At 39.6% G+C, this 551,423-nt stretch overlaps 2 protein-coding genes, 1 non-coding gene and 1 pseudogene across 6 annotated transcripts; 2 read left to right on the top strand and 2 right to left on the bottom strand.

Annotated features, from left to right (window-relative positions):
* Positions 1-121,332: 121,332 nt before the first annotated feature.
* On the bottom strand, positions 121,333-175,173 carry SLAIN1 (SLAIN motif family member 1). Of its 2 annotated transcripts, XM_061133216.1 has the most exons (8): positions 174,383-175,173; positions 160,147-160,286; positions 135,753-135,902; positions 134,357-134,506; positions 131,708-132,052; positions 126,974-127,129; positions 123,633-123,915; positions 121,333-122,325 (listed from the first exon to the last, which is right to left on the bottom strand). In XM_061133216.1, exons 1-8 carry the CDS (start codon positions 174,994-174,996, stop codon positions 122,250-122,252), a joined length of 1,914 nt encoding a protein of 637 aa, XP_060989199.1. In that variant the 5' UTR covers positions 174,997-175,173; the 3' UTR covers positions 121,333-122,249. The 2 variants fall into 2 exon arrangements, with proteins under 2 accessions (XP_060989199.1, XP_060989200.1); XM_061133217.1 differs by lacking the exon at positions 135,753-135,902 and having other exon boundaries at positions 174,383-175,171.
* A 26,724-nt stretch (positions 175,174-201,897) lies between these two features.
* Positions 201,898-537,438, bottom strand: SCEL (sciellin). 3 transcript variants are annotated; one of them, XM_061133261.1, is made up of 35 exons: positions 537,394-537,438; positions 391,196-391,295; positions 309,265-309,326; positions 308,445-308,562; positions 302,715-302,774; positions 297,548-297,616; positions 291,224-291,292; positions 290,593-290,631; positions 289,276-289,356; positions 286,202-286,267; positions 272,746-272,826; positions 270,254-270,319; positions 268,015-268,074; positions 264,116-264,160; positions 262,889-262,948; positions 262,528-262,587; positions 260,478-260,537; positions 259,778-259,837; positions 259,342-259,401; positions 257,587-257,646; positions 251,814-251,873; positions 251,079-251,138; positions 249,383-249,442; positions 245,530-245,580; positions 244,553-244,615; positions 240,040-240,099; positions 239,845-239,904; positions 239,642-239,698; positions 230,503-230,565; positions 221,780-221,872; positions 220,506-220,577; positions 218,427-218,501; positions 207,790-207,898; positions 205,570-205,672; positions 201,898-204,180 (listed from the first exon to the last, which is right to left on the bottom strand). In XM_061133261.1, the coding sequence occupies exons 3-35, from the start codon at positions 309,305-309,307 to the stop codon at positions 204,164-204,166; spliced, it is 2,160 nt and encodes a 719-aa protein (XP_060989244.1). In that variant the 5' UTR covers positions 309,308-309,326; positions 391,196-391,295; positions 537,394-537,438; the 3' UTR covers positions 201,898-204,163. The 3 variants fall into 3 exon arrangements, with proteins under 3 accessions (XP_060989244.1, XP_060989245.1, XP_060989246.1); XM_061133262.1 differs by lacking the exons at positions 391,196-391,295; positions 537,394-537,438 and adding an exon at positions 355,655-355,720; XM_061133263.1 differs by lacking the exons at positions 391,196-391,295; positions 537,394-537,438 and adding an exon at positions 329,688-329,734.
* Positions 260,028-260,100, top strand: TRNAR-CCU (transfer RNA arginine (anticodon CCU)). The gene has a single exon. It is a non-coding gene; the product is annotated as a tRNA-Arg (tRNA).
* A 223-nt stretch (positions 537,439-537,661) lies between the features above and the next one.
* Positions 537,662-538,444, top strand: LOC133049423 (SIN3-HDAC complex-associated factor-like; annotated as a pseudogene).
* Positions 538,445-551,423: the final 12,979 nt, after the last annotated feature.

Below are 551,423 nucleotides of genomic sequence, written 5' to 3'. Positions count from 1 at the left end.
AAATGAATTCTGGGAATGAAATGAAGTCTGTTTGGGATGGAATGAGTTTAAGGTACCATGGAACATCCCCGGAGAAATTTAGGAGCTATGTCAAGGTTCAAGACAAAGATGTGTTTATCACGGTTTGTGTTAATCACTTCAGTCATGACTGATTTCTCATGGCCCCATGGACTGTAGCCCACCAGGTTCCTCTGTCCATGGGGATTTTTCAGGCAAGAATACTGGAGTGTATCGCCATGCCCTCCTCCAGGGGGTCTTCCCAACCCAGGGATCAAACCCAAGTCTCCTGTAGTGCAGGCAGATTCTTTACCATCTGAGCCACCACAGTTTAGAGATGTCCTTTAAAGGGGAAAAGGTTCAAGGAGAATCAGAAAAAGCAGAAAAAAGAATAAAAATAACAGGGGTCACAAAGGCAAGAGAGGTGGACAGAGAAGGAAAATTCAGAAGAGACTGCATGGAACAATGAAGGCCGATGTCACTAAAGTCATGGGAAGGTGGTGCAGAAACAAAGGAATAAGCTGTCAATCAGAGTAAAATGAGAATGTTCAAAGTGATCTTCGAAACTGGAAATTTGAAAAACATCAGAGACTTCATCAGGAGCAGTTTGTGTGTGTGTCTGTGTGTGTGAGAGAGAGAGAGAGAGATGATGATGATGATGACGACAATGATGACAATATATCTCCATTTTCTCATCTCCCATTCACTCATTAATACATATGTCATATATCATGCCACCTTAGCAATAGAGGAGGATTAGGCTCTTGGTTAACATTAGTGTATTAAAAATATATGCCTTTTTCCTCATACTCCTTCCAAAACTCCACTAAAATGACAGAAAAAGAATTTTTTAAGGTATAAACCCACAAAGACAGAGATGAAAGAGAAGATAGAATCTGATTAGAAATATTAACAGAAGTGAGTAAGATGAAAACCAGAAAGATGAGAAACAACTCCGTCAAATTCGGGCTTTCTCTATGCAGTGACTGCCAGAGAGGCAGGTCGACATGTTTCACAGCCCAGAAGAGACTCGGGTGTTGGAGGGGCAGGTGTCTTCTTTCCCTCTGAAGACAAGGGACTGAAGTGAAGCAAGAAACAAAAGGATTGATGATAAGTCTGAAAGATCAGACTGGAGCATCCCTCTCTAGCCTGTACAAACCCATGAGTGCCCCTAGTCTGCGGAAGACATGTGGCTTAACTTTCGGAGAGGTTGCACCAGGTTATCTGTGGAGGTCATGGTCCGTGGAGGTCAGCTCTATGGTCACATGGAGGACAGAAGGTGGGAGGGGAAAGAGATCCCTTACTAGAATCAAAAGGACGAAGCAAAGACTGCCCTATTAGACAGTGAGAGCTTCAGCCCTCATCCCCTACCAGACACACCAGAAGAGTGACTAGCAGTCTTGTATGTCCCGGCAGGAGACTGAATTTCTGTTCTGAGGAAATAACCAGCTCAACTCAGGAAAAATAATATCTACAGGTATCTCTATTGAGGGTGGGGAAAGTTCTCATTGCAGTGGGTTTTCTTCCCCACCACATACCTAGAATTACCTTAGTGCCACGTTTTGAAATATGAATAATCAGGCAAAGATCTGTAGACATTTTAGAAAAACATTTGAAGTGAAAGAACCCAAAACAAACAGGAAAAAAAAAAAAGTGAAGGGACTGGGGAAACAAATGTGAAAAAATGCAGCAAAATCATAACTGATTTTCCCACAGCAATAAATAATGAACAGCAAAAACTGGATGTTGTATAAACAAAAGGAATGTTCAAAGATGGAAAACATGCTCGTGAAAAATGAAAATTTGTAGGAGAAATAAAATAAAACACAGTGAAAGGATTTCAGAGATGAACTTGAGGGAAAGTAGAATGTGATGCTCTTCTACCAAAGTGTGCTTAAGCTAAACTGAGGAAGGAAATTAAGGAATCCAGGAAACAGGTGAATCCCACACAGGAAAGGCTCAGAAACTATTCCCAAGATAACTGAGGGGGAGGAAATATTGTTTAACCTGTCTACTGTGCAATCAGTGTAGTTTAGAGCTGAAGAGCAAGGGGAGGAGCTCACCAAGAAAAAACCAGAAGAGGGAGATTGTCTGTCATACTTGACCATATTTATAGGAGTGTGTAAGTCTATTAAAGCACCTGAGGATAAATGGATAACAGTTGCATAGAATGTAAGCAAACACAAAGTAATTAGGTAATCATTCATCTCCAGAATTTTTTCTGGTAGAGAAAAAATAATCATACCTACATGACTTGGATATGTTGTTGTCAATGTGAACACTGAAGGTTGTTTTAAATAATCTTGTGACACAAATGAAATTGTGATATAAATAAATTGGAAGAAAAAAAAGGGAAAGAAACATGTGTGTAATGGTTATGGTGCCACAGAGATAAGTCTTAATTTTGTATAATACAAACCTAACACCTACTTGGGAAAAACAACTGCTATTGTTGTTGTTCAGCCGCTAAGTCATGTCTGACTCTTTGCGACCCCATGGACTACAGCCTGCCAGGGAAAACAATTGCTGACTACCTAAAAAAGCTGAAGATATGCTCATCCTATGACCAAAATTTCTACTTGTAGAGATACTGCTTATGTAATCAGGATACAGATACCCGAATGTTCAGAGAAGTATTGTTTGTTTCAGCCAAAAATAGAAAAACTCTAACTCTATCCATGATACTTTCTATGGCTAGATTTTGTGGTCCATAGCCATAGAGTGAAATATTGTACTATGGTTTTCTCAACTTCAGCACTATTTACATTTTTGGCCCAATAATTCTTTATTAAAGATTCTTTCTTATGCATTTTAAGATGTTTAGCAGCATCCCTAGCCTCAGCCTAGTAGAAGCCTGTAGCATCCCCCCACTCAGTTGTTACAAACAAAATGTCTCCAGACATTGTCCAATGCCTCGTGGGGGCCAAACTGCCTCCTATTGAGAACCACTGAGTTCCATCAGTCTGATTTCATTAACATGAATTTCAAAACCTTGCAAAACCAAGCTATATTTTATGGTATTGCATACGTCAGTTTAAGTCGCTCAGTCGTATCCGACTCTTTGTGATCCCATGAATCGCAGCATGCCAGGCCTCCCTGCCCACCACCAACTCCCAGAGTTTACTCAAACTCATGTCCATTGAGTCGGTGATGCCATCCAACCATCTCATCCTCTGTCATCCCCTTCTCCTCCTGCCCCCAATCCCTCCCAGCATCAGGGTCTTTTCCAATGAGTCAACTCTTCACATGAGGTGGCCAAAGTGTTGAAGTTTCAGCGTCAGCATCAGTCCTTCCAATGAACACTCAGGACTAATCTCCTTTAGGATGGACTGGTTGGATCTCCTTGCAGTCAAAGGGACTCTCAAGAGTCTTCTCCAACACCACAGTTGAAATGCATCAATTCCTTGGCGCTCAGCTTTCTTCACAGTCCAACTCTCACATCCACACATGACCACTGGAAAAACCATAGCCTTGAGTAGATGGACCTTTGTTGGCAAAGGTCTATGCATACATAGATGACAATAAATAAATAAAGGTAAGCAAGAAAATAATTACACAGGAAGGATGATGGTTATTCATGGGAGATAGGAGATCATTGTGATTTGGAAGAGATACATGAGGCTCTTCTAGCTTTGGAGAGATGCTTATGATTTGTTATATTAATTTATAGTATCCTGTACGATAGCATGCATATTAATACATAATATATGATATATATAATATGGCTATATATGGTAATAGCTTCCCTGGTAGCTTGCAGTAAAGAACCTGCCTGCCAATTCAGGAGAAGTGTGTTCGATCCCTGGGTTGGGAAGATCCCCTGGAGAAGGAAATGGCAACTCACCCCAGTATTCGTGCCTGGGAAATCCAAATGGGTGGAGGAGCCTAGCAGGCTGCAGTCCATGAGGGTGCAAAGAGTTAGACAGGATTGAGCAACTAAATAACAACAGTAACAACTATATTATATATAAATATATACTTTGTGCCTGTACTAAGTCACTTCAGTCATGTCTGACTCTGTGACCCTATAGACTGTAGCCCGCCAAGTTCCTCTGTCCACGGGAATTGTCAGGCAAGAACACTAGAGTGGGTTGCATTTCCTCTCCCAGGGAATCTTCCTGACCTAGGGATTGAACTCGAGTCTCTTGCATTGCAACCAGATTCTTTACCATCTGAGCCACCAGGGAAGCCCAACATGTACTTTGAAAGAAAGAAAGTGAAGTCGCTCAGTCGTGTCCAACTCTTTGAGACCCCATGGACTATAGCCTACTAGGATCCTCAGTCCATGGGATTTTCCAGGCAAGAATACTGGAGTGGCTTGCCGTTTATACATGGGGCTTCCCAGGTGGCATTAGTGATAAAGAACCAGACTGCAAACACAGGAGAGGTAAGAGATTTGGATTCCATCCCTGGCTAGGGAAGATTCCCTGCAGGAGGGCATGGCAACCCACTCCAGGATTCTTGCCTGGAGAATCCCATGGACAGAGGAGCCTGACAGGCTACAGTCCATAGGCTTGGAAAGAGTTGGACACAACTGAAACAACTTAGCAGGCACACACGTATATTATACATACATGTATTATATATTATATATTTAATATAAGTTTACATATATTATGTATGCATATGTTGATACTATAACATATTACATAAAATATGATGTGCTTTATATACTACTAAATTTGTATAATTATTTCTTTAAGTATACATGTCTTATGCCCACTTCTGTAGTTGTGTTGTAGTTCACAATTTAAGAAGTGGGAAAAAAAAAACAGGAAAAATGTAGATAACACCTAATTGAAAAATGGAGAAATAGCAGTAAATTATGTTTTCAGAAATGTGAAAGGAAAAATCCTAAAGGCTAGGAAAAAAGAAAGATATTACTTAAGGATGCAGAATTCACAGGAACAAAGGATGGGGGAGGGGCAGGAAGCAGCTAGTATTCATTATAAACCTTCTTACAATAAACCAGGGCACATATGTTAGTTTGTTAAATGTAAAAGTTAATCTTTAAAAATGGAATAGTGGTAGAGGCATATAAATGCATTTCCTGGGTCGTAAGCTCTGTAAGCATTCTGGCTAGATTTTTTAATGCCACATATTAATCAGAGTGTTTATTATTTGCAGAGTGTCTGAATGCTTTGGGGTTGGTAGAAGTATAACAAGGCTATTTTACTAAATAGGCAATATAGAAGCATTTTGTAATGTTTACTAAAGATTAAGCAAATAAATTCCAAAGGGGATTTTAAAACTATAATACATTTAACATAATAAACAGGCAAATTTGAATGACTTACTAAATTAATTCTTGAAAGTTTAAACTTTTTAGCAAACCAAAGGAAACAGGGGAAAAGGAAAACAATGGCTGAACATGAAGTCCACTTTATTACACTGTAGGTGGTGCTAGAAAAATTGTTTTTTTCCAAGAGGTTGAAACATAACTTAATCAATTATCCTAATTAACAATTAGTATTGTCAATTAGCATTATCCTAGTGTACTTTAAAAAACTAGGAAAGTTTTTATTATTTCAAGTACTTAAATTGGCACCATAGTCAACTTTGGCCTCACTGTTCAGTACATATTAAACAGATTGTGGAGAAAGCCAAGTTGTAAATCTGAGGTAAGCAACATCGTTCATTTATTCCTCTCAAAAGTCAACAACACATGTGGAACTCAGTAAGAACTCTTACAGGGAAAACAAAGCGCAGAGGAGCCTGGATTCTGTGGCATTTAGGGAAGGCTTCCTAGGGCAGGTGACTTTTAGGCTGAAGTCTAAGAGTGAGTGGGAGTTAGCCATTCCAAGGTCCAAAACAAGGAGATTTCTCCTGAGGACAGCACACACAGCCTAGAGATGAGAGAGGACATGATCTCTGATGATGTGTGTGTGTGTGTGCATATGTATGTACATGGGTGTGTGTCTGTGTGTGCATATGTATGTTTGTGTATCTGAACTCTGTGTGTGTGTGGCATCAGAGCAAGAGAATAGCGATAGACAAGTAAACAAAATCCAGTTCAGAAAGGCCCTTCAAAGGTAAGAGTTTCAAATCTGACCTGGACAGTGATGGGCAGACACTAAGTACTTTCAATCCAGGATGTGCACTTAGAGAGATGATCTTGGACCTACTACAGACAGTGAATGAGGGCAAAACTGGAATTCTAGAAATGGGTTAAAAGGTCATAGGTGATGAGGTAACAGATATTGCACCCTGCTGCTGCTACGTCACTTCAGTCGTGTCTGACTCTGTGCGACCCCATAGACGTCAGCCCACCAGGCTCCCCTGTCCCTGGGATTCTCCAAGCAAGAGCACTGGAGTGGGTTGCCATTTCCTCCTCCAATGTGTGAAAGTGAAAAGTGAAAGTGAAGTCGCTCAGTCGTGTCCAACTCTTAGCAACCCGATGGACTGCAGCCTACCAGGCTCCCCCGTCCATGGGATTTTCCAGGCAAGAGCACTGGAGTGGGGTGCCATTGCCTGCTCCGATATTGCACCCTAGACTAGGGTAATAGTTCTGGAATGATGTAGCTGGACAAAAGAGATATTTAGAAAATAAATCAACAGGACCCCACCTAGTGATGAATGAAAAGTGGGAGTCAGGTAGGTAAAGAGTCAATGACACATCCCAGGTGTCTGACTTGGGCGATGCTCTTCACTGAGAGGGGAGCCACAAGAGAAAGGCAGCCTCTAATGAAGGGTGTGTGTGCGTGTGTGTGCGTGTGTACACACACATGCTCTCACCTGACACACCGAGAGTAAAGGAAGGACATATAAATATTTGACTTGGCGTCGCTTGCACTTGAAGAACTTCTACAACATTTGTCTTTTTAAAAAAAAATACACAAGAATCCTGACAGAGTTTATATAATGATGGGGTTAAATTGCTGGAGTGGGAGAGGTTTGAAGATACAGAAAGAAGAGAATTTGGGAAATGGTGTAAAGAAGAGAGTCCTGAGAAAGCATGAGGAGATGGGATTGGATTTCAAGAAGGAGTGACTGGGTATAAACTGGAGAAGAGAGGGAGAAAAAAACTTTTTAAAAAATAGTGATGTAATTGTCAGTTCAATTCAGTTGCTCAGTCATGTCTGACTCTTTGTGACCCCATGGACTATAGCACACCAGGCTTCCCTATCCAACACCAACTACCAAAGCTTTCTCAAACTCATATCCATTGAGTTGGTGATGCCATCCAACCACCTCATCCTCTGTCATCCCCTTCTCCCGCCTTCAATCTTCCCCAGCATCAGAGTCGTTTTTTTCCAACAGGTGGCCAAAGTACCAGAGTTTCCACTTCAGCAGCAGTCCTTCCAAAGAATATTCAGGACTGATTCCCTTTAGGATGGACTGGTTGGATCTCCTTGCGGTCCAAGGGACTCTCAAGAGTCTTCTCCAACACCACAGTTCAAAAGCATAAATTCAGCTTTCTTTATAGTCCAACTCTAACATCCACACATAGCTACTGGAAAAACCATAGATTTCACTAGATGAACCTTTGTTGGCAAATAAATGTCTTTACTTTTTAATATACTGTCTATGTTGGTCATAGCTTTCCTTCCTAGGAGCAAGTGTCTTTTAATTTCATTGGTGCAGTCACCATCTGCAGTGATTTTGGAGCCCAAGAAAATGAAATGTGTCACTATTTCCACTGTTTCCCCATCTGTATGCCATGAAGTGATGGGACCAGATGCTGTGATCTTAGTTTTCTGAATGTTGAGCTTTAAGCAAACTTTTTCACTCTCCTCTTTCACTTTCATCAAGAGGCTCTTTAGTTCTTCTTTGCTTTCTGCCATAAGGGTGGTATCATCTGCGTATCTGAGGTTATTGATATTTCTCCCAGCAATCTTGATTCCAGCTTGTGTTTCATCCAGCCCAGGGTTTCTCATGATGTACTCTGCATATGAGTTAAATAAATAGGGTGACAATATACAGCCTTGATGTACTCCTTTCCTGATTTGGAACCAGTCTGTTGTTCCATGTCCAGTTCTAACTGTTGCTTCTAGACCTGCATACAGATTTCTCAGGAGGCAGGTTAGGTGGCTGGTATTCCCATCTCTTTTATATTAGAAACAACTCTTTTGATTAACCTTGGTTCAAGTCACTATTTTCTCCTTGACTTCTAAAAAGCTGTTATTTAGACACACATTATTGTATATCTACAAAATACATTTTGGAATGCTGAAACAGATGCTATTCAAAACATAAATTCTACAGAAAATCTTCCTTATACATAATAAACCATGGTGGGGACAGCAGGACTTTGTTGAGATTATTACATGAGAAAGTTACTTAATTGCTTTCCATAAATATTGGGCAGCAGCTTGAGTTGAAATTATAGATTTCTTGGAAGTTTGTGAATACTTCTCCTTCTTCTGCCTCTTTGTAAGTCCCACTTACCCAGCCAGACATCTTAACAAATATGTACTCTTTCCAAAAAAAACATTTTAAGTTTGCCTTTACCAAGAAAATATATACCAAAAAGTCACCTTGTTTCCAGACCTATTGCTTGAAAAGTTATTTTTGAAATTCAGCTTTAAGTTTTCAATCTGTTGTGAATCAGTGTCAATAGATCAAGGCATAACAAATAGAATAATAAATATATATACCCTAATACATCCTAAAACACTGTATGCTATTCAATCACAGCAGTAATTGAGAACAAGTCAGTGAGGCTAGTGTCAATCCAAAAAACCCACCACTGTGTGTCATGATGTGTGTGCATGCTGTTTCTTTAGTCATGTTCAACTCTTTGCAACCTTACAGACCATAGCCCACCAGGCTCCTCTGTGCATGGGATTCTCCAGGCAAGAATACTGGAATGACGGAAAGACCCAGAGGAATCGGGTGGAGAGGGAGGTGGGAGGGGGGGATCAGGAGGGGGAATACATGTAAATCTATGGCTGATTCATATCAATGTATGACAAAACCCACTGAAAAAAATAAATAAATAAATAAAGGGGAAAAAAAAAAGAATACTGGAATGGGTTGCCATGCCCTCCTCCATATGTCATGGTGAGTTCCATGTGAATCAATCCACCATTTATGGACAATAAGAGGAATAGCCTGATTTTCTTGTCTTGAATGTTCATCCCAAATGGTAAAATCTCTTAAAAAGCACTTATGTACAATTACCTAGCATCTACCTTCAGCTCTGTTACTTGGAAGAAGAGTCATAAATCAGTCAAAAGGATTTCTTTTTCCAAGTAGTATGGTTCCTAAGAAATCAACTGTGCCAAAAGTAGGGATAAGAAGTAAGACCACACATTGCATGAAACCAAAAGGGGAAATGCAATGCTGCCTGTTGTTCTTCCTGTTCAGAGATTGGTAATAAATATGTGCTATACAAAGGGAGCTGATAGATAGTAGATGTGAAGAGGCAAGCCCCTTCTATCCCATGTGTATGTGATAGAGGCCTCATGCAGCTATTAACTACCGCTCACAGCCAGGATCCGCACATAGTCATGCCTTTTTAACTGTGGTACTTGCAAGTGGAGCCAGGGGGCAATTTTCCTAACCTCTTACCCCACCCTGTTTTTACCCCACCACATACGCAGGTGCGTGTGCACACGTGCACACACACACACACACACACACACACATGTGCGAGCATTCACAAAGAGACTCCCCACCTCCAACTCCACAAAGCATTTTTAAAACCCAGCTCTGGATGAGAAAACAAAGTCCTTTCCTTTCCCTCAGTAGCAACCTCCTTTATCTGGAGCTGGGAAGTCCCAGATCAAAGCCAGCAGATTTGGTCAGAGCGCTCTTCCTGGTTCACAGATGGCTGCCTTCTCTCTGTCCTCACATGACAGAAGGGGCAAGGGAGATCCCTGGGGCCTCTATTTGAAGGGCATTAACCCCACTCATGAACACTCCATTCTCATGACCTAATCACCTCCCAAATTTCCCACTTCCACATACCATCACATTGATGACTAAGTTTCATCATATGAATTTTGAGGGGACCCAAGCATTCAATCTCAGCTTCTTCTTTCTCTGCTTTATCTTTCCCCACAACAGTGCTTATCAGATCTGCCACCCTATAAGTTTATTTGTTTTGTTGTCTCCCTTTCTCAATTAGAATCACAGCTCCCTAAGGGCAGGGTTTCTTTGGTTCACTGCTCTAACCCTAGGGCATACAGCAGTGCCTGGAACATTGTAGACATGCAGCAAATATTGGCTGAGTCAATCCATTTGTTCACCAAGTATTTGTTGACTGCTGTTGCCCAGAATTACATAGCTGGTTGGACATAGAGCCAGGATGAGTACTCAGGTCCCCTGACTCCCTGTCCTGTGTCTTTCCGGTAGATCATACCATCTTCTACTTATGAACTGTTGTTTCCAATAATTGCTTAGATGAATGGACAGATTTTCTTAAACTTGTGTATGTAGAAAGATGTGAGGTGATGCCCACATAGTATGTCATATTCTTCTAGATTCTTTAGTTTAAAAATCAAGAAAGTAATAACTATATAGTAAAAAAAAAAAAAAAGACATTTTAAAGTTCATCAAAGAAAGGCAAAATTATGAAAGTGAACCTTCCTATTTCTTTTGCATTTTAAACATTAGATTATGGATAATTGACCTGGTCCCTGAGAAGGGGACGACAGAGGATGAGATGGTTGGATGGCATCACCGACTCAATGGACATGAGTTTGAGTAGGCTCTGGGAGTTGGTGATGCACAGGGAAGCCTGGTGTACTGCAGTCCATGGGGTCACAAAGAGTCAGACATGACTGAGTGACTGAACTGAACTGATATGCTTTGAATTTTATGTAAAATAGTCTGAACACATTGTTTTGAGCTTATGAATTTTATGTAAAATGTTATAAATAAGTTGTTTTGAGCTTCTTTAATGCCACTTGCTTATTCACAGAGGTAAAATCTATACAACTGAGGATCTGTGGGCTCCACTGGTGGCTAAGTGGGAAAGAATCCCCCTACCAATGCAGGAGATGGGGGTTTGATCTCTGATCCAGGAAGACACCCTGGAGAAGGAAATGGTACCCCACTCCAGTATTTTTGCCTGCAGAATCCTATGGAGCCGGGCATGTTGCAGTACATGGGGTTGCAAAGAGCTGGACTTGACTTAGCAACTGAACGACAACAGAATCTATACAATGCATCCGAAGAAACTTTTCCTAGAATTGAAAAGCTATATACTGATAGATTCCTAGTTACTGAGTGGGAATTTCACAGATGATATAGTCAGTGATTTCCTTACTGCACATTCCTAGAGATCTGTTAATATTGCTACCCAAAGAGAGAGAAAGATAAGGAACCACCAAAGAAAGCAAAAAATTAGGAGCTTAGCGTCTCATCCCATTCCAAATTGGAGCGAACCCTCTTATTTCTGGTTAATACCTTAGGCTTCTAGATAAAAAAGAACTTCATATTTTTATTAAAAAGTTTTTAAATCCTCTGATTATTTTACCATTTCCATTCTATGGATAATTTAACTATGTCCCAGAACCCTGCTCCAGGCCCAGTAACCAGTGATTCCCTGATAGCTCTGTTGGTAAAGAATCCGCCTGCAATGTGGGAGACCTGGGTTCGATCTGTGGGTTGGGAAGATCCCCTGGAGAAGGGGACGGCTACCCAGTCCAGTATTCTGGCCTGGAGCATTCCAAGGATTGTATAGTCCATGGGGTCACAAAGAGTTGGACATGACTGAGCGACTTCCACTTTCACTTTCACTTTGAGGAATAATGATGATCTGTCTTCTGAGTCCTCATTCAAACTTCATTTCATTATACCAACTTCCTCCCCCATAAACAAATCTATTTTGAAACACAGATAATCTGGGCTAGGTCTGCCGTCTCTCACTCCAAATTATTTCAGCTATGTGCTTGCAATTAACCAAGGACAACAGGACAACAGCAATTAATTCTGAGGTATTTATCACCATAGAATCATTTACCACAGATGAAGCTTGAAATAAGCACTCACTTTTCATCTATCATACCTTTTCATGACTTCCTGGTTAGGGAATCAATACAGAAATATCCCTCATGCATTCTGGGACTATCAAGGAAAGAATACAGGTACAAACTCATTTCCTGGATCCCTGAGTCCTAATAAAAGGGAACTGAATGACTTCCCTTAAGATTGGGAAGTGAGCTCCAAGACAGAGGTAATATCTTCACTTCATAGAATAGAAGAGGCTTTTGGAGTAAAGATGCATTTCAAACACATTATCAAACCAATTGTAGGATTGTTAGTGTAACCAATGCCATGTTGGGCCCATTCAACTCCTCCCATCCTTTCACTGACCCTACTACCTAGGACTGTCCTGTGTAGTAAATCTCTTCCCTGTCATCAAGGGCTTTGTAGTTAATATTGTCTAATAATTGTTAGGTCCAGGTGGCCTCTATGCTCTGTTAGTCTCCAAATAATGATGAAGACCTTTGCTGGTGTTTTCTTGGTAATCATGAGACTAGTCACTATTCATATATCTTGACTCAGGAATGTACATCCTACATCCAAAGACAAACCCCCCTTCCTTGAGTTAATGATAAAATTGTCCCAAATGGCTCCTTCAAGGTCTGAGTACAGCTGCAAATTCTTTCAGCTCATTATTTGCCAGACCCCACCCTGTGGGTAAATTACCCTATCACAAACTGACCCATTGCTCATACGGATCTTCCTGCCTCGTTTTTCCGTCTCAAGATACTTTCTCAGTTCAGTTGGCACTTTTTGCTCCCTTCAACCTCCAACACCAAGACCAAGAAGTAAATGTTCACACACATCCACTAGAACGGCTATAATCAAAAGGGCAAACAATAACAAGTGTTGGTGGAGATGTGGAGAAACTGGAACCCTCAAACATTGCTGATGGGAACATAAAATAATGCAGCCACTTTGGAAAACTGTTGGGCAGTTTCTCAAAAAGCTGTACATAAATGTATCCTATGATAAAGTAATTCTACTCCCAGGTATCTGCCCAAGAGAAATGAACATGGGTCCACATAGAGACTTGTATGCAACATTGCGAGCGGCCTTGTTCACTACGTCCCCACACTGGGAACAACCTCAAAGTCCATCAGCTGGTGAATGAATAAACAAAATGTGGTACAGCCATACAATGGAATTCTATTCCACAATTAAAGGGAACATAAATGCTAGGTTACATCGTGGATGAACCTCAAAAACATGCTAAGTCAAAACTCAGATCTAAAGACAAATTACCATATAATTTCATTGCTATGAAAAGTCCAGAAAAGGCAAATCTACACAGGCAAAAAGCAGATGAGAGCTTTTTGTACAGGGCTGGAGTTGAGCTTCCCTGGGTGGCATTAGTGGTAAAGTATCCATCCGCCAATGCAGGAGACAACCAAGACTCAGGTGCAATCCCTGGGTTGGGAAGATCCCCTGGAGCTGGGCATGGCAACCCACTTCAGTATTCTTGCTTGGAGAATTCCCATGGACAGAGGAACCTGGTGGGCTACAGTCTGTAGTGTCACAAAGAGTTGGACACAACTGAAGTGACTTAGCACACATGCATGCACAGGGCTGGGGTTGGGAAAGGAGATGGATGGCAGGTAGACACAGGGTTCTTTCTTGTGTAATGAGAATGCTCTAAAAATGGATCATGGCAATGGTTACAAAATTCTGTAAATTGACTAAAAAATCATTAGATTGTATATTTAAATCAGATAAATTTTATGTATCTAAATTACATCTCCATAAAGGCTTTTTTTTTTTTTTGGTAAAAAATAAGAAGCAGACATTCACATGGAACTAGTAAAGTCAATAAAGGAATTTAAACTGCAGAAGCTCACCCAGAATTTCCAAGCCAGAAGTAATTACGATACCTTTTTTTCTCCTTATTAGACACCTTGCACAACAATTGCATACACCTGGGAATTTGATCCTCAGAAATCATCCTCCTCTTCTGGAGGATGTTTCTTCAATAGCAGCACATCTTCTCACTCATCTGCTCTACACCATAAGTCCTGTGAAATCCAAGCACAAAGGTGGGTATGGATGGAATACAGCTGGTTTTTTAAACACTATCTTGACCTGGCTATTGAGGTTCTGGCTAGTTAGAGGCCCATCAGTTCTCTTTTTTTGAACGACTGATCAAGTCTCCAACCACATCCCTTCTAGGCTCTCACACTTGGGGCTACTTTTCTAAGAAGACAGCCAGGGCCAGGTACCCAACAACTGGGAACAGCCCCTCTGTCCTGGACCTGAAACTATTCAAATTAGCCAGTTCATGGGGATCCCAGAATCCAAGATAACCTCATCCCCTTGCGCTAATAATCTCTCCCCACAGCTCCAGCTAACTGTTATCCAGTTGCAACCCCTGAGATTGCCCTGCTGAGCAGCCTTCTCTCCTTCGGTGCTGCAGGTAACAGAGAATTCTGCCTTTCATCTATTCATTTCAATGTATTATCTGTTTCCATCAAAAGAATCTATAAATCTTATGAAACAACAGAGCAGATAGTTGATGGTTTACCAGGGAAGGAGAGGGCAACAAAGAGCCATCTATCAACCAGACTTTCAAGTGCACTTTCCCAAAAACTTCTCATTTGCTAAGCACTTCATGAAGTCAGTCTAACTGGTCTGGAAGAATCTGCCCTTGATTTTCCCTGGAACTCTCCAAAGTTAATGTATCTAACATGCATGCGTGCTCAGTCGTGTCCGACTCTTTGTGAACTCATGGACTGTGACCCGCCAGGCTGCTCTGTCCATGGGATTTCCCAGGCAAGAATACTGGAGTTGGTTGCCATTTTCTCCTCCAGGGGATCTTCCTGACCCTGGGATAGAACCTGCATCTCCTACATCTCCTGCACTGGCAAACGGGTTCTTTACCACTGAGCCACATAGAAAGCCTTAAATGTATCTAATAGTTCTCACTAAAGTATTTCTTGATTATTTGTTTATTCTCAAACAAAAGAACAAATAATCACAGAAATGATTTTGACAAAGAGCCTAACAATGTGTGGGTTTTGTTTTTTTTTTTACTATAGTCACTACTTTCCCAGGATTTTCATTATATCTTAGGGGTCTTTGAAAGAATGAGAAATGCCTGAGAAAATTCAGCTTATCTCCTTTCTTATACAACTAAAGAAAAGAGCATTTTCACGCTTATCAAACTTAACTGAGTTACTGACTTAAAAACTGACCAACACTGTTGACCTCTGGACTGAATAGTGCATCTGCTACTTAGAGGGACGTTGGCTGATTTAAATTATTCCTCATCTTGCTTCTTATGTCTTCCAAAGAGCTAAATGTTATGATTACATGGTTCTGGTTGAGCAAGTAGAGTTTAGTGGTTCCAGATTTTCTCTGGTAAACTCTTACGTGCAAAAAATCTGCTGTGTGACGTACTTTAATGAAGAGGAATTTGTTGTTTATTCACTTTTCAAGTTTGCCTGGGAGATAACATCACTGTCCTCTTCCAAGGCTGGCTCTTCAGCATGTTCACTGTTGCAGGAGATTAAACAGGTGCAGCAAATAGGCGGTCATATATCTATGAGAAGGCAGCCTCTTTCTCCACCCATCATTACTTCCAATCTCCACCAATTGACTTAGAGATGGTGGTTTAGTCGCTAAGTCATTGTCTGTCTCTTGCGACCCTATGAACTATAGCCTATCGGGCTCCTCTGTCCATGGGATTTCCCAGGCAAGAATACTGGAGTGGGTGGCCATTTCCTTCTCCAGAGGATCTTCCTGACCTAGGGATCAAATCCGCATCTCCTGCATTGCCAGCAGTTTCCGTCATTGCAGGCAGATTCTTTACCACTGATCCACCAGGACTTGGAGCTTGTCTTAACCACTCTCAGACCAGCTTTTCCAGCATTCACATTGACTCCAGGAGCTATGAGTTGAGATTTAATATAATATCTCTCAGGGACTTCCTTGGTGGCCCAGTGGTTAAGACTTTGTCTTTCAATGCAGAGGGTGGAGGTTCGATCCCCGAGCTAGAAGCTAAGATCCCACGTGCTTCACGGCCAAAAAAATTAAAGCATAAAACAGATGCAAGATTGCAATAAATTCAATAAAGACTTTTTTTTGTTGTAAAGACCTCTCAAATAGCAGAGGGCCCAGTAGAAGTTAAAGATATTAAAAATCATATCTCCTCTACCAGATAAAATTCATCTGTGTTGCCATAAGTAGGAATCATTTGCATTGCTATGAACCTCTGGAGACCCATTTAATTACATCACCAAATAAAAAAGTATCAGACAGAAAACAGCCTATGGAGATAACTGGAGAAGTTAAAACCCTTGAATCTTAAAGTAATCTCTTCACTAGTCTGCCAAGATATACTTGGGGTGTATGTTAGACTGTGAGTATAGATGTTGTCTCTAGAATTTCCTTGTAATAAGGCACCATTGTTAGAATATAATACTTAGCATAGGTGAGTTTATTGAATTTCATTGTGACAGAGAAAAGGTATAGTAAGAATGTGACTTGGCCCAGCCTGGTTATCCTAAAAACTTCTTTGAGGACAGCAAACATTAAAAGGCCTTATTCCTGTATATACTTATTTATTTGCACAAACACTATAGCTTTACTATGACTTGATTAGCTAGAGTTAAAAATTTGGGATAACCCAGCCACACTTTGACATGGACTCCAAAAGTCATGGATACTCCACTTAGAGCAACTTTATTTCCATATGAGATTTGAGTTAGTCCAAAACATAGAAGGCAGGTTAAAGAAGCTTATCATTTAGAATTAAGAATATATCAAATATATGAAAAAGACAAACAAAAAATAAATCCAGATTTATTCATATATCTTTGCTATGAATGGGTGCAACTGATCATGAACAGGCTCACATGTCAAAATACGATTTTCCAAGATCAGTAAACAAAAAGATTTTAATCAAGAAAAAAGTTTCCATGGGGCCTAAATTATAGGAAATTTTTCATGTGGAATATATTTAAGAGACTTTGACTAATGTGGGGGACAAATCCTAAACAAACCATCTAGGAGCAAGCGTAGCATGTGGGCTCATAGGATATTCCAGGCACAGATTCTTAAAGATTATTACTCTCAAAAATCTGTAAAATAACAATTCCCACAAAGATCTACCAACCTTCTGAATGAAAAGAGACAGATAATGCTAACTATCCACATACACCCTTTCAACCCCCAAAAAGATGTGCAATTTTTAAAATTGTATTTTGAGAAGGTAAAACATTTTAAAGAATTTTGTCTAACTTCAAGTTCTTTATAAGCCCGTTTTACAGCATCATGGCTTTAAGGCCACTCTTCCTTCAATCATTAATGGAAAAAAGCCAATTGTCAGATGCAGTGATAAGCATTAGCATCACTGGTTTAAGAATTCAAGTCTATTACTCAGCATGATTAATCTGTCATAGCAGCCTGATTCAAAGAAATTGAGTTGTAATCTGTTTGAATAGTCTGCATCATATATAAAATATAAAAAGAAGAATGATATCAGAGGAACTGGCCTCAAGCTCTCATGACAGTTAGTCAGTGAGAAAAGTTACTGAAAATGAGGTAAAACAGAAGTTTCCTTGCAATATCCCCTTTCCTGTGAAAACATTTTTATCCTTTTTTCTAGCAAGTTTCAGTGTATTCTGATTTTGGATGAAATTATGTTTCCTTTTAGGAGACCCACACTTTAAGCTTTGGGCTATAGTTCATATTTCGGCTAGCTGCCTTAAGTATACTTGAACCAAAATTGTTTACCTGCTTCATTTCAGACATTCATTGCAATCCCCTGTTATAACAGGATATTATTCAGATTCTTTTGAGTCAAAACAGCAGAGCTTAATAAAAATCAGAATTTGCCTCGGTGATATTTTGTGGACTTTAATTTTTTTCCATTCAGTTTTAGAAAAATTCTAAAACTTTAATCCATTTTATGTAACTAAACTTAAAACAAGGTTTTAACCTCTTTATTACTAGGTTCTCTTGCCAATGTAAGTAAGAAAATGCAACTTGAATTCTTATATACGCATTTTCAATGAATATACATATATATGTATTTTCTATGTGTTTATATATTATAATAGATAGTCTCATAATCCATATTCTGATGCCATAGGCAACTAAAAATGTAACTGCTTGAATAGCAGCACTCAAAAGAGGCATATGAGTCCTTTGAACCAGCTCCTGCTACATCAGTGTTTTTAAAAGACTATATCATGCATGATTTCAAGTGCTTAAGAAGTACAAACTTCTGATATACTGGATCCACCTGCAAGCTTCACTTCAAACCAAACCCAACATGAATGAGATCCTCCTATAGGTTACAACTAAAGGATTAAATTTGACATCCACTCAATGAAGCAACTGAGCACGCATGCTCAATGTGCCCTCCTTCAGTCTACACGGGATACCTACTCTATCAAATTAAGAAGTATGAATACAATTCAATTCCATCAAGTATCTGAAAAAATTAGAGTCCACAAAATGTCATGGAGGCAGATTCTGATTTTTATTAAGTCTTTCCATTTGGACTCAAAAGAATCTGAATAATATCTGAGAGTTGAGAGAGAAACTCAGAGATGGCTAATTGTGGCTTCCCTTAGTCCTTCTAGGGAAGGGCTTAGGAGCCCTCTTGCCTTGGACACCAACACTGCTTGCCTACTTCCTATTATTTATTCTCTTTCACTGGGTTCCAGGGTCCCCTCTGAATTCCCAACCATTCAGTCCCACTGGGATGCACCACAGATGATGTTAGTTCTTCTCAATGATGATTAAGAAAAAATACCACTTCTCACAAATCCCAATCTAATTTTAACTTTTTCCTGGTTCTCTCACACACACACGCACGCATCTTTCAAGAGACTCATGCTGAGGTAACAGAGAGGTTTGGAGAATCCTGGAAGTCCCAGTACTCAGGATTAACCCCATATGCTGCTTCATGAAGCAAGTCTGGGCAGCAGGTAACAGATGCTGCCCTGGCAGTCAGCACCAGGACAGGTGGTTTATTCCTTCTCCCAGCTGTTCTTAGAGAGAACTTCAGCACCTGTCTCCCTACAGCATCCAAGGTTTTGTGTGTGTGTGTGTGTGTGTGTGTGCCTATTTGTCCATTTGCCTCTTGAGTTGATTCCTCAAGCACCACACCAACCCCACATTCGCTGGGAACTCACAGTGTAGTATAAAGCCCAGTGGGAATTGCAGTGATGTTTAACTCCTCTAGAGAAAGGAACTATTTAAGACGCAATTGATCATAGAGTTCTGCTACACCATCACACTTTCCAAAATTTCCAGAAAATTTCCATTGATGGCAGAAGAGAGCGGATATGTGACCTCTGAGGTCTTGAGACTTACGTGAAGTTGCACAGATTTATGACATTTTGCAAGCACAGATTACTCATATTTTAGCCTAAATATCCTTGGGATTTTTGAAATTTATTTCAAAGTATGTTGCTATTTGTTTTAATAAAAAATGTTTCTCTCTCCAATCCGACTCCTCAGTCTTATAGTAAAATTGACACTCCCGAAATAGATGTCTATCTTATTGTCTTGCCTACCTGGGAAACCTTTGTATTTCACTCAGGGGATGATGATGATAGTGAAAACATCAATGATGACCACAAAAATAGTTAATTTTTATCAAATGATTGCTTTGTGTTGGGAACTATATAATGACCTTCTTGGCAAGCATTATCTTATTTAATTCTTACACCTACATTACCAGTGTCATATAATTATCTTCACTTTGTTGATGAGTGAAGTGAGGTGCAAAAAGAGTTAAATAACTCACCTTTACAAACTTTTAGCTAGAAAGAAGAGGACTCAGAATATGACTCCCCACAGTGGTGGAAATTATTGATTTCTTTTTCCTATTCTTTATTAACAGTTTCCTACCATGAAGTCCAGTGGGGTTAGGTGCCCCTAACCCCAGAATTCAAGGAGGACTCAAACTGATGAACAGAGAGGAACCAACTGTAACTAGGCAACAAAGAGGGTTGTTTAGGGACAGAACTTGAGGACCTTAATGATGTCAACATAAATGTGTGAGAGTCTGCCTCAACTCAGATATTTTGAACCTTTATCAAGTGCTGATTGGGAGCTCTTTCATGACTGAATTCTTCTGCTACTTATAGAGCAGGTACTCTATATTAGCTACAAGATCCACATGCTCTGGTGTACATGTGCTGCAGAGAGTTAGTGTCACACTTCTGGATGGCAACTCAGCTCCCTTTATTTAGGTCTTAAGGCAGAACTCAGGTCCTTACCCCTCAAGTCTCCAAGTAGCCTTTTCTCTTCAAGTTGCTACCTCAACTTTTATCAGGATGTCCCCCAGGCAAGTCACTTAAGATAACTAAGGAACTAGGCCAGAGCTGAGATAGATCTTCATATTACCTTTTCATGGAAGGCTGAGACACCTGTGCAAATCAGGCTTCAGGAATATTTGTGGCCACTCAATGATTCCTTGAGCCAGAGATGCAAACTAATTCTAATGGGGTAACTGAGTTATATCTATTAATAAATTAGGTTAATAATAAGTGACTTTCCTCTCTCAGGTCTCCTTGCTTCTTTACCTGGCCAAAATTTCCTTCACAGGCCCATTTTATCTGAAAGCTGAGTGCCAAAGAATTGATGCTTCTGAACTGTAGTGTTGGAGAAGACTCTTGAGAGTCACTTGGAATGCAAGGAGATCCAACCAGTCAATCCTAAAGGAAATCAGCCCTAAATATTCATTGGAAGGACTGATACTGAAGCTGAAACTCCAATACTTTGACCACCTGATGTGAAGAACTGGCTCATTGGTAAAGACCCTGATGCTTTGATAGATTGAAGGCAGGAGGAGAAGGGGATGACAGGATGAGATGGTTGGATGGCATCACCAACTCGATGGGCATGAGTTTGAGTAAACTCCAGGAGTTGGTGTTGTTCAGGGAAGCCTGGCTTGCTGCAGTCCATGGGGTCGCAGAGAGTCGGACGCAACTGAGAGAAAGAATGGAACTGAACTGATCCTCTGCATCTCTAACAGGTCTTTATAAGAAGTATTCATTTGAGCATCATGGCATATAACATGTGTCTATTGAAATACTTAGATTAAAGCCATAAATCGCTGCTCAGGACTTTACACAAGGGTCAGTCCAGGAAAATTCAACCTTAAATTTTACTCCAGAAATATGTTGCTTCTAAATATTGTAAAGTAATAGTAGCCTCCAATTAAAATTAAATTGTAGCCTCCAATTAAAATTAAAAGAAAAAATAATAATAATTAAAAAGACAACAAAGAAGAGTTTGGTATACTTCATCCAGAAAATGGAAGCCATGTAACATGTTTTCCCCTTGAATTTGCTGCCAGGAACCACTCCATTTGGGCTTCCCAGGGGGTACCAGTGGTAGAGAACCGGCCTGCCAATACAGGAGACATGAGAGACACAGGTTTGACTCCTGGGTTGGGAAGATTCCCTGGAGGAGGAAATGGCAACCACTCAAATATTCTTACCCGGATGGCAACTCAGCACCCTTTTATTAGATCTTAAGGCAGAACTTAGTGGACAGATGTCCATGGCATCGCAAAGTCAGACATGACTGAAGTGAATTAGACTGCATACACACACACCACTCCATTTCATGTGTGAATGAGGTAAAATATTTATCTCAGGGGCTTGGTAGCATCTATTAGAGTACTGCAGTTTGTTTCAGTGGTTCTCAAGCCTAGATGCTCATTAGAATCTTCTGTTTGAACAATACTGGATGTCTGGGGCCAACTCAGCCAGATCTAAGGGTTGGGGCCAGGTCCTAGAGTATTTTAAATGTTCTCTGAAATGACTCAAGAGGCTTCTCCAGTGGCTCAGCAGTAAAGAATCTGCATGCGATGCAGGAGCCATAAGAGACGCAGGTTCAATCCCTGGGTTGGGAAGATCCCCTGGAGGAGGAAATGACAACCCACTCCAGTATTCTTGCCTGGAGAACCCCATGGACAGAGAAGGTTGGTGAGCTACAGCTCATGGGGTCGCAAAGAGTAGGACATAAATGAAGCGACTTAGCACACACTGGATGATTCAAACATAAAGGAGGAGTTGAGAGTCATTTATAGGGATGCTGTAAATTTGTTGAGGTTTTTTGATTTGTTTTGTTTTAATTCCAATGGTCTGGTTTGTAAACTAACTTATTTACCCTAACTCAAGTTCTTTCTCAATAAAAGAATCAACATACGTAAATACGATGAGCCATCGTATTTACTGTGTGAGCCATCAGTCTCACACACTTGAACAGGTCTACAACTAACCAGTCTTTCTCAATCTTGGCTGTCCATCAGCGTCACTCACGGAGTTGCTAAAATTCCTGGTGCCCAGAACATACCCCAAATCAATTAAAGCATAATCTCTGAGGAGGATACTGAGGCAGTGATCATTTTTAAAGCTCCTCAGGGGATTTCATTGTGAACCATGGCTAAAAATAACAGACCCATACTCTGTCTTCCCCCTTATTGGTGTCTTAAAAACATGCATTGTTCATGGGTGAAATTATTACTCAAGGAAGTGAGCCATTTCCCCACACCAAGGGCAGCTAAGTTAGAAGGATTGCCAGCATTGACAATATTGGGTTCAGAAGTAGCCTTCGCAAGAAACAAAGGGCCTGGTTTGAGTTCAGATGGTCAGTCCAGACATATGTCTTACCCCTCAATCCCCTCTCCCCTCCAGGTGAAATCAGACTACAATTAATACCAAAGTTACTTTGTAGCCCTATGAGGTCATTGCTATGTTTAGTCACTGAGTCGTGTCCTACTCTTTGTGACTCCATGGATTGTAGCCCACCAGTCTCCTCTATCCATGGGAATTCCCAGGCAAGAATACTGGAGTGAGTTACCATTTCCTTCTCCAGGAATTCTTCCAGACCCAGGAGTGAAACCCATGTCTCCTGTATTGCAGGCGGAGTCTACTACTGCATCACCTAGGAAGCCCCCATGATGTCATAGATGTTAACTAAATTTATTGTGGTAAGCATTTCACAATATAGACATATATCAAATCATTATGTTGTACAGTTTGAACTTATATGCTATGTCAGTCTTTATATATCAATAAAATTTTATGTATCAATAAAACTGGAAAAAAATTAAAAAATAAAAACAGACTCTTGGATTAAAGTATTTTTATTTATTCACTTAAAATTGCTTTTAAACATTACAAACCAACCATACTCCAATAAAAGTTAATTAAAAATAAAATTATTTTTAAGAGATTTGATCTCATATTTATAAAATTGTTTTCTATACTTCCCTCTTTGTTACAGACTCAACTGTTTCTATATCTTCTTTATTGTCAAATTATCCCCACTATATCTTGTCACATGTGGAAAACAAAACTCTTATAAAACTGAAATAAAGTATCAGCTTGTTTTAGCAGAATCAGGTGTTTCATTTAAACTCCCTGTAAGTAAGTTTAGTTTGTGGAACAGGAAAAGGATTTTAACTCAAGGTTTGCATACAAATACACAAGATCTGTTGATATGCAGAATGAAATAGGACAATCAAAATGGAAACTGAGATTTTAAAAAGTATTAATTTCTAATGAAATCTACTTCCTGATTCGGAGTAGCTATGTCATGATATCTGTTAGGACTTGCACACAAAGTCCAAAAATTCCTTGACTGACTAAATTCAGGTTGCACATTATTCACCAACTCTATATCTATCTTTCACTTGTTTCTCCTAATTTAAAATAAAAATGGAAAATTAAGTGATTATCTCTTATAGTGTTGTGGGACAAGAAAACATGCATATCTGGCCTAATTTATTTAGAGACTGGTAAATTAAATGTTTTAATATATTCACTTATGAACCATACAGCAACCACATGTATGCATATAGCTTAATCAGAAAGAAAAAGAGCAAACTATAAGTCTTCAAAAAATTACTAAGGATAAATTCATATGGATTATTTTAAGAGAATTGTCACTTATGGTTGGGGAAGCATTGGTGGCTCAGTGGTAAGGAATCCACCTGCCAGTGTAGGAGATCAAGAGACAAGGTTCAATCCCTGGGTCAGGAAGATCCCCTGGAGAAGGGAATGGCTACCCACGGCAGTATTCTTGCCTGGAAATCTCCTGGACAGAGGAGCCTGGTGGCCTACAAAGAGTCGGACATGACTGAGCGACTGAGCATGCATGCATTTCATGTGATTAGTTCCAACACAACATGTTCCCCAAAAAATTCAAAATGAGTCTTGAAAAGGAAAACAATGTCCCATAACAGGAGCGGGGGAATAAAAGAAGGAAAAACTCATCCATTTGTTTTGGTAACAGTATAGACCTTACAAATTGACCATGCATTAGACAAGCTCAGCTATTTTTTTTTATTAATTTATTTTTTTTTATTGAAGGATAATTGCTTTACAGAATTTCGCTGTTTTCTGTCAAACCTCAACATGAAGCAGCCATAGGTATACATATATCCTCTCCCTTTTGAAACTCCCTTCCTTCAGCTATGTTTAAGCCATCTGCTAGGTGAACCAATTTCTTTCCACCATGAGCTCCCTTCCTGATCCACATTTTAGGATCCTGAGCTTTGGATTAATCTGAAGTTTCACGACCAAGCATCATTATTACAAGATTTGGTGCACCTAAAAGCTACATGTGGTTCCTCTTCAGAGCCACTTACTCTGTTTTTATTCCACCTGATTGATTTGAAGACAAATAATCCCATTCTGAGGAATGGTAAAGAATCTGCCTGCCAATGCAGGGGACATAAGCTTCCATCTGTGGGTTGGGAAGATCCCCTGGAGGAGGGCATGGCAACCCACTCCAGTATTCTTGCCTGGAGAACCTCATGGACAGAGGAGTCTGAAAGGATACAGTCTATAGGGTCGCAGAGAGTCAGACACTCCTGAAGTCAACTTAGCATGCACGCACAACACGAGAAAGGTTGACACACAGAGATATGAACACTGAGCCTATTCTTTACAATGTACATGGTCTTCTGAGAATGTAATATGAACTTTTGTTTAGGACTTATTCCTAAGACATTCCTAAACTTATTCCTGTGTATTGTGATTCAGCTCCTAAACAATTCCTCAACTTCTTCCTCTGTATTATAACTCAGCTCAAGTCCCCAGAAAGCCCATGAGATATATATATATGTATATATATATATATATATATATATATATATATATACCCAAGAAGCAATATACTTCATCCCTAGGGTTATTTTTACATAGTTATATTTCTTAGCATCTTAAAGGTAGGAATTGGAAACCATAAATGAAAATGATGAATATTACAATATTAAACAGGCAACATAGCATGTGGTATATATTTTTTTTATTAAATTTGTTCACCTTTAAAAATGCTCACTTTCCCCTGTTAAAAAAGAAAGTGAAGATCTGGGTTCTTATGCTACCTACTTAATAAAACGAGAGGAAAGAATTAAGAATTCTGAATGTGAATTTTTAAAAGGGAAAGAAGAAGCAGAAACCACAAGCCAGACACACCTGCTGCGGAATTCCTAGTGTGATGTTCAAAGTCATGGGTAAAGGCACTCCAGTGGCACAACTTCCTCCAAGGATCACAAATCCTGTTTCATCTCTCTGAGATATTTAGAGTTGCTTTGATTTCTACTCACACCAAAGCTATCTACATGACACTGAAACAGTCAGTTAATAAATTCAGTCCAATTCCTTGATGGGTTTGACAGAACTAGATGAAACATATTCAAAACCAAATGACTTGCCAAAATACCAATTGTAAATTTACAGAAGCATTACTGATGTCACTTGTTGACACTAACTCTCAACCAGGAAACATAAATTTTAAAATATATAGATAAACTTACTGTCCATAAAGATGTTTGCTGTGAGGAAGGTATAATAAAAATGACCAAAAAAGATATAAAATATCTATTTTGGAAACATTACAAATCAAAGACAAAGACAGACTACATATTACTTCCAAGGAAAATAACTAGCAAAACAATTCTATCTAAAAACTGTCTGCATTTCACTTTTTCAGGATTATTCTGCCATTTAATAAGTCCAAATTTTCTATTGTCTCCATTTCTTTTAGCTCTAAAATACTAAACTACAGTTTCTAAATTGCCCTTTCCAATACATTTTATTTATATCCTGAGATGATAAACAAATGACAGAAAAATTAAATGTCACTGAAAATTACATTACAAAAACTTAACTGTAGAATTTAAATTATCTGTCACCACACAGCATACTGTTTACATCAAAATGGCTTTATAATTCAAATGCCTGCTCTAACAAGACTTTGCTATTCCAGTAATCTCTTGCCCAGGAAGATGAAGTTGCAAATAACTTACTTAATCACTTTATGGAGAAACTTTCAAAAGTCCATTTGTTCCATTAATAGACTATTCAACTAGTCCTTTTCAGAGTAAAAGCCCCTACTCAGGACACTGGATGGCTCCACGAGGTTCCCCAATTGACTGTCTACCCTTCAAGATTCACTTTAAAATGCTTGCCTCACTTCATCTATCAACCCTAAGCCGTTTTGTTACAAATTCTCCTGAGTCCAGTCAGCCCCCTACACCATACTTACAGATGTGCCTTTAACCAGAACCTTCAAAATCTTATAAATGTTCCATCTACCCCTTGTCTTCTAAAAAGCCACAAAGATTCCCAAGGTAGAAGTCTCCTTTACTGAAGTAATAGATAAGTTGGATTTCCTTTATCAACAGGCTACTTGGTAGTCTCTCTGGGGATTCATGGAATCAGTAATTCGCACTGCACATTTCAAATAACCATACTTTTATATTACAAAATCAGTGATACTAGCTATGTCTATTATTCTCATATATGTGCTGCATGTAAAATTGGAACAATTCCCTGGTAAATGTTTTATTGGACTAAGTAGACAAGTCTAACATAGAAGCTTAAAAAATACTACATGAGAAAAATCATATAATTATTTCTATAGGATATAAAGTATGACATATAACCACTGGAGACTCTTCATGGTATCAGCCTTGGGTTGTTTTATCTAATATTCTTCAAATGTCTGCAACTATATTAAGAAAATCTGCAACTTGCCTAACCCTAACTTACCACAGTGAGCAAAAAAGTCCCTGTGATTACAGAAGGTGTACAGGGCAACAACAACAACAAATGCAGGGCATTGGACACACCCCATAATATAAATTACAGTCCAGAAAAAGAAAAAGCCTTTTAGACATTTTCCAGTGCAATATAAATGGAACAAAGCTTTGTCTTCTACAAATGAATAGCTAAGGCTTAACTAGATATTAAAATAGATATTTCTGTTCCACAAGGTAGCTCTGTTGTATAAATTTATTCTGAATTCACTTCAATTTCTATTCAGGCATTCTTGGAACATATCTTATTAATTGGTATTAAAGTAAGCCAAAAGCAAATTATATCTTTATATACGGAAGTCTGAGAGAGCAGCTCCTTTTCTTGGGTCTAGATATTGAGAGACTAATAATAGAACTCTCCTTTTCCTCATCCATGTTCTAAACCACTTGAGAGAAAGATAGATGTAAGCAAAGGAACTCAGCATATCAAGTTTTATTATTGACAAAGCTCTTTGGAAATGGAGCTCTAGGATTGTTAGTTCAGTGGATTCATTGACAATGCAGATAAATGGTAATCCTCTCGTTTTTAGCGCTTACCCTCATAAAGTCTCTAAGATGAAAGAAGCTAATCCTGAAGAGCACCAGGAAAAAGGAATTATGTTACTTCTAAAATTTGTCTAAATTTTTCTGCCAGTCTCCTCATCAGAAATTTAGGTCACTTCCTTTAGTGAGGCCTGAATAAAGGATTGGAAAAGTCAGAAGAATTTATTCCCAATGGAAAAATCTTCCTGTGCAAACATAAAGCCAAAGGAAAAGAGTTTGAACACTTATTACCTAGATGGTATGACTGGAGAAGTGACACAGGGTAACTACTATTTACTGTTCTACAAACTATTTCCCCTGCTGTTTGTGGGTGATACCTAAGATCTCCATCATCATGGTGGTGGTGGTGATAGGTTAGTTGCTCAGTCATGTCCAACTCTTGTGACCCCATGGACTGTAGCCTACCAGGCTCCTCTGTCCATGGGATTTTCCAGGCAAGAATATTGGAGTGGCTTGTCATTTCCTTCTCTAGGGGATTTTCTCAACTCGTGGATTGAACCCACTCTTCCTGCATTGGCAGGCGGTCACCTGCAGTGCAAGTGGTTTCTTAACTGATAAGCTACCAGGGAAGTCGTTTCATCATCAAACATAGATTTAAAATCAGTTAGGGCTTCCCTGGTGGCTCAGATGGTAAAGAGTCTCCCTGCAATTCGGGAGACCCGGGTTCAATCCCTGGGTCAGGAAGATCCCCTGGAGGAGGAAATGGCAACCCACTCCAGTGTCCTTGTCTAGGAAATTCCTTGAATGGAGGAGCCTGGTGGGCTACAGTCCATGGGGTTGTAAAGAGTCGGACACGACTAAGTGGCTAACAATTGTAACACACACAGGGACTTCCCTGTTAATCCAGTGATTAAGACTTCACCTTCCAGTGCAGGGGTCCCTGGCTGGGGAGACTGCAAAAAATTCAACAAAGACTTTAAAAATGATCCACATTAAAAAAAACTTTAAAAAGTAAGTTAATATAGCTCTAGAAATTTCCAGTTCACCAGAACATATGTTACAAGATTATTTTTTAAAAGGTAAAGTCATGCCCAGCTTAACAGTTTAAGGTCAAGAATCTTTTTTTAATGAATTTATTTTTTATTGAAGGATAATTGCTTTACAGAATTTTGCTGTTTTCTGTCAAACCTCAACATGAATCAGCCATAGGTATACATATATCCCCTCCCTTTTGAAATTCCCTCCCATCTCCCTCCCCATTCCACCCCTCTAGGTTGATACTGAGCCCCTGTTTGAGTTTCCTGATTCATATAGCAAATTCCTGTTGGCTATCTATTTTACAAATGGTAATGTAAGTTTCCATGTTACGCTTTCCATACATCTCACCTTCTTCCCTCTCCCCATGCCTGTAAATCTATTCTCTATGCCTATTTCTCCATTGTTGCCCTGTAAATAAATTCTTCAGTAGCATTTTTCTAGATTCTGTATATGTGTGTCAGAATATGGTATTTATCTTTCTCTTTCTGATTTACTTCACTCTGTATAACAAGTTCTAAGTTGATCCACCTAATTAGAACTGACTCAAATGTGTTCTTTTTATGGCCGAGTAATATTCCACTGGGTATATATACCACAACTTTTTTATCCATTCATCTGTAGATGGACATCTAGGTTGCTTCCATGTTCTAGCCATTGTAAATAGAGAGGCAATGAACAATGGGATACATGTGTCTCTTTCAATTTTGGTTTCCTCAGGGTATATGCCTAGGAGTGGGATTGCTGGGTCCTATGGTGGTTTTATTCCTAGTTTTTTAAGGAATCTCCATACCGTCTTCCATAGTGGCTGTATCAATTTACATTCAAACCAACACTGGAAGAGTGTTCCCTTTTCTCCACAGCCTCTCCAGAATTTATTGTTTGTAGACTTTTTGATGACGGCCATTCTGACTGGAGTGAGATGATATCTCATTGCAGTTTTGATTTGCATTTCTCTAATAATGAGCCATGTTGAGCATATTTTCATGTGTTTGTTAGCCATCTGTTTGTCTTCTCTGGAGAAATGTCCATCTAGGTCTTTTTCCCACTTTTTGACTGGGTTGTTTGTTTTTCTGGTATTGAGTTGTATGAGCTGCTTGTATATTTTGGAAATTAATCCTTTGTCAGTTGTTTCATTTGCTATTATTTTCTCCCATTCTGAGGGTTGTCTTTTCACCTCGCTTATAGTTTCCTTTGCTGTACAAAAGCTTTTAAGTTTAATCAGGTCTCACTTGTTTACTTTTGTTTTTATTTCCATTACTCTAGGAGTTGGGTTACAGAGGATCTTGCTTTGATTATGTCATCGAGTGTTCTGCCTATGGTCAAGAATCTTCTGAATCATGGGCCAGAAGTGCGCCATGTACATGCAAGAGCTGAAATGCCTTAACATCATACTACACTTTCTACTATAAATGTATTGCTATGAATGGTCTCTTAATTAAACCTAGCAAGACAGCCAAGACGTCCATTCACTCAGTGAGCAGATGTAGTTTGCTCATTTATAGCATGTTTCTTTTGGAGAAAGTACTGGTGGACACATTTGGATCAGATTTATACAGTTATGAAAGTAAAGATTCTATTCTGGCCAAAAATAAAAAGCAAAATCATGACTCTCATGCAAACATAAAATTAAAATATATCAAGAATTTAACTTGTTAATAAATGAAGGAATCAGTGTGATGTTACAACCATAGGGAATGCAGACATGAATGTGCAAATAGATTCAAAACTGGTTAATACCCATAGGAAAACAGGCTTCCTTGGTGGCTCAGCTGGTAAAGAATCTGCCTGCAATGCAGGAGACCTGGGTTCAATCCCTGGGTTGGGAAGATCCCCTAGAGAAGGAAAAGGCTACCTACTCCAGTATTCTGGCCTGAAGAATTCCAAGGACTGTATAGTCCATGGGTTCGCAAAGAGTCAGACATGACTGAGCGACTTTCACTTTCATAGGAAAAGAACAAATTACATTTCCACTAATAAAATTTATTTGCATTCCTATGTGTCTGTTAGTTGTTCAGTTGTGCCCAAGTCTTTGCAACCCCATGGACTATAGCCCACCTGGCTCCTCCGTCCATGGAATTCTTCAGGCAAGAATATCAGAGTGAATAGCCATTCCTTCTCCAGGGGATCTTCCCCACCCAGGGATCGAGCTCAGGTCTCCTGCATTACAGGCAGATTCTTTACCATCTAAGCCACCAGAGAAGCCCATTTCTATGTGCAAAAGTTGTTTACATTAGCATACAATTTAGAAGGTAAATTTGCTTAAAGCCAAAAAAAAGTACAACAGATAATCCAGAAGAGTGCGCCAGGCAAGATGCCCAGCAATTTTTTGTACATTTCAAAGTCTTTCACAATATTCCTTGTTATAGTCTATTAATAAAAGAAAAACTAGTGAACTGCTCTCTCATAATTTACATGGTCACATTAACCTATACCATTTTATAGTCAAAAAACATGAGATGTGGAAAAACACATAAGAACTTTCATCACATGGTTTTGTCAACCCTATGAACTCAATGTTTCTTCTAGAATCAAGTTGTTAGTATCTATTCCTACTGATGGTAGTTTCAAGCCTAAGGGAAGGGGAACAGGATGGAAGGTGGGCTTCCTTCCTTCCTCTTATCTCCCCAAAAGCAATTCTAGAAGAGATTATCTGGCTCCTCACCTGCTTTCTTCCCTAGATAGTCCTGAATCCATTAACTTTACTTCCTGATTCCTCCAGAGCTTTTACTCTTAATACTCAAGACCAGACTCTTACTATTCAAAACATTGTGCCTGTCAAAAAGCCCAGTTATTGTAAATCAAAAGCCTTGGCATTCAAAGTTGTTTTCTTTGCTTTTCTTTAAATCACTGTTGCAAAATTGAAGTGATGAGTCTCAAATATTACTTTTTCTTGTCATCTCTGCTACAATACTTAAAAGGCACCTCGGGGCAACAAATATCTCTTTCAGAAAAGGAAGTTATTTATGTACAAGAAAGCTTAAGACCTTGTCCTGAGTTAAAGACTGGGTCTAAGTGATATACTGTTCATTATGCTCAGTTGCTCAGTCGTATCTGACTCTTTGGGGCCCCAGGGACTGTAGTCCACCAGGCTCCTGTGTCCATGGGATTTTCCAGGCAAGAATTCTGGAGTGGATTGCCATCACCTCCTTAAGGGGATCTTCCCCAACCAGGGATTGAACCCTCATTTCCTGACTCTCCTGCATTGGCAGGCAAATTCTTTATCACTGAGCCATCTGGGAAGCTCCCTCAGTGATATATCCCAATTCAAAATCTGCAACAACAACAAAAAAATATCTAAGCCAAAAATATTTAGAACATGACCTGTAAATGTAAAAGATATTGAAATAATTACAGAAGGAATAATAAACACTAGGCTAATAATTTTTTAAACCTGAAATAAAGTCCAGTGATTTTAACAAAATTAATTCTTTCAATCCCTGAAAATGGTATATCTTTCCATTTGTTTGTATCTTCAGTTTCTTTCATCAGTGTCTTATAGTTTCCCAAGTACAAGTCTTTGATCTCCTTGATTAAATGTATTGCCAGATATTTTATTCTTTTAGATGCAAATGTAAATGGGGTTTCTTTCCCTTTTTTGTGTAGCTTTTGGTTAGTGATTCACCCATTCCAGTCCATTTTATTTCACCGATTCCTAAAATGTTGATGTTCACTCTTGCCGTCTCCTGTTTGACCACTTCCAATTTACCTTGATTCAAGAACCTAACATTCCAGATTCCTATGAAATATTATTCTTTATAGCATTGGACTTTACTTCCATCACCAGTCACATCCATCATCAGTCACATCCACGTAGGCATTGTTTTCACCTTGGCTCCATCTCTTTGTTCTTTCTGAAGTTATTTTTCCACTCTTCTCCAGTAGTATATTGAGCAACTACCGACCTGGGGAGTTCATCTTTCAGTGTGATATCTTTTTGCCTTTTCATTCTGTTCATGGGGTTTTCAAGGCAAGAATACTGAAGTGGTTTGCCATTCCCTTCTCCAGTGGACCACGTTTTGAACTAAAGAGCCTCCTGATGAAAGTGAAAGAGGAGAGTGAAAAAACTGGATTAAAACTCAACACTCAAAAAACTAAGATCATGGTATCTGGTCCCATCAGTCAGTTCAGTTCAGTTCAGTCACTCAGTTGTGTCCGACTCTTTGCAACCCCATGAATCACAGCACACCAGGCCATCACCAGCTCCCGGAGTTTACTCAAACTCATGCCCATCGAGTCGGTGATGCCATCCAGCCATCTCATCCTCTGTTATCCCCTTCTCCTCCTGCCGCCAATCCCTCCCAGCATTAGGGTCTTTTCCAATGAGTCAACTCTTCGCATGAGGTGGCCAAAGTATTGGAGTTTCAGCTTCAGCATCAGTCCATCCAATGAACACCCAGGACTGATCTCCTTTAGGATGGACTGGTTGGATCTCCTTGCAGTCCAAGGGACTCTCAAGAGTCTTCTCCAACACCACAGTTCAAAAGCATCAATTTTTCGGCACTCAGCTTTCTTCACAGTCCAACTCTCACATCCATACATGACCAGTGGAAAAACCATAGCCTTGACTAAAGGGACCTTTGTTGGCAAAGTAATGTCTCTGCTTTTTAATATATTATCTAGGTTGGTCATAGCTTTTCTTCCAAGGAGTAGCGTCTTTTAATTTCATGGCTTCAGTCACCATCTGCAGTGATTTTGGAGCCCCCAAAAATAAAGGCTGACACTGTTTCCACTGTCTCCCCATCTATTTCCCATGAGGTGATGGGACCAGATGCCATGATCTTAGTTTTCTGAATGTTAAGCTTTAAGCCAACTTTTTCACTCTCCTCTTTCACTTTCATCAAGAGACTGGTCCCATCAGTTCATGGCAAATAGATGGGGAAACAATAGAAACAGACTTTATTTTCTTAGGGTCCAAAATCACTGTAGATGGTGTCTGCAGCCATAAAATTAAAAGACACTTGCTCCTAGGAAGGAAAGCTATAACCAACATAGACAGTATAATAAAAAGTAGAGACATTTATTTGCCAACAAAGGTTCATCTAGTGAAATCTATGGTTTTTCCAATAGTCATGTATGGATGTGAGAGTTGGACCATAAAGAAAGCTGAGAGCCAAAGAATTGATGCTTCTGAACTGTGGTGTTGGAGAAGACTCTTCAGAGTCCCTTGGACTGCAGGGAGATCAAACCAGTCCATCCTAAAGGAAATCAGTCCTGAATATTCATTGGAAGGACTGATGCTGAAGCTGAAGCTCCAATACTTTGACCACCTGATGCAAAGAACTGGCTCATTGGAAAAGACCTTAATGCTGGTAAAGATTGAAGGCAGGAGGAGAAGGGGACAACAGAGGATGAGCTGGTTGGATGGCATCACCGATGTGATGGACATGAGTTTGAGTAGGCTCCAGGAGTTGGTGATGGACAGGGAAGCCTGGCGTGCCTCAGTCCATGGGTCATCATGAGTGGGACAAAACTGAGCGACTGAACTGACTGACTGGTTTGTGATTACCAGAAAGTTCATGGGCAGTAATTATTTTAAGTTGATGATCTCTTCAGTTCCAACACATTCTAACAATTCATTTTTACTCCCTTTCACCACATTTAATGTTTGTGACATCATATTTGATGTTTTTTTGTTTGTTTTATGCATCCTTTAATACATATTGTGGATATAGATGATTTTACTACTTTTGTCTTTTAATATTCCTACCAACTTTATAAGTAACCACTTATATCTACTACCCTTACCATATGTTTGCCTTTACCAATAAGATGTTTCCTTCTGTAATTTTTATATTTCTAGTTGTGACCTTTTCTTTTCTGCTTAGAAAAGTCCCTTTAACTCTTCTTGTTAAGCTGGTTTAGTGGTGTGAAACTCTTTTGGTTTCACTTGTCTGTAAAACTTTGATCTGTTCCTTTGAATCATCTAATCTGCTGTTTATTCCTTCCAGTGTATTTTTTAATTCAGTTACTGTGTTCTTCAGCTGTGTTGGTTCTTCTTCATATTTTCTATAATAACTCTTTATTAAATGCCTCACTGTGTTCACCCACTCTTCTCTCAAGTTCCACGTGGGTTTGCTTCACTTTGCTTAGTTCTTCTGAGATTTTGTCTTGCTCTTTCATTTGGAATATATCCCTCTGTCAACTCATCTTGTCTAATTCTCTGTGTTTATTTTTATATGTTTGGTAAGTCAGTTATATTTCTCAATCTTGGAGAGGGAGCCTTATGTAGGAGATGTACTATGGGGTCCAGCAGTGCACTCCTCTCTGGTCACCAGGGCTATATGCTCTAAGAGTTCTCTCTATGTGGGCTCTGTGGGCCATTCAGTTGTTATGGAGCCAACTTCCTGGCATGTTGCAGTTCATGGAGTCACAAAGATTGAAATGACTGATTGTGACCATGATGGCAAGCAGGACTGGCCCCAGCCTGCTTGGCTGTCAGGCCCTGCCTTTTGTGGTGGACCAATCACTGATGAGTAGGACTGGAGCTCAGCAAGGTTGACTAGATGGCCCAGTGGGTCCCAGCAGTGTTGGCCTACTGGTGGGTGGGCCCAGGACCTAGGGCAGATGAAACTGTGGGGAGTGGGAGGACCCAGGATTGGTGCCAGCCCACTGATAGGCCGGTAAACCTCTGGCATTAATAGGTTAGATGAAGGGCTCCAAAATAGCACTTGTGAGCACCAGTGTCTTCTTGGTAGAATGAGCTCTCAGCCATGTTACTGCAATCTTCTATGTCCACAGGGAGTTTCAGTTGCCTCCTACCTTTCCAGGAGGTTCTCCAAGGTCAGCAAGTGGGTCTGGGCCAGACTTCTTTCAAATTACTGCCTCTGCCCTAGGACTATAAAGAGTGTGAGATTTTGTACACGCCCTTTGTGGGGGCAGGCTCTATTTCCTATAACCCTTCAGCTCTCCCGAATATATGCCCTATGTGTATATGTTAGTCGCTCAGTCATTTCCTACTCTTTGGGACCCCATGGACTGTAACTCTCCAGGTTCCTCTGTCCATGGAATTCTCCAGGCAAAAATACAGGAGTAGGTAGCTTTTCCCATCTCCAGGTAATCTTCCCAACCCAGGGATCAAACCCAAGTCTCCTGCATTGTAAGCAGATTCTTCACCGTCTGAGCCACCAGGGAAACCCAAATATAAGCCCTACTGATTTTCAAAGTCCAGCATTCTGGAAGCTCATTTTCCTGGCAAAGAACCCCCAAGCTGAGGAGCCCACTGTGGGGCTTTGATCTCTTGTTCCTTGGGGAGAACCTCTGCAATTGTGATTATCCTCCCATCTGTGGGGAGCCTACTCAATGGTGTGGGCCTTGACTATACTGTGCTTTAATTCCTCCTCCTCATCTCCTTGTGCTTCCTTCTTCACACCTTTACTTGTGGAATACCTTTTCTGCTAGTCTTTGGGTGGTGCTTATAGAGAGTTACTTTGTAAATACTTATAATTTTGATGTGCCTGTGGGAGGAGGTAAGCTCAGAGTCTTTCCACTCCGCCATCTTGGCTTCACTGCAAATTCTTTAGATTTTGAATTGCTATTATATCTGCAGCAGTTTGGACAAAACAATTAAGGTAAAACAGGAAGATGGAGTTTACAATTTGAAGGAAAGAACAGCTGTTGCATATCTGAGGGAAGGAATTGAGGACAAAACACACACTTCTGTTGATCATGCATGCAAGCATAGGAGAGAGCAATTGACTCAATGAAATGACTCACTTCATTTTCAAGTAAACATTTTAGCTGTGGCTCCTCTGCTACTTTGATAATATTTAAATTTACCTTTAATTATAGCCAAAGACTGAACATCAAATCTTAATTTTTTTCAGCCTGCAGCAGGAAAGATATTAAATGCTTACTTCCAAAAATAAGTTTGTTAATTGCTTTAGTAAGACATAGATTTGGCAGCAGCTCCCTTGGAAATAAATACTGAATAAATCAAATCATCTAATTATTTTAGACAAGCTATAAATGTGTTTTAATGGGCCAAAATTGTAAAATAGTTGAAGGCACTGCATAGTTTTGAGGGGAGGGTTAAATAACTTTTTTTTGCTGTTAATAATAGTAGCATATGTACTCAGATAAGACTTGGAATTATACACAATATATGGTCATGGTACTCACAATTTTTAATCAGAAAGAAAAATAAAGTTGCCCTGATTAAACACCTTCAAAACATTTTTTTCTATTTTTGTCTTAGCTTTTTTCATTTTTCATCCATCCTTGAAAGTCTCCAAACCATAGAAAGACAAATGTGAGAATAGTAATAAAGTGCAAGGTGGCAGATGGAAAGGAAGACAGAAAGAAGAAGAAAAAAGAATGGAAACCATACAGAAAGGAAGTAGATGAGCAGCAGATCAGTTAGGGTCATTTGTTGTAAGCAACAATATCTGACTCTAGCTAAGGAAACACAAAGGGAATTTAGTGGAAACATAGGAGTGAAATGGTAAGTAAAACTTAGTATCTAAGACTTAGAAAGGACAGGAATGAGGGCAGAAATTAATGGCTACATTCTTGCAAGGATACATCAGTCCTAATGATTCATTTTTCTTCCATTACTGTGTCCTGGGTAGAAATATCAGAGCTAAAGACTGACTGGCCTAGTTTGGGTTAATGCCTATTTCTTGGCTAAACGGGATCCATGTGGATTATCACCCATCAAGACTGCACATATTGTGATGATGGAGAGAGAGTGTAAAACAACATCAAAAGAAGTGAAAGTGAGAAATTAGTAAATAACAATAACCCTGAACAAAAACAACCAGTGTATTTTTAAAATTTGTATACATCCATTGAATGAAAGCATATATTTTGAGGCTTTAATTTGTTTTTGGTGGTAGGAGGATTGGGAGGGAGTTAATGAGGATGATGAGAGGATAGGGAGATTTTGATATCTTTTAGGAAACAGAACAGTAAACAATTTTGTCAGAATTTCTGAATAGTTATATGAATAAGAGATATCTCTTCTTGAAAATTTTGTCTGAAAATTATTACAGAATAACTTATAAAAAGTCAATTTAAATTATAAATTATGTTTTAAAGAAAAGCATTTCTGTTCAGAAAAACTAAATGCCAATAAATATGGAAGTCTGCTAGGAATAATTTTATTAATAGACTGCTTAATAATATCCAGGAGCTCTTATTTGCAGCATTAGATTCCAGAACACTGTTTTCTACTGTTCTTAATTCCAAGAATAATAACTGTTAGGTCAGAGGGAATGTTGCTGGATAATTAGACTAAGAGGATAGAGGGAGAGGATCTGCTTAGTCCTTAGGGTCAGTAGTCAGTAGAGTCTTGTATGTTCCTAAGTACTAAGCATTAATCACTACTCATGGGTAATATGGGGGAAGAGAGGAGAAGAGAAGAAAAATATAGGGGAAAAGGAGAAGGAAAAGAAAAAAAGAGAGAGGAAAAGGAAAGAGATGAAAAGAAAAAGGGTTGAAGATACCAGAGCATTTCTGGGAACTCATTGACTCCAGAGTTTACTGCTCCCCCACTTACCCCCACCTCTCCCCTGCATTTTATAATCAAAGCAGGAAGTAATAAATGTTGCCTTCTCTCTGCAAGTTCCTGCAGATGGTGTGAGAATAAACAAGGTCTTAGATATGTCCACCAAAAAAATACGTGCAACCTAAAAGTTGAGAGTTAGGTTTTATTCTGTGGGAATGTTAGGACTCAGACCGGGAGACAGCATCTCAGGTGATCCCAAGAGAGCTGACTTTGAGGAGGCAGGGGAGGGGCCAGGCTATATACAAGTTTACAGCAAGAGGCAGATAATCTGAATATTAAAAGATTATTGTTAATTAAGAGAAAACTAAATTTCTTATATGAAGAGATTAAATGATCTTCTGTATATGGGAAGATGCAAGCATCTGGGCTTCCTGAAATTATTTCTTTCATGTGCATCTAGCTATCTGGGGCCAATCCTGCTTTCATTACTGTTCACATACTAATCCCTTATTTACCATAAGAGATAGTGAATGTGACTGATGGCAGCCTTTCACATCCCCCCAGCTCCTCAGCTCTTCCTAGGGATGAAGTAGCTGATGGATTCCAAATAGCTGGCTTTGTTTCACCTGGACTCAGAAATTTTTATTTGGAAAAGGCTTGTTTACTGGTAGAGTATAAAGCAAGAAACATATCATTTCACAGATATATGTGTTTGTGCTTAGTCGCTCAGTCCTGTCCAACTCTTTGTGACCCCATGAACTGTAAGCCTACCAGGCTCCTCTCTCCTTGGGGTTCTCCAGGCAGAATACTAGAGTGGGGTGCCATTTCCTTCTCCAGAGGATCTTCCTGACCCAGGGATCAAACCCAGGTCTCCTGCATTACAGGCAGTTTCTTTACCATCTGAGCCACCATGGAAGTGGTTCATATTTGTGTGTGTGTAGACTCAATTCCTGGTCTAAGTTAAGTCTAAAGCCTTTTCCTCTCATCCTTCTTTTCCAATTTATATAAAAGATGGATAAAAATATTGATCATCTTTGGTTCTCAGGATTAAGTTCCAATTGCTATGGCAAGTTGTATCTCTGAGTCTATGAAAAACATGCTCACCAGTCCAAACTCAAAGAATGGACTTGGAGACATGAGGTACAGAGGGAAGTGAGGCTTTAATGATGGTCTTGCAAGATCGGGTTTCTGGTGGGCAGGCACACCCAGAGTTGTTACAGGGAGCATCTTATCCATCCGTAGCATGCAAGTCCCTCTCCCGGTTCCTCATTGGCTGAGTACTATGGGGAGAACGATCTTCCCAGATGTCACCTCGGTTTGATCCCTCCCTCTTTATGGACTGGCCCGTCTCTGACATCTTATTTCCTCCTTTCCTGGGCACCTATTCCCATTCTTATGTTTTGAATTCACCAATAGGATTTCACTGCATGAAAATTATAGGCACCTGCCCTCCCTTTGTTTGCCCAGACTTTCTAGTTTTGTAACCCTTACAGCTACCGGCTATTGCATCAGCAAGTTTTCACTCTAAGCTAGTTATTCTTGAAAATGGACCACTTTAAGTTTTTTATTTCTTGCGAGCTCAGCAAGCATCATGGATAGTGTGGTTAATGTGATTTTTTTTGGAGCAATGCTTGGCAGTCATTAAGCAAATGCATTGCTAAGTCAGAACAATAGGTACATTAATCCCCTGAATAAATGAGTATTAGAATCATTATCCCAGATGGAAACAAACTAACATGGTATTTACTGCATTTGGCTTAGAAAGAAGCAGCTGAAAATGAATCTTCAACTGGCAAGAAAAAGGGAGATTCCATCCGGTTTTCTTCCTCAATGTTCCAGTGATTTTTGGGAGAGTGTAAAAAAAGGCATGCTTGTAAAAATCTGACTTTATCAGCCTTCCGAAAGAAGTTTAAGGTTAATCAGAAAGAATATTATTTAGGATGAAACATTAATAATATATTCTGCAAGAAAACAGATGCAAGGGAAGCCAGTGAGCCCAGTCAAAACTACGTATTTAATAGGCAAAACATCAAAACCTCGTCACAAGATGGACTCCACACATGCGTTTGCATTGGTGCTTGAGCCACCGGAGCCCAGAAGGATCATCGCATTACTCCGTTGGCAGATGCACCCAAAGAACTGGCCGTGTCGTGTCTTGTCATCACAATGCTTCTTTCTGCTAAATGGTTTAAAATGTTTGACAAGCACATCACAAAGCCATCCAAGGAAATGCTCCCCTTCCAGGGATTAGAGTCTTGAAGCAGACCATTAACACTGGCCTTTGTCAGTGACTCAGCCCACATTAGCAACAGAAAGCTTCTTACAGACAGAATGGGCTCTTAAGGAGGCTGTGAAGAGAACACTGAGGACTTTGTTATTGCTTCTTCATGCGCTATTAATGGAGGTTTCGCAGAGGGAAAGGCCGGTTGTTCCTTGTCCTCAGAAAGTTGTCTTTTTAGAAAAACATTTCCTATCTTTATCACATTAAGACAATGGTCTAATCAGATTGCAATGAGACTAAAAATTTGATCCTTAATTAAATGGAAGGAAGTCATCTAACAAAATGGTCTTTTTCTCAAATGTATACACCTACCAAAAAGTCTTTGGCCAAATTACTGCCAGAAAAAGAATAATCAAAGGCACAAGAAAAAGACTTTGGCTCCAGATGAATATTTCTCTGCATAATAGAGCAGTGACACAAGAATGGATTCTCAGACGGACGCTCCTTTTCATTGAGAGTTTATTACCATGGAGTAGCTTAACTCTTTCACTTGATTTAAAATTTGTTTTCTTGGAGTCTTGTTTCAAATTAAAAATTAACCCTATCTCTCACCATTTGTTGGCTTTCCTGGTGGCTCAGACAGTAAAGAATCTGCCTGCAAGGCAGGAAACCTGGGTTCAATCCCTGGCTTGGGAAGATGCCCAAGAGAAGGGAATGGCTACCCACTCCGGTAATGTTGCCTGGAGAATTCCACAGATAGAGAAGCCTGGGAGGCATGGGGTCGTAAAGAGTCGGACATGGCTGAGTGACTAGCACTTTCACTGATCATCTGTTATGCTTTCAGGTCTCTTTATCTTCTATTTTATTCTCTACCTTGATCCAAAACCACTGAAATTGGTTAAGAAACTTCAGTAGTTCATCTTGATCCTCAAAAACTCTACCCCCTTGGGAGAGATACGAATACATCTAAGTTGGAACTAGCTATTTATCCTCCATATTCTTCCTCACCTTCAAATTAGAGAAGCAAAGTAAAACAGCATAGTTTTACTTTCTCTAAATCACATGCTCTATTATTGTGCTACATTCCAATCTGAAGGCATATCTCATAGCCAAGAAAACAATGAAATAGTGGCCCCAACATCCAAACCATGGGAATGTTGGAAAGTTTAGTACAAGACTTCTTATATGACTCAGTGACACAATTACGATCTATAGACCATTTATTAAAAAAGTCATTTAATATAAGAAATGTATGTGTACACACAAACACATCATATATAGCTTACTATTGTTATACACTCATTTTCTAGTCTTCTGATCTGTGTATGTGTGTGTGTGTGTGTGTGTGGTCAGTCATGTCCAACTCTTTGTGACCCCATAGACTGCAGCCCACCAGGCTCCTCTGTCCGTGGAATTTTCCAGGCAAGAATACTGGACTGGGTTGCCATTTCCTATTCTGGGGGATCTTCCCGACCCAGGGATCTAACCTGAGTCTCCTGCATTGGCAGGCAGATTCTTTACCACTGTGCCATCTGGGAAGGCCTAGAACCAATATATTTGGAATTCTTAAATTTGGGTTTTCTAATTGGACCCATTCTCTGCACAATTCCCATAAAGACTTACCTATGTATTTCAGGGTTATTTTTGAAATTCTTCTAAGTTAAACTAGAAGTTACCAGTACTTGCAAAGAGCAAACAGTGCAGAATCACAAGTTTTATTTTGTTCCCAATATTTTACAACTATCTCACCAAACTTTAATTCAGTATAATTTTTTAAATTCCTCTTTTTTTTTTGCAGTGTCTTTTCAATATTTTAGAGCTATTTTCCATGGGAAAATCTCTTTCTTTTCCCATTTCATTCATTCAAATATTTAATAAGTTATCTAACTACTGTAACAAGTACATCTGGAATCCACAGTTTAAGAAATTTGCACAACTGATTCTTGCTAGCTGACAATTCAGCTAGTGGGAACAGAAGTGTTGGGTATACCAGAGAGTAACCTGTTCCCCTTGAATGCTTAACATGCCATGAACAATGGTCAGCCTGTTTACAGAGGTAATAGAGTGGCAGCTAAACCACAAAATCATGTAAGTGGAAGTCAGCTAAGTGATCAGGACATTTTGAATATATTATACAGGACATCAGGGCACTAACCAAAAGTGACTATTTTAGTTAAGACTGCTAATATAAAGTCATTGTTTTTCGAGAATACTTAAAATGCCTTTCTGCTCCCATAGCAGGCAGAAGAATCTTCACTGAAATGAGTAAGACAAAGCCACAGGACAGCCATTCAGGTATGTAGGTTTGTATGGGAGACAGGAAGTCACAGCAGTCAGTAATCACTCCTGGTGCTGATAAACCTTCCAACAAGATTGATTTAGAATATACTGGAGAGGATAGCACAAATTGAGAACATAGTGTGTATATATATATATATATATACACGTATACACACACACACACACACACACACATATATATACACTGCTGCTGCTAAGTCACTTCAGTCGTGTCCGACTTTGTGTGACCCCATAAACTGCAGGCCACTAGGCTCCTCTGTCCCTGGGATTCTCCAGGCAAGAACACTGGAGTGGGTTGCCATTTCCTTCTCCAATGCATGAAAGTGAAAAGTGAAAGGGAAGTCATTCAGTAGTGTCCGACTCTTAGCCACCCCGTGGACTGTAGCCTACCAGGCTCCTCCGTCCATGGGGTTCTCCAGGCAAGAATGCTGGTGTGGGTTGCCATTTCCTTCTCCGATACATATATACACTACCACATATAAAATAGGTAACTAGCGAGAAGCTGCTCTGTAACACAGGAAGCACAGCCTGGCACTCTGTGAGGACCTAGAGGGTTGGGATGAGACAGGGGATGGAAGCTCACGAAGGAGATATCTATTCTTCTTCATGTTGTTGTCCAGAAGAAACCAACACAACACTGGTAAAGCAATTATCCTCCAATTTAAAAAAGACTTTAAAAATTTTTTTTAATTAAAAAGACTAAAAAAATAAAAAGGAATATATTGGAGACAAGAAATCAATCATTCATGAGAATCAACTATCAAATACTTCTACCTACTTTAAGGGGGGTTTTGCACAACTGTGATACCAAAGAAAGGAAATAAGCTGCAATATATAAAAAGAGTTGGATGACATGACCCAGTGGGATTTATCTCAGATATGCAAGGTTGGCTTAAAATCTGAAGGTCATTTTGTGTAATATATCATATTAATATAGTAAAGGACAAAACCATATGCTCTTCTCAATAGACAACAGTAGCATTTGAAAAAGTCCAATTCCTATGCATAATAAAAAATTTTTTAAAAACTCTTAACAAATGAAAATAGAAACAATGTTCCTCAACCTGAAAAAGAGCATCTGCAAAAAACCGAGAGCTATCACCAAACTTACTGGTAGAAGATAAATGCTTTGTCTAATATTGGAAATGAGACAAAAATGTGTAATATAACTCGGGTCTATTCAATACTGTACTGGATTTAAACCACTATAAACAAATGAGGAAAAATAAAGGTATATATATCTGTATCAGCAATAAAGTATCTGCCTGCAATGCAGGAGCCGCTGAAGATGTAAGTTTGATCCCTGAGTTGGGAACATCTCTGGAGGAGGAAATGGCAACCCATTCCAATATTCTTGCCTGGAAAATTCCACGGACAGAGGAGCTTGGCAGGATAGAGTCCATGGGGTCACAAAGAGTCAGACATGACTGAGTGACTAAGCATGCACATGGATTGAAAAGAAATAAGTAAAACTGTCTTTATTTGAGGATGACACCATCCTGTATGTGATATATTATACATATATATATGTGTGTGTATATATATATATATATATATACACAATATATGTAAAAACTATATATCCTAAATTGATACAACTTACAAATGTAAGAAAGTCACAAGATCAACTTACACAAATCAAATGTATTTTTATTCACTCAGTTCAGTTCAGTCACTCAGTCATATCTGACTCTTTTCGACCCCCTGGACTGCAGCACGCCAGGCCTCCCTGTCCATTGCCAACTCCCAGAGTTTGCTCAAACTCATGTCCATCCAGTCGGTGATGCCATCCAACCATCTCATCCTCTGTTGTCCCCTTCTCCTCCTGCCTTCAATCTTTCCCAGTATTAGGGTCTTTTCCCATGAGTCGGTTCTTCGCACCAGGCGGCCAAAGTGTTAGAGCTTCAGCTTCAGCATCAGTCCTTCCAATGAATATTCAGGACTGATCTTATACACAAGCAACAAATAATCAAAAGAAAAACTAGGAAGAAAACTTCATCTGCATGAGAATCAAAAAGAATAAAATATTTAGGAATAAATCTAATTTAAAACTAAGTATTGTACACTAAATTACAAAATATTACTGAGAGAAAATTTTAAGAGGTTTAAATAAAAAGATATTTTATGGTCATAAACTGAATGATTTAATATTGTTAAAATTTATAATTCTCTGCCAAATTTATCTGTAGATCAATGTAATTTTGATCAAAATCTTAGCAGGAATTTTTTATAAATCGATAAGCTGGTACTAAAATATATATGGCAATTAAAAGAACTCAGAGGCGTCAAAACAATTTTGAAAAAAATAGTTGGAGAAAATTGGAATTTGCCAATTTCAGAGGAACCTGGCGTGTTACAGTTCATGGGGTCACAAAGAGTTGGACAGAACTTAACTACTGAACAACAATGAAAAATTTCAAATCTTGCTACAAAGCTAAGGTTTTACAGGCTGTTTATCGACCTAAGGATGGACATGCCAATCAGTGGAACAGAATTGAAACTTCAGAAATAAATTCTTCTAGTTACGGTCAATTTGCTTTCAATAAAGATGCCAACACAGTTCAATGAAGAAAAGGATAGTGTCTTCAACAAGTCCTGCTGAGACAACAAGACACACATATGTAAAAACAAGAAAGAGAAAAAAGCATTTAGATCCTTACTACACACCATACACAAAAATTAACTCAAAGGAGAACATATATGTAAGAACTAAAACTGTGTGACTCCTAGAAAAATAGAAACTTTCTAGATGAGGAAAATCTCATTTTGGTGACTATTTTGCAATATACACAAATATTGAATCATTATGTTTTATCCATGAAACTAATATGTTATGTGCAAACTATATCTGCCTAAAAGAATAAATAAAAACCTCTGTGATTTTGGGTTAGACAAAAATGTATTAGATGTGACACAAAAAACAAGATCCATTAAAAATTGATAAATTCAACTGTAAGTGAAAATTTTTTGCTCTTCAAAAGACACTATTAAGAAATGAAAAGAGAAACTACAGACTGGGAGGAAATATTAATAATCATATGTTATATTAAGGAATTATGTTCAGAATACAAAAAGAAGACACAATTCAACAATTAAAAGATAAGCAGTTCAACTAAAGAGTGTGGACAATTTTTGAATGCATATTTCACCAAAAGATATATATATATACCGAAAGCTAATGAGTATGCATACTAAGTGACTTCAGTTGTGTCCAACTCTTAACCACCCTGTGGAATGTAGCCCACCAGGCTCCTCTCTTCCTGGGATTCTCCAGGCAAGAATACTGGAATGGGTTGCCATGGGGATTTTCCTGACCCAGGGATGCATTGGGCAGGTGGGTTCCTTACCACTAGTGCTACATTTAAGAGAAACTTTCAACCTCATTAGCCTTTAGGGAAATGTAAGTTAAAACCAGAGTTAGACACAATTTTACACAAAATGGCTATAATAAAAAAGATAAAGCAAATGGTAGTAAGGATGTGAAGAAATTTTAACCCTCATACACTCCTGGTGGGAACATAAAATGGTGCAGGCACCTGGGAAATTTATTTGACAGTTTCTTTAGAAATTAAACACAGATTTACTATTCAAACTAGAAGTTCTCAAGAGAAATGAACACATATGTCCTTGTAAAACTTGTATGTTCATAGAAATTTTATTCACAATATTCCCAAACTGTAAACAACCATTAAGTGATGAATAGATAAAAAAGGCAGGGAATGATATAGGGAATAAAAACAAACAACCTACTGCTACATGCTACAATATAGTAGAACTTCAAAACTATTAAGCTGGAGAAAACAAGCTGAACACAAACAACTACATATTGCATGATTCAATTTATGTAGCTTTTTCAGGAAAATGCTTATCTAGAGAGACGGAAAGCTGAGCGACATTTATCTAAACTGGGAATGTGAATAGAAATTAACTGCAAATGGACAAAAGAGAAATGTCTTATTTCTACATCATACTGGTTGCTGCACAACCCTTTAAATTTATGAAAAACTACTGAATCCACTTACCATGGATTAATTTTATGGTGTAAATTATACCTCAATGAAGCTGGTTAAAAATAACTGACATTTACAGAGCACTGACTAAGTGCCAAGCACTTTGTTGACTGCTTTGATTTTCCTATTTGATCTTCCCCCAAACACTGTGAATGTATAATGTTTTTGCAGTTAACTAATATGTACATTTATAAATTATACAAATATAAATTATGAAATTAATATATTTATAAATATAATTTAGAAACTACAAGACATGCAAATTAAACATTTAAATGCACAAATATTATACATTCATAATATTTAGAGGATGATTAAATAAGTAATTTTTAATTAAATTTATTTATTTTTAAGTGAAACAAAGGTGAATATTTTTAATGATAAAGGATACAATTCACAAAGAAGATAGACATAAACCATTAGACACATAACAACAAAGAAACAAAAATACATAAAGGAAAAATCAGAAGAAATATAAGGAAAAGAAAAATACATATATAATCATTGTGAAACATATTAACATTTCACTGAGAATATTTTATCAAGTTCAGAAAAAATAAAGAATAGGAGCATCTTGAATGATATCATGAATAATTTAAATATAGTAGATTTCTATTTATATTAATCTTATATCCTACACAAATACATTTAAAATTTTATATCTCATACATTGTTATTAGTTGTCCATATGACATTTAGAAAAACAGGCAAAAAGATAAACATTACTAAATTTTAAAAAGTAGAATTTTTTGTGATTAGTTATACATATACATATATATTATTTCTGAAATTATTTTCCATTATAGGTTATTACAAGATATTGCTATAGTTCCCTGTGACATATAGTAAACCTTTGTTGCTTGTTGCCTATCTATTTTTTTAAATTAGAAATCTAGCATTCCATTCATAGTAAGTCAAACAAGTGAAATCAAAATGTCATAATAGCCCCATTTTATGGATAAAGAAATGGAGTAAGACTGGGGTTAAATTATTTGCCCAGTAGCATATGGCAGGTAACTAGTGGAGCCAGGGCCCAGGCAGACTAACTTCAAAGTCCCATTTCTAGAACATTGCATATGTACTGTGTCCCAATTAAATAGCCAGCCTGGTGACCTTATTTGCATTGTTTAGATTAATGAATTCAGAGAATTCTCTAAATTTTCCTATATTCTTAATAATACAAGGTTACCAACACCTTATATATTTAACTGTAATAAATTGCTGATGGTGGACTATTCATGACCTCAGAAACAGCAGTTTCATAAGATTCAGTCTGGAGATAAAATAAATGAATAAATCAATAAACTAATAAATAAATAAATTTGTCCCAAAAAAGTATTTATGTTATTTTTATGGGATCTTCAGAAACTTAAAAAAAAAACATAAGTTATATTAGATTTAACTAGCTTTTCATACAATGACTGCAAATGGTTCAATCTATTCAAATCTATTACCCCCATTGTTGCTGCTGATATAGCCTGCTATTTTTCATGTCTTGGCTATTTTCTCTTTTCAGATTTCTTCATTAATATTTCTGAAGACTTCTGCTTTGCCCCTTTTCATCCTTTTCTATAGAAGCAGATGGGAGATTGCTAGCCAGAGGCAATAAAGACTATAACATTAACAATCTTCATTTTCAGTGACATACTATGATCACCATTGTTTCTTGAAAACACTGGACTTGACTTTATAAGGATAAAGTTAAACATTTATTCCCTTAGATCTGGATATTTTGTGAAATTCTAGATGTACAATAAGTAAGCAAACCTCTGTTGTTTTGCTCTTCCACAGACACACAGAGAAATAGTTGCCAGGGTTCTATTATTGATAAACTGTTTACAATCTCTTCCAAAACAAATGAAAAGAAGGTAAGTTTTTCTCTCAAGCACCCTCATATTTTCAAGACAAGCTTTTCAGGCTTCTTGTTTCTCATTCCCATGACACTTCCAAAAATACCTAGGTATATGCAAAGCAAAAAACCCACTTTAAGAATATGTCAACATTTTCTCTATTTGCATATTATCTATCATTTGTTCACACCAGAAGTACACAACAGATAAGAAGATGCAATATTGCTGTCCAATCAGAATGAGCACCCTACATGCACCACTACTGACTCCCAGCTCAAGATGTAGAATCTTTTTTTAAAAATTCTATGTTTAGGTTTCCCTTCTTTGTGAAATCTAAGTTCACCCCCTTTGTGTCCTGTGGAACAGTCAACAGCAACTTTATCATACATAGAATATTTATTGAAAATATACTGTGTGATTATATCTTGTTATAGATAACTGAGTGAAAAAATGATTATTCAATAAATTGTCCTCTGACCACTAACAAGTTGTTTGGGAGAAAGTGAATTCCAGATTGATGACTTAGTGGAAAATGTTTAAATATTTATTTTAAGAGAGAAAAAAATATAGGTGAATATTTATCTGATCTCTAGCATAGGAAAATCTTTTAAGGTTGACAGTGATGAACAAAAGGTAAAGGAAAAGAGAAGTGCATTTGATAGCATCAGAATGTAAAACTTTGTATATAAAAAAGTGACCAAATACTAAAGCAAACAATAAACTGTAAGGAAAAATCAGTGTGAATGTTACAAAAGGTAAATGAGTTTACTTTGAAGAAGGAATCAATATGCATCCATAGGAAATGAGTTGAGAACTAAATAAAAAAGTGGAAAAGGATAAACATGTGGGAAAATTTTGAGACTGCCAACACAAAGTATCAAAATATTCAGTTAATACTCAGTGTTAGCAATAGTGCAATGAAATAGCATTTTTGTACAGTGCCAATGAGACTCTTTTTGAAAACAATTTAGCAACATGTATAAGAACTTTCTATCCTTTAATTTTAGGTTTATTATATAAGGAAATTATCTAAACTTCCCTCATATGGTTAAAATTAAAATTTGATATAGCTGTTGATAGAATATTACACAGCCATTAAATTAACGTATGAAGAGTGTTTTAAAATGTAGCCATGTTTATAATGTCATAATAATATCAAGAATAGGAGAGCAGATTCTACCTAGCCTTGAATAACAATCAGCATTCATATCAATGAGACTTCCCAGGTGGCTCAGTGGTAAAGAATCCTCCTGTCAATGCAAAAGATGCAAGAAATGCAGGTTCAATCCCTGGGTCAAGAAGATCTCCTGGAGTCAGAATGGCAGCCCACTCCAGTATCCTTGTCTGGAGAATCCCACGGACAGAGGAGTCTAGTGGGCTACAGTCCACAGGATTGCAAAGAATTGGACACGACTGAACCTGTGCGTGTGCACACACACACACACACACACACACACTCATACCAACATGTTTCTGCATTAGTGGTCTCTAGTTACAAATGATAGAAGCCCAGGTTGAAATCAAACATGCTACCAGGAGAGTTTCATGACACAGCTGGGTCAACACAGTGGCTGAAACCAGAGACCAACGTGTCAGAATACTCTGCCCCACTGTCTCCATGGTTTTGAGGTCACCTTCATCTACTCGGATCGACTGTTTCTACACAGCAGGGAATGCAGTGTTCTTGGGGTTGCTGGTCTCACAGCTTTGCCTGCAGGGAAGCACTGGCTCAGTTAAAGATTCTGTTTTACCCCCTGGACTAATAATCCCTGTGGCCAACAGACTGGTGATTAGCAAACACAGCTTGAAAAACATAATCGACAAAGCAGGGTCCACAAAAAAAATTAAGACTGGGCTCTGGGCAAATAAAATGTGTTTTTTGCAAGTGGAAACCTCTTTAAACAGGAAAATTTTAGAAATCAGCATTTTTTACAGTCTTCAATAAAATAAAAACAGCAACATATGCAAAAAAATGAAACATACCAATATGCTTTCTTAAGCTCTGTATTAAAATTCAAGTCCGGGAGTGAAAAATGACAAATCCTTAAAGCAGACACTATTTCATTCAGTCATCACAAAAAAACGGGTGATAGCATTATTGTTTCTAGTTTATTGTGTTGGTGAGCAAATTGAGTTTCAGTTTATTAAACTAGTGGGCATTCTGAAGGAGATGAGTAGTCAGGAAGTTTAATTCCAGAGCCTGTAGTTCAAACACTTTAATAAAAATACAACAAAAATTGAAGGATGAAGGGGAAGAAATTGAAAATAACTGAACTTCGTAAGAGAGAGCTTGCCAAGACTTCTATCTTGGCAGCCAAGCTTATTTGCATACTATAGTTCTTCTAGATGTAAACTAGTGTCCAGATGCCAGTACAACTGATTGGTTCACTTTTGTCCTTTGACTATCTTTTTTAATGATATTTTATTGGATATCCTCTTTCTTGCTGCTGCTGCTGAGTCGCTTCTGTCATTTCCAACTCTGTGAGACCCTATGGACTTCAGCCTGCCAGGCTCCTCTGTCCATGGGATTCTCTAGGCAACCATATTAAAGTGGGTTGCCATGCCCTCCTCCAGGGGATCTTCCCCACTTGGGATCAAATCCTCATCTCCTGCATTGCAGGCAGATTCTTTACCACTGAGCCACCAGGGAAACCCATCCTGTTTCTTAGCTGCCCTCAACTGGCATGGTTATACAAGTTTGCACTTAATGGAAAGAAAGAAACCAATCCTACAGACAAATCTGAATGGCTTCAGGTATCAAATCTCAATGCAAACTGTTAATCTAGTATGTACAAACTGAAATGGGAGAGTAACTTCCTAGGATGGTGCCTACAGGGTCTTCCTACTATTGTCATGATTTGGTTTTTCCCTGACTAAGAATCAGCTTTGAGACTTTTGCTCTATTTAAGCCAACATCCCTCCAACTAACTGATAGGCCTTAGGAGCAGAAAAGCAAGGCAGACAGTGTCTGATTTTCCTCTTTCTTGTATCTTCACATAGGATGTATTCACTAAATATTTATTATACAAATAAATCCTGTACTGACAGTGTAAAGATGAAATAAAACCATAGTACCATGCATTGTTTTAAATTACTATCAGGCACAAATACTGATTGTAATGCTAACCTGGTAGAAGCAGGAACAGAGTGTCTTGGAAGCATAGTTTGGCCCTATGGGCCTGGATATAAAAAGATCAGAAAAGACTCCTGGAGTAACTGAAGCATTAGCTGAGTCTTAAAGAAACGGCCAGATTTAGAAAAGCGACAAGGGACACACAGGCAGCCACACAGAGTATGTCCACAACAGGGATTAACTTTTTTCAACATTCCAGGGACGAAGATTTCATATACACTCACTTAGGGAGATGGTGCCCATTTCACCTGCTCGCGGCTGGTGCCCATCCCGTTCACCCCTCCGATCTCCCACCCACTCCTACCCCACCACGACAGTCACTGCAGGTTGTAAGTAACAGTAAAGAAACTGCTGAAGTTGATGAGATTTAGCATGAAAATTAAACTCACACAAAGCAAGCAAGGCCACTGGCCTAGAAGGGGCCTTTCTTCTGTGTGAACTCTTCCTCCACGTCGCCTACAGAAGACAGGTTTTCTTTGGATCACAGAATCCTGGAGCAACCGAGAAAAAGAGACTCTTTTGTTTTTGTTCAGAATAGTTCAGGTAAACCAGCCCCAGGCTGCAAACCTCCAAGTCGTAAATAATTGCTGCAGTGTGCAATGAAATGCTATTGCCTGGGGCGGTCGCTAATGTCAGAACAAGAGGGAGACCAGCTTCTGCAAAAGTGTGATGATAAACTTGACTAAGGTGCCAGAAAGTTTGTTGTGGGTACCTCACTGAGAGAAGAGGATTATCCTAGGAAAAAGGACAAGGGCTTTAGGTCAGACACAAGTGGATTGAATCCTGCCTCTTCTGCAAATAATTATGTGGCCTTGATCACCCCACCGCCTTCAACTTCCAGTCCACATCTACAAAAAGGGAATAAGAAAACCTTCTTTGAAAGGTTGTTCTGAAATTTAATGAAAGTATATTTAATCCTCCAACACAGAGAAGGTATTTAATTGGTAACTGTTCTCATCACAGTGGGCTTCCCTGGCAGTTCAGCAGTAGAGAATCTGCCTGCAATGCAGGAGATACAGGAGACACAGGTCTGATCCCTGTGTCAGGAAGATCCCCTGGGGGAGGGCATGGCAACCCACTCCAGCATTTGCGCCTGAAAAAGTCCTATGGACAGAGGAGCCTGGTGGGTTACAGTCCTTGGGGTCACAAAGAGTCAGACACAACTGAACAACCAGCACATTGCTTAATAGTGTGCTCAAGCGATGAATTCACATCTAAATCCAAGGTCAGTAATATGCTCAAGCTTCCCTGATGGCACAGATGCCTGAAATGCAGCAGACCCTGGTTCATTCCCTGGGTTGGGAAGATCCCCTGGAGAAGTAAATGGCAACCCACTCCAGCATTCTTGCCTGGAGAATCCCATGGACAGAGGAACCTAGCGGGCTACAGTCCATAGGGTTGCTAAGAGTCTAACACCACTGAAGTGACTTCGCATGCACCCACGTTGACATCACTGTATCACCATCCCAACTCTAGCTGTTCAATACAGTAGCTTTAAAGAGGAAGGTTACAGCCCCAGAACCTTCCCGGAGCACTCCCCTAAAACTTCCCTGAGCATGCTCAGATTCACTGTCCTAGTCCAGACCTATGTCCCTTTGCTAACTATAAATTAATAAAACACCCAGCTAGATCTTATAGAATATTCGGTCATATTCATGCATAATCCATCCTCTGCCCTTAAATGCTGATACTAAGAACATTTACCTCATTTGTTTGATTAGACGTGACATTCTCTTTTTGGGAAAAACTCTTCTGGCCTGGTCAAATGGATCATGTTACTACTCAAAGCTTTAGCCATGACACCTACTTACAGGGCTGACAGAAATTCAGTTTATTGGGAGAAAAAATCTAAAATAATAATGAAAATTAAACAAAATAGAGGCAATTGCCCTCAAAAGTTGATCTTTAAATATTTTGTTTGGTTCTTTGTTTGCTTTTTTGTTTCACTGAATACAGAATTATGAGTCAAAGCACCTTCAAGGAAAAAGTGCATTAACAAGAAGCCTGGGCACACTTTGGATTATACACTAAAACAGAATTCAGGTCCTTTTATGGAAAAGTAGCTTCAATATTTACTTCAGTCTATCTTTTGCTCATGAAATATTTCCATTTTTCTAACATACCATGTGCTAAAGAATATATATTTATCTTTGGGTGATATTTTCTGTAACCTGATACATCTCATGGAATTTCTTCCTACATCACTGAGTATTTCTATAAACAGATCTTAAAACTGTAAAATAAATGAGGTTTTTTTTCCTGCTCTATTATATATCCAGAAAAATTAAAACTTTTTATTTCAATCAATTAGAAATAATTTGGGGAAGGAGAAAAAACATATTTGTATTATATTTATATTATAAATATTTATGTAATATAAACAAGGGGAGAGTTTATCCATTTTAGATTGTAGTATAGCAAGTTAGATAATTCAGATTAAAAATCCATGTTTTAGGTCTATAGGAGTCAGCCTGTCTACACCAATGCAATCAGGCAGTTAATTGTCATATCTGGCCATCTCTTTGTATATTGAAAGCAATCTAAACATTGTGCTTCATAATTTAAACTTTCACTGTTAGTGTAAGATACATGACTTGTTCTTAGCATAAAATAGTGTTTCTTGGCAAAGCAAAGGATTTCTAATGATTACATTAACATTTCTCTTGTCCTTGGTAGCATTCCATCTTGCTATGAACGGTGGCTGAGGGCTAGCTGTTTTTCTAGGTTTCATACTTTCCTTCCTTACTGAAGAGTTGTTGCTGGCAAGTGACGATAGTCCCTAGTCCTCTCCCGATTTCACCTACATGTAGACATGTGACTGACTTGCCCTGTGGAATGTGAGCAGCTGTGATGATGTCACCTCCCTGCTGTGATGGGAAGTCATAGGTTGAAGATGGCAGAGCCCCCATCCACTTGGACCGTGTTTAAGTGAATGGGACAAAGCACTTCAACTCCCCACCAGGAACATCTGTACTGGAGTGTTGTATAAACAAAAAAAAATGTAGTTGTCCTATTATGTGACTAGCAACTGGGGGGTTTTGGCTTAAAGTGGTTAGCATCACCATAATGAATACATGGTAGATATGTTAATAATCATTCAAAATATCTATGAAACAAATTTGTTACACAATATGCCTACTATAGAAGTCAATGCAGATGGGGAATTTGGATTACTACCAAAGTTAGAGAACAATGTCAAAGAAGCCATCTGGCTAGAGCTTCATTTGTTTTATGTCTTCATAGGTCCATCATGATACAGATTCTAGCCCACTATATAGTGGGTTTAGAGTTAAATTTGCTCAGGTGACCTAACATTAGCCAAGTCGATAAGAAACAAATTTATAAAGCCTGATGCCAATGCATTCATTTATTATAATACCTGTACTGGTCTGAGTACCCAGGGTAATTCTGAGAAACATATTTACCAATCCTACCTTTTGAGTTATTTTTTTTTTGCCCTAGATTCTATGAAGACCACAATCCTGTTAACATAATTATTTTAAATAGCCAACCTACAGTACAAATGAGTAGATCAGTGTTACATCATAATCTCACTGCAAATATATCTGACTCACTTAGTAGATAGAGACTGGAAGGGATTTATTTCAAAACCATTTTTCAGGTGGTGCAAAGTCACCTCAGTCATGTCCAGCTCTTTGCAACCCTTTGTAGTCCTCCAGGCTCCTCTGTCCATGGGAATTCTCCAGGCAAGAATACTGGAGCGGGTTTTCATGCCCTTCTCCAGGGGATCTTCTCGACCCAGGGATGAAACCTGCAACTCTTACTTCTCCTGCATTGACTGGCAGATTCTGTGCCACTAGCACCACCCAGGAAGCCCTTTTTAATCTGGAAAATTGCTCTTCCAGATGAGGTAAAGAATCCACCTGCCAATGCAGGAGATGAATAAGACTTGGGTTCGATCCTTGGGTCAGAAGACCCCCTGGAGAGGAGGAAATGGCAACCCACTCCAGTATCCTTGCCTGGAAAATTCCATGGACCGAGGAACCTGGCAGGCTCCTGGCAGGCTCCATGTGGTCAGAATCAGACACAACAGAGCATGCAGACATGCTCTACAAATGACTGTAGAAATCTGCTTTATGTGGGTATTTATTAGTTTTACTCTAAATGATTGAAATTTCCTTCATTTGAGGGACCATATTATGCTGAAAAAACATAATATGGGTCCTAAGATCATAAAAGACAAGAAGTAGGAGTGAAAAAAGAGGATTGAACAATTAGATAATGAGAAACCCAAAGAGCCCTGAAGAGAGATGTAGACATCAAAGTGAAAAGATGTTTCCCATGACATCAGTACCCAGATTGGTGGCCCAAAGAAAACCGAAGTGATTGGATTATTTATAGAATCACTGTGCTTATGTCCATACTCTGTAAATACATTACTACATCATCCCACATGCCTGAAGTAAATGAAACTGGTCAATGTATTCAAAGAACACCTGGCCCATATGTTCTTCCTTCCTGAGTCAAAATTCAAACCAAAAATGCCCCATCAAATAGTAACACTTACTGAGTCGGGTGATTAGAAGGCCAAATGTAAGAGGTCATATTTTGCAGGATAAGAAAAAGAGAAACCTTAATATGAAAAAAAATTTTTTTAATATTTAATGTGGATCATGTCAACAGAATAGAGCATATCATTGAGGAGTTCTAAATGTGCGTGAGCCCACTACAACATCAGAAATATTATTACAAATCAAAGGTCATAGACTGTGAAATGTGCTTTAAAATCTGTGTTTTCAGGAAAATTTTGTACAAGGACTCTCTTCTAGTAAACCCTGCCATGAAACACCTTTTCTATCAATGCCCTTCATTGTGTTAGTCTGGCATACCAGAGAAGATGTATGCTTCACAAGCAAGAACTGAATTTTTTTCCTTCTTTTGTCTTTTTATCCAAGAGAACTTCATGGACTTCAGTCCATGGGGTTGCAAAGAGTTGGACACAATGGAGGAACTTTCACTTTCACCCAGAATGGAGACAAGGAAGACAATCTACTGGAATGCAGAAATTAAAATGTTAGAACTCTTATTAACTTAATCTCATTCTACTTTGTAAATGTTTAAAATATAACATAATATTTTATTTATAAAATACCTATTTGGGAATACATACACAAAACTTTTTAATTAATAGTGATGTAGGAGTAAACATTTATAGATCACTACCTTACAGAAACTAGCATAAAAAATTATTAAAATAATGTGCTGACTGGGCTGTTGCCATGCCGGTGGTATAGCTGTGGAGAAAATGAAATGGATGCCCTTGAGATTGAATTCATTCTTTCATTCAGCAATTATGTATTGGGTATCTATGTATGCCAGAGGCTGTGTGTGGCAACAGTCACCAGAGGAATGATTGTGTTGTTAAAAATAGGATGAAGTGACAGTAAATCCATGACCATTTTCCCAACTGGAATTGTCCTTCCCTCTTCTAAAAAGGGCTCTGATCCCTTCTCTCCAGGTAAGGACCTCCCTAGAGGAACCACCATTAGTGTATGGCTGAGAAATTATGATTTACACTGTGATCACTTAGTGAATATTTATTGACATACCGTGGGATTGTCAACACAGAATATAAAAAGATAATTCAATGATTCCAATATTGCTCAGGGTTGTGAAGTGCATATACTTTTCAATTATAGGGTCTAGCGACCCAAGAGAATAAATGGAATCCATACACATTTGCCATGAGTGGCAAAGAATAATCTCTCACTACATCCTAGCAACTGCCCTAACAGGTACCTGGAGAGGCTTGCGTGCTGCCCTCACATGTAAACATATAATTAAATACATATAAGCAAATATATAGAACAGATTGTGATACAAAACCAAAATTAGAATGATCCCTGAGTTTAATGTACATGAGGGGATATGTTGTAATTGACAAATTATACACATAAGGCAGCCACATGATGTGGCATAATGTGCTCCACAGAAAGGAAATGTCTGACGCACATTTGTTTTTTCTATTTTTTTTTTTTTTCCTTCTTAAAGAACATTTACTTTAAAGAACATGGCTTGCTTAGTCATGTGATTTTTCTGTCTTGCAGACATCTGGCTGAGTATGTCATGATGCTGTAATGCGTGTTGCATCTCTCAAAGCAACATTTCTCCAAAGTTCAACTCCTGTTTAAACAAAAGTAACTTTCTCTTTCCATATTAAAATTAAGATTAAAAAAATAGCTTCAATGGCCCTAGCATTTCCTAGGTCTATAAGAAAGGAGCTTTAGGAAGATATGATTCATCTTCAAAAGAACCACAATCCTCAAGAGAAATCTATTTATGTAGAGATCACAATGATAAAACATGTGGTTGGCTTGATTACCTTAGTAGATGAAAAAGTAGGAATCAGTCAACCAGCTGACTTTTACTCCCCTCACTCAGACATCTAATGGATGAGGACTCGAAGCAAAAGATTATTGCCTTTTTTGGCCACAGAATCTGCCAGAAACAGTTTCTGCTCTGAAGCACTAGGAAGAGAGAGAATTTTGAATGTCATTGGCTTTCCTCCATAATTCTTGATTCAGTATGTCTGCCAGCAATTTTCAATAAATTCTTCATTGTCCAAAATTATTCTGATTCCTGGAAATAGGACTCAATCTGATTTAGATTCTTGTGTTAATAATCAAAGATATCATAATAATATAGTGTGAAGAATTAAGAATTATCAAATGTAAAAGAATGTATTAGTAAAGATATAAACATGCTTCTCAAAATTATAAACATACCTTTTAACACACCCCAATGTATGTGTGTATGTAAAAGAGAAAACATATGTGATGAAAATATGATATAGACTATACTTAAAGTTATTTAGTCTTAAGCTCTCAGACTCACAAATAAAAAAGACTCTAGTAGTCTAGCAACATAGTTTTGAAGAAAGGAAAAGTGGAAGCAAGCCAACCTAGGAACTGATTAAGTATTCAGCAGAGAATTTTTTGTGGTTCTGTCAAAAGGCTCTGTCAGTGCATTTAACTATGTGGACAAAAGGTTGTTGAAGACCCACAAAGGATTTTTTTTTTCCAATTCAAATGCTATAGATGAAATGATATTCACATAGAAGCACACTAGATCTTCAAAGCTTAATAAAAGCCACATCTATTCATTTTATGACTTGAACTTGCAAGCGAAGTAAGAAACTAATATAAAGCAAACATAAAAAAAATATCTTTAGGAATGGAATTCTTATTTTTTAACATATTTACTTCGAGGCATACATTCAAGAACAGGGCAAGTGCTGGGCAGACACAAAGCAGAGATGTGAGCAAGTTATTTCACCCTGATGTAAGAATAGCATCATTTGTATTCGGCCTCAAAAGTCTCATTATGTGAAAAGTGGGCACACTTTTGTCTTGGAATATTTGTAAAGAGAAATCACCAGTTTAGCAGAACAGTCTGAAGACTTACATTCAAAGCAGCCACATATTCAAATGTAGATTAAGCCCGAGAAGTAAGCAAAATGCCTCCATATATTTTAATGGCTCTTTGATTAAACACTTCTTTACTTCCATGAGTCAATAGGTAAAATACTTTCAGTCAGTACTAACTCAACAATAGAGAAAAAAGCAACAGGTCAGATTGCATTTATGAGGATGTGAGAATTCTGTGCTCTTCTTCCTGCTAAGATTCTGTATTCACGTGTGTGTGTGCTAAGTAGCTTCGGTTGTGTCCAACTCTGTGTGATTCCATGGACTGTAGTCCACCAAGCCCCTCTGCCCTTTGGAGTCTCCCAGCAAGAATACTGGAGTGGTTGCCATGCCCTCCTCCAGGAGATCTCCCCAACCCAGTGATCAAACCCATGTCTCTTATGTCTCCTGCATTTGCAGGTAAGTTCTTTACCACTAGTGCCACCTGGGAAATGCTCTGTACCCTGTAGTCAAATCATAAAAGGTTCTGATTAGAAAGATCTTGGAAACATTTCAGAGAGAATTGCTCAAACCATGCTGTACAGACTCCTCAGTCCCATGGGGGCTGACAGGAGAGGAATGAAGTGATAGGGGGGAAGGAGGACCAGAGATGCTCTGCTTTTCTATTTAAAACTATTTTACTGGGCTTCACCGGTGACTCAGACAGTAAAGAATCTGCCTGCAATGCAGGACTCCCGTGTTCGATCCCTGGGTTAGGAAGATCCCCTGGAGAAGAATTCTTGCCTGGAGAATCCCATCAACAGAGGAGCCTGGCGGGCTATAGTCCATGGGGTAGAAAATAGTTGGACACGATTGAGCAAATAACACACATGTAATAAGACATTAACAAAAAAAAAAGGAGTGTTCTAATTTTTTTAAATAAAACCTTTCCTCATTTTAGAGAGACTGGAACAGAAACTTAGAGGACATATTTTCTTAAATTCACAAAATTAGGTAGAGACATAACCAAAGTTTGGATGTGTTTCCTTTGTCCACACTCACCTAGTGAATAAGGTATGTAATATAGAGGCCACTTCTTTTTAACATCTTTAAGACTGAGAAAAATCAGTCAATAGACTTAGGAGAAGCCATCCTACCCAATCTCCCAGCCAGCACAGACATCTTTTCCACAGTACCTATGACAGATGGTTATTGAGCCCCTGTGTGGGTATCTCCAGAGAGATCTCCAGGGATCTCCAGTAATCTCCAGGGAGATCACTATCTCATGTGACAGTACATTGTAGAGTGGGGGCACCTCTAAACTAAAAGTGTTTTCAGGAGCTGGAAAAAAACTCTACTACTTGGAACTTTGGACTTATACCTAATTTATGAGCCAAGCAAAGGGATAAGCAATTCAAAATCATTGCAAATGTGAATTTTAGTGTCTGTATTTAACACATTTAGGCAGGATGTATTTCTTCTGCACTCTCATAAAGTTCAATATATCAGTAAGGAAAACTCTGAACAGCAAATCACAGAAAATTTGACAAACAGTGGCATAAACCATAAACATAATTTTTCCTTTTCTTATTAAGTGATTTGGAGATAAGCAGTACTAAGATAGACACAGTGATTCAACAATATTATTAAGGACTCAGGCCCCTTTGCTCTTTTCGGGTTCTCAGCATTTGTCTTTTCTGTCTTATTAGTAATGCTGTGTTTCATTTGAAGGACAACTGGCTTAACGAAAAGGGGAAGCACAAAGAAAAAACATTTTTTAGAGTGTCTCAAAATATTGTACAGGTTAAAGGGTTCTCTGGCTTATGAAATTACATATTGGATTCCTTTAGTAGGAAATTTCATTTCTTTCAGAGGAAATAAAATAATCCAGCTAAGTTGCTCAATTACACTAGCCTAGTATTGAATCATTCTGCTTACCTTTTACTCTGATTATAAATACTTCTGTTATAATAAAGCTTTCCATGAAGATTTTCCTGTAGGGGAAGAAGACCGTTAGTGGGCCAGAAGACTATGTCCCAATGTGGTTAAAATAAATGAATAAATGGCAGAAACTTTGAAGCTGTATGAACCTCAATTCGTATCTGGACTCGGCCATATATGAGTTGTATGAACATGGATGGTTTATTCAATATTTTTGAACTTCAATTTCTTCATCAATAAAATAGGAGCCTCCATAAATAAGAGGAACTATGTAAAAGTTCAAACAAATAGAAGAAATGTACTGATTGGTTTCAGGAAGAAGGAAAAAAGGAAGGATGTTCAGAAAGAGGCAGAAAGGGAAGAAGGAAGGAAGGAAGTTATTTTTCCATTATTTAGTTGATGTCCTGACTTATATATAAGTGCCATATGAAATTAGTTAGAATAAGTCATTCAAAAGTAACCCCTGAAATCAAGAAAATTTTTGTTTGGGATCTAAAGCCTAGTTTTAAGTTCTGGAACTCCAATCAGTAAACTACTCCAAGATTCCTTGCTCAAGCAGGCATAGTCATCTCAAATGATAGCTCCAGACTGAACACTGTGGATATCATACCCAATAGCTTTCTATTGGATGTAATGTCTAGACTTGTTCCTGATTCTGTACAAAGAATGACACCAACCAGGTCCCCGCCTTCTAGCAGTTATCCTCTGAGATAGTCAACACAGATATACCCAGACTGAGGCATGGAGACAACACCAAGATGCTAGTGGCTATAATATGATATCAATTCAAACAGAATATTCTTCCTCCCCCACTGGAATTTTATTTTGTCTTCCAGTGGCAGAATGCAGATTAAAAGTCTAGTTGTCTTCCTGCATCTTGTTACTGACTTTAGGCACAGAAAAACCAGCTCTCCTGAAAATCGCTGAATGTGATCAACAAGGACTCAAGCATATGGGAGTTAGTATTATGTGTGACAGAATATAGAATATTTTTCCTTAAGCTAAAGAACTTTACCAAACATCATTTCCAGATTAAAACAACATACATTTTGATGAAAGCTGCAAAGAACATATTTGGTTTGCAATCTGGCTGGCAGAAGGCGGGTACAGACTGCGCATCACTGGGAAGAAAATGAGGGGAAAGTTTTCATTAAGACTGAACCTGCAAACAGCTGTCAACCAGGAGGTGAAGCAGGACAGTCATAAATTATTAGGAAGATGGAATTACTGGGCCCCAGATAATCCATAAAGAAGATAGACTATTTTTAAAAGGAAACAGTAATTAATAGGAATCAAAATTATTACACAAAAGAAAACTTAATTACAAAAGAAAATAGCTTTTTATCACGAATCCAATATTCTAATAGTTAAAACAAATATTAAACTAGCATTTGTCTACAAATGCCTCTACCTCAACATTCCCGTATCATCCCCCACATAAGTCTGTCACCAAGCTTACACACACATCAGCAGGCAAAAACCTATCACTCTTTGTGTCTTCCTCATTTCTCACGATGGACAAATGGAGTGTGCTGAGTTTGAAATGCTGATGGTTTATCCAATGGAAGTGTTTAGAGGTGGAGAAAGACGTGGATTTGTTGTTCTGACTCTCTGTAGGTCCCTGAAATGGATCGACAGGTATCTTCATCCAGATCCTTGGTTGGCCAGTGTTCCCAGATTCTGGGCCATCAGTGGCCTAGACTTAACTTTTCTGTTTCTATGGATTCTGGTTGACATCCTCACGGACCTTGTCCACAGCCTGTGGCTGTTTTCTCCCAGCATATACAAGCCATAGCCATTTAGAATGCCCTCATGAATTCTCTAGTGAAAACTGTGAGGATTTATAAATTTCTCAGGAACCTACAGAGAAGTTTCTAGGATTTTGGAAAAGATGTTTTGGGAGTGGGCTATACTTTGCCGCACACTGTAGTAGTTCATTATCACTTAAGGAAATTATTCTTCATGAATTATGAACAGAACTAAGATGTCATCATTTTACCACTGACCCATCAACTAAAGCTATTATCTTGTCCATGGAACTATACCCAGGCCTGTGGTTATACAGAAATAGCTTATCCATTTCTTCTTAGAGTCAACATTCAGCAAATATTGATAGCAGCTGTTGCCGCTGATGTTTAGTTGCTCAGTCCTGCCAGACTCTTTTGTGACACCCATGGACTGTGGCCCACAAGGCTCCTCTGTCCAAGGGATTTCCCAGGCAAGAATACTGGAGTGGGTTGCCACTCTCTTCTCCAGGGGATGGTTCCAACCCAGAGACTGAACCAATGAATCCTGCATTGGCAGGTGGATTCTTTACCGCTGAGCCATTAGGAAAGCCCATGGGCCAGGCTCTTTGGGTTTAACTTTCCTAATCTCCCTTACAGAAAAGATCGATGCAGATCCCTTCCCAGAATTCAAATTACTTACAATTAAAAAGATACTAAACAAACTGTTAAACAAAAATAGGAGGTTTTCAGATAATTGTACAAAGAGTTTTTCTTTGACTTGTATAGGACAAACATCAGTAACTATTATTCTGTATTTCTAAAAACAGCATTTCTTGTCTTTCAGACAGTTTAGATCACAGTACTGAGTGGTTTGACTATAGCTAGAGTAAAAGGCTTTTCTGATTTAGAAAACTGCTGCTCGTATTTGAATATTCACTTGTCCATCCTCACCTGATTCATTTATTTATTTGATCTATCCCCACTGGCTTCCCTACAGCAATGCAGGTGGCTAGGTGATTCTTTTAATTTAAATAAAAAACAGAATGAGCTAGGCACACATCTTCTCTTGTTTTCATTTACAAGATGTGCTTGCTTAATAAAGTAGAAATGCTGGGAGAGATGACAAGTTCAAACTGGGTGGCAATTTGGCCAAACCTGAACTGCAGGGGGAAGGTGTAAAATGGTGGATGAATGAATAAAGTGGACGGGCAATTTGGGGTGAGTGCTTTGGGGACACCAGCTGCTAAACACTGAAACCTTTAGAAACATTGCTCATGTGGAGAATGAAGGGTAACTGTGGGCAAGAATTAAGAATTGTAGATGAGTCCACCGGATGGAGACCGTTAACAGGGGGAATACACTGAAGTTACCAAAGTAAGGACAACTGTCTTGTTAGCACTTAATTAGGATGATAGGTGTATCCCTGGTACCCTATCAGGCCTCTTTCTTACTTTTAAATTGTAAGAGTTGGGTTATTAGGCATGGTCTCTTTAATTACCTTTATATTCACTTGTCCAATAAAACTGATAACAGTCATAGTGTCCTTCAGACTCAAAACATTAACTCTACCAGCAGTGCAGATGAATAAGAGAGAGAGGACCCTGTTCACCTCTAATGGGGCTTTTCAACCAGCCCTCTCATCAAGCTGATTGCTGCGGGCCCTGAAGATTCATACAATTACATGAATAGTGGGAGGAAGACTTTACTCTCTGCCTCTAGTGTCCATTTGAAAGCTCAGTCTCACCCAACACAACACATGCAAACTACTCAAGAGACTTCTAGGCAAAGAACACCTGGGTGGACCTGGATTCAGTATCCAACACCCAGTCTATGCAATAATATGTACCTGACATCAAAGTCATTGGTTCTTTTAGGAAATCAGCATTTGGGGGCTTTACTGTGAAAGTGAAATTCTTAGTTGCTCAGTCATGTCCAACTCTTTGCAACCCCATGGATTATAGCCCATGAGGCTCCTCTGTCTATGGGATTCTCCAGGCAAGAATCCTGGAGTGGGTTGCCATTCCCTCCTCCAGGGGATCTTCCTGACCCAGGGATTGAACCCACGTCTCCCACATTGCAGGGGGATTCTTTACCATTTGAGCCCTAGGGAAGCCCAGATGCTCTTGAGTGCTTCATTATATTAATGTACAGAATTCAGAATATTATTCCACAATGGTTAAAAAATTTAATCGTCTTACTTGATCTAATAAAATGTTTCTTCTGTAGAATTACAGACAGGAGCCTAACTGAATGAATTTCCACATTGACACTTATTTGGGCTTTACTGAAATAGGACATCTGTGAATGACTACAGGGAGGAAGAAGTGAACACATCTCCCCTGGGCTGGCCAGAACTAGGAAATGTTTGACTTGCCTTTTTAATACAAAAGAAGCCTGAATTCTAACTCAGGCAAGACAGTTCTTTGAGTTCAAAATCTTCTCAGTCTGCTGGCTTTCCAAATAAAATCGCTATTCCTTGTCCCAATAACTCATCTCTTGACTTATTGGCTTGTTGCTTGTCATGCAGTGAACAGTAAAAGCTTGGACTCAGAACAATTATTCTAATAAAGTGAAAGTCTCTCAGTTGTGTCCAATTCTTTGTGACCCCATGGACTATACAGCCCATGGAATTCTCCAAGCCAGAATACTGGAGTAGATAGCTGTTCCCTTCTCCGAGGGATCTTCTCAACCCAAGGATCGAACCCAGGTCCCCTGTATTACTTTAGAGCTGAGCCACGAACGAAGCCCAAGAATACTGGAGTGGGTAGCCTTTCCCTTCTCCAGTGGATCTTCCCAGCCCAGAAATCACATTACGGTCTCCTGCATTGCAGGTGGATTCTTTACCAACTGAGCTATCAGGGAAGCCTATTCGAATAAAAGGATTTTAATAAAGGGAATGACTACTGGGGTGAGTACTGGGTTAAAGGAACCAACAAGAGATATCAAGGCACAGAGATATTAACAACAGAAGGAAGTCAAGGCTATCACTTTGGTTAAAGAAGCAAGGAGAGGAAATAGTGTCATCAGAGCACAATGAAGTCTGGAGCCACAGAGGAGGATCTGCCAGGGAAGAGCTGTAGTATTCAGCTACTCCCAAAGACAATCAAAGAAGAAAGAGAGAGGACGTGAAATACACTGATTATCCTTCTTCCAGTCCTTTCATCTCCTGTCAGAGTTTCCCTTTGGCTGAGACCAATCAGAATTCAGAAAGGGAGCAATCTTCAGGAACACAAAGCAGAGAGGATAATAGATTGCAGAGAGGGCAACAGGAGAACCATTACCTCCAAGACTCAGGAAAACAAAAGAGAAGGGAAAAAAAAAACCCATAAAACTGTATAGAGTCTTCTGATCATCTCCTCAAATTCCTAGAATCTTCTGAGGAAGTTCCTCAAAAACTATTAACACCTACAGTTTTTACCAGGAAATTCATGTTCCTATGCCAAATGGCTCCGGTCTGTACATGCTGGGAGAAAACAGCCACAGCTGGGGGCAGAGCACTCGAGGATGTTGTCCAGAACCCAGAGAAACGGGTGGAGAGGGAGGTGGGAGGGGGGATCGGGATGGGGAATACGTGTAACTCTATGGCTGATTCATAAAAAAATAAATAAATAAATAAAAAGAGTTAAAAAAAAAAAAAAAAGAAAAAGTCAATGCGTTTGGTGGCTCAGAATCCACCCCTGAGTCCTCTCCCAGTCACTACCAGCCTCCTCAAGGACAACCACTCTCATGAATTCTGTAAACAAACATTAGATTTAACTGATTCAAACTGTACACAAGTGGAAAGAGACATTTTGTGTGTCTGCTTTCTTTCATTCAATACTATGTTTCTAAAATTCTTGTATGTTGTTGTATATAGAAGTAGCATATTCATTCTCACTGAAAGAAGTAGGGACTTCCCTGGTGGTCCAGTGGTTAAGAATCCACTTAAGAACCCACCTTCCAATGCAGGGAAACATGCCCACAGGGAAACTAAGCCCATGTGCCACAACTACTGAGCCGACTTGCAGCAATGAAGGTTCTGAATGCCCACAACTAAGACCTGATGCAGCCAAATAAACAAAATAAATATTTCTTTAAAGAAAGAAGTATATGAATATACTTCAATGTATTATTGATTCTACTCTTGAGGAGCAGGCTTCCCTGGTAGTTCAGATGGTTAAGAATTTGCCTACAATGCAGGAGACCTGGGTCTAACCCCTGTGTCAGGAAGATCCCCTGGAGAAGGGAATGGCTACCCACTCCAGTATTCTTCCCTGGAGAATCCCATGGTCAGAGGAGCCTGGTGGGCTACAGTCTACTGGGTGACAAAGAGTCAAACACAACTGAGCAACTAACATTTTCCCTTTACTTACTTTCTTTTCATGAACAATTTTGTACATGTGAATTTTGAATATGTATTTGCATTTCTTTGGGGAATGTAAGCAGGAGTAGAATGACAGGGACATGGATATACATATTAATATGTCAAAAATTTTCCCCAGATAGTCCAGTCATCGTTCCTATTTATAGTCCAACTAACAGTGCACAAGCATTCTGGTTACTTTACTTCCTTACCAGTATTTTGCTTTTTTTTTTTCTTTTTTCATTTTAGCCATTCTAGTAGGTATATATTCAGTCACATTGTGGATTTAATTTGCGTGTTTCTGATGACTAATAAAAGTAAACCATGTTTCATATACATATTGATCACTTGGATATTCTCTTCTTAAGCATTCCAAAAGTAATTAACAGAATTAATTAAAGATAACTAATACTGGCAAAATTACCAGTGAAGTGTCTATTCCAGTATTTTGTCCATTTTTTCTAATGATTTTTATATTTATTTCTTTTTAACTGATAGAAGTTCTTAGTATGTGATTGCAAATATTTTCACCCACTCTGTGAGTTGTATTTTTTACTACCTTGGTGATATCTTCTGATGAACAGAATTTCTCAATTTTAATATCCAATTTACCATTTTCTGTTTCATGTTTTAAAGGGTTTTTTGTCCCTAAGACATTTTCACCTGCTCTGCGATCATGAAGATGTAGCTCTTCTAAAAATTTTGTTATTATTTCTTTTATATTTACACCTTGATGTGGATGTTGGTTTTTGTGATGTAGAGTCAAGTTAACTTATTTTTCGTATCAATATCACATTGACCCTGAAATATTTATTCAAAAGATCATTCTTTATTTATTATACAGCAGTGTCAACTTTGTCATATCAGATAACCATTTACAGGTAGATATATTTGTAAACTCTATCTTGTTTCATTGGCCCTTTTCTTTTCATACTTAAGCCAGTATTGCATGCATGCATGCTAAGTCACCTCAGTCATGTCCTGCTCTTTGCAACCCCGTGAACTGTAGCCCACCAGGGTCCTCAGTCCATGGGATTCTCCAGGCAAGAATACTAGAGTGGGTTGCCATGCCCTCCTCCAGGGGCTCTTCCAGACCCAGGGATCAAACCCAAGTGTCTTATGTCTCTTGCATTGGCAGATAGGTTCTTTACCACTAGTGCCATTCCCTTTAATTAATGCTGTAGTTATTAATTATTAATTCTGTTAATTACTTTTGGAAAGCCTGAATATTTTAGTCTGGAATGGGGACCACTCAACCGACTACTGGTGCCCTAAAACTATTTGTTGAATTATCAGGTAGATATTCTATTTTTTTAATTTCAAAAGATAAATTTTAGTATTTTTCAAAGTTTGAGAAAAGTTGAGAAATTTCATTGGCCTGTTTCTTACACAGAATGTAAGAGTATAAGAACTTTCTACATGAAGATGACCCCCACTAACACTAGATAACACATTCCTATTTTTTGCTTTTCCACAAGGATTTTTTATGGAACAAAGATGGGGGAAATGAACTTTAAAAGTTTCAGAAAAATTAATTTGGTAAAGTTCAATACTTATTAGTGATAAAAAATTTTCAACAAACTAAAAATAAAAGGAAAATTCTTCAACCTGATAAAGGTTCACTTATGAAAACCTTACAGCTAATGTTATATTTAAAAAATACAATGTTTTCCCTCTAGGATCAGGAGCAAGGCAAGGATTCTGCTCTCTTTACTTCTATTCAACAGTGTTCTAGCCAGAGAAATGAGACAAAAGAAAAGGAAAAAATAAAACTGTATTTTTCCACAAAGAACACTGCTATAGGCATGTAGAAAAAACTACAGACATAATCTATAATAAAAAATATACAAGAACTAATAAATGAAGTTACAAAATCTGCAGGATAAAGATCAACATATAAAAACCTATTGTATTTCTATATATGTAGAATATGATACTGTATAGTCACTTCAGAAAATAATAAACACTTAGAAAATTTTAAAAATTTAAATACCACTTTTAAAATCTTTCTGAAACATAAACTGCTTAGGGACAAGTTTTTAAAATATGTGTAAAGTCTTTTCAATGAAAAGCATTGTTGAAAGAAACTGTGCTTAGTCACTCAGTGGTGTCCAATTCTGCAATGCCATGGACTGTAGCCCACCAGGTTCCTCTGTCCATGGGGATTCTCCAGGCAAGAATACTGGGGTAGGTTGCCATGCCCTCCTCCAGGGGATCTTCCCAACCCAGGGATTGAACCCAGGTATCCTGTATTACAGGTGGATTCTTTACCAACTGAGCTATGAGGGAAGCCCTGAGAGAAACTGAGTTGGACCTAAATAAATGCAGAGTACACCATATATGTGGATTGGAACATTCGCTATTATGTCAATCGATATAAAGAACATTTGATTAATGTCAATCCTTCTGAAAATTAGCTATAGATTTGATGGAAACACAATCAAAATCCCAGCGGATTCTTTTCTAAGAATTGACAACGTGATTCTAAAATGTATATAGAAATACAAATAGCCAAAACAACTGTGATAGAAAGGACAGCCAACTTGGAAGAGCTACTGTTCTGACTTCAAGATGTACTATAAAGTTATCAGACATGACAGTGTGGTATCAGCAGAAGGAAAGAAATTTAGATCCATGGGGGACACAAAGAAAGTTCACAAATCCATATATATATTTATATGAGGTCAATAATTTTTTAAAGAGATAGTAAAGTAACTCAATGGAGAAGGACAGAATTTTCTGACAAATGATTTTGGAATGATTGGATACTCATGAAAAACAATTAAACTTGACTCTTAGCTCACAACATATGCAAAATTAAACTCAAACAGAATATGTACCTCTATGTAAAAGCAAAAATTATAAAACTTCTAGAAGAAAACATGGTAGAAACATTGTTAACTTTGGGATAGGGAAAGATTTGTAAGAAATGACCCAAAAATGAACCATTAAAAATGATAATTAGGCGCCATCAAAATAAAAAACTTCTCTTTGAGATCAAGAGCAAACAATAAGATGAACCACCAACAGGGGGGAAATATTGTGCGTTATATGTGTAAATGAATTTTAACAAGGTTCTGCACCTGAAATCAGAAACTTATATGACTATTTTCTTATTCTTCCAAGGTATTCTCCCAAGAATCGCACATAATTTATGCCATAATAAAGCAATGGACAGTAGATAATACATATAGCAGATGCCTTTGGGCATAAACGGCTAATTCTTTCATAGAAATTCCATTGAGAAAGAATGTCAACTCAATAATAAGACAATTAACCTAACTGTAAAATAGTTAATGTCAAACACACTTCATGAAAGAATATATGTAAATTATCAATATTACTATGAGATAATTTTCAACATCATTAACCATTAGAGAAAAGTACATGCAGTGAGATATCACTGCACAGCCATTAAGTGGGTAAAAGAGAAGACTCTGACCATACCAAGTATTTGCAAGGAGGCTGAGTGATTCAAATTCTCATATATTGTTTTTATTTTATTTATTTATTTGGCTGTGCCAGGTCTTGGTTGTGGCCCACAGGATCTTTGATCTTCACTGCAGCATACAGGATCTTCAGTTGCAGCATGCAGGATTTTTAGCTGAGGCATGCAAATTCTTATTTTTAGCATGTGGGATCTAGTTTCCTGCCCAGGAGTCAAACCTGGGCCCCTTGCATTGGGAGCACAGAGTCTTAGCCACTGGACCACCACAGAAATCCCTCTTTCACATTGTTGATGGGAACATGCATCAGTTTGGAAAGCAGTTTCTTTTCAAGTTAAACATACTCCTACCATATTACCATGTTTTTCAAGTTAAACACACTCCTACCACATTACCAAGCATATCTATTCCTAGGTGTTTACCCAAGAGAAATGAAGACATACATCTACATAAAGATTTGTACATAAATGTTCCCAACAGCTTGATTCATAAACAGCCGAAACACCAGAAACAAGCCAAATCCAAATACATGTTGACAGGAACACGTAATCCTGGACACAATCGATCCAAAACCTAACCTGGAAACAACCCTTCTAAAACTTCTGAATTAAAGTATTAATTTTAAGAGTACCTTTTCCTATCCTATTAGAATATGAAGAGGAGAGTCCATAGAAAACAAACACTTAAATGAATGAGTTTGCTCCTGGAGTTGCTCTCACACTTCCCTCTGTGAGGCAGGCTCAGCAGGGAAAGGAGACCATTCTTTGTGTCAGTGGTTCTCAATGTGGCCTGCACATTGGCTCCATCAGAAGAATATTTAAAAAAAAATACCAGTATCTGGGTTGGGTCTACCCCTACAGATTCTGATTCCATTATGCTAAATATTGTCGAGGCAAAAGGACTTTTTTAAGGTTCCTCTCAAACGCAGGCAATTCTAATGTGTAACCAAAGTAAAGTACTATTGCTGTGTTTTTGAAGCTAGTCATTCTGATAGGCATGAGGTGATAGCTCATTGTGGTTTTGATTTTCATCACCCTGATGATTAATGATGTTCAGCATCTTTTCATGTGCCTGTTGGCCCTTGCATGTTTTCTTTGGAATACTGTAAGTCAACCATAATTCATGTTTTTTAAATAAAGAACTATTGCTGTTAACAGCATCTCTAGCTCTTCTGCAGTGAGTTTGATGAATTAGAAGAATGCATGGAATTATTGTGACAACTAATTATGATCACACATATAATGGACTTGCACAGTGTCTGGTACATGGGAGATGTTAAAAAATTTTTTTCCCACATTCCTACTTCCATTCCAGTTTCCCCTCTGAAAGAGTATTTCTCAGGGAGGCCATATTCCTTTCAGGTGACAACTTCACTATCAAAATGGGCTTCCCTGCTGGCTCAGCAGTAAAGAATCTTCTTGCCAATCAATACAGGAAACAGGGGTTTGATCCCTGAGTTGGGAAGATTCCCTGGAGTAGGAAATGACAACCCACTCCAGTATTCTTGCCTGGGAAATCCCATGGACAGAGGAGCCTGGCAAGCTATCGTCCAGGGGATCACGAGAGTGGGACATGACTTAGCAACTAAACAACAGCAAGAATCAACCACTAGGATCATAAATCCTTTAGGAGTTAGAAAAAAAGCAACAGTAGGAATGAGAAGAGGGCTGTTCATAGGCATGATGGATAGATACCCAAATGTGGTATTACCTAATTAAGACTCTTACTGTCTATCCCTTTAAGGAAGCCAAAACTGTGATAAACAGAGATCCTTCCTTGGTAGTCAATTTGTTTCTCAAAGATTCTAAAAAAGAAAGTAAAAGTAAAGTAAAATGATGGTGTGAAGTTATGATCTCTTTTTAAAATATAATTTAGGCAAATCACTTTGGCTTGTTCCACCGTCCTTTGGCATTCTATCCAGTGGGGATAATATGATGTCTCCTTACCATACAGGTGCAGTGGGAAGACTAGAAAACATTCCACAGACCACTCAAGATGAAAGTCTTTCTGACAAACTGAGGAATGAACTTTTACAAACTTCAGAACAAGGTTATATTCTTTGCAAATCAAAGAGTGAGCTTGGTCAACGGATATGTTTGTCCTTTTCGGGATAAGTTTAAAAGTTGAGTAAAAGTCAACATCTATTATAAGGTATATCCGGCATTTTTTAAAGATAAATAGCAGGTCATCCAGGGGGCAGTGTGGCTGTGTTATCCATACAGACCATTGAAGCAACCTGAAGCGATTTGCTTCTTACTGACTTGGACTATAGTTTAATAATGCCATATTTGCCTTTTAGAACATGTGTCAAGGAGGCAACTTCATTTTCCTTTACATAGGAAATGAACTAATGCTCCAACAAAATGACTTGCGGCAAAAGACATTAATGGCTCTTCCAGTCCATTTTATCAGAAGAAAGTAAAAGACCGCATGAATACCACATGAGATCAGTCATTTCCTGACACACTGGCTTAGATTAATAAATAATAAAATGAGAAGTAACTATGTTTTCATTTAAGGGCTATAATAAGCTTATTTGTATAAAACAATGTTTTATTTTATGGTAGGTATTTACCATCCACCAGGAGCTTATTTCCTATCGAAAGGTGGGAAGGTTCTAATTATCCTGCTTTCTACTTGTTGAAAACTGAGTGTTTCAACAACTAGATATTGCTATATATTCATTCCATATTTCTGAGGCACACATTCTGTTTTCCCAAACAAACTTGGAAATTTTATATTGGCTCCTAAAATCTTATACTGATGTACCTTCCAGAAGTTATTAACTCTGATGCTTTAAATGGCTGTATAGAGTCAATATGTCTGTATCATAACTTTTATGGAAGTCCTTACTGATTTCATAGAGAACTGTAGTGTAATAACAAATCAGTCTTGTGCTTATAAAGTGTTCTACTTTATCTGCACAATAGCCACATGCATTAGGTAATTATTCTTGTTTCACAGATAAGGAAACTGAGGCACAAAGCAGTTAAGTAATGTGCTCAAAGTCCAAAAGTGAGAATTGTTGGAACTGATATCTGAAACTAGGCAGTCTGCCTCCCGAGTTTATGCCTTTAACTCCTATGCTATAGTGCCCCCATATTCATTCTTTTATAACATCTTACTAACAAATCTTTCATAACATCTTACTAACAAATCTTTTTGTTGCCAATTCAGGATCTCAACCATAGCTCCAAATCAACTTGCTTTTGCATCCAAACCCACCTATTTTTACCCCTTCTTGCACACACTTTAATTTTACAGCTCTTGTTTTCTCTGCATTTTAGTTGATTTTGGTGATTAAAGAGAACTGTTCATCTGAAACAAAAGCAAAGACATTTCTGCCGATAGCAAAAAATGACAGCTGAAACAGCATTTAAAGTACATCTTGAATAAATGTTCAAAAGCATGCCCTTAGGGCAATTTCCTGTTTTACTGGAAAATCTACTTTGCCAGTGTCTGATAAAATTGTATGAACAGTGGAAGCTTAATTCTCCAAGGCATGTTCTATGAAGCATTTGACAGCTTATCTGATGAAATCCACTCGCCTACCAGTTCAGAGACCATGAGCCCTCATGGAGGAAGCCCAGTATGAATGGCTCTTGTAGCCTCGGGGCTGATGTTATTAGTTCCTAAATGAACTGATTAGTGTTTCGTTGACTTAGTTCCCAGCATCTCATATGCCTGACATGCCAAAGATTTCCCATCTTGTATAATCAAACCACTGTTGGAAATTACTTGCTTGTGTATGGAAATCTTATTACATCTATTTAATATTTTGAGCCATCCAGGTGATTCAATAAATTTAGACAAAATTAAACAACAACTTACAAGAGATTAGATGAGGTGTCAGTCCAGACCCACAATTAAATGTTCCACTTCCTTAAACTCTGGCAAGAATAAGTAAGAACAAGCATTCAGAGTGTCAAGTGGATGCCCCAGTGCCTCAGATCTGACACTAGGTAGTAGAAAAGAGTATGACACAGAAATTTGCCCTATTAATAAAATACTTCCCATTGCACAAGTCAAAAATACATCAACAACTCTTAAAATTCAAGTACACTTCCTTAAAATTTTCAACCACAGATCCAATGATCTATACCAAGCTGACTAGCCTATTCTGATCTTCAGTAATTCTGAGCTTATAATTATACACCTAACCAGTATCAGAGTCTTTGTACTCTAAGTAGTTGCCGAAATTCATGTATGTGTGTGTGGGCGTGCGTCTCCCACCCTCCTTGGATCAAGTGCTAATTAGTACTGATCAGCCTGGATAGAGAACAGTATTTATGACCTGATGTAAACCAAAGTGATCTAATGTATCTTTCAGGAAGCCATCCCAGCAACAAGCTGGACAACCAATAGCATCATTTTGGGATCTCCATAGAATTATTTTCGGGGTCCTCATGGAACTGTTTTTCACTTTGGTGTGCTGTCATAGGACTGGGCTGTGTTTAATCACTCAGTCGTGTTGCGATCTCATGGACTGAAGCCTGCCAGGCAACTCTGTCCATGGGGATTCTCCAGGCAAGAATACTGGAGTTGATTACCACACCCTCCTCCAAGGGAACTCCCAACCAGGGATCAAATCCAAGTCTCCCATATTGCAGGCAGATTGTTTACCGACTGAGCCACCAGGGAGACAAACATGAGAATTTTGGGTTTATTTCCCATATAGATGCTGGAGAAGGGAATGGCAATCCACTCCAGTGTTCCTGCCTGGAGAATTACATGCACAGAGGAGCCTGGCAGGCTACAGTCCACTGAGTCACAAAGAGTCAGACAAGACTGAGAGACTAACGTAAGCACACCATATAGATGCAACAGAAAAAGTTATTTCTCATGCTGTATAGCACCTTTTAAGAGAAAAGCCAAGGATACTTTTCTGGGGTTTCAAAATTGCTCTACTTTAGAATAACTGGTTAATTTTTGCCTTATGAACACTGTAAAGAATGTGGTGTTTTTTTTTTTCTCTTATAGACAATGTAAAACCAAAGTTGCAGCTCATTCAAGAATATGCACCAGTTTCTGATGAGCATTGCACGTATTTATCTGAGATTCATCCTACATTTTTTTATTGACCTACACTGTATTTGACCTGCGTTTTGTACTTCAAGGCCAAATTTGCCTGTTACTCCAGGTATCTCTTGACTTCCTACTTTCGCATTCCAGTCCCCTTTAATGAAAAGGATACCTTTCTTGGTTGTTATTTCTAGAAGGTCTTGTAGGTCTTCACAGAACTGTTCAACTTCAGCTTCTTCAGCATTACTGGTCAGGGCATAGACTTGGATTACTATGATATTGAATGATTTGCCTTGGAAATGAACAGAGATCATACTATTGTTTTTGAGATTGCATCAAAGTACTGCATTTTGGACTCTTTTGTTGACTATTATACTACTCCATTTCTTCTAAGGGATTCTTGCCCACAGTAGTAGATATAATGGTCATCTGAGTTAAATCCACCCATTCCAGTCCATTTTAGTTCACTTACTAAAATGTCAATGTTCACTCTTGCCGTCTCCTGTTGGACCACTTCTGATTTTCCTTGATTCAAGCAAACACCCTCTTCCAACAACACAAGAGAAGACTCTACACATGGACAACACCAGATGGTCAACACCAAAATCAGATTGATTATATTCTTTGCAGCCAAAGATGGAGAAGCTCTATACAGTCAGCAAAAACAAGACCAAGAGCTAACTGTGGCTCAGATCATGAACTCCATATTACCAAATTCAGACTTAAATTGAAGAAAGTAGGGAAAACCACTAGACCATTCAGATATGACCTAAATCAAATCCCTTACAATTACACAGTGGAAGTGACAAATAGATTCAAGGATTAGATCTGATAGACAGAGTGCCTGAAGAACGATGGACAGAGGTTCATGACATTGTATAGGAGACAGGGATCAAGACATCCCCAAGAAAAAGAAATGCAAAAAGGCAAAATGGCTGTCTGACGAGGCCTAACAAATAGCTGAGAAAAGAAGAGAAGCTAAAGGCAAAAGATAAAAGGAAAGATATACCCATCTGAATGCAGAGTTCCAAAGAACGGCAAGGAGAGATAAGAAAGCGTTCCTCAGTGATCAATGCAAAGAAATAGAGGAAAACAATAGAATGGAAAAGACTAGAGATCTCTTCAAGAAAATTAGAGCTACCAAGAGAACATTTCATGCAAAGATGGGCACAATAAAGGGCAGAAATGGTATGGACCTAACAGAAGCAGAAGATATTAAGAAGAGGTGGCAAGAATACACAGAAGAACTAGACAAAAAAGATGTTCATGACCCAGATAACCATGATGGTGTGATCACTCACCAGAGCCAGATATCCTGGAATGTGAAGTCAAGTGGGCCTTAGGAAACAACACTTTGAACAAAGCTAGTGGAGGTGATGGAATTCCAGTTGAGCTATTTCAAATCCTAAAAGATGATGCTGTGATAGTGCTGCACTCAATATGCTAGCAAATCTGGAAAACTCAGCAGGGGCCACAGGATTGGAAAAGGTAACTTTTCATTCCAATCCCAGAGAAAGACAATGCCAAAGAATGTTCAAACTACCACACAATTGCACTCATCTCACAAGCTAGCAAAGTGATGTTCAAAATTCTCCAAGCCAGACTTCAACAGTACATGAGCTGTGAACTTCCAGATGTTCAAGCTGGATTTAGAAAAGACAGAGGAACCAGAGATTAAATTGCCAACATCCCCTGGATCATCAAAAAAGCAAGAGAGTTCCAGAAACACATCTATTTCTGCTTTATTGACTACGCCAAAGCCTTTGACTGTGTGGATCACAACAAACTGTGAAAATTTCCTAAAGAGATGGGAATACCATACCACCTGACCTGCCTCCTGAGAAATGGGTATGCAGGTCAAGAAGCAACAGCTAGAACTGGACATGGAACAACAGACTGGTTCCAAATCAGGAAAGGAGTACATCAAGGCTGTATATTGTCACCCTGCTTATTTAATTTGTATGCAGAGTACATCATACAAAATGCCAGGCTGGATGAAGCACAAGCTGGAATCAAGACTGCCAGGAGAAATATCAATAACCTCAGATATGCAGATGACACCACCCTTATGGCAGGAAGTGAAGAAGAACTAAAGAGCCTCTTGATGAAAGTGAAAGAGGAGAGTAAAAAAGTTGGCTTAAAGCTCAACATTCAGAAAACTAAGATCATGGCATCTGGTCCCATCACTTCATGGCAAGTAGATGGAGAAACAGTGGAAACAGTGAAACGCTTTATTTTCTTGGGTTCCAAAATCACTGCAGATGATGACTGTAGCCACGAAATTAAAAGATACTTGCTCCTTTGAAGGAAAGCTAAGACCAACTTAGACAGCATATTAAAAAGTAGAGACATTACTTTGCCAACAAAGATCCATCTCGTCAAAGCTATGGTTTTTCCAGTAGTCATGTATGGATGTGAGAGTTGGACTATAAAGAAAGCTGAGCACTAAAGAATCAATGCTTTTGAAATGTGGTATTGGAGAAGACTCTTGAGAGTCTCTTGGACTGCAAGGAGATCCAACCAATCCATCCTAAAAGAAATCAGTCCTGAATATCCATTGGAAGGACTGATGTTGAAACTGAAACTCCAATACTTTGGCCATCTGATGTGAAGAACTGACTCACTGGAAAAGACCCTGATGCTGGGAAAGACTGAAGGCGGGAGGAGAAGGGGATGACAGAGGATTAGATGGTTGGATGGCATCACCAACACGATGGACATGAGTTTGAGTAAACTCCAGAAGTTGGTGATAGACAGGGAAGCCTGGAGTGCTGCAGTCCATGGGGTCACAAAGAGTTGGACACGACTAAATGACTGAACTGATCTGAACTGACAGTGGATTTACAGTGTTATGCTAGTTTCTGGTGTACAGCATAACATTTTTATGGATCATTCAGTCCATTAAAGGTTATTAAAGAATAATCGCTATATTTCCCTGTGCTGTACAATATATCCTTATTGCTAATCTATTTTATACATAGTAATTCACATTTCTTAATCTCATACCCCTATCTTGCAACTCCCCCTTCTGTCTCCCCACTAGTAACCTCTAGCTTGTTTTCTACATCAGTCAGTCTGTTTCTTCTTTGCTATATTAATTTATTTGTTGTAATTTTTAGATCCCATGAATAAGTGATGTCATATAGTATTTGTCATCGTCCGGCTTATTTCACCAAGCATAATATTCTCTAGGTCTAACGATGTTGGCACAAATGGAAAAATTGCATTCATTTTATGGCTGAGTAATATTCCATTGTATATGTACATAAGACACATTCTTTAGCTGTTCATCTGATGCTAGACATCTGGGTTGCTTCCATATCTTTGCTATTGTAAATAGTGCTGCTAAACGGTACTGGGAAAACTGGACAAATACATGAAGAATGAGATTATAACATTCCCTCACACCCTATACAAAAATAAAGAGGATTGAATACTTAAATATAAGAGCTGAAACTATAGAACTCCTAGAGGAAAACATAGGCAGAACACTCTTTGACATAAATCATAGCAATATTTTTCTGGATCTGTCTCTTAAGGCAAGACCAAAAATAAGCAAATAAGACTCATTCAAATTAAAAGTTCTTGCACAGCAAAGGAAACCATTAACAAAACAAAAATACAACCTACTGAATGGGAAAATATTCACAAATGATATGAGCAGCAAGAGGTTAGTATTCTAAAATATATAAACAGCTTATACAACTCAATATCATGAAAACAACCCAATCATAAAGTAATTAGCCTCCAACTAATAAAAATAAATGAAAAAAAAAGAAAAGAAAAGGAAGAAAAACACTATCATTTACTAAAACATTGAAATGTCAGAATTAAATTAAATCATAATTTACAGTTCAAAAAAAAATGGGCAAAAGACTTGAACAGGCATTTTTTCAAAGACATACCGATGGTTAACAGGCACTTACAAAGATGTTTAATATTGCTAATTGTTAGAAAAATGCAAATCAAAGCAACAATGAGATATTACTTCATGCCTGTCAGAATGGCTAGCATGAAAAAGCTTGCAGATAACAAATGTGGTGAGAATGAGGATAAAAGGGAGCCCTTGTACACTGTTAATGGTAACGTAAATTGGTGCAGCCACTGTTAGAAACAAAACAGAAGTTCCTCAAACAACTAAAAATAAAATATATGATCCAGGAATTCCACTCCTGGGTATAATGCCAGAAAAAAATTAAAACACTATTTCAAAAAGATAACATGCACCCCAGTGTACATCTTACATTTTAAATCTCATCTACTCTTGGGATGTTTATCTTCTTGCACTGATTTGATCACAAACATCATCTAGATTCAGAGTGTGTATTCTAGTCACTTGAAATTTCACTAGTTTATCAAGGTATAAATAAATGAGTCAATGTCCTAAGGTTAAGCACATTCGTTACTCACATTTCAAGGTGATTCTTGTGATTGTGTGACAAGGCTAAAAATGGGAACAAAGATAGAGCTATTGATAATCATGAAAATCTGACAAATTCAGTAACAAAACATTCCATTTGCTGGCTCTGCAATATCAAGCTAATTACTTAATTTCCCCAACTCTCAATTCTTATTAATGAGAAAGGTAATATTTCATACAGTTGTTACAAACTATTATTCATTATCGAATCATGAGATCATTTATTCAACCAGTAGAGTAGGTTGTGTACATACTACAAAGCGCTCTGCATACTAGGAACAGAGCAGAAAACCAGACATGCAGGCTCCTTCTCCTCAGCAGTGTATATTCTTATGAGGGGAGATGGAAAATAAGAATATAAGCCAATAAACAAGATCATTCCAATAGAGTAACTGCGGTGAATGCTGTGACAGAGAAGTTGGTCATAGGAGTCTCCTTAAGAAAGCGACACTGAGCTGAGACCCAAGTGATGAGCAGCATCAGTTATACAAGGCAGAGGGAGGAGCATTTCAAAGCAGTTCAGGCAAAAGCATCAGCAGATTTAAAGGCCATGAGATAGAAACTCACTTGTTTACATCAAAGAAAAGGAAGACGGTCACCATTCTGATTATGGTGGGCGAGAACAGAAGGATTGAGAATAAAAAACACATACAACATCTTATCTGTACTTGGCATACAGTCAGTCTTCTTGTGTGCTAGATGTCAATTATGTGTTTCAATATGTTTAAGCATAGACTGGAAAGCAAAGATTGCTTGAAGTTATTTTTGCCACTCTCAGGAGTAAAACAAACAACAAAAAATACTTCATCTAGTTCTGCCATGAGCCAAGACATAAAGCAGAAAGTAAGAAAGATGATAGGTAGAGTGCGACAATGTTAGTTCCCTGAAGAGGCACCCAGGATTTGTCCTCTGAGCATGGGCAGAAAGCAAGAGCTGTGTAAAGGTGTCTAATATGTCATCATCACACCTCCAGGGTCCTCACAAAGTCCTGGCTCTTGATGAGGGTACAAAACAAGGACTCAGAGCTGACGTGGGTTTGTCCTCAGCCCCTCTCCTCCAGTAGCAGATACCCCAGAATGGAGCCTCCATTTCCCCTCTAGAAAAGGTAAATAGAAAACCCATAATAGAGCCTCTGCTTTTCAGGTGCTTGATAACTACTAAGACAAGATTATTTTGTTGTTGTTCAGTTGTTAAGTCGTGTCTAACTCTTGGCGACCCCATGGATTGCAACAAGCCAGGCTTCCCTGTCCTTCACTATCTCCTGGAGTTTGCTGAGATTTATGTCCATTGAGTCGGTGATGCTATCTAACCATCTCATCCTCTGTCACCCCCTTCTCCTCCTGCCTTCAATCTTTCCCAGCACTAGGGTCCTTTCCAATGAGTTAGCTCTTCTTATCAGGTGGCCAAAGTACTACGCACACAATCTGTGCACACAAGACCGTGCACACACATAAAAAGAGAAATGACTATGGTGCAATAGGAGCAATTACTACTCTCTGCAAAAACTGACTGATAATATGCAGCATATGCCATGTTTTACCAACACTCCATCTTGGAGGGTTTATGAAAAATACCCTGGAAATTTTCCTATAAAGTCATCCTTTAGAGAACCAATAGCTCTTTATTACATGAGTTAACACAATTGTATAGGAATTTTGGGAAAACATGAAGCCTTTTGACCATTTTAAACGTGTGACACTATAGCCAGCATCCTGAACAGCCTGAAACTCTCATATGGTTTGTACTGCTAAAGAGAGAAGTCCAGTAGCCAAACTCATAGAGCTGAATTATCTTCAGGATCTAGAATCAGGTAGAATTCTTTCTTTCTACCATTTTTCTTTTCTTTTTTTTTTTGCTCACCCAGTCGCTAAATTGTGTCCAACTCTTTGCAACCCAATGGACTATAGCCCCCCAGGCTCCTCCATTCATAGGATTTCCCAGGCAAGAATACTGGAGTGGATTGCCATTTCCTTCTCCAGGAGAACTTCCCAGACCAGGGATCAAACCCGTGTCTCATGCTTGGCAGGCAGATTCTTTACCACTGAGCCAACAGGGAAGTCCCACCATTGACAGGATGGGCTTTCACAATGGTGAACATGTTCCATGTAAGAAAACTTCTGATCTCAACCCAGAGAAACAAAGCAACTACTGAAGTGTCACTGCTCAAATGCAGTTCTGCAGGAGCTTTTATCTCCCCAAGGGCCCCAGGAACTTCACAGTAGAGAACATTCCAAACTCTGTGCCCTCCATAGTGTCTTGGGGACCAAAGAAGCTGGTGTTTAGTTGAATCTGATGCCCTGCAACTGAGCACTTTTCATCAACCATCACACTTCACAATCTCATGAGAAAAGGTAGTAGGATCCCCCTTAATTCCTAAAGTAGATAACAAACGTAGAAGGAAGGATCTTATTTAATTCCCACTCTGGGGAAAATTTATAGATAAGATAACAAGTGGTAGAAACACGACAAAAAAACAAAAAAACAGAAGGTCTGATGTGACTTCCTGATATCTATGTGAGTTTTTATGAGATAAGAACCATCTGGCAGTTGTCTGCAGTTGGGGTTGGAATTTTGGTCTTGTTCCTCTGTTGCTGTTATTGTAGTTCATTTTATGTAGAAAAACAGCAGCAAGAGTGGCCTTTGAGATTTTACTTTTAACCTCTCTTCTAAGATTTTAGAACTTTCACATGGTGGACATAAAGCTGATTTATGGGGTTCTGAAAACCACCATAGGCTTGGGGCTTTCAAGTCATTCCCAGATGGTAAAGAATCTGCCTGCAATGCAGGAGACCCAGGTTCAATCCCCAAGTTTGGAAGATCCCCTGGAGAAGGGCATGGCAACCCACTCCAGTATTCTTGCCTGGAGAATTCCATGGACAGAGGAGTCTGGAGGACTACAGTTCATGGACTCGCAAAAGAGTCAGACACAACTGAGTGACTTTTACTCTCTGAAAACAGTCAAGTCTTTGTAGATTAGAATTCTGTAGCAAGTTGGGTGAATTTGCTTGTTATTTAAAACTATGGATACTTCCTTAAAAAGAAAACCAAAACTAGCCTTAAAACATTTCCTGTAATCCAGTGATTCACCTAGAACAGCAAATACACTCATCTGGCTCTTTTATAAGATGTTGGGATGCTAACACTGCAAGTTCAAGTTCATAAAAGGCTGCAACTTTCCTAAAATGCAAAATATTTCCTTCAGTTATTGGTTGTGGGAATTTTCTCAAGGTTATTTTTTCCAAACATACAATTCATTTTGTAAAGATGAATCTTTCTAACAGGACTTGATTGAAATCATGAGACCCACATTTGATACTCTGCTTCTCAACCCATCTTGAGCTTCAAGATTCAGTACTGTTGATGGGCTTCTGTGGTTTATGTAACAGATGCTTCTTTGTGAAGCATAAGTGAAAACTGAAATGTGGGTAGCAAGGCTTTTCAGAGTTCACACGGATCTCCCATCCCCATCTGTTCTTAGCCAAGAACCTCCACACTGGCTCTGAGTACATGTTTCTAGAAGTTCATATTTACTCCATTTAAAAACAACTCAGAGCAGTTACACCTCAACTTACATCATCTGGTTTTCAAGCAGCCTTCTCAGTGTCAGCTCAAAATGTCCCCCACAGTCTAAACCAAAAGTTCACTGTACAAACTTGGGCAAGATTCCTAATATAAATCACAGGTGCTTGTCAAGTTCATGTAAGCACTTGAAGGCTCCCCAAGGACATATGCACAGAAAATCTGACTACCTACAAGAGACAGAGAAAGCCCAGCTCGGGTCAGTGTAGGGGTCCCCTTTCCTCCTGCACCTCTCAATGAGTCCAGAGCAAAGCCTGCCTCACCTTCTTCTTTGTGAGCAGCAATGGAGGTGACAGACACAATTTAGGCAAAAACCAGGGCTGTAACCTTGTTGCAGGGACATCTTGGAGCACATCTTGTCTCTGTAGGCCCATTCACCTCCACGAAATAAACAAAAGAGGCAGCGGAACTCACAACTCTTGGGAGAGTAATCCCTTCCAGGACTCAGCTTTCTGAAATGTCATCATTTGTCACTCGGCACGAAAGTCTTCTACATCCCGAGCAATGACTATGCAGGAACAGTCCTACACAGGAGGACCAGGACAGGCTGCCAGAAAGCATCATAGAGCCAGGGAGGGAGGACTATCGGAGTTAAGGGACAGCCTGGTGAATCATCCAAAGAGGGCAGGAATTCTGCAGCTCCATGAGCTGTTGAGGACTCAGATTCCCCAACTAAGAAGATATTTCATGGAAAGAGGAAAAGTCTGGGGAAAAGGGAGGAGTCTGAAAGGGATCACAGGTAAGATCCATAGAAGTTTCCACGGAGGTCTTCTATCATGTTATGTGAAACACAAGAACAGGAATGAGTCCTCTCTGTCCTCAGCCGCAGAAGAGCCTGAGGAGAGTCAGGGAATCACCTGGTGGGAATTCCTAGAGAAAACACCTGATGCAGCCATCACTGGTGTCAGCCACGTCTTTACAAATTAAGATGTCCCCTTCCCCCCACACACACATTTGTTGTTCAGTCACTAAGTCCTGTCTGACTCTTTGTGACCCCAAGGACTGCAGCACACCAGGCTCCCCTGTCCTTCACTAACTCCTGGCATTTGCTCAAACTCATGTCCACTGAGTCGATGATGCCATCTAACCATTTCATCCTTTGTCTCCCCATTCTCCTCCTGCCCTCAATCTTTCCCAGCCTCTTCACATCATATGTAAAATCAGAAAACCAAGGGAAGTAGACAGAAGAAAGTAGAAATGTACAGGAAAATTAAGAGAATGTTGAGAGAGATGAGAGATGGAGCAAGGTGAGAGGGAGAGAGAGAAGCATTGAGGTTGGGGGCAGGGCACAGAGATGGCTTCTCTTTTTTATTGGAGTCTAGTTGATTTACGATGTTGTGTTTCTTCTGCACGACAAAGTGGTTCAGTTATACATATATGTTCTTTTCCATTATGGTTTATCACAGGATTTGGAATCTATTTCTCTGTGCTACACAGTAGGATCTCGTTGTTTATCCAGACATTGCTTCTCTTTAAAAAGAAAGCAAAAGGATAGCTTCTTCCAGGGAAAGTGTTCTAAGCATGGGGACTACTAACTTTACCCACACTTGGATGAAGCTGACATTTTTAATTGAACTATTTTTATTTCTCCAGAATAAGAGAAATCCAAGGAGATAGAAGCCCCTCTTTTGGCATGAGCTTCAGCACACAGTGACACAGGTGGTGTTTGAGTGACTCTTCTAAAACTTCTTATAGAGGGAAGGTAAGGGACTGTGCTCCTGGTCCCTTTACATATGTTATTCCAGTAAATTCTAGTAGCAATTTCTTGACATTGCCAATATTATTCCTACTATGTGCAAAGAAATAAAAACTCAAGAGGTTGACTGAGTGAAGTTTGGACAGAAGGAAATCAAGGATTTGAACTCGGACTATTCGACCCTGGAAATTATGTGCAATCACTTTATCCCACACTGCCTGTGAGCCTGAGCACCTATAAGTGAAGAACCCAACTCCTGTACTCATTTATTTTATGAACTCGAAGTTTCATGCAACTTCACAAAGACCTTGAACTCTGGCAACCTCAGCTATTTTAATCTAACATTAATGCATTACTAAACAAAAATAATATTGTTTTATTTTTTAATTCAATGTATTTCTTAAAGCGAAAGTCACTCTGTCGTGTCCAACTCTTTGAAACAGTCCATGGAATTCTCCAGGCCAGAATGCTGGAGTGGGTGGCCTTTTCCTTCTCCAGGGGATCTTCCCAACCTAGGGATCGAACCCAGGTCTCCTGCATTGCAGGCAGATTCTTAACCAGCTGAACCACAAGAGAAGGCCAAGAAAACTGGAGTGGGTAGCCTATCCCTTCTCCAGCGGATCTTCATGACCCAGGCATTGAACTGAGGTCTCCTGCATTGCAGGTGGATTCTTTACCAACTGAGCTAGCAGGGAAGCCCAAGCCAGCTACTAAATTGCTAAATAATATCAATTTGCTAAATTCCACCCCACTGCTGCACATCAGTGACTCTTGTCAAGGTGACCAGTGGTTCTCTCCTGCCAAATCCAGTTGTCCAGACAGTCCTCACCTCACATGACCTGATTGATAGGACTTGACACTGTTATTTCCTCCATTTGAAAGTCTTTAGTAACTTTGTTTCCAGAAAATTGCACAGTCTGGTTTTCCTTCTGCCTCAACTAATCCCCTCCACAACCTCTTGTGCAGGCAGTTTCTCCTCTTCTTCCCCCTTTTTTAGCCACATCAGCTCTCTAATTTATTTTACCTGCTGTCTCAGTTGCAAATACCATCTGGATATCCCAGACACAAACTCCATCATAAGCTTCAGATTTACATTTTGAATTGCCTAGACATCTTCCAATAAATGTCTAACAGGCAGCTCAGATTCCATGTATCCAAAAAAGAAACAAAAAACAAAACCCTTGCTTTCCCTCCAGTCACGATCCTCTCTCAATCTTTCCACTTTTAGTAAATGGAGCCTTAACTAATCCATTTGCTTCAGCTAAAACTGCAGGAGTCATCCTTAAATTCATTGACCTCTTACACAGTATATCAAATCCAATAGTAATACTTTTGATGTAATCTTTAAAAAAAACTCTGAAACAGCTAAGAGAAGGGAATTTAAATGTTCTCACCTGAAACAAAACAAAATCCAGTAAAAATGTGAATTGATGAATGCATCAATACTAATTAACTCTTTGAGGGGAATATTTTCACAGTGTATACAAATATAAAGTCAGCACATTGCACATTTTTAAATCTTGCAATTTCATTAATCATATCTCAGTGAAAAAAATTATAAAACAAAATAATAAATTTCAGGGTAAAAATTCTAGAATCCAGACACTTCTTCACAATCTACTGCTATTTTCCTAATCCCAGATTCCATCATCTCTCACCTATACATTCCCAGGTGGCACTAGCGGTAACGAACCCACCTGCCAATAGAGGAGACATAAGAGATGCAGGTTTGATCCCTGGATCAGAAAGATCCCCTGGAGAAGGGCATGACAACCCACTCCAGTATTCTTGCCGAGAGAATCCCATGGACAGAGGAGCCTGGCAGGCTACACTCCATAGAGTCACAAAGAGTCAGACACGACTGGAGTGACTTAGCCTACAGGCACACTCACATATACAATTGCAGTAACCACCACCCCCCCAGCCCCCAAGCCTAGCTTCTTCTCTTACACTTTGAAAATACATTCCCAACACACTCAGAATAAAATCCAGCTTTTCATCTACAAGTTTTTACATGACCTGGTCCTGCCAGTCTCTACAATCACATAGTCCATTCTTCCCTCACTCAATCTTTTCCACCCCCTTCTCTTGGTCCATCAAACACACAAACTTATTTCTACCTCAAGCCTTTGCATTCACTGTTTCCTCTGCCTAGAATGCTCTTTCTCCAAACCTCCTCATTCATCCATCTTCTCATTCCATTCACTTCTTTTAAAATGCTATCATGTTAAAGAGGCCTCCCTTACTACCCAATCAGAGCTCTTCCTCCATCTTTGCTCTGAAGTGTACACTGTATTTGGTTCCACTGGATGTCTTAACGCATAACATATTATTGTGTTTATTATTTGTCACCCAAGTTACTAATTCCATATGAGAAAAGACTTGCTGCATTTGTTCTAAGTGGTAATTATAGTGTATAGAACAGTGCACATACATGTTCAGTCACGACTGACTCTTTGCAACACCATGGGTTATATAGCCCACCAAGCCCATGGGATTGTTCTGGCAAGAATACTTGAGTGGGTTGCCAGTTCCTCCTCCAGGGGATCTTTCTGACCTAAGGATCGGACCCATGTCTGCTGCATCTCCTGCACTGCAGGCAGATTCTATACCCCTGAGCCACCAGGAAGCCCCATATATAACGGTACCTAATACATATTAGGTTCTCAAAGTGACCTAATGTCAAGTGAATAAATGAGTCAATGAGTTAGTATTGGGCAATATAGTAAGTGGAAGGAAATGGAGGGAAAAAAAATGTGCAGAAGAGGCCTGGGTCAAGTGACATTGGGCCTCAAAGGCCACGGGAAGGAGTTTGGGTTCTGTTCTAAATACAATAGAAAATCTACATTGGACCTTAAGGAGAGATGAGACATTATTTAAATAATGTTTTAAAAGATGACTGTCTGCTTTGTGGAGAATGACATGCATGATTTCATGCAATTTTTGAAAATTTATGTACAAACAACCAGATTTTGGTAAACTGAATAATAGTCTCAAGGCATCATAGTAATCCTTAGTCTCATAAGATAAAGAATCCATGGCCGTGGAACTACTGTTTATTTTATGGAAACAGATTTTCCTATTAAGGTGGAATAAGAGCAGAAACAACTATGGATATGTAGTACATAGATGCAAAATATCTTAATTTAAAAGAAAAATAATCAAGATATTTCAAAATATCTTAATTTTATCCCCTACAACCTTATGGACCTATCTAGATCTTTTTTTATAGTCTGAACAAGGAGAAAATTTAATCTCACTGTTAGACTTTTAAAGTGAAAGTTACTTTCACTTTAATCAGGCAAAAATAACATATGGATATAGAAGAAAAGGCATAATGTGAAGAAAATGAAGACAGGGAATTATAAGGCATAGAAAAATTTATCTTCACAAGTTGGACACTTTTAAGCTTATTTTATCTCATCAGAACAATATAGCTTCCCCCAAAATAAGAAAGGAGGCTTGCAACTGATTAATAAATTCAAAACAAACTTTGAACTACACAGAGGAAATATAAAATATTATACATCTTTGTTTTATGCTGGGGCAATGGGAAGCCATATTTTGTGATATTCCAGTCTCAAAAGTGGTTTAAACAGAAAGTATGTTTCATGCCTGCTCATGCAAACTTTTTCTTACCTGCAACATTCATGAAATAAATAGCCATTACTCTAAAGGGATTTCCCAGGATGGAAACTGAGGCAAAAATGTGCCTGAACAGCATGGGAAATGCAGCTAAAAAGAGGCCTCAAACTCAGGGTCCGAGTCTACCCTTGCACAATTCACATTTCCTTTTAAAATGTTTACATGTAGAAGATGGATTCAATTAAGGTAATGGAAGAAAGCAATTCTAAGCTCATGAGTCGTGCACACAGAAATGTGAAACAGATGAGAAGTTCGTTTACAATCGGTTTTATTTCCGAAGGGAAGGGTGACACCCCTCCCACAAAAAGGATGGCTGAGCTTGAGGCAGACTTCCTCAGTAAGAACTAACAAACCCCAACCAAAGACGACACATCCTTCTGTGAAAAAACAAGGCAGTTGGGCAAATGTGGGTCACATGTGAGTTATCCATAGGAAACTGGCAGGCTGGCACACGATGGTGACAATGCCTCTGCACAGACACAAAGTGAGGCAGACAATGAGAATGAAATTTTTTTAAATTTATTTATTTTTAATTGGAGGGTAATTGCTTCACAATATTGTGTTGCTTCAGCCATACATTAACATGAATCATCCATAGGCATAGGTATGTCCCCTCCCTCCTGAATCTCCCTCCCACTTCTACCCCATCCAACCCCTCTAGATTGTCACAGAGCACCAGGTTAAAGAAAAAAGAACATGGAAAATGAAAATCTGGTTCTTTTTGGAATTTTAGCCCCTCTTCTCAACTGAGGGCTTTCCAGGTGACTCAGTGGTAAAGAATCCACCTGTCAATGCAAGAGACATCGGTTTGATCCCTGGGTCAGGAAGATCCCCTGGAGGAGGAAATGGCATACCATTCCATTCTTCTTGCCTGGAAAAGCCCATGGACAGAGGAGCCTGGCCAGGTACAGTCCATGGAGTCACAAAAGTGTCAGACACGACTGAGCGATTGATCATGCACATGGTCTTCTTAACTGAATACCAGTCCCCAAAGTTCAATGTTCTTGTATTGATGGCAAGCTCCTTGAAGACAAGAGATATGTCTTACTACTCTTTTTAATCTCTAATATCAACAACTCAATGAATGTTGTGATGTGCTTGTGCTTAGCTGCTCAGGTGGGTTCAACTCTTTGCAACCCCACGGACTGTAGCCCACCAGGCTCCTCTGTCCACAGGATTTCTCAGGCAAGAATATTAGAGTGGATAGCCTATCCCTTTTTCAGGGGATCCTCCCAACCAGGGATAGAACTGGGGTCTCTTGCATGACAGGCAGATTCTTTACCAGTTGAGCTACCAGAGAATGTTAAATAATAATAATTGGAGAGAAGCAGAGGAGACAGAAGCAAAAGAAAGTGGAGAAAAATAATGTGATATTTTCAGAAGGCTCTGAGCTTGCAACAAGAAGTATTAATAAAGAAGCAAAAACCAGGGCTTGCAGAATAGGGGACTATCTTCCTTTAAGTATTTAACTTTAATTGCTGTGTCAAAGGTGATGCTAGAGGTAAAGATTGCTCCTGGCAATGCAGGAGACACAAGAGATGCAGGTTCGATTCCTGGATCGGGAAGACCCCTGCCCCCCCCCCAACCCCCCCGGAGAAGGAAACAGCAATCCACTCCCGTATTCTTGCCTGGAGAATCCCATGGACAAGGGAGCGTGGGGTGCTATAGTCCATAGGGTCACAAGAGGTCATATACCCCTGAAGGGACTTAGCACACACGCATGCACGCTGTGTCAAAACCACTCTTTTAGTGTTAGTAGAGAGCGCTGTCTAAATCCAAGTACACATTCCAAATGCAGCTTTACAAATTGGCTCAGGATCATAATTCCTTCTGGATCTCAACAAAACTGAGATTGTGGTGGGGGATGGGAAAAGGACCTCCCCCCACCCCTCATTCCACAGGCAAAACTTCCCAGGATCTCTTCCAATGCCCTGGCTTCTCCTTTTGCTGGCTTCCCTCTCCACCAGTTCTACAAGGTGGACAGAGGGGAGCTATCATCATCACCTCTGGAAGCTTGTCACTCACTCCAAAGATGCTTCACATACTAAAAATAAAATGACCAGAAGGAACCTTTGATCCCTATAAGAAAAAGCCAACCCCTTTTACTGAACCTATTAATGTACACAGCTGACTCTCAGAGCTGCTGTTTGCAAGCAGGATTTGACACCGTAAGCTTCCAGAAGGTAGCATTCTCCTGGTTTCTGCTTTTAAAGTACACATCAGTGTCTCTTCCACAATGTGTCTTGATACTTCTGATGGTAATGATCACTCTGAGTGCTTTGGTTAAGCTAGATAATAATTCTATCCAAGGAAGCATTACTCGTGTCTGGAGAGACCGTACTGATCAAAAGATTCTAAAAGTAGGAATCTGGTTCAGCAGGTGAGCCTGGCAGATACTGCAAGTCCAGGCTGACATGGTTCAAAATATACAACCAGTTAATATATGAGGAAGAAGGGTAAATCCACACAAGACACCAGAAACGAGTCCTATGAAAATAAAGGAAGGCAATGATCTGAGCTGACAGGCTCAAGCAGGGATTTTCAGCTAAAGGAATCGGATTAAACAAATGTGCTTATCTCTAGCTCCCTCTCAGCCCTAAAATCTGGAATGAAGGATAAAAATGATACTAATTAATAAAAACAAAAAGCATTATAGATGGGATAATAGGAAACAATATATATCAATATCATTTTGGAAGATGGAAATTCCAAGGACTAATTATAATTGATTTAACGGGGCCAAAAACTGAAGTCAGTTCTCAAAAGGATGTGAGAGGGGGCTGATTCAACAGAATTCATTCAGATCTTTGTAAGAAACAGACTTCCAAGTCCACTCCCTGGCTTTCACAGCTGGGTGACCAACACAGACATGAGGCAGGAGATTAGTTCTCTCTGAAACTGGACCAGAAAGGCTCTGCCAGAAGAGGGGCTGAGGGAGGTCAAGAGTGAAGCACCTCACTTAAAACAGCGGATTGTATTACATTTTGCATATTGGATAATGTCTTGCTGTGTGAGTGAACAAACATTCCCAGGTCTGGAACTGCAACCAGAAGGCTAGGGCTGGGGAGAATAATTTATATGAGGACCAGTAGGTATAAATTATGGTATGGGCAGAGGGCTCTGTCTCCCTGGGGGTCTTATGATGAGGGCACCTCATTTTTCTTAGTCAATAATAAAATGAGAAAAAACAAAATGCAATAACCAAAACTTTTTGGCAAGCAACTGTTTTTATAAACACTTTACTATGGAAAATTTCAAACATATACATAAGTAGAGGAAATGGTGTAATGAACCCATTACCCACATTCAACAACTATGAACCTCAGCAATTATTAATTTATTTTCTATTGTATTTCTTATTTACTCCCTTCCTTCCCTGGCACTTCCTTCTTTCTCTTATCATTTTGAAGTAAATCACACACATCATGTCATTTCATCCACAAAGAGTTCAGTATTTATATCTGAAAATATAAATATTATAAAACTTCATAGATTTAGAACTAGAATATAGGTATGCACATTGATCAAGGATCATTTTGATTGGTCGAGTTTTCTATATTCAGTTCTTTTAAATTAAAAAATAAGAAGACTAGACTTCCCTGCTAGTCTGTTGGTTAAGAATCCGCCTGCCGGTGTAAGGGACATGGGTTCAATCCCTAGTCCGGGAGGATCCCAGGGTAACTAAGCCACTGCACCACAACTGCTGAGCCTGTACTCTGGGGTCTGGGAGCTGCAACAAGAGAAACTATAGCAATGAGAAGCCCACACACCTCAAGGAAAAGTAGCCTCTGCTCACCGCAACTAGAGAAGGCCCGCAGGCAGCAAAGAAGACCCCATGCAAACAACAATGAATAAATCTTCAAAAATAAATAAATAAATAAGAAGAAGGTAGATTATGCCAGGACATAATAGCATAAAAGCCAGTTAGAGCTATCATCAAAATGCCCTTAATTAGCCAGTGCAATATTTAAGTGATTTCTGAAAAGTGAGGCACTGCTTGGAGGTAAAGTGTAAATGAGTTACCCAGAATGATCTGGAATCAATCAGCTTCAAAGAAGTAGACATTTATGATTGTGTGGATGGTAGTGTTTTATAAAATCTGCTACTTACTACGGTGACTTGGGGTTGTGTGAGAGCAGCTGAGCCAGAAACATTTTCCCCTGAATGAGTTGAGCTGGAATTGGCTGAAAGAGAAACGCATTCAAGACTTAGAAGGTGAGAGGGGAGCGGCAGCCATGTTTACGCCGGGAAGACTGGTTGCGCGTCAAGCGCCATTGTGGCTCACATCACGCACATTGTCACAGATGCGCTGGCTCCCCTCGGCGGTGTGGGGCCACGTCCGGCCTCAGTTCTTTCAGCTCCTCTCAGATCTTATCCTTCAGCTCCCACACGGCAAAGAGCATCGGTTCTTTTGCAGTTATCCACGCCATCAAAGTAGAAAGCATGGAAGCAGTCGAAGAAGACCACCCTGAGTTCCAGCGAGAGACCGACACAAGTTCCCGCCAACCTTCACTAGGTTTCACTTTGTCCTTCACCTTCCACACTTCATGCCCTTCTTCCCTCCGGCTTCTCCCAGCTGACCCAGGCCCAGTACCCGCCATGAAGGCAGCGTATTTACATAACGACTTAACAAGCTCCCACAATTACACAAAGTCAAATCCCTATTATACATCTTTTTTTATCATCCAGTATGGTTCTGCTTCTCTGATCAAATTCTTGCTGATACACCTGCATGAGATCGATTAAAAATGTATGGTTTAAACACATTTGAGGAATTGCTTTGGCTTCCATTTTGTATCTGGGCTCTTTTAAGATAGCACATTTCTCAAAATCAATAAGACATGATGTCTCTGAAATGCACATGTAATCTTAATTGGCACAATATGTTAAACTTTCCACAGCCTGCTCAACTTCCATTATTTAATTTGATAAATTTATGAGAATATGTGAGCATTTAGCAGAGGGGGTTTGGGGGCCTTCTTGTTAAGAATTGTGGGCAGGCTTTAATGGGGTGAAAGTCAAAGGAGCTACTGTTAGCACTTTAGAAATAGAGATGTGCAGCTGAGGGAAGCTGATGTTCCTATTTGTCTACAGGGATGAGGTCAATCTTGACTTCAAAGTCAGTTTAAAGGTTTCTAGAAGGTATTTGTGAAATATGGGGCCTGGCTGAGAGGATGCACATGAGAATTTCATGAAAATGAAACACTGGAAGAAGGTAAGTGATGCAAAAAGCAGAGAAAACTACCCCATTGCTTCATTTGTCGCTTTAATCCTTTGCCCAAAAATATTTACTAAGAACAGACTGCTGTTCTCTGAATATAAGGTAGGCAACCGGACAAATGATGTTCTGCCTACATGGAATTTATTCTTGTTGAATGTGGACATAAATGAATAAATGGATGAATGATTAAAAAAAAAAAAAGAAAGCAAAGAAAATGACATAAACAATACATAAATCCATACAGTGATAAGTGCCATGAAGACAGTAAAATAGGGTAACTGGGGAAGAAAGTAAGAGGGCGGAAGAGTATCTATCTTGTTAGGGTGGTCAAGGAAGACTTCTCTGAGGAGCTGACATTCGTGCTAAGACAAGGTAATAATATTGAGGCGATCACACAAAGATCTTGGGGAACAGCATTCCCGGCAGGGAAACCAGCAACCACAAAGGCTCAAAGGTTGAAATGAGCGGAGAAGTTGGACGTGGCTAAAGCATGAGGTGGGTGAAGATTTGCAGGGACTTGTGAGTCTTACTTATTTCTCTGGGAAACCATGAGAAATTTGAATCAGGGGAGAAATCTCATCTGATTTATATGCTGAAGAATCTGTCTGGCTAGAGGGATGAAAATAAGAAGAGGAAGACCAGGAACAAAACCAGCCATCTTCTTGAATGCACTCTCTATGATGTGGTGACTCTTTAGAAAGGAATTATAAAGGACTAGATCCCAAAGGATCATTAGTTTCATCTTAAGGTTACCCAAACAAAAGCAAGGTAACAATCTGTGAGCATCCGTACCAACGAAGTAGTGAATGGCTGGTGTGCTGCAGTCCATGGAGTCACTAAGAGTCAAACACAACTTGGTGATGGAACAACAGTGAGTGGCAGCTTGGTCAACCCACCGCCATGTAATATCATGTAGCAATTCGGTACCAATACTAAGTTTTGCTTAACTGACTCAGTAGGGTTAAGTGGACATTCCCCAATTCGGGGACTGGGGACCCTGATGAGGGCTCTGAAGCCTGGAGTGGTATTGCAATCACAATCTCCACTGAGCATAGGAGTCATGGCTAGAGGGAATTACTCATCTCTGATCACTGTCTAGTTAGAGGGTTCAGACCTCACGCCAACTCTTCTGACCTGAAAGGGGTGAAAAGGCTGTTAGGAATTCAACATGAAGAACTAGGCTTATAGGCAAGATGCTTTATCACTTGAGAAGCATCTCAGTTGTGACTTATTTATCTCCTAAGTGACTTTGTTCTGTTGCCCTGTTTATTTCAAATATTTGAAGCTCGAATTTTACTGCTCAGGAAGACTGCAGACATAATCCTTATGTTCTTACTTGCAAAGCATGCTCGGGCCTCCAAATGGGCTGTCAGAGGAAGGCAACAAGCATGGATCTGCATGGAATGTGCCAGAGAGGCTAATCTAGTTCTGAGGCTAAGAACAGCCAGCAGCCCAAAGCATGGTGTCTGAGTTCAAGCAGAGATGGGGTTGTGATCCAGGCTCTTTAACTGAGAAGAGGTCTGAGTCTGTGAATTATTAATAAATAAGGCATAGGTTCGGGGCTTCCCAGGTGGTACTAGTGGTAAAGAACCCTCCTGCCAATGCAGGAGATGTAAGAGATACGGGTTCAATCTCTGGATCGGGAAGATCCCCTGGAGGAGGGCATGGCAACCCACTCCAGTATTCTTGCCTGGAAAATCCCATGGACAGAGGAGCCTGGCAGGCTTCAGTCCATGGGATCACAAAGAGTTGGACATGACTGAAGCAACTTGGCATGTGCACGCACAAGGCATTGATTCAGATCCCCTTGTGGAGACATCAGGATCCTGGAAAATTTTGAGTGAGGAAGGAAGAAAACCATTTTTGTAGGTATCAGGGCAGGTAGGGGTTAAAACATAGTTGCAACCTTAACTCAGTAGCTTCTGGCTGGGTTGCAACCCTATCTCAGTAGCTCATCCCAATGAGACCATAAACAGGAAAACTGAGCCCCAGGCAGAACAAATCCTAGAATTACTCCAGAAATTTCTCGTGGAGCTGAGGCCAAGCTGGTCTGTATGCTGACCAAGTACCAAGCAAGACTGAGCTTCCAGCTCTAATTCTGTAGCTTCTGCAGCCGAGGAAGATAAGCGGAGGTGTGCTGGGGAGCCGCGTTGCAGGCAGGTAGACTAATCCTGGCTTTCATAGAAAGTATCCTTTTTTGTTCCTTATTGTACATTTCCCTTTACTTTTTCTGTGCTAACACTTTTGCCTGCTCACCATAACCTGCTTTGCACAGAATAGGTTTATAAGATGCTAGGATTTTAGGGAATGAGATATCAAGTACTAATTAAAACGCTGACTTCTGATTGTTGAGATGAGACATTAGGTTTTAGCCACTTCTGTTAGGTTCTACTGTGCTTCCAGTTGGCATTAGTGGTAAAGAACCCACCTGCCAATGCAGGAGATGTAAGAGACAAGGGTTGGATCCCTGGATTGGGAAAATTCCCTGGAGGAGGACATGGCAACCCACTCCAGTATCCTTGCTGGGAGAATTCCAAGGACAGAAGAGCCTGGTGGGCTACAGTGCATGGGGTCACAAAGAGTCAGGCAGGACTGAGTTCGGACACACACACCCATTAGGCTCCACTAAACTTCTGGGAAGAACAGTGATGGAAAAACAGTTTATGTTTTTGGGCAAAGCTTTTGCTTCAAACCTTATACTGTCTACTTCTACTGCACAAATCTGGGGGTGGCAAACGTTTTCTGTAAAAGGCCACCTGGGAAACATTTTAGGCTTTGCAGCCCGTGTGGTCTGTTTCGCAACTACTTGACGCAGCTACAGACAATATGTAAACAAATGAACATGACTGTGATCCATTAAAACTTTATTTACAAAATCAGGTAGTGGGTTGGATTTGGTCCACGAGCTGTAATTTCCAACCCCTGGTCTATATCATCACTCGTCAAACATTTCTGATCACACATCATGTGCATTTATATAAACAGACACAGGCATACATACATACACACATACATATATATGTAAAAATAATGTACATAATATAGTATTTAGATTATAACAAGCACAGAAAGTAGTCACTTTAAAAACCTGAGATGAAAGTGTAAATGAAAGGTCTAATATTTTCTTCCCATCCGTTCAAGCTGATCAGCCTGTGTTACTGGGGGACACACACCAAGCTGTCACCTCTGTAAACACAATGTAAGCATATGAGTGAGTGAACGTGTGTGTTGTGTTTGTGTAAAGCATATGAGTGAGTGAATGTGTGTGTTGTGTTTGTGCACACAGATGCCTTCATTTGCATTATGATCCACTCCATGGTCCAAATAGTGAGTAGCAAATAGAATAAACATGGCTTTGAAGTCAAGTACAAACCTAGACTTAAATTCCACCTCTCCCAGTTACTACATGACCTTGGAGAAGTAAATTTCTCTAAGCTTAGCTTTCTCTTCTGAAAAGATTAACCTAAAAATATATAATTACATGTTTGACAAGTGGATTAAAATTTATTTTCAGGTGTTCAGTGAAGTGCCCAGAACACAGTAAGAACTCAAATCTGTGTCTTTCTCTTCCTTTTCCACCAAAATCAGAAGTCGAGTCTAGCTGACATGTCACGTCGGAAGCCATGAGCAATACTAGAGTTTTCCCGTCTTCCTCCTCCAAATCACATCTCTTCTTCCTTCCCATCATGACCCGACCTGCTACTTGACCCCACCCCTTCGAGTGGACACCGTGCAGTGGTGCTCCCACTGGAAGAACTCTGAGGGCTTCCCTGGTGGTCTAGAGGTAAAGAATCCATCTGCCAATGCAGGAGACAGGGGTTCGATCCCTGGTCCAGGAAGATCCCACATGTCTCAGAGTAACTAAGTCCTCACATCACAACTACTGAGCCTGTGCTCCAAAGACTGTGCTCTGCAAAAGGAGAAGCTCCCCCCTGCCCCCCGCTTGCTGCAACTAGAGAAAAGCCTCCTCAGCAACAAAGACACAGCACAGCCAAAAATTTAAAAATGAATTAAAAAATAAAATTATTAAATAAAGAAATTACTGACCAAATGTCCTTGTGAATAAAGATATAAAAATACATTTTTTTAAAAAGAGCTCTGGGATTCCACACTTCCCTTCTGCCTCCTAAGCCCCCACAGAGATCATTCCCTACATCATAGTTTGCTACCTACCACCCCCCAAGAGATTGGCTGATATCTTTATTTTCTCTGCATTCTTTAAAATCATTTTTCCTGGTGAGGCAGCTGGGCCTAGAGTGGAACCCACACCCACTTGACTGCCACTCACCAGCCTAAAGGAGCTATCAGACTTTCATTCTAACGTCCAGGGTTTTTTCTTAATCCTTTGGAAACAATCAAACCATCTGCTGTGAATCAAAAGAACATTATCAGAAATTAGGATGTTAATGGCAGAAAGATATCTGCAGTGTAACACATGCTCAGTGTTCTGGTCCTCTCTGGCTATCTGCTTTCATAGCTAACCTGTGACATAAAAATCAGATCCAATGGACTGTGCTAAGCAAGTCACCTTGCCTTCTCTTGCCTAGAGAGTAACGAACTTGGGCCCAATAAGCACAGACATGTCATTTTCCTGAATCACCTTGATGTAATTCTTACTCGAAGGACAAGCGGGTGACAGAGGATGAGATGGTTGGATGGCATCACTGACTAAATGGACATGAGTTTGAGCAAACTCAGGGAGATAGTTAAAGACAGGGAAGCCTGGCGTGCTGCAGTCCATTGGGTCTCAGTCAGACACAACTTAACAACTGAACAACGACTCTTACTACATCTTTCGTGCAGAGAATTTTCAAAATGCTGGTTTATAGACAGAAACCATGAAAACCCTCAGAAATTGTCAGGCAGGCAGTGAGAAAAGACGTCACAGTCAGAAGAATTGGATGCAAGATCCTTTCAATAAAATCCAACAGAGAAACACACGGTCATTGTTCTGGACGTTTATCAGTCCTGTAACGAGATGAGCCAAACGCAATCCAGACCAACCTATCTCAGCAGGATGTCCCAGGTCATCTCTCTTAGAACAAAGCCCTCCTGATTCCATATTGAACAGGACAAGCCCGTTGTGATTAGACAGAGACGCTGGTAATGTGATCTGAATCAGGTTCCCAGGACCCCAGTGAGGCGACAGGAGGGAATCCATGTGAACCTGCCCTGAGCTGCTCAGAAGGACAACCAGAAGCTTTGTTATTGATATTTTTAGCTGCCTTTGTGTTCCTAGCACTTGGCTGGATATGCTGGATGAATATAGGAAGATCAAAGACTGTCCTTCCATTCAGAGTCCCCATTTGGGAGAAAATAAAAACCTCCTGGCTGCTGAAGACTTGCTTCGGTTTGCATTTCCACAACCTCTGGAAGCCTCTCCTTTCCCCAATTGATTTCACAGAGGCACAGAATCAGCTAGGCACAATTGAATGAAATGGGGTTTCTATCTGAAGAGGCTGAGGACAGATAAACCGAGTCTTTTAACAATAATTCTGAGAGTTCCCCGGTGATCCAGTGGCTAAGAATCTACCTGCCAATGCAGAGTACATGAGTTTGATCCCTGGTTGGGAAAGATCCCACATGCTGAGGAGCTGCTAAAGTCGTGCCCTGCAACTACTGAGCTTGTGCTCTAGAGCCTGGAAGTAACAGCAAGAGGAGCCACCGCAATGAGAAGCCCATGCACCGTAACTGGAGAGTAGCCCTTGCTCGCCGCAACTAGAGAGAGCCCATGCTCAGCAATCAAGACCCAGCACAACCAAAATAAAGAAATAAAAAATAATAATCCTTATCTGAGGCTTACTTTGTAGATGCATCTCAATTTTATGACTGTAGTTCCAAACCACCAAAAAGAACAAAACATAATACAATAGACATCTGTGTATCTATCCCCCCAATTTGATACACTTTAACATTTTACCATTTGGGCTTCAGAAATTTATTTTAAAAAGTACAACATGTACAGTTTTAACTACAATCGCAATCCCCCAGCTCCTTCCCCTCCTAGCCCCAGGACAATCAGTATCCTGAATGTGGGATTTATCCTTCCTTGTAAGTATTTGCAAGTTTTTGTTATAAACATGATGCAATGTATCACTTTGTTTCAAATTAAAATTTTATCATTTTGCATAAATCCTTTGCCACTTACTTCCTTCATTCAAAACTATGTTTCCATTCTATGCTGATTGGATTTCAGTATAGTTGAAAAGATACATTTCCAAAGTTTTTCCATGTTATTTCATAGACTGCAGTCCATTCACTTTAGCTACCATAGTTCTCCACTGTGTCCCAGGGGTTTTTTTAATCCACATTCCTACTGATCCCCATCTAGATTATTTCTTTTTTTATTATTATAAAAATTACCTCAATGAGTGTTTTTATCCTTGAATCTTTTTACTGTATCATGCATGTGTGTTGCTAAGTTGCTTAGTCATATCCGACTCTTTGCGACCCTATGGACTGCCAGACTCCTCTGTCCGTGGGATTCTTCAGGCAAGGACACTGGAGTCCATGCCATGCCCTCCTCCAGGGAATCTCCTGACTCAGGGGTCAAACCCACGTCTCTCATATGAGTCTCTTGTATTGGTAGGCAGGTTCTTTACCACTAGCGATAACCTGGGAAGCCCCATAGCATACATCTGTCTTACTTTTTAGTTATTTTAACCATCTCCTCCTTTTGGCTACAGTTATGGGGGGAAGAAAAAAAGAAACTTAAAGGACAAATGTTCAATTCACCCCCTTGCCTAAAGTTTACTTGTGCATCTGTAACAACCTTATGTGCCTTCCCAGACATTTATTCTGAATTAAGAAAAACTAAGCTTGTTGACAGCAACTAAAAATATCTCTAATAGCAGCAAAGCAATCAAGCATTCATTTATTAACCTTCTGAGGGTTCTTTTTTCCTAAGGGTGTGCCCTTCCATGACCAAAGGGAGGAGATTTTCATTCAGAGAAGTTCTCCAATTTCTAGAATATGGCTCTTTCTGGGCCTTAATAAGAGAGTTTTTTTCCAAGGTATCTTCCAACTGTGGTTTAAAATCGTTGATTCTGGAACTCGCTAACTATGGAAACACATCATTCTCTGTTCCTCACACGCACGTCCTGAGCTGCTCTCCTTCAAACAATTGCCTATTTCGGTCTTAGCAGGGGGTTGACTCAGACACCCTGGGCCACACCAACCCTAGAGGCTGCCTTCCAGGAAAGAGGAGAAAACGAACTCAGCGTAGCTGGGCTGTTCTGGAAACCGGTGTCTGAGCCTCTGAGGACATGAGGGTTGGTGATGCCTTTTTAGGTTCTAGGACTTGGGAGATGGGGAAGAGAGGTGTATGATGCTAGAGAATTACAGTAAGAGGTGTTTGCTTTTTTTTTTTTAAGACTTTTCCCCCCTTATTTTTCTTCGGTATTTAATTTATTTATTCACTATGTTGCTGCCTGCAGGCTGCTTCTAGCTGTGGTGAGTGGGGCCCCTCTCTGGTTGCAGCGCACGGGCTCCTCCGTGGTGGCTTCCCTTGTTGCGGAGCACGGGCGCTACGGCACGAGAGTTTCAGTAGCTGCAGCTCCCAGACTCTAGAACACAGGCTCAATAATTGTGGCTCACGGGCCCAGCTGCCGGGGAGTATGTGGGATCATCCCAGATCGGGGATCGAACCCGTGTCTCCTGCATAGGCAGGCGCATTCTTTACCACTGAGCCACCAGGGAAGCCCCCTTTTATTTTGGGGAGGGGGAACTTGGAGTTTTATAATGAGATATTTAGAAGAATAAAAAAGGAGCCTGCATTTTGGAGTAAAACCAAACCCAGGAATGCCTAGCACCAGCAGTTTTGTAGTTTGGAGGATCTTTCACCAGGCAGTGTGTTACTCCCCCTCTGCTCCTACTGTAGGCTCCCACTGTCCAAACGCCACTCAGGGTCCAGGTCAAGTGCCCAGAGTACAGAGGGCGACCCTCTTCCAAGGCTGCCCTTCTGAGAGGCACCTCCTCCCAACCCCAGGCAGCCGGTAGGCCTCCTGCGTTGCCTACTGGTCCCAGCAACCAAAGAAAAAGCCCACCAAGCTGAAGGCCTGTCACCTGTCCCTCCCAGAACCAAAGCATTCAGCTGCATGTGTGACCCCCACCCCCAGCCCCTCGTCAGACTCTTCATGTGTCCACCCTCATCAGCTTAGCTTTCCCATCCCCACGGTTTCTTGATCTCATCCCACCCCACGCTGGACCCTTCTCCATCCAAATACATCTAAGCCCCTGGACACCTACCTGTCTATCTACAAGTTTGACTATGCACCAACCTGTCTGTCAAGTACCTTGTCTATCAACTCAAGGTCAACCAGAGCGTCAGCAGTTATTTTTTGCTTCATTCATACAACAGGGTTTGTGCGCCGGCTAGGTGCCTGGCACCACAACAGGTCTAGTAAGAGGGCATGACCTTCGTCTTGGGGGGCGGGGGGGCTACTGTCTCTTGTGAGAGACCAAGAAGTCAACAGGCACCTATGATGCCAGCTGATGAGGGGCTATGAGACCCACCAGCCACAGGCCAGCCCTCTCAAAAGTGGTTTCAGGTAACTCCTGAAGCAGGACGCGGAGACAAGAAAGGGTTGAAGAATGTGAGTTTGAGCAGAGCCGCAACAGAGGCACAGGCTCGACGGCAAGAGGAAGCAGAGCAAGTGCAAAAACTTTGCACGTGACGCACTGGTAAGAAGAGAGATGAACTCCACGGGGGTAGCTGCCCTTGATGCCCTTCAGGCCCTTTAGAAATGTGGAAGCAGGATCCAGTTCACCCAGCCCCTCCCCAGACAGAATCATCTGAAACAAGTGCTCACTAAGGGTCAGGGTTAGCACCTGTGACAATACAGGCCTAAGTGAAACAAGAGGCAGGGAGTTCATTCCACACCCACTAGAATGTTCAGGCCCTCCTGCCTCCTTCCTAGTGACTGAGCCGCAGGGTGAGGTCAAATCCAACCACAATGTTAAATGGTCATAGTGGGTCCCCGCAAGATCGTAGTGCGTCCGGGGTACAGGCAAGAAGGGGTTCAAAATACCACGGTCCTTTCCCTATTCATCATTACCTTTAAGCCTTACAAGGCCTAGCAGTCTAAGAATGTTTTTCTCATGTGCTGACTCACTCCAGGCTGGACTCCGCTTCACACTAATTAAGAGAGTGACATCGGTCCACCCAAGTGGTACCACAGGAGCCTCTGATTATTAGCACATGTAGCAAGCCGGGTGGTAGAGGTCCAAGTTCAGCGTGGAAACTCAGAAAGTCACCCCAAAGAATCTGAGTCGGCATCTGGGCTTGATGACTCCATTCCTCAGGGCACATGGCAATTTGGCTTCCCATGGATCACCTGCTCAAGAACATAGGCCAGAGATGGACAGAAAGGACAAAAAAGAAAAGGAAAATGAAATAAGAGAAATGCCAAGAGGAAAGAGAATTCAACTGATTATTTTGCATCCAACCCCAAAATAAATGGCAGTTCTTTTGGTATCGACAGGACTGATTCTCAACAACCAAGCATAAACCACTTTTTGTTTACACCAGTACACTATAAATAATTCACTTGACAGAATTCCTGTTCTCTGCAAAAGGGAGCACGTTTACAGCGAATCCTAAAATATAACTAAAACAGATGCTGCCCTCCTGTGGACTGAAGTGGTATTGCTAATTATCTTCTAAGGATTTTAAGTGAACTCCTGAGGATTACACTTTTGTTGACCCATCTGTACCTATAATTTAGTCTGTATTAATTCCTCAGAAATAATTTTTTTCATAAATATATTTGTTAAAATGTTTCCAGATGACCCATTTAAATAAAATGTGTCCCTTCACAATGTTTTTCAAACCATGGATCATGAAATCAATTTTTGAAATTCATTTTGTGAGTCATGATAAACTTTTTTAAAGAGCTATAAAATGGAACAGAAAAGAATAAGTAGAAAATATTAGAAATGATTGAAAAGATCCTCAGTAAGACCAATGCACATTAAGAAATGGGCATTGTGAAGTGTAAGTGGTGCAAGACTCAAGTGATGGAACAATGTAACACATGCGTATCTTAGCTGTTGTTGTTTAGTCTCTAAGTCATGTCCCATTCTTTGCCGCCTTATGGACTACAGACCACCAGGCTCCTCTGTCCAGGCAAGAATACTGGAGTAGGTTGCCATTTCTTCCTCCGTGGGATCTTCCCCACCCAGCGATGAACCCACCTCTCCTGCATAGCAGGCGGATTCTTAACCACTGAGCCACCGGGGAAGCCCATATCTTAGCCTCATATTTAGCTGTATTTAGAAATTTATCATGTAGCAAAGGAAGAGCTAGAAGCTAGCAAAATGAAATTCTTCCTACATGTATAGACATGTGACTTTCATGCTAAATAAGTTAGCATGTGAAAAGCTGTATCTCTTTTTTCCTTGATTTTTAAACCTTTTGAACTTCTTCACTCATTTCTCTCACCCCACATCCTCCCATTCCCATTTCTGGTAAGCACCAATCTCTTAAGAGCTTGGTTATTATTTTTTTATCCCATGTATAAAAGAACATACATTATTTCTCTCTTTCTCTGACTTATTTCACTTTACACAATAGCTTCCAGGTCTACCCATAATATATAATATTCTACTGTGTGTGGGTATTTCATTCATGATATACATATGTCACATTTTTTTATCCATTCATACTTCCATGGACACTTAGGTTTTTTCCATATCTTGGCTATTGTAAATAATGCTGCAGTGAACATGGGAGTGCATATAACTTTTTGATTAGTATTTTCATTTTCTTAGGATAAATATCCAGAAGTTGAATTGTTGGATCATATGGTAGTTCTATTTGTAATATTTTGAGGAACTGCCAGAAAAGTGAAATGTGTTAGTCATTCAGTCATGTCCAGTTCTTTGAGATTCCATGGACTATAGCCCACCAGGCTCCTCTGTCCGTGGAATTCTCCAGGCAAGGATACTGGAATGGGTAGCCATCCCCTCCTCCAGGGGATATTCCCTACCCGGGGATTGGACCTGGGTGTACAGCATTGCAGGCAGGTTCTTTACAGTCTGAGCCCCCAGAGGAACCAGCGTGCTGTTTCCCATATTGGCTGATATCCCCAGCAATAGTGCACAAGGGCTCCCTTTCAACACATCCTCACCAACGCTTATTTCTTGTCTTTTTGCTAGTAGCCATCCCAGCAGGTGTGAGATACCTTACTGTGGCTATGATTTGCATTTCCCTGACAATTAGTGATGTTGAGCCAGCTTTCATGTAGCTGTTGGCCATCTGTATGTCTTCTATGGAAAAATGTCTATTCAGATATTCTACCCATTATTAAATCAGACTGTTCGGGGTTTTGCTATTGAGTTGTATGAGCTCTATATATTTTGAATATTAAGCCATTTATCAGATGAAAGTGAAAGTGTTAGTCAATCAGTCATGTCTGACTCTTTCTGATCCCACGGATTGTAGCCTGCCAGGGTTCTCTGTCTGTAGAATTTTCCAGGCAAGGATACTGGGAGCAGGTTGCCATTTCCTTCTCCAGGGGATCTTCCCAACCCAGGGATTGAACCTGGTCTCCTGCCTTGCAGACAGATTCTTTACTATCTGAGCCACCAAGGAAGCCCGTTTATCAGACAATTCGAAAACATTTCCCCCCAGCCAGTAGGTTGCCTTTCTATTGATGGTTTCCTTTGATGTGCAGAAGTCTTTTAGTTTGATCTAATCCCACTGATTTATTTTTGTTTTTGTTACTTTTCTTGGGTTTAAAAAATTCTTTGCCAAGATTGATGTCAAGGAGCTTGCTTCCTCTAGGAGTTTTATGATTTCAGATGTTATGTTCAAGTCTTTAATCCATCTTGAGTTAAAGTTAATTTTTGTGCTTGGGTAAGATAGTGATCCTCTCTCATTGTTTTGCATGTAGCTCTCCAGTTTTCCCAAAACCACTTATTGAAGAAACTGTCCTTTCCCCTTTGTATGTTCTTAGCTTCTCCGTGGTAATGTATGTGGGTTTATTTCTGGGCTCTCTATTCTGTACCATTGACCTATGTATTGTTTCTATGTCATTGCCACACTGTTTTAATTGCTGTAGTTCTGTAATAGAGTTTAAAATCAAGGAGTGTGCTGTTTCCAGCTTTGCTCTTCTTACTCAAGATTGCTTTGGCTATTCAGGGTTTTTCATGGTTCCATACAAATTTTGGAAGAGGAACTTAAGAACCTCTTGATGAAGGTGAAAGAGGAGAGTGAAAAAGCTGCCTTAAAACTCAACATTCAAAATACTTAGATCATGGCATCCAGTCCCATCACTTCATGGCAAATAGATGGGGAAACAATAGATGCTATGACAGACTTTATTTTCTTGGGCTCCAAAATCACTGTAGATGGTGACTGCAGCCCTGAAATTAAAGATGCTTGCTCCTTAGAAGAAAAACTATGACCAACCTACACAGCATATAAGAAAGCAAAGACATTACTTGCCAACAAAGATCTGTATAGTCAAAGCTATGATTTTTCAAGTAGTGATGTATGGATGTGAGTTGGACCATAAAGAAAGCTGAGTACCAAAGAGCTGATGCTTTTGAACTATGGTACTGAAGAAGACTCTTGAGAGTTCCTTGGACTGCAAGGAGATCAAACCAGTCAATCCTAAAGGAAATCAATCCTGAATATTCATTAGAAGGAGTGATGTTGAAATTGAAGCTCCAATACTCTGGCCACCTGATGTGAAGAGTCTACTCCTTGGAAAAGACCCTGATGCTGGGAAAGATTGAAGGCAGGAGGAGAAGCGGACGACAGAGGGTGAGATGGTTGGATGTCATCACTGACTCAATGGACATGAGCAAGCTCCTGGAGATGGTGAAGGACAGGGAAGCCTGGAGTGCTGCAGTCCATGGGGTTGCAAAGAGTTGGACATGACTGAGCGACTGAACAACAACAATACAAATTTTGGGATTGTTTGTGCCATTTCTATAACAAATGCCACTGGAATTTTGATAGAGATTGCATTGAATCTATAGATTGTTTTGGATAGTATGGACATTTTAACAATATTAATTCTTCTAACCCATGAGCACAGAATATGTTTCCATTCATTTGTGTCCTTTTCCGTTTTTGTTCTTTAATGTCTTGTAGTTTCAGTGTACAGGTATTTTACCTCCTTGGTTAATTTTATTCCTGGGTATTTTATTCTTTCTGATGCAATTGTAAATGGAATTTAAAAACATTTCTCTGACAGTTCATTATTAATGTATAGAAATGCAGCAGATTATTAAATATTGATTTTGCATCCTACAACAAATTTACTTATTCCAACAATTTTGGATGGCAACTTAAGGGTTTTCTATGTGTAATATCATGTCATCTGCAAATAATGACAGTTTTATTTCTTCCTCTCCAATTTGAATGCATTTTCTTTTTCTTGCCTAACTGCCATGGCTAGGGCTTCCAATACTTTGTTGAATAAAAGTGTTGAAAGTGGGCATCTTTGTCTTGTTCTTGATCTTAGAGGAAAAGCTTTCAGCTTTTCATCATTGAGTATGATGTTAGCTGCGGTCTTGTCATATATGGCTGTTATTATGTTGAGTATGTTTCCTTCATACCTGCTTTGTTGAAAAGTTTTTGTCATAAATGGATGTTGAATTTTGTCAAATATTTTCTCTGCATCTGTTCAAGTGATTATATGATTTTTACCCTTCATTTTGTTAGTGTAATGTTTCACATTGATTTGCAGATGTTGAACCAGCCCTGCATCATTGGAATAAATCCTACTTGACCTGGATATATGATGCTTTTAATGCATTGTTGAATTCAACTTGCTAATTTTTTCCCAACCTTATGAGAAATAATTGAATCACTGAATAAGTTTAAGGCACAGAGCATGATGGTTTGATTTACATATATTGTGAATGATTACCTCAATAGATTCAGCTAACATCCATCTTCTCGTATAGATATAAAGAAAAAAAGGGGGAAAAAAACTTCTCCTGTGATCAGAACTCTTAAGATTTACTCTCTTAACGTATGTATCTGTGTCAATGTCAGTTGTAGTCATCGTGTTATACATTACATCCCTAGTATTTATTTACTTTAAAACTTACTTTTGTAACTTTGGACCAGCCTCCTCCAATTTCCCCTCCCCCACCCACACCCTTCACCTCTGGTAACTGCAAGCCTGACCTATTTTCCTATGAGTTTGGTGTTTTGAGATCTTTTTTTTTTTTTTTTTTATTCCACACAGTAAAACCATACAGTATTTACCTTTCTCTAACTGACTTGTTCAATTTGCATAATGCCTTCAATGAGATTCACCAATGTTGTCACAAGTGGTGATATTTTCTCAATTTTATGGTTGAATTACATATATGTGCACACACACACACATATATATATCACAACTTCTTTTTCCATTCACCCATCTATGGACACTCAGGTCGTTTCCATGTATTGGCTACTATAAATAATGTTGCTATGAACATGGGGATACAGATATCTTCTCAAATTACTGTTTTGTTTCCTTTGGATATATTTCCAGAAGTGGAATTGCTGGATCATATGGGAGTTCTATTTATAATTTTTTAAGGCTCTTCCATAGTGTTTCCATAGTAGTTGTACCAATTTACAATCCCACCAACAGTGCACAAGCATTACTTTCCCCCATATTCATGCTAGCATTTGTTGTCTTTTGTCTTATGATGGTCATTCTAACAAGTATGAGGTGATATTTCATTATGGTTTAATTTGCATTTCCCTAATGACTAAAGATGTTGAGATTCTCTTCATATACCTGTTTGCCTTTCATCTATCATATTTGGAGAAATGTCTGTTTGACTCGTTACTCATTTTTAAATTGGTTTATTTGATTTTTCTTGTTGTTATTGAGTTGTGTGAGTTCTTTATATATTTTTGATATTAACTCCCTGTCAGATATGTGGTTTGCAAATACATCTTCTCATTCTTCTGTAGGATGTCCCTGCCAAAAATATTTAGAGCGTGTCTGCACTGCAGACACAAGCAAGAATCAAGAAGATTGAGTTTGCAGAACCCCAGACCATAGAGGGGAGGGTGGGGAGGAAATAGAATCTGAAAACAGGAAAAGATTATTTAAAAGATGACAGACAAAGCAGTTAATTCCTTAGGTCCTTACCTTCACTATATGAAATCAAGGGACTAAGCATAGCCTACACTTTTAAGATATAGGGTGTTTCCTTTTGGATAAAATGAATAATGATTCACCTCCAGGGTCACGAGACACAGAGGAAAGGGATGCTAAGAAGCTATCCTGAGGTCAGGGGACTCAAGAAGATTCAGCATCCTCCTCACACAATGGAGGACCTACCGTCAAGCTTACTTCCCCAAAGCAAGAGGTCAGAGGGTCCCTCTTTGGAGACACTAAACCACCCTAGAGCTCTGACACTTGGGAGTTGTCCCAAGATCACAAAAAGCCACTGATGAAACATTCAGCATTCAAAGAATCCATCGATCCACAAGCCCCATAGACACATGCCTGTCTTTCCATCAGCTTAAGTGCCTCACTGCTAAATATTGTCAGTCTCCACATGCCAGAGAAAGGCCGAAAGAAACAAAAAGAAGCTTTGAGGAACTAAGAAAATAAAAGAAATGGAAGAAAATTTCAAACAACTCTATTACATTTCTCAGAAAGGGAAAAGAACATACTGCTTCCATGAAAAAATAAAACAGAATACTATGAAAAAGGAATAACAGAACACTAAAAGGTAGTCATAGGAATTCAAAATAGCCTAAATAAAATAAATCAAAACTGTTTGAAACATATTAGAGCAGATCTCAGGAGAGAAATGCAAAAGGATGGATAATGGAAGAAGAAAGATAGGAAAAGTAGTAGTGTTAATAGCAGTTCTAAGAAAGGAGGACAGAAAAAGTACGGAGAAGTGGGGGAATTACAACACAGAAAATGGGCAGGAATTTTGTAAAATAAAATTCACATTTTATGGCAAGGCCAAAAAAATACAAACATAAAAAATTTTCTCCGTCCTTTGGCTTCTTCTCTCCTCTCTACCGCACACTGTGTACCTTGCAGTTATGCATCAGCCATGGACAGAAATACCTGCTCCGCCATAAAGCACAGCATTCTCCTAGCACCCATAAGACAGCTCCTTAAAAGAGAACATTCCTTCTTGATCCTGCGAAGAGTCACTATGGCCCACCACTTTGTACCTGCAAATCTGGATTTTGTAACTGTCAGTAAAACTTCATTTAAAGTACAGTCCTGCCACACACACACACACACACACACACACATATAAAGAAGCTCCAGTTCTTGGAACTTGCCAAGATGGTGTTCTTGTATCATAATCCTCAATTTGGCTCCAGTAAAATTTTCCATTTCTTTCTTAAATCAACTGAGTAATATTTCGTTGACAGTTTTCAGATTTCCAGGCCCCTTTGGGCACCAAATACAATGAAACTGGAACACCAAAGGGTCAGAAAATAAAAGGGGAAATGTAAAGGATGAGAAGAAGAACAGCATAGGATTTCTGAGTAATGACACTGGGCTCCAGAAGACAATAAAATGATGACAGCAAAATTCTAAATGTAAATTATTTTCAAGTTGGAATTCTATGTGACCAGTCAAGTAGTAGCACCATAACAAAAGCATTCTTAAACCTGATATGTCTTCAAAGCAATGTATCTTCTGTATGCCCTTTTTCAAGGACGCTATTGTTATTTTTCAGTTGCTAAGTCCTGTCCGACTCTGCGACCCCATGGACTGCAGCACGCCAGGCTTTCCTATCCTTCACTGTCCCCTGAAGCTTGCTCAAACTCATGTCTATTGAGTCAGTGATACCATCCAACCATCTCATTCTCTGTCACCCCCTTCTCCTGCCCTCAATCTTGTGTTGACCCAAAAGTTCATTCAGGTCTTTCTGTAACATCTCTGAAAAGTCCAAACAAACTTTTGGGCCAACCAAATACTAATAAGTGTGCTCCATGAAAATGCAGGAATAAACTGAGAGTGATCTGGTGTTAGGAAACACGAGATCCAGCCCAGGAGAGAAGCCAAGCAAACTCAGCTGTGTAGCAACAGGCTCAGGTAACAACAGAACTGACGAGGCTCCAGAGGAATGTCCTCAAGGAAAATAAAGAAAAATTGGCATTGATGGATCACTGATATCTTTGACTATCGGAGCTGTGTGGAATATAGAGCAGTTTTTTAAATGAAATGGTGATTGCATAACACAGGGAACTCTGCTCTATGTTAATGTGACACCCTGGCTGGGAGGGGAGTTTGGGGGAGAATGGATACAGGAATACACCTGGCTGAGACCCTTTGCTGTCCACTTGAACCTACTAGTATCACAACATTGTTAATCAGCCATTCAGTTCAGTCCAGTTCAGTTCAGTCGCTCAGTCGTGTCCGACTCCTTGCGACCCCATGAATTGCAGCATGCCAGGCCTCCGTGTCCATCACCAACTCCCAGAGTTTACTCAAACTCATGTCCATCGAGTCGGTGATTCCATCCAGCCATCTCATCCTCTGTCGTCCCCTTCTCCTCCTGCCCCCAATCCCTCCCAGCATCAGGGTCTTTTCCAATGAGTAACTCTTCACATGAGGTGGCCAAAGTATTGGAGTTTCAGCTTCAGCATCAGTCCTTCCAATGAACACCCAGGACTGATCTCCTTTAGGATGGACTGGTTGGATCTCCTTGCAGTCCAAGGGACTCTCAAGAGTCTCCTCCAACACCACAGTTCAGCTATACTCTAATACAAAACAAAAGGTTTAAAATAAAGAAATGAAATAGTCGTTATCTCCTGGAAAATATAGCATGTGAAGTCAATATTGCTGAGAGTAAAATCTTATTTAATTATATTGGGGAAATGGAGGAAAGATGTGAAAGGACGCAGGCAGCCTTGAGCAGAGCTCACCAATGTTCCCAAATCTCTTCTTCTGCTTCCTGGACACAGAAGATCACGTTTCCTACTGCCTGTGCAGCCAGAGAGGCCGCATGGGCAGCTCTGGTTACATGCAGCTGAGACGGCCCATGTCCCTCTCGGTCTGGAGTACTCGGGGCTTGGCCTCTGACTCTGAATCCTCTCTCCCTGCTCTGATGAGCCCTGCCGCTCCCTGTTGAGAAAGTCCTGTTATTGGAAGGGGCAGCATGACCACCATATAGCAAAGCCTCCTCTGATTCCATTGGACCCCAGGCAGTGGTCCCCAACCTTTCTAGCACCCGGGACCAGTTTCGTGAAAGACAATTTCTCCACAGAACTGGGCAAAGGGGATGGTCTGGGGATGATTCAAGCACATCATATTTATTGTGCACTTTATTTCTCTCATTATTATTATTATTATTATATCAGCTCCATTTCAGATCATCAGGCATTAAATCCTGAAGGTTGGGGGCACCTGCCCTAGAGCACACAAGAGAAATGGCTGTTTTTAGCCTGAAAGGTGGAGATTCTTTGTTACTGCAAGATAATCCACATCAGGGGTTACGAAAACTTTTCTGTAAAGGGTTACAAAGGGAACACTTTAGGCGTTGCAGGCCATGCATGGTCTCTGTCACATATGCTCTACACAATTCTATAGAAGTGTTAAAGTCACCATTAGCTTGTATGAAGATTGCGGGAAGATGTGCTGTGGGCTGGGATCAGTAGTTTTCAGACCCTGATCCAGCAGTGTGCACTGACCGCCAGCCACTTGTGTCTTTTTTTCTTTTTGTAAATTAATTTACTTTAATTAGAAGCTAATTACTTTACAATATTGTAGTGGGTTTTGCCATACATTGACATGAATCAGCCACGGGTGTACATGTGTCCCCATCCTGAACCCCCCTCCCACCTCCCTCCCCATCCCATCCCTCAGGGTCATCCCAGTGCACCAGCCCTGAGCACCCTGTCTCATGCATCAAACCCGGACTAGCCATCTAGTTCACATATGATACTATACATGTTTCAATGCTATTCTCTCAAAGCATCCCACCCTCGCCTTCTCCCAGAGTCCAAAAGTCTGTTCTTTACATCTGTGTCTCTTTTGCTGTCTCGCATATAGGGTCATCGTTACCATCTTTCTAAATTCCATATATATGTGTTAATATACTGTATTGGTGTTTTTCTTTCTGACTTACTTCACTCTGTATAATAGGCTCCAGTTTCTTTGAAGCTGGGGAAGGCAAAGCATTGTCACGCAACATAGCAGATGGGAAGATCTGGGGACTTAACACCCTTTGACTACTGCGAGCTGCTGAACAAACATCTCAGCTCTGAGCGGGAGACCCTCTGGGGCATGTTCACTCTTTCCCAGAGTATAGTTACGGGCATCAGTTTTGGCAGGTGGCCAAATAAACCCCCTCGAGTGCCCCCTTTCCTGGCTCTCCCCTGATTCCCACTCACCTGCGGCACGCCCCACACCTCCCAGTTAAACTGCTGACCATTGTCTCAGAATCTGACTCTGTCAGTATTTTTCATTCACTCAGTCATGTCTGACTCTTTGCGACCCCATGAACTGGAGCATACCAGGCTTCTCTGTCCTTCCCCCTTCCCCGGAGTTCGCTCAAACTAATGTCCACCGAGTTGGTGATGCCATCTAACCATGGCATCCTCTGTCATTCCCTTCTCCTCCTGCCTTCAAACTTTCCCAGCATCAGGGGCTTTTCCAGTGAGTCAGCTCTTTGCATCAGGTGGCCAGAGTATTGGAGCTTCAGCTTCAGCATCCGTCTTTCCAGTGAATGTTCAGAGTCTATTGCCTCTGGGGAAAGTCAGATGAATAGATCTGTCCTTAGTAGCCCAGCTACTAGTGCAGGAATGCAGCCCTTCTGTGTCACTGACTTAACTGTCAAGCAGTGAAAGATGAGGAAAATGACATCAGAGTGAGAACAGTGGTCACCTGGGTCATGCCCTTGTCATAGCAACACACCTGTGCTAGCTTCTCATCCGGGAGGCTGCAGAGAACGGACCACAGCCCCCACTCACCTCTCATCATTGGACACGACGTTCACCGAAATGGCTCTGCCAAGCCCGTGTATTAAATTGGCTTAGCTCTGGTTAAAGTCTTTTCTGCTAAGGGACCAAGCCCTGCCTGTCTTACCTTCTCCATGTCTCCCGTGTCTTTCTCTTCCCTATCCACTGTCCACCGGGCAAGTACAGTCATGTCTGTGGCGGACGTGGATGCGGTGGTCTGATGGGGGTGGCTCCCTCCACTGCAGAGGATAGCTGAAATCCTCATCCCTCAGACTTTCTTGCTGCAAGGATTCCAGATGCAGCCGAGGGTCCACTGGTCAGATGCTCTTGCAAGCGTGTAATTACCCTAGGCGTGTGCATGCTCTGTCGTGTCTGACTCTTTATTGTTGTTCAGTCACTAAGTCGTGTCTGACTCTTTTCGACCCCATGGACTATATACCTCCAGGCTCCTCTGTCCGTGGAATTTTCCAAGCAAGAAATACCAGAGTGGGTTGCCATTTCCTACTCTAGGAGGGATCTTCCCAACCCAGCGATCTAACACACGTCTCTTGTGTCTCCTGGGTTGGCAGATGGACTCTTTACCAAACATCTGACGTTCTGTGGGCAAACATGGAGGCACTGGCTTTATTCTGCGGCAGCATCAGCAGGAGTCCCTTATCTGATCAGCACTTTCATGGGTGGGATACATGGGCGCATGGTCCATCTGCTTTTGTTGCTGTAGATCTGGAGGGCACAGTGATGAAGCCTGGATGCAGCATGTCCTGGTCCCTGGACCAGAGCATGGGTGATGCATTAGTGGAGCCAAGGATTCCGGGGCAGCTTCCGATTCCATCTGCCCCATCTCTGGTACCGTTAGCCCGTCTCCTGGTCTGTGATGTGGGGTGAGGAGCAGTTCTCAGGGGCCCACCTGTCTTTCCAGTGATCTTATAAGCATTCATTTCCTCCATCAAATTCCTTCTGCTTCAAAACAGCTAGTCTGTGGCCCCTGCACTGAGCCCAGGCTGACGCTGTCTTAGACAGCACTCTTGCCTTCCTGGCGTCTCTCGGCAAGGGTTGGCTCCCTTTTGTGCTCTGCATGGGTTCCAATTCCCCCTAAATTAGCCCCTGCCCACACCTTCAGCTGAGTCTCTTCCAGTGCTCCGCTGCACATAGCCGGCTGCTAAATGGAATAGCTCACCAGATTCACCAAGCATTTTAGCATCTGTTCTTGGCACATGCCATTTCCCTGCTCATGTACTGCCCCCTCCACAAGGAATGACCACCCCACTTGTGCTCACTTCCACAGCTGGCTCTCTGCAGTCCTTTCTCCATGTAAAATGAATTTTAACTTCGTATTTGTGCAAGTTACTTTTTGGTTAAAAGCCAGGATTCACATCTGAGCTCTGACACCCAATAGCCCTGTGACAATTGTTTAACTTCTCTAATAGGTAATAGAAAGACACACAACATATGAGCTCATGAATATGGGGACTCTAAACAGGAACAACAAAAACGAGCTCCTAAATACAGAGAACTGCTGGTTCCCAGAGGCAGGGGGTGGAGAGTAGGTAAAAATGGGTGAAGAGGGTCACAAGGTATCCATTTCCAGGTATAAAATAAATCCCAGGGATGCAGAAAAACAAAATAAAGTGGGGATGCTAATAGTATTTAGAGGCTTCCCGGTGGCAGTGCAGAAGATGTGAGAGACTATGGTTCAATCCCTGGGTCAGGAAGATCCCCTGGAAGAGGAAATGGCAATCCACTCCAGTATTCTTGCCTGGGAAATCCCATGGACAGAAGAGCCTGGAGGGCTACTGTCCATGAGGTTGAAAGAGTTATATACAACTGAGTATATGACTAAACATGCACACACACTCAATAGTATTTACGTCAGTGGGTGTTTTAACTGTGATTTCTTAGATTTGTTATGTCTATTTGGCATCCATTCATCACAGGGTCAAACTATCAACCAAGTGTTGACCTCTCTCCTGAGTGGACAGACTGGCTGCTCCAAGGCTGGGTCCCCAACCCCTTCTTATCCAGTTCTCACATAGCAAACCATTACTCCCCTGTCTTCATCAAACCAGGACCAAGTACTAGGCAACTGGTAACACCCTATAGCAACCTCCCCTCGCCGCCCCCCCACCCCCCGCCCCTGGAATTATTCAGATCAGCCAGTGCTAGACTGTTTACTCTGCCTTGCTGTTCTTTCTTGCAGAGACCCCAGCTAGAGACTCCAGCCTGGATCCACCTCCTGACCACAGCCTGGCTCTGCGTGCTGTGACCTGCCCCTTCCTCTCCGGAAATGTGAGTCATAAAAGTCTTCTTTCAGTGGATCAACCTCCTGATGTCATCACTCAGTCACTTCCACAGATTAAAATCACACAGGTGTAATTTTAGAACAATCAAACTGTCTGAAGATTAAATTAGGAGAAAACTTCTAAAGGGCTTCATGGAGTGCCTGGCAAATAGGAAGAGAAGTATGAGTGTTAGTGTTACTATTAATAAATAGCTTCCCATTGAACTTGGAGTAAAATTCAAAGCCCTTCCTTACTTGAGGTTCCACCAGCTCATGCTCCAGCTCATGCTCTCTCCAGCCAGGGCTGGCTTTGCGGGCCTGGGATCTGTGCAGTGGCACGTAGCCTGGTGCTCAGAAGGGCCCCGTGGCTGGTTTAATGCTGGACTGCGGCCATCCTGTAATTGTTTTCTGGGCCCGCAAAGCACAGAGCCAGTTGGCCCACTAAGGTCCAGCCCCACCAACGTTTTTTTGGCCCTGTATACACTCCAAATTTTTCATCTTTACCAGAAATAACCTTCCCGTTTGCCTTCATTTGATGAATTCCTATGCATCCCCGGCTTAAATCTCTTCTCAGAAAGGCCTTTCTAGAGCATCCTCCCCACTCCTCCCATCCCCTGTTATTCTGTATCTTAGCTCCTTGCTTGTTCCTTTGTAGGAAAGACGTGGTCTTTGTTAGATTTGAATTTGTCTCTTACTAGAATCAAGAGTGTCACTTCCATGAAGGTAGAGACCACAACTGACTTGTTGGCTGGGATACCCTGGGAGCCTCTTAGAACAAAACCTGACAGCCTCAGGGATTTGGTGACTGAGTGAACGCAGAACCTGCTTTGAGATTCAAATTGCTGGCCTTACAGAAACTGATCATTCCCTTGGTCTGGTCACCACTCTTTCTCTAAACATATATTTTATCATACAGTGTTGCATTGCTTACATGACTAAGTCTGATTTCTCTGAATTTTAGGGAGTCCCCAAAATCTAAATATTGTCTCTTCTCCCTAGTCACTGGCTGAATCATGAATTTCACATACAATTTAAGGATTAGATGTAAGGTGATTTGGGGGGTCCTTTTGTTACCTAGGAGGATGATAAAGGTAAATTACTATTTGATAGGTTTAGAGTGCAAATTGTCATTTTGGTGGTTAACCACTAAAAGAAGAGCAAAGGAGGATAAGGGTATAATTTTCAAACTAATAAGAGACAAAGGTAGAATGAAAAAAACGATCTAAAGGAAGACAAAAATGGGGGAGAAGGAATAGATGTAACAAACGAAACTCATGAGAAGGTGATAGATTTCTAAGTATGTCAGTAATATTTTATATACAATGGCTTAAATGATCAAGTTCAAGGACAAAGACTTTCATTATAGGTTTTAAAAAATACTGAACTGCAAGCTGTTTAACCTAATAAAAGTTTGAAAGCAAAGGTTTAAAAATATATATCATACAAACACTAAAAGAAATATGTAGCTATTTAAGATCTGAAAAATAGATTTTTAAGACATTAAAAAAAAAAAGTAAAGAAGACTAGTTCAAAGATAACAGGTTCACTTTGCCAGGAAGATGAAAGATACTAAATATGTACTCACCAAATCATGTGGCATAAGAAGACATACAGCAGAATCTTACAGAACTATAAAGAGTATATAGATAATCCACCGATAAAGTAAGAGGTTTAATCACGCTTTTGGAAATAGAAAAAACACAACATCAGATTTTAAAAACATGACTTGACTGGACTCCAGGCCCCAGTGACTTTACCACTAAGATTTATCACATACGTAAGGGAGAAATAACTCCAATATTAAATAAATCCTCCCAGCTACAAAAACACAAAGTACTCCCCAATTCATTTCATGAGACTAACACCATCTTCATTCCAAAACCTAATAGGGACAGTTTGAGAAAGAAAAAGTATAGAACAATTTTATTCCAAAAATTGGACAAAACATTTCTAAATATTAGTAAATCAAATTAATCTATTTAAAAAAAGAATAATGCATTATGACCAAGTTGGATTTATCTCAATAATTCAAGGTTGATTCAACATTAGAAAAATCCATCATAAAGTCATCATATTAATAGATTAAATGAGATAATCAAAAAGCCAATGCTTTGTGACAACCTAGAGAGGTGGGATGGGGAGGGGTGGGAGGGAGGTTTAAAAGGAAGAGGATGTGTGTATCCCTGTGGCAGATTCATGGTGTTATATAGCAAAAATCATTACAATATTGTAAACTAATTATCCTCCAATTAAAAATAAATTTTTAAAAAATGAGAATCACATTTTAATAGATGCAGGAAGTTTGTTAAAATTCACATTCTTTTATGGTAAACAGCTCTTAGCAAATTTGAAACCTAGTGATAAAACCACAAAGCTTTTCAATTAGCAGAAAGATTGATATCTGTTATCATTTGCATGCAATACTTCACTGAAGATCATAGGCAAGATATAGGATAGGAAAGAAAGAAATCTAATATTCATACATTTGACTGTGTATATGAAGAGTCTAAATATAAACTAACATAACTTACATACATTTAAGGTGGTTGAATAAAACATTTGAAACCAACCATTAGGAATGAAGTTTTTAAAATATCGTTAAGTGTAACATCACATACCTAGAAATTAATCTTGCAAAAGGCATTTCAGTCCTCTGGGGAGAAACTGCACATTTTTATCGAGAGAGATTAAAGAATACCTCAGTCCATAAAAGAAGAGGTAGACCATATTGAGGATTTTAAAATTCAATATGTAAACAGTCAATTTCCAACATATTGAATTATAATTTCAATGCAATCCCATCAAAATTCCAACAGCGTGTTTTTCTGGCTAGTTTATTTAAAAATACATATGGAAATGCAAAGGAACAAGAATATCCATGACACTCTTGAAGGAAAAGATAGCAAAACTACTCTAGTTAGCAAAACATAAAAGTATAAGGCTGTTTTGTGCTGAGTCGCTCAGTCGTGTCTGACTCTTTGCGGCCCCACTGACTGTAGCCCACCAGGCTCCTCTGTCCATGGGATTCTCCAGACAAGAACACTGGAGTGTGTTCCATTTCCTTCTCCAGGGGATGTTCCCAACCCAGCGATGGAACCTGTGTCTCTTGCACTGGCAGGCAGATTCTTTAGCACAGAGCCACGACGGAAGCCTGTTATGTGGCAACAGCTAACTAGTACAGATGTCAGCTGGGCTAGATTGGCTGAGTTCCACTCAGCACCACAGTTCCCTTCTGTGCTGGAGAACTGAGCTTCTCGGGACCCCTTTTCCTGTGTGAGTTCTGGTTTATTACCCAGTGTGAGGACTGCACGTGAGATACAGCGTGTCCGTGAGCTCAGCCAGAGAACCATGGCTTTCAAACCTTCCCCACCACAGCTTCCTCATCTCTGTTGGAACTCCATCCTTCTAGTGGCCAGCCCAAACACCTGGAGTTTTCCTTTTGGTTTCTAACAGTACATCCAATCCACAAAAAAAATCCTGATAGCTACAGTTTTAAAAGGTAGCCTGAATCTGACCATTTTATCTCCTCCACTGCTATCCTGCTGGCCTAGCTCCTCATCATCTCTCTTGCCTAGACTGAACAGTTCATCTTTATGCATCTCCATTTCTTAGTCTGCTCCCACCAAATATGAGTGATACTTTAAAAAAGTCAAATAATGAACTCTGCCACTCAAAACCATGAACAGCTCCCATTCCAGAGAGAGTCAAAGCCTCGTTGTGGCCCACATGGCCTCCACAGGCCTTTCCCTGTCTCCTCTCTGACCTCATGTCTCCCATGTCCCTCGTGTTCCTTCTGCCTGCAGCCACACTGGCCTCTCTGCTCTTCTTCAGACATCCCAGAGAGATGTACACTGTCCTAAGGCTTCGCCTAGGTGGCTTCCTCCTTTCCAGCAGCTCTTCCCAAAGGTGGCTCTTCAAACGACCTAGAGGGCCGAGTCAATAGGTCTGGGATGAGCTTAAAGATCTGCATTTCTAGTAAGTTTCCAAGAAATGCTGATTCTAATGCTGCTAATGTGAGGACCACGTTTTGAGAAGCTGTACCCTAGGACCTCTATTGAGGTAATACATTAAATTCACCTCTATGCATCTAGAATAAATGTTCTATACCACCCTAGGGAGAATTGTGAAAATGACCACCAACATCATTTTGTGTTCAGTACAATTCCAGGTGAAAGAGGCTGTGAAATAGCTTTAGGGCTGACCCTCCATCTCTAAGTCTTTGTTCAGGTGTCAACTTCTTAGTGAGATCCACCCAGATGACCCCACTTAATAGTGTGATCTCTCCCCATCTCCATTCTCTCAACTCCCCTTATGTTCAGCTCCTTTTCCTTTTTTGCCATAGCACTGAAGACCTAGTATTGCAATTTACTGACTTGTACGTGGTTTAGTATCTCTCTCCTAACTGGAATGTAAATTCCAAGGTGCGGGGATCTTTGGTTTTTACTGCAAGGGCTGAACAGACTTTTTTGAATATAAATGAAATATTTGATTTGCAAATGAGTTGAATTCTTTCATCTTCTCAGTAGAATATAAACTCATTTTTTATTAAATGTACTGACTTGACTATGTATGTTCATAGGAAGAGCACAGTAGTGGTAAAAACAGACTTCTGAGATCAGCTACACCTGGATTCAAAAGTCAGCTTCAATGTTTTTCTCCATGGAACTATGTAGGAAGGCACACTTTTTAAAAATAAAAATCTCAAATAACTTCAGAAAAACTCTATTTTAAAACTTTGCATTAAAACCTTTACCTAACCTTTCCATAGCACCTTCTGGCAAAAAGTTTTCCAATATATAGCGAATAAAGTGTAGACTAATAACAGCTTGCTGTTTTACTGACACTGAGAAAGTACTTCAAGTTCAACCCCCATAAAATAATGGCATCTCCACTGACAATATTCATCCAGGAATGGTTTTCTGGTTCTTTGGGTTCTAGTGACCTTCCTACGTGGGACCGAAACCCCACTACAAAACTAAAATCTCACATCTCTTATCCCAAGCATTTGAAAGAGCTGTTTACAAATGTGAATACTCTGCCTACCCACTTTAGGTCTGACCAACCTGTACAAGAGCATCGCAACACTTTCACAATTGCGGTGAAACGTAGGTGTGGGGTTGGTATCATTTATGCTGCACATTCATGCATGACCTGATATTGCCGAAATAGTCTTTATTTCTGAACATTCCAAAACAGCGGTGTTCACAATAACAAATATTAAGTCATATCCCATAAGAAAGCATACATTAGTGCAAATGGATTTTGTAAAAGGTCTATCAAAAAGATTTATTTGCTTTAAAATGCATTCATTTCCAGAAGCATTGTTAATAAAACGTTACAGTTTCATCCTCTGTAAAAGTATTGAAAATCAATTGTGGTACAGTAGCAAACATTGCAGGTATTAAGTGCAATGAGCTCATGATGCCATTATAAATATGAAAGCCAGGAATGACAATAAATTAACAATGAAAACAACAAGACCCATTTCACGCTGCTGTCTGGCTGTCTCCTTGCAATGCTTCAGCTTACATTGTGCTCATTCAACAGAAAATTATGTCTCAATTGTGTGATGGATTTTTGCTGATATATCCCTAGAGCTAAAAAAATAGTACCTTACCACAAAAATATTTTTATGGCACAAAATTTAAGTTGTTCCATAGTGGTTCACATAGGTGTAAAAAGAAATAGGCACAAAAAATAAAATTCCTGTAAACTATAAAAAAGTAAATTTCAAAGCATATGTTATATAACCTAGTTGTAATTATGCAATGTATTAAAATACAGAATATGTAATGGGAAGATGTTTAGAACACGTAAGTAAATTGAACAGGTTAAAAAAAAAACAACAACAAAAACCTCAGATGGCAAAGAAAGCATTATGGATACATCTCAATTCTCTCAAAAAGGATTCAGGTACATTATCAGTTCTACAAAAACTTCCTAGCTCTAAGTCTCACAATACTGCAACCGTGGATCTGTGAACGTTGCAGTATCTCAGGCAAATATTTAAGTGCAATAATTAGTCTCTGGTGATTGGTCCATTGAAAAACAATGCAGTAGATGTGTGAAAATGCAGAAGGGAAAGAATATCCTGACACCCACTGTTACCCAGCCAGCTGGGTAACCCGACCCTCATTTCCAGCTCTTTCCCACTCCTCAAGGGTACAGAAAACTGCATCAGTAGCAACCATCTCTCCAGTTTCCATCCCTCAGCGTGCTGAGTGAAGACAGAGGTTTTGGAGGCTGAAGGAAACTGTGAAGGGATTAAAAAAGGAAACGGCTTGTAAGTAACCCCACAAGTCCCCTCACTCTCTCTGATCTCCCCGCCCCCGCCCCAGCAGTGACAGCCTGCTGGCACTTTCCCATATGTGCCCTGTGGTTCCGGCCGTCAACATGCCCATCTGCAGGAAAACCCAGTTCTCAGCACGTTGCCACGAGTGTTGTGTGTGCACAGGCAGATGTGCAACGTAAGTGGAAAATTACCAATATCCTAAAGTGTAGTAAGAGCATTTTAAAATCAGAGAAAGATAAACATGATAGAAAAATGGCCTGAAAATATCAGTGGTTGCTTCACTGAAAATGTCTTCATGTAATTCTATTTGTATTCAATCTTACAAATAATCAAGAGATTTGCCTATTATGTTGGCAGCGAATTTTTAAAAAGCATTAAAACCAATGTTTGTCTAAGTTTGGGGAACCAGACCCTCTATCTGGCAATGACAGCCTTTCCAGATTAGTTTGAAGACAGACATCCAAGGACAAATGTACTGTCCACAGTTAACATATATGCATCAAACAATGTGATTCTATTCAGTCATGAATGAAACACAGCCCTGCACTGAACTAACCACACACAAAAGTGATCTCTATCTGGATGGTAAGATTATTTACTTTTGTTTTGCAAAAGTTTCTGAATCTGCTATTGATCTGAGCACCTATTATGCATCAGAAAATACAAACTATACATACCTAATGCATAAATAAAGAAATATTTCTTGTTTCCACATCCTTTGCAAACTGTCATCATGGTTCCCCCCTCCCTCTCCTCCTTCAAGTACTAATTTCTAGTAAGAGTTGTATATATTTACTGCCTCCATTGCCGCATCATCTAATTTGTCAACTCACTTTTATGGAATTGTTTTTAACCATAAAACACTCCAGCAGACCCACTTCATAAAGGGCATAACATAACCGTGAGCTCATTGAACATGTGCCCGGCAAACAATGTGGAATTCAAAAAATTCTACCTGGAACATACCAAAGTTCCCAATATAAGCTAATAAAGCCCCAACTAAATATCACTAGGATGCTTTTTAAAGCATGACTGTGGGAGGAGGGTGTGTTGTGTACATGCCTGATATCATTTGTGCCCATTCTGATTAAAACACAAAAAAAAGACTGAAAAATATTGAATCCAGAGGCAGAAGGTCACGAGTCAGGCCAGAAGGGGCAGAGGACCCGACCAGGGTTAGACAGAGGGAACGTCAGGGTGGTACCTGGAGCGGTTTCTAACTGCAGACGACGAACGGGGCTACAAGGAAGAACGGACAAGGCTCTCACCTTCTGACAGGCTGTGCAATTTTGCTTCGAGGCAGGTTACTCCCATTTATTGCCAGTGAAGGTCTTGGAAGAGCGCTGCGGCCCATGATGCCGGAAGCTGCAGCTTTGGTGGGGGTGGGGATCCCCGTGTTGGAGTATAGCTGTAAGCTGCTGGCTAAGGGCGCGTTACTGCTGCCCTGGACGGTTGGGCTCACGTAGGCCGTGGCTTTAAGAGGCTGCCGCGCTGACGCTGGGAAATGTCCCACGCTGTGGATCCTGTGCTGGAGCTGTCCTGGGGACGGAACTAGGAGGACAAAGAACATGTGCACGTTCACCACTGTCTGCACGTGTCGTGTTCAAAGACGCTGATGCTGTCTGAAAGGGTTTTAAACGTACATATAAAGGTATCTACGTACTGGCCCAGTTTCTTCTGAAACACAATATACATAAAGTGTTATCGTTTAGCAGCTAAGTTGTGCTAATCCAAGTCTTTGCAACCCCAATGGACTGTAGCACACCAGGCTAAAGGCACCTAAACATTAAGCCTAGAATGAAATGAAACTGTGACACGAACACACTCAGGTAACCATATCCACATCAAGACAGCAAACACTGCCAGCGCTTCAGCAGCTTCTCACATGTCCTCTCCCAGTCAACACGCCCCCCAAGTGACTGTTACTTTCATCACCACAGATTTGTTATTCCTATTTTGAACTTCATGAGTATGTTCTCTTCCTTGACTGGCTTCTTTGACTGAACATTATGTTTTTGAGATTTATCCATATATTTGCTTTGCTGTGTGGTATTCCACAGAATGTATATTAAAATCCATTCTCCTGATGATGCAAAGCTTGGTTACTTCTAAGTCTGGGGTTTTATGAACATTCTTGAATATACGTTGGCGTTCAGATGTATTATATTACAAGTACGTTCCAAATTTATAACTATTAGGATAAATGAAGTTATTAGCAAAGCTGATGAACAGAACATCAAAATAGAAAAAAATCAGTTGCATTTCTAAATTATCAGTGAACTAAAATTTGAAAAAAATACTACTTATAAAAGCATTTTTAAGATAAAATAGTTAGGAATAAACTGAACTATAGCTGTATTAAACCTCTACACAGGAAGCTACAAAACTTTGACAGATAAGATCTAAGTAAATGAGGGAATATTCCATGTTAATGAATTAGAAAACTAATATTGTTAAGATACCAATTCTAAAATTTATCTACAGATTAAATGAAAGTTCAAAAAGTGTATCATTTAAAATGAAACTCCAGAAGAGTTGATTTCAGGAGGGCAGTCCTATTAGTCCCCTTAACTCTCCTACACACAAGATAGATAACTACATTGAGTTTAAAAAGAAATAATAGAAACTAGTCAAGATTAATAGACACAATCCTAATTTTACAAATGAGAAAACAAGGATCAGAAAGGATAGTTTCCCACGAATTTATGACTAAGGAAAGACCCAGACTCAAGCTGTTGACTGCAAATCTAATGTCTTCCCTCTGTATCATGCTGTCTCTCCACTTTCTCTACTCACTTCGTTCACTCCAGAAGGCACACCAGTCCAGAACTAGCTCTTCATGATACACACACATGATGTTTATATACACTCATGATGTATAAAGAATATTCGCTTAGGGATGAAATTCAATGAGAACAGAGTCCTGAGATCTGAAAATAGTTCATGACTGACCTCCTTTTACACAGTAACACTCAAGTTCTTTTGTTTTTCTCTCATTATTATGCTTGAGTTATACACAATGATTTTTCTATTTTCTCCATTTCTCTATGTTTATTAATTGCAATTCTTCTATAAAGAAGAATTTCCCCTCTACTCCATTTATTTACTCAATTAAGTATGAACCTGTGATTATTTATTTTAATCTATGGGTTATAATCTTTTAATATAATCATTTATTCTGTGGCTCAATCTGTCGCAAGTTTGGTCTCTGGTAGTTTCATCAAGTTGTTTCCTATATCCCTTTGACATGCTCTCATCATTTTTTCAGGACTTCCATCAAGACTTTGCATTGTTTGTAGGGTATGTTCTACTTTGGGTTACGTACATTTTTCTGGCACTCAAACTGTGCTACTGATCTGCAATGAAGAGTTCACAGAAACTCCTAATCGTTACCCTGTTTGCTACTGTCACTACTGTATTTTCCCCTTCTACGTTGATACTGTTGACTTTTATACTCAAGCACAGAACTTTTCTCTCAGTTAAATTTCATCATGATGTGTTTGGCCATCTGTCCTAACCTCCCGACAGAAAACTAGAAAGCAGTCGTCCGTTTCCCACCATTAGCTCCTAGGCTATCTTCTGTGTCTTTACACAAGCCTTTAATTCAAATGTTAACAGATGAAGCCCTAAGATCCAGCCCTACAGCATTCATTAATACATTCGCTCAAACAGCTCCCAAGAGCTCAATGTGCCCCGCAGCAAGTCAGGTGCTGGGGACAGAAAGTCAGAGGAACCACAGTCCATGCCCAGGGCGAGCCAGTAAGCTAGGATGGAAGAGAAACGCGGCAGGAAGTGTGACAGTGAACGGCACAGGCGGCAACCACAATCCTGAGCCACCCTCAGCACGTGCTGGAGGCAGCCGGGGTCTCTCAGGGGCTCCAAGGGGTCTGCTGGGTGCAACCTGAAGACGTCTGGTTGCCGGCGCCCGACCACACACTTGGCCTGCAGGTCTGGGCGTATCAATACTGGGCCTGTGGCCTTGAACCTGCCTCCCAGCGGGCAGTCTTGGACTTAGCCCCAACTACCCACACAGGCAGCATGAGTGGGGGGCGGGGAACCTGGAGCCACGACATCCCCACACAAAGTGAGGACACAAAAATGCTAAATTGTACTCTCACCACGCTGCTCGTCACTGGGTAAAACATACAGACCATGAAAGACTGCGGGCAAACTGCAATGAAGCAGGTGAACCCTACTCTTCAGCCGCACAGAAACAGAACTTCATTTGCCCCAGGAAAGCTACGGACTGACGCAAAACAAGACCACAGTAGGAGCTGGACAGAACAGCTGTGCTCTCCTCTGAGTGAACATATCAAGCGAACAGCTGGAAAGAGGCAGGACCGCACAGGGACCATTTCTGTGTGATGAGCAGAGAGATCACCATTCAGGGCTTTTACTTCTATCCTTAGGTATAAAGGCTAACATGTAATTTGCTGATTATTAACAGGCACTGGTGAAAATACTACTTAATGGTGAAATACAAAATAAAAGTCACAAGGAGAAAAGTTTCCTGTAGTGTTCAGAGAAAGAAAGAAAAATGAAATAGTAAGGTATGTTCCTAATGGTGTTACAACTAATTAAAACTTACCAAAAAAACTGTCATACTTACTACAAGACTGTATTCTTGAAATTCCATTTGCAGCTCCATGCAAGCTTGAGTCAAAACTCTGACTATTCCGCACGGTGACTGGAGAACTCCCGTTGCTACCAACAGTGGTTGTACTTGGCATCCGAGCTAGGTTAGGCATACTTCTTCGGAGCTTGTCTAGAAAAGTATTTTACTGTGTTAAAAAAAAAAGTCGCTACTTTTATGCTCATTAAGACACTAGATTTTAAAAGTAAATACAAAGAGAAACCATATTTTGTTCAATGACAAATTATCATATGTGTTATGAACTCTAAGAAGCGAACTGATTACCCCTCGTATAGGGAGACACTTAATATCTTCAAAAAGGCTCCACCAAACAGTTAATGGAAAGCATCTGTTCTATAAAAAAGGGAGGGATTAGCTAGTCAATTAGCTGTCTGTTCCTAGATAAAAATTATATCGAAATGAGGTTAGACAATAATCTTACAGCCATTAACATAAAAAAAAAAAAAAACTAGAAATTGTTGCATGTTAAAAAAAAAAAAAAAAAAAACCACCTAGAGGTGTCAAACCAACGATTACTGAAACTTTTCCTAGAGCATCAAAAAGGAAGAAATTCTTAAAATTCTAACTTGAGATATTTTGAGATAGCCACTCATCACATCAACATGATCACATTAACTTCTGGAGTTTTAAGGGTCATGAGTACGCCATCAAACCTTTAGAGACTTCAAACACTTCCCCTTCTTCTTCTTGCTGAATACACCTTCTACCGCTAAGAGGCAGCAGAGAGTAAGCCATGCACAGACCTCGGTGAATTTTAATTCAGCCACGAAGCAACTTGGCATGGATGCACACACTAGGCTGTAGCTCTACAATGCAGATAGTTTTCTCTTAATTAACACCATGCCCACCAAACTAACGTATATGTATTGGGTCATTCAAGCTCAGAAAACAGATATATTTGAATACTAAGCAAAAACCCATTCAAGGACAAACCTGATTCCCTTTTCTCCCTTCACACACACAGCTCCATCCACATCACTTAGATCCCTAAAGTCACCTAATCTAAAAAGGGGGGTAATCTTCCAAGTTTCCCCTCCCTTCCTCCTCCTCAGCTCCAAGTCCTGTCAATTCTGCCTCCTAAGTAGTTACCACATCTCCCTCTACCACCCGAGCAGAGACCTCAGTATGTGTCACCCACACTTTCACAAAATCCTCTTAACGGGTTTCTGTGCGCCGTCTGTTCCTCTCCCCACCTTCCATACAGCTGGTGACTTCCAGCCACTTCCTAAAACCCTCCGATCACTCCCCTTCCTCTGAAAGCCCAAGCTCCTGGGCTGAGCAAAGACCCTTCCAAGGTGTGGTCCCTGCAGACTTCTCCACCCTCACCTCCTGCTGCCCCTGCCTCACAGCCTGCTCGCCAACCAGAGTGAACCACGGAGTTTCCAAATACTTCACACGTTCCTGCATCCGTGAGCATGCTGGTCCTCCTCTTGGACACCATTCCTCACTTTGTGGAATGAATGAATGAACGCATATTTATGCTATACAGTGGGCTTCCCTTATGGTTCTGCTGGTAAAGAATGTGCCTGCAATGTGGGAGACCCGGGTTCGATCCCTGGGTTGTGAAGATCCCCTGGAGAAGGCAACAGCTACCCACTCCCCATTCTGAGCTGGAAAATTCCATGGACTGTATAGTGCGTGGGGTCACAAAGGGTCAGACACGACTGAGCAACTGTCACTCACTCATGGTATACAGTGTGTTAGGCAGGCGAGTTTCCAACTCTCAGTGGGGTTATAGTCTAGACCATTGTTCCTCAATCTTTTCTTCTATTATCCATCTTTAGGGATCCATTAAGGAATAAAGGCAGCAGCCAGTTACCCACCAAACATCTAAATCTAGCCTTCCCATCAATACAAGTCCTCAGGCTAACACCACCATGTCGCTGATCACCCTCCTCCCCCGCCAAATCCTAAAACTTACAGTCAGCAAATGTCCTGTAAGATTTTATCGTTTATCGTACCTAGCAAACTATTTCAAATACAGCAGTCTCTCCCTTCCTTATCAGCAGGTGATACGTTTCAAGACCCTCGGGAACGCCCGAATCCATCAACAGTATTAATACATAGTACTGAACTTTATGAAGCTTCCCTGCTGGCTCAGATGGTAAAGTATATGCCTGCAGTGCAGGAGACCCAGATTCGATCCCTGGGTTGGGAAGATCCCCTGGAGAAGGGAATGGCAACCCACTCCAGTATTCTTGCCTGGAGGAGCCCGTGGATGGAGGAGCCTGGCGGGCTACAGTCATGGAGTCGCAAAGAGTCAGACAGGACTGAGTGACTAACACATACAGTGAGCATTATATATAGGACATTCTTCCCACACAGGGATGACAGGCAGGCAGCATACAGAGCCTGGATACGCCTGACAAAGGCTGACTCGTGTCCCAGCTGGGACACAGCAGCAAGGCACAAGACTGCCTCACAGTACTCAGGACAACACCCACTTTAAAACTTACAACTGCGTATGTCTGGAATTTTCCATTTAACATTTTCAGACTGCAGATGACCTTGGGCAGCCAAAGTCACAGGTAAGGAGGGACTACTGTGTGCTCCTTTTAATCCCAGGAGCCCCAGAAATATTCCGAGGACTTTGAAGAGCCCTCCCTTTTGAACCCAGGCAGTGTAGGAGCTATGGAAATAGTTAAGTATTAACACACATTTCTGTTTTATTTTTAATTAAATTAGATCAGTAATATAACAGTTATTTTCTTCCATCTATATTATTTTAATAATTTAGAAAAATGATTGATTAGTTTTCAAGTTACAACTCTCATTCTACAATTTTGTTTAAATAATACTGTGGTAACAAATGAAGGTTCAGATATCTGAGCCATATTAGTAAAAGTTAAAAAAAAAAAAGTGGAGATGAGGATACAACCTTTACTTTTTGGCACTTTAAACTTTTTCAGCAATTTTTGTTTCAGGCGAAACAGTCATCATTTCACTGATTCCTTATAACAAACTTAGGTTAAAGGATTCCATGTTAAATGAAGGAGAATGTATACCAGATGACTTGATGTCCAATTATATCTGAGTTTTCTAAGAAAGGGATGTTACTTGTCTGCATTTTGAATGAAAACTCAGAGACATGGGAAGACGGGGAAAGGTGTAAGTGGTAAGCCAGGCTGGCAACTCAGCGTCTACCAGCCTTCAGGGCTGTGTGCTCAGCCATCAAGGTGATTAGCCAGAAGGTCAATCCAGAGAACTGCTGCTATCTTCCATTTCCTTTGCATGTGGACACCAGCCCTTTGAGAGAAACAAAACTACCAGAGTCAGGCACGAGGCTGAGTTATGTTTCCATTTTCCTAATAGGAACCATCGTAACACAGGTTTAGGTAAACCTAATCCTTTTCATAATGGTGTTGAATGTAAGTTAACACCACTTTTCTAAGGGGGAACAATGATCCCACTGGCAACACTAATCAAGATGCAGAGGGCGCATCTGCTGGACAGGCAGGATGTGACCCAAAAAAAAAAAAAAAAAATCCTTCATGGGAACAACTCTGGGTGCTCACTCCCACAGTTTTAATGATTCAGTAGTTACTGTCTTTGACATTATGAGCTTTAATAAATTGGTCATCAGTGGCAGTCACTTCACCTGCCACTGTTTTCTTTTAGATTTGAAATCTGCAAGTATTAGGCAGAGATAAGTGTTAACTATTAAATATGTTCAAATGATCTCTCAATTAGCATGAATAATTACAAGTACAGAGGAAGAGAAAGTAAAAACTTAGTACATGCTAGCAGGTGGTGACTAGCATAATTTGTATCTGCCCTTGCAATATTTTTAAATAACTTCCTTAAATGATCATTTTTGGGCCCAGGTGTGAGAAATGGTGCTACATAATAATTCAAAAATATTAGTTTATAAATATGGTTTGTCTCTCCATACGCTACAGGATTTGTGTGTGAGGGTCAGACTGATCATTATTGTAAAAACATACCAGGCTAAAATATCACACGATTATTCCCCATATAGTTCTTGGAAGTCATGATCTATAACTCCTGGGAGTGGGGAAGGAAGATAAATGGTGAAGAGGGAGGTAGGAAAAAAAATACAAAAGAGGATAACATATATTCCCACCCTCTGTGTTGACATCAGGACACATCGCCTCGCTGTTACCACACACAACCTCAGCCTCCACATCCGCACTGCTGTGCAGACCTTAACTCGAGATGTCGAGGAGTCAGGGGAAAGACACACCCCAGCACCCACTAGGTCTCCACATGTACGAGCAGCATCCTGGCCAAGCCCCGTCGTCCAGGCTCACCACCCATCGCTCTGAGCCAGAGGCAGGAGGGGAGAGATGCGGGGTATTGAGAAAGACAAAGGGGGGTGGAGGCCTGTGCCTCCAGCTCTCTGAAGCTCTCCGAGACCCTCAACTCACGCAACTCTGCCGCGCTACACTTGTACCAGGCGCAACATAAAGGTACTTCCCATTTCTGACTCCATCTGTTACATCACACAGGTTTTCTTGAAGCTGTAAATCTCTAAGTCTCGGACAAATAATCAGAAGCTGATCAATTAGAGACTTAGTGTACACCAACTGAACTGGTAAGGTCTTGAGGCTGTACTTAAGTTCATCTCGGAAACATTTACCCATTATTTATACTGACCTTAAAACCCATTTCTTCGCCACCCAACGAAAGATCTAAGCATACCAGATACCAAAGCGGCATACAACCTACCTCCTCCATTGGTCCTATTTGGCTGCTGATCTGGAGTCTGGACTTGAGGTGAATAATACTGTTGCTGCTGGTAATTATTCGAAGGAAAATACTGGGAACTGGGGCTCCTCCTACACTCCCGAATGCTGGAGAAAGTCTGTGAATGGGGTATTCCTCTTTGGAAAGGGGAACATCTTGGAAGACGGGGCTGAGGTGGTGGCAGATGATCAAATTCCTCCTCGTCCTCCAGGCTGAATCGATCATATTCTTGATCACTACATGTCCCTTTTTTTCCTGAACTCAGTGACACAGTGGAACTGTGTCTCGATACGGATGCTGAAGTAGAAGCGTAATCTTGCCTGAGACCTGTGAGAACAACAGGAAATACTATTACCTTAGGAGGCATTTCAGTTTGGCTTAATTATTGAGTTCTAGTTCATCAAATATTGCAGGAAAATTCATACCAAGCACGGTTCAAATGGAGACCCACTGTCTTGTTCTTAGTTTATTAAATCCCAAGAAGACAGACACATTTACTTACCAAACAGACAGCTAATACTAAACTATCCTGTTTTAGGGGGGAAAAAAAAAACTGCCCTAATTCCAGGGGTGATTAAATACATGGCTCCAGGTCATCAATCAGGGTCTGTCAATATCCCGAAGCAATTCCTGATGAAATCTGGAGAGATGCTTAGGAAGGCTGCTTAAGAAAACCTATTCATCATCATTAGGAGTATTAACTGTGAGTTAGACAATTCAAAGAATCAACTCTCTGCCCAGGTAGGAGGTCCTCCTGCTCCCCACCCCAGCTTTCAAAGTCAAAGGAAAGTTCAAAACCTAAGGCACAATATTTTCTTAACAAGGTCACTTCTCTTGTTCTTTATGTTACTAATATTACCTTTTTCAAAGCATGCTGACACTTCAAAATTTCAGTAGTTTGGGGTCATCTTCAATGACAGTCATCTAAAAATAGTCAACCTCCAAGTCTCTGCTTATTTATCTCATTGCCAACTCACAACTTTTTTTAAAGTGGTCTGTGCCTGACTACTTAATTTCTGAGGCTGACATCGCATCTCTCAGCTACCTGTTTTTTAGAAAGAGTTACTGTCAGTTTACTGTTACAAAATATAAAAAATCACTTCTCCTCTCAAAATGTTATCTTATTTAATCCTGCACAAGCAATACAGTGTTTCTCATAGTAGCCTTGCCCAATTCTAAAAGCAGGAAACTGTTTTGCTCAAATGATACTTGGCTATTTCTATTTATCTTGGCCAGAGAAGCTAACTCCAAAATAAGCTTAGCCCAGTTCTGTGATCTACATCTTCTTTCGCTTTTTGATACCATTAGTACCACGGAAGTCATCCACTCTCAGATTATTTGTTCTAACTTTATTGTACAACCATTTCCAATGATCCCCTAAACTGTCCCATTTCTAATTATCTCCTCTTCCATAATTATTTTGAGAAGTCTATGTTTTTTATTAAAATATAGTTAACTTTCAATGTTTTGTTAATTTCTGCTGCATGACAAAGTGATTCAGTTACACATGCATATATACACTCTTTTCCATATTCTTTTTTATTATGGTTCGTCTCAGGATACTGAGATAGTTCCCTCTACTATACAGCAGGACCTTGTTGTTTATCCACTCTCTCTATATATAAAAGTTTGCATCTGAGAAGGCATTTTTAGTTGAATTTTTATTAAGATAACTGCACACTCACATGTGGTTCTTGGGAAGAACAGAGATTTTTTTTTGTGCACTTTGCCCACTTTCCCTTGATGGTATCATTGTGCAAAATCATAGAATAAAAGGACAACTAAAATACTGGTAGTTATACAAACCATCTGACTTAGATTTTCCCAGTATTATTTATATATATATGTACAAGTGTCAGTATTACATCCTAAACAATTTGATCACCTGTAGACTGGTATACCTACCACCACAGTCAAAATGCTGCAGCTCCCCAAACCCCTCATGCTGCCCTCTTATAACCATGCCCACCTCCCTGCTGAGAGCCCACACCAAGCCCCTGAGCCCAACAGCCACTACTATGGCATCCATTTCTAAAATGTTATCTAAAGGGAATTATACTGTATGCAACCTGCAGCATCTTTTTCACTCAGCATAATTCCCTGGAGATACACCCAAGGCGGTATGTCCATCAAAATTTCTTCTTTTTCCTTGCTGAGTAGTACTCCACAGTATGGAGGTACCGCAGCTTGACTGACAATTTATTACTGAAGGACATCAGAGATCATTCTGGTTTTTAGCTATTATTACAAATAAAAGCTGCTGTGAACATTCATGCACATGCTTTTGTGTTTTTGAACACAAGTCTCCATCACTCTAGGATAAATGCCCAAGAACATGATGTGCTGGGCCTTATAGGAACGGAAGTTTCTCTAAGAAACTGGCAAACTGCTTCCACGGTGGCTACACTGGCAGTGTTTTCACACCCACATGTTTGGCTGGAGTATATCTAATACTTTACAGTGGTCATGAGACTGAGAAGCACTTAATTAATTGCTCCACCTCCAGAGTAGGATGGTATAAGAGAAAGAACAGAACTGTTTGCCCATTACCTGGGGGAGAAATGCCTGAAATCTCAGATTTCAAGTAGAAGCCTCTAGTTTAACACATTTTCTAGTTTAAAAAGAACATACTTTCTTCTTGCAGACGAGCCATGATCTGAACATCTGTGAGGTCCTGTAACTTGTATCCCATGGAGATAGAATCGTCTTCCAGCTCGGAAGTACTCAGCTCGCTGTCTATGGACGACTGGGGACTGAGCGGGGAGCCCCTGGGTGTGTGACCTGAAAACGAGGGAACGTGTTCGTTATTAACTCTGAAGAATTGATGTCTGAATGTGCTTCACAGTTCACACGTCAACACTCAGCAAATCAAGGCATTCTCCACTCAAAGGACACAGAGTGGCTGACGGATATAAAAAAAACAAAAACAGAAAAGACTCCTCTGTATTTTTCCTGTTTTCATAAGTCACCAAAAAATGACCAGCACACCACTATGACAAGTCAATGGCCAGACAATATGCATGTTTTCACATGTTTGTAATTCATATACACAAAACCACTCATTTTCTGTTTTTTTTTTTTCAAATTGAGTTTTCATAGTTCAAAAAACCACTCTCTGCTGTATACCACAAAAAAACTGTCAAGAAGGTAGATTTCAGTGGATTTCATGTTATGTGTTTTTTTTACCACCATAAGACAAGAAAAATCAATAATGCTAAACCTGCATCCCATTAGCTTAAGTATATACCTACAGGCATTAAGATGCACATGCTGTACACTTCCAGTTGATAATCAGACATGCTTCTCACTGGTAATAATGGATTATATAGTTTACAATAAATTTTAATCTGGTACATTTTTTAAACAGGTGCAAACAGCAGTGCCATACATGGATAAGAATACCACACATAAAAGGCACACGTCCACACAAAAGCACATACAAAACCTTCATAAATCTTTATCACTCCGTCTATGATGACAGAGTCATCACAGGAGACCAGGAGTCACTCGTGAAAGTAAGTAGTGACTTGAGATACAACAACCAAGGAAGAAAGGACCCAACAAAGAAAATTATAAGAATGGAATCATACCAGTGATCAAACAATGAAGGAAATGTTGAGACGGCCATCACATAAAAAGCTACTATGACTATTCTTTCTATATAACCCTGACTTAAAAAGCTATCAAAAAGTTTTTAAACAAGATATAAAAGTCTTATAATCTTCAACCATAATGAAAGTACCTCTATTTTGTTTGACATTTAATTTTAAAAGCACATTTGGAAATACATATATGTAATATATACATTTGATAAGGAGGGAAAGCTGCCTGCTATGCACAATGAAGAGCAGATTAATGGTATTTAAGTATAAATTAGCCTTTTTCATACCCCAAGTAGGTGCGCAGCAAACTCCCCATCGTGATAAGATTACCCTCAAGCTTTTCAATGAAAGGTGGATAATTTTTTAAGCCGTGTTTGGTGACCAATTCACAAAGTAAGCAGCTAATCAAGAAGTTGAAATATTACCTGTTCTTTCAGGTGTTAGTATTGCTTTATTTGAGGTTTTAGAGAAGCTGGGAGTATTAATGCCATTGCTATAAGGGCTGAGTCTCGCCACAGGACTATAAGGAAAAGCCAGTGAAACATTTGAAGGGAAGAGACTTCGCCATCGGCTGACTGTCACGGAAGCAGAAAACAAACAGCAGCAGTTAGCTATGCAGAGGCAAATGCGACTGGTCAGAGGGAGGCAGGGGAGGGGCTAAAAAAGGAAGAGACAAAGCAACTTTCCACTCTTAGCTGCCTCTCATCCATCTTAGGGAAAGACATGTAAAAGTGGGCTATTTGTGAAGAAGGGTCCTATTTCTACCACCATTAAGAACAAATCAATCAGTAGCACCTTGATTACAGTCAGTATGTCTAAATAACAATGAAAATTTGTCTTTAATTTCCTCATTATGAATGTTTTCTGTTTTTCTATTTCTGCACAAAAACTTAAATGTTTTAATAATATAAAATGTTAAGGTCAAAAGAAAAACTCAAAGCAATTTATCTTTATAATTACCCCGAAAGTTCTTTTAATATTAACTGTTAAAATGGTCCTATTTTTTTTCCTAAGGTTTATTTTCAATCCATTTAATATTAACAAATGTCGATCAAAATATTTTTATGAAAACTTGTTCATGGATTATGGAAGAAACTTAAAATGACTACCACATTTCTGAATGGGCTTGAGGCCAAAACAAATTTTATGGAAAAATGATCTATAAAAATAACACAAAGGTATATATACACCAAAACTTACTGATAGTTATTTTAGATAGCAGGCATAGAGATAATTGATAATCTGTTGGATTTTTTCTTTATAAAAAAATATTTTCCAAATTTTCTGCACTGAATGTGTTATTTACGTAACTTTTAAAGGCAGGATTACACATATTATTAATTTAATACTATAAAATAAGGAAGAAAGGAAATGGCAACCCACTCCAGTATTCTTGCCTGGGAAACCTCATGGACAAAGAAGCCGGGCGGGCTACAGTCCACGGGGTCGTGAAGAGTCAGACACAACTTAGCGACTGAAGAAACAAACAAGGAACAAAAAGGAATGTACCTGCATGGGCAGGTGATCTAACTGTACATTATCTCACATGTCCTAATTAATGTATTTCCCTCCTCCAAAATTCCCAGGACCTCAGGATCATAAAAACACTCTAAATTGTAAAAAACAAACAAACAAACAAAAAAAAACCAAAAAACCTAAGTCACATCTAAAATCACTCCCTCTCTCTTCATGGAGTACTGTGCTAGTCAAGAAACACTTTTCTAAAAAGCAATCCCTTAGATGTATACTAAGTGGATATTTAGTATATATAAAAGCAGGATAGGAGGGAAGAAATAAAAAACATAAATTAGATTAAAAATATAAATTAGATTTCACTTTGAGCAGTAACTTGGTTATATTTGCTGGAAATTTGACAAAACTTGCAGACACACGTATAAAAAGGACTGCTCTGAAATGCACTCCCCAGGACACTATTAATGAGCGATGCTAATGAGCAAATAGCTGAAAAGTGTTCAAAAATGGGGGGCAGCAGGGTGGAAAAGAAGCAGCTGTGGGCAGGCAAGAAAGTTAATGAGCTTCAATCCCGGGGCTGGTGAGGTCCTTGCAAAATATCACCAAGGTTATTTACAAGAGCAAAATGCTTCCTGTTACTTCAGCAAGAATTCTTGAGAAACAGTACATCCCATATGAACAATTACAGAAGTACCTGTTCCCTATGTAGAAGAAAGAACTAGCTGAGGAATTTGCATTCAGCGATTCCGTTTTCAGAATCCACACTTTTCAAGAACTGGACTCTGCCAGGAAGCCACGTTCCTGGTTGACACCAGTCATGACCCTTATCCAACATGCAATTCTCTGGGGGTTAAGGAGTCCTTCCCAACCTGCCCAGAGCAGAGATGTGCAGAGCTGGTATTCCCTGCCCTAAACCACCAGATATGTAAACTGAGGCCCAGATACACTGAGAAACAGCAGTTAAGATGCAACACCCACTATGTAGTTTGTTTCATACCTTCAAAGTTTCTCATTAACAATTCTATATTAAAGAAACAAGAAACACCCAACTGCTCTTTGTGACTGCTCACTTGCTTAACAGATGATGTTACGTCACACCAGTCTGATCACTCACCAGATTACAGTGACTGCGTGTTCTCACCCACAGATGCAGGCGACCACGCATCACAACTAAATAGCATTCATTACTCTGCACAATGACTTCTGTGACCCAGCCACCCAGCACAATGGCACAGTGATCACAGCTATGAAGCAAGATCCCAACTGAGAACACAATTAGCATCTATTGCGAGAAAGAAAGCTCTGCATTGTCCTCTTGGCATGGAGGATTTTAAGAAAAGGGAGGAGAATTGTTGCGGAGGCAAGCAAACAAAACAGTGATGTTGTATTAGTGCCCAAGGTTGTGGTGGAGGAGGAGAGGGGAGTAGAGTGGAAGCCACTGCATCCTAGTTATTCCTCACTCTGTAGCTCAAGAACTAGAACAACTTTAACGGGAAGCATTTTCACAGAGATTAGAAACAAACAAAAGAACTTTTCATAAGGCAGTTTTGCCTCTTCCAATTAATTTAATTGATTTTCTGCATATAAGGATGTCAAATTATTTGAGAGGCTTGATATGATGATCAGAATGACTCTAAGAATCTATGCACGGATGTGGGAGTTGGACCGTAAAGAAACCTGAGTGTCCAAGAATTGACGCTTTTGAACTGTGATGTTGGAGAAGACTCTTGAGGGTCCCTTGGACCACAAGGAGATCAAACCAGTCAATCCCAAAGGAAATCAGTCCTAAAAGCTCCCACACTTTGGCCACCTGAGTCGAAGAACTGACTCATTGGAAAAGACCCTGATGCTGGGAAAGACTGGGGGCAGGAGGAGAAGGGGAAGACAGACGATGAGATGACTGAATGGCATCACCAACTCAATGGACATGAGTTTGAGCAAGCTCTGGGAGTTGGTGAAGGACAGGGAAGCCTGGTGTGCTGCAGTTCATGGGTTCGCAAAGAGTCAGACATGACTGAGTGACTGAACTGAAGAAAGCAGCAAGACAATTTTTTTGATGAAGGCCAAAATGAGTGATAAACTTCTCAACAGCTAATTTTCCTATCGTCCTACTCCAGAGTTTTAAGTAAAGGGCTTCTTCAACTTGTGTTAAACAAACTTGTTTGGCAAGTCTTGACTCGGCAAGTCATTCATCCCTAAATACCTAAGTCCAACTTTCTGCCAGAACACTTCTGTCTGCACCCGTGTGGTCCTACAGTCACTTCCTTGACCAATACCCTGGCCATCTCTTGCTAAAGCATCACATCTATTCCTTTACCCACTTCCAGCCACTCACGCCACCCTCAGCCAGCTTGCTCTGAGCATCACTAGCAAGCTTGTGTCGGTCACTGACCACTTTAACTGTGTTGCTCTCTTCCTTTCTCAAGTAGTGCAGTGGCTTTTCACCAAATACAACATCTGAAAGGTACTACAGATGATCACACTCATACCCTTATCCACTGTCCTGTACTCCACTCCCCACATCTAAAGACTTTCTAAAGCTTTCTTGTTAAGAATACAATTGGGATTGGTTAAGCTTTCAACCAATAGCTCGTCTTTTCATTATAGGGGACTGGAATGCAAAAGTAGGAACTCAAGAAACACCTGGAGTAACCGGCAAATTTGGCCTTCCGAGTATGGAATGAAGCAGGGCAAAGGCTAATAGAGTTTTGCCAAGAAAACGCACTGGTCATAGCAAACACCCTCTTCCAACAACACAAGAGAAGACTCTAAACATGGACATCACCAGATGATCAACACCGAAATCAGACTGATTATATTCTTTGCAGACAAAGATGGAGAAGCTCTATACAGGGAGCAAAAACAAGACCGGGAGCTGACTGTGACTCAGATCATGAACTCCTCATTGCCAAATTCAGACTTAAATTGAAGAAAGTAGGGAAAACCACTAGACCATTCACGTATGACCTAAATCAAATCCCTTATGACTATACAATGGAAATGAGAAATAGATTTAAGGGACTAGATCTGATAGACAGAGTGCCTGATGAACTATGGACAGAGGTTTGTGACATTGTACAGGAGACAGGGATCAAGACCATCCCCATGGAAAAAAAATGCAAAAAGGCAAAATGGTTGTCCAAGGAGGCCTTAAAAATAGCTGTGAAAGAAGAGAAGCGAAAAGCAAAGGAGAAAAGGAAAGATATTCCCATTTGAATGCAGTTCCAAAGAACAGCAAGGAGAGTTAAGAAAGCCTTCCTCAGCGATCAATGCAAAGAAATAGAGGAAGACAACAGAATGGGAAAGACTAGAGATCTCTTCAAGAAAATAAGAGATACCAAGGGAACATTCCATGCAAAGATGAGTTTGATAAAGGATAGAAATGGTATGGACCTAACAGAAGCAGAAGACATTAAGAAGAGCTGGCAAGAATACACAGAAGGATTGTACAAAAGAGATCTTCATGATCCAGATAATCACAATGGTGTGATCACTGACCTAGAGCCAGACATCCTGGAATGTGAAGTCAAGTGGGCCTTAGAAAGCATCACTACGAACAAAGCTAGTGGAGGTGATGGAATTCCACTTGAGCTATTTCAAATCCTGAAAGATGATGCTGTGAAGGTGCTATACTCAATATGCCAGCAAATTTGGAAAACTCAGCAGTGGCCACAGGACTGGAAAAGGTCAGTTTTCATTCCAATCCCAAAGACAGGCAATCCCAAAGAATGCTCAAACTACCTCACAATTGCACTCATCTCACACACTAGTAAAGTAATGCTCAAAATTCTCCAAGTCGGGCTTCAGCAATACATGAACCGTGAACTTCCAGATGTTCAAGCTGGTTTTAGAAAAGGCAGAGGAACCAGAGATCAAATTGCTGGATCATAGAAAAAGCAAGAGAGTTCCAGAAAAATATCTATTTCTGCTTTATTGACTATGACAAAGCCTTTGACTGTGTGGATCACAATAAACTGTGGAAAATTCTGAGAGAGATGCGCATACCAGACCACCTGACCTGCCTCTTGAGAAACCTGTATGCAGGTCAGGAAGCAACAGTTAGAACTGGACATGGGACAACAGACTGTTTCCAAATAGAAAAAGGAGTACGTCATGGCTGTATATTGTCACCCTGCTTATTTAACTTATATGCAGAGTACATCTTCAGAAATGCTGGGCTGGAAGAAGCACAAGCTGGAATCAAGATTGCCGGGAGAAATATCAATAACCTCAAATGCGCAGATGACACCCCTCTATGGCAGAAAGTCAAGAGGAACTAAAAAGCCTCTTGATGAAAGTGAAAGAGGAGAGTGAAAAAGTTGGCTTAAAGCTCAACATTCAGAAAACTAAGATCATGGCATCTGGTCCCATCACCTCATGGCAAATAGATGGGGAAACACTGGAAACAGTGTCAGACTTTATTTTTTTGGGCTCCAAAATCATTGCAGATAGTCATTGCAGCCATGAAATTAAAAGATGCTTACTCCTTGGAAGGAAAGTTATGACCAACCTAGACAGCATATTAAAAAGCAGAGACATTACTCTGCCAATGAAGGTCCATCTAGTCAAGGCTATGGTTTTTCCAGTGGTCATGTATGGATGTGAGAGTTGGACTGTGAAGAAAGCTGAGCACTGGAAAACTGATGTTTTTTAACTGTGGTGTTGGAGAAGACTCTTGAGAGTCCCTTGGACTGCAAGGAGATCCAACCAGTCCATCCTAAAGGAGATCAGTCCTGGGTGTTCATTGGAAGGACTGATGCTGAAGCTGAAACTCCAATACTTTGGCCACCTCATGTGAAGAGTTGACTCATTGGAAAAGACCCTGATGCTGGGAGGGACTGGGGGCAGGAGGAGAAGGGGACGACAGAGGATGGGATGGCTGGATGGCATCACCAACTCAATGGACATGAGTTTGTGTAAACTTCCGGAGTTGGTGATGGACAGGGAGGCCTGGCGTGCTGCAATTCATGGGGTCACAAAGAGCTGGACAGGACTGAGTGACTGAACTGAAGCTTTTCAACTTTGCCACCTTCTAATAAGCATTTTCTATTGAAATAAACGTGACAAAGTATCAATACTAAATTGTGGTGGATCCCTCATCTTCCTAGAGAGAAGCTAGTTTGAGTGTATAATGGCCTATCAAGTTATTTTATGTACACCTTCAAAGTTGTCTAACTTAAAAAAAAAAATTACACTATATCTGTGAAGCTATTTTTTATACATCATTAAGCAAAATATGACTCCCTCTGCAAAAATCAATTTGATAAATGCTCCAGTGGTGATAATGTCAAGAAAAACCATAAAGGATAGGTAATGGGAGAGATTTAAAAAAGAATATAAGTATTTTAAATTTTCCACACTAAATATTCCTAACAAAAATTTTTCCAAAAACAAAGACACTCCATATCCTGATCTTTGCTTAGACTCATAGTAAATATTCGAGTTTTTGTTGAATATATATATATATGTATATATACACACATACACACGTGCATATAATCAAAATCTAATAATTCAGCATGGCTTAATTCACATAAAAAGAATAAGTGATCTAATGTGAAAATCCTAGTGATACTTCTCAAAAGGACAGTATGCCTCAACCTATAAAAGTTCAAAATAAAGCAACGCTCTACTGTTCAAAGCATCATTTTCACACTTTCCCCTCATTACAGACAGAGCCAGTCGAGTACCTAATACAATGCTCAACACATTAAGCATTAAAATCAAGGTTAAAATCTTGGCAGCTTCACTAATATTCCCCTATTTCAAACCATTCTACCATTCCTACTTTCACATCTAAATGATGTTGCCAACTTTCTTATACCTATTATAACTACAACTTAGTGTATCTTTGAAGACAAAGGTGAGTCTAGACATGTCAGTCCAGCTTGAGACCAGCTGAAGAACTGTACCTATAAGAGCACTTCCCACTAACTGCTCGACTGTATCACACATGCAAAGCCAGGAAGACATGAACAAGAGATGCATATTCAGGGAATGGCCAATGTTAGGACAGAAGCAAAGGGAATGTGGAGAAGAATCAGGGCTAGAGAGGTTGGGAGGATCCGTTTACATCCTGTCACATGCAGCAGGGGTCCCAAACCTCCAGGATCTAATGCCTGGTGATCTGAGGCAGAACTGATGTAATAATAACAGAAACAAAGTGCACAATAAAGGTAAGGCACTTGAATCAAACCGAAACCATCCCCCCACTTCCAGTCTGTGGAAAAATTGTCTCCCAGGAAACTGGTCCCTGGTCCCAAAAAGGTTGGGGACTGCTAGTATGCAGTATTGGCTTTAATGTTCAATTGGTGTTTTGACTTTGTAAAGGAGAAAGTCATGACCAGCTATGCTATTTGATGATGGCATAAACAGCCATAGAGATAATGCACCAATTGGGTAGAGACTGATGACTGGGGGACTGGTCAGGAGGCTTCATGGCAGAGCTGGTGAGACCTCACAAGGCACCAAATTAAGTATCAGCAGAACACAGGGTGAGAACATGTTAAGTGGCATCCAAGCTCAAGTGGAGATACCTGGTGACTCAATGAATACAGGGAGCAGAGGGAAGAAGGAAGGCAAAGTCAAACACTATGGATTCTAAGACACATGTCATCCACTAAAATGGGAGATACGAGATGAGCACGCTTGAGAAAAAATGAACTGAATTCAAGGACATGCCTACATGCTGGTGCCCAGCAGAGTCAGAATTCAGGAGAGAGGGCTAGAGACAAAGAGGCCACAGGACATCAACAAGTACCTGTCAGGTGAAGCCACAGGCACGAATGGGAGCACCCGGGGAGACAGTGAGGAAGGGAAAGAGAAGAGGCTGAAGGAAGGCACGTTAAGTGTGGGAAAGGGAGAAGCAGCAGAGAAGGCAGGAGGTGAAGGTGGGTTTTGTGGCCTCTCATCTGTAAATTAGAAGGCAACAAACATGCTGAGAAGGTAGAGGCTGGAATAAAGAATCTGTGAAATAGTAATGGCCTGGGACAAGTATAAGCTATTATGTAGGTGAGTCTGGACAGCATCTCTCTGGAAGGAAACTAATCTCAACAGGCAGTCCTAAACAGAACACACGACATTAGCAAGTGTCCACTTCATGATTCTCTACAGGGCATTTATGTCCTATTGGGTTAAGACAGCTGAACTGTGGTGGTTGTATTATTCATAGAAATGTCAAAGGGACCACTTGTTATAAGTAGTAAGGGAAAAAATAAAAACTCTAGTGACTGAAGGTTATTTGCCACCAGGGAATTTGAGAGATCCAGGGTACGATCTTAGTAAAAGGAGTCAGATACGGGTCTGCAAGGGCTAGATGGCTGTGTTCAATGCCAACAAAAGTCAGAGATCACAGCAACAGGCCAACACAAGAACTGGCAAACATTTTCTGTAAAGGGCCAGGCAGTAAACATTTCAGGCTTTGCCACCATTAGGTCTGTGCTGCAACCACTCAACTCTGCCCACGCTACCATCATGGCGTTAAGCATAGACAAAGTACATATGAGTGACTATGGCACCAACAAAACTATATATATACCAAGAGCTGGATTTAATAGAAAATATGGGTCATGAAATACTATTCTTTTAATTTTTTTCAACCATTTAAAAATGTGAAAGGGGCCATACAAAAACAGGTAGGAGGCCAGATATGGCCATCATTTGCCAACCCTTGGACTAATAATACACATACCAGTTTTTTAATATTCCCTCTGATACATAGGATTAATATTCTATTGCAAGGGTATGTCACAGGTTGAGATATAACAATGATGGCTGATAGCATGTCTCTTCACTGTCATTTTTTTCTAACATGTTGTAGTAAAGACCAACGAAAGATTGAAAGACACTGGACGCCAGAGTTCTAGTCTCCATTTTGCCAGATGCTAGTTCTCAGATCTGGAGCAAATCTATGTAGCATCCTTGTGTTCCCGCATTCTCAGTGGAAGAGAAGGTGTGCTCTTCGTAACAGGCAGGGCTGTGGCAAGTGTGAGACAGAAGTTTGCAGCCTGTATTCACAATCCAGAGAACATTTTTTAAGGAAAACTACAGAAAATTGACAGCAAGTTGGGGCAAAGATATTTTATAACTTCTAAGGGAAAATGTTCTGGAAGCTAGGTGGGAGAAAGGAAAAATGCCGAAATGATCCACTTTTCCTAATACTTGGGCAGTTTAGCCTCTCTTCTCAAAATGACGCGTATGCTTTTTACATTATAGCTCATTTAAATGAGTCCACAGGCTTAATCTTTCCTCAGCTGTTACCAACTCAAACAAAGTACTGAATCTTGAACCTTCAACAGTTTGACCAGGATAGGTCAACAGTTCTCACTTATTTACCCAAAGACTATCTCAGAGGAAACAAACGTCCCACATGACACATTTTCTAAGAAATACTGTTTCTTCAAAACCACAGGCTCCTAAGTCATATCTCTGACTCTTAAATAATGATGTTCTTTCCCACAGAGTCCCAGAAGGCAGAGAAAAAGGAAGCAAGGAGAGATTAACAAACACTCAATCCTTCTAATTTTATTCTATCTTTTATGCAACAGGCAGGTAGCCCTCAGGGCTTCTCAGATGGAGATAGTGGTAAAGAACACCTCTGCCAGCGCAGGAGATGCAACAGTCGCGGGTTCGATCCCTGTTTGGGATGATCCCCTGGAGGAGGGAATGGCAACCCACTCCAGTATTCTTGCCTTGAGAATTCCCACAGTCAGAGGAGCCTGGTGGGCTCCAGTCCAAAGGGCTGCAAAGAGTCAGGCATGACTGAAACGACTGAGCACACAGGCAGCGCTCAGCTTTAAGCCAAGCAGAGGAATTCAACTACACGGCCCTTTACTAACACCAGTTACAGGGGGCTCCAGGATCACTGAAGGACGGGCGACATTAACTCTTCTCGTACTGGCAAGAAGCTGTATCCAGACCACAGCATTTTGATCCAAGCCCACAAGTCACTGGGGCAGGAAGAGGTCTGTTTTCACAAACCATCCTCTCCAGAATAAACTTCCTAGGTGATCATATTACAGCTTTTTTTTCTACAGTCGGTAGAAATGCTTGGCACACAGATGCATTCAAATGTTTGGACTAAGCTTAAACATGGGAATTAAAAACCCTGTGCAAAGACAGCATTTTACAGGTTCACTATTACAAACTGACTGCACAGACAGAGGTAAAGACTTTCTGGACTTAAGTTAACAGGACGCAAGCATTGCCGACTTGGCTCCCACCTGTGCCAGGGCCCCGGAGTAGTAACATATGGCTTGTGGCTTATCTGATCCACTGTTATTACTTGGTGGACTTCAGTAGCATTAATTTCTCCATGGCCTGATAAACAAGCATATGGGATCTAGGAGGTCCTATTGCTACTATGAAATAGGCGATCATTAGTGCTCTTTCCCAAATACAAAGTAAAGAGGATTCAGCTCATATGCATGTGCCAGTGGATTCACAGAAAGATTAAAGAACTAGATGATGAGGTCCTCAATTGGTGTACTCTTACAGACTACCTAATCAAAGTAAGTTACTTCTCAAACCCAAGTCTCTCCATCTTCCAGTTACAGCCAGAAAATCCTACTAGGTTAACTTGAATCTTTTCCGAGTTCAATTCATTCAACCTATGATGACAAATGTAATGATTTAAAATTATGATATATGTTTTACACATAAATATAATACATATATATATACCTATGATCCCAGAGCATGCTAATACTCTTAACTTCTAATTTAAACTTCTAATTATATTCAAGTGTAATAGTTTACAAATAATTTAGAGAACCATGACTACCACCATTAAGACACATCTAATGAAAGAGTTCATTTAAGCATAAATAATACCTAGAGATAGTCAAGAAAGTAATTTCAACATTAGAATTAAGATTTAAAATATATTAGATTTGAAAGGAACTAAAAGATGGTGTATACCCCCAAAGATTAGCAGATAAATGTTTAATACTTGTTGAATATGAGTTACAGAATTTCACCATGAAGGAGCATTACTTAACATTTGTTCCTAAGGATCAATTTCATAATCACTCTTAATCTGAACTTCACAGATAAACACGTTGCTGGTTAAAGGATTCATCATCATGATTCAGGCATTAGGCCTTTGCTGCTTCTCAGACCCTCACCCGTCCCAAGACCACATGCTGAACACTCTTCTCTCGCAGCTACTCCTGGGTCCTTCTCAGGTCTTCTCTAACCAGGACAATGGTCTACAAGTCAAGCTGGGAAATGAGGGATGGGAAGAGAAATTCTGTGGATTGTCAACTTGTTCCCACTTAATCACTGGGCAGAACTGAAGATAAGCTGCCAGCTTTAAGTGCACATGGACCAAATCCAGTGTCATCCAGGGCTGGAGTGACCTCTACAGTTTCACAAGTCATCAGCATCATCATCAGACTTTCCATCTGCAATTAACAGGGAAGGTTAAAAATAAATCTAAACTTAGTAGTAATTAGACTTCAAAGGCATGTTTAAAAATTCCCTTACGGAGAAGTCATTTTTCCCCAGGTCTGATTGCTATGACTTACATCAAATTTAAGGGCAGTGAAGATGGCCACAGAATGTGAGAAGAGCGCCTACGTGAAAGTGATAATGGAACCCGCAAAGAACAAGGGAAGAGAGTGACCTAAGGCTCTGTCCGTGACGCGATCTTGTCATATGGACTGCAGACAGCTGTTCTCAATTTAGACTGGAGCCAAGTCATGACAGCTGGTCAGAACAACTCGCAAGTTCTATACGGCAGTAACGAGACAGGGAAGATGTTACAGATTCTGAGGCTATGAAGAAACAGGCTAGATGACCTCACATCAGAATATAGTGGGTTCCCCCCAGCCAACACTAAAGACAGACTGAAAAGAAAGTGTTAGTCGCTCAGTCGTCTCCGACTCTTTGCAATCCTATGGACTGTCAGCCCACCAGGCTCCTCTTTCCATGGAATTCTCCAGGTAAGAATACTGGAGTGGGTAGCCTTTCCCTTCTCCATAGGATCTTCCCCACCCAGGGATCAAACCCAGTTTTCCTGAACTGCAGGTGGATTCTTTACCACTGAGCCACCTGGGAAGCCCAAATAACGAGTCTTTCTGCCCATGAAAACATCCAGTGTGCTAAGAATCCAAGCCCATGAGCCCAACAGACAGCACGGAGAAGTTCCTAAAGAGAAGAGTGCTAGAAATGGATTCTGGACCATCCTGCCTGTCTAGTATCTCATGAGCTGGGGTACTCTTCTGTCAGGAAGGGACATAATCTATGTGGCCAACATTCCAGTGGCAGAAAAGGCCTCTGACTTACTAATCCTGAGTGGTGGTAGAAAGTAAACCTAAACAGCCAAGTTTTAACAAAGCAGAAACATTTTTCGGCCCTAAAACTAAGCACCTCCATGATTTTATTAAAATGCCTGCATGGAGAAGAACATTAAAATATACATAAAGGTCAAAAACAGCCAGATCCCTTTTCCAGAAGTGTTGTTTTGGAATTCGCAACAACTATGTAATTTACATATAAGTGCAACTTTAAGTAGACAAACCACCAGCTTGCTTGTACCTGACTCCCTGCAGTGAGAAGTTTCGACATTTAGGGTATGCTCACCCTCTCCAACCTTCTACCTGCAGACTTGATGGTTCTATCTCTCTTTTCTCAAGGCTTCCTGCGAATTCATTCTGTGCTAAAGCTGGGCTTTAAGGTGACCACTGACGGTTAAGCCACATAAATGTGGCATTTCAGTGTTTTGGTGTAGTAAGTACCATTAACTGGAGAACTGAGCATTGTGAAAGGACCAAAAAAAAAAAAAAAAAGCAAAAAGAGAAGTAATTGTTTGGCACTAGACCCAAACATCGCCAGCTTGCAGAGTCAACTCATTTTCTTATATTTCTTGCCTTCTAGGTCATCTCAGTGGCCAATGTTTTTGAGAGCTGATGCATCTTTTTCCTGGTACTTTTTCCATCATGAAAATTAGGTGCATAAAGTAAAATTTTCTAAGTCTTCACAGATCCAAAAACTTCCTCCACTTGTCTCCATAACTTATTATTTGCCTGGGTACAAAATTACAGTTTGAAATGAACTTTCCCTCAAAACTTTTAAGATAGTATTAAATACTTAAGCAATGTCTAAGGTCTACTAATGTTGACGACAACTTATTTCTTCCTTAGCATATTTTTAGGATTTTGCTCTTTAAACCTGGAAAATCTGAATTAATCCAGGATGTCAAGGTCTTTTTTCATCTATCCTAGTGTACACTGAGGGCTTGTCTTTTTTCAGCTCAAAGAGAATTTCTGCCATTATTTACTGATCCTTTTGTTCCTGTTTCTAAAACTGTTAAAGATGAGAGATTCTGGGTCTGTCCTCCAAGTGCCCTAACTTCTCTCAATTTCTCTTTTGGGGAGATTCCTTTGCCTAATTCAGGTAAGTGGCTTGGTTCTTAGCCCTCTCCATTTTTACTTCAGTACTTTTGAGAAGTTAAAAATGGCTAAAAATAGTAATACTTTGACCACCGCTCTTCTGAGCAATCTGTTCTTGTTTGAAAACTATATCACCCTCTTGAACTAGATCACACTGAGCCCTCTATTCCCACAGTTACTTCCTCCTACAAAGTCGCTGATCTATTTTGTTCATGCTCTTAAGTTTCTCAAAACACAAGTTGAGACCTGGTTGCTGGTTCATTATTTATGAATAAAGACTAAGTTAATCTGAATAGGTAACTAGCATGAGTTTATTCTGCACTAGTATAGGTATTACCCCAACCCACCTCTAAGAAAACGGACAACAGCCTCTACGTAAACAGGTGGACTGTTCCATAAGCAAGTTCCCCACAGGTGCCTGGACACAGAGCAGCAGAGTGGCTGAGATTCCCAACCACACAGCGGAAGGAGGTCTCTCTCTGAGGGGAGGAAGGTGGGAGGCTTTCAGAGTTCCTCTAATACTGCTCCTACTCGCTTCCTCAGTCTAACATGGACACCTGGCGTCGCCTCGAGCTCTGCTTCTCAATCAGATCTCTCTGCTTCCTGTAAGAATACATATCTGGTTTTACCCTAAAGATGAGATACCCCCACCACTTGTGGTTATCAGCTTCAGCACACACTAGCAACTCCTACTCCAAGAGTATCCTTTTCCTGATTCCACTTTCATCATCCAAAAAATGCAATGCAAATGGAAGACCACACATGGTCACACTGCATGTGCATACTTACACATGTATATGAATACACAGGCACACACAAAACTACTAAAACCTGAATGTCAACCGATTTACACTTTTAACACTCACCCCAGTTCACTGAACTACAATCTTACAGCTGAAACAAGTGGAAAAATACTAAGCTCACAAGTATTCAACACACAATGACAGGAGCTCCAAAAAATCAAACATGTGACACTTGCCATTATATACTAGTCTAAAGCGCCATGTATTATAAATACATGAGACTGTCAAAGCCTTATATTTTCAAAGTAAATTAAGCACAATGAAGTGTTTGGCCACATTTTAAACTCCTGCTTCTCACAGGAGGTCACACAAGAAATTCAGGATGTTAATAAGAGAAGCAGGAGGAAACATTTTTAAGTTTAAGCTAAAGGGACAGGAAGGCCTGGTATGCTGTAGTCCATGGGGTCACAAAGAATCAGACACAACTCAGCAACTGAACAAGTTAAAGAATTATCTGAAAAAATGCTAAAGCCTAACTTTAACATGCCAAAGAATTTCTAAAATCGCTGTTTCAACTTTCCAAATCTTGCCAGATTTCATAAAACGCTCAGTCGTGTAAGCCAATTCAGACAATACCTTGAAGCTTTCCTGTCCAAAGTCACGCCACTCCTTTGCCTAAACTATTCAAAGGCTTCCCGACCATCTCAAGAGACTCCAGAGTCCTCGACCCTAGTTTCCTGAGTCACTCAGCTTACATTCTCTCTCTTCACTTCCCTGCGCTCTGCTCCCACCACGATGGTCTGCCGGCACCTCTTCCATCACGAGCCTCGTCCCGTCTCAGGGCCTTCCTACAGCAGCTTTGGGGGTCTGGGCTGCTCCCTGCCCTCCTCCCCTACCGTCACCAGCCGAACTTTTGCTGAGGCTTTGACATGTCACATCCCCCGGAAAGCAGTTCCCGGCCACACCCCCTCAGGCCCCTGAACATCACAGTGCTTGTTTTAAGGCAGGGGCCCCCTACCTCTGGGATCTAACGCCTGATGATCTGAGGTGGAGCTGGTAACAGAAACAAAGTGCACAATACATGCCATGTGCTTGCATCACCCCAAAACCCCCCACCCCGGGCTGTGGAAAAACTCTCTTCCATAAAACCAGTTCCTGGTGCCAAAAGGGTTGGGGATCAGTGGTCAAGGGAAAGGGAAAAAGAACGAGAGCTGCTATCGCCGTCACCCGTCCCTTGTACAGGATCACATCTCCAAAGGCCGGGTGGAAAGCTCATCCCACTACTGCACCCTTAGCCCTCAGCACTGCGCCCACACTGGGCAAGTGTTTCATACATTTAATTCATGATTTAGCATTTGAATCATCTCTGATCAAGGCCTAGTGTCTCAGGAAAGGTGTCTACAAATTCTTGCAGAAATGGACTGTCTCCGAGCGGTCCCAGGGCTTCCCTGATGGCTCGGTGGGTAAAGAATCTGTGATGCAAGAGATGCAGGTTCGATCCAAGGCAGAGAAGATCCCCTGGAGGAGGAAAAGGCAACCCACTCCAGTATTCCTGCCTGGGAGACCCCATGGACAGAAGAGCCTGGCAGGCTACAGTCCATGGGGTCACAGAGTTAGACACAAAGGAGTGACTAACACACAGAGGCCCCAAGAAACAGGTATGAGCACCTACCAAAAGGAAATTCTACTGCCATAGAGACAAGTGCAGTCAGTCATCAGAGCTGCGAGAAAAGCAGTCAACAACTGCTTTGGGAGGATCTGTTTTTTCTCATTAGGGTAGATAACAAAATAGCATATCAATTATGTCTTCATTTTAACAAATGTTATGTACTGTCATGTAAGTTATTGCTTATTTTAATAAATAAGCTTATTTCTAATCATGGTAGAAATGCAAAACAAAACTAAACCAAACAGAAACACATGCATAATTGGCAAAATAAAAGCAAGGGCGATTGTTTAGGAATATCTGGCAAATAACATATTCATGTTGCTGGATATAAAGGGATGGAAACTGAATTTCAGGGGAACATAGTCCCTATTAGTGAGTTACTGCCTGTACTCAATATCCTCCCCAATAACAAGGCACACACGCTGGAGCTATCCTGAGTCCCGAAGCAAAGCGAGGCTGTGATGGAAGCACACGGCCATGACGATGAAGCTTTGATTTCCAGCACGGAGAGATAACAGCAAATGTCAAGAGACCCTGTCTCCATACAAACATTTTAGTGAGATTCCAGATTACTTCTCCAACGAGAAAGGGAACCCTGTACGAAGCTTACCTAAAATGAACCGCAGGGCCTCAGTTTTAATTTTGTGTTCTGAATTTGACAAGAGCACCTCAAGACTGGAAACACGAACTGATGGAGATAGCATCTCGGGCATGCAAGGAGAAACTGGACAGGCTCCGGGAGACAGACACTTGATAAGCTTCTTAACGTCTCAGTTCAATCTGTGTGGCTTTCGCTAATGAAAAAGGCCACCTTCAGAGCACTGGGTTGGCTGACAACTTCCTTCTTCACTGGCTAAATGTAGAGAGACACACTCCATCATAACAATGAGACAAGAATGGGAACTGATGTCATATGAAGATAAGAGGAAAAACTCCATAAAGAAGCAATATCTCTTCACTCTTCACATTTGCTTAGGACATCATCCCAGGGGAAATAGAGACAGTCACAGGGAAACATGACCCAAGATGGCTAGGTGTGCAGGGTGACACTGTTGGTGAAAACTATACCCGTGCTCCTCAAGTGTGACCTGTCCTGATTGAATAGCTATGGACATTCAAGAATCTTAAGGCAAGATAAGCTTTTATTACCTGGCCCCAAATTAACTGAGCCACATTATTGGGTGTTTCATATTACTTAAATAACCAGATAACGATCAAAAAGTTTATCTAACATACCAGTCTCATGACATGGACTTAACAAAAGACTCTAGATTAGCCTTATTCCAATTTAGGATATAATGCGAGTTAAAGCTACCTGTGAAAGTTCTATGGGTATTTGTTATTTATATTCTAAGGGGTGGGGGAAGTGGGCAAGAATGAAGACAAGTATGCCAGAAATGGAATACAGATCTAACAAGAAATGAAAGGATATACTGAAGAGGTCCTCTTGAATTTTCTACTATTACTGAATAAACTATACTCGTAAAACTTCCATTTGAGACCCCTAGCTGTACCAAGTATCTTTATTTATAGGTAGAGAAAACAGACTCACCCCCCAGAGGAGGAAAAAAAAAAAAAAAACACTATTCATTGTCTATAAATAGACAAACTAAGAGGATTCCCTGTATTTTTTGGTTCAGTCTCTAAAGAAAGAACTACGTATTAGGAATGTGTCCATATAATTACATAGCACTTCCCATTTTTCAAACTAGGTTCACATTCAACATGTCCTGAAATCTTTCTAATAGCCCTGTGAAATCTGTTAGATGGCCCCACTTATAAGCAAGACACTAGGAACACGTGACTTGCCTGACTACAGAGCTCTGTAGGGCTGAGGCACTAGGAAGCACTGCATCTACAGATCAAAACCTCCCCACCACATTCCTTCATTCCACGTTAACAGTGTCTATTATATGTCAGGCTGCCTTCTACAGTTGGTAAGACCAACAGAACAGAGTCTGTCCTTGGGCAATTTAGACACAACCCTGGTCTCAAAGAAGATGGTCAGTGATGTTTGTTAGGTGAATATGCTGATTCAAGAGAGAAATGAAGTCTAAACAAAAAGCAAACACTTTATGACTGAATTACTTGAAACTTCTAAAATACATGGCACACATTACTCCATTTGACCATGCATGCTATTTTATAAATAAAGTTTAAGTTAAAACTGTAATTTCTGATGCCAGTTAATTAGTTGTAACAATTCGCTGTAATTACTCTAATAAAAATTCTTCAGTATGGAGGATTAATTGTGATTTCTTCTCTATTCTCTTACAAAACCACTCTAGAACTGCAGCTAACCCAAGTCTAAATCCACATGGAATATCGAATAAGACAGGAGATATTATCAGACTAAGAAGAATCATTTTATTTAGAAATTAAAAAACCAGATAAACATTAGGTGATGGACCCAGCTGGGTTTCAACATTCTGATGGTCCACAGTGGAGGATAAGCGAACAAGGACCTGGAAAAGCTCTGAAACTGAAGGTACAGGTACCACAGAGGGTAGGTGTTCTACCCCACCCTACCCACAGGGAGTCTGTGGAAGCAGACACAAGATGACTGATGCAAACTGTATGGGAAAAGCACCAAAACCCTTGGGATCCCTTTCTGGCTCATGCAGCTGCTCCTCTCCTGCTTTATCAAAGACAGGTTTCATCACTTAAACTGAAACACAAAGCTGCTAGATTAATGATACTTGACACAAATAAGCGTGCCTTACGAAAAGACAGGAGGATCAAGAGACTATCTGCAAACTAGCTTGTAAACTCCATGAGGACAGACTTCAAATATGTTATGGGCACTTTTGGATCCCCATGACCTACAATGGTGCCCAACACATAGCAGGTCCATAATAAATACGTGGCAAGAGTTTAGCAGATGAGCTTTTTAAATCTTCAAGAAAGTAGAATACTCCCCCCAAAAAATCAAGAATTAAAAAAAAAAGAGAGAAAAATATAAAATCTGAACACCAGTCTAGGAAATTCAGCATCTAACTGAAGGAGTAGCTAGAAAGAAAGAACAGAGAAAACTGGAGGGGCAGGGTGATTGCAAAGAAGCAATGCATGAAATTTTGCAGAGCTAAAGTTTCCAGATTAGAAGTGCCCACTGTCTAGCACCAAAAAAAAAAGCAATTTCAAAATACCAGGAAGAAGACATTCTGAAATATCCAATGTATTTTAAGCAGAGAGATAAAAAATGAGAACAGTATAGGACTTCGACAGCAATCCTCAAGCTAAAACATAATGTGACACTACCTTCTCAACTGCTGCAAATGGTTTCTAACCAAGAAATCTAAATGCAGCCCAAAGAACAATCAAGTGTGAAAGACAGGTACAACAGAGTCACTTTCAGACATATGACATTCTCAGCGTTTACCTCCCACATAGCCTCTTTCCTCTCCTGCTCCCCACAAAAGGAACAGCGAATACACTTCACTAAACTAGGGAAGTTAAGGAAAAAGAAGCCTCCGCTCTTAGCAATAGGATGCAGAAGACACGAGGCGGAATTCCCAGGATGAGGGCAAAAGAAGTCCCACCAAGACATACGCGCACAGGCCTACAGAGAACAGGTACGGCTGTGGGGAGAACAGAGGGCTCTACCAGGAGGAAGAATTAAACCAAGTGAAAACCCTTGGTGGGTGTCCATATCTAACCATACTGCGAAGGTTTCATTTGGAGAGTCCAAGGATAAATTAATTACAAAGGTCACAAACTCTAGGACAAACAAAGTTAAATGAAACAAAAAAGAAACAACGATAAAATATTGCATGGCTTAGATATGACTCTTGCTATCATAATCAATACTGATGTATCCCAAGATTGGTAAAAGCTACATGGGAGACTATGACGAGCAAAAGAATAGCTGGAGAGGGTGAGAGGTGGGAGTTAAAAATTAAACCGTCACCAGTCAAAGTAAAAAGCCAACCGATAATGACTAGACTGAATAACTCAGGCAACAGTCATAAAAGCACGGAATTTAAAAAGAGGGTAGACAACAAGACCACAAGAGCTTTTAAGAAACTGCATCTGGGTAATAAAATGGGCATGGGACAATGGGGTGGGAACTTGCTATTTTCCTTATTACATCTAGAGGACTAATACTTACTAAACTACAGACCTATTGTGCGATATAACATATTAAGCTTCAAAATTGTTTTTCATCCATTGGACCACCTATTTTAATCCGTTTCTTATCTCATAATGGGATTATGGATCATGGATCTTTGGAACAACAGCATTTAATGTCACAGCAAAAGAGGATTTAGATTTATGTACAAATTTAGTAAAAGACTAATTTTGGATTTGAAAAGCTAGTTCTCTGCTCAAATACTTTCATGTGAAAGTTAAATTACACTATGAATAAAACTGTAATTCATGTCCTCCTGACCTCACAATTCTGCTTGAGCCCCTTGCCAATGAAACGAAAACTAGATAATAAGGCACTAGACAAAATCTAGATAATATCTAGATAAAATATCTAGAGTAAAAAACTAGATGAAAAACTAGATAATAAATTCTAAAATCTCAAAAACAACCACCAATTAGGATTATTTTTCAGCTGCAGTGTTACATTGTGTTAAATCCCCTTGTGTGCAAGTGAACTAAAGCAGGGGTTGGCAAACCTATGACCTGGGTGGCCCAAATCCATCCTGCCTTTTTTTTTTTAAATAATACCACCAACTATGAATATTTTTAACCATTAAAAAAGGTAAAAAGCAAAATTTTTAAAAACAGTGTATTTCTCGACACATGAAAAAAAAGTACCATGGAAACTCAATTCTCTGTCCACAGCCTTGTCCACTAATGTCTGTATACACAGCTGTTTTCTAGGATGGCAGAATTGGATGGCCCACAAAGCCCAAAATATTTCCTGTCTGATCCCTTTCATATCGTTGACCCAATGAACTTAAAGGATTCTAATTCTGAATTTTATTTTTATTTTATTTCAAATGAAACTGAGCCAAATGCATAGATGAAAACATACACATAAGAAGTCCTGGAATCAGAGGTGTCTGAATAAGGAAACTTAGGGATACAACCCTTGAAAGAGAAAAGCCCAGGGAGTTTGCTTAAGGCCAATCAGGAAATGGGACTAGAATCAAGAGCAGAGTCTTGGCCATCCTCTTACACATGCATCCGACACCAAAGTTTTAACCCTAAGAAAAAGAAATGCAAAAAGCCAAATGGCTTGTCTGAAGAGGCCTTACAAACAGCTGAGAAAAGAAAAGAAGCGAAAGAAAGGGGAAAAGGAAAGATATATTCATTTGAATGCAGAGTTCCAAAGCAGAGCAAGGAAAGATAAGAAAACGTTCCTCAGTGATCAGTGCAAAGAAAGAGAGGAAAACAACAGAATGGGAAAGACTAGCGATCTCTTCAAGAATATTAGAGATACCAAAGGAACATTTCATGCAAAGATGGGCTCAATAAAGGACAGAAATGGTATGGACCTAACAGAAGCAGAAGATATTAAGAAGAGGTGGCAAGAATACACAGAAGAACTATACAAAAAAGATCTTCATGACCCAGATAATCATGAAGGTATGATCACTCACCTAGAACCAGACATCCTGGAATGCAAAGTCAAGAGGGCCGGGAAGCATCACTACAAACAAAACTAGTGGAGGTGATAGAATTCCAGTTAAGCTACTTCAAATCCTAAAAGATGATGCTGTGAAGGTGCTGCACTCAATATGCCAGCAAATTTGGAAAACTCAGCAGTGGCCACAAGATTGGAAAAGGTCAGTTTTCATTCCAATCCCAAAGAAAGGCAATGCCAAAGAAAGTTCAAATTACCTCACAATTGCACTCATCTCACACAGTAGCAAAGTAATGCTCAAAATTCTCTAAGCCAGGTTTCAACAGTACGTGAACCATGAACTTTCAGATGTTTAAGCTGGTTTTAGAAAAGGCAGAGGAACCAGAGATCAAATTGCCAACATCTGTTGGATCATTGAAAAAGCAAGAGAGTTCCAGAAAAACATCTATTTCTGCTTTATTGACTATGACAAAGCTTTTGACTGTGTGAATCACAACAAACTGTGGAAAATTCTTAAAGAGATGGGAATACCAGACCACCTGACCTGCCTCCTGAGAAATCTGTATGCAGGTCAAGAAGCAACAGTTAGAACTGGACATGGAACAACAGACTGGTTCCAAATCAGGAAAGGAGTACATCAAGGCTACATATTGTCACTCTGCTTATTTAACTTATATGTAGAGAATATCATGCAAAATGCTGGGCTGGAAGAAGCACAAGCTGGAATCAAGACTTCTGGGAGAAATATCAATAACCTCAGATATGTAGATGACACCACCCTTATGGCAGAAAGCAAAAAAGAACTAAAGAGCCACTTGATGAAAGTGAAACAGAAGAGTGAAAAAGTTGGCTTAAAGCTCAACATCCAGAAAACTAAGATCATGGCATCCGGTCCCATCACTTCATGGCAAACAGATGGGGAAACAATGGAAACAGTGACAGACTTTATTTTCTTGGGCTCCAAAATCACTGCAGATGGTGACTGAAGCCAAGAAATTAAGACACTTGCTCCTTGGAAGAAAAGCTATGATCAAACTAGAACACCATATTAAAAAGCAGAGACATTTGCCAACAAAGGTCCATCTAGTCAAGCTATGGTTTTTCCAGTAGTCATGTATGGATGTGAGAGTTGGACTATAAAGAAAGCTGAGTGCCAAAGAATTGGTGCTTTTGAACTGTGGTGTTGGAGAAGACTCTTGAGAGTCCCTTGGACTGCAAGGAGATCCAACCAGTCCACCCTAAAGGAGATCAGTCCTGGGTGTTCACTGGAAGGACTGATGCTGAAGCTGAAACTCCAATACTTTGGCCAGCTGATGCAAAGAACTGACTCATTTGAAAAGACCCTGATGCTGGGAAACACTGAAGGTGGGAGGAGAGGGGACAACAGAGGATGAGATGGTTGGATGGCATCACCGACTCGATGGACATGAGTCTGAGCAAGCTCTGGGGACTTGGTGATGGACAGGGAAACCTGGAGTGCTGCAGTCCATGGGATCACAAAGAGTCAGACATGGTTGAGCGACTGAACTGAAATCCTTTGTTCCTACTCCACTCTTCAAACTTTCTATTATTATATCACTTATTTCATTTTAGTTAGAATGCTATTAAAACTTGCTGATTTCTAATTTGGCCTTCCCCATAAGTGACTCAGTGGTAAAGAATCCACCTGCCAATGCAGGAGGCTCGGGTTCAATCCCTTGTTTGAAAAGATTCCCTGGAGGAGGAAATGGCAACCTACTCCAGTATTCTTGCCTGGAGAACCCCATGGACAGGGGAGCCCTAGCAGGCTATATTTCATGGGGTCACAAAGAGCTGGACATGACTGAGCATGATATATTTAAACCAGATGTCTGTCCCCATTTTCTGTTAACTATGCCAGTAAAGCAGTATGGAATACTACTTAAGACCAGTCTTCAGTGTCAGGGAGACCCAGGCCCTGGCTCTGCTTCCAAGGACCACTGTGTCCTCATTAATACTGTAAACTTCTCTAACCATCCCTTTTCTCACCCCTAAAAGTGAGTGGAGTCACTGTCTCAGATAAGCACAGTTAGAACACAATGAAAGACGTCAAGAACTTAATGTTCTGACTGTCCGAATTAAAAGCTCAAGAAATGCTGTCTTATCATGTCCACATTTTATAAGCATTCGTTACCCTTCAAGAGCTTCATTGGCCATGTTCTCAAACCTCAACGTGCTTAAGAATTGCACTTGTGACCATGTCAATGTAGATTCTCTTGGCCCTACTCCCAACAACTCTGACTCTTTCATCTGGAGGGTTAAGATTAACGCTTCACCCTGTTTTTAAGCTCCAGTGTGATCTGGACATGAGTGATTCATGGAATAAAGTGTTCCTCGATAATGAAACTGATACCAAGAGCACAGGAAACAAGCAAAGTCTCAGTAATCACAGCCTTAAGTACTAGCCTCCTTTATCAAAATAGCCAAGAGCTGAGTACGGCTCAGGCCTTTCGCTTTTTCTTTCCCTGCTACAACTATCCTGATTTTTTTTTTTTAATATATGTTGGGCCCTATAATTAATGTTACATAGAATATGAAGACTATCTCATAGTTTATACAGGTTAGGACTTCCAGTTACACATCCAAGTAAACGTTTAGGGAACTCAAAAGGTCTGTACCCAGATCCCAGTGGAACCCCAGTTTGCCATCTTGGAATTCAGCCACACAATCTTATAACCATCTGAAGAGAATGTAAGACTGACCCATTTTATGTAGTGGTATGTTTGTAAACAAAGAAAAAAATAGAAAAATCATATGTATTCCCACAACACTAACTAAAAGGAGCTGAAAACAGGACTGAAAACAAGCACAGAACTAAATATATTCTACACTGAGAAACCCTCTTGCGTAAACATGTGAAGTGAATTACATGCAACGCCCGCCCCTCAGGGTAAGGTGTTTCAGTTAAGTGTCTGCTCCAAAACCAGCAACAAGACCAGTGGGCGTGGCAGGGGTTTGAGGAGGTGGGTAGACGGTCGCGGTTACCTTGCTCCAGTCTAAAGCACAGGGAACGCCTTGCCGCTTCCATCTCCGGAGTCGGGTTATCTAGGACATGTCTACACCACTGCAAAGGGCTCAGGGATTTCTCTGATGACAGGAATGTCTTTGAAGAGCCAACGTACAACCTTAAAAAAAGAAATCTATATTATAGGGATTATATAGCTATATGGAGATTACCTCTCTTCTACTTGAGAAAACAACATGTATTTAACAGTTTCTATAAGTTAACATTCAATTATTGCAAAATACCAAAGTTATTTTTAACCGACAAGCATCCCGGAGTAGAAGATGACACCTTCTGTAGCTTGGTGGCAAGGAGGACTTCAAAAAACTATGGAACATTGTCTCAGCGGGTCAGAGATCTGAGGCTTCTGTTACTGAACTGACCGCGAAGGGGCCACCATGATGATTTGACCAGCTCACTTGTATTTCTGGAAATGGACATTTTCATCTCATCTCTTTGATGACAGCATTTTCTGTGACCCTGAGCTAATGCATATAAACATAATGTGGCAAACAAGGCAAATCTGATTTGCATTTTTAAAAATAAGTCTAAAAACAAATGAAAGTCAGCTATATGTTGATTCTCTCAACCCTTAAATATATCAGGTATGTCCCCTGTCTCAGATCTATACTAAATTTGGTAGGTCCTTACTTCCCAATTAAAACTTGACCACTTTCAAAAATCTGTTTTGTGAAGAGCTCACTCCAGCACCCACACTATTATACAGAAGTGGGCAGGATAACCACCCCATAGGCACTACAAGTCATAACAGGGATTTTTCCCTCCTGGATGTACTGTTCAAAGGTACAGTTTAGAATATTTTCCAGTGACAGGGCAATACAAAAAGCTTTATCTTCAGGCTTAACCAGCAGGTGACTAAAAAAAGGAAGAAAGAAAATTACAATCACAGGCTCCAGTAATTGACCTTGCTATATAAAGCTGTATTCTAATTACAAATCTCATTAAAGTAAAACTCCTTCAAGCAAAGTTACCATAATTCTAATGCGGAGGTATTCCTGAAATAACATACTTCGTTATTCATTCTTTTACCTTACAGTCTGGTCCACCACCTATTAGAGTAATTTATCCCAGATGGTTGGGGAATGTACTATTTAGCAAATTACCCTTACGGTTCATGGTTGGCAAGCTTTTTTCTATAAAGGACCAGCTAGTAAATATACAGGCTTTGGGGCCACAGTCTCTGTCATAACTATCTAATTCTGTCTCTGCAGCCCAAAATTATCAGATGATAAATAGTAAGTATGGCTGTGTTCCTATAAACTTTATTTATAGATACAGAATGCTGAATTCCCCATAATTTTCACATGTCACAAAACAGTATTCTTTTGATTTTTTCCAATCATTTAAAAATGTAAAAATCTAAGCTGTTCAGCTAGATTTTAAACCAGGCAGTAGGTCCAATATGCCCATGGTTTGCTGACTCCTGTTAGAGAGGAAGGTTCTAAAATATCTCTTTCAATCAATTTAATAGTACTCCTAAAATATCATTATTCCCTTAGAATGTGGCCCACAGTCCTGCCTTCATTGACAGTATATTGGTTAGTTCAAAATTCTTATTCCCGAGTCGTACCTTGGCCTGCTATGGCAAGATGATTACCAAGCTATGTGGATCCTTGCCTTTCACCTCTCCTTGCTGTCAGACCCCTGAACTATTACCGCAAGGCTCTCTCTAAACCCCTAAGTAAATGTTAGCCTAGGCCAGTTGTTTTCAATCTTTGACGTATCAAAATCTGAGGATTCGTTAAAACATAAATTGCTAACACCTGATTATTGCAGGCAGCGCCAACCTACCATATTCAGTAGGTCTGGAGTGAGATCAAAGAATCTCAACGTCTAACAAGTTCCCAAGTAATGCTGATACTGCTGTCTGGACTTTATCTTGAGAGGGATGTGCTGGGCTGAGTCAACTGTGCCAATTCCATTAATCCCATCTGCCCAATGATCAGTTTAGGCACACACCCTGAACACAGTGCACAATAAAAACTAAGGGGAAATACTTTGATGGGCATGTGAGCAAGTTTCTCCTCATGTTTAAAGGGGTCACAAAAGACCCAGTTATGCTGTCTACATGTGCACTTTAAAAATAAACACACATGTTAAAAAAATAACACAAAGAGAAACAAAACCTACTCACAAAGAAAAGCCAAGGCCCAGAAAGTTCCATTATCTAATTCTACCAGTATTTGAAGAACACCACTTCTTCACAAATTCTTTCCAAATAATAGAAGAGAGAGTCACATCCTAACAGTCTATGAGACTAGCATAGCTATGAAACCTGATACCCAGACCAGATACAGACATTACAAGGTAAGAAACTAAAGACCAACACCCCTTATGAACACAGAAGCAATAGGTCTCAATGTTTTAGCGAATTCAGTACAACCATATGTAAAAGGAATACATCATTACCAAGTGAGATTTATCCCAGGAATGAAAGGTTGGCTTAACATTCAAATATCAGTGTAACTTACTACATATACTAAAATAGAAAAACCATATGATAATCTCAAAATACAAAGAAAAACATATGACATCCATTCCTGATAAAAACTCAGCAAATTGAAAACAGGAGGAAACATCATCAGTCTTATCAAAGACATCTACAAAAAAAGCTCGGAGAAGGAAATGGCAACCCACTCCAGTATTCTTGCCTCGAAAATCCCATGGACAAAGGAGCCCGGCGGGTACAGTCCATTGGGTCGCAAGAGACGGACACTATCACCACAAAAAAAGGCTCCTTAATGGTGGAAGACTGAACACTTTCCCCTTAATATCAAGAACAATACAAAGTCTGCAGGTTCTGACCACTGCAATCACACAACAATTTGGCTTGGATAGAAACAAGTGTATCTGTTTTATGACATGATCATCTATGTAAAACACTGAGGAATATACAAAGTGAAGTGAAAGGTGCTTAGTCATGTCCAACTCTTTGCAACTCCATGGACCATACAGTGCATGGAATTCTCTATGCCAGACTACTGAAGTGGGTAGTCTTTCCCTTCTCCAGGGGATCTGGGGATCTTACCAACCCAGAGATTGAACAGGTCTCCTGCATTGCAGGCAGATTCTTTACCAGCTGAGCCACCAGGGAAGCCCAAGAATACTGGAATGGGTAGCCTATCCGTTCTCCAAGGGATCCTCCTGCCCCAGGAGTTGAACCGGGGTCTCCTGCATTGCAAGTGGATTCTTTACCAACTTAGCTATCAGGGAAGCCCGGAATATACAAAAAAAAAAAATACTAGAATAAGTGAGTTTAGCAGCAAAATTGTAGGATACCAGATCAAAGTACAAAAGAAAAGAGCAACTTAAAAAAAAAATTAGTAACAATTAGTATTTTTGAGATTTCACTTCCCATTCACAATAGCATAGGAAAAACCATAAGATGCCTAAGGATAAATCTGATGAAAGATGCCAAGACCTTTTCCTTGAAAACTACAATCATCCTGAGAGAAATTTTTTAAAAGATATATATAGACAGGCCATGTCCATTGGTCAGAAAACTAAATATTGTGAAGATGTCACCTATCCCTAAAGTGATCCATTTAACAAAAATCCAATCAAAATCTCAGCAGGCTTTTTGCAAAAGCTGATTCTAAAATTCATATAGAAGAGCAAAGATCCTAGAATAGCCAAAACAATGAATTTGGAGAGCTGCTGCTAACTAAGACTTATTACAAGACTACAGTAATGAAGACAATTTATCAATAGGATGGCATGAAGATAAATAGATCGATGGAAAAAATAGATGGTCCATAAATAGAAATACAAATACATGGAAAACTGATTTTTTACAAACTACAAAGACAATTCAATGAACAAGAGGCAGTGTTTTGAACAAATTGTGCTGGAACAAATATATGCAAAAAGTGAGCCTTGATCCATACTTGACCAATATCCAAAGTTAACTCAAAACAGATCACAAAAATGTGAAACCTAAACTGCAAAACTTTTAGAAGAAGCCATAGACGAAAGTCCTGCTGTCTTTGGGTTGTCAAGTATTACTTAGATATATTTTTTAGACTGAAAGCATGATCTAGGAAAAAAAAAAACAAACTGGACTTCACCAAAACTAACAAGTCTCTCTGCTCTTTGCAAGAGACTGATGAGAATGAATCACAAACCATGGATTGGGAAAAAATACTTACAAATCACTTATCTGATAAAAAAGAACTTGTAAGGGGAATATATACGAAATTCTGCAAACTCAAGAAGCAACCCAGTTAAAAAAAAATTGACAAAAGATTTAAAGACATTTCACCAAAGATCTATGGATGGCAAACAGATGTTGAAAAGATGCTCACCATTACTCATTAGGGAAAAATGAGAGCCCCAGTGAGACAGCTATTAGAATGCCTAAGGAGAAGACTAGCCATAGCAAGCCCTGGTGACAATCTGGTGCAAACAAAACTGCTACACTGTCAGTGGAACTATAAAATGGCACAGCCACTTTGGAAAAGATTCTGGCAGCTTCTTTAAAAATTAACATACACCTACTCTCTGATTCAGCCACTCAAAAGTCATAAAGTATTTACCAGAAAGACACAAATGCTGTGTGTCCACACAAAGACTTCTTAACAGTCCCAAACTGAAAACCTTAATGTTCATGAAAAGATGAACGGACAAGACAAACCATTATTGTGTCCCTATTATCTAAAACCCTCACAATAAAAAGAAATGAACTAGTGATTCACGCAACAACACATGAATTTCAAAATGATTCAAGTCTCCTACATCCGAACCTTCAATTCACAAACTTTCAAAGATGCAAACATGCTTTCATATCTAACTAATCACGTTAAGTTGTAATAGTTCACGTGACTGACATATATTGTCAGTGAAAACGTGCATGCATCCTAATCGGCTGTTCTTTTGTGTACTCTACTGTGTAGGGCTGTACAGAGGACAGTATCTTTAAACCCAGGATATATGGAAGCAAGTGTAAAAGCCGCAGTGATGTAGTGTGTACTAAGAAGTGACAAGCAGTAACAATGGAAACAAAAGTGACAATAACTGAGAGTGAAGCAAGGCAAAACAATGGTGGAGCTGTTGTACTGTACTACTGTACTCTTTAAGGTACTATCCTGAAAGTTTAAGAGTGTTTTCTTTTTTATGTATTAACATTATGTGTGTTAAAAGTAGTATAAACCCATTACAGCACAGTACTATATAGCTGATTGTGTTGGTGGAGCACCCAGGCTAACTGCTGGACTTACAAATGCACTCTCAGAACTCATTTATATGTAGGGGACTTGTCATACCTTGATTTAAAGAAGCCAGACCAAACAAAAAAGGGACATGCTCTGTGATTTCACTGCAACAAAAGTGCGGAAAATGCAAACTAACCTAGACTAACAGAAAACAGGCCAGCGGCTGAGTTGGAGGTGGTCAGGATCAGGAGAGAAGGAAATACAAGGGGCCACAAGGAAGTCTGGAGGGTTGGAATATATTCAGTATCTTGACTGCGGTGGTAGTTTTATGGATTATACATATGTCAATATATACAAAATAGTACATTTTAAATATATGCACCTTACAGTTCACTTACCCAGTAATGCATCTTTATTAAAATGTCACAAGACAATAAGCAGCCGACTGCCTCCTGTCCTTGGGTGAGCCTGGAGCTGCCGTCTATCAGGCAGGCACACAGCCCCCCAGACATGAACCACAACACTAGTCACCGTGCAACTTCCTCATATTTCAGTTTCTTTTAATGAAATTTCCTCACTGCTTAATACACACACAAGTTCATGCGCTGTCTGAGCCTTGGCTTGTTGACAAACCTCTCAGGGCCCATGCGAAGTGCTGCTCTGCACATCACCTCCAGCATCTCCCGGGACAACTGCTCCTTCCTCCTGCCGCTAGAGACCTCCACCAACCAGCCTGCCTCGGGATTTCACACACTCCCACCAGTCTGGGGGTTTTTTTTTTGGTAGCGCGTTTTGCTTTTCGCTTGCAGGGGATCCCCTTAGAAAGACGTCCTTAATCTCTTCAGGCCTACGTAATCTGGTTCTCTCATTTGACCACATGGCCTTCCAGCATGCTGAAAGGCAGCACTCACGTCCCAGAGGCATCTGTGACTGCTCTGGGACCCACTCTGCCATGGTCACATACAGGGAGTTCTCTCTTTCATCTTCCGTTGTCCATGCGTGCTTTCTGCTACTATGTCTCACCCCTATCCTGCCGTTCACAGAATATGGAGGTGAGCCTGTAACTGAAAGCAAAGAATTCACTTCAAAGTCTGCCTAAGGAACTGGGACCTCAGATCACCTCCTTGACTCCATACTCACAGTCCCACCACTCCTCCTCCACAACCTCAGACCAGAGGCTTACTGTGTGGGTAAGGCTGACCCAGAGAAACCCTGACTTCAGGCACACCAAACTTAGCTCAAAGAGAGAGGAAGCACCTCACTGAACCAGAGGGACTAACTGGAAATCTTCTTACTAACTTGCCCCCTTTTCCCCTTTACATTCCGAAAACTGCCTGCCTTCCATCTCCCAGGAGTACAGAAAGTTTATGTTTGGAGGCACAGGTGAACCCAAGAGAAGACCCAGAGGTAATGAAACCTAAACTGTCCACACCCACCCCCCATCTCTAGTAGAGTCAGCCAAAGAGACCCACCACACAGAGCCTGACAGATCAATCTCAATACCACCTTTGGGTATGAACAGACAACAAAAGACATCAGAAACAGGGAATATTCCTCTTAAGTAAAATCATGAGACTAAAACTAGAAGGGGAAAAAAGAACTGAAGAGAAAAACAATGCAGGTAACAGATGAAAAGTCCAAGACAATTGTAACTGACATCATCTGAGGAAAAAATGTTGTATTCACAAGATAAAACCAGGATATTTACAAAGAAGTCATTCCTTCTTTCTTGGCAAATGAAACTATTAAACTGTTAATAGAAGAAACAAAATATTCAATAAGTGAGCTTGAAAGATCAAGTTGAAGAAGTCTTCCAGGAGCAAAACACAAAGATTAACAGGAGGAGAGGGATAAAAAAATTAAATGATTGTACCAGGCAGGGCCCATCTGACTATTTTAAGTTCTCAACAACATGAAAGTGAAGAAAGTTTTTTTAAAGGCCGAAAATTTTCCAAAGTTGAAGGCAGGCCATCAAGTTCTAGACTGAAGGCACCCACAAACGCCCAGTGCAACAAATGGACAGACAGACCCATCCAAGGTACACAATGACACCTAAGAGCCCCAGGGATAAAGAAAAAAACTAAAGAAGAAGTCACAAAGAATTTACCATCCAAATCACAGCGCACTTCAACAGCTGTAAAACAATAAAAACTGAAGCCATGGAACAGGGCCCTTAAACATGAGGGAAAATAACTGGCTTAGACTTTCACAGCCAGCCCAACTATGACTCTTGTATGAGAATAGAATACGGACATTTTCAAATACACAGGGTTTCAAAGTCCTTCTTATGCATGCCCTATTTCCCAGAAAGCTACTGAGGCTGCACCCCACCCACAAGAATAAATGAAATTCTGAGACAAAGGTTTATGAAAGAGGAGATCAATACTAGCTAGAAACAGGGAATTACCAATGACAACAACACTGTGCTTCTAGTCTAAGGAGCCAACAGTGAAGGATGGAGCAATGGAATTAAGGGTTCTAGAATGGATGGCACCACTAAGTAAATTTTTAAAAACAGATATAAGGATTCATGTCAATGTATGACAAAAACCACTACAATACTGTAAAGTAATTAGCCTCCAACTAATAAAAACAAATGGAAAAAAAAACAGATATAAGGTATTATCAAATATTTTTCACCTTCTTGAGAAACTTCATGACTCCAGGAACATTTTTAGAGAAACAATTAGTAACAAGGGATTAAAGAAAGTGAAAAGAAAAGAAAGGGTGTTACTAACTCTTGGGAAGAACAAAGAGATTAGAGAAAATGAATGTAACATACAATTAACAGGGCTCAGCTAATAACAGTAATAACTAATGATTTAAGGAAAAAAACTATGAAAACCATTATGAGAAAGGAAAGAATATATGGTGGATGAAGGGAAGAAAACTTAGTCTTTATTTTCTACAAGTCTATAGCTTTTTAAGATCATGTAGTATAAAGACATAGAAATAAAGAACAAAGAAACTGCTAAAGGAGCATACAGCAGTATCTATATTGAATATTCAGGGGTAGGAGACAGCTGAGGACTGTTGCTTTCTGTACTTGAGTTTTTTGTATTGTTTACATCGTATTTATTGTATTACTTTGAAAGAACTTTAGAAGCACTATGAAAATATATGGCATGAAGACAAAGGATCATTTTTAAGTCAGCCTCTGAATAATGCTCCCAGGATAGTTTTGAGCCTACTATTTCTCTGGCTAGGCCTAGAACTGGATTTAAAAGGAGGTAAAGGGCAATTAGTTATGAAGACCATGTAGTTACAAACTCCTTGAGTATGTCTTCAAAATTACATAAGGTAAAACCTGTATTTCTTGTAAATGGCTCTTATCTTCTAAAAAGTCATAAAGTTCACCTCATCATTATAATGCCAGCAATATTTACAATATCCTAATTTGCCACTGTTAATACAACATATCTCCTACCAACTGCTCTTTCACCTTCTACTGTTTCATTGATGGTATGTTAGAATTTGGCAGTAATCTCTAAAAAGCCTTAGTCTAAACCTTGAGGATCCTACAAATATTAGAAAAGCTATCATTTAAAATGTCATACTTTAATTTTCCTTCCCCTCTCTTCAAACCTTCCAAAAGTAATAATTCAAAGTCCACCATAATAACCCTCCATGCTTCAAATGAAGTATTTCAAAATGTCTAGAAAAATTGTCTTGGCTAATCTCAATGTTTGGTTCTAAAAACAACCTTCTTACAGATAATCAAAAATAAATGTTACAGCAAAACAATTACAGGCATATCACAGACCAATCACAGAAAAGGAAAATGGGTCAATTTTCAGACAAGCCATTTTAAGAGGCTTCAATCACTAGAAGTTTTATATTAAGGAAAGGTAAAACATGGTAGCTGATTAGCACAATCAATCAATCTTTAGTCAGCTTAGATTCACTAGCACCTGCTAGGGTTAAGCTGGTCAGAGACCTACCCCCACTAAACTATTTAAAAGGATACATCAAGTCTAAATTTTAGTTATTGAAGGGTGCTAAAGCAGACACTCCCTCTCCCTCCACATTTAGATCTAAACTCTATTTCAACGTCTCCCTGCAGGATTCAAAGTTATTCATTTAAAAAGACACGTCAGCACAGACTTCAGTCAACTCCCCTTGCACTGAGAAAACACTGCATATTTTCAATTAGCATTGTCAGAAAGTGAAGTACCCTCTGGTCTTTTCACTGAAAATCAATTATGAAAAAAAAAAACCAGTTTAGGCGGTCTAATTTAGCTGTGCCATATGCATAGCACAAGGTGTTCAACAGCTTTGATGCAAAACTGGCAATGATTTTAGCCAGCTGTCCAGGGTCTTGAGGTTACACAAGGAGGATGAATATCTCATTCACTAAGTTTTCCGTAATTTGTATATACCACCATTTTACCCTTGTATCATTACGGACTTTTCTCCTGTCCTTCCCAACTGAGCAAGTTAAAATCCCTGCCACATCCCTTTTACATAAACCCCAATACTCTGCTAACTGCCACTCCACTAAAATAAATGCTTCCTTATATGGTTACAATTTATATCAGCTGGCACGTTTTAATCTTGGCTTTGTCTGAATATACTCCTCTTCTCGTTGAGGTGTGCAGGTCCTGAGATGCCCCAGCGCTGCACTATCCTCAGGGAACTGTGCTCTTCTACTTGTTTTTCCAAATCCATTTTGCTTTAAAACAGAACAAATCGGAGTTAGAAAATTTTAACTTTAGCCATAATGCACAAGTGCACTTACTATTTCAACGCAGGACATATACACATAAAACTGAAATAAGTTTAATCAAGCCATGTTTGCATTATAAGATACAAGGCACTCTGATCCTGATTTTATAGTCTATTGCACTTCATTAAAAAATAACACAGGTCAGTCCATGAAATGGACTTCACAGCATACTAATGGGTCACGACCATGCCTGGAGGAAAAAAATAATCAATGGTGTAAACACTTTTGAATCCTCATAAATAATCTGATTTTTAGTCAATTCTTTCAGTAAATAACTGAAGAAGTTCACGTAAGTTATTTCTCCTTGGAGCTTCAGTCCCTTAACACTGAAATAGGTCAGAGGAAGGTCTAGCATGCACTTAATGACTTATTGTGCCCATCGCCACTTCATACCCATCTGATTCCCTCTCCTGGTCCTAAGAAGGACCCTGGTTCTTTTTAGCCTGGTAACACTGGGACAGAGCCCTTTAAAACATTCTTCTGTACAGACCAGCAAATCATCCATGCGTCAACTGGGACTTTAGTCCTTTTGAGCTTTTAATTTGCTACTGATGATCAGTTTCTCCGCTGTACTTTCTAGTCTGTGGTCTCCTGGAGAGCTAAGGCTGCCAAGTTTGTAATATGATGCAGTCAACAGTAGTGCAGGATGTAAAGTTTACTATAGGATTATAATAACTGGACTTAAGAATTAAGATTCTGATACCAGCATCAACTTAATTTTCACACATTTAATTCTAGCAGAACTGTGCTAAAATAACCAGACTATTCTGAGGCAATGTTAAACACTCTAAAATTCAACTTAGATAAGAATTTGAAGAAATAAGACAATTGTTTTGTTTCAAAGCTTTCTGTTTCTTCAAAACAGAAAGCAGAACACATCATTCTTACATCCAGTTTTTTTTTTTAATCAGAAGATGCTTTTAGGTTAAATAACTTGTTTGGAAAAAAAGGCCTATGAGATCTGACTGATTAATAAACTATCACCAAGCAAATATTATTCCGTTATTCACTGTTTTCTACTCATAACTCTTGAGCCAAATGTTGCCTAGGTTGTAATAGAAGATGAACAGTTATATTCTAAGATTTTATTTGAAGAACAGACTTACATAAAAGAACTTCTAAAATGTTCAATGATTAACCTACATTTGTGAATCTTCTTTCCTGAACTTTCTTCTCTATGACATTTAAGCAGGAAGTACTATTCTAAATAATCAATTAGTTTAACCCATTAGGATGAAGTCATGATAAATATGCGTGAAAAATTGTAGGTAATAAAAATTAACAGTAACTTATTCCTTAACAGTGTTACTTTAATAACGAATCTAAAAAGAAAAGATACAAATGAACTTACCTACAAAATAGGAAGAGACTTATAGACTTAGAAAACCAACTTATGATTGCCGGGGCAAAGGGATAGTTAGGGAGTTTGGGAAGGTCATGTGCACACTGCTATATTCAAAATGGATAACCAACAAGGACCCGTTGTATAAGACATAGAACTCTACTCAATGTTATGTGTCAGCCTGGACAGGAAGTGGGTTTGGGGGAGAAAGGATCCATGTATATGTATGGCTGAACCCCTTCACTGTATACCTAAAACTACCACAAAGTGTTAATCCAATACAAAATAAAAAATACAAAATACAATACAAAATAAAAGTGTATAATCCAATACAAAATAAAAAGTTTAAAGTTTGGGGGAAAAAAATGATCCAACTGGTTGCACAGGGGGACAAATTGGCAAGATACATCCAATGAAAGCTAAGTGTAAAAGTACTGATGTGCACATCTGCATGTTAATTTCTATCATTATCTTGAAGGTTACAGAGCTAACTCAGTCACAGTAGTAAATCAAGGACAAAAGAGAAAACCTTTGTGACTTTATATTCACTTCTGTGTTTTGTCTTTTACCATGAAAATGTAAAATTTTTAAATATTTTTAAAATAATCAAGTACATATTTTGTCAACTTCAATTGCTTCTTATAAATAGGGGTGGGAAGTGAAGCTGTTCTCCTGCAAACATATCAGGGAAGCCAAATGACATCACCAAGGTGGGACAGGAGGTTTACAGGGATGAAGGAACATCAGAGAACTCTTCAAGCATCAACAAGTGGGCTTAGTTTTGAAAAGTAAATCTCACTGACTGTTTGTTCAGCAATAAAGCAAGTACTGCAATACAAAAATCTCAATGTATAAAAGTGCTACAATAGGAAGTTTTCTATAAATCAGATGACTTAAAAAAAAAAAAAAATTTAAGTCCATCCTACTAAGATTAACAACCCCTCCCTGTTTTTCCACTTGGGATTCTAACCCTGGTTTGTTCTGAGGAAGATCCTCTAAACGGTGCGCCATTTGTCTGTAGAAACACCTGTAAAGTGTCAAGGCACTGATTTATTCATTCACCTATCTACTTGATGAGTGAAATCAGTAAATCGTGCTACAACTCAAACCTGGTTAGATTTGCCTCAAATCATCTGAAGTGCTAACTGGCTAATCTCACTAAGTAGGTGATTTTTTAAGTCACTTTAATGCTGTTTTGACAAAAATTTAACTACAAATGGAAAGCCTAGGTATCAAAATACTAGCAACAGTTGGAGAATAACCAAATATAGTTGAAATCCACTTAATAAAAGAAAATATTACAATTATATTCACAATGTATGTGCTAGTAAATCTAATACACTTGTAAAATAGTAAGTGTATCATAATAAGTTTTAAAATGCTAATAGTTTTAAAAGCACAGGATCGATCCCCATCCAAAATACAGTAAGTTTCCTTCTATTATTTAAGTACACATCTCCAGAAAAGGCCAAGTGGGGACTAAGTCAATCTAAAATAATTTGAAAGTGGCGAAAGGGCTTACAGTTACTAGGAACTACCTTAAGAACCACCATGAGGGCATATTCAGGCTGAATTTGAGGTTACAATACAGCCTGGACTTTACAAAAATGAAGGTGTATCTTCTAAAGAACAGCTTAAAGTTCCAGAAAGCAGTGAGTGGCTTCAACATTTACAACCTGCGCCTCCTGCCCAGCTGCCTGAAAGTACTCGAAAGGAGGATGACTATGCCTATTTATAAAAAGAGCTCCAAGTATTTTGACTCTCAGATCAATCAGTGAACTTAACAGTCACAGTTCTCACCGTAAGAGTGCGAAAAAAAGGAACCAAAAAGGTTCTCCATCTCTCATTCCCTACTGAGCAATCATGGAATAGAAACACAAAGATAGGAAAACCCAGCGTGAAGACAGGAAGAGGACCTGAGATTAAAGAGAAAAGGACTACAACAATTCTTCATGCCACTGTTACGTAGAGGTGAAAGCTGTTCATTCAGCACGCCTGAACCTAACTCCCACCTGATCTGAAGGGTCTACTCATCTAACCGCATCACACTGCCTCTAGTGCCGGAGGACAACATGAACCAACCAAAAGGCATGAAGTGACTACTCCATGAGCAAGCACCATGAAAAATAAAGAAATCAGAACTACAACCACTACCGCCCCCAGGTACTCACTGATCTGTGAAAATAGAGCTGACAGATTTCAACCAAATAAGGGCTGCCAGCCTCAAGTTTTCCGATAACTTGAAGTTCCTTAAAAAAATAAATAAAATAGAAGCAGCTTCTCTAACCTCACTTTTCTTCAATCACCAATTTATTTTTTTAAGCGAGTTCCTCGGGTCCTAGATAAGTCCTTCAAGCTACTCACACCATTCCCTGAAAAGCTTTTTTTTTTTTTTAAGACACCATTACTGATAGGAAAGCCAGTGAGTTCCCCACACTGCGAAAACCAAGTCAGTCTCTGAAGTGAGAAGCTATCAAAGATGCAGCGAATGAAGACAGAGAGCCATCACTAGGTGGCTTAGGGTACCAAGGAGGTATGCTCAGCACGCCAATGCTGCCCAGTCTTGGTTAGGAAGGGCAGAACACTAACAGCGCTGATAGAGGCCAACCCCTACCCATCCCCCAAAAGACTGAAAAGAGAAAAAAAAAAAAAAAAAACAGCAGGATTGAGTGACAAAAAGACATTGTGGATTTTGCAGTTAACGCTAACGAGGAGCTTGGTACCCAATCATCAGCAAAGACAAAACAAGGAGATGAAAAGGACCAGATCATCCCCAGACAACGGGTCAGCCTGTTGATGGATCAGCCTGAGCGATGAGAAAATAGGTTTCCACACTGGTCAACAGCCTCTGCTCATCGCCCAGCTCAGCACCAGCCAGGTCACCACGTCTAGGGCCGATAGCTATGGTCCGCCCCCCCCGCCTCGTCTCCCGCCCAGCCCTCGCCCTCCCCGGGGGTCGCAGCGGAGCTCGGCAATACCAGGTGTAGTCGTCCTCGTCCCGCCAGGCGGCCAAGCTCTCCAGGTCCAGCGGCTCCACCTCGTCCAGCAGCGTGGGGGGCGGCGAGGGGGGCGCGGCGGCGGCGGCCCCCGGCGGTGTCCCCGCGCCCCCGGGCTCCGGGCCGCCGCCGCCGCCGCCCGCGCCGAAGAAGCCCGCCGCAGGCTTGAAGTAGACGAAGGGCGCCTCGGGGGGCTGCGCCAGGCTGCAGAGCACGGAGGGCGCCGGGCTGGGCAGGCAGTAGGTCCCCGGGAAAGCGGGGCTGGAGCCGCCGCTGCCGCCGCCGCCCCCCGCGGCCAAGGCCAGCCCCAGCCCCAGGCCCCCCGAGGCGGCGGCGGCCGGAGGGCTCCGCGGGGCCAAGGGGCTACAGGCCCCGGCCGGCGGCGGCGCGGCGGGCGGCGGCGGCGGCGACAGGAGCAGCAGGTGCGGGGCGGCGGACGCGGTGGCCGTCTGGCTCCGCAGCTGCTCGTTCTGCTTCTCCAACATTCGCACCAGCTCCTTCAGCTTCTTCACCTCCAGCTCGGTGTTCACCACCTGCCCGGAGCCCACTCCGGAACCGCCCCCCGCCGAAGCGCATTTCACCTGCTCCGCCATCATCGTGGGCCCAGAGGGCGCCTCGGCCGCCCGGCGAGGGGGAGGGGGCGTGCCGAAGCGCCGGCTCCCGGCGCCACAGGGAGCTGCTACGGCCCCTTCCCTACCGCCCCGGCCCGGACGGCAGACCACGCTAGGCGGAGGCCGAGCGGGCGACTCGCATCAGCACCCGGGCCCAGCCTCCGGCCGAGGCAGCCGCCGCCGAGCCGCTCTGCACATGCTCAGAGCGTCCCTCCAGTCCCCTGGGCGCCGCGGAGGCTCCGGGTTTTAGCCGCGGCCCCCGGGCGGGGCGGGGCGCGGGCTGCGGGTGGGCGGGGCCGGGTGTAGCTCCAGCCTTTGAGGTGGGGGCCCGAGGCGCTCGCGAGGGACGGGGCGCGGGCCCGGGTCCTTGGGCCCCCGCCCCCGCCCACGCTACCCAATCCCAGGTGCCTGATTGGACCCGGCCTGCACTTTCCCGCCACCGGCAGTTCCTCCAGCCGCGGCCGGGGAGCTAACTGCGCCGACTTGGGAGCCAGGGGCGGGGTTCCAAAAAAGCAGGCGCTGCAGGTGCCTGCCTTGGAGGGGTCCAGCGAATGCAGGCAGGTTTGTTCTTTTGCAAGAGCGCTTGTGCTGAACGACAGCATCTACTAGCCACTAGATGGTTAAACCAATAGAAATCCAAAAGGCCAGGGAACGTTGAGTACCAGAAACTAAAAACGTGGAGCGGAAAGGCTTTGAGATGATGCTGTTAACCCCTAATTGGTAATGCAAAAACAGTGGTGAGAGAGCGAAGAGTCCAGGAGAAAGAAAATCGCCCTCTCACTAAGAGGGGGAGAGTGACCAGACGGTAAGGAGCCAAGTGTTCAGCTTATTCTAAAGTCGCCGATTTGACCTGTTCTACTACCACCAATGTTTAACACGAAAAAGAGTATTTTTATACCATGTATATTTTCATACATTCATTAAACAAAAGATCTTTGAGCTCCTAACTCTGCGCCAGATACCGTTCTAAGAGTTGGCCAAGCATTCAAGTGAACAAAACAGACAAAAAGTCATTGTGGGAGAAACATGAGTAAAATTGAATGATGTTCCATCTGTTAAATAATTTACAAGCTCTTAGGTCAGACTTGCTGGGGTGGGGGTGGGGAAGGAAAGCAGAAAACCTAGGAACTCTGACCCCGGTACCCCTGTCTCTCCTGCGAACTGCCTTTTCTTCTGTCTTCCGGAAATTATTGACAGATCTGCTTTTAAACGGGGTTGGGGGAGGGTTCTTAAGCAGAAGAATTGAGTTAAGTTTCATTCCATTGATATTGACGTAGCATTTGGGGGTGTTTAACACGGAGAAAAATCTGAGGGCTTTATTATAAGACACTTCCGTACAACTGGCTCTCATCTTCAGATGGTACACTATCTAGTGAAGCTCTGGGACTCTTCCATACCAGTCTGTGTGTCCATGTACCACATCCCTCTGGAACTGCTCCCATATTGTATCTGTTGGTTTATATGACACATACAGCTCTGTGCCTTCCTGCTCAGAAACACTTGTGTCTTGTCTGTTGCCCATTTATATCTCCAACTTCTGTGTGTAGGGAGGGTGGTCTCCCTTTCACTTGCTTGGTGAGATCTTCTGTAAATCAGATAAATATGTGTAATAGGTTCCCTGAGTCTTCCTACCAAGCGTCCCAGCTTGCTAGACCACCGGAACCACCTGTATCACCCATTACCTTTCCAAGTTTCAGTCTAGCTTCTAGATATTTTGGTTATTACTAAAACCTGGAGAAGTGGAGTGATTCTACTGAAAGTCCTAAAGTAAAGAATCTATGGAAGGATTTTCCGCATGCTCAGTGGCAGATGCAGAGAGCAGTATCCTTGCAACACAAAGAAAGGAAGACAACAGATACAATGAGAACAAAGAGCTGCTGGGTTCCACGGTAGCAAAAGAAATTGGGAATAGTCGCAAAAGAGCGAAGACAGTGAGAATTAAGACATAAAGAAAAGGAGTCATTTTTCTGCAAAATTTATATACTCTGGAGAAGGAGAGAAAAAAAATCCCGCTCCTCCCCCATATACTCAGTAAGGTGTATAGAATACATCCAAGCCATCAGTAGTCAAGCCCGAGAACTGTCTTCTAAGTAGCAATTAGTATTTTTAAAAAATCTTTGTTGTTTCCAAAGAGAGCATTCCTTGAAATTCAGACATCGCAAAGAGATGAAATGTTCCCATCCTAAATTTCTATTCTGTATTCTTCTTCCAAAAAGGAAAATTTGCCCTCTTCCTGTTTTTAAAGTGTGAAGAAATTCAGGTCTAGAGAAATTTTAAATCATCTCTTTCTTTTCTATGAAAGCACCTCTTTTTTTTTCCCTTTTGGGATTACATATGTACACACACCAGAAACACTCAAAATGCACCCTGATTTTAAGTTGCTTATCTCCAGGATGCCTGTCTCTTTAACACATAATTAAAGAGGTTGATGGTGTCAAGGTTTCAATTAAGCAGTCTTGATTTTTTTATTTTGATGCAAATTTGTAAGCTCTGTGTGTTGAAAGAAATTGCATGCCTAGCTTCTCAATTTTAAAATATTTTTGTTTTAAATGAAATACATGGGGTGATTGCAGAGATTTACAAACAAGATATGGAAAATAAAGGCGCATATCTCATTAAAAACTTTATACTTTAAGGATACATTTGAAAGACCATAAATTGATGAGAATTATCCATCTATAGCACATTCAAAATCAGATAAAGAAGCAGGTATTTCACCAGTGCTCCCCATTCCTTACACTCCAGAACTGTGGTCACTGGGTCACTCTCGTGAGATTCAAAAGAGAAAATGACTTATTTTGATTTGTATTTTTCACATATACCTGTAATAGTATCTATGAACATCAAATTGATTCAGCCACAAAATTGCAAAGACAGCATAGTTTCTTCCTGAGCCCGTAAATCTGATTCTCCAAGTAAATCTAGGAACAGTCCATTATCCTAGTTTCACAGATAAGCTAACAAAGTTAGATTACTTGCCCAATTCAGTCTTGAAAACGACAACAATTCTTGGCACGGTTTCTAGTGGCCCAGCCACTGTTCTCTTTATGCCTTTGTCTTAGAGTGAAATTCCACTAAGAGTAAGCCCTTTATGTTTTAAATGCAGATTTTCCATCAGTGCAATGGATATATCCTAACATGACCACTACATTCATTCAACTTGATAAATCCAAATACCACAAGGTGAGAAAATCACCTGATACGTTACCAAAGGTTGTGTGCTCAATCATGTCCAATTCTTTGTGACCTCGTGGACTGTAGCCTGCCAGGTTTCTCTGTCCATGGAATTTTCCAGGCAAGAATACTGGAGTGGGTTCCCATGCCCTCCTCCAGGGGATCTTCCCAACCCAGGAATCGAACCTGTGTCTCTTGCATCTCCTGCATTAACAGGCGAATTCTTTTACTACTGTGCCACCTGAAAAAATCAGCTGAAGATTAAAGATCCCCAGCTCCATTTTCAAGTTCATTTAGAGGGACCACAGTCTTTGATTTTTTTTTTTCCCTCTTAATTGAGATTCCTGTTTATCCATGCAAAATAGTCTTGAATAATGTGGATCCCCACTACCCTTGTCCAGTGCCTAGCAAGTCTAGCACTTAGCAAAAACACACTGAAGTGTCTTTTTAAAGACTCAATGAATAAATAAATAAATCCCCAAGTTCTAGCTGAAATTTAGACAAGACCCTAATCGGTTACTTCTATAAGCCTCATTTGTCATATGGTAACAGCATGGGAGGATTAGAAGGCTTTTTGCAGACTCCATGATAATTATTTCACATCTGACCCAATTAAAAGCTAGAAATATGCTTGCTGCATTAATGTTTGGATTTTAGAGTAAGGGAATAACACAGAGAGAAAACAAAAATATATGAAGCCAGAATTTATGTAAATGATTCTCTGTGTGGGTTGTTCCATTCAGACCCCACCCAACTCTACCACTAGAATTCACGCCAACAACCCCTGTAATTATACCCTGTAAAGTCCCATATAGTAGTAGTTACTATAACAATAATAGTAATGATAATAATTCTGTTGACTTGGCAAGGTATCCTTGTCAGACTCCTTTTTAATAAACACTTATCACGTATCTACTATATTCCAGTCACGATGCTAGATAACCTTTTAAAAGTAAGACAGTGTCTCCACCACCAAGACCTTATCGAGTTGGTGAAAGAAGCATATAAACAATTGATTAAGATTTAGTGTGTTATGTGTCATGATAAAAATACAAGTCGAAAGCCTAGGGAGTGCCCGAGAAGGAACAATTAATTTGGGCTAAAGTTTTGGGAAGATTTCATGTAGAAAGTATATGTTATTTCATTTGATTCTCCTTATCAAGCTGCGAGGCATTGGGCAAGTATTGTGATATTCATTTATCAGACAGAATCTAGGACATATCAAAGCAACAACAGAAGTAGGATACAGCACAGAGCTCTCTAACTCCTGGTCAATATCATTTCCTCTGTGGTCACTTTGTTTTGTTTTTATGAATCACTCACACATCTACCATGCCCACTAAAAGGAAACTTTAAATATTTACCTTAACAGTAGCTAGTGGTCTTACTAAATGCCACATGTTCTAAGCCCTTTACTTGTACTAACTCATTTAATCATCAAACACCCTTTGAAGTACTTTCTATAATTAGTCTTGTTTTATAAATGAGGAAACTGAGGCACAGGAAGTCAAACAAGTTACCCAAAGTTGTGTACTCAGTCGCTCAGTCAACCCCATGGACTGTAGCCCACCAGGCATCTCTGTCCATGGGATTTTTCAGGCAAGAATACAGGAGTGGGTTGCCATTTCCTCCTCCAGGGCATCTTCCTGACCCAGGGATTGAACCCTTGTCTCATGTGTCTCCTGCATCAGTAGGCAGATTGTTTACCACTAAGGCACCTGGGAAGCCCTTTCCCAAAGTTACCCAGCCACAAAGTGGCAGAGCCAGGAATTGAAAGCTAAGCAGTCCCAGCTTGTTAATTGCAGTATGTCTTTTCTGGTCTTAAGCTGAATCCAGCAGAATACCATACTCTGTTCTTAATGGTTTATCAATAAAAACTATTGACTTATGCAAAACCAATAGCCAGGAATGCCTTGAACAAAGTCTGATTCATTAACAAGCAAATATTACTGGAACTTAAAAAGTCACCAAGCACAGATGAGAAAACAGTAGATTTCCAAAATCAACAAAGTTCCCAGTGCTGGTACAACACTTCTGACAGTACAAAGGCTATTCATTCAATGCTTATTTCTGCACAGATAACAAAACAGCATGAACTATCCCTGCTTTGTATTGTATTTCTAGCCATTTGGATTCTTCACATGTCAATACCGCTCTTAAGAATGAATACTCAGAAGAAACCAAGTCACAGCCTATGTTGGGTTTGAACAGATCCCATCATGATTTTGGATGTATTTAAAAATTCAAAGCTGTAAAAATAATTTTTTGAAGTTCATAAACATTTCAAAATCTGAAACTTTCAAAACTAAAGCAGACACTTTTGAACAAGTTGTTCTTTTTGAAAGAAAACATATAAAGTTACTCAAACCTTGAAAAAATAGGCATCTTTTCATTTTTTTAACTTTATAAGAGAAAAAGGAATCTGGTATAACTTGAGTCTTGGTGGCAAAAATTGGTACTCTGTATTACCATTGCACTGGATGTCTAGAGTTTTTGAAAGTGTTTGAATTTTGAACAATCTAATTTCTTGTTTTCCTCAAATGTTTCTCTTATCATAAAAGTCAGTGTGGTAGTTTTCTTTCTTTAATTCAAAAGAGCTCTTTTTTTCTTTGATAATTTCCAGAGCTTTTATTTAAAAAAAATAAAAAACAACTTCTTTGCAAAAATTTGTGATTGCACTGGAGTGTTACAAATCAAAGTCAGAAATCATTTGAAAGTCTGACACAGCAGAGCAAGAAGTCCTCCTATGATAGTGGATCCTTTAGTTCTCTTTCAAGTTACTGGCATAGCTGCAAGGACATTATGGGAATCTAAGCAAAAGGCAATACAGAAAACCGTGCAGTGTTCTCTTGGCACATCATCACATTCTAGAAATTATCAGTATAAGCCAGTCTCAAAGAAGTCACTGCAAGTTTACTCAAAATAAACCTCCAGTGAGTGCCTAACAATGGTCAGTGCACATAATGAATTTTCAGAAAATACAGTAATTGATACCCATAACCAGGGGTATCACTATTTCACTATTTCACTCATCCTAAATCCTTCATGGAGGCAACAGTTATAATCATGTCACTGAAGGACTGTGTCATCGTGATTACAAACATGTTCTTACTTCTCATCTTCAGGAATATTTTTTGTTTGTTTAGTTTCAGAAAGGAAGTGTCAATTAACAGAAAATACTTTATTATGAACTAATATGGGGGAGCATAGCACGTGGCATGTGGTATCTTAGTTCCTTAACCAGGGATTGAACCTGAGCCCCCTGCATTAGAAGGGTGGATTCTTAGCCACTGGACCACCAGGAAGGCCCCAGAAAATACTTTATTAAAAGATATGATCCCTTTCATCAAAACAGAATGCAAAATATCTCAGAGGTATATTTACTCTGAGAACGAAAGAACAGCAAATGGGATGGGGGGTGGATGGCAGGGGTTATATACTAGACAGTTTTCCCGCTTTGTAGCCAGTTTAAAGCTTCTGTTTTCAGACTGTAGGCTTTATTTAATGGTAATTGTAAGCACTTTCTATTAGTCCATGAAAACAGTTGTCTGAAAGTTCCCATGTGCTACTGAAAACCTGGAAACAGAGAGAACAACAGACAATAAAATTTTAAAAGATCAGGCTCAGTAGGTGATGAGACCAACAGATTGCAAATACAGCTTCAAAGAAGAGAGGTCTAAATTAATTTAGTTCATTGAAAACAGACATCTTCCACAGAGTCTAATGTGGAAACCTAACTTGAAAATGAGATGGTAGCCATCTGTCTCTAGGATGAGCTGACATTGCCCATGTGGACACACAGGAAGAGAGCCAGAGCAGGACTCGGAAGACTGTCATTTTTGCTCAGGTGCCTGTTATTGCCAGGGGCTTCCCAGGTGGCGCCAGTGGTGAAGAACTCGCCTGCCAATGCAGGAGATGTAAGAGATGCGGGTTCAATCCCTGGGCTGGGAAGATCCCCTGGAGAAGGCCATGACAATCCACTCCAGCATTCTTGCCCGGAGAATTTCATGGACAGAGGAGCCTGGCGGGCTGAAACCCATAGGGCTGCAGTCAGACAAGGCTGAAGCTACTTAGCATGCATCATTGCCAAGGTAAGAATAAAATACCTGGACAACCACATGCTAGCTCAGAAAGCTACTGCCTGAAAGTGGCAAAAATTCCTTCTACCCACATTTCATTAACCAAAGCAAGCCACAGGGTTACAGATACTTTTAAAGCAACAGGAGTATGTCATGGAACTGAAACTGTGGACAAACCCCTATGCCTTTGTCTCTTGAAGTGAAATGCTGACTCAGTAGTTAATGATTGGGAAATGTGGAGGTGTAGAAACAAAGAATAGCTCTTGGAAGGAGGGACTGGTAACAATTTAGATTATAATTCTGCCACAGAGCAGAATCACTGAACTTGCAGTTCCCTGAAAGATACAGATAAAGGCCTGACACACAGGCCTGAGTTGTTTTTACAGGAAGCAGACCCCCTCCAGATGAGAGCTGCTGACGACAAGAACATGGACCCTAGACTAGTTGAAACCAGAAGGTTGATGACACTTCAAGCTTCACCTTGATGCCAACCAATCCAAGAATTGTCCACAAGCTGATCACACCCCACTCTTTGAACACTATAAAACTCCTCACTACCCTCTCCAGTGTTGGAGGGCACAATCTTGAGGGCATTAGGCCACTGTGGCCCCCTTTGCCTGGCAAAACAATAAAAGCTCCTCTTTGCTCCTTTACCCAAAACTCTGTCCCCATGTTTCTAATTGGCACCAGTGACCAGAGGCTGAGTTTTGGCAACAGGATCCTGTGACCTGAGGGAGAACTGGAACTATTGAGTGTGCAGCACTGCCTGAAGTGAAAAGTGTAAAGTCTGTCCCTCAATCGACTCTTTGCAACCCCACGGACCATGCTTCTCTGTCCATGGAATTCTTCAGGCAAGAATACTGGAATAGGTTGCCATTTCCTTCTCCAGGGGATCTTACTGACCCAGGGATCCAACCCAGGTCTCCTGCATTGCAGGCAGATTATTTACCATCTGAGCCACCAGGGGTGCCCACAGCACTGCCCGCTACAATGTAATGTTAAGTAAATGTTTCCTGCTACTAAGTAAATTGAAGGCTGAGATTTATCTTAAATATTTTGGCTGACTCCCTTGAGTTTTGGAATTTCCTGCTTTTATGGTTATCCGGCTAGAAATTTATTGTGATCATATCTTAAGTTCATTTGTAATTTAAAAATGTGGTTTTAGTTTAAATATATATCTAAACTTTCTTATTATTTTTTACTCAGTTCAGTTCAGTTCAGTCATGTCCGACTCTTTGCGACCCCACGGACTGCAGCACGCCAGGCCTCCCTGTCCATCACCAACTCCCAGAGTTTACTCAAATTCATGTCCATTGAGTCAGTGATGCTGTCCAACCATCTCATCCTCTGTCATCCCCTTCTCTTCCCGCCTTCAATCATTCCCAGCTTCAGGGTCTTTTCCAATAAGTCAGCTCTTCGCATCAAGTGGCCAAAGTCTTGGAGTTTCAGCTTCAACATCAGTCCTCCCAATGAATATTCAGGACTGATTTCATTTAGGATGGACTGGTTGGATCTCCTTGCAGTCCAAGGGACTCTCAAGAGTCTTCTGCATCACCACAGTTCAAAAGCATCAATTCTTCAGCACTCAGCCTTCTTTATAGTCCAACTCTCACATCCATACATGACTACTGGAAAAACCATAGCCTTGACTAGATAGACCTTTGTTGGCAAAGTAATATCTCTGCTTTTTAATATGTTGTCTAGGTTGGTTATAACTTTTCTTCCAAGGAGTAAGCATCTTTTAATTTCATGGCTGCAATCACCATCTGCAGTGATTTTGGAGCCCAGAAAAATAAAGTCTGCCACTGTTTCCACTGTTTCCCCATCTATTTGCCATAAGGTGATGGGACCAGATGCCATGATCTTAGTTTTCTGAATGTTGAGCTTTAAGCCAACTTTTTCACTCTCCTCTTTCACTTTCATCAAGAGGCTTTTTAGTTCTTCTTTGCTTTCTGCCATAAGGCTGGTGTCATCTGCATATCTGAGGTTATTGATATTTCTCCCAGCAATCTTGGTTCCAGCTTGTGCTTCCTCCAGCCGAGCATTTCTCATGATGTACTCTGTATATAAGTTAAATAAGCAGGGTAACAATATACACCCTTGACGTGCTCCTTTTCCTGTTTGGAACCAGTCTGTTGTTCCATGTCCAGGTCTAACTGTTGCTTCTTGACCTGCACACAGATTTCTCAATGATTCCTTATTTAATAGCATTGTGACTAGAGATCATGGTGTATATAAATCAGATTCACTGACTCTTTAAATTGAGATATAATTGGCATATAATATTATGTTAGTTTCAGGTGTACAACATAATGATTCAACAATCATATGTATTGTGAAATGACCCCCACAGTAAGTGTAGCTAATATCCTCATGTATTTACATTTTTTTTCTTGTAATGAGAACTTTTAAGATCTACTCCCTCAGCAACATTCAAATATATAGCATGATATTTTTAAACTATAGTCATCAAGCTGAATATTATATCCCCATGACTTATTTATTTTATAACTGGAAGTTTGTACCTTTTGACCACCTCTCTACCATCAAACCATGTACTCTGTATCTGTGAATTCATTTTTTTGTTTTGTTTTATTGTGTTTTGATTTTAAATTCCATATATAAGTGAGATCAGGCAGCATTTCTCCTTGTCTGAGTAATTGATTCATTGAAATTTGGTGAGACTTCTTTTCTATCCTAGGATACTGCCAGCATTTGGAAATATTCCAAGTGTGCTTGAATAATACATGTAATTCTATTTGTTAGGTGCAAGATACAAACAATATAGATTTATACACATATAAATATTACTTATCTAACCAAAATTTTTATGAAATATATAATTTGTATAAATTTATTTGAAATCAAATCACTGTTATTTAAATCTTCTACAGTCTTACTAGATTATCAGTTATCTGGTTGAAAAGTGTTTGAATGTCCTATCTTGATATTGTTTATATGAACATACATATTTGTTGTGTTGTATATTTATGCATATATGTTCATGATTTATATCTTCTTTGTGTATAATTCATTATTATGTAATGTTTCCGTTGGGCGTCCCAGGTGGCGCTAGTGGTAAAGAACCCGCCTGCCAATGCAGGAGATGTAAGAAACACAAGTTCTATCCCTGGGTTGGGAAGATCCTCTAGAGAAGGGAAAGACAACCCACTTCACTATTCTGGCCTGGAGAATCCCAATGGACAGAGGAGCCTGGCAGATTACAGTCCATGGGGTCACAAAAAGTTGGAGGTTACTGAAGCAACTTAACACTCATGTACACCTTACCAAAAAATAAGAAAACACCACCAAGGACAAACCACTGTTTAATAGGATTGTAGTAGATTTTGAAAACTAGGATAAAGGATACTTTTTAAATAAACATCTCAGAATTGTACTTGTGATGGTTTTCACCCCTTTTTTGGGAAAGCGTGGATTGGAGATGATGAGGAAGGTTTACATTTAGATTTGTTTTAAATTTTAAAAGCTGTTCTTTTAAATTTACCATCTGTTACTTCAGTGCTTCCAAGTGGCTATGGTAACTGTTCAGGGCTTCTAGACTGAACAGTGGTATAATCGGGTATGGCTTGACCCCTACTGGGCCTTTCTCATGGAGGGAGATCAACTTATTGTGAATCTTGTCACATTACAAGAGGGTTCCTTTGCAAAAATGTTAGCCTTCTGGTTGATGCATGGCAGAAATAAGAATTAGTTATAGACTTATTGGTGACTCATTTGAATTACAAGGTGCTAATTCTGCAAAGAAAATTCTGTTATCTTCCTGAGAGAAACTTCTCTATATACCCCAGTATTTCAACATTTTGATACAGATCTTAAATAACACTAAGTAAATATGCTTAAGGTATGTGGATTAGTTTTTGCTAAGAAAGAATGATTCATACTGTCAGTGTTAAGTTTCCGTCCCTTTCCTAGAGGTACTTTTATTTGAGTTGAAGAAATTACTGGAAATATTTTGCTGATAGTGGTGTTGGTAGAGCTACTTGAAGATTGTGATGTGTGCACCATAATATGGGCGGTGGGGGAAAGGAGATATTCACTAAGACAAATGAGTTTAACCTTACAACCTTGAATTGAATTGTAGTAACAGTGCAGATTCATATATATTTTTGGTGAAAAAAATTTATTTTTAGCACTATCCACTGACATGGGCTAGAGATATTGATCAACCCAATAGCGATGTTACCCTAATGCCTATTAGTTATTATTAATAAGTTATAAGTTATAAGTTATTAAGTTATTATTAATAAGTTATTATTTAGGCTTCCCTGGTAGCTCAAATGGCAAAGAATCTGCCCACAAGGCAGGAGACGTGTGTTTGATCCCTGGGTTAGGAAGATCCCCTGGAGAAGGGAATAGCAACCCACTCCAGTATTCTTGCCTGGAAAACTCCTTGGACAGAGGATCCTGGTGGGCTACAGTTCATGGGGTTGCAAAGAGTCAGACATGACTGAGGGATTAATATCTTCAAATAAAGGATAAAGTCTTTATCCTGCCTTTTCTATATATATTCAGAGTAACCAAATTGTGGATGAGAGAAAGTGTTTTTTTATAGATGTATTCTGGCTAATAAATGAAAAGGGGAAAGTAGAATGAAAACATCACATTTTGAAATTGCCATGAAATTGTTAATACCACCAAATGAAAGACAGTATGTGTTTCTGATGAAAGTACCCAATATCACTTATGAAGTAGTCTTCATCTATATACACATACACATACCACCACCACCGCAACCGCCAGCACCAAACCTGAATTCAACCACATCTCAGGACAGAGCAATACGAGGGCCAAAAACATGTTGAAAACCATCAAAAAAAAATATATATATATATGAACAGTAGGAGACTTTCTGAGACAAACAACTCAACTTCTCCTTCTCCCCATTCCCTCCTTCATTTCCTCCTCTCCTACAAAAGGACAAAACTGCATGGTAAAAAAAAGAGAGAGAGATGGAGGCAAAAAAATCTTTAGATTAAGAGCCACGAGCATATTAATCAAATGCAATGGACAGAGCTTTTGGAATCGTGATTCAAACAAACTTAGAGAACATTGATAGTATAAATTGGGACATGCGAGCACTGCCTGGATATTGGAGTAGATTCAAAAATGACAACCAAGGAGGGAGAAGCACTGGTAATACAGTGTCAGTGTTTTAAAAATGTAAACATAGTGAATTGCTCCATTGAAACAGTTTCATGAGGCTGAGGTAAGTGGAGTGGGCTGGGGATGGAAGAGTGGAGGGGTGGAGGAGGTGAGAAAGGAAAGTTTGTTTCTTTCTTTTGCCAAAAGAATATATAACCTATGTTTCAAATTCAGTTTTAGTGCACCCTGAACTGGGTGTATGAGCAGTTTAACAATTAACGGATGATAGCTTTTGAACTGTGGTGTTGGAGAAGACTCTTGAGAGTCTCTTGGACTGCAAGGAGATCCAACCAGTCCATCCTAAAGGAAATCAGTCCTGGGTGTTCATTGGAAGGACTGATGCTGAAGCTGAAACTCCAGTACTTTGGCCACCTCATGCGAACAGTCGACTCATTGGAAAAGATCCTGATGTTGGGAGGGATTGGGGGCAGGAGGAGAAGGGGATGACAGAGGATGGGATGGCTGGATGGCATCACCGACTCGATGGGCATGAGTTTGAGTAAACTCCAGGAGTTTGTGATGGACAGGGAGGCCTGGGGTGCTGCGATTCATGGGGTCGCAAAGAGTCGGACACAACTGAGCGAATGAACTGAACTCTTAGAGTACATACCTAGTAGGAAGTTTCTCTGTAGCTCATTTCTCTCTACTAAATAAAGTGTATTTGAACTTCATAACAGATGCAATAATCTCCATATATACTAGAGTTTATAGAACGTGTTTAGTTGCTCAGTTGTGTCCAACTCTTTGCAACTCCATGGACTGTAGCCCACCAGGCTCCTTTGTCCACTGGGATTCTCCAGGCAAGAATACTGGAGTGGGTTGCCATGCCCTTCTCCAGGGGATCTTCCCAACCCAGGGATCAAACCCAGGTCTTCCCCATTGCACATAGATTCTTTACTGTCTGAGCCGCCAGGGAAGCCCAAGGATACTGGAGTGGGGAGCCTATCCCTTCTCCAGGGGATCTTCCCAACCCAGGATTCAAACCAGGGTCTCTGCATTGTGGATGGATTCCATACCAGCTGAGCTATCAGGGAAGCCCATTTATAGAAGTCTCAATACCTAATGAAAGAGTTAAAATATATATGTGCTTGCATTTTTGGTATTTTGTGTTCATTAAAACTTGGTAGAATCCTAATTTTTTTTTTTTTCACTTTTCCTCCTTAAATTAATCATCCAGCATTGAACTAGAAGACAACCACAAATAAAATAATAATAATAATAAAGAAAAAGGAGTTTTTGAAGCTGAATATTTTGATACTTACATATGTAATCTTCCCCCCTGTAGTATGTATTTCCTTTACCATATCAAAGTATTATGGAATGAAGCACATCAGCAGCAATTCTTATAGTATTTCTTGAATGATTTTGCTTCCACTTAAAATTGTTGAAAATTTTCCTGCCTTGTGACATCTCGGAAAAGGTAAGATATTAGATCCAGAAACACATGTATGTAAAGTATCTGAAACAAAGTCGATGCCCAGTGACTAGAAGCTACTGTGTCAGAAAAAAATAATTAATAATGGCATATGCATTGATTTTCCCCATTTCCCTGCCTATTACAGAATATCTGCATTGGTCAGTGCCACCTGCCATCCCTTCCCACTTCCTAAAATGGGTGGATAATTTTGTGCTGAATTTAAGCCTAAATTAATGTCTAAACAATGTGATGAGGAAGTAGAGAGAGAAAAGGAGGAGGGCAGTATCAGGTAGGCTCTAAGTTTAAGAGGTTTTTTGTTTTGTTTCTTGTTGGCGGAGATAGGATTGGGGATGGGGAAAGAGGACTTTAATAAAAACAGATATGGAGCTTGTATTTGGGTCCTCTTGAATGTCCTCTGAGAGTCACTACTGAAAGGTGGAATTCTCCTTAATTACAATTCAAGAGTTGAACTATGCTTCTTGAATGAATGTAGCACTGTGGTAGGACTGAACCCTGAGTGTCTCCGGATTTACAAGATTTACAATAATACTATTTACTTGAAAGCTGTGTAGTAAAGGATTAGCATTGCCCAGAGAGCACTTTGCCTCTGACTCCTGGGAGATCCCTGCAATGCCCTGCCTTCCATGTGTGTGTCTATTTGCCTGGGGCCCCTGAGCCACTCCAGATGTTCTATTCTAACTCTAAGATTTGTGCTGAAGGCTTTGGGCCACACAGTATCACCCCTATCTGGAGTGGAGGTGGGGGACTGTAGACTAAGGTCAACGAAGTGAGCCATCAACCAAATTTACCTGACTGAACCCCAGTAAAAACATCTCAGCACCAAAGTTGAGATGACCTTCTTGTTTGTCACAACTCGGTGTGTATTGTCACAAAAAAATTGCTTGGAGAAACAGGCATGGGCCACACAAATCCACCTGGAGAAGACACCTGAAGACCTGTGCCTGCCATTTCCTAGACAGTGCCCTGTGTGCTTCTTCGCTTGGCTGATATTAATCTGTAACCTTTCACTATAATAAATCATAATCAGGAGTATGACAGCTTCTGGGAGTCCTTCCAGTGAATTATCGAGCTGGGCAGTGGTCATGGAGACCTCTTGAACTTGCAGTTCATGTCAGAAGTTTTGGGGACCCACAAACTTAACAGAAGTGCAAGATGAAATCTATTTCTACACAAAAATGTAAAGTGAAAGAATGTATGGAAAATCCTAAAAGTGAAAAAGGGAACTGTGTTTTAGAAAGGAACCAAAAACTATAGGCCAGTATGTTATATATACTTCCTGGTGTCTCAGTGGTAAAGAATCTGCCTTCCAATGCAGGAAACACGGGTTTGATCCCTAGGTCAGGAAGATCCCCTGGTGAAGGTAATGGCAACCCACTGCAGTATTTTTGCCTAGGAAACACCAAGGACAGAGGAGACTGAGGACTACTGTCCATGGGGTCACAAAAGAGTCCGACATGACTTAGCAACTAAAACAACAACAACAAGCTACGCTTCCAGAAGAAATATTAGAATACATATACAAAATAGCAAGATATAGAAAATACTATGGATTTGTCTTAATTTTACTTTTTTTAGAGTAGTGATAAATATAGTAAATCGGGGACATATAACAAATAAAATACATATCAACTTTAGTAAAATCGTTTGGTGCCAGGGTTTGACTCTTTCAAGCATCTCATGTTAAATGAGATCCAAAAGGACTCTGCCTCTAATTCAATAGTGACACATGTGCACAGTACAAAAAAATAAGTTATGGAAGAGGAAATCTATAGAAATACAATCTAGGACAGAACTTGTTTTGCAAATGTATGGCATCAATTGATCCAGAATCATAAAAACCACAAGTTAAGTAGGAGTCAGCAGTGTGTCATTATAATGCCAAAAGTTAATAAAATACTGAATTATCTAAATAAGAATGGCATGTGAAGCTTATTCTGTCAGTGTGTTCTGTTCTGGTGAGATCATTTTTAGATTACTGCATTCATTTTAAAACCCCACATTTAGTGAAAGAGACTTCAGCATGTTGGGTTCCTATCCTAGCTTTGCCCCTGACAGACTGGCTCTAGTATGGAGCTATTCAGGGACAGAAGTCCCCAATCCTCTTCATTTCTGGATCCTATTAATGAGTGTACTGGGTCAGAATCATACTTAAACGGCCACACGTCTTTGTTCATCAAGGAAAGACATTATTGGGACTTCCCTGGTGGTCCAGTGGTTAAGGCAACATGCTTCCAATGCAGTGGGTGCTGGTTCAACCCCTGGTCCAAGAGACCTCTGGTCCCACGGACCTCGTGGCCAAAAAACCAGGGCATAAAGCAGAAGCAGCAATGTTGTAACAAATTCAATAAAGACTTCAAAAATGGTCCACATCAAAAACTCTTAAAAAAACAACAACACATTATTAACAGTGATGAGGGTTGGGAGATATCAATCACAGTGTCTTTGTATGCTGAAGCATGTTTTATAGGAGACCCTGAGTTACCATCATCCAGCGATAAGCTCTCCAGAGGAATGAATCAGGAGTCCAAGCTCACTGGGCTCTGTGCCAAGACTACAACCTGCTCCCCCAATGCATTTCTCTATCTTCTTTTAGTGCCAGAAACCTTGACACCTGTTGCTTGGCTAGAAGACACATGTCACGACCTTCCTGCTGTTGTTTTTGTTGTTGTGGTTATTCTCGGCCCCATGGACTCCAGAAGGCCAGGCTTCCCTGCTCCTCACCATCTCCCAGAGTTTGTCCAATTCATATCCATTGCATTGGTGATGCCATCCAACCATCTCATCCTCTGTCGCCCTCTTTTCCTGCTGCTTTCAATCTTTCTCTTCATCAGGGAATTCTTTTCCAATGAATCAGCTCTTCAAGTCAGGGGCCAAAGTATTGGAGCTTCAACTTCAGCATCAGTCCTTTCAAAGAGTATTCAGGGTTGATTTCCTTTAAGATTGATTGGTTTGATCTCCTTGCTTTCCAAGGGACTCTGCTGTTAAATGTGGCCAGTTGAATGTGAGTCACAGTAGTAGGGGCATATTCTTTATCACATCCTTTCTTTTTCTCTCATTTCAGGCAGGGGCACAGTCACAAGAGCCGGCTTTGATCATGAGATGTTAGGGATGGCAAAACAATACGCTTTAGACTATTTTGTGGACAGAGTCTCCTTCTGTTTTCTTATGAGAAAAAACATCCTGTTTGAATCACTGTATTTTAGAGATTCTTTGTCATAGCCACTTGGTTGTGCCTTGACTTATTTAGAAACTGGTGCTGGAGATGGGCTGTTATCAAATAAAAGTCTGAAACAAGTGGTATGGGCCAGTTGTTTGTGCAATAAAGAGCAAGGAAGTGTTGCAGGCTGGAAATTTGATGACCCTTGTTATGCCATGGAAAAACATTTGGCAAAATTCTTGCTTACTTTACCATCTGAGCCACCAGGGAAGTCCTGCCATTTGCAACAAGGAAATCTTACCATTTGCAACAAGATGGATGAACTTGGAGGACATTATACTGATGTATAATTCAATATGGGTTTCCCTGGTGGCTCAAATGGTAAAGAATCTGCCTGCAATGTGGGAGACCTGGGTTCAATCCCTGGGTTGGGAAGATCTCCTGGAAGAGGCAATGGCAACCCACCCCAGTATTCTTGTCTGGAGAACTCCATCGACAGAGAAGCCTGGTGGGATACAGTCCATGGGATCCCAAAGAGTCGGACATGACTAAACAATTAACACTTGCTTACTTTAGCTGTGGAGCCCATAATTCTAGCTGAAGAGATTGAAAAACAGCTCAGAGAGTCAGTACATGTTTGCTGCTCCTTACTGCATTTGACAAGATACCATGAGCAAGATGAAGCAAGATGTCCTTTAGCCAGTTTGCAAGCATAAATACTTAAGCATTGCCGTTCTGTTCTCACTGAGAGCTGCAGTCCAAGTTGACTGAGAGTTCTGTGTGTGTGTGTTCAGGTGCTCAGTTGTGTCCAACTCTTTGTGACCACACAGACTGTAGCCTGCCAAGCTCCTCAGTTCAGGGGATTTTCCAGGCAAGAATACTGGAGTGGGTTGCCATTCTCTTCTCCAAGGGATCTTCCTGACCCGGGGAGGGAACCCATCTCTCTCGTCCTGCATTGGCAGATGGATTTTTTTTTTTTTTTTACCACTAGCATCACCTGGGAAGCCCAGTGAATAAGTGCTCAATCAAGCTAGAAAAGTGAACTGCAACTCAATGACAAAGAGCAGGAGACAGCAATGTTTCTCAGAGACTCTACCAGGCTTTCCATTAAACATTCTCCCTCAGACAGTGGGAATCAACTTAACTGCAAAGGTCATTTAGTTGAAGGAGAGGGATGAGCTAAGCACAGAGGCCAGTAAACAAAAGAGGGGAAGCAGCAGATGAAAGAACTATGACCTCCCAAGGCCTTTGCTAATGTTAATTTCATATGGAACTAACTAGAAACAAATAGACGGAAGCCTATTAAGTTTTTGAGCAAGTTGTTCTGCTAAAAACTATAATGTAAGCCAAGCTTATAGAAGTCTATGACAGTTTGCCATTCACCCTCCCACCCTGAAGCAATCTTGGGTCCCCAAATCCACACCTCCAATGCTCACTTCAGATGTGACCATGGCGGACAGTGGACCAGACAGTGCCTCCCGGAGAACAGACCAGATCAAACCAAGAACCGTAATACCAGAGGGGACTTTTCACAATGGCTGCCCAGCAGACACGTTCACTGCCATGGGTCACTGCCTGCTGCCATTTGCCCTTTTCTGAACGAGAGTTCTAACTGATGGCCTTGTTTGTACTGCACAATGGTGCGTGGGCTGGTTGGGGGATAGATAATGCCCCTTTCCATTTACAGGTCTCTGCACTGGAGGGAGTCATATCAGGACCTGCCAGAGGGCACTGACAGTCAAGCAGAATTCCTGGCCTCTGAGCTGGATGAGTGATGGAATGGGATTTCAGGATGCACCCTCTTGAGGGGTGTGTTCTGTGTGGGAGAAGAAGGGTGCACTTGGGGGCCTGCCAGTGCAGAAAACATGGGTTCCATCCCTGATCAAGAAAGATCCCACATGCCACGGAGCATCTAGGCCCACACGCCACAACTATTGAGCCTGTGCTCTAGAGCCGGGAGCTGCCAGCTCACGTGACCAAGAGCCCATGCTCTGCAACAGAAGCCCCTGCAATGGGAAGCCTGCACACTGCAACTAGACAGTAGACCCCTCTCGCCACTATTAGAGAAAAGCCACGCAGCAAGGAAGACCCAGTACAGCCAAATAAATATATAAAGAAATTTTTTGTTTAAAAAAGACGAAAGGTACTCTTGGATATTTGAGCAGGTAGCCAGAAGGACAGATTTGTCACAGATGCTAGTTTTATTCTGCCTTCTTCCTTTAGTAACAGAAATCCTCAAATGCAATCTGGACTAGAGATCACAGTTCATCCTGCTGTGCAATCCACCTTGCCATGCGTCCCAAGTGATTTCAAAAGGGATGCAAGTAGGAGTGCTGTGTGCAGGTTTTTCCAGGGGCCGGGGGTAGGGGGCATTGGGGAGGAGGTATGGGGCTTAGTGTTTAATGGGGACAGGGTTTCAGTTTAGGATAGTGAAAAATTCCAGAGATGGATGATGGTGAGAGTTATACAGCAATGTGAATGTACTTAGCACCACTGAACTGTACAGTCAAATATGGCTAAAATAGCATGTTTTATATATGTGACTTTTCTAGCAATTAAAAAAAAACATTAAAAGAAAGAAAAGGAAAGTGACTGCCTCCACTCTCCCTTCCATGGAGCTAGAAAGCAGAAGTAACACTTGTGATTCTGCTTAGATCTTGGGGTAAAAGCAGCCCTCTAGGACATGGCTGAGTAACAGGATAGGAGCAGTCAGCATCCCCAGGTTAGATGAGACATGCTCTGCCCAAAGAGCCCACAGCCCAATTCAGGGCTGCCACGCGGAAGAAGAAGAAATTTCTTTATGTTTGGAGCCCATATCTTTCTGGATTTTCATTGTTATGAAGCTCCGTCTGCATTCTAACACCATATCTACCATTTTTTTTCACATGTCCAGCATTAGTGAGCTAGAGGAGGGTTTTAATAATAATTACTCAATTCATATATATATATAATTTTTTTAGAGTAGTTTTAGACTTACTGAAAACATTATGGAGGAAGAAAATGGCAACCCATGCCAATATTCTTGCCTGAAAAATCCCATGGGCAGAAGACATGGTGGGCTGTAGTCCATGGAGTTGCAAGAGTCAGACATAACTGAGCACCTGAGCACTGTGTTACAGTGAGGGTAACACAGAGTTCCCACGCATCTCACACAAAGGTTCATCTATTATGAATACCCTACATTAGTGTGGTTGCTTTGTCACAATTCATGAATCAATTATGAACCCAAGTCTTGGATGTGAGGGTGATCTGGCTGCAACACCTGTCACCATATTGACCGCCAGGGATGATGTGGCTGATCTGTCTGACTAGGTAGGTGACCTCTCTGTCTCATCACTCCCTATGTGCCTCTCCCAAAGCTGCACACTTGATCTGCCTTCCCAGATGGAGGAGGACCACTCTTGGGTCACGGGTATACGAAGCGCTGTGCTCCCCTGATAGGACCTGCACACAAGCTCTCAAGGTCCAGTTGTAGAAAAACAAAGAGTAGTCAAACTTCCAGGGCTCCAGACACATCCTAATGAGTCTACATGTGGCAGTCTGCCTTTGTTTAAAAAAAAAAAAAAGAAAAAAGAAGCACTGGAGGCTCTATTTTATTCTGAATTCCTTGGAAATAAAAGGTTCTTTCTTGTTTCAGGAGCTCATCCAGGAACTACATTACATTTAGTTGTCATGTCTCCTCAGGCTCTCTTTTCTGGCTGCAAAGGTGTCTCAGACATTTAAATTTTTGATGTCTTTGACAGTTTTGAGGAATACAGACCCTTCAATAAAGATGTGTATTTTCCCTGGTGGCTCAGTGGTAAAGAATCTGCCTGCAAGGTAGGAGACACTCTGGAGAAGTAGGTTTGATCTCTGGGTCGGGATGACCCACTGGAAAAGGAAATGGCAGCCCATTCCAGGATTCTTACTGGGAAAATCCCATGGACAGGGGAGACTGCTGGGCTATGGTTCATGCAGTCTCAAAGAGTCTGATATGACTGAGCGACTGACCACACACACACACATACTATATGTTGGGGGAAAGAAGGTTACAGAGATGCTCTGCCATTTTTATCATATCCTATCAAGTGCATGCTAGTGATTGTGATCAATTATCATTGATGCTAATCTTGATACCTGTCTGAGGTAGTGTTTGTCAGATCCCTCCTCTGTAAATTACTTTTTTTCTTGTCCCATTCTGTGCTCTGGAAGGTAAGTACTATGCAGCCCACACACAGGAAGTGAAGAGTTAAGCTCTACCTCCTTGAGGATGGAGTAGCTACATGAATTATTTGGCATTGTGCATAGGAGATTTGTGTCTCCTCCATTATTTACTTATTCAATCATCTGTTTATACCAGCATTGACTCACAAATCTTTATTTTGTATTTTGGGTTATAATTCAATACTACCTTATTTATTCAGTTGCTCAAATGTCAGCTTTGGACATTGGGAGCTCTTTCAGTCAATTCCTATGTCCCTTGGACATATCCATATCATCCATGTGTACCTATGTATGTGCATGTATGTTTGAGCATTTCCTTATTTCCTGACACTACAAGATGCTCTGGGTGCATCTTCTGTACATCCTGCCCCAACCCTTAAACCAGTCATTTCTCCAAGGAGTCTTCATCCCTTTTACTGGGGAATGGTATTGAAAATCAAGATCTGGATTTATTGTCTCTAAGCTCTGTCAGCTGACAGAGCAAGAAAATAAATGTGTGTATACTAAGCCATGTATTAATAAATGTGTATGCCTATAGATATTTCTATATATAATCACCTGTGTCTATATTAAGCTAAACATGAAATCATATTGATTTCTCTTAACTCATTCATTACCGCAAGGACCCTTCCTGTTTCTTCCCCTCCTTATCTGCAATCTCCAACTCCAAAGGCAAGAAATCTGGCTCCCACCAACTATTGTCTCTTTACTGAATTACCAATTCCAGTATATATATATAGTGGTTTCAGAATTGTTAACTTCACTCCATGAAAAACAATTTGATCCACTAGAGTATAGTGTTCTGGCACAGTTACTTGTGTCTTTAGTCTTAGACACTCCACACATTTCTAAAGTTACTAAGGTCAGCCCATTTTCCTCTCAGCCCTTTTACTGAGACTGTTTCACACATTTGCGATACTACTGGATTCTTTTGCAGCATTCCACATTCCATCCTGGGATCCCTTGCTCCTGAACACCTAAATGAGATTTAAAATTTGCATTTGTTAAAGTTCATTCTTTGAACTGCAAAGTTCTTTGGGTTTTGACAAGCGCGTAATGTCATGTGTTCACCATTACAGTATATAGGCTAGTTCGATGGCACTAAACCTTTCCCCACGTTTCACCTATTCAGCTCTCCATTTCTCCAGCCCCACTCCCTTGAAGCCCCAGAAATCACTGATCTTTAATACTTACTCTCTTTTTTTCACTTTGTCTCTATGGTTTTGCCTTTTCTAGAATGTTACATAAGTGGTTTGGTTTAGTCACTAAGTCACATCCAAGTCTTATGACACTATGGACTGTAATCCACCAGCCTCCTCTGTCCATGGGATTCTCCAGGCAAGAATACTTGAGTGGGTTGCCATTTCCTTCTCCAGGGGATCTTCCCAACCCAGGGATCAAACCCGGGTCTCCTGCACTGCATGCAGATTCTTTACTGACTGAGGTACCAAGGAAGGCCATTACATAAGTGGAATCATACAATATGATTTCTTTTTTCAGACTGGCTTTTTTCACTTAGCATCATGCATTTAAGAAGTATCCATGTTTCTGCAGATTTGATCACTCATCCCTTTTTATTGCTGAATATTATTCCGCTGTATAGATATACCACAGCTTTGTTGAGACATTTGTTTACTGAAGGACATCTTAGATTCTTCCAGTTTTTTGATGATTGTAAATAGAACTGCTATAAACATTTATGTGCAGCTTTTTGTATGAACATAAGTTTTCAAATTAGCTGGATAGAAACCTAGGAGCACAATTGCTGACTTATGTGAAAGAATACGTTTAGCTTTGTAAGAAACTGCCAAATTGTCTTCCCAAGTGGCTGGACCATTTTGTATTCCCATCAGTAATGAATGAGAGTTCCTGCTTCTCTGCATCCTTGCCAGTAATTGGCACTCTCAGGTTTTAGTTTTTAGCCATTCGAATAGTTAGGGAATAGTCTCATCATTGTTTTAATTTGCATTTTCCTAATGAAAAGTGATATTGAGTATCATTCATATGTTTATTTGCCATCTGTATATCTTCTTTGGTTAGGTATCTCTTCAGATCTTTTGCCCATTTTTAAAAGTTTTTTTTTTGTTTGTTTGTTTGTTTCCTTAGTGGTTAGTCCTCAGTGTTCTTTGATATGGAGAACAAGTTCTTTATCAGATACGTACTTTGCAAATATTTTCTCCCAATCTGTGGCTTATATTTTCATTATCTTAACAGTGTCTCTCATAGAGCACACATTTTTAATTTTAACAAAGTTGAACTTCAATCATTTTTTTATTTTATAGATTGCACTTTTGATGTTATACCCAAAAACTCTTAACCAAGTTTAAGGTCATGTTGTTTTTCTCCTAAGTTTTCTTTGAGGAGTTTTATGGTTTTGCATTTTACATTTAAGTCTATGATCCACTTTGAGATAATTTTTGTAAAAGATGTAAAGTCTGTGTCTCAGTACTGATTTTTTCTTTTTTGCACATGGGTGTCCAATTATCTCAGCACTATTTTAAAAAACTATTCTTTCTCCACTGAATTCTCTTTGTGCTTTTGTCAAAAATCAGTAGACTATATTTGTCTCAAAATAATTTTAATCTGTTCATGAAACCAATTATATTCAACAATATCTTAATGGCACAAATTTAAAAGGCATAAATGAATTTGATGAAATGTCACCATTTATTTGATGATGTATATTTTTAATAATATACTATGAAACAACCACAGCTTATCTCTTGTCTGCTTCGTCCATCTCATCATTTCATGTTCACTAATTCCAGCCTCCTGGCAATCTTTCTGTGATTTCTTCAAATAACACCAAGGTCGCACTTGCCTTAGGGCCTAAACACTTCCCTGTGGGAGACTTTCAATCCAATTTGCCTTTGTGGGCCTGAAAGATCCTTGAAACTGGTGATCTTTCCTTTTCTCTTGGGAAAGGAGGTGAAATCAACAGATTGTAACTGTCAAGAAAGTTACATCAAGATCTGTATGTTCCTTTCAACCAGATACGTTATTCATATTGCCACAAAGGAATAGAACATGTAACATTTATAAAATTCCTGTGAGAAGTGTCTTCTAGACCTGAAATGATGCTGTTTAACTGTTTACTGTCTCTTTTTGGAAAACAGAAAGGAATTAGATCCTGAGTGCTGCCTTAGATGAGGTGAGCAAATGTCATACCTGGCCCATTGTTTCCACTTCAGGTGAGCATTGGTTCAGACCCACCACTGACACAGTCACTCCTTTATCCAGTGAGAAACTTCAGCCTGAGGACCAAGATGGAGTGGGTTGCCATTTCCCACTGCCAAGATGGAGTGGGTTACTCCAAGATGGAGTAATCATTTGGTGTAACCCACCCATTGGCAGAGACCTGAAAGCTATCTACGTGATATCTGAATATGGTTTTGCATGAGGAATAGAGGAAGCTTAAAAATCCTTTGTTCTCTGCCTCTTGGCATCTGTGAATTTGGATCTCATATTTAAGCGAAGCAAGGACACATTTAGCCCAGAAAGTGGAATGATTTTGGCCAATCCTAAGATATCTCCCGGAGAAGGCAATGGCACCCCACTCCAGTACTCTCACCTGGAAAATCCCATGGACGGAGAGGCCTGGTGGGCTGTAGTCCATGGGGTCGCTAGGAGTCAGACATGACTGAGCGACTTCACTTTCACTTTTCACTTTCACACATTGGAGAAGGAAATGGCAACCCACTCCTGTGTTCTTGCCTGGAGAATCCCAGGGACGGGGAGCCTGGTGGGCTGCCGTCTATGGGGTCGCACAGAATCGGACACAACTGAAGCGACTTAGCAGCAGCAGCAGCAGCAAGATATCTCCTCTTGGAGTGCTTTTCCCCAGGCTAGTTCCTTCTCATCATTCAGCTGTTATTAGAAATATCATCTGACAACATTACTTTTAAATAGTACCCCTTCACCTGGTTGCTGTGTTTTATTTCCTTCATGGTCTTATTTGCTTTCAGAAATTATTGTGTTTATTTACATTTTGTCTTTCAAACTGCTCCTCCAAACTTTCTTTAGAATTTAAGTTCCAAGAGGGCAGGAGTCTTGGCTATTTTGGTTACCATGGAGATCTGGAACACAGATTCTAAATGAAGATTTTTAAGTTATTGGAAAATAGAACAAATGAATGAATGAATGAGTGACAGTAGATTATAAGCCATGCATTTTTTCCCTACAGACTCTAGAATGATTGGATTTTCATGTATGAATGAGAAGAATGTTTCAAAGGCAATGAAATTAGAAGATCTTTCCCAGGTGGTATTTATAAAGGATGCTGATGATCAGTTTCCTCTATTCTAGTGAAAAAATTGAGACCATTGCCTAACTCAAGAGGCATCTGAACATTTCAATGAGAAGCCATACTTCTCAAAGGGCAGGACAAAAAGATCCAGTAAATGCAAATCAGAATGTTGTCCAACACTTGTGTTGTGACAAAGTCAACAAGCAATTCTGTAACACATACAAAATATTTGACAACTCTTAGGTCTCTAATGAAAGAGGTATCTGAGAAAGGGGTAAGCATAGATTTATAAATCATGCAGTGTTTGGTCTGGTGGGTACAACAGCAAACCAATGTTTTAAATCTCACACTTTAAGTAGCAGGAAATAGACTCATGAGGGAAGTGGCCAATGCAAGTTAATACAGGTATATATGAGTGAAAAAACTGACTTAAAACTCAACATTCAAAAAACTAAGATCATACCATCTGGTCCCATCACTTCATGGCAAATAGATGGGAGAAAAATGGAAAACAGTGGCAGATTTTGTTTTCTTGGGCTCCAAAATCACTGCGGACAGTGACTGCAGCCATGAAATTAAAAGACTCTTGCTTCTTGGGAAAAAAGCTATGACAAATCTAGACAGCATATTCAAAAGCAGAGACAACACTTTGCCAACAAAGGTCTGCCTAGAAAAAGCTATGGGTTTTCCAGTAGTCATGTGTGGATATAAGAGTTGGACCATAAAGCTGAGTGACAAAGAAGTGATTCTTTAGGATTGAGGTGCTGGAAAAGACTCTTGAGAGTCCCTTGGACAGCAAGGAGATCAAGCCAATCAATTCTCAAGGAAACCTTGAATATTCGTTGGAAAGACTGATGTTGAAGCTGAAGCTCCAATACTTCGGCCACCTGATGTGAAGAGCCAACTCATTAGAAAAGACTCTGGTGCTGGGAAAGATTGAGGGCAGGAGAAGAAGGGGGTGACAGAGGATAAGATGGTTGGATGGCATCACTGACTCAGTGGACATGAGTTTGAGCAAGTTATGGGAGTTGGTGATGGACAGGGAAGCCTGATGTGCTGCAGTCATTGGGGTTGCAAAGAGTCAGACATGACTTAGCAACTGAACAACAAGGGTCTCTGGGAACTGTTGAATGCTATGAAATAGGTACAATACTAAAAATTATTTACATTATACCAAATAACCAGTATATTCAGTAGTAACAACAATAAAAAATACCACGAACATTGTTAGTTTGCCTCAATGTAGGCCAGTCACTTGTTTTGGTAGAGCTCTGAATCAATCTGAGTTGGAAAATGTTCCAAATGCTCATGATTTTCTATCATAGTAAACAAGTCAGAGAGTGCCCCAGTTGTGAGAACTGGACCATCTCATCACTCATATCTAATTATAGCAGTGATTGCAATCAAATAACTAAGGATTCACAGATTACTTCTTGAATAAATTTTTATTTCTTGGCCTTAGTAAAAGAAAAAAAAAGATTTTAACAGATTTTATCTCCAAGATTACTAGATAAATTTTATGTTGTTTTTCAGAAGAATGCTGTCATAGTGGAGCAATTAATTATTTTTTAGAGACATCCTTTAATTAGTAATAGAATCCAGGACCTGGTATTCTGAGATGTAGGCACTTGTGTCCAGGAAAAATATGCCAATCATAACATAATTCGCTGCAAATAAAAATGAGATCTTACAAATTGTTTTAGAAATCTGCCATTCCTATGGTGCAAATAATCCCAGACATAATGAAGCAGACTTGATAAAATCAGAAGCCCTTTTCTCTTCACTCTGTATCCACTCTATTTTTACAACAGCTTTTGGTTTAATTTAATACATTATTGTAGAAGAAAGGGTCCATTAAACAGCTACAGAAAAGTGAGAATTATGCCCCTTTTAGGTTTTTTTTTTTTTGAAGTGAAGCATTCAACAGTGGAGTCCTTTAAAAATGATATTCAAATGATTTTTAATTACTACAAAGGCATTGAGATGTTAATACACTTTCTATAAAAGAGAGGGCTACTATTCTACTCGTCCTTTCCTGCCACGAATTTCAACTCTAAGAAAATTATTTCTTTTGATCCACTCTGATAGCATGTAATAAGAGAACAATAAAACATATGGCTCAATTACCACCACTTCTCATCAAGCATGAATTAATGAGTATCAAATTATTATTAATTGTTTTTTCTGGCTTCCTCTCCATAGGACAATGATTACACATTGCTGTGTTTTGATAAGCATTTAGTGTTTAACACTTTGTGGATCAGTGTCTAAGAGGAACAGATGCTTGAAATCATTACACGGAAGAATCATTCTTTACATTTAGCAACAGTTAGAAAATACATGATTATCTTTTTGGTTTCCTTAGTTTGTCAGTTTTATATAACTGCCTTAAACTCCCTTAGAATCTCACCCTCTCTCAATGTTCCATATGCTTTCCTTTGAGAAGCAGTTCCTATATGCATATAAAATAGTTTATAAGTGCAATGTCTCAATTTTAATAATAATAATTCCACACAAGATTACTGACTTTTCAATTCCTTAAGAAAAAGCTCTTTAAAAATCAATGTTATGGCTTAAGAAGACAAAAAAATTAAGTAGCATAGCACAGAATACAATAAATTATGATCACTATACTTGACAGTATCAATGTCATTGAGTAATATTTATAGAGGCCGCACAAGAAGATTCTGTGTAACTGACAGTTCATTTTATTTTTATAAGCCATCTGTAAATATAAAGTGCTATGTAGTAGGAATAGGTTTGGCATGCTAAAGAACATGTCTTTTAGTCCATTGCCATTATTTCTCATAGATCATTTACATATCCAGATTTTGAAAAGAAAGCATAACAAATTATAATATGTAAGCTATACATACCATATGATTTTTACCCATTACCAATAAATGCATGTCTTTGTATTTATAAAACATGTTCTATAAAACTTATATCTGTAATAAACTAAAGGATGACACCAACATTAAATTGTTTAGATATCCTATCTAGTTCCACATGCTTAACAAACAGACTCAGGTATGATTCTAAAGATCAAACAAAAACTTGCTTTAGAATCTGAGAGTTTTGGAGCAGAAAGTGACCTCAGAAATTATTTTCTCCATTTCCCCTCATGTTACAGATAACAGCACCAAAATCTGAATAGTTTAAGTGATTTTCTGAGGTCTGTACACCATTATACACTAACACCTTTCTGCCAGACTTTATCTTTCTGCCAAAATTTCTATGAACATTTCTTTTGCACACAAGAAATGTACATATCTTGCTTCCTTGACAGTTTTGTCAAGATGTCAGTAACATCTGTAAATTCAAATCCCTAGGGAAACAAAAAATGAGAAATTGGGAATCCTGGTCTCTAATGGAAACCGTGATGCACAGCCTAATACTGAGCAGAGATGGACCTGGTCAAGGCTGACAATGCTCACTGCCATCAGAAACATCCTTCCTTTGATGTTGGTAACTAGACCACTTGAATATTTTATCTCTAAATCTAACCAGATATCAGATGGTTCCCTTTATGTATGTGACCTTAGTATAAGCAATTATATTATTTATGCAATAGCAGAATTGTTATACAAAGAGTCAGTCATTGGTATAAAGCTTTTTTAGATTACATGTTCTTATAATAAAAATTTTAATTCCTCGATGAATCCTTTCCTCTTGATTTTCATGTGCCAGAATTACTGAATCCACTTGGCTGAAAAATGTAAAGAAAATAAGTTATATATACAAATTCAGTACAAAAATAAGCTTATAACCAAAGTTTTAAAAATAATTATTCATCTGTGTGGGTGGGGGTGGACTAAACAGTTTACATTTACCATCTACTGCATTCATCACTGTGGCAAGGCTTTTGGTCATACTGCGAATATGAAGCACTGATGCCCCATATTCATATTTATGACACGCTTGAGAGTCATGTCCTGATAACTTCTATGTACTATAAAAGCGCACGTAGACAGGGAGGAAGGCACAGAGACATCTGAGTGTTTCGGTAACCACATCTCCTAAACCATTTCATGGACTCTTGGGACTGAAAGTTTTAGAGCTGCTAAGATGCATAGCAAAGCCCCCTGATGTAACACTGATAAGGATCCCGATAAGGCTGCTCAATGAAGAAGAAAAAGGAATATAAGAAGGGCTGGGGAAAGCAGAAAATAGAAAGCCAAGTATGAATATAATTAGCTTTGTTCTTGTCATCGATTCTGCAGCTTGATGGAATGTGGGTTTCTGAATATTTTTCAGAGCAATTTTCCAGATGTAGCCTTCAAGCACCTCATTAATATCACACATTTGTCATTAAATTCCATATTTTGGATCCCATGTAACAACCACAGATGTTCTTTTTCCATTCGCCACCAGCAGGAAACCTTCCCTTTACATAGTGCTGTTGACCAGCTCCCCAGTATTTATCCTGCTTATTCTATCTACTGACTATTGAAGTAAAAACAAAATGTTGATACTGGCTTTAAAAACTAATCAAGCTTCATAGACTTTTATATTGTATTGTGCACATCTTTTAAATCAACTTTTATAACTTTCATGGTAAGCTTATTGAAAATATGAGTTAAAAATGCAGGCCCTTAATGTTTCTTCTCACATAACTTATGCTAATTAAGTGCCCAAATTATAGTAATATTGATCTTAAGCTGAAAAAAAAAACTTAGATGCCATATTTAATATAGAATTGTATACCATTAACTTTAAATTTTCCATTTAAAATTAACATTAAAGGGCATTTAGTATAATAACCAAATTAAATTATAAAAGTATATTCCAGAAATGTAAAAGGTCATTCACAGAAATGCACTTTAATTCTAACAATGAGCTGAGCAAAGAAGATAAATTTTTATTTGCAAAAAGTAGAAAATTTTCTACAATAAATGACCTATGCTTATTCGTATCTATGTCTGGTCTGATATCGGAAGAAAATACAAATTTTGACTGATTAAATGAAATGCTACCATTGTATCTGCAACTGAATTTTTAATATAATTAATAAAATACTTCCCAGTTTTGAAATCTTTCAACAGTATTTAAAGTTCATTAATGTTAGTGATAGTTTCTCACAGAGCTCAACACTTACCTACAACTTTAGAGTAGCAAGATTCACAATGTATTGTCTGTCTGTAAATCCAAATACTGTCACCTGCTTGTAGGTTTTCCAAAGGTTTTTTGCATATTTCACACTAAAGGAAAGGCATGTATAAAGTTCACATTAGATATGAAGTTTAGATTCTTGGTTAACAGAATTAAAAAAAGAACCTTTTACTTTATTCCATATCATCCTTCATAGCAACACTCTGATAAAGCCTCAAGAGAACTGTGAGAGAAAATAAAAGTATATTTGTCTGATCCACACACCAAACTTTCCAAACAATTTCTCTCAAAAATCTCTCTACTATGGAGGTGTGCATTTCAGGGCATACCTACTACTGAAGTTTCTACCTAACTCAAATATAATATAGAGTAGATAAACATTTTCAAAAATTGGTTATGCCAAAGACAAGATCACTGTTGGATATTGCAAACAAGAACACTAAGTGTATTTATTGTTTGCTTACTAATGGAGAGCTACGCTGTCCAGATATAGTGTCATTGACAAAACAAACTTCTGACTCTGGACACAGTTTAGGGGGAAATTTGTTTCAAGCTATGCTGGTTAAAGAGGCAAGAAAGGATTGACATCCACCTTAAACCCGGGCTCACTGGAGGAAGTCCACTGCCAACTGGCTGGCTTTCAAGTTCATTGATGCAAATTGTCATAGATCAGTTAGACATGTTTAAGCCAGTTCAGGTAATTCTCTATAATTATGGCTATAGAATAATCTGTCTTTTCTTAGGAGTGTGGGGATATTTTTATTCTCAGTAGTGTTTTATAATTAAATTGACAATAGAAATAAATCATCTAAAATATAACAAATAGAAATTATTCCTGTTGACCAAAGGGAATAATCAGGAGAATTTTCTTCTTTAAAAAGTTTTGTGCATAATAATTTTAAATAAAGAGCTATAGACTAATTTTTGTTCCACTGACTAAATTTGAATAACTTAAAGGAAATTTTCCTGTCCTATAAGAAATAATTATGAAATTTTCATGTCATACTTTATATAGAATTCTATATATGATGGCTTAAATTTGGATTTTGTTGCCTCAAAATGAGGCACTGAATTTTTTATTACTTTGTGTCATTGCCTGAAGCTAATTGAAAGAGAAGCAATCAAGTGTTGAAGTATTGGGCTGGCCAAAAAGTTCATAACATCTTATTGGAAAACCCAAATGGACTTTTCTGGCCAGCCTAATATTACATCTACTTGACTGAATCAGATAATTTGCATCAATCATAGAATCTATCAGCACTAGAAAGGACCCATAGATTCAGGCTGTGGTTCTCAAACTGGCTGCCTTTTAGATCTATCTAAGAAGGCTTTAAAAACACCAATGCCCAGAAATCATCTCTAAGATTCATGATGTAACTGGGGCTGGTCCCAAGCATTGTATTTTTCTCATCATCTCCCTGGACAATTATAATGTGCATCCAGGGTTGAAAACCACTGGTCTAATCAGCTATGTCATTTTACAGATTAAGAAACTTAGGCTAAGCTAATTTAGGTGATTGTCCAAAGTCACACGGCCACAAGTAGTGTCAATTAGAACTCAAACTCAGGTCTTCAGGTTCCTAGTTAAGTGCTCACCTAGTTATACCAATAACTATATTGTTGACCTACCTAATACTTCTGTGAAAAGCAAAAGAAATGGCATATGAAGGCATAAATTGTGAAGCATTCTACTATGTATACTTTATTATTATTATTATTATTATTATTCTACTAAGCCATATTTAATTATAATTAATCATGCTTTCAAAGGCAGACTGAGTTTTAACTATTGCTAAGCCCATTGATCCTAATTTTAGAATGTAATAAGTGAGTAACTTTCTTCTCAAAAATTTCTTTTCCTTTTTGGATTTCATTATATATTTAATGCAATGTATGACTTATGAAAATGCTGCAAAAACTTTTCTAAAGAGAACAAGTGTTTATCTTTTTATAGATTTAAATCTGTAGAATAAGAGTTATCAACGTGTCAGTAATCAACTCTAAGCCTAAAGTCAAGAGAGTAATTATAAATCTTGGAATTTCAGGCTGAGAACTTGGAGAAATATTTAAACAGTTCATTATTAATGTGCATGACAGTGTTTCTGAAAGTTTTAACTTCATCTCATAAATTCCATTAGATAATTATTTTTATTCTAGTCATTATGCAATTTTGTATGAGAGTTAAATACAACAAACATAGGCATACCTCGAAGCAAGTCGAATGGCAGCAAATTTGTAATTCATCTAAAATCATCTTGGTTTCTGTGCCTAGGGGTTTTCTACAGTAGGTGCACATGTCTCTCTCAATGACAGACCTATAGAGATGTAAGCAATTAAAAATAAATTTGTCATCATGCAAAAGACAGATGTATTCCCCATAAAATCATATGGAAATAACATGCTAATTTTATTGATTCTTTAGTAAATTGTGTAAAAATCAAGGAAAGTTGAGGACTTACTTATCCTAGTAATAGACTGGATTCTTCTAGTTGTTTCAGAATGATATCAAAGAATTAACATAAAAGACAGTTTCAAATTATTAATTCATTAGCAATCAAAAGTGCATCTGGGCAGGGTAAAGATGTTCACAGTTTCCTAATTGAACTAGGTCATAAGTACCCCCTTGAAGCTAGAAGAGGGTTTTAAATTATTAATGTACATATATCATAGAAAAATTATGTTGAAGATTAATATAAAAATTTAACTCTCAGACATTCAGTAGTACAAAAATAGAAATCCATTCAAGAATGTGTTGGTAAACTCACAAATGATGGATACCCTGGACTATAGGGTCCAGAATCATCAAAATGCTCCCTTGCTGATTCTCTTGGTGTCATTGCAAGACTCAGAATATTAGGGTGAATTTAGTGACAAAAATTCTTTTCTATTTACTTTGGAAAAATAACGTTCAATAATAAACAAGTGATCAGCAAGTTCTAAAGCCCTTGAGTCACATTAGAGCCTTAAGAAAGGGCCAATAACTATGTGATTCATATTCTTTTGGAAGGTCTCAGATAGTCTTAAATAGCACCTTGGGCAGAGTTTACTAGTCTCAGGGTATTAGCATAAAAGCCTGAAATTTCCAAAGTACTGGGGTAATGAAATAAAAAAGCTAATACTTATGGTGCTAATATGCTTAACACGTGCAGCGCATTTTCCATGCACTTTGCTTATATAAACCTGTCTATTCTTCATAACATCTCTGAGAAGCAGGTAACTCTTATTTTTATCTTTACTGTACACAGGAGGAAGCTGGGGCATAGAAGGGTAAGTCACGCAGCCAGTGAGTGGCAGAGGCAGGATGTGAATGGAGGCAGAGCGGCCACAGGGCCCTGTGCTGCCTCTGGGCCTGCCCGTTGACTGGGCTCACTAGATGATAAGGAACTGGTCATGGCCAGAAACCACGGTCAATCCTGTCATCAGGACCAGGACTCGAATCAGAGAGGAGGGAAAGTGGACCGGAGGAGGGGGTAAGAGAGGCTTCTCTCTCCACGGACTTCTCCAGACAAGAATCCTGGAGTGGGTAGCCATTCCCTTCTCCAGGGGATCTTCCTGAGGTAGGAATCGAACCCTGGTCTCCACAGTGCAGGCAGACTCCCTACCGACTGAGTCACTGGGGAAGCCCGTACGTATGTCCACACAGGCTTAAATTTCCCCTGTTAGACTGTAAGCTCTTCAAGAGTAGAAAGCAGGCCCTCTCTAGCATCCTTGCATTCCAGAGACACTGAGAGAGGAGCTGGGAATATAAAGAAGAGTGAGAAGGTCTCCTTCAAGGAGAAGCTTTCTTTCCACTGGGGTAGCCAGGTGACTGGATAATTGCCATGTATTACGGACATGTGAAGAGTGAGGAGAGCACAGCCAGATGAACAACTCATCTCTGGGGTAAAGTAGGAAAGGCTTGTCAGCTTAAGTGCCAGGTGAGTTAAAGCTTGAAGGTGAAGGAGCTCTCAAGGTGAGCGGGGGAGAGGCGTGATGGAAGGGTTCTAAGCAGAGTGAACAGGATGTGCCAAGGTGAGACATGATGAGGGTGTGGAGTACTGGATCTTTAGTCACTCTTCAGCAGGACAAGGTTCTGAAGGCCCATAAATCCTGTGCAGAGGACTTCGGTCTTTATCCTATAAAGTGGCACTGGCCACTTTAGTGTGTGTGTGTGTGTGTGTGTGTGTGTGCGCGCGTTGTGTGAGCTTAGACCACAGCACTTTAATGCGTTTTCCAATACAATCATTATTATAAACTTAATATGCAGAAAATGATTTGAAACCACTTAAAGTGACGAAAGTACACATAACATGACTTAAAACTCGAATTTATTAAGAATTTAAATTGTGATCATAAATTGAAGCAGTGTTTAGCTCCTGGGTACAATCAGGAAGAAAACATACTCAATTTAGTGTTTGTCCTAGTACTGGGTCTCTTAGTCATAATTTTTCATACCCTAATAATTTAATGTGTGTGCATGCTCAGTCGCTCAGTTGCATCTGACTCTTTGGGACCCCATGGACTGTAGCCCGCCAGGCTCATCTGTCCATGGGATTTTTCACACAAGAATACTGAAGTGGGTTGCCATTTCCTTCTCCAGGGGATCTTCTTGACTCAGAGATCAAACCCATGTCTCCTGTATCTCTTGCTTAGGCAGGCAGATATTTTTACCACTGAGCCACCTGGGAATCCCTTATTTTATATATAATAGTATATATATGTCAGTCCCAATCTCCCAATTTATCCCTTCCCTCCCTTATCCCTTGGTAAATTTGTTTTCTACATCTGTGACTCTATCTCTATTTTGTGGATAAGTTCGTTTGTACCCTTTCTGATTCCACATATGACAGACACCATAGATTTGTCTATGTCTGACTTACTTCACTCAGTTGATAATCTATAGGTACATCCATGTTGCTGCAGGTGGCATTATTTTGTTCTTTTTTATGACTGCATTAATGACTTGACTTTAAATGGGATTGACATGATTAGATAAGAACTGTGGGGAAACAGCTAATTTCTCAGAATAGTCAACAGAAAATGTTACCTGACTGACTGGCTTTAATGGAGAATTGACTTTTGCTCTGGCGACTGAAAAAATTTCAAGGACCACTTGGGGAACAGGAGTGAAATTCTTCATACAAAGAGCAATACTTTAGTGAAGGATGTTTTCCTTCACTTAGGCTAACCATTAAAATATGCGCCTACCAACCTCTGAAGTTGCTGATGTCCTTACTAAGATCATACTGTTAGTTGAAGATCTTTTCAGAGTATTTTGAAAAATCTAATTCTGGTTTTTTTTTTTTTTTTTGCTTATCTAGACAGTATTTGTGCTGCTCAGGTAGTCACATCAAAGAGCTATGATTTAAAGGCAATTTAGGGTAATTATTGATAGGTGTGGTCCCGTTGCCATTTACTTTGTTGTTTTGGGTTCACGTTTATACAACCTTTCTACATTTCCTGTCTAGAGAAGATCCTTTAGCATTTGTTGAAGAGCTGGTTTGGTGGTGCTGAATTCTCTCAGCTTTTGCTTATCTGTAAAGCTTTTGAATTCTCCTTCATATCTGAATGAGATCCTTGCTGGATACAGTAATCTAGGTTGTAGGTTATTCTCTTTCATTACTTTCAGTACGTCCTGCCATTCCCTTCTGGCCTGGAGGGTTTCTATTGATAGATCAGCTGTTATCCTTATGGGAATCCCTTTGTGTGTTATTTGTTGTTTTTCCCTTGCTGCTTTTAATATTTGTTCTTTGTGTTTGATCTTTGTTAATTTGATTAATATGTGTCTTGGGGTGTTTCGCCTTGGGTTTATCCTGTTAGGGACTCTCTGGGTTTCTTGGACTTGGGTGGCTATTTCCTTCCCCATTTTAGGGAAGTTTTCAGCTATTATCTCCTCGAGTATTTTCTCATGGCCTTTCTTTTTGTCTTCTTCTTCTGGAACTCCTATGATTCGAATGTTGGGGCGTTTCACAGTGTCCCAGAGGTCCCTGAGGTTGTCCTCATTTCTTTTGATCCTTTTTTCTTTTTTCCTCTCTGCTTCATTTATTTCCACCATTTTATCTTCTACCTCACTTATCCTATCTTCTGCCTCCGTTATTCTACTCTTGGTTCCCTCCAAAGTGTTTTTGATCTCATTCATTGCATTATTCATTTTTAATTGACTCTTTTTTTTATTTCTTCTAGGTCTTTATTAAACAGTTCTTGTATCTTTTCAATCTTTGTTTCCAGGCTATTTATCTGTAACTCCATTTTGTTTTCAAGATTTTGGATCATTTTTATTATCATTATTCTAAATTCTTTTTCAGGTAGATTCCTTATCTCCTCCTCTTTTGTTTGACTTGGTGGGCATTTTTCATGTTCCTTTACCTGTTGGGTATTTCTTTGCCTTTTCATCTTGTTTAGATTGCTGTGTCTGGAGTGGACTTTCTGTGTTCTGGAGGTCTGTGGTTCCTTTTTATTGTGGAGGATTAACCCAGTGGGTGGGGTTAGACGATTGGCTTCTCAAGGTTTCCTGGTTAGGGAAGCTTGCATCAGTGTTCTGGTGCGTGGAACTTGATTTCTTCTCTTTGGTGAGCAATGGAGTTCCCAGTAATGAGTTTTGAGATGGGTCTATGTGTTACGTGTGACCTTGGGCAGCCTGTATGTTGATGTTCAGGGCTATGTTCCTGCGTTGCTGGAGAATTTGCATGGTATGTCTTGCTCTAAAACTTATTGGCTCTTGGGTGGTGGTTGGTTTCAGTGTAGGTATGGAGGCTTTTGGACAGTCACTTATTACTTAAAGTTCCATGTAGTCAGGAGTTTTCTGGTGTTCTCAGGTTTTGGGCTTAATTCTCCTGCCTCTGGATTTCAGTTTTATTCTTCCTGTAGTCTCAGGACTTCTCCAACTATACAGCACTGATAAGAAAACTTCTAGGTTAATGGCGAAAAGATTCTCCCCCGTTAGGGACAACCAGAGAGGTTCACAGAGTTACATGAAAAAGAGGAGAGGGAGGAGGGAGATAGAGATGAGCAGGAGGAGAAAAAAGGGGGACTCAAGAGGAGAGAGACAGATCTACGCAGCTGTCTGTTCCCAGAGTGTTCTCCGTAGCCCAGTCACCTACAAAGATTCACAGAATTGGATTGGGAAGAGAAGGGGAAAGGAGGAAATAGAGGTGTTCTGAGGTAGAAAACAGAGAGTCAAGATTGGGAGAGAATAATCTTCGGTTTAAAAATAGGGCTTAAAAGTGAACCCAAAACAACAAAGTAAATGGCAACGGGACCACACCTATCAATAATTACCCTAAATGTAAATGGGTTGAATGCCCCAACCAAAAGACAAAGATTGGCTGAATGGATACAAAAACAAGACCCCTATATATGCTGTCTACAAGAGACCCACCTCAAAACAAGAGACACATACAGACTAAAAGTGAAGGGCTGGAAAAAAATATTTCACGCAAACGGAGACCAATAGAAAGCAGGAGTCACAATACTCATATCAGATAAAACAGACTTTCAAATAAAGGATGTGAAAAGAGACAAAGAAGGACACTACATAATGATCAAAGGATCAATCCAAGAAGAAGATATAACAATTATAAATATATATGCACCCAACATAGGAGCACCGCAATATGTACGGCAAACACTAACGAGTATGAAAGAGGAAATTAATAGTAACACAGTAATAGTGGGAGACTTTAATACCCCACTCACAACTATGGATAGATCAACTAAACAGAAAATTAACAAGGAAACACAAACCTTAAATGACACAATGGACCAGCTAGACCTAATTGATATCTATAGGACATTTCACCCCAAAACAATCAACTTCACCTTTTTCTCAAGTGCACATGGAACCTTCTCCAGAATAGATCACATCCTGGGCCATAAATCTGGTCTTGGAAAATTCAAAAAAATTGAAATCATTCCAGTCATCTTTTTTGACCACAGTGCAGTAAGAGTAGATCTCAATTACAGGAAAAAAATTGTTAAAACTTCAAACATATGGAGGCTAAATAACACGCTTCTGAATAACCAACAAATTATAGAAGAAATCAAAAAAGAAATGAAAATATGTATAGAAATGAATGAAAATGAAAACACAACAACCCAAAACCTATGGGACACTGTAAAAGCAGTGCTAAGGGGAAGGTTCATAGCATTACAGGCTTACATCAAGAAACAAGAAAAAAACCAAATAAATAACCTAACTCTATACCTAAAGCAATTAGAGAAGGAAGAAATGAAGAACCCCAGGGTTAGCAGAAGGAAAGAAATCTTAAAAATCAGGGCAGAAATAAATGCGAAAGAAACTAAAGAGACCATAGCAAAAATCAACAAAGCTAAAAGCTGGTTTTTTGAAAAAATAAACAAAATTGACAAACCATTAGCAAGACTCATTAAGAAACAAAGCAAGAAGAACCAAATTAACAAAATTAGAAATGAAAATGGAGAGATCACAACAGACAACAGTGAAATACAAAGGATCATAAGAGACTACTACCAGCAGCTCTATGCCAATAAAATGGACAACTTGGATGAAATGGACAAATTCTTAGAAAAGTATAACTTTCCAAAACTGAACCAGGAAGAAATAGAAGATCTTAACAGACCCATCACAAGCAAGGAAATCGAAACTGTAATCAAAAATCTTCCAGCAAACAAAAGCCCAGGACCAGATGGCTTCACAGCTGAATTCTACCAAAAATCTAGAGAAGAGCTAACACCTATCTTACTCAAACTCTTCCAGAAAATTGCAGATGAAGGTAAGCTTCCAAACTCATTCTATGAAGCCACCATCACCCTAATTCCAAAACCAGACAAAGATGCCACAAAAAAAGAAAACTACAGGCCAATATCACTGATGAACATAGATGCAAAAATCCTTAACAAAAGTCTAGCAAGCAGAATCCAACAACATATTAAAAAAATCATACACCATGACCAAGTGGGCTTTATCCCAGGAATGCAAGGATTCTTCAATATCCGCAAATCAATCAATGTAATACACCACATTAACAAATTGAAAGATAAAAACCATATGATTATCTCAATAGATGCAGAGAAAGCCTTTGACAAAATTCAACACTCATTTATGATTAAAACTCTCCAAAAAGCAGGAATAGAAGGAACATACCTCAACATAATAAAAGCTATATATGACAAACCCACAGCAAGCATCACCCTCAATGGTGAAAAATTGAAGGCATTTCCCCTGAAATCAGGAACAAGACAAGGGTGCCCACTCTCACCACTACTATTCAACATAGTGTTGGAAGTTCTGGCCACAGCAATCAGAGCAGAAAAAGAAGTAAAAGGAATCCACATAGGAAAAGAAGAAGTGAAACTCTCACTGTTTGCAGATGACATGATCCTTTACATAGAAAACCCTAAAGACTCTACCAGAAAATTACTAGAGCTAATCAATGAATATAGTAAAGTTGCAGGATATAAAATTAACACACAGAAATCCCTTGCATTCCTATATACTAACAATGAAAAAACAGAAAGAGAAATTAAGGAAACAATACCATTCACCATTGCAACAAAAAGAATAAAATACTTAGGAGTATATCTACCTAAAGAAACAAAAGACCTATACATAGAAAACTATAAAACACTGATGAAAGAAATCAAAGAGGACACAAACAGGTGGAGAAACATACCGTGTTCATGGATTGGAAGAATCAATATTGTCAAAATGGCTATTCTACCCAAAGCAATCTATAGATTCAATGCAATCCCTATCAAGCTACCAACGGTACTTTTCACAGAACTAGACCAAAGAATTTCACAATTTGTATGGAAATACAAAAAACCTCGAATAGCCAAAGTAATCTTGAGAAAGAAGAATGGAACTGGAGGAATGAACCTGCCTGACTTCAGACTCTACTACAAAGCCACAGTCATCAAGACAGTATGGTACTGGCACAAAGACAGAAATATAGATCAATGGAACAGAATAGAAAGCCCAGAGATAAATCCACGCACCTATGGACACCTTATCTTTGACAAACGAGGCAAGGATATACAATGGAAAAAAGACAACCTCTTTAACAAGTGGTGCTGGGAAAACTGGTCAACCACTTGTAAAACAATGAAACTAGAACACTTTCTAACACCATACACAAAAATAAACTCAAAATGGATTAAAGATCTAAATGTAAGACCAGAAACTATAAAACTCCTAGAGAACAAAGGCAAAACACTCTCCGACATAAATCACAGCAAGATCCTCTATGACCCACCTCCCAGAATATTGGAAATAAAAGCAAAACTAAACAAATGGGACCTAATGAAACTTAAAAGCTTTTGCACTACAAAGGAAACTCTAAGTAAGGTGAAAAGACAGCCCTCAGATTGGGAGAAAATAATAGCAAATGAAGAAACAGACAAAGGATTAATCTCAAAAATATACAAGCAACTCCTGCAGCTCTATTCCAGAAAAATAAATGACCCAATCAAAAAATGGGCCAAAGAACTAAACAGACATTTCTCCAAAGAAGACATACAGATGGCTAACAAACACATGAAAAGATGCTCAACATCACTCATTATTAGAGAAATGCAAATCAAAACCACAATGAGGTACCATTACACGCCAGTCAGGATGGCTGCTATCCAAAAGTCTACAAGCAATAAATGCTGGAGAGGGTGTGGAGAAAAGGGAACCCTCTTACACTGTTGGTGGGAATGCAAACTAGTACAGCCGCTATGGAAAACAGTGTGGAGATTTCTTAAAAAACTGGAAATAGAACTGCCATATGACCCAGCAATCCCACTTCTGGGCATACACACTGAGGAAACCAGATCTGAAAGAGACACGTGCACCCCAATGTTCATCGCAGCACTGTTTATAATAGCCAGGACATGGAAGCAACCTAGATGCCCATCAGCAGATGAATGGATAAGGAAGCTGTGGTACATATACACCATGGAATATTACTCAGCCGTTAAAAAGAATTCATTTGAACCAGTCCTAATGAGATGGATGAAGCTGGAGCCCCTTATACAGAGTGAAGTAAGCCAGAAAGATAAAGAACATTACAGCATACTAACACATATATATGGAATTTAGAAAGATGGTAACGATAACCCTATATGCAAAACAGAAAAAGAGACACAGAAATACAAAACAGACTTTTGAACTCTGTGGGAGAATGTGAGGGTGGGATATTTCAAAAGAACAGCATGTATACTATCTATGGTGAAACAGATCACCAGCCCAGGTGGGATGCATGAGACAAGTGCTCGGGCCTGGTGCACTGGGAAGACCCAGAGGAATCGGGTGGAGAGGGAGGTGGGAGGGGGGATCGGGATGGGGAATACGTGTAAATCTATGGCTGATTCATATCAATGTATGACAAAACCCACTGAAATGTTGTGAAGTAATTAGCCTCCAACTAATAAAAAATAAATAAATAAATAAATGAAAAAATAAAATAAAATAAAGGCAAGACACTCAGAAGACCGTTGGTAATACAAGATCCCACAAAAGTGACCAAAAGAGGATATAATTTTGATGCCTGGTTTATCTATGTTTCCCTCAGCAAATGGGACAGAGGTGTTGTTTTTTTTTTTTCCTGGAGTCATTTATTGAGTATCTGTGAGGTGCCAAGGACTGTGTTACAAGCTGAGGCTGTGCATAAAAATATGTCCTGACCCTCAGTGAGCCTTGTTTCAGCACCAGCGATAGAGAAACACCGTCAACAGAATATCAGACATTTGCATTACAGCTGGTTTCCAGTGGTTGGGTTGCAACATGAATTATTTATTTTCATTTTCTCTGCTGGAAGTCTGCAGACTTGTGTCACATGAGTGTCACCTATTTGCCCCACTGAGCATTACATGCTAAAAGAGAGTAATCAAGAGCAAAAGCCTGGGGTCAGTTTACTGGCACTAAATTGATGCTCACCCTAACCCTCCCTCCTGGGCACTGAGCCCATGCCTGGAGTGGGTCACAGAAAGTGCATCCATGCAGCTGTTTGTAAGATGAGCTGCCTCTAGAAGACTACAAGGAGAGAGGGCTGAGGACACAATCTAGGGATGCGGGGAAGCCTAGAGGCTAATAATGTGGTGGCAGTGGGGACTCCAGGGATCACCTACAGCCGAGACACTCGCCGGGAAGATAGCTGGAAAACACAGAAAGCTCTACTGCAACAAAGTACATCAAAATCAGAGAACGACAGCCAGGAAGCCAAGGAACAAACTCCTGGGTGCAGAGGCGGTTGTACTTCTTCCACTCACACAATCAGCAGTAGAACAATCACTCTCAGGAGGGCCATCTCCAAGTTCAATGGACAATAAGAATGCTCTATATAAATACATATATATATATATATATATATATATATATATATATAAAATATATGTAACACTTGTAATACTTTAGTATATATATATAGATATATAATACTTGTAATACTTTAGTATATAATAGTATATATATTAAATACTTGTAATACTTTAGTGTATATATATAGTATATATATATATATATATATATACACACTTATGATACTTGTAATACTTTGGTGTATATATATATATACTAAAAATATATTAAATATATAAGTAAGTACATATACACATATATAATAGAAGCATATTATTTATAAAAGTAAATACACACATATATATATATCCCAACAGGCTCCTCAGTCCATGGATTTCTCCAGGCAAAAATTCTGGAGTGGGTTACCACGCCCTCCTCCAAGGGATCTTCCTGACTCAGGGATCAAACCTGGATTTCCTGCATGGGCAGGCAGATTCTTTACCATCTGAGCCACCAGGGAAGTCCAAGAATGCATATGTTTATTAATACACGTGTGGATATGGGTATATATATACTTGTACGTATGGAAGTACAGATATACTCACCTATCTGAAGTCGAATAAACAGTTTGTATATATTTTCCAGAGACAGTCTCCCGATATCCATCCTTCGGTGATTTGCTAGAAACAAGCACACATGTGAGAACTGGGCTATTTCCCTAGTGTTGAAGTATTGATATATATTAATACCCCTAAGTAGGCAAGGAAGCTCACGCACACACACACACACACACACACACACTCACTATCGTTATTCTTTGTGATGTTATATGTCAGGACAATGTACTAACTCTTTTTTTTTAACCTGGAGAAGTACTGATATGCAAGTTACCTCCAAGGTGACCTAAGTCGACATATCCACCAAAATAAAGAATGGGGCAAGGAGATCGCAAGCACAAGTGTAAGCAGGAATAGTCATCGTTTTTCATAAAATCTGTACTTGCACCTCCTTTATTTTTACTAAAAGAAAGGTCTCTGTTGTTCTAACATAAAGAATATACACAAAGCACGACTATACTCAGTGCAAGCAAATATAGACAGACATCATTCACATAGAGGAATACTTTTGAACTTTTAGGGGAAACTTTGGAAGCTTTTATTTTGACATGAAAACATCCAAGAATTGTTTAGAATACAGCAGAAAATATTGTAACTTTTGAGAGTCCTCTTTGTTCCCTTTCAGCTCCAGTTCGTAACTGTCATTCGCTTCTGGAGACAAATGAAGAGTGCAGTGCACTAACCGGCTGGCTGCCTGTAATTGCCTCCCCAGTATGCATGCTACCGGGGAACATATGAGGACCAGAAGAAATGTGTTCCTATTATTTCATACAGTGAGGGGTAACTCCACATGCCTCACCTGGGATTTTTTAATGAGAAATCTCTCTCTCTCCAAACAACCTGCAGGCAGTTGCTGTCAGAAAGAGAAACTGCTTTATGGAACACAGAGCGCAGAGTGCTAAGTGAGTTTGTGCATATTGATACATGACACGTATATAGTCATTCCCATTTTATGGGTCAGAAAATTGAGACTTGAATTGAGACAGGAAATTGAAGTCAAGTGGCTTTGCTGAGGCCACGTGGTCAGTAAATGACAAACTCAGATTTGATTCTAAATCACTGTCGATTTTAGGGAGAATTGGATTAAGCAGGAAAATCAAGATTGAGGTTGCATTTCACAAGGAAATTTTTTCTTGGGTTTGAAAAATCCTTTTGAGGAGGAAGGTTGCTCAAATCCTGACACACCTTGAATTTATGGCAGCTCCACCCCCACCCCGTACACTGCTCTCTGGTCTCTTTGAACTGGGTGATGATCAACACGTATACAGCCTATAGTTTATCCATATCTGAATGCCCCACTGTTACCCTATGCCACAATTAGGCTAATTCTTTTTTATAGACTCCTGAAAAACTGAATAACTTGTGAATCCCTGACCTTGGTGGACTTTTCCTCGACATCCATCACATCAGGCAGCAGAGTTTCTGGGCCTGAGCATATTTACTAAAAAGTTATACCCCTTGTTTCAGGTTAGAGGTGAGCAATAGAAACACTTAATTAAAGTGTGACTCCAAAATTAGCACAGGAATACTTGTGTGATTTTATAAGGTTCATTATGGGCATGTATGTTTATTTGACTACTTTCAAATAACTATCCTATGATGTATACATGTGTTATATTAATATATTATTTAGTCTGTCCTATGACTTTGTATGATCATTTGACAACTACTTAAAAATGTGACTTCCCTGTAGCTCAGATGGTAAAGAATCTGCCTGCAACACAGGAGATCTGGGTTTGATTCCTGAGTTGAGAAGATCCTCTGGAGAAGGGAATGGTGACCCACTCCAGTATTCTTGCCTGGAGAATCCTGTGGATAGAGGACCCTGGTAGGCTACAGTCCATGGGGTTGCAAAGAGTTGGACACGACTGAGCAACTAACATTACTACTAATAATAATGGAAAGATTAGAAAGAATTATTAATATATATCTAGAACTCAATACTCTCTTAAATGGTCTATTTGAAAAAAAAAGCATACCTTAAAAAGTGACATTTCTTCTTAAACACAGATTATTTCAAAATTATAAAATATATAAAGCAAAATACTTCAAATAAATTTCCAGTACCTATTCTCCATGTACGTCCTTGTGTACACAACTGTATCCTTTGGCCCTGCATGCCTGGTTTCAGCATTGGAGCTGCAATACAAACCATTTGACTTTATGTTTAAAGTTTGTTCATAGGATAATCAAATTAACAAGGCAATTATCCAATCCAATGAAAAGATAATGCTCATATACGCCTTCTAAACTATAACCTTTGAAATATAAATGTTAAATTGGTATTAATCCATTTCTGAAAAATTTATTTATGTTTCCCATTTTGTCTTAACTTCTACCGCTTTGGCCTATTTCCAGAATACTACTATGAAAATCGGTCACTCAGCAAGTCTATTGCAGACCATGATGAGTACTTTGAATATTTGTGTACTATGTTTTAGTGTCTATTACCCTAATGTCTCATCCAGACTTCCAAACCATTGCTTTCCCCACAAATCTCAGACAAAAAGTGGACCTTAATTAACCAACATGATAACACGTGATTCAGTGAAACCTTTAAATCTACCTAAGGATGTCAATGTCAATGTCACAATCATATTTTTTAAAAAATTACAGACCTTCTAAGGAAAAATCACTTCTACACTTATTCTTAACTGACAACTTACCAATGACCAAGATGTTTACTCAACACCTTTGTATAAGCCTATAAAGCCACTGGTTAAAATAAAAAATTTCTGCATTTCAAACAAATATCATATATTAACACATACATATAGAATCTAGAAAGATGATACTGATGAACTTATTTGCAGGGAAACAATGGAAACACAGACTTAGAGAACAAACTTATGGACATGGGCAAGGGGGGAGGAAGGAGAGGTTAGGACGAATGGAGAGAGTAGCATGGAAACATATGACTAACATATATAAAATAGAAATCCCATGGAAATTTGCTGTTATGACTCAGGAAACTTAAACTGGAGCTCTGTAACAACCTAGAGGGTGGGATGGGGAAGGAGATGGGAGGCAGGTTCAAGAGGAAGGGGACATATGTATACCTATGGCTGATTCATGTTGATGTAGGGCAGAAACAAACACAATATAGTAAAGCATTATCCTTCAATTAAAAATAAATACATTTAAAATAAGAAAGTTTTATTGGAACACAAAAAATGCATAAAAACAACAACAGCAAAATTAAAAAAAAATTTTCTGTATTTCAAAGGAAGGATCAGGCTCCATGTGGATGTTTTCTTATTAAAAAAAAAAAGGGGGCGGGGGGGGGAAAAAAGCCAGAAGGAGAATGGTCCTGTCATTTATTCTATAATTGACCACAGTACCTGAGTGTCTTCCTGGCTTCATGAGAATAGGCAGCTGTTCTGGAGGATGGGCTGATTAAAGCCTCAGTAGATCCAGTGACCTGGCCATTTTGCCTGAGAAAGCAAATGCAAGTATTTGTCACTTAAAATCAAAGCCACTTAGAGGATTTTTGTTTTATTAAAATTCTGTTCAAACAACATTTTTTTTTTTAACATTTTTTTTTTAACATACAGTAAAGCTGTTTCTGTTTGCCTGGTTTCTGCACATATACACAGAATACATGTACTATTTTACTCTTCCATAGACACAACTGTCTTCCCATTATGAATAATCTATAGGCACATGTCACATTATCTAATAGGAGGACATAATACTTTCTTAACCAAGGGCAGAAACCATATGAAACTGGTTGCAGTAACATTCTTACAGCACCAAGGCCATTTTTGAAAGTTTTTCATGTACAACATATCTGGGAGTTTATCTATTTAATGAAAATTATCTGGGGGTTGCTTTGAGAAATTCCAGTTTCCATTTTAACAGAAAAGCAGTACTTTGAAGATCGCTAAAGAACTTTGACCTAGATTTCTGCTAATCTAAAAATGTCACTATGCTCAACAAAGTGTAGGCATATTTGCTTTTTCCCATGAAACAGTGGAAAATTAACATAGGCATATTGAAAGCTTTAGCTCTTTTTCTCTCCCCATGTTAGAAAACTCTGACAGAAGCAAGACATAAAAATCAAGAGGAGATTTAGATCTTAATCATGATTTATCATTCTTGACTGGCCTGTTCCTGCCATTTCCAGGTAGCTTTTAAAGAAGAGAAAAACAATTGCTCACATATTATCATCTCTGGCATGTGGAAAACCATCTTCTAGTTTTAAGACAGATGTTTCAAAAGACACTTGGCAATGAGAAAGTAGAATGAATATTATTAGAAGATTCTCAAATGTGATCATTAGAATATGTCATTTCGGAACAATAGACCTAACTAGGAACTATTTGGAAATATTTGGATCATATAATAAATAATACAAAACACAATTTTAGCAAATAGTTTCAAAAGGCAGAGGTTGTCAATGAGTGTGAAATGTGTTTGTACTGCCCTCAGAAAGGTAAAATCAAACATTACCAGTTTGTGAAACCTGTAATAGGAACGGACATACTTTGCAAACAGTTCTGATAAGGATTGAATTGTGTCCTGCCAAAAATTCTTATACTGAAGCCCTATACCCTAGTATGATATGGAGACAGGGCCTATAAAAAGGAAATAAAGGTTAGGTGAAATCATAAGGGTGGGGCTTTAATCCCATAGGATAGGGTGTCCTTATAAGAAGAGGGAGAGGTTCTAGAGCTTGCTCTCTCTCTCTCTGTGGACACACAGAGGAAAGGCCATGTGAGGACACAGTCGGACACAGTCATGTGCAAACCAAGAAGAGAGTTCTCATCAGAAACCAACCCTGACATTGTTTCTCATTAATTTGATGTTCTTGCTACATCGTGAAAGAATTCAGAGAAAGGTAAGAAGCAGATTTATTTAGAGAAAAGCACACTATACAGACAGTGTGGGCCATCTCAGAAGGCAAGAAGAGAGAGGCCCAAAATGTGGTGTGGTTAGTTTTTGTGGGATGGGTAATTCCATAGGCTAATGAGTGGGAAGATTATTCCAGTTATTTGGGGGAAGGGGTGGAGATTTCTAGGAACTGGGCCGCTGCCCACTTTTTGACCCTTTATGGCTGGCCTGAGAACTATCATGATGCTGGTGGGTCTGTCATTGAGCATATGCCAATGTATTACAATGAGCATGTAATGAGGCTCAAGGTCTACTGGGAGTTGAGTCTGCTGCCATCTTGGACCTAGTTGGTTTCAACCAGTTTTTTCATGTCCTGTGGTCATGTCATTCTTTTTAAGGTTGTACCCTGCGCCCTTCCTCCTGTTTCAACAGTATCTTGATCTAGAATTTTAGTCTCCAGAAGAGTGAGAAAATAAATTCTGTCTTTGAACACCTGGTGTGTGGTATTTTGTTATGGCAGTCTGAGCAGACTAACAAAGTAGCATTTCCTAGTGGTGTTTTCAATAAGACTAATAATGACAATACTTTATAATTGTCAATAAAAATCAGATGTTAGTAAACAAATTTGGAATGTGGAACAGCAAATTCTTTCTGGGATTGGTTCCTCTTGTAATTTGGGAGGATAATACACTTTTTAAAAAAAGAAATCTTCTATTTTGGATAATCTTAAAGGTATAGAATAATTGCAATGATAGTTCAGAGAATTCCAGTATACTCTTCACCCAGCATCTCTTAATTCTAACATCTCAGACAACCACAATCCATTTGTCAAAACTAAATAATTAGCGTTGGTACAATGTCATTAGCAAAACTACAGACTTATTTCTATTTTACCAGTTTGTTCACTGATGTCCTCTCTCAATTTCAGATCCAAATCAGGATACTACTTCCACATAATCACCATGTCTTAGGGTCTGTGATAGTTGATAAACCTTTCTTCGTTTTTCATGAGATGGTGATAGATCTTACTAAGGAAATTCTATCTTGATGTCAGTAAGCGGTAACACTAATTTTTAAAATTATTTAGAATCATCGAAATAGTTACAGAAACAATTCTTTGGAAATCAATTAAATAATCTGTAGTGCTTTTAAAAGCGCTTTTAAAAAGGATTACTCACCAAAATATATAAGCAGCTCATACAGTTCAATATGAGAAAAACAAACAACCCAATCAAACCTGGGCAGAAAACCTAAACAGACATTTCTCCAAAGGCATACAAATTTCTAATAAATACAAGAAAAGATGCTCAATATTGCTCATTATTAGGGAAATGCAAATCAAAACTACAATGAGGTATCACCTCACACCGTTCAGAACGACCATCATCCAAAAATCTACAAAAATAAATGTGGGAGAAGTTATGGAGAAAAGGGAACCCTCCTGCACTGTTAGTGGGAATGTAAACTGATACAGCCATTATGGAAAATAGTATGGAGATTCCTTAAAAGACAAAGGAAAATCTACCATATGATACAACAATCCCACTGCTTGGCATATACCCTGAGAAAACCACAATTTTAAAAGATACATGTAACCTAGTGTTCATTGCAGCAATATGTATAATAGCCAGGACATGGAAGTAACCTAGATGTCCATTGACAGATGAATGGTTAAAGAAGATGTGCTACACATATGTGATGGAATATTACTCAGTCATAAAAAGGAATGGATTTGAGTCAGTTGTAGTGAGGCAGATGAACCTAGCTAGAACCTGTTATACAGAGTGAAGTAAGCCAGAAAGAGAAAAACAAGTATTGGAATATAAATATGGAATTTAGAAAAATGGTACTGATGAACCTAGTAGAGAACAGAGTTGTGGACACAGTGGGGAAAGGTGAGGGTGGGATGAATTGAGAAAGCAGCATTGATATATATACAATATCATGTGTAAAATAGATAGCTAGTAGGAAGTTGCTATATAACACAGGGAGCCCAGCCTGGTGCTGTGTGATGACCTAGAGGAGAGGGATGGAGGGAGGGGAGGGAGGTTCAAGAGGGAGAGGAGATATATATTTATATAATTGTGACTGATTCACCTTGTTGTATGACAGAAACCAACACAACATTGTAAAGCACTTTTCCACCAATTAAAAAATTAAATTAAATTAAAAATGTTACTGGGTCCCACATCAGATATTCTGACTTAATTGGTGTAGTGTAGGGCTTCCCAGGTGGTGCTAGTGATAAAGAACTCGACTGCCAATGCAGGAGACATAAGAGACCCAGGTTCAGTCCCTGGGTCAGGAAGATCCCCGGAGGAGGGCATGGCAACCTACTTCAGTATTCTTGCCTGGAGAATCCCATGGACAAAGGGGAGCCTGGTGGGCTACAGTCCATAGTGTTGCAAAGAGTCAGACACCAGTGGGGCAACTTAGCAGGCACATGACTTCAGCACTTGGATTCTTTTAAATCTCTTCAGAGAGTCTCACATGTAAGACAAGGTTGAGAACCACTGCCTTAGAGGCAGTGTGACATTTTATCCAAAAGAGCACTGGTTTTTAAAGTGTGGTCCTTGGATCAGCAGGTGATTTTGATGCAACTAAAATTTGGGAACCATTGAAAAGGAGAACTCTCCACCAAAGTGTTCCTCCTAGACGCCTTGAATAATGTTCATAAAAAAGAACTTATGGCTCACAGTGTTTTTTTGCTGGATAGCTTTATTATTATCCTTCACTGAAATAAATTGCTGAATTGTAACTTAGAATCAACGGTCACAGTTTCATCTCTAAATTAAATAGCTTCATAAACTATAAACTAAATATCGTGTTGGAACTTACAAAATTCCAAATGGAATTTCACTTGAGAAAATGTTTTCTGCAGTGGAAGTTTACCTTGAAAATTTAGCTATCTAAAACTTTTATACACAGACATTTGATGTGAGAACATCAAATGGTACTCCTGATTTAAGAAAACTGATAGTTCCTCAAATGGAGTTACTATAGGATCCAATAATTCCACCCCCTAAGTATATACCCTCCCTAAGTCCATCCTAGAGGAAATCAGTCCTGAATGTTCATTGGAAGGACTGATGCTGAAGCTGAAACTCCAATACTTTGGCTACCTGATGCGAAGAACTGATTCATTTGAAAAGACCCCAATCCTGGGAATGATTGAAGGTGGGAGGAGAAGGGGATGACAGAGGATGAGATGGCTGGATTGCATCACTGACTCAATGGACATGAGTCTGAGTAAACTCTGGGAATTAGTGTTGAACAGGGAGGCCTGGCGTGCTGCAGTCCATGGGGTTGCTAAGAGTCGGACACGACTGAGCGACTGAACTGAACTGAACCGAACTGAAGTATATACCCTAGCAAGAGAAATGAAAAACCTCTACACAAAACTTTTATATGAATGCTGATTACAGCATTGTTCATAATAGTTAACTACAATCTGATAGTGGAAACAACACAAATGCCCATCAGCTAATGAATAGATAAAATTCTGTCTATTCACATAATGGAATATGTGAAATTTGGCAATAAAAAGAAATACTGAGACATGTTACAACATTGGTAAATTTTGAAAACATTATGCCAAGCGAAAATAGTCAGTCACAAAGGACCACATATTTTATGATTCCATTTATATGAAATGTCCAGAATCAGAAATTGAAAAAGACAGAAAGTAGCTTAGTAGCTGTCCAGAGCTAAGGGCTGGGGGAAAATGATGCATGACTGCTAATGGGCATGGTGTTTCTTTCTGAGGCGATGAAAATGTTCTAAAAGTGATAGTGGTGATGGTCTACAACTCTGAATATGATTAATCAGATTGCATATATATTTGTGGATATCCAATTACTATACAGAGTAAATATATTCATAAAATAAAACAAGTGTCAATTTAACAGATTTATTTAGCTTTTCATTGTCCTATTTGACTTAACTTTGGCAGCATGACTTCAATCTCTTTTTCTTTTTTTAAATTAATTCTCATTGGGGTATAGTTGCTTTAAAATGTTGTGTTAGTTTTCACTGTACAGCAAAGTGAATCCACTATACATGTACATATTCCCCTCTTTTTTTGATTTCCTTCCCATTTAGGTCACCACAGAGCACTGAGTATAGTTTCCTGAGCTATACAGTATGAAAATACTACTATATATAAAATCAGTAAACAACAAGGACCCACTGTATAGCACAGGGAACTATACTCAATGTATTGTGATAATCTATAACGGAAAAGAATCTGAAGAAGAATATATATTATGTATATGTATAACTGAATCCCTTTGTTGTACACTTGAAACTAACACAACATTGTAAAGCAATTAAACTTCAGTAAAAAATAAAATTAAAACAAAGAAGTATTCTATTTTGGAGAAATAGAGAACTTGAGACCAGAACACTGCTTTAATTTACTAATTTTCTCTATCTGATCAAATCTCTTAATCCTTGATTCTCAATGTTCTTTCAGTTAAATCTTTACCCATTTTGAGAGTCAAAGTAAACTTTCTATTCTGTAAACAGAAAGAAGTGAAATGTTAATCGCTAGTTGTGTTCGACTCTTAGTGACCCCATGGACTGAAGCCCGCCAGGATCCTCTGTCCAGGGAATTCTCCAGGCAAGAATACTGGAGTAAGTAGCCATTCCCTTCTCGAGGGAGTCTTTCCGGCCCAGGGGAACCTGGGTCTCCTGCATTGCAGGCAGATTCTTCACCATCTGAGCCACCAGGGAAGCCTGTATACAGAATAGATGGGCACAAAGATTGGGCCCAGGGATTTCTTTTCTACTTTTTATTTTTCAAGTGAAAATTTTTATTGTAGTTGTTCTGTCATGGCTGGCGCAGTGGTACATTTTCCATTTAATTTGTAGATAGATCCTGTACAAGACTGTGATAGAACTGAAGAAGGATGGATGGCATCTAGACACAGAACTCAGGATGAGCAAAAGATTCTGTAGCAGTGGTTAAGGCCTCTAGGCATGACTGACTGGGATGATCAGAACCCCACTAGGACAGGGGAGCGTTTGTGAATGTACATGAGGTTGTTGGGTTATGTTAGGCAGGAGGCACATGAAATTGTAGGAAAGCAAAGGAGAGCATGCACACGTTACTGGCAGCCATGGTGTTTTCCATCACACTCCTCTTCTACACAGATGGCCCCAACCCCACCTTCTTGCTGCAGGGAGACCAGACAGCCTCAGAAAGCTAGAGGAAGAAGAAGTTATGAGGAAGGAGAAACTGGGAAGCAGCTAAAGTCCTTGGTTACCAAGCAGCTATAGAGTAGAGAATGAAAGTGTCAGTCACTCAGTCATGTCTGACTCTTTGTGACCCCAGGGACTAGAGCCTGCTAGGCTCCTCTGTCCATGAAATATTCTCCAGGCAAGAAAACTGGAGGTAGCCATTTCCTTTTCCAGGGGGTTTTCCCGACCCAGGGATTGAACCCAGGTCTCCTGCATGGCAGGTGGACTCTGTACTGTCTGAGCCACGGAGAAGCCCTGGTAGAGAATAAGGACGATGATAAGTAGAGGGAAGAAGAGGAGAAACATAGGCAGAGGCCAACACTCAGGAAGCGACTGAGCTACAATAACGACAAAGCACTAGGGTTAACGTCTGGGGACTCCTGATGGAATGCCCTCTGGCCAAGGATGTGCAACCTTCCAGGGAAGGCCTCCGTGAAGCCTGGCCAGCCTAACGTTTCTGCTCTGGAATTTCCATTTCCTCATTAATCTTTCCACGTGCTTCCCAGGTGGCACTAGGGGTAAAGAAGTCTCCTGCCAATTCAGGATGCCTGACACAGGTTCCACCCCTGGGCCGGGAAGATTCCCTGGGGAAGCGAACGGCTACTCACCCCAGCATTCTTGCCTGGAGAATCCCATGGACAGAGGAGCTTGGCAGGCTGCAGTCCCTACCCTTGAATTTCCGTTTCCTCATTAATCTTTCTAGTAAGACCCTATTTCATGAACTAGCCCAACTGAAACAGAAACACCTCTCAAATTGCATTCAGGGAAAAGTTCTTTCATGATAATTCATCATTTATGGTCAGTTTTAAAATCTTGATCATTTCTAAGTAATATTTGAAAGAGATTGGTTAATTGTAAGTCCAATACTATTCCCCAAATGGTGGATCCTTTTGACAATGTATCCTCCCTTGTTCTCTCAAAGGCTTGCTTGAGATCACAGAAAGAGAAAGCAGATGATTTAGGAAGGGGACAGAAAGAAACTATGTACCTCATATAGGAAAGAGCCTTGAACAGACAGGAAAACCAAATAAATGAAGCAGTGAGCCAGAGCTTCTACTTTTCTGTTCTCTGCATGATACCAACAATAGCACTTATTCACATAACAAAAAAAAATTTTTTTTAACAGATAAGGCAGCTGCACCTTAGGAAGGTTAAAAACAGAAACCTACTGCTTTCAGGGTCCTCCCACATGTTGGGGGGAAGAACAGTTAAACATGGAAAACTTTGAAAACTGTTTCCTAATTTAAACAATCTGTAACAACAATGAAGCATAGTTTCCATCCTAACCTTCCTTGTAAAAGAAACAAAAAGTGCAACAGTTTTAAAGCCAGGATCCTCTGAGGTGTAAAGAAATTCCAAAATTAGGTCCTCTTTCCTGGCTGTGACAAATTTGTGCATTCTTTTAGCACTAGGTATCCAAGGCAGAGAATCTCAAAGTGCTTCCTGCACCACTGAAAACCTACCAAGCAACAGAAAGTAAAAATAAATCTTCACAGCCCAAGTGCAGAGCACTCAATTTCTATCATGCCTTTTACACTAAACCGTTGAACAGCAGGCCCTTAGTCAGAAATTCTAGCAGAATTAAAATTTTGTTGGCTTTTTTTCAGATTAGCTATTAAGCACCCTGTTGGTGTTAGTCGCTCATTTGTGTCCGACTCTTTGCAACGCTGTGGACTGTAGCCTGCCAGGTTCCTCTGTCCGTGGGATTTCCCAGGAAAGACTACTGAATTGGGTTGCCATTTCCTTCTCCAGGGGATCTTCCCAACCCAGGGATCAAACCCAAATCTCTTGCAGTTGCAGGCAGATTCTTTACCACTGAGCCACCAGGGAAATCCAAGCACCCTGTACATTTTCTTTTTTAAATTCAGATAGTATTTATATTTAAACATTATAGTACAGTTCAATTTCTCAGAAAATCTTCCAGGGTTACATAATTTATGAAGGTTCACATAGAATTCATAAGAAAACTGTAAATCAGAATAAGTCTTACCTTTCATTCTTATTCTTAGACTCATTGGAATTTATGTCAATTAAATTTTCGAGGTTCTGGTCTCTACAGGAAAAAAAAAAGCAGCAAGTATTTAAATACATATCATGGGAAATAGATGGAGAAACAGTGGAAACAGTGTCACACTTTATGTTTTGGGGCTCCAAAATCACTGCAGATGGTGTTTGCAGCCATGAAATTAAAAGATGCTTACTCCTTGGAAGGAAAGTTATGACCAACCTAGATAACACATTAAAATACAGAGACATTACTTTGCCAACAAAGGTCCGTTTAGTCAAGGCTATGGTTTTTCCAGTGGTCATGTATGGATGTGAGAGTTGAACTGTGAAGAAAGCTGAGTGCCGAAAAATTGATGGTTTTGAACTGTGGTGTTGGAGAAGACTCATGAGAGTCCCTTGAACTGCAAAGAGATCCAACCAGTCCATCCTAAAGGAGATCAGTCCTGGGTGTTCATTGGAAGGACTAACACTGAAGCTGAAACTCCAGTACTTTGGCCACCTCATGCAAAGAGTTGACTCATTGGAAAAGACCCTGATGCTGGGAGGGATCTGGGGCAGGAGGAGAAGGGGACGACAGAGGATGAGATGGCTGGATGGCATCACCGACTTGATGGACATGAGTTTGAGTAAACTCCAGGAGTTGGTGATGGACAGGGAGCCCTGGTGTGTTGTGATTCATGGGGTCGCAAAGAGTCAGACACGACTGAACTGAACTGATATGTATATGTGATTTAGTTACATATAATTTTAAGAAATAAAGCATTAGAATAAAATACTTTAAACCAGTACATAATTTTAAACATAGTCATTTGTGGTCTTACAGAATATGGGACACTAAAAATCTGACATTGAACTATTAGATCTATACAACTCAAGTATGAGCACAAATTACATTATGAGAGAGAAATGAACTAAGTGTTTGGAAGGTTTGAGAAATTCAGTCTGAAGAGAAACAGCTGATTGATATCTGTCAGTTGAGTGAATACTTACTTCACATCACAAAGGACTAACTTGTGTATTTCCATGTGGATTATCTCATTTAGACTCACAGAATCTTGCAGGACAGCATACGAGGCTCAGCAAGGCTAAGTGAATTTTCCAAGGTCAATTAACTAATTTGTAAAAGAGTCAGGGCTTGAAGCTGAGCCACCTGCTCATCTGAAATCAATTCTTCAATATTTAATTAAAGTCTTCATTCCAGATTTTTGCATAACAGAGACATGAGAAGTCAACCCAAAATTTGAATCAACAGTCCACAATGTGGAGGATGAATGGGACAATTAGATTCTTAAATCTTGGGCTACAGTGATTTGTCATAATACATGAGATACAGTGTTCTCTGGTGTGCTATGTACATATTAGCTGTTTATGTATATTTTCTATAATACTGGTAGTTCTTAATTTTTTTCCATGAGTTTGGAAAAGCCTTGTCACCAACTCTACTGGTTTGCAGGATAGTTTAGGAGTAAGAGTGAGGCCATTTCTTCCCCTACTTTTATGGGCCAGTTAGTCAACCTTTCTAAGCTTCCTTTTGTAAACTAGGATAATAATAGCTAAGTTTATAAGGTTTCAGTGAGAATAAATGAGTTAGTGTAAATAAAATTTATAGGCACAATGTCTATAGTTGTGCCTGAACTGAGTAAGAATAAATAAGTGATAATTAATAGAAGCATAGTGACACAGCAGTGGGCACTATGGATTCTAAAATGTTGAGGGACTGTATTTTAATTTCTGCTGTAACTTTTCACATCTTTAGCATTAATTCCAGTTTTCATAAATCTCCCTTCTCTGGTCCTAAGGTTCTTTGACATGGAATCAGTGTATAGACTCAAACTGATATTTATAAGGATGAAAAATAATATAAAAGGCTTTGTATTTATGTGGAGTGAGACTTACTACTCTTTTTATATAACATTCAAGCCATCAATAATTGATAAATATGCTAATTGGGCAGCATTCCATAGCTATACTTAAAGCTCACATTTAAAATACTAGCTACACATGTTTGAAAATGTAGTAATTAACTAAATTAATTTTTAATGTGAGTTATAGTAGAAAATATGCCAATTTAATATATGCAAAAAGTAAAGGATTTCAGAAGTAGCTTGGAAGTATCAAAATCATTTGATGCTACAGTCTGAATAATATAAAATTCAAAACTGACTTCTCCAGCACAGCTGCTAGAACTGTGTGAGGAGACCTCCCAGATCTCTTCTTTTGAATTTAGAAATAGAGACAGCAGGCTTTTTCTTTGTAACCCTTGATCAGTTCAGTTCAGTCGTTCAGTCATGTCCAAATCTTTGTGACCCCATGGACTTCAGGATGTCAGGCTTCCCTGTCCATCACCAACTCCCGGAGCCTACTCAAACTCATGTCCATTGAGTCGGTGATGCCATCCAACCATCTCATCCTCTGTCGTCCCCTCTCCTCCCACCTTCAATCTTTCCCAGCATCAGGGTCTTTTCCAATGAGTCGGTTCTTCGCATCAGGTGGCCAAAGTATTGGAGTTTCAGCTTCAACATCAGTCCTTCCAATAAACATGCATGACTGATTTCCCTTAGGATTGACAGGTTGGATCTCACTGTGCAAGGGACTCTCAAGAGTTTTCTCCAACACCACAGTTCAAAAGCATCAGTTCTTCGGCGCTCAGCTTTCTTTAGAGTCCTTGATGGTCCTTCCTTAATTACGAGAAGCACATCATGACCTCAGGACTCACCATACTATTTTGACAGCCAGGATATTAAGCTATCCTCCCCCTTAACATTTTAAAATAATACTTCACTATATACTTGTGAATAATGGATTAAAAATTAAGTATTTAACTTAACTTTAAAGGATTGTGGTCTTCCATAATCCGGTTTCCCAGCAATGTCAAACTGGGATGGTTGGCAGAGGCAAACACTGAGAGAGCACCCAGAAATGTGAATCTTGGGGAAAGAGAATTCTATCCGAGGAAGTGATTCTCTCTCCAAAGCTAACCTTGGATGAACTGAGTGGCATTTTTAAAGGAAGCTGGTGTTTTTCATTATGACTTAAGAATAAAATCACATTACTGTGACTTAACATGGCCTTGCACGCAGTAGCTGCTCCAAAAATACTTATGGCCTTAAATGTATTTAAATTCTCTTTTCTCCTTCTCTGGTGGAAATTCATTGCTACCTTACCCAGCTCTGGGAAAAGACATGAAAAGGACCCCAGGGGAAAGATGTTAGACCCTGAACCTTTAAGGTATCCAGCTCCACACACATCTAAGTGCAGAGTATGCACCAGGACCACAGAGAAAAAGTTCACAGGAGATGGTGATGGACGTTTCACCTCCGTTTGCATTAGTCACCCAGACCTGCCTTACTTCACCCCTGAATTGCACATATTTCTTTCCTTTTTTTTTTTTTCCCCAACTCAGCTCCCAACCCTGGCCTTGTTTCCTTATTTTGGAACACTTCCTTACGGGGTCGAATATTGCCCTTCCACCAAATTTATATGCTGAAGTCCTAACACCAGCATGTCAGAATGTGTCTTTATTTGGAGATGGGGGTCTTTACAGAGATCCTCAAGTTCAAATGAGGTCATCAATGTGGGTCCTAATCCAATATGAAGGGAATCTTTATTAGAAGAAGGAATTTAGGCTCAGATACACACAGATGGAAGACAATATGAAGACAAATGGTGAAGACAGCCCTCTACCAGCCAAGGAGGGAGGTCTGGAATAGATCCTTCCATCTGGGCCTTCAGAAGGAACCAACCCTACTGACTTCCTGATGTTAGACTTCTAGACTCCAGAATGATGAGAAAACAAATTTCTGTTTTAACCCACTCAGACCACGGTTCTAGGTATGGCAGTCCTAGCGAACAAATACAGACTCACTTCTGCCCTCACGACAGATACTATTATGTATAGCTTCTCGGCCTGATGCTGGCTATCCTTACCTGCTTGGCACTCTCCACTCCCAGTCTGCAGATACTGCATCTTTGATCTGTCTATACTTCCATCCCCCACCCCCACCCCCAGGACCCAGTCTTTTGGATCCTAGCTATGGTGAGGAAGAGCAGAAATGGATTTAGACCTAAGCAAGGAGGAGCCACCGGAAGCTCACAAATCCAACCACTCCGGGTAGATAACTCAAAATTGGAACCTGTATTTACCTTCAAAGAAGCACACTCCCAAAGGGATATAATTGTGAATCATCAAATACACCATGTTACTAGGGTTATAGAATTTTTGCTGTTTTTATTAAACAGTGCCACATATCAAGTTCGCTAGAGTGGGTTATAAGATTTTATTCTGAACCCTCTATACTAATATTTAAAGCAAAATTAAAAGTTCCAGGTTATGAAAAGTAGAAAATGGGGATTTGCTCTGACTGTTCAGCCTGATTGATGTCATCCGCTAGATTTGGAGATCAATAAAAAGAAGTTCAGATTGCCCGTAAACTTCCCAAGCTGAAGAATGTAAAAATAAATTTTCGTTTTTTAATTAAGATCACATCTATCACGTCATGTCTTTTACACCATGGTAGAAGATGAAAAGCTGTGAGTCAAAGTGTGAAAAATAGATTTTTATAGAAGCCCAGCCAAATGCTGCAGGGTCAAACAAAGGCGTGATTCCAAACCCTTTCTGTGGTGGTTTAACGGAAGGATGACCTGGTAATTTTGTAATTTTATGAGCAGTCGGAATCAACTTTAAGAAAAACCACCAATTCTCTGTGGATCCAGAGAGAAGTGCTATAAAGAAATTTTGTTAACCATACTAACTAAAAATGTTTTTCTTTATGTAGACTTCAAAATGTTTAGGAAGAAATGAATTATCTGTTATATAGAGTCATAGCATACATTTTGAATATAGGTATTTATCTGTTATAATCATGTAATTTATTTTCTACAGCCCCATTAAGGAATATAACACTTCTTAACAGAGTAGATTAAGCCAAAAAAAAAAAAAAAAAAAAGAGATTCCAGGGATCAAGCTATCATTACGTCTAGTATAATACAGGTTTTCATAAGATATGCTCTACATGAAAGTTAACAGATCACTCCCAACTGCTCTTCCTCTCTTATGAGGCTGTGGGAGGTGTTTATTAAAAGCAGCAATATGTTTCTCTCTCTACAGCTTACTTAAATTGTTTTTGCAGAGTATCAAACACATTTGCAAAATTAAAAGCCTCCATATAAAAAATTCACTATGGTACTTCTTTTATGCCAAGAACTAAATCTTAGGCTTTAAGCTTTAGTTCAAAAGGAATATTTATCTCTCTGAAGGAAGTACAGGACACAGTGAGATAACTGCTATAATTCTTCAACCCTATTGACTTTGCAAAATGGGCCCAGCCTTACATATTTTTATAATTAGCTTCAGTGAGGGAATCTTAAAGATTTTATATTAAAGAAATTAACAGGTCCATAGAGAAAATGATCAACTTAGATATTTTTAAATATAAGATATGATCAAGAATTTCAGTGGCTCTAATTCACTCTGGTTCAATGAGATTGCGGTTCAAAATAGAGCCATTGGTTTAAGCAAGGAAGCCAATCATAGGATATCAGATCCCTCCAGTCTGGTCTTACTCCTGAGGGCTCAAAGTGTTGGAGTTATGAGGCACTATAGGTTTTATCTAGCTAGGTGATCACAGGTCTGAATTTATTTTGAGATTTAGTATGTAACTCAGAGAATATTTATTAAGCACCTAATATGTGCACACATGGTGCTAGGCACTGTAGATAAAGAAGTGAACAAGACAGACCCAACATTTGCTCTTAAAAATCCAATAGTTGAAGAGAGATGATTAAATAATAATTCCCTGTAAGAGGCAAACATTCTGTAGAACAGAATAATAGCTTGAGAGCATCTAGAAGGACCTGATGCAGAAGTGATGGGTCAGGGTGGGCTTCTCAGAGCCTGAGTAAAACACATCTAAGCTCACACTTGAAGTATAAATAGCAGTTATCCACGCAGGAATGATGGCGGAGGAGTAAGGCGTGAGCAGGTCAGAGAGTGAGTGGCTAGACTTTGCTTGTGGGTGGAGCCTAGCAGGGAATGGGGGTGGAAAAGCTGTGGAGGCAACATCATGGTAGGCTCTGGAAACCAGATTAAGGGGTACATGTTATCCAGTGGCAATGAGAAGCCACTGAAGGATTTCATCAGAGGAAGGCCAGGCTCAGATTTATGTTTTAGGAAGATCACTCGCAGTGTGGCAGATGGACTGAAGGGCAGAAGGTACCACTGAGAGCAGATGGACTAGTCAGGAGAGCTCACAGTAAGCTGGGCTATAGTAGCAAGTGGGGGTGATGAAGTGTCTCGGTGCCTGAGATAATTAGGAGAAGCATTCAAAGTGACCTATTGATTCCAGGGAATGAAGCAACAGACATGGTCAAGGTTGCCTCCCACCTCCAGCTTTCTGTCTTGAGCAGAAATGTAAGAAGGGTGCAACAAGAAGATGGGAAAGAATTCTTGTCTTATTGAAATACTAGCAAGACATGTCTCAGCAAATAGGAAGTCCTTTATAAAGAAGGCTTCCCTGGTGGCTCAGATGGTAAAGCGTCTGCCTGCAATGTGGGAGACCCGGGTTCAATCCCTGGGTCAGGAAGATCCTCTGGAGAAGGAAATGGCAACCCGCTCCAGTACCCTTGCCTGGAAATTCCCATGGATGGAGGAGACATGTATGCTATAGTCCACGGGGTCGCAAAGTGTCGGACATGACTGAACGACCTCACTTTCACTTTATAAAGAAGCAAGTATAATACTACAAGAGCTTCCCAGGTGGCACTAGTGGCAAAGAACTTGCGTGCCAATGCCGGAGACATAAGAGACGCGGGTTCAAATCCCTGGATTGAGAAGATCCCCTGGAGGAGGACACGGCAACCCACTCCAGTATTCTTGCCTGCAAATTCCCATGGACAGAGGAGCCTGGCAGGCTACCTTCATAGGGTCAAAAAGAGTTAGACATGACTGAAGTGACTTGGCACGCACACAGTACGTAATTCTACAAATAGTTCAGAATATTTTTTCTATTTTAGATGAAGGATGCCCTTCAAACAGTAAAGACCTGTATCACTGGATGTGTTTCAACCTTCATATGGGAGCAGCTGCTTATAGGCTAGAGATAATTGAGAAATATTTATCTTTCTTTAATGTTGGTTCATGAAAATCTGAAATTCACTGTTACAAGTCACACGGTTTCTCCCTGAGTAAATGAAAATTCTGTGCACATCTGCATTTGTTCACATTGTTGGGTTCCTAGAAGAGCTCGGGGACACCTGCTCACATTCTGATTGATGACTGAAGTTTATCCCGCCCCTAACTGTGAATTAAATATACAGCTGCTGGAAATGTCAGCAAAGTCACACAAAAGCAACTCTGATTCACTGCTGTTACACTATTAAATAATCAGTGCTCCTGTCACTGAATTGGATGTAAAAGTGCTTTGTGGCTATTATTTCTGCTGGGAGGCATGTTGAAATGCCCCCTCTCTTTACCCATTAAAATCAATGGGCCACATAAACACACTGTAGATACAGGTAACTGAACACATTGAATGAACTACCTTTTTTCAAATAGGCAGCTCAGTCTTCCCTGTTTATTCTGCAACGATTCTTGAATATCCTGGCTGATTATCATCAAATCCCCCCACTTGTGGCTCAGCTGGTAAAGAATCTCCGTCTGCAATGTGGGAGACCTGGGTTTGGACCCTGGGTTGGGAAGATCCCCTAGAGAAGGGAAAGGCTACCCACTCCAGTATTCTGGCCTGGAGAATTCCAGGGCTTCCCTGGTGGCTCAGGCAGTATAGAATCCACTTGCATTGGGGAGACCTAGGTTCGATCCCTGGGTTCGGAAGGTCCTCTGGAGGAGGGCATGGCAACCCACTCCAGCATTCTTGCGTGGAGAATCCCCATGGACAGAGGTGCCTGGCGGGCTATAGTCCACGGGGTCTCTAAGAGTCGGACATGACTGAGTGATGAAGCACAGCACAGCATGAACATACGTACACTATCATGTGTAAACTGGATAGCTATGAGAAGTTGCCGTATAACAAAAGGAGCTTAGTCTGGCACTCTGTGATGTCCTAGAGGGGTGGAATAGGGGGAGGGAAGGGAGGCTGGAGGTGGGGGTGGGGAAGAGGACTAGGGGTGGGTGTGGGGAGGCAATATACATGTAATTATGGTTGATTTGCAGTGTTGTATGGTAGAAACCAACACAATACTGTAAAAAATTTTAAAAAGAAGAAAAAAAACCACACAAATAGAAAGGGCAAATTAAAACACTAATGTAGAAAACAAACTAAAAGACATAAGAACCAGGCTGATAAGCATGTCAGACTGTTCTCTTGCTGCCCGTGGCTTCAAAGCACTTTTCTATATGTTATTTGCTTTCTTCATCCCAGAATAGTGAGACTATAATTTCCAGCTATATATTTATTACAGCGAAATTTCAGGTCAGCAGAACAATGTAGACCTCTGATACAATGCACTCTGGTGCATTATCTATGAATAAGCTCTTTTGGTGAAAGATATGACATAAAGATAAGACATAAAGACTCCCTGGAGAAAGAAATAGCAACCCTTTCCAGTATTCTCACCTGGGAAATCCCATGGACAGAGGAGTCTGTGGGCTAGGGTCCATGGGGTTGCAAAGAGTTGGACACAACTTAGCAACTAAACATGTATGACATAAAGATAGTGAACTGTAAGATATTTACAAAACTCAAAATGGAAGTTCAAGGTTAAAATGTGCTGGATTTGCTGTGGAGTTGTAATTCTGAAGACTCAATATCCTTTCCAATACTCCAATCCTCTGTAAGCATCTATGTAAATCACTGGCTTGGTCCAGCTTCTCCAAAATGTGTTTTACTCTTAATTAATTTCACTCACTTTTCATTTCAGTCCTGATACTCTATTTCTTATAGACAACAAACATTAATTTGTCTTCATGCAAATAAGAAACATACAACTGCATGTGAAGAGTGCAATTGATTCCAGAAGAGTACAACATGTTCTTTGCTGACAGGAAGCACATGGCTTATAAATGTGTGCTCATTTGAACACAAGAAAAACAAAAGGCTTCTTTTTTAAAAAGAGAAGAAAGAAAGAACTTTGGGTACATGTCAAGATAGTTAGGCAAAGTCATTTACCTCTTAGTATTTCTGAGTGCTGAAGGTTTCACTTGAATGAGATTGTCTAAAGCTTGGCTGTTAAAAAGAGAAAAAACACAAACCCCAATTAGTAATAGGGTTTTTTTTGGTTTGTGCTAGGTCTATAAACCAGTATTATAAATCTACTCCACTCAGGAGCAACAGACAGAAGAGCTATGAAATGACTGCTTTTATTTGATTACCTTTGATTGCTTCTGATTACTGCAGGATTCACTTTGATGAGGTTATCAAGATCCTGGTTTCTTTAAATAGAAAAATAAAAAGGTTAATTATAAATTATTTTGGTAAGATCACTAAGGTTATAAATCTGCTTGAAATAACAGTAAAACAGAACATTCTTCCTACCCAAAGTACAAAAATTAATACAGTTCTATTACCTTTGATTGTTGAGGAGAATTTCAGGATTCACTTTGATGAGCTTATCAAGATCTTGATTTCTTTAAGAGGAAAAAAAATAAAGCAGCTTTTGTTATAGAGATAATCCAGGTTTAAGTTGGTTGGAACTGGAAGAAGGGATTAGCTATTTTATCATCGGTTGTTGTTGTTATTGTCAGACACTTTTGCTACCCCATGGACTGTAGCCTGCTAGGCTTCTCTGTTGATGGGATTTCCCAGGCTGGAATACTGGAGCAGGTTGCCATTCCCTTCTCCAGATGATCTTCCCAACCCCAGGATCAAGCATTGGCAGGAGGATATTTTATCACTGAGCCAACAGGGAAACTCATCTATGAGACCTATTGGTTTGGCATAGAATGGCCTTAAGATACATTTTCAGCCAGTCCAGGGAGGATACATTATGTAGGATCAGGAGAAAAATTACTCTAATTTCACACAGTTTGTTGTCAGAGCCCATCTACCAGGGCACGCTGACTCAGAGTCCACAGCAAACGTCTTGTGATTCACCACTTTTACTCTGGAATGCTTTAACAGTACGAAGATACAAATGATTCCAAGGTCCTTGATATTTTAAAAATCATATTCACCAACTAACAATATCATTTTGTAAAAAATTAATAAGCTCCAAAACTGGGATCATACTTAACATAAGGCTTGGCAAAGAGAGTTCCAGAAATCCATCAAAATTGTGACTTCTCTTTCCTCTATGATGACTTAAAAAGCTGAAATCATGGTCAGATTAGGGACATGCTCTGATAACTGTCCACTTCCCAGTTGAAACGCTATCACTTTCTTTCCTCAGTTAGAGAACGTGGTTTGCTATCACTCATTGCATCCACATAATACTTTGTTTTTAAGGGCTAGAAATTAGTGATTTTTTCTAAACCACTTTATAATATTTATCCAAAGAAATAGAGTAGCCCACAGTAACAAGAAATCTTGGGCTTGATAACACCTGCTTCCAGTAAATTTTAGACAGTTACCTGCCTGTATCTCTTTCCCCCTCCAAAGTCCTTTTCCCTTAAATAAAAATATAGTTTACTCTTCAAAAGTCTGATGGGAGATTAAGAACTAAAGGAGAACCACTTGGAGGTTAATCATCAAAAAGTCTGAGAAAACCTACATGGGAAAATAATCTAAAAAAGAGTGGTAAATGTATAACTGATTCACTTTGCCATATATCTGAAACTAACACAACATTGTAAACCAACTATATTCCAATAATTTTTTTTTAATCTGAGGAAAAGGTGTGCATTTCCCTCCCCAGCCCATAAGCCTTTCCATAGAATTGGCTTCCCAGCTCATGGCTTCACTGAGTTTCAGCTCTTATCCTTGTCCTCAGATCTCCATGGCAGACAAAAAGCCCTTAAATGGATTTTCACTGTTTTGAATTATCTTCAGTAATAATATTCTCAATTAAAGATAATCAACTGGTGTCTACAAACAGTATGAAAGAAATGACACACATATGAGAATTATCAAAAATATAATTTTCTTGTATAAATTGGTTACAAAATTTGTGTAAAATTAAATTGTGCTTGAAAGACAATCTTTAAAATGGTGATTATTCATACATTAAAAGAAAAAAAAGTACAAAGAATAAAATTTTTTAGAGGAAATAATATGTTCAAAGGCCTCAACCTTTTACCGCATAAGATCAATCACAATATTTTTGTGTAACTACATATAATTTTCACCTACCAGCATAATTAAGAGTAAATTGTATAAAAATGTGAACATAAACATGAGAACTTCCTTTTTTACTCTTCTGCCCAGGACAGAAAACTTGGTTCATTGCAAAACTTAGAACTATGCTGTATCATAGAAGTGTATCATAGTTCTATAGTTCTACTCATAGTTCTAAGAGTACTCTATCATAGAACTCATTAAAAAATACATTTTACATCATAGCTCAATACTTCACCTTTCCAGTCAGTCAGTCAGACAGACATACACACATAATAAAATATAAACTTCACAAAGTAAGACTACGTAAGAAGAACTCTCATTTTCTACTCTGTTTCACCTTAGTTAATTGGGGGTGAAATGCTGACTGCCAGTCACTAAATTAATTACAAGACCATTTAATGGATTGTGGTCTACAATTTGAGAAACACCAGCTTAGAAAACATATAAACACATTCTATGATTTACCACTTCTCCTAAAAAGACAACACCTGTGTTAATAAAGAAAGTCCTGAATTGCCTTGATTGATAGTATCATGCAACTTATCTCAATGAATTGAAAACTTAGACACTTTTTTCAGGCCCTGGATTCTTAAAAAACACAGGAATCTGATATCTGAATTTTATCCAGGAAAAAATGTTATGTTTTTTCTACTCAAGTTACTGCTTTCATTTATTTTGCTTTAAGGCTATAGGGGGATACATTGGAACATTTAGCTATCATTACTCTCATGTGGGTCTCCCAGGTGGTGCTAGTGATGAAGAACCCACCTACCAATGCAGGAGATATAAGAGACGTAGGTTCGATCCCTGGCTGGGGAAGATCCCTGGAGGAGGGACGGCAACACACTCTAGTATTCTTGCCTGGAGAATCCCATGGACAGAGGAGCCTGGCGGGCTACGGTCCATAGGGTAGCAAAGAGTCGGACATGACTAAAGTGATTTAGCACGCACCCACTTTCATGTAGTTCAAAAGTTATAAGGTGTTTTGTGGTCATTGGCATAAATTTGTGCCATAGTCACTTCAAAGACAGAAGTAACATTTCCAATGACCCTGTGAAAGCGGTGGAGAACATCCCCTAGCTGTCCCATGGCAAGAGCAAAAGGCCTAGCTTTATAATTTCCACTATTTCTTGAGGTGCTAGATCAACTTTCATTTATTTTAAGATCAAAGTCCGTGAGCTGTGACTTAAAGACCAGGAGTTGGGCTGGGAGTTGGAAGGCTATGAGATATTTGCCCCTGGCCTTGGTCTTCTCATCTGTAAAATGAGAAGATTGGATTGGGCCTAATCCTCTGCCCATCTTCTACTCCTAGGAATCTATGAATATGAATTTTATTGATTGTCATATTTATTAAGTTAGCTATTTCATTTCTCCTTTTCTTTTTAAATGCAACTCACTGACAACACATTCTATATTCAGCAAGCAGTACATGTAATATTTTAAATTGACAACCTATTATTGTCTTGGAGTCCCATCTCTGTGCCCCCAGTCCATAATTAGCTTTAATCTATGATAATTGCCTGCTGTTAATAAGATTGAGTATGTCTACTGAATTCTCTTTTTTGGCACCCACGGCCTATAATTATACCTAATGTGCACCTAATGATACCTAGTTGTAAGCTTCAAACCCAGTAGGTGTTCAGTAATTATTCACTGCCTAACAGATCACAGAACCACTATTCCATCTTCCACTAGTTTTCTCTGTGACCCTGGCCAAATCACTTAACCTTTCTGAGTCTTAATTTACCCTTCTGTAAATTGAATAGGTTTGACTAGAATGTGAAAAGTGAAAGTTGCTCAGTCGTGTCCAACTTCCTGCAGACCGCATGGACTGTAGCCCGCCAGGTTCCTTTGTGCATGGGGATTCTCCAGGCAAGAATACAGGAGTGGGTATCCATTCCCTTCTCCAGGGGAATCTTCCCAACCCAGGGACTGAACCCAGGCCTCCCGCACTGCAGGCAGATTCTTTACTGTCTGAGCCACCAGGCCCTGCTTTAACTGGGATAGTGGTTCGCGAAATTGTTCAAACTAACTGGGCTATGAGTCCTCTGAGGTTCCTTCTTTCCATCTCCAAAATTTGTGGTTTTTCTATGTACCAGATAAACTAAAAAAAGTGAAATCATAAAAACATTTTAAAATATGTACAAATATATGCATATATATCTATAATAGTGGTATATAATGATATAAAAATCTAAATATATACAATATTACATATAAATATACAATGTAAATATATACATATGTCTATAATAGTAGTGTATAATGACATAAAAATCTCCATAAACCAGAGGCAAAAACTGAATTTCATTTTTCATCATCACAGATACTACTTATAGAATTATCATTTTAGGTCCATTGCTTTGCTAGGAGCAGCAAATCATCTAAAAAATAATGAACCTCATAAAATTTCCACCAACTATCAAACACTTTCCAAAAATGAGATGAATAAAATTGCTTGTAATTAATCTGGATGAGGTGTCCAGCTCTTTTTCAAAAATTAACAACCATTAATAAATTTTAATCAAACCCAGAAACAAAGGTATTGCCATCAATACTACAAATCACAAACAGGGCATAGGCTAACTACATTTCTACCCCAGTCACTCCCTTCAGTTGCTTTATCTGAGCTGTCTTTCTATTAGCAAACACATATCTAATTTTTCAGGGACATATAAAATTTATGATGACTTTTCAAGATTTACATTCAGTTTGCCCATGGAATGATTACAAGTTATTTATATTCATATTATGCTTAGTTAAAGAGAAACAAACCAAAGCAAATAAATAACATCTTTGTCTTACCTAGCAGTGTTTTTGACAGCTTTGGGGCTTACATTAATAAGTTCATCAAGACCTTGTTCACTGCTAAAACAAAATAAAATAAACGGTCAATGGCAGTTGGAAATCAGCAAATTTTATGACTGGGGTTTTTTCTTTTGACATTTGTGAATCCTTTGATGGGATCCTAGACAAAAAGTGATAAATGTAATGAGTTTCTACTTTGTATAAAATAGTTATCTTTTTTAAATCCTCAAAGCAACTGAGTTAAATATCACCATTCTCTTTTCATAAATAAATAGAGTTGCATGAACGTTAGGGCCTTCCTTAAGCCAAGTACCTAAGCAATAACTGAGGGTGAATTAGGTAACCACATGTTGCCTTGTGCCCACTTCCTTCCTCTCTCTGTTCACAATAATTCCTTACAACTGCTCAAGGCTTTTCACCAACATTATTATCACAATAATTCCGAGAGGTAGCTTGGAGTTACTCTGTCATGCTTTTCTTAACTTTTACTCCAGTGGACAATGAGTCTTAACTTCTTAAGAAGACAGGAGCATATTCAAAGTCTTACAGAAATATTTCTAATCAAGCATTGGAATGTTATGTCACCAAATTTCTGAAGAGTGATTTAAAAATTAATCCTTAGGTTTATGAAAGAGAATAAAGCCAATATTCTTTGGTTTATTCAGTTTTATGAACTTATAATTTATTAACTAAATTTGCAGTAATAATCTAGTTAAGCTATAATTGCATTAAATGAATTTCTCAGGTAGTCATTATACAGAATTAACTTCAATATTACAATTTGAACAATATTATAATGTAACAAACTGAAGCAATATAAAAACCTGTCCAGGATTATTACATGTCAGCAAATCAATTTTTCTCATTTTTTTTTCATATTCCCTTTCAAACATCCTTAGCCAAATAATTAACTTTATTCTGGGGCATAAATTGAAGACTTGCTCATGAGTCTTCAACAATACTAATAAACTTACCTTTTCTTTGCTGAGGGAGTCACTTTGATAAGACTGTCTAGGTCTTGGCTCCTAAAAAATGTAAATTTTAATAGCTAGTAAAATCAAATCAAATCAGTTAAATTTGTATATTTTTTCAATCATAATATTGAATAAAGTGATTGTTGCTAATTCAAAACTTCATTTTACTTGAATATTCTTTTTAGTTCTCTGTGAAAGCAGATAGCTCCTATAAATTCATTTCTTATACAACTACATATATATGAAAATTTATTTTTATTCTTATTCCTTTCAAGACAACCTTAAATTTAATTTGCTCTTAAATTTCTTATTTCCTAGATTGTATTTGGTACTAGAATCAGCATTTAGAATTTGTTTCAAGGTTGTAATGAACAAGAGAAAAATTTGAGTTGTACATCATTTCCATGTGTTCCTTGCTTCCCTCTCCTCAGGATAAAATAAAACAAAAACCTGGGACTTTTTTAAAAAGAGTATATTTCCTGATTCTAAGGTATGGAGGTATTCATACATAATATGAATATGTAACATTGAGGCTACTCCAAGATATTAAACAATTCAGAATCATGCTTCATGTAATGCTATATCAGAACAAAGAAGACTTCTGACAATAAAATTTGCTTTTGTACTCAAATAGGAGATAATAGTTCTAAAGGGGGGCTTTCCTTGTGGCTCAGTGGTAAAGAACCCGCCTGCCAATGGAGGAGACAGGTTTGATCCCTGGGTTGAGAAGATGCCCAGGAGAAGGAAATGGCAACCCACTACAGATTTTTGCCTGGAGAATCCCACGGACAGAGGAGCCTGGTGGGCTACATACAGTTCATGGGGTCTCAAAAGAGTCAGACACAACTTGGTGACTAAACGGCAACAATCTCTAAAAAGACATTTCTGTTATTGCACTGGGCTTTCATATCAGCTCTAACATCAAAAGGCCTAAACAAGATATATACCTTGATATACATTATTATTGGGCAATTTATTACATATCCTGAAAAGAAAAGAGGCTAGAAAGGCTTCTATAACCTAACTAATCTTTAGGATTAACCTATAAATGAATTTTATTGTGTACATATACTTCCATGTAAATTATTGCATTCTGTTATATTGAATTATTTGAAATTGTCATCTTGTGGGTCAAAAATTGTTGAATGTCAACAATTTCATAAGATTCAACCTAATAGATAACTTCTTAGGTATCTTGCTTGAACTAAGCAGTGAGTGGTGCAATGGGGACTCAACAACGAAGAAAAACAGTAACAGTAATAATAATACCAATAGATAATGTCTAATAAGTACTTGGGGAATAAATGCTTCACAAGCTAATTTTTCTGGTAATTCATTGAAGAAGGTAATTCTTACAATCCCCACTTTACAGATAAAGATGTTGAGAATTCAAGGAGGTGAAATGATTTGTCCAAGATTGTACATCTATAAAGACTTTGTGTGGATCACAAGAAACTGTGGAAAATTCTGAAAGAGATGGGAATACCAGATCACCTGACCTGCCTCTTGAGAAACCTGTATGCAGGTCAGGAAGCAACAGTTAGAACTGGACATGGAACAACAGACTGGTTCCAAATAGGAAAAGGAGTAGGTCGAGGCTGTATATTGCCACCCTGCTTATTTAACGTATATGCAGAGTACATCATGAGAAACACTGGGCTGGAAGAAGCACAAGCTGGAATCAAGATTGCCAGGAGAAATATCAATAACCTCAGATATGCAAATGACACCACCCTTATGGCAGAAAGTGAAGAGGAACTAAAAAGCCTCTTGATGAAAGTGAAAGAGGAGAGTGAAAAAGTTGGCTTAATGCTCAACATCCAGAAAACTAAGATCATGGCATCTGGTCCCATTACTTCATGGCAAATAGATGGGGAAACAGTGGAAACAATGGCTGACTTTATTTTTCCGGGCTCCAAAATCACTGCAGATGGTGATTGCAGCCATGAAATTAAAAGACGCTTACTCCTTGCAAGGAAAGTTATGAGCAACCTAGACAGCATATTAAAAAGTAGAGACATTACCTTGCCAACAAAGATCCGTCTAGTCAAGGCTACGGTTTTTCCAGTGGTCATGTATGGATGTGACAGTTGGACTATAAAGAAAGCTGAGTGCTGAAGAACTGATCCTTTTGAACTGTGGTGTTGGAGAAGACTCTTGAGAGTCCCTTGAACTGCAAGGAGATCCAACCAGTTCATCCTAAAGGAGATCAGGCCTGGGTGTTCATTGGAAGGACTGATGTTGAAACTGAAACTCCAATACTTTGGCCACCTCATGCAAAGAGCTGACTCATTGGAAAAGACCCCGATGCTGGGAAAGACTGAGGGCAGGAGAAGGGGATGACAGATGATGAGTCAGGATGGCATCACTGACTCAATGGACATGGGTTTGGGTAAACTCCGGGATGGTGATGGACAGGGAGGCCTGGCGTGCTGTGATTCATGGGGTCTCAAAGAGTCAGACACGACTGAGGGACTGAACTGAACTGAACAACTAACAGATATTCTCTAAACTAAAAAATTTTACGACCAAGTGGAAGAGATGAACGCATGATGTAATGCAAGACATGGCAGAGGGCAGGTGCTGAAACAAGGCTGACACATATTGCATGGGAAAGGTCATATTATTAAGGCTTTCTTCACTTTACAAACTAAGTCATATTGGAAGAGGGATAAGGGATAACTGTCTTTCATAGAATCTTAATCTGTAACATAAAGTATTACATGGTCTCTGGATTCGTTATCTGACCCCCAGACAGGGACAATACATTATACTTTCATTTAGTGAACAAAATATAAGGACAATTTAGAACTCAATATTCAGATGAAAGAATGATAAATTCTTTGGTCTAACTCTAAAGTGAATGAAGCAATATATGCAACGGAGGCTGAGTTTTGGAAGCTGTTTCAAGTACATGCAGGGTTGATCCTCTTCACGCACCCATATGAAGTACTGCCTAGGAATCAGCAGTTTATGGTCTTCAAGCTAAATCCAGCCTGAAGTCTGGTTTTACAAGTAAAGTTTTATTCGAACATAGCCATTCCCATTCCTTTACAATGTGTTATTAATGATTGCTAGTTTAAATAAAGACTGTTTTGGGCCCCTATACCTGAAATTTTATTCCCTAGCCCTTTAAGCAAAAGTTACTGACTCCTGACCTAGTCTAGTAAACTTTATATGATACCTATCTACTTTAAAATAGAATACCTAGAAGCAAAGTAAGATAGAAAACTCTGTGAGAGAGAAGATAAATGCTTTGGTACCTTTTATTTTTAACTCACATTCAAACTAGCATAACAACATGTGTTTATAGGTTCATGGTTTGGCTATATCCCTTTGTTTACTCAACACAGTGTACCTTAAAGAAAATTCTTTTTTGTATTCTTTATTATTTCAATGAACTAACTATGATTTTTTTAAATGACCCCCCCCAACTTTAGGAATTATTGGAGTGTAAATGGAAGAGGAGAGGGAAAAAATGATGACAGATGGAGGATAAATGAAGGAGATTTTCTTTACATGAAGACCTTCTCTTAGGCCGCTTATCTCTAGGAAATTGTTTGGGGAAGATGCTTCATCCCAGGAGGAATCTCGATTTATTTTGAGGAAATCCCAAGCATGGAAAACAAATCTCACATGGATAAGAGATTATTCTCATATTTTAAGGAATTCCTCCACAAATATTCACAGCCAGGGATCCCTGAATAAAGGAATTGAACATTAGGTTTCTGACACAGAGCTGTTGTTTTGGGTCCCATTATTGGCGGTTTCTTTGATAGGACAATCAGTTTTATCATATTTTCTAAGTTGAACAGAATAAAATGGAGAAATAGAAGAGTTCCATAAACCTCACCCTTGGTTAGTTTTGTTTGTTTCCAAAGTCACTTTGATGACGTTGTCAAGACTTTGGTCCCTTTAAGACATGGAAGAAAGGATGAGATCATATGACAGGTTACATCAAATTGTTGAAAATATTTACAAAAATGGAAAAGCATTTTTTATTACAAAAATATTTTACTAGAAAATATTTATTAAAATAGAGATCATCTCAAGGGATTGGAGGTTTTCAATGTTGACTCTGAAAATATATATTTGGACCTAACTATAACCACATGGAAATAGTGAACAATAATTAGTGGTTTCAGAAAATTCATGATGTGCCAGGCACTGTGCTAAGTGATTTACCTGATTTATATGATTTAATACTCATATTAACCCTATGAAATAGTATAAAAATACTAATAAACTGAAACCTCAATGAAATATAGAGTTGGGAGACCATCAGGGGGGCTCTCTCCTGCCCTGTGACAATAGCAGAAGCCAGCAGGAAGAGAAGAGACTTTTCTTCTTTCCTGGCAAGGACTCAGCCAGTGAAAAGCTGTGAACTCTTCGTTTACTGTAGTCCTCCCAGTATCCTTTCCCCCCTCCCCTCTATAAAAGTGATCTTCCTTCTCCTTCAGGGACTTGCATGTGGCTCCCCATGGTTGCAGACCCCAAACTACAATTCTCTGATGATCTGAGCAAATCCCTCTTGGCTGGAGAAATATCTGACAGTCTATTTGTTTCAGGTCAACAATAGGAAGTATCATCATATCCATTTCAGAAAAGGAAAAGCTGAAACCCACAAAGATGAAGTTTTCCCCACATGGCCTGTAGTGGCAAGGCTGGAATGGAAAGCTATGTAATTAACTCCAGAGTGTGCACACTTATCATAACACCAACCATCTTATTGGAAATTATTAACTGAATTGACATTGGAAGTGACAAGGGAGCATCTGGCCCAATTTCCTCACTGTGAGGATGAGAAAACCGAAGTCCAAACAGGAGTGTGATCAGGCCCGTTTCTCACTGTCAGGGAGGGCAGAGTCCTGCCCAGACCCACATCTCTGGGCTCTGGTCTGATGCTCTTTCCTCTCTCTTGTGCCATCCCTCTGCTTAAGAAAAATAAACAAATCAACCGATAAAAGTGTCCTGACCACTACTGTTTGGAATAGGGAACTCTGCTCTATGTTATGTGATAGCCTGGATGGGAGTTTGAGGGAAAAAGGAACACATGTATATGAATGGCTGAGTCCCTTTGCCGTCCACCTGAAACTATCACATCATTGTTAATCAGCTATACCCCAATACAAAACAAAAAGTTTTTAAAAAAAGAAATAGTTAACTGATTGCACATAAAAGTCTATACCCAATAAACCATCATTCCCCTCAGCCCTTGACAGCCAAACACTTTGTTTTCTTGGTTGCCAATGAATTTGCTATTCTGGACATTTCAGATAAATGATATTTAGTTGTGAAAAAAAAAGTGTCTTGTCCATCCTGGGAAAACACTGCACCTAATGAATCAAAATACCTATATTATATTAGAAATTTGCTAACCAAAATCTTTAACAGCTTATATATGAGGTGGTGCAGGTTACATGGTTTTTCTTGAACAACCGTTGATACACTGATACTATAGCAGTGTTAGTCTGCTGAAATGATGATTTAAGTATGTTTTTAAGCACTGGTTAACATGAAACAAAAAAGAGCAATGTATTAAATCTTACCCTCGCGCACTTTTCCCAGTTCTTGGGTTCACTTTGATGAGGTTATCCAGGTCTTTGGAACTTTAAACAAAAAGAAACATAATAAGTAAAAATGAAATTATGTCAACTAATTAAGTCAAACTAATTACTTTAAAGGATATATGTGCTTATGATGAATTTTACAATTAAGTTTTGAGAGAAATCAATACCAGTCTAGTGTTTCACTTAAAAGAGTAAAACTTTTGATTTTCATTGGTATCAGTTTCCTATATACCCTCAAAATAAAACCATAAAATTAGGGCAAGAGTTAGTTTAAAAGATCATCTCTGCAACTATTTGCCAAAAAATCTCACCCTGTCAGCCTCATTTAGTATTCTACCTGATGCAATAGCTATAATTAAACTGTGTTCTGTTAATAATTTCCATTTAAAGGGATTTAAATGGAAATTTAAACACTTTTGGATTTAAACACTTTTTCCTTTAAAGGAATTCTATATCCATTATTTCACAGGATCTTTACAATAATCAAATGACAAAAGTGGAACAGACATTATGATCTTCATTTTATAACTAAATAAGTCTTAGCTTAGTATTCAAGGGGCTTGCTCAAACGTACCCAGCTGATAAGTCGTGGAATTCAGATATTTTGACTTCAAACCACTTTTCAACACAGCTTCTCTAATGAGAGCCACAAACTGATTCAGAACTTGATGCACAAATTGATGGGAAGGAAGAAAGATAAGGTATAATCCTCACCTTGGGTTACTTCTGTTAACTTCAGGGGTCACTTGGATGAGATTATCAAGACTCTGGCCCCTTTAAAACATAGAAAAAATAGCAAAGTTAATAACAGATTACAACCAAGTTGATAAAACTATTCATTAAAACTCAGAAACAGTGTAAACATTAAGATCATGCCAAAGAGCTGAAGATTGTTAAAGGCACACAGAAGCATGTAGGGATTTATACATCTCTGAAACCCATTGAGACTCAGAGAGACCATATTTTAATCTTGGAGCCATCAGGCACTAGCAAACACTGAGATAGGACTCTGCTTTGATTCTTTGAATGCTATGCCCTTGCCTTTTCCAGGGGCTCTAAACATATTCTGTAATAGTCTGTGTACACGTTCCTGGAACATTCCGCAAGGCACAACTCTACCCATCAGCTTCCAACATGCTGTGGGAATTTTGAACTTTGGAGAACCCTCATTTTGTAAAATTGTCAGCCGTTAGCAGATTTTCTATTTAAACACTGGATTTAGATAAGTGTACCCTGAACATTCATTTGAAGGACTGATGCTGAAGCCAAAGCTCCAATACTTTGGCCACCTGATGTGAAGAGCCAACTCCTTGGAAAAGACCCTGATGCTGGGAATGATTGAAGGCAAAGAAGAATGAGGTGACAGAGGATGAGATGGTTGGATGGTATCACCGACTCAATAGACATGAGTCTGAGCAGGCTCCTGGAGATGGTGAAGGACAGGGAAGCCAGGCATGCTGCAGTCCATGGAGTTGCAGAGTCAGACATGCATGACTCAGCGACTGAACAACAATAGCAAGAAGCAATTTGTTAAAGTCCATAATATACAATCTGTTATCTCCTGCTGGTACCTACTGTGTATTAAAACTACAAATTTTGACTGGTTGTGTTGGCAATAAACAATAAGAAGATTAAAATCTATCAACTTTTGAAATGTAAGTTACAATGTAAAACTGTAATGTAAAACACCATGTGGTCACTGAGAATGACTCAATATTTTACAGTTACCCTTTAGGATATGTGCTTCTGATCTTAATGGAATTTTTCTTTTTCCTGTTGCTTCTACATGTGTTTTCCACATTCCCAGTGGCAGCCAGTGTGCCTCTGATCTACAGTGGATACCATATGGGTAAAGAACATCCATAGAAGGCACATTTACACCGCGTAGCCCCATGCCCCATGGCCCTGCTAAGATCAGGTCATAAAGTCTCCAAGGTGGTATCAGTGCAACATCAAAGATACAGATATCTGGAAGCAGCTAGCTAGATGCTGACTCAAGTTCTTACTTATTTCCAGATGTCTGAGAATGTGCACATCCATGCTAAAAGCAGCAATAAAAAGTTTGAACCTTTTTCATGCAAATAATGAAATTGTTAACCCCCCCAAAAAAACAACTATTCTACCCCAGAATATCCTATGTTGATTTTTTTTAACCCTTTGTGGCCTAAACAAAATATGTGGAATTTGAATGCCAGTGACTGAGAAAAAAAGTATTCCCAGGATTCTGTTTCTAGTATTTTGAGTACTAAAAACGGTAGTACTCATTTGAGTACTCAAGAAGAAATCCCACAGCTTAAGCATTGCAACTCCTCCCTTGTAATATCTCTGTTGTTTCTGTTGGAGACCTTGATCTCTTTATTTTGAATAAAGCACACAGAGGGTTGTGTAAATTTTAAGGTTCATAAACTCAATAAAGAAGAATGTGCTAGTTAAAGTGTAATGGAAAATAATATTTTGAGCTCCACGGAGGGAAGCAGTGCCTCATAGTGTATATCTCTTCAATATTTATGCAGTCTTTCAATCCACAAACAGTTACGGAAAGCCTACCATGGCCCCAAGTGCTTGGATAGCTGTGAACAATACAGACAGGCTTAAACCTAAAGAAACATCCATTCCAGGACTTCCCTGGTGGTCCGGTGATTAAGAATCTGCCTGCCAATGCAGGCAGGGGACACTATTTCCATCCCTGGCCTGGGAAGATCCTACATGCTGCAGGCAACTAAAGTGAACGTGAAAGTGAAGTCGCTCAATCACGTCCAACTCTTTGTGACCCCATGGACTGTAGCCTACCAGGGTCCTCAGTCCATGGAATTTTCCAGGCAAGAGTACTGGAGTGGGTTGCCATTTCCTCCTCCAGGGGATCTTCCCAACCCAGGGACTGAACCCGGGTCTCCCACACTGCAGGCAGACGCTTTACCGTCTGAGCCTCCAGGGAAGCCCGCAGGCAACTAAGGGCACCGCAATTACTAGAGTTAGGCGCTCTAGAGCCCACAAGCCACAAGTACTAAGGCGCACAAGCCTTACAGCCTGAGCTCCACAACAAGAGAAGCCACCACAAGGAGAAACCCATGCACTGCGCCTAGAGGGTAGGCCCCACTCCCTGCAGCTAGAGAAAGCTCACGTGCAGCAACAAAGACCCAGAGCAGTCAAAAATAATAAATTAAAACACGTAAACTTTAAAAAGAAGCTTCCATCCTAACTTGGCGAGAGGCAGGCCACATGCAATCAAACATATAAGTGAATGCTACAATTCTAGATAATAACATATGGTCCTAAAAATCAGTGCCAGGTGCCTGTGATGCTAGGTTTGGAGAAGGGCGTGGTGATGTAATTATATTCACTGGTTAGAAACAATCTCTTTGAGAAGGTAACAGAAGTGTTAATGCAGGAGTGAGGCTGGATAGAAAAGAGGTAAGTTTGGCTGGACTTTACTGAACATGTGAAAGGCCATTGCTCAAGTTTAGAACTTAATTCTACCCGAATTAAGAGAACTTTGGAAGTTTTTTAATAAGGGAGGGAGACAATCTTATTTTATTTTTAAGAGATCCACAGAGTTTAATGGTGCTTGGTGAAAGGAAAAAAAGAAGACTACTGCCCTTAAAGCTCCCAGGAAGTACACACATACAAATACATGAATAGACACAAAGACTGCAACACTCTTACACACATACACACAAGTACACACACATACACAATCGTGCACATAGGTACTTATATACATACAAAAGCACATGGATATACTCACACATATGTTCAGGCACACACAAGCATTTGTACAGATGTATACAATCACACATACATCTGCACATACATGCATACACTCATATGCATTCACACATGTAGACACACAGGTATGCACATACAAGTATACATATGTGAATGCATACATTTGTGTGTATGTGTGTGCAAGTGTACACATAGGCAAACACATATACACACACACACACCCAACCTATGAAAAACAATAGGTAATCATTTGAAATACTCTCTTTAATAAAAATTAGAAACGTAAAACATAAATTTTTCTTGTAGAGTCAAAGTAAATTAAGTATTTAAAAGTATCCAAATCATTGCTGTTGTTTAGTCGCTAAGTCATGTCCAACTCTTTGCAACCCCATGGACTGTAGTCTGCCAGGCTCCTCTGTCCCTGGGATTCTCCAGGCAAGAAAACTGGAGGGGGTTGCCATTTCCTTCTCTGGTAGATATTTCCAACCGAGATCAAACCTACATCTCCTGCACTGGCAGGCAGATTTTTACTGCTGAGCCACCAGGGAAGCCCCATCTAAATCATTAAGAAAACATAATTCATGTGAATCTTTATTATTGCTATTAATTATTTATCTCCAATGTGCCAAATGTGATAGTATTATGATCTCTAAATTGATGCATGGGGCAAGTGACACAGCCAGAATTTGAACCCTGATCCTTTAGACTCCCTGCTCCCTTTCACTGCCTCAAGCTCCCTCCCTGAAACACCTAGGTAACCAGGGAAATCAGTGCTTTCTTCTCAGTTTATTAGCTGCAAAAAACTGCAAATGTCTGTAACGACGGGTCACTAGTTCTGCAACCACACCAGCATTGCTGAGAATAGGATGGCCTGATGATGCACACCAGCTTTCAGCCAGCCGGGCCCTGGCTCTGACGAGGCCTGCAGGCATTAGTGACACATTTTAGAATCAACTCATAATAATATCATGTAGTGAGTGAACGGAATGGAAAGAGGTTCAAAAGAAACCACATGGAATTACTTGGTATGCTTCTCAGCAACATGACAACAAGCTCAGTTTCAGATATGTTCCATCTGTTTTTTAAAAAATAAAAAAAAAAAGCAAGAGGACATAAGCTTTCCAGATTTCCCTGGCAATTCATGGGTAGGGCAATTCTTTTACAAAGTACACTTTGTTAACCTCTTCGTCTTTAAACATACATTGCACAACATACATATATACACACTGCACACAAATATAGTATACATGCACACACAATCTGTACATAAACACATTCACACACTACTTACACACCCACAAAATACACTTATTTATATACACTACACATACATACATACATGTACACTTATGTACACATACTACTTACATACACACATACACATTTATATATATATATATATAAATATACACACTGTGATGGGCTTTCCTGGTGGTTCAGATGGTAAATAATCTGCCTGCAATGCAGGAGACCTGGGTTTGATCCCTAGGTTGGGAAGATTCCCCAGGAGAAGGGAATGGTATACACTCCAGTATTCTTGCCTGGAGAAGTCCAAGGACAGAGTAATCTGGTGGGCTACAGTCCATGGGATTGCAGAGAGTCACATGGCTGAGCAGCTAACACTTTCATTTTCATATCCACACTGTGATGGTTAATTTCACATGTCAGCTTGACCAGGCCACAGGGTGCCCAGATATTTGGTCAAATATTATTCCAGGTGTGCTGTGAGGGAGTTTGGGGATGGGCTTAACATCTGAATCTGTAGACTGAGTAAAGCAGATGGCCATCCCCAACATGGGTGGGCCATGGCTGTTCAGTTGAAGGACTGAATAGAACAGAAGGGCTTAGGTAAGAGGAGACTTTGCCTGCCTGAGTGCTTGATCTAAAACATTGCTCTTCCCTTGCCTTTGAATTGAAGCTTAAACATGGGCTCTCCTGGTCTAAGGCCTTCAAACTGGAACTGGAACTACACAACTGGTTGGGTCTCCAGCTTGCCAACAATAGATCTTGGGAACTCTCAGCATCCATAAGGGTATGTGCTAATTCCTTATAATAAATCTCTCTTTCTACCTGTATATTCTACTGTTTTGTTTCTCTGGAGAATCCTGATTAATACACACTCATATACATATCAACACATTTATATATATACACACATACATTTATACATAACACACTTTTTATATCTTTAATAAATAAAATTCACTTAAAGTATATTTTTTTAAACTTTTGATTTATTTTATATTGGAATATAGCCAATTAACAACGTTGTGATAGTTTCAGGTAGACAGCAAAAGGATTCACCATACATATACATGTATCCCTTCTTCCTCAACCGTCTCTCCCACCCAGGCTGCCACATAACATGGAACAGAGTTCCCTGTGGTATACAGTAGGCCCTTGTTGGCTATCCATTCTAAATATAAAGTGTGCATACATGACATTACTACTTACACTGTACATACACATACATGCTCACACACACACACACACACACACACAAAGAAATAAATACTAGATAAGGGTAGTCAAATTCCCATTAAATTTCTCAAAATATACCTTATAGCAGATGCCACCTGAGAATAAAATGCAAGAGGTCACTTCTGTGTATCAGTCATATAGAATTGCCTAATATGATGTATTTGGGAAAAAATAGTTTAGTTTGGTTTGAATTCCAATTTGCTCTCCTGAATGCAAGTACTCAGAATTCCAGTGAGTTTATAAATGTCAAAGGAGAAATGAAAAGCTTTAACTTACTTACCTCTTAATATTTTTATTTGTTTCAGGATTTACTTTAATAAGCCCATTGAGGTCTTGCTTCCTTTGAGTAAGGAAATGAGTTTTAATGAATGTCATTAAAATAAAACACTAATCAAGTGAACAATGATTGTAAAAATTAAGAAGTGATAAAATATACACATTCTCTACCAATGTAATTTTCAAAGCTCTAAATGCATAATAAAACTCTTCTCTCATATCCTGAGCTAAAAACCATTTAAGTTTCTTAATTTATCAACAAGAAACTTAGCATGTTTCTGTTTTATTCTCAAAATGTGTATGTATACATTAAATTACTTGCTATTTAACAAAATCCTCCTTGCCCTCAGATACATCTTAGTAGAATATCCCAGATGGGTGGCACTGAAGTAATGTAAGCTATTAATAGATAAAGTTCTATACTGGATGCAGATATAATGTAAATTTCCATCTAATAAATCAGATATAATTGCCTGTTCTATTTTTAGATGACAGTAACAATATAAATAATAGTTTTTCAGTATTAAAAATAATAAGAAAAATATATGTCTTCATATAAATGCAACCACTCCCCCAAATCAAGCCTTTTAGAATATAATTAGATTGTGTGTGTGTGTTAGTTGCTCAGTCATGTCCAACTCTTTGTAACCCCATGGACTGTAGCCCAACAGGCTCTTCTGTCCATGGGATTCTCCAGGCAAGAATACTGGAGTGGGTAGCCATTCCCTTTTCCAGGGGATCTTCCCAACCCAAGGATCGAACCCAAGTCTCCTGCATTGCAGGCAGATTACTCACCATCTGAGCCAACAGGGAAGCCCATAATTAGATTATGGTAAGTTATAAGAGCAAGAAAAAGGCCTTAACATGGTAGGAAAATAAATGACTCACTTCTCGGGGAGATGCATGTTTCCTCCATTAAAAGGCACTGAGAAATATCAGAAAGGGCAGAGCCCGAATCCAAACGGGGCAGTAGGAGGTGGCAGAAGTACTGCAACTGGGCCCTGCTGCCTTGTGGACCCAGCTCTGAGCAAGACCAGGATGAGAGGCTCTGACTCACAGAGTGTGTACCTGCCCAGCGCCTCCCCTGGACTGCCTTCTGAGCAACCATCCTTAGAGAAGTTGATTGTCAAGAGTTTTAATCAAGCCTTACTCTTGGTTACCTTTGCCATTTTAAAAACTCACTTTTAAAATGTCAAAATTGTACTTTCTTTAGACACAAAGAAATTCAATTCAGTAACTCACCTCTAAAGCCAAACCAAAATCTGGGAGAAAAGGCAACTTCCTATCAAACATTTGGGACAATTCTTCAAAAATAAGCAATTTCATGGGGAGTAAGGAGGAAAGGTCATGTGACCCATCATTCTTATCCAATTCCATGCTAGTAAAACATATTTCTGAAATTAAAGTGCCAAATCATTTTAACTTTGTGCTTCCCTGTGGCTCAGATGGTAAAGAATCTGCCTGCAATGCAGAAGACCCAGGTTCGCTCTCTGAGTTGGGAAGATCCCCTGGAGAAGGACATGGCAACCCACTCCAGTATTCTTCCCTGGAGAATCCCATGGACAGAGGAGCCTGGCAGGCTACAGTCCACGGGGTCGCAAAGAGTCAGACACGACTGAGTGAAACGTCTTGTTATTATCCAATCTCATTATTATCCAATTCCATGTTAGTAAAACATGTTTCTGAAATTAAAATGCCAACTCATTTTACCTTATTGTCACTTACAGAAATCAGATTTAAAGACACTAGTATGTCTTACCCAGTGGTGTTTGCACTTTCTTTGGGATTCACTTTGATAATGCTATCAAGGTCTTCACTTCTTAAAAAAAAAAGAAAATTAGATCAGTTTTAAAGTATTCCCATAGTATTTTTTAATATACACATTCCACATTATTGATGATTAATTCAAGCTTTTGGAGAAAATTATTATACTAGTATTAAATTCATTTTTGTTATAAAACTTTTCTATCAATAAAAAGTTAACTTAATCTCTAGGATTCTATTGGGCCATGTAAATTTAAATTAAGATAGAACGTACTATAGACTCTCCAAGGTAAAGCTCGGGGCAATAGGGTTCAGGCGCAGAGGAGAGGAGCCAGACTCAAAGATATGTGCCCCTTCAGTGGACTGAGAAAATCACACAGCTAACCCAGGGGAAAATAACCAAGATTCGGAAACATAAAATTGTATCTCACCCTCTGCTTGTCTGATCTGTCGTGGCGTTTGCTTTAATAACCTCTTTGAGATCTTGGCTTCTTTGGGAAAAACATGAAAACCTTATATCAGTTAGGTTGCATTCAGTTTTCTCTGAAAACCATATAAACAAGAACGTCCCTGAAAGGGTGTCCGATGTTTCCAGGGCCAAATGACTGGAGAAATTGTGATGTAATTTTTCCTTGGCTTATGTTTATTAATTTCCACAGTTTAGAAAGCTTCACCAGGACTTCCCTGGTGGTCCAGTGGTTAAGATTCTGCACTCCTAATGCAGGGGACCCAGGTTCAATCCCTGGTCAGGGAACTAGATCTCTCATGCCGCAGCTAAGACCCAATACAACCAAATAAATTAAAAAAAAAAAAAAAAATGACTTTACCAACACACCTCTCACTTTGCTTTTTTGTCCTTTATATTTCTCAATTTAAATAGAAAATTTGTCTCATTTTTAAATTATTTAAGATAATATAGAATAACAAACAGGCTTTCCTGTACATTAGTGCCACTCAAGCATGTGGTCTTATGGAAACAGGATTCATCATATTCCTTACTTCCTCTTTCTGACAGACCCCAAAGTGCAACAGTTTATCTGTGACAGAGGAATCCATAACACTCCATTTCTAATGAGGTGTAAAAAGCTAACTGAAAAAAGGGAGCCCCGTCACGTTAGAAGCTTTACTTACCCTTTCTCGATTTTGTTAGCCCTTTGATTAACCTTAATAAGACTTCCAAGGCCTTGGTTTCTTTACAACATTGGAGGGGGTGGAGAGAGCAGAGCAGTGGAGAGAGAAAGAGAGAAATTCAACAGCAGATTTCTCACAATAGGAGTAGGATGTTATCAGTACCTAAAACATCAGAAATCTTTAGAAATATTTAATTCAAGCAGCACTTATGCCAAATGCTGATATGCTAACTATCCTATAGTGAGGACCCAACCATGACTCAGTCATGATTGATTCAATTTAAAAGTTCTTTCCACATTTCAACTTTTGCTTTCTTTATCCTTTGAGGGTGGGTTGGTGGGAAGCTAACTTTAATACATGTGTTGAGATATTGTCTGCCTTAAACTTGAAAATCATTCATATCAAGGGTGGAAATCAGAGGATCAACATTTTGAATCTAAACACTTTGAAGATTTAGAAAAGTCATCTTTAATAAAAAAAGCAACCTTGGAAAAGTAGAAATAACTCTATGATGACTCCAGTACTTTATATGAATTGGTCACAACCAATAAAACTTTCAGAGGCTGATAGCTTAAAACAGGGAAAATGAAAGCTAATCTCTCTAAATCCCCCAATTGTTCAATGTTATTTTCATCTGTCTCTGTCTTTCACTGTGATAAGACTGTTGACAATCTGAGGTTTTCTTTCTGTATAAAGAAGAAGGAGGGAAGAAGGAAAAGGAATTATGCCTGCCCCCTACTACATCATTGAGAGCTGTCTTTTCTGCATCAAAGCCCAGTCGCTATCAAGTTATCCCAGATCACAAATCATTCCCTTTTTCCCTCTTCCCTAGCCCATACAATGATTGATTTGTGATACTCATCTCTCTTTTCCTAATTTCCACCACTTTAATGGAACTTCCCAAATTTCATTTCTTAAAAAATCTGAAATCTCATCTTCTCCTCTGAAACTCACATAACCACTTATAGAGAATTGACTGCTTTCTCACTTCATCTGTTCTCTATTTGAAAAAAAAACCAAAATCACCTATAATAATGCTTGCACATTCATGCTATACTAATAAGTTGTTAATAAGTATTTGATGTCTGAATGGAGGTGGTGATTGTCAACACTTTTTACTATATAGACTTCGTTAAGTGTTCTGCATTAGAGAGGGTTAAGAAGGCATACTGCCAAGCTTGACCAGGAAAGCTAGAATATCTGCCTGGGCACAGATTGGCACAGATTAATGGTTTTTAAAGATAACCAGGACAATAGAAATCATCATGTTAGGAAGGCAAATCTAATTACTAACCAGATACACAGTAAAAATAGCCAATCTGGAGAAAAAGCAGTAGAGACCTCATAAATCTTTAGCCTTATGCAATTCTTGATTGTTCTGGGATTTTCTTTAATGAAATTGTCAAAAGTTTGATTTTTTTTCAACATGAAAAATAATATCAGTAGTAATTCATTTTCTTGTATATCAGTGTCAGTCTAGAACTGTAAGTTAACTTCTTTAAGTGTTCAGTTACTGACCATTAATTAACCCTTTTTATGATACAAAGTCAATAAAAACATGGCTTTTGACGTTGAGATGTTTACAAGTGCATCTGAGTGATAGACAAATGAAGTGAGTTGATCAACATTCCAAGTGAAAGATGCTTTAGTCCCTGGTAAAGACTTCAGGGGTGAGGGGCTACACTACTGGCATCTAAATGTCTTACAGTGAATATATTTAGTCCTTAAACCAGCCTATTGTCCACTACTTCTAGTGATCTGTTTGACTTCTTTCATGTTTAGATGTAAAAGGGAACTTGGAGACCATCTATTTAGATCATACCCTTCATTTTATGGATTGAGGAAACAGAGGCCACTTGTCCAGGGTCTCCCTGACTGATCCTGGTGACAGAGGTAGCACCAAGACAGCCCCCCATCTCCTGACCCTGATCAAGGGTCTGTTCCACCAGCCTGTCTGACTCTTGTTTTGAGCAGAAGGTCTCCCCCAGGAAATGGCACACAGTTTAGGAATCAATCAAAAAAGGCTGTAAGAGTCTCAATCAAATCTTACCCTTTGCCATCTTTATCTGTCCGGGTATTCACAAAGATGAGATTTTCAAGGCTTTTGGCTCTATAAAACACAAAGAAATTAAAATAAGAGACTGCATATTGAAAAAAAAATTATGTGTTATCTTGAAAGGTCAGAAACAGTAAAAATTTTCATGAATTGCTCATTTACTCTTACTGAATAGAGCAGCAGAAATCCTTCTGGGCAATTATGTCTGAACTAAATGTACAATACTGAGTGCACTGCCCCATCTGTTAGCATATTTTTATGCCAGAGGAGAGAACTCCCCTCCAGCTAATGTCTGAAAGAATAAAACAAGCAATCTGGGAGATAATATTTTCAGGTTAGAGACAGATGCACTTACCGTTTCTCCGTTAATTCTGACTTAAGATTTGCTCTGAAGAGACCATCAAGACCTTGATTTCTTTAAAAGAATTGAGTAAAAAACCTTGTCACTATTAATGATGGAGACTTAACTCATATGAGCAAAGATCAGTTTATATCTGAGACAGGAAATAGAAGTTGTTGGGAAAGATGAACCACGCTTCCTGAAATCACTTTATTCCAAACCAATTTTTTTCCTAGACTCAAATATTAAATTGCGGTGGACCTTGGAGAAAAGAAAAGAAGATACAAACTGGGGAACCACAAGCTGTAATAAGTCCATTGTTTGCATTCAAGGAGCGTTATTCTTTTTTAGTATGAGCCAATATTTACAAAGCTGGCCATGACATGTGGACACCTGGAGTTTCAGGATTTCCTGAAAGTGTCCTGCAACTCTGGGCTCAAATTCTCACATTGCAACTGGAGCTGAGAAACACCCAGGCATCTGGGACAGGCACTCCCTCCATGTTTCAGAGCCAACTCCCTTCATGCATCTCTACCCGCCTGGCCTCGTCAGACTGTGGAGTCTGATTCCTGATCTAATACCTCCTCTCTCTGTAAATTAAAACAAGCAAACAAACAAAAAACCCGAAAAGCAGCAAATCACACTGAGTCGTTGGTAGTCATTTATTAATAGATCATTTTTGTCAACGCAGGGTATGAAAAATCACATCTCTTTATCATCAGATCTATGAACTCATTTGACATTTGCTTTGTTTCTCGTTCACTCTGGTACCTACTTATTTCATGCATTAGTGGGCCAAGTAACAGAGAGAGAACTAAAATTGCACTTCAAGCTTCAATTAATAAGATCTCTAAATTATGCAATTACAAATGATTCAAAATAAACAGGTAATATTAACTAAGAAAATGAGTGGGTTTTGTAGTGATTAAACTAAAAGCATTCAGTGACCAAACAAAACTATTTACATACTAAATAATAGAAGTTCAGGAAGATAAATATGTTTATTTTTCTAACTGCTTTACTAAACAATGGTGTATGAAAATCAATAAGACTTTAATATTAGTACTTTTAAATTGTAATAACCATTTGTAACAATGATGAAATGATGATTTCTGCAAGCTTTTTGTTCAAGATTTGTAGGACACTTTTGACTAGCCCAGTATATGGGTCCTCATGCTCAAAACTACTGAAAAGTACCAAAGTGAATTCAGTAATAAAGTGAAAAAAAAAAAAAGATCTTACCTATTCAAACTTTTCTTCATTTTGATGAGATTATCCAATTCTTCACTTTGGGAAGAGAAAGAATGTCTCCCATCAGTAAAAGTCAGGGACAGATTCAGCTTAAAACAACTATTTCTGAGTTTTTTGAAGTTCAACAAACATCCCACCTTCATCATCCATGAAAAACATGTCTATCTTCCAAAGCTCTCCTCAGACAGAGCTTTCTCCAAGAAATCTTTCCCAGTCCTCTAAGTGAATAGAGTCCCCTACATTTTTGGAAGTCTTGCGGTGTTTTGGGTTTTTGTATCTCCTTTATGGTACTTACTTTGCATTACTTTGTAATGTATTAAGTTGGCCAAAAAGCTTGCTGGATTTTAAGTAAAAATAAGACATGTTTTTCAGATTCACCAAGAATTTTATTGAATAATGCATTCACTAACCAAAATTTTTGCCCAACGCAATAGTAGTCACGCACTTGTCTCCTTGCTTCTACATATATGAGTGTGAGTGTACACAGACAGACACACAGACACATACACACATTCACACACCACTTACAATTTATAGCAGTTTTATATTGGATCCTCTCCAGTATTTAATACAGAGTTTTTCACACAGTAGATGCTTAATATAAGGTCAAATTGCATCAACAAATACAGATATATTGACTTATTATAGATTATATCTTTGCATAATGTGCTTGCACAGAGAAGCTTTTAGAAAACACTCATTTATCAGTAAGTCTGTCTCTTTCTTGAATTGTATTCCCCCTCATTCCTGGTCAGCTAGATTTGCTCTCCTGTTTTTGTATATGAGAACTGTGAAGTCTATTGGCTGCTTCTTCAGGAGCTACCTGTTTAAGCCCAACCCCTGTGTTCTGGAATATTCCTTAACTCAGCCCTCTCCCTCAAGAAGGCAGCTGGAGTGGTTTTTCCTTCCTATTTGCTCCTCACAGAACCTCCTCCCTTCATCTCTTCTATCTACCCGCTTTACCCCCATTTCTCTTGCCTTCCTCATCCAGTTTTCCAGTGCATAAATCTTGGTTCTCTCTTCTTCCTGCTCTAGAATCACAAATTTTCCACACTTCCTCAATATTCCTCTTTCTTCTTGAGTCATCACTGGCATAGACCAGGAGGCCAAGTAAGTAGGTAGTTAGACATTCAGGTTCCCAAGTTAGGGATACTTGGATTCCAATCCAGGCTTTACTGCTTATTACTTGGTGACTGGGTGAGTTGTCTAAACTCTTGCTCCCTCAATTTTTTTCAGTTTGAAAATAAGACTACTAATCATCCCCACCTCAGAAAAGAGCCAATAAGTTAATGAATAGAAAGTGATTAGCGTGATTCCTAGCATGTCATAAACTCAATTAATTTTGGCAATTATAGTAAACAGTTCCCAGTCAATATTAATGTTCTCATTTTTAAAATGTTCATTACATTTATTTTTTAAACTGAATTTAGAGGCACCAAGACTTTGGCTCAGCTCTAGAGAGGTATAGTCACTGAGTCACTAACGTGCTTGGAGATGCCTGATATAGCAGATCACCAGAATAGTTACTGGGATGGTCTTCTCAGGGACCTAAAAAACTTATTCAATCAACGGCCACCACAGAGATGAATCCTTTCAAGTAATAGTGTGTATTCAATGGTAGAGTCAAAGGCTGAGAATAAATATAGAAATGTGAAAGTTGCTGATCCTGACAAAAAACAGATTAATGTTCTATCCTTGCATGGGACAAACGTTACCCAGATCCTGACACAACGCTATACTGTCATCTCTTATTTGAAATTCTACCTTCCAACTCTGAGACTACAAATCTGTTCCATGTTCCCTAGGGAAGGAGCAAGCTCTATAGATTTTCGCTCCAAACCTTTCTGACTGGTGAGTCACAATGATGAGATTATCAGGATTTGGGGTTCCACAAGAAAATTAACATAGATCATGAGAAGACACTCTGTGGGAAATGAAGTAAAATGGGGACTGTATTCTGAATGAAGAAGTTGAGCTTTTAAAATGACATCAAGTTGATGAAAGCTTGGATATTAAGTTTCACCACCACATTTGCAATAAATTAAATGCTCTTAGTCAGATAGGAGTAATAGTCCATTTCCCAAAGGAGTATTACAAAGCAACTCAGATAAAAATAAAAGCTATATTGAGTCCTTAGATATAGCCCAGAGCATCAGACATTTCCCCTGGTCCCCATCAAAGTAGCAGCTTCTCCCTGTGAAGACCGTGTCTGGCTGTGGAATTTGTGTATTGGGTGAGGAAGAGGGGACAGGAAAGCTAATCCAACTGAAGCTCTCACTGTTTTTGCTTGACTGGCGCCAAACCGTAATTGCCCTTCGGCATCACTCACCTATCTGTCCCTTAAACACCTGTCAAAAAACTGTTCAATCCCCATAAAAATATTATCTCAAACAAAAATGAATAAATAAAATGAGAAATCTAGACAACAGAAGACTTAGACAATGGAAGAAATGAAAATGAAAAATTGAGGATACTTTCCACCGTCTCTGTCCAAATTTAGACTGTGTCCATGAGTCGCAGAGAAGAGCTCACTGTCATTTCTGTGACTTCTCTTCAGGTCTTTGACTGAGCTGGCAATCCTAACAACCCTCTTAGCACAGCTAACTTCCACTGAGCAAGGAAAAAAATTCTGTAGGCACAGGATTAAACCACGGAATGTTTATACCCAAGGTTTCCTCACTGCTCAGCATTGTGTTTACCATTATCCACTATATAAACACTTCTACTTTGCACAATGCATTGTGTTAGACTTTGCAGATGACAGATGGTGAGAAAGACAAAGTATCTCTGCTTTAGGAGATTAAAGAGATAATAAAGAAGACAATACATTTATATAAATACCATAAAACAATACTAAATATGATTAGCTGTTATGTAACTTGAATAATAGGACTCTAATCACTTAAGCAGGCAGAATCACATCTCACTGGGTCACTCACTTGGAAAAGACCTCACAGAAGCGCTGGTGTCTGATCTGGATCTTGAAAAATGGGTAGGACTTGAATGTATAGATATGGTGGCCTTAAGGCTGGAAAAGGCCTCATGAAAAGAATGGTATAAACAAAGGCAGAGGCTCTGGAAATTTCAGAAAGGAAGTGGTTTAATTTGGTATTGAATGTAGGATAAATGGAACTGGTGAAGTCCGAAATTGCTAAGGAATGTTAGGTCAGCACCAGGTTAACAAAGGCATTGAACGAAGTTATATGTAATTGAACAGGCCATGGGGAGCCAAGCAGAGTGATTTTTCAAGCAGAATCATAGAAAGAAAACTCCAGCAGTGATGGGCAGTAATGGTCTAGTGGGAGAAGAGACTGGAGGAGAGTCAGTCAGTCTGAATAGCTACTCTGATAACCTGTGATGGAACCAATGAGGGTTTGAACTGGGTGAGGCCATGGGGGTGTGCAGGGCACTTTAGACATTTAATCCATACATGCCTGATACTGCATAGAGGGGTCAAGATGAAAGAATCAAAAATGATTCCAGAAAGGTGAGCTTGCCTGAATGAAAGAACACAGAGAAGACAGGAAATACCACCTTTGGGGAGGAAGTTGAAAATAACCTAGGACATTCTATATGGGGGTGCTGGGGAGATGGATAAGCACAGATCCGGGTCGGAACATAAATACAGGACTGGGGGTTTGGAGCAAGGTCACCACCATGAGCGTCACTCCACAGAAGAGAAAGCAGAGAAAGAAGAGTGTCCGTCAGTGTCAGTATTGCTCATTCCTCGGGAACACTAATCTAGAGACTGACTCTTTCTTCCTTCAAATTATATATAATAAGCAGCATCAGGATTTCATTCATATTTGGAAGATTTAAAGGTACTGGCTAAGCATTTTTGAAACAAAAGAGAAGGAAATATGCAAGTTCAAAACCTCTTGAGCTCTCACCCCTTGTTAGTTTTCTGAAGCGAAGTGGCCACTTTGACAATGTTCTCCAGGTCCTGACTCCTTCAAACAATGAAAAATAAACTCAAGTCAATGACAGTTGAGCTATGCTTAAAGGAACTAAAGTATCTGTGTTCAGTGAAGAAAGCAAAAGTCCATATGTTATCAGAAATTACTGACTTTAACTGAGTAACAATAGCCTATCACATCAGCTCACAGCATTCACACACGCGCACACGTGCACGCCAGTCATTCCACCCGGGCATTGCCTCTGCCATCTAGTGCTCGCTGAAATAATTACAGTTTCTCCTAAAGACGTGTATCGGCTTTGTGCAAGTTACATACTTAAAAAGGATATTGGGGGGATATTCAATTAACTGCACAAGTAAACACAGAGTATGTTCAGAAGTTTTTCTATCAACCAGAGAACATTATAATGTCACTGAGCATACATCCTTGGGCTTCCCTGGTGGCTTAGATGGTAAAGAATCCACATCCCAATGCAGGAGACCTGGATTCGATCCCTGGGTTGGGAAGATCCCCTGGAGAAGGGAATGGCAACCTGTTCCAGTATTCTTGCCTGGAGAATCCCATGGAGAGAGGAGCAGGGCAGGCTACCTACCACTCATGGGGTGGCAAAGAGTTGGACACGACTGAGCGACTAACAGTTTCAGTTTTCAAGGAACATTGAGCAACATATTCAGAAGATCAATTAACCCCTTATATGAAGTGAAAGTAGCTGTCTTCTTAGACTTCCAAAGGGAAAGAAAGTACATTTAAAACTGTAGGGTATGTGGAATCACCTGGCATGTAATGGACTTAAATCTCTATGTCATGAAAAGGAATAATTAGGGAAAACCTTTTAGGTTTACCTGAATTAAGACCTATGTTTCATAAACAATACTATATAGAAAGTTAACAGAGTTCCATGAAGAAAGAATTTTGTAGTCAAGTAAATTTAGGAAGCATAACTGGCTTTTAGAGATTTGGAATGTACATATACGCACATTGAAGGCTCTGGAAATTCATGATAGAGAAATCTATTCTCCTGTGTTTCCTAAATGTGTTGGCCTTTAAATGCCTCTTTCCCAGAACATTCATTGATATCTTGTGGCACATGGGACATACTGTAGAAAATGCTGAGATACAACTGTACCTTAAGTCAGTAGGTACAAGGTACTCCCCCAAAAGGAAAGGTATCTGTGTGACATAAGTCTAAGAGTCAGGGGGAATAATAAAGAAAAAAAAATGTACATAAAGTTTTGCACTTTGAAAAGTGTTTTCAGTTAAAAAAAATTGTTTAAAATAAAGATTCATTATAATGGTTAAGATTGTAAATTAAGATGGGCTTCCCAGGAGGCCCTAGTGGTAAAGAACTTGCCTGCCAATGCAGGTAGACATAAGAGACATGGGCTCGATCCCTGGCTTGGGAAGAGCCCCTTGAGAAGGGACTGGCAACCCACTCCAGTATTCTTGCCTGAAGAAGCCCATGGTCAGAGGAACCTGGAGGGCTACAGTCAATGGGTCACAAAGAGTTGGACACAACTGAAGCAACTTATCCCACATGCACAAGATGGTAAATTAATGCTGTGGTTTTTACCATAAAAAAAATAAAACTGGTTTATCATATTGGTTGACTTATAAAATAACACTCTTCAAAAACCTGTTTCAAAAATAGTATTTTTTCAAATAAATAAATAAAGATACACCTAAAACAAATACTAAACGAAATGGGATGTTTAAGACAATAGGTGTAAACCAGGACTGTCATGGGGAAATCTTACTCAAAAGCATCAATACAATTTGTAAGCCTTTTACTGCTGGTGCAGGTGAAGCTCAGTGACTATCATACAGCCAATTCCAAGCAAAGGTTTTGTAGACGTTCAATCAGATGACTGTATTTCCACCTATTCCCTTACACATCAACACCATCTATGTCATAGTCTCTGGGACAAGTGTTAGGAATAAGGAGAGATTTTCCTGTCTTAAGGGGTTTGATCTTATTCTGTTATCATATTCAGGGAATTTTGGTTGTTCTTAATGTAATGCTTAGAAATAGCAATAAAAGGAATAAAATTATCTAAGTACATATAAAAATATTTCTTACCCACTATTGAAGTCAGTTGGAAAACTGATTTTGTCTGTTTTATTAATTTCATGTATGTTTCAGTGTTCTAATAAAGCATACTTTATCATTTATACAATTACATAGATATAGAGATATCAGGATAGATCATTGTACCTTGTATTTCTTTCAGCAGATCTTTTGGCTTCTGTATATACACTTGGTTTAGCTGGATATATCTGCCTATATTTTTCAAATTAAAGATAAAGTCTGTTAGGTAAGAAAACACTTTTCTGTTAAATTTAAATTTATGAGAAAACATTTACATTCAAAGAGATGAAAGTATGCTTGCTGGAATAATAGCACTATGAAAATAAACTTCTAAATATGTTCATGTTCATTTATTTTAGTTTTCAGTCATCAATAAAGCACTTATCTTTATTAGATAAATACACTTATCTCTATTAGATAATGATACAATGTTTTTAAATAGTAAAAAATCATGTTTTGTTAGGTGTCAGAGGAACATCTTTTTCTCAAAGACTCATCCCATTTGAAAGCTATCAAGAAATATGTTTGCTCAGATAATATGGTAAACACTATCATTTTTCCAGCACACCCACCACATTGGGAATGACCACACTGAGTTGTTAGAATTAAATTTTACAATGTTAGGTTCTGTAACAATTTGTGGTATAAGGCTTTTCTCGCTTTTTTTCTAAGTATCTAATTGACCTACTTACACATTCTTGCTTGTTCTCAAGAAACTAAATTCAACCATTTTTTGTACTCCTGAGGACATGTGTTAATTACATAGGAAACACTTCCCTTTCATATTCTTTCATTAAAATCATCTTGCTGTGATTAAAGTAATCAGGGTTTAAAACATGCAAGTTGTCCTCATTTTATATTTAAGATCATTTGTGGAAGAAATAAATTAGAGTAGTAAAAACAGATTAGACCAGTTCTGATGAAATTTAGCTTCTTTTGAATCTATTCAGTTCACTGCTTTAGAATCCAAGGTTTTGAATTTAGGAGGTACTAACACCAACTTTTTTTAGCCCTCTAAAAATCTTATTCACATTAATATTAAATTGCTCAATACTGTCAAAGTAAAAGGAAAAATAACATAAGATAGAAAACCTGAAAAGTGATTTTCAAGTGTATAATTATACCCATTGTGCAGATTAGAAGTCATTAATCTGGCCTATATTTTTCATTAATTCAATGAAGAAGAATTTTTTTAACATTCAAAAAATAATCATCCTCTCCTCCTAAGGACAAAATTTCAAAGATCCTGTGACATTTCAGTGAATAGAAATTCAGACTTAAGTTTTTAACACATTAGGTTGAATGCCTAAAGCTACATAGCCCTGTCATGCAATCAGCATTTTCTGGCCAAAGTTATCCTCTTAATGAAGAATAGTTTTCCAATAGTCCTACATGTTGTCAAAAAAATCACCATCAAAAAGTAAAAATACAAAAGAATCGAAGGCAGGCCATCAAGCGAATCTAATATATTTAGTCTTCACTGAGATACCATTTTAAAAATCTCTCAACAATAATGGAAATGTGCTGTGTGGGTCTTGGAAAATAGCCTGAGATTAGTAAACTGTTTAATAGCAACACACGGGGAAGTGCTCAGATCTCCGAATTAGTTTCTAAGTATTTGTTTCTAAGTATTAATTAGAAGCACTGCGTTTCAAAATGGAAAAGCAAGTCTGTCTTTTTTTTTTCTTGATTTGGAGGCAAGGTAATTATAGCATTTTTCAAAATTTGTTATAGCTTTTAAATAAGTTACAAATGTCTCAATAAGACTAAAGAACTACCCAAAGGTATTTTCTAACATAAGGGAGGGTTTGCACAGTAACATAAAGTTTTAAGAACATCTTTTGTTAGAAAATGTAGCTCTAAATGGGAATCTTAACTAGTTAAGGTATATATCTATATGTGTGTGTGTGTGTGTGTGTGTTTGTATAAATATATATATGCACATATTTGTTCTTCTTGCTGTTGTTCAGTAGCTAAGTTGTATCTAACTCTTTGCAATATATATATACAATATATATACATATCAATATATAAGCAATATATATACATATCAATAAATGGGCTTCATTGGTGACTTAGTGGTAAAGAATCCACCTTCAATGCAGGAGACATGGGTTTGATCCCTGGGTCAGAAAGATCCCCTGGGGAAGGAAATGGCAACCTGCACAGTTTTCTTGCCTGGGAAATCCCATGGACAGAAGAGACTGCTGGGTTACTGTCCTCAGGGTCACAGAGAGTTGGACATGACTGAGTGACTAAACCACCACTGCCACACATATATACATATATATTTATATACAGGGAGAGAGGGGTTTCTTACATATTGGCTCCCAATACATAAAGTAGGGGAAACCTGAGTATGAACATCTCCTGGGCGTTACTATTGTTCAGTTTCTATCTTGAATGTCTGTTCCATAGGACAGGTAGCGGTCATAAGTATCCAGAGGCAAACATAAATACACATTTGTGTGGGCAAATGGAATTAGAGCAACTTTCCAAGTGCTTCTGCAGTGAACCTGCACAAAAAACATACCCATGCTTTGCACAAGTCACAATTCATATGGTGTCATTTCCTTTAAACTTAATTTTGCAAGAAATTCTGGAATGCTAGGTCTTACCTACTATCCTGCTTCAGCTGGTTAGGAGATGAAACAGCAGAACTGGGCTTTGGAGGTATTGGAGGATGAACAGTTGGTTCCCTTTAGAACAGAAAATAGCAGTTCATTTCACCATGGAAACCAGGTAAATTTTAGCATCTATTCACCAAATGCCTTTGTTGTCTATGTGGAAATATCTCGTGCTTCTTACAACCCCTGTGCATGAGCTACTGGAAAGGCTAGGATGTTTGAAGTTCTAAACTTTAAAGAAGTCAAATCTGTAAATTACAGGAAAGTTCATTTAATCAGATTTTTGGAAACCCTGTCCTCCCCAACTATAGTTTGAAACTTTATGTGTACTTTAAACCACTTAGTAATTTACTAGACTATCTCACTCAAGTTGTGATATTTTGGGTCAGCAGCGCATGAGCAGAGTAAATGGTTCCTGGGCTAAATTAACATATAAGCTTCTTTAGGAATTATGTCAACTATCAAGCTGCTATGGAAACAGCAAGAAAGGTTTTCAATTCCACAGACCTTAAGATGAAGTTGATTTGAAGCTCTTAACTAAATCTACCTTAAACATTGACAGCATAGGCCAGTTTGATGCTGGCAGAGCTTACAAACACTGTCAGCCTAAATTTTCCAACAAAGCACCAAGACAGCCTCTGAAATGGCATGATTTGATCACCCAGGAACTGAAACAGGCAATTATGGGCATATTTGGCATGGAGTTAGCACTTTACTTGGGTTTCCCTGGTGGCTCAGTGGTAAAGAATCCACCCCCAATGCAGAAGATGCAGGAGACATGGGTTTGAACCCTAGGATGGGAAAATCCCTTGGAGGAGGGCATGGTTATCTACTCCAGTATTCTTGCCTGGAGAATCCCGTGTCCCACAAAGGAGCCTGGCAGACTACAGTCCATAGGGTCACAAAGAGTCAGACACAACGGAAGTGATTTATCAAGCACTTTACCCAGGGCATATCACTTCCCTACCCCCGAACTCCCACCCCAGAAGTTCCCCATAACCCTCGAGATAAATTCCATAGAAATACCCTGTGATCTCAACTCTGTACCTCTCTGGCTTCTGCAGTGCACTAGGGAGCATGTAGACTTGGGAGTTAAGCTGCCTGAATTGTCAGCTGTGGGACAAGGGCCTAAATTATTCCATTTCCTCATTTGTAATAGCCCTTCCAACAGCACTGTGGGGGTGTTGTTGGGACTGAATGAAATCATGCTTTTATTTAACACATTTATTGGTAGCTTGCTATGCATGAGGCACCCTACAAAGTGGATAATTTCCCTGTTTTCAGAAGGTTTTCAATACACAAATAAATAAATGACAGAAGAAGAATAGTACTAAGAAGCAAATAAAACAGTGAGAGAGTAAAGTGATGGTGTGGGAACACCTGTATGTGAGGTGAAATATAAGCCAAGACCTGAAGGAAGTGATAAACTGAGCCATGAGGCTGTTGAAGAAAGAGTATCATCAGATTGGAGATGGCATCTAACACTTGAAACTGGATGAGACCGTGCAGGAAGTCAGTCTACATAGAGAAGGAAGAGGGCCAAGGGTGGAACCCCTGATCCCAGCAATATTTAGACATCAAGAATAATGGGGAGGAAACAGAAAAGGAATCTGAAGAGAAGCAGCCAAAGAGAAAAGAAGAGAAATATGAGAGTGTGATGCCAGGAAGTCAAGTGAGACAAGTGTTTCCAGAAAGAGTAACTAGCCTTGCCAAGCCTTGCAAGACATTTGACAGATCAAATAAAACTGGGGTGGAGAGTTACCATGGTGTTGGCAACATAGTGGTCATTGATAAACCTGACGAACACAGTTTTGATGGAACAGTAGTGGGGAAAAAAACCTTCTAGGAGTGGATCTCAAAGAAAACAGGAGGCAGAGTGATAGACGTAGAGATTTCTTTTGAGACACTTTGCAGTGAAGAGGGAAGAGAAAATTGGGAAGCTACCTGAAGGTTGATAGGTCAATGAAGGGTACTAGAGTATGTAGATATGATGACGGAATGAATCAGGGAAGATGGCAAATCTGATGGTGCAGGAGAGTGAGCAGAAAGTGCTTAGACATGGGAAGCAAGGAGGCTGAGGGCACATGCAGGAAGGTTGGTCATGGAGGCACAGAGAGCGAGCTCATTGAACCCTCTCTTCAATCCCAGAGATAAGTATTCTGCTTCTTCCTATTTTATAGATGAAAAGACAGAGGCACAGAAAGTGAAAATAAATACCCCGTGATGATACAGCTGGTAAGGGGCAGAGCATGAAATCCAAACCAAGAAGTCTGGCTCCATAAACCATCCCCCATGGTGCTGCCTCTCAAGGACTCTTTGGGCAACACCAATGGCTCCGCTGAAGTCAATCCTCATGGAACTAAAATAAGGCTAATACCCATTGCTTTCTTTCACCACGTTCGATTCTTCAGGGGCAGGAGCAGATTGAACAGAGAGTGGATTTAAGGAAGCTTCTAATTCAGCCAAGAGAGTACAATAAAGACTGATGACAAGGGAAGAGAAGGGGTATGTAAGGACGTGATTACAGTGAAGGGCTGTGGGATCTGAGATGGAAGTGGAGGGAAGTGAGGATGTGAGGGGAGAAAGGCTGTGGAAAGATGGTAGAATCAATGGATTGGTGGTTGTGGGACTGGAAAACTTCTGGAATCAGAGAACTGGAGGGACTGAACCAGAAAGTGTGGATAGAAAGTGAGTATATGGAAAATGGAAGCCAGAAAAGGGAAAGCTTTGAAGTTTTGTAGTGTATATGATTTCTTACAAGGGCAAAATCTGTGGGTGGCTGGGCTAGGGCAATGGACAAGATTGCTGGAGAAGAGATCAAGAAAGTGAAAGCCCAGGATGCGAAGGATCCATTACATGAATTTGGGAATCATTAGGAATTACGAGGGCTTCCCTGATAGTTCAGTTGGTAAAGAATCCACGAGCAATGCAGGAGACCCTGGTTTGGTTCCTGGGTTGGGAAGATCCGCTGGAGAAGGTATAGGCTACCCACTCCAGTATTCTTGGGCTTCCCTTGTGGCTCAGCTGGTAAAGAATCCACCTGCAATGCGGGAGACCTGGGTTCCCTGGGTTGGGAAGATCCCCTGGAGAAGGGCAAGTCTACCCACTCCAGTATTCTGGCCTGGAGAATTCAATGGACTATATAGTCCATGGGGTCACAGAGTCAGACACGACTGAGTGACTTTCACTTTCAGGCATTGTGCTGGGAGGAGTGTTTGTGGGAGACAGTGAGCCAAGTGCTGAAGTCCCCACAGAGTGAGGGTGAGTGACTCAGAGACCTTGAGATGACTCGAGGGAAAGAGAGACACTCACAAGGGAATGGCTTCAAGGAGGACAGGGAGTTTTAGGAAGGAAGGAGAAATAGAAGTTAGCAATAAGGAGCAAACAGGATCCCTCCTCTTCCTCCTGACCTCGAAGTATATGGGATTAGAAGAAAAGCAGCTGTCACCAAGAAGGAGGCTGGGAGAGCAGGGTTCTCTGAGAGAACCCACCAAGGAGGGAGAGATCATTCAGTGAGAGATGAGACTGAAGAGGAGTGAGTTTTGACGATAACGGATGACACATCCAGGAAGGTTCTGCAGACCGGTTTGAGGGGTTGGGATGCTGTAGGGCTAAGTCAGGTTCAGTGATGCACAGAACTCTGCAGGGATGGTCCAGGTGATGAGAAATAATCTGACTGGGGTTCCCATAGGGATCCATGGCCAAAAGGATAGGGGACATGATGGAATTAGTCCTGAAGCTTTTCTGGCCCTGGGTGAGAGGCAGGAGAGGAGTGGACACAGAGCACAGTGGGCCTTCTGGTTCTTGTGTTGATGGTGGCTTTGAAGCCAGCAAGAGGGCAGTGCAAAGCCTTAGAGCACCACCTGGCTTAGTGTAAGGGTTGTGGCTGCTGTGGTTTTCACGCCACGTGAATCCAGCACTGCAGCGGGGCCAAACCACCGGCACTTCCTAACCCCATCCCACCCCAACACTATGCTCTTTCTCCTCTGGAGCGTACCTCCTGCTCCTGTCCACTGGAGAGCCCTTCTTGCCCTTCAGCCTCTGGTTTAGGGGTTACTGTGCGGAGTGGTACCCAGTGCTCCGGTGGACACTCTTCTATGTCTTCCAGTAGCACACATTCATCACAACACATGCCGTGCTGGTCTGAATTGCACATAATTTTTTGTCTCCACCCTGGCTGGACCGAAAGTCCCTAAAAGGATAGTTGCACACCAAGCACTAGGATTGTACATGGTGTTGGTGCCTGATAAAGATGTGTTTGAAGAGGGAGGGATTGGCTGAATTTTATTTGGTAAGAAGGAAAATGGGTACTGACAGGAGTCTAAAGCTTTGAAAATCTGTTCAAGTTTACCTGTCCCATAGAAGTCCATTGTCCGTTGTTGACTCCACTACTGAGTACCTGATAGCTCAGTTGGTAAAGAATCCACCTACAATGTGGGAGACCTGGGTTTAACCCCTGGGTTGGGAAGATGCCCTGGAGAAGGGAAAGGCTACCCACTCCAGTATTCTGGCCTGGAGAACTCCATGGACTGTATAGTCAACAGGGTTGCAAAGAGTCAGATACACCTGAGTGACTTTCACTTTCATCAAGTACCTGGTGGGCGCTGGGTGCTCAGATGAGTTACTGTGTAATATGAAATGCCTGCAAAAGTAATTTAGAGGAAAACACTCTCCCCATTCTGACCTAATGTTAGATTTCACAGTTAGAAGTTCTTTTATTTGTATTGATTGTCATCATCTTCTCTTCTCAAAACATATCCCTGTGTTGCAACAATGTAATGTCACTCAAATGATAATGCGTCTTTCATGTATCTGTATTGATGAACTGGTTATATGCTTCTCTTCCAGGGATAGAGGAAAGGATAAGAAGGTGGTTGGCCCCAGGTATTAATGAGTCTACACAGGGCACTGGATATCTGAAAACAGACAGGAGAATAGTAACTAGGTGGAAAGGAGGATTACAAAAAAAGAGACATGGGATGGTGCCCAACTTTGCTTACGCCAGAATCACAGTGATAAAAAGCTAAGTTTCTTCCACATAAAGTGGTGCTAAGTCACTTCAGTTGTGTCTGACTCTTTTGTAACCCCATGGACTGTAGCCCACCAGGCTCCTCTGTCCATGGGATTCTCCAGGCTAGAATACTGGAGTGGGTTGCCATTTCCCCCTCCAGGGGATCTTCCCTACCCAGAGATCGAACCCTCGTCTCTTGCGTCTCCTGCATTGGCAGGTGGGTTCTTTACCACTAGCACCACCTGGGAAGCCACTAAGCCCTCAAAGAGGCTGGAAAATATTGTGTGGGTGTGTCTGAGAGGCAGAGATGAGTAGAGAGGAAGATCTGGGTGTACAGGAAGAAGATGGTTTGGGGAAATAAAAATCAGGTGTGCATTTGTGAAGGCCAAGAAAAGCAGAGAAGCGAGAGTAATGCATTTACACCCCTGCTGGGCTGGGCCAGGGCAAGACCATGCTGACTTCAGTCCATCTCAAAGGAGCTCTTTTGCATCTCTGCAGTGACAGTCACAGATGACAGAACCCCAGCCCTGGGGGCAATGAGAGGCGTCATTCATGCTGAGCCAGGAGCTGGAGGCCATGCCAAGCAGGGGCTTTAGAATGCGAGAGGGAAGCAGGAAGCTGTGGCCTGGAATGTTTTGAAGAGACCAAAAACAAGAGACATTCATGTGGAATGATCCTGTTTGAACAGCACTTTGAGATGCGCTGTTTAAGCTTGGATCAGTTGACCCTGGTTCTCCCCTCTGTCTTTCCCTCCAGCCTGTAAGACCTTCCGCAGGGTTGATGACGCCACACTAGCTGCTATAATTATAAAAAATAACTTCCAGGAATCAAAAGGCAGCTTTCCTGGGCAACGTTTGAAAGCCTGCAGATTGTAGCCCGAAGGCCAGAGCTAATAGAAATAACACTGTCAAACTGTTTCTGTTCCCTCGTTTTCATAAGCTCCTGCAAAGGTCACTTCTTTGTATTCTGGCTTTTTTGGAAAACATGCTTGGCTGTGTGACTCGTGTTCCAGAATGGCTTTGTGAAGAACATTTCTATGACTCAACACAGGTCAGGGTTGAAAGAATAATTGACCCTTAAAAATTGATGGTGAGTTTTGTTTTTACTTTGCATTATGCTTAGCTGTTGTAGTCTGCCAGTAGGATTCTTATTCCAACAATAGCAAAGGAAATGGAACTTACGTTTTTTTTAGTTTCAGTAACATGTCAACTTGTCCAAGTTGACATACTTCTCACATACTTTATTTAGTCTATATATCTGTCCTGTGGAATGTGTGTGTGTGTGTGTTTGTGTGTGTGCATATAAATAAATTATATATATCATTTATTTTTTTCGCTGAGTCTCAAAAAAGGTGAGCAATTTGCCCTGGGTCACACTGGTAGTAAGTGACTCAGCCAAGGTTTTAACCTAGTCTTAATCATGTCTAATCACATGCTTTCTCCTCTATATGAGGCATCCCCAACCCCATATTGGTCTGTGGACTGTTAGGAACTGGACTTCAGAGCAGGAGGTGAGTGTTGGGCTAATCTGTGAAGCTTCATCTGTATTTACAGTTGCTCCCCACCACTGACATTACTGCCTGAGCTTCACCTCCTGTCAGATCAGCAGAGACATAATAGATGTAATGCACTTGAATCATCCTGAAACCATCCCCCCTCCCTAGTCTGTGGAAAAATGATCTTCCACAAAACCTGGTGCCAAAAATGTTGGGGACCGCTGCTCTCTATCATACTATATCAAACCATTATTCTTCCAGGTATTTCCAATGAAAATCTAATAACAATAAGAGGTCCTGTATTATTTGCTTGCCCAAAGGTGTCAGTTCAAAAGCACTTATTCCACAACTGCCCTAGTTATTATGTTAGGACATATAACAAGCAAAGTTGAGCATTCAAGACTAGAAAAGGTGTGATGTTGTCCATGGTCTCAAAGAGCTTGCAGAGAGCAAGGCATTCTAAAGATTCCAGAGAATAATCTTTAGATTTGTTCAAAAGCATGATTGCTGTAACAGTGTCTTACTTTCAGTGGCCAGGGACCATTTGGATGAACCACACCACAACAAAGAGCATGCATTGAACAATAATTTCAGAGACCTAGCTTTTAGACTAGTTTTGCCACTGATCATGGAAAGAACACTGATCCTCTCTGAAGAATCTGCTGCTTCATTTATAAAAGGATGAGACTGGTTCAGATCCGTGGCTGGCAAACCGCTACATGACCATGGGAAGGCAGAATATTGCAAGGAATCTTCAGTTCCACAGTAGTCGTGAATACTACTTGCTATGCACTAAGCATCCTGAATATTCATATACTGCACTTTCTAAATGTATGAATATTCAGCTGTGATTAATGAAATTTAAATAGCATAATTTAATATAAGAGCACAAATAAACTAGCTTCCAATAGACACAGAGGCAGAGAAATTTTCAAGTATTGCTGAATTCATAGCAGCACATTCTGAATTAACTTTCTCCTCATTCTATTAAAATACTTAAAAAAAATAACAAACCCTGACTCAGGTTTATGTTTTAATTATTTTGAATGAATATAATTGGTATTTTAGGCATTGAGATACAGTTTTTAAATCACCATACTTTGACATTTTACTGAGAGTTTTAGACTCTTAGTTTTTGCAAAATGGCTTCTAGTTAATACAAGAAGATGTTTGTTGTGATAAAAATTAAATATAATGATTTAATTTAGGGTGACAGCAAACTTCATAGAAGGTTTGGTACCAATAGAGTTAAAAATGTTGCAGCCTAATTAGAAAAGCTATATTTTACCATTTATAGTTACAGATGGAAAAATATAACTGTAGTGCAAGGTTGCCATAGCAACCTGCTTCTCAATCAGAAATTTTTTTTCCTCCTTCATATCTACCAAATCAGCTAAGTGGAAGTGAAAACCACTGAAAGAAAAGAGATTGAAACAAATATGGATGAGAAATTATGAAAGTATGTAGCAAGCATTTCGCAATATGTTGATTTCCTGCATGTGTTTCCACTACTTTAATTTTATCAGATATTATACAATTTATTTTCTGTCTTTGGAAATGATTGCAGAAAAAAACACATTGGCTTTTTTTTTTTTTTTCTTTTTTTTGGTGGTGCTGCTGGTTTGCTTCATTGTTGCTCCAGAATCACTATAATGGGTAACATTGTAAACATTCATATTATCTGTTAAGTAACCTAAATCTGGCTTCATGAGTTTCTTAAATGAGCTTCATATGCCATCAAAGCACTGAATCTGTGCATCACCTAAGTACAAAGGCCTATGCACTTAAATTTACCATAAACAGAACACCAAGAGTTAAAGGTGGGTTCTAAAATCAGAAGTGACTTTAATATTAAATTCCTAGAAATGCTGCACCTGTATTTTATTGTGATTTGACTGAGCACTTCTCACGAATGGCACCTATTACACCATTGGTTCAGGTCCTGGCATATGTTATCACTCTTTTAAAGACTCAAAGATGAGAAAAAGTTTAAGAACTTGAGAAATTAAGATAGACACTAGTGATTGCTGACAAACTGCTTTGCATCAGGCTTTCTGATAAATCTTAAAATGAAACAAGTGGAAAAGGAAAAACTTTCACTAGCTCTGACCTTCTAACTATTTTCCATATTGATGACACATGTATTTCTTTTATATGTATTTCAGAATCTCGAATACATAGAGCTCAAATTACATTACACCAAAACATTAAAACAGAAGTAATATTCTGAAATAATGAAAGGAATTTGAACATGGGAAAGGGGATCAACCAGTGATCATAGAGGAAGGAGAGACAGATCAATGTAATGAGGAACAAAAGTTGTAGAGCTAAAATTTGATTCAGTCCTGATTAAAATGAAAAGAAACTATAGGTTTTGATGGCATTTGAAAAGAGGATTTCAGAGGAAATAATCTTGTTGTGTGTCATACATAAAATGATACTTGTTTTAAGAAATTGCTTTTTTTCTTTAGCTCTACTATATAGTTATATTAGAAAATTAAACTTGCTCATTTATTTATTTATTTTTTCAGATGGCTAAAAAACACATGAAAAGATGCTCAACATCACTCATTATCAGAGAAATGCTAATCAAAACCACAGTGAGGTACCATTACACGCCAGTCAGGATGGCTGCTATCCAAAAGTCTACAAGCAATAAATGCTGGAGAGGGTGTGGAGAAAAGGGAACCCTCTTACACTGTTGGTGGGAATGCAAACTAGTACAGCCGCTATGGAAAACAGTGTGGAGATTTCTTAAGAAACTGGAAATAGAACTGCCATATGACCCAGCAATCCCACTTCTGGGCATACACACTGAGGAAACCAGATCTGAAAGAGACACGTGCACCCCAATGTTCATCACAGCACTGTTTATAATAGCCAGGACATGGAAGCAACCTATATGCCCATCAGCAGACGAATGGATACGGAAACTGTGGTACATATACACCATGGAATATTACTCAGCCATTAAAAAAATTCATTTGAATCAGTTCTAATGAGATGGATGAAACTGGAGCCCCTTATACAGAGTGAAGTAAGCCAGAAAGATAAAGACCATTACAGCATACTAACACATATATATGGAATTTAGAAAGATGGTAACGATAACCCTATATGCAAAACAGAAAAAGAGACACAGATGTACAGAACAGACTTTTGGATTCTGTGGGAGAAGGCGAGGGTGGGATGTTTCAAGAGAACAGCATCGAAACATGTATATTATCTAGGGTGAAATAGATCACCAGCCCAGGTTGGATGCATGAGACAAGTGCTCAGACCTGGTGCCCTGGGAAGACCCAGAGGGATCGGGTAGAGAGGGAGGTGGGAGGGGGGATCAGGATGGGGAATACATATAAATCCATGGCTAATTCATGTCAATGTATGACAAAAACCACTACAATATTGTAAAGTAATTAGCCTCCAACTAATAAAAATAAATGAAAAAAAAAAAGAAAAAAAGAAATGGGAAAAAAAATAATAAACTTGCTCATTTAAAATCTAGTTGAATTCACCGATGTGATGGACATGAGTTTGAGTAGGCTCCAAGAGTTGGTGATGGACAGGGAAGTCTGGCATGCTGCAGTCCATGGGGTTGCAAACAGTTGGACACAACTGAGCTACTGAACTGAACTGAATTCACCAACCTATTAATTATATAGACAGAATGAGATGTAGATATATTTCTAGATGTAGCTATAGAAATATCAATAGCTATAGACTTAAACACAGACTTGTAGAGTTATAGGTACAGATATACATATAAATATAGAGAAAAGTGTGATATTGTGGGACCTTATGTTGATAAATAAAAAAGTTTAAGACCCTTTGGGTGCAGCTTACATCATGCCTGTAACAGATTTTAATCCAAACACAACACCAACACAAGTTGTCAATCCAAACACAACTAAGTTTGGTTCTTCCACCCTACGTAAGCCAAGAAAGGGACAGCTGAGGAATGGGGTAGTCCATGGGGTCAAAGATCACAGAGAGGTTAGAGGGGAAAAACATTCAGGAAAATGACCTCTCCTTGTAATAACTGGGGATGGGCGTGTGGAAGAAAATGAAATCTCTGGGAAAGATCAGGTGATGGAAAAATGACGGTTCCCAAAATGAAGAACAGAAATGAGAGTGGGTGTTGGTATTAAGGGGAAATTCTTTTGCAGAAGAGAAGAAAGGGGAGAAAGAGAGATGGAGACCAGTGAATAAGTAAAGGTTGAAGGGAAATAAAGTTAGCATTGGCTATTAGCTAGTATTAAAAGTCACAGTTCTCCATTTTTATCTGTTCTTGATCTATTTCCATCTACTTTTTGTTCTTCTGGGGACAAAGATCTCTTTTTGAAACCTTTGATTCCTTTAATCATTTAATAATTGCTTCTAGTTTTTGGTTTCTGCTGAAAAGGCTATTTCTGAGCCCAGAGAATGCACTGGTATTAAAGGTGAGAAACAAGCAGTACGTTGAGTTGTTCCAAGGAAAAGCACTTTAGAAATCAAAGGCATTGCTATATTGTTATTATTCTCTCCTTTCCCTGAAAGCTTGGGATAACACTAGCTCTGATTCTTGAAGAGAAGTCTTTCGGTTTAGCCATTATATTTATAATCTATGACTTTAAGAGAGGAGTAGATATTTAAATTCATCAACCTTATCCAATAATCTTCTCTCTCCATTAAATCTGGTGCTAGGCATCTAATCCAGAAATCAGAAATAGAAGCATTGTAACTTATTTTATCTTCCATGTAAATCACATCCAGCTATGCATAAATTGTAAGGGCATATAGCCAGGCAGTATTAGTTCTGTGCAGTGATCCGTAGCTTAATGGGCACTGAACATATGATGTTAGTGCACGAACAACCCTTTCATATCTTTACACAGTTATATAATAGTTGCTTATTATGATGATAATTTATATGAACAATGGAATAACAAATAAAAGATAAAAATAAGTTATTTGAGAAATAAGTAATTAATGTTTCTAAGTATCAGTTACTGTCTATCAAGACAAAATTGGATGGAATGTACAGTGGTATCTTACAATAATAACTTGGGTAGTTCCATGAAAGGTATCACTTATGGAGAAATATCTAAACACAGCCTGAGGAGAAAGGAGGTTATAAATTAGAGACATAATTCATACTTGGCAGTTCATATAGTTGGAAATCATCTACAGGTTTAAAAAGATGAACAGGTTTAAAAAGAAAATATTTTAAGAGAAGGTTGGTATAATTCCAAGCTGTGATTATTCGATATGTCCAATAATTTTATATATGTTATACACATATAATAAAATACATATGAACACACACACATATATACAGATGAAGCCAAGGGTATGAAAGACAACTTGAATTCTTTCTGTCTATTAGTCAACTAAAGTTATTTATGTCCTTATAGATTCAACTTAAATTATAAGACATTTATTTCCAAATATACCTATTATTTGGAAATAAAAGACACATCAAAAGCCTGTGCAACAGATGAAAATCTCTGGAAGTAAAACAGTCTTGTATGAAACAAGGGCACTGCTTCATGACCTTTCTCCAAGTATTGAATTGGGAAAATGAATCCATTTAAAGATGGAAATATAGGGTGCGGATATTCTAGGGGTTGATGACATGAAAATAATTTTGGATACCTAAAGCAAAACCAACTTGGAGACCTATTTTTCTTCAAGTGCTAGTGACAACATAAATTATGAGAGACCTACACCGTGTCTGTTTCTCTGAAGGCTTGAGTGTAGGCTCCGTGTTTTGTTCACTGATATCTCCCAAGATCCAAGAACAATATCTGGCATACAGTAATCACTTATTATTAAGTATTTATTAAGTTAAATAGTTGTTGACGTTCCCAGTATGGAAATTGTAGAACCAGGTGTTGTCCACCTATTCTCTAATTTAGTTACAATTATTGCTCTCAACAGCAACAAAAAGGTAAAAGCAAACAAATACCACCCATCTGTCACTTTAAGTTTACCGAGAACGTGCCATACACATTCCCAGCCTGACATCTGGGTTCATCAGAGCAAAAATGACTGACACCAGAGCCCACACTGGGGCCCCCACTAGTGATGGCCCCTGTTCTCTCCCCTGCCCCCCAATGGAGCGAATGAGGTCCTCTCCAAATGTGTTTGGGAATGGGGTCATTAGTAGACACAAATAGGTAAAACATGAGTCATGGACATAAGTAGCTGAGTCAGGATGAGATCATACCAGAGTTGGGCGACTCCCCATTCGATAGGACTGGTGTCCTTATAAGAGGGGAAATTTGGACACAGACAGGCACACAGGGCAAACACCATGTAAAGATGAAGGTGGAGATTGAAATGGTGCTACCCCATGGACCGTAGCCTGCCAGGCTCCAATGTCCATGGAATTCTCCAGGCAAGCATACTGGAGTGGGTAGCCATTCCCTTCGAAAGGGGATCTTCCTGACCAAGGGATCGAAACTGGGTCTCCTGCATTGCGGGTATAGATTCTTTCCATCTGAGCCACCAGAGAGGTTCTTATACAAACTAAGTTTGTACAATCTCTTATACAAACCAGAGGTTGCTAGGAAAACACCAGAAGCCAGGAAAAAGGGTGGAATAGATCCCCTCTCACAACACTCAGAAGGAACCCCGTCAACACCTTGATCTTGGGCTTCCAGCCTCTGGAGCTGTGAGACAACACATTTCTCTCACACCACCCACCTTTATGGTACTTTGCTATAGCAACCCTTAGCAAACTAAAAATACAGTCATTTACTCCTCAAAGCGTGTCAGATTTCCTACCAGGCACCCTTGTACCCTGACCTCACTTTCATCGGGCACTATCTTGTTCAGAACTCAGAGTTCACAAAATTGCCTCCACTTTATTCCAAAGCATCCACAATTATATATTGTCACTATCTAACACATTCTTCCATCATATTACATAGCAATTACCTCTGACATCTTTCTCTTACCTTCTGCTTGCTCCTGTGTTTGGGGTGGTGTTGTAACCTGGAGGGGGTGGTGGAAACCAGGACTGTCTGTTAAGAAATGACATCGGTTATAAACACAGTGCTCGAAAGACCTGATCCCACCCACGTGTCTTCCAGGAAAAGCTGAAAATAAATTGACAGGTTAAAAGGCAATGAGATGACTTTCCTACAAGGTCTTGGAGATAAAATGAAAACTATCTACTTCCTGCCATAGGAAGTAACAGCCTGTATTCCAGGCAATCTGCTCTCCCAGATAAATCCCTTTGCCCATTTCCTTTGACACGAAACAATGTAGACATTTCTTTAAAAAGAAATCTGCAGGAAATCTGGAAAATAATAATGTTGAATTTATACGGTAGGTTCATGGGTGCTCATTATCAACACATCTCTCTGTTTTTCTGCGTTTCTGAAACATTTCATAATAAAAATAACAATGCTATTATGTTCTACTCAAAATATGGTTTTAAAAAATCTGTATGATAGGAAATGCTGAAAGTAAGAATATTGAAAATATAAATGAATGCCACAGCAGTGCCAAGCTCAATTTTATATAGATGCATATGAACAATGAAGCACACATGTTTATACATACATGTACACACACACATGTATATCCAATTAGAAAGATGCCTTCCCATTATTAAGACGTCATTTTAATTGGTAGAGATAGCTAAGGACTCTGTCAAAAAGACTAAATTATAGATCAAAAATGATGTTCAGAGGAGAGTAAGATAGCCTTTATAAGGAAGATCAAGGATAAGGACAGGAGAGTCCTTTAAATTCTCGAAGCTTGTCTATTCTCTGAGATTGCAGGACAGCACTAAGATGGGATGGGAGTAAATCAAAGCCAATTTCAGCTCAACGCAACCCCCGAGAGCTTAGTCAAGGCACACCACAGAAGTGAGAATCATGTTTCTCCCTGCAATGGTCCTGAATGATGCCTAGCCTATCAGAGGAAAGATTCTTGGCTTGGGTAAGAGATTGAACTAACTGACCTTAAATTTCCCTTTCAGTTTCTCCTAACAGACGAAGAAAGGATCAGGGCGAATGTGAAATTTGGATCCAAGAGAAGGGTAATCTTACTTCCTGAGACTCTGTAGACACAATCAAAATTTCGTCTGCAGGAGAAAATAGAATCAGTCATTTCCCTCCAGGAGGACTACAGGAGCAGCTGACAGTCAGCCAGATCATCAACAAGCGCTAACAGCTGGTGTACACCAGGCCTAGTCCTGTGTGTGCGTGCTAAGTCGCTCCAGTTGTTTCTGACTCTTTGCAGCCACATGGACTGCAGCCTGCCAGACTCCTCTGTCCATGGGGATTGTCCAGGCAAGAATACTGGAGTGGGTTGCCATGCCCTTCTCCAGGGGATCTTCCCAACCCAGAGAGGAACCCATGTCTTTTATGTCTCATGCATTGGCAGGCAGGTTCTTTACCTCTAGCACCACCTGGGAAGCCCAAGCGTGGTCAGAGGAGCAAGCCAAGAAAATACGAAAATTTCAAAAGCTCTGAGGTTCATGAATTCCTGTTTTCCACTCATGTCACAATTCACTGGCACTGTGTTCTCTTCAACATGCAAAAATCACTCCCACCATCACATTGTGTCACATAAAGAAGATTCTACCACCGAAGATCTACCTTCTCCTCCATGCCTATTAGATAAATGGAAGTTAGCACAGGCGAAAGTGGAAGGCCATACAGGGAAGTTGAAAGAAGAGGTAAGAAGTACACAGAGGCTGATGCCTCTAGATAGGATCTTTGACCCTGTACATGGAGGAAGCCCAATCTATGGAGCAGAGGAGGCCTCCAAGATGCAGACTGGTTGCTGGAATCTAGTGACGCTTGGCCACACTGCAGACGTTATGCAGGATAAGGCAGTCCCTGTAGTAGGACTCTGTTAACATACATTACCTGAAGAAACTTTACTATCTGAGCTCTAGCATCAAAACATTACCTAGGTATTCAAGTCCCTAAGATGGCACATATGAAAACAAGATCAGATTTGTGGTTATCAGAGGCGGGAGGATTGAGGGAGATTGGAGGAAGGTGGCCAAAAGGTAAAAACTTACATTTTTTATTTGTCCTTTAGACCAACTTATTTTATATCCATTCGAAACATCATCCAACAAAGGACAAAGAAGTTATAAGTTCTAGGGTTGTAATCTATAACATGATGACTACAGGTACCATGATTGTATTATACATAGGATTCCCTGATGGCTCAGATGGTAAAGAGTCTGCCTGCAATGTGGGAGACCTGGGTTCTATCCCTGGGTTGGGAAGATTCCCTGGAGAAGGAAATGGCAACCCACTCCAGCATTCTTGCCTGGAAAATCCCATGGGCAGAGGAGCCTGCCAGGTTACAGTCCATGGGATTGCAAAGAGTCAGACACCAGTGAGCGACTTCACTTTCATATAATTTCATTATACATAGAAAAGTAGTTAAGAGAGAGAATCTTAAGAGTTCTCATCAAAAGGAGAAATGCTTTTCTTTTTATTGACATGATGGATGCTCTGTGAGATGATGAATGTTGTGCATGCTAAGTTGTTTCAATCGTGTCCAACTCTTGGTGACCCGATGGACTATACTGGAGTGGGTTGCCATGCCCTTCTTCAGGGGATCTTCCCCACCCAGGGATCGAACCCATGTCTCTTATGTCTCCTGCATTGGCAGAAGGGCTCTTTACCACTAGCGCCACCTGGGAAGATATGATAGATGTTATTTAAACATATTGGGTGATCACCTCACAATATGTTTCAATGACACTATACACCTTAAGCCTACACAGTGATGTATGTCAATTATTTCTCAATAAAATTGGAGGAAAAGATGGCATATTTGAAAAGGAGAGTAAGGAGGAAAGGACTGAGGTGTGAAGACAGCAGAAGACAGTAGGAACAGGATCCCTGGGAAGGGGAGGAGGGCAGGAGGAGGAAGGGCAGAGAGCAAATTCTAGATGCTGCTCAGGGGCCTTGGTGGATGATGTGGTTCAGACAGTAATAAAGAATAATCTGTGACAGGACAGCAGTAAGAGGGGCTCCCAGCAAGCCCATCCCACCTTTTTTTCTTCACAGGAGTAGTAGTGGAGGTGGAAGCTGGGGTGTTGGTGGCGTTTGCGCTGGACAAGCCTCCAGGTTGCCTGTTTTATCAAAAGAACAAATAGTGAGCACATTCCTGAAACTTTTCATTTTATCTCACCTTTGAAAGGACTTACCATCTACTCCTATTCCCACCACAAAATGTTTCACTTGAGGGTGAAAGAACAACAACAGAAAAAGTTCTTCCTTAGTTTACCCATTTTACAAATCACCTGGCTTTCAAATAATTAAATCAGAAGGAATTGAATGGAGAAGTCATTCATTATATGACATGCTGTGTCTGAAACCCAGACCAATCAATTTCGATGTGCTATGGATTCCAACAAATATTTTAAAATCCTGTCTATGCTGTGACTCACAGAATTATATCACAATTTTTTTTGGATTAAATACTTTTGCTTGTTTAAGAAAACATTTAAAAATCACACTGTTTTAAATATGTGTGTGTGTGTTAGTTGCTCAGTCATGTCTGACTATGTGTGACCCCGTGGACTGCAGCCTGCTAAGCTTCTCTGTCCATGGAATTCTCCAAGCAAGAATACTGGAGTGGGTTGTCATTCCCTTCTCCAGGGGATCTTCCTGACCCAGGGATCGAACCCAGGTCTCCTGCATTGCAGGCAGATTCTTTACTGTCTGAGCCACTAGGGAAGCCAAATCTCTATTTAACATTTGTTAATATATGCAGACCCTCAAAAAATTGAAGTGACTCAGGCCTGTTTCAACTATTGGAAGGCAGTCCAGGGTGAAAATTACTTTTTTTGAAAGTACAAATTTAAAAATCAGCCAAGTTTTCAAAAATATATCTACTTTGCTTGCTTATAACCACCATTAGTACATTCCAGGGTTAGCAAAACCATGATTTCAAGACTCAGCTGAGCTGTAGATGTTTTGTAGGGTGTTTTGGGAGGCAAGTGAAATGTACAAGAAGAAAGAGTTGCCATAGGAGTAGGAAAAAATTTTAAAGTTCTATGGGCAAAGAAGTAAAGAATCTAGACTTTTAAAAAGAAAAGAAATAAAGAATGACTTAAGCTTCGGTGTTTGATTAGAGCAGAAGTTGGCAAACTTCTTGTGTTAAAGTCCACATAGAAAGTACTTTAAGTTTTGCCGACCACTTCAGTATTTCTATCAATACTATTCAACCTGTCAAAGTTGTGGGGGCATGGCTGTGTTACAATGAAACTTTGGCCTGAAGACAATATACCTTGATTTTTTCTTGGGCATATAGGAAGAAATACACTTTATTTTTAAAATGCAAGATCAGTTAAAGAAGTACATACGTCTTTGTCACTTCTGGTGGTTGAAACGTGGACATATTTCTGGTAAGAAAACGAGAAGGCAAAGTTTGAACAGCAGCAAAGAATAAATTCTTGCATCAGTTTGCAGTTGTCCATGAATTTAGAGGTATTACTATTAAAAGTTAACATTAGTTGTGAGAAAGAAAAAGAAAGTATCAATAGTTGAATATATTTGAAAAGCTGATCTCATGATTTTTCACCTTTTGTGTATTAGATTCCAAAAAAAGTTTTTTTTCTCTAGAAATTTCACCTTTTAAGCCCAGTGTTTTTCTTTGATGGGTTTAATAATTTTTTACAATATGAATGTAAAATTTACATTTACATGTATTTCATAATGTTGCCACCAGGATGATTTAAACAGAAACATAAATGTGGTAAGAATGATGCCCTGAAGCAATGAATTCTCTTCATTTTGAAGCCAAGAATAAGATTTTATTTTTCTTTAACCATGAGCAGGAGCCAAGTTTTTATGCCAGAATTATTTTTGTTTAAAAAATAGAGGATAAGGGTTTACAGAAAGATAATAAGTAGGACTGAAGAACTGTTTGTAAGTAAGTAATGCTTAGAAAAATATTGTACTTGACCCTTTCCCCAAGTTAGTAGATACTGGTACCTATTGGTTAGTCGGTTATCCAGGGTATTGGCCTTATATGTTTTAGCAGCATCATTTCTGTTTGAAATCCTTTATAAAGAAATAAGACAAAAGTCTGGATCAACATTTAGGTTTTTAAACTCATCTTAGACCTCTTTTATGCCAGAATCACTTCACAACATAACCTTTCTCTAGTGAAAACAATTGCTTTTCAGGTGTTACATCTTAGAAAATTTTACAATAAAAAAAACTATTATACTCACCACAAAATCTATTTATTAGGCCATTTTGATACAGTTTGTAACTTTTAAAATTAATGCTTTTCAGCTAGCCTTTCTGACTCATTGAACATTTAATTCATTAACTATTTCCTTTTCATTATTGTTTAGTCATTTATCTACCCAATGACAGCACTTTCTATGTCACTAAAAGGAATCAATGGAAGACTTTAGCAATTTTTAAAAATGTTCTATGGTATAGACAATGCTATATGTTTGTCAATCTCTTTGTTTTCCTTCTGAGCACACAGGAATCCTGCATATCTCAGTCTTCAGTACATGTATATTGGGATCATGTGATTGAGTTCTAAAGAATATGGACAGAAATATTATTAATGACTCCAAAAACCATCATAAAACTTCTTGCATGATCCTCCATGCTCTTTCCTCCTCTTCTCCTGTAGCTTTGGTACTCATGGGTTGAAGATGGCAGAATTAAAACATGGAAAGAACTAGGTCTCTGAGTCATTTCATGGAGCAGAGAGTTCCCCTAATTTTCTAGGATATCACTTTGAACTCTGCTGAGAGCAAGCAATAATCTTCTATTGGGCTAACATGGAGATTTGGAGGCAAGGGAGAGAACCTGTCACAAGAATTGCTCTACCCTGGCAAATTTGTTTACATTGACTAACACATTGTGTTAATAGGCCCTGGGGACCATAAGAGGTTTAAAACACTCTAAACTCGGGTCTCCATAGTAAAGTAGGTCTGGGAAAGGTGTGTTTCTCTGTCTTTGGGGTCAGAAGACAAATTAGGAATCCTGTAGCCTGCATGCCAGTGGTGGGATCTCACAACTGCAACCTCTAGAAAAGCACATCAGAAAGAAAGCTCTTCCTGAGATATGAGGCTGTCTTCTGGATTCTGCAGGCTTGCACAAAACTGTAACCCCACAGACTGCAGCCCACCAGGTTCCTCTGTACATGGGATTCTCCAGGCAAGAATATTGGAGTGGGTTGTCATTCCCTTCCCCATATTGCACAATACTAGCATGGGGAAAAATTAGGTTCTGGAAAACAAAAGGTCAGCAAGAGTCTTCTGCTGATCTCACACTATGGGTCTACTATTAATATAATTTTCTCTAAACTGTTATCTTTATCATTCCTGTTATTTAAAAAAAATAAGCTATGGTGGTGAGCACATAGCATCTGTTTCTTTTCTTTTTTTAATATTTATATATTTATTTAGGCTGCATCAGGTCTAAGTTGCAGCACACAGGATCTTTCTTGTGTCAAGTGAGATCTTTCCTTGCAGTATGGCGGGCTTGGTAGTTTTGGTGAGCAGACTTAATTGCCACCCCACATGTGGGATCTTAGTTCCCTGATCACGAATCGAACCTGTGGATTGCAAGGTGGATTCTTAACCACTGGACGACCAGGGGAGCCCCAGCATCCACTTTACTACCGGGCTTTATATAAACTGTTCCTGGGAAGATGGACGATAATCTTACCTTGCTCTAAAAAAACTCATGATAGAAAAATATGGCTTATTTGTGCCAGCTTTAAAATGATTTCAATTCCTAGATGTCATTGTGACATGTGTAACTAAAACATTTGGTAACTAACACTAATACATGAAAATTCCCCAAGTCAACCCCATATAATTTCTGTTTATGGTGCATAATGCTGATACCCTGAACGCAAACTGGTAACTCTTGAATGCAAAAGGAAGGAACATTGAATCATCCAGAGCCCCATATTCTCAACTGACTCTTCACAATCCAGTTATTAACTTGCACAGAATGAATCCACATTTAAAACTCATGATGTGGAGGAGGAAAAGGTAACCCACTCCAGTATTTTTGTCTGGGACATCCCATGGACAGAGGAGCCTGGCAGGCTACAGTCCATGGGATTACAGAGTCAGACACAACTTAGCAACTAAACTACCACCATCCTCAAGGTATTAGTCATTTTTATATTCACTTGTTCGTTTGAAAATCTTGTAGTAGATAACAAAGTTCATCTTCCTAATGACTTGTAGGGTTTCTACAGTGATTAACAAGGTTTTGGATTAAACAAATTAGTGTGTGTGGGGGGGGCAATGGAATAAAACAGAATCACTTGTTATGCTTCCTGAAGGACTGGGTGTCTGTTATATGAGAAAATATTATATGATGGGGATAATAATGATCTTTAATTGAGATTTTTTTAAAAAGAGATGTCATATGTAAGGGGTCTAATGCTCATAATACCACCATTGAAATTGAAGCTCATGGAGAAGGTAAAAACAGAAAGCAAGTAAGTATGAGAATATGCTGGTATAAATTATTTGTAGTAAATGAGGAATGTAAACCTTCAGTGTAGACACTCCAGTGCTGCTGCTCACAGAGGGTGCTGGCACTTACGTTTGATGCGCTGTCTCTCTGGTCCTAGATATCCTTTGTGAAAAGTGGGAAATAAGACGGAAAAATGTGTCTGGGTGGAAAAATGTATCTGGATCAAAATGTCACTCTGTTGATTTTTAAATTATAAATGTATACCTTTTAAAAATAATTTAAAGGTATAAACAAATGATTAGTATTTAAGTTGATATAGCAGTGAAAAAAGCAAAAAAAAAAATTTTTTGAGCCATCCTGTATTTTGGCTTTAACACAGGATTTGCACAGATGTGCAAAAAAAAAAAAAAAAAAAAAATTCATGAAGATCACTCAGGTGATCATTAGACCAAAGACTACAAGTATACTCTCTACACTAATTGCTACTGAGCCTCTGATATGTTTATATTTAAAGGGCTTTGCAGTAAACCATGGTGAATATCATAAACATGATGTCATGTAATCCTAAATTGTAAAACTTAAATGTTCCTTGCAAACTACTCAGACTTTAGAGCCATCTATGAGATCTTCACAGAAGATAAAAATAATTCTTGGAAATTGCTACTCTGGTACCCTGAAAATAACAATCTGTCTAAAGAAAACAGAACTCTAATTTCAAACATCTTCAAGGTTTAAATAAAGGAGAATTGTGATGTTAAAATTAAATGAAGTTAATCAAAATTCTGCAGTGTTCATCTTTGTGGGCAATATAGCATGGAATAATAAAAATAGCTACCTACTACTCTTTGCAATTTTCTCTGCTCTTCAGAACATCTCTACAAGGTAGATGTAATTATTTTCATTTTATAGATGAATAAATAGAGTCTCAGAGAATGTGAGTGGCATTCTCTTGGTCATACAACCAGGAAGCAGTCTGTCTCCAAAGTCTTTCCAGTAGGGCCCACTGTCGTCCACCAGGTTCTGTAGTCTAATTGTTGCAACACTCATGAGCAACATGTCTTTCTTCAGTTATTATTTTTCACCTCCACTATCTCTTTCACAACACTAGGGGGTTCAGTATATAAATAATATATAAATAATTATGTATATATAAATAACAATTTATATAATTATAAACAATATAAATCATAATGGACAGAACCATCATTCCATTGTATTCGTCAATTTAACCATCATTCCAATGTGTTCATCAATTTCTCACTTCTTAGGGAGATTAACTTGGTACTTCCCTTAGAAATGAAGTTTCTATCAACTTATGGTATGAGATAGATTGTTTTAATAGGAGTCAGTCTTGGAGACAGGAAATACTTAAATATAATCAGCAACATAATCAAAAAAACCAAAGGAAAAGTTACACTTTCACAACATAACACTAGAGGTCTCCCTAACCTAGGTTTTTCCAAATTTCTTATGAACCAATCTTCAGGGTTTGAGCCATATGGAATGCTACGGTATACTATTGATTACCTATGTTTCTTTAGAATACTTCACATTTTTACCAACAGACATATATTTTAAAAGGGAACTCTTTAAAGGTAACTCAGTACTTTTCTCATATTTATTTATTACACACATTAGTTCTAAAATGGCACACACATGCACACTCCTAATATATTTGATCATCCTCCTCCTAAAATTACTTCATGTCTTACACTTGGAGTGCCCTGCATGATGGGGTCTGACTCCTATTACCAGGACTTGCTTTTCTTTACCTCCTCTGTGTTCTCGCCCTCACACCTGTGTCCACACTTGGAGAGATGAATGCAGTTCACTGTTGGGGGTGAGCTGCGGATAGGACTGCCTGGGGAAGTAGCTCAGCTTCCAAATATGCACTGCTAATCCTCTGTAGAGGTAAAGCAAGAAATCTCTGGCCTCATTTTTTAAGTTTTAAAATGAAGGGTTTGGACTGATTTGGTGGTTTGGAATTTTGGCTGCTCATCAGAATCATGTCATAAACTTTAAAAGATGCCCAAGTCTCCCTCAGACTAATTAGATTAGGATTTAGGGAAGAAGAGCTGTTGGAACCAAATTATCAGTGCAGTCAAAAAGCTCTCTAGGTGATTTGGCTTCCCTGGTGGCTCAGATGGTAAAGAATCTGCCTGCAGTGCTGGAGACCCAGGTTCAATCCCTGGGTTGGAAGATACCCCGGAGAAGGGAATGGCTACCCACGCCAATATTCTTGCCTAGAGAACCCCATGAACAGAGGAGCCTGGTGGGCCATAGTCCATGAGGTAGTAAAGAGACAAGACTGAGAGACTGATATCTTCACTTTCTAGGTGATTCTAATCTGCTGCTGAGGTTGAGAATGACTAACTGGCTTGACTGTGAGGTCTGGTCTAGTTCACTGGTGATATTCTAAGGCTCCATCTTGACTGGCCTGATATAAACATTCAGACACACAGCCTGGAAAGGCTTAGGTCTCCCACATATTTACCTTTCTTGTGATATAATTACCTCACTTGTAAATTCATCCTTAGAGGTAGGGTTTCCTGCTTCAATTAACAGAGCACTAGGACAGCCCACAAAGCCAAGATGAACAGACAGAAGCACTGTGACTACTCTCTCACTCAGAGCTGTGGAGATGAGATCCTGGGTATATACTTTCACAAACTGACTCTTGTCAAGGTTGTTAATTACAAGAGAGATGTCGCTATTAGCAAGATTGACTTAGAAGGCTATAAAGAGTGCAGAAGTGCACGCATTAACTGACATTGGCCTGGTCTGAATATGGAATCTATTAGATGCCATAAGTTTCGGTGTATGTGCTGCAAGGGCAGCCAGTTGCATGTTTGTTTCCAAAGATAGCACATCTTTACCTTACAGGGGTGTGGTTTCAACTATTGATGGCCTTGGACATTCACTATGTCTAGACTCCAAATGAAGATATTAACTTTGTTCTTTATCTATGCTTAATAAACACTCTGTATTCAGCTACTAAGTTGTGTCTGACTCCACATGACCCCATAGACTGTAGCCCACCTGTCTCATGTCCCTGGAATTCTCTAGGCAAGAATACTGGTGTGGGTTGCCATGCCCTCCTCCAGGTGATCTTCCCCACCCAGGCATTGCACCCAAGTCTCCTGCATCTCCTATACTGGCAGGCAGATTCTTTACCACTGAGCCACCTAGGAAGCACCTCTATCAGATATAAAACTTAAATGTGACCTGTAGCATTTACACTTCAATCTGAATAGATATTCCTGGGTTTTCTATTTATGAGCCCTTCCTTTCCTTCCATCTAGGAGTGAACCAACAACAGGCACAACACAATGACTCATGTATAGCCATGTGGTGACTCCATGGCCGAAAGAGCAGTTTTACTTTCTAGAGTAAAGAGCTAATGTCTTCATCCTAGAGTGAATCAAAACTACTGTGTTATTAAAATGTATAGTCTCTCCATAAGACAGTTAAAACAAAAACTGCTGTTTCTCTGCCTCTGGAATGGAAAAACAGAAGTTAGAACAAGAATTGGTGACTCACACAAAAAACTATATTCTCTTTTTAAAATTAAGCAGATAATATTCAGTGCCCATCCCATCTATACTCAAACCAGTTCCTTTAGAATTTTTCCTACTGATGTATTATCAGCAAGATTTTAGGAAAATAGCATAGCAAGTCAAGATTTTGTGAGTTTTGAGGAAGATAATTCCATCCTTATAGTCTTCATGTTCCTGGGGATAAAATATCATGGTTTGAAGCTCACTTTGGTAAACATTTAGCTGTCTCATGCCTTATAAGAAATGGGATTTAACATATGTTACGCATTCCACTTGCTGGTTCAAAACACCTTACCTGTCCAAAGTGTCATCAGATCTGTACCGACTGATTGTGGCTTTTGGCTCTTCCCTCTCATTTGCTTTCCTGTAGCAAAAAATAATTATAGGAAGATCAAATAAATTATAAAAAATAGTTTACACAACTTCCACAGATTTGGTAAAATCTTGGCCTGTTGGGGTGGGAGATATATATGTTACCAAGAAAAGACATATTTGGAGTACCAAAACTGTCCCAGGCTTTGACCTGACTAGGATAAATTAGCAAACCCAATTCCCCATGCTAATAAAAGAATTCTTTAGATCCAATTAATCTAATTACAATGTAACATATTCAAATCAAGGATAAGGATATGTGAAACAAGCAACACATATGCAAAAGAATTAATTACTTATATGTACCACTTTCAGGGTTGTTGTTGATTTTTATGTAATAGGAACTCAATCCCTTATCATCAGCTCGGTTGTGTTTACAGCTTCATCAGAGCCTTACGCCAGCACAACGGCTACATACCAATCAGTCTATTCCGAGTTCAGCACCGTGGACAGGGTTGAAAGAAGAGGACTTGCTGGAAGAAAGAGGGAGCAAGAGAGAAGAAAAGAGAGAAACAGGAAACATAGGAAGAAAATGAACAGAGGAAAGTGGTAGAAGAGAGAAAGTACGGATGGGAAAAAGAGAAGAGAGGGGAGACTGGGAGAAGTAGGGGCAGAAGAGACAGCATCAGAGAGCTGAGACAGACGGATAATTTGAAAAAGAGGGAGCAGAGAGAAGACAAGAAAATTAGAGAAGGAACCCTGATCATCAAAGCACTGGAGATAGCTTGATCAGACTGATCAATCCACAAGAAAAGCCTGTTCAATGTCTTAACCCTGTGATACAGGGAAAGTAAGCTCTTTGGAGAATTCTACCATGATTGACTGTATTTGCATTTCAAAGCATCATTTGAAGCTGACAGATCAAAGGTACTGAATCAGAAAATGTACCAAAACAGTATACTATTTAAGATGCAATTTTTAACTTGGTGTAGTGTATCTTTATTTAGCAAATATTTGCAGGTAAACCATATACTGTACTGATGACAGTATATTATCAGCAGTATATCATCAGCTGAGGAATGAGTTATGAATTAACTATAGACCCTGCACACACAGAGCTAGAGGGACAAGTAAGACATGTACATCCAAGCATAGAAAGTGGTCAGTATCAGAACAGAGGTTCAGGTCAAGTACAAGGGAGTTTGAAGCTGAGAAAGCTTGTTTGGAGAGATGGGGATCAGAGAAGGCTTCCTGGATGAGATACACATTGAGCTGGGACTTGAAGGATAAACAGACACAAATGAACAGAGATAGAGGGAATAGTGTTTGTTAAGGAAAGAATAATGTTTATAAAAAATGGCTAATGCAATCTCTCGTGCTTTTAAGGAAACTCAGAGTGAGGTCATAGTGAGACTCATCAGCAGGTGTAATGCATGGGTGCAGATGGAACTGACCCCCATCCAGGAAATAGCCCCTCACAGACGCCATAGCTTTGTCTCATTAGCTGCTTTATTCTTCCAGGTACTTATCACCACAGGACATACCACACTGTGTTCATTTACATTCAATCTCTCCCTCCTCTACCTTTAACCAGGAAGCTTCCCTGATAGCTCAGTTGGTAAAGAATCCACATGCAATGCAGGAGACCCCAGCTCGATTCCTGGGTCAGGAAGATCCGCTGGAGAAGGAATAGGCTACCCAGCCCAGTATTCTTGGATTTCTCTGGTGGCTCAGCTTGTAAAGAATCTGCCTGCACTGCGGGAGACCTGGGTTTGATCCCTGGGTTTGGAAGACCCCCTGGAGAAGGGAAAGACTACCCATTCCGATATTCTGGCCTGGAGAATTCCATGGACTGTACAGCCCATGGGGTCACAAAGACTTGGACATGACTGAGTGACTTTCACTTGAGTCACTTGGAGTTTTATGGAAGCAAGGGTTTTGTTTTGTTCCCAGACTGCAGAATATTGTCTGGCTCCAAAGGGCATCTCCACTGGTACTATTTGTTGTGCTTTCTGCCTCCTTTGACACGTGTTAATGATCTCACAGGGAAATGACACTGCAAAATGTTGTTTGTGCATCCTATGAAGCTTGTCTTCTAGCATGACGAGACTATTCTTTATTTTCCTTTATTTTCAGTCTCTGCTCACGTGGAACTCTTGGGCATGTTATCGCTTCTGCTGGAAGTGCCTCTTTCCCAGCCACTCACCCACCAGCTACTCTTTCCCACTTGGAAACATCTTCCATCCTTCAAACAGCAACACCAATGAGCACTTCCTCAGGGAGGGCTCCCACTCTTTCAGCCACAGTTACCCTCTGCTTCTTCCCATAGCATGGCTCAGACTTTTACAAGCACTTTCCATGGTAAATCTGAGTATTTGTGTCTATGGATCCATCTTTTTCCATGAAATATGAGAGTGCCTTAAGATCACAGCTGATGTCTGATGCATCTTTGTATTCCCAGCACCTGGCACACAGGAGGTGCTCCAAAGTGGTGTTGGGTGAACACCAAAGTGGACACAACCTCTGCAGAAGGATGGAAAATTGTCTCATGGACATCTGTTTGAGCAAATGCAAGGAGAAAAATAACTTACACTACCTTTTATAAAGATGTCATTTGAGATACTAGTCAAGGAGTCTGGGGGAAATGTCTCAGGCTTATAGATTTTTAATAGTGAAGATAAAACAGTTAAATGTGCTGCTTTAGCCAGAATGTTTTCCATCTTGAAACATATTAAGAACACGAATCTTAGTTTTCCTGATCATGCCTCACAACAAGTTTGCTCTTTAATAGTTCCAGAGAAAGGCAAATAAAATGGAGGGTGCATTTTCCACTACTGCCTGGATTCAAGTTATCAGTTTCCCTTTGTTTGGTAAGAGAAGGCCAACAGAGAACAAGAACATAAGCTTCAAAATCATGAAGACTCAGGACAGGTCACAGGACAGTCAGCTATATCACAGAACAGTCAAACAGAAGAACTAAGGCTGGGAACCCAAAAACCAATGGGATACTTCATGTAGAGGGGGGTAAACTCAGTACCCTTCAGTTCAGTTCAGTCGCTCAGTCGTATCTGACTCTTTGCAACCCCATGAATCACAGCATGCCAGGCCTACCTGTCCATCACAAACTCCTGGAGTTTACTCAAACTCATGCCCATCAAGTCGGTGATACCACCCAGCCATCTCATCCTCTGTCGTCCCCTTCTCCTCCTGCCCCCAAATCCTCCCAGCATCATGGTCTTTTCCAATGAGTCAGCTCTTTGCATGAGGTGGCCAAAGTATTGGAGTTTCAGCTTCAGCATCAGTTCTTCCAATGAACACCCAGGACTGATCTCTTTAGGATGGACTGGTCAGATCTCCTTGCAGTCCAAGGAACTCTCAAAAGTCTTCTCCAACACCACAGTTCAAAAGCATCAATTTTTCGGTGCTCAGCTTTCTTCACAGTCCAACTTTCACATCCATACATGACCACAGGAAAAACCATAGCCTTGACCAGATGGACCTTTGTTGGCAATTAAAACACATCAAAATTCTGAACATTTTTAAAATGGTTTTTTAAATTCACAGATAAAAATTCCAAAATGGGCATATTCAAAGTGTCCACTTAACTTTTTTAAAATTCATTTTTATTTGAGTATAGTTACTTGAGGGCTTCCCAGGTGGCTCAGTGGTAAAGAATCCACCTGCCAATGTAGGTGACATGGGTTTGATCCCTGGGTCAGGAAGATCCCCTGGAGAATGAAATAGCAACTCACTCCAGTATTCTGGCCTGGAGAATTCCATGGACAGAAGAGCCTGGTGGATTACAGTCCATGGGGGTCATAAAAGAGTTGTATACAACTTAGCAACTAAACAACAACTTACTTTACAATGTCTACTTATCTTTTTAAAGGCCCACCATGAAAAACAATCATAGTCCTTTACTAAGTATGTCTTGGTGGTAGACACTAGCTATTGAATCAGATAAAACTTTTACCTGAGAAATAACTAGGTTCTTCTGCTAGGTGTGGTTGTTTGTATGTGTGTTAGTATCAATGTGCTTTAGTAAGAATATTGTCTATTCATTTTATCAACCTTAGATTATTTACATCATTGTGACTATGAGCTTTGCTTAAATTTTCCTACTAATTTACATTTGTCTAGCCACTGGCCACTGAGTATCATTTAGTGATTTTGCACATGCCTAGGAGTTTCTGAAAAGAAATGCTGTTTTCAGTCGCTAAATCATGTCCAACTCTTTGAGACCCTATAGACTGCAACACACTGGGCTTCCCTGTCCTTCACTATCTCCTGGAGTTTGCTCAAACTTATGTCCATTGAGTCGGTGATGCCATCCAACCAACTCATCCTCTATTGCTTCCTTCTCTTCCTGCCCTCAATCTTTACCAGCATCAGGTATTTTTTCCACGAGTCAGTTCTTTGTACCAGGTGGCCAAAGTATTGGAGTTTCAGCTTCAGCATCAGTCCTTACAATGAATATTCAGGACTGATTTTCTTTAGGATTGACTGGTTTGGTCTCCTTGCTGTCCAAGGGACTCTCAAGGGTCTTCTCCAGCACCACAATTCAAAAGCAATGATTCTTCGGCACTCAGCCTTCTTTATGACCAACTCTCACATCTATACATGACTACTGGAAAAATCACAGCTTTGACTCTATGGACCCAGTTGGCAAAGTGATGTCTCTACTTTTTAATACACTGTGTAGGTTTGTCATAGCTTTCCTTCCAAGTAGCAAGTGTCTTTTAATTTCATGCCTGCAGTCACCAACCACAGAAAAGAAATGTACTGTCCTATAAGGCAAGTGAACTCAGCTGTTATTTCTCTTTTAGGGTCCCTTTCTCTAAGGCTCGGAAATATCTATCTCATCATGTTTCTGTGGGAGCCCTTGCTCTTTCCCGTCAGGAAGGCCACCTTGGTAAGGTGAGAAGTGGATTGATGATTCTACACCTCCAAGCTGTATTTTAGGAGCATAAAGCTGGAGAAGCACAGTTTGCTTTGTGAAAATTCCTGATGTTATCAGATTCTCCTTCATGTGCCCAGAATGTCAGGAAAGCTTGTGGCTAGGCACCAGTATTCAACTTTGAACAAGTCTACTCTCAGAAACAACTGTCTTTGTGTTTCTGCTAATGATGTAACTTGTATGAAACACCTACCTGTCCAAGGCATCGTGGGAATTATGTCTGTGGAGCACCGCCCTACCGTAATTTTCATCTCTGCAGAGAAAGAACAAAATTAAGTCACATGAAAAGTCCTCACAGTCTTTAGTAAGCATTAAATAAGGCAGACGGGAAAGAGCTCGCAATGCTTGGCAAAGTTAATTCATTTTACTTCAGGCGTAAGAATACAACTATGCATTTATTTTAACCAGTCACCACTTGAAAGAACACGGTGAAAAGAAACAAGTTTGGGAGTACAAACGACCATTATTCTGATTTATCCCATAAGATTTCCAGGTGATTCCACAACAGAATGAGTGTTTGCTCTTTGGTTTTTTGGTTTTGGTTTCTTTCATCAGAGTGTGGGAACACTCAGCCAACTACTTTGTATATATTAGAAGCATGCTATTAGAAAGTGTTCTAGTTTCATTCTTTCACAAGTGGTTGACCAGTTTTCCCAGCACCACTTGTTAAAGAGGTTGTCTTTTTTCCATTGTATATTCTTGCCTCCTTTGTTGAAGATAAGGTGTCCGTAGGTATGTGGATTTATCTCTGGGCTTTCTATTTTATTCCATTGATCTATATTTCTGTCTTTGTGCCAGTACCATACTGTCTTGATGACTGTGGCTTTGTAGTAGAGCCTGAAGTCAGGCATGTTGATTCCTCCAGTTCCATTCTTCTTTCTCAAGATTGCTTTGGCTGTTTGAGGTTTTTTGTATTTCCATACAAATTGTGAAATTATTTGTTCTAGTTCTGTGAAGAATACCATCGGTAGCTTGATAGGGATTGCATTGAATCTATAGATTGCTTTGGGTAGTATACTCATTTTCACAATATTGATTCTTCCAATACATAACTTGGAATATTTCTCCATCTATTTGTGTCCTCTTTGATTTCTTTCATCAGTGTTTTATAGTTTTCTATGTATAGGTCTTTCATTTCTTTAGGTAGATTTACTCCTAAGTATTTTATTCTTTTTGTTGCAATGGTGAATGGTATTGTTTCCTTAATTTCTCTTTCTGTTTTCTCTTTGCTAGCGCATAGGAATGCAAGGGATTTCTGTGTGTTAATTTTATATCCTGCAACTTTACTATATTCATTGATTAGCTCTAGTAATTTTCTGGTAAAGTCTAGGGTTTTCTATGTAGAGGATCATGTCATCTGCAAACAGTGAGAGTTTCACTTCTTCTTTTCCTATTTGGATTCCTTTTATTTCTTTTTCTGCTCTGATTGCTATGGCCAAAACTTCCAAAACTATGTTGAATAGTAGTGGTGAGAGTGGGCACCCTTGTCTTGTTCCTGATTTCAGGGGAAATGCTTTAAATTTTTCACCATTGAGGATAATGTTTGCTGTGGGTTTGTCATATACAGCTTTTATTATGTTGAGGTATGTTCCTTCTATTCCTGCTTTCTGGAGAGTTTTTATCATAAATGGATGTTGAATTTTGTCAAAGGCTTTTCCTGCATCCTATTGAGATAATCATATGGCTTTTATCTTTCAATTTGTTAATGTGGTGTATTACATTGATTGATTTGCGGATATTAAAGAATTCTTGCATTCCTGGGATAAAGCCCACTTGGTCATGATGTATGATCTTTTTAACATTTCTCCAAAGAAGACATACAGATGGTTAACAAACACATGAAAAGATGCTTGACATCACTCATCATCAGAGAAATGCAAATCAAAACCACAATGAGGTACCATTACATGCCAGTCAGGATGGCTGCTATTCAAAAGTCTATAAGCAATAAATGCTGGAGAGGGTGTGGAGAAAAGGGAACCCTCTTACACTGTTGGTGGGAATGCAAACTAGTACAGCTGCTATGGAGAACAGTGTGGAGATTTCTTAAGAAACTGGAAATAGAACTGCCATATGACCCAGCAATCCCACTCCTGGGCATACACGCCAAGGAAACCAGATCTGAAAGAGACACATGTACCCCAATGTTCATTGCAGCACTGTTTATAATAGCCAGGACATGGAAGCAACCTGGATGCCCATCAGCAGATGAATGGATAAGGAAGCTGTGGTACATATACACTATGGGATATTACTCAGCCATTAAAAAGAATTCATTTGAACCAGTTCAAATGAGATGGATGAAACTGGAGCCCATTATACAGAGTGAAGTAAGCCAGAAAGATAAACACCAATACAGTATACTAACGCATATATATGGAATTTAAAGAGATAGTAACGATAACCCTATATGCAAAACAGAAAAAGAGACACAGATGTACAGAACAGACTTTTAGACTCTATGGGAGAAGGCGAGGGTGAGATGTTCTGAGAGAACAGCATTGAAACAAGTATACTATCGAGGGTGAAACAGACCACCAGCCCAGGTTGGATGCATGAGACAAGTGCTCAGGGCTGGTGCACTGGGAAGACCCAGAGGGATGGGATGGAGAGGGAGGTGGGAGGAGGGATTGGGATGGGGAACACATGTAAATCCATGGCTGATTCATGTCAATGTATGGCAAAAACCACTACAATATTGCAAAGTTATTAGCCTCCAAATAATAAAATTAAATGGGGAAAAAAAAGAAGCATGCTTTTCTGCAGGAAGGCAAATGTTTTTTCAAACATATTTTAAATTTAATTAAGTCTGTTATGTCTGAAATTTTTCCACTTGATGACTTTGATAGTTTTTCTTGACAAAGTGTAGGAAAATACATACCAGTATTTGTGGTTAAGAAGGTTGATTGTTCACAGATTTAGCCTATTTTTGAACCATGAGATTGTATAATGTGCTCTGCTTGGTCTTTAAAATACCCTATAAATTAGGCAAGGGAGACACTCATCCAATTCACAGATGAGAAAATTGCTCAGGGAGTCTGTGGCTTTCCTAAAGCTAAAAGATTAGCAAGTGACAAGGGTGGGTTTAGGACCCAGATCTCTATATTCCAAACTTTTGCTTTTCCTACTGGTCAATCATGCAATAGGCCTTCATACATAAAATCCTAAAGTTATATTTTTCTTACTTTATACAGTGGACCTGAAAGTACAGGCAATGTTGTGTGTGTATGTGCTAGGTTGCTTCAGTCATGTCTGACTCTTTGCAACCCCGTGGACTACAGCCTGCCAGGTTCCTCTGTCCATGGGATTCTCCAAGCAAGAATACTGGAATGGGTTGCTATGCCCTCATCCAGGGAACCTCCCAAACCCAGGGATTGAACCTGCATCTCTTATGTCTCCCGCATTGGCAGGCAGGTTCTTTACCACTAGCGCCACCTGGGAAGCCCAAAGGCAATGTTAGTAAATGTCAAAACATGTAGTAAAGACTTTGGCCTTGAGCCAAGGCAGAGAGTAAGCATCTGAGCCTTTTAATGTGAACCCAACCAAACCTGAAATATCACATTTCTCCTGGTTCTGCTTCACTAATGTTACTCAACACTCTGGAACCACTGACAATAAAGCTATAAAAGAACTGTAGTAGATAATTAAAAAGAAAGATGAACAGTGAAACGGAAACAATTCCAGTGAATATACACCCTCATAGATCTCAAGAGAACCCTCCAGATTCCCGGTATCCCCTCCCTACACTTGGGGGAGAGCAGCAGACAACAGATGCACTTTTTGCCTAAAGAAAAATCCTAGCAAGGAGCCCAGCACTGGGCCAGCGAGTGTGGGGGAAGTACCAGAGCCAATTTCCCCTTCACTGAGAAGCTGTCACACTGTCCAAGCTTCCCTAGGCCTTTTTAAGGAAGTGTGTCTGACATAAAACAATCGCTCCTACCGACTGTAAATTGTCTTAGACATCTCTATCTCCCCACATCTGTGCAAGTACATGCAGCGCCAAATTCACCTTTGATATCCCTCTGTCACTTTGGAAAAATAGAAATGTCATAATAGGTTTCAAGAGAAGCAGTAAATGTTGCTTTATAGAAGGAAATGATTGTCATCCAAGAGTGTTAACTCCAAAACTTAGTGTGTGGAACTGATTGTTGTCTAAGAGTGCTACCTCCGAAACTTAGTGTATCTCCAAATACCCCTATAGTTCCTTAAAATAATAGATTTTAATAGACATTTTTGTTCACCAATTACAACCATGCATGGACAGTTTAGTAGAAAACTTGGAGTAAGTATCCTGTAATGAAGGGCTTCCCAACTTCAGTGCTCATGATATTATAGGTTTGATCATTTTTTGTTGTGAGGAGTATCCTATGCATTGTATTAATAGGTTTTTTAGTGGCATTCCTAGTCTGTACTGACTAGATGTCAGGAGTACCGCGTCCCCAGTTTTGACATCTATAAATGTCTCCTGACCTTGTCAAACATCCCCTGGGAGCAAAATTGTCCCTGACTGAGATCCACTGGTGTAACAGAAAGACAATGGGTCATGTTACTCTCAGCTCTACCACTTAATAGTTGTGTGCTCTTGGACAAGTTACCTAACTTCTCTGAGCCTCAGACTCCCCTCTGCAAAATGAGAATGTAATACCTACCTTGTAGGAAAGTTGTGAGATTTAGTGATGCTTTATATGTAAAGTACCTAGCATCTAACTTGACATGTAAGAGGGAATCAAAGAACATATGCATATGTGTGTATATGCATATATATATGCATATACATATACATACATACATATATATATACACACACCACACACATATATGTGTGTGTGTGTGTGGTGTGTGTATATATATATGCATATATATATATATATATGGGCTTCCCTGGTAGCTCAACTGGTAAAGAATCTGTCTGCAATGCAGGAGACGCCGGTTCAATCCTGGGTCAGGAAGCTCCCCTGGAGAAGAGATAGGCTACCCACTCCAGTATTCTTGGGCTTCCCTGGTGACTCAGATGGTAAAGAATCTGCCTGCAATGTGAGAGACCTGGGTTTGATCCCTGAGTTGGGAAGATCCCTTGGAGGAGGGCATACCAACCCACTCCAGTATTCTTGCCTGGAGTCCCCATGGACAGAGGAGCCTGGTGGGTTACAGACCATGGAGTGAAAGAATCGGACACAACTGAGTGACTAAGGACACAGTGTGTGTGTGTGTGTGTGTGTGTGTGTGTATGTGTATAAACAATTTATAATAAATATATCTGGGTTGGACAAATATCTATCATAAATCTGTGCTGGCAATGAGGCAATATGTTTAGGGACATGGTCTTCAAACCTTTAAACATATAGCTAATAGACGTAATGCTTAAAACAGACAATACTTTCTTGGTGGTAAATGTCTTCACTCACGAAGTGACAGTGCATTTAGCACCTTCCTGGACCTAGAGGTATACAGCCAGTGGGAAATAAAATGAGCCAATAATTTATCTATTTCACTTGCTCATAAGGAAATTTCAGATAAATTATTATTAAATTTGTAAATTTAGAATCATACTTCTGTTTGTTTCAACTGACATGATCAATATATACCAGGAATATCCCACCATGGACTAAGTATTACTTTTTGGAAACTGGAATGTCTTTTTTTTTCCTGAGGTTATCAATGTCTATGCTACTCATAACAATGAAATTCTGCTTTCTCTCACTCACAACTCATGTTCTTCTAGGTATGTGGATATTTAAGATGGTAGAGATATTGTTAAAAATCTGATATAACCAATGTATGCTAACTAAATCTTACCAAAAATGAGGCTAAGCAACAAAGTGCTTTAGAAACAAAAAAGCATCCACTTTCAGTTGGCCATTAGTTTCCCAAATGGAGAATAGCTCTTTCTTCTCCCCACTCCCCCCTCCCCATGCCCTCTTACCTTTCTTCTTCAGGACGTTTCTTTATCCAGCTATTATCCTGTAAGAAAGTCCTTCTTTTGTTGACCTCTTGGAAACCCTGTTGCCTCAGTGTGATCCCCTGCATGGTAGTCCTCATATCTAACAACAGAAAAATGAAACCTCAAGAGATACAGTGCCATGGAATTGAGTGTGTGTTTGCTAACTTGGAAATCTTGAGAGGCGCATCTGATGGTCCAGCCTCCATCTTCTAGGCTGGAACCTCTCATAGTGTTTCAAAGTAGGATGCACTGGCAAGAAAGAACAAATCCCACACCTATCATCAAAGATAACATAACATATAAGACTGCTCGGGTGCCAACTGAAACTACCTGTGCACGTTATGAAGCCCTGCCCTGCAGCTGGGAATGTAGAACCACAGGCCTCAGCTAAATCAATACTGGGTTTAGTGGGTGGGCCATTTTGCTCAGAAAGAAATATGCCTTGGAAGGACACACAAACACATATGTTTTGGAAGTACTTATTACTTATTATTGAGTATAAATAATACTCAACAAGTCCTGGTGCTTCTGATTATAAATAACATGATTCTTTGATCTCATGGGGGTCAGAAGTATAGAAGGTCACCTATAACTGATTTTTAAAAAGAAATCTTTGAATTGCAATTAGATGAGTTAAGTCTACAGTGCTCTGACTTTTATTTTAAGCCTAACTTTGGCCATGTTAATTAAATTAGACTGCTGCTTCTAAGCATTTCATAGGTACATGAAAAAATTAGGAACTATGGATTGTTTTCCCCAGATGTTTAAGTTTTCTGAGTAAGGGAAACACCATCTACATTACCGTTTCCTGTGGGACTTGTTTTTCTCAAGGTGAAATTGGACATGCTGCCTTCCAGTTAGGACCTAAAAGAAAAATGGGGATGGGGAAAAAACACGACAATGACTTAACAAAGAATCAACAAGGGGCTCATTCATTGCTAGTGAGACACATTCTTCAATGATACGGACAGTCCCATAACCTGGTATAACAAATACATGATATAAACTGTCTCCTGAGAACATGAGAGTTCGTCTATTCCAATGTATTTATTTTACAGATGAAGATACTGAAATCAGGAGTATTTAGTGCCCCCTATGTTACAGGACAAGCAATTGACTGAATCAGCCCATCAGTTAATTCATTTATTCAATGACTAAATATGCATTGAGAGCCTGGCACTGAACCAGGAGGTGGAGACAAGAAAGATAATATGACAAGTGTCTGTTCTGGGGCCCTACAGGTATTGCGAGTCCCAGGTGTGGCCTTTCTGCTTAACAGAGAAGTCAGCCCTGAATTTCCGCAAATGTGGGGCTCTCAGTTTTTAAACTGGAAAAGTCCTGGGCCAATAGTGATGACTTGGTCACCCTCGGTGGGGCGTTATGTTTTTTGCAGAGTCCATCCCACCAGACGGTGTACGAAATGTGGGAGGGGTCCTCCATCTTGAGTCAGAAGCAAGTCCTAGGCCCAGCTTCATGACATCAAAGTTCTGAACTACTTAATCTCCCTGTAAAATGGGCTAAAGAAACCTGCTACCTACCTCATAAGGTTGTGACGATCATCTGAACAAGGTACACAAAAATCGCCTTGTCAAACTATAAATGAGTTGAGACTTACAGTTGCATCATCAGACAGCAGTTTACAGGTTTAATGTTGGGGTTATAAAGCCCCTATCTCCTACCCTCTGGTTCAAATGTATCTCCTACAATAACTGGCTATAGGACCTGAAGAGGTAAAGACACATTTTCTGGATCAAGGCATTGTTTCCCTGGTGTCTTCATTTAGAATATCAGTGCCCCAAGATTGGGTGAGAATTGGAAGCTGCTGGTGACTTTACCAGCCTAGTGTTTGGCACTATAGGCTCACAGCTTCATCTCTTCTGGGAAATTGCCCTTGGCTGGTGGGGCTGCCAGTTATACACCCTCATCCACTACACCAGCAGCCAGCAGCTGACTACCCTGGAACGCAGAGCCGAGCCACTTCTGCAGGCGACCGGTGCTTCAGCCCTCGCCATGGCAGATGTTAGGCCAGCAGGGGGTGCATCACGGCCCAACTCATTCCCCTGCCTCCCCAACCATCCCCCCTCTTCCCTTTCTCCTTCTCTTAGGCACATACCCTTCATAAATCACAGGCACCCAAGGGCCTCTCAAGCACTGCTTCGAGGGGACCCAACCTCAGACTAACAACCAGGATAAGACTGGCAGCTATTCACTCCGCAGAGAGTCTGAAGGTCTCAGTGAAGTTAGAAAGTGAAAGGGAAAGGGAAGTCACGTCCAACTCTTGGCAACCCCATGGACTGTAGCCTACCAGGCTACTCAGTCCATGGGATTTTCCAGGCAAGAATACTGGAGTGGGTTGCCATTTCCTTCTCCAGGGGATCTTCCCGACCCAGGGGTCAAACCAGGGTCTCCCGCATTGTAGGCAGACGCTTTACCGTCTGAGCTACCAGTTGTTGCTAACTCCTGTCTGACTCTTTTGTGACCCCGTGGACTGTGGCCTGCCAGGCTCCTCTGTCCGTGGGATTCTCCAAGCAAGAATACTGAGTGGATTGCTATTTCCTTTGCCAGGGGTTTTTCCCAACCCAGGAGGCAACTCATGTCTCCTGTTTGGCAGATGGATTCTTTACCACCTCGCCATCAGGGAATTAGAAAGACCTGCATCTAAGGTGTGCTATTTACTGTGTCACTTTGGGGATGATATTTATAGTTCAGCTCCCTTATGTGTAAAATGAGATGAACTGTGGTCGTTTTGAAGGTCAGATTTGATGACATGTCTGTCAAGATGATGACACAGGCTTCCATCACCTCAGAAAGCATAAAGCAAAGACATAGAGGAGGTGTGGTTGGGTGTGGGGAGGAGATGAACACCCTGGGTCACTGGGTGCTGGACACGCAAGGGGTGGAGGGCAGACCCTGTCTCATGTATGTGGAGGCCCCTCAAATTTGGAAAAAGGGCCTGGCAAACTTCAGTCTCAACCACTTGTTCACTTCACCTCAGTCTGGCCTCACTTCTCTGGGCTCTTGGCTAACCAACTTTCTGTTTCTAAATAGGCTCTGATAAACCCTTTCCTGAGCCAGTAAGGACCTGAAGGGCTCGTAGCCAACTGAACTGGGATTCTGACGTGGGCAGAATGCTGAATGTACAGCTGGTAACATATTTGCAGAGATTGCAAACTCAACCATGAAACACAGGCCAGGGTCAACAGAGAAAAGGCATTTGGCAATTAACTGCTTATTTGTCTCTCACAAGAGACCGAGTGTCCTGTAAGTCAGACCCAAGACTGTGTCTTCTCATTTCCAGCCTGTGGGACAGAGTGGATGCCCCCTCAATGCTTACTATGCACTGAGTTAGGTCCTTTTCAACATTTCTAACACCCCAGTGTCTCAGGATGTGTCTGCATTTGGAGGCAGGGCTTTTAAAGAAGTGATTACATTAAAATGAGGCCATCAGGGTGAGGCTTAATCCAACCTCACCTCTGACCTTATAAGAAGAGGAATTTGGACACACAAAGACACCTTTTCTCTGTGTCTGCACAGAGAAAAGGGTGTGAGAGGATGCAGACAGAAAGGTGGCCATCCTGAAACTGAGAAGGGAGGCCTTAGGAGAAACCAAAACGGAGGACACCTTGATCTTAGACTGCCAGCCTCCAGAACTATGAGACAACAAATTTCTTTCTTTCTTAAAAACTTAAAAAAAAAAAGTCTTTTGGCCCCACCACATGGCCTGTGGGATCCCAGTTCTCCAACCAGGGATGGAGCCCCACCCCCTGCACTGGCAGCTCAGAGCCTTAACCTTAGGACTTCCAAGGAAATCCCCCAGATAACAAATTTCTCTTACCGGCCTGTGGTACTTTGTTTTGGCAGCCCTAGCAAACTAATAGAGTCCTTACGGGAAAAGTAGTTTAAACATTTCTAAAATAGCTAAGTCATTCAAAGAGCTTCGTGCCACCGTATCTCTGACCTTCGTTTTTTTAATGGCCGCACTGCACAGGGCAGCTGTCCATAGCCATAGTGTCTGCTCTTGACAGGGTACCTCACAGGCATCTTAAACTCTTCCTCACATAAACTCTGCACTGCAGCTATTATCTCCATCTCCCAGATAAGACGCCTGAAACTCAGGGAAAGGATGTAACCTGCCAAAGTGGAAACAAGCAGAATCTGGTTCTAAACTGAAGCCAACTCGTTCCTGGGCAACCAGCAATAATGCTTGGGATGAGTCACTGCAAGACAGGACAGGTACCTGGCGTTACATTGAGAGAGGGTAGGCACACAGCAGGGCCTGCCTGACTCTTGGCATCTCTGGAGTCCCATGATCTCTGCCCCCAGTGCCTGGCAGGAGGGGAACCAGGACAGCTTCTCAAGGAATCACTGCAGCAAACAAACGCACAGAACAGCCTCATCTGTGTATTCCCTGACACCTCCTAGCTTACAAACCTATGTCCATACAAAATGTGCACACAAATGGTCATGGCAGCATTATTCCGAATAGCCAAAAAGTGAAAATAACCCAGATGTCCATCAATGGATGAATGGGTACACGGCATGTGGTACACCCATACAGTGGAATATCAGTTGGCAACTAAAAGAAATGAAATGCTGATATGCATTACAATGTGGGTGAAACTTGAAACATGCTAAGCAAAAGAAGCCAGACTTAAAGGTGACATGTGTAGGGTTCTATCTGGATGTTGTTTCTTTAGATTTTCCTTGGTATCCTCCCCATATTCCACCTCAATTTCCTCCCAAACCAGGCTTCTGTTGTTCCTTTAGGCTCTGCTGGGTAAGAAAGAGGAGAGTTCAGACAATAATAATTCTGTAGATGATGTTATAGTAATATATAAATTATCTCATTTCATTTCCATAGCCATGTTCTAAGAGTTATATAATCCCAACTTAGCAGAGACATGGCTTGAGCAGTGGCTGAGAGGCAAAGCTGGGACTCCACCTGAGGTTTTCCAGCTCAAGGTTCATCATCTTTTCCTCTCTGCCAGGGACTCCCTGCAGTTGTAGAGAGAACAGCACCTCCTCTTTACCTTATATTTACTCTTCCCCAGTGGCTCAGCAGATAAGAATCTGCCTGCAGTGCAAGAGATATATGAGACCTATGTTCAATCACTGGGTTAGGAAGATCCCCTGGAGAAGGAAATTGCAAGCCACTCCAGTATTCTTGCCTGGGAAATCCCACGGACAGAGGAATGTGCTGATATGTAGCAACTCCATATATTTGGGCTTCCCTCATGGCTCAGATGGTAAAGAATCTGCCTGTAATGCAGGAGATCTGGGTTCGAACCCAGGTCAGGAAGATCCCCAGAAGAAGGGAATGGCAACCCACTCCAGTATTATTGCCTGGAGAAGCCAATGGACAGAGGAATCTTGAGGGCTACAGTCCATGTGGTCACAGTCAGATATGACTGAGTGATTAACACACACATCACACCTTATATTCAAGGCTGGCTCTAATCAGATCCTGCTAAAGCATCTGATATTTTCACGCTTTGGTAGCCAGGCATTCTCCAGAAGGAGTCATAATCTCCTACATCCAGACAAGATTAGGGCCCTTACTGCTTTCTCCTTGCCAATGATTAGCCTCTGGTATCCCATAAACACCTCTCTGGCTCCATCCCCAGAGTCTCTGGGATACTTTCTAGGAATAGCTTCCAATGACCTCACTTGCTTTCTCTGGGACACCCCAGTTTCAACTTGTTCCCTCTTTCATGAAAGTTCCTGGGAAGAATTAGGCCTTTTGCACTTTGCCCTTTCCATCTCTGAAACTGCCAGACTGAAGGTAAGAGTGGCCATTTTTGGACCATGAACTAACCTCAGGACTGAAGTCACACACTAACAATGGCAGAGTGGGAAGTTAGAAGGGGCAGAGCTCCTTACAGAGTTGCCAGACAGCCCTAGATGATCTAATTCTTAACTTTGAGCAAGAGAAAAGTAAATCTCCTTGTTTTTCATGAGATTACTCTTTCATATTTTTGTTACTAAAGCTTAGTGCTCTTCTTGCTTGTTACAAGGTCATTGTGTAGGTCTGAAACAGAAGGTCTAAAAGCCCATGGTGGTCTTCAAAACATGAGATACTAATGACTCTTTTATTAGTAAAACACTATTTCTTGCAACATGTCCGTGTGTTTGATGCCCCTAGCAAGAAGGATCACGTGTTTAGCTCCTACTGTTGCTTCAGATTGTGCCACATGCTTAGTGCACATCAGCTTATCCAATCCTCCCAGGTCAGTATCATTACCTCTAATTATAGGAACTCAAGAGAGGCTAAATAACCTGGCCAAGGTCACAGAGGAAGTGACAGCCAGGAACTGCAATTAGGTCTATATGACTGCAACGCCAGGGTCTTCCCAGTGCACGATACTACATGTTGCACAACGTATCATATGATGCAGCCAATCCCAGATATGCAGGAAGTGCCCACAAGTTCCAAAAGATGGGAGATTATGGGAGAGGAGCTGGGAGGAGCAGCAGTAGTAAATAACTGCTCCTTCACTGCTGGGCAGCTCAACCTCGAGCCTCTCCCCTCCCGTGGCCACAGCGACGCCATGAGCGGCCTGGCAGTATTCCTTACCCGACTCCTCCTCTGAATCTCTCTCCCTACTCAGTGGCTTGATAATGTTTTATACTCTTTCCTAGCTGCTTGCTGTCCATTGACTCCTTTTAAACCCCCAATGCTTAAGTTGAAAACTCTGATGTGAAATGAGACAGGAAAATATACTCTATTTTTAAATGATAATAGTTTAATAAGTATGCAGGAGCTTTTTTTTAAGTGAAAAATGACTAATACTGTGGGAAAAAAAATTTTTTTTTCATCAAACCTACATGTTTCACTCACAACTGCACAAACTTCCTCAGGGTTATCTGCTCCTTTATTTTTCCTTAGGACCCATTGGCCATAGCACCCTAATTATCTCCTTATGTCAGCCCATTTGGTGGCCCCAGAACCATTTCTAGAAGCTCCAGTCTAAAATCTTTAAGGCGCAAGCTCCTCTCTCATCAACCTCTAATTCCACAGAAATTTTACTGCAATGGAACACTTTCCATCTTGACCAGAATATATATATTTTTACATATGGAAATTTTCTATACTGCTATTAAAAATGGATCAATATAGGTCCCTGTGAATAATGCTTTTGTTAAACAAATACCTGTTTGTAGAATGGATTGGAGATTAAAAACCTTTCAAATTGGTAATATCAAGAAATACATGAAGCAAAATCTTATTTTTATATTATTTTTTAAAGAAATTATTTATTTCAGCAGCTGACGTCACGCTGCATTTCATATTTACTTAACACCCAGATAATCACACTTCAATAGTCTCAGTTCAGCCAATTAGATTTATTTCTAAGTGCTGTCCTTGGCTTCCTTCCAATCAAGTTTTAAATGTCTCATGAGAAAGATGCAACTGTCATCTTGGCTTCTCAAAATCCCATTACTGGCACATATGCCAAAAACTATATTTTAAATGTGTAATATTATGGGCAAAGATGTGTAAAAAGATGTGTCTCTATTATGCTGGGAACTACAGAAACTGTTCCCTTTTAAACCACCAAATGCTTAAGTTGAAAACTCTGATGTGAAATCATGTTGTCAAAAGTCAATAGGGGTGGAGCCAAGATGGCGGAGGAGTAGGACGGGGAGACCACTTTCTCTCCTACAAATTCATCAAAAGAATAACTGAACTGCAGAGCAAACTTCGCAAAACAACTTCTGATCGCTAGCTGAGGTCATCAGGCGCCCAGAAAAGCAGCCCATTGTCTTCGAAAGGAGGTAGGACAAAATATAAAAGATAAAAAGTGAGACAAAAGAGCTAAGGACGGAGATCCGTCCCGGGAAGTCTTAGGCGGCATTGCTTGGGGTAGGGTCCGGGCCTGAGTGCCCTGAGGACAATCGGAGGGAGCTTCTGTGAGTTGCCAACTTGAACTGTGGGAGACCAAAAGAGAGAGAGTAAATTAACCGGCCCGAACACACTGCCGGCCGTTCGCAGAACAAAGAGACCGAGAGGGTCCAGAGAGGAGCTCGCAGGCTGCGGACCGGCCCAGCCCCGCCGGAGGCAGGAGGCAGGGGGGAGGGGAAGGTCGCGGCGAGACACAGGGCGCAGCACCCGACCGGCGCGGGCGGGGACTGGGGCTGGGGACGCGGAGGGCAGAAGGCGCGCGCACCCGACTGGCGCCAGCGGAAACTGAGACTGGGTCCGCGGAAGGGAGGGGGCGCGCCACACCTGGGGAGAGTGCGCCCACCGAGCCCCTGGCTGCCTGGACCGCTCTGACGGGGAAGGCACAGAGAGCAGGCGCAGCTTTTCGTTCTGCGCTTTTGTGGAACACCCGAGGGCTGGAACCTCGCGCAGCGCGGGGCGCACTCCATATAGGACAGCCGGGAGCCTGAGCAGCGCAGACGGAGAAAGCAGCGTCAGCCCCTCCCGGCAGCCCCAGCCCATCCCCGCGGCGCAAGCCTGTCCCGCAGCGCAAGCCCCTCCCTGCAGAGCGACGGAACTAGCTACCTGAATAAGAGTCCACCTCCGCCCGCCTGTGTCAGGGCGGAAATGAGGCTCTGAAGAGAACGGCAAACGGAAGTCAAATAAACAAAGGGAACCGATTCAGAAGGGATTGGTGCAACAGATTAAAATCCCTCTAGGAAACATTGACTACACCGGAAGGGGCCTGTAGATATCGAGAAGCGTAAGCTGGAACGAGGAGCTATCTGAAACTGAGCCGAACCCACACTGACCGCAACAGCTCCAGAGAAACTCCTAGTTATAATTTTACTTTTTTCTCTCTCTTTTTTTTTTTTTTCTTTTTTCTCTTTTATTTTCCTTTAAAATCCCCTATTACTCCCCCATTACTCCTTAACTTTCATTTCCATAGACTTTTATGATTTTTTAATTAGGGGAAAAAAAAATGTTTTTTTCTTTCTTTCTTTTTTTTTCTTTTTCTTTCTTTTCTTTTTTCTCTTTTTTTCTTTTTTCTTCTTGTATTTCTTTCCTTTTTCTCTTCTATTTTCTATTTTTCTTTTTCTCTGAAATACAAAGGATCATAAGAGACTACTACCAGCAGCTCTATGCCAATAAAATGGACAACTTGGATGAAATGGACAAATTCTTAGAAAAGTATACCTTTCCAAAACTGAACCAGGAAGAAATAGAAGATCTTAACAGACCCATCACAAGCAAGGAAATCGAAACTGTAATCAAAAATCTTCCAGCAAACAAAAGCCCAGGACCAGATGGCTTCACAGCTGAATTCTACCAAAAATTTAGAGAAGAGCTAACACCTATCTTACTCAAACTCTTCCAGAAAATTGCAGATGAAGGTAAGCTTCCAAACTCATTCTATGAAGCCACCATCACCCTAATTCCAAAACCAGACAAAGATGCCACAAAAAAAGAAAACTACAGGCCAATATCACTGATGAACATAGATGCAAAAATCCTTAACAAAAGTCTAGCAAGCAGAATCCAACAACATATTAAAAAAATCATACACCATGACCAAGTGGGCTTTATCCCAGGAATGCAAGGATTCTTTAATATCCGCAAATCAATCAATGTAATACACCACATTAACAAATTGAAAGATAAAAACCATATGATTATCTCAATAGATGCAGAGAAAGCCTTTGACAAAATTCAACACTCATTTATGATTAAAACTCTCCAAAAAGCAGGAATAGAAGGAACATACCTCAACATAATAAAAGCTATATATGACAAACCCACAGCAAGCATCACCCTCAATGGTGAAAAATTGAAGGCATTTCCCCTGAAATCAGGAACAAGACAAGGGTGCCCACTCTCACCACTACTATTCAACATAGTGTTGGAAGTTCTGGCCACAGCAATCAGAGCAGAAAAAGAAGTAAAAGGAATCCAGATAGGAAAAGAAGAAGTGAAACTCTCACTGTTTGCAGATGACATGATCCTCTACATAGAAAACCCTAAAGACTCTACCAGAAAATTACTAGAGCTAATCAATGAATATAGTAAAGTTGCAGGATATAAAATTAACACACAGAAATCCCTTGCATTCCTGTATACTAACAATGAAAAAACAGAAAGAGAAATTAAGGAAACAATACCATTCACCATTGCAACAAAAAGAATAAAATACTTAGGAGTATATCTACCTAAAGAAACAAAAGACCTATACATAGAAAACTATAAAACACTGATGAAAGAAATCAAAGAGGACACAAGCAGATGGAGAAACATACCTTGTTCATGGATTGGAAGAATTAATATTGTCAAAATGGCTATTCTACCCAAAGCAGTCTATAGATTCAATGCAATCCCTATCAAGCTACCAACGGTATTTTTCACAGAACTAGACCAAAGAATTTCACAATTTGTATGGAAATACAAAAAACCTCGAATAGCCAAAGTAATCTTGAGAAAGAAGAATGGAACTGGAGGAATGAACCTGCCTGACTTCAGACTCTACTACAAAGCCACAGTCATCAAGACAGTATGGTACTGGCACAAAGACAGAAATATAGATCAATGGAACAGAATAGAAAGCCCAGAGATAAATCCATGCACCTATGGACACCTTATCTTTGACAAAGGAGGCAAGGATATACAATGGAAAAAAGACAACCTCTTTAACAAGTGGTGCTGGGAAAACTGGTCAACCACTTGTAAAAGAATGAAACTAGAACACTTTCTAACACCATACACAAAAATAAACTCAAAATGGATTAAAGATCTAAATGTAAGACCAGAAACTATAAAACTTCTAGAGGAGAACATAGGCAAAACACTCTCCGACATAAATCACAGCAAGATCCTCTATGACCCACCTCCCAGAATATTGGAAATAAAAGCAAAATTAAACAAATGGGACCTAATGAAACTTAAAAGCTTTTGCACTATAAAGGAAACTCTAAGTAAGGTGAAAAGACAGCCCTCAGATTGGGAGAAAATAATAGCAAATGAAGAAACAGACAAAGGATTAATCTCAAAAATATACAAGCAACTCCTGAAGCTCAATTCCAGAAAAATAAATGACCCAATCAAAAAATGGGCCAAAGAACTAAACAGACATTTCTCCAAAGAAGACATACAGATGGCTAACAAACACATGAAAAGATGCTCAACATCACTCATTATTAGAGAAATGCAAATCAAAACCACAATGAGGTACCATTGCACGCCAGTCAGGATGGCTGCTATCCAAAAGTCTACAAGCAATAAATGCTGGAGAGGGTGTGGAGAAAAGGGAACCCTCTTACACTGTTGGTGGGAATGCAAACTAGTACAGCCGCTATGGAAAACAGTGTGGAGATTTCTTAAAAAACTGGAAATAGAACTGCCATATGACCCAGCAATCCCACTTCTGGGCATACACACTGAGGAAACCAGATCTGAAAGAGACACGTGCACCCCAATGTTCATCGCAGCACTGTTTATAATAGCCAGGACACGGAAGCAACCTAGATGCCCATCAGCAGATGAATGGATAAGGAAGCTGTGGTACATATACACCATGGAATATTACTCAGCCATTAAAAAGAATTCATTTGAACCAGTCCTAATGAGATGGATGAAACTGGAGCCCCTTATACAGAGTGAAGTAAGCCAGAAAGATAAAGAACATTACAGCATACTAACACATATATATGGAATTTAGAAAGATGGTAACGATAACCCTATATGCAAAACAGAAAAAGAGACACAGAAATACAGAACAGACTTTTGAACTCTGTGGGAGAATGCGAGGGTGGGATATTTCAAAAGAACAGCATGTATACTATCTATGGTGAAACAGATCACCAGCCCAGGTGGGATGCATGAGACAAGTGCTCGGGCCTGCTGCACTGGGAAGACCCAGAGGAATCGGGTGGAGAGGGAGGTGGGAGGGGGGATCGGAATTGGGAATACATGTAAATCCATGGCTGATTCATATCAATGTATGACAAAACCCACTGGGAAAAAAAAATAAATAAATAATGAAAAAAAAAAAAAAAAAGTCAATAGGAAGGGAATTCCCTGTCTGTCCAGTGGTTAGGACTTCACACTTCCACTGTAGGGACCTGGGTTTGATCCCTGGTTGGGGAAGCCACGTGGCATGGCCAAAAAAAGTCAATACGGTAGAAGGAAAAAAAAAAATCTTCTCAACTTTTGGCCTCTCTTTCATTTCTTCTTAATGGCCAAACACCAGAAAGTGCTAGTTTGTACCCAATTCTACAGCTTCTGCCCAAAGGCATGTGTATTTAGATTTTAGAAAAAATTGGTCTTCTTAAATTCTGAATTACAAAGCCAGTCAAGTTTTCCATGGTTTTCTTTGGATGCATTTGAAACTATCAAACATCCCCTATTTCTTCAAGTTGTCCCTTTTCAGATCCTCTTCATCTCCCTCTGGTCCTTCTCAATTTCTATCTTGAATAATAGCACTTCCTTGAGAGATATAGGTCACCAGGTGATTCCCTGCCCCCAGAGTCAGTCAGCCCCAGCTCCTCCTAGCCCAACTCTAAGACTCCCCTGGGCCTCCTCCCAGCTAAGCTGCACTCCTCTCCATCTTTTGGGTCCTCCTGACAAAAAGACCTTGTGGGTCTCTCTCTTCCCTCCCAAGGACAAAATGCCTCTCGACATACCTAATAAGTGCTACGGGTTATCACTCCCTCCTAACTCTCCCTGAGAAAGATTGTGTGAGCAAAGCAACTGGAATGAGGTTGTGCAGAGATGAAAGAGACTTAGGAAGAGCAAGACAGAAAAGAAAAAAAAAAAAAAAATGCAGAGCAGAAAATAGGATAACAAACTAGAAGATGAAAGAAGAAAAGAGAAAAAAGCCAACAAAAAAATTCTCCACTGATACTTGGTCATGTGATAGTGTTAGCCCTATTCAGCTTAGATTGTATATGTATCATGCCTAGGGCTTCCCCGGTGACTCAGCAGTCAAGAGTCCGCCTGCATTGCAGCAGCTGCAGGAGACATGGGTTCGGTCTCTGGGTCGGGGAAGGTCCCCTGGAAGAGGGTGTGGCAACCCACTCCAGTATTCTTGCATGGAGAATCCCATGGACAGAGGAGCCTGTTGGGTTACAGTCCATAGAGTCACGAAGAGTCAGACACGACTGAATCGGCTTAGCAAGCACCCATGCATGTATTATGCTTAGACCCACATGATGCTTTAAGGCTGATACTGTGATTATCCTCCTTCTCCACCTAAGTAAACTTTATAACAAATATTTTCAATGAAGTCAGAGTCTTTTTGCAGAAGGCAGTGCAGGAGTTGGAAATCTGGAGAGGGGGTGATATTAGTTCTTTCTGTTTTATAGCTGAGTAATGTCCTCTAAGAAAAAAAGAAAACAAGGAAAGTTGGAAAAAAATTCACTCTTTTTGGAAAGAGGTTTTTAGGATGAGTAGTTTGCCTCAAGTAACATAGCCAGTGCACAATTGGGATTCCAAGCCAAATGGACCTGACATCAGAGTTCCTGTCCCAGAAGCTCGGGAAATAAAAAGGTGTCAACAGGTAGAAAGTTACCAGGTTAAAAGAAAGGGTGAGGAGGATGACATTTCCTTTGCAATAGAGATCTGTGATGGACCTCCACCAAGAGAGAGACTTGGAGAAGACTTTCTCTGATCTTTTTAACAAAGTATCATGAGAACAGCACAGAGTGATAGTTGGATGCTCCAGAGTCTCTCCAGAGTTAATTTACTGAGCTTCTAATATACTTAGGTAAATTGATATCTTTATGGAAAAAACCAAATGTGAATAGTTGCCTAGGAACATTACTAAAGTGATGGAGAAAAAACAAAAGCAAACATAGACTATGGAAATAAGCACAGCAAAAATGTCTGGAATGACATATGTAGCTTGGTGGTACTCATTTTTGTGTATGAAAAAGCCTTCATGGTTCAATAATACCTACTAGTACTTGCTTCCCAGAAATCACTGATAATAGGGAAAAATGCCTAGAAACTGAAAAAAGCACAAACGCTATTAAACTATTTTCAACAGAAGAATAAGACAGACTCTATAATTACAAACCAATAAACAACAGCATTATCTTCTGTGAGATAGATACAACAAACCATCAAACAACTAATTATCACCTAAAAGAACATGAAATATTATGTAAGGATAAAACAAACAGGGCTTCACGAAGTGTAAACATTAATAAGTGCATTTAAATTAATGGACTATGTTTAGCCTTCACACGCACTATAGAAGGAAATCCAATAATTACGAGGCTGGGAATGACTTGCTTAGCCTGCTGTGATGGTTAGAAATTTGCTATTTCTTTAGTTACACAGCTTCCCAGTCTACACTTACCATTAGAAAACTTGCTTACTAAGGGTGAAAGAGTTCAGAATGTAGCACAAAGGAAATCTTGGAGCCTGCCAGTTATCTATATGCTACGAATTTGGAGTCTGAAAACCATCGACCAAGGGCTTTTCTGGTGACTCACTGGTAAAGAATCTGCCTGCCAATGCAGGAGATGCAAGAGACGCGGGTTCAATCCCTGGGTCAGGAAGATCCCCTGGAGAAGGAAATGGCAACACACTCCAGTATTCTTGCCTGGGAAATCCCACAGACAGAGGAACCTGGAGGGCTACTGTCCATAAGTTCACAAAGAGTTGGACACGACTGAGCGACTAAACAACAAACCATCAACCATAAAATGTTTTTACTGCTTGTTCTTGCCTTTAGCGAGAGCCCCCAGCTGCCCTTGCTTCCACCACCAATCTTTACTGCAGGATGATAGATAACAGTAAATTGTAGCATGCAGAGTCCTAGTCTCTGTGACAGTGATTAAATTCATATCATGACACTGGTCTAATGTTTATAATTAATAATAAAAATGCCATCTAATAAAAACTATCTATTGTCTGAGCTCCTCAAGCAGTATTTTCAGTTCTAACTGAAAACATTTGTTAAATGAGTAAAAAAACCCAAATTTAGACCATGCACTATGAACCAAAACACTGTTACCCTAAGTTCTTTATCTTAATCTTATTTCATATTCTGTCACGTGGTCACTCTTCATCTCAATTTTACACAGTAAAATCTTTCTCATTATAGTTGCAATATATGTTCAACAGAAAATGTGGAAAACAAAAGGAAGCACAAAGAAGGAAAAAGTCAGATACCTTTCATCAACCTTTGTTCTTTTCCTCCAGGGTTGTTTTATTATTACTATCATTTTGCATACTACAGCCTATTGATGCACATTTTTCAATACCATTTAAAAATATTTGAATAATTAATTTTTCTGCAACTACATAATATTTCATCTTATGGGCCTATCAGTATAACTCCTGTTTTTTTCCAACAAAACCATACAAATCTTTCGACCACATCCCTTGTTATTCTTTTTTTTTTATTTTCTTAAGTGTTTTTTTTTTCTTTTTTTTTTTATTAGTTGGAGGCTAATTACTTCACAACATTTCAGTGGGTTTTGTCATACACTGATATGAATCAGCCATAGATTTACACGTATTCCCAATCCCGATCCCCCCTCCCATCTCCCTCTCCACCCGATTCCTCTGGGTCTTCCCAGTGCAGCAGGCCCGAGCACTTGTCTCATGCATCCCACCTGGGCTGGTGATCTGTTTCACCATAGATAGTATACATGCTGTTCTTTTGAAATATCCCACCCTCACATTCTCCCACAGAGTTCAAAAGTCTGTTCTATATTTCTGTGTCTCTTTTTCTGTTTTGCGTATAGGGTTATCGTTACCATCTTTCTAAATTCCATATATATGTGTTAGTATGCTGTAATGTTCTTTATCTTTCTGGCTTACTTCACTCTGTATAAGGGGCTCCAGTTTCATCCATCTCATTAGGACTGGTTCAAATGAATTCTTTTTAACGGTTGAGTAATATTCCATGGTGTATATGTACCACAGCTTCCTTATCCATTTGTCTGCTGATGGGCATCTAGGTTGCTTCCGTGTCCTGGCTATTATAAACAGTGCTGCGATGAACATTGGGGTGCACGTGTCTCTTTCAGATCTGGTTTCCTCAGTGTGTGTGCCCAGAAGTGGGATTGCTGGGTCATATGGCAGTTCTATTTCCAGTTTTTTAAGAAATCTCCACACTGTTTTCCATAGCGGCTGTACTAGTTTGCATTCCCACCAACAGTGTAAGAGGGTTCCCTTTTCTCCACACCCTCTCCAGCATTTATTGCTTGTAGACTTTTGGATAGCAGCCATCCTGACTGGCGTGTAATGGTACCTCATTGTGGTTTTGATTTGCATTTCTCTAATAATGAGTGATGTTGAGCATCTTTTCATGTGTTTGTTAGCCATCTGTATGTCTTCTATTGCAACAAAAAGAATAAAATACTTAGGAGTATATCTACCTAAAGAAACAAAAGATCTTTTTTTTGTTTTGTTTTTCCATTTATTTGTATTAGTTGGAGGCTAATTACTTTACAATATTGTAGTGGTTTTTGCCATACATTGACATGAATCAGCCATGGATTTACATGTGTTCCCCATCTTATAGATCTTTAGAAGTAAAATTATTTGCCAAGGGGTGTAACTTCTAAAATGTACTTGGTCTCTATTGACAAATATCTTCCCATAAACTTTATACCAGTTTACAATCCACCCTCAGCACATGAATGTTCACATATTGGCCAGGATTTAGAATTGTCATTTATTAGTCTCTTTAATGATTTAATAGGTGAAACTGGAATCATTTTGGCTCAAATGCATATTTTTATAATTTCATTGGTTATTTTCTTATTTTGTGAATTATCCATTGATTAATATTACAGATTTCTTATTGCTTTCTTATTTTCTTTATAGGAAAATGTTTATATGTCTGACATTTATATGTCGCAAATATTTATTTTTACTTTTCCAGTATTCATTTGGCTTCTAATTCTGAGTTTTTATTAGCAGCTTCTAATTTTGTAATTCTCTATCTTTCCCCTTATGAATTCTTTCACTCCTTAAAACCCCTGTAGACCATCAATAAAACTTTTTTCTGACCTCAAAATCCAAGTGACCACCAAATACTGTAACTCTTCTCCTACAACACTCTTGATTGTCTTTCTTTCTATATTCAAGCTACCAATTCAAGCTGGCATGATCTGCTTACTGTTTTAACAGCTTCCTACCTGTATTCCCAATCTCTAGACTTACACTCTTAATCCATTCTCACAAGTCACTACTTTGCTTAAAATTCTTCAATGGCCTCCATTTCTGTCAGGATAAAATCCAAATTGTTGACAAGACTTACAAGTCTGTACCCTCCGGTCTTCTTTCTTCCCAGTTCCCATGCTTCACTCAAACTCTACTTTCAGCTAGACTAGGGAATTTAGTCACTCAGTCGTATCTGACTTTTTGTGAACCGATGGGCTGTAGCCTGCCAGGCTCCTCTGCCCGTGGAATTTTCCAGGCAAGGATACTGAAGTGGGTTGCCGTTTCCTTCTCCAGGGGATCTTCCCCACCCAGGGGTTGAACTCAGGTCTCCTGCATTGCAGGCAGACGCTTTACCATCTGAGCTACTGCTAGACTAAGTCATTCCGATTCCTGAGGGCTCCATCCTTTTCATCACCTTGATGCTGTTGCTCACTCTACGGTTTTTGCCTAAAGCATTCTTTCCGAGCCTCTCTTCACCCTTACTCTGCTTTCAGGAAAGACTTTTCAGGTCACACGTTACATATCCTCCTAGAGGCATTCAGTGATACCATCACAACCTGTCTGTACCTCTCCAGGCTGAGTTAAGAGGCTTGCTAAGAGTGTTCACAAGGCAAAGAGTACCTCTCCATGACAACATTAGCATACAGACTGCCTGTCTGTGTGACTGAATAATTTGTCTCCATCTCCAACACACACACACACATTGTAAATCTAAGGGTTGTAACCAAGACCATTTTCTCTACAGTTGTATTTCCAAATATTATTATTGTATCTGGCACATAATTAATTCTAGAGGAACATTTGTTGCAAAAATGAGATTAATAAATATTTACACATTTTCTTCTAATTAAAAAATGCATTTTATTGTTATATAGAAACTCTAATCTATATGGATTTACTTTGATAATACCTTTCCCACTGATACATGATTTTTCCTTTGTCACATAAAAAATTTCTTATATATTCAAGAATGTGCTTCACGGCTGTCTCTTCTGTTCCATAGATCTAACATTAGTTTCTTGCAACAGAAATAAACTACTTAGTTATTGTCTTTTTATAATATGTTTTAATGTTTAATGCAAGCACCCCTCACTAATTTCCCTTGTAGAAATTCTATCAGCTATTCTAATTTATATTTATTAATTTCTTAAGATAAACATTAAAATTATTTTCTTTGATTTCAAAACAAATATTCTATTAACACTTTTGATTGGAACTACATGAATCCTATAAAATGGTTTGAGAAGAGCTGACATTGATGACATTCAATCTGTTCATCCAGGAATCTACTCAAAGATGTTTTTTCTCAACAAAGTTTAGGCCTTATAGTAAACTTCTGTGATTTTCTTAATCTAGGTCCCACATTTTTTGTACAGAAATTTTTTCTCCATGTTTTACATCTATTTGTGTTCTTGTGAAAGACTACATAAGTCGTATTATCTTATTATACAAATATATGCATAATTAAGTAGGAACCCTAAATTTTCTTTTTATTCGCTGGTACTGTGAGGTAAGTATTTTCATACAAGTGACACTTGGTCAAAGTGGGGTCATAATTAAATCCAAGTCTATCTGGTCTCCAGCCTCCTGTAGATTCCTTTCAAATGTTTACTTAATAACGAGAGAGAGAACACTGGGAAAGATGAGGGAGGAAGGTAAGGCTGCAGGGAGGCCCTTTTCTCCAAAATATTTAAAATTAGTTCTTGATGTGGATGTACTATACATATCCTGTGGCTTCTGAGAATTTTCTGGAATACTGTCACAGTTTGCTGGGATGGGTGTATTCTAGTTAAAAAAGTATGTTCTATATGATTTATTACTTTCTCCCAGAAGGTTCCATTAGAAGGAGACTTAATCACATTATAGGCCAAGGAAACTTGGGTCTAGAAACAGAGAATAAATTATTTAGGTGCTTAGAGCTCTCAAGTATACAATTACAATGAGTTCAGAACTAGAAGTAAGCCAGTTGTTGTTTAATGGATAGCTATAAAAAGCACTCTTCCATTTAACAATCACAGTAAAAGGATGATTCATAGCTTTAAAAAGTTTAGCAACTAACATAAACACAAATCTAATAAATATAGCTGTTATTTGACAGAGCATCCATTTAAGGAAGGGCCTTCACCAAATTCTAAAATCACATGGATTTTTTTTACAATGGACTAGAAACCCTTAAGAAATATATTTGATAAAGACTTTTGATTCAAAAGTAAACTTCAAGCAACTACAGACACGTTTCCAGTAATTAATACACAAAACCCTTATTTCAAAGTTCTCAGCAAGAGAAACATGATCAACCAACAGCCTAGAAGCAGGATAATGTCAGAAGACAAACTGTGGGACCAGCAAAGGTTTCCCATGGACAACTGGCTGGTGAATGAGTCTATCACATCCCTCTTGATGAGTGCTTGGAGTTGACGCCCAAATCATAGGGTCACTATCAGTGAAAACTGCTTAAGTTGACTGCTTAGTTAACTATATACAGGTCATTCCACAGTCTGGGCTTTGTCATTCAAAACATCTCCTCTTTGTTGACAAAGTCCCCAGGAAAATGAATCTCTCAGCTATTTCAGTCAAAATTCTAGCAGCTAGAGGAGTCAGCCAGGTGAGCAGCACTTACAGACTGGCAGCCGAGGTGAGGCTGGCTCTGAGTGAGTGTATCACAACCTGCAACCTACCTACAACCTACATGTGCATACTATATCATCTTCTTATACGGGGCTGACTGCTCCAGTTGCAAATTTATGTCAATTGGCTCTAAGATTTCATGAAGCTAAAATTTTACTAAAAATCCTGGCCTTTTATCTGCATTCTAGGTCTACTCTGACATTCAGAATCAACCAAATGTTTTACTAAAATTTTTATTGATATAATCTCACAGTTTTCTCAAATTGACTTTCCTAGTACTTTAGTTCTGGAAGACAGCAAACATCACAAGGACCATTTGTGCATTATAAACTGTGGAAGAGAAAGCTGGTTTTAAATCTGATCACGTTTCATGACAAAATTATAATCCACAAATGTGACAGATTAGCTTTCTGATTGCTATAAATGTTTGAAAACCAATTATAAAATTCCTCAGTAACCTTTGAGCACTGAGCTCTAAATGCCCCTGAGATGGCAGGTGACCTGCTCAGCAATGGAAAGTGGTGGAAGCTCTAGAATTCAAGGCTGAGGCAGATGTGCTGTGGGAAGCACCTATTTGAAGGAAAGAGAAGTTTTGTTCTAAGTGTGATTAGCACCTGGGTTTGATTCCCACAGCTCTGAGTTTTGAATGGAAATAGTGGAGAAAACACACAGGTCAGACAAATCAGTTTAGCTATTAATTATAAAAGAAAGCCTGGCTAAAATAACTTTTCTATTCTTATCAAAGGACTTCTAAAACTGGTTTTTCAGGACTAGGATTTGAATAGACATTGAAAATTGCCCCATGTACATTAATCAATTTGTAAATTGGAACTCAGGATATAACATAGTCAAGTTGGCAAAATGCACACAAACGAATCTCTATGGGAAACTGCATACCACCCTGTGACCAGTTAATCCCGCCCTGCTTTATTCCTTGGTACATTCACTCAATAAACATGATTTTCTTACTTGGAGAGGACAGGGTGGAGGGCTAGCCCTCTCACATAGCTCAGTGACTGACTTGCAGTGTTTTCAGCAATCAAGAAAAACAAGTAAGACTTCTTATCTATAAAACGGTAGAGCTCACCATTTCAGTAAAAGCGTCATCTGTGAAGACAAGGAGCTCCTTTTAAAAAAAAAAAGGTCTCTTGAGAAAATAAGCCAGCAAATGCTGGTCCCTCGACTTAAAGAATTTACTATCCTTCTGTGTGACCAGATTCACCAACTGACAGCTCCCACATGGAAACAAATAGGCTTTCATTTCTCTGCTGCCAGAAATGTGTAAAATTGTGGAGAATTTAAAAGCAACTCCATCTAAAATCACAACAAGGAGCAGCAGAGCTGTGGACAAGCAGAGCAGCCAGTGGGAAGCTGTCAAAATTTCACTGGAAAGAAGACAAAGTTAAGAGAGTAAGTTCTAATTTTAACCACTTGCAAAGGAAACAGAGAAAGTGACACAATAAAGCAGATATTTTTACCTTTGCAAATATAATTCAACTTACCTGTCTTGGGCAGAAAACCGGGACTTTCTATCTAAACAACCTGCAGTGATTTCCCCCAGGTGATCCGGCTGAGACTCCGAATGAGTACGTGGGGTTTACTGAAAGCAGTTTCCACCTCCGCCTGCCTGCGTTAATGAAGAGTTCAGAGGCTTCTCCTTCAGTGGCTGAGTCACCCAGGGAGGGGGTGGGTGGTATGAGAGAGGGTGTCACCTTGTACAAATACCAATTCAATTAAACCAGCTCACTCACCGACCTGCTGTCTGTCTGGTGAATTCTTTCTGCAATTTATGGCCTTGGTAGACCAAAAATATGTACTTCTGTTATCACCCTTTTAATTGGCATCAACAGTACATACAACTCTACCCTGACCAGGTGCCTTTGTATCCAACCTATTTTGGATTCTCTCTTAAAAAACAAAACACAAAACTTGAACTGGGAGGGATCTCTTCTCTGCCCATGGTGCCTGGAAGACTGGGGCCCAGATACACACACAGGAAATGCACTGCTGGTTGGAATCAAGATCCTTAGGAGAGAAAAAGTCCTTTGGAAGTCCAAGATCAGGAAATAGGAAAGGAATCTGTTACACAAATTCTGCACATAGGAATTTTGGTAAAACGATCAGAGGAAAAATACATCCTGAAGTAAAAGTAAGAATTCTGATCGTTTTGTGATTTCACCACCTATAAAAATGTGAAAAGCATCCTGGAAACTTCTTTCTCATCTGAGAGCAGCAGTAGACACCTGCTTGGAGAGCAAGGAATGCTAAAGAGGAGCCACACTAGGTGGGGACTCCTATTACAGGTTCTGAAATGTACCTTCCGTGACAGCCAGGAGTCTTTAAAGAAGCTTAGTGAATCTGGAACACTGCTGAGAGGAAGGAGTCATTAGAATTTCCTGGGTCATCTCTATTCATCTGCCACACCAGTAATTAACCAAATCCTCCCCATTTCAAGACAGCTCCTGAAAAACCACAGTCCAGGGGAGCTACAGTCATAGAAGTGACTATAAGAAGATATAGAAGCATTCCCATTAGAAGGTTCAGGCAATTGCAGGATGCAGTCATTATGGACTGGGACATCTCTATCTTAATGTGCCCTTATTCTGGGTTGAGGATTTGAACATTTAAAATGGAAAACAAGGACTTCCCTGGCCATCCAATGGTTGAAACTCCATGCTTCCAATGCAGGGGACAGGGATTCGGTCCCTAGCCATGGAGCTGAAATCTTACATGCCGTGTGGCTGAGCCAAAAATTAAAAAAAATAAAATAAAATCAAATGGAAAATGTTCTCTAAAGGTTCTCTAAAGGTGGTGGTGGTGGTTTAGTCGGTAAGTTGTGTCTGACTCCTGGGACCCCATGGACTGTAGCCCCCTAGGCTCCTCTGTACGTGGGATTCTCCAGGCAGGAATACTAGAGAGGGTTGCCATTTCCTTTTCCAATGTATATATGTATATCTATATTCCCTGGTGGTTCAGGTGGTAAAGAATCTGCCTGCAACCCAGGTTTGATCCCTAGGTCGGGAAGATCCCCTGGAGAAGGAAATGGCTACCCACTCCAGTATTCTTGCCTGGAGAATCCCCATGGACAGAGGAGCCTGCTGGGCTACAGTCCATGGGGCCGTAAAGAGTTGGACACGACTGAGCGACTAACACTTTGACTTGAGATAGATAGATAGATAGACAGATAGATAGATAGATAGATACACATACATATATGTATATATATACATGTTTATTCAGTGCTTTCATAGAATTTTATATCTGAAAGTCATTTTAGAAATATATTTTAAATTTCTGTGAGGCTCATAAGTATTGGTTAGATTGAGGTTTGGATATTAATATTACAGATGAGAAAGTTGAAAAACCGAGATGTGACTTGGCTCATCTCAAAAAATAAGTATTTTAGAAATATTATATTCAGGACCATTCAGTATTCATTTAGCTGAATGAAGGGCTAAAACAGTTTCAGAGTTAGCTTGTAGGGACAAGTAATATGTTACAGAATGCTTAAATGTATGTTTTCATCCTTTGTAGAATATAGAAACAGAAAATTAATTTTCTACTTTGCAATGAAGTAAAATATACCGCCCAAGATACATTAAAGATTTTGAGCTTCCAAACAATCATTTCTGCATGGAGTTGAGGATTTTTATTATTAAAATTGGTTAATTATTACTTTATTATTCTTTTATTTTACATACTAGAACCTATACTACTAAGTCACATCCGTGTCTTTCCATTTAGAACTAAGTCTTTGATTCAAAAAAGGGCTAATTCTAAACACTTGGGCAAAATTCAGACTTCCTCATTGCTGAACAGACATTCAGGCAAAAGACTGCTGAAAATTAAGAATCTCAAAGTTCAAAGATGTCATCAAGAATGTGCCCAGGCGTGGAGGAGGTCAAATAGGTTTAGCCTTAGTTTCACTCAGGCTTTGGGGAGCTTCAAACATGCTTAGAATAACTCAGCTTTACCACGCCTAGTTCACTGTGAGAGGCAGAGTTCTTGAGGCCTCTAGAACGTAAGCTCCTAGGCTGGGATGGCAAATGTTTTATCCAGGTTGCCAATGTCGACTGCTTGGCACTGGCTGCCTGGGGCGACACAACGAGGTTTGTAAGGTGACTTTGAACTTACATAGAAGACTCCTTTGTGGCGTGCCCAGTAGTGCCTGACTCTTTGTGACCCCATGGGCTGTAACCCACCAGGCTCCTCTGTCCATGGGATTCTCCAGGCAAGAATACTGGAGTGGGTTGCCATTTCCTCCTCCAGGGGATCTTCCCGACCCAGGGATTGAACCTGCAACCCTTGTCTCCTGCATTGGCAGGCGGATCCTTTACCACTAGCACCAGCTGGGAAGCCCCACATGGGGAGAGCCACGATTGATTAGCAGTGGCCGCCACAGGTCTCAGATGGGGGAATGTTTGCTGAACCTATTGCCTGAAACAGGACAGTGCTTTTTCTACGTGTTGTATTCCAGTGAAACAAAGAGCCAAAAAATGAACACTTATTACTACTTTATAAGGAAAGTAACAAATACTTATATAACACTGTTCATGTGCCAGGCATTGTTTTAAAAACTTAGCATACATTCATTTAAGAATTGCTAATGTTATGTGCCAGCCTGAATGGGACAGGGGTTTGGGGGAGAATGGATACATGTATATGTATGGCTGAGTCCCTTTGCTGCTCACTTGACACTACTATAATTTTTTAAATTAATTTATTTTTATTGAAGGATAATTACTTTACAGAATTTTGTTGTTTTCTGTCAAACCTCAACATGAATCGCCATAGGTATACATATATCCCCTCCCTTTTGAACCTGCCTCCCATCTCCCTCCCCATTCCACCCCTCTAGGTTGATACAGATCCCCTGTTTTGAGTTTCCTAAGCCATACATCATAGCCCCATTGGCTGTCTATTTCACATATGGTGATGTAAGTTTCCATGTTACTCTTTCCATACATCTCACCCTCCCCTCCTCTCTCCCCAAGTCCATAAGTCTATTCTCTATGTCTGTTTCTCCACTGTTTCCCTGTAAGTAAATTCTTCAGTACCATTTTTCTAGATTCCGTATATATGTGTTAGAATATGGTATTTATCTTTCTCTTTCTGACTCACTTCACTCTGTATAATAGGTTCTAGGTTCATCCACCTCATTAGAACTGGCTCAAATATGTTCCTTTCTATGGCTGAGTAATATTCCATTGTGCATATATACCAAAACTTCTTTATCTATTCATCTGTCAATGGACATCCAGGTTGCTTCCATGTTCTAGCTATTGTAAATAGTGCTGCAATGAACAATGGGATACATGTATCTCTCAATTTTGATTTCCTCAGGGTATATGCCTAGGAGTGGAATTGCTGGGTCATGTGGTGGTTTTATTCCTAGTTTTTTAAGGAATTTCCATATCGTCTTCCATAGTGGCTGTATCAATTTACATTCTCACCGACAGTGCAAGAATGTTCCCTTTTCTCCACACCCTTTCCAGCATTTATTGTTTGTGCATTTTTGATGAGGGCCATTCTGACTGGTGTAAGGTGATATCTCATTGTGGTTTTGATTTGCATTTCTCTAATAATGCACTCAATATGCCAGCAAATTTGGAAAACTCAGCAGTGGCCACAGAACTGGAAAAGGTCAGTTTTCGTTCCAGTCCCAAAGAAAAGCAATCCCAGAGATTGCTCAAACTACCTCACAATTGTACTCATCTCACATACTAGTAAAGTAATGCTCAAAATTCTCCAAGCCAGGCTTCAGCAATACATGAACTGAGAACTTCCAGATGTTCGAGATGGTTTTAGATAAGGCAGAGGAACCAGAGATCAAATTGCCAATATCTGCTGGATCATCGAAAAAGCTAGAGAGTTCCAGAAAAACATCTATTTCTGCTTTATTGACTATTCCAAAGCCTTCGACTGTGTGAATCACAACAAATTGTGGAAAATTCTGAAAGAGATAGGAATACCAGACCACCTGACCTGCCTCTTGAGAAACCTGTATGCAGGTCAGGAAGCAACAGTTAGAACTGGACATGAACAACAAATAGGTTCCAAATAGGAAAAGGAGTATGTCAATACTGTGTATCATCATCCTGCTTCTTTCACTTCTGTGCAGAGTACATCATGAGAAATGCTGGGATAGAGGAAGCACAAGCTGGAATCAAGATTGCCGGAAGAAATATCAATCACCTCAGATAGGCAGATGACACCACCCTTATGGCAGAAAGTGAAGAACTAAAGAGCCTCTTGATGAAAGTGAAAGAGGAAAGTGAAAAAGTTGGCTTAAAGCTCAATATTTAGAAAACTAAGATCATGGCATCTGGTCCCTTTACTTCATGGCAAATAGATACAGAACCAGTGGAAACAGTGGCTGACTTTATTTTGGGGGGCTCCAAAATCACTGCAGATGGTGACTGCAGCCATGAAATTAAAAGACGCTTACTCCTTGGAAGGAAAGTTATGACCAACATAGATAGCATATTAAAAAGCAGAGACATTACTTTGCCAACAAAGGTCCGTCTAGTCAAGGCTATGGTTTTTCCAGTGGTCATGTATGGATGTGAGAGTTGGATTGTGAAGAAAGCTGATTGCCGAAAAATTGATGCTTTTGAACTGTGGTGTTGGGGAAGACTCTTGAGAGTCCCTTGGACTGCAAGGAGATCCAACCAGTCCATCCTAAAGGAGATCAGTCCTGGGTGTTCATTGGAAGGACTGATGCTGAAGCTGAAACTCCAACACTTTGGCCACCTCATGCGAAGAGTTGACTCATTGGAAAAGACCCTGATGCTGGGAGGGATTGGGGGCAGGAGGAGAAGGGGATGACAGAGGATGAGATGGCTGGATGGCATCACCGACTCGATGGGCATGAGTTTGAGTAAACTCCAGGAGTTTGTGATGGACAGGGAGGCCTGGCGTGCTGTGATTCATGGGGTCGCAAAGACTTGGACACGACTGAGCGACTGAACTGAACTGAACTGAACTGAATAATGAGCAATGTTGTATAATACAGTTAATTGACTATACCCTCAATACTAATTTAAACGTTTAAAATAAAAAAAAAAAAAGAATTGCTATGAAAAATCCTCACCTCCTCCTGGTCTGAATGTTTATGTCCTCTCAAAACTCATATGTGAAATCCTAACCTGCAAAGATGATGGTGCTGGGAGATGGAGCATTTGGGAGGTGCTTAGGTCATGAGGGTGGAGCCTTCATGAATGGGATCATTGTTCTTATAAAAGAGATCCCACTCCCTAGAGCTTTCTAGCCCTTCCCAGCACTAAGGACACATTAAGAATATGGAGGCTATGAACCATGAAGAGTGGCCTCACCCCACCATGCTGGCAGCCTAATCTCAGACTTCCCAGCCTCCTGGAAGAATCAAATTCCTGTTGTTTCTAAACTACCAGGTCTGTGTAATTTTGTTTTAGCCACCTGAACAGACTAAGATACCTTCTCATCCCAGAGAGATTCAAAAAGTGATGCTGAAAATGCAAAAGAAAAATATAAACCGAACAAGTCAGCAACTCAAAGCTCTCACATCTGTCATGCAGGGACTCTGAGAGGTTGAAAGATAGAGGGCTTCCCACTTTCCTCCCAGATGGAGAAAAGAAATGTTATGTACATGTTGCAACAAAAGCGGTATCATTAGAGTGATAATTACAGTGCCAATTTCTCTTGGGCTGGGAGTAGACAGATGCCAGAATTAATGAATTACTGCCTTACTGCCAGTGTTGCAAGAGCAAGTACATTGCTCAATAGGCACTGGTAGTGCCAGCATGATACATACCCACCTCGGAGAGCCCAGCAGAGACCCCGTGGGAGCCTGGGCGCCATCACCCGTGCAGACCCACTGCTCACTGTGGACAGTCACTTCACTCTCAGCTCCATGTCTTTCTTAGTGCGAGGATTAGGATGACATCAATCTCTTTACCACCCGGACAGGGTGCAGTGAAGAGACCAGGTTTATTTAATCACAAATCCATGCCTGCGCTTAACACACAACACCGGGAGGACCCAAAAGGGCTCAGCCCTGAGTTCCTGAAACTTTCTGACTCCTCTTAATTCTCCAAACAGGCAACTACCCTTACCCAAAGAAACCAGCAGAGATAAGGCAAGGTAAATGATGATTATAATGATGATGATAAAAATAACAGCAACAACAATAGTTTAAATATGTCCCAGTCATTGCTTAGTGCTTTCAGTTCAGCTCAGTTCAGTCGCTCAGTCGTGTCCAGCTCTTTGCGACCCCATGGACTGCAGCATGCCAGGATTCCCTGTCCATCACCAACTCCTGAAGCTTGCTGAAATTCATGTCCATTGAGTCGGTGATGCCATTCAACCATCTCATCCTCTGTCATCCCCTTCTCCTCCTGCCTTCAATCTTTCCCAGCATCAGAGCCTTTTTCAGGAGTCGGTTCTTCACAGCAGTTGGCCAAAGTATTGGAGTTTCAGCTTCAGCATCAGTTCTTCTATTCAGGACTGATTTCCTTTAGGATTGACTGGTTGGATCTCCTTGCAGTCTAAGGGATTCTCAAGAGTCTTCTCTGACACCACAGCTCAAAAGCATCAATTCTTCGGCACTCAGCTTTCTTTATAGTCCAACTCTTATATCCATACATGACTACTGGAGAAACCATAGCTTTGACTAGGTGGACCTTTGTTGACAAAGTAATGTCTCTGCTTTTTAAAATGCTGTCTAGTTTGGTCATAGCTTTTCTTTCAAGGAGCGAGCATCTTTTAATTTCATGGCTGCAGTCACCATCTGCAGTGATTTTGGAGTCCAAAAAAACAAAACCTCTCACTGTTTCCATTGTTTCCCCATCTATTTGCCATGAAGTGATGGGACTAGATGCCATGATCTTAGTTTTCTGAATGTTGAGTTTTAAGACAAAATTTTCACTTTCGTCTTTTACTTTCATCAAGAGGCTCTTTAATTCTTCTTTGCTTTCTGCCATGAGGGTGGTGTCATCTGTGTATCTGAGGTTATTGATATTTCTCCCAACAATCTTGATTCCAGCTTGTGCTTCATCCAGCCCAGCATTTCGCATGATATAGTCTGTGTATAAGTTAAATAAGCAGGGTGACGGAGTACGTCAAGGCTGTATATTGTCACCCTGCTTATTTAACTTATACACACAGTCTGTTGTTCCATGCCCAGTTCTAACTGCTTGATTCTTTACATATATTATTATTTCATTTAAACCTCACAAAAACCTTACACCATAGGAACCATAGGAACTATGGTTAGGTGATAGCAGAAAACGGAAGCCTAAGATCACACAGTTGGGAGTTAGACATGTCTAGAATTCCAGTCTAGACAGGCTGACTGCAGAGCCACATTCTTGGGTTTGCAGGTCCACTGTCTCCCCAAAGTGCAAGAAACGAGATGGGCACTTTACCCAAGAGATCGTGGCTGGATTATAGGTTGAGCTACATTGACATCAGGTCTGAGCCCAGAATAATAGGTGACAGTAAAGAACAATGGCTTTTATCAGTAAATGCACATGTATGGACCTCCCAGGTGGTGCTACTGGTACAGAACCTGCCTGCCAATGCAGGAGACATAAGAGATGCAGGTTCAATCCGTGGGTCAGGAAGATCCCCTGAAGGAAGGCATGGCAACCCACTCCAGTATTCTTGACAGGAGAAGCCCATGGACAGAGGAGCTTGGTGGGCTACAGTCCATGGGGTGGCAAAGAGTTGGACATGACTGAAGCGACTTAACCACGCACACATATATGCATATAGCCACTTATAGCATCAAAAATAAGAAACCACAGCCCACATGTGTTAGATAAAAATAATCAGTCAGAAGAATGGCCAGCAGTTGTTACAGGGTCTAGATCCTTTAACGATGGTGTAAATTTAACCCAATAGTTTTCTTTTTTCCTTTGAAATAGAGTACATATAGAGCAGTTTGGGGTCACAGCAAAATTGGGAGGAAGGTACAGAGAAAACCCATACACCCCATCCTCCTACATGCATAGCTTCCCCTGTTTATCAGCATCTCCCATAGTGTGTTAAACTGGTTACAGTCAAAGAACCTATACTGACATAATCATCCTCATCAAAGTTCCTAATATGTATCTTGATGCTGAATTTTTTTTATTGGTTTTGATGAATATATAATGAAATGTGGGTTTCCCTGACAGCTCAACTGGTAAAGAATCTGCCTGCAATGCACGAGACCCTGGTTCAATTCCTGGGTCAGGAAGATCCTCTGGAGAAGGGATAGGCTACCCATTCCAGTATTTTGGGGCTTCCCTGATAGCTCAACTGGTAAAGAATCTGCCTGCAATGTGGGAGACCTAGGTTCGAACTCTGGGTCAGCAAGATCCCCTGGAGGAGGGCATGGAAACCCACTCTAGTATTCTTGCCTGGAGAATCCCCATGGACAGAGGAGCCTAGTGGGCTACAGTCCATGGGGTCACAAAGAGTCGGACATGACTGATCAACTAAGCACAGTATATAATGACGTATCTACCACTACAGTATAATACAGAATAATTTCACTATTCCAAAATTCCTCTGTTCTCAACTTAATCATCCCTCCTTCCCCCCAATACCTGGAAATCACTGACCCTTTCACTGTCTATGTGGTTTTGCCTTTTAAAAAACGTCATATAGTTGGAACGACTCAGTATGTAGCCTTTTCAGATTGGCTCCTTTCACTTAGTAATATGCATTTAAAGTTCCTCCTTGTCTTTTCATGCCTTGATAGCTCACTCCTTTTTAATCCTGAATATTGTTCTATTGTCTGGTGGTACCATAGTTTATTTTGTCATTCACCTAGTAATGGGAAGCTTGGCCACTCTGAAGTTTGGGCAATAATGAATAAAATTGCTATAACCATCCTTATACAGTTTTCTTTTTAAAAAATTATTTACACAATATTTTGAAGTACTCATATATCTACGTTTTTCTCAGAAATTAAAAGTGTAAGAAAGAAAACAATGAGAGGTCTCTCTCCCTCCAAACCTCAGCCTCTAAAAATGGTAGTTATTAGTTTCTTCTGGGTCCTCCCAGAGACGTTTTTTACAAACAAATGTAAGATAAAGATATTTCCTCCATTTTTATACAAATGTTTACATGTTATACTATTCTGAGTTTTCTTTCCTTTAACATTAAATCCTGAATATCTTTCCACATTGTGTTTTCATAGCTGCCTGGCATTCCATACTATGGATATTCCATAATGTATTTCATCAATCCACGATTAATGGACATTTCTACTATTTCTAAGCTTCTGCTAACTATGCTGTGTGAATAGTACTGCACATAGATATTTCATACATGTGTGTCTTTGTCAGATAAGTTCTTAGAGATGTAATTGCTGGATTCAAGGGTTTATATATTTTAAATTTGGTAGAAAAATATCACCAAATTGCCCTCAGGAATGGGTTTACCAATTTATTCTTTTATTCATATCTGTCTTCTTCAGTCACTTGCTCATTTAGCAAATATTAAGTAGCTAGGGGGCTTCCTAGGTGGCATTAGTGGTAAAGAACCTGTCTGCCAGGGCAGAGACCTAAGAGATGCGGGATTGATCCCTGGGTTGGGAAGATCCCTGGAGGAGGGCATGGCAACCCACTCCAGTATTCTTTCTTGGAGAATCCCATGGACAGACGAGCCTGGCTGGCTACAGTCCATGGGGTCACAAAGAGTAGGACACGACTAAAGCGATTTAGCACATGCACACACACATACCACTGGTTTCAGTCCCAGTGGACAGAAAAATTAATGAGACCTGGTGATTGGTCTCCAGGTGCTCTCCATGTTTGGGGAGATAGACATTGAATTAAGTAATTGTAATACATCAAGATAAAGTAATACAGAGCAATTTTAAGGGTGTCATATAGTGAAGAGACTAAAGAATTCCACCTGGACTTAGAAGACATTGTTGACACTCAGTTTTGAAGTTCAAGTGGCTGAGAGGGAAATGAACCATTCATCCATTCCCTCATCCTGGATTTTCTTCTTAATGTTTCCAGATTTTGCTTATGATTTTCCTTATAGTTTGGAGTTTGGCAATCTGAGGCATGGCTGGTTTAATTAATGAGAGACTAGAAGCAGAGATGTAATGGGGTAAGCAGGGCTTGCCACCAAACTCACCTCAATAGTGTCAAAGTGGAGAAACCCCAACTGAAAGCTTTGCTGACTTTCTTCTTGTTGCTATACCCACCAGAATCAGCTATTCTGCAGCCCAGCAAATTCAGTTCCTCATGGCCAAGAGTGAGATTTGGAGCAGACCTGCTTTTATCACTTTACCAAAGTAACAGAGTCAGCATGGAGTGATCATTGATTATTCTAACTGCTCCAAAATCTTGCAACAATTTATCAAGATTTTAGCATTCTTATGTGAATATCTTTATGCAAACAGCCTTACTTAAAAACCCAGATTGTTATTTCATAATTTCACGGTCATCATTTTTTATTTTCTTCAATTCACAGTTTCCCACTTTACATTAGTCTCTCCATAGCCAAATGTTTCATGGTATGACATCAAGCAGCCCCTTGCGATCAGAGGCCAGGCCTGTAGATTTAGCTTATTCTAAGCATGTAGCATAGTTTTGACACATAGTAGCACTCAGGATTGTGGACTGAATGAAGGAGTCATAATCACAACAGTAAAAGGACATTGTTGTTGTTATTGTTGTTGTTCAGTTGCCCAGTCATGTCAGACTCTTTGCGACCCCCTGGACTGCGACCCCATAAAAGGACATATACAAGGTATATTCACTGTTTGCCAAACATCTGGTTTATCTGTTTTCTATATCTGATTTTCTAATCAAATTTTTCTATCTCTGGCTAGAGTATAGGCTATAGACTATATAATAGGCTCAACTATAGGCTATATTATTGGTTCTTCAACTCACCTACAGGTTACAACTTTCACTACTCTCTTAAAAAAAGAGATTTCTCTGCATCTTATAGAGATTGCTCAAATCATATTAACATAGCTGCCCTTATTGCCCACGGTTGAAACCTTCATTGTCATTGCCTCCTCCTTCCCTCTCTCCATTACATGTATGCATGTTAAGTAGCTTCAGGCAAGTGTCTTTGAGACCTCATGGACTGTAGTCCGCCAGGCTCCTCTGTCCATGGGATTCTCCAGGCAAGAATACTGGAGTGGGTTGCCATTTCCTTCTCCAGGGGATCTTCCTAACCCAGGGATAGAACCCGTTTGCATCTCCTGCATTGGCAGGCAGGTTCTTTACCACTAGCACCACCTGGGAAGCCCATTTCATATCTTTGTCCAATTAAATGGTGACTGACCCATCACTGTCAAGTCTACCCCTTAATTCAGTCCAACCTTCCCCTTCTTCTGTACTCTTGTCCCCCTGTTTTGATTGGAAACCTCATCATCGGGAAGGAACACTACTTCCATCACCTGATAACTGGCTTCTTCCTTGTTCAAACATGCCAGCTGAGGTCGTCAGCCTTTTTCAGGTAGTAGAGAACAAGATCAACTCTGGGAAGAGCCATAGTACCCAAAATGATGACACTTAGAAATCTACAGTTCATTATAAGAAAAAGATGCAGTGTAGCAACACAGTACGGACAAGTCTCACAGCTAAAGACTGTCTCATTAAAGGGTCAGAAATGTTACTTGTGGGTTCAGCTGTCCTCCCTCTGAAAGGGTCTTTGTAGGATTACTTTCTCGTATCCAGAACCGCTGACACGTGAATGAATCACCCAAATGGAGTCTCTGCTGGAATTTCTTACATGTTGCGAGTCACGTAGAGTATTCCTGCTATGTGACTAGGGGTTCCAGAGTCTCACCAGGAATAGTCCTCAGTCTCACTGTTATCAGTAAATAATGCCAATTAGCTGGTTCAAACCACCCTGAAATTCTCAGGGCACAAGTTACAAAGCAATGCTATTAATCAGTATGATTCAGATCAGGGCTGTGCATGTTTATTTATTATTTTAGTAGAATCATCAGGTTAATTCCAGGCCCGCTGAAACTAATTCTCACAACACAGGACATTCAGTATAAAGATTCAGGGGACTGTAAGGAAGACAGGAGAGAGTGTCAGCAGCCTTTTTTAGAAATTATATAATATTCTCTATTGGATAACTTGCAAAGCAACAGTGGCTGTCCAGTGCAACTCTGGGCACCCAATAGCAATTCTCTGAGTCTCCTTACCATGACTCTGATTCTCTTCCAGCTTCTTTGTTCTACCATGTCACCAATTTATCACAGTCCCTGCATGGATCAGCTTAAATCTTCTGAGAGAAAGCTGCTTGCATTGGTCAGCCACCAGGCCATGCTGGGTTCCTATAGGTAGAGCTCTTGCATCAGGCCACCCCCACCAACCCCCCAGGCTTCTGGTGAGCCAGACAAAGACAACCTTGCACAGACACCTACTCCATCTCAATCAGCTGTGACCGAGGCAACAGCACTGCATGGGACAGGGCACTGCTCCCCTAGGCCTTGCAACTATTCAGAAGTGGGCTCCAGGCAGGGCACACAGCAAGTCAGAACTTCTCCCCAGTAAAGACACATCACTGCTTAACATTACTTTTCCAAAACAGATGCAACTATGTCCCTGCCCAGCTTCAAACCCATCATAAGTTCCCCATGCCCCATAACTTGAATCAGTACCTCAGATTCTGAGGCAGCAGCCCCTAGCCATGTGTGGTTATTTAAATTTAAATTAATTAAATCAGGATTTCCCTGATGGCTCAGCCTGCCAATGCAGGAGACATGAGTTCGATCTCTGATCCAGGAAGATCCCACACCCTGCGGAGCAACTAAGCTCATGGCTACAACTATTGAGCCTGTGCTCCAGAGTCTGGGAGCCTCAACTACTGAAGCCTGCGTGCCCTAGAGTCTGCTCTGCAATAAGAGAAGCCATCACAGTAAGAAGCCCACGCTCTGCAACTAGAGAGTAGCCCCTGCTCACCACAACTAGAGAAAAGCTCACACAGCCACCAAGACTCAGCACAGACAAAAATAAATAATGAATAAATTAAAACTTATATAAGAATGAATCAAATTAGATACAATGTAAAATTCAGTTCTTCAGTTGCACTAGCCACTTTGAAATACCACATAGTTCCGGGCTGAGGGCACAAGCAGAAAGCTGGTCTAGACGCATTTTTAAAGTAACTTTCAACTCCTCCAGGCTCCGCTTCCACCACTTGCCCCCATGCATCCTAAGTTCTAACCTCATCGAAGTCCTTGCAATTGCCCAAACATACTGCATGTTTCAGGCCCTTAATATTTTCCTTATGCTATTCCTGTGACCTGAAATATCCTTCCCTCTCGTGCAAAGGGTAATGTCTTATTTATCTTTACATGCATGTGTGCTAAGCTGCTTCAGTCATGTCTGACTCTTTGTGACCCGGTGGACTATAGCCTGCCAGGCTCCTCTCTCCATGGGATTCTCCAGGCAAGAATACTGGAGTGGGTTGTCACGTCCTCCTCCAGGGGATCTACCTGACCTGGGGACTGAACCTGCGTCTCTTGCATCTCCTGCGTTGGCGGGCAGGCTCTTTATTGTTAGCACTACCTGGGAAGCCCTACTCATCTTTAATGGCCCAGTGAACACCTAACATGCTCTGTGAGGACTTTCCTACTGTCCCACTCCCCAGGTGCAGGCAGGCGCTCTCATTCTCTCTGCTCCAATGGAGCTCTATATGCCTCCGTTACAGGGCTTTAGCACATTATATGATAAACGAGGTGTACGCAGCACACCACACACCCTTCTAGGAGACTTCAACAGTGAAGGCAGTGTGGCCAGCGTTAAAGAACACAATGACAGGTGTCAGGCGGCCTCTGCTAACAGCTATGTGTGTGTGGCCAGGGGCTGGTCATTGGGCTCTTCTCGTCTCAGTTTTCTGATCTGTGCGGTGTTCCCTGCAGGATTCTGAGATTCCCTTCTCTGAGATGACAACTTGCTCTTGTATTTGGTGGGCTGGGTACTTCCTTCTTTTTGTCCCCATTGTTCTCTTTCCTCAGTATCTATCCTTTATCTTTCACGGTAGAGTTTCATTTCTTTTTTGAAATCTATTTTATCTTTCCTCCAATAATTCACAATAGTATTAGTTTCCTATTGCTGGTATAACAAATTACCACAAGTTTAGTGGCTTAAAACCAACATAATTTATTATTTTCAATTTTCTGTACTTCATGTTTGGTTATTTCAGGAAGAAAAAAATACACAAATGTGTATTCATTTACATTTTTTCCATAAAAACAAATCTGGACTTTTATCAGTTCTACTAATAGCCAAAGAAGAGTAAAGACAGTGAGAGAATTTTTAACTCAAAAACCAACCAAATTCCCAAGGCAGGCTAAAAAATAATCTAAAGGCTTGATTAAATGCACTCTTACATGAAAAAGACACAATTTACTGACCTATGATTCCAAAGTTATTATCCATTTAAATTATGACAGTTAACCAAAAAAAGTACATTTTATAAAACATTTCTTCTCAATCACGGGAAATTTCCAAGAAACCAAGAAGATTCTGGTTCACAAACCCTATATTAGCAAATAGACTATGATACTGCTTGGCTGTGAGCACAGAAAGAGACACAGTCTGATCGGAAATCAGCAAACAGAATAAAAACGCTACGACAACTTTTACTGTTAATGTAACCAGCACAACTCAGAATCAGCCCTCCTTATTGCTCAATGTCTGTGGCCAGAGGTCAGCCATCTTTTTTTTAAATTAAAGGGCCAGATAGTAAATACATAAGCTTTGTAGGCCATATCCAAAAACTCAGCTCTGCCCTGGCAGCAGAAAGCAGCCATAGACAACATGGCCAAGGAACTGGGCATGCGCAGAATGGTCCACAGCAGCCAGAAGTGTCTGAGCTGGGTCCCTCTCTGCTCTCTGCTAGCCAGCACTATGGGGAAAGCAGGGGTTTTCTTTTCCTCCTCTCCCTGTGGAGGGAGAAATGCTAAATGAGAAAAAAAACCAACAAAAATTCATTTTCAAGACAGGGATACTGAGATTATGAATGATTAGCTGACTTGCCAAGGACCCAACAACTTCTTTTACGTGGACATGAAACTGGTTGTCATTGTTGTTCAGTCGCTAAGTTGTGTCCAACTCTTTGAGACCCCATGGACTGCAGCACAACAGGCTCTTCTGTGCTCCACTATCTCCCAGAATTTGATCAAATTCATGTCCATTGAGTCGGTGATGCCATCCAACCATCTCATCCTCTGTCGTCCTCCTTCTCCTTTGCCTTCAATCTTTCCCAGCATCAGGGTCTTTTCCAAACTGTTGGACTTTCCCATCAGGTGCCCAAGGTATTGGAGCTTCAGCTTCAGCATCAGTCTTTCCAATGGATATTCAGGGTTGATTTCCTTTAGGATTGACTGCTTTGATCTCCCTGCAGTCCAAAGGACTTACAAGGATCTTCTCCAACACCATAATTCAAAAGCATCAGTTCTTCGGGGTTCAGCCTTCTTTATGGTCCAACTCTCACATCTGTACATGAGTACTGGAAAAACCATAGTTTTGACTATGCAGACCTTTGTCAGCAGAGTAATGTCTCTGCTTTTTAATACAATGTCTGGTTTGTCATAGCTTTCCTTCCAATGAGCATCTTTTAATTTCACGGCTGCAGTCACTGCCCACAGTGATTTTAGAGCCCAAGAAAAGAAGGTCTGTCACTGCTTTCACTTTTCCCCTTCTATTTGCCATGAAGTGATGGGACTGGATGTTATGATCTTAGTTTTCTGAATGTTGAATTTTAAGACAGCTCTTTCACTCTCCTTTTTCACCCTCATCAAGAGGCTCTTTAGTCCCTCTTCACTGTCTGCCATTAGAGTGGTATCATCTACATTTCTGAGGTTGTTGGTATTTCTTCTGGCAATCTTGATCCCAGCTTGTGAGTCATCTAGCCCAGCATTTTGCATGATGTACTCTGCATAGAAGTTAAATAAGCAGGGAGACAATATACAGCCTTGCCGTACTCCTTTCCCAATTTTGTACCAGTCCATTGTTCCATTTAGGTTTTAACTGTTGCTTCTTGTCCTGCATACAGGCTTCTTATGAGACAGGTGAGGTGATCTGGTATTCCCATCTCTTCAGAGTGGTGTCATCTGCATATCTGAGGTTATTGATATTTCTCCCAACAACCTTGATTCCAGCTTGTGATTCATATAGCTTGGCATTTCGCATGAAACCAGAGCCTATTCAAAATGACAGAATGTTTCTTGATCACTTACTATGTCAGGTTAGCATCGAAGCACTTACACTGTATCTGATTTCATCCTCGCAACAAATTATCATCTTCATTTCACAGATGAAGAAACTGAGATGCCTGAAAGATTAAACAACATCCTGAGAGTTTCACAGAGGACACACGGTCCAGAGTCGGGGTTTTTAACCCTCTCCTCCTTGCTGCTGTTCCTGCCACTGCACCACATGCTGCCCTTTCTACTTTCCATTGAGTGTTGTTTCATGATGCTCTCGAGAAGTCCTTTCATTTTAGTGTGTGTATTTCTTTTTTTTTTTTTTTTTTAATTTTTTTATTAGTTGGAGGCTAATTACTTCACAACATTTCAGTGGGTTTTGTCATACATTGATATGAATCAGCCATGGATTTACACGTCTTCCCCATCCCAATCCCCGCTCCCACCTCCCTCTCCACCCGATTCCTCTCGAAACATCCCACCCTCGCCTTCTCCCACAGAGTTCAAAAGTCTGTTCTGTATTTCTGTGTCTCTTTTTCTGTTTTGCATATAGGGTTATCATTACCATCTTTCTAAATTCCATATATATGTGTTAGTATGCTGTAATGTTCTTTATCTTTCTGGCTTACTTCACTCTGTATAAGGGGCTCCAGCTTCATCCATCTCATTAGGACTGGTTCAAATGAATTCTTTTTAATGGCTGAGTAATATTCCATGGTGTATATGTACCACAGCTTCCTTATCCATTCATCTGCTGATGGGCATCTAGGTTGCTTCCATGTCCTGGCTATTATAAACAGTGCTGCGATGAACATTGGGGTGCACGTGTCTCTTTCAGATCTGGTTTCCTCAGTGTGTATGCCCAGAAGTGGGATTGCTGGGTCATATGGCAGTTCTATTTCCAGTTTTTTAAGAAATCTCCACACTGTTTTCCATAGCGGCTGTACTAGTTTGCATTCCCACCAACAGTGTAAGAGGGTTCCCTTTTCTCCACACCCTCTCCAGCATTTATTGCTTGTAGACTTTTGGATAGCAGCCATCCTGACTGGCGTGTAATGGTACCTCATTGTGGTTTTGATTTGCATTTCTCTAATAATGAGTGATGTTGAGCATCTTTTCATGTGTTTGTTAGCCATCTGTATGTCTTCTTTGGAGAAATGCCTGTTTAGTTCTTTGGCCCATTTTTTGATTGGGTCATTTATTTTTCTGGAATTGAGCTTCAGGAGTTGCTTGTATATTTTTGAGATTAATCCTTTGTCTGTTTCTTCATTTGCTATTATTTTCTCCCAATCTGAGGGCTGTCTTTTCACCTTACTTAGAGTTTCCTTTGTAGTGCAAAAGCTTTTAAGTTTCATTAGGTCCCATTTGTTTAGTTTTGCTTTTATTTCCAATATTCTGGGAGGTGGGTCATAGAGGATCTTGCTGTGATTTATGTCGGAGAGTGTTTTGCCTATGTTCTCTAGGAGTTTTATAGTTTCTGGTCTTACATTTAGATCTTTAATCCATTTTGAGTTTATTTTTGTGTATGGTATTAGAAAGTGTTCTAGTTTCATTCTTTTACAAGTGGTTGACCAGTTTTCCCAGCACCACTTGTTAAAGAGGTTGTCTTTTTTTCATTGTATATCCTTGCCTCCTTTGTCAAAGATAAGGTGTCCATAGGTGCGTGGATTTATCTCTGGGCTTTCTATTCTGTTCCATTGATCTATATTTCTGTCTTTGTGCCAGTACCATACTGTCTTGATGACTGTGGCTTTGTAGTAGAGTCTGAAGTCAGGCAGGTTGATTCCTCCAGTTCCATTCTTCTTTCTCAAGATTACTTTGGCTATTCGAGGTTTTTTGTATTTCCATACAAATTGTGAAATTCTTTGGTCTAGTTCTGTGAAAAATACCGTTGGTAGCTTGATAGGGATTGCATTGAATCTATAGACTGCTTTGGGTAGAATAGCCATTTTGACAATATTAATTCTTCCAATCCATGAACACGGTATGTTTCTCCATCTGCTTGTGTCCTCTTTGATTTCTTTCATCAGTGTTTTATAGTTTTCTATGTATAGGTCTTTTGTTTCTTTAGGTAGATATACTCCTAAGTATTTTATTCTTTTTGTTGCAATGGTGAATGGTATTGTTTCCTTAATTTCTCTTTCTGTTTTTTCATTGTTAGTATATAGGAATGCAAGGGATTTCTGTGTGTTAATTTTATATCCTGCAACTTTACTATATTCATTGATTAGCTCTAGTAATTTTCTGGTAGAGTCTTTAGGGTTTTCTATGTAGAGGATCATGTCATCTGCAAACAGTGAGAGTTTCACTTCTTCTTTTCCTATCTGGATTCCTTTTACTTCTTTTTCTGCTCTGATTGCTGTGGCCAAAACTTCCAACACTATGTTGAATAGTATTCGTGAGAGTGGGCACCCTTGTCTTGTTCCTGATTTCAGGGGAAATGCTTTCAATTTTTCACCATTGAGGGTGATGCTTGCTGTGGGTTTGTCATATATAGCTTTTATTATGTTGAGGTATGTTCCTTCTATTCCTGCTTTTTGGAGAGTTTTAATCATAAATGAGTGTTGAATTTTGTCAAAGGCTTTCTCTGCATCTATTGAGGTAATCATATGGTTTTTATCTTTCAATTTGTTAATGTGGTGTATTACATTGATTGATTTGCAGATATTGAAGAATCCTTGCATTCCTGGGATAAAACCCACTTGGTCGTGGTGTATGATTTTTTTAATATGTTGTTGGATTCTGTTTGCTAGAATTTTGTTAAGGATTTTTGCATCTATGTTCATCAGTGATATTGGCCTGTAGTTTTCTTTTTTTGTGGCATCTTTGTCTGGTTTTGGAATTAGGGTGATGGTGGCCTCATAGAATGAGTTTGGAAGCTTACCTTCATCTGCAATTTTCTGGAAGAGTTTGAGTAAGATAGGTGTTAGCTCTTCTCTAGATTTTTGGTAGAATTCAGCTGTGAAGCCATCTGGTCCTGGGCTTTTGTTTGCTGGAAGATTTTTGATTACAGTTTCGATTTCCTTGCTTGTGATGGGTCTGTTAAGATCTTCTATTTCTTCCTGGTTCAGTTTTGGAAAGGTATACTTTTCTAAGAATTTGTCCATTTCATCCAAGTTGTCCATTTTATTGGCATAGAGCTGCTGGTAGTAGTCTCTTATGATCCTTTGTATTTCACTGTTGTCTGTTGTGATCTCTCCATTTTCATTTCTAATTTTGCTAATTTGGTTCTTCTCTCTTTGTTTCTTAATGAGTCTTGCTAATGGTTTGTCAATTTTGTTTATTTTTTCAAAAAACCAGCTTTTAGCTTTGTTGATTTTTGCTATGGTCTCTTTAGTTTCTATTGCATTTATTTCTGCCTTAATTTTTAAGATTTCTTTCCTTCTGCTAACCCTGGTGTTCTTCATTTCTTCCTTCTCTAATTGCTTTAGGTGTGGAGTTAGGTTATTTATTTGGCTTTTTTCTTGTTTCTTGATGTAAGCCTGTAATGCTATGAACCTTCCCCTTAGCACTGCTTTTACAGTGTCCCATAGGTTTTGGGTTGTTGTGTTTTCATTTTCATTCGTTTCTATACATATTTTGATTTCTTTTTTGATTTCTTCTATGATTTGTTGGTTATTCAGAAGCGTGTTATTTAGCCTCCATGTGTTTGAATTTTTAACAATTTTTTTCCTGTAATTGAGATCTACTCTTACTGCACTGTGGTCAGAAAAGATGACTGGAGTGATTTCAATTTTTTTGAATTTTCCAAGACTAGATTTATGGCCCAGGATGTGATCTATTCTGGAGAAGGTTCCGTGTGCACTTGAGAAAAAGGTGAAGTTGATTGTTTTGGGGTGAAATGTCCTATAGATATCTAGTGTGTGTATTTCTGTCCAACACTAGACTCCCCCACCATCGCATCTGACTCAAGCTGGTCGGGATTTTTTTTCCCCTTCAGAAGCACTCACATAACCAGACTTGCCTATCCAGTCTAACTGTTCTTCTGCAACACAGAAACAGGGAGTGGACCTGGAGTTTACACACCCATGGCCAGTCCCATGCAGAAAGGTTGAGGATGCCAGTGTTTGATCTTTGCACCACTCCAAACTGAGGAAAACCCACCTAAATATCACTCCTCCTCTGTGAGACACCTGAAGCAGCTCTGGGGCTCCCTACCCAGTTCACGGCCACCAGGAGTCCATGGAAGGCTCCCTGAAAACCCAGACTGGGGCTCCCTTTCATTTCACAGTGAAAATGTATGATTCTCTTGGCAAGGCGGGCTTTCCTGGCTCCCTAACATTGCCCACTTCGCCCACTTTGTTTCTCCATAAGCTCCATGGAACAAGTAGGTGCAAAAGATATAGGAAGGAATAGAGATACTTCCCTGGTGGCTTAGAGGGTGAAACATCTGCCAGCAATGTGGGAGACCCAGGTTGGGAAGATCCCCTGGAGAAGGAAACAGCAACCCACTCCAGTACTCTTGCCTGGAAAATCCCATGGACGGAGAAGCCTGGTGGGCCACAATCCACAAGGTCACAAAGAGTCAGACACAACTGAGCAACTTCACTAGAGAGACACTCAGTGAACACTTCTTTTCTGAATGAGTGGATTTTCTTACGAACACTGGCAAGTGTCACCTCTAAAGTCTTCACCATTGAAATAAAAAGATATCACAGGCCAAATGGCAAGCTATGAACTGAAAACGAAAGGCTTCATGAGTCGATGAGTTCATGTTACAGAATCAAATACTCTTCATGTGTCCTGTGTATGAATGGAGGTCACTGTTACTCACCCCATTCCTTAAGAAGTTATGTGGTCTGTGTACTTGCATTTTCACCCCAGATTCTAGAAAAGGGGTACATATAGGATGCCTTATTCTCTGATGACTGAAACCGATCAGCATGCACCCCTTCTCTGCCTTTCTTCCCAAACAAGCCCCGCTTTGCCTCTGTTAGAATGAAAACACTAAGTGGAAGTAAAGGTCTGTCTTGCACCAAGACTAATTCCTAGTGGGCTTCTAATGAAGCTACTTGATAAAGTCTGCTGTCCTTTGCTCTTTCATCCAAATCCTTACTTCTCCAACAGTAAGGAAAAAACAAAACTGGGGTTAAACTGGTAAGGCACCGCATAGGAGTCTCCAGTGAAGTAAAAGACTGGAGTAGTAAAGCAATGGGTTGTATTATAAAAGAGCAACATTAAACACCCTCCTCTCCTTTTCACTCATTCAACAGAGTCATGGCAGAGAGAAATTGTGTGTGCTCTTTCAGTGACCTCCTGAGTTGACCGCAAAGATTAGAAGGGAAGAAAGCCGACAGAAAGCCAGCATTTTTCACATAACTGTGTGATCTGCCAGGATGGCACAGGCAAATCAAGAAATGTTAAAAAATCAGGTCATTTGATGTCATTTAGTGAAGGTAACCAGAGTTATTTAAAAATAACAAGAAATCACCATGGAGAGGAACTCACTGAAGCACTTCAGATATTTCCAGGCAAATGCCAACCCACAGAAGAAAATTTCTTGCTGTGAGTTAAGTTCCCACTGTTCTGTGAGTAGTTGGACAGCTTCCTGGATCTCCCAGGAAAGGTATGCAACCTTGTGGGCTGACTCACCCTCCACAGCCAAATCTGACAAGGTCTGAGTAAATACACTCTCAAAAGTAAGGACATTCTTTGGGGATTGTGCAGAAGAATTTGGCAGCTGTGTCTTCCTTCTGAGGTGTGGCATAAAGAACAAGTTCCTTGGCCAAGGGCATGGGGTTAGCTGCAGCCTCTCTAGAAGAACTTATTACTAACCTGTGTTTATCCAGAAATCCCACATTTATATTAAAATACCCATAATCTTCCTCTGCTACTGATATCTTTAATATATTAAAACATAGCAAAACAAAACTTAGCCTGCTAAATGTTACTTGCACTGAACCAAGTGAAGGATGGAACTAGAACAAGATGCTATGCATGAGGACCATTTCTACTTCTTTCTTTTCTCTCCTTCCTTCTGGTGGCTCAGATGGTAAAGAGTCTGCCTGCAGTATGGGAGACCCGGTCTCGATCCCTGGATCAGAAAGATCCCCTGGAAAAGGAAATGGCAACCCACTCCAGTATTCTTGCCTGGAAAATCCCATGGATGGAGGAGCCTGCTGGGCTACAGTCCATGGGGTCACAAAGAGTCGGACACGACTGAGCAACTTCTCTCTCTTTCCATGGGACAGCAGTGAAACAGCTTCTGATATTCATGGTAGGCTTTGAGAACCCAATAAGGAAGACTCTAGTACCTCATACATTCCAGGAGGGATGACAGGCCTTAGACCCAGAACTGGCCCTCCATGGTGTCCTTTTCAATCTCAGAGGGCACTGTGCATGCAGAGAGATGCTAATGTCTTTCTAACTATGACCTTTTTTCCACTGGGCTTCCCTGGAGGCTCAGACAGTAAAGAATTCACCTGCAATGCAGGAGACCTGGGTTCATACCCTGGATTGGGAAGATCTCCTAGAGAAGGGGATAGCTACCCACTCCAGTATTCTTGCCTGGAGAATTCCATGGACAGAGGAGCCTGGCTGTCTACAGTCCCTGGAGTCGCAAAGAGTTGGACATGACTGAACGACTAACACTTTATTTTCACAGGCCATGTCAGTTATGTGAAAAGTCAAAGTCTTGAAAAGAATTCATTTCCAGCCCCCACCATTTTATCTCAAGGATTCCAACTAGACCAGCCTGAGGGTCTAGTTCCTATTTTTGATGTGTGATTCTGCTTGCTTTGGACAGAGTACAATATTGGGTGATAAAGGTGTTGTTATTCTATTGGTTTGCAAAGGGGTGAAACTACTTCTCTATCAGAAGGGAGGAGTCTTAGGCTGAGTGGGAGAACCAGGGGAGACTGCAGAGATGACCTGTGCTGTCACCCTGGGCTGAGAGCTGAGTCTCTTGTTAGCTCTTAATGAGAGTCAATTATCACAGCCCTGTGAATCATTCGTGAACTAGGCATGAACCTACTGAATGCAAGCACTGAGTGGGTGGTGCACTAAAGGGCTTTTTGTTGTTATTTAGTTTTTTATTTTTTATTTTTTGCAATAAGGAAGACTCTCTGACTCATCCATGGATGGGGTAGATGAAATAATAGGCCAGTTCTTAAAGGCCAGAAAGACCAACTACAAAACAGGAAGGATGCTGAGAGAAAAACATCATACAAAATGTTTGGGATGGTATCAGCCCTTTGGGACTGAAGGTTACCTGAGGGCAGAAGGCTTCTCTGGTAGCTCAGAAGGTAAAGAATCGGCCTGCAATGCAGAAGACCCAGGTTCAGTCCCTGGGTTGGGAAGATGCGCTAGGGAAGGGAACGGTTACCCAGTCCAGTGTTCTTGCCTGGGAAATCCACCGACAGAGGAGCCTGGCAGGCTAAAGTCCAGGAGGTCCCAAGAGTTGGACACAACTTAGCGACTAAACTAAGCCGCCTCTGCCTGCCTCCTCGGCTGCGTGCCGTTGGAGTGGCGAGCAGCCAAGAAGGGATACCCCACGTCCAAGGTCAGGAGCGACGGCCAAGAGGAGATACCCCATGTCCAAGGTAAGAGAAACCCAAGTAAAATGGTAGGCACTGAGAGAGGGCATCAGAGGGCAGACAGACGGAACCCACAATCACAGACAACTAGCCAATCTGATCACAAGGACCACAGCCTTGTCTAACTCAATGAAATTAAGCCATGCCTTGTGGGGCCAACCAGGACAGATGGGTCATGGAGGAGAAGTCTGACAAAATGTGGTCCACTGGAGAAGGGAGTGGCAAACCATTTCAGTATTCTTGCCTTGAGAACCCCATGAGCAGTATGAAAAGGCAAAATGATAGGACACCGAAAGATGAACTCCCCAGGTCAGTAGGTGCCCAATATGCTACTGAACATCAGTTGAGAAATAACTCTAGAAAGAATGAAGGGATGGAGCCAAAGCAAAAACAACACCCAGGTGTGAATGTGACTGGTGATAGAAGCAAGGTCTGATGCTGTAAAGAGCAATATTGCATAGGAACCTGGAATGTTAGGTCCATGAACCAAGGCAAATTGGAAGTGGTCAAACAGGAGATGACAAGACTGACCATCAACATTCTACAAATCAGCAAACTAAAATGGACTGGAATGGGTGAATTTAACTCAGATGACCATTATATCTACTACTGTGGGCAGGAATCCCATAGAAGAAATGGAGTAACCATCATGGTCAACAAAAGAGTCCGAAATGCAATACCTGGATGCAATCTCAAAAACAACAGAATGATCTCTGTTCATTTCCAAGGCAAACCATTCAATATCATGGTAATCCAAGTCCATGCCCTGACCAGTAACACTGAAGAAGCTGAAACTGAACAGTTCTATGAAGACCTACAAGACCTTTTAGAACTAACACCCAAAAAATATGTCCCTTTCATTATAGGGGACTGGAATGCAAAAGTAGGAAGTCAAGAAACACCTAGAATTTCAGGTGTTTCAGGCAAATTTGGCCTTGGAGTACAGAATGAAGCAGGGCAAAGGCTAATAGAGTTTTGCCAAGAGAATGCACTGGTCATAGCAAACACCCTCTTCCAACAACACAAGAGAAGACTCTACACATGGACATCACCAGATGGCCAACACCGAGATCAGATTGATTATATTCTTTGCAGCCAAAGATGGAGAAGCTCTACACAACCAGCAAAAACAAGACTGGGAACTGACTGTGGCTCAAATCATGAACTCCTTACTGCCAAATTCAGACTTAAATTGAAGAAAGTAGGGAAAACCACTAGACTATTCAGGTATGACCTAAATCAAATGCCTTACAATTATACAGTGGAAGTGGAAAATAGATTTAAGGGTCTAGGTCTGATAGACAGAGTGCCTGATGAACTATGGATTGGAGGTTCATGACACTGTATAGGAGACAGGAATCAAGGCCATCCCCAAGAAAAAGAAATGCAAAAAAGCAAAATGGCTGTCTGAGGAGGCCTTACAAATAGCTGTGAAAAGAAGAGAAGTGAAAAGCAAAGGAGAAAAGGAAAGATATACCCATTTGAATGCTGAGTTCCAAAGAACAGCAAGGAGAGATCAGAAAGCCTTCCTCTGTGATTAGTGCAAAGAAATAGAGGAAAATAATAGAATATGAAAGACTAGAGATCTCTTCAAGAAAATTAGAGATACCAAGGGAACATTTCATGCAAGATGGGCACAGTAAAGGACAGAAATGGTATGGACTTGACAGAAGCAGAAGATATTAAGAAGAGGTGGCAAGAATACACAGAAGAATTGTACAAAGAAGATCTTCACAACCCAGATAATCACGATGGTGTGATCACTCACCTAGAGCCAGACATCTTGGAATACGAAGTCAAGCAGGCCTTAGGAAGCATCACTAGAAACAAAGCTAGTGGAGGTGATGTAATTCTAGTTGAGCTATTTCAAATCCTAAAAGATGATGCTATGAAAGTGCTACACTCAATATGCCAGCAAATTTGGAAAACTCAGCAGTGGCCACAGGACTGGAAAAGGTCAGTTTTCATTCCAATCTCAAAGAAAGGAAATGCCAAAGAATGCCCAAACCACCACACAATTATACTCATCTCACATGCTAGTAAAGTAATGCTCAAAATTCTCCAAGCCAGGTTTCAGCAATACGTGAACCATGAACTTCCAGATGTTCAAGCTGGTTTCAGAAAAGGCAGAGGAACCAGAGATTAAATTGCCAACATCCGTCGGATCAGTGAAAAAGCAAGAGAGTTCCAGAAAAATATCTATTTCTGCTTTATTAACTATGCCAAAGTCTTTGACTGTGTGGATCACAATAAACTGTGGAAAATTCTGAAAGAAATGGGAATACCAGACCACCTGACCTGCCTCTTGAGAGACCTGTATGCAGGTCAGGCAGCAACAGTTAGAACTGAACATGGAACAACAGACTGGTTCCAAATAGGAAAAGGAGTACATCAAGGCTGCATATTGTCACCCTGCTTATTTAACTTATATGCAGAGTACATCATGAGAAACGCTGGGCTGGAGGAAGCACAAGCTGGAATCAAGATTGCCAGGAGAAATATCAATAACCTCAGATATGCAGATGACACCACCCTTATAGCAGAAAGTGAAGAACTAAAGAGCCTCTTGATGAAAGTGAAAGAGGAGAGTGAAAAAGTTGGCTTAAAGCTCAACGTTCAGAAAACTAAGATCATGGCATCTGGTCCCATCACTTCATGGCAAATAGATACGGAAATAGTGGAAACAGTGGCTGACTTTATTTTTGGGGCTCCAAAATCACTGCAGATGGTGACTGCCGCCATGAAATTAAAAGATGCTTGCTCCTTGGAAGGAAAGCTATGACCAACCTAGACAGCATATTAAAAAGCAGAGACATTACTTTGCCAACAAAGGTCCGTCTAGTCAAGGCTATGGTTTTTCCAGTAGTCATGTATGGATGTGAGACTTGGAGTATAAAGAAAGCTGAACACCGAAGAATTGATGCTTTTGAGCTGTGGTGTTGGAGAAGACTCTTGAGAGTCCCTTGGACTGCAAGGAGATCCAACCAGTCCATCCTAAAAGAGAGCAGTCCTGGTTGTTCATTGGAAGGACTGATGTTGAAGCTGAAACTCCAATACTTTGGCCACCTCATGCGAAGAGCTGACTCATTTGAAAAGACCTTGATGCTGGGAAAGATTGAGGGCAGGAGGAGAAGGGGACGATGTAGGATGAGATGATTGGATAGCAACGCCATCTCATTGGACATGAGTTTGGGTATACTCTGGGAGTTGGTGATGGATAGGGAGGCTTGGCGTGCTGCAGCCTATGGGGTCACAAAGAGTCGGACACGACTGAGCAACTGAATTGAACTGAACTGAACTAACGACTAAACTACTACCACCAATGGATTATAGCCTTTCTCTTCCCTCAGCCTATATTAGGACACTTGAGTTTTGCCCACTCACCTGTACCCTACATGGCCCATGTTTTCTAGATCAACCTTAAGGAGGAAAGTACTCATAGGACTACAAGAGAAACAATATGGATACCATACTTCCCATCAAAGCCCGTCCATCCAGGCTGCTCCCCTCTTCCATTTAAAGCCAAGAGAAACTAAGAGCAGAACCTAGAGGCAGCTAAACCATAAGGACACACAGCCCTAGGGCACAGCCGTGCTAAGTAAGTGGCACAAGAATTTTGCTGAGGACTTTAAAGAGCAAAGGGGCTTTAACTGAATGTAGAGGATCAAGTTCACTGTCCGAAAGAAACAGAAAAAGATAATCCTTTGTCCTGATAGAAAACATCACCCAACTGTCAGAGCAACACAAGCTTGCTCTCTGAGCCGTATTTCCTGTGTCTACAGACTGCAGTATTCTTGCCTGGAGAATTCCAGGGACAGAGGAGCCTGGCAGGATACAGTTCTTGTGCAGCAAACAGTCAGACATGACTGAGTGACTAATGCTTTCCTTCACTTTCACAGAAGTCAGTAAGACTGTGTATATCTTCCAAGGACTCAGGCCCAGGAGCATGGTTGCTTTTCCAGTTAGAAAACCAGGAGGCTCAAGGAAGGAGCAGGCTCCATCATGAAAGCACACTTTAGGAGTTGGCTGGGCAGAACTCAGATTCGGTGGGTTGGCTACTGAGAACAGAACAGAAAATCTTCTCAGCCGTGTAGCTGCCCGAGGGTACCCAATGCAGAAGGAAAGAAGGCAATTCCAATAGGGTCTGCTATAATACATCCATGAGAGTTTATTTTACAGATGACCCAGTGATCATTCATTGAAAGCCAAAATAAAATTATATTTTCTACCTTTAAAAAATCTCCAAATTTGTTATAACTCCTAAAAAACAAAAACAAATGATGAAAAACAACAACAAAAAACCTTTGGCAATATTTAGATCTTCTTGGATGATAAATTAATTGACTGGGCTGGGTGTGGTTTAAAGCTCACAATAGTATAAGCTGTTTCTTTAGCTGAGTGTTTCTAGATTTGAAACTTGCAATTTTTTAAATGAACAGGATTTATTTTTTAGAGTGATTTTCATTTTACAGAAAAAATTAGGCAGAAAAATACAAAGTTCTCATGTACCCCCTTTCCTAAGCCCTCAGCCCCGGTCTCTACTATCACTAATCTCTTGCATTAGTGTGGCACATTTGTTATGTGGATGAGCTGACATTATTATTAACTAAAGCCCACAGCTTACAGGACTACACTCTGTGTTGGGCCACTCTATGGATGTAGACACATGCAGAATGTCTTGTACCTACCATTACACATCAGAAAGAGTACTTTCACCGCCTTAAAAATCCCCTGTGATTTTTACTATCTATCTATCTACTTACTATCTACTATCTATTACTACCTATTTACTATCTACTACTATTTACTATCTACCATCTATTTACTATCTATCTACTTACTCTCCCTCTCCTGGCCAAACCCCTGGCAACCATTGTTTTTTTTTTTTTTTTTTTATTCCCTATAGTTTGCCTCTTTCAGAGTGGCATATAGTTGGAATCATAGTACATAGCCATTTTAAACCAGCTTCTTTCACTTAGCAATATGCATTTACGGTACAACTGTGTATTTTTCTTTATATGGTAGTGAAAAAATGAAAAAGATAGATAGCACGGTCAGTTTTAAAAAGAAATACTCCTAGTGCTTTGCCGATAATCCTCTCTCTCTCTCTCTCCCCTCACTCTCTCATACACACAAACACACATTGGTCCTCAGTTTCAATGACTCTTCCCTTTATAGGCTCTGAATGCTGAGAGCTCCTTAATTTATTAAATGTTATAAAACAGTTAATATTAGATATATCTCTGACTCCATTTAACCAATCAGTAAGAAAGGAGGTTCAGAAGCAATTTCATTGGCACCCTCAGTAATGACTATGCGAACAGGAAACAGGAAGCAAGGAATATTGAATTTCTGAGAAGATTTCATCTTAGGAAACCCAACTGATCTTCAGAAAAGAGCAAAGAGCCACTAACTCAAGAAGAATTTTCATGCACAGATAAAAAATTAAACCTTAACACTCATATAGTCACCAAATATATTTGAACTTTTACTATGTTTCAGGAAATTTGCTAGTTGAAAAAGGCACAATGGCATAAAAGGAAGAAAAACTCTTAATTTCATAGAGTATTTAGCCTTAGAGAGTTCTCCTATCTAGTAAATGGTAGAGCTCAGTTTTAGCCTCAATCTTGTTTACTTCCCAACCCCTGCGCTTGACTGCTGTATTTTTACATTAAGAATTAGTTCCTTGGGAGGGGCGTTCAGGATGGAGAGGACACATATATGCCTATGGCCGATTCATGTTGATGTATGGCAATAAACATCACAATATTGTAAAGTAATTATCCTCCAATGACATAAATAAATTAAAAAAAAAAAAGATTTAGCTCCTCTTGAATACTTCCATCTTAGATTTTGGGCCTACAGCAAAGTGATAGCTAAAGATTCTAAATTGTTGACTTTCATACTTGTTCTTTCACATAAAAAGTGAAGCTGATGCTAATGGGTAAGAAAGTTGAAATATTTTTAAGTAAAATAAAATATCCATTGATATTTGATTTCTAAAGTTCACTTTGCTGAGTTCTGCACAGATGAGCTACCAAAATTTTTCTCTTTTCAGATTGCCTTATGGTTGTCTCAACATAACAACCAGCATTTTGAATTGCAGAGCAATAATTTGGATATTATTTTTCTAATTGATGCCAAAAATTCAAATGACCCAGTTTTCATCCTAAATTGAGTAGATAATTTGTCACTGTGAGCAGCCTCATTACAGCTATCAGAGATGATAGATTAAATATTACCCCAAATGAAAGGTGGGGCTCCAGGAGAAGTAGAACAAAAGCCATGCCAAAGCAGATAAACACACACCCTCCTGTAATTGGCAACTGTCTTTAAGATAAAGCCAGAGAAAATCTTCTCATCCAGGTTTACTTCATCTTAGTTTCCCCCGGTCTAATTCTAAATACCCTGGATGTTGTTACAGCACCACAGCTCCACCTTGACCTTTAAAAATCTACCAGCCAGGACTGTTGGCTGAAATCTGAAAGGTGCCGTTTTATCGTTTCACCTGAGTGTATCATCTGCTGGAGGAGAGGCAAGGAGAATGAAGTTGAGGTATCTGGTCATACATCATATACGTGAGACCTCAAAAGGTGAGGGTTTGTCAAGCTCGCAGAGCGTCTGCGTGTTTCCCTGCTGGCCTGTCCAGTACCTTCTTTGCTGAGAAGAGGACAAAACCAACTCAGGCTGGTCGCCACGCCTAGATTCTCTGATTAATGGACCTCTCATTGTGGGAAGTTGTCCAGTCTAAACTCTGAGATCACCAAACCCTAGAAAAACTACCAAAATATTCCCTGGCCTCCTGCCGAAAGGAATATTAAATAACTCTGAATCACAGTTCTAGATTACAAGCCCAGAGTGATCAAAAAGCATATTCTTCCTCATTTAGAACACCAACAAGGTAGTAATTCTCATCCAAAGAACTAGCTCTTGCTATGGTAGCAACCTCTGATCATTTATTTTTCTCTTTTTTAAGACAGGGGAAAGTTAGACTTCTATTTCCTCAGATGCTCAAGAACGACTAGAAATATGACAAGGATAGTGTCTTTGGGTCAAAAATTGAGTGCTTGACCCCTGGAATCCAAATATTAACCCAATTCTCCTTTTGAAAAGTTGCTATAAAGGTAGGGCATTATAAAGTGAAAATTTGACTGTATTAAGCCTATAAAGTAGTTTATTTTTTTAACCTGTAAGTAGATTTTTTTAACCTCTAAGATAAAAATTGTCCCAACTTGAGCCTAATGCCTGCACATCATTGTAATCTGTAGTGTCACTAAATTCAGACAAAATACCAAGACCAGGTCGAAGATGTAAAAACAGATATACTTACATGTGAGCCCTTGAAAGCTGAGTATGAGGAGGAATTGAGGAGTTCAGTAGCTAGTGAGTCCCAGAGGTAAAGGAGATTCAGGACCATGGTCCACACCTCATCTTAACAGGGACAATAGCACCCAGCTTCTGAAGAAAATGAGAGTCAATCTTCATTTTTTTTTAATTGGAGTATAGTTGCTTTACACTGCTGTGTCAGTTTCTTATGTACATAAAGTGAATCGGCTATATATACATCCTCCTTTCTGGATTTCCTTCCCGTGTAGGTCACACAGGGCTCTGAGTAAGTTCCCTGTGCTATACAGCACATTCTCACCCGTTATCTACTCTATACATAGTAGTGTATATACGTCAGTCCCAATTCACTCCACCCCCCTTTGCCCCTTGGTATCCTAGGTTTGTTCTCTATATCCGTGTCTCTTTATGTTTTGCAAATAAGATCGTCTGTACCATTTTTCCAGAGGAGGGCATGGCAACCCACTCCAGTATTCCTGCCTGGAGAATCCTAAGGACAGAGAAGCCTGGGAGGCTACAGTCATGGGTTCGAGGAGTCGGACAGGACTGAGAGACTGAGCATTGCATACCATTTTTACAGATTCCACATGTACCCAATTCCTTTTTAATTGAACCAATTCATTCGGGTTGGATATCTCCCTGCACTTTTCATTTTGAGCACTAGAGGGAGACAAAGTAAGACAAACGATTGATTAAAAGACCACGATTCTAATCGATTAAAAGAACACATTTGCTTCATTAAGGTATTCTTTATGAATTCTTCTTTAGGAGAGGAAAAAAAGCTTTCAAATAGTGGCCTGGTTTCAACATATGCTGCTTTGGGTTTTATTTCACAATATTTCAATCCTACTTCTCAGGAATAAATCTACAGCAGAACCTCAGGAGATCCATTAACTCCTGTGAAGATAGGAAAAAAAAGTGAAACTGTAACTCAGGTTCAAGAAGAGTTCCGGTTACACCAGCTTATTATTAAAGGCCTATTTAACTTCTTTTCAGGCCTATTTAACTGCTTTCCAAATTACATGTAGGAGCACATTTCCCACTGTTATTAAGAACTTACTAAGAACAGGGGACAACCACCCATTTCTGACTTTTGGCTTTCTTTTTAAGTATATCAATAGGAAGGTCATGGCTGGAGAAAGAAGTATTACAATTTAGGGCATACATTTCAGCTTCAACTTCTCATAAGGAAAATGTGTCTGGGACTTTCATTGTTGATGATAACAAGTGTCATTAAGCCCTTTTAGGAATTTCCAGGCCTGAACCCTTCCATCTGCTGTTCATCTCTACCTTCAATGGAGCAAAATTTCAGGTGAAGGAAAACTAATCTTCCAAGTGCTACCTCAGTGATTGGTTATAATCATGTCTTATATATGGAACAATTTTAGAATTAGTTTGATATTGAGATATAATGATAATATTTGAATTTGTAACTGGCCTCATCCAACCAGGGATTGTTCATATTGAAGGGGAAAAAATAACATTGGGCCCCAGAAAATTTACTCAAAGTAATGGTGAAGCAGTACTTGGTAACAAGGGTCATTAAGCCCTTTTGGGAATTCTGAGGCTTGAATCCTTCGTTCTGCTGTCCATCTCCATTACATGTAAAAATGCATACATGCAATATGTGTGTGTAATATAGTTAAGAGCTAGTTAGCCCTTGTTTAAATAGAAAAAAAAAAGTGGTAAGTGCCAATTTTAGGCATTTGAAATATTTTTTGTGGAAGCCAAACATAGGCATTTTAAGTGATGGTGCACATTTGGTTTATATTTTGCAAAGCTGAATGAGGATAAATGTAGTCAGTCTTTTCTAGGTCCTTAAAATCCAAGGGAGCATAAGGTCAGTAGTGTTGCATACCTCTAAATTGTTCCATATAGTAAGAGAATGACCTGGAAAAAGTAACGTTACACTTGTGTTTTATTTTTTCCTGCGTTTCAAAACTTAACAGCTCTCATAAACCCTATGGATGATGATGAGTGATAATAATGGATAATGGCACTTTTTTGTGTGTGTCTTTTCATCTTCTAGTTCAGTGTTTGTGATGCTCAAATAAAAGTTGTAGAAATGCAGGGAGCTACACAATGCAGGAGACTTGGGTTTGACCCCTGGGTTGGGAAGATCCCCTGGAGGAGGGCATGGCAACCCACTCCAGTATTCTTGCCTGGAGAACTCCATGGACAGAGGAGCCTGGTGGGCTACAGTCCACGGGGTCACATAGTCATACAGAACTGAGAGACTAAACACACACATGCCCTATAGGAGTTTACCTGAAACAAAAAGGGACAGTGAATGTTGCAATAAAGTCTTGCAAGCACATTTACAATTTGCACAGCTGTTTCTAGACTGTAAGGCCCATGAGAGTAGTGGCTGCCGTTGCCTCGCCCAGCGTGGTGTCCCCGTCACTAGGACAGTGCTGGGCACACGCAGGGCACTCAGTCCTGGCTGAATCAATATAACGGGCTTGAGCAATGAAAATGAAAATTTTGTTCTCATCTTAAAAATGGAAATCAACAGGTGAGTTTACATTGCATAAATTCTAAATATTCTGACAGGTATAGGCTAATCTGAGACAGTCTCTTAGGCTTCTTTAGGAAATGAAGTGATCCTACAGAGCCTTGCATCTGACCCCAAAGCTGTGACAGTCATTGACAGATAAAAAGGGGAAAGAACCATTTAGTATGCCCATACAGATAAGAACACTGATTTACTCTGCTTTTCACAGAAGTAACAGCAGAGATGGAACTTAAACTCCATCTCTCTGAACGCAAGGTTTGTGGCGTGTGTGCTAAGTCGCTTCAGTCGTGTCCAACTCTTTGTGACCCTATGGACTGTATCTCACTAGGCTCCTGTGTTCACGGGATTCTCCAGGCAAGAATACTGGAGTGGGTTGCCATGCCCTCCTCCAAGGGATCTTCCCAACCCAGGGATTGAACCACATCTCTTACATCTCCTGCATTGGCAGGCAGGTTCTTTACCAATAGCTCCCCCTGGGAAGCCCAAGGTTTGTAAGCTTTACCACTATACCAACTCAGGCAAAGAATGGGTGATAGTGATTTAAATAGTGATGTTACTTTCTCACTAAAGCTGAGACGAGAGGTCATGACTATTGAATGGGAGACAAGGCGGAATTAGGGAAAATGAAATTTTTCACAAACTGATTGAAACAGATAGTGAGGTTCATCGCTCTGTATAACTATTTCTAAAATGTAAATGAAGTACATGATATTAAATATTCTTCATCTTTGTGCTTCTGTGAGGATTTTGCAGTAACATGAATGAACCTAGTGATTATCATACTAAGTGAAGTAAGAGAAAGACAAATATCATATGATATCATTTATGCATAGAATCTAAAAAGTAATACAAATTAATCTATATACAAGACAGAAGCAGACCCACAAACAAGAAACAAAGTTATGATTACCAAAGGGGAAAGGGGCAGGAGAGATAGATTATGAGTAGGAGATTAATAGACACAAAATGATACACCTAAAGTAGGCAAGCAACCAGGATTTACTGCATAGCACAGATATTATATTCAACATCTTGTAATAGCTTTTAATGGAAAATAATCCAAAATGTGTGTATATATGTATATATATACATAGAAGGGAATGGCAACCCACTCTAGTATACTTGCCAAGAATATCCCCATGGACAGAGGAGCCTGGCGGGCTATAGTCCACGGGGTTGCAAAGTGTCAGACATGACTGATTAACTAACACACACATATATATGTATATATATACATATACATATATATATATATGTAACTGAATCATTTTGCTCTATACCAGAAACTAACAACATTATAAATCAACTATGCTTCAATCAAAACAAGAGAAAAAAGAGAAGATTCTAAGTCAGCTGGCTTGGAGTGGGGCCAAAGACTGCATTTCTAACACAGTCTTGGAGGATATAGATCTATGGAAACACAGACTGCTCTGTGCAAGGCGAAGCTTTACCTGATCACCTGTTTGAAATACCAGGTGAGAACTACATCTCTCTGCTTTGTCAAATGAAGCAAGACCTTTTCAGGTTTCACCTGCTTGAAACAGGTATGGTAATAGCCAGTCATCTCAGAAATCAAAGCAATCACAACAAGCTTAAAGCAAGATTTTAGAGATTAGAATTGGGGTTTAGGTGGAGTAATAATTATGCAAATATTCCAGAGCACCCCTCCCTGTTTACCTTTTTGAACCTTGAGTATTCTCTCAACTTCTCCCACTTATAAAACTACAATATAAACCCCACAGTATTCAGGATATTATCATGGCAGAACATGCTAAGAATCATATTTCCAAGAAACCAGACTTGTGGTTATCAGAGGCAGGGGTTCAGAAGAGAGGGAATTGAATGAAGGTCGTCACAATGTACAAACTTATAGTTATAAGATAAATAAGTGCTAGGGGTGTCATGTATAACACGATGACTATAGCGGACATTGCTCAACATTTATACGTGAAAATAAAGAGAGTAGATCCTGAGTTCTCATCACACACAAAAAATTTCTTTTTCTTTCTTTTGTATCTATATGAGATGATGAATATTAACTAAATTTATTGTGGTGATCATTTCATGATATATGTAAGTCAAATCATTATGCGGTATACTTTAGACTTACACAGAACTGTATGTCAAGTATATCTTGATAAAACTGAGGGTGGAGAGTTGTGATTTTCCAAGTCAACTTCGTTTGTGATAAAGAATCGCACTATTTTTTTTTTTAATCTAATGCATGATTCCCCACCCGCTCATTTTAAAGACAGCAATGAAGTTGTAGTTACAGTGCTATCTTTCCTAGTTTTTAAGCTGATATTTATTAAAGGCATTCAGGCTTCCCTGGTGGCTCAGATGGTAAAGAATCCACCCACAATGCAAGAGACATAGGTTTGACCCCTAGGTCGGGAAGATCCCCTGGAGAAGGGCATGGCAACCCACTCCAATATTCTTGCCTGGAGAATCCCATGGACAGAGGAGCCTGGTGGGCTACAGTCCATAGGGTCACAAAGAGCCGGACACAACTGAAGTGAGTTAGCAGGCATGCATTAAAGGCATACAATGCATAGATAGTATACTAAGTATTTAAATGAATTATTTCCTTTCTCTACACAATAATTTTATAAGTATTACTAGTATACCCATTTTAGAGATGAGAAAACTGAGGTTTGAGGAGAGCAGGTTTCCCAAAGTAACATAGCTGATTAGTGAGAGAGTCAGGACTCACTGAGATCTGCCTGAATCCAAAGCCTGAACTCTTCTTCCCTATGCCCCAAGAGATGCTTTTCTGAAAGAAAGGAGTACATTTTCTTTTGAATATCTGTAAACAGCAAGTTAGAGGATCCTTTTCATAAGCCATTGTCAAACTGAGAAGGCATTTCTGGCTTACTGGAGAAGTGACGCTTCTCATCCTGATCTGGATCACTGATACTCTGAATTGTGTCTCGTTTTCGTTTCCAGGGTGGTGAATTCTGACAGCGTGCATGTTTGCTCCTGTGGGGAATCCTTTTACACTGTGTTATCTCTTGGCTCAAAATTTAATTTGGAGCTGCAGCCCCATAAGCAGTGTCCTCCCACTGTCGACTCTTCCATCTTGAGCGGTGTCTCTACAATGAATGGCGTGCGTGCTAAGTTGCTTCACTTGTGTCCAACTCTTTGCAACCCTGTGGACTGTAGCCCACCAGGCTCCTCTGTCCATAGGACTCTCCAGGCAAGAATCCTGGAGTGGGTTGCCATGCCCTCCTCCAGGGGATCTTCCCCACCCAGGGATCGAACCTGCATCTCTTATGTCTCCTGCATTGTCAGGTGTCTTTACCACTGGTGCCACCTGGGAAGCCCAGGACGTGAAAGTGGTAGCCGCCCAGTCATATCCAACTCTTTGCCATCCCATAGACTGTAGCCTGCCAGGCTTCTCTGTCCAAGGGATTGTCCAGGCAAGAATACTGGAGTGGGTATCAGATTCTCTTCTCCAATCTTCCTAACCCAGGGGTCAAACCCAGGTCTCCTGCATTGCAGGCAGATTCTCGATCATCTGAGCCACCAGGGAAGCCTGATGGCAAGTATATAAACATTGAGTTTTGTTTTGCTTTGACATCATGCAAGTAGGAACTCTGAGTGAGTCACGAAGCCTCTCATTTTTTATCTGGGTCATTAGGCATACGAAGTCATCGGCTTCCTGGAAGAAGCTGGAAGAAGGAAGCAGAAACCTATATGATTAAGACACACCAGTGGGACAAGCAGTCCAGGAAGCTCCACGCAGTGCCCAGAGGCCCAGAGTGGAACAAAGGCTCAGCCCTGACTGTGTCAGCCCCAGGTACATGGTACTGGGAAGTCCAGTGAACACAGAGCTGGATGTGTGGGCGGCCACCAGGAACAGATGCTGACATGACCTCAGAGAAGGGTTTAGGGCAATTGTCCCCCAAAGGAATGATGAGAACTTCGGCCCAACAGGACCCATTGAGTGAAGTGCAAAGCAAGGGGCTCCTTTGTTTTTGTTTTTTTTTTCTAAGTCAAAGTTCAGAATCAAGTATTACCCGCCTGTCAATGCAGGAGATGCAGGTTCAATTCCCTGGGTCAAGAAGATCCCCTGGAGAAGGGAATGGCAACCCACTCCAGTATGCTTTGCTGGACAATCCCATGAACAGAGGATCCTGGAGGGCTACAGTCCATGGAGTCACAAGAGTCAGACACAACTGAGCCACAGAGAACACACACACAAAGTTCAGTGAGAGGAATTAACAGCTTGTGACCTGATACTGAGTGTCCATGCCAAGGAACTAGATTTCCTTTCATTTATTTCAGCTCAGAATGAAATTAATTCTCAGTCAGGCACTCACCTCATACCCTGTGCGGAATTTGCTATGGGAATTTAACAAATAGGGGTTTAGGAAGCCAAGCAGATCACTTAAATTACATCTTCTTGGCTTGAAATCCTAATTCATTGATTGAAATAAAAGAGATTCTTTCACGATAATTAATTAAATACCATACTCTAAGAAACCGAGCAATTGGAGATGTCCCTGAGATACTTAGATGAGCATTTAAGTGCCTGTTACATTGTTCTCTTTTTTACAGGTTGACTCATAGTCAGCCTAGACCCAGGAGGCAAAGGCTGCTATTTGTCCCAAAATAACTGGTCTCGCTTCTTCCTGGGCACATCGTTGTACAGAATAAAAAGTGTAGCTCTCAGTTTCCCTTACAGATAAGCTTACCCTGTGATGAAGTCTGGCCGGTGGGAATGTGAGGCACCAAGAACGGTTCTTAAATGATGGGAACACACCCTTCTCTAATTCCTCATCACGACGTCTGGGTGGGCACATGGCGGCATGACCTGAGAAATGGGGACCCTGGATGGAGGAGCACCGAGATGGGAGTCTGGGTCCTTGAGCACTTTAAGAAGCAGAGAGCCGGCCATCTCCGCCATGGGATTCCTACATACAGGCATTAGTGGGAGAGGAAAATGAACTTTCTTTACTAAAGCATTTTCAGTGGAGTTTTATTGAAAGCAGAAACTATTAGTAAACTCAATTCTAAGTAATTCACCGTGCTGTCATCTTTGTAAAAGTCGTATCAAGAAAAAAAAGTATGAATTCTAAGTGGTTACAGGACTGTCAGTGTAGAATGTGGTAGAAGTGAGGGTAAATCTGTGGCAACTCAGTTCTCAGCTCATCCTTTTCAGCCATTTATGTTTTCTGTTTAATGCAATGTACAAGCTGAGCAGTGAAATTAACATCCCCAGAATAAAGCATTTACTTCTGTCACTGTTTCTTTGAGAAACTTGTACGAGATTTTCTTACTTGGACATCAGAGACACTGAACAGCCTGCATACTCCTATAGCTTAATCCAAAAAGTTTTCTTAAATTAATGGAATTGGAAGAAGAGAAAATAACTAACTAGGGGAACAGAAAACTCCCCTACTGACAATCAAAAGGATTAGTGAACCATAAGATGAGAGAGAAGGTTTACCCTAATCCCTCTCTGGCAGCTAAAGTGGTAAAGGTACTTTAATCAGTGGCTGGATGATTCTGTGAAAATTTGTGAGAAGGATGATTAATAATCAACACCCATCACTCTTCTGGGTGCTCTCTACATATTATTTTCTAACACCTGCACTCTTTTCAGCCCGAATGTTCTCATGATGACTTTTGGCTGTCCCCTACACCACACACACACACACACACACACACACACACACACACACACACACACACACACACACACCTTACTAAGAAATGATTCCATTTCCAAACCTTTTCTCTCATTTAATTAACATAATAAGAGTTGATACTTATACAGTCTTCATATATATATGCTCATTCAAACCTATGAAGAACATGGTTACAAGGCATCCTGTTATCCCCATTTTAAAGATGAAAGTGTGAGTTGCTCCATGTGAATTTGTTCTGCAACTATAGTCTATTCTCTCAGGAATATTTGTGAAATGAAAATTGTTGGCATTTCTCAGACAGTTACATCTTCCACAAAACACAACTCCTAAGCCTACCTAGTGTGGGTCTTCTCAAGGAAAAGCAATAATACAGAACTGGTCAGTCTATTAGAAGAGTATTTCAGGAAGGGGGCCATCTGTATCACCCAAAGGGTTAGGGTTAGGGCTAGGGTTTGGTCATTCAACCAGTTAGTACAAGCTGGGCTTCCATCAGAATCCTACACGTGACTATACTTGAGCTACTAACACACAATGTGAACATGAGAAAGTAAATTGATCTGACAATTTTTAAAATGAGATTGGTAAGAGTGAGTGCTGCTCTGCCTGAGCCCAATAATATATTCAAAAGTTTCAAAATTGTTTCCCTTTTTCTTTCATGAGGCCTAAATTTTTGATCTAGGGAAACTGCTGGAATTTTATTAGTTCCTGCTTAGTATTGACTGCTATTCTTCCATATCGTTTATGGTTCATTGTTATCTGCACTGTACCATTGATTTCTTTTTCTTCTGTGCTGCTGGCCTTTTGAATCTGCCAAATACAGACATTAAAAAAGACTTTTTGTCTCTTTATCATGACATACCTTATATTTCTGAGGTCTGATGCTGAGTTTTTCAAGTAAAGTTACCACCCACAGAAGCTACTCCTCATAAAGAGGTGTATTTATAACAATAATTGATATTGAACATTCTGTGTGGTGGATTTTTTGGTCCGTATTAGCAGATGAAGAAAGTGATGCTCAGGGAGATATCACGCATTGCCCAGGGCTAAGCAGTGGATGAGGCAGGAACCAGAATTCATCCCAATCTCCTGACTCCCAGCTCCTTTTGTAACACTGTGCAGTGTCGTGTCTTTACCAGAGTGAAAGGATCCATGCTTATTTTTTTCAGTTTTTTTATTAAATTCTTTTTTTTAATACCAAAAACATTTTGCATTGGGGTATAACCTATTAATGATGTTGTGATAGTTTTAGGTGAACAGGGAAGGGACTCAGCCATACATACACATGTGTCCAAACTCTCCCAAGAAAATGTTCATGTTAATAATGGTAAGAAGTCCATGAATTATATTTTTAAGATTATAAGGCCAATGAAAATCATGATTCAATTTATTAAAACTCACTAAAAAGCCAAGCAATGTTTCCATAAACATATTTACTTACATCTTTAGCCAATGCTCCTTTAACGGTGTCCACTGCCCATCCTCCCTTCTGTCGGAAATTGGAAAACTGACTGACGACGTTTGATGAGAGACAGCACGTGTGTTGTGTACATGGATTCCACCCCCACCTCCTATACATGGCATTGGACCACAGCAAGGCATTTGCTTAAAAGGCAGTCAATCCACTGGCCTGCTAGGAACCAATGTTAATGTGCCCAGCTTAAAAAAGATGAGCTATGCCAAAGAGATTCCTTTGTTGAGGATGTGGGACTGAGTTAGCAACAGGGTCAGAGTTATCTTGTAGGAAGTATCAGGACACACATGCTGGTTCACCGGCAAGTTGAAACAATGAGGAAATGAAAATTGTGTATAAGTCATAAGAATCACCATTGATATGGTACTTATGATGTGTTTCACATAGTAGGTTTCTCAGTTTATTTATCCCATGAAGGTTTTACTACAGTAAACAACTTCCCACAACCACCATTTTACTGATGAGAATACCAAGGCTCACAGGAATTAAGAAATTTGTCCAGTGTCACACAGCTAGTGAGATCACTAGCTGGGAGAGCAAGACTGAAGCCCAGGCAATGTGGCTTTGCTGCAAAATTTGATTTCACAAGAATAGCAAGGAGAGATAAGAAAGCCTTCCTCAGTGATCAATGCAAAGAATAGAGGAAAACAATAGAATGGAAAAGACTAGAGATCTTTTCAAGAAAATTAGAGACACCAAGGGAACATTTCATGCAAAGATGGGCACAGTAAAGGACAGAAATGGTATGGACCTAACAGAAGCAGAAGATATTAAGAAGAGGTGGCAAGAACACACAGAAGAACTGTACAAAAAAGATCTTCACAACCCAGATAATCACGATGATGGGATCACTCACCTAGAGCCAGACGTCCTGGAATATGAAGTCAAGTGGACCTTAGGAAGCATCACTACGAACAAAGCTTGTGGAGGTGATGGAATTCCAATTGAGTTATTTCAAATCCTAAAAGATGATGCTGTGAAAGTGCTGCACTCAACATGCCAACAAATTTGGAAAATGCAGCAGTGGCCACAAGACAGGAAAAGGTGAGTTTTCATTCCATCCCAAGTGCCAAAGAATGTTCAAACTACCGCACAATTGCACTCATCTCACATGCTAGCAAAGTAATTGCTCAAAATTCTCCAAGCCAGGCTTCAAGAGTACATGAATAGTAAACTTCCAGATGTCCAAGCTGGATTGAGAAAAGGCAGAGGAACCAGAGATGAAATTACCAACATCCACTGGATCATCAAAAAAGCAAGAGAGTTCCAAAAAAAAATCTATTTCTGCTTTATTTTTTTTTCTTTTTTTCTTTTTTTTATTATTATTATTTTTTTTTCCAGTGGGTTTTGTCATACATTGATATGAATCAGCCATGGATTTACATGTATTCCCAATCCCGATCCCCCCTCCCACCTCCCTCTCCACCCGATTCCTCTGGGTCTTCCCAGTGCACCAGGCCGGAGCACTTGTCTCATGCATCCCACCTGGGCTGGTGATCTGTTTCACCATAGATAGTATACATGCTGTTCTTTTGAAATATCCCACCCTCACATTCTCCCACAAAGTTCAAAAGTCTGTTCTGTATTTCTGTGACATGCCAAATCCTTTGACTGTGTGGATCACAACAAACTGTGGAAAATTCTCAAAGAGATTTTAAGAATTTAAAATTAAAGATGACCTGATCTGCCTCCTGAGAAATCTTCATGCAGGTCAGGAAGCAACAGTTAGAACTGGACATGGAACAACAGACAAGTTCAAAATTGGGAAAGGAGTACGCCAAGGCTGTATATTGCCACTCTGTTTATTTAACTTATATGCAGAGTACATCATGAGAAACGCTGGGCTGGAGGAAGCACAAGCTGGAATCAAGATTGCCAGGAGAAATATCAATCACCTCAGATAGGCAGATGACACCACCCTTATGGCAGAAAACAAAGAAGACCTAAAAAGCCTCTTGATGAAAGTGAAAGAGGAGAGTGAAAAAGTTGGCTGAAAGCTCAACATTCAGAAAACTAAGATCATGGCATCTGGTCCCATCACCTCATGGGAAATAGATGGGGAAACAGTGGAAACAGTGACAGATTTTATTTTGGGGGGCTCCAAAATCACTGCAGATGGTGACTGCAGCCATGAAATTAAAAGACCCTTGCTCCTTAGAAGAAAAGTTATGACCAACCTAGACAGCATATTAAAAAGCAGAGACATTACTTTGCCAACAAAAGTCTGTCTAGTCAAAGCTGTGGTTTTTCCAGCAGTCGTGTATGGATGTGAGAGTTGGACTGTGAAGAAAGCTAAGCGCCAAAGAATTAATGCTTTTGAACTTTGGTGTTGGAGAAGACTCTTGAGAGTCCTTTGGACTGCAAGGAGATCCAACCAGTCCATCCTAAAGGAGATCAGTCCTCAATATTCATTGGAAGGACGGATGCTAAAGCTGAAGGTGGGAGGAGAAGGGGAAAACAGAGGATGAGATGGTTGGATGACATCACTGACTCGATGGACATGGGTTTGGGTGGACTCCGGGAGTTGGTGATGGACAGGGAGGCCTGGCGTGCTGCAGTCCATGGGGTCACAAAGAGTCAGACACGACTAAGTTATTGAACTGAACTGAACTGATAGGCAGCTTAGTGTACAGACACAGAGAAGATAATAAAAGGCAACACACACACGAAGAGAAGCAGAAAGTCACAAGAGAGAAAGACCTGGAAACAAGTAGGGAGGGACTTCCCTTGTGGTCCAGTGGTTAAGAATCCACCTGCCAGTGCAGTGGACATGGGTTTGATCCCTGGTCTGGGAAGATCCCACATGCCACAGGGCAACTAATCCTGTGTACAAGACTAATACGCCTGCACTCTAGAGGCTAGTGTTCTGCAACAAGAGAAGCCACCGCAATGAGAAGCCCACACATTGGAACTAGGGAGTAGCCCCTGCTCACCGCAACTAGAGAAAACCTGAGAGCAGCAGTGAAGACCCAGCACAGCCAAAAAGAATAAATAAACAAACAAATTAATGAATTAAATTAAAAAAGAAAGGCATAGGCAGGGGGAGAGAGCATATGATACACAAGAGGCACCCAGGTCCCAACTACACTCTTCTTCCGAGAGTCCCATGAAATCCCTGATCACGTCCTTTAGTGCATCTGTGCCTTGTAAATGAGAGATCCCCTAAATAAAATAATAGGACTCATTTTGGTGCTTTGTAAATATAGAACCAAAAGGTATAAAAGTTACATTACTATGTATTTCATGTTAGAGGTAAAGAGTGGATCTCTTAAAGATTAATGAACCCAATACTAAAGAGAAGGTACAAAAATTCACACACAAAAGAAATACTTCTAATTTCAAGAGTATGAGAGTATGATGTAGATGAAGATAAACGGAATAAACTCAAAATTTCTGATAATAAATCATGAAAAGTTTCTGAAGAAATAAAGCATAAGCAGGGACATAAAGATAGGTTCATGTTTGTTTAATATACAGCTTGAATCAGGGTAAATGGAATAGCTTTTGCCTCAATACAGAGGAGGAAATAGCAGGAGGAAGGTTGGATAATAAAATGAGTATGTGTGTTATTGGAAAATAGAGGAAAGAAAATAAAGAAATAAATAAAAGAAAATAGATAAATAAATAAATAAAAGAAAATAGATAAAATAATATAGAAAAATCAGAATGAAGTTAGGTGTTGTATGATTGCACAAAAACCTAGGCTAGGGTAATGAATTTCTCTGGTTTTATAAGAATTTTATATATTTTTGGCTGATGCTTAAATTAAAGCACTTAAACATAAATTTTTATTTTCATAAAACCATCACTAAATTCTCATTTTATGACATTTGACTGGATAATCAAGCATCCTGAAATCCATGCCTCCTTGCTCACTGTCTTCTAGCCCGAGTGCCTTCCCTGCTGTCCTACACATTGCCACATACTAGGCCCATTAGTACTTGTGGACTGAATAAATAAATGATCGTGTTATATCCTCATTCAAACATGAGATCATATCGATAAAATGTAAAATACCATACAAGGTTTTTAAAATGAATTTCCTATAGTCATGTCTTAGGAAACCAAAAAGTTCTTTGCTGATGATTCCCGGCTTTCTGCACCCCTTATTAAGTTTCCCGTGACTGCAAAAGAGATCAGTTCAAACATGAATTTTTAGTTATTTAAGCAGATTATATTTTGCCCTAAAATAAAGTGTTGGCTATGCTTTGTTTGCAAACATAGTCCCAATGGCAGCCTGGTCCTCTCTAACCTAGAAAACACAAAGGGACTGGATTCAAGGAACCATGGTGGTAAAAATACAAACTAAAGACACTACCAATATAAAGAGAAAAGGAAAGAATAATAATTCATAACAACCTACCCTGTAAGCAATTGCCATATAAAATACAATTGAGAATCTTCTTTGAGCTTCTCGGAGAACTGTACTAAAAAGCTGCAGAATAAAACTCTTTTACCCTTTGTTAGAATGTATAATGTTTCCTAATCTATTCCAAATGCAGAACAAAACATTCAGTTTGGACAGTTGTATGGACAAATGGAGATTTGTAAAATTATGGATTAACATCAGTATTTGCAATGTTCTTATAGCATAAGTGAAATGGTAAGTAACTCTGACAAGCTTTGATATTATCTCAAGATGAGGAAGCAGGTCAAAGAAAATTTTAAAAACAAAGATTTATGCTATAGGATGTTTCAATATTTAAAGCTATAATATTAAAAACAGTTACCTTGGCTTAAAATATAATTATATATTTTTAATATTTATATATAAATAAATAGAATCTTGGTTTATTTAAAACAGTTTTGAAAAATTTAAATATAAAAATTCTTGAAATATTTCGAGCTTTTTCATTATTATTTTATTTGTATAGTGATCAGTGATTTTTTTTTTTTGATCAGTGATCTTTGACATTACTATTCTAATTATTTGGGGGGGACTGCGAACTGCACCCATATAAGATGGTGTAGTTAATAAATACATCTGTCTTCATTGCTCCATTGACCAGCCGTTCCCCATCTCTCCCTCTCCTCAGGTCTCCCTCTTCCCCAAGACAAAACAAATTGAAATGAGGCCAACTGACAACTCTACAGTGGCCGCCTGGAGGAGGAGGGCATGGCAACCCACTCCAGTATCCTTGCCTGGAGAATCCCCATGGACGGAGGTGCCTGGCAGGATATAGTCCATGGGGTCACAAAGAGTCGGACACGACTGAGCAACTAACACACACACACACACAGTGGCCTCTAAGTGTCCAAGTGGAAAGAAGAGTTGCATGTCTCTCACTTTAAATAAAAAACTAGAAAGGATTAAGCTTAGTGAAGAAAGCATGTCAGAATCCAAAACAGAATAAAAGCTACTTCATCTTGTGCCAGTTGTCCAAATTGTGAATGCAAAGGAAAAGTTCTTGGAGGAAGTTAAAAGTGATACTCCAAAGAACACACAAATGATAAGAAACAGTCTTATTGCTGATACACAGACTTTAAGGGGCCTGGATAGAATATCAAACCAGCCACAACATTCCCTTACGCCAAAGCCTAATCCAAGGCAAAGCTCTGATCGTGAAGACAGAGAGGTGAGGAAGCTGTAGAAGAAGAGTTTGAAGTTAGAAGAGATAGGTTCATGAGGTTTAAGGAAAGATGCCATCTCCATAACATCAAATTGCAAGATGAAGTAGCAAGGACCGGTATAGAAGCTACAGCAAGTTATTCAGAAGAGCTGGCTAATGTAACTAATATAGATAATTAAAGACAGATTTTCAATGTAGATGAAATAGCCTCCTATCAGAAGATGAAGATGCCATCTAGGACTTTCATAGCTAGAGGGGAGAAGTCAATGCCTGGCTTCAAAACTTCAAAGGACAGGCGGACTCTTTTGTTTAGTGGCTGATGCAGCTGATGACTTGAAGTTGAAGCCAATGCTCATTTCCCATTCCAAAAATCCTAGGTCCTTTAGATTTATGCTTAATCTCCTCTGTTATTGCTCTATAAACGGAGCAATAAAGCCTGGATGACAGCACATCTGTTTGCAACATGATCTAATGAATATTTTAAGTCCATTGTTGAGACCAGTTGCTCATAAAAAAAAAAAAAAAAGATTCCATTCAAAATGTAACTGTTCATTGAAAAGGCACCTGGTCACCCAAGAGCTCTGATGGAGATGTACGATGAGATTAATGTTGTTTTCACATCTGCTAATACAACATCAATTCTGTAGTCCATTGATGAAGAAATAATTTTGATTTTCAAGTCTTATTATTTAAGATGTACATTTTATAAGGTTATAACTGCCATATAATGACAAAATAAATGGAAAGCCTCCTGGAAAGGATTCACCATGCTAGATGCCATTAAGAACATTCACGATTCATGGAAAGACATAAAAATGCCAACATTAACAGGAAGAAGTTATTCCAGCCCCCATGGATGACTTTGAGGAGTTCAAGACTTCAGTGGAGGAAGTAACTGCAGATGTGGTGGAAATAACAAGAGAACTAGAGGTAGAGACTGAAGACGTGACTGAACTTCTGCCATCACTGATGAAACTTTAACAGATGAGGAAATGCTTCTTATGAATGAGCGAAGTAAGTGGTTTCTTGAAATGGAAACTACTCTTGATGAAGGTACCATGTAGCTTGTTGAAATGACAACAAATGATTTAGAATAATACATAAACTTAATTGATAAATCAGTGTCAGGGTTTGAGAGGACTGGTTCCAACTTGGAAAGAAGTTCTGTGGGTAGAAAACTATCAGACAGAGTTGTGTGCAACAGAGAAATTGCTCATGAGAGTACATTGATGTGGCATACTTCATTTTAGCCTTATTTTTATAAATTGCTACAGCCACCCCAGCCTTGATCAGTCAGCAACCATTAATATGGCGTCAAGATCCTCTATTGTTAGCATTTTTAACAACAAAATATTTTTAAATTAAGGTATGTATATGGATTTTTTTTCAACATAATGCTATTATACACTTGAAAGACTTCAGTATAGCATAAACCAAACTTTTATATTTTGTGAGAAACCCCAAAATATATGTGATTTGGTTTATTGTGACACTCACTTTATTGTAAATAAATAAAACAATGATGGTCTGGAATTAAATCCACAATACTTCTGAGGTATGCTTCAGTTCAGTCGCTCAGTCATGTCCGACTCTTTGCAACCCCATGAATCGCAGCACGCCAGGCCTCCCTGTCCATCACCAACTCCCAGAATTTACTCAAACTCATGTCCATCGAGTCAGTGATGCCATCCAGCCATCTCATCCTCTGTCCTCCCCTTCTCCTCCTGCCCCCAATCCCTCCCAGCATCAGGGTCTTTTCCAATGAGTCAACTCTTCGCATGAGGTGGCCAAAGTATTGGAGTTTCAGCTTTAGCATCAGTCCTTCCAATGAACACCCAGGACTCCTTTAGGATGGACTGGTTGGATCTCCTTGCAGTCCAAGGGACTCTCAAGAGTCTTCTCCAACACCATAGTTCAAAAGCATCAATTCTTAGGCACTCAGCTTTCTTTATAGTTCAACTCTCACATCCATACATGACCACTGGAAAAACCATAGCCTTGACTAGACGGACCTTTGTTGGCAAAGTAATGTCTCTGCTTTTTAATATGCTATCTAGGTTGGTCATAACTTTCCTTCCAAAGAGTAAACGTCTTTTAATTTCATGGCTGCAGTCACCAACTGCAGTGATTTTGGAGCCCAAAAAATAAAGTCAGCCACTGTTTCCATTGTTTCCCCATCTATTTGCCATGAAGTGATGGGACCAGATGCCATGATCTTAGTTTTCTGAATGTTGAGCTTTAAGCCAACTTTTTCACTCTCCTCTTTCACTTTCATCAAGAGGCTCTTTAGTTCTTCACTTTCTGCCATAAGGGTGGTGTCATCTGCATATCTGAGGTTATTGATATTTCTCCTGGCAATCTTGATTCCAACTTGTGCTTCCTCCAGCCCAGCGTTTCTCATGATGTACTCTGCATAAAAGTTAAATAAGCAGGGTGACAATATGCAGCCTTGACGTACTCCTTTTCCTATTTGGAACCAGTCTGTTGTTCCATGTCCAGTTCTAACTTTTGCTTCCTGACCTGCATACAGGTCTCTCAAGAGGCAGGTCAGCTGGTCTGGTATGCCCATCTCTTTCAGAATTTTCCACAGTTTATTGTGATCCACACAATCAAAGGCTTTGGCATAGTCAATAAAGCAGAAATAGATGTTTTTCTGGAACTCTCTTTCTCTTTCGATGATCCAGCAGATATTGGCAATTTGATCTCTCGCTCCTCTGCCTTTTCTCAATCTAGCTTGAACATCTGGAAGTTCACTGTTCACATATTGCTGAAGCCTGGCTTGGAGAATTTTGAGCACTACTTGACTAGCATGTGAGATGAGTGCAATTGTGCAGTAGTCTGAGCATTCTTTGGCATTTCCTTTCTTTGAGATTGGAATGAAAACTGACCTTTTCCAGTCCTGTGGCCACTGCTGAGTTTTCCAAATTTGCTGGCATATTGAGTGCAGCACCTTCACAGCATCATATCTTTAGGATTTGAAATAACTCAACTGGAATTCCATCATCTCCACTAGCTTTGTTCATAGTGATGCTTCCTAAGGCCCACTTGACTTCACATTCCAGGATGTCTGGCTCTAGGTGAGTGATTCCATCATCGTATCTGGGTTGTGAAGATCTTCTTTGTACAGTTCTTCTGTGTGTTCTTGCCACCTCTTCTTAATATCTTCTGCTTCTGTTAGGTCCATACCATTTCTGTCCTTTACTGTGCCCATCTTGCATGAAATGGTCCCTTGGTATCTCTAATTTTCTTGAAGAGATCTCTAGTCTTTCCCATTCTATTATTTTCCTCTATTTCTTTGCATTGATCACTGAGGAAGGCTTTCTGATCTCTCCTTGCTATTCTTTGGAACTCTGCATTCAAATGGGTATATCTTTGCTTTTCTCCTTTGCTTTTCACTTCTTTTCACAGCTATTTATTTCACAGCTATTATTTCACAGCTATAGGAGGCCATAAAAGGCCTCCTTGGACATCCATTTTGCTTTTCTGCATTTCTTTTTCTTGGGGATGGCCTTGCTCCCTGTCTCCTGTACAGTGTCATGAACCTCCATCCATAGTTCATCAGGCACTCTGTCTATCAGATCTAGTCCCTTAAATCTATTTCTCACTTCTACTGTATAATCATAAGGGATTTGATTTAGGTCAAGGGGATTTGATTAGGTCATACCTAATGGTCTAGTGGTTTTCCCTACTTTATTTAATTTAAGTCTTAATTTGGCAATAAGGAGTTCATGATCTGAGCCACAGTCAGCTCCCAGTTTTATTTTTGCTGACTGTATAGAGCTTCTCCATCTTTGGCTGCAAAGAATATAATCAATCTGATTTCAGTGCTGGCCATCTGGTGATGTCCATGTGTAGAGTCTTCTCTTGTGTTGTTGGAAGAGGGTGTTTGCTGTGACCAGTGCGTTCTCTTGGCAGAACTCTATTAGCCTTTGCCCTGCTTCACTGTGTACTCCAAGGCCAAATTTGCCTGTTACTCCAGGTGTTTCTTGACTTCCTACTTTTGCATTCCAGTCCCCCATAATGAAAAGGACATCTTTTTTGGGTGTTAGTTCTAAAAGGTCTTGTAGGTCTTCATAGAACTGTTCAAATTCAGCTTCTTCAGCATTACTGGTTGGGTCAGAGACTTGCACTACCGTGATATTGAATGGTTTGCCTTGGAAACAAACAAAGATCATTCTGTCATTTTTGAGATTACATCCAAGTGCTGCATTTTGGACTCTTTTGTTGACTATGATGGCTACTCCATTTCTTCTAAGGGATTCCTGCCCACAGTATGCTTATACACATTTAAATTCACTAGGAAAAATCTTCTAAGAACCTAATAGTTTCATGGCAAAGAGAAGACTAGTCCCTTCAAAAAACATAACACTTGTTATCAACTATTTGGGAAAGTGATCAACCTCATAAGTTCAAACAATGCCAAAGGGAGTATGGTACCACTCTAGTTCATCCAAAAATTTATCTCCTAAACGGTGTTTAGGAAACTATATACAAATATGGGGTTCAGTGCTACGAAACCAGTACTTTCCCACATCAGTCCCTTCCGGAGAGGACCACAACCTGTATAATTTTTGTAGAAGCAACTCGATAGCATGCGGATGTGCTAGACTGGTACTCACTCAACAGCCACTCCTATCTCCTTCTTCACTAAAATAGTTCCCTAATCTGCTAAACTGCCAAAGCCAGAAAACTGAAAATTCATATTCCAGAATTTCTGGTAGCCACGATTCTCATATGATTTGAGTTGACATGGGCTTCCTAGGTGGCGCTAGTGTTAAGGAACCTGCTGGTCAGTGCAGGAGACATCAGTTTCACGCCCCTGGTGGGATTTGGGAAGCAGATGGGAAGCGGTGGCCATTTTTGGCCACGGTGGCACAACTTCTGGCAAGAACAGATGTGGAGACATTTGGGTTTATAGTGACAGGGTGACAAGAATGGCCAATATTTCCCCACTTGCTTTATGGGTTTCAAATATGGGGCATTCATTTGCTAGCGTGGGTTTTAGCTGGCACAGGTGAGTTTGCATATGGTAACTGTGGTGGCCATGTTTTGACTCACCAGGCGGCTTCCTGACCATTTCTAGTAGAGGCATCAGTGCCCTTGCTGGCCCAGTTCTGAGTATGACATTGAGACTTATTCCTGGAAGCTCAACCTAGGTTCTCTTTCCAAATTCTGTAAGCCTTTTAATGCCTTACTATAAACCTTTTCTACTATTCTCTATGGTTCTGTTCTCTGACTAAACCCTCATTGACATATGCATCAGAAGTGTCTAAAAGGGTCAAATTGTTGTCCCAGTCATTTAACTTCTGGACTCCAGTCTATTTAAATAATATCTAAGAAGTACAAGATTTATTAGCAAAAATATGCATAATTGTACAATAAAAATTTGAAACTAATCAACAATGGGGACTATTTAAGTCAACTGTGGGACATTCACCCAGTATGGTGGAAACTGCTGCTAATAATAATAGTATGAGCCCTGCTCTCCTGTCTCTAGAACTTTGCTCACATGCTGTACTTTTCAGAAAACACGGGACTCCTGCCCCTATGGTTTTCTCTCCTTTTGTCTAATTACTATGGTTCCTGCTTTTCCTTCAAATATTTATTGATTATATACTATATGCCAAATGACCATCTGGACACTGCATTAACAGCAACAAAAAAAATAAAAACAAAAATTCATGAACCATGAAACTCAGGCTCTAGATAAGGAAATAGCTGACAAAAACATTTTAAGTAATATATATGGCATATCATAAGCCATACATTTCTCCTTTAGGGAAACTCCTAGGAGTCCTCAAAACTGGGTTTGGTATCTCTTTCTCTTTTAGCAGTCTCAGTTCATATTACAAGTTGTATACATCATTGTTGTTGTTGTTCAGTCAAGAAATCATGTTTGACTCTTTGCGACCCCCATGGACTGCAGCATGTCAGACTCCCCTATCCTTTACTACCTCCTGGCATTTGCTCAAATTTATGAAACTGCATTTTTACTGGCAAGACACTTTTTGACAATAAACTGTTTGAAGGCAGGGCCTTATCTCTTTTGCATCTCTTTTGCTTAGTCTATCCTGGTATATATCAACATTCAGTAAATGCACTAATTCCATAAAGAGATGAGTGAAGTTTTAATTATTTTTTAATGAATTGAGAAAATTGCTATAATGAGAATAATAATGAAAAAGAATTAAACTTCAAAATGTTATGCACTGCAAAACTGCAAAATGATGATAACTGTTGAAGCTGGGTGAGGGGTTCATGGGAGTTTAGTTGTCTTTTTACTTTTGCATAAAAGTTTAGGAAAATGTTACCCCAAATTTAATACCACTTATGTCAAGAACACACTATACAGGAAAAAAAAAATGAAAGAAGTGCCTTAAAATATAGAGGCTGTTATTATAGACTGTTTGACTATTTTTGCTGTGGTTGGCAAAATTCAAGGTTGACCCATGTTTGTGTACAGTCCTCTCCCCTTGAGTGTTAGCTGGACCTGTGAATATGATGAGATACCTTATCTATGATTTAGTCACATTATATGGCAAAGGTGAAGAGATTTTGCAGTGATAACCATAGCCCTTCATCAGCTGAGTTCACCAAAAGGGGGATGATCCTGGGTGGGCCTGGTCTAATCAGGTGAGTCCTTTGAAAGCTGGCCCAGATCTTCCCCGAAAGGTGAAATGCCTGTGGCGTGAAGAAGTTAGGCAGCATGAGTTCCACAGCTGCAGGCAATGAGTTTTGCTAACAACCACTTAGACTTGGAGTCATCCCATAAACCTCAGATGAGACCAGTCCCGAGTGACACCATGAAGGCAGCCACTGAGCAGAAGACCCAGCTGAGCTGTGCCCAGACTCCGGACCTACAGAAACCGTGACATACTAAATGTATGTTGTTTCAAGCTACTGTGTATATGCTAAGTCGCTTCAATCATGTCCAACTCTTTGCTCCCCTATGGACTGTATGTAGCCCATCAGACTCCTCTGTCCGTGGGATTCTCTAGGCAAGAATACTGGCATGGGTAGCCACTCTCTTCTCTTCAGGGGATCTTCCCAGCCCAGGGATCAAACCTGCATCTCATTATGTCTCTTGCATTGGCAAGTGGGTTCTTCACCACTAGCACCACCTGGGAAGCCCTTTCAAGCTACCCAGCCTGTGGTAATTTGTCATGTGTTGATAGAAAGTGAATTCATTTCCTTCCCCCTTTTCTAAGTTTTCCAGATTTTCTTTAGTAAATATGCTTACTTTATAACAGAATAAAAAGCTTTTTACTAAAATAAAACTAGTGTAGATGATATGTCAGCCAAGTCATATCTTGCAGAAAAGTGAAATGACATTATTTTTCTTAATGTTGTTAGCAAAGAACTACATTTAAACAGGAGGAAATCTTCTCTTTGTACTTTAATGTTTGGGATCAAATCCAAAGTTTCCTAGTTCAAGGTCAAAAGCTTCACTCTATGTATCAAACTGAGCAGGCTCTGAAAATAAAAGTGCTGAAAGATAAACTTTTGCACAAATCATTCCTCTCTTATTGTACTAAGCTTCCTCGAAACCACCCTAACAAACAGATTTTAATCTCAATTTAAAACACCACCAAGCTGACTACCCCACTGATTAATGACAACAAAACAAAGGAAAAGGAAGCCATTCATGAAACAAACAGTGTAACAATCAGTCAAGCTATGGAGAACAGTGTTCAAACACTACCAAGTACTTGACTCTCATCATTCCATGGAGACCAGCTGAACTGTTAAATCCTTTAATATCAAATGTATCAGTGCAAAAGATCAGTTTTAAATAGGTGGTGGTAGTTTAGTCCCTAAGTCCTGTTCGACTCTTGTAACACCATGAACTGAAACCTGCCAGGCTCCTCTTGTCCATGGAATTATCCAGGCAAGAATATTGGAGTGGGTTGCCATTTCCTTCTGCAGCGGATCTTCCCGACCCAGGAATCAAACCCAGATCTCCTGCACTGCACACAGATTCCTTATCAACTGAGCTATGAGGAAAGATGTATCAAGTATGATGAAAACTCAAATATATAACGTGGTGTTGACTGATCACCCACAAAGAGATGGATTCGCAATGTGGCATGCCTAGCTTAAATCCTGATAGAGAAACACAAAAACTTTCTCTCCAACACCAATTTGCCACCTGCATCTGCCAGACAGACACATTTAACATGGAGATGGGATAGACAATTATCATCCTTGCATCTTTCAAGCCCCTTCTGGTGACTGTGATTCCTTCCACCATTTTGAAATCAGTTATTCATTTGCTTGTTTTGCATTTGGTATTATCTATTATTTCATTATTCCCTCAATCTGTCTTTACATTGGTCACCTCAAGAGGTCTAGGACCCCCACAGCAGCCCCTAATTTCTCACTTCTCATCCCAGTTGACTCTATGAGAAATGAAGCAATCCTTCCACTGCCACCCCAAACCTGACTTTTTTTTTCCATGGCAGGCCAAGAAGCAACAGTTAGAACTGGACATGGAACAACAGATTGGTTCCAAATAGGAAAAGGAGTACATCAAGGCTGTATATTGTCACCCTGCTTATTTAACTTGTATGCAGACTACATCATGAGAAATGCTGGGCTGGATTAAGCACAAGCTGGAATCAAGATTGCCGGGAGAAATATCAATAACCTCAGATATGCAGATGACACCACCCTTATGGCAGAAAGTGAAGAACTAAACAGCCTCTTGAGGAAAGTGAAAGAGGAGAGTGAAAATGTTGGCTTAAAGCTCAACATTCAGAAAACAAAGATCATGGCATCTGGTCCCATCACTTCACGGCAAATAGATGGGTAAACAATGGAAACAGTGGCTGACTTTATTTTTTTGGGCTTCAAAATCACTGCAGTTGGTGACTGCAGCCATGAAATTAAAAGACACTTGCTCCTTAAAAGAAAAGCTATGACCAACCTAGGCAGCGTATTAAAAAGCAGAGACATTACTTTGCCAACAAAGGTCCGTCTAGTCAAGGCTATGGTTTTTCCAGTGGTCATGTATGAGTGTGAGAGTTGAACTATAAAGAAAGCTGAGCACCGAAGAATTGATGCTTTTGAACTGTGGTGTTGGCGAAGACTCTTGAGTGTCCCTTGGACTGCAAGGAGATCCAACCAGTCCATCCTAAAGGAGATCAGTTCTGAATATTGATTGGAAGGCCTGATGCTGAAGCTGAAACTCCAACACTTTGGTCACCTGATGTGAAGAACTGACTCACTGGAAAAGACCCGGATGCTGAGAAAGACTGAAGGCAGGAGGAGAAGGGGACGACAGAGGATGAGATGGTCAGATGGCATCACCAACGTGATGGACATGAGTTTGAGCAAGCTCTGGGAGTTGGTGATGGACAGGGAGGCCTGGCATGCTGTAGTCCATGAGGTTGCAAATAGTCAGACACAACTGAGTGACTGAACTAAACTGAACCTGCCATAACATATATTTGACTTATTAATTTGTCTTGTTCCTCCAGGACTTACGCTCCATCAAGGCAGATTTTGTTTTGTTCCCTCATAAATGACCACTGCCATAGTGTCTGACATAAAGCAGACATTCAGTAAAAATTGTTTAATGAGTGGATTAAGTATTTTTTGAAAACCATTAGGAAGAATTCCAGGGGCTTCCACTGGGCTCTTATCACAATAACCTTTGTTTCATGTGTCAGTGTCAATAAAGGGATTTTGCAGTTGCGGAGGGGTTTTAATTGTAATCATAAAATCAGTAACAGAGGTGATTCCAGGTTCAGCTGATATAGATTCAACTCAAAACTCTACTTATCACCTGATCCCTGTAAGCCCTCATCCTGACTAACAGTCACAGTGGGGTTCTGGCCCCTCAGAAATTAGTGTTAACTCAGAGAACCTTGTGTACTATACCTGAAAAGTCTGGGCACTTCATTTTCCCAGTGTCCTGTCATCCCAATAGCTGAAGGTCCCTTTTCAGAAGAGACTGGAAGAAATACATACTTAGAATAGTAGCATTGAATTCGTTTTCAAGGCAGTGTAGCCTTCCTTTGGTTTGCTGTTTAGTTGCTCAGTCATGTCCAACTCTTTGCAACCCCATGGACTGCAGCATGCCAGGATTCCCTGTCCATCACCAACTCCCAGAGCTTGCTCAAACTCATGTCCATCGAGTCAGTGAAACCATCCAACCATCTCATCCTCTGTTGTCCCCTTCTCCTCCTGCCTTCAATCTTTCCCAGCATCAGGGTCTTTTCCAATAAGTCAGTTCTTCGCATCATGTGGCCGAAGTATTGGAATTTCAGCTTCAGCATCAGGCCTTCCAATGAACACCCAGGACTGATCTCCTTTAGGATGGACTGGTTGGATCTCCTTGCAGTCCAAGGGACTCTCAAGAGTCTTCTCCAACACCACAGTTCAAAAGCATCAATTCTTCAGCGCTCAGCTTTCTTTGTAGTCCAACTTTTACATCCATACATGACTACCGGGAAAACCAGAGCTTTAACTAGATGGACTTCTGTTGGTAAAGTAATGTCTCTGCTTTTTAATATGCTGTCTAAATTTGTCATAGCTTTTCTTCCAAGGAGCAAAAATACTTTGAGTTTTTCATTTTCTGCTAGTAAACTGCCCATTGCTACACAACAATGTCCTTGAATTCTTCCCTTCAACTGTCTTATAGTAATCATTGTCTCGCAAACCAGACTTCAGTGGAACTGTCACTCGAGGGGACAGCAGGTGATCTTTTGAATAACTGGGGTTTTGTTTTCCTGTTTGTTTGCTTTTTTCATAAATGTCAATGGCTGTTCAGGTCCAATTTCTTAACAGCAACTTGATTTCCATTTCCCCTTACCTACTCCCATAACAGGTAATTAATTCATTCCAGGCTTCCCTAGTGGCTCAGATGGTAAAGAATCTGCCCACAGTGTGGGAGAACCTGCAATGTGCAAGACCCAAGTCTGATCCCTGGGTCAGGAAGATCTCCTGGAGGAGGAAATGGCAATCCAATCCAGTATTCTTGCCTGGAGAATCCCATGGACAGAGGAGTCTGGCGGGCTACAGTCCATGGGGTCGCAAAAAGTCAGACACGACTGAGGGACTAATACTTCCCCTATTTTTCTGAAGGTCTATTGCCTACAACCTCTCCTGGTACAACTCTTAGTAACAGTCAGGCCTTTGGGATGCTAATGAAAGAAACCAACTCTGCCGAATTAAAGCAGGAGTGGAGGTTGTTTAAAAGATGCTGGATAGTTCACATATTCTCTGAAAGGGCTAGAGTGGCACATTTAGGAATTTTACAGCCAGAAACAATTCTCAAAGGCAAACCACAGGACTTGTCAATTAAAGACATCCTGACACTTCTGCTGGGCACGGACTTCTCAGCACATTCAGTCAGCCTCAGTGACCAGAATCTGGATTCTCTCCTGGGGGCCACTATCCCTGTGGTCTTTGGCAATCAAATGTGGTTGTCGTTGCTGTCCCCAATCCCATGCATGCATGCTGAGTTGCTTCAGTCATGTCTGACTCTTTGGACACCATGGACCATAGCCCATCAGGCTCCTCAATCCATGGAATTTCCCAGGCAAGAATACTGGAGTGGGTTGCCATTTCCTTCTCCAGGGGACCTTCCTGACCCAGGAATCAAACCTGCATCTCTTATGTCTCCCAGCATTAGCAGGTGGGCTCTTTACCACTAGCACCACCTGGAAAGGCCATATGTTGTCCAAATATATTCTGGGAGACCCCTGCTTCTTGGTGTCACTGGTGACAGATTCACAGTCTGCAGATCAAGTGGATCTGATTGGCAGAGCCTAGGTCTGTGCCCTAACTGCAAGGAGCCTGGCAAAGCTCGAAGGAAGAACATTTCCCAGACATAGAAAATGGGTCCTGATGCTGAGATGGACACCCTCAAATTGGTTAAATACCTACTATATTTAGCTTTATATTATTAAGCTTTATTTATATTAATAAGAACTGGCAGGGTCTATGGTTATAAACAGCCCAGGTTTGAATCTGTACACTTTCTGCACTTTCTATCTGATCTTAGACAAGTCAGCCTCTCTGAACTTTGTTTTCCTTCATGAGCAAAACGGATATGAAAACTTTCTTGCTGGAATGAGAAGTAAGGTGTGAGGTCAGATGCTTAAACAATGAAAGCTGTTACTTACAAACACTAATCAAAATAGACACTATTTTAAAAAGGTTCATTTTAGTATAAACATTTTATTTTTTATTGAATTTTTCATATATGTAGGCTTTTACTTCCCAATTATATTAGAGACCATGTGGGAATAAGCAGTTGTTATTTCCACTGCATTACATACTTATACACACAGTTAATAAATGAACTAAGGTCCCAGGCCTCATAAATCAAACAGCAATGTTTCATTCTAAAGCAGTGAGTCAAATAGTATGTAAGTATAGGGTATATCACACTCCAGCTTTGAAGTGGGTTCCTAGAGAGCCTCCACTGATGATTGCAACTTGACAGATGTGTTACTCCATATTACACAGGGTTCTAAATAAAACAGCACTGAGCATAATGACACCAAATGGGTCATCGCTATTATAAGCAACTCAAACAAAAGTTTCAACCATCTGAACCAAGCCAATTCAAGGAGAAACATATGGCCAAATCTGGAAATAATATGATCATAGCAAAAAAGTAATATATTTCTTGTACACGCCCAAGACATGAATCATGCCGAAAGAATTGGCTTGTATTAATTTTTAAAAAGTGAAAAGTTTTTGATAGATATAGTTTTCTAACACTTTCCTGTACTGAAAAATACTCCTGCCAGAATATCTTCCTAAAGTATAAATCTGATCATTTCATTGTCCTTCTCAAATTCCCCACTGATCCTCAGAATAGACCATACACCTCTTGGAATGGAGATTATTCATGAAGGACATGTAAATAAAATCCAATTTAAATTTAAAAAAATTTCTCCTCCACTTACCCAGTGCTAGAGAATAGATTTTTTTTTTCAACTGTCTCTAAAAAATATCGATGATTCTATAATGATTCAACTAGGAGAGGAAATACAACCTCCTATTTCTGCTCCTATGGAATGGCTTGGCACATCATGTGACCTCTTTGCGTTCAGTTTGCACATTTACAAAATGAAGAAATTGAACAGTGTTTTCTGCATCCCTGGGGCTTCCCTGGTGGCTCAGATGGTAAAGAATCTGCTGCAATGCAGGAGAATCAGGTTTGATCCCTGGATTGGGAAGATCCCCTGGAGAAGGGAATGGCTACCCACTCCAGTATTTTTGCCTGGAGAATTCCATGGACAGAGGAGCCTGGAGGGCTACAGCCCATGGGGTCACAAAGAGCCACAACTGAGCAACTGACATTTTGGCTCTCACTTTGCAGCCCTAAAAGAGTGTCAGCTCTCCTTGACAAAGTCTATTTGCCCATGTTCTGCTCCCACCTAAGTGGGCTCTATTTCCACTTGGCTTGATTGATCAAGGTAATCAGCCAAAGAAGATGAAACAAAATTGTAAAGTTACCAAGTCTAAGTCACATAAGGAAAAAACAGCCATTCAGCACTTTTATAATGCTTTAAGATGTTTTCAAACAATGTTTGTCCATTAACACAGATTGTGGTTAAGAAGACCCAGAGATGAAATTGCCATCGACAAAATTGGTCCAGCAAGTCAAACATTTCCAATATGTGAATGATCCCATGAACGACTAGAGGAGCCAGACATATTTTGGGTATGTGTCTCACTTGGACGAGGAACACCACAATTGAGTCCTACTACATGGGTCCTCATCCCTTCTCGAGTCCACTCATCCTGGCTCACCTGGAGCTGGGATGATGACTCTCCCACCTGACACCAGGGACCACTATTTTGACACTTCCATACCTCCCTCCTTGTTACAATTAGGTAATTGATCCAACCTTCCCCACACCTTTGTTAGACATGCCAGTGTTTCACACAACTCCCCAAATAAATTATGGAAATCCTTCTCCCTCATCCCCATTACCTTTCTGGATCCCGTTCTCTGCCTGGTTCTGCTCTGATCACACTGGGCTCTCTTCCTTCTCACACGCGGGGGATGCTTCTGAGTGTCTCCCCTTTCTCCCTGCTCCTCCCCAAATTACTCCCACCCATCATGTGTCTGTCCAGCTCCATCTCTGGCTCCCCCTGCTCCCCTAGCCCTACTTCCCCTCCTTATGGCTCTCCAAACCTGGAGCTTTATCCTCAAATGGGAGCTTTATTCTAAGTTTCAGCCTGGCAATCCCAGACGCATCTCCCTCCCTCTATTCAGATATCAACCAGATTAGAGGTGATGACATTGAACAGAGACTAAATCTTCACTTTGGGTCAGGAAATAACTTGTGAAATTTCAGAATAAAACTTTTTAATAGTAATAACCCGTTGGAAATGGCATGTCTGAAAATCAATAAGGTTTTGTTTGAAAACATAATGGAATCATACTTTATTCAAAAAATATATTGAGTGCCTAATATTCTAGAGATAAAAAGATATATTCTTGAGGTTAAAAAGTGTACAGCCTACTGAGAGAGGTAGACATGCAAATAACTAGATCATAAGGGCAAAATTGCTGCAATAGATATATGATTTGGGTGGAAGAAAATGGAAAGCAAAATCTATCACGTTTTTTACTGGACTATATTAAAGTTGTGTGTTTATACCTTTGCTTCTCCCTTTAGATTGTAGGCTGTTGAGTAATCAAACTGTGTCTCTGACATCTTTGATTTTTCTAGTATTTAGAAAAATACTACATCTTGCATACAGAAATCACTCAATAAGTACTGACCTGAATTATTAGTCCCACATAGGGCAAGAGGAAAATTCATGGATGGGTTTGCAGAGATGGTAGCATCTGAGCTGGATCTTGAAAGGTGAAGTGGAATTTCCTGTGAAGATAAAGGAATAGAATTGCATTTGAAAAAAATCATGGGAGACATAAAATAAAAATAGTAATGGTAACAGGTAACATGTAATAGCCATGAACTCTGCTCAGCATATGCATTGTTATTATATACATTATTATTTATTGTTTCACCTAAATGATGTTGGTACAATTTTTACCAATGAGGAAAGTGAGTACACAGTGATTAAAAACCATGTCCAAGGTCACCCAGTTAAGCTGAGGTTTGAATCTCAGGGACACCCATGATTCTCTGACTCCAAAGCCTGTGAGCTAGGAAACACCACTTGCTCTTCCAGAACTGAGCCAGCTCCAGAGTCCCAGCACCTATGGTCATCAGTTCTCTCCTGATACTTTCATGATACTTCTCTAAGCCCCACCGTCTCTGAGTCTTATCTCATCTTTGTTTCTCTCTGCTTCTCCCTTTCCACTGCTTTCCGTTTCTCTGTTCTGTGTGTCTCCCATTCATGCTCTTCAGGAGAGCATCTCATTGTGCGGCAGAGAAGAACAAACCCGACTCCATGTTGGTTTTATTCCTTTAGCTCCAACCTTTGTGCTCTGTTGCCTGTGCTCAGTCACCTTTGTAAAACAATATTGCCTCTAGTCTGAAATATACAGCATAGCCTACTCTCAGGGCTCTGGCCCCTGAAGGTATAATACTTTCCCATTCATACAGAGATAAAAAAATGTGCAGAACAGACAATAACATTTGTCTTCTTAGAGGTTTATAGAAACACTATAAACATCAAACCTATGTGAACAGCTGCAAGAAGAAAGGATGCCATCATCAGGAAATTTCTACCAACCAGCCACACCTCTTCCCCTTTTCGTATAAAAGAAGCCTGAATTATAACTCACCTAAGATGATTCTTTGGGACACAAGTCTACCATCTTTTTAGTTGGCTGGATTCCCAAGTTAAGTCCTATTCCTTGCCCCAACAACTCATCTCTCAGTTTTTTGGCCCATCATGTGGCTAGCAGTACAAATTCAGACTCAGTACCAATTGTGTTAGAGAACCAACTAGAGTCACCATCTGTTGGTTTGGGTTGTCCAGCACCCAACTCCTGGGAGCAATCCAATCCCCTTTCAGGGGAATCTCCTATTATGTGTAGCTGTAAGGACAGAACCTGCTTCCCACACAGTAGCCAGTGAGCCGATGTGCTCTCTTCCCACCCGGCCCACTTACTGAGCAAGCCTGCCATTCAGCCTAAGCCAGTCAGACAAGTCAGCTGCAAACACAGCTGCAGACCACTGCCTCGGAGGAGGAGCAGATGGAGCCAACAGAACATACTTCTCTTCCTGAACTACACTCACTGCGCTCTTCACAGCAGAGCTCTTCAGAGCTCCTTGGCTTTTGCCTCTTTTCTAAGTCAGGTCCTCCAGACCCCTATGGATGTATGAACCACAGACATCCTTCCAGTGAATTTCCTGCTGAGGTTAAATTAGGCAGGATCATTTTCTATTGCGTGCAAACAGGAATTCAAACAGGACTCAGACACCATGTAATGTTGGCTCTCACATTTGAGCTGCCTTTGGTAACAGCCTTTTTTTTTTTTTTTTTGAAAGTCACTCGACAGTGTCCAACTCTTTGTGACCCCATGGACTGTAGCCCGCCAGACTCTTCTGTCCGTGGAATTCTCCAGGCAAGAATATTGGATTGGGTAGCTGCTCCCTTCTTCAGGGGATCTTCCCAACCCAGATATCAAACCCAGGTCTCCCACACTGCAGGCGGATTCTTTACCATCTAAGCCACCGCAGAAGCCCACAGCCTTTACATCTGCTGCCTTGGACTACAGCACCCATCATAATCCAGTTCCCTGAGGCCAGGGTGGTAGGGCCAGGGCACTGAAAACACGGCAGCTTCTGTCAGAGGAGTCACCTGTGGCCTCCATGTTTAGGCGGAAGCTGGGAGCTGTGGCTTGGACTTTCATGGGCCCTAAGTCAACCCTCTGGGAGAGATGGGGTCAGGTTTATATGCTGAGGGAATGGAGTCGATGACGAGTAGGAGATTGAAGATGTATCAGGAGAGAAGAGACAGGTTTGAGCAAGGGCCCTGAGGAAGGAGGATTGAGGGGGAGGGATGGGTCCTGGAAAATCAGCCTCCTTGCCCTCCTCCCCAGCCCCACTCCAAGACGGCAGAGGATGGTGTGTCTGCTCACTGGAAGGAACTTGAAGGTAGTGTCTGTAAATAGAGTCTATCTGCTCTGTGAGGTAATGGTCAAGGTAATCTGCTGAGAGTGAGTGTATGGAGTTCAGGGGAGGATTTGAAGACGGGAATGAAGACTTTGAAAAGCCACAGTAAGGAAGGGGTGGGGGCCTCCTGGGAACTGGAAAACCTGGGCTGCACTGAGGCAACAGTTTCTATTTGCCTTTGCTAACAGCAATTACTCACTTCTTAGCTGTGTTTTCAGCAAGGACCCAGACAAAGGAAAACACAATTTTTCAACACAAAACCTGAAACTTGGCAAAATCCAGCACATTTCACAAAACAGAAGACCTTTAACCTAGCTTCTCAGTTTTGCAGTTTTGCAGCTTTGGGACTTTTCAGAGTGACCTCTTTTTCTGGCCCAGAAGACCAAAATTATTGGACTAAAAAAGAAAGTTTGAAACAAGAGAAATTTTTTTCTTAAGGAATCTAGATTCTGTCTGATTCAATTCTTTTTGAGATTAAGAAATGGGTCCATTTTATACATAAAAGTAGAAAAGAAAATTCAGACAAAAAGACTTTTAGGGTCTTTACAGAAACAGTAAGTAGTAGTGTTATTCACATGAACAAATTTATTCAAAATAATCTTTGTAATAACTAGTGAAAAATGTAACTAGCAAGATGATTCTCTCTGAAATTCAAACAGACAATGAAAAGCTAATCTTTAAAGTCTCTGAAGAATAACAGAGCTTGGGTGTGGTTATGTTTGATGATTCGGTACACTGAATTAAATCTTAAAATTCCCTGCGTGCTGGTTCTGGCAAGCAACTGAGCTGATATACAAATTGTAGACTTTGAGGTAGATTGCTGGTTAGATTCATAAAGTAAGTGCTTCCGACATGTCATAAGAAAATGAACAACTGCTCGGCATCAGTTGGCACATCCTAAAAGACGACAGCTTCTGGGTAAAATTCAACATGCAATTTTAGCTTCTGTCCCATTTTGAATAAAAATACTTGGCTGAAAAACTACCTATTTAAGTTATTGAAAGCCGGTGATTACAAATCAGCATTCTGTCTGATAATTAGAGGGGCAGCAGAAATCGTGTAGAGTATGAAGAGCTTGGATAGCATTCCAGAGCTGGTTTTCCCTTAAACTGAGCGGCGCAGACAAAAGCAGTTTGTTCCTCAAAGAATGACTATTCTTAAACCATCGCCTTCGCTGACCGAGGCTGAACAGACACGGATTAATTTACTTAACACTTCAGACGTTGAGTCTTTCAGACTGCAGCAAAGGTAATACAAAACAGAGATTAAAATCCATCCTTATTCTTTTTGTTCTTTTCAAAGAGGAACGCATAGCGTTCTTCGAGGACCACTCCCAGCACACCGGTTTTTCTGTGAGACACGGTAAAGAAACAAAAAGACAAATTCTCATCTTGAAAGAGAATGTGATTCCTAACAGCCACTAGGGGGCAGTCAGAACACTGGCTAATGTAGTCAGGCAAGTCCCTGGATCAGAACCTTAAAATGAAAGCTGTTTTGCAGGATTTTAGGAGTGTTTGATTTTTAGCTGCGGGCTGGGGCGGGGAGACAAAGTGTTTTCTTGATTGCATTAACATGCTATTAATGGGACACTAGGAGTCAGCAGTAAAAATATCACACAAGCCTGCAAGGATTTTCACTTGCACACATTTCCATGGCAGGGTGATGACAGTTCTCAGCCTGGCCCGTGCCTTCGGAAGGGGAGTTAGAGGACACTGAATCAGCACCTGTGATGTAATGAGGTCAGTCCCCCAATCCCCTCTGATTTAACATTGCTTCCCAAAGGATCAAGGATAACACACCAAAACACAAGTCACTGTCACTGGCTTTACAGAACATTCATAGGCAGCTGCGTTGGTGGATGGTTTGCTGTCTACGTGTGTGTTATTAATGTAAGCGATGTCGTTTTGGATTCCAAAATCAGAATTATTACTCTAAAAAAAAAAAAAATTCCCATAGTGCCATTTAACCCATGCTATTTGTGGGAAGTGAAAAAATGACTCACGAAATTGCTAAAACAATTATCTGTGTGAAAATGCAGATAAAATGGTGACAGACACTGAAGCACTCAGTTCTTAATTTTTTTTCTTTTTAAAAATTTATTTATTTTTAATTGAAGGATAATTATTTTACAGTGTTGTGTTGCTTTCTGCCATACATCAACATGAACCAGCCATAGGTATACATATGTTCCCTCTTTCTTGAACTTCCCTCCCACCTCCCACCCCACCCTACCCCTCTAGGTTGTCACAGAGCACCAGGTTTAAGCTCCCTGCTATCTGTTTTACACTTGAGAATGAATATGTTTCAATGCTACTCTCTCCATTCATCCCACACCTCCTTTCCTGTGTCCACAAATCTGTTCTATGTCTGCTCCTCTATTGTTGCTCAGTCATGTCCAACTCTTTGCAACCCCGTAGACTGTAGCACCCCAGGCTTCCCTGTCCTTCACTATCTCCTGAAGTTTGCACAAATTCATGTCCATTGAGTTGGTGATGCTATCCAGCCATCTCATCCTCTGCTGCCCTTTTCTCTTTTGTTTTCAATCTTTCCCAGCATCAGAGTCTTTTCCAGTGAGTCGCTTCTTCTAATCAGGTGGCCAAAGTATTGGAGCTTCAGCTTCAGTATCAGTCCTTCCAGTGAATATTCAGAGTTGAAATCCTTATCACTACATTACAAATGGGTTCATCAGTACCATTCTAGAGTCCATATGTCTGCCTTAATATATGATATTTGTTTTTATCTTTCTGACTCACTTTACTCTATATAACAAATGCTAGGTTCATCCACCTCACTCGATCAGTTCTTATTCCTTAAAAATCTTTCCAAAAGGAGAATAGGGCTAGGAGTGAGGAGTGAACAGGAATTAATACTAAGCATAATTCTAAGCATAATGAACAGGAATTAATTCTAAGCATAATCCTAGACCTTACAGATAAGAAGTATTTCAAGGTTCTCAGCATAGACTATTTCCCATTATTTCTAGTCTCTAATTTTTCTCTTAACCATTTTAAAGTGAAAACAAAAGTATACCGTGATATTACATCCAAAAGGCTTTTTCCATATCAGTGACTGTTCAACTGACCGTGAAACTGTGACGATACATGTAGTTTGCAAATGTTAAAAGTAACCAAAGAATCTCCAGGGATTCTAGGTATGAATGTAATGAATAAGGACAGAACACATTCGCTTTTCTGAATCAGAGGTCAGCCAGCAGGTGTTGGGATTTCCCTGGACAGCACCCTGGCTCCTTGCAGGAAAAAGTTTTAGGCACTTGAAGTTGAGACAGTGGGAAATAGCCACGTCCTTGTTCCTTCAGAGAGAGATGACTAATCCTAACTTGCTGACAGTAAAAAGGAATAAGTGTGATGCTTAGGTCCAAGACAGTTTTTCTCACCATCTGTCCAAAACAGAGCTGCAATATACTGAACATATTTACTTATATTTTTGTTAGGAAATATGTACTTTTCAGATGAATGGAAAACAATAGAAAAACAAATCATTTGGTCTAATGGAAACCATCTTACAATGGGTCTTCTGAGTATACTTTATTCTAAACTCCTCTCTAAATATCTAAGTGGAAAAAGATAATCTTTGTGACCTTGGGTTTGCCTTTCCTTTTCCTTCTACAGAGCAGGTTTGCAAGGCAGGAGTAGAATCAGGTGGGCTTTCCTGGTGGCTCAGTGGTAAAAGAATCCGCTTGCAATACAGGAGACGCAAGTTTGATCCCTGGGTCAGGAAGATCCCCAGAGGAGGGCATGGCAACCCACTGTAATATTCTTGCCTGGAGAATCCCATGAACAGAGGAGCCTGGAAGGCTATAGTCCACGGGGTCACAAAGAGTCAGACACGACTGAAACTACTTAGCACATACACAGCAGAATCAGGCAGGCCTTAAATATTTGGCCACTTGGAATTACTGGAGTTGTTCCACTTACTGTAAGAGGCAGGGGAATTTGGAGTAGTGATTCCTAAGATTCCTGAGGAGGTCTTCATAAGCTACATAGGTTCTGAGCACCAAAGGGGTTCTGTATATCTGGTTACTACTGAAGGCAAAGAATCTAGCCTACACTGTGTAAGTTTCAGGACAGGTTGTAAACTCAGTCAGTCACATGTAGGTTAAAAGTTCAGATGCTAAAGTACATGTACATTTGAGACTTGGGGCACCCAGTTAAAACATGCAATGAAATAGATTCTAGAGATTTCCTCTTTGAAGCTTCTCTAGTCTCACCAGGAGAGATATGCACCCCTGTAGCCTGTAACTGTATCTTTCAGATGGCCCTGTGCATCTTATATTATAGTTACTGTAAAGTCCTAAAACACTGGGTGGTGTCTCATGCACCATTCATTTCTCCTGGACCCCATGGACTATAGCCTGCTAGGCTCCTCTGTCCATGGGATTCTCCAGGCAAGAATACTGGAGTGGGTTGCCGTGCCCTCCTCCAGCCTGGACTGTCTTATACATTTGTAATTCAGTGAATGTTGACCCAATGAACAAGATTGCAAAGATAGAAGGTAAGCCAGGGGTGGGACTCAGCCAACACCCTTGCCTGAGCACTTCACTTCTAATGCAATTTAATCCCCCAGTCAGAGGCGAGAAGACCCAGCACTTCCAAGGATGGTTTCCACCTTGTTCACAGGTGTTGGTGCTGCCTCTGGTTGCCGTATCTAGATGCACAAGCTAGTGAACTTCTGCAACAATGAAAGTAACCTCCAAGTTCTTGAGCTGTTGGACAATATTAATTTATTACTCCTCCATAGGCTGTATAGACTGGGTCATGTCTAGCACAGCATCTCTCATATTGCAGGTATGTTATACAAAAGGAAGGAAGGAGAGAATGACTATGTGGAAAGACATTAAGCTCTGGATTCTTGAATATAGACAGAATTTTCAAAACCAAATCGGCCCAATGGTTAGTACAGGCCACTTGTTCTCTTTGGAAGCCCTTCCGGTCTCTTATATCTTTACACTTAATGATACCATTGGAATGGGCCATAGAGCTCCCATGATGAGGGTTTCATAAAGTTCTATGTTTTAGGAAAAAGTTGGCCTCTTTGATATTTTATCTGGTTTAAGCTCTATTTGTAGCTGTGTTTCCACTTATTCTCTCCAGGCTCTGTTTGCTTCCCAAACCTCCTCCAGGTTATGGTATTTGTGAAACTGCTTGCACTTTACTTTTCCTATGTACTCTGCCCAGAGGCTGATATATTCCTGTATTAGGAGTGAATGCTGATAGATGTAGCGATAATCTGATATAACTAGAAGAAAAGAAAAATCACTAAACCTGGTGCCAAAACAAACCCTGAAATAAAATTCTGCCTGTTTTTCACAGTTCAGAGGAAGATCTTAAAGTTTAATGGGATCCATTGTTCAACAAAACAGTGCAGAAAATGGTCATAAGTATGGAAGACTTCCCTCATGGTCCAGTGGTTAAGAATCTGCCTGCCAGTGAAGGGGACATGGGTTTGATCCCCTGTCTGGGAAGATTCCACATGCCTTGGGGCAACTGAATCCGTGTACCAGAACTACTGAAGCCCAAGAGCCCTACAGCCCATGCTCTGCAACAAGAGAAGCCACCACCGCAATGAGAAGCCCATGCACTGCAACTAGAGAAAAGCCCGTGCACAGCAATGAAGACCCAGTGCAGCCATAAATAAATAAATAAAACAAAGGACAAAAAGGTAAGTGTAGGGGTGTTTATATTCTACCTGGTATATAAGGAAAATTCTCCCTTCCTTCTTTCTCTCTCTCTCTCTCATTTGTTTATTTATTCTTTCATGATTGCACAAGTTAGCAAATAAACACAGGAGATTTTTTCCTTTGAAAATATGAAAAATGAAGAAATGGGAAGGTGTCAAACATCCTGCAAAAATGACAAAGCATGATCAAACTGTCTTCAATGTCCACTAAAACACTGATCATTATTTTGCCATGAGAAAAATGTACTATATTGGCAGAGTCACAATTCTGGTATATCAACCATGTATATTTTAACCTTCATTAGACTTTAATATAGCATATTTCATTTTTATAACTTGATGTGTCAAACTGTAATGGTTTCCCACCTGAAGGGATCTTTGAGGACTTTGTATGTACCCTTTGAGATGGCAATATTTTTTCTTAGCTTTTAGTTAAAGCCATTTGTGATTAACAGAAACAAAGACTCATTCACTGCGTCTATGCCAACAACTAGTTAGTTGTTCACCAAGTGAATTTTTCTTTCTCCCCAAGCACACTTCTGGGCAACATGTCACAGCTGGCTTTGCAGTTGAATAGAGCCCTGTGACTGGGTGTTGGTCAATAGAATATGAATGGAATGAACAGTATATGAATGGTAATAGTGTGTGAATAGAAATGTATATGACTTTCAGGGCTCACATACACACTACTCTCTCTTTTCCCCCCTTGCACCTAGTGAAAGAGAAGTCTAAAAAGAAAGGAAAAGATCTAGTGCCTACATTGCTGCTTGGAGGAAACCTACCCAGTAGACCCAGTCAACCAGGTAAAGGCTTTAATACGTGTGACAAATAAACTTTATTTTGGATTTCTAATCCAAATTTTAAACTTTGAAACGTTAAAGTTCTGTTTTATAGTAGTTGGCCTGTTCCAACTAATTCACCAGTCTGAGAAAATTAATGTTCTTCTATAGGTCTTCGCCAACGTGTGCTGGAATGGGAAACCAAGCTGCTGGGAACTGGTGTGAATATAGACACCTACTATTTTCTCCAATTTTCTGTCACTCATTCACAAAGGTCTAGACTAATATAATATAGCCCTGGCAAAGATACTATGAATACTCAATTCAAAAAAACATTTAGTAGGCAAAGCTGTGTGCCAGAAACCAGGAAGTCTTCCTTTGATTAATCACTAGATGGGAGTGGTAAATACTTGTCAAGAAAAAGGGTGGGGACCCAGAAAATGCACAGCTTAATAAAATAATTAACTAAAAGCTTGGGTAGGCAGAAACAAACCAGGTATGAAGAAATTGAGGAGGAAGGAAGGAGGAATGCCAGAAGAAGGAAGTTCAGAATAGGAATAGGAACAGGATGGAACTTGAACCAATTCCTGGAAGCACATCAGAGGATTTTCAAAGGGACACTGAGGTCTTGCCCAGGGATGAGGAGAAAACAGGATCAAGCACCAATGTTGGATCTGATCCCTTCAGACTTATCATCATCATTCCCCTTCTTCAATTTTCCTTCATAAATCTTATTTTCTACCCCTTTAATTGTCATTTCATTCCCTTACAGTAGATACAGTGCTAAGTCACTTCAGGCATGTCCAACTCTTTGCAAATCTATGGACTGTAGGCCACCAAGCTCCTCTGTCCATGGGATTCTCCAGGCAAGAATACTGGAGAGGGTTGACATGCCCTGCTCCAGGGGATCTTCCCGACCCAGGGATCAAACCCAAGTCTCTTGAGTCTCCTGCATTGACAGGCAGGTTCCTTACCACTAGTGCCACCTAGGAAGCCGTTAGCTCCCTTTTTAAGTAGATAGTCTATTTCCTGGTTTTGTATAGATGATTTTAATTGTAGTCCCTTAAACTAGATACAAGCTGGAAGACTAATGAGGAGAAGCACCTCCCCATGCTTTCCCAAGCCATGCTCCATAGTCACCTGTCAAGGTACACCCGAGGTGTCTTGTCAGAGTCTTAAGGGAACTGTCACATGAATCAAGCAGCAGCAATTTCTGGATCTTTTTCTACCACAGTGAAGCACAGATCATTGTGCATAGCCTTGAATTTCTATGCAATCCTTTTGGTAAAATATGAAAAAAAATCCTGTCCTAATTGTTGTGACTCTTTGGAATTGGCTGCCACCAAGCAAGGTTGAGCAATCTATTTCTGTGAAGGGAACGCCCATCTTTCTGGGAAAATTTAGGCACATTCCTTCCTAGAAAAGAAGGGAGGGGCTAGGTGACCTTTGGCAGATTTTTTAAACCCATCTAAAAAGTTTTTCTTCAGACTGTCTAATTAGCTGCATTGTATGTCAACCATTGAAATAAGCCTGGATTGGATCTCAAATCCTGCATTAGCCCCACTTTACAACCTTTCAGATACTTTTCCACGAATGAGAGTGAAGTGTTTGTCACTCAGTCATGTCCAACCCTTCTGAGACCCCATGGACTGTAGCTGGCCAGGTTCCTCTGTCCATGGGATTTCCCAGGCAAGAACACTGGAGTGGGTAGACATTCCCTTCTCTAGATCTTCCCAACCCGGGGATCAAACCCAAGTCTTCTGCACTGCAGACAGATCCTTTACAATCTGAGCCACCAGGGAAGCCCATTTTACAATTATGACATGGTATGGTTGTGAGAATTTTTATTTGATGTTGCCCATTGGTTTGATGTCTTCAAACCATTCACAGTGTCTTTATGAATACATCTTTTAGCCCTGATACTTAGTTTGGTAATAGCCTCACTTGCATAGCCAGGTAGATCACTTTATCCAAGGCTTCCAAGACTTGGATACTGTGGGCCTAGAACTAGTGCTTTTGTTCAAAGAATAACTAGGCAGAGACTGGAATCTTGACCTTATCCCTTCTGAGTCAAACATGTTTGAGTAGCCTAGGTAACTCTGCCCTCTGGATCTTTATTTCTGAAATGGGTGCATTAATTAGACCAGGTTTCTTTCATCTTTACTCCTTTGGATAGAAATAGAGAAGGATAGTTACACAGGTAGTTTTAGAAGTCCCACTAGAGGATTGTAGATAGAGAGGGAAATTTAGGGAACTTTGGGAGACCACTGTAAGCTCAGAAAGCTATGGGAAGGAAGGAAGTAGACTTATTTAACTACAAAGTCATCAATAAAAGCACGAGACATACTCCAGGTTATTAAGTAAAAAAACAATGAGGCCTGCATCCTGCTGAAGTCTAGCAAGAAACTGATCCTTAGAACCAAGGACAAGAATATAAGGGAAAGGTAACTTTGCAAAGTAAGAGACCCTCATTATACTGAAACCTGAGACTACTTAACATACTTTAGTCTATGTTACCACCCTCCTACTGATTTGAATAAGCATGGAGACAGTCCTAGTTCAACTTCATAGGGTCATATACTCTCCTGCCCAGTGCAAAAGAAGAATTAGGGAGGTCAGCCTGACATCTACTGAAAGAACGAGGAAGAAGGTGGTCTTCCCTCTCCCCAGTTCCTTTTCTTTAAGATTAATTGAAGGATAATTGCTTTACAATATTGTGTTGGTTTCTGCCATATATCAACATGAGTCAGTCATAGGTTATTCGTATGTCCCTTCCCTCTTGAACCTCCCCCCCACCCCTTTGCATCCCTCTAGATTGTCTCAGAGCCCTGACTGGAGTTCCCTGAGTCATAGAGCAAATTCCCACTGGCTGTCTATTTTTACATATGGTAGTGTATGTTTCCATGCTACTCTCTCCATTCGTCCCACCCTCTCCTTCCGTCTATCACCCTGTGTCCATAAGCCTGTTCTCTATGTCTGCCTCTCCACTGCTGCTCTGTAAATAGGTTCATCACTACCATCTTTCTCGATTCCATATATACGCGTTAGTATACGATTATTTGTTTTCCTCTTTCTGAAGTACTTCACTCTGGTATAACAGGCTCTAGGGTCATCCGCATCATTAGCACTGACTCCAATGTGTTCCTTTTGATGACTGAGTAACATTCCATTGTATATACATACCACATCCTTCTTTACCCTTTCATCTGTCGATGGACACTAAGGGAATGGTTATAATTAAGAGACTGCGGGTTTCAGTCCCACTCTGAGGTACAGCGTTTCACTCTGACTCTCCTCACCTCATCCAGCGGGGCAAGGTGGGCTCTCTTTGTGTGCATCCTCACCCTCAGGAGAGAGGGCATTTTTAAGCATAATATTGAGAACTTTCCGACCTTCCAATCTAAAGGAAACATTCAGTTCTCCATTACAATGCCCTGATTTATTTTCTTCATAGAATTTATCATCACCTGAAATTATCTTCTTTTAAAGAAAGTGTTGGTTCACTTGTCAGCCACTTGCACCTCCCCCCCATACATACACATATATTAAAACAATCTCCACATCTACTCATTCACCACTGTATAGTATAGTACCCAGTACACTGTGCATGCTTAGTCACTCAGTCGTGTCTGACTCTTTGCAACCCCATGGACTGTAGCCCGCCCGCCAGGCTTCTCTGTCCATGGGGATTCTCCAGGCAAGAATACTGGAATTGGTTGCCATGACCTCCTCCAGGGGATCTTCCCGACCAAGGGATCAAACCTGGATCTCCTGCGTTGCGAGCAGATTCTTTACCATCTGAGCCACTAGTGAAGCCCACCTAGTACAGAGTAGTCACTTCATAATTAAGTGAATAAATTCAAAATGCACCATGAGAAATGATCAGTAGTAGATTTGTTGGTCTTATGGGTGCTTCTCAATAATGGGAAAACACAATATAAAGAGAATTTACTAAGATAGGTAAAGTAGTGTTGTGATATAAAGTCAGGACTGTGAGGCCAGGCAGAGGACCCAGTGGAAATGAGGATGAGACTCTGTGAGCCCATAAAGGACTGAGGCACTGCCCCATCCCTGCCACTGTCTCTGCCTTTCATAAGAGGGGCCACAGAAGAGCTCACTTTCTCCACATGAAGAAGCACTTGACTTTCACTCAGGCTGACCCAAAATAGAGTCAAACCACTGACCAGGAAACACCTGACTCTCAGTGGACTCCAGTTACATGGACTTTTCACCATGAAATTTCACTCTTACTGAACCAGCCGCCTCCTGGGAGTACTTGAAACTCCCTTCTGCAATAGATTTGGCAGGGAAAAATAATTAAGGAATCTTTCCAAAGCCAGGGTCAGCACTGCCCAGGATGCACTTAACAATAAATGTTCTGCGTATACATATAACCACTCTTTTATTAGATTCTTTTCTCATATAGGCCATTACAGAGTATTTAGTCAAGTTCCCTGAGCTGTACAGTAAGTCTATATTAATTTTTTATTTTGTGTACAGTGGTGTATAAATGTCAATCCCATTCTTCAAATTTATCCCCCCTTACCTCCTGATAACCATAAGTTTATTTTCTACATCTGTAACTCTATTTTTATTTTATAGATAAGTTCATTTGTACTATTTTTTTTAAGATTCCACATATTATACAATATTTATCTTCCTGTGTCTGACTTACTTCACTCAGTATGACAGCGTCTAGGTGTTGCTGCAAAGAGCATTATTCCAGTTTGTTTGTTTTTAATAGTTGCTGCTGCTGCTGCTAAGTTGCTTCAGTTGTGTCTGACTCTGTGTGAACCCATAAATGGCAGCCCACCAGGCTCCCCCATCCCTGGGGTTTTCCAGGCAAAAACACTGGAGTGCATTCACATGGGGTCACAAAGAGTCAGACACAACTGGGTGACTGAACAACAACAATGGCTATACACCAGAAACTAATGCAACATTGTAAACAACTATAGTCCAATAAAAATTTAAAATGACAAGTAAATAGAAATTTTAAAATAAATTTTAGAAAAGCAATAAAAGTTCTGTCTCACCCATCCTTGCCTTTGCCCTGTTTATGGCTTACTCCACTTTTGTGCTAATAACTTTCCTGAAACTTCCAAGTGTGGTTGTGCTTGCATTATAAATGCTTTCACCGTTAAATTCAACACAGTGCTACAAGTTATTGATTATTCTCTGTAATGATTGTTTTATTTTAAATTAGTTTATCTGTGGAAGAATTAATCATTTATGAAATTTTTCTGTCAAAACTTAACAAGAGACTCATAATAAAAGTGAACTAATTAAGAAGGAAAATTCTGGATGCTTTATATTCTGTCAAAATATGTCTAGGCTCTTGGAGTCATATTTTCTCACCTTTTACCACCATTCTGTGGGGAAAGACAACTCTTCTAAAATAAATCTCATGCAAGTTTTTGAATGGTAGTTTGAATTTTGAAACATTGGATAAATTACTGTGACTCTACTTTAAAAAAATGGAAAAATCATTCTCACTAGAGTATTTCTGGCATGAATCTTTGACACATAAAGATATTCATGATAGTTATTATCTCAGAAAGTAAACAGAAAAATAAACAACTTTTGAAGGCGTTATTAGCCTACTTTAAGTAAGTAGGCTACATTAGCCTACTAGCCTACTTTAAAAAGCCTTCTATTAGCCTACTTCAGAAAAATAAAAGAACAGTAAGATTCAAATATTCATAAGGGAACAAGAAATATATCACTGATTGGTGGGGTTCACCTTAGCAAAAGAAAATATTTCATAAATAGCTTTAACTTGATGCCCAGCAGTACATTTTAAAATTCGTTCAGTAATAAAAAAGACATGATAATATCACATCTTTAACATCATGTACACTATATCCAAAAAAGAAATTTCCTAAAATGATAACAGTATTTTTCTTATTTTTCCTTCCATATTTGTAATTGTAAAACAAATGCTAGATGCAATTTTATTTTATGAATTCAGAGCCCCACAAATACGTCTGAGTTGATGGTCTACCAAGAGAAACATCTTAAAAGAAGCAAAAAAAAAAAAAAGGCACTTTTGGTGACATTTTATTTGGCCTTAAAGCAGTGGGGACACAGAATTTTAGAGAAGTGGAATATATCTCCTTCTTAAATTAGGAAAAGGGATGAAAATGAAGATGCAGCTAGAGTCTTTTTAAAAAAAATAATGTTTTTGCCTGTGCTGGGTCTTTGTTGCTGCATGGGCTTTTCTCTTGGTGCAGAGCCTGGGCTCTAGAGTGCGAGGCTTCAGTAGTTGCAGCATGTGGGTTCAATAGTTGTGGCTCCCAGGCTCCAGAGCACAGGCTCAATAGTTGTGATGCACGGACTTAGTTGCCCTGTGGCACTTGGAATCATCCTGGACTAGGGATTGAACCTGTGTCTCTTGCATTGGCAGGTGGATTCTTTACTACTAAGCCACCAGGGAGGCCTAGAGATATTTAAATTCTTTTTCCCTTTTTAAATGTATTTTTTAAACTGTGATAAAATATATATAACATAAATGTTGCCATTTTAACCATTTTTAAGTGCATAATTCTGTGGCTTTAAAGTGAATGCACCATGTTGTTATGTAAGCATTACCTCTATCTATCTCTAGAACGTTTTTATCTTCCCATACTTTAGCTCTACACCCATTAAACACTAACTCTCCATCCCCTACTTCCCCAGCCCCCAGCAATCACTATCCTACTTTTCATCTCTGTGAATTGAACTATTCTAGGTACCTTACAAAAGTGGAACATACAGTATTTGTCCTTTTGTGACTGGCTTATTTCACATAGCATAATAGCCTCAACATGCACCTATATTGTAGTATGCATCAGAATTTCATTCCTTTCTAAGGCTGAAAAATAGTCCACTGTCTGTAGTAGCCACCACATTTCCTTTGGTCATCTATCTGCCCATGGGTACCTGCTTTGCTTCCATCTTTTGGCTCTTGTGACTTATGCTGTTTCAGTTCAGTTCAGTTGCTCAGTCGTGTCCAACTCTTTGTGACCACATGGACAGCAGCACACCAGCCCCCTCATCCATCACCAACTCCCAGAGCGTGCTCAAACTCATGTTCATCAAGTTGGTGATGCCATCCAACCATCTCATCCTCTGTCGCCCCCTTCTCCTCCTGCTGTTTAAACTCTTTTTAAAAAGTTTCTTGTAAAAGCAGAAGTTTCTTGTAAAATATTGGCTAAAAATATTTCTCAATAAGAGAAAACTGACACCTTTTATTTCAGGTGGAAACCTATATGGTCAAAGAAGAAACTGCATGCTATTCAGTAATCCTGTTAATACAATCACCTTCCTGCAAGTTAAGGGTCATTTCACTAGAGAAAAAGTGTACTATCCTTTTAACCAACCTCCCTCCAGATCACCAAACAGTTTTAGAATTCATGTGATACAAATTGGATAACATCCTCCTTTGGTTACAAAATTTGAGCCACCGAAAGGTGACAACCATTTGCCAAATTCACCAAGAATAGTAACAAGAACAGAGAACGAATCCTTGTCTTCTAATTTTCCATGGAATTGGGTTTACACCAATTCTGTGGATACATGTAAGCCTCAGAGTCACAACGGTCCAAATGGGGGTAGATTTTAGGATGAATTCAGGCCTACCTTAAACTCCACACTGGGAGGTTGATTATTCAGATTTCATTTTAATATGATCGCTTGCAATCAAGTTTTAAATGACGGACTCCCAAAACGTTCGCATGTGTTATGCAAGACACCATAAAGATTATCTTGGGCAATCTGTCAATTTACATCAGGCCAAGAAGGAGTGTTTTCCCATCACATCATATAGCCAGTTGCCTTAAATCATTTTGGGAAGAACAACGGAGATGGGTTAATTAGTAACATCCTACGTCTCCTTTTATGTCTAAAAGGATGAATCTAGCATAATTTGATGGTTTTCAAGGCAGCACACTAGGAAGTTTCATATTTTCAGGCTGCAGAAACTGAGTCCCATGAAGTTGAAAGAATCTGAACCTTTCATCTCAGGAACTGCTATTAAAATATCAAAGGACAGATCTTGTTGATTGAACGCTTCTTGGAGATGAGCTATCCATATGGGAGAACCATCATATTGCTCAGTAATACATGCAGTTCCCTTCTTGCAAGTCTAGGGCTATTTCCTTAGATGAAAATTATGGTCCTACCCTCCTGTGAGAGCCTTTCCTTCCAATCACTGTCTTAATGTTGCCCCTCAGTGTGATTTCATCTGAAAGGCAAGGAGGAGTAACTTTCAGGTTTCATGCTATAAGGAAATCATAATGAAATCCTCCGCCATTGCTTCTAAATTTCTGCCACTCAAAGGTGACATCTTATCATCTGTTTAAAAATACTGTGCTCAGTCTCTCAAACAATGTCACACAAAAAGAGCAAGCAAAAGGAAAAGAAAAGTCATTCACCTTTCTGTCTAATAAAGGATTCAACCTTTGCAGCAAATGCTGAGCAAACAGGTATTTCTTGCTTTAAGTCATCAGGGGGTGTAGAAAGATTCCCTTCACAATTCCAAACTTGTAAAATCAATAAATTATGGAAATTATTATTTATATTGCACAGAAATTCTTATGTTTTTCATATAAGGGCTCACTAAGCCTCGATTCTGCCTTCAGAATCTTGGATGAGTTCATTTCATTGACATTACTTTCTTGTGTTTTGTTTTAATAATGTAGGTTACTAACAAAAGCAAAGGAGTCTGGAAAATAAGATTCTCAGGTTTCCAGCCCTGTGATAAAGGGAGAGTAGAAAAGTATGGAAGTAAATGCCAATTTTATATATACATGTAAATTATATATATATATTTACATATATAAAAATTATATATATATTTATATAGGCTTCCCTGGTGGCTCAGATGGTAAAGAAATTGCCTGTGATGCAGGAGACCCAGGTTCCATCCCTGGGGAAAGATCCCCTGGAGAAGAGAATGACTACACAATCCAGTATTCTTGCCTGGAGAATTCCATGGACAGAGGAGCCTGTATATATAGAGAGAGTCATATATACATTGGAGACAGTCATAATACAGAATATTTTCAATGTCATACACAGACACGCACATACACGCATCTGCCAAGTTGGGTAGAGGCTTTCCCTTTCTCACTTATCAGCTGTGCTAGCCTAAGGTCACATCATCCATACAGAAGGTTTCCTACATGGAACCATCTCTAGACTCTTTCACAGAGATGTTTGTAAACACCGCGTTGTGAACATCCACCCACTTATTTTATTCTTGTACCCTCTGGTTAATGTTGTCACAGTTATGTAGCAATGCAGAGCTCACAAAAATTAAAAGAGAAAGCAAAACACACACACATAAAAAGCCAGTTAAGCTTGGCTATTCCATTTATGAATTAGATGAAGGAGGCTTTCTTCCTAAGACTGTCTAGAGCAGCCAGCTGGCTTGCATATATAAGCCAGTTTCAGCATGTGCTCTTGTGTTTGCATCTGAGTAGTTTCTTATTTTGCAATATTTCTTGAATATCCACCCTAAAGCAAGACAAAGAGAAACCACAGACATTTCCTTGGATGAACATAGTTTTAGTTAGTTTCCTGAGCATATATTGAGCAGGAGGAACTTTACATACATTTATGTACGTCGTTAAAATAAATCTTCAAGGCAAATATTATCCTCATTTTACAAAAAAAATTAAAAAATAGAAACTAAGTATCTTGCAAAACCCCAATTCCAGTCTAATTACTGCTAACACAGAAACACATAAGAAAGTAGTACACCCACAAGCTCATCTGAAGAGCAGAACGAACGCAGAGCAAAGCAGAGCAGGAGATGGTTGAAGACGAGTACTCAGAAAACCACTGCTTACTGAAGCAAATCAATTACCCGGCTCCCTTTTAAAAAGCAGAAACATAACACTTATACAAAACTCTTGCACTAATGCCTTATGACACTTAAAACAGTTATGTTTTAAATTTACATAATTGCTAATTTAGCATTCACTTTTGCTTTCTAACATGTCAACTTTCTCCTAACAATGGATCAGGCTGTGCTAGTCGTCTGGTCAGCCTTGGGAGCTGTTGGGATCTGTGGGAACAGAACAGGCTCTTGGCCAGTCAGATGGCTTCTCAGCGGCCAGCCGTGGGGGCTTCCCTGCGTCGGAGGTCTCTCCAGAACCAGGAGCGCTTGGAGGAGAGCAAGGCCCTGCAGCCTGTAGCCGGCCACCCGGACACCTCCAGCGGGGCCCTGGGCTCCCTGTGCAGACAGTTCCAGAGGCAGCTGCCCCTGAGAGCAGTCAGCCTCAACCTCGGGGAGGGCCCCTCCTGGAAACGCCTGGAAACCCCAGAGCCAGGGCAGCAGGGCCTCCAGGCTGCAGCTCGCTCAGCTAAGAGCACCTTGGGTGCCATGTCCCAGAGGATCCAGGAGTCCTGCCAAAGTGGCACCAAGTGGCTGGTGGAAACCCAGGTGAAAGCCAGGAGGAGGAAGAGAGGGGCCCAGAAGGGCAGTAGCCCCCCAGCTCTCAGCCTGAGCTAGAGGAGCACCTGGCTATCTGTGACCGCCCTTGCCTACTCATCCCTGGACCCCTGGGAGAAAGAGTACCACCGCCTCTCTGCCCAGATGGGCCCCCATGCCCACCCTTGGCGACGGTCCAGGAGGGAGGCTGCCTTCCGGAGCCCTACTCCTCAGCAGAGCCCCTCTGCCCCCCTAGCAAGTCTGACAGTGACCTGGAGTCCGTGGGGGCAGGAATCCAGCATCTCCAGAAGGTGTCCCAAGAGCTAGATGAGGCCATCGTAGCGGAGGACAGTGGCGACATGACTTTCTCTCATCCGAGACTGAGGACAGCGCCCTTCAGGATCCACACCTCCCAGGAGTTCTTGGAGGACCCAGGAGCTGGTGGTGCCCCTGAGCTGCTGCAAACAAGGACGTGACTCACAAGGCCCCAGCTGGGGGCTGCTTGGGGGCCTCTGCTCTCCTGCTTCAGCTACCTCCCGGCCCACCAGGGGCCACCTGCCACAGCCTGCAAGAGACTCAGGGAGATCTCGGAGGGGTGGGGGGAACCATTCATTCGACTTCCCTTTGGGGCTTAGGAACTCAACGTATGAGCTTTACAGTAGCATCGTCTGTAACGTGAAGTGCAGATGGCAGGTAATATTTGAGAGCTTGAGCTATGTATCCAGGAGTGGGATCTACAAAGAGTTAGACCATATTATCACCAGTGCAGGGGCTCTTGAGAACCCAGATTTAGCCCTACTTCCCACACAAGAACCCCGGAAGGAGGGATGGGAGAGGTTTCCAGGCCCCAAGATCCTGGGTCCACAGGGACCTATTCTCATTCTCAGCACAGGGCACTGTGAGCATAGAGGGCACACACTATCCAATAGTGATTTCTGCCCTTTGTAAATTATTTAAGAAATCTGCTTTGTCATTTTATTAAAAAGAAACCAGTGTATGACTTTCCTGGATAACACTGCTTTTTCATAAAAAAGACTTTCTGTTAAAAAAAAAAAAAAAAAAAAACACACACACAATGGATCATGTATTGATGAATTAGTATTATGCACTAAATTTTGACACCATACACATAAAAGCATTAAGAATTAAGAATCTGTGACTGTTAGAGGGCTTCCACTATGGCTCAGATGGTAAAGAATCTGCTTGCAATGCAGAACACCCAGGTTTGATCCCTGGGTCAAGAAGATCCCCTGGATAAGGGAATGACTACCCACTTCAGTATTCATGACTGGAGAATTCCATGGACAGAGGAGCCTGAAGGGACACAGTCCATGGGGTTGCAAAGAGTCAGACATGACTGAGTGATTACTTCTAAGGAAAATTTGATGTTTAAGCTTGGACATATTATTATGTTTAAGCTTGGACATATTACAAAGGACAATGTGGTATGACCAGAGATCACAGGATTCAGCTACAGCAAAGATAAAGTTCACCTTGACTAACATAGGTACTAACAGTCCCAAGTTCCTGCCATTCATTAAGTTTACAGACTGGCCTCTATAAATCACTGGTCAATTTTAGCCTCTCCAGTTCTGCCATCCTGGGAGCAGACCCAGTCAAAACATAGGGGACCATGAATAATAATCTAATAAATAAAACAGCTAATTTGGAAATTTTAGGTCACAACCACTTTCTTGCATGTAGGAGTTTTGTACTGCCTCAGGAAACTATTCTATGGTTTCTTCAGTTCATCACAAAAGTTATCATTTCCAAGATGAAAAGTTGCCTTAAATTTTCCTTAAAGTTCTTTTCAGCCCTTATTGTAGGCTAATTTTCAACATGGATTTGACTACAAAGACTTTATGCATCCAAAATAACAAATTTAGGCAATAGGTTTAGTTATTTTGGTGACATATAGATACAATTTTAAGAGCTAATTCACCATCTCCCAACAAGACTGGAATCACCATGACTGAATTTTATTGTCCACCTAAAATCACCAAGCAAACTTTCAAGTGGAATAAAACATGACTTGGCTAAAAGCAGCAAGTGGATGCAGGTCTCATGACCCAAGGCAGTGTTCTCAAACATCCTCATCCTAGCTCCAGTCATTATAATCTTATATAATGGGACCCCAACTCAACCTCAGTCACATACACACAAAGCAATTTTTATCCTTTGAGATGAAGAAATAGCAATTCTACATTGATCAAATGGTAAGATTTTTTTTCCCCATAGCTACATACAACCCACCTTGGGTTGGGTAGACAAAAGTAAGAGATAATCACAAGGCCTCCTTGTCACAAATATAATCACGTCTTCTACTGAAGGACTATGCTAAAGCTACCTGAGTCAACTCTATCAAAAAGATTCATGATAACAATACATGTTTACAGGAGAATTTTTCTTAAAACTGAAATTTCTTAACAATCACTTAAGAAACACTATTAGTCTCTTACTCTTTCCCAATAACTAAATATGAATGTAATTGGCTCCATACAACTATAGGTAACTATGTTTCTCTGAAATGTAATCACTTACATTATTTTTGTACTATAATTGTTGTGGATCTGCCTGTCATCTCTCTTCAACAAAAGACAGAAGTTTTTTCTTTTTCTTTCCCCACTGACCTATGTCCTCCACATTCTTTTAGGGTATACTCAATGGTATCTCATAAACAAAAATCCCCCAAATCAAAAGAAGTATTTTAATTGCTTTCACTTCTTTTCCAATCTCTGAAATACCAGTTTTAATGTTCTTTTCATTAATAACACCAATTTAATATGACATTAAGAAGAAATATGTAAGCAATTAAAATTTTTTCAAACTAGAAATTTTATTTTGACATGTGTTGTAATTGCCAACCTTCTTTGTTCCAATTATGAATTTAAGCAAGTGACATTTACCTCCAGCTCCTCAAGAAATATCTTTGCTTGCATGTTTAAAGTCTGAATGTCATCTACTAACAAAATTTGGATCACCATTATTTAATTTTCTAGTATGAGTCCTGACCCCATAGATTGCTAATTCTCTCTTCTGTACATGCTCTTTCTTGTAAAGTATGGTTTCCTCAAGGACAGGAGTAACATTTTGTTCCTATGAACACACAGGGACTGGCAGACTCCATGATGTTTATTGATGATTTACTGTATCTTATAAACTATTCTGGTCCAATATTCACATCAATGGGATAATGGTAGTTTACATCTTCTCAGTGATTAAAGTCCCTATCTTCTATTCCAAAGAGAATACTGTAAAATTTTCCTCTACTTTCCTTGGGAAAAAGAAAAAGAGGGACAAACACATAGGAGCAAAAGCTGGAAAATATTATAGCACACAGAATAGCATTTATAAACCATTACTAAAATCATGTAGTTGTATAAAACAAGTAGTAGAAGTGCCACAATATAAAGTGACATTTTGCAGAGTCAAGCTCATTTTTAGTAACTTAAAATATATGTTACCCACGTATTTGTTTCTCTTTAGTTGCTAAGTCGTGTCTGACTCTTTGCAACACCATGGATTGTAGCCCACCAGGCTCATTTGTCCATGGGATTTTCCAAGCAAGAATACTGGAGTGAGTTGCCAGTTCCTTCTCTAGGGGATCTTCCCAACCCAGGGGTTGAAAGAGTGTATTACATTATAGACCAGAATGAATTTGTTATGTGCAAACTACCTACATATATTCACACATAGGGAATTCATTCTGATCTATAATGTAACATTGTGTGTGTGCTCAGCCGTGCCTGACTCTTTGCAACCCCATGGACTATGGCTCATGAGGTTTCTTCTCTGTCCATGGAGTTTTCCAGAAAAAAATACTGGAATAATGTAATATACTCTTGCATAAAAGTATTAAATCAGGTGTTGTTCTACGGGACTTAAGGCAGAGAAGATATGCTAAGCACCTGGGTCAAGACTTAGAGAGAGAGTCAGAATCTGAGTTAGAAGTAGCTACCCTTTCAATCAAAAAGGGATAAGGAATCTTATTTTTTAAGAGCCCATTAGATGTGTGATAAGCAGAAGAATGAGGATGAGATGGTTGGGTGGCATCACTGATACAATGGACAGGAACTTGAGTGAATTCTGGGAGATGGTGGGGCATGTGGAGGCCTGGTGTGCTGCAGTCCATGGGGTCACAAAGAGTCAGACATGACTTGGAAACTGAACAACAAGAAGCAGAAGAATAAGTCCTTAAAATATATCCATGTCTTTATCCTGGGGTCAGTGAATATATTGTCTCACGTGGCAAAAGAGATTTTAAAAATGTGATTAAAATAAGGATCTTGAGCTGGGGAGATAATTCTGTATTATCCAGGTGGGTCCTATGAAACCACAAATATGCTTACAAGTGAAAGATGGATGCAAGAATTTAAGAGTCAGAGAAGGAGATATGATGAGGGAAACTAAGTCAGAGTGATGAGCATGAGAAAGACCTGATTGAGGTCTTTGAGGATGCAAGAGCCACCACTGAAGGAATGCAGGCAGCCTCTAGAGTCAGGAAAAGGCCAAAGAAGAGTTCTTTCCTAGAGTTTCTAAAAGGAACACAGCCTCGATGACACTTTGATTTTAGCCCTGTGAGGCCCATTCCATATGCTCACCTCCATACTGTTTCAAGTCACTAAATTTGTGGTCCTGTGTTAGAGCAGTAAGTGCCTACGACAAGAGAAGGAAAGTTACACAGCTCAAGATAGCCCGGAGTTAAAACTCCCCTCCAGGTTCCCCCCACCGTTCTATGCAAAACAAAGAGCTCCCTCACCCGAAGGAAAAAATGGACATTAAGGTTGAATACACCCAGCTCCCAGCCAGTCCCAGCCTCTGGTCGATCTCTAGAATTCCTTGCCCCAGCCATTTAAGAGGTAACTAATCCGAACCACCTTGGAGAAGAACAGGCCCCCTTAAGACAGTAGATTTCCACATATATGCCTATATATACTTACTCTTTTCTTGGGTTAGGGCAGCAGCTCACTAATCTGACTGCTGCCCCTTCTCACCTCATTAAAGGTGATCTGTTCCTGTAAAGTGCAGGTCTCGTTCTTTTTCCGAACCTCACCTTCTCTAACTCCCTTTCCCTACATTTTTGGTGCCAAAACCTGGAAGGTTGAGGTTCCTTCTCATTTTCCACAGCCAGCTCTTTGGAGCATGGAAACCTGCCAAACTCACTTTTCCGCGCGGGCTTTCAAGACCTCCTCAAGAGGATGCCCTGTGCCTTCGTGAGCGGTACAAGTTCTGTGTAAGGGCTTTATTGGTTTTCCATGTACCCTGAGGAATATTGGTCTCTCTCTCTCTTTTCTCTATACTTTCTTTCCTGCAAGATCGACCAACTCCAGGAGAGAGGCCTTTTGCCATTCGACTTCCCTCCATCCACCACGAATTCTCACCTGACCCAGCAGCCCAGGTAAGCTCGGATGTTACTCTAGGGCACCATAGACTATCGTCCTTTCTGGGTTCCTAGGGAACCCTCTGGCCAAAAGGCCCTCTGGGGAGGTACTTGGGGGACAACCCTCCCTCCTTCAGAGTCTCTCTCTCTTTGCCCGGTCAAAAGATTAGGTGATGATCTTTTCTCTCAACTGGACAGTCGCTAGCCATTTGCTATTGGGCCAAGCCAATCCATCCCGCGGGACTCTCCCTTGGCCTCCGTAAAATGAAACCTCAAACCTTTACTCTTGACCGATCTCAAGGTTCATAAACTCGAGTCACTTTGCACTCAAATTTGGCCTCAATACAAGCTGGATAACCAAAACCGCTGGCCTGAGTTCGGGACTTTCAGTTTCAATATTTTATCAGATCTCACTAACTTCCTCAAACGGAATGGCAAATGGTTAGAGATCCCCTATGTTCACTCCTTCTGGGACCTTAGAAGCTGTCCTTCTCTCTGCAAAGACTGTTCTACCTATCTAATCCTCCTCTCCTCTCTCTCCCCCTCCATTACAGAAGAATCCAAATCTAAAGCCCCTAAAAGGCCCCTAAACCCTCAACCCCCCATTTTAGCCTGGCGGATAAGCCTCCTCCCTACTGCTCTGGAGAGGAAACTTCCAGAGACAAGACCCCATCCTCTAGCCCTTCTTCCTCCAAAATAGGAAGCAATGACTCTCCACCCCACCTCCATCGACCAGGACCCAAAGCAAACACATGTTTCTCTCAGAGAGGTAGCGGGACTGGAGGGTTCATATGCCTTTCTCAATTTCTGATATGAGCCAAATTGAAGAAAAATTGGGATCTTTTTCAGAAAATCCTACTAGATACAGAAAAGAATTCCTCCGCCTTATGCAAGCATATCATTTAACCTGGAATGATCTTTTTTACATCCTAACACTTTAACCACTGATGAAAAGGAACGGATATGGCAGGCAGCCAGACTCATGCTGATCAACTCCATAACCAAGATGGGACTAATCCAGTCGCTGATGATGCAGTCCCTTTAACTGAGCCATGGTGGACATATCAAGCAGGCAATGCCAGCAGCCGGTACCTGCATCATATGATTACCTGTTTATTAGAAGGAATGCTAAAAAGCGCTCACATTCATGTTAACTATGATAAGATTAGGAAAGTGACTCAAGAAAAAGATGAAAATCCTGCCCTATTTCTTTCACGGCTTACTGAGGCAGTCCAGAAATACACTAATCTAGATATTTCCACCCCCGTCAGACTTCTGTACCTACACATCCAGTTCATAAGCCAGTCAGCCCCTGATACTCACCAAAAACTACATCAGTTAGAGAAGGGCCCTGAAACCCCTCAGCGAGATCTCCTAGAAATAGCCTTTAAAGTTTTCAACAATAGGGAGGAAGAAGCAAAAAAAGAAAAAGAAAAGGAGAGAAAGGCCAAATATGCTTTATTCGCTGCAGCTATCCAAGAAAAAAATTCAATCCCTTTGGCCCATAGACCTCGGCCCACCTGTATGGGACCTAACCCTCCAGGCCTCTGCTTCAGATATAACCAAACGGGACACTGGGCTAAGTCCTGCCCAAACCCCCGGCCACACACCAAACCCTGCCCCACCTGCAAACAATGGGACCACTGGAAAATGGATTGTCCTCAGACACTACCCACCAAATCTCGGGGTCCACCCTAGGCCCAACAACAATGGGCCGGGAACCAGACTGAGGGAAGCCCTGGCACCCCAGACCATGGTTCCTCAGGTGAGGTGAGAGATGATCCAATTGTGCCTGAATTATTCCAGTGATGGAGCCCAAGCTCCAGACCCCAAGTCCACTGCATACAGATGGACCCAGAGTTTCAGGTAATTGGCACGGTGGCCGGACACAAAGTCTCGTTCGTAATAGATACTGCAGCGGCCTTTTCACTTTTAACCTCCTTTAAAGGCCCTCTCCAGCCTTCAGAAATGGCCATTGAAGGGGTCTCAGGTGTCCCTTTTTATCCCAAATAACCCCTCCTCTCCTTTGTTCCTTTGGTAAGGCAACACTAACACATTCTTTTATAGTAGTTCCTCAATGCGCAATGGCATTGATGGGACATGATCTTCTGGCTAAGCTACAAACTTCAATAAACCTCCCATTCTTAGATCCCATATCAATTCTTTGCATCCAAATGGCACCCGAACCCTTGGCCAGCCCTTACCCCCAAAACCTGCCCCCGACCTTCTCCCGATAGATCCTCAGGTCTGGGACACTGAAGCCCCATCGGTAGCCTGACACCATTCCCCTGTATAGGTTTTTCTTAAAAATCCCTCTCAGTTGATAATACACATGTTTCAGTGCTATTCTCTCAGATCATCCCACCCTCGCCTTCTCCCATAGAGTCCAAAAGTCTGTTTGGACACATCTGTGTCTCTTTTTCTGTCCTGCATATAACCTGCAAGAGTCCTAGAACCAATGCCCCACAGATACCAAAGACAACTGTGTACTTGAAATATTATTTCCTGGAGAAGAATAAACAGGTTTTATTTAAAAATCTAATTTTCATACCAAAAAAAAAAAAAAAAAAAAACCAAAAATCCCTCTCAGGTAATAACCCAAACTCAGTATACCCTGACCACAGAATCCCTACAAGGACTTAAACCAATAATCTCCCGACTGCTCAAAGCCAGCCTTTTGGGGCCTGTTTTCCTCATAATACTCCTATACTGGCAGTCAAAAAGGGACCCCACTCCTGGAGTCTAGTCCAAGATCTTCACAGGGTCAATGAGGCCATAATACCCGTACACCCTGTGGTCACTATCCCCTATGCCCTTTTCTCGCATATTTCCCCTGATACACTCTACTTCACAGTATTGGACCTCAAAGATGCTTTCTTTACTATACCTCTACACCACTCTTCATAGCCTCTATTTGCCTTCACCTGGACAGACCCAGACACGTATCAATCTCAACAATTAACTTGGACCATTTTACCACAAGGGTTTAGAGATAGCCCTCATTTTTTCAGTCAAGCCCTTCAAAGGGACCTACAAACTCTAGACCTAGACTCTACTACCTTACTCCAATATGTAGATGATTTATTGTTATTTATTGTTCCTCTCACCATAACTGCCTAGTCCACACTGCAACAGTATTAAATGCCCTTGGCAACTGGGGCTACAGAGTCTTGCTCTCCAAAGCACCAATTGCTTCCACCATGGTCAATTACATGGGATTGCTTCTCACTCCCACATCCAAAATAATTCCAGCTCAGAGACTTCGAGCCTTGACACAGACCCCCAGGCCCAAAACCAAGAGGGAACTTCTTTCTCTATTATGTCTATTAAACTTCTTCCGAATATGGGTCCCAAATTTTGCCCTCCACGCAAAACCTTTTTAGCAAGCTACTCAAGGAAACTTAGATGAACCCTTATTGGCCTCCACCTCTCTCCACACCCCAATACAGACTCTTATCAAACACTTACTATAGGCCCCTTCTCTTTACTTACCTGGTTATGCCAAGACTTTTTCCCTTTTTGTACATTCTTGACAAGGACATGCTTTAGGGACCCTGTACCCCAAATGTGGCCTCTAGCTTAGTTATCTAAACAACTCGATCTCATCACACTCGGATGGCCACCTTGTCTCCAGGCCTTAGCTGCAACTACCCTCTTAATACCTGAAGCCCCAAAACTAACCCAAAATTCTCCTCTAAATGTATGCTCACCTCATTCCTTCAAAGATTTACTCTCTCATCGGGCTTTCCTTTCTCTGCCCCCTGATTGACTACAGATCCTCCATGCACACCTCCTCAACTCATCCCTTTCTTTTATGCCTTGTAAAATTCTTAATTCTGCTAGATTACTCCCTACACCAGATCCAGAAGCAGGATACCTATCTCATGACTGTGTTCAGACTTAGATACGACACTTAATCCCTTTGAACATATAACCAATCAGCCCCTTACTGACCCCACAGTCCCATCCTGGTTCATAGATGCCACTGCCCAGAAACAAGCCCCATTTGGGGCTGGATACGCTATAGTCCAGGGACAGCCCGACAAAGCTATCCCCACTCACCTCATCAAGTCAGCCACACTCCCAGCGCACACATCCTCACAACAGGCTGAACTGATAGCTCTTACACAAGCCTTGACCCTAGCCAAAGACCAAAAGATAAACATTTACACTGACTCCAAGTGTGTCTATATCATATTACATTCTAACATTATAATCTGGAGGGAGAGGGGATTCCTGACTCAGAAGGGCACACCTATTCTCAACGTTTCTTTTATTTCTGAACTCTTCCACGCAGCTCAGCCCCAAAACAAGCCACTGTAATACATTGCCAGGGACATCCGTGACATGGTCCTATCTCCTTTTACAACAATATAGAAGGTCACGAAGCAAAGTGGCAGGCCGCCTCTGTTAGTCCTGTCTTTACTATAGCCCAAATTGATGAACCTAACATCTGCACATTACTTTCACATTTACATTCTCTTTTCCACCCCTCTGCAAAAGTACTTAAGGCTTTCCTTCAGAACTTTATTGAGCTGACTAAGGCCGATGTGACTTATTTAAATAATCTGACCCAAACTTATACCATTTGTCAGTGGACAAATCCTAATTCTAACATTCGCCCCCCTCCTTTCCCCACCCACCAAATGTGCAGACATCTTCCCACACAAGACTGGCAGGTAGAGTTCACCCACATGCCACCTGTAAAAAGGGTTAAATTTCTCCTAGTCTTCGTAGATACATTTTCTGGATGGATCAAAGCTTTCCTGACTACTAACACACGAGCCCCTACTGTGGCTCGCCTTATTCTTACTGAAATCCTCCCCAGATTTGGAATGCCTTTCTCTCTCCAGTCTGACAACAGGCCCGAGTTCTCATCCCAAATGACACAAAATAGTGCACAAGCCCTTCCAGTTCCTTGGAGGTTTCACATTCCTTTGTTTATCATCCCCGGTCTTCCCGTAAGGTTGAGAGAGCCAACCGAGTCCTAAACGTAACTCTGACCAAATTAACAACTGAACTTCATCAAGACTGGACTAAACTCTTCCCTTTAGCCCTTTTAAAGGTCCGGGCCTTACCAAAAAAAACCCTTAAATATCAGTCCATTCAAGGCCATGTATGGGAGGCCCATGGTACCTTTAGGTCGTCCCCTCTCCCAGAATGGTCCCAAACTGCCATCCCACCTTCCTTGTCCTTTACTTGCCCAGATACAAACTGCCCTTTGGCAACATATGGATGACTTACTCCCTCAACCACATTCCAATCTTCCATACCCATCCCTTCAAATAGGAGACAAAGTCTATATGACAATTCAGCCCCACTCAGATCTAACCCCAAAATGGCAAGGTCCCTACACAGTAATTCTGCTGACCCCTACAGCTGCAAAATTAAAAGAAATCACCCCTTGGGTACACATCACTCGTCTAAAAAAGGTTATGCAGCCCAATGACGAAAATGCTTGCCAGACTAATACTTGCCAAGTTTCTCACACAGGCCCTACAACTCTAAAGTTCCACCAGCCTCAACAGGCGACAGATGAGCCAGTTTCATGGCTGCAATTATCCCTGGAACAACTTCTGGCAGATATCTGGGTCTCGAGTCCTCAAGGATCCACGTTTGAACACGTTGAAGATTACATCTCCACCCTGTAGCTACAGAGAACCTTTTATAACTTTTACCCCTTCTCAGACCATTCATTTTTATCCCTACTCACCTTTGGGCCTTGTTTGTTTAATCTTTTCCAGGGATTCCTCCAAGACTGAATCCGAGCCCTTTCCCGAGACCAAGTCAAGACAGTTCTTCGGCTCAAGACACTGATGGCTAGAATAGAAAATCAACACTACGGGCCTTAGTCTTCCTTCCTCCCAGAACACACACCCCTGACCCTCATTTATCAGCATGAAGAAGCCCTGAACATTAATAATGCCCACCTCTCTTTCTCTTTTTATATATATTCCTTAGGGTCTGGAATGAAGGAAAGATACATGGCTCAAAATAGCCTGGAGTTAAAACTCCCCTCGGAGAAATGTTTGTTTAGTTCTTTGGCCTTTTTTTTTTTTTTTAATTAGTTGGAGGCTAATTACTTCACAACATTTCAGTGGGTTTTGTCATACATTGACATGAGTCAGCCATAGAGTTACACGCATTCCGATTGGGTTTATTTTTCTGGAATTGAGCTACAGGAGTTGCTTGTATATTTTTGAGATTAATCCTTTGTCTGTTGCTTCATTTGCTATTATTTTCTCCCAATCTGAGGGCTGTCTTTTCACCTTGCTTATAGTTTCCTTTGTTGTGCAAAAGCTTTTAAATTTAATTAGGTCCCATTTGTTTATTTTTGCTTTTATTTCCAATATTCTGGGAGGTGGGTCATAGAGGATCCTGCTGTGATTTATGTCGGAGAGTGTTTTGCCTATGTTCTCCTCTAGGAGATTTATAGTCTCTGGTCTTACATTTAGATCTTTAATCCATTTTGAGTTTATTTTTGTGTATGGTGTTAGAAAGTGTTCTAGTTTCATTCTTTCACAAGTGGTTGACCAGTTTTCCCAGCACCACTTGTTAAAGAGGTTGTCTTTTTTTCATTGTATATTCTTGCCTCCTTTGTCGAAGATAAGGTGTCCATAGGTTTGTGGATTTATCTCTGGGCTTTCTATTCTGTTCCATTGATCTATATTTCTGTCATTGTGCCAGTACCATACTGTCTTGATGACTGTGGCTTTGTAGTATAGTCTGAAGTCAGGCAGATTGATTCCTCCAGTTCCGTTCTTCTTTCTCAAGATTACTTTGGCTATTCGAGGTTTTTTGTATTTCCATACAAATTGTGAAATTATTTGTTCTAGTTCTGTGAAAAATACCGTTGGTAGCTTGATAGGGATTGCATTGAATCTATACATTGCTTTGGGTAGTATGGCCATTTTGACAATATTGATTCTTCCAATCCAAGAACACGGTATATTTCTCCATCTGTTGTGTCCTCCAAAGAAGACATACAGATGGCTAACAAACACATGAAAAGATGCTCAACATCACTCATCATCAGAGAAATGCAAATCAAAACCTCAATGAGGTACCATTACATGCCAGTCAGGATGGCTGCTATCCAAAAATCTATAAGCAATAAATGCTGGAGAGGGTGTGGAGAAAAGGGAACCCTCTTACACTGTTGGTGGGAATGCAAACTAGTACAGCCGCTATGGAGAACAGTGTGGAGATTCCTTAAAAAACTGGAAATAGAACTGCCATATGACCCAGCAATCCCACTTCTGGGCATACACACCAAGGAAACCAGATCTGAAAGAGACATGTGCACCCCAATGTTCATCACAGCACTATTTATAATAGCCAGGACATGGAAGCAACCTAGATGCCCATCAGCAGACAAGGAAGCTGTGGTACATATACACCATGGAATATTACTCAGCCATTGAAAAGAATTCATTTGAATCAGTTTTAATGAGATGGATGAAACTGGAGCCCATCATACAGAGTGAAGTAAGCCAGAAAGATAAAGACCAATACAGTATACTAACACATATATATGGAATTTAGAAAGATGGTAATGATAACCCTATATGCAAAACAGAAAAAGAGACACAGATGTACAGAACAGACTTTTGGACTCTGTGGGAGAAGGCGAGGGTGGGATGTTTCGAGAGAATAGCATCGAACCATGTATATTATCTAGGTTGAAACAGATCACCAGCCCAGGCTGGATGCATGAGACAGGTGCTCAGGCCTGGTGCACTGGGAAGACCCAGAGGAATCGGGTGGAGAGGGCAGTGGGAGGGGGGATCGGGATGGGGAATACATATAAATCCATGGCTGATTCATGTCAATGTATGACAAAAACCACTAGAATATTGTAAAGCAATTAGCCTCCAACTAATAAAAATAAATGGAAAAAACAAAACAAAACAAACAAACAAACAAAAAAACTCCTCTCGGGTCCTCCCCACCATTCTTTGCAAAACAAAGAACTCTCTCACCCGAAGAAAAAAACGGACATTAAGGTTGATTACACCCAGCTCCCAGCCAGTCGCAGCCTCTGGCCGATCTCCAGAATTCTTTGCCCCAGATGTTTAAGAGATAGCTAATCCGAACAATCTTGGAGAAGAACAGGCACCCTTAAGACATCAGTTTTCCACATATATGCCTATATATACTTACTCTTTTGTTGGGTTAGTGCAACAGCTCATTAATCTGACTGCTGCCCCTTCCCGCTTCATTAAAGGTGATCTATTCCTCTAAAATGCCAGTCTCGTTCTTTTTCTGAGCCTTGCCTTCTCTAACTCCCTTACCCTACAAAAAGGTCATTAAGCTTTCAAAACTCAGGTCCAAACACTTGGGAATCACATTGTAATAAAAACTTTGAAAGAATTAGTGCATGATTTATACGTAGGGAAAATCAATGTGGAAGGAAAGAAGGAAGGGAGAGAGGGAAGGAAGGAAAGACGTAAATCTAATTTAGCAAGTTCACAAAAACACCAGGTTTGCTCAAAATTCAAAACATTTTGAAGAAATGGGCTACTGAGAGGAGAAATGTCAGGAAGCTTTGTAAGTAATTAAAATTTTTTAACAGGAAAAAAAAAAGTTAAGAAAAATGTGTGGGATCCAAAAACTGAACTTACTGACAAAACAGAAATAGACTGACAGACTTCAAAAATAAATTTATGGTTACCAGAGAGAAAAGGTTAGGGGAGGGATAAAAGGAGTTTGGGATTAACATATACACACTATTATAAACAAAATAAAAAATCAACAGGGACCTATTGTACAGCACAGGGAACTCTACTCAATAGTCTGTAATAAGCTATGTGGGAAGAGAATCTGAAAAAGATAACTGAATCACTTTGCCGTATACCTGAAACTAACACAACACTGTAAATCAACTGCAATCCAGTATAAAATAAAACTTAATTAAAAATTTAATAGGAATGAGATGAAAAAGGGGTAAAGATAAACAGTATTGCTCAATAAATCTAAGCATTAAAAAAATTAAATAAATAAATCTAAGCATTGCAGTAGTGGGCTGAGGTCTCTTTAGGGGTGGGCCTCAAGTTTTATCCATTTTAAAACTCTTAATCCACCATAGTACCTAACATAAAGTTGGCAGTTAATAAATATTTGTTGCATAAATAATATAGGCTCTAGAGAAGCAGGATCTAGAGAGAGCAACACAAATACAAAATAAAAGTTCATTCATTCATTCAACAAAATTGTTCAGTGTTGATTTTATGCCAGGTGAGAAAGACTAGTAAGAAAAATACAGTCCCTGGCTATCATGAAGCTTCAAAAATTCTTCCTCCTTCACATAGCCTCCAGTCTTTAAGCATCTTTGCCATCAGTTTCCCAGGGAGATATAGCTTTAATTTCATAAATAACTATTTTGTCTTGTCAGGTTTTTATATACTCAAAAATCTGAATTGCTTGAGGCCACAATTTACTTACTTCCCATTCTGTGCCAATGGAGTCAAGTTATTTTAAAGAGCATTTTTCATATTCTGTTAAAAAGAAAAAAAAAAAAAGACCAAGCTCCACAGTCCATCAAGTCCTCAATGGAATCTCCTGCTTCTAGCTCTGGAGCTTCCATCATCCCCTACTGACTGAAATAGTTGAGAAAACCCAAGCAATACAGCGAGAATGGATGGCAAACCACTCTAGTATTCTTGCCTGGAAAATCTCATGGACAGAGGAGCCTGGCAGGCTACAGACCATGGGGTCACAAAAGAGTCAGACACGACTCAGCAACTAAATAACAAAACATATATACCGGGAGCCCTAGAGAATTGTTGTTGTTGAGTTGCTAAGTCATGTCCGAATCTTTGTGACCCCATGGACTGCAGTACAACAGGCTTCCCTGTCCTTCACTGTCTCCCAGAGTGTGTTCAAACTCAAGTCCATTGAGTCTATGATGCCATCCAACCATCTCATCCTCTGTTGTCCCCTTCTCCTCTGCCCTCAATCTTTCTTAGCATCAGGATCTTTTCCAACATGTCAGCTCTTTGCATCAGGTGGCCAAAGTACTGGAGCTTCAGCTTCAGTATCAGTCCTTCTAATGAATACTCAGGGTTGATTTCCTTTAGGATTGACTGTTTTCGTCTCCTTGTTGTCCAAGGGACTCTCAAGAGTCTTCTCCAACACCACAGTTCAAAAGCATCAATTCTTTGGTGCTCAGCCTTCTTTATATTCCAGTCCTCACATCTGTATATGATTCCTGGAAAAACCATAGCTTTGACTATACAGTCCTTTGTCAGCAAAGTGATATCGCTGCTTTTTAAAACACTGTTGAGGTTTGTCATAGTTTTTCTTCCAAGGATCAATCATCTTTTAGGAGGGTTCTAATCCATTTTCAGTTTGAATGCTGATGGAGAAGGCAAGCAGAGGTAAGCATTTAACAGTTTAGTCATCCCTTCTTTAGTTTAATAACCTGCACCCTGGCAATCTTCACTCAGAGCCAACCCGGACTCAAAGCCTGGAAAGTCAGAGCTTCATGCCTGTGGCAAATTTAAGCAAGGAGACAGCAGAGTGTTGCAATGTTGTACAGATTTAAAAGAAAAGCAAATAGGAAACTGCTTCTTTAATTTTGTGAATTTGGCTAGGCAAGTACTTTTAAAAAAATTCATTAGAAACTGTTTTCAGTGACAGCCCAATGAAATTTTGTGCAGTAGACAAAACATTTTTGATCTTCTTAAGCCTCATCTTGACTTCCTCCCCTGCCCTGTCACCTTGCTCAGCTCAGAGAGGCTCCCCCTGCACTGACTTCCAGTATCAGATCTGGCTGCTAAGGGCCTTCCCTCATTGGGAGTACTGACTTCATTAATTCCCAGCTTACTACACAATACTTTGCTCCCAGACCCATCACCAAAAGTGCTGTTAGCAGTCTACAGCATCCCTCCTAAGAAATCCTACCTTTTAACACAGAGGGTATGGAAACATTTTCTTGGCCTCAAGAAATGCAAATTAGCACACATGCTATTCATCAAAAAAGCTCCTCAACCAGCTGAAGTCTTATTGTAAGTTTGATCATGGCCACCCCTCTGGAACTCCTGTCCAAGTGAATACAACATGTCAGAAGTCACACAAATAGCATCACAGCATGTAGAGATCAAACCCTGAGCTAGAAGGTTCTGCTGGCTTACAAATGAGGAAGATGACAGAGGAAGAGTGACCTTTACTACTTAGGTCACCTGCTGTTCTAGTGTGTTCCTGGATATCAGGTTCAGTTTTGGAATAGCCAGCAAATGCATCCCAAAGGTGGGGCATGCTTCTGTAAAGCTCTTACTTTCCTGTTCCTATTTCAGTGTTCTTTTGTCTTTGGAAAGTAATCTCATAGAATTTCACTGTATTATGAACAGCTCTGCCAAGGATGTATTTTTAGTTTCCTTTAGTGATTTTAGTATATATCTATATCAATTCAGTTCAGTTCAGTCATTCAGTCATGTCTGACTCTTTGTGACCCCATGAACCACAGCACACCAGGCCTCCCTGTCCATCACCAACTGCCAGAGTCTACCCAAACCCATGTCCATTGAGTTGGTGATGCTATCCAACCATCTCATCCTCTGTCGTTCCCTTCTCCTCCTGCCTTCAATCTTTCCTGGCATCAGGGTCTTTTCAAATGAGTCAGCTCTTCACGTATCTATATCAAAACCATCTAATTCTTAAATAGATACACACTGTGTGTATGCATGTGTTTAGGAAGTGATACTGTTTTCCAAAAAGAGAAAAACTGTGTAAATGCTACTGCTATGCATAATATTATGCTGATCTAAGACATACTAGTTAAAATTTACTTTGGAATATAATTCAATAATATACACAATATCACCTTCCTTACAGCCATTTAGGGTAGCAACAGCACATGTGGCCTGAAGTTGACTTCAAGCTCTGGGAAAAGGTTCATTAGTGCAATAGGGTTGTTTAGGTGGGTGATTTGTCAATATGTCTAAAGTGGTGTATATAGCAATCATTTTTATGACCACAAGCACTGGAGAGGCTATTTTAAAATTACAACTGGGGAAAGATAAAAACACAGACTCTAATCACTGTGGTTGTTGCCTGTCATTTTAGATCTATTTTTTTGTTGGTTGCCACTAGCAACAAGAAAATTAAGCTGAAGAAGTCTTAATCAAATAAATACTGCTCTTTACCTCCCTGATCATATACTATTAATATGCTGCACTGAAAAGTAGGCAAGTAAAAAATAAAAATCAATAATCTGATATATAAATTCTTTGAATGGAACTTTAAAAAAATCTTAAAAACAACAATCATCAATCATAAAGATTACATTCCTGGAGTCATAAAAAATAACCTCCACTGAGTTCATGAGCATCTTTCTACTTGCAGTGTGTGGAACAATGAGATTTCTTCTCTAGCCCCCATAAACAGAGGCAGAGATCAAATTAAGTATCCAGTATTTGAACCAGAAATTGCTCTGAGCTCTAGCATTGCTGATTGTAATCCTGAGGGCTTTGATCATTAAAATAGAATGTGTCTTTAAAAAAGAAATAAAAAAAGCTTAATAGCACAAAAATAATATATTCATAGCTGCAGCTACTCGTAAATGAGCATTTATGATGCCAGGCACTGTGCTAGATGTTTACATATCATAACTCACTTGATTTTCATGTGTCTGCAGACAGTCTTCTTTTTCTTTTATGTATGTGGAAATAGAAACTCAAAGAAGTTGATTAATTTGCCTAAAGTCACCAGTGACCACGCAGTGACAAAGGAGAGTAAGGTTAGCTTTGTGCAACTTCAAAGGCTCCGTTCTTTTCACTTGGCCATGCTGGCTCTCCAAAAATGCAGAAACCTCTTAATTATTTCCTTTACAGGTATATAGTGTTGTAGGTCAAGGAGGTAAGAAAACAGAGGATTCCCCGTGTTTCAGGACTTTTCACAGCACACTGCAACCCTGGAGGTAAGAAAACTGACATTCAAGCCCATTAAGGGATAAGCTCCAGTACTTTGGCCACCTGATGCAAAGTGCTGACTCATTGGGAAAGACCCTGATGCTGGGGAAGATTGAGGGCAGGAGGAGAAGTGGGCGACAGAGGATGAGATGGTTGGATGGCATCACCGATGAACATGAGTTTGAGCAAACTCTGGGAGATAGCGAAGGACAGGGAAGCCTGGTGTGCTGCAGTACCTGGGGTCACAAAGAGTCAGACATGACTTAGCAACTGAACAACAACAACAACAAAGGGAAATAAGATTACAGAAATACTAGGCACACAGCTAGTATTTGAAATCAGGTTTGTCTGACTCAAGTGCACATTCTTTCTGTTCTACCTTCCCCACCTCCTACCAAGTGGAGTCTTTATAATGTTGATATTTATGGATAGAATAAAAATCATCTTGATGAGAATTTTTTTATTGAATAGAGTTATGTTTCAGAGGATGGTATTTGATCTATGGTGTGGCCCAATCTATATACATCACAAATTGCTGTATGACAAAGTTCTATATTTTCTATATTTTCATCAAATCTCATTTAATATGTACACATATTTTTTCTTATTCCTCTTGCACAGAGAAAAAAATGAAAGAAAAGTCACAATGGAGCTAAAGAATGTTATGGTCAAACAGCATAAGAATAAAATTCTACTGCTTATGTATGATGTATCTAAAGTTCTGCTGAGTTTTGTAAAGGTCACTTAAAGGGGAAAAAAAAACAAAAAGTTCCAACTCAAATGGAAATTAAAAGCAATAATTTATTGATCAGATGGTCATTTTCTATAGACTAAATTGTAACTGACATTCTTACAAGTTTTCATGGCATTTGCAAATTTCAACATATTAAACTGAAGCGAGAATAGCGAGCCCTCTCTTCCAGAGATGGTTCTCCTGGAGCCCTTGTGTTAAGACCAAGCCCAGCCCTTCAGGTCCTGAATAAAATCTCCATAGGTTTGTACTGTATATTGCCGCGAGCCAGCAAAGGCCATGGTGGCGAGAAATAGAGAAGAAGGTTTTAAGGTAGCTAAATAGCAGAAAGAGATAATGGAAGCATAGAAAAGCGACAGGCACAACATAATATTATGCTAAGATTTTAAAATTTCAAATGCTATTAAAATAATACCTGCCTCCCAACACTGTTTGTATTGAGGCAAAATGACAGTGTCAACAAGGCCCCCATGATGGATGTCTCTACACAGACCTGGGAACACTGACGGGCATTCAACCCCCTCAGACCTGTGGGCCTCACATTTGGCATTCCCAGACCACTCGGCCTCTTTCCCTCTGGACTTTGGCTTTGTTAAATTTCTATACTGTTGGTTTTTTTTTTTTTTCTTCAATTTCACTGACTTCTGCTCTTATTTCTTTCCTTCTATGTATTTTCATTTTGCTTTGCTTTTCATTTCCAACCCTCTTAAGATGGAACTTCAGAACACTGATTTTAGACCTTTCTTCTTCCCTCAAATAAGCATTTAAAAACTTAAATTTCTCAAAAAGACCTAAACAGACATTTCTTCAAAGAAGACATACAGATGGCTAACACACAAAAAGTTGCTCAACATTGCTCATTATTAGAGAAATGCAAATCAAAACTACAATGAGATACCACATCATCATACCACAGGCAGAATGGACATCATCAAAAAGTCTACAAACAATAAGTGCTGGAGAGGGTGTGGAGAAAAGGGGACATTCTTGCACTGTTGGTGGGAATGTAAATTGATACAGCCACTGTGGAAGATGGTATGGAGATTCCTTAAAAAACTAGGAATAAAACCACCATATGACCCAGCAGTCCCACTCCTAGGCATAAACCCAGAGGAAACCAAACTTGAGAGAGACACATGTATCCTATTGTTCAATGCAGCACTATTTACAATAGCTAGAACATGGAACAAAACCTAGATGTCCATCAACAGATGAATGGATAAAAAGTTGTGGTACATACATACAATGGAATATTATTCAGCCATAAAGAGGAACGCATTTTGAGTCAGTTCTAAAGAGGTGGGTGAACTTAGAACCTGTTATACAGAGTGAAGTAAGTCAGAAAGAGAAAGATAAATATCGTATTCTAACACATATATATGGACTCTAGAAAAATGGTACCGAAGAGTTTATTTACAGAGCAGTAATGGAGAAACAGACATAGAGAAAAGAATTATGGACCTGGGGAAAGGGGAGGAGAGGGTGAGATGTATGGAGAGAGTAACATGGAAACTTCCATCACCATATGTAAAATAGACAGCCAAGGGGAATTTTCTGTATCGCTCAGGAAACTCCAACAGGGGCTCTGTATCAACCTAGAGGGGTGGGATGGGGAGGGAGATGGGAGGGAGTTTCAAGAGGGAGGGGACATATGTATACCTATGGCGGATTCAGGCTGAGGTTTGACAGAAAACAACAAAATTCTGTAAAGCCATTATCCTTCAATAAAAAAAATAGATTAAGAAAACTTAGAAAACTAGAAACAAAAATTTCTCTAGAAGTGCTACTTTTGCTGCATTCTACACATTTTGATACATTGCCACTTTATCATTCAGTTTTAGCTATTTCCTAATTCTTTTATTACTTTTTAGATCTACAGTTTATTTAGAAGTCCAAAATTCCAAAAAAAAAAAAAAAGAAATATTCCTTGATATGTCATTGTTATTGATTCCTAATTTAATAGTAGTGGTTCAAAATCGTATTCTATGATTTTGTGAAAATTAATAAGCATAACCTCAATTAAAATAGAGTCATGAGGCCAGAAGGGGGAGCCCTCACACCCTTTGATGACAATAAATCCCAACAGGAAGAAAGACGACTTCCTCTTCTTACCTACCAAGAACTCAGCCAATAAGAGATCGTCACAACTCACCAGTGAGAAGCCACTATACTTGAAGTCTCAGTTCCTCCAATGGACTGTTTATTTACTTTATAACTTCCTTTCCCCCTCATTAAAAGATGTCTCCTTCCCTTGCTGTTTGGCGAATTCCACAGTTGCTCACCATGATTGCAGACGCTGAAATGCTTTTCTTTGCTGATCCCAAGCAAACCCATTTTTGCTGCAGAAATAACTGGCAGTCTACTTGGTTCAGGTCAATAATTTTAATTCTTTCAAATTTATGGAGGCTCGTTTTACTGCCCAGCGTAGTGTAAGGATCATGCCCATGTTTAAAGATTGTGTATTTTCCAGTTGTTTGGTGTAGCCTCCTATAAACATCAGATAGATTATGATGGTTGATAGTGTCGCTCACTTCATCTATGTCCTTACTGATTTTTTTGTCTAGTCTATCAATAAGTGAGAGAGGAATGTTTAAATCTCCAAATATGACTGTGGAATTGCTTATTTCTCCCTTTAATTCTGTTAATTTTGCTTCATGTATTTGGAAGCACAGTTATTAGCCATTGTGATATAATGAAAAATAAACACATGGTTTTCATCCCCAGTCCTGGTACAAGTACAGGGCTCCTAGAACCCCTGGAATTTCCTGTCTTTTTATACACTAATGAGATAACTCAGGGGAGGGCCCTACGTAGCTTTAGGATGAGGGCTGGTCACCTTTCTGCATGCTAAGTCACTTCAGTCGTGTCCAGCTCTTTGCAACCCTATGGACTGTAGCCAACCAGGCTCCTCTGTCCATGGGATTCTCCAGGCAAGAATACTGGAGTGGATATCCATGCCTGTCTCCAGGGGATCTTCCTGACCTAGGGATCGAGCCCATGTCTCTTATGTTTCCTGCATTAGCAGGCAGTTTTTTACCACTAGCACTACCTGGGAAGTCCAATAACAAGTAATTTAATGAACGGTGTCTACATGATAAAACTTTCATTAAAAAAAACCCTTAAAGACCAGGTTTGGGAAGCTCCTGGGCTGGTGGACACCCTAAGATGCCAGGAAGGTGATGTGCCTAGAATGAACATGGATGCTCTGCACCCCTTCCCCTTATACCTTGCAAGATACATGTCTTGCATTTCTTGTTCTGAGTTGTACACTTTACAATAAACAGATAACTTTTTAAGCAAAGTACTTTCCTGAATTCTGTGATTCATTTTAGGAAATTATTGTATCTGAGGCAGGGTTGAGAGAACGTCCAAACTTGTATTCTGTCTGGCAGAGGTGTAAGTCTCCTGGGGACCCCATTTCTGGTTGGTGTCTGAAGTGGGGGGCAGTCTTCTAGGATTCAGCCCTTAACTCTTGTGGTTATACCATGTCTGAATAGTTAGTATCAGAATTAAATCAATTGAATTGAATTGTGGAACCACAGCTGGTGTCAGAGAATTGGTTGGTGTCAAGAAAAAGAAAAAACACACAGGTATATAAACATTTATAATCATTATGGTTTCCTGATGAATTGGTTCTTTTATCATTATGAAATAATCCCATTTACCTCTAATAATACTCTTTGTCTTGAAGAATGCTTTATCTGACATTTTTATGGTATATCTTTTTATATCTTTACATTTAGAGTGTATCTCTTGTAGACAATATGTAATTTTTTATAGTTCATTTTGATCTTCTCTGTTTCCAACATTGTCTAATAGAACTTTCTGGGATGATGGAAATGCTGTACCTCTGGACTATATAATATGGTAGCCACTATCCACATGTAGTTATTGAGCACTTGAGATATGGCTAATACAACTGAGAAACTGAATTTTTGATTGTATTTAATTTATTAATTTATAATTAAATAGCCACATTTGGCAGTGTCAGCCATACTAAACAGCACAGGTTTAGTTCGTGAACATTTAAAGTAATTGCTGACATGGTTGGACATAGGTCTACATTTTGCTTCTTTTCTGTTTTGTGTCCTCTTGGATAATTTCTATTGATCTGTTTCCAAGTTGTCTGACGCTTTACTTCATCATATGAGGTTTAACTTCTCTGCACATTTCTTTCTTCTCCTCCATCATTCGGAAGCAAACATTCACTGTTCAACACTCAGTTAAATGATTTTTAACTTTTTGAGGAATTTTCTGAATTCCCACAAGTCAGACCATCCCCCTCCTTTTTGCCCCTACTATACTGTACACGTTTCTCTCTCCTGGTACCTCTAATCTTCTTACTAGCTCTGTCTCTTCCTCCTAAGCTGTCCATGTCTCATTCGTCTTTGATGTGTCCTAACACTATGATCTGTTCTCCTAACAACATATTGATTCTTCTTTCTTTTACATCAGTTTTTAAACCTTATGATAAGATCCACTAGAAGTAACACTATTTCCTACAATATAATTTTTATCTGCCATGGACTGGACAGATATGAATAACGTTGTTCTCAGATTCATCTGACTGAAAACGTTATGAAAGAATTGCATCTCAGAAAAACCCCTAACAGCAGCACATCCTTTGTCAAGACGGGGTCTTGTTGCTGTTAGACTGAATTGAAATCCACACCAATGGAAATAATTTAATCAGCTAAAGGGATTCTGGATTCTAGCAAAGAAGAGAATGTAGGATTCTGAATGTAAATTGTGAAATCGGCAGCAAAATATTTAGTATTCACTGAGGAGACAAAACCACCTGCTGATTATCGCTCCCTGTAAATGGAAGGACTCATTTCCTGGAACTTTTGGCATATTCTCTGAGCATAAAGCTGGTGCAGTAGAAAGACCAAAGATTAAAGAGCAAAACAAAGATGTGGTTTTGAATCCCAGGTCTTCTGTTTACTAGTGCAGCCTTTGACAGGTTCTGTAATCTCTCTGAGACTGATTTATCTATAAAATATGAAAAATGATACCTAATTTTGCCATTATTATAAGCACTTAAAATTGTATATTTAAAGTCACTGGAAAATAAAGTTTACCTTGAACAAATAGAAATCTTTAATGTTATTATCTTTATAAGCTTTATCATTATTATTTTTATTTGTAGTATATATCTAACCAAGTTCATCAAAAACCATTTAACGCATATTAAGGCTAATTTGGTAGCTACTCTTGGCAACATACTTTGTATATACTTAAAAGTTTCCAAAGTTTTGTTTCATTTTAGCTGTCCTGAGGACCTAACAATTCAACCCCAAGAAGGAAATTTCAGACCAAAAGAGATGCTCCAGGATCGTACATAAACGGCAGAGAAAAGCTGTCACTTACTGAGAACCAAGTGCTAGGTTATGTGCTAAATGCTTTACTTGCTCTATCACTATCTAATTTAATCCTTTAAACAATCATTTAGAGTAGGGGCTGTTGTAAAAGAAGAAAACAAAGCCTTTTAGAGATTAAACAATTTGTCCATACTCATGTGATAAGATACAAGCTGGGTTTCCAAGACAAGTCTTTAAAACCCTTGCTCTTTAATTACCACTCAAAACTGTTTCCCAGCGGATCCAAACCCTCTGTTTGCCAGTCCTGCTGGTGCACGTAGAGACCAGTTCAGGGTGCGCACTTTCTTTACCATTTGAGCCACCAGGAAAGCCTGTAGGGTGTGCGCTTTCTTGGTAAAGCCAATGGAAAAACCAACTTGAACCAGAAAAAGTGCTTTAACATCAGGAAACCACATCATTTTAAAGGTGCTACAAATTAATGTTTCTATTAAAGCGAGAAGGAAATGGCAACCCACTCCAGTATTCAGGCCTGGAAAATCCCATGGACTGAGGAGCCTGGTGGGCTACAGTCTATGGGGTCGCAAAGAGTCAGACACAACTGAATGACTTCACTTTATTTATTTAAGCAAGAAGCGACATAGCACTCATGCAACCAATATTGGAAGGTATTAGCAATCCTAACACCAGGATTAGCTTTTCTTCAAACGCTTAGGTAATGTTTTTCACTGATGCTCAAATGTTCTCCTGTCAGAGTTGTCTCTGCCCTGTTTACCAATGGGAAGAACAGAGCCCACTTATATCCGGACACCACCCACACAACAGAGTGAATCACAGCTCAGAGCTAGTGAAGTTCTCTTCTTCATCACCAAGATTTCCCCTACTTTGTTGCTTCAGCTTAATGAATGAGAAACTTAAAGAAGAAGATGGGGATTAAAGGGACAATAGATACTAAAATGCATCCACAGAGATTACTTTTCTAAATGGATTTGGAGACAGGAAATCAATAATCTAACTTGAGGACTGGAAAACTGAATTGAAACATTCTCTTCCTCTAATAGTGTCTAAAATTAAAGAAAGATTCTGTAGTCCTTATTAAAAGTAAACACAAAGTAAATGTTGGTGTTAATTCCTTAATATTTGAAATGTGTATATGTCTAAGTGAGATGAAATGGAGTTTTAAGATTTCAGCTTTAACAAATTCCTCTTGAAGAACTATCATTATGATGGTTACATGCAATTAATTGGAGCTGTTTAGACAGCCACTAATTCCAACTGAATTTCTATTTTTTTTTTTTTTTTTTTTTTTTTACTGTGACTTAGGTTGCCCCTAAATTCTTACCTCGCACAGAAAAGCTGTGTATGTGTCTGGAAGAAAAAAAAGGAACTTCAAGTCTTTTAGACTGTGGCTTTGACTAGTTTTTTAAGTGCATTTTTCTTTTTTCTAGTGGCTCTTCTAACACAAAATAAGAATGCACAAGAAAATAAGAAAATTCACTGAATGTTTCATTACTAAAATATCCAGGCTCAGAGTTCAGTGTTTTTGGTTTTCAAAATCTCAAAAGGGCCTTTTATTTATAGATTACAGTATTAGAAGGGAAGGAACTAATCTACCTAATGCATTTTCCTTGAAAAATAAAGAATGACATGGATGTTTAATAAGGTATAAATCATTAGAATGTAATCATTTTATATCTTTTCAAACTAGGCAGACTGGTACTTTCTTGACTGAGAAATACAAAAGGACACTTGCCCTACCCTCCCCCAAAAATCAAGGAGAAAATGAAATAAACTAGACCATCCCATACAGTTATATATTTCGTGCACTGCTTAAATGCATATGATCAAGGTGGGTGCAAATGAGTTTGGAAATCTAAGCTTTCTTTGCCTAGATGGACTCCATAGCTCTCCAGAGGAGGCTATCTTCTGGGGTGGGGAGAGGGTGAACAGAAAGTAAGTCAGAAAGAACACATCTATCAAGTGGATGCCTTTTCCTAATTTATCCAACCAGAGGGATAACTCTTCTAATTTGTAAAAGGCCCTGTAGAGGTTGGTTGTGGCCTGGTGACCACATGACATACATTCTTTGTTTAATTCTTTGATAACATATTCTTCATGATTTGTATATTCTTTGTTTAACCTTAAATCCAAATTGCTTGTACTCAATTTCCTATATGGTTCATTCATTCAACAAGTATGTTTTGAGTTCCTTGGCTGCCCCAGACAGTGATATACCCGAGAAGAAACCATACCACCTGACCACAAAGAGCTTTTAGTCTAGGTATTAATATGATTAATATTTTATTATTAACATTTATGATTAATTAATATGATTGATTTTTATTTCACTAATATTAATATGAGTGATATTTTATTAACATTATTAAAATAATGTTTTAAATATTAATATTTACATTAATATTAATATGATCAATATTTTAATCTAGGTACTAAAATAGGTACCCAAAGATTACAATGCACAGTTACTTTTAGGCTTTCATGGGATCATGTTCCTAAAATTACCATGATTGTCAAAACGGGAGCTGGCAAAATTAACATCTGGTAAAAAATAGGAGATATGGAAGGATCTCATTTCCACAGCAAACCAGATTCCCCATGATAAAAGCCTTGCTTCAACAGCAAACATTTCCCTTGACTAATTTCATCCAATTATTCAGAAAACATTGCTGCACACTTGTGATCTGGGAAATTATAGAATTTTCTACCAGTTCCACAATTTGTGATCTCTCTAGATCTAATACAAACTCTACCCTTTATTAGTATATAAACTGGGCAGATTCTGTGCCTCAGTTTCTCACTTGTTAAATATGGATTAGAATAATACATTTACTTTATACAACTGTTAAGAAGACTAAATGAGATAAATTATATAAAGTGACAGGTACATAATACACAGTCTATATTTTATGTATTTATTTTAAATGTTGCTGGCAAGTTTGAATTTAATGGTGTTTTTGTTTTGATTTGGGGGCATTTTTTATATTTTCCTTTGGTTTTATATTTTCTCATTTCCACAATTTTCTATAAGAATTTTATTTTCTTCATGAGCATTTCCCAAGTATCTTGTAGTTGAGGACTGATGTTTTGAATTGGAAGAGCAGAGAATAATAGTAAAAATATTTGTTCTGAAGCCATACAGTCCTGAGTTCAAACTTGCCTCTGATGCTCCTCAATTCAAAACATCTGACCTCAGGATCGTCTCAGAACTGCTGTGTGTATATAAGGTCATTTTTCTTTTTCTCTCCCTGAAAAGCTATTGTTAAGCCAATAGTGTTCTGGCTTTTATTTTGAAGCTTTGATGTTTGGGGCTTTCTTGGCCTTGCTTTGTCTTACAGTTTATAGTATGTTAACATTATGGCAAAAAACGAAGAGGAACTAGAGAGCCTCTTGATGTGAAAATGGAGAGTGAAAAAACTGGCTTAAAATTCAACATTCAAAAAACAAAGATCATGCCATCCAGTCCCATCACTTCGTGGTAAATAGATGGGGAAACAATGGAAACAGTGACAGACTTTCTTTTCTTGGGCTCCAAAATCACTGCAGATGGTGACTTCAGCCATGAAACTAAAACACACTTGCTCCTTGGAAGAAAAGCTATGACAAACCTAGAAAGCATATTAAAAAGCAGAGACATTACTTTGCTGACAAAGGTCTGTCTAGTCAAAGCTATGGCTTTTCCAGTAGTCATGTATGGATGTGAGAGTTGGACCATAAAGAAAGCTGAGCACTGAAGAATTGATACTTTTGAACTGTGGTGTTGGAAAAGACTCTTGAGAGTCCCTTGGACTGCAAGGAGATCCAAACAGTCAATCCTAAAGGAAATCAGTCCTGAATATTCATTGGAAGGACTGATGCTGAAGCTGAAGCTCCAATACTTTGGCCACCTCATGTGAAGAACTGACTTATTGGAAAAGACCCTGATGCTGGGAAAGATTGAAGGCAGGAGGAGAAGATGACAGAGGATGAGATGGTTGGATGGCATCACCGACTCAATGGATATGAGTTTGAGCAAGCTGCAGGCGTTGGTGATGGACAGGGAGGCCTGGCGTGCTGTAGTCCACGGGGTTGCAAAGAGTCAGACACGGCTGAGCAACTGAATTGAACTGAACTGAATTTGTTTAATGGTAAGCAGTTTATTTGAACTTCTGAAGTCACCGCTTCTCCATCTGTATGCCTGTTTTATTCATAAACCTGTTTCTTAAAGTGAATGTGAGGAGTAAACGAAATAATGCATCTAGGGTGCCTGGCATAGTGCCTGGCATGTAATGAATGATTTATACATGTTAGCCATTAATAATTAGTATCCACCTTTTGCATTGAGAGGATGAAATATACATAGATTCTCTTTCTCTAGAGTAAACAATAAAGTTGCTCCCAGAAGGATCTATCGGAAGAGTCATTGTCACTGACATTTTATCAAGGGAAACACCCTAGAAGGTTAGAGATCTCAAATTTTGCCATTTATGTGGGGGTTGCTGTACTGTTGTGGCTATTTTGATAGGGTGAGTAGAGTCCAGAGAAATTCACAGGTTAGCCCCTTGGAGATCACCTGTGGGAATAATCTGGGGGGAAGCGACCTCTAGCCAGAGACCTGAAAGATGAGCAGGTGTTAGGCAGGTAAGCACAAGGGACAGAGATCTGCAGCTACAGGGTGTGCCAAGTCCTGAAAAAGAGGGTGTATTTGAGACTAATCAAGGCTAATAATAAAGCTTTACTGTATTTACAAAACACACTGCATATTTTGACCATAAGTAATGAATGCACTTTTTTCAGGACTGGGAGATCATTCCTAAATCATAAAGCCTTTCCATTCTGAGACAAAGAAAGCAAAGTTTAGAGATGAATGATAGAAAGCTGAGGAGACAGAAGGTAGGTAACATGATGGGTGTTTGTTGTGTATCAGATAAATGACATTATGCATATATAATAGATGAGGAGACTGGGACACAAAGTTGTTAAATAAGTCACTCGAGGAGGTGGCTCAGTCACTCAGTGAGTGTCCAAACTCTTTGTGAAGTGAAGTGAAGTGAAAGTTGCTCAGCTGTGGCCAATTCTCTGCGACCCCATGGACTATAGAGTCAATGGAATTCTCCAGGCCAGAAACCTGGAGTTGGTAGCCTTTCCCTTCTCTAGAGGATCTTTACAGCCCAGGAATCGAACCCAGGTCTCCCACATTGCAGGCGGATTCTTTACCAGATGAGCCACAAGGGAAGCCCAACTCTTTGTGACCCTTTGGATTGTAGCCTGCCCGGCACCTCTGTCCATGATTATCTTGGCAAGAATACTGGAGTGGGTTTCCATTTCCTCCACCAAAGGACTTTGCCAACCCAGGGATGGAACCCAAGTCTCCTGAGTTTTCTGCATTGCTGGCGGATTCTTTACCTGCAGAGCCATCATCAGGGAAGCCCAAGTCACCTGAAGCCATAGCTTTAACAAGAACCGAGCTGGAATTCAAATCCAGATCTACTTCCTCCAGATTATAGGACCATTTTCACTATACTCCCTAGAACTTGTGTGAGTTCATCCACATGTAAATTTACCTCCATAATTGCATTGTAATTGCATTGTAATTGTTTATTTGTGTTTATTTCTACACTAGTCTGTAAGCTCCTTGGGAGTCTTTTTGTGTTTGTAAGCACATTTCCTCGAAAACAGATGAATCCAACAACCAAATGACTAGGTGGATGGATGGATGGATGGATAGACAGATAAAGGAGTATTTGACAGATAACTTGACTTGCATGGATTTTTCCAAAGGTGTATCCAATCACGTTTCAAGCAAATTGTAATACTCTCAAACATATTTTTGAATCTAATTAATCATATACATTTTTAAGTCAGTAAGAAATCTACCATATTTTTAAATTTAACAAATATAAAGTGAAAGTGTTAGTCACTCAGTCATGTCCGATTCTTTGCGACCCGTGGACTGTACCCCACCAGGCTCCTCTGTCCATGGAATTTTCCAGGCAAGAATACTGGAATGCCACACCCTTCACCAGGGGATCTTCCTGACCCAGGGGTTGAACTCAGGTCTCCTGAATTGCAGGCAGATTCTTTACTATTTGAGCTACCTGGGAATAAAGTACTGAATAAAGTAATAAATGGCAAATTCATGAATAGAAGCCCTACTCAGTGAGTTCCTTGCAGAAAAAATTCATTGTGAATTTATCCTTTTGTCCCTAATACCTGGCATATTTGGCAAACATATACTAAAAGTCTAATCGGTTCTGATAGGAGTCATGCATGCCCGGCCTTTTAAGTAATAAAAACAGCCCAGTTCTTAAAATAACATTTTCTGGTGGACAAATACTTCTAGCTTATCCTTAAAGGAAGAGGAATGGTAACATTTCACCACACAAAATATCTACGTTTACTATCTTCATAATGAGATTCCAATGATGCCGTCAGATGTCAAATAAAATGCTGATTATGGGCAGGAATGACATGAACATATCTAACCACTGGTACATATATGAGCACAAACTAGTCAGAACAGATATCATGACCCTGCCAAAGGATGCCTCAATAGGTAAGAATATACCAGTATTAACTACCAGTCAAATGCATTGTTAGGTTGTAAGTAACAACGATGCTCATAGGTCCTCGGAGATGAAAAGCAGAGATGTGGTTGATGGGGAACAGAGAGAGATCAATAAGAGGACAGAGGACCACAGAACTAGGCTATGATGTGAGGACTTGTTTTGAGGAACAGGATTAAACACAGTTTGCTAACCACATAATTCATATCAGCCTTGAAGCAAGGCACACATGTTATTTAAAAAGCTGAGCACATATCAGATGCTTGCATATTTGGTGCTGGGTAACCTAAGTATTGACCTAGAGATGCTGACAAAGGATGGGATTGGTCCAATGGTCTCTGGGGTTAAATAGAACCTGTGTAGGTGGAGATTACTTGGTTCAGTTGTGGGGAAAGGAGAAAACCACTCAAAGTTCAAAAAGATTATCATATGTGTTTGTAGGAACAGCATCCTTTCTTTCTTCCCCCTTTTGTTTCTTTTCTGTTTGAATTAGATAGCATCAGTTCCTATTGCTTGCAATGAAAGAAAAACTGCTACATAAAATACTTTGCTTATTCTTGATACAATATCCCTAGTAATTCTAAGTTCATTAGCTCTTTGAAGAACCAACTGCTTACTCATTAGGTATTGCCACAGATGTTCAAGTAATTTGGAGTTTAGCTCTAAATATTTTCATGGAAAATACTGGACAAGAATTACTTGAGTAAGATTTAGCCATAGAAGTAACAGAATTTTCTCTTATGATTTTATACCAAGGAAGGCATTATTGGTTATTGATCACTGCCAAGATCCAACACCCTCTCTCCATAGCCCTATCGCTTGGTTTATGCTGCTTTTTCTCCCAGAAATGCCCTTCCCACCATCTTCACCTGTAGAAAACATATTTATCCTCAAATAACTGGTGTAAACATGAGCTCTGTAAAGCCTAAACAGCAACAACAATCTGCAAAGCCTTGCCTGTTCCCCAAGATAGAGCTAATTGCTCCACATCTGTGATTCCTGACAATGTCACCTCTGTTGGAGCAACGCCTTCATGTGCCTTGAACTGCAGATAACTGGACTCCTCAAAGAATTCATCTTAGCTTACCCAGGACTACAACAAACATTACAAGTTACATTTGTGACTTACTGGTATAAAGATAAATATATAATATTGTACGTGTGTGTGCTCAGTAACTGAATCATGTCCTACTATTTGCGACCCCCATGGATTGTAGCCCACCAGGCTTCTCTGTTCCTGAGATTTCCCAGCCAAGAATACTAAAGTGGGTTGCCAGGTCCTCTTCCAGGGGATCTTCCCGACCCAGGGACGGTACCCACGTTTCTTGAGTCTCCTGCATTGACAGGTGGATTCTTTAATACTGCGCCACCTGGGAAGCCCCATAATATTGTATACTACATTTTCTTTGACCTAAAGTTTATGTCTTTCTTCCAATTTCAAGAGAGTGAAACATTTTCATTGACCTCTAAGAGTAGAGTGGATCCTTGGCACTGTACCTACTCACGTAATGAATAAACTGCCCCTGTGTGTCTATGCTTTCATTTAAACATTTTTCTCACTTATATAATCCACAGCCTAAAGGGGCTTCTCTTAAGGAGAATAGGTTTGATTTCAGAATAGAACCAACTTGGGAATAGACCCAAACTTGAGATAAGGGTAAAATGATTCAGCCTCAAGGAGGTTCTCTTAAAGGAGTCTTATATATTTTTTGTATTTGAAAGATTCAAGTACACAATAATTCTTTTGAGATTTTCAAACACATGGACAGTTGGCTAATTAAAAGTTTTCTCCAAAGGGGGAAAAAAATTAAGATAGAACTACAGGCATTAGCAGTCATTTGTTTTGTTTGGGGACATACCAATTTAGAGCAATATTTGAATTAATCTGAAATAAAATAATTAGCCTTTGCAATATGCTTTATGACTTACAAGGCAATCTCACAATTTAATTGGCACACCGATCTTGAAAGTTTGGTATCTTTCATTTTTCATTTGATAGGCAGGAAAACAAGCCTCAGACAGATTAAGTGATTTACCCAAGGTCACACAGCTGGTAGCACAGAGTCTGGGACTCATGCCCAGGTTTTCTAATTCCAGAATCTCATATTCTTTCCACTGCATCATGCTGCCTATAGAAAAAAAAGCATCTGTGTGAAAACAAGCTTAAAAATATGGATCTCACACTTCTAAGTAGATTGATGTTCCTTTAGAAAGCCTAATGTCATTTCTGGAGATGTAATTAGATGTAATTGTGTTGTGGGGTTGGTTCTAAAATATTTTAACCAGAAGATGCTTGATAAAATTTATTTTAGATGAAAGTAAAAATTAACTGAACAATATTTTGAATTTGTGTGAAGTCTTATGGACAAAGAACTTTGGTCAAAATTATGATTAAATATGTCAGAAATGTATAGATAGATTTATATTTTTTATTTCAAATTCCATGTCTTTGTTCTTTAGGTTGTTAGATTTCATTTTGCTTCCTTTCTCTTCACAGTTATTTAAGCCTCCCCTTGGAAATAGACTCCTTTCATATCCTCTTTTGGTAAACAACCTAAAACAGACTTGACTGTGAGAGTTATCTTTTATCAACTCCTTTGCCCCTGAAATGGTAATTTCCTCACAAAGGAAACAAATGAAGGAAGGAAATGGCATTGAACAAGTCTGATCTTGAAAAAGGCAAAACTGCAAAGCATGAAGACTAACCTTATCTAGAAAAAAACAGGGGGAGCTGTTAAAATTAGTCAGCAATGCATTCTTCACAAGAAAACTGGGCAAAACAAAGAACGAGATTTCAGAAGGACATGTCGACCCAATGCCATACAATACACAAATTGACTCTTTCAAGTATAAATCCAGTGGTTTCACAGTTCTAGGAAGTAGTTTGGCTGAAAAGAAATTATATTAAGCCAAGTTTGCAAGGTCAAGCAGTGAATAATTGAATGATTGAATGTGAACATATCATTTTGATTACCCAGAGAAGAAGGGTCAGGAAATAGTGATTAAGATTTTTCTGGAATGCATTTCTGAAGTTTAAAAATATGTGCGTGCCAGTTTACTCAGGAATAAAAATCAAATTAATTTCACAAATGTCTTGATTTTACATGTCTTACTGTGTGCTATTCTCTTCATTTGTGATATGAATACAATTAATTACACTGTAAACTTTCAATATACACAAACTAAGTTCATCTTACACTGTACACTCATCAACTTTTTGGTCTCTGGGTCACAAAACCGAAGGTATACTTCAGATACAGCCTCAGGAAGCTAGTGCTACACTGATTGCTTTTTCTACAGCAGACATCCTAACCAGAGAGTCAGCAACTCACCCATAATGCTTCATTCCGACCCAGCTCAACGCAGCAATGCAGTCCTTGAAGCAATCTTTTGCACAGTGTGCATTCCTTGTACCCAGGCAATTACTGCCATAGTTGTCAATGTCATTTGGAAATCAAAGAATAATATTTGTCCCCCCCATATTTTACTGATTAGTACATGGAATGGTCCCCCAAATTTGAACAAACATTATTAGAACTAAGAGGAAATAGTCAATAAAGATGGAATACTTCACAGGGCAGGTGGGTTTGGGGGAATACTTTCATGAACAATTTTATGGAAGGTCTGCTATGGGTCAGGCGTGTGTCCAACACTAGCGATACAGGATGAAAAAGACATAACCCCTAATCTTAAAGAGCTCAAAGGGACTATCTTTATCTTATCTCTAAAATATAGCACAGTGATTGGCACATCCTAGGCGCTTAATAAATCTTGGGTAAATCCCTGGAAGTCCTGCTTAATATTGCAAAAAACCTGCTACAAACCCAGATAAATACACACACAAGTTCCATGCCAGGTCAGAGGGAATAAGAGAAGGAATCATGCATGGAATGAAAGGTATAATAATAGATGCAGCTGTTATTAGACAATATGGAATAGAAATGTGATGTGAAAGAAAATCATTAATCATGAACTGAAAGACATAAGTAAATTGTATCAGAGAGGAAAAGGGAAGTTAATGACACTAGAAAATCAAAATATGTACAATAAAAATTTATAGTAGAAAACCAAACTTTACTTTGAAACCAAAAAGAACTTCAATGATAAATATACAATTTTGTGTCACTTAAAGTATGAATTTAAAAACAAACTTTGGACTTTATTTTTTTTTATTTTTTTTTTATTATTATTATTTTTTTCCAGTGGGTTTTGTCATACATTGATATGAATCAGCCATGGATTTACATGTATTCCCAATCCCGATCCCCCCTCCCACCTCCCTCTCCACCCGATTCCTCTGGGTCTTCCCAGTGCACCAGGCCCGAGCACTTGTCTCATGCATCACACCTAGGCTGGTGATCTCTTTCACCATGGATAGTATACATGCTGTTCTTTTGAAATATCCCACCCTCACATTCTCCCACAAAGTTCAAAAGTCTGTTCTGTATTTCTGTGTCTCTTTTTCTGTTTTGCATATAGGGTTATTATTATCACCTTTCTAAATTCCATATATATGTGTTAGTATGCTGTAATGTTCTTTATCTTTCTGGCTTACTTCACTCTGTATAATGGGCTCCAGCTTCATCCATCTCATTAGGACTGGTTCAAATGAATTCTTTTTAATGGCTGAGTAATATTCCATGGTGTATATGTACCACAGCTTCCTTATCCATTCATCTGCTGATGGGCATCTAGGTTGCTTCCATATCCTGGCTATTATAAACAGTGCTGCGATGAACATTGGGGTGCACGTGTCTCTTTCAGATCTGGTTTCCTCAGTGTGTATGCCCAGAAGTGGGATTGCTGGGTCATACAGAGAAATTAAGGAAACAATACCATTCACCATTGCAACAAAAAGAATAAAATACTTAGGAGTATATCTACCTAAAGAAACAAAGGACCTATACATAGAAAACTATAAAACACTGATGAAAGAAATCAAAGAGGACACAAACAGATGGAGAAACATACCGTGTTCATGGATTGGAAGAATTAATATTGTCAAAATGGCTATTCTACCCAAAGCAGTTTATAGATTCAATGCAATCCCTATCAAGCTACCAACGGTATTTTTCACAGAACTAGACCAAAGAATTTCACAATTTGTATGGAAATACAAAAAACCTCGAATAGCCAAAGTAATCTTGAGAAAGAAGAATGGAACTGGAGGAATCAACCTGCCTGACTTCAGACTCTACTACAAAGCCACAGTCATCAAGACAGTATGGTACTGGCACAAAGACAGAAATATAGATCAATGGAACAAAATAGAAAGCCCAGAGATAAATCCACACACCTATGGACACCTTATCTTTGACAAAGGAGGCAAGGATATACAATGGAAAAAAGACAACCTCTTTAACAAGTGGTGCTGGGAAAACTGGTCAACCACTTGTAAAAGAATGAAACTAGAACACTTTCTAACACCATACACAAAAATAAACTCAAAATGGATTAAAGATCTAAATGTAAGACCAGAAACTATAAAACTCCTAGAGGAGAACATAGGCAAAACACTCTCCGACATAAATCACAGCAAGATCCTCTATGACCCACCTCCCAGAATATTGGACTTTAATCATTAACAAAATCACTGTTTTAAAGCTTCCATTTTTTTTCAACCATTTGATCTCCAATGTTAAACAATAGTAGATTGTCAACCATTATTTTCCCATAGTAGTCCTTATGTTTTAATATCTGTTTTGAAATGTAGGGAAAGAATGTTGTACTATAGACACAGTAATGGAAATTGTCAAAGATAAAATTAGTAAAGAGCCACTTTAGGAAAAACTAGCACTCACATAATTTACTATTATCCCACAAAATTGATTTTTTTTCAACTTTCCTTTTAATAAAATTATACAAAGCAATAACTGGTAATGACTTCCGTAAGTCTAGTGAAGATAATTTTTTCATCATCACAATAAAGTTTTCATCCATATAAATTAATGGGACTGGAATCAGAAATTTAAGGAATTAATCAACCTGATTTGTTGAAAGTTGCCAAAGTTCAGGGAGCAACTGGCAAATCAGACAAAGCTAAGAGGGAAAGAATTTGATATTTCAGATTTCAGTGCCATTTTGGCTATAGAAGTTTTTTGAACTAGAAAACATGATAAATCTTGAAAGAACAACTTTTACCTAAGTTTTATGATGACAGGCATTGTTGACAAGTAAATGAATACATGATTCTCACAAAGATTTCTTCATTCTTATTGCTAAAATGCAGTGAACTCTCAGAGTTATCTGCAGCTAAGATAGCTCTTAGTCTGTTAGTCCATGTTACTACTAACAGAGACTTTTCTATTCTCAAAGACCAACCATGTTTAAAATCTTTTCAAAGAATACCTGACTTCCCAAAAGATATATTTATGCTTTCTTCATGCAGTAAAATAACAGAGGCATGACATAACATTTTCCCAAAGACCTGCACGATACTAAATACATTTATTTTACTTTAAATTTTTTCACTAACCAAAAAATTCTGACTTACAAAAGACAAATTTGACCCACTCAGTGATATTCTTTAGTGATAAATGTTGAGATTTTATTTACTGTAATTTGGTCTTCCAACTGCTTAGCTACGTAGATGATAGGTGAAATTTATACTGACTCAAGCATTTCACAGAAAAACCTATAAAGTTCTCAGATTATTGGAATAAAATATAGATCTGCTTTAAATCTATACCTACTCTATTCTTGTAAAAGCTAGTGACAAAATACATATGTAAATAGTGTGGGGTTCCCTGGTGGCTCAGTTGGTAAAGGATCTGCTGCAATGTGGGAGATCTGGGTTTGATCCCTAGGTTGGGAAGATCCCCTGGAGGACGTATGGCAACCCACTCCAGTATTCTTGCTTGGAGAATCGCCATAGACAGAAGAGCCTGTGGGCTACAGTCCATAGGGTCACAGAGAATTGGGCACAACTGGAATATGACTAAGCATATTCCAATAGTGTGATATTGCAGCCAAACTGTTAAGAAAATCTGGCCAAGTTTGATTCTACTCAAGAACAAATTTTCATTTTCAAAAGATACAATAGTAACCATCAAAATTATTAAAATGTTCTATACATATAGACCCTTTATAGCGAGTGGACTCCAGTGTACCTCAGGCCTTAATTAAGTTTTCATTTCAGTTCAGTTCAGTCACTCAGTCGTGTCCGACTCTCTGTGACCCTATGAACCGCAGCACGCCAGGCCTCCCTGTCCATCACCAACTCCCAGAGTCCACCCAAACGCATGTCCATCGAGTTGGTGATGCCATCCAGCCATCTCATCCTCTGTGGTCCCCTTCTCCTCCTGCCCTCAATCTTTCTCAGCATCCGGGTCTTTTCCAATGAGTCAGTTCTTCGCATCAGGTGGCCAAAGTATTGGAGCCTCAGCTTCAGCATCAGTCCTTCCAATGAACAACCAGGACTGCTCTCTTTTAGGATGGACTGATTGGATCTCCTTGCAGTCCAAGGAACTCTCAAGAGTCTTCTTTAACACCACAGCTCAAAAGCATCAATTCTTTGGTGCTCAGCTTTCTTTATTGTCCAACTCTCACATCCATACATGACCACTGGGAAAACCATAGCCTTGACTAGACAGACCTTTGTTGGCAAAGTAATGTCTCTGCTTTCTGTCTAGGCTGGTCATAACTTTCCTTCCAAGGGGTAAGTGTCTTTTAATTTCATGGCTGCAATCACCATCTGCAGTGATTTTGGAGCCCAGAAAAATAAAGTCAGCCACTGTTTCCACTGTTTCCCCATCTATTTGCCATGAAGTGATGGGACCGGATGCCATGATCTTAGTTTTCTGAATGTTGAGCTTTAAGTCAACTTTGTGTCTCTCCTCTTTCACTTTCATCAAGAGGCTCTTTAGTTCTTCACTTTCTGCCATAAGGGTGGTGTCATCTGCATATCTGAGGTTATTGATATTTCTCCCAGCAATCTTGATTCCAGCTTGTGCTCCATCCAGCCCAGCATTTCTCATGATGTACTCTGCAAATAAGTTAAATAAGCAGGGTGACGGTATACAGCCTTGAGGTACTCCTTTTCCTATTTGGAACCAGTCTGTTGTTCCATGTCCAGTTCTAACTGTTGCTTCCTGACCTGCATACAGGTTTCTCAAGAGGCAGGTCAGGTGGTCTGGTATCCACTTTAACATAATTCTCTTAGTTACTAATAGAATAACTGTGGAAAAATATTAACAGAGATAGAGAAGATTTCAATAACATCATTCATAAATTTGGGGCTTCCCTGGTGGCTCAGATGGTAAAGAATCTGTCTGCAATGCAGGAGACTTGGGAGACCCAGGTTCAAGCCTTGGAGAAGGGAATGGCTACCCACTCCAGTATTCTTGCCTGGAGAATTCCATGGACAGACGAACCTGGTGAGCTACATACAGTTTATGGGGTCACAAAGAGTCAGACATGACTGAGCAACTAACACTTATATACACTGATGATTAATAAATTTGACATAATAGACATATTTAAAGCATTGTATTCAACAAATAAGAATATACATGCTTTCAAAGTGCATACGGAACATGCAAAATTGAAGCTAGGCTGGGCCATGTAGTCAGCAATTGCTCTCTGACTACAGTGGAATTAAGCAAGAACTCAGTAAGAAAAAAATAAGTTTTAAACCCTAGTCTATTTATTGTCTCCAAAACATCTAAATAACTAATGAGTCAAAGGGAAAATCACAATAAATATCAGACAATTTTTAAACTAAGTGATAATTAAAATATATCAGAAATATGTGATGTGAGCTAAAGTAATTCTTAAGAGGAAATTTTATAGCCTTAAATTCATATTCAGATAAAAAAAAGACTAAAGTCAATGATGTATATACCAATGTAAAGAATTTAGAAAAATGGCAAAAATTAAACAAATAAAAAGGAAAAAATATTTTAAATAAAAACAGAGGCTAATAAAATTTTTTAAAAAGTCAAACAGTTCTTTGAAAAACAATAAATGTGTGAATCTCTCGCACAGCCAATTAAGACATGAGAAAAAAATCACAAATAAATGCTACAGGAAGGAAAATGGGGACATCAGTACAAATGCTGGAGTCATTAATAAAATAAATAATAAGGAGATATTACTAACAACCTTTTGTCAATGAATTTGAAAACGTAGATGAAGTGCTCAAATCCTAGAAAAACACCATATGCCAAAACTGATTTAAGAATAAATACAATGAATAGTCTCATATGCATTAAAGAAATTCAATCCAAAATATGGAACCCTCCCAAGAAAAACAAAAGACAAAATATACCTCCAGGTTCAAATTACCCAAGAGGTGAAATTAAGAAAGAAACAGCACCAAGTTTATACGGACTCTTCCAGCGAATCAAAAACAGAGAGAACAAGTAGCAACTCAGTTATGAAGCCGTCATAATTTTTAGACTAAAAGCTGACAACGAAGTTGTAAGAAAGAAAACTACAGGTGAGTCTCTGTCAAAAACACAGATGTAAAAGTTTAAACAAAGTATTGTCTTCTGCATCACAGGCAGGTTCTTTACCATCTGAGCCACCAGGGAAGCCCTATAAAATATTAATCAATATATAAAAAGTATTTGACCAAGATGGGGGTTTTGCTAGGAATTCAAAGGTGGTGTCACTTTTGAAAAATCAATAAATATAATTTATTATATTACAGAACAGAGTAGAAAAAGAATGTTATAGTAGATACAAGAAAAATATTTGATCATTTTCAAAACCCATTTGGGATTTAAATAAATAGTCATTTTAAAAAATTTAACAAGCCAAAACCAGAAGGCATTTCCTCACCTTGAATCTGGGCTGGTCTTTGTGACTTTCTTGACCAATAGAAGATGGTAGAAGTAACATTTTAGGACTTCTAGGCTTGAAACTTCCACCCAACTTTTCCTGAATGCTGCCATCTAATTTCAACTTTCCTGAGACCACTGTGCTGAAGAGGACATATGTGTGTGCTGTGGTGAATAGTCCCAAATGAGCCCAGCCTTCTAGCTATCCCCACCCAGAAGATACAGGTGAGAGAAACCATCTACCAGCTGAATATCTCAAATTCAAATTGACCTTCATTAATATCATGTAAAACAAATGAATTTCTCAGGGTTATGGGCTTTCCTGGTGGCTCAGTCAGTAAACAATCCACCTGCAGTGTGGGAGACCTGGGTTGGATCCCTGGGTTGGGAAGATCCCCTGGAGGAGGGCATGGCAACTCATTCCAGTATTCTGGCTTGGAGAATCCCATGGACAGAGGAGCCTGGCAGGCTGCAGTCCATGGGGTTGCAAAGAGTCGGACATGAATGAGAGACTAAGCGCACACACACATGTTCACTAAAAGTATAGCAATGGATCAAACGTCAAGCGTATCTTGACAGGGTGATAAACGTTACCAATCATTTTCGGATTAGCTGTGGAAGATGAGATGTCGGAAACGGCTATAACTACACAGATCATCTATTTCCTTCACTAGAACAAAGTTAGAAAACATTTTGTACAAAATCTCAGATTGTAAATATTTTAGGCTTTGTGGGTCAAGAGGCCAAAGTGGATACTATATATAAATTATATATAAATGAGAAAACAAACTTATAAAAAATTTTTATTCAAAATATGGGAATTCTGTGGTGGCCTATTGGTTAGGACTCTGTGCTTCCATTGCCAAAGACCTAAGCTCAGTCCCTGGTCAGGGAGCTAATATCCTATAAGCTGTGTGAAGCAGCAAAAAAATAAAAATATCATAATATTCAGTTCAGTTCAGTTCAGTCGCTCAGTCGTGTCTGACACTTTGTGACCCCATGAATCGCAGCACTCCAGGCCTCCCTGTCCATCATCAACTCCCGGAGTTTACTCAAACTCATGTCCATCGAGTCAGTGATGCCATTCAGCTATCTCATCCTCTGTCGTCCCCTTCTCCTCCTGCCCTCAATCCCTCCCAGCATCAGGGTCTTTCCCAATGAGTCAACTCTTCACATGAGGTGGCCAATGAGTCAACTCTTCGCATGAGGAGTTTCAGATTCAACATCAGTCCTTCCAATGAACACCCAGGACTGATCTCTTTTAGGATGGACTGGTTAGATCTCCTTGCAGTCCCAGGGAGTATAATTTTTGTAATACAGGTCTTCTAATGAGATGAATGGAATTCTTTTTCCAGTGATCGCTGAACTGGGGGTCAAAATTAGTGTGTCCTGTCATCAAATAAATTGCAAACATTCTTCTATAGAAAATACTGTTATTTCTCAGGCGATACAAAAACAGAGAGCAGGAAGATTTGGCTCACAGTCTGTAGTTTGCCGGGCTTCCTAGGTGGCACAATATTCAAGAATCCACCTGCTAGTTTGGGAGATGCAGGAGACTACAGTTCAATCCCTGGGTTGGGAAGATCCCCTGAAGGAGGAAATGGCAACATGGTCCAGTATTCTGGCCTAGGAAATCCCATGAACAGAGGAGCCCGGTGGGCTACAGTCATGGTGTTGCAGAGTCGGACACGACTGAGCACGCATGTAGCTGCTGTAGTTTGCCAATGCCTGCACTTCAGTACAAAAGAGCTGAATACTTTCTTTGAAGCTTCTCTGCAATTAGGTGAAAGCACAGAGCCAGTTTATTGCTGTTTTTTATGCTCCTCTGTTGGTTTGGAGCAGAGCAGGGCAGATCTACAAAGATTGGTTGGGTAACTTTATGTGACTACTGAGATATATGGGTAAGGGAACAAGAAAATTTCCCCTTCAGGCTTTTCTTTACATTTTTCACATTTCTTGAAAGGCCTCTTTTAGAAATCCTCCCCATCGCTCAGGCATAGAATCTTAGAGTTGGCTCTATCCCCAATTTGGGGGATAATCTGTGCCTTAAGACTCAGGTGAGTCATACTCCAGCTATAAAAATCTCTCTGTAGCCAAGTCTAGGCATCTTTACTGTAAAAAAATTTTTTCTTCCAATCTCAATCATTTAAGTTGTGATTAAAATTGCTTTTAATTTAATTAAAATAGAGAACAGTTACTTCCGAGCAAGTATCCTCTCAGTACCTTCAGGACAGGCCTAGATATCAATTTCCATCTCTTCCTCTACGTGCGTGTCAATGCCTCCTTGACTACAGGAAGTGTAGTGCTAAGAAGCACATTGTTGTACTGGATCTAAGACAAAACCAACACCATCAGTGAAAATAGTTATGTTGTATAGTTATTTCCTACCTGCAATTAGCCAAGGGGTTTTTGTTAAAACCCAATAGATGCCATGTGGAGAACAATGTGATTTGAGATGAATCAACATTCTTAGAAAACTTCCAGTAACTCCTACTAAAATTGTACAGTATCATTAAACCAATTGACATGACCCCAGCAAACACTTTTTAGATAACCAAATCCAGTTACTTTACAACTGCAACAGAACCATGTTGGGGTGGGGGAGCATTTTAACAGGCATTACTAAGCATCCTTCCATTCTCCCACTTTAGTTCTTTGCATGAAAAGATTCATTTTGCCCCACTAGTACTGCTATTTGGGATTTGAGAACTAAATTATTTCAAAATTTTAGTAGCACAATTTTTCTAGAATGATACAGTGATGTATAAGATACAGAAACGTATAAGGTACAAAATTAGCAAATATTTATGCAAACAAATAAACTAAAAGTGGAATTTCTTCATTTCTTTCTATGCCTGGAAATTCAAAGTCACTTATACCTACTTGTCCTTCAAACTCTTGATACAGTGTTTTGTCATGTATTAAGGCCTTCTAATGAGTAAGTTGGCATTCCCAGGTTGTGCTACTGGTAAAGAACCTGCCTGCCAGTGCAGGAGATATAGGAGGCAAGGGTTTGATCACTGGGTTGGGAAGATCCTCTGGAGGAGGACACGGCAACCCACTCCAGTATTCTTGCCTGGCAAATCCCATGGACAGAGGAGCCTGGAGGGCTACAGTCCATGGGGTCCCAAAGAGTCGGACATGACTGGAGCAATTAGCACTTATGAATGAGGGAGTTATCGTGTGTATGTATCTTATCTCCCTTAGCAGGGACTTTCCAGGGCCCAGGTCCACATTTTTCCATCTGCAGCAGTAGAATAATATGGGCCAAATTAGGTTGATTAAATCACCAGCTCCAGTGAGTTCCCATCGTCCTGAGCATTCCCACTTTGCTGACAGGGCAATGAAAAGATTGTTCATACAGGATTACATCTTGGTTGCAGCTGATTTGGGGTGGGTCTTTTCTCTGGAACATATCAGTTAGGACTCTAAGGAACATAGCATGTTTTGCTCATCTTACATGTTAATAAGTCATCCTCTTTCTATTGAAACAGCTTCTCCTATGAGAACAATAAGTTTTTCAAAATGTTTTGCTGTGGGGTTTTTTTGTTTTTGCTTGTTTGTTGTCTTGTTTTTGCCTCCACAAAGATGCGTTCATATCTGTAAGCCTGACAATTCCTAAGAGCACAAGAGAATCTGTTTACTTCTAAAGGGCCAATTCATCAGAAGGCTTGTTAGCTGCTGGCTTTATTTGTTACCTGGGAATGGAATTGAGAAACTGCACAATGATGACTGCTTTTCATAAAAGGACACAAGCATGCTCCATAATTTTATTTACCATTTCCACACTACTTCATCAGGATTGTTCCATTTGCCTCTGTGTGCTCTGGGAGGGATGGTCCAGCCTTAAAAGTAATCACATATGGCAAAAGAAGTTCTTTGTCAATCATTTTATTTTTAACTGAATTTTCTTTGCAATATCTGGAGTATCTCACTCTGCTCTGAATTTTCCCAAAGCAATTTATTTGCATCTTTTATGACCTTTACTGTGTGTTGTGGGCTGAGTTATGTTCTCTCAAAATTCATGTGTTGATACAGATGGCCAGCAGACAGAGGGAAAATACTCAACATTGCTAATTATTAGAGAAATGCAAATCAAAAGTACAAGATATATCACCTCACACTGGTCAGAATGGCTATCATCAAAAAGTTTACAAACAGGAAATGCTGCAGAGGGTATGGAAAAAAGGGAACCTTCTTACACTGTTGGTGGGAATGCAAATCAGTGCAGCCATTATGGAGAAAAGTATGACGGTTTCTTAAAAAACTAAAATCAGAGCTACCATATGTCCAGAAATTCCACTCCTGGGCATATATCTGGAGAAAACTTTAATTCAAAATGATATGTGCAAGTATATATCATATGTGCATATATAATTCATATATATATATATATGAATAACTGAATCACTTTGCTGTACACTTGAAACTAATACAACTTTGTAAACTATACTTCAATTAAAAAATTCATACGTTGAAGTCCAAGTCTAGTACCTCATTTATGGCTGTATTTGGAAATAGGGTCTTTAAAGAGGTAATTAAGGTAAAATGAAGTCATTAGGGGGGCCTTAATTCAATATGCACTCAGTCTCTCAGTTGCGTCCGACCCTTTGCAGCCCCATGGACTGTAGCCCTCCAGGCTTCTCGGTCCACGGAATTTTCCAAGCAAGAATACTGGAGTAGGGTCCTTATTAGAAGAGATTAGGATGCAGACATGCAGAGAAGGAAGGCCATGTGAAGGCACAGGTTGAAGACAGCCATTTGCAAGGCAAGGAGAGAAGTCTTAGGAAAAAAAAAAAAAAACAGCTCTATCAACACCTTGATCTTGGACTTCCAGCCTCCAGAAATGTGAGAAAATGATGTCTGTTGTTTAAGCTCCCAGTCTGTGGTACTTTCTTATGCGAGCTCTAGAAAACGAATATAGTATGCCACCTTGGGTAATAGTTATTTATGCATATAAAGTAGTTACTGGGCTTCCGAGGTGGCTCAGTGATAAAGAATCCGCCTGCCAATGCAGGAGACACAGGAGATGCAGGTTTGATCTTAGGTCAGGAAGATCCCCTGGAGGAGGAAATGGCAACCCACTCCAGTATTCTTGCCTGGAGAATCCCATGGACAGAGGAGCCGGGAGGGCTACAGTCCATGGGGTCACAAAGAGTCGGACACGACTTGCAGCAGCTTAGCATGCACACATCTTTGGAGGACGTGCCTGCTGCAAACTTGGGCAGGCTCTGGGTCTAGTAATGCTGTAATGGAGGCAAGTGAAGAGGCCAAGACAGTCTCGGGGGACCGCACAGAAAAGGAAAGGGGGAAGGGGACTGGCGATAAAGTGAGCGCCAAAAGAGGCAGCCGGACAGGCTGAGGGCTAGTGTGTCAAAAGACACAACACACGCAGGTGTGGTCTAACCATAGGGAAGCAAAGGTTACTCCCAGTTTCCACTAAGCTCTCTATCAACGTAAGTTAACTTTCAGTTTGTTTAGTGGGATGGAGATGTGAAAAGTATGTACCTGCTAAATTTGAAAATTAATTCCATTCGGACCACAACTTCGGGCTGTCGTTCCAGGTCAATGTCCTAAAAAGCATTTAACTGTACAGAGGTATCATTTTTAAAACACTATTTGATGTAGCTTAATTACTTTTAACAGAGTTGCTGAGAAAGTGACACCATTAAATTTCAGAGATCTGTATATAATAATGTATCCAATGTAGGAAGTATGAATTTTAATAATTTATTCAGAGACCATGATCAATTAGGTACCCTAGAGGGGATGTTATGCAAATACAAAACAAGTAAAACTAGGTTAAAAAACAGAGACATCACTTTGCTGACAAAGATCCATATGGTGAAAGCTATGGTTTTTCCAGTAGTCACGTATGAATGTGAGAGTTGGACCATAAAGAAGGCTGAGCACCAAAGAATTAATGCTTTTGAAATGTGGTGTTGGAGAAGACTCTTGAGAGTCTCTTGGACTGCAAGGAGATCAAACCAGTCAATCCTAAAGGAAATCAACCCTGAATATTCATTGGAAGGATTGATGCTGAAACTCCAATACTTTGGCCACATGATACTAAGAGCTGACTCATTGGAAAAGACCCTGATGTTGGGAAAGATTGAAGGCAAGAAGAGAAGGAGACTACAGAGGATGAGACAGTGGGATGGCATCACTGACTGGATGGACATGAGTTTAAGCAAGCTCCAGGAGATGGTGAAGGACAGGGAAGTCTGGAGTGCTGTATTCCATGGGGTTGCAAAGAGTCGGACACACCTGAGCCCCTGAACAACAACAAATAAGTAAAAACCAGAGCAATATTGGTTTTGAAAATAGATGGTGAATTTGGCTTTTTGTTGTTGTTTTTTTTTGTTTTGCCACAATTTCCCCAATTCATTCTCTTCCTAAATAAGTCCAACTTATAGCCATAGGAAGTAAACATACTTTATGAATCTCCTAGATCTTTTTTCTCTAAAAAATGAAGGGATTGAATTAGGGATTGAATTGATTGCATCAATCACTCTGACTCTTGGGTTCTATGATTTTAAATCTGTGTGTCCTCATTACCCACATGGCAAAACCCCATCATTGTGAATTTCATATAAGCTTTACATTTTTTAATCAAAATAAAATGTTAGATGGGAATTGAATACTAGAGGTCACATATTGTGCCTACAGAACTTCAAGGCAGAATAGCCAAAAGAGAAACATTATTAAGGGAAAAGAAACTCTTGGAGCTCTTTATTAAAAAGGAAGGAACATCAATTTCCTTCTATTCTAATCTATCTTCTTACAAGCGCCTGGATGCTGCCTGTGTAGTGGGTGCTCGGGGAATTCAGGTGTATTTTCTCAGTAGGAGTTGAAATGTAAGTGAGGCAAGAAAGCAAAAATGGAAGAATGGTCATTAGTTGATGTTTTTGACAAAAAAATTGGAGAACCACATACCTGAACTATTTGCACTAATTCTACATTACAAATAGCACAGAAACAGGCTATTTTGACCATAGGTGACAAAGACCAAGAAAAGCATTTATAAAGCAGAGTACAGAGCCCACAGAAAAATGTGAGCCATTAGTGGAAGCAGAGAGATAACTTTGTTATGGCAAACTTTTTTGTAACTGTTTTCTTATAACCACACATTTAATTCTAAATGCTCTCTTATCTGGCCGAGACCTTGCCTGGCCACCTGCACTGGGTACCCCTAGAACCCACTGGCTGGGTGTAGAAAAGACCAAAGCATGTTTGCAAAGAAGAACAGATGGGTGCATGTGCCCGTAGGCAGTTCTGTCTTCCCAGAAGAACCAGCTTGTTCTGGCAGAAGGGTTTAGAAAATGAGCTGAAGGAATTACTTTGTTCAGACAAAGCAAAAACATCACCATTTCCTCTTTCATATGCATAAATGGAAGCTATAATCTTTTGTTCTTTGTATTACAAAAAGCCAGTAAACAAGTAGCATATCTACAGTTTTCTATTAATATAACTGAGAGTGACTTTCATTAGATTTCATAGTAATGAACTGGGTGTCTTGGAATTAGATGGGGGCAGGCATCTTTATTTCACTCAAGAATGTCTAAAATAAAACAAATTTGGCCATGGATGCTACTAAAATCCCTTCAAAAACAAAATACCCCCTGACCATTAACCAAAGCTTGACCCATGATGAAGACAATGATTTTACAGACAAAACAAATGCAAAATTTAAATAATTACTTAATTATTTTTATCAAAGGCATCGTATTATGAGCCACTCAGATGACCAACGTTTGCTTTTCTCCTCTTTAAATCAGATACGTAATGTGGAAAATCTAGGTAATTTCCCTTACCACATAGGCATTATCGACTCAAAGGACATGAGTTTGAGCAAACTCTGGGAGACAGTGAAGGACAGGGAAGCCTGGCATGCTGCCATTCATGGGGTCACAAAGAGTCAGACATGACTGAGCAACTGAACAACAAAGTAAGTCTGTAGTTTTTCAGGAAAAACTACATTCTCTAGTGAGATCCAAATTTTTTTTAAAAATTCATTCATTCATTCATTCATTTTTCTGACTGACTTGTTACTCATCACTTCATCACTGACCTCAGGGACAAGCTTGGCACCTTACTAATGGACAGGTATTCTTCCTCATACCAGGTATACCAGTTACAAGGGAAGCTAGAGAAAACAAAACTAAAAGGACGCAGGCAATCGATCCTGAACATAGCTGCTCAGGATCTGCTTAAGGCAGGCTGGGAGACACAGACATAGACGGAAATACAAGTTGCTCAAACACTTTTGCAGCTTTGCACTATCACAGCACTTTAGGTCTCAAAAAGGTAGACTGATATCCTAAGACACAAGTGTGAACAAGGAGCAAGATCTAACTCTTTCATGGCCTGGCTTGACCTGGTGGAGAGATTTAAAGTGTCCAAGAAGAGAGATGAATGACATGTCCTGCAGGCAATTGCATACCTATGAATATCAGGGATTCATATATCTGTGGCTATGATTTCTTCAGAGAGTTTTAAATATTAGATATTCACATTATGAATTTTGTCCTTCTGAAAGGAGTTTTTGAAAATGAATGGGAAGCAAGGTCTTCAAGTTTAAAGATTTAGAGTGGGAAACCTGAGTACAGCTAGGCTATGTTTCCAACTAAGGGCAGATCAATAGGCTTTCGAATCAACTGAAACAAGTGATGATCTTCTATGAGTGTTGAAGAGCTGATCTAAAACTCATGGCCATCAGATATCTGCATGAAGGAACAATAAAGCACTGTCATTGCGGAGGTCACCCTTCAAGGTCGCCAGCTTAACTTCACTCTTGACATAGCACATTGCTGATACTTAAACAGAAAAAGAGAGTTTTAATAATATTTTATAATTGCTTTTTATTTTTCTCTAAAATGGATTGAAATCTCCCTGTTATGTTATTTCAGTGTGTGTGTGTTTATTGGAAAAATTGAGCCCAGAAAGTTAACAGAGATTGAATAAGAAATAATTTCTTCATTCCCAAACTGTTCTCCATGATGCCTAAGCAACTTCCGTCAAAATCAGTGAGTGAGATCAGGAAGGGCAAACAACTGACCGAATTTTCCACTTTCATCCAGTCACATGCTTCTGCTTAAAAAAGCTACCAGTATATGTTATTTCATATGCAAAATGATACAAGCCTCAAGGTGTAATTTCAAAATTCCTTCTAAAGATAAGCCACTGGGCAACAAAATCTACAAATTATCTGCCGCTAAAACGAGGCAACAATTACATTTTCTTCCACGTGACATCAGACAGAAATCACTCAAATTCAAAGTAAGACATTAGCTCTGTGAAGTAACCTGATTATCTTAATTGTATAAGCCAAATGTTCATCTATTGCATTACAGAAGCAAAGCAGTAGGACTGTTGCTACAGGCTCATAGGTCAATATGCCAGCTCCTTGGAGATGTTGATGTGGAAATGTAATAATTTCAAATCAGAAACGTTGCCCAGCCTTTCACTGGAGAAGAAAAAAAAGGGATAATGCTTTGTACATATTTTGTCTACCATATCTGTTTAGCACTCAGATATACTTTAAATTTCATTCAAAATTTTCCATAAAATTTTATGTGTAACACTCTATATATCCATAAAACTTTAAAAAAAGTTTCAAGGTAATAATATACTAATGAGCTTTAAAGCTTCAAACAGCCAAAGGCATTTCCTATCACACACATGAATTTTTATCAACACTGTACTTGTTTTCATAGAAATGCTGGAAAAGCTGTTCTACTAAATTCTCCTTTTCAACATGCAATTTGCCTCTACTCACAACATGAGCTTTCCCCATTATGCTGCAAGAACCAAAGGTCCATTCTGGGAAAAGATTTCACAACATTTAAGCAGATGTTTAAACATCTGTTTCTGAGTAAACAAACAAAAAGTGAACAGGCTCATCAGGGAGATGCCCCACATGAAAAATTAGTTTCCATCACATGACACTGCTTACTCTGTGTTGAGCAGTCTGTTATGCACATTGGAAGGTGTGCCCAGGAGCCTGAAATAACTCGAAGAAGATAAGACATGCCTTGGTCACAAACAGTGTTCATGATGACTCTGCAGGGCAGCTGACAATGCTGGAAGTCAGAGCAGACTACAGGTGGCTTAACTCTCATGTTTATGAGCATAACTTAGTAAAAAGGAACCAGAAGATTTTAGTACAGGTTGATGGACAGGGAGGCCCGGCATGCTGCGGTCCATGGGGTCACAAAGAGTCGGACACGACTGAGCGACTGAACTGAACTGACCTGAGCAGACTACATACAGCAAACGTCAGGATCAAGCAGAGTGAAGGAAGGCGAGCTGGCTTCCCTGGAGACAGCCTGAGAGCTGCTTGCCAGCCCCTGAGGAGGAGGCTGATGTAATGGTGCATAACCTTCAGGTCACCGAGCGGCAGAAAACAGCCCGAGGGGCCCTTGGCAAAGATGATGTTGCTTTCATCTGGTCTCAGGTGGAAACATGTAAGTGGGAAATCAGAACTGAGATGATTCCTCCTTAGGAACCAGACAACCTGGGTCTTGTTATCTGCTATAAGTGTGCTCTGGGTGTGCCTGTACCCAAATTCTGGTCCTGAGGGCCTCAACGTGTGGCCTGTATGATGGATCATGGGACCTTTCACAGCTCTGGGGAAGAGCTCTGCACTGCCAGTTAGGGATGTAACTCAGATTAGTGGTCACCCGTGAGCCAGATCCGACTTCTCCATTGAAGTTCCATCTTTCAGAGTCTCACCTCAGCCCTTCATACTCAACCCCTTTGTCTCTGCATTGGGCCAGTGGCTCATGTCCTTCCCAAGGTCATTCAAGGTCTCCTAAATTATCTTCCTGCCTCCTGTCTCTCATCTTTTCATTCCATCTTTCAAGAATTATCTTTTCAAGGTTACATTTGGCTTCTTAATACAAAAGTAACACAGGTAATACATGTTGATAACAGAAGAGATGCTAAATATAAAGACAGAAAATCACTCATAATCCCACTTTTATCTTTTAATGGATATGAAGTAAGTGAAACGCCTTCTCTTCTCTCCTTTCTCTCTAGCATCCAGCTCTGTAGCCACCATCGAGAGATCATTTTACATTCTTCCAGATTTTATTCTATGCTTATAAGAATATATATTTTTGTTGGTTTCCCCCAAATTAAAATAGAATTGGGTTATTAATATGGTTTGGCAATATATTGTTTTTTACTGACAATTAACATTTTTCCAAGTCAGTACATATGAACCTTTTCAATACAACTTTCTTTTCAGTGTAACTTTCTTTTTAATTGCTATATGAATTTCCTGTAATGAATATTCTGTATTAATTTAACCATTGTCTTATTAATTGAGAGTTCTCTGCCAACTTTTGACTAGTAAAACAATGCAGTCAGCATCCATGGACATTTATTTTGTGTGTAATCAAGCTAGTATTTCTGTGGGATAGACCCATAGAAGTGGAATTCCTAATGAAATTTCTGGGTCAAAGGTCATGCATATTTTAATTTTGATAAGTAACTTGTCTTACAAAAAGTTATACCCATATTCACTCCCATCAATACAATTATGACAGTGCCCATTTTCCCTTACTAAAGGTGCATGTTATCAATCTGCTGAAATGTTGCCAATCAAGTGGGTGAATAAGGTATCTTGTTATTGTTTAATTTTCATTTGTTTAATAATTATTGAAATGGATCATTTTTTCCTAAGTTTAAGGACATTTATACCCCTTCTTTCATTAACTTCCTGTTTTCAGTTCTTTGTCAATTTTCTATTTGACTGATTATCTTTTTTCAAATTTTTAGTATTGAATATTAGTAAGATAATCTGGATAGTAATCTTTTGTCTTTACATATGTATGTTACATATATTTTTCTCTCAACCTCTCACTTATCTTTTACCCTTATTTTTTATCTTTTCAAATAAATCTTTAATATGTTGATTTTCTTTATGGTTTCTAGTTTTATTTCATACTGAGAAAGCCCTTCGTCATCCCACAGTTATAAGCCTGTGTTTCATTCATTTTCTTCTGGCATTCTTATAGTGTGGGTTTTTTTTTTCTTGCTGCCTAGATCTTTAGTTATTTGGGATTATTTTTGTGAAAGGCATGGTATAGAGATCTAACTACATTACCAAGTATCTTAGCATCATTTGGAAAAATTATTTTCCCTATTATTTCTGAAGTTACACAGTTGCTATTACACTAAATTTCCAGATATGTTAGTGGCTAATAAAGACAAAGTATGTGTGTGTGTGTGAGTATGTGTGTAATTGCTACATATATACACATGTTTTAATATCTTGTAGGCAAGTTTCCTATATTATAGACTTCATCCTAAAGGCAGCAATAGTGTTTATGCCCTACAGGACATAATAAATGAATTTACAATTCACAATAAATGCAATTATGCTCAAGAAACTCTGGTGCACTTATCAAAAATGATGCTATTCAAAAGCACACACACAATACTTTTTAATTCATCCTTTTAAAAAGTCGCAAAATATGTCACTTAAATTAATGTATATAATATTGCAGAAAGTATTCCTTTATGAAACATTATCTCACAGTCTAGTTGGGGAAAGAAAGCTTTTAAACAGAGCAGACAATTTTCTGTCATCTCTTTGAGCTGAGAGTAAATTATTGCTACCACGTTTTACAGTTCATGTCATGACATAGCTTCAATTAGGAAACCATTTATTTATTTATTTATTTTATTAGGAAACCATTTATTCTGTCCAGTGAGACAGAAAAAATGGCTCGCAGTGGCAGTCCATTTTGCTACTGCCAGGTCTCTAGTCCAACAGAAATAACATTTTTTTCACAGATGGGTAGTTCGCAAGGGACCAAGACTGGAATCTTCCCTCAAAGTCTATGTTTTTTTAAAGTCTTTGTTTCAACACAGAAAAAGACATTTTACACTAAACCTTATTCTTACCAGCACCAAAGCATAGAAAAGACACTAAAAGCAAAAAAAAAAGATTAATAACTTAGAGATCATATGCAGGGTATCATCAGTGAGGAGTTGCTAAAAGCATAAGGTACTAACAAACCCCACCACTTCCTAGCGCCACTGGATTTTCACTGTTGCTGAAACCACGGACATTCTAAAAAGAGGGGTTGGGAGACACGCTCAGGGACTGGGTGGCAAAAAGACACCACACGAACATGTCTCCAACCCAGGTGCTCAGTTGCTCAGTCGTGTCTGACTCTTTGAAACCCCATGGACTGTAGCTCGCCAGGCTCCTCTGTCCGTGGGATTTTCTGAGCAAGAATACTGAAGTGGGTTGCCATTTCCTACTCCAGGGGATCTTCCCAACCCAGAGATCAAACCCACATCTCTCACATCTCCTGCATGGGCAGGCAGATGATTTACCACTGCATCACCTAGAATGGACATCAACTATATTCTTCCCAACTCCTCCATCCCTTCACCGTTGCTTTGATGTATAAACAGCTTGGCAAGGAGAATGAATGGAAATGTATACAAACCACTGAATTATTAATGTTCTTTGCACTGTGAAGCTGGGTGATAAAATGTTCCCTAAATTAGCTTAACACAAAGATGTGGATCTTATCATCAGCTAGGCTGTCTTTGTGGCTGCTGAAGAACATTCAGGCAAAGGTCTTAGATACTGAAGTACAGTCCGAGAAAAGGTCTTCTGCCACCTTGTTCTTAGAGAATGTAACATCAGCTGAAATCAATGAATATTCTCTCCAGCCCCCATAAAAAGACATAGATTAAGTGCTCCCAAGGAAGTATGGCATCTGTCTGCACACCTGAGTGTCTGCTTCTTCAAACTGATAGAGATACTTAAGCCAGGAATAATTTGCCCCTTGAGTATATAATTATTCTTTACTTTAGCCAAGGATAAAAAAAACTGAGATCATATCATTTTCTTGTCCTTTAAAGATCATATTGGCTACCCTATTCTGTGCCCATGTCTATGTGCAATTGTCTTAATCCTTTCACACTGGGGCCAGGACTGTGCTTTACTAATTTTTATATTCCTTGCAGTGTTACCCAACGTTTTTGGCATGAGGGACAGTTTTCATGGAAGAAAATTTTTTCCATGAACTGGGGTGGGTGCGATGGTCTTGGCATGCTTCAAGAGCATTACATTTATTGTGCACTTTATTTCTAGGGCTTCCACTAGTGGCTCAGATGGTTAAGAATCTGCCTACAATGCAGGAGACCCAGGTTTGATCCCTGGGTTGGAAAGATCCCCTAGATAAGGAAATGGCTACACATTTCAGTACTCTTGCTGGGAGAATTCCATGGACAGAGGAACCTGGCAGACTATAAGCCAATGGGGTGGCAAACAGTTGGACAAGACTGAGTGACTAACACTTACTTCTACTATTATTACATCAGCTCTGCCTCAGCAGGCATTAGATATTGGAGTTTGGGAACAACTGCCTTATAGCATATTGCCTGCACATAGTAGGTATTCAGTAAACTAAATAAGTGAATTACATGAAACATCTCAAATATTCTCTAGAATAGTATGATTTAGGTGGGCACCTGGTCCAATCTGACTTATGTGAAAAGTCAGTACTTTTCTGAAAACGTAATACTCACTGTAGGGTTTAAAGATATAGTTATCAGGTACTTAAAAACCACTACACAGAAAGATATACAGTTTGCAGAAATAAATTGTGCATCAGTTAAGCCCCAGATTCTTTCAGATTAATAACAGCTCTGGTGTCACAAACCGAAAGAAGGAAATGCACATCTAACTGCTTAAACTCCTTGCTTGCATATAAAAATGTAATAAATGTAAAAGATGTCATAAATCTACTATACTAGATGAGTTCTTATATGTATTTTTTCATATACCCCTCAGAATTAAACAGGAAATAACACTTTAAACGCCTCAAAGAAAGGAGACAAACTCCAGGTCAATCAATCTGATACGGATATTCAGGTGGCCCTCCGTAGAACCACAGCCATATGAGCTTTGGTGTCCTGAACCAGCCTTTCACTCTTCTCAGGGCTCTAGCAAGAACTCCCAGGGAAGGGGCTGAGAAGGCTGAGGAAGAATATAGGGTTCCAGACAAGAGGTTGAGGTTAGAAGCATAATATCCATTCTGAAGGTGGTACAGATTACAGCAAAGGAAGTCATGGTAAGAATTTTGTCTTGGAACTGTGTCAGACACATTGTGGGGGAGACAGCTGATAGCTGAGGATGGTTCACAGATGGTTCATGGTACTCAATTTATCTTCACTCCAGATCCCATCTCCAGGCTTGTGTGATTCAAGTGGTATATTGTTGCGTTGGACAGGATGAGTTCAAAATCTGGGCAGGAGAGCAGTCTGGCATAGGGAAGATCCTCTGTATTGATAGCTGAATGGGACTGGGACAGGTCAAAATGAACCAAAGCATTAGATTCACTAATGGACCAGTGTTCTCGCCCCAGGGTCCCACTGATAGTCAAGTGACCATCTTCTCAGAACAATCTAGTGTTGTGTGAAGAAGTTCAAACAGTTCAAACACAGTTATGCTGCTTTTAAAATATTTATTTTGAATAATTAAAGTCAACAACATCATCATCATCTTTTGAAGATAGTAGAAGTTGATGAGGAGAATAGGTGGAAAGAGAAAAATGTTGAAAAACATTTGCAAAACTGGTTTTATGTTTTTTTTATTACTAGCATAATACAATGGGCACCAACGTTTTAAACATGAGTATTAATGGATATTAGCATTAACACTGCCCTTTGGGCCTATTTTATGAAATAAACTTTTTGTGAGATAATTTATTTAAACACATATATATCATTTCTTACATTTCATCCAGTAAATCATCTGAGGATAAAGAGGATCCTTTTTTTACTAAATTTCCCTCCATCAATGATTGTAGCGGAATACCATGGATTGAGATCTGGAACGAAGACCTCAGAATTGGGAATCAAAAATTAGTATCATGGTATGGAAATATATATACTACATATATAAAATAGATATTCAGTGGGAATTTGCTGTATGACACAGGAAGTTGAAACAGGGGCTCTATGACAACATAGAGGGGTGGGATGGGATGAGAGATCGGAAGGAGGTTCAAGAGGAAAGGGAAATATGTATCAGTTGAGTTCAGCTGCTCAGTCATGTCCGACTCTTTGCAACCCCATGGACTGCGGCATGCCAGGCTTTCCTGTCCATCACAAACTCCTGGAGTTTAATCAAACTCATGTCCATCAAGTCAGTGATATCACCCAACCATCTCATCCTCTGTCATCCCCTTCTCCTCCTGCCTTCAATCTTTCTCAGCATCAGGGTCTTTTCCAGTGAGTAAGTTCTTCACATCAGGTGGCCAAAGTTTTGGAGTTTCAGCTTCAACATCAGTCCTTCCAATGAATATTCAGGGTTGATTTCCTTTAGGATGGACGAGTTGGATCACCGTGCAGTCCAAGGGGCTCTCAAGAGTCTTCTCCAACACCACAGTTCAAAAGCATCATTTCTTCAGTGCTCAGCTTTCTTTGTAGTTCAGCTCTCACCTCCATAAATGACTACTGGAAAAACCATAGCTTTGACTAGACAGATCTTTGTTGGCAAAGTAATACCTCTGCTTTTTAATATGCTGTTTATCTTGGTCATAGTGTTTCTTCCAAGGAGCAGGTGTTTTTTTGTTTGTTTGTTTGTTTGTTTTTATTTCATGGCTGCAGTCACCAACTGCAGTGATTATGGAGCCCAAAAAATAAAGTCTCTCACTGTTTCCATTGTTTCCCCATCTATTTGCCATGAAGCAATGAGACCAGATGCCATGATCTTAGTTTTCTGAAGGTTGAGTTTTAAGCCAGTTTTTTTACTCTGCTCTTTCAACTTTCACCAAGAGGCTCTTTAGTTCTTCTTCGCTTTCTTTCATAAGGGTGGTGTCATCTGCGTATCTGAGGTTATTGATATATACCATATACCCTGGCAATCTTGATTCCAGCTTGTGCTTCATTCAGACCAGCATTTTGCATGATGTACTCTGCAAATAAGTTAAATAAGCAGGGTGACAATACACAGCCTTGAGGTACTCCTTTCCCAATTTTGAACCAGTCTGTTGTTCCATGACCAGTTCTAACTGCTGCTTCTTGAACTGCATACAGATTTCTCAGGAGTCAGGTCAAGTGGTCTGGTATTACCATCTCTTGAAGAATTTTCCACAGTTTGTTCTGATCCACACGGTCAAAGACTTTGGCATAGACAATAAAGCAGATGTAGATGTTTTTCTGGAACTCTCTTTCTTTTTCGCTGATTCAATGGATGTTGGCAATTTGATCTCTGGTTCCTCTGCCTTTTCTAAATCCAGCTTGAACATCTGGAAGTTCACGATTCATGTACTGTTGAAGTCTGGCTTGGAGAATTTTGAGCATTACTTTGCTAGCGTGTGAGATGAGTGCAATTGTGTGGTAGTTTGAACTTTCTTTGGCATTGCCTATCTTTGGGATTGGAATGAAAACTGACCTTTTCCAGTCCTGTGGCCACTGCTGAGTTTTCCAAATTTGCTGGCATATTGAATGCAGCACTTTCACAGCATCATCATTTAGGATTTGAAATAGCTCAACTAGAATTCCATCACCTCCACTACCTTTGTTCATAGTAATGTTTCCTAAGGCCCACTTGACTTTACATTCCAGGAGGTCTGGCGCTAGGTGAGGGATCACACCATCGCAGTTATCTGGGTCATGAAGATCTTTTTTGTATAGTTCTTCTGTGTATTCTTGTCACCTCTTCTTAACATCTTCTGCTTCTGTTAGGTCCATACCATTTCTGTCCTTTATTGAGCCCATCATTGCATGAAATATTCCCTTGGTATCTCTGATTTTCTTGAAGAGATCTCTAGTCATTCCCATTCTATTGTTTTCCTCTATTTCTTTGCATTGATCACTGAGGAAGGCTTTCTTATCTCTTTTTGCTATTCTTTGGAACTCAGCATTCAAATGGGTATATCGTTCCTTTTTTCCTTTGCCTTTTGCTTCTCTTCTTTTCTCAGCTATTTGTAAGGGCTCCTCAGACAACCATTTGCTTTTTCGCATTTCTTTTTTGTGGGGATGGTCTTGATCACCACATCCCATACAATGTCACAAACCTCCGTCCATAGTTCTTCAGGCACTCTATCAGATCTAATCCCTTGAATCTATTTGTCATTTCCAAATCGTAAGGGATTTGATTTAGGTCATACCTGAATGGTCTAGTGGTTTTCCCTACTTTCTTCAATTTAAGTCTGAATTTGGCAATAAGGAGTTCGTGATCTGAGCCATAGTCAACTTCCAGTCTTGTTTTTGCTGACTATATAGAGCTTCTCCATCTTTGGCTGCAAAGAATATAATCAATCTGATTTCAGTATTGACCATCTGGTGATGTCCATGTGTAGAGTCTTCTCTTGTATTGTTGGAAGAGGGTGTTTGCTATGACAAGTGTGTTCTCTTGGCAAAACTCTACTAGCCTTTGCCCTCTTCATTGTGTACTCCAAGGCCAAATTTGCCTGTTACTCCAGGTATCTCTTGACTTCCTACTTTTGCATTCCAGTCCCCTATAATGAAAAGGACATCTTTTTGGGTGTTAGTTCTAGAAGGTCTTTTAGGTCTTCATAGACCTAAAAGTTCAACTTCAGGTCTTCATAGACCTGAAGTTCAACTTCAGCTTCTTCAGCATTACTGGTTGGGGCATAGACTTGGATTACTGTGATACTGAATGGTTTGCCTTGGAAATGAACAGAGATCATCCTGTCATTTTTGAGACTGCACCCAAGTAATCTCAAATACATAGGACATATGTATACTTATGGCTGATTCATGTTGATGTATGGCAGAAACCAACATAATATTGCAAAGCAATTATCCTTCAATTAAAACTAAACAAATTTCTAAGAAATTAGAATCATAGTAAAACACCCTAGGTTAAAGCCAATGACTTGAATCAGGATCTCCATCCAAGTGAAGCGAGTAATAGTGTGTGGAGAGCAAAACAGTTAGCAGTAAACAGCTGGGAGGTGCAAAAGTAGATTGAAAGAAAGTCAAAGTGAAGTCACTGAGTCGTGTTCGACTCTTTGCAATGCTCCTCTGTCCATGGGATTTTCCAGGCAAGAATACTGGAGTGGGTTGCCATTTCTTTCTCCAGGGGATCTTCCCAACCCCAGGATCAAGCCCAGGTCTCCCACATTGCAGGCAGACTCCTTACCATCTGAGCCACCAGGGAAGTCCCTAAAAGCAGATTAAGAACCTCCAATGAAGTAAAAGTCCTAAGGATTCCATATCAGAATGCCAGGACAAAAATGTCAGGGTTAAATTGAGATGGTCTTTGGGTTCTTATTCATTACAGAGGATTCTAAGGTTTTGGGTTAGTAAGCAAGACATGGCTGAGAAGCAGATGCAGGGCAACGGATTACCATTCCCCTTACCAGACACAAGCTAGTTGGTCAGTCCCAAAGTAATCTATATCACAAATAAACTAAAAAAAAAAAAAAAAAAAAAAAAACTATATCCAAAGAATTTCATGAAATCATATTAGAAAAGCTTTCAATGAAACCTTATCTGTACTTAACAATCTTATCTGCCACCACTCTCCAGCATGAGCCCACAAAACGGATTACTCGTGTCTCCCAAACAGGCCTTGTGCCTTCCTACCTATAATATCTTTTGTAGCTATTCCCTTAATCAAACAAAAGCCTCTACCATACCCCCATTTACCCAAGCTGTCACCACCCAATAAGACCAATTTAAATCCCACATCTCTCATGAAGTCTTTTTCATGTATCCCAATATGAAATGATTTCCCACTACTCTGAACTCTTGGGTCATTCACTGGACCCTCCACATATATCATCCTGCATTATTCATTTTATTTTCCTGTCCCTATAATTAACTGCATTGCTAGTTCTTTGAGAAGGCAATGTTTGTATCTTATCACCTCTGGATCCCTATTCTACATTAAAATATTAAATAAAGATTTATTGAGCTGAACTTGGAGTTAGAGGCCTTGACTTAGAGTGTAGATCTTTCCAGTACCAGCAGCCCCAGCATATGCCATGCTATAAAGCTAAACAACTCAAAAATGTACCCAGGACCAGCTCTGGTTGGTTAAAATAGAAATACATGCTTAATTTTCTGTTTCTCTCCCTTTCTCTTTCTCTTTTTGCCAGTACATTTCATCTTTCCTAACGCAACATCGTATTGCTAGAAACTGAAATCTCTCTACCAAATGGAATTAGACCAAAACTACAAAACTACAGAGGACAAAATACAAATCACATTGCAGTGATATTATTACCTTATTTCCCAAATCATATATAATTATTAAAGAAAAATTTGAAAATAGAGAAACACAAAAAGAAAAATAATTATTTTTCAAAACCTTTATAACTCTCCCACCCAGAGATAGGCACTATTAATTTTCTGGTGCCTAATCTTTCCTTAGTAAAATCACCTTATGCTGCATATCTGCCTAGGTCATTCTAACGAAATTACCTTACCCCACCCTCTACCTTATGAAACTTACCACAGCAACCCCTCACCCCAGCTGTTGGTAGATATCTCCCCAAAGGAACAGATTGTCCAGCGATAAATATAGACCAACAAAATAAGCTACACAACAGGCTCTATCTTGTGAATTTAAGTTGTGTACATGAGATATTAAATAGTCTTCTACAATTTTAAAATTGCTATCCTTGGATAACAGTTAATCAATAAAAGTGTACCCACTGAAATGGTGGTTATGAAATGGACACAAAATAGATCCACTGAAATGATGGATACACTCACAAATTAAACAAATACTCACTAAGCTATGCCCAGACTCTTACAATTATATTATACAATTGCAGCATTTTTATTACTTGTGGAATGAGAGCAATTTATTTTCTCTTTGATAAGTAAATGACTGTAACACAACAAACCAAGTGATATGACTAACTGATTTTCTCATTAGGTTTAGATTTATCAAATAAAGTGGTCAGAATACTATTTCTCTTGAGAAACTCTCTGTAGCTGTACTTAACCCAAAGTCTGTAATAGTTTGCTGCGGTCTTTTCCTCTTTACTGAAAGAGGAGATAGTCCACTGAGATAAAATAATCACCTATGAAAACTTTGATATTTTTAGTATTCAGTTCAGTTCAGTTCAGTTGCTCAGTCGTGTCCGACTCTTTGCGACCCCATGAATCGCAGCACGCTAGGCATCCCTGTCCATCACCAACTCCTAAAGCTTACTCAAACTCATGTCCATCAAGTCAGTGATGCCATCCAGCCATCTCATCCTCTGTCATCCCCTTCTCCTCCTGCCCCCAATCCCTACCAACATCAGGGTCTTTTCCAATGAGTCAACCCTTCGCATGAGGTGGCCAAAGTATTGGAGTCTCAGTTTCAGCATCAGTCCTTCCAATGAACACCCAGGACTGATCTCCTTTAGGATGGACTGGTTGGATCTTCTTGCAGGCCAAGGGATTCTCAAGAGTCTTCTCCAACACCACAGTTCAAAAGCATCAACTCTTTGGCACTCAGCTTTCTTCATAGTTCAACTCTCACATCCATACATGACCACTAGAAAAACCATAGCCTTGACTAGATGGGTCTTTGTTGGCAAAGTAATGTCTCTGCTTTTTAATACGCTATCTAGTTTGGTCATAACTTTCCTTCCAAGGAGTAAGCGTCTTTTAATTTCATGGCTGCAATCACCATCTGCAGTGATTTTGGAGCCCCCCAAAATAAAGTCTGACACTGTTTCCACTGTTTCCCCATCTATTTTTAGTATAGTCTGAGTTTAAATCACCTTTAAAAAAAATGTTCATCAGTGCATTTATATATTAATAGCTCTATGTACCATTTTTTAGCAATATTGACAATGACTTCTCTTGAGTTACGCTTCCTGTTTAATAAACAAACTATTTGATTACTTTCACTTTAAATATTCTTGCATATTTTAGTAAAGTGTGACCCTTAGTTTCATTCTAGATTATCACAATAGCCAAAATGTATGTATTATCACTATATGTGATAATCTAATAGATACACTAATACATTGTAGATATGCTAATCTATAATGTATATATTGTCACTACAACCAAAAATGTATAACCAATTCACACAGAACATGGATATTTTTTTCCTCTCTTGTAGCCCTTAGGGCAGTCTTGTTACAGTTTCCAGTTCAAAATACCATGGTGGACTTCCCTGGTGGTACAGTGGATAAGTCCACCTGCCAATGCAGGGGACATCAGTTCAATTCCTGGTCTGGGAGGATTTCACATGCCAGTGAAGCAACTAAGTTGGTGAACCACAGCTACTGAATCCATGTACCCTAGAGCCTGTGCTCTGCAAAAAAGAGTAGCCCTGGCTGGCCACAACTAAAGAAAAGCCCATGGGCAGCAATGAAGGCCCAACATAGCCAAAAAAAAAAAAAAAAAAAGTAGTAGAAATGTTTAATAATTAATGATTGTATACTGATCATGAGAAAGGAGGGGCCACATAACAATCACACTCTCTTTTCAAAATAGAAAGAACCGAAGACCTCTCCCAAGATTTTCTGACAGACTTTGCAGAGATAGTTCTCTTTATATAATCCTGAGAAAAAAGGATGGTTTAAAAATATCAAATTCCAAGAAAAAGTCAAATAGGTTTTCTATTCATACTCACCCCATAGTTCTAAAAGTGACAGAAAGAGAACCCACAAAGTTATCTAATTTGAGTTACTTCTAACATAATTTAAGTTTGGATATAGTAGATCAGATTTATTCATGTTAACCACATGGAATGGAAAAAAAAAAAACAGGTTGCATAAATATCATTTTAGCTTTAAATAAACCAAGAAAAAGAATTTTAAAATAAACTAGCAGGAAAAAACACAGCAGAGACTGGGTTTTGAAGAATCTCCAGTGGAACTCAATTAATTAGATAGGAGGAGTCCTGACAGTGGGGTGCTAGAGCTGGTTAAGGCTGGCTTGCAACAGCCAATTGTCCAATTTTCAGAAATTTTGCAAGCCAATTGCTAAAGATAGCTCTTATTAAAAACTACATAAACATAATTAAATATATTAAACTGAAAGGTAGTAAATATTCAAAACTCATCACTTCCTAATTATTTTACTAAATTTTAGTGTTATCCAGGCTTTGGAGATTATTTTTGCCTATTATACATGTGTGGAAGTACTATGCAAGTGTGAACTACTGTACATTTCTTCCTAACTCCATGTTCAGTGATTATATTGGTAGTTTAAAATATCATGACAGGAATTTCTGCACTGTGAAAATCAGCAAGTGGTACAAATTAGGGCTTTTTTTACTTTGAAGACAACCAGTTGTTAGACATTTGTCAGCACCCTAGTGAGTACTGGTCTCAGTTTTGCTTTCAGAAAGACAAATTCTGACCAGTTTCTGGCTTTGCAAAAGAGCGATGTCCTTTATAACCTTTTTGGAAGACAATTTTCCATGAGTCTCTCATGATTCTACAGCTCTTGTGAAGCAAGTCACTGTCATTTATTCTGAACTATCTTTTCAAGGATTTTGGCATGGCAAACAGCCTTGAAGGTTATAGGCATGCTTGCTGCCCATTATAAAAAATAAAAAAAGAAATTCAGGTTCCCTAAGCTTAGGGTTCCTCTCCTATAACTCAAGCCACTTCCATGAAGGCATCCATTTGAGCCTGCCTATACCACCTCTGTGGAGTTTGGAGGCAAGAGGAACCAAGACAAGTATTTGTGCCCATATATTTTTGTTACTCTCAGGCCCAGGACTGTCATGTCTTCCACCAGCCTCCATCAAACCATGGCCAGCTTGTTTGTTAACTGAAAGAAAGGGTGAAACCTTGGGCCCTTTGTAGTTCTTGAAAATTCTTTCTGAGAGAGTAATTTAATAGTTTAGAATAGCGTATGATTAGGCTACAAAGGTCCAGAAAGGTTTTTTTTTTTTTTTCCTTCTTCTTCTTAATGTTTCAACACATTACTTTTCTTAGGTGCAATTCCAAGGATTTTAGTTGCTAAATACTTTTCTAGACCCTCATATACTTGCCAGAATTTTCATATTGTCTCAATTCCAGACTAGGTCCCTTCCATTTCTCTTCCATGACACAGCCAAAAAAAAGCTTATGTTCTAGCGAATGCCAGAGAAAATAAGAGGAAAAATACCATTTACAGGCCTGAGAGAGTTTTAGAATTAATTAGCACTTAGAAATCACAGCAAAGTTTTTATCATTTAAAAATAGTCAAGAATAGCAGGAAAATAATTATTGTGCCAAATCAGAGGCCTTTTTAATAATGATATGTTGATTAGTAGTTGATTTTATCATCTTTTTTCTTTCACCTCATTAAATTGGACTGAAAATTAAAATAAAAGTATTTTAAATTAACTTAATCAAAATATGTTGCCCATATTTTATCAGAGAACACCCACCTACAGAATAGAATTAAGGTACACTAGAGGTGGAGGAGGGCATGGCAACCCACTCCAGTATTCTTGCCTAGAGAATACCATGGACAGAGGAGTCTGGTGGGCTGCAGTCCATAGGGTTGCAAAGAGTTGGACACGACCAAAGTAACTTAGCATACACACAGGCTATTAGTAACAACCCATATATCTTCTGATTTTGTCCCCCAACCACAATTTTTGGACCTCCAAACTCATTCAAAATCCCTCTGGTTTTACCTGGTAATCCCTAGGAGCAGATCCATTCTGTGTCCACTAGCATGAAGACTTGGCATCTGCTAGACCAAGCAATCATGATGCTAAATTCTCATGTCACTAAATGTGGCAAGCTCTCTGGAAACTTATATGTGCCAAAGCCATGCTGTATTCCCTTCAGAAAAAGAAGAGTGAATCTTTCACTTTTTGACTTTGTGCCTAGAGACCAAAGTAGAGTGGTTAGTGTCCTCGTGTCTTAGAGAGAGGTGGTGGACACTTGTATCCTTAATTCCTATTTTCTATAAGACCTGTGTAGTGCTGGATCGGGAACATTGGCTGAGAGTCTGACAAGGTGCTATACGTAAAAGCAAGGCTCCCTTTAATGCCTGGGGCATCTATTAAGCCAAGCCTTCTCAGCCTGACTTTTCCTTCTTAAGCTTGAGTTCTTTCCCAGGAAGCTTCATTTATTCATGCAGATAGATCTCTTGCAGGCCCACTCACCCAGCCAGCCAGACATGCTTGACTCCTAGCAGGAAATACAACTTACACTCTAATGTTACCTCCAGTGTACTCAAAAACAACTGTAAAAGCTGGCAGCCATCCTTAATACAGCCAGTGTGAGATAAAAGGCTAACAATGGTTAGGTGTATCAAGAATGTAGAAGATAAAATGAGTTATTCACAACCATTTAGGAAAATCTCTTTGTTTCTATTATTTGGAACATAAGAGCAAGGGATATTTATCTATTTATAGATACGCTCTTAAAAGGTAGACTCACAAGATGATTGTTATATAAAATACAAAACAAGCAAAACCCCTATAGCTAATATAATACTTAGTAATGAAAGACAGAATATCTTTTCCCAAAGAACATGATCAAGTCAAGGGTGTCTACTCTTCAGACTTCTATTCAACATTAAATAGGGGATTTTAGCCTGTGAAAAAGGGCAAGAAAAAGAAATGAACTCTTTCTTACTGGAAAAGAAAATCTGTCTTCATTCAGAGGAGACATAATTAATTATTTATGTAGAAAATCCTATGGAATCTACAGAAAAATGATACTAAAACAAATAGGCGAGTTTGGCAAAGCTGTGAGATAGCTTGACACAGGAATATCAATTTTATTTCTGTATACCAGCAATAATCAGAAATTAAAATTGGAAAGAGACTACCATCCACAAGAACATAAATATATGAAAATACTTAGGGATAATTCTGACAAAAATATGCATGACATGTTGAAAACTACTGAATGTAGCTCAGAGAAATTAAGGAAAACTAAATAAATTGAAAGATACACCAAGTTCATAGGCTGAAAACTTAAGTTGTTAACATGTCTGTTTTCACAACAGAGTAAGAATACTGGAGCCTGAGAGAACAAGATGGCGGAGGAGTAGGTCAACCTGGAGTACATCTCTCTCCACGGATACATCGGAATACATCTCCAGACACAGAAATGCATGCAGAACAGCAGCTGAGAGCGGAGGAAGTACCTGACCAGTGGAAAAGAATATATAGAACCACACAAAACTCGGCAGGACGAAGGAACTAGGGGGGAAAAACAGAGTGTTAATAGGACTGGACCTGCCCTCGGTGGGTAGGGGAACTGACGCAGGGGCCCAATCTCCACATCTGGGCAACTGTCTGAGTCAGAGGAGAAACATTTAAGGTGGAGAGTGAAACAGCTGATCTGTGGCAGCCTAACTGGAATGAGACTCAGACAGTCCTTGCCGCAGCCATACATACCTCAGACAGGAACACTGGTCCGCTGGAAGGCGCAGCGGCTGGGAGCTGGAATTTAGGGATTATGGAGCAATTGCAGGACAAGGGCTGCTGTTGAGTGCAGAGAAACGGATTGAGGGGATATGAGGGAGGAGGTCGTGGTGGGAAATGCAGGTGGAGGAAAGCCGGACAGTCATGCGAGCAAGGCGACACTGCTGAGTCACATGCATGGGCTGGAGCCATCACCATAGCCCTTTTCTCCCCACACGCCAGCATGGGCAGTTGAACAACAAACAGGCTGACCAAGCAAACGCCTGACGAACTGAACTACAGAGTAGGACCCCACCCAGAACGCTCCTTTAGGTGACTGATGCGCAGATCTACAGAGTAGGACCCCAGCCAGGGGGGCTCCTCTATATGCCTGACTCGGAGAGCAACAGAGAAGGACCCCAGGCTAGGGAACCCCCTAAGTGCCTGAACGAGCAGAGCTACGGAGAAAGACTGGCCAAAAAGGCCTTCTGATTCCCAGTTACAGGAGGCTCGAAAAAAGACTCTGATAGGGCCATGACTCCTGCGGCGTAGGTAGTCTGTGTCCCTGCACACTTGGATCTGCCGGGGTCCCTGCAAGCCAAGAAGCTGGGCCACCTTCACACTCAACTCTCACTGGGGCAGAGCTGCCACAGGCAAAAAAATCTTGCGCCTCTGCACGCAGGGTCGCTTCTGTAGTGTCCGACCCTTAGCGAACCTGTAGACTGTGGCCTGCCAGGCTTCTCTGTCAGGGAGCCGGGGTTCTTTGGGCAAGAATACTGGAGTGTATTGTCCAATACCCTTCTAGAGCACTATATTTCCTGCTGCCCTAGCTGCCAACCCCGCTGAGTACCTGGTGCTGCCAGAACCCCTGCGACCCAAGCAGCTGCACCACCTCCACGCCTGGCCCTCACAGGGGCAAACCCAGATCCTCCAGGGCAGCCTCAGGAGCAAACCCCAGTGGACGACCCATGTGCAGAGGTGAAAATAAAACCACAATTGAAATCCAGGGGCAGTGTGACTAAGGAAGAAGACCCAAAACCCTCCCAACAGCTGTGCAAGCTGCAGATTAAATCCACATGATCAGTTAGGCAGACGCTGTGTCTACGGAATATATAAAAGGCCTGAGAGCTCCCACAAAAGAAAATGCACTAGTTCTGATAGCTGTGGACATTGGAGGCAAAAACACACAGGAGTAGGACCAGATTAGAATCTGAGCTACCCTCACAGCAGGTCCAGAGATCAGGACAGTGTTGGAGGGCATCCTAGGGAGGTGAGGTGGACTGTGACTCCCGGCGAGGGAAAGGACTCTGAGAGCAGTGACTCAAGAAAAACATTTATAATTCTTATGTTTGGACTTGATTCTTTTGGACTTCTTTTTCTTTTAATTCCCCCTCTATTGTAGTTGTTGATTTTATTGGCACTAAGAAATCCAATTCCGCATTTGAGCTTTTTTTAATTTTTCCTCAGTCACATTTTTTATTGTTGTTATAAACCTCTGCCTCTTTGCTGGGCTTTTGCAGTTCTGTGTTTCCCTTTTTTTTTTTTTTTCCTCTCTCTCTTTTTAAATTTTATTTTTTATTTTTTTAAACCTATTATTTTTTCTACATTTATTCCTTTGTTTGCCTTTCCAACTGTTCTTTTCCCCTTGCAGTCAATCTTTAACATATATAAATGTTATTTATCTACCTCTATTTAACTCTGCAAATCTATTCTTTCTTTCTTTTCTTTCTCTCCTTTCCTCTCAACATATTTGTTAGGTTTACTTTCATTGCTTTATTCCCCAATTGGCACCTTGCTTTAGTTTTGTTTTCCAATTTGTGCTTTAGTTAGTTTTGTCCTGGTAGATATAATTTTTAATCCCCCTTGTTCACCAGCCCAATCTATTGTCCTTTATTTTTGTTGGACTGTTTTGATTTTGCTTATGGGCGTATATGTATATGTGTATATTCAGCCACACTTTTTATTGTTGTTATAAGCCTTTGCCTCTACATTGGGCCTGTGCAGTTCTGTGGAGTTTTCCTTTTTTTTTTTTTCTTCCAATTTTTTTTTGTTTTCTCTTTTTTATAATTTTAATTTTTTTAAACCTATTATATTTTTTCTATATCTATTCCTTTGTTTGCCTTTCCTACTGTTCTTTCCCCCTTGCAGTTAATCTTAAATGTATATAAATCTTCTTCATCTACCTCTATTTAACTTTGCATATCTATTCTTTCTTTCTTTCCTTTCCTCTCAACATATTTGTTAGTTTTGTTTTCATTGCTTTATTCCCCACTTGGCACCTTGCTTTAGTTTTGTTTTCCAGTTTGTGCTTTAGTTAGTTTTGTTCCTAACTGGTAAATATAATTTTTTATTTCCTTTGTTCACCAGGTTAATCTACTGTACTTTATTTTTATTGGACTATTTTGACTTTGCTCATGGGTGTATATGTACATGTGTATATTCCATTATTTTAATTATTATTTGCTTGATTTTGTAACTGCCATTTTTCTGGGGTTCATCTTTGGTTTCTCATTTATGGATATTTGTTTTAATCTCACTTAATGCCATAACAAGCCACTTGTGGAATCTTTGTTCCTGACCAGAGATCAAGCCCTGAGCCTTTGGAGGGAGAGCACTGACTCCAAGACCCTAGACTACCAGAAAACTAACCCTAGGGAGTATCAAATAGTGAGAACTTACACAAAGGAAACCACATGAATACAAGACCCAGCATCACCCAACCACCAGTAGCACCCTGTGCAGGATGCCTCATCTAAACAACAAACAAAACAAAAATACAAACCCAAGATTATCACCTCACTCAGCCTTGCCTGTCAGAGGAAAAGCAAACAAACAAACAAAAACTCAGCATAAATCTCACACTATCGGAAGCTTACACAAACGACTGAACCAACCTTAGGAGAGCAGAAACCAAAAGGAAGAAAAAATTCAACCTTCTTCAAGGAAAGAATTCAACTTTCCTTGAAGAATAGGAAAAGGAGACCTCAAACACAATAAGTTAAAAAAAAAAATGATGAAAGTCAGAGAAATACTACACAAATGAAGGAACAAACTAGAAACACAGAAGTCCAAATAAATGAAGAGGAAATAGGCAAACTACCTGAAAAAAAAATCAGAATAAGGATAGTAAAAATGATCAAAAACCTTGAAAACAAAATGGAGAAAATGCAAGAATCAATTAACAAAGACCTAGAAGAATTAAAGAATAAACATACAGAGACAAACAACACAATTACTGAAACTAAAAATACTCTAGAAGGAATCAATAGCAGAATATCTGAAGCAGAAGAACGAATCAGTGAGTTGGAAGATAAAATGGTGGAAATAACCTCTGAAGAGCAGAATAAAGTACAAAGAATGAAAAGAACAGAGGGCAGTCTCAGAGACCACAGGGACAGTATCAAACACAACAACATTTGAATGATAGGAGTCCCAGAAGAAGAAGAGAAAAAGAAAGGGTATGAGAAAAATTTTGAAGAGATTATAGTTGAAAATTTCCCCGACATGGAGAAGGAAATAGTCAACCAAGTCCAAGAGGCACAAAGAGTCCCATACAGGATAAACCCAAGGATAAACAAGCCAAGACACATACTAATCAAACTAACAAAGACTAAACATAAATAAAGAATATTAAAAGCAGCAAGGGAGAAGCAACAAATAACATACAAGGGAAACCCCTCATGCTTAACAGCTGATCTTTCAGCAGAAACTCTGCAGGCCAGCAGGGGATGACAGGATATATTTAAAGTACTGAAAGGAAAAAATCTACAACCAGATTACTGTATTCGGCAAGGATCTTATTCAAAATTGATGGAGAAATAAAAAGCTTTTCAGACAAGCAAAAGTTAAGAGAATTCAGTACCAGCAAACCAGCTTTACAACAAATGTTAAAGGGACTTACATAGTCAAGAAATACAAGGGAACAAAAAAGATCTACAAAATCAACTCCAAACAATTAAGAAAATGGCAGTAGGAATATATATCAATAACTACTTTAAATGTAAATGGATTAAATGCTCCAACCAAAAGACACAGACTGGCTGAGTGGATACAAAAACAAGACCTATATATACATATATGCTGTCTACAAGAAAACCACTTCAGACCTAAAGACACATATAGACTGAAAGTGAGAGGATGGAAAAATATATTCCATGCTAATGGGAAGCAAAAGAAAGCTGGAGTAGCAATCCTCATATCAGACAAAGTAGACCTTAAAGAAGATTAAAAGAGATAAGGAAGGACACTACATAATGATCAAGGGATCAATCCAAGAGGAAGACATAACAATTGTAAATATCTATGCACCCAACATAGGAGCAGCTCAATACATTAGACAAACAGTAACAGACATAAAAGGAGAAATTGACAGTAACACAATAATAGTAGGAGACTTTAACACCCCACTCACACCAATGGGCAGATCATCAAAACAGAAAATTAATAAGGAAACACAAATCTTAAATGATACATTGGATGAGATGGATCTCATTGATATCTTCTGGACATTCTATCCAAATGCAGAAGAATACACTGTCTTCTCAAGTGCACATGGAGCCTTCTCCAGGATAGACCACATCTTGGGTTACAAATCAAACCTCATAAATTTAAGAAAATTGAAATTGTATCAAGCATCTTCTCTGACCGCAGGGCTATGAGACTAGATATCAATTACAAGAAAAAGCTGTAAGAAACACAAACACATTGAGATTAAACAACATGTTTCTAAATAACCAACATATTACTGTAGAAATAAAAAGGGAAATAAAAAAATTTCTGGAAACAAATGCCAATGAAATCATAACAACTCAAAACCTGTGGGATGCAGCAAAAGCAGTCTTAAGAGGGAAGTTTATAGCAATACAATCCTACCTCAAGAAACAAGAAAAACATCGAATAGACAACCTGATTTTACACCGAAAACAACTGGAAAAACAAAAAACCCCAAAAATTAGTAGAAGGAAAGAAATCATAAAGATCAGAGCAGATAAATGAAAAAGAAATGAACGAAACAATAGTAAAGATTAGTAAAACTAAAAGTTGATTTTTTGAAAAGATAAACAAAATTGACAAACCTTTAGCCAGACTCACCAGAAAAAAAAGAGAGAAGAATCAAATCAACAAAATTAGAAATGAAAAAGGTTACAACAGACAATGCGGAAATACAAAGGATTATGTGACTATTATGAACAACTGTATGGCAATAAAATAGATAACCTGGAAGAAATGGACAGATTCTTAGAAAAGTTCAATCTTCCAAGACTGAACCAGGAAGAAATGGAAATTATGAACAACACAATTTCAAGCACTGAAACTAAAGCTGTGATCAAAAATCTCCCAAAAAACAAAAGCCCAGGTCCAGATGGTTTCACGGGAGAATTCTACCAAATATTTAGAGAAGAACTAATGCCTATTCTTCTAAAACTCTTTCAAAAAATTGCAGAGGAAGGAACACTTCCAACATCATTCTATGAGGCCACCATTACCCTGATACCAAAACCAGACAAAGACAATGCACACAAAAAAACTACAGGCCAATATCATTGATGAACATAGATGCAAAAATCCTCAATAAAATTTTAGCAAACAGAATTCAGCAACACATCAAAAACTCATACACCATGATCAAGTTGGGTTTATTCCAGGGATACATGGATTCTTCAATATACACAAATCAATCAATGTGATATACCATATTAACAAATTGAAAGATAAAAACCATATGATAATCTCAGTAGATGCAGAAAAAGCCTTTGACAAAATTCAGCACCCATTTATGATTAAAACACTTCAAAAAATGGGCATAGAAGGAACCTACCTCAACATAGTAAAGGCCATATATGATAAGCCTACAGCAAACATTCTCAATGGTGAAAAATTGAAAGCATTCCCCCTAAGATCAGGAACAAGACAAGGGTGTGCACTTTCACCATTATTATTCAACATAGTTCTGGAAGTCCTAGCTACAGCAATCAGAGAAGAAAAAGAAACAAAAGGAATCCAGATCAGAAAAGAAGTAAAGCTCTCACTGTTTGCAGATGACATGATACTATACATAGAAAACCCTAAAGATAGTATCAGAAAATTACTAGAGCTAATCAGTGAATTTAGCAAAGTTTCAGGATACCAAATCAATACACAGAAATCACTTGCATTTCTATATACTAACAATGAAAAATCAGAAAGAGAAATTAAGGAATCATTCCCTTTCACCATTGCAACAAAAAGAATAAAATATCTAGGAATAAACTTATCTAAGGAGACAAAAGAACTTTACACAGATAATTATAAGACACTGAAGAAAGAAATTAAAGATGACATAAACAGATGGAGAGATATTCCATTGTTCCTGGGTAGGAAGAATCAATATTGTGAAAATGACTATATTACCAAATGTGAACTACAGATTAAATGTGATCCCTATTAAATTACCAATGGCATTTTTCACAGAACTGGAACAAAAAATTTCACAATTCCTATGGAAATACAAAAGACCCTGAATAGTCAAATCAGTTTTGAGAAAGAAGACTGGAGTTGGAGGAATCAACCTTCCTGACTTCAGAGTATACTACAAAGCTACAGTCATCAAGACAGTATGGTACTGGCACAAAAACAGAAATATAGATCAATGGAACAAGATAAAAATCCCAGAAATAAATGCATGCACCTATGGGTACCTTATTTTTGGCAAAGGAGGCAAGAATATACAGTGGGGCAAAGATAGCCTTTTCAATAAATGGTGCTGGGAAAACTGGACAGCTACATTAGAGCACTCTTTAATGCCATACACAAAGATAAACTCAAAATGGATTAAAAACCTAAATGTAAAACCAGAAACTGTAAAACCCTTAGAGGAAACATAGAACACTCAATGACATAAAACAAAACAAGATCCTCTATGATCCACCTCCTAGAGTAAAAGAAATAAAAACAAAAGTAAGCAAGTGGGACCTGATTAAACTTCAAAGCTTTTGTACATCAATAGAAAATATAAGCAAGGTGAAAAGACAACCCTCAGAATGGGAGAAAATAATAGCAAATGAAACAATTGACAAAGGATTAGTTTTCAAAATATACAAGCAGCTCATACAACTCAATAACAGAAAAACAAACAACCCAATCAAAAAGTGGCGGAAAGATCTAAACAGACATTTCTCCAAAGAAGACATACAGATGGCTAACACTCATGAAAAGATGCTCAACATCACGCATTATTACAGAAATGCAAATCAAAACTACAATGAGATATCACCTCACACCAGTCAGAATGGCCATCATCAAAAAGTCTACAAATAATAAATGCTGGAGAGGGTGTGGAGAAAAGGGGGCATTCTTGCACTGTTGGTGGGAATGTAAATTGATACAGCCACTATGGAAGATGGTATGGAGATTCCTTGAGAAACTAGGAATAAAACCACCATATGACCCAGCAATCCCACTCCTATAAGCATATACCCTGAGGAAACCAAAATTAAAAGAGATACATGTATCCCATTGTTCATTGCAGCACTATTTACAATAGCTAGAACATGGAAGCAACCTAGATGTCCACCAACAGATGAATGGATAAAGAAGTTGTGGTACATATACATAATGGAATATTACTCAGCCATAAAAAGGCACGCATTTGAGTCAGTTCTAATGAGGTGGATGAACCTAAAACCTATTATACAGAGTGAAGTAAGTCAGAAAGAGACAGATAAATATTGTATTCTAATGCATATATACAGAATCTAGAAAAATGGTACTGAAGAATTTATTTACAGGGCACCAATGAAAAAACAGACAAAAAGAACAGTCTTGTGGACATGGGGAGAGGGGAGGAGAGGGTGAGATGTGTGGAAAGAGTAACATGGAAGCTTACATCACCATATGTAAAATAGACAGCCAATGGGAAATTGCTGTATGGCTCAGGAAACTCAAACAGGGGCTCTGCATCAACCTAGTTGGGTGGGATGGGGAGGGAGCTGGGAGGGAGGTTCAAAAGGGAGGGGACATACGTACACCTATGGCTGATTCATGTTCAGGTTTGACAGAAAACAGCAAAATTCTGTAAAGCAATTATCCTTCAATAAAAAATAAATTAATTTTTAAAAAATATGTCTGTTTTCCCAATGGATCTATAGATGCACTACAATTCTAACCAAAAAAAAGGAGTTTTGTATAGAAATTGACACGCTTCTAAAATGTATATGAACACAAAAGACAGAATGGTCAAAACAACTTTGAAAAAGAAAAGCAAGTTTGGAGGACTAATGCTACCTGATTTTTATAAATATAGCTACAATTCTTAAGAGTGATATTGATATGAGATAGACAGATTAATCGGGTAAAATAGAGATTCTACAAGTTCATGCTTAGGTGCAGTCGTGTAGCAATGACTGACTGTAGCCTGCCAAGCACCTCTACCCTTGAGATTTTCCAGGTGAGAATACTGGAGTAGGTTGTCATTTTCTTCTCCAGGAGATCTTTCCGACCCAGAGACAGAAACTGCAACTCCTGCATTAGCCGGTAGGGTTTTTTTTTTAACCACTGCACCACCTGGGAAGCCCTAACCATTAGAATAGCTAACACGGAAAGACTGATCACACCAATGTTGACAGGACACCTATGACTCTCATTCAACTGTGAGCAGGAATGGAAAACGGATTGGAAAACAGCTTGGCAGTTTTTAAAAAGCTAAATAAGGACCTACCATGCCACTCCATATATTTACCTGGAGAAATGAAAGTATATGTCCATACAAAGATTTACATAAAAATGTTCATGGTGGCTTTGTTGTAATAGCTCAAACTAGAAATAACCCAAATGTCTATCAACAAACTGTTGTTTGTTTGTTGATATCAATCAAGTTTGTTGATATCAACAAACTTGATACAGATCAAGAAATCAACATAATGGAATATTACTCAGTATAAAAATGAATGAACTATTGGTACACACAATATACATGAGTCCAAAATAATTATGCTGAATGAAAGAAGATAAAGGAGTACATACTACACAAAATCTTTTATATTAAATTCTAGAACATCCAAGCTAATCTTGGAGAGTGAGAGAAAACAGATCAGTGCTTTCTTGAGGAAAAAGGAGAGAGAGGATGGGGATTATGAAGCAACACAAGGAAACTTCTTGGTGTGACACATGGGTTCACTATCAAGATTGTGGTGACATTTTCTGAGAAGAATAAATGAGCTAAAACATTACATTTTATTCTTTAAATATATGTAATTTATTAGGGACAATTATATCTCAATAATGCTCACAAAGAAAAACACACGAAAAATACTTTTCCCACATTACCCAGTGGGAACTATCACTTGAAGCTTCAAACTTGGCACCAACATTAAAAATAATTAACATTCATGTCAACTTGCTGTTGTTCAGTTGTTAAGTCATGTCCAACTCTTTGTGACCTCATGGCCTGTAGCCTGCCAGACTCACCTGTTCACAGGATTTCCCTGGCAAGAATACTGGAATGGGTTGCCGTATCCTTCTGCTGGGGATCTTCCTGACCCAGGTATCAAACCCACATCCCCTGCTTGGAAGCCAGATTCTTTACCACCAAGCCACATGGAAAGCCCCTCATATCAATTTCCTACCTTCTAAACAGTCTGTAAATAAATGAATATTTAAAATTACAATACTTTGTCACTAACAGTCTTATTTTACACCACAGTAAAACAGTAAAAAGTTAAAATACTACTTTTTTGAAGCAGTGAAAATTTAAATTCATATCCTTTAAAGGGAAAGCCTTGAACTGATTTGAGAAGGATTATATGTAGGGATATTGCAGTAGGCGTTCACTCTCCCCAAAGTTTTAGCCTAAACACATAGAACACAGTGGGCTGTGCTAGAAACTCCAACCTCTGGAAGTATTAACTGGCATTAGGTACATAGCATTTTAGCCATTCAGTGGGTAAAGACATCCATTGACTTAGTAGGATGATAATACTTTTATCAAATCTATATTACACATTGTTCACTGTATTATGTGCCAGGCCTGCAATGTATGCCGGGCATACGAGAGCAATTAAGGTCTTAAGGGACTCAGAGTTTAGTATTATCTTAGTGTTGACAAGCATTATTACTGTGTCATGAATGCAATTTAGCAGACATAGTATTGATAAAGAATAAAATGTAACTCTATAATTGCAAAAACAATAGCACTCAATTTATAGGGAATATGGCTTTATGCCCATGGAAGAATAAAGAGTACTGCATTATGGTTTTGATTTGTGAACACCCTGTGAATCAGACACTCTGACACAAAAGAGATCAAACACAGTGCATGTCTGGGTACAAAGAAAGAAGGAAAATATAACACTGTGTAGCAAATTATCTGTTCACTAAGCCTAAATCATCTTTAGTTTGAATATATCCTTGTCAAATATGAAGACTGCTGTTTCCTTATAGACTTTCTTTTGACGTCCGTAGGATGTTTCCAGGTTGATTCATTACCTTGGTGATAGACTTCAAATTCTATTTTCAGACCTTTCTTTTGGCAAATTCTAGAACCAAGATTAACTGCTTGTGTGATCATTTCTCAAATAAGAAAGTGTTTTGCATCATTCACATAAATGTGTCCTAGATTGTGGTCAGCAAGTTTAAAAAAACAAAAGCAGCTAGTGGGTGTAGTAGAAGCATAATGACTATAATTAGGTAGGCACTTCCTTATCATTAGTTTGTAACCTTTTACAATAACCCTCTCTCTTATTAATAAGTCATTATTTTGTAAGCACTTAACCTTGATTCTGAAAGTTGATTTAAATTCCAAATGCTCTGCCTATATCTACACAACACAGCAAAATGAAGATCTAAGGAAGTGAAGCTGGATACAGTAGATCTGAATAACTCACATCTATATTGATAACCTATGAAAGCAAAATCACTACTTTTTAAAAGTATTTTATTTATTTGTATCTTTTCATTTTTGGTTGTGCTGGGTCTTCGTTGCTGAGCATTGGTTTTATCTAGTTGCGGCAAGCAGGGGCTATTCTTCATTGTGCTTGGGCTTCTCACTGCAGGGGCTTCTCTTTTTGAAGAGTGCAGACTCCAGGGCACGTGGGCTTCAGTAGTTGCAGCATGTGGCTCTAGCGTGTAGGCTCAGCTGTTGCGACCCATGGGCTTAGTTGCTCTACAGCATGTGAAATCTTCCCAGAACAGGGATCGAACCCATATTTCCTGCATTGGCAGGCAGATTCTTATCCACTGTACCACCAGGGAAGTCCCCAAATCACTATTTAGTTATGAAGCTGTCTCTTTCTAAAAGTAAAAAATTTGATTCTGCTAATACAAACTAGAAAAAAATTATGTATTATTATATACTGTAGCTCTGGTTAACATGCCAAGCTTAATTAAAAGGGCTTTGGTAAAGTTCTTGAGGACTCTCAGCTCATTCTATAATTTTAAAATTTTCACAAAATAATATTAAAAGAAAGTACAATAGTAAAATCACATTCTGAGCTTAGTAATACAAAATAATCCATTATTTTGAGACTAATGTTAGTTGGGCTAGCCTCAGTCCAGTTTAGTCACTCAGACATGTCTGACTCTTTGTGACCCCCATGGCCTGCAGCACACCAGGGTTCCCTATCCATCACCAAGTCCCAGAGGTTGCCCAAATTCAGGTCCATCGAGTCAGTGATGCCATCCAACCATCTCATCCTCTGTTGTCCCCTTCTCCTCCTGCCTTCAATCTTTCCCAGCATCAGGGTCTTTTCTAATAAATCAGTTCTTTGCATCAGGTGGTCAAAGTATTGGAGATTCAGTTTTAGCATCAGTCCTTCCAATGAATATTCAGGACTAATTTAATTTAGGATTGACTGGTTTGATCTCCTTGCAGTCCAAGGGACTCTCCTAGCCTAGGAAAGTCCTAGTCTGGGTTAGCCTAGATGATCATACTCTTTAAAAGTTCTTAAAGAATTCGTTTCACTTCTCTCATCATCTGGAAACAAAGTTAATGCAGGCTGCTTTAATTTTCTGGAGTATATTCTTAGTATAAGCAGACATCAACTTAACTTCAGTTTTCCAACTGTTTTCAACTTGCTAATGCATTGAATACATGGTATACTATTTTCAACTGGCTTATAAATTGAATGCATGGTGTTGTTCTATGAATTTTTGTAATAGCATGGTTGTATTGTAATTAAACCAATTTTATGATATTAAAGTAAGTGAATAACAGAGCATGAGGCTCCTCTGGTAAATTCTAGAAGGCATACTCTAACATCAACAAGAGACATGAAAATAGTTTTCATGATTCTGTTCTCTTTGTAGATATTCCTGGCTTCCCAGGTGGCGCTAGGATAAAGAACCTTCCTGCCAATGCAGGAGATGTAAGAGATGCAGAGTCCATCCTTGGGTGAGGAAGACCCCCTGGAGGAGGGCATGGCAACCCACTCCAGTGTTCTTGCCTGGAGAATCCCATGGACAGAGGAGTTTGGTGGGCTACAGTCTATAGAGTCGCAAAGAATCGGACACAACTAAAGCGACTTAGCATGCAAGGATACAGCTATATTACTTTTCCTATTTCCAAAATAAAGACTGAAATGTTCTAAACAGTAACTGATCTGTGAAGGGCTGCATAGAGGGAACCACAAACAGTACATTTATGCCTCCTCCAGTGTTCTCTGCCCTCCTAATTACGTATTTCAATTGCATTAACATTGCTTCTCTTGGGAATTTTCCATTAAGTGATCAATCTGCCCATTAGGTTATTTTCCCTGATATAATATTGAGTTTCTGCTCTCATTTGCTATTTTCCCCCCATTAGTGCTAATTAGGTCCCCTTGGATCAGGGAGAATACAGTTCCATCTCAGCACACTCTCTCAAATGCTGTAGACAATGATGCACAGCTTTATTTATTATGCACCAAATACTTGTAAATTGACCTGAATAATTCTGCCTGAGACTGTAATTACATTGACTTGCCTTCTTTGGAAATTCTTAAATTTTCTGGTCTTTTCCAAGGTAAATAAGTATTTAAAATTCACTAGAATATATTAAGGAAAATGCCAGTACCTACACCAATGATTTCTGACTATCTCCAGAGAAGAAAGAGACAAAGATGGGGGGTGGGGTGGAGGAGAGACAGAAGAGAGGGAAGGAAAAGGTGTGACTTACCAAATAACATCAAAATGGAATTTAACACAAAATACATTTATGACCATTTTAATTATGAGATTGATTAACCCAATTTGTAATTTAAAACAAAACTGTCAGAACTTTAAAATTAGTCCAGTTTTTTATGCTGAATGAACTTAAACATTTGATGACTTTGTCTTTTTTTTCCTTTTTATTTCTCCTCTCTTCTACTGTTATTCTCTCAGAATAATACTGTTATTCTCTCTCTCTCTCTTTTGCTTGGACCATCTTAGACATTCAATAAATACTGTGAACTACAGTATTGATGGATGATGGGAGAAAGAGATACAAATAGGATTAAAATGTCTTACTTCCATAGGATTTAATGTGTGACATGAACTGCCACCTAATTTAGGCAGCTGTAGGAATTACTGTTTGAATTCTTTGAGAAATACTATTAATAAATTACAAGTCAATGGTGTGAAAAAACTAAGTGAGGGGCAGTGTTCCAAGTCAAAAAAAAAAGTCAAAACAATGCAATAATTAAATATAATGTGAGAACTTAATTTGGATCCTGTTTGAAACAAACCAACTGTACATATTTTTGAGACAATTGGAACAAATTGAATATGGCCTGGGTGTTACATGACACCAAGGAATTATTGTCAATTTATGAGGTATGATAATGGCACTGTGGTTGTGTAATAAAATTACTATAATTCTTGTTGACACATACTGAGTTAGTTAGGAATGAAATGGTACGCTGTCTGAGATTTGCTATAAGGCATTTTAGCAAAGAAAAAAGAGGTGGGGCATGTATACAGTAAGTAAAGTAAAACCCTGATAATTGTTGACTGTACTAAATGATACATTCATGGAGATTCATTGTCTTCTACTTTATGTGTATTTAAACATTTTAAAATAAAAATATTTTAAATAAAACAAAAGTAACACATATTTAATATGTAAAAGTATGAACTTTAAAATATAAGACATGCATACATTAATGTCTTCCCTCACCACCACCCATAAATCCTGCTTACAAAGGAAACCACTATGAACAATTTGGTGTATATACCAATATGGACATTTCTGTCTATGTATACACCTATATGTACATATTTAATTTTTTTTTACCAAAGTGCTTTTAAACTTTTTCTTTATTAAAACTGTATCTTGGGGGCTTCCCTGGTGGCTCAATGGTAAAGAATCCACCTGCCAATTCAGGAGCCCCGGGTTTGATTCCTGATCCAGGAAGACGCCACATGTTACAGAGCAACTAAGCCAGTGCACCACAACTATTGAGACTGTGCTCGAGAACCCGGGAACCGCAACTGCTGAGCCCAGCGCCGCAACTGCTGAAGCCTGTGCTCCTAGAGCCCATGCTCCACAGCAAGAGAAGCCACTGCAATGAGAAGCCCGCACACCGCAACTAGAGAAGAGCCCCAGCCCAGGCAGCAATGAAGACCCAGCACAGCCATAAATAAATAAATAAAACTGCTTTAAAAAAAAACCCAAAACTGTATCTTGGACACTTTTCCACGCCAGTAACTTTAGATCTACCTTGTTCTTACTGACTGATGCAGAGAATTCCATTGCTTGGATAGTTTGCATGGATGCTTTCATTTTTATAATCCCATATGGTATTTCATTTGTTCCCAGTTTTTAACTATTACAAGCAAAATTACAGGGAACCTTTTGTACATGTCTCTTTGTACATTAGTGTGACCATGTGGGTAGAATAAAGTTTTAGAAATAGGATTGAGAGGTAGTCTAAATTAGTGGGCAAGGATGTACACACTGCAGTCACACTCCTTGGGAACTAATGTCAGTGCTGTTCACTGACAATCTGAGTGATATTGGGCTCTCAGAATATCAATTTTTCTTCTGAAAATGGGATTAACAATAATCATACTCCCATGATAACATTATTGTGAGAATAAACAATACATATAAAGTGTTTAGAAGAGCTGTGAAATAAGAAGATATACATATATATATTTATATATATTTTTATATGTATATATATATAACTCTGTCCCTAGTTCCTGCCATTTATATACTTATATGTGGTGTTTGATCCCACTTCCTGACACAGAGCTCATACAATCCTTGTAATTTCCTGAGCGATAGGAGTGTCTGACACAGAGCTCCTAAACCCTCTAGAATTTCCTGGGTAATAGAAGCAGCTTTCATTCTCGTGATTCTTGGTGGGCTCTTGGATTGGGGCCACAACATGGATTAGAAGCTTGGAAGTTTCAATCCTACTCTCCATTCCCTAGAGAGGGGAGAGAAAATTCAGGGGAAACTGAATTTATTATCCATCATGCAGATATAATGCTGCTGTTGTTCAATAGTTCAGTCCTGTCTGACTCTTTTCGACCCCACAGACTGCAGCACGCCAGGCCTCCCTGTCCTTCACCATCTCCCAGAGCTTGCTCAAATTCATCTTCATTGAGTCGGTGATGCCATCCAAACATCTCATCCTCTGTCATCCCCTTCTCCTCCTGTCATCAATCTTTCCCAGCATCAGGGTCTTTTCTAATGAGTCAACTCTTCGCATCAGGTGGCCAAAGTATTGAAGCTTCAACTTCAGCATCCGTCCTGCCAATGAATATACATGGAGGCCCAGCTATATCAGTCCTTCCAATGAACTGAATTGTAGGGCATTGAGTTTGTATCAGAGAATTGGTTGGTGTAAGAAAAACACACAGCTGGTCACAGAAGTGTTCTCTGTGAATGTAATGAGTAGGAAAAAATAGTTTTCCTTTAGCTGGTATAGAGAGTTTTTTTCTTCCTACAAAATAGCTCATGACACACATAGGAAGTTCTCAATAAATGTCAGTTATCATTATTGTTAATGTAGATAGGGTTGATTTACACTCCCACCAATAGCGAGAAAATTATTTTTAATTTGATAAAGCAAAGTCATCTCCTTATTTAAGTTTCCATTTTCCAAATATTTATTGAGATCATACATTTGTTTATAGGATTCCTAGCCACTTTTATATTATTCCTAAGGAACATTAACCAGTGTCCATTACCTATTTCCCCATTGATATAATACTACTGATGGCACATTCCAGAGAGATGAACAACCACCTACAAATTCTGATCAGACCTGAATTTCCAACTAAGAGAAACTGCACACTCTAGCTTCAGTCTGACTTAAAGGAAATCCACTCCTAACTATGTATCAGACCAACACTCTCACCAAGTACCTGGATCAAATCCTGTAGAAGAAATCAGTTATTTGAAGGCACACAAGAGCAAAAGTTAAAGGGGCAAGATCACAGAGAGAAGCACACAAATGTAAACTTAACATTCTCCTCCACTTTGCCTCTTGAGAAATTCGGGAAAACTTAAGAACGACTGGGCTTAGTGGCCAAGCAGAGCATGTAACTTTCAAGCTCAGAGCTTTCCGCACACTCACAAGGATGAAAATAAAAATTGATGCCTAAGGACCATCAAGGTAAAACTTTTGCTTTGCGTTAGACTCCACAATAGACCCCACAGAGGCTATGTCTCAGGACTAAGGACAAATCAAAATATATCAGACTTTCAGTTCAGTTCAATCACTCAGTCGTGTCCAACTCTTTGCGACCCTATGGACTATAGCCTACCAGGCTCCTCCATCCATGGCAATAGTACTGGAGTGGGTTGCCATTTCCTTCTTCAGGGGATCTTCCCGACCCAGGGATTGAACCTGGATCTCCCACATTGTAGACAGACGCTTTACCAGCTGAGCCACCAGGGAAGTCCTGGATTTGAAATAGCTCAACTGGAATTCCATCACCTCCACTACCTTTGTTCATAGTGATGTTTCCTAAGGCCCACTTGACTTCACATTCTAGGATGTCTGGAGCTAGGTGAGTGATCACACCATCATGATTATCTGGGTCGTGAAGATCTTTTTTATATAGTTCTTTTGTGTATTCTTGTCACCTCTTCTTAATATCTTCTGCTTCTGTTATGTCCATACCGTTTCTGTCCTTTTATCGAACCCATCTTTGCATGGAATGTTCCCTTGGTATCTCTAATTTTCTTGAAGAGATCTCCAGTCTTTCCCATTCTATTGTTTTCCTCTATTTCTTTGCATTGATTGCTGAGGAAGGCTTTCTGATCTCTCCTTGCTATTCTTTGGAACTCAGCATTCAAATGGGTATATCTTTCCTTTTCTCCTTTGCTTTTCACTTCTCTTTTTTTTTTTTTTCTTTTTTTTTTTTTCACTTCTCTTCTTTTCACAGTTATTTGAAAGGCTTCCTCAGAGAGCCATTTTGCTCTTCTGCATTTTTTTTTCTTGGGGATGGTCTTGATCCCTGTCTCCTGTACAATGTCACGAACCTCTGTCCATAGTTCATCAGGCACTCTGTCTATTAGATCTAGTCTCTTAAATCCATCCCTCACTTCCACTGTATAATTGTAAGGGATTTGATTTAGGTCATACCTGAATAGTCTAGTGGTTTTCCCTACTTTCTTCAATTTCAGTCTGAATTTGGCAATAAGGAGTTCATGATCTGAGCCACAGTCAGTTCCCAATCTTGTCTTTGCTGACTGTATAGAGCTTCTCCATCTTTGGCTGCAAAGAATATAAGCAATCTGATTTCAGTGTGGACCATCTGGTGATGTTCATGTGTAGAGTCTTCTCTTGTGTTGTTGGAAGAGGGTGTTTGCTATGACCAGTGCATTCTCTTGACAAAACTCTATTAGCCTTTGCCCTGCTTCATTCTATACTCCAAGACCAAATTTGCTGTTACTTCAGGTGTTTCTTGACTTCCTATTTTTGCATTCCAGTCTCCTATAATGAAAAGGACATCTTTTTTGGGTGTTAGTTCTAGAAAGTCTTGTAGGTCTTCATAGAACCGTTCAATGTCAGCTTCTTCAGCATTACTGATCAGGGCACAGACTTGGATTACTGTGATACTGATTGGTTTGCCTTGGAAACGAACAGAGATCATTCTGTCGCTTTTGAGATTGCATCCAAGTACTTCATGTCGGACTCTTGTTGACTATGATGGCTACTCCATTTCTTCTAAGGGATTTCTGCCCACCGTAGTAGATATAATGGTCATCTGAGTTAAATTCACCCATTCCAATCCATTTTAGTTTGCTGATTCCTGAACTGTCGACGTTCACTCTTGCCATCTCCTGTTTGACCATTTCCAATTTGCCTTGATTCATGGACCTAACATTCTAGGTTCCTATGCAATATTGCTTTTTACAGCATCGGACCTTGCTTCTATCACCAGTCACATCCACACCTGGGTGTTGTTTTTGCTTTGGCTCCATCCCTTCATTCTTTCTGGAGTTATTTCTCCACTGATGTCCAGTAGCCTATTGGGCACCTACCGACCTGGGGAGTTCATCTTTCAGTGTCATCTTTTTGCTTTTTCATACTGTTCATGGGGTTCTCAAGGCAGGAATACTAAAGTGGTTTGCCATTGCCTTCTCCAGTGGACCACATTTTGTCAGAACTCTCCACCATGACCCGTCTGTCTTGGGTGGCCCTACAGGGCATGGCTCATAGTTTCACGGGTTAGACAAGGCTGTGGTCCATGTGATTAGATTGGTTAGTTTTCTGTTATTGTGGTTTTCAGTCTGTCTGCTCTCTGATGGAGAAGGGTAAGAGGCTTATGCAAGCTTCCTGATGGGTGAGACTGACCAAGGGGGAAACTGGGTCTTGTTCTGATGGGTGGGGCCATGCTCAGTAAATCTTTAATCCAATTTTTTGTTGATGGGTGGAGCTGTGTCCCTCCCTGCTATTTACCTGAGGCCAAACTATGGTGGAGGTAATGAAGATAAGGGCGACCTCCTTCTAAAGGTCCCATGCATGTACTGCTACATTCACTGTTCCCAACCCTGCAGCAGGTCACCACTAACCCACGCCTCTACTGAAGACTCCTGGACACTCACAGGCAAGTCTGGGCCAGTCTCTTATGGGGTCACTGCTCCTTTCTCCTGTGTCCTGGTGCACACCAGGTTATGCTTGTGCCCTCCAAGAATCTGTTTCCTAGTCCTGTGTAATTTCTTGCAACTCTATGGTGGGGTTAATGGTGACCTCCTCCAAGAGGGCTTCTGTCATACCCAAGTCTGCTGCACCCAGAGACCCTGTCCCTGCGGCAGTCCACTGCTGACCCATTCCTCCACAGGAGATGCTCAAACACAGTTTTGTCTCAGTCTCTGTGGGGTCCCTAGGTCCTGGTGCACACAAGGCTTGTTTGAGCCCTCTGAGCGTCTCTGATGGGAATGGACTTTGATTCTAAATGCAAATTCGCCCCTCTTACCATCTTGCTGGGGCTTCTCCTTTGCCCTTGGGTGTGGGGTATCTCCTCACAGCGGTTCCAGTGCCTACTGTCTTACTGGAGTTTCCCTGACCTTGGATGTGGGGTATCTCCTCATGGTCGCTTGCTCCAGTGCCGCACAGCTGCTGCTCAACCCAGCGCCATGCAGACTTTAGATGGATTGAAATTCCGCCGAAATCTTTTTTATTTAAATTTATTATTTATTTGAAGGATAATTGCTTTACAGAATTTTGCTGTTTTCTGTCAAACCTGAACATGAATCAGTATACATATGTCCCCTCCCCTTTGAACCTCCCTCCCATCTCCCTCCCCATCCCACCCCTCTAGGGTGATACAGAGCCCCTGTTTGGGTTTCCTGAGACATACAATAAATTCCTGTTGGCTATCTATTTTACATATGGTAATGTAAGTTTCCATGTTACTCTCTTCATGTCTCTTCCCATCTCCCCAAATCCACAAGTCTGTTCTCTATGTCTGTTTCTCCATTGCTGCCCTGCAAACATTCTTCAGTGTGTTTTTCTAGATACCATATATATGCATTAGTATACAACATTTATCTTTCTGTTTCTGACTTACTTCACTCTGTATAATAGGCTCTAGGTTCATCCACCTCATTAGAACTGACTCAAATGTGTTCCGTTTTATGGCTGAGTAGAAGGAAATGGCAACCCACTCCAGTACCCTTGCCTGGAAAATCCCATGGATGAGGAGCCTGGCAGGCTACAGTCCATGGGGTCACAAAGAGTCGGACACGATTGAGCGACTTTACTTACTTACTTAATATTTCGTTGTGTATATTTACCACAACTTCTTTATCCATTCATCTGTTGATGGACATCTAGGTTGCTTCCATGTTCTAGCTATTGTAAATAGTGCTGCAATGAACAATGGGATACATGTGTCTTTTTCAATTTTTATTTCCTCAGGGTATATGCCTAGGAGTGGGATTGCTGGGTCATATGGTGGTTTTATTCCTAGTTTTTTTAAGGAATCTCCATACCATCTTCCATAGTGGCTGTATCAATTTACATTCCCACCAACAGTGCAAGAATGTCCCCTTTTCTCCACACCCTCTCTAGCATTTATTATTTGTAGACTTTTTGATGATGGTCATTCTGACTGGTGTGAGGTGATATCTCATTGTAGTTTTGATTTGCATTTCTGTAATAATGAGCGATGTTGAGCATCTTTTCACGAGTGTTAGCCATCTGTATGTCTTCTTTGGAGAAATGTCCGTTTATGTCTTTTCCCCACTTTTTGATTGGGTTGTTTGTTTTTCTGTTATTGAGTTGTATGAGCTGCTTGTATATTTTGAAATTTAATCCTCTGTCAGTTTGTTATTTTTTTCATTTGCTATTATTTTCTCCCATCCTGAGGGTTGTCTTTTAACCTTGCTTATAGTTCCCATTGATGTACAAAAGCTTTGAAGTTTAATCAGGTCCCACTTGTTTACTTTTGTTTTTATTTCCATTACTTTAGGAGATGGCTCATAGAGGATCTTGCTTTGATTTATGTCATTGAGTGTTCTACCTATGTTTTCCTTTAAGAGTTTTACACTTTCTGGTCTCACATTTAGGTCTTTAGTTCATTGAGTTTATCTTTGTGTACGGTGTTAGGAAGTGTTCTAATTTCACTCTTTTACAGCTGTCCAGTTTCCCCAGCACCATTTATTGCAGAGGCTGTCTTTGCCCCATTGTATATTTTTGTCTCCTTTGTCAAAAATAAGGTACCCATAGGTGCATGGGTTTATTTCTGGGCTTTCTGTCTTGTTCCATTGGTCTATATTTCTGTTTTTATGCCAGTACCATATCATCTTGATGATTATAGCTTTGTAATATAATCTGAAGTCAGGAAGGTTGATTTCTCCAGCTCTGTTTTTCTTTCTCAAGACTGCTTTGACTATTTGGGGTCTTTTGTGTTTCCATAGGAATTGTGAAAATTTTTGTTCTAGTTCTGTGAAAAATGCCATTGGTAATTTGATAGGGATCGCATTGAATCTGTAGATTGCATTTGGTAATATAGTCATTTTCACAATATTGATTCTTCCTACCCAGGAACATGGGATATCTCTCCATCTGTTCATGTTGTCTTTGATTTCTTTCATCAGTGTCTTATAATTTTCTGTGTAAAGTTCTTTTGTCTCCTTAGGTAAGTTTATTCCTAGATATTTTATTCCTGCTATTGCACTGGTGAATGGGATTGATTCCTTAATTTCTCTTTCTGATTTTTCATTGTTAAATAGCCAATCATCTTAATTTTGATTAAATCAAAGACAACTGCCTACCAACAGAAACAATATCTTCTCCAAAAGGAATATAAGATCATCTAAATGTCTATAACATTTATGCCTAATATCCAGCATTCAGTCAAAAATTAGTGCGCATGTCAGGAGACAAGGCCAAGGTATCAAAAACCAGAAGCCTAAACAACAACAGGAAAGTGGACAACAGGAATGAATCTACAAATAATCAAATAATGTAATTATTATTTATGGCAAAGAAAACAAAAAATATTTCCTTCAAATAACCAACAATAATACTGACAGCTGTCTTACCATAAATGTTGAAAAAAAATAACTGTCAAGCTATAACTCCATAGCCCCAAAAACCAACCATCAAAAGTGAAGGTTCAGTTTTACAAGATGAAAATTTCTAGAGAGTGATTGCATGACAATATGAATGTATGTAACATTATTGAACTTATTCTTAAAATGGTTAACTATACACTTAATGGCTGATTTAATGATGAATTTTATGTTGTAATTTTACCACAATTTTTTAAAAACTAAAGGAAACAAGAAAAAATAAAGTGAAGAAGAAGGTGAATTTTGTGGTATGTAAAAAGCACATACCACAAAAATCAAGCTATTTCTAATTAAAAAATAGCTATTTTTAAAATGTGAAGAAATAAAAACAGTTAAAAACAAAAACAGAGAATTCATCCTTAGCAGATTGGTAATAAAAGGAAAATTAAAACTCGTTCTACAGACAGAAGAAAAATAATGCCAAGTAGAAACACTTAAATGTAAGATAGAATGAAAAGCAATAGAAAGAAACTCTAAATAATTGCTATACTAGAAAACAATAATACTTCTCCTGAAAGGGGCTCAGTACACTTCAACATGAAAATATAAGAAAAAAGGCAAGAATGTAGCATATGGAGTCAGTGTCTGAATATCTTGGCATTTTTAGGAAGTGATAAAAGTACTAACGTGTAGATTCTATTGTCACAAATACATGTTGTAATGTCTATGGTAACCACTAAAAAATATTATGAAACAACATATAATCAACACTTCATGGAGGACAAAATAGATTTATAAAAATATTTCATCAATTCAAAGGAGGCAAGAAAGAGAAAGAAGAAAAAGTAACAAGTAGGAAACAACAAAAGGACAGATTTGAAAATAAAAATATCAGCAATTTGAATGAAATCAGACTGGATTAAAAATAAAACTCAATTACATATTCCTTAAAAGAGACACATCTTGAAAACATAAGGACATGGAGGGGTTATAAACAAAATATTGGAGAAATGTATACTATTCAATAACAAAAACTTGCTAGAACTGTACTAATGTTAGGGGGAAAAGGCTTTACTAGAGGTAGCAAATATATGGTCAATATAAAACGGTCAACCCACTAAGTTAACTTAATGATAATAAAAGTGTGTACTTTTAATAACATGGCCTCAAAAGAAGCAAAATTTGACAGAACCAAAGGAAAAATGGATGCATCAAGACTAGATTTAAAGATCTGGGTGCATCACTCTCAGTAAAGAACAAGCGAAAAAGAAACTCTTAGGATATAGAAGATTTTTACAAATACGATTAATGAGCCTCATTTAACTGGTATGTGTAACATATGTATTTTTTTTCAAGTATACATAAACCATTTACCAAAATTAACTAAGTGTTGGACCATAAATCAAGTCTCAACAAACTTCAAAGAATTTAAATCATTAATCTTATGAAATGAGGCTGGAAATAAATTATTGAAAGTAACTATTAATAGAAGAGGCCCAAATGCTTGGGGAAGAAAGCAGTACATTTCTTTAAAAAAAAAAAAAAAAGAAACCCATTGGTCAAAGAATTGCTCACAATAAAACTGAACCAAATTATTAACAAAACAAAAAATGTGAAAGATTCAACTAAAACTGTGTTTAGGATGAAATTTAGAGCTTTAAATGCTCACATTAAGGAAACAGAGGGCTACAGTTCAATGATCTAAATATCCATCTCAAAAAATAAACATATACTTTTATAAAAATTATTTGGCTGTGCTGGGTCTTCATTCTGGAATGCAGGATCTTTAGTTGAGGCATGTGAACTCTTAGCTGTGGCACGTGGTTCCCTGACCAGGGATGGAACCCTGGCCCCCTGCACTGAGACCGCCAAGTTTTATCCACTAAACCACCAGGGAAGGCCCAAACAAAGAGGAACTTGATTTGAACAGTTTTCAAATGTTCTATCAATGTTCTACTTCAATTTCTAAAAGTTTAATTAAAATCTTTTAAGAAAAAGAAACTTCATGCATGTTCAGTAGCTCAGGATTGTCCAACTCTTATGACCCCATGGACCATAGCCTCCCAGGCTCCCCTGTCCATGGGATTTCTGAGGCAAGAATACTGCAGTGGGTTGCCATTTCCTGCTCCAGGGAATCTTCTTGATCGAGGGAGCGAACCTACGTTTCCTGTACTGGCAGGCAGTCCATTTTCTGATTCTTGCTGTTCAGTCACTCAGTCATGTCCCACTCTTTCCAACCACATGGACAGCAGCATGCCAAGCTTCCCTATCCTTCACTATCTCCTGGAGCCTGCTCAAACTCATGTTCACTGAGTCGGTGATACCATTCAACCATCGCATCCTTTGTTGTCCCTTCTCCTCCTGCCCTCAATCTTTCCCAGCATCAGGGTCTTTTCTAATGAGTCAGCTCTTTGCATCAGGTGGCCAAAGCATTGGCATTTCAGCTTCAGCATCAGTCCTTCCAATGAATATTCAGAGTTGATTTCCTCTAGGATTGACTAGTTTGATTTCCCTGCAGTCCAAGGGACTTGCAAGAGTCTTCTCCAGCACCACAGTTCAAAAACATCAGTTCTTCAGCACTCAGCCTTCTTTATGGTCCAACTCTCACATCCGTACATGACTACTGGAAAAACCACAGCTTTGACCATATGGACTTTTGCTGGCAAAGTGATGTGTCTGTTTTTTAATACACTGTCTAGTTTTTCTTCCAAGAAGCAAGCGTCTTTTAATTTCCTGGCTGCAGGCACCACCTGCATTGATTTTGGAGCCCGAGAAAACGAAATCTCACACTGTTTCCACTATTTGTCATGAAGTAATAGGACTATATGCCATGATCTTTGTTTTCTGAATGTTGAGTTTTAAGCCAGCTTTTTCACTCTCCACTTTCACCTTCATCAAGAGGCTCTTTAGTTCCTCTCCATTTTCTGCCATTAAGGTGGTATCATCTGCATATCAGAGGTTGCTGATATTTCTCCCAGCAATCGTGATTCCAGCTTGTGAGTCATCCAGCCCAGCATTTCATATGATGTACTCTGTATATAAGTTAAATAAGCAAGGTGACAATATACAGCCTTGATGTACTCTTTTCCCAATTTGGAACCAGTCTGTTGTTCCATGTCCAATTCCAACTGTTGCTTCTTGTCCTGCATGCAGGTTTTTCAGGAGGCAGGTAACGTGGTCTGGTATTTCCATCTCTTTAAGAATATTCCAAAGTTCATTGTGATACACAGAGTCAAAGGCTTTAGCACAGTCAATGAAGCAGAAGTAAGTATTTTTTTGGAATTCCCTTGCTTTTTCTATGATCCAGCTTATGTTGACAATTTGATCCCTGGTTCCTCTGCCTTTTCTAAATCCAGCTTGTACATCTGGAAGTTCTTGGTTCACATACTCTCGAAGCATAGCTTGAAGGATTTTGAGCATCATCTTGCTAGAATGTAAAATGAGTGCTGCTGCTGCTGCTGCCAAGTCACTTCAGTTGTGTCCAACTCTGTGAGACCCCATAGACAGCAGCCCACCAGGCTCCCCCATCCCTAGGATTCTCTAGGCAAGAGCACTGGAGTGGGGTGCCATTGCCTTTTATACAGTAATTTGAACATTCTTCAGGATTGCCATTCTTTGGGATTGGAATGAAAACTGACCTTTTCCAGTCCTGAGGCCACTTCTGAGTTTTCCAAATTTGTTGGTATAATGAGTGCAACACTTTAACAGCATCATCTTTTATGATTTGAAATAGCTCAGCTGGAATTCCATCACCTTTACTAGCTTTGTTCGTAGTAATACTTCCTAAGGCCCACTTTACTTCACACTCCAGGATGTCTGTCTCTAGGTGAGTGACCACACCATCGTGGTTTTCTGGGTCATTAAGAGCTTTTTTGTACTGATTTTACAGTTACTTAAATGATCTCAAAGTCTGTGAATGTGCTTCATAAACCAGTCAGCTCTAGCTCTTCCATACTTGGCATGTATTTAAAATCTTATGCATACTCTAATCTCTTGGCAGGTGTTTTGGTGAGTTTTTTTTTTTTTTTTTTTCTATTTGCATATACTCTTAAGCTCAGATTAGTCTCTTTAAAACCACTCTGCAGCAGAAAAGAATACCCAAACACTCTGTGGTTCAGACTCACCCTTCCAGAAACAGGCAGACACAAACCTTTGGGTGGACAGAAAAAGCCAGTCACTCTGCAAGATTTACCACACCCATTCAACAAGAAATATCTGTCCTGCGTGTGCGTTACTGCCCTAACCTCAAAACAGGATTTGCTAAGTACAAAATTACACAGGCAGCACTTTTAAAAAGTTTCTGACCTCTTTTCATAACATCAAAAAATCCAAAGTTAAAACTCATTCATTGTGCTTTCTATATGATTAAGCAGCAGATGTTTCATTACTATTGCTATTGACATGGTTCCTGTCCCTTATTCATGAAAATATTGAGAAATTTTGAGAAAACAGTGAATTTAGTATTTTAGCTCTAGAACTTAATAACCAATATACTGAAAGAGAATTTTCATAACCTACTTATGAATTTTCATTTCAAAGAGTATTTTGGGTGTGGGTGTGTATTGTCAAGGGCTTCCCAGGTGGTGCTAGTGGTAAAGAACTCACCCACCAATTCAGGAGACAGAAGAGACACAGGTTCGATCCCTGGGTCGAGAAGATCCCCTGCAGAAGGGCATTGGAACCCACTCCAGTATGCTTGCCTGGAGAACCCCATGGACAGAGAAGCCTGGTGGGCTACAGTCCATAGGGCCAAAAGAGACACGACTGAAGCGACTTAGCACACAATACCTGTTTTGTAAAGGTATTTAGATTTATTCCCCCATAAATAGAATTAGATGACTTGTGAGCACTAATTAGAAAGACTTCACTGAAAACATCAGCTGAACATATCATCATATGACATAATTCCCAGCCACAGTAAATACTCAAGGGCTTTAAAATTTCCTTGATTCCTTCTCAAGCACAAGTGGGACACTGGTCCATGTATATAGTTTTGGTAAATAAAATGATTCATTTCATTTTGAGGTCTCCTACTGCATTGTGAGAAACGATACTCAATAAATCTGAGGTCAGTCCTCTTCATTGTGTGTAAGTAATGCATTTCCTTGAGCACAGAAGGAAACTCACCCAACCCTGCACCTGCTTCCTGTGGGAGCAGGGTGCCTCTGCAGCCGCTAAAAGGACTCCTTCTCTGATCAGGGCAGGAAAATCAGAAAGAAAAAAAAAAGAATAAGTCTCTGCCACTTCTTCCTGGGAGGTTTCCAAGCCCCAAGTCAATGTCCACGGCCTTGCTAGTGGACTGTGAGAGGATACTGCTGCCCACAAAAATGCCCAGAGGATTTCCTCTGGAACTTCTGACAGGAGGGGTATGCCTCCTGGCAAGCAGGGAGCGTGACTGGATAGGAGGAGGTTAGGGCAGATATTTCATCCTAGACAGTGATGGCTACAAAAGGGGAGATCTGGGCCCTTTTACCAATACTTATGTATACAGCACCACTCTTTATGGAAGGACAATGAGCCTCTTGCAGATCTTTCTCCACCTCCTTGCATTTCCTCATGTCTCATTTCCCTGTGCACATTTAAACTATTAGAACACCCATTCTGCTCACTCCTACTGATCTGGACTGCTTCCTCTCTGAACACACCCATTTTATACACCTTTGGAAATCGCCAATACTTTTCTCTCAGTCAAAGCTAAACCTCTCTTTTAAAGCAATTGTCTTTCAAAAAACTGCCACCTATGTCATCGTTCCTACTGCAAAATATGTTGAATTATGGGATCAAATATCTGCCAGTTTGCAAATAGAGCCCTAAATAGAGAATTAGAATAGAAAAAAGAACCCTAAATGTTCTTCTCAATGCTTTGAGATGCTATTAAAAACCAGCTCTGTATAACTGATTCACTTTGCTGTATGGCAAAAGCTAACACAACACTGTAAATTGACTATACTCCAATAAAAATTAATTTTTTTAAAGTCCTAAATGACAACATTTTATCAGTTTTTAAAAATGTATTTGTCCATATATCATTAAAGTGTCTTTAATAATACCATGGTCATACATTTCTGGTTAAAAGATATTTCAGAAGAAAAAAAATAACCTTTTTTTAGAAAGTTAGACAAGGAACAGTTCAATTAATAACATCTTATGCTTGTATAGCATCCTAGTGATACTTTATTTTCACACACCTTCTGTAACTTAATCTTTCAAATAACCACATGGGGTGGGCAAGGCAAGACTCATTACTTGCATTCTAGCATCGGAACCATCAGAATCTTGCAGCTTATACAGCATCCTAGTATTTTTCACTTTCACACACACACTCTGCCTCTTCAAGCATTCATAGCAACTCAAATATTCATAGCAACGATCTATCACCATAGATAATATCTAAACAAACATGACATTTTCATTTTCTGTCACATCTTTAAACCAGAATGGAAAATGTTAAATATGAATTCATCCCAAGGACTGCAGGACCTAAGGGGTATGACATGTCCTCCCAAGAAAAAAAGGCCCAAAGATTGTCATAAGCGCATACCGCAGAGTCTGTTATTTATTTGGAATGGTGGGTATAAGTCCATACCCTTCTGCAAAAGGGAAGGCTTATGGGAAGCCCCAGTGGCATAGCAGTAAAGAATCTGCCTTCAGTGCAGGAGACCCAAGAGACATGGTTTGATCCCTGGGTCTGGAAGATCCCTTGGAGAAGAAAATGGCAACCCACTCCAATATTCTTGCCTGGGAAGTCCCATGGACAGAGGAACCCGGTGGGCTCCAGTCCATGGGGTCACAAAAGAGTCAGGCACAAATTAGCGACTGAACAACAGCAATGGAAAAAAGCACCATGGGTTGGCCTGGATATGCTAGTTAATGACTCTGTTTCAAAGACTTGAGGGTGAAGAGTGCTAGAATCTCCTAAGAGCAATAAAGAGTTCATTTCTTCTCCCCCTCTCTACCCCTACCCCCAGCCTTTGAAGAGACAGTTTAGGCTATTGTGTGAAGAGGGGGAATCCCAGCAAGGTTACATCTGCCTAGAGAAGGACCCAAAGATAATTAAGAGGACACTGTCACCTAAGATTGGAGCTGGTCTGAGAGATCTAAAAGTGAGTGTTAGAGTTCCTCCACTTCAGTAGAGAAATCATGACATTCAAGGTGCTGTTCATGTCTCTCCAAACTTAGCTACCCTGAAACCTTGAAGGTTCCTGAAGGTATTTTGTTCTCTCCCAATTTACAGGATTTGCACAAACCTCAGTTGAGAGCAATCCTCACCTTTACCTACCTATAGTCTACTGACTCACCCTTTTTGGCACAGATCACTCATTGCCTCCTCCTGGAAGCCATCTTTCACAACCTGTACTTCTCACCAGGAGGGTATGGCCACCCACTCCAGAATTCTTGCCTGGAGAATCCCATGGACAGAGGAGCCTGGCGGGCTACAGTCCATGGGCTTGCAAAGAGTCAGACACAACTGAAGTGACTTAGCATGCACTCCTCACCACTGCCTTGTACGTTCCTGCAGGGTCCTGTTCTTATCTTTATTTATGGTTCTGACCACACTTGATTGTAATCAGTTTGTCTAGCTGACCTTTAAGACTCTAAATTATGTCTTAACATCTTTGTATTCCCCAAACCTAGCATGGCACCCGGTACATAATGTATACAAAATGAATGAAGGAAAGGAGGACTGCTTCTTCCTGACCCCACCCCAGAACTTCTGATACCTTCTGACCCATCTGACTGGTAATGTGGGCACATCTCCTCTAGGAGTGACTTTATTGACCTTTAGTTCTTCTCCTGCTCCTACCTACCCTGGATTTAATTGAGAGGCTCTTGACCTAAACAAGCCTGGTAGCTTTCTCCCAGTCACAGAAACCCTGTTCTTCAGTCTAAGGAGGAAGATACCAACAGACCCATTGCTATTCCAGTTGCTCCAAACCATTATCAGGTTAATAATGCTCCTAAGTCATTATCAGGCACAGTCCCACCCGAGCCCAGAACAACTGGATGATAGTTGTAGCAGGTTATTAGTAGCTCCCTTTCCACCTAGTTTGCTTGTTAAAATAGTCTGATCAGACATTCATTCTTTGGTGCTTTGTTTTACTGCAGTTATATGACCTACCCTGAGATGCTAATATGCTTGAATAATCTTTCTGCCCATAGTCATTTTTCCCAGTTTGTCATCAAGCTTCTTTTTTGCTCTCCTGCACTTCCAGTCAATGGGTCTTCCCTCTTAAAAAGCTGTTCCTGAAATCCAGTGTGATCACCCAGAATTCTGAATACCATCACTTTCTACTAGCTTCTCTCGGATTGTCCTCCAACTCTGCCCTTCAATTTCCACACCTCCTTTTGAAAATGGTTCTGCTCTGGGACCTGTGTTTTGCTTGAGATTTTTTTCCACTTGTGTTTGCCTTTTTTATTCCAGATTCAACATCCAGACACATGTTCCCCACTGAAGATAAAAATAATCGAACTGAAGGGCAACATAGGACATTATGTTGTTTTTGTTCAGTCGCTTAGTCGTGTCCAACTCTTTGCAACCCATGGACTGCAGCATGCCAGGCTTCCCTGTCCTTCACTATCTCCCAGAGTTTGCTCAAACTCATGTCCATTGAGTCAATGATAGACTTTGAAAATACTTAAATTGCTCCTGAATGTTTCCCTTAAAGATATATAAAAAAATTTTTTTTAGATCCTGCCAACATAGAATAGCTGATCAACCATTAGAAGAGCACTATACATTGGGGCAAAATTAATAAGAGTGTTAAATTTTCATGTGATCACACCATGTCCTTTGCATTTTATGGCATAACCCTTTTTTATAAGTCTATTTCTGAGTACAAAGAGGCTTAGCCACCACTGCTCTAGCTTGCCAGCTTGGACTGACTATTGCTATTTTAACCACATTCCCCTTTAGAAAGAATAGAGCCAACAATTCCAAATTCCTGAGGGAAACATAACTGTTAATACTGAAAAAAAGAATGACACATCACTTGGAAATTCGTTACTATTTAAGCCACTATCAGCTTGGCTTTTGTTTGTTTTTGTTTGCCCAGAGTGATCTCTTATGGCCCCAAATGCCGCATTTCTACCCAGCAGATTGGTCCCAGGAGCAGAAGACCATCCTGGAGAAAAGCATGGACAATGGACACCAGGAACTAACACATCCTAAAGAAAGCAAAGTTTCGGGGCTCGGCCGATACCCTCCATCAAGCAAAGAGCATGGCTTTCTCTTAAACATGGACAGTGAAAATGATCAGGGCCTGCCCTGCTTGGTCTAGAACTGTCCAAGGATTCAGCAACTTTAAGAAAACAAAACCTGACCGAAGGGCCCCTTTTGGAGGAGGGAAAACAAGCCAATCTGGATGAAAGGCATGTTCTAGAATGGAAAGGAATCAAAGGGTTTCTTTTTGCCAACCTGTTTCTGACAACCTTTGTCTGGGATATGTGCCTCCCTGAGGCACCCTGACCTCAGACAGCTCCTTGTTTCCTGGTCTGTCCATTCATTCAGGTCCACTCTGAACTCAGCCTACATTGCATTTCATAAACGATTCCAGATCACCCCTGTTCATGTGATGTTTGCCTCATCTTATAAAGCTTTTCCCTCCCAGTTCACTCTGCCCCACTCTGACCATCCAGCAATGATCCACACTGGTGGTCCTGATTTAGGGCAAGTCTTGATAACACCCAGGGAGAAAGCCTTCCAAACCCATGACCTGAAGAGGATACTTCTTTGCAAGTGTCAAGCACTTTTACAGCTCTGAGATTTTACCAAGCTCTGCAGGCTGACAAGCTAGTCTGCCACAGTTCCTCGGATACTGGCTGAAGACGCAAGCCTCCAAGGTCAGAGACAGAGGATATTATCACTCATGGCACAGGCAGCACCTTGAGCTTCTTGTTCACGTTGCTTCCCCTCGTCTCTCAAGCCCCACAGGAGTTACATGGAGCGACCTGGGCAGATGCTGTTCATGCAGTGTGTTTGTAGTACAACTGAAAACCTCTGGGCTTAGGAAACTCCAATCTTTTATTTTATAAAAAATGGACAAGAAAACCTGTCTAGAGGTGCTTCAGAGGGAGATATTATAGTTATTACACTGAACAGTAAAAGAATGAGCCCTCTGCTCCAGTGGGAGATATCATTTTTTTTTAATATTTATTTGTTTGGCTGCACCGGCTCTTAGTTGCTGCACCTTGGATCTTTTAGCTGTGGCACGCGGGATCTAGTTCCCTAACCAGGGATTGAACCTAGGCCCCCTGCATTAGGAGCATGGAGTCGTAGCCTCTGGACCACCAGGGAGTTCCTGGGAAACATCACTTCTATCTTCTATTCCCTATCAAACACCGTTGCAAAGAGGATCCAGAACAAAAGACTGTCTCAGTACTGTTGCTTACAAGATGTACAGGAACATGAGAAACACATAAAAAATCATCTCTTAAAAGTAAATTGTAAAAGTCAGTGAATAAATGAATAAATTTATGGACATCTTAGAGAAAGAGACAAGGTAATGAGTACTCAGTACAAATAATTCATTCATTTTCTATTTCTATAAATAAACACACAAGCATATGTCAGCCCAAGTCATTTCTGCTCACCAAGGAAGACTCTCATTTTACTAATTTAAATGTATGTCACTCTTTCAAATAATTGGCACTCCTTTGAATAAATTCTACAAAACTTAATGAGTGATTCTTTTTAACTTACCAGATGTTATCGTCTACTTTATTAAAAAAAAAAAAACAGCTTAAATATCACTCCATCACTTCACATGTAAGTTATTGTACATATCTCTTGATTCTAAAGAATCTTTATCCTGAAGACAAAAGCGCAAATGACTAAATTTTGAGACTGAAATTAGTCAACATAAAGAAATAAAGAAAACTATACATAAAGGCTGGCTTCTAACTTCATTACAGAGTTAATAAAAGGCCTTGAGCGGCAGAGTGACAAAGGTTTAAGTCACAGAAATAGTTCACCAGTCACCACTATCTTCTGTGGCTTCTTTCTTATTAGTGCTTTGGTATATCTTTTTGAGGATGGGGCTTTTTCTAAACAAACTGTTATTCAAGTCAGAAATGGCATGAGCAACATTCAAGGAATTCCGAGCAGTATGATGATTAAGCAGCATTTTGCAAACTATATTCTGGGGAGCACAAGTGTCTTTTATGATGTTAATAAATATTTTGCCACCAAAAAAAGTTACTTGGTCAAGTAAGTTTGGTAAGCCATATACTGTAAAATTTTTCTGGGCCTCTAATTGGGCTAATGTAGATCTAATTAGACTAATGAGGTTCATTTATCATTGAATCTCCAATATGTGGATGAGGAACATAGTAGAAAACATTTCCCACACTTTCTTCACCATGCAAAATGTTTAACATCAGATGTTTTGTATTAGAAATATTGGATGCTTAGAGAAAGTAGAGTTTCATAGAATGCAGTTAGAAAAACTCTGGGCCACAACCCAGGCTGGATGTGGGACAAGAACAATGAAGGTATTGAGATAGTTGGGAGCTAGTTTTGCAGAGGACCTTGAATTGTGTGCTGCTATTTGGACTTAATTATGTAAGCAGTGGAGAAATATCCTGTTGGCATTCTTTCTTATCTATTTGATATGTTTAGATGTGGCCTTTTTAGTCAGAAACATATTAAAAAGAGCCCAGGGACTTTCCACTTTGTAATAAATTCCTCCAGAGAAGAAGAAAGCTACAGAAGAGAATAACCTCTGTAAATATCCAAGTTCAAAATTTAGCAGCATTCACTCCTAAGAAATTATTTTGTGTGTCTTAGAATTCTGTGTAGTACTTTAAATTATTTTACTTTTCCCCCCATTTTTAAGGCCTTTATTAAGATTGCTTCTGTTGTGTATGTTCTGGTTTGAGGGCAGTGAGGCATAGGGGATCTTAGCTCCTCCACCAGGCATAGAACCCACACCCCCTGCACTGGAAGGAAAAGTCTTTAAGCACTGGACTGCCAGGGGAGTCCCAGTTAATTTACTTTTTTTTCTGTCTGTGTTCATTGTACTTCCTCTTCTCTTACATTCTGGCAAGAACTCAGCCTTGCAACAGAGAATGACAGATTCATTTACAGCTTGTCCCTATCTGAATACAATCAACCCTTAAGTTTCTATCATTGTGGCTTATTTTCCAACATTTCCATCATAGGACTATCTTGGATACTCTAACCAAGTTTTCCTTGTTCTGTCATTCAAGGAATATTTAATGAGCCTTATTTGATGCAAGGCATTATGATAAGTGCTGACAGTTATAAAAGGAAGATGTAGATATATTTCCCTTCAGAGTTGTGTACGCCTTTGAATATTTTGCTTTAAGATCAAATCAACAATTTCTTTGAAGCTTTGATTGATTTGTGCTGCTTGTAAAGGTCAAGTATATAAGGAACAACTCAGTCCATGAGTCAGTGAATATTTACTGAGCTTTTGTGTGCATAAATAGTTGCTCAGTAGCGTCCAACTCTTTGCAACCCCATGGACTGTAGCCCACCAGGCTCCTCTGTCCATGGGATTCTCCAGGCAAGAATACTGGAGTGGGTTGCCATTTCCTTCTCCAGGGGATCTTCCTGACCCAGGGATAGAACCCCCGTCTCCTGTGGCTCCTGCATTGGAGACAAGGCAAGTGCACTCTTTTCCCACTGAGCCATTCGGGAAGCCTTTATTGAGCTTTCACTATATGCCAAGCATCACTTTAGGTGCTGGGGATGTAGTATTGAGCAAGATAGGCCTAGTTCCTGCCCTCACAGAGCTTTTTTATATGTCTAGTTGTAGCTAAAGACAATAGAATGAATGACTGTGAAATTTGTTATTACTTTTCAAAACTCTTTTCAAAATGTTATTAGTTACAAAGGTGGGAGATAAAACAGACATGGAAAAATGTCAACTAGTTAATCTAGGAGAAAAGTATATGTATACTCATTTAATTATTCTTTTGATATTTCTGTCAAGTTGAAATTTCTAGATAGAAGGTCGAGGAAAGTTTAATAAGAACAAATCAGTAAAAATTTAAACACTTGAAATTATATTTGTTTCTTAATCTAATATTTTCTTTGCTCGCTTGTAAAATTTCAGTGCTCTATGACTTTTGATTCACTTATTTCCATATTAGAACTCCCAAGGCAGAAGCCAGAACATTATCCTAGGAATAAAAGCAAGACTTGGTTTGGATTTTCCCTACCACAGAATGTCCTGCCCACAGGGAATACTGTGGCTCTTGAATGTGGCAAGCATTTCTGTTAAACCCTCTATAAAATATGTCAGCATACTTAGTTTTTAGCTAAGCAAATAAGAATTACAATGTCTAGACTTGCTATTTTTATCATTCATTTGGAATTTCTTAAGCAAAGCAGGAGACATGGGACATGCGAGTTCGATACCTAGGTAGGGAAGATTCCCTGGAGAAGAAAATGGCAATCCACTTCAATATTCTTGCCTGGAAAATCCCATGGGCATACGAGCCTGGTGGGCTACAGTCCATGGGTTCACAAAGAGTCGACATGCCTGAGCACACGGAACACATAAGTCATTTTCTAAGGCATGTATATATATTTTAATGATTATAATATTCTATGACAATTGATAAATTCTATGTATTTGCTGTATATATGCTAGGATACTCAAGAAAGAACCTCTTCATTCTAGTAGCAGTAGAACAGAACTGACATCACCAAAAGTGTATCCAAGTAAACAATGGGTGTTAAGAGAAAGTAAGGGTGGACTTTTAACAATGTCTTCCTATGACTTTTCACTCCAGACTCACCAAATATTATCACTGTCTGCCTTTTTATTTTCTCACCATTTCAAGTTGCCAGATACATCTTTGTCTCTGAGGCATGATGTATCTGTACTTTCAGCAAGGAATGCACATAGGAGCAAATCAGGGGCATAAAAGGTACAGCCAGTGATTAAAACTGAAAAAGAGCATAAAAATATTTATTTGGGAAATAATATGATATCCAAGACCTGCTACAGGTATTCCCAAAGAAAAGAAATATGGGTATCTCCCACTTTTCAGAAATTCCCTTTATGTGTACTCAGCTTTTATGAAAGATTTAACATTGTAGCTGGTTTTTGATAACCAAAAGAGACCTGAAGAATATTTTTACTTTTATGGGAAAAGGCGAAAAGCAAAAATAGCATTCAGTGTTGGTTCTGCAGTGACCCAGTTATAGAGGCAGTGGCATGGCCAACCTCCTTTCCCGGCAAGTCCACACAGCATCTCAGCATCAAGCCACCAGAGCTTTGAACTGTGTCTGTAAGAGTCTGCGTGTTATCTGGATTAACTTTGTGTATTTGTTAGCGAAATGTGTCCTAAAGTAATTGCTTCTTTGCTTTACCCCCATTTTGGCTTAGGAACTTTCAGATAGTGGGGAAAACCTGTACAGGTTAACTGGTAAGTGGCATTTCCCCTCCATTCATTCAAACAATGTGTTGCCTGCTATATTTAAAATGTATAAACAACAAGGGGGCTTCCCAGAAGGCACTAGTGGTAAAGAACTTGCCTGCCAGTGTAGGAGACCTAAGAGATGCAGGTCTGAACCCTGGGTCAGGAAGATCCCCTAGAGGAGGGCATGGCAACCGACACCAGTATTCTTGTCTGGAGAAACTCACAGACAGAGGATTCTGACAGGCTACAGTCCATGGGGCCACAGAGTCAGATATGACTGAAGCGACTTAGCACGCGGGCATGCGACCAGCAAGGACCTGCCGTATAGCACAGGGAACTCTGCTCAACGTTATCTGGCAGCCTGGATGGGAGGGGAGTTTGGGGGAGAACAGATACATGGATATGTATGGCTGAGTCCCTTCGCTGTCCCCTGGAACTATCACAACATTGTTAATCAGTTATACTCCAATACAAAATAAAAAGTTAAGAAAAAATATGCTGCATGTCTGCTAGGTGCCAGACACTACACTAGTGGAGATAAAAGAATCCAGCATAGTCTCTACTTTCAAAAAACCAGACATGTATGGTGGAATGAGAGGTGATAGGTATAGTGGAAACAGCAATGTGGGCCTTGCGTTCAAATTCATATTGTCTCTGTCATTTATAAACTATAGGCATATCCCAGGGATACTGCAGGGAGGGTTCCAGCCACCACAATAAAGTGAAAGTTGTAATAAAGTGAGCCAAACACATTTTTTGGCTTCCCAGTTCATATAAAAGTTATGTTATGTTATACTATAATCTATTAAGTGTAGGGTAGTATATCTATATCTATCTATCTATACTTCATTTAAAATATACCATATTGCTAAAAATGCTAGCCATCATCTGAGTCCTGAGCTTTCCTTCTGAGACCAACTCCTCCACCTGTGCATTCATACCTTCCACCTCTCTCTTAAACAACATTATTCAAACTCTTTCCTTTCTCTTCTGTATCTCAGTTTTTGCCTTTTCATAGGCTTATGCCAATCAACATTAAACATGCAGTAATTTCTCCAGTCTTAAATATATACGTATTTAAGACTGTGTGTGTGTGTTAGTTGATCAGTCATATTTGAGTCTTTGCAACCCCATGGACTGCAGCCCACCAGGCTCCTCTGTCCATGGAATTCTCCAGGCAAGATCACTGGAGTGGGTTGCCATTCCCTTCTCCAGGGGATCTTCCCGACCCAGGGAACAAACCCATGTCTCCTGTACTGCAGGCAGATTATTTACCATCTGAGCCACCAGGGAAGCCCAAATACACACATATTTACATCTAATCCTACAAGTCTTTCTGGCCCCTACATCCTTCTCCAGATATTACCTTGCTTCTCTTCTAGCTTTCATAGCAATTTTTCTCAAGAGAGCTGTTGACATTTACTGCTTTAACTGCTGTCTTTTCTTTCTCTCTGGAATCCTCTCCAATCACATTTCTTCCCTATGGCTTCCCTGTGGTTCTTCCCAAAGAACCCCTCCTGTCCAGGTTACTTGAACTACCCGCCTCATATATGGCTAGCTGTTCAGGAAGTAGCTACTTCCTTCTATCAACTTCATTGCTCAACAAACAAACAAACAAAAAAACCAACCATATATCTTAGGACACCTGGACTTTTCTCTAGCTCGAGAGTTGGGAATCACAATTAGTCTCTAAGCCAGCCATCCTACCACCATGGCCCTTACTGTTAGCCATCTTGGAAGGACACACATGTGTCACAATTCAAGCCAATAAACCTGATGGAGCTTTTGCACCTGTAATAAAGTGAATGTACTAGCTTGTTTAACTACAGCCCTAATGGTGAACATTAAACTGACTGCAGTTTAGTCTTAACTATTAATCAGTTACAAAACATCTTTTTGAATGAAGGGGTCTTGTTTCCTTCCACTATGTTGATTAGACAGAATTCTGGAGGTCATCATTCCAGGAATGATTTTACACTCACATGTCTATTTCACTACTCTCTCATGTAATGATAAATTGCTTATCAATAAGCCCTCAACTCTGGATGGACACAGAGTCTGTCACACAGAGTGAGGTAAATCAGAAAGAGAAAAACAAATACTGTATACTAGTGCATTTATGTGAAATCTAGAAAATGGTATAGATGATTTTATTGGCAAAGCAAAATCAGAGACACAGATATAGAGAACAAACGTGGACATCAAGGGGGTAAATGGTGGGTGGGATGAATTTGGGAGATGGGGGATAACATATATACACTGTGATGCGTGTGTGTGTGTGTGTGTGTGTGTGTGTGTGTGTTCAGTCACTAAATTGTGTCCGACTCTGCAACCCTATGGACTGTAGCCCAGCAGACCCCTCTGTCCACAGGATTTTAAGGGCAAGAATATTGGAGTGGGTTGCCATTTCCTCCTTCAAGGGGTCTTCCTGACCCAGGGATTGAACCCACATCTCCTGCATTGGCAGGCAGATTCTTTACTACTGCATCTCCTGGGAAGCCCTGCACTATTGATTCTTCACTACTGTGCCTCCCGGGAAGCCCTACACTATTGATACTATGTATAAAGCAGGTAACTAGTGAGAACCTACCTTACAGCACAGAGAACTCCACTCGGTGCTCTGCAGGGATGGAGATGGGAAGGAAATCCAAAAAAGAGGGGATATGTGTCTACATGTGGCTGATTCACTTTGTTGTATAGTAGAAAATAACTGTAAAGCAACTATACTTCAATAAAAAGAAAAAAAAAAGCCCTCAACTTCATTCCCCACCTCCATCATCTACTCTAAATCAAGTTCTCTTGTTCTCTACTTCTTAGAAACACATTTCTGTCCTTTTGGATGCTCATCTCTACAATAATACAACTGCCAGTATCGTTCCTGAAGATATCTGTTTCCCCATAAAATTGTAACTCCACGAGGGCAGGGACTCTGTTTTTCTTCTTGTTGAATAGTCAGCATTTGTCACAGTGTAGACAGATAGTAGGTATTTAATTATTATCAAGCATTTATAATTACTTAATTATTATATGTTTACAGTGAGACAGGAGACAGAAACTCTTCTGCATACTACTATATGATAATGTTTCATGTGCAAAATTGCATTGCATTCAGACAGTTTATTCCTTGTAATGTGAGTGAGCTCATCTCATTCAGATGGTACATGAGATAAATGGTTTTAATTCTAAGTAACAGAAACAAATTCTGGATAACTTAAACTTTAAAAATGGGGGAGGAGTGGTTTACTGGATGAATACTAAGACATTTCACAGGATCAGGGGGAGAGTGGTCAGCCAAACCACTGAAAGGCAGGTGCAAAATTAACTAAGTAGGAAAGCTCAGGGCGAGAGTTCAGAGGCCCTATCTCTGGGCGCTGCCATTACTAGAGCAGGCCTCCAATCAGACCAGTTTGAACTTCTCTCTTACGAGTTTCAAATTGTCAGCAGAGAGGGTGTGATTGTCCCAGCTTCTGTCAGCTGTCCGCCTACACCTGGATCGACCAACTTTGACTGGAGTGTCAGTGTTCCACTGACATGTACAGGCATGACCACTAGAGGCTTGTTCCAGTGTTTTGATCCATTCCCAGAAAGGAAACTATTGTGAGCCAAAGTGGCCACCGCAGATGACAACCCCTTTAGATACACAGGGAGGACATTTATATTGTCCAAAAATCAAATTAGAGCAAGGCAAAGGGCAGTTTTGTCAATTCTGTTAACAAAGAAATTTTTCATCTGGACTTTATATTTATTGTTTATTTGTATATTTCTTTATATTTATAGTTATATATAATCTATATTTACATTATCTATATTTATATAATTTAACTTTTATTATGTAAATTTTCAAACACATAAAAGTAGAGATAATTACAATGACCCTTCAATGTACCCATCATCCAACTTTAATAATTACCAATTGTTTTATTATTCTTCTTGTACCTACTCTATATCCTAAAACTTGTTTCCTAAGATACTTTTAAAATAAATACCAAATCAAATCAAATCAAATAAATACCAGATATCCTATTTTACCTCATAAATATTTCATGGCATATCTGTATTAGGTGAGGAATTTTAAAACCATAATCATAAATCATTATCATACTGAAGAAAGTAACAATAATTCTTTAATATTAGATGCTATTGGTATATTTCCAGTTCTATAGGACTTGCTCCCTGCTGGCATGGTTTAAATCTAGAAGGAGTGTTAAGACCTTTACTTAAATAATCAAGATAAACAAATGCTATAAGAAAAGTAGAGATGAAGTGCCATGTGATGGTCAGAGAAAGGAGGTCATGGGCAGACGGAAGAAGTGAAATATATATTAGAATACAATCAGGAGCCCAGAAGCAAGTGGTGACAACAAAAATATCAAGGGGATAACTGGAAGCTAAGAAAGCGGAAGACTCAAAATTCAAATCGGCACCTGAGACTGAACGACCGACATACTTGAAAGAGCAGTGAAAAGTCTAAAGGCCTGGTACGGTCCATAACCACAGGACAGAGAATGCAGAGCAAGGAAGGGAGACCCAGCAATCTTGATCTCAACTAAGAAGCAAGTGAAAACCCCCAGTGAATGGTCCAGAGGCCACAAACGATGAAACCAAGAAGAGTGAGGTCTTGGACTCACTCAGCCAGGATGCGTGGTACAGAGAAATCTGTTGTTTACTGCTGATTGTATAAGACTGTGATGCATAAGCTGTTAAATAGCTGAACAGAACTCCTGACTACAAGGAATATTTCCGTGACATTGGCTTTTTACCTAGAGCATCCTGAATGCCCGGTCCAGTGCCTGAAACAGAGAAGGCACTCAAATATATTGCTAGAACAGATGAATGTTTAAATTTTATATTGCTTCATTAAACTATTTTTAAAATGATACAGAAAAGTCTCCTTCTTTCATTTTACCTTACATTTTTAGAGCTTGTGCTATGATAGCTTCCAGCCATGTTGAGAGATTTCTTCATTAACTCAGGTGTCAATTGTCTCCAAGACAAAAATGAGGAAAGAACATTCTATAGAAATTGCTTTTTGATATGCTTCAAAAAGTATACATTTCCTAGTACTAGTTACAGAGCAACCTTGAAAGAGAATTTAAGATTATTGCCAAAGTAACATTGCTATCAGCTAAATAGTTGTCTTATTTGCAGAAGCATGTGTGCAAAGTCATACGTCATAATGTAAAATATCTGATGAATGAATGCCCTTAACTAAAAGAGAAACTTTGTCTTCAAAAGGAAAAACCTGGATAGTAGTAATATTTTAGAATTACCATATTCTTCCATAAATCAAGAATTACCTAAATGTCAATATTTCTCATTTCTAATATTATAGTACTGTGATCTTTCTTATTATTCTCTCATTTATCAGAGGGAAAAAGTAGTCAGTGTGACTATTATTTGTTATTCACATAATCATTTAATTCATCTACATAACTACTCTAATAGTCAAAGGGGTTCCTGAGCAAGTTTTATCTTGTATGGGAGAACTAAGTCAATTAAGCTCCTAAAACAATTTGTTAGAATAAACAAGGCTGGCTCATAACGGATCGTTGAATCATTGTGCAGGAAACATCTTTATTACATAAACAAGTTTATGAAACTACAGTGCTGAGTAAGAAATTTGGTTTGCTCCACAGTCACTGAAGGTCATAACTTACAATTACATGCAGTCTCCTCAAACTTCCATCTCAGGAGGTTATATGTCTGGGTTTGGGGGCTTTTTTGTTTTTCTTTCTAAGAAATAAATATCCACATTGAATTAGAAAGCATTTCACTCTATAAAAACAAAAATAAAATGCAAATTGTGATTATCACAGTGACTCAGAAAGCTATGCCACCATCTGTATCAGTTATAATCCCACCAGGATATAGATGACTAAGGAGAGAGTTTAATGGAGAGATCTTTAGAAGGGGCAAGCTCCAGGAGTTGGTGATGGACAGGGAAGCCTGGCATGCTACAGTACATGGGGTTGCAAAGAGTCGGACACAACAAAGCGACTGAACTGAATTGACTTGGAAAGGGGTGGCCAGGGTTAGGGAAATCAACAAGTGAAAGTGAAGCACCTCAAGGGTAAAATACTATGGAGTCTTGATGTCCCTAGATCTGAAGGAGCAGGCAACTACTGGAACTTGAAGAGGGTTGGAGCTGTGTGTGCAGGAGAAGGATGCTCAGAAGAAGCTGTAGACTCAGAAGGAAAGCAGAGAGGATGCTGCTTTCATCCTGCAGAGGTCCTGCAGAGAGGGAGTTGTGTGAAGAACACCCTAACCTCACTCCTTCTGCCCTTCAGATTTCCTTCCAGTGACTCCCATTAGCTGAACCCAAGTGGAAACAAGAGGGCAAGGGAGCAAATTAACACAATCCATAAGGATCAGCCATAGTCGGTGGAGAGTAGGTCTTAGAAGGGCATTGGGAAATATCCAACACATATTCCCTTCCATCATTGTAATTCCAGTTTCACTAGCCTTCCATATTCTTCAGCAGTTTCTCTCAGCCCCATGATTGGCAAATCAAGAGGCAATCTAATAGGTATTCAGTAAACTCAAATTATCTAGATAGCTCTGTCTTGATTCTAGTACTATAATAAAGTCATACAGAAAAATATAAAGAAGTTCAAGACATGGATTCTTTCCCTAAGATAAAAGACTGGAATAAATGGGAACAAGATAATATAGACAGCAAGTTGCAGCTCATAGAAAAAAAACTGAAGGTTTGGCTTTAGGAAAGACCAGATATCTCCTCTAAGGAAGTGTTCAGAAGGTTGTGTGTGTGAGTTGTTTTTTTATAATTTTTACAGAAAATGCAGGAAAAGACAGTAAAGACGTTTGGGGGAGTGACAGTGACCTAACATTCTTAGAAACACTAGTAGCAACCTGGAACTTTGCCCAGCCTATTTTGCTAGGTAGCCTGTTCCAGGAGAGAAAGGGAGGTTAAAAATAAAAAGAGAATTGCCTATTCTTTTCATACTGTTAACATGTACATTTCTCTAAAGAGCAAAGACTGACGGTTCTCATAATAGGTGTTTTCAACATTTGTAGGGCTGTTGCACAAAAGCCAAACCCAGCATCAACTGGCGAAGGCTGTTCCCTCTGCCTAGAATCATTTCCCCACTTCTTCAATGTGCAAACTCATACTAATTCCTCAAGACTCTACTCAAACATGAACTCTATTTCTTTTCTCAGTATTCCAGGCAAAGATCCTTCTCTGAGCTTTAACCTCTAAAATGATCAAAAAGAGTTTCTTGTCAATAGTATCCTGGTTCGTCTAATTACTTTTCAAGAGGCTACCTAATATTTGCTTTTACTACTTCATTCCACTGTAAAAAAAAAACTTCATAAAAAATACATATGACTAGCTTTGTTCAGGATCAAAAGCATTGCCCAGAGAGATCTTTTCATGGTTAATAAAATTTCTAGGAGAAAAGAACTTGCAATAACTATTGCACCTTCTGAGACAATAACTCAACCTGAATGTATGAAACTTTTAATATAGCATTGAAAGAAAATCATTCTTTCCCCATTAAATATCTCATCCTCTGTTGAATAAAAAGCTATTATACAACCAATATCCATTTATATTTTAAGGATTTTTCATAGCAATAATTAAGACTTGTTTTGTTGTTGCTGTTGTTCTCTAAGCATACCTATAACCTAGCAAGCCATCATTGACTCTGGTTAATTTTAAGAGAGAAAACAGAAGTACTTTTAGATGTTCAATAAATACCTTTTTATTTGAAAAATTGTTTGAAAACTATGATGAAACCGAGGAAATTCATGGAACAAAATAAATGAAATGAGAAGCTAAAAAATGGGTATAAATATGAAGTCGCAATATCTTTAACTTCAAATTTTTACTAAGAATTCTAAAACGTATGACTACTTGGAATCTAAAACAAGTTGGAGATGAAGGAGAAGGTGAAATGGCTGTAATCTCATCCAGTTTTCCATTTGAATTGGACATATATCTAATTCGAAAACAGAACTGTTCACTTAAAGCAGGCACAAAGCCACAACTCCCAAAAATTTGGAAAGAAATCAAAGCTATTCATTCATTCATCAAAGATTTATTGAGTGCCTGATCTGGGCCAGACACTGTGTTATGTCTGTCTGTCTGTCTCTCTCTGCTAGTATAATATAATGGGCAATATAAACACATTAAAATTATACATGTTACATACTGAAAGGGAAAGTCAGGAGTTAACATTAATGGGCCAGGCACAATATATACAGAGATTGATTTAATCTTCACAGTGATCTTATGAGCTTGGTAGTATTCATCCAGTTTTACAAATGGGAAACTTAAAGTCATTGAGACTCAGTGAGTCACCAAGTTTACCCTGCTAATGAGAGGTAGGGTTTAAGACTAAGATCTGTCTGACCCCAGGGTTTATTCTCTTTTCTCTCCACAATGGGAGTTGAATCTGGAGGCTCATGAGAATTTTGAGGCATTGCTGCCTGTACTTAGGCATACTTGGAGCGTGTGCAGTGCAGTGAGAAGTTCCACTGTCAGACCCCACGCCTGGGGTTGGCAGTACCGTGTGGTGGGGACATGAGCTGGGAGTGGTGAATTCTCCACAAAGAAAAACAGAAGTGGGCAGGTGAAGAAGAGGAAGAGAATTTTAGGGAAAGCAAGAAAAGTAGTACCCACTTTTTACAAATGTTACAAATGTTAAAGACCATAACTAACGGGTATTGTGGAGAAGATCAATCTCTGGCCAGAGCATGGGAGGAAGTGGAAGCTGGTACAAATGGAAAGTGAAGTTGGGTCAAATTGTAAAAATTTAAGAGACATTTTCATAGCTAGGCTGGCAAAGAGCATGATGGTATATTATGTACTCAAATTCACATTTCAGAAAATAGTGGAAAGATTACAAAATATTAAGATAAAAATATTAATATGTCCTACAAAGACCAAATTTTTCATTTAAAGAAAACCAAATACCAAGCTTCTGTAAGGCCAAGGAAGTTATTATTATGCAAATCACTGTTGTCTTTATGTTAACTGAGGTTTGCTCTCAGTGAAAGAGGAGAAAAGTTTCTATCATTAAAAATGGAAATTAAACTAATTTTAAACTATACAATGAAACTCAACAAAATTGTAAAGTGTGTTTTTCTGTAATTAACACTTTTCAGTGACTCTGTTTTCTATGTTGTAAGTATACAGTGTTCTCCAATTTGTATTGGTTTTTTTTTTTTCTTTGTCATTCAGTAATATTCAGTAATTTAGTTATTTTTGTCTTTCAGTAATAATAAATATCTCATCATCGGTTAAAATGTGTACAAAAAGCAAACAAAAGTCCACATGTAAGATGAATAAGCATTTAACAGTTTTGGAAATTCCTCCCAGCTGAAATGTAAGGCTAGAATTTAAAAAAAATCCTATCTGATTAGATCTAGAATTAGTTCGGGAAACTAAACCTGTATCAGGTTTAGGACAAACTTCGGGAATCTCTGACCCCTAAACTGAGATTTTAGGGATCAACTATACCATTCTAGTTTCTGCAGCTACTACTCAAAACAATTTTGCATTGGGAGTAACTTTATTCTTAGTTACTAACCACTAAAATTATGCTTTCTTCCCCCTGGCCTATAATTTTTTAAATTAAAACACAATTCATATACCAACAAAATGAAGCATCTAGAAGTACACAATTCATTGCTTTTTAGTATATTAACAAGGTTTATAACCATCACCACTATTCCTGAGCAGTTACTCTCCAGTCCCTCTTCCTTTTAGCCTCTGGCACCTGCTAGTCTACTGCTAGTCTACTGCTAGTCTACCTGCTAGTTCTGTAGCTATGCATTTGCCCATTCTGGACATTTCACATAAATGGAATCACACAGTAGAAGACCTTGTGAGTCTAACTACTTTTCCTTAGCTTAATGTTTTCAAGGTTCATCCATAATGTAGCATGAATTGGTACGTCATTCCTTTTTATGACTAAATACTACTTCATTGTGTGGATAGACCACATTGTTTTTATCCATTCATCAGCTAATAGGCAGCTTGATTTCTGGAATTTCCACTTTTCAAAATTATGAACAATCTTGCTATGAACATCTGTGTACAAGCTTCCTTGTGAATATGTTTTCAATTCTCTTAGGTATATACCTAGGAATGGAACTGCTGGGTCATGTGGTAGCTCTATGCTTAACTTTCTGAGGTCTATCAAACTGTTTTCCAAATCATTTTACATTCCTACCAGCAACATAGGAGGGCCCAATTTCCTTACATTTTGACATTTGTTACTTTTTCAAAATTATTATCACAGTTATCCTAGTAAGTATAAAGTGGTTTTGATTTGTATTCTCTGATGACTAATGATGCCATTTAAAATAATAATAAAAACTAGGAAAGTAATATTTCTATGAAAAAATAGCAACAATAAATGTTTTATATAGTAACATATTTTCCAAAACTGAAACATAAGAAGAATGGTGTTATATTACATTTTGGCAAATCTGTCTGATATCTGGCTTAAAATAGAAAACAGTTGGATTCTCATGTTTGCATCCATGTATAATCAGTTGTGACATGTTGTGGCTGAAGTAAGTGAAGAAAATCCAGTCTCAGGTATGTGGTTGGGAAAAGGAGTATTTTGTAGTATTTTATATAGTATGTAATATTATATGTATATAATATACTATGTAATGTGTAGTATTTTAATAGCCTTTTCAGATGATAGATATCCTTCAGTCAATAACTGGGCGGTCATTTCTAAGACATGAGATGCAATATGGAATTTAAAACCATACCAGTGAACTTTTCTTTTTTTTTCAGTGAACTTTTCATTATCTGTTACATTAAAATCTATTGGTCTATTTTGGAATAGATTTCTTGCCCGAGAATTTGTAACTTCCTACATTGACCATTTGGCACTTACTGGTTCACTGAGTTATACAGATCTTCCAAATGTTGACACAGTTCATTTCAAATAGTTAAAAAAAAAAAAAAAAAAAAAAAATCACATTCATTAACTTAACCAATAATCTCATTAGGAAAATCTTTTAGTATTAGGAAGCTGTCAAGGGGCAGATACAAGTTTTACAAAATAGTAATTTTATCATTGACAAAGTTAAAAAAAAAAAAAAGAAAACTATTGTTTTTCTGAAATGACAGACTCATTTCATTCACTTTCAAGAAAATATTAGCCAAATAGCTAAGGCTCAAAAAATTAGTTTGTCAATTGTTCTTTCAAGTAAAAATGATGGCTTTAGGGTAGTGGGGATAGGGGGAGCTAGTCTAGCTTGTAATAAAAACAATCATATCAGTGTTTTCCCTGGAGAACTAGACATTTTGATATGTAGCAATGTCTAATAGGTACTTCCCATTTCATCACACTAATTGTTAAAAAGCTGTGTACTCACACTGCCAAATTTAAAGTGGATAACCAATGAAGACCTACTGCATAGCACACGGAACTCTGCTCAGTGTTATGTGGCAGCCTGGATGGGAGGGGAGTTTGAGGGAGAATGGATACACGTATATGTACGGCTGTGTCCTTTGCCATAAGGAAAGATATACCCGTTTGAATGGAGAGTTCCAAAGAATAGCAAGGAGAGATCAGAAAGCCTTCCTCAGTGATCCATGCAAAGAAATAGAGGAAAACAATGGAATGGGAAAGACTAGAGATCTCTTCAAGAAAATTAGAGATACCAAGGGAACATTTCATGCAAGGATGGGCACAATAAAAGACAGAAATGGTATGGACCTAACAGAAGCAGAAGATATTAAGAAGAGGTGGAAAGAATACACAGAAGAACTATGCAAAAAAGATCTTCACAAACCAGATAATCACAATGGTGAAATCATTCACCTCGAGCCAGACATCCTGAAATGTGAAGTCAAAGTGGGCAATAGGAAGCATCACTACAAACAAAGCTAGTGGAGGTGATGGAATTCTAGTTGAGCTATTTCCAATCCTAAAAGATGATGCTGTGAAAGTGCTGCACTCAGTATGCCAGCAAATTTGGAAAACTCAGCAGTGGCCACAGGACTAGAAAAGGTGAGTTTTCATTCCAATCCCAAAGAAAGGAAATGCCAAGGAATGTTCAAACTACCACACAAATTGCACTCATCTCACACGCTAGTAAAGTAATGCTCAAAGTTCTCCAAGCCAGGCTTCAACAATATGTGAACTATGAACTTCCAGATGTTCAAGCTGGATTTAGAAAAGGCAGGGGAGCCAGAGATTAAATTGCCAACATCTGTTGGATCATTGAAAAAGCAAGAGAGTTCCAGAAAGACATCTACTTCTGCTTTATTGACTATGCCAAAGCCTTTGACTGTGTGGATCACAACAAACTGTGGAAAATTCTTAGAGAGATGGGAGTACCAGACCATCTGACCTGCTTCTTGAGAAATCTGTATGCAGGTCAAGAACCCACAGTTAGAACTGGACATGGAACAACAGACTGGTTCCAAATAGGAAAAGGAGTACATCAAGGCTGTATATTGTCACCTTGCTTATTTAACTTATATGCAGAGTACATCATGAGAAACGATGGGCTGGATGAAGCACAAGCTGGAATCAAGATTGCCAGGAGGAATATCAAAACCTCAGATATGTAGATGACACCACCTATATGGCAGAAAGCAAAGAAGAACTAAAGAGCCTCTTGATGAAAGTGAAAAAGGAGAGTGAAAAAGTTGGCTTAAAGCTCAACATTCAGAAAACAAAGATTATGGTATCTGGTCCCATTCTTTCACGACAAATAGATGGGGAAACAGTGGAAACAGTGACAGATTTTATTTTTGGGAGGCTCCAAAATCACTGCCGATGGTGACTGCAGCCATGAAATTAAAAGACACTTGCTCCTTGGAGGAAAAGTTATGACCAAGCTAGACAGCATATTAAAAAGCAGAGATATTATTTTGCCAAGAAAGGTCAATCTAGTCAAAGCTATGGTTTTTCCTGTAGTCATGTATGTGATGAGTTAGACTACATGTGATGTGAGAGTTAGACTATAAAGAAAGCTGAGTGCGGAAGAATTGATGCTTTTGAACTGTGGTGTTGGAGAAGACTCTTAAGAGTCCTTTGGACTGCAAGGAGATCCAACCAGTTCATCCTAAAGGAAATCAGTCCGGAATATACACTGGAAGGACTGATACTGAAGCTGAAACTCCAATACTTTGGCCAACTGATGCGAAGAACTGACTCATTTGAAAAGACCCTGATGCTGGGAAAGATTGAAGGCATGAAAAGAAGGGGGTGACAGAGGATGAGACAGTTGGATGGCATCACCAACTCAATGGACATGAGTTTGAGTAAATTCTGGAAGTTGGTGATGGACAGGGAGGCCTGGTGTACTGCAGTCTATGGGGTCGCAAAGAGTCAGACATGACTGAGGGACTGAATTGAACTAACTGAACTGAGTCTTTTGCTGTTCACCTGAAACTATCTCAACATTGTTTGTTAATCGGCTATATCCCAATACAAAATAAAAGTTTTTTTTAAAAGTGGTGTTCAGTTCAGTTCAGTCACTCAGTTGTGTCCATTTTCTTGCGACCCCATGGACTGCAGCACGCCAGGCTTCCCTGTCCATCACCAACTCCCAGAGCTTGCAAAAACTCATGTCCACCAAGTTGGTGATGCCATCCAACCATCTCATCCTCTGTCATCCCCTTCTCCTGCCTTCAATCTTTCCCAGCATCAGGGTCTTTCCCAAGGAGTCAGTTCTTCACGTCAGGTGGCCAAAGTATTGGAGTTTCAGCTTCAGCATCAGGCCTTCCAATGAATACTCAGGACTGATTTCCTTTAGGATGAACTGGTTGGATCTCCTTGCAGTCCAAGGGACTCTCTAGAGTCTTCTCCAACACCATAGTTCAAAAGCATCAATTCTTCAGTGCTCAGATTTCTTTATTGTCCAATTCTTACATCCATATATGACTACCAGAAAAACTATGGCTTTAATTAGATGGACATTTCTTGGCAAAGTAATGTCTCTGCTTTTTAATATGCTGTCTAGCTTGGTCATAGGTTTTCTTCCAAGGAGCAAGCATCTTTTAATTTCATGACTGCAGTCACCTCTGCAGTGATTTTGGAGCCCAAAATAATAAAGGCTGTCACTGTTTCCATTTTTCCCCATCTATTTGCCATAAAGTGATGGGACCCGATGCCACAATCTTCGTTTTTTGAATGTTGAGTTTTAAGCCAGCTTTTTACTCTCCTCTTTCGCTTTCATCAGGAGGCTCTTTAGTTCCTCTTCGCTTTCTGCCATAAGGGTGGTGGCATCTGCCTACCTAAGGTTAATGATATTTCTCTCAGCAATCTTGATTCCAGCTTGTGCTTCATCTAGTCTGGCATTTCGCATGATGTACCCTGCATATAAGTTAAATAAGCAGGGTGACAATATACAGCCTTGATGTACTCCTTTCCCAGTTTGGAACCAGTCCATTTTTCCATGTTGGGTTCTAACTGTTGCTTCTTGACCTGCATACAGATTTCTCAGGAGGCAGGTAAGGTGGTCTGGTATCCCCATCTCTTTAAGAATTTTCCAGTTTGTTGTGATCCATATAATCAAAGGCTTCAGCGTAGTCAATAAAGCAGAAGTAGATGTTTTTCTGGAACTCTCATGTTTAGGCACCAGAGCAAGAAAAAGTTGTGTACTTAAGTCTAAAGATTTAATAAAATTAATACATTTTATTGCATCATCAAAGATATTCTTAAGAATGACTGTTTTTTTTCTTTTTCCCTGCTACAAATGTACAGGTGAAGAATACAATGCTGACTGTACACTACTGATACAGTTCAATGCAACTGCCCCGATTCCTGCTAAGGGGTTGTTTTAGCCTCTACTGCTTGTATACCATCAGTGCAAATGTTACCATAGTGAAAACGGCAAATAACATCTTAGTGTTACTATGAAGAGCATTTTAAGTTTCCAGAACAAGGCTCACAGGAACCACAGCTGTCCAGACTCCGAGGATGACTGTCCTAGGCAAACCACTTAGTTCACTTCAGAAAAGAACACTTTGGAATGAGAAGTTGGTACATATGCTATCAAGAACATTGGGAAGAAGAGGGTCTGTTAGGGAGCTCTAGAATTTGATCTCTACAATCCTCTCACCTATTCTTTCACCTCCATTGCTACAGACTATACCCAAGTTCAGGCATCTATCACTTTATATACAGGTAACTCCTTGGATCGGGCTTCCTAGGTGGCGCTAGTGGTAAAGAATCTGCCTGCTAGGGGAGGAGATGCAAGAGACCTGGGTTTGATCCCTGGGTTGGGAAGATCCCCTGGAGAAGGAAATGGCAATCCACTCCAGTATTCTTGCCTGAGAAATCCATGGACAGAGGAGCTTGGTGGTCTACAGTCCTTGGGGTCACAAAGAGTCAGATACGACTGAGCGACTAAGAAGCAGCAACTCCCTGGACTGCTCATTTGTTTCTCTGTCTCCAAAATGTCCTCTCTCCAAATATTCCTCTATGCTAACTGCAGCAGATTAATATTCCTAAAGCCCACTTTGATTCCTTTTTTCAGGTATTCCTAGTGACTTTTTCTGCCTAACGAAGTCTGAATACTTTCATTTGATTTCTGGAGTTTCCCTAATTCCGGGTCCAACTTCTAGTGTTTTTCTCCCACTTTTTCTCTCTGTGCTTTCCAGCCTGAGAAGATATCTAGCATTTCCCAACTTGTAGTATATTTGTATGAACCCCATTTTCACGTTCAGGGCACTTCCCCACCTTTTGAATCTTCACAGATGGCAGAGTCTACCTCTCGTTGCTGTTTAGTCGCTAAGTCATGTCCAACTCTTTGCAACCCCATGCACTGCGGCAGGCCAGGCTTCCCTGTCCTTCATTATCTCCAGGAACTTGTTCAAACTCATGTCCATTGAGTTGGTGATGCCATTGAACCATCTCATCTTCTGTTGCCCCCTTCTCCTCCTGCCCTCCATCTTTCCAACCTCTCATTAAAGAGACAAAAAAAGATGGGTCCTTGCTTTCCCAGGAAGTGTGGTAGTTAGAACCTGTCACATGATCAAGGCTCAGCTGATTTTCAGGATCAGACTCTTTAGGATTTTGAATCTGGAACTAGTGACTAGAGATCCAGGGAGGTGGTGGATCCATTTGGCAGTGGCAGGGACAGGGCAGAGAGCTACATGGGGGAGCCAGGGTAGCAGCGGGTATCCAGGGCCACTGTGATGTCAATGGTGGCAGCACCTGGGAGTACCTGGTTGGGCCAGCAGCACTAGGGGCTGCAAGTTGTGGAGTCCAGCTCTTCACATACCCTGGATGAACCTGGCTACAGGTGACTGGTCATGCCCAAGAGGAAACAGGCTTTGCTGCTGCACAAGAAAGTCAAGTGACAAAATGCACACGCTCAAAATAAATTTTTATTCCCTTCTGCCATGTTGGAGAAGACTCTTGAGAGTCCCTTGGACTGCAAGGAGATCAAACCAGTCAATCCTAAAGCAAATCAGTCCTAAATATTCATTGGAAGGACTGATGCTGAAGTTGAAACTCCAATACTTTGGCCACCTGATGCGAAGAACTGACTCACTGGAAAAGACCCTGATGCTGGAAAGGATTGAAGGCTGGAGGAGAAGGGGACGACAGAGGATGAGATGGTTGATAGACATGATAGACATGAGTTTGAGTAAGCTCCGGGAGTTAGTGATGGACAGCGAAGCCTGGCATGCTGCCATCGATGGGGTTGCAAAGAGTCAGGCATGACTGAGCGACTGAGCTGACTGATTGACTTGCCATGTAAGAGAGACAATATAGGAAGATCATACAGCAGACGTTTCTTTGGTCAGTTATTTTGAGGTAAGAGAGCTTGAACTAATACAACCATGGTCACTCTTTCACAGGCCAGAAAAAGGTAAATCAGCTGTTCTGTGCTGTTTGGTCACATACCACTGGTGAGAGGATGGAGGGGGAAAGTGATCACACTATGATACCAGAAAATGAAAATATTTGTGTCAGTGTCAATATTAAGATCATACTCTAAATGTACAGTCTGGTGTATCAGTTTCAGTATCTTCATACACATGAACTAGAGTCTACTGACTAATTTTGTCCCTCAAACCTGATCTAGAAGAAAATTCATTTCATGAAATTTGAACTGGCTTACCTAGCTACTTAATATCTGTACGCTAGGGAAGTGAAACATTTCCCTCTATTAGGCTCACAGGATGAATAACAAAAAAGAGACCTCCTTTAACAAAACTCCTGGTACTTTTTTTTTTTCCCAGAGAGCTGATGGGGTGGTTAGCTGGTCCTTACTAAATTTCTTTCATATCTTAAGTTTAAGATATCTTTCACATCTTAAGTCAAGATTCCCTTGACCTCTGGATCCCACAAGCATACAAATGACTTAACTATGCAAACAACTATGTTCAACATAGGGCTTCCCTGATAGCTCAGTTGGTAAAGAATCCACCTGTAATGCAGGAGACACCGGTTTGATACCTGGGTCAGGAAGATCTGCTGGAGAAGGGACAGGCTACCCACTCCAATATTCTTGGGCTTCCCTTGTTGGCTTAGCTGGTAAAGAATCTGCCCGCAATGAGGGAGACCTGGGTTCAATCCCTGGGTTGGGAAGATCCCCTGGAGAAGGGAAAGGCTACCCACTCCAGTATTCTGGCCTGGAGAATTTCATGGACTGTATAGCCATGGGGTCACAAAGAGTCAGACATGACTGAGCGACTTTCACTGTGTGCAACATAGTGCAAACAACTGTGTATTAGTCAGAGTTTTGGTAAAGTTCTTTATGGCAATTTCAAGAAAGTCAGCTACAAAGGACAGATAAAATTCAAAGTTGAGTAGTAAGGAGTTTGAGTAAAAAAGCTGAATTTATATAACCTGAAGTTTAGAAGGTTTAAGAGAGGCTGACACTAGTTTTTGAGTATGAAAAGAGTTCCTATATAAAAGAAAACAATTATTCTCAGTCCTGTGTGATAGATGGAAAATACAATAGGAAGAATTTGAACTAGACATTAGAAGGACTCTGAGGATGACAGAGGACGAGATGGCTGGATGGCATCATAGACTCAATGGACATGAATTTGAGCAAACTCCGGCAGATAGTAAAGGATAGAAAAGCCTGGCCTGCTGCAGTCCATGGGGTCGCAAAGAGTAGGAAACAACTTAGCAACTGAACAACAACAACAAAGGATAGTGAAATGTGGATATATATTGTCACAGGATTATAGTTTTTTTAAAAATAGGGTAGAGTTGATACTTTTGATACTTATTTCCAGATAATTTTCACAGAAACTAAAAACAGAATTCCTCAATTTCTTAAAACCAAAATTTACATGAAGACTCATTGCAGGGATGGGGTGATGCAGGAAGACACATCTCTGCCATCTGAGAGTTACAATATTGAAAGGAGGGTGAGCAGATTTAGTCAAATATAAAAATAACCACAAAATAAAGCAAAGTATAACTGATAAATACAAGAACAAAATCCTATATTTCTGCAGAGTGTATCACTGTAAGGACAACTTATCAGATATATCACTGGCGACAAGAATTAAGATTCAGATGTCTCAGTCCATAAACCATGTTTGCTCCTCAAAGGGGAGCTAAGCCATTGCTTGAATAGCCATAAGATGCACTCATTATAGAAAATAAAAAGAAGTTGTCATTTGGCTATGCTATTTAGCAATATCATTCAACAGAATTTGGTAAACTGGGTTGAACATTACTGGTTTTCTCATCCTTGAGTAAGTGTATAAGGTTTAAGTTAGGAAAATTTGCAGGAGGAAGAAAATGTGTTTAAGGAAGAATCTTTACATTTCAAACAGTTCAATTTCAAAACAAAAGGCCTAGAGTATTTATAATTTTAAAATTTCTACAGCATGTCCATATATATACTCTGGTAGTTGAAAGCATGCCCTTATTTAAAAAAATACCATAAGAAATTTTCTACAGAATTATCAAGTAGCAGTGAAAAAAGTGTTTTACAAGTTGCTTCATGTTCAATGCTATGCTGTGGTCACTGGGTAAGTACATTTATATTTATTTCTGAAATACTTATTAAAGTCAAATACCTCTTATAAATGGCAGTGAGTTTTAAACCACTTAGCCTGCCTGATTCTCATATATATGTGCTAGAAATAAGCTTTCTGGAAATAAGATGCTGAGAAACACTGCTTTCACATTTCCCAATGTCCCACTAATGCTAGTAGGACCATGATATCTCTAATAGAAGAGCCTTCTTTATTTATTTATTTTTTTTATTAGTTGGAGGCCAATCACTTCACAACATTTCAGTGGGTTTTGTCATACATTGATATGAATCAGCCATGGATTTACACGTAGAAGAGCCTTCTTTAAAGTTTAGTCAAGTTTAGTCATTCAGTCGTGTTTGGCTCTTTGCGACCCCATGGACTTAGCCCACCAGGCTCCTCTGTCCATGGGATTTCCCAGGCAAGAGTACTGGAGTGGGTTGCTATTTTCTTCTCCAGAGGATCTTCCTGACCCAGGGATCGAACCTGGGTCTCCCACATTGTAGGTAGACGCTTTACCATTTGTGTAAAAAAATAATTTGCAGTAAAATATAACCTGATTTATGGTCACTCAATATTCATCAAGAAAATGCTGAAACTGGCATGACGAAAACAATTTATAAAAATAGGTTTAATTAAAATGAAAAAATATAATCAAAGAAATACAAATAAAATATTTTCCTATAATATTCAGCAATGAGTTTTAATTATAACAATCAGCATTGAGGAGTGTGATAGTTAAGTGAACACCCACAAACACAGCTTGTGTAAATTGAATTTGGTACAATCTTTATGGAAAGCTAGCCAACAATTCAGATCATAAACCTTAAGAAGGTTTATAATTTTTACCAAGTTTTTCTACTTTAAAGAATTTATCCTAATGGTGTAGGTGCTACAGAAGACAGAATAGAGGTTCCTCAGAAAATTAAAAATGGGACTACCATATGATCCAGCATAGGATTCTACTTTGGGGTGTATCTCCAAAAGAAATGAAAACAGGATTTCAAAGAAACATCTGCACTCCACGTTCATTACAGTATCATTCATAATACCTAAGATATGGGAACAATCTAAGTATCCATCAATGGATAAAGGGACAAAGAAAAAGTAATATAAACATACAATGGAATATTATTCAGTCATGGGAAAGAAGGACATGTTGCTGTTTGTGATAACATGGATAGACCTTGAAGGCATTATGCTAAGTGAAATCAGGCAGATAGAGAAAGACAAATACTACATGATGTCACTTCTATGTGGAATCTAGAAAAGCCAAACTCATAGAAACTGAGTCTAGTTACCAGGGGCTGTGGGTGGGGTAAAGGAGAGATGTTGGTCAAAGAGTACAACATTCCAGTTAAAGATGACTAAGTTCTGGGAATCTAAGGTACAACATAGTGATTGTGGTTACTAATACTGCATTACATACTTGAAAATTGCTAACAGACTAGATTTTAAATGTTCTCACCATTAAAAAAAAGGTAATTATGCGATATGTTGAAAGTATTAACTAGTGCTATGGTTATAATTGCTTTGCAATGCATAAGTGTATCAAATAAACTAGCTGAATACCTTAAACTTACTCTATGTTGTATGTCAGTTATATCCCAATAAAGGTTGGGGATGGGCAGGGGGTAGAGAATTTACCTGAAGGAGAAAGATCTAAATTGAGCAATATTCACTGTTTATAATAGTGAAAAGTTGGCCTCACTAGTCTGTGGGGAAGGCAACCACGAAAATCCTTTGCTAGGATCACCTCGTCTGCACTGTAGTGAGTACACAGAAATAGCAACAAGTATGCTACTCAACGTTTTTAAGCTTATGTAATTTAGAGCAGAGAGGCATATTTCTTAAGAAATGTCCAGCATTAAGTGAGAAGTTTGGTAGGAGTTAGGGTGGAAAAAAGGGTTCTACAATACTTAGAAAATATGAATTAGTTTTCTAAGCTGCCATAGCAAAGTGTCAGTGACTGAATGACTTAAACAACAGAAATTTATTTTCTTACAATCTGGAGGCTGGACATCTGAGACTAGGGTATCAGTATGGTCAGGGTCTCGTGAAGGTCCTCTTCCTGGCTTTCAGATGACTATCTATCCTCTATGTCCTCGAAAGAGAGAGACAGCTCCCTTGTTTCTCTTCTTAGAAGAGCACTAAACCCAAATTGAGGTCCCCACCTTTATGACCTCGTCTAAACCTAATCATCTCCAAATAGCATCACATTTGGGAGTTAGGGCTTCAATATATGAATTTTGGGGTGACTAACACAATTCAGTCCATAACATTATATTAAAGAATAGTCTATCAAAGTCAATTTAACTATAGAATGGCTCTAGTAAATGATAATTATCTTATTTTTAGTCCATTTAAAGATCTGGCACCCTGATGAAATTCTTAAAACAAAACAAAAAGCAGTACTGAAAAAGTTCCTGTTAGTATGATAGTATTAGAAAATCAAACTCCTGAAATTTTAGAAAATGACTGCTAAACCACTGAGTAGAAGGCTGCGGGAGAATAGGAAAACCCCACAGTGCCCGAGAACCATCTTTCAGATCACTTATTAATTCCAAAGGGTAAGATGGGCCTTTATAACAGAGATTTGGCAGTTACAATAGGAACTTAATGTCCCACACTAGTGGTGGGACAACCTGACATGACGTGTCTTCAGGTTAGATGTGAAGTCACAACATTATCTGTATTGTCAATGAAGCATTCTTTACAAATAGGCTTAATTTGACTTTAATGAAATCCAGATCTAAATCTTATTCTACATAAAATAAAGTGAATTGTGGAATAGGTTAAATAGCATCATGAGAAACAATCGGGATATAGAATGAACTATAGAGGACAACTGGCCTGGACTCTTCAAAAAGTCAATGTCATGGGAAAAAAATGGGTCAAAATTGTTCTGATTTAAAAGAGACAAAGATCAAGTTCAATATGTCAAATTTAATATGTTCAAATATACATATCTATGAAAGGCATTTGGAAACAATTGGAAGACTTTTAATATGGAGTGGATATCAAATAATGTGAAAATATTAAAAATTTTCTTGAATACAATAATGGCATCAGGATTAAGTAGAATATTCTAATACTTAGGAGTTGTATGATGAAATATATTAAGGAGGGAAGTTTCATATACCTGCAAATGACTTTTGAATATTTCAGCAAGAAAACAAATTTATACATGATATATAGGCAAATATTTTAAAATTTGATAGCTTGTTAAAATTGTTGAATTTACTGAGGGTATATGAATGCTTTTTTGCATTATCCTTTCAACTTTTCTGTATATCTGACATTTTAAAATAACAAGTTGTCAGGCAAATTAAAACTTTTTCATTGAAAAATAAATAATACAAAATAATTCATGTAGTAAAGATGTAAGTTATAAAACATAATATAATAAATACCCATAAATACGCCATCCAAAATCTAAAACACTAGCAACATCAACAAATCTACATATATGCTCTTCTTCAGCCTATCCTCCAAACTCCTCTCCAACTATCTTGATATTTTTTAAGATTCATTATGGAAATATTCAAGTATACACAAAAGCTCTAGTCCCAGATTTGCAGTTCTGCTTTTGTTTTTTAGTGGTTTATTCTTAGAGAATTATCCTACCATTTGCAAAGCCAGTTATACCTCCAAGATGTATACTGTCCAGAAGTTTAAATTTCTGTCAAAGAAAATATTTTCAGGGATATTAAACCAACACACTATCAGAAAGAGAAAGTCTTAATGCAATTTTTAATATTTTTGAGGATATACTCTTATTTCAGTTGGGATCAGTCCTAAAAACCAGTACTTTTTTGGATATGATACTTCTTTCTATACAAAATTAATTTTTTGAATTTGTTTTTAATTGGGGGAAAATGGCTTTACAATGTTGTGTTGGTTTCTGCTTCGGGGGTGTGCTAAGTCACTTCAGTCATGTCTGACTCTTCGCGACCCTAGCGACTGCAGCCCACCAGGCTCCTCTGTCCATGGGATTCTTTTTTTTAAATTTCTATTTAACTTTTATTTATTTTTGGCTGTGCTGGGTCTTCGTTACTGTGCAGACTGTTCTAGTTGTGGCGAGCTGTGGCTGCTCTAATTTCGGTGCTCGGGCTTCCCATTGCAGTGGTTTCTCTTGTTGCGGAGCTGGGCTCTAGCGCACACAGGCTTTGGGAATTGTGGCTCCCAGCTCTGAGCGCAGGCTCAGTAATTGTGGCACACGGGCTTAGCTGCTCTAGGACATGTGGGATCTTCCCGGATCAGGGATTGAACCCATTTTTCCTTCATTAGCAGGTAGATTCTTTACCACTGATTCACCAGGGAAGACTGTCTATAGGATAAAGATAGTAAAGATACTGGGGTAGATTGCTACGCCCTGCTCCAGGGGATCTTCTCCCCCCAGGGATTGTGGTGTCTCCAGCGACTCCTGCATTGTAGGCAGATTCTTTACCGCTGAGCCACTGGGGAAGCCCAGTTTCTGCCAGAAAACGACGCAAATCAGCCACAATTATACATATATCGCCTCCCTCTTGAGCTTTCCTCCCTTCCCCCCATCCCACTCCTCTAGGTCAAATAGATTTTTAATATGAAATGCAAAATATATTTTATAAAAAGCATGACATTGAAGAATCTGCTCGTACTTCATTCAGTTTAATTCACTGCTATTGTGAAATGAGCTTGTAACACAGAAATGAAACTTACCTCTCTGTCCTGAGGACTAGTCGAATGGAGAGCAAGTACCAATCAGAAGACTGATGGTTCTTGAGTTTGATAAACTAGCTAACACTACTCAAGGATGAAGGAAGAACTTCAGTTACTAAATAGAACGAATCAGAACTGCAGGAGACAATCTTTCTAGACAAGGCTGTTGAGGAGGACGGAGAGATTGAAGCGGGGGTTGACTTAGCGTGCACTGCGCCCCTCGTGATCGTTATTGCGCGTGAAACGGCTGCTTTTGGAAGGCTATTGCCCAGAAGAAAAGATGTTTCGTTTTCACAAGCCAAAGATGTACGGAAGTATAGAGGGCTGCTGCATTTGCAGAGCTAAATCCTCCAGTTCTCGGTTCACTGACAGTAAACGCTATGAAAAGGATTTCCAGAGCTGTTTTGGGTTACATGAGACTCGTTCAGGAGATATCTGTAATGCCTGTGTCCTGCTTGTGAAAAGATGGAAGAAATTGCCAGCAGGATAAAAAAAAAAAACTGGAATCATGTGGTAGATGCAAGGGCAGGACCCAGTCTAAAGACTACATTGAAACCAAAGAAAGTGAAAACTCTATCTGGAAACAGGATAAAAAGTAACCAGATCAGTAAACTGCAGAAGGAATTTAAATGCCACAATTCTGATGCTCACAGTACAACCTCAAGTGCCTCTCCAGCTCAGTCTCCCTGTTACAGTAACCAGTCAGATGATGGCTCAGATACAGAGATGGCTTCTGGCTCCAACAGAGCGCCAGTGTTTTCCTTTTTAGATCTCACATACTGGAAAAGACAGAAAATATGCTGTGGCATTATCTATAAAGGCCGTTTTGGGGAAGTCCTCATCGACACACATCTATTCAAGCCTTGCTGCAGCAATAAGAAAGCAGCTGCTAAGAAGCCGGAGGAGCAGGGGCCAGAGCCTCTGCCCATCTCCACTCAGGAGTGGTGACTAAGCTTTATGTAGAAGGGGAGCAAAAATGATTTAAATTTTGGAAAACAAAGCAACAAAATGACCCTCCTATTTTTAATTTGGATACCTGCTATTCTGCCAAAAGATGAATTTGTAGAATAGTTTTGAATGGGTTATTTTTCCTCCAGTTCCACAAACTCTGAAGCCAGTGAAGCTGACTAAGAGATAAAAAAGAAGTGTACATAATATTTAAGATGCTGAGTATTTCATAGGAAAGCTGAATGCTGCTGTAAAGTGCTCTTTAAGTCTTTTTTAAAAATCCCCTTCTAATGAATGAAATTAGGGGAATTTTCAGGGGACAGAGATGGGATTTGTTGTATGATAAATGTATGTAGTTTTAGTCTTTCTATTTTGAGAAGCAGTGGTTGGGGCATTTTTTAAGATGGCTGGCTACACTGGTTTTCCTTCGTTATAATAAATTTGTCATAACTCAGTAAACATGGACTTGCCCCTAGAGGTAGTTGTTAATAACTGAAATATTAAGGTCTTGCCAAGGTTCTGGTGATTCAAACCTGTACTACTGAATATTAAGCGGGACAGACAGCTCTCTGGTGCGAATATCTTGAAGGAGCAATTTCTAAATAGGCAGAGGTAACCTGACTGTATATGTTGCATCCTGTGTCACCTCCCTCCATATTGATATTTGATACAGATTTTAATTTATATGAAACTTAAAAAGCAGAATCAAAGTTCCTCTTGGGGAAATGTCAAGTCTTTAGGATAAGCAATCCTATATGAATAGTACCAAAGCATTACCACTTGGTAGAGAACATTCTCTATTAAAAATGTTAGATTATCTGAAAAATAACAATGTGCAAGTCTTTAGGATGGCACACGAAAAAAATAAAGGTTAATGTTTCTTGGGGCACGCTTCTTAGAGGGCTTGCAAGTGTGTAAATAATTTATGTTAACGTGACTGGTGACTTCACTGAAAATCTGCACAATTCAGTTTTAGCTCTGGATTACTTCAGTTGACCTTTGTGAAGGTTTTATCTGTGTAGAATGGTTGTTTGACTTGTTTTAACCTGTTAGGGTTTTGGGTTTTTTTTTTTTTTTTCATTCTATATTAAAATTCTACTAAAAGAAAAAAAAATAGAATGAATCTAGCAGAACTTTGAGTGATTAAGATCAAGAAACACTTAACAAAACAAGAAACAAAAGAAAAGAAATGTAAAGAAAGACTTGAGTCAAACTTTACAGTTCTGTTAAAGAGGAAATAAGAAAAGGAAGTGGTTTATAAGCAAGGGTTTTTATATATTAACTTGAAATTTTACCTCTAATGACAGGAAATATAAGAACCACCATTAAAAAAAAAAAACAGAAAAGCCAATATGTTATGGGGTGAAACTGTTAAAGTATAAAGTAATTACACTTTCCCATTAATCAGTTTTCCACTGTATATGTAGATGCTCTCTCATGGTTTGATCTTAGAGGATGATATCATGTTGTACACCTACTAAGTGCTGGGTTTTCTCCTGTATCTTTTAATTCTCATAATAACCTCAAAAGACTAGAATTATCCTTCCTATTTTATAACTGAGTTAACTGAGGCTCAGAGAAGGTAAGTATGGATCCTGATCACAGAACTAGTAAATAATAAAAATAAATTTGACTTGGGTTTCTCTGGCTCCAACACAATGCGTTTTATTTGCTAGTCTAAACTACTTTGATAGCCTAAAAAAATGTTCCTAAATCTACCTTTAAAGACATGGGATTTCTGAACTGTTAAAAGGTGTTAAGATAAGACAATGTGATTACTATTTAATCAAATCTGAAAACTGGAACTTAATAGAATAAACTTTTATAAATTGCTACTGGTGGTTAGAAAAAGAAAGAACAAAAAAAATTATATATATACATATATATTATATATATACACATATGCACACATACATTTAAAATGTATATGGATATATACACACACATTTTTAAAATTAGCACTCTAGTAAGCAAAAAAATAACAAATAAAAACAATTATACATTCATTTTGCCTATCACCTTGGTAACTGTTTTAATACTAGCAACAGTACTATGATACAGGTCTAATACAATTGTTATTAGAGTTAAAATTGACATCATCTTTCTTTTAAAAGTGATGTACAAAAAAAAAGAAAGTGATGTACAGTATGTACAAGTTTTAAAAAGAAAATCTGTTCAACTGGCATGTCTTCTTCTAAGAACCTAGTCCAACAGAAAAAAAATGGTGATAATTTCAAATTTTTATAAAGAATGATGTACAATTCAACATTATTTATAAGGGTGAAAGAACAGAAACAATTGAATAACAGAAGGGGTATTGTTGAATAATTCATGGTACTTTCATATGTTGCTTAGTATACAGTTATCAAAATGAATTTTTCAATTATTATACAAAAATTACTACAACATAATTTTGAGTAGAAAAGTATTGTACAATGCTGGATATACACAGTATAATCTTAAGATAGCTTTAGAAGTATATGCTTACATAGAGAAGAAATACTAAATGAAACTATACCAAAATACTAACAGGTCCTATTTTCAGGTTGTATGATTATGGGTGAGTTTTTTCTTTTTCTTTTGACTGCACTGTGCAACTTGCAGGATCTCAGTTCCCCAACCATGGACTGAACCCCGGTGTTCTCGCTTCTTTCTTTGGTTAGTGTAGCTAAGAGTCTGTCAACTTTATCTTTTCAAAGAACCAACTTCTAATTTGCTTAATCTTCTTATCATTTTTCTGCTCTTTATTTCTGCTCTAACCTTTATTATTTTCTTCCTTCTGCTAACTTTGGGCTTAGTCTTTTCTTCTTTTTCCAGTTCCTTAAGGTGTAGAGTTAGGTTGTTTATTTGGGATCTTTCTTGCCTCTTAATGTAGTGTTGGCTTCCCTCATAGCTCAGCTGGTAAAGAATCTGCCTGCAATGCAGGAGACCCCAGTTTGATTCCTGGGTGGGGAAGATCCACTGGAGAAGAGATAAGCTACCCACTCCAGTATTCTTGGGCTTCCCTGGTGGCTCAGCTGGTACAGAATCCGCCTGCAATGTGGGAGACCTGGGCTTGATCCCTGGGTTGGGAAGATTCCATGGAGAAGGGAAAGGCTACCCACTCCAATATTCTGGCCTGGAGAATTCCACCGACTGTATAGTTCTTGGGGTCGCAAAGAGTCGGACATGAATGAGCGATTTTCACTTTCACTTTCAATGTAGTGTTTATTGCTATAAATTTCCCTGTTAGAACTACATTTGCTGTCTCTCCTAAGTTCTGATATGTTGTGCTCCCATTTTTGTTTGTCTCATAAACCTTTAAAATTTCCCCTTTAATTATTCCTTGATCCACTTGTTCCTAGGAGTTCTAGTTCTTTACTCTCCTTGCTTCCTTGCCCTTTAAGAGTAATTAAAGATTACTCTGCAGATTCTTTCACTGAAGACAGTCTACTTTTTATTCCTTGGCTCTTGACTTGCCTTGGGACTTCTTGTCTCAAAATTATTTTATTTAATAAACATTGTTTCTGGGTTGTTCTTTGGTCAATGGGTAGTTAGCAAACATAGTACAAGGAGGAACTTGAAAAGTATTGATACAGTTGAGTTTTCCATGTTCTTGCTTGTGGCCTTCACCATGAGAACTCCATGTTTGTGTCAACCAACTAATCCCAGGATCAGAAATGCCAAAGCTATCTAGCTGATTCAAAACACTAACATTCAAAAGACTAAGATCATGACATCCAATCCCATTACTTCATGGCAAATAGATGGAGAAACAATGGCAACAGTGACAGACTTTATTTTGAGGGGCTCCAAAATCACTGCAGATGGTGACTGAAGCCTTGAAATTAAAAGACGCTTACTCCTTGAAAGCAAAACTATGTGACCAACCTAGACAGCATATTAAAAAGCAGAGACTTTGCCAACAAAGGTCCATCTAGTCAAAGCTATGGTTTTTCCAGTAGTCATGTATGGATGTGAGAGTTGGACTATAAAGAAAGCTGAGCGCCAAAGTATTGATGCTTTTGAACTGTAGTGTTGGAGAAGACTCTTGAGAGTCCCTTGGACTGTAAGGAGATCCAACCAGGAAATCAGTCCTGAATATTCATTGGAAAGACTGATGTTGAAGCTGAAACTCCAATACTTTGGCCATCTGATGCAAAGAACAGACTCATTGGAAAAGACCCTGATGCTGGGAAAGATTGAAAGCAAGAGGAGGGTACAACAGAGGATAACATGGTTGGATGGCATCACTGACTGAATGGACATGAGTTTGAGCAAGCTGGTGTTGGTGATGGACAGGGAAATCTGGCATGCTGCTGTCCATGTGGTTGCAAAGAATCGGACAGGACTGAGTGACTGAACTGAACTGATCCTAGCTGAAGCCATTTTAGTTTATTCAAGAACCATCTACCCCCAAAAAATGAGTGAGCTCAGCCCAAATCAGCCAATCGTCTAGACTTTTGAGTGAAATAAATATTTGTTGTTGTCACCAATGAAATTTCATTGTTGTTTTTTGTATGACATTATTGTGGCAGTAGATAACTTGTGTACTCCAACGATGATTATGCCAAAGCTGGTCTATTAATTTCCTTCTTCTGTCTTGTTATCTTTCTCTGACTCCCTTTTCCTATGCTCAAATAAGCACAAGGGAAGAGCAACACACATCCACTGCCCAAACAGATTGTTAAGAACTGTGAGGAGTGTGAGACTTTACCTTACTTGCAAGCCAACATCTTAGCCTGCCAGTCTCATGGATTCTGGTAGAAAACACAAGACTCTTACACCAAAGAAGAGTGGCTTATTATTCACAGCAAGAGCATCATAAATTTTGTGCTGTTTCCCCAGGCCCCAGTTCTCACAGGGAGTTTTGAAGAGGGCCAGATGACACCTGCATATGAAGTAGGTTGTATTTCAGAAGAGAAATCTCAAGTTTAAGGAACTAAACTCTTAAGACAGTTGTAGAGCCTCACCTTTGCTCCAGAAAGAGATGTCTTCATTATATTAGACAGGAAGCATTCTTGCCCTTTGCTCTCGAGGGAAACACTATCCCTAACTTCTAAGACTATTTGCTAGGCAAACATTCTTGAAAATGTAACCCAGAACAAAGTGTAGTTCATGCTTCACTTGTGAGACAAGCAGATGTGTGAGAGGCTCATGAGGAACGGGAAGAATTTCTTCCAACTGAGACAGATGTCTACCAGGAAACAATGGCAGTCTCTTCTTCTGGCCAGTTATTCACCATTTGGGGAAGCGACTCTCTTGGTCCCTGTCTTCCCCTCCACTTCCACCAAGCTGACAATCCCCTGCTGTTTTTCAGTATCTTGACTCAGACTTAGGTGGATTGAGAAAGGGTGGGGGGCACTGGTTATTTCAGAGCCCCTCTGTGGCCCATGGGCAATTTTGAGCCTCATTCTCAGGCAACAGGAAAAGTCCCCATTCTGTTACAGATGGACCATATTGCTCAGTGTGTGGATGCTTGGTTGAGCTGTATGGTCAACCAGTATCTCCTAGGAAATAATGTAGGCTGGCAGCAGAGATCTGATAACATTTCATAGTCACACAAATTTCTGGGAGGACACTGAGGGATAGAGAGAGATTAAGTACTGTGCCCAAGCTGTTTAAAAAGAATTCACTAAAGTTCAGTTAAAAAGGCTGTATGCTTACATGGTTTACAGACTCTATTCTAAATGCCATTTTTAAAATATGATGTACTCCAACACATCTTAATTGTGTGATCTTGGGCACAATTTTTAACCTTTCTAGACTCAGTTTACTCAGCTGAAGACAGCACTTTATTATGTACGGTACTTGGTACCATGGTATTATGGTTCTTTATCATTTAAATTATATTTTGGAAATTATTTTTAATAAAATAGATACTAATATTCACTCATGTGCTACAAAAGTGGAATTAAAAAAAATAGGATAGCTAGAACCACTACAATATTGTAATTAGCCTCCAATTAAAGTTAAAAAAAAATAGGATAGCTAGAAAGCACAATTTAGAAAATCTGGAGACAAGCAATAAATGAAGTCAATTACCAACTTAAGTTTTATCATTTTCACTCTTCCTATGCTATATATTTATGCATGCATGCATTCATGATGTATGTACACATGAAGATTTGTAAGTAAATATGCATTTCACCAGAGCTGGTTGTAAGAGTTTAAACGTCACAGACTTCCAAGTTCACTCTCTTGGGAAGGGAACAGTAACAATGAATCAGCTTATTGAGGTTATTTTTGACATATAATTTATCATACTCATAAAGGGCAGGATGCCATAGCTATGATTCTTGTGTAGAATGGAGTCAGAAGAACAAGAATGGAATGTTCTCATTGACTCTGCAAAATTTTGCTAAACATCTAGTTACCTTTATGCCCCATCCTCTCACATTTTATCTTTCCAACCCCATTATTTTCCTTTAGGAACTAGTGCTGTTTTCCTTATGAATGCTAGCCACATTAAAGTAGTCAAATAATAAACAGTACAATGGCCCCAGAAATATTCTGGCTTTTAAAATGTATTAATAGGCTTACACTATGACCTCATGTGGTATATTCATTTCATATAAGACAAACCATTACTGTGATATTCTACAACTGCTTTTGTCTTATCACTGAGTATATAAAGTATGGAATCATAGCAGTGGGATTTACAGAGTTTACAAGAGTTTATTCAACAGTTATCAGATTCATGCAACTCTGAATAAGCAGCAACTGATAAGTGAAAAACTCAGAAAATAAGCCTGTTTACTTTGAATACTGCAATTATAACATTCCTACTACTAACTAATGTGTTTATTATTTTTAATTGTCTTATGGTACACTTTTCATTAGGGTATGCATTTTTCTTGGGCAGGATAGGAAGTTGGTCTTTCCTTTGTACTATTTAATGCTTCGATGTCAGAGTAAAGAAAGAAATTTAGAGCCTGTGCTCAGTTCCTTGCTGGTGGCTAGAAAATGAATTTATAGGCCAAGATACTTGGCGCGCGCACACACACACATACACACACACACACACACACACACACACACAATGGAGGCAATGCTGAAGAACTCTGAGGCAATGCTTCTGTTTCTCAACAGAATTAACTTTCTCTTGAGTCCGGTAAAAGTCCTTAGAATAGGCCAATGTTCACTTTTAGAGCCTTGTATTGCTTTGAAATAAGAGTAAGTTATAAAACCACCATATGACCCTGCAATCCCACTCCTAGCATATACCCTGAGGAAACCAAAATTGAAAAAGACACATGTACCCCAATGTTCATTGCAGCAGTATTTACAATAGCTGGAACACGGAAGAACCTAAATGTCCATTGACAGATGAATGGATGAAGAAGTTGTGGTACATATATGCAATGGAATCTCACTCAGCCATAAAAAGGAATGCATTTGAGTCAGTTCTAATGAGGTGGACCAGTTCATTATACAGAATGAAGTAAGTCAGAAAGAAAAATATAAATATTGTATACTGACACATATATATGGAATCTAAAGAGATGGCACTGATGAATTTATTCTCAGGGCAGCAATGGAAAAAGAGACATAGAGAACAGACCTATGGACATGGTGGGAGGAAAGGAGGAGAGGGGGAGATGTATGGAGAGAGTGACATGCAAATTGACAATACCATATGTAAAACAGATGGCCAATGGGAATTTGCCATATGACTCAGGGAATTCAAACATGGGCTCTGTGACAGGCTGAAGGGTGTGATGGGGAGGGAAAAGGGAGGGAGGTTCGGGAGGGAGAGGACATGGGTGTACCTATGGCTGATTCTTGTTGATGTATGACAGAAAACTGCAAAATTCTGTAAAGCAATTATCCTTTAATCAAAATTTTTTAAAAAGAGTAAGTAAAAGAATGTAAGTGAATGATAGTAACTCTAATTGACCATGCAGCCGTATTATAATTAATAGTGGTGGGCTGACCTCTAAAATCTACTATTATGTAATATTCTTGCTATACTTTCCTTGGGGCAAAAGTTAAGTAAAGTTTTTACCCACTGAAGAAAGACTATGATTTGTGCTGGAAGAAAACAGGATGACATGAAAATAAGTACATCAAAAAATTATCTGTAATACCTTTTCATACTGTATGTTGCCAGTTTTTAAAAAATCAACTGTTAAATTAGTCACAGTTTGCACTTACAAGTCAGATTCATTTTTCTCTTGCCATGTTAGAATGGAGGCTGACCTAGTTCCCCAAATTAAAACTGAAGTAGACACAGAGGTTGGCCTAGAGCGGGGATTTTCTCTCTGTGGTCTCATATTCATAGGGCTCCCACATGAGTCTTTAGATTTATAAATCATGTTGATAAAGCCTGATGTGAAACTAGATTTCTCTCACCCCTCTTTAAAACAGTTAAACAAGGAAAATATTAATGTTTACCTGAACCTATTGTAGCAACAGTGGTTAAGTAATTATGTCTCTTATATCCTTTCCGTGATATACTTCTCGAGGGCCATTCACCCCTTCCGTGGTGGTAGTGAACAGAGAATCACTATTTCCTGAGCAGAGGCTGAGTGATGATATATAGGACTGTTTTGAGACCTTGCTTCTCTTCTGTCTTTCTAGACCAGAAGCACAACATCTGTCAACTAGACCAGGAAAACAGCATCTGTCTATTTAACAAGAAATAGCATGTGTCGACCAGGCCAGGAGGGGATACTCTGCCGACTGGTCCAGGAGAGTAGCATCTACCAGCCTGGAAGAGTCTGACCTGCCTCCTAGACCAGGACAGTGGTATCTGTTTACCAGAACCAGAGGTTTTGTCTATCCAACAGCCAGGAGGGTAGCCCTGGACAACCAGATCAGGAAAGAGGCACTTTTCAGAGCCCACAGCAAAAAACTAAAGTGAATTTATTTAGGTCTTTATATTTGTCGACTTGCTTTAAAAATCATATTATGGGAAATGCTGATAATCAAAGACCCACTTATGTATTTTGGTATAAAAGTAAAAATATTAGAAAACTAACCCTGCAGAGTAAGGAATTGCACTTGTAAGAGCAGGAAGAGGTCACAGGAACAAACGATCAGTACTCACAGCTCTACAGAATTTAGTTTCAGACGGTGAGTGTATCCTAAATACAGTATTTTAAGGAAAGCTAAGGGATAAATGAGGGCTTCTCTGGTGTCTCAGATGGTAAAGAATCCACCTGCAATGGAGGAGCCCGGGTTCAATCCCTGGGTTGGGAAGATCCCATGGAGACGGGAATGACTACCCACTCCAGTATTCTTGCCTGGAGAAGGAATAAATACATTTGTGCATAGACTGACTTCGCTAAAAAGTCTAATAACTTTTTTTCTTGAGAGCATAATATGAGGTGAAGCACTTTGAAATGTCAAATTTAAAATAGGTAAAATTTCAGTTTTATCCCCCAAACAATATAGTAGATAAATTTAAAATTTTTTCATAGTAAGTTACATCAATAAGATAAAAGAGTGTTACGAAAACACTTATCTAGACATTCTTACTAACCTGGTTCAAACTAGAAAATAACAGAATTATTTCTGTTGGAGAAAAATCATTTTTAAAGATAAATGCTATATATTTTATAAGAATCATACACTTTAATAATTGGGAAAAAAACACAGAATTTGCTATTTAGTCATTCATTTATTTGCATTTCCTGTTATTGCTCAGAGATTTGAGTTGGTATGAGTCTAGAATACATATTTTGAGCTAACAAAATTTAAATCAAAGTAGAAATTAACATCAAGAAGATAAATTTGGAAACCAAAAGGAAATGCCAGAGTATCGGTTCAGTTTACAGAGACCTGTGATATTTTTCAACTCAATTACCACACCTCTTCCTCATATAATAGTAAATATTGTGTAACAACTGCTTTACTCTCCTGGTATTAAATAAGTAATAAAAACCTTACCTTCGTATGTACAAAAAAAAACGACCTTATATAAAAGAAAACTAAAATGAAAATTTATATTTATATATCCTATCAATATTTTGGTGTTTTATATATATTTAATAAACAAAGTGCACACATAAATATGTTTATATGTCATTTTCTAAATACTTTATAATTATTTTAATATACCAGAATATATAAATATGCTTAAACTAAAATACATTTCCTTATGTTTACATATATGTAGTGTGTGTATAACATATATATACCATACTACATATTTATAAACACTTTGGTAAGATTTCACTAGAAGATATAAAGAAGTAATCAGCTACGTGAATCTAAATGTTGACTTACCATGAATATGACAACTACAAAGACAGACTGATGTGGATGTATTTTATTGATAACTCAAATATAATGAATAAAATTTCAAAAGAAACAGTTCAAATTTCTCTTGATTTATAACTTTGCAATATATCTGGAAAATTCTTAAACTAGACAAAGATCACTTAGTGTCTGAGGTAGCTACTCTCTGAAGATGGATGACTCTCAATGTTCTTCTCCCTGTATGGGCAAGCTGCTTCTTACAAGAGGTGGAGTTTCTTTGTCCTCATATAAGCCTGGACTGGACCTTACCAATAGAAAGCAGCCCAAGTGCTGTTCTGGGACTTCTAAGCCCTAATCTGAAGAGCCCTGGCAGCTTCCACTTGCCACCTTTTGGAACCCAGCTACTATGAGAGACCGAGCCATGTGAAGGCACCACATGAAGGAGGTCCGAGGTTCTCCACTTGACAGCACCAGATCAACTCCTATTCAGGCGCTGGATTAGCCAAAAAGTTCATTTGGGCTTTTCCTTAACATGGATAGAAAACCTGAGTGAAGTTTTGGACCAACCCAGTTCCAGCACTGGGAGTGAGCCATCTTGGATTTACAAGCCCAGTCAACAGTCAAGGTCACCTGGAATAGAATGGCCCAGTTGAGTCAGTCATCCCATAGGATCTTAGGAAATAATACATTTCTATTGTCTTAAGCCTCTAAGTTCTGCGTTGTTTACAGGACGGCAGTAGATAATTAAAACAACATTTATAAGTAAAACTGAATTAGGTTCTAGGGGCAGGTTGCTATAAATAGATATTTCATCTATTTGAAAATCTACTGGGATGTTTGAAAGTGTTGAAGGAAAGAGAATAGTTCTTTATTATGAGGGACTGTCCTATATAATGCAGGATGTTTATTATCTCTAGCTGCTGCCCTAAATGTAAGTAGTGTTTTGTGGTTATTATCACAACCAAAACAATTTCTACAAATTTTTGAAATGCTCTCTAGGTACTGACTCTGCTAAGAACAACTAACTAAAATAATTATTTGCATAGTGACTACATGATAGATACTGGAAAAGGTAAAAATGAAATATAATCCGTGCCTTTAAGAGACTCACAGTCTAATTGGCAAGAAATAAATGAAATAACACAAAATCATAAACATTATGATGGAGATTCTTTCCTGGCCCTGTAGTAGTATGGAGATCTGGTAGTTAAACCAGCCTTAGGAACGGTCAGGGTAAGTTTCCTGGAGGAGTTAATTATTAAGCCAAGTTTTGAAGTTATGCCAGGTAGAGAAGAGGGAGAACAGAAACTCAAGCAGAGGAAACAGCCTTAGGCACAGCAGCGGGCCCTAGCAGCCACAAAGAGAGTAAGGTGGGCTGGGGCCAGATGCTGGTGTATTTTTTATGCCCTGCTAAAGAGTCCACTTAAACCTGAAGGCAATTTTGTAATACTCGCTAGAGAAAATATCTAACGTTCACCATACTACTCTCCCAGCCTCTCTTGCACCTAGTTTGTGGCCCTGTGACTTGTCCTTAGCACTGAATGTGGGTGAGTGGGGTGTAAACCACCTCCAGGCCTGGCCCTTGATGGCATCCCTTGTTGTTGTTGTTCAGTTGCTAAGTTGTGTCTGACTCTTTGTGACCCTATGGACTGTAGCACGCCAGGCTTCCCTGTCCATCACTATCTCCCAGAGTTTGCATAAATTCATGTCCATCGAGTCAGTGATGCCATCCAACCATCTCATCCTCTGTTGCCCTCCTCTCTTCCTGCCCTCAACCTTTCCCAGCATCAGGGTCTTTTCCAATGAGTCAGCTCTTCGAATCAAATGGCCAACGTATTGGAGTTTCAGCTTCAGCATCAGTCCTTCCATTGAATATTCAGGGTTGATTTCTTTTAGAATTTACTGGTTTGATCTCCTTGCAATCCAAGGGACTCTCAAGAGTCTTCTCCAGCACCACAATTCGAGAGCATCAATTCTTCAGCGCTCAGCCTTCTTTATAGTCCAACTCTCACATCCATACATGACTACTGGAAAAACCATAGCTTTGACTATACAGACCCTTGCAATCTTCCAGTTCACTCTTTTTTCTGCTTTGTGTTGGAGGCCACATGGTCCAGGTGGCAAAGCTCCAAGATGAAAGGGAGTTAATCTGCCTTGTGTCAAATACGTGAGGAGTAAGCTTTTATTGTCCTAATTCATCAAGGTTTCAGGAGTACCAATCAGAATTCTGTCAGAAAACACATCACCCCAGATGGTTCAAATGAAGAGACTTCAATGAAGGAAATCTTTTTGGAGGAGTGGGTAGGGTAAGGGAAGAGACATGGGAGGCAGGAAGTTGTTTCATTCGTGGAACTGAAGGGGCAAAGAGAGGAAAAGAGTTATCAGAGCCCTGGCCGCTGGTGCCAAGGGGGAGGAGCTGCCCAGCAGGAACTCCACTCGTGAGGCGACACAACCGCTGTCAGAAGAAGAGGGAGAGCTGGGAAAAAATATCCTGAACTACCTCTTCCCCTGTGCTGCAGTCTCCTGAGAAGGCATCCCCATTGGCCAAACCCAATCAGAATGCAGCCTCCAGGGAGCCCAGCTGATGCGGTGCACAGGACCTAGACTCCAGGGGCAAGAAGCAGTAGTCTCTGTCCATCCCTGACTCTTCCAACCACTGGCAACCACCACTTTCTATTTCAATGGATTTGCATATTCTGGATGTTACATATAAGTGGAACCACACAATACGTGGCCTTTTTTGTCTGGCTTCTTAGCATGATATTTTTAAGGTCATCCATGTGGTAGCATATATTCCTTTTAATTGCTGGAAAATATTTTATTGCATATGATATAATTTTTAAAGATGACGGCTGTGTAGGGAAAAGGTTTTGTTGTTATTTAGTGGCTAGGTCATG

This window comes from Dama dama, chromosome 30, assembly GCF_033118175.1.
Source record: "Dama dama isolate Ldn47 chromosome 30, ASM3311817v1, whole genome shotgun sequence".
NCBI classification, from domain to species: domain Eukaryota; kingdom Metazoa; phylum Chordata; class Mammalia; order Artiodactyla; family Cervidae; genus Dama; species Dama dama.
This window is presented reverse-complemented; position numbering and strand designations above follow the sequence as displayed.

What these genes read in the sequence shown, in the direction of transcription:
- SLAIN1 (XM_061133216.1), bottom strand. Translation starts at nt 174,996, where the DNA reads ATGATGGCGGAGCAGGTGAAATGCGCTTCGGCGGGGGGCGGTTCCGGA. An exon ending in ACTAACACCTGAAAGAACAG is followed by an intron (nt 134,507 to 135,752) that starts GTAATATTTCAA and finishes CCTCGTTTTCAG; the next exon opens with GTCACACACCCAGGGGCTCC. An exon ending in TTCAAGAATACAGTCTTGTA is followed by an intron (nt 123,916 to 126,973) that starts GTAAGTATGACA and finishes TTGTCCTCCTAG; the next exon opens with TTCCGTCCCCAGGACAGCTC.
- SCEL (XM_061133261.1), bottom strand. Translation starts at nt 309,307, where the DNA reads ATGTCCAATTTCACCTTGAGAAAAACAAGTCCCACAGGAAACG. An exon ending in GCTGTCAAAAACACTGCTAG is followed by an intron (nt 240,100 to 244,552) that starts GTAAGACAAAGA and finishes TTCCTCTTAAAG; the next exon opens with AAATCAAGATCTTGATAAGC. An exon ending in TCTAAGAATAAGAATGAAAG is followed by an intron (nt 221,873 to 230,502) that starts GTAAGACTTATT and finishes TTGCTTTCTCAG; the next exon opens with GCAAAATGGCCAGGTCACTG.